The sequence below is a fragment of the Mustela erminea genome, chromosome 2 (genome assembly GCF_009829155.1).
Source record: "Mustela erminea isolate mMusErm1 chromosome 2, mMusErm1.Pri, whole genome shotgun sequence".
Lineage (NCBI taxonomy): Eukaryota > Metazoa > Chordata > Mammalia > Carnivora > Mustelidae > Mustela > Mustela erminea.
This window is the reverse complement of record NC_045615.1, coordinates 32,853,169-33,429,884: the sequence shown is the minus strand read 5'-3', so window position 1 is coordinate 33,429,884 and position 576,716 is coordinate 32,853,169. Positions and strand designations below refer to the sequence as shown.

General features: G+C 36.8%; 5 protein-coding genes, 1 long non-coding RNA gene and 1 pseudogene across 22 annotated transcripts; 4 read left to right on the top strand and 3 right to left on the bottom strand.

Moving 5' to 3' along the window:
- Positions 1-42,669: 42,669 nt before the first annotated feature.
- Positions 42,670-63,511, bottom strand: NPY1R (neuropeptide Y receptor Y1). 8 transcript variants are annotated; one of them, XM_032332628.1, is made up of 4 exons: positions 63,035-63,511; positions 51,296-51,403; positions 43,347-44,194; positions 42,670-43,238 (listed from the first exon to the last, which is right to left on the bottom strand). In XM_032332628.1, the coding sequence occupies exons 3-4, from the start codon at positions 44,061-44,063 to the stop codon at positions 42,786-42,788; spliced, it is 1,170 nt and encodes a 389-aa protein (XP_032188519.1). In that variant the 5' UTR covers positions 44,064-44,194; positions 51,296-51,403; positions 63,035-63,511; the 3' UTR covers positions 42,670-42,785. The 8 variants fall into 8 exon arrangements, with proteins under 8 accessions (XP_032188519.1, XP_032188517.1, XP_032188518.1 ...); XM_032332626.1 differs by lacking the exon at positions 63,035-63,511 and adding an exon at positions 51,583-51,922; XM_032332627.1 differs by lacking the exon at positions 63,035-63,511 and adding an exon at positions 51,593-51,922.
- On the top strand, positions 62,088-68,175 carry NPY5R (neuropeptide Y receptor Y5). Of its 3 annotated transcripts, none has more exons than XM_032332621.1 (2): positions 62,088-62,385; positions 66,499-68,175. In XM_032332621.1, exons 1-2 carry the CDS (start codon positions 62,089-62,091, stop codon positions 67,846-67,848), a joined length of 1,647 nt encoding a protein of 548 aa, XP_032188512.1. In that variant the 5' UTR covers position 62,088; the 3' UTR covers positions 67,849-68,175. The 3 variants fall into 3 exon arrangements, with proteins under 3 accessions (XP_032188512.1, XP_032188513.1, XP_032188514.1); XM_032332622.1 differs by having other exon boundaries at positions 62,198-62,293; XM_032332623.1 differs by lacking the exon at positions 62,088-62,385 and adding an exon at positions 62,395-62,748.
- A 101,935-nt stretch (positions 68,176-170,110) lies between these two features.
- Positions 170,111-171,803, top strand: LOC116582026 (annotated as a pseudogene).
- Positions 171,804-179,805: 8,002 nt separating this feature from the next.
- Positions 179,806-182,612, bottom strand: TKTL2 (transketolase like 2). 2 transcript variants are annotated; one of them, XM_032331027.1, is made up of 2 exons: positions 180,881-182,612; positions 179,806-180,119 (listed from the first exon to the last, which is right to left on the bottom strand). In XM_032331027.1, exons 1-2 carry the CDS (start codon positions 182,463-182,465, stop codon positions 179,971-179,973), a joined length of 1,734 nt encoding a protein of 577 aa, XP_032186918.1. In that variant the 5' UTR covers positions 182,466-182,612; the 3' UTR covers positions 179,806-179,970. The 2 variants fall into 2 exon arrangements, with proteins under 2 accessions (XP_032186918.1, XP_032186911.1); XM_032331020.1 differs by having other exon boundaries at positions 180,026-182,612.
- Positions 182,613-195,038: 12,426 nt separating this feature from the next.
- TMA16 (translation machinery associated 16 homolog) lies at positions 195,039-230,514 on the top strand. 3 transcript variants are annotated; one of them, XM_032332617.1, is made up of 7 exons: positions 195,040-195,188; positions 205,555-205,667; positions 220,640-220,677; positions 222,045-222,129; positions 223,276-223,424; positions 228,362-228,404; positions 229,328-230,514. In XM_032332617.1, the coding sequence occupies exons 1-7, from the start codon at positions 195,186-195,188 to the stop codon at positions 229,506-229,508; spliced, it is 612 nt and encodes a 203-aa protein (XP_032188508.1). In that variant the 5' UTR covers positions 195,040-195,185; the 3' UTR covers positions 229,509-230,514. The 3 variants fall into 3 exon arrangements, with proteins under 3 accessions (XP_032188509.1, XP_032188508.1, XP_032188510.1); XM_032332618.1 differs by lacking the exons at positions 228,362-228,404; positions 229,328-230,514 and adding an exon at positions 223,604-223,734 and having other exon boundaries at positions 195,039-195,188; XM_032332619.1 differs by lacking the exons at positions 195,040-195,188; positions 205,555-205,667 and adding an exon at positions 206,980-207,017.
- Positions 230,515-234,019: 3,505 nt separating this feature from the next.
- Positions 234,020-557,874, bottom strand: MARCHF1 (membrane associated ring-CH-type finger 1). Of its 4 annotated transcripts, XM_032332614.1 has the most exons (9): positions 557,690-557,874; positions 557,152-557,192; positions 555,881-556,029; positions 393,842-393,892; positions 324,497-324,576; positions 323,456-324,220; positions 293,862-294,042; positions 250,270-250,417; positions 234,020-238,327 (listed from the first exon to the last, which is right to left on the bottom strand). In XM_032332614.1, the coding sequence occupies exons 1-9, from the start codon at positions 557,695-557,697 to the stop codon at positions 238,029-238,031; spliced, it is 1,722 nt and encodes a 573-aa protein (XP_032188505.1). In that variant the 5' UTR covers positions 557,698-557,874; the 3' UTR covers positions 234,020-238,028. The 4 variants fall into 4 exon arrangements, with proteins under 4 accessions (XP_032188505.1, XP_032188504.1, XP_032188506.1 ...); XM_032332613.1 differs by lacking the exons at positions 557,152-557,192; positions 557,690-557,874 and adding an exon at positions 556,344-556,363; XM_032332615.1 differs by lacking the exons at positions 323,456-324,220; positions 557,152-557,192; positions 557,690-557,874 and adding an exon at positions 556,344-556,359.
- Positions 289,490-312,586, top strand: LOC116584376. Of its 2 annotated transcripts, none has more exons than XR_004283177.1 (3): positions 289,490-289,681; positions 298,665-298,821; positions 312,178-312,586. It is a non-coding gene; the product is annotated as an uncharacterized LOC116584376 (long non-coding RNA). The 2 variants fall into 2 exon arrangements; XR_004283176.1 differs by having other exon boundaries at positions 312,174-312,586.
- Positions 557,875-576,716: the final 18,842 nt, after the last annotated feature.

Below are 576,716 nucleotides of genomic sequence, written 5' to 3'. Positions count from 1 at the left end.
AGCATTATTCCTCTCCCCTCAGTGTTCCTATGACACTTAGTTTACATTCCTATTATGACATTTAATTCTGTCTTAACTCTATCATATTATAAAATATATCCTCTTACAAGAGTAACCATTGAGTTACCTGTGATAATTAATACCCAAGGCCATCTTCAAGCTTCTAACTCAAGGATATTTTCTCAGGACTTGACTGTATTTATCAATTTGCTTGATATTTTTATTGCAATTTTCTTCGCTCTCCATCTAATTTATCTGATTACAGTAACCGCCAAATGAGTATTTGTAATAAATGCTTCTGGGGACCATTACCTAGGCCTATATATCACATTCAACATTCAAAATTAGGACTCATGAGTTGTAAAATTGCCCCTGGCTAAAAGAGGAATATACAAAATAAAGCACCCAATGTCTACTGGAATTTCATAGACAGTCTTTTAAAAGTGCAGCAAGTATAAATCAACATCAGATTCCCCAGGAACTAAATTGTAAACAAATAATACTGATCAGCAAACTGTTATCTGGTCTGTAAGAGCAAAAGCAAGAAAGAAAAATAAAGGCTTTGAAGGAAGTCAGCACTTCCAAATATTTTCATCTGTGAATAATGTTAGTGAAACCATAGAAGCTGTTTTTGGTATTATAAACAACAGTCTCCAACCCTAAGGGACACTTGACCCAGAAAGATGAAAAAAAGAAAGAAAGAAGATCTAGAACATTATTCCAATTGGCATAAATATTGCCTAAAGGGAATTTTGAAATACGTTTTTGTTCTATCTAGCACCATGAATAGGATAGGTAACGGTTTATATTTGGATCCCAATGGTATCATCTGAAATGTTGGCACTTCATAGTTGAATAATCTGTATATGATTGATTACAACTCAAACAGTTTGCAGAAGAGTACGGTGACAGCTAAAATAACCCTGTGCACTTTGTTATTCTTTCATCAAACATTTATGGTTTTTATTGGGAGGAGTGGGGGATTTTCCTCTGTCCCTCAAAGGTTCTTCTGGCTGGTCTAATAATTAAATTGATATAAAACAGATCAATGGGAGAAAATCAAGTTTAATTTTGTACATTTAGAAACCCTACATATATGAGACTTCAAAGACAAAAAGGTCAAGTGAGATGTATGTGCCATCCTGAGCTAAGCAATGAGATAGGAGCGGGGGGCTTCGAAGAGTTGGAGGGCAATTCACAGGGCAGATGTTTAGAAAAAGAGCATATGTTTGGTCAGTCGATGTTTGCCCTGCCTTATAGATGGGTCATTCAGATAAAATTTATCTCTGATAATAGCTCAAATTCTGAGAAAGATTTTAGATTTAGATTCTTCTAGGTAGATAAGGAAGGAACAAAAGTTTCTCTTGAGCCTGCAGAATCTCAATTGTCTCCAGTCATCCACATGTCAAAATAGCACATTTTGGGGAGATTTGTTCTGAGCACTTTCATTTCCTTTATATCTAGGAACTAAGGGCACCACCAGTCTGCACAAGATGCAAACCAACAGGTAAATACTCATGCTCCTAGAAGGAGTAACAGAAGTGATTGATTTTGACTCTAGGTATAAAGGAAAGACTGAGAAAAAGAGCAGCCTGACCTAGTTTCAGGAGGGATTAGTTTGCTAATAGGTGGAGACGGGGCGGGGCGGGTAAAGGGAGGGTTTCCAGACAGGAAATAGGTACAAAGGCCCAGAGGTGTGAATGGATCGGTTTGGTCAGAGAGATGAAGTAGAAAGATTTTGCTGAATCACAAAGTTCAGAATTGCAATTAAAAGTTTGAAGATGTAGGCAGGAGGGCCTTGTTTTGAAACCGGACTTTATCCTAATGGCTAGTGGCTCTCTTTAGTGTGTATAAGAATCATCTTGGGAGCTTGTTAAACCGTCCCACTCCTGATTCAGCAAGTCTAGGGTCAAATCTTGAAAAATGTTTTTAGCAAAAATCCTCAGTGACATTTTTGAAGGTAGCTTTTGTTCATCCCTTGAGGAAAGAGCGGTAATAATTGGAAGAGGTTTAGGCATTCTAGTCAGGAGCACAGCATTCTTCAGAATAACTCAGGGTGGGAAAAAGAAGGAAATTGGATGTCATTGATTTGACCTGATCAGTAAAACCCTCAATCTGGGATTCAGGAGACTTGGAATCTGAGTTCAGCTCCCTTATTAACTAGCTGTGTTTCTTCAGAGTAGTTAATCTAATTTATCTGATTCTCATTTGCACTTTTTGTTAAAAAGTATTATGGTGAAACTTCCTTGTAAGTAGATAAAAAAATAATAAAAATAAAATGCTTTAAAAAGGTTTATGCTTTATGCAACTTTAATGGAAGTTTAATGGTTATGAACTACGCAAATGCCACATACTGATTAGATCAAAGATATGACCCAAATTAGTAGTATTAATGGATACCAGCTAACACTTAATTTTATGTTTTTGAAAACATTCTGTCTTTCCTTTTACTCTTAAATATAATGCACCTGGGTGGCTCAGAGGGCTAAGCCTCTGCCTTCGGCTCAGGTCATGATCTCAGGGTCTTGGGATCGAGCCCCGCATCGGGCTTTCTGCTCAGCGGGGAGCCTGCTTCCTCCTCTCTCTCTGCCTGCTTCTCTGCCTACTTGTGGTCTCTGTCTGTCAAATAAGTAAATAAAATCTTTAAAAAAAAAAAAAAAAAAAAAAGAAGTGCATAATTCCTTGTTCTAATTACAAATCAAGGCATGCTTTCTTCCTCATTAATTTTATTATCTGTGTTACATTTATAACTGTAAAAGATACTCATTTTAATTATATGTGATATTTTTAAAATAACTCCATAGTTCTAGTGCAGCAGCTTTTAATGATTTACCAATAATGTGTTGGTGTATCTCAACACTATTATTAATATTGCTTACCTTTTTTGAATTTTTGGTTCATCTTATAGATTGCCTAGTAGTTTGCAGAACAACTTTTGATTTCTAGCCTTGTGAATACATATGAAAATCTTAAGGGACTGCTTCTTTCATGACTAAATAAAAAGCTGAAATTCAGACTTTTCATTTAACATTCCTATTAATACACTAATATAGCAAGATTAACAACTGGGCTTGTTGATTTATTTGTTTGTTTGTTTAACTTAAAATAAGTGATTTAACTCCCAGGGCCTCAGTTTCTTTTTTCACTTATTTTCAATTAAGTAAATGCCTAGAATTTTTTAAAACCTGTCAACTTAGTTATTTGAACATCACATTCATGGGATTGAACACAGATTCTTAAATCATATGAAAGACATTTTTGTCTTTTGTCTTTCTCTTTGCTTCAAGGCCACAAACTACAACTGGCTAGCCATGTTGCAAATACATTTATTGTATATCAGAAGATAAAAACAAAACAAAAAAAATGAAACATGGGAAGATGAATGAAAACACTTTGCCAGTTATTTTGGAACAGTTACTGAGAGTATCCTTCATAATAAGGCTAATTGCTTAGGATTTAAATAGAGGTTCTCAGACCAAAAGAAGAAAGGCGTGGTCAGAACTTACCGTTGGTATCCTCCTAATAACTTCCCTACCACTACAAATTCAAATAGCTAAGAGATATTTATGTGCCGTTTGCTAGGAACTGTTATAAGCATTTTGAATAAATGACCTCATTTAAGTATCTCAAGGCCACAATATGAATATATCTTAATTTTTTAGTGGGGGCCACTGATGCACAGAGGTGTCAGCATCTTTCCTAAGGTAGCACTGGTAGTCAGAAAGTAGAGCTGGCATTCAGACTGAGGGAGTCCGACGCCAGAGCCAGCCCTCGTCACAACCTCTCCCTGAACTGGATGAGCCTCTCTTAATTTGGACACACTCAAATAGAGTTTGTCATCGATCACAGGCAATCACTTAGGTTTTTGCTGACATGGGATGTTCTCAGTTTCAGTGATCTCTGCCAAGGTAATAATAGTGGACTGTAAATTACATAAAATGAAAATATCATCTCTTTATTTTTTGCACAGAAAACAGAAGCTTCTTCAAGTCTATATTCCTACATGTTGGAACAGTTCATTCAGAAATTCATTTTAAAAGTGGGGGCGCCTGGGTGGCACAGTGGGTTAAGCCACTGCCTTCGGCTCAGGTCATGATCTCAGGGTCCTGAGATCGAGTCCCGCGTCAGGCTCTCTGCTCAGCGGGGAGCCTGCTTCCTCCTCTCTCTCTCTGCTTGCCTCTCTGCCTACTTGTGATCTCTCTCTGTCAAGTAAATAAATAAAATCTTAAAAAAAATTAAAAAAATAAATAAATAAATAAAAGTGGGCATTAGGGACGCCTGTGTGGCTCAGTGGGTTAAGCCACTGCCTTCCGCTCAGGTCATGATCCCAGAGTCCTGGAATCGAGTCCCGCATGGGCTCCTTCCTCGGCAGGGAGCCTGCTTCTCTCTCCGCCTCTGCCTGCCTCTCTGCCTGCTTGTGTGCTCTCTCTCTCTCTCTCTCCTTCTCTCTGACAAATAAATAAATAAAATATTTAAAAAAATAAATAAAAGTGGGCATTAACATGGATTCATGTGCAATAAAGGCAAGACCGCTGTTCTCACACAAGTGACTGGATTTACCACAGAAAAAGTCAGGAAACCTGATTTCTTGGCCCAGGGCTGCTAGTAAACACCTGTGTGCTCTGAGGAAAGTGAGTTACCTTTTTTTCCTTGTTTCTCCTCACCCCATCATCACATCGCAGGACTGAACTAGGAAGCCTCCAATATCTCTTTCAGCTCCAAAATTTTATGATTCTATAATTAGGAATAAAAAATATGACCCACCCCTTCAGTTAAACATGGAAAATAGATCATCCCAGATTTCTGAAAAATATACCTTTAATCTCATGTAACACCTCAGGTTCATGGTATCTCAGAAGAGCTATACCAATCACATTCAGCTGCTTCACTTATATAGTTTATGGCCAGAATTGGTTTGCTTTAGATAACACACTCTTGTGCTGTGTCAGTGTTGCTAAGATACGGTTTTGTAAATAAAAGTTATTTTAAATATACATCCTGGTGCATGGAGGGGGAAAAAAAAAACATGGAAAGCAGTTGGCTAAAAATCTAAACTATCTTATGAGAGGACTGAGACAGCACTTCCAATAAATATTTAATAAGTGCATCTTAAAATTATTTTTGTCTTCCAAAATGAAACGAGTGAAGAGAGGGTGAGGACCCAGAGAGAGAACGAGCAAGGCTAAGGTCAACAGAGGTGATGAGTTATTTTGCAACTCGGGGATTTGGCCAGTTTGAGAAGACACTGACACTGTTGCTATGTGGCTCTGTGAGGATATTTTGTTCTTGAGGTTTACTTCTCAGTCTCTTTAACCAAAAGAAGAAGAGAATTTGATTGCCATCCTTTTAAAAAGATCAAAAAGGGCCTTATCGTAGGAATTGCTGTTGAAGGCTGAAGAGATTCCAACTGAACAGCCTTGTCCCCATAAGCAGGCTACCTGATAGAGATGACAGAGTAAGTTGTTCCCTAAGTGCTGGGCAGTAACAGACCGAAGGTCCTGTGGTCTCCAAATAATGCCTCCACCACAAACTAAGTCCCACCGTTAGATACCCACGTCTTAAAGCCCCAGTGATTTCCACTCTTCAGGAGCCCTTTGGAAATGTGGAGTGAGGCATAATCACTTTTTGGCTCATGTGTTAGAAGTGGATTTCTGTGCAGTTTGCTGTCAACAGGATTAAAGGGCGGTGAGAGATGAGGAGTCTCGAGGATACCTTGGTTGCCAGGCCAGGAAAAGAAAGAGCTGGAAGCATACTATAGGGTTTCAAAGTCAGATTGTGCGGACTTCAACCATTTCAGCGAGGGCCGACCCAGCTGCTAGAGCTTATATTTGGCTTTGTGCATGAGGCCTGTCCCGTTAGCCTATTTCATTTACTTTTTATGATTCTTGGCAAAATTCGTATTTTTCACATTCAAATTATCAGGCTTCATTCCTGGGCTGAGCAGACTTGTCCTGTCTCCCAGCTTGGGTATATTCAAGAAGTGTACCTTGATGTTATGTTTGTCAGTCAAAAGTCCATTAGGATCTGATATGCATCTGATATGCATCTGAATGGATTTAAAGCCTCACCCCTGTATGAAGCCTCCTAGGTCTTCCTAACACTGACTGATTCGGGAAGGGCCACACTGAGAAAACACTCTCTCACCCACTCACACGGTGTCAGTCATCCACATCAGCCTACCCATCAGGAGCTGTTCTATAATCAGGTCAGCACAAACAGCTCTTTTCTTCCGCTCCTGGGATCACTGCCTTCTATTCCCATTATTGTTATTACCATTATTACATGTTCAGCACCTTCATCAGACTCCCCCAGACCAGGAGTCAGTCCTCAAAACCCAGACATTCTATGTCTTAGCACTCCCACAACCCTACCAGCAATGTCAGGCTGAGTACTCTGCACAGCATTAGCTATTAGTTGATATTTCTTAAATAAATGAAAACGAGGGGTGCCTGGGTGGCTCAGTGGGTTAAGTCTCTGCCTTCAGCTCAGGTTGTGATCTCAGGGTCCTGGGATCGAGCCCCGCATCAGGCTTTCTGCTCGGCAGGGAGCCTGCTTCCCTTCCTCTCTCTCTGCCTGCCTCTCTGCCTACTTGTGATCTCTGTCAAATAACTAAATTTTAAAATCTTAAAAAAAAAAAAAAAAAAAGAAAGAAAGAAAATGATACGAGCAGGGGACCATTTCACCGTTATTTGAAACACTATCTGAAGGCAATGAACATTCTTAATATTTCTCTCAGTTTCTTGGAGGGGAAAATAGGGCTGAAAATTTCAACAGTGATTTGGTTGTTTTTGTGTGTGCTGGTCTGAGTAATGAGGAGGAGCTCTCCTTATTACCTCAGAAGCTGGAGCTCGAAAATGGTAAGTGATGAGTATTATTTGAATCCATAGGATTTTACTTATTGTTGCCACCCTGGTTTTGCTTCAATCTGCTTTTTCTTTTTTCCCTTTTCATCTGACTCAGGATCACGTACCTTCTTGTCTTTCTGTGTCTCTCCCCTGTCCAGGTTATAAAAATAAACGAATAAAAGAGTAAATAAATCACCCTGCTAGTAAATAAAAGGTTAACTTGGAAATTGCTAATGTCTGATGCTAGGCTAATATAAGGACCCATATCATATATTTCTCCTGTATGTGTTCCTGGGAAAATCCTTGAAGAAAGTGTTGGATTATGAGATTCAGGCTGTTTCACAGAAATGGAACCAGAAACAATACAAGTGGTTTTCACTGCCAAAGAAAAATAAAAAATAGAAAGCTTGCCAGAAAGGGACACTAAAAAGGTAGACAGACATAATAATAACAAACACAGGAGTTCAAACTTATTGTCTTCAAATAATTCTATGATTCTAAAGATTTGGGCATGTTATAAAGAGCCATTTCCTAGAATTTTCAAGAAGCGACACATCCTGGGTATTTGTAGTCAACCCTAACTGTGGTTGAGATGATGCTCCACAATTAGTAGTCTCGTGGCCTTGGGTTTCTGAGCTCTCTAACACCTACTGAACCTGAAATAATGGATGGTTTTTTTATGCACAATAGAATTAAATGCTCATTGAGCCCTCTGTGTGTTGGGCACTATCTTATTCACTATACACATGTTGCCTCATTGAATCCTCACATAACCATATGAGGTAGGAATCATCATTTGCACATGTTTTAAATGAAATAGCTGAGATACATAGAAGTTAAGTCAGTTACTCAAGGTTACACAGATGGTAAGTGGGAGAACTGGGATTCAAGCCCAGGCTAAGGGCTTGAGAACCCACACTCTTAACTATTATTCTCTAAATCAATGTGTTTGCAAAATCTTAGAAATGGAAGACACTGTAGAAAGAGTTTAATACAAAACATCTTTTACATTTGAGGAAAACGCGGGCTTCCCAATCAGAGATTTGGTTGGGATCGCTAAGTGACAGATTTGGGAGAAGGAGCAAGGTCTTTGCATCCACACCTTGAAGTTCACTTTGACCTGGGCTATCTGAGTACATTCAAGAAAGAAAACACAAGAATATTTATTTTGGGAAAAGTCTTTTGTATGATTTAGATAGCTTACATAAACTCCTAAAATAAATTCAACCTGTCCTGCAGGAATTTCATTTCATCTGCAACTTCAGAAGGAAAGAGTTGAGGGGCACCTCGGTGGCTCAGTCATTAAGCATCTGCCTTCAGTTCAGGTCATGATCCCAGGGTTCTGGGATTGAGCCCTGCACTAGGCTCCCTGCTCACGAGGAAGTCTACTTCTCCCTCTCCCATGGCCCCTGCTTGTACTCCCTTTCTGTCTCTCTCTGTCAAATAAATAAATAAATAAAATGTTTCTTAAGATTTTTTTAAAAAAGAAGAAAAGAGTTAATAAAGCAGAAGGGAATAGAAAAAAAATGGAAATGAACAGAATTATAGCCGATTTTTGACTCACTGCTACATCTTCAAATATGAGAAGGGATGGCTGTTTGATGGCTCATCCTTGATCCATCACTTACTAGGATTTCAACTATGTAAGACAACAAAAGATTTTTGCTGCACATGGTCTCATGGGGGTTAGTTTCATCAACCAAAATCTTTTTCTTTCTCCCAAGTGTGGTGACCTGTGGCCCAAGAAAGTATTATAATTTACGTCTATATCTATCTCTGTCACTTTGTAGTGTAGGTTTTCATCCTACTAATGATAAAGGTAGAAAAATAATAGAGATGAGAGTCATGCCCTCTAAAATCAGACTACGGAGGCTATGGAGTTGGAACACATACATGTTGTGGACCTTGTTACAGCAAGGCCTCTCGGTGTGTGCGTGTGTATGTGTGTGCCCTGACTCAAAGGCAAATTCAGAGGCAAGTGGTTAATTATTTAAGGACTATAGAAATATGGGCCAGCCCAGACTTAAAGATTAACAGGAAATTTTCAATAAGAATTTTATGTTAGGAATACATCATAAACTAGACTTCACTCAAACCTACTCTACCCTCAGATCACTGAGAAGCAAGTTATAAGGAAAAGAAAAGAAGGTATAGGTAGGAATGACATCAATCCAGCAAATCAGACAAATGCCCAGCATATAATATGAGAGGGTCAAATTTCAGAGTGGTCTCCAATTTTCCTCCAAGGATCTGAACAGCTGTTGTCAGAATTGCCTTAATCTGTTGGTTACTTAAATATAGGTAAATGATTTTATCTATCTGATAGCTAATTGGCATTCAAGATTTTGTTGGGTGCTTAAAATAATCTTTTAAGGTTTGACACACTGTTTAAATAATTTCTAATCTGGCATTTATTATTTAGGGTATAGGCTAAGTGACTTTAATAAGGACAACCCAAAATACTTAGAGCTCTTTGACACTCAGAGATACTATGAGTTAGGGATTGGAATAGGACAGAGTAGAGGTGGCTTACTTTGTTCTAACATGTCTGGGGCTCCATCCAGGAGGATGGGAAGGTCTGGGGGTTATCCAAATGACCAGGGGCAAGAATTGTCTGCAGGGTTCTTAACTGACATTTCTGTACTGTAGCTGGAAGGACTTGAAGGCTGAACTTTGCTGTGCCCGTCAACCAGGCCCACATGTGTGACCTCTCCATGGGTCTTGGGCTTGACAGTGCAAGGCAGTTAGGTTCCACAGGTTTCTTGAGACTGAGAGTCTGAGAAAAGCTGAGTGGAAGTCACATGGCCTCTTTCAGCCAAGCCTTGGAAGTCACACAGTGTTACCTTTGGCAGAATTCAATGGGGGCAGATGTCACAAGTTCTTCAAAGGAAGGAGACATAGACTACACTTTTCTTTTTATTTCTGGTTTAAGAAACTGTCACAAGGTGCTTAAATAAATGAACACTCCAAAAGTGAGCATTCCAGGGCTGGGGATGGCTCTTGTCTTCGACCTGCTATTTCTAAGCTCTATCCGGCTGTCACCATTATCTAGGCAACAGAAAGGAAAGAGTGCAAAGCAAGCATCCATAAAGAGATGAGCAGAAAGTGGCAAATCTCAGATTCTTTCATACCTCATTGGCCTAATCTTAGTCAAATGTCCTGAGACTGGCAAGAGAGCCTGGGATAGTGTGTCACTATGTAAAAGAATGCATGTGGTCAAGACTGAGGAATTCTAGTGCTAATGTCACATGGAAAGAAAGAATACAGGGAGACAGAGGGCCTCCGTCTGCCCCTCTGTATTTCTCTCCTCCTCCAAATCCTACACACTCTCTTCTTTCTATTAATATCATTCTTCCTCTTCCCCAAAAAAGACAACTCAAAATCCCTTCTGCCTTTCCATACAGCATGAAGTTAGGATTACCGGGTGATATTCAGTCTTCTCCATCCGCTCTGGGTATGGCTTCTCTTTAGCCTGGCAGACATTAAACCAAGAACCCAACAAAATGTGTCCATACAGAGCCTCCCAGCTGGCTGTGGACAAATAACCTCTGGCTACTGTATGATCGAGAAATAAACTATCTTTTTTTTTTAATTCACTGTATTTTTGTTTGTTTCTGTCCAACTAATATAGCATATATCCCAAAATCACTTGAATTTCCTGTATTTATTTCAGTTTTATATTTAAAGATGACTCCAACAACAAAACTATGCGTTACAGCAATTTAGGATTGAGTGAAGTGGAGTCTATTTTGCTTATTTCCAGTTATTCGCTCAATGCTCTCAATAGACGCTACAATACAGAGCACAAAGAGAAGAGCAGATGGCCTGCAAAAAAGAATCAAAGCAAATTTGGCACTCATTGTTACCGTCATCGCCACTTCTTCTGCTTTTAAATCGGAAAAATCATTATAGCTCATTTTGCGAAATTTTCCTACAGATTCAGTGAAACCCAAGGATGTTCTGCAATCAAGTTAGGAGGAAACCCTCTCCCCGGTGCCCACCCCTTGTCCAGACAACTGATGTGAGGCCACCTGAATATTGCATGTGGAATGACTAGGTGAGGACTATGTGCTCCCCAATGGACTTCCTGAGCTCCTACTCAACCCTTAACTATTTAGGGATGATTCAGGAAGGGGTAACAAGTAGCAAGTGTTGAAGTAAGATTCTACGCCAAAGATGGAGCCACTCTTGCCCAGGATGTCATGAGAGCAAAATGGAAACTTAGATAACTTTCACATCCCTGTGAATGCTCTGCTCAACTGGAAAAGCAGTGTGCCAGGTCAGCCAGTCCCCAAACGCCAAGTCCCCAAACGCCAAACCAACCTTGGGGCTCTATGCTTATTTCCTTGTTCCTTATTCATTTTCTTTCCACTTTTCCCTGTTCCTTTTTCTTGATCCTATAAAATCTCCCTGCTTTCTGCCCCATTTCATAGTTCTTGAGACCCTTGGGAATGGAGGCTACCGGCTTCATGAAATTTTAATAGTTTGTTTGTATCACCTAAACTGTCTTCTTTAATCATTTTTAACACAAGTTATGTTTATTATTTTTTTGGGGAAGGGTCTGTGTTCCTTGATTCTGTCCTAAGTCCTCGGATGTTTAGTTTGCAATTCTGAGATCAAAATGACATAATTAATTAGATGGTGTGGATAAGGGATAGTCTTGTTAACTAGAGTTAGAGAAAATAAAACATATTATTTTCAATTGTGACTGAAAAATTATTTAAAAAATCTTAGTGAACCAGTCTTCCTCTACAGAACCTAGTTCCAGCGATCCTTGCTTTATATCTGCCTGGGGTGTTAGTAGTGGACAGGGGTAGGATTCTACCCAGAGTTTACTTATAGAAAGCACCAAGATTCTCCACCATAAGCAACTTATTCCAAGAGGAAAAGATCATTAAGAGCATAGTCCAAAGTCTGAAAAGAAGAGTGTTTCTGAATACAATTGTAAGAATGTTCTTTAGTTCAGTCTCCATGAACTCACCATTGAGTGCTAGAGCAAGAGAGTTGTAAAATAGGCCAAAAATGGAAAAAAAAAAAAATCTGGGAAATGTCAAGCACATGTTTGAGTTTCAAATATGAGATGGGGTTGGTGGCACAGACATAAGTATTCTTCACACTGGGTGTCTGCAGCTGCCACCTGGCCAGCAGTGGACATTCATGTCAGTGAAGTCTGCCATAAGATATCTAGAGCCTTTGAGAACGAAAAGATTGTGCTGCTTCTCCCACATAGACATTCAAAAATAATAATAATCCTAAGCTGTTAAATAAATATAAGATCATTTAAATAAGTTATGCTTTTGCTAGAAAACTAAATCAATGAATTTTTTCAAATAGCCAATAAATTTTTTGTTAAAGTTTTTCCAATGCCTATATTTTGTTAGTGCTCTAAGCCTGTAACTTAGCCTGTCTGCTGGGTAATCCAGGCTGGCTTTAAAAGCCGTCCCTTTCGAAAGGAGAGGACCTGCCATTATTTTACTTGGCACAGATATCATCTTACTTAACACAAAACACCTATCACAAAAAGTGTTAGCAGAGACAGAAGACACAGCCCAGGCAAGTGGGATTGGGAGAGGAGAAGCATGGCAGGTATCACACAGAGTCAATGGTACTCATTTACTTGGGCACCTGCCTAAGATCTCCAAATACCATTCAAGAGAAATTTGTAAGGAGTATAGAGTTTTTGCAGGGTAGTTTAGAGAATAGAGAAAAATGGTTTATAATAACTATGATTCTATTTTTTACTTCAAGGTTGATGTGACCTGGCTATTTTATTGTGGTAAAAGACAAAGTATATTACAAATAATTGAATCCTGATGATTCAAAGTCTTAAGGTACCATAATCAGAAATCTTTGAGCATTGCTTGTATTACAAAATGGCATAGATATTAAAAAAAAAAAATTAGATTACTCTGCAAGTGCCAAAATATGCCCTGAAAGTTATTTTCTCTTATATCCAATGTTCTGTCATTTCACTTTTGTTCAGGGCAGCCAACACTATTTCTGTTTTTTGTTAATCACCGTTTTAGGACATGTATCAGAATCTCAATTCAATTCAACCAGCACGTATTGAAGACTAACCATATATCAGGCACAATTCAAGGTGCTCAAATACAGAAGATGATGAGCGCATAGTCTCTGTCCTCAAAAGCTTCACATTGAAAAGATACACCAAAAAAAAAAAAATTAGAAACAAGTATGATTAAATTCCATCATTTATAAACCTAGTAAATAGAAATGCATCAGTAATGTAGCACCACATGGAAAGAATACCTAATTTAGTTGGTGGATGTGGGGTCTCAATGAGAAAACATTTCTAAAAGGAGATAGTGATCCCAGGACCCTGGATCATGACCTGAGCCAAAGGCAGTGGCTTTAACCCACGGTGCTTCAACCAGAGGCTTTAACCACCCAGGTGCCCCCAAATATGCAAAGTCTTGAGCATTGAACAAAGTCATAGAACATCTGGCCTAGTGAGAGACTGAGAATGCTTTGATGTAACTGAATTGAAAAGTGTGTGTGGATACTTGGGGAGGTGAGCCAGGAAGGATAGGAAAAACCCACTTAATCCTAAAAGTATGAGGAATTGCTAAGAAATGAAGCAAATAAGCAGCATGATAGGATTTGCATGTTAGGAAATTCATCTGCCAGCTGTTTGGAAAGTAGAATGGAAATGATATTTAAGGCACTACTTGAGAAGACTAATTAGGGAATGACAGGGTTTCAAGTAAGGCTTTCTTACCGAGGTAGAAAAAGAGAAAGTATTTCAGAAGTAATGTTGGGGAAAAGGAGCAAGAAAATTAAGGTAATTCTCACTTGTTCTTGTAAGTGGCTGTTTCACAAACTGAAACAAGGAAAACTAAAAGAAAAGTTGGGCTTGTAAGCAAGGTGGAGAGTGGTGGTAGCAGTTATAGAAAATAAGTTTGCAATTCTTATGAGAGATCCGTGTGGAGATATTAAAGAGGCATTTAGAAATGGAGATTTAAAGAAAAGGAGTCTAGGATGGATAAAGAGGTTCTCTGTCAATTCAATTGAACCTTGAACAACGTAGGGATTAGGGGTACTGACCATCCCCCCCCAACAAAGTTGCAAATCTGTGTATAACTTTTGATTTTCCAATAACTTAACTAGTAATAGACTTCTACGGGATACCATGTTGATAACATAAACAGTAGATTTACATGTATTCTATATATGTGTTATATACTGTATTCTTATAATAAAGTAAGCTAAGAAAAATATATTTTATTAAGAAAATCATAAAGAAGACAAAATACATTTATATTACTGTACTATAAAAAATCCATATAAATGAACCCACACAATTCAAACTTGTGTTGTTCAAGGATCAATCATAATTGATCTTGTTGCGTCTTACACAGATCATCTTGCACACTGTATTTAATCATCTGTTACCAAAATGTAACATTTCCCTACTCCGTGTTCCATTGAATAGGAAACACCTTACTATCATTTTATAATATGAGTAAGAACCAATTAAATTTGATCACAGTAAGAGTCAGTTTTAGAAGTCAAAAATGCAAAGATAGTGGCTGAGAATGAATTCTCTACTACCATGTTTAAACATAGCACTTCATTAGAAGAGACTCTTTCTTTCTTTCCTTTTTTAAAGATTATTTATTTATTTATTTGACAGACAGAGATCACAAGTAGACAGAGAGGCAGGCAGAGAGAGGAAGGGAAGCAGGCTCCTTGCTGAGCAGAGAGCCTGATGTGGGACTCAATCCCAGGACCCTGGGATCATAACATGGGCCAAAGGTAGAGGCTTTAACCCACTAAGCCACCCAGGTGCCCCTAGAAGAGATCCTTTCAATTATTGTATGCATTTCTTACATTGCCAAAAGGCAATGTGGGATAAAGTTTAAAGGCATATTTTCTGGATAGACCATTTTTTGCCCCAGTTCTGCCTCCCTTGAGCTGTGTAATCTTGAACAACTTACATAAGTTCTGTGTTTCAGTGATCTCATGGGAATTGAGGCTAATGAGGGGTAGCATACAGCACTGGATTCTTGTAAGAATTAAATGAAATGTTACAGGTTGAGCATTGAAAAGGGGCCCTGGAATATAGAAAGTGTTCAACACGCATTATGTGTCTTATCTGAAATGAACAGTAGTTTTTGTTATTCTTCGTACATAAGTCTACCCAGAATGGGGAAGAGTGGTCTCAAATTTCCTTTTATATCTTATTGGTACATGATGTACATAGAAATTGTGCTCATTTCAGAAGGGGTTTGATACAAGGTCGATACATACATTTTTTATTATTATTATTTTTTTTTATTAATTTTTTATTTTTTATAAACATATGTTTTTATCCCCAGGGGTACAGGTCTTTGAATCACCAGGTTTACACACTTCACAGCACTCACCAAAGCACATACCCTCCCCAGTGTCCATAATCCCACCCCCTTCTCCCAAACCCCCTCCCCCCAGCAACCCTCAGTTTGTTTTGTGAGATTAAGAGTGACTTATGGTTTGTCTCCCTCCCAATCCCATCTTGTTTCATTTATTCTTCTCCTACCCACTTAAGAACCCATGATACATACATTTTAATTCTAAGGAAATGGAGATCTTTTCCAGCACTAAGGAAAATAAAAGCATATTCAATATTTTAAAAATATATTTAGTTTGGGAGAAATTTAGCTGTTTGGCTTTGTTTCCAGTAACCAGCCAGCTCAAAGTTTCAGTTTTTCCTAATAATGAAGATGCAATCCAAGTCTTAGTAAACCAACTCTGTGAAGGACAAAAAGGAGAGCTTGTAAAAGCTGCAAATGGAAACAAATGCAATTAATAAGTCTCAACCGCAAAAAAACTGAGGGTAATATTTGTTCTTGGGCTTTCCTGTGATGCATTTGGAAGCAAAGCAAAATAGCTTGGAGAGTGAGTTGCCCATGTAGAGAAGAGGATGTGGGCAGGATCCGGCAGCATCAAAGAGGGAAGGACAATCTGAGGAAATGAGAAGTTTAAAAAATAAAGGATTCCAAGTCAAAAGTGCCAAATCAAAAACAAGAGAACCCCGGCCCCTTCTCTGAAAAAGAACCTCTATCCCTGTATCTTGTGTTCAATGGAAGAAGCAAGAGCTGTAAGGAAGGTAATTTAGGAGCAGTACCATTCCTTGCTACGTGATGCTCAATTCAGCTTCTGGGCTATAAAAATGACCTCATTCTTTCTCCCAACTTTCTAGATATTTATATGCTTTCCTCTGAATAGTCAACGGTTCTTTTTTAAAGCTTTGTTTATGTCTTACAGTTTTCTCAAAATAAGCACTGTGTTGAAAATTATGTATTTTCAAATGCACCAAAGCAGCCTCTCACACCAGTTTCTTTTCTGCATACATTTCTACTATGCATTTGATAGAGTCATTCCTGGATGAAGTTTTACTTAAAAAAAAAAAAAAATGAAAGGTAAGCATGGCAAGGTACAATGTGGAGGAAATGGAAGGGTAAGGACATGAGGACACTAAAGCATATTTCAATCTATCTAAAATAGCTTCCTATACAACGCACAACAATTAGATACATCTTTTGGAGAAAACAGCATAAAAACAAAGAAAAAAATGACCATGTAGTACATTTTGCTTCCAGGAAACCACCCACATTTATCAGTTTGGAAATAGATCCTTAGGGTATTTTTGGCAGAAATAGTTTATTCTTCTTCATGTTCACATGTTCAGATATCTTTTTCTTTTTTCCCTCTAATTTAGAGGCAAACTGCTACATACCCCTAGTATGTATAGTTTACCCCTAGGCAAACTAGAGACATACCCCTAGGTTCACCTATGTTCTGGTGTATTCTTCTTTTGGTAAAATACAAACTTAGTATTCATCTTTAGCCTCACAGAAAATTGGTCTAAATGGATTCCAGAAGTGTTGGCTAAGGATGACTTTCATACAGTGACAACATTGGCTGCCAGGTTGTTATGCCCTCAGGTTGACCAATATGCTCTGAATCAGATTCCAAACTTCTGAGGAAGAAATATTAGGAAGAGCTAAGGTCACGCATCCATCCGAGCCCATCCATCTATGGGTAGGCTTGAGAAGACTAGGGTCGCATTAAAAACATGGAAGCTTTCAGGACAGTGTGGCAATGGGCTGAGGGGAAACCATGAAAATTATCTACTATAGGTTCTAAGTAGGGTTTATTCACCAACAGGATTAAAAGCAATCAGGCAGGGGCACCTGGGTGGCTCAGTGGGTTGGGCCTCTGCCTTCAGCTCAGGTCATGGTCTCAGGGTTCTGGGATCAGGCCCCACATCGGGCTTTCTGCTCAGCGGGGAGCCTGCTTCCCCTTCTCTCTCTTCCTGCCTCTCTGCCTACTTGTGATCTCTGTCAAAATAAATAAATAAAATTTTAAAAAAAAAGCAATCAGGGAAAGAAATTGTTTGGAAGAGGTATACTTGTGATGTGGCTTTAAAAAAAAAAAAACAAAAAACAAAAAAACAGAGTTGTCAAGTTGTTCTCCAGGGTGGAGGACACAGCAGTATTGTGGCAATGACAAAACAGGAAACACAAAGGATCTCATCTCAGCTACAGACTGGAGAGCTTGTTCTTTATCCAAGGTCAAAAAAGGCAGGATAGTTCAGATGACACCATTCCTGTCAGAAGGCCACAGAAACAGAAAATGACAGTTGCAGATAACCATGTTCTTCTACCAAGTTTCTCTGTGCTTTTCTAAGAGTGATAAACAAATAAGATCTTTAAAAAAAAATTATTTTTTCATGAATGGGCCTGCTTCTCCATGTGCCTGGGTACTAACTGTATATAGTCTAGGTGGTTTGCAATTTTTCTTTGTTCTTCTAAATCCTGAAACATTTCACTATAAATCTAAGTTGGGGCATCTCTCAAAACTTCTTAATTATTAGAAAATTATATTATTTTAGACTGGCGGGGGAGAAATCTTGTCTTAAAATCTCCAGTTTCCTTAAGTGACTCTTAATCTTACAAAACAAACTGAGGGTTGCTGGGGGGAGGGGGGTTGGGAAAAGGGGGGGTGGGTTTATGGACATTGGGGAGGGTATGTTCTTTGGTGAGTGCTGTGAAGTGTGAAGTGTGTAAACCTGGCGATTCACAGACCTGTACCCCTGGGGATAAAAATACATGTTTATAAAAAAATAAAAAATTAAAAAAAAAAAATCTCCAGTTTCTTGGTTCAGAAGTGAATAAAGATAAAGAAATGGAAATTTCAAGTTTCAAGGTAGAGAGTCATTCATTTAATTAGTCTGCATTAGAAACTGAGAAAACCATGAGAATGAGCATCCAAGGTACTGTGTCTGCGAAATGGACGCAGAGGGCCAGTGATGGACTGAGGTATCAGAGGATGAAGTTCTGGAGAGCATGAATGACCCCAGAGCAGGGTCATTCTCCTGGAAGACTTTGGGTAGGGTTTTGACACTATTAGGTATGGGTTTTGAAGTGCCTGAAGTTTCAACAATGAATGACAAAAACCCAAGAGTACATGTAGAGGTTTTTGCAGTAGTCCTAAGATATGAGACAGGAATAATGGGAGCTGGGCTTCTGTTTTTAAGTTTTTAAGAATTTAGAGACATTTAAGAGGTAATGAAATCTCTATTTGCAAATCTAACTCTTTGTGGTTAAGACTCAAATAGAAACAAAGCCTTTCTTTCACTTCTTCCAAGATTTTTGTAGACTTAGTTTGTCCCTGCTTTTTATAAAGTTGTACTTATGTGGGACATTTGGCTTAATTTTAAGGACATTTAAAATAGGCAGTCCTTTAAAAGATCATTCCTAAAAGTAGTATTTGTGAAATATTCCTGAAGCATGTACATTTTATTTATTACTCGAGGTAATCTTTTTCCTTGCACCAGACTAATAAAGAGATGTACCTGCACCACAAGATTAAAAATATTTGGGAAACCACCCTTATTTACCTGTGCTTTTGCTTACAGCAATCTTCTACAGTGAAGAGTACTGTGAGAACCTGTCTTATGAAGCTCATTGCTAAACTTATTGTAAGGATGCTGTTGCAATTGTTGTTTCTTCTAATATGCAATATCCTTTTTAAGAGGACCTTAGAAGAAATTTCTCATGAGTTTCTCCTAAAAACTTACTGCTTTTATCTAATGAATACTTAATCACAATGCAAATACTTTTACTACTAGAGACTTTCATACCTCTTCTATCAAAAGTACAGAAACTGATGGAATAATTATGCAATTGTACTACTTTCTACTAAGGAAGCAAACTTGAATCTGTTTGGGCAGGATTTCCAGGATCCTTAGTACTCAGAGAGTGGGATAGAAAGAGGAACATGAACTCCATGTGGGCGTGTCCTTTGGCCCATGGACTCCTTGCACTAGGGGTGGGGCATGGCTGAAAGAATCCTCATTAGAGGGGGCAAAAACTGTCAACAACCAACCGCTAGCTGCTGAATGGAATGAGTGCTTGAGTCTTAAAGGATAAATCATCTGACCAGCATTCCAGAGCACTACTACAAGATCAGATCAATACCAAAGTTTCTGAAATATCTCTTCCTTAGTGGAAAATTAACAGTTTCTGAAAATCGATCATAGTTAAGTTTCAGCGGCACCGGGGTGGCTCAGTCAGTGAAGCATCTGCCTTAGGTTCAGGTCATGATTCTGGAGTCTTGGGATGGAGTCCTGTGTTGGGCTCCCCACTCAGTGCAGTCAGTGTCTGCTTCTCCCTCTCCCTATGCTCCCCACTCATACGCTCTCTCTCTCTCTCAATCTCTATCTCAAATAAATAAATACAATCTTTAAAAAAAGAATTAAGAATGTCAAGATAGACATTTATAGTGTTTCACTTCTTTATTTATAAGTCTATTTGGATTCATTGATCTTGTTATTAGAAAAATAACCTTGGTGTATTGCTAGAGTATTTGTATATGCTCCTTAAGAGGTAATTTCTGTTAGAGGTATGAAACAACATTTATAAATCTCAATAAAATCAGATAGATGTTAGTTAAAAGGATAAGCAGATATCTTTAATCCACTGAACATGAATGCTTAAGCTTAGATTGAAAAGCTAAGATCAGTGAGAGGAGAGAAATACTCTCTTCTGAATGCAAAATACTGAATATAATTGAGATACACTAGAAGAGTGTTCAATGAGTTTTTTTTTAACTCTAACAAATTTTAGTTGAGTGTTTCACTCTATCAAAGGCTTCAGACAAAACAGGAAAGACTAAAGCTATGGATAAACATTTCTGAGTAGCTCCAGGAAAGAAAACCAGTAGCCCCAGGAAAGAAAACTTACTTTCAAGTAAGTCAGCCTCCTTGAAATTTTGAGATTGGAGACTCCATTGAGATTTATCTATTTATTGTTAAGATTTTATTTATTTATTTGACAGAGAGAGACACAGTGAGAGAAGGTACACAAGCAGGGGGAGTGGGACAGGGCAGAGCAGGCTTCCTGCCGAGCAGAGAGCCCAATGCAGGGCTCAATTCCAGGACCCTGGGCTCATGACCTGAGCCAAAGGCAGACGCTTAATGATTGAACCACCCAAACACCCCTCCAGTTAGATTTCTGATAAAATTAAGGGCCTCTTTCTCTCCTTTTTAGTACTCTCTCTCTCTTGAAAAATATGCCTGCACTAAGATATTTACCCATAAAATACTGAGAGCTCTGAATCCCTAGAGATACTTCCATGGACTCTACCATTTCAAGAAGGCCAGAAGGGAACCTCTGCCTTCCAGTCCTTTTCATTCCCAGTATCACCAACCTCATCCAGACAATTTTATACCACTCTTTCTCTATGTTATCCTCTCCCAACCTCTCCTGCTGAGTTAAAATTTCCTGTTAAATGTCACTAACCAGTTTAAAATTTGAAATAATTTTCCCTCTACTACAGAACAAAGTACAAACCCTTCAACCCATTATTTAGATCTCTCTATGATTTGACCACAATTTGTCTTTTCTCCCCATAAATTCTACTGTCCTTCCTGCTGTATTTCTTGCATATACCTAATAGAACTTTCCCATCCCCCTCCAAGTTGTTTTGCTTTTAGTGCCTTCTTTCCTGTCCCTGCTTATCAAGCTTATGATTCAAATATCAAGTTCTCTTTAATGTGGCCCTTAGGTCTTTCCACACTCTCTATATCCCCATGACATTTAGATTGTCATTCATATGGTGTTTGGTATATATTTATTTATATATGTATTTATTTATACTGCAATCATTTATATACATAATTTATCTCCTTTTAAGACAGTCAATGCTTTGGGTTTGGGATATGTCCTGTATACATTTTAAACCCACATTTATTTATTTAATAAATTTTTATTGATATCAATCACATGCTTGGTACTCGGTATAAAATCATTAGTAAAGCATACATGGCCCTTGCTACGGAACATATAGATAAGCAGACAAACCACAGATAATAAATTGGCAATGAAATAAATAATTATAAAATGTGAAATTCTGTGAAATAAATAAATAGACCATTTAGTTTAAAAGGGACAGAAAGGAAACCCACTGACAATGATTAGGAAAGGCCTTCCCAAGTAGGAGACATTGAACTGAGAACTTCAGATTGAGAGGGAAGCTGCTATAGGAAGAGCTTAGGGAAGAACACTCCAGATGAAAGGAAAAGCATGAGCAAGAACCCTAAGATGAGAATAGGAAAGCCTTTAGAATGTTCTAGAAACTGAAGTAAGGTCTATGAGACTAAAGCATAGTAAGCGAGAGGAGGAGTTGCACCAGATGTGATTGTAGAGAAAAGCAGTGGCCAGATTATTTAGGGCTTTATAGTCCACGATAAGAATTTTAAATTTTATGCTACATGTGTGAAGGGAATTCAATTCAAGGAGGCATAATTCAATTTGCATGTAAAAGCCCTTGTAAGCTCTTGTGTGGAGAATGAAGTGAAGGTGCAGGAACAATAGAGAATCAGGAAAACTAGTTAGAAGTCCAGCTGTCTGATGAAGTCATAGAACGAGATGGTGGTGGCAGTGGAGAAAGTACATAGTGTTGAGATGATTTATGAAGGTAAAATTAATGACCCTTAGAAATGGATTTGAAGTGAAGATGAAATAAAGAGAAGAACTAAGGATAATTTCCAAGCAACTGTGTGATTAACAGTTAATGTCAGTCTTCTTGAGGAGAAAGGGATTTGAGCAATTAATAATTTAGTTTCTGACTTGATCAAAAATCACTAGAAGATTCTAGAAAGATGGCTTGAAGATGACTCTGCTGATCTCCTCCCAACACTGGTCTAGATACTAATAGGAAACCTGACGGGAGCATCTGGGGCCTGGCTGCAGGTCAGAGTGAGAGCCAAGTCCAGGTCATCACAGTGACTGCTGGTATTGCCTGTCCCTTCTGGGTTGGGCAAGAACCTTGATATTGGAAGTTTTTGGAGAAGATCAAAATGCTCAGGGAAAGCTTATATAAACTGTGTCCAAACAAGGGGAAGATTATTTGTAAGAAGACCTGTTGTTCTACCTGACCGCAACAGAGAGAAGCAGTGTTGGTCAGAGTCCTTGCCTTTGAGTCTGGATGGAGAGGATGGATATTAGATTACAGAATTGAATTCATAATGTGCCATATGATAAATAATGGTTTTCTAAATAGAAAAGACTATCTAGAATTACAAGTATAAAATCACCTCAACCAAGGTCTAGCATATCTAGAATTAAAAGTATTAGGCCACTTTAGGAAGACCTCAACATATCCTCAAGTTACATATGGAGAAACTAAGGCACACAGAGAGCAAACCACTCGCCCAAAGTCACATAATGGCCAAGTGGTAAAGGTGATTTTTAATTCAAGCAAACAAAATCTGGCTACAAATGGCTTATAGTAATAAAGATGCCCCAGGTTTGGTGGCCACAGAAAGCAAATCATTTTATCTTACTGTACCGTCAGTTTATCACCTATAAAATGTGGTGTGTGGGTCAGATGACTCTTATGGTCTTTTCTAACTCCCAACCTTCCAACTCCAACCACATATCGGTGTCCTTAAATAAATGAACATCATGGATTTGACATCAGAATCATGATCCATTTAGACTTAGATTTAATAATATTTAAAAAAAAAAGATTTTGCCCTCTCAATGGAAACAAAATAATATATGGCATTGAAAAGTATTATATCAGCACTGATAGTTTTTAAATAAACCAATACAGAGAATTTTCTTCTGTAATTTGTGGTTAAGGTAGTTTTTTCCAATAAATAATATCAGGCGAAGTAAAAGAAGAGCCAATGTGAAGGTTTATGTAGCTAAAATACATCACAAATAATGGCCTAAATTAATGGAAAAATAAATTTGGTATTTAGCAAATTGTTTGTAATGCTGATATTAGAAGTAAGACTATCTTGAATCTTCTATAGATGAATAAAAAATAAGCTTGTAACAGCAGAAGCAAAAGACAATGGATTATGATATTAATGAGTCATGCAATGATGAGCAATGAGTGCACTTTTTTATAGAAGTTAATACAGTTAACCTCCTCAAGAGTTAATGTTTTTAAAACACTTTATTTGGAAATAATTATAGATTCATTGGAAGTTGCCTTTCACCAAGTTTTCTCCAATGGTTACATCTTGTGTAATTATTATACTATATTAAAATTAGAAATTTGACATCGGTACAATGTGTATGTATTCCATGTCATAAGTTTGTTTCAAACCTTAGGAAAAAAATCCTTCATTTCTTCATAATTCATGTGCCTTTTCAACTATACTTGTGGCTGAAATTTTCACTTGGGTTTGACATTTTAACACGATAAAGCCTGTTCTTAAATAAGGGGATCGTTGTGTGATCTTGCCATATTTAATGCACTGCTTAAGATATTCTCAGCTTTAACGAAAGTATATCCCCATTTGTCCAAAAGCCAGATTTTATCTTATCTTTATAGGAAAGTTACTCCAAAGTAAAGACATAGTTGAAAAGTCTCTTAAAACATTTTTTTTTTTAATGGTAAAATTAATCCCGGTGAATGTTTCTGCCTGAAGACAGAGCTGGTGTTTCAAATTCTATGTACTCTCAATTTACAATTTTCTTTTCCTCTAGCTGCTCTGTGATCTTATCTGCTTTAGGATTGTTTTGGAGTAATTTTCTCTGTACACCCTGATCTTCTGACAAGTATATTATCAGCTCGATTTATCATTATTGTTGGTCTTTGAGTCTGGTGGAAAAGGCAGTGCCTGAGTTCCCTCCAACACACAGAGAAGGTTACTGACCCTCAGTTCCCTCCACTGTGTGATATGATGTGGAAGGACTATGTTGCAGGAAGGGCAGACTGGAGCTCTAAACCTGACAATAGCATCAGCTAGATTAGGCTTACTTAGATCTTGCTTAGGCTCCATTTCCCCCTTTCTATAAGTTATAAATTCAAGGACTTCTAAGATGCGTTGTTTTTCTTCTTTTTCAGATTTATTTATTTATTTTAGAGAGAGAATGGATAGGGGTAGGGACAGGGTGGTTGCAGAAAACACTCAAGGAGACTCTGAACTCTGCACAGAGCTGATCACTGGTGGAGAAACTGATTACTGAGCTTGATCCCACAACCCTGAGATCATGATCTGAATGGAAACCAAGAGTTGGAGGCTTAACTGAGTGTGCCATTCATGTGCCCCTAATAACCACTTTCTATGTTTAATTCAAGAGTTCTGTGATTTCTCCAATTACCTAGGGCATGCATATTCAATTTTGTAGCGAGCAATCCTTAGTGTAGAATGTGATCAGCAGGAACATAATTTTAATTCTTTGAAAAGATACAGTTAATATGCTTGAGACATCAGTGATAACTTGGATGACGGGTCAATGAATCTTTTCCACTGTGACATCTTGGCTTGACCACAATCTTGACCATTGCACACTCCAGACTAGGAAGCCTCTGCCAGGCTTTGAGCTGTGCCAGGACATGAGCAGCAACAAATTGAAATTCCCCTGCTCAGTTGCCAAAAGTCTAGGATAATGGATGTTGTGTAGTACAATAAGAACAAGAAATTGGGTGCCAGTCCTTGGTTTGAATCTCATCCCACCTCTTACTAGCTATATTTATAACTATATAGGTGGATCAGGACTGAAGGGTAGGTGAAAACTGGACAGAATTCTAAGAACAAGCACAGAGATAGTTATATTCCCTCCTTCATTTCAAACTGCCTTCTGGCAAAGAGATGCTCCTGGACCTAGAAGTGTGATTTCCAGCAAGCAGAAGTCAAGGCACTAAGTAAATCCTGCCCTTAAAATGTGCAGTCAAGAGAAAGTAGGATGACCTCACAACAGGTAAGTATGAGCCATGAGAACGAATGAAGATTAGGATTCTAGACCTTTGGATTTGGAAAAAGAGAACCAATGACTTAGCCCTCAATATCCTACTCTATCCTGACCAGTGGTTGTTGACTCTCTGCTTTGATAATCCCAACTGTGGGTAATTCACCACCTCCCTGAGTAAACAGTTTAATTTACTGCCTTCCTAATTGCCTTCTTAATTCAGTCCTTCCTAATTAAGTACTGTCCTTAATTTTCTTATATTTTTCTTATGCAATGTACTGAACAGGGGGTAAAAAGGAATATGGAAGAAAAAACAACAGCAGTTGTTGCTAAACCTTGTCCTAAATGTTTGACAGTAATTTCATTGTTTCCCCCCTCCACAGGAATGATTTAGCCTCAGAATCCATGAATTGTTATGCATAAGCAATTTTTGGTGAGCATTGCCTTTAGGCTTATTTTGAATTTTATCACTTTAGAGAGAACCAATTTATATTTCTCAAAATTTTACATTATTGTGACCAAGTTTTAAAAGAATTCCAGAATGCTTTCTTATTTTATATCTATTTCAAGTACATAGTTTGATGTTTTCCCCAAGCTCTTGCTTGAAGTGCAAAATTGTTCCCATAGCTTTGGTAATGCTCCTTAGATTTCTTATTAAAAACAAGTTACAAAAGCATATTGTATTAAGCAAAATTAACTTTAACAAAAATGGACAGTCTTCAGTGGAACCAGAGCTACAATGACTGTTTCATAGCTGTAGCCTCCCAAATGGTTAAAAAGAATCCTTTACTTCTTTTCTCAAAATGGAGGGTTCCTTTGTATCCTTCTATGTTTCCTTAAATAGATAGGGATTATATATGAGGACAACCAGAACCATTAAAAATGAAGGGACTTTGTTTCAGAAGAATAATTTGTGTTTTCTGCAACCGCACTGCCATTATATTTTAATATCTAATACATAATTAGCAGAAATTTGCTTCACTACTCAGCTCTTCAGATTTTGCACTCCAGAAAAAAAAAAAAAAACATTATTAATTCCTCCATATATGCAGATATAGGAAAGGTTTACAATGAATTTGAAAGGCCTAACTTTTTTTAAAGTTTTATTTATTTATTTGATAGCTATCACAAGTAGGCAGAGAGACAGGCAGAAAGAGAGGAGGAAGGAAGCTCCTTGCTGAGCAGAGAGCCCAATGCGGGGCTCCATCCCAGGATCCTGGGATCATGAGTTGAGCCAAAGGCAGAAGCTTTAACCCACTGAACCACCCAGGTACCCCTCAAAGGGTCTAACTCTTAAAGAATCCCCCATCTAGGAAATAAAGATATTTTAAGAGGAATATTTATACATACTAACTTAAACAGTGAAGATTACCATAAAGTGATTTTTTTTTTAAAGATTTTATTTATTTATTCGACAGAGAGAGATCACAAGCAGGCAGAGAGAGAGGAGGAAGCAGGCTCGCGGCTGAGCAGAGAGCCCGATGCGCGGCTGGATCCCAGGACCCTGGGATCATGACCTGAGCCGAAGGCAGCGGCTTAACCCACTGAGCCACCCAGGCGCCCCCATAAAGTGATTTTTAAGAAAAGACTTTCTACTCGTTAAATATGATTTTCCAATAAAGGTTACTAATTCTGGAGCTTGAGGACAGAGCAGTGTTGAAAGGGAAGGCTCCAGAATTTGGATTCTGAATTTGGATTCTAGCTTCACTGTTACTACCAATATGGTGCTGAGCAAGTTATAACCTATAATATATAACCTATAATTATATGCTTAAAGATAATACTAACACAAATATTTTATCTCATTAAATCTTTGTGATGAATAGTTATATAACCCACAAAAATCACCTCCTATAGCACCTAACCTATAGCATTGCTTAGTAAATATAAGCACTATTACATTATTGCTTAACCCTGGATTCTAGAAATATTTATTGCATTTGCCATATTCCAGATCCTGTGCAAAGTACTGAGGATATAAGAATGTGAAGTTCTTTCTTTTATTGGTTCTCAAAATCTAGTACAGAGGAGAGAAATAAAGAGATATGGCAGTATAATGTGAACAGTGCAGTGACATAGAAATGCGGGAACATAGTCTAGAAGGGTCAAGGCAGACATCACAGATGAGACATTGCACTTATGGATGGCTTTATCCCTGGAAGTCTTTTCATTGATACAGACTTCTAGAAATGGTTCTTGATCCTTTACCAGTTATGCCAGACTCTCCATGAATAAAGTTTCTAGGAATAAATTATATACTTCTAAAATCTGCCATAATTTCCTTCGGCTGTTAAGAATGTTGTCTGGGTACTCTTCCAGTGAGTATCATTAAACAAGAGCATTCAAGGCCTTTCCAGAAGTGTCAAGAAGTTCTATGGGGTCTCTTGGGATTCTTCACTGATGGGAGAGAATATGTAATCTTATATCACATAATGGTTTCAGTGTGGTCTCTGGGATCAGGCTCCTGGGATTGACTTCTTCCTCTTTTATGAGCCCTGGCTTGCTGTATGCAAAATACTCCATTTCCCTAAGCCTCAGTGTTTTCCCCTGTAGAATGGAGAGCATAATATTGCTTATTTTATGAGAATTAAAGGAGCTAATACATGTAACATACTTGACAGATGTTAAGTGATAAATGGAACACCTCTGTTTGTAATTTAGTTCTATTTCCCTGGATAGTGAAGGGTAAAGGATTTTGTGAGTGTCAAATTAGATAAGGACTGGTTTCCATTTACATTGTTGTGATAGCTCTATTTTCTCTGTGCTTGTTCATAATGTTCTCATTTAGTGTGTAAATACGTTTTAGTCCTGACATAGTGTGCTCCTGGTTTTATGACCAAATCTGTTGCTATGCTTACCCATGGTTTTATTTTTTATATTTTAATAAGAATCCATTGGTTTACGTTTTTATCAGATTCTTGTGAGAATCAGCCAGAGCTAAACAGCAATGCTTTGCTGAATACCCAAGACAATAAAGAAAGGAGCAGGGCCTTGGCAGGAAGATATGTCACCCATGGAAATATGAATAATAGACTCTGGACACAGGAAGTGGAGGGAGTGACATTCATACTAAAATAAACATGCTGATTAATTAAAGTTTTACTCACCATGCTTTGCTTGTAGGAACTTCATTGTTAGTTTCACCAGCAGCCAAGCTGTATTGTCGTTCTCTGATTTCTAGAGATTATTGTCTGAAATGTTTTATTGTAACTGAAAAAAAGCAGCTCCAGACTCACCAGCCATTCCCTACCACATGACAATTTCAAAAAAAAAAAAAAAAAACCTAAAACTCACATTTGGTGGGTTCCAACAATCAGACATGTTTATTCCATTTCATCAGTAAACCAAACTCTGATGATTTACCTGTTTCAATTTCTAACCCCATATCCTCATGCTGCTCAGATTTGATGGCATTTATACAAGGTTTTCTGCTTACACAAGCTTTTTAGAGCTTTTTCAAAATTGTGAAATATAGCACACATACAGAAAATTGCAAAAAGCTTACTTGGAGAACAAAATGAGTAATTATAAAGAAAATGTCCATTATGAAAACCTGCTGCTTTTTGGGTTCTCCACCTCACAGTGTCTCCTCCAGATGCCACTCCTTTCCTGTCTACTTGAGGTGACCATGGCCCTGATTTCACAGTAAAGCTTTATCTATTATTTCCCCAAATATTGTGCATCCCTAAAAGTGTAGTAGCTTATTTGGGGGTTTTTAGAACTTCATATGAATGGTATCATACAAATGTATTATTTTTGTCTAGTTTCATTTATTTAATATTGTCTGTGGAAAATTTGGAATTGAACCAGAGTTTATTTAATTTTGTTCCTATAAGATATTCCAGTATGTGAATATACCACAATTATCCATTCTACTCTTTTTGGACATTTGGCTTCTTTCTACTTCAGAATAAATAATTAAGAGCAATGATGCTATAGACATTCTTTTACAGATACAGTATTCTGGTCCACATGGGTAAGAGATTTGTTGAGTTCTTTCCTAGGGCTGAAATTGTAGAATGATAAAGTATGCTTTTTTTTTTCAACTTTACTAGATAATTCCAAATTGTTTTCCTAGGTTGTACCCATTTACACCCTACCAGCAGTGTATGCAACTCACAGTATTTGCATTTGGCCAATTTTATAGGTGTGTAATGATATTTTATTGTGGCTTTATTTCAACTTTTCTGATTACTAATGACATTGAACCCCTCTTATATGTTTAGCAACAAACAATATCCTTTTTTGTGAAGTTCAAATATTTTGCCCATTTTTTACTAAGTTTTTTTTTCTTTTTTCCAATAGTATTTTTTAATTAAGTCTGTATACCATTACTTTGGAGGTTCCCCCTCCAGTTCTATTGAGATATAATTGAGAAATAAACATATCTAATATTTAAATTGTACAATGTGATGATTTGATAGATGCATACATTACGAATAGACTCCCCCATTAAATTAACACATCCATCACACATATTTACCCTTTTTTTAAAAAAAGATTTTATTCATTCATTTGGGAGAGAGAGAAAGAGCATGAGCAGGGGGAAGGGCAGAGAGAAGGGGAGAGGCAGACTCCCTGCTGAATGTAGAGTCCAACTCAGGGCTTAATCCCAGCACCCTGAGATCATGACCAGATCTGAAGTCAGCCATTTTAACCTACTGAGCCAGGCACCCCTACCTTTTTTTTGGAGGGAAGGACAAAAAGTGTAAGTTCTACTTTCCTACCAAATTTTGATTATATGACAGTATTATCAATTATAGTCACCATGTTATACATTAGATTCTCAGAGTTAACTCATCTTATAACTGAAAGTATGTACCCTTTTACTAACCTCTTCCTGAATTTTTCCCACCTCCCACATCTCCTGGCAACCACTTTTCTACCATTTTTATGACTTTTTTCTTTTTTAGATTCCCCATGTGAGTGGTAACATGAAGAACTTGTCTTTCTCTGGCTTACTTCACTTAGCATATAATGCTCTATCCATGTAGTTGCAAATGACAGGATTTCCTTCTTTTTCAAGGCTGAACAATCTTCTTGTGTGTGTGTGTATGTGTGCCACATTTTAAAAATTCATTTATCTGGGTAGGGGGGAAGATGGCAGAGGAGTAGGGAACCCTATTTCAACTGGTCCCCTGAATTAAGCTAGATAGCTACCAGATGATTCTGAACACCCACGAAATCAGCCTGAAATATAAGAAGATATATCTGGATCTATACCAGTGAGAAAGATGTTGGAAATAGACTTCAGGGTAACAGTTATGCAGACAATACCTAGGTGGGAGAAAACCGTTAATGGCAACATAGAGTCTGCTTTTCTTTCTGCCTCTGCTTCTCCCCTGCTAATGCTCTGCCTCTCTCTCTCTCAAATGAATAAATAAAATATTTTTAAAAAAGAGTTGTTGAAAGTGTCTTAGAGAAGCAAATCATGTAGAAGTAATTTGTGATCTGCACGACATTGTTTAAATAGAAGCATTTTCAACTAAAGACATCAGGTTAGGGAAGGGCTAGTCAATAAGGGTAGTGAATTTACTTACTTCATACAAGGTATGAATGCAAAATTTTAAGAGATTTAGTGGCAGGCTTTAAGTGACACCAAAAATGGCCTTTTGTACTCCTTCTGGGATACCATCTTCTCATGTGTGTAGTCATTTGTCAGCTAACAGAGATAACAATGGGAAAAGAAGGCAATATATTTCTTTAGCCTTTGTATCAAGTCAGCCATACTACTGGGTTTCCCTAGTGTAACCCACTTGTAGTTATGCCCAACTGATCTTCACTTAGTTTACTTGGTTATTATTTAGTAGCCAAAATGACTTGAATAGCAAATTGCAATGAAATAACCTTGTCAAATAAAAGTTAGGAGGAAGTCAGTATAGTTAGAAATAATAACTAGCTGCATACCAAAAGAGGTCACCAAGAGAGCCTCTGCATTCCAACAAAATGGTTCTTCTTCCTAAGCTGATTTTTTGACTAACACAAATTTCTGCTTAAAGCAAATAGAAGTGCACTTGAGTGTCACATGTACCTATTGCTTTCAAATTTCTAACATATTCCATAGATGTCCACAATAAAACCACATTTTCCTAAGCAACCTAAATATGTTTAACTAACTTCTGAGTCTCCTGCACTATTCTAGGTGCTGCTCATATGACAACAGCTATATTCAAGGAAGAAATATCTTATAACAATTGGACTTGGAGACAACAGGTTAAGGGCACAATAGGGAAAGTGAGGAAAAACTGATTGGGAAGAAATCAGAGAGGGGGAAAAAAACCCTATGAGACTCTTGACTCCAGGAAACAGGGTTGCAAAAAGAAGATGGGTGGGAGGAATGGGATGACTGGGTGATGAACATTAAGGAGGGCATGTGATGTGATGAGCACTGGGTATTATATGTAACTAATGAATCCTTGAACATTATATAAAAAATTAATGACATAGGCAGGCTCCAAGATGGTGGAGGAGTAGGAGACCTAAATTTCATCTGGTCCCAGGGATTCAGCTAGTTATCAACCATTTTGAACACCTATGTACTCAACAAGAGATTGAAGAAAGAATAGCAGCAACTCTATGAACAGAAAAATGACCACTTTCTGATAGGTAGGACATATGGAGAAGTGATTCTGAGGCAATATATGGGAAGATAGACCATGGGAGGGTGGGGGGAGAAAGCCTCCATCAGCTGGCTACCAGCAAGTGATACAGCAATGGAGCACAATACCAGAACTTTCAGAAGGCTGCTCTGGTGAGGGATGTTGCCCCAATGGCTAAGAGGGGAGTGGAACCCTTGCTGTGACAGTGTGGTCTCAGGACCCTCAGGGTCACAGAAAGACTGGAGTTTCCTGAGTGCAGCAGAGCTCCCAGGTATCAGAGCAGAGAAGCTGGCTGCAAAGACAGCCCAACAGTGGGTTCTCAGCTCGAGGTTGCCATAAATGATGATCCCTGTCACAGTCAGACCACTGCTCTTCAACCAGAGACCCCACAATTTGCAGATCTAGGGATACCCTCCTTCCTCCACCAGGAGGAGTAGTGTGGGAGCGTGTTGCAGAAATCTGCTGGGTTTGGAGACTCCAAACCGGGTCATGTGCCAGAGATAGAAATGCTTGGTCACAGGCCAGGTAAACTTAAAGTGCAACTGGAGACCAGGGAGACAGTAGTGATTGACTGCTTTTCTCAGAATGCTCACTGAGGAGTGGGGTCCCGAGTTCTCAGCTTCTCTAGGGCCAGAAAGTGGGAGGCCACCAGTTTCATATTAGTCCTCCAAAGGTGTATGGAAAGCTTTTAGGGAACAAAAGCTATCAAGAGTAAATTCAGGCAGATTACTTAGCCTGGCCCCTGGTTAGGGCAGTGCAATTCCACCTAGAGGAAAGACATTTGAGAATCACTGCAATAAGCCCCTCCCCCAGAAGATCAGCAAGAACATCCAGCCAAGATCTAGTTTACCAATCAATGAGAATTTGTGTGTGTGTGCATGTGTGTGTGTGTGTGTGTGTGTGTGTGTGCATGTGTATTTTTTTCTTTCTTTCTTTAAAGTTTTGGGAAAGCAGTTTCTTCTAACAGACCACAATACACCCAAAATCCAGTGTGTGACTCTGTTCTATTCACCAGCCTGATCATATTCTTCTCCCTTCCCCCTCTGGTTTTAGGTCTCTTCTGATTTGTTTAGTGTATATTTTTCTCAGGTTGTTGTAACCATTGTAGCATTTTGTTATCTTTATCTATTCTTCTTTGGACAAAATGACAAAACAGAAAGACCTAAAACAAAACAAAACAGGAACAAAAACAAAAAACAAAACAAAAAACCAAAAGGCAATACCAACTACCAGGGAGCTAATCAACATGGACATTAGTAAAATATCAGAACTAGAGTTCAGAATGATGACTATAAAAAAAAACACAGAAGGTACTAGAGAATCCCTTTCTGGAGAAACAAAATCTAATAAAGTCAAAATAAAAAAGCCTATTTAGAGCAGTACAATAAAAAAATGGAGGCTCTAACTGCTAGGATAAATGAGGCAGAAGAGAAAGTTAGTGATATAGAAGACCAAATGATGGAGAGTAAAGAACCTGAGAAAAAGAGAGATAAAAAACTACTGAATCATGAGGGGAGAATTCAAGAGATAAGTTATACCATAAAGTGAAGCAACATTAGAATAACTGAGATCCCAGAAGAAGAAAGAGAGGTTCAAAAGGTATATTGAAGCAAATTATAGCAGAGAACTTCCCTAATTTGGGGCAGGGAAGAGGCATCAAAATCCAGGAGGCACAAAAAACCCATCAAAATCAATAAAAATAGGTCAACACCCTGACATCTAATAGTAAAGCTTACAAGTCTCAGTGACAAAGAGAAAATCCTGAAAGCAGCTTGAGACAAGAGGTCTATAACATACAACTTCAGAAACTTTAAACTGGCAACAGACCTATCAACAGACACCTGGCAGGCCAGAAAGTTCTGGCATGGTATATTCAGGGTACTAAATAAGAAAAATATACAACCAAGAATACTATATCCAGTTAGGCTGTCACTGTAAACAGGAGACATAAAAAGCTTCCAGGACAAACAGAAACTAAAAGAATTTGCAATCACCAAACCAGCCCTATAAGAAATATTGAAAGGGATCGGATCATCTAAGCAAAGAGAGAGCCTTAAAGTAACATAGACTAGAAAGGAACAGAGACAATATACAGTAACAATCATCTCACAGGCAATACAATGGCACTAAATTCATATGTTTCAATAGTTACCCTGAATGTAAATGGGCTAAATGCCCAAATCAAAAGACACAGCGTATCAGAATAGATTTAAAATAAAAAATAAATACCCGTCAATATGCTGTCTGCAAGAGACATATTTTAGACCCAAAGACACCTCCAAATTTAAAGTAAGGGAGTAGACATCATGCTAATGGACATCAAAAGAAAGCTGGGGTGTCAATCCTTATATCAGACAAATTAGACTTTTAGCCAAAGCCAAAATAATAGATGAGGAAGGACACTATATCATACTTAAAGGGTCTATCCAACAAGAAGATCTAACAATTGTAAATATTTATGTTCCTAACATGACAGCAGCCAATTATATAAACCAATTAATAACAAAATAAGAGAAACATAACCACAATAATACAATAATAGTAGGAGATTTTAATACCCCCCTCAATGAAATAGATCATCTAAGCAAAAGATCAACAAAGAAATAAGGACTTTAAATGACACACTGGACCAGATGGACTTCACAGATACATTCAGAACATTCCATCCCAAAGCAACGGAATACACATTATTCTCTAGTGCACATGGAACATTTTCCAGAATAGATCACACCCTTGTTCACAAATCAGGTCTCAATGGTACCAAAAGATCAGGATCATTTCCTGCGTATTTTTGGACCACAGTGTTTTGAAACTAGAACTCAATCACAAGAAGAAAGTTGGAAAGAACTCAAATACGTGAAGGCTAAAGAGCATCCTACTAACGAATGAATGGGTCAACCAGAAAATGAAAGAAGAATTGAAAAAATTCATGGAAACAAATGAAAATGAAAACATAACTGTTCAAAATCTTTGAGATACAGCAAAGGCTGTCCTAAGAAGAAAGTTTACAGCAATGCAAGCTTTTCTCAAGACCTAAAGGAGCTGGAGAAAGAAGAGCAAATAAAGCCTAAACCCAGCAGGAGAAGAGAAGTAATAAAGATTGGAGAGGAAATCAATGAAATAGAAGCCAAATGAACAGTAGAACAGATCAACAAAACCAGGAGCTGGTTCTTTGAAAGCATTAATGAGATTGATAAATCCCTAGCCAGACTTACCAAAAAGGAAAAAGAAAAGGGCCCAAATAAATAAAATCATGAATGAAAGAAGAGAGTTCACAACCAACACCAAAGAAATACAAACAACCATACGAAAATATTATGAGCAACTATATGCCAAGAAATTAGACAATCTGAAAGAAGTGGATGCATTCCTAGAGACATATAAACTATCAAAACTGAACCAGGAAAAAATAGAAAACCTGAACAAACCCAAAACCAGCAAGGAAATTGAAGCAGTAATCAAATATCTCCCAACAAACAAGAGCCCAGGTCCAGATGGCTTCCCAGGGGAATTCTACCAAACATTTAAAAAAGAATTAATACTTATTCTTCTGAAACTGTTCCAAAAAATAGAAATGGAAGGAAAACTTCCAAACTCATTTTATGAGGTCAGCAAAATCAGATAAAGACCCCATCAAAAAGGATAATTGCAGACCAATATCACTGATGAACGTGGATGCAAAAGTTCTCACCAAAATACTAGCTAATAGGATCCAGCAGTACATTAAAAAGATTGTTCACCACAACCCAGTGGAATTTATTCCTGAGCTATAAGTTTGGTTCAACATCCTTTACTCAATGTCATACACTACATTAATGAAAGGAAGGACAAGAACCATATGCTACTCTCAATAGATGCAGAAAAAGCATTTGACACAGTATAACATCCTTTGATTAAAACTCTTCAAAGTGTAGGGATAGAAGGTACATTCCTTAGTATCATAAAAACCATCTATGAAGAACCCAGTGAATATCATTCTCAATGGAGAAAAACTGAGAAAATTTTCCCTTAAGGTCAGGAACACAGCTGGGATGTCCACCATCACCACTTCTATTCAACATAATACTGGAAATCCTACCCTCAGCAATCAGACAACAAAAAGAAATGAAAGGCATCTGTATTGACAAAGAAGAAGTCAAAGTCTCATTCTTTGTAGGTGATATGATACTTCATGTGGAAAACCCAAAAGAATCTATCCCAAAACTTGTAGAACTCATACAGGAATTCAGTAAAGTATCAGGATATAAAATCAATGCACAGAAATCAGTTGCATTTCTATATACCAACAATAAGACAGAAGAATGAGAAATTAAGGAGTTGATCACATTTATAATTGCAAGCAAAACCTAGGAATAAACTAACCAAAGATGCAAAGAATCTGTACTCAGAAAACTATAGAATACTCATGAAAGATATTGAGGAAGACACAAAGAAATGGACAAACATTCCATGTTCATGCATTGGAAAAACAAATATTGTGAAAATGTCTATGGCACCTAGAACGATCTACACATTTAATGCAATCCCTATCAAAATACCATCAGCTATTTTCACAGAAATGGAAACAAACAATCCTAAAATTTGTATGGAATCAGAAAAGACCCCAAATAATCAGAGGAATGTTGAAAAAGAAAAGCAAAGCTGGTGGAATCACAGCTCTGGACTTCAAGCTCTATTCAAGCTGTAGTCATTAAGACAGTATGGTACTGGTACAAAAACCGATTCATAGACCAATGGAACAGGATAGAGAGCCCAGAAATGAACCCTCAACTCTATGGTCAACTAATCTTTGACAAAGCAGGAAAGAATGTCCAATGGAAAAAAGAGTCCCTTCAACAAACAGTTTGGGAAAATTGGACAACCACACTGCAAAGAATGAAACTGGACCATTTCTTTACACCACACCCAAAAATAAACCCCAAATGAATGAAACACCTCAATGTGAGACAGGGATCCCTCAAAATCCTAGAGAAGAACACAGGTAGCAACCTCTTCAACCTCAGCCACAGCAACTTCTTCCTAGATACATTGCCAAAGGCAAGGGAATCAAGGACAAAAATGAACTATTGGGACTTCATCAATGTAAAAAGCCTTTGCACAGCAAAGAAAACAGTCAACAAAACCAAAAGACAACCAACAAAATGAGAAAATATATTTGCATATGACATATCAGATAAAAAGCTAGTATCCAAAATCTATAAAGAACATATCAAACTCAACACCCAAAGAACAAATAATCCAATCAAGAAATGGGCAGAACATTTCTTCAAAGAACAGACAATTCTTCAAAGAAGACATCCAAATAGCCAACAGACATATAAAAAAGTGCTCAACATCACTCAGCATCAGGGAAATACAAATCAAAACCTCAATAAGATACCATCTCTCACCAGTCAGAATGGCAAAAATTAACAAGTAAGGAAATGGCAGAGGTTGGCAAGGATGCAGAGAAAGGAACCCTCTTACCCTGTTGGTGGGAATGAAAGCTGGTGCAGCCACTCTGGAAAACAGTATGGAGGTTCCTCAAAAAGTTAAAAATGGAGCTACCCTATGACCAAGCAATTGCAGTACTGGATATTTACTCCAAAGATACAAATGCAGTGATCCAAAGGGGCATGTGTACCCCAGTGTTTATAGCAACAATGTCCACAATAGCCAAACTATGGAAAGAGCCTAGATGCCATCAACAGATGAGTGGATAAAGAAGATGAATATTAATGCAATATTAATGAAATATTATGCAGCCATCAAAAATGAACTCTTGCCTTTTGCAATGATGTAAATGGAACTAGCAGGTATTATGCTAAGTGAAATAAGCCAATCAGAGAAAGACTATTATCCTATGATTTTGCTGATATGTGGAATTTGATAAACAAGACAGAGGATCAAAGGGGAAGGGAGAAAAAAATGAAACAAGATGAAACCAGAGAGGGAGATACACCACAGGAGACTCTTAATCCCAGGAAACAAACTAAGAGTTTCTGGAGGGGAGGTGGATGGGAAGAATGGGGTGGTGGGTGATGGACATTGGGGAGATTATGTGCTATGGTGAGAGCTGTGAATTGTGTAAGACTGATGAATCACAGACCTGTAGCCCTGAAACAAATAATACTTTACATGTTAATTTTTAAAAACCCTAATTGTATACTATACTTTGGATAACTGTATTTAAATTGAAAAAAGAATAATTCTTAAAGATGTTGATTATATTCCAGGCAATAAAAAAAGCAAAAAATTCTAAAATTTTTCTTGTGTGTTATATGACTTGGCCATATTAAGATTCTCTATAATTTTTCCTGTCATCAAGTAGTGGGCCTTAACACAGCTAAGGCTCTTGCTCACTTTCAAGGCTTGGTTTAGATGTCTTTCAGAAGGTTCCTTCAGTCTGACTGAGTTAAGTACCTTCCAGAAAATGTATATATACATTTAGGGTTACCTTCACCACCTGCTGTATGTTGCCTATGTTATACATAATTCATACATTCAAAACAAAAGTCATTTTTGAACATTTAGTAAGAACAAATATTTTTGCTGAGACAGGAGCTAACATTAACCAATGATAAATGTTAATAAAATCTCAGCTAATGTTTATGTTGCTCCATTCCAGGACCCTGGGATCATGACCTGAGCCGAAGGCAGCCGCTTAACCACTGATCCACCCAGGCACCCCCAAATATATTTCTAAATATCTTGTTCTGTTCCCAGTTTCAAAATATCTTTTATATGACCTTTAAAAATAGTGTCCATTTGGAAACTCAGGGGCTTTCACCTCATTGACTCCTCTGTACCCCTGACTCCTCCAGGCTCCCTCAGTCTTACCTTCTTTTCTAGCCCAACTTTTTTCCCTTGGTCACATGTTTTAAATGTTTTAGCATCACATGTTTTAGATGTTTTAGCGTCTGCATCTTTCCTCAATCTGTCCTTATGTATGACACAGGCTTCTCTCTTAACTTTCTCATACCATGACTCGTGATTTTTCAAGATACTTCCTCTGAGAAGATTTGTTACACGTAGAACATTTTGCCTGCAACAGTCCCTAACCAGGTATCCCCTTTCTATTAACTCATTCCTAGATTTACTTAAATGGAATCACATAATTTTGGAGCTTTTATCTATCTTAGATGTAAGATAGAGACTGTTTACTCTAGATATAGACATATCATATATATAAGGTGTAGATATATCTACATAAGATACAGATATTTAGCCTAATTTTCTTATCTTGCAAATAAGAGTGCTGAGGCCCAAGGAGATCATTACAAGCATTGTATTTAAGTCTATTAAGATTATCTAGAAGAAATAAATGAAAAGTCGTGTTTCAAAGGGAAATAAGCAATAAAACAAAACTAATGGAATGAGAGAAAATGCCTGATATGGATGTTTACTCATTTCACTAATTTTTTTAAAAGCCATAAAATACTAAGGTTCAAGATAGAAAAGAAAATTAAAAACTAGGGGCCAAAACTTCTAGCAAAATTTAATTAAAAAAAAAAAAAGAAAAATTAGCCATACTTTTTTTTTTTTTTTTTTTGGTCATTTGAGAAAATTACAATTTTTTGTTACTTTTCCTCACTTTTCAACTGGTAATATGAATTGCATGAAAAATAAAATAATTAAACATTATGGTTTCATTCCAATGCTTGCTGGTGTAGATGTATAAAAGAACAATCCATGGATTTTGCAATCAGATCTAGGTTTTGATTCCCATGGGCATCAGTTGACTCATTTGCAATATCATGAGTTAATGTAGAAATAAAAACATCTGGTAACAGACCTTGAGTCAGACGCATATTTTAATGCAACATTCCCAAGAGGCAATTAAGGCAACCTTTCTCTTCTATTTCCCATAGGAGTATAAGACGTAAATGCAAAGCCTGACATCAATACAGGTCTGTATTTCATTTACTTTGTCTCTGGGGGATATTTTGTGCATATCCAGTGAATTCATATGAGTATTAATACAGCAGCTTTCCCTGGAAGAAGTTGGAGCACTGCATAGATATAAAAAGAATGACACACTTAGAAGTATTGTTAAGAATTTCCAAAATGCAACAGACACATGAAGTGAGCAAATGCTGTTGGAAAATGGCACCAACAGACTTGCTCAACACAAGGTTGCCATAAAACTTTGATTTGTTAAAAAAAACAAAACAAAACATAGTGTCTGCGAAGCACAATAAAGTGTGATAAAACAAGGTATGCTTCTTTGTAACATTCTGGAAAAGGCAAAATTTGTGGAATAGAAAAGGGGTGAGAATATCCAGTAACAGTAAAGAAATAAAACTAATATGAATAATCAGATTCCATTTTCAAGTAGAATTCTCTAATTCAGAAGGTAATCAGAGATACACAGAATTCTAATGGCCATTTTCTCTCAACTTTTTTTTTTTTTTTTTCATTTCATTCCTTTCTACAGCCAAAATCAGAAAGAAGGTGAATGGTACTATCATGCCTTAACAATTCAACTTGGAAAGAGAGAAAAGTATTTCTAAAACTCTATCATAGGTCCAGCTCACTGCTTAGTTTAGTGTAGTTTAGTGGACAGATTGGCTTGATCCTTCCTCCCCCTGTTACTCAGTGTGGGGCTCAAATTTTATAACCTGAGTTTCGGTTTCCTCTTATGTGAAGTGATCGCATTAGTCACACACCCTCACAAGTACTTAAATATTTGACATAGTACTTGGTACATGCTAAGTGTTTAAAATTTCTAGCTATTAGCATTTTACTCTGAATTTATAGAAACTACATCGTCATTATATTCTTGTACCAAAACAGTTGATAGATTTTTGTTCTTGGGTTTCAGAAAACCCAGTGGTTCCATAGTTGGTATTTAGTGTGTACATTTATTTCTTCTTCAGTCACTCTAGATCCATTGGTGACTGTTGGCTTTACTGTTAGTTCATTGCCATATATTGATAAAAAAGAATTTTATATTCGGTTCATTAGTTATGTAAAGATAAGGAATCAGCAGCCTACATAGCTGAATGAGGATCTTAGAAATGGTCATTTCAGCAAATGTGCTGACAAAGAAGCCCCTACGTATTACAGCTGTTCTCAAACAGCAATTTATTTCCATAGCACCTAAGTGAAGAAAGAAAAAATTGCCCATTAGTCCCCTGAAGCAGAAAAATGTTTAAAATTCCAGGTTTGGGTAAGGAAAGGTGATGATATTTTCCAATGTATGTTCAAAGTTGGTTTTAGAATTTTTTTCTTTGTTAACAAAAAAGTCATACCTCATAAAGGTAGAATTTGAATCCATCTGCACATTCACCCTGTAAAAAGTTCAGTCTGTGTTTGAGTTACAGGACCAAACATGCAAGTTTCCGTAATCAAAAATGTCATTTTTGCTTATTTTAGAAGGGAAAATAACATAATGGAAAGGGCAAACATCTTCTTGGTAAATATGAACTTTGGAGGAGGAGGCCCTGAAAATTTTAAGATGCAAAGTCTTTATGATTATAAATGAGAAGGGAGGAAATTTAGTTATTATTGACTTATTTGTTTCAGAACTGCTTTTTGAAAAACTTGTAAGTACCTGGCACTGTGGTAAATGCACTGGGGACATGTTGTATAAAATAGCCCCTGCCTCCAGGAAGCTTCAAGAAGCTTCAAGAAGCAGAGGAGGAAGAACACAGGGTAGAAAATGTTTCATTAATAAGCAGAAATGGGATATTGTGGGAACATCATGGGTGGGAAACCACGAGTTCAAAAAAAAAAAAGAAACAAACAAACAAATAAACAAACTGAATAGAAACATAAGGAACTAGTCAGAAAAAGCAAAAACAATTTTAATAAAGAAAATGTCTGTCTTTCTAAAATCAAACACATTTAATACTTTTATAATACACTGAAGTTGTATCTTGTTCCTTAAAATATCTTTGCTCCAAATGATTCTGAGGCTCAATCATGATATACAATACATAAAATTAAATATATTAACATGACACAGCCACTTAGTAGTCTATAAAGTACATTATTTATGACTCCACAAGGCACACAGTTTATACAGGTTAATATGGGTTATATGAAGTGTTCTCAGTTTTCAGGTATTTAGCCCTGCTAGCCAGAGTGAACATTCTTTTAACAGCATACTTTGGTGTCCTTTTTTGAAGAATGGACATTGAAAAAGTTAAAAATGTGTTACTTTGTAGGCACTGATGTATGGAAAATACACTTTGTGTTTTTATGTATTGTAAGCTGGAAATGTCTTTTGAGTCACATATAGATTTATGCTTGACAAACACTGAACAGTCTGTGAAGAATGAAAACCTCATGATGAACAATTCTGATGAATACAATTCAAATATATGCTGCAATACTAATTTTCTTGTTAAATTAATTACTCTGAAATCCTTTGGTTGTCAGGTACCAAAATAGTTTTGAAGTTAGAGAATTGCTTTCCCACTTAATTCTTGTGGGTGGCCCAATTCCCCATGATATTCACAGCTGAGAAGTATTTTTTTAATGCATTTTTATCTCAAGTGATAATCAGGAGCAAATTAAATCCGGTCTTACAGCAAAAAAAAAAAAAAAAAAAAAAAAAAAAGCAAACAACTCAGTGACTTCAGACTGTAGGTCTGCAAGACGGGTAGGCTTAACTCCACATCTCAAATGCTGCTCTTGCATGCTATCACCTCTGTAACAGACTGAAATATGTCTATCATTACATCAAGATTGCCCAGTCCAATGACCATCTAATCTAATCAACACAGGATGGCCTGACCTAATGAGTTTCAGATGCAGTGCTTCTAAAGTCAGTCAATAGTAATAATTTAAAGAAACTTCATTCCAACAAATTGAATATAAAAGTCTTTGTATTATATGCAGAAGTTTACAAAAAGCACTTCAAGGATGTCTGGTCAAAACTATTGCCAGAAGATTCCAAAGCCCATACATTTTGTCCCAGTGTAATTATGACAGCTACAATAAAAGCATTAAAAAGCAAGACAAGCAAATCTTGGTCTTTCTTTTTTTTTTTTTTTTTTTTTTTTTTTTTTTTTTAAATCTTGGTCTTTCTTAAATGATTATAACCTCATTCCCTGGGGGAACAGGTAATGAAAAGATGTTACAGATTGTGCTTGTTTTTAGACAGATGTCATTTGGGACCATATTCTACAGGAGTTTCAGATTTTTTCATTATCATCAGTGTTGATTTTCTTAAATGCGACTGGGCTTGCTTGTTTCAAAGAAGTCTTAGAAACATCTGTGTGCATGGTAGACATGGCTATTGTCTCATAGTCATCATCCCGAGACCGGAAATCACAAAAGTTAAAGAAGAACTGCAAGTCTCTCTGGAAATTTTTGTTCAGAAATCCATAAAATATGGGGTTGACACAAGTGGAAATCATTGCTGTAAGGTGGCACAGCAGGAATAACAGATTGTGGTTGCAGGTAGCAATGATCTGATGATTCCAATCAAACACAGTGTTAAAGATGGTAAGGGGTAGCCAGCAGACTGCAAATGCTACTACGATGGACAACAGCATGATGTTGATTCTTTTGGTTTCACTGGACCTGTATTTATTGTCTCTCATCTTGTCCATCATGTTGTTTCTCCTTTTTAAGCGTATATATATCTACAGAGAGGGGGGAAAGAAAAAAGTTCAAATAGAACCACGAATTTAATGTGGAATTCTGTGGAAAGAAGGTTAAAATGGAAGTGGTAGGGGGAAACGTTTTCTTACCTTGAAGTAGCAAATAAATATAAAACAGAGTGGGCCAAAATACTGCAGCATCAAGAGGAGAGTTGTATAAGATAACCTATGGGAGTCCGATGGAAACTTATCAAAGCACACGTATTTGTCCTTGAATGCGTCAAGTGTTACATTCTGGAACGGCTCATCTGTCAATACTTGATAGATGAGGAAAGGTAGAGAAGAAACCACAGCAAGGACCCAAATGACAGCAATACCTACATAAGCATGTCTGTTACTGGGTCTCCACCCTCGCGGGTTGATTATCAGCTGATGGCGCTCCACAGCAATGAGAACCAGAGAGAAAATGGACACGGTGATTGAAACACATTGCACAAAAGGATTCAACTTGCACATTGCCTCACCAAAAACCCAGTGGTCCATTAAGGTGTAGACAAATGTGAAAGGGAGACACATGATGGCAACAAGCAAGTCTGAGAAGGAAAGGTTCACAATCAGGATATTGGTAACATTTCTCATCTCCTTTTGTTTCAAGATGATTATAATTAAGGCCAGATTTCCGGAGACCCCAAGAATAATTACAGCTCCATAAGCGAGAGCTAATGTAAATATCATGGCCAAGGGCAGATGACAATCATCGCCTTCAAAAGCCAAAAACTGGGAATTCTCTGAAAAATTACAGAAGATTGAATGATTTTCAACCTGGGAAAATACTGTTGAATTCATTTTGATTGGTTTGGTTGTCATAGATTACGCTAGACAAATGGAAAATATGTTTCTTCAAAGCAGATCAAATGTTCAGCTTTTTCTTAATTCTCCATATTGGAATCCATTTCTCAAAATAATTCTGAATTCTTCATTCCCTTGAACTGAATGATCTGTAAAGAGAAAATGACCAATGGCATTACTAATTTTATTCAGAGCAGTCAGTATAAATTCTGACTCATAGTACTGTTGTAAGTGAAGACATTGAAATAAATAAACAAATGTAATCTGTATAAACATCTTTTTAAAACAGCAGAGACCGTGCAAACATTTTTAGAAAAACAATTCTAATATTTTTAATTGGACTTGCAATTACTACATTTTGATTCAGCAAAATGTAGTAGTCTGTAAATTAGTAAGGTGTATGTAAACCTTGCCCCCAAAAGTTTTATAGAAACCAATGTTACAGATTCCTAAACATTATAAAAATATGATTATGGAAAAAAATAATGCACAGATTAACACATAAGCTATGAAATAAAGAAAAAACAACAATACAAATTTCCCTTATTCTTCCCCCTACTATAGAAATGAACTAATTCATTAAGTTGTACTAAAAACTCTACCATATAGTGACCTGCTCTTTAAGGCAGACATTATTTAGCACAAGTATATGCAAAAGGGGATCATCAATACAGTGAAATATCAGAAACCTTTGTCACTCCAAAGGGCTGATATCCAAGATCTATAAAGAACTCCTCAAACTCAACACACACAAAACAGATAATCATGTCAAAAAATGGGCAGAAGACATGAACAGACACTTCTCCAAAGAAGAAATACAAATGGCTAACAGACACATGAAAAAATGTTCATCATAATTAGCCAACAGGGAGATTCAAATCAAAACCACATTGAGATACCACCTTACACCAGTTAGAATGGCCAAAATTAACAAGACAATAAATAACATGTGTTGGAGAGGATGTGGAGAAAGGGGAACCCTCTTACACCACTGGTGGGAATACAAGTTTCCACCCTTTGGAAAACAGTGTGGAGATTCCTTAAGAAATTAAAAATAGAGCTTCCCTATGACCCTGCAATTGCACCACTGGGTATTTACCCCAAAGATACAGATGTAGTGAAAAGAAGGGCCATCTGTACCCCAATGTTCATAGTAGCAATGGCCACAGTCGCCGAACTGCAGAGAGAACCAAGATGCCCTTCAACGGATGAATGGATAAAGATTTGGTCCGGGGGCACCTGGGTGGCTCAGTGGGTTAAAGCCTCTGCCTTCGGCTCAGGTCATGATCCCAGGGTCCTGGGATCGAGCCCCGCATCAGGCTCTCTGCCTCACAGGAAGACAGCTTCCCTTCCTCTCTCTCTCTCTGCCTACGTGTGATCTCTGTCTATCAAATAAATAAATTTTAAAAAAATCTTTAAAAAAAAAAAAAAAGATATGGTCCATATATACAATGGAGTATTCCATCAGAAAGGATGAATACCCAACTTCTGTATCAACATGGACAGGACTGGAGGAGATTATGCTGAGTGAAATAAGTCAAGGAGAGAGAGTCCATTATCATATAATTTCACTTACTTGTGGAGCATAAGGAATAACACAGAAGACATTAGGAGATGGAGCAGAGACATGAGATGGGGGAAATTGGAGGGGGAGACAAACCATGAGAGACTGTGGATTCTGAGAAACAAACTTTGGGTTTTGGAGAGGAGGGGAGTGGGAGGTTGGGTGAGCCCGGTGGTGGGTATTAAGAAGGGCACGTATTGCATGGAGCACTGGGTGTGGTGCATAAACAATGAATGCTGGAACACTGAAAAGAAGTAAAATAAATTGGAAAACAAAACAAAAAAAACCCTTTGTCATATGAAGGACTGTGGAAGGGACAGAAGACGTTTAATCCAGAAAAGACCAGGAACGGTATAGACGTCTTCTCATATTTGAGTGGGTAGCATGTACCCTAGGGAACTGGGCTTAAAATATCATACCTAACTATACAAGTAAGAAATAGGACCAGGGAAAGTATAACACAGTGTGTATTAAAAATAAAACAAAACAAATTTCACAGCATTATGAGGAACAAAAGTTTAATGAAAGAAAATCAACTGCCTGCAAAACTCTGGGATGCTCCATACACAAGAGTTTGCAGCTACTGTATGAAAGACTTTTGGGGAGCTCTTACATTGTGTGGGAGATTTAAATGACTGTAACTGAAATTCCTTCTAACTTTAAGGTTCTAGGATTTTAATACATCAGCAGTTTTCAAAGGATTTCTAAGGTTTTATACATGTAAATATCCTCCCTCCCCACTAGACTGTATACTGATACAAGGCAGGGACCTACATGTTTGGGGTAATTTTGATCTTTCACAGCATTTTGTGACACAAAGACTCTTTTCTAACCAACAAGAGAAATTACAGACAGTGGTTTTTAGAGATGAAAAGCTCCTTTTAAAAAAATCTGATTTCCTCTAGTTTGCTAAATAAATATATGCGATTCAGGGTTTCTTATGTTAATTAACAGGCCATTGTGCCTGTGTTAAGAAAGGGAATTGCATTTATTTCTTTTTTTATGTGAGAATAAAGAAAATCATGCAGATTTACTTCCAGTTCAAAGGAGATAAGAAATTTAGTGAACATTTGCCTTTTAAGAGGCACACCTAATGAAATTTTCCTGGAGTGTTTTCGCTTTCTAGAATATGAGGTGTTTTTTATTATAAAATCACAACTTGACTTTAGAAAACTGAAGAATAAAAATAAAGTTTTCTGGGCACCTGGGTGGCTCAATGGGTTAAAGCTTCTGCCTTCGGCTCGGGTCATGATCCCAGCGTCCTGGGATGGAGCCCCCCATAGGGCTCTCTGCTCAGCAGGGAGCCTGCTTCCTCCTCTCTCTCTCTCTCTCTCTGCCTGCCTCTCTGCCTACTTGTGACCTCGGTCTGTCAAATAAATAAATAAAATCTTAAAAAAAATACATTTAAAAAAAATAAAGGTTTCTAACATTTAGTGATAATGGAAGAATTAAGACTAGGAATGATTTCAATTGTAAACTTTTTGTTTGTTTTTCCTTTCTTTTCTTTTCTTTCTTTCTTTTTTTTTTTTTTGTAATTATGTTATGTTAGTTACCATACAGTGTAAATGATTTTAGAAGTATGGCTCCCCCTTCCTCTGTGCAACAACCAATACATAATGGCTCCTGAACTCATGCAGCCATCACCCTTTATCTCTCAAGAATGCCAAAGGCATGGGGTACGTGGTTGGCTCAGTCGTTAAGCATTTGTCTCCAGCTCAGGTCATGACCCCAGGGTTCAGGGATTGAATCCCACATAGGCTCCCAGCTCGCAGAGAGTCTGCTTCTCCCTCTTCTACTCCCCCTGTTTGTGATCTCTCTTTCTGTGTCAAATAAATTCATAAAATCTTTAAAAAATGCTAAAGGCAGAGAGGATAATCTTCTTCTTAGTGTCTGAGAACGAACCCTGAAGAAGTAAGTAATAATCTAACATTTCTTTACAAATTCCTCACTGAAGAATTCAAGAAAATTTTCCCATCATACCTCATATTCGTGCTGCTGCCAAGTTATTCAACATGACTTATTAGTTAATTGTGAGTTTCTCTTCATTATTTAAAGTAAAACTAGCTTGATTGGAAAGTGCATCCTCTTTATCCCACAACTTCTCATGGCTCCCTGTCACTACACACCCCAGAGAAATAAGTATCCTGGAAAAAGACACTATGAGTACATTCCTCAGCCTAACACTTGAAGACCTCTACATTTTGCTTCCCTTTGCCTTTCACTTCCTGCCGCAAGAGCCCCATGGTGAGTCCTCTGTTCCAAGTGGGTCAGTGTCTTCACAGTACACCAAGTGCCCCCTAGCCTGTTTTAGCTTCTGCATTCATCTCTGTCTCTGCCATTGCTCTTGCTGGGTACTCTGTCTCATCACCAATTCAAATGCTACCCATCTTTCAAAGCACCATTTAGTGCCCCTGAATCCTTAACTGGCTCCTCCCAATTACGCTATAATCTTTTTAAGGCACGTAGTGTATATACCTCATAGCACCTTCTAATACTAGATTTAGAACAAAAATGTGTTGACTGACATTGTAGGCTCACGGCTGGAATAGTACGTTCTTGTGTGAATTAATCCTAACATCAATAACTGAATTCTGTCATAGTCCTTTTACATGGCTGATGGATACTAATTACAATACTCACTATATTAGGTCAGGTATATGAGGGGAAATGTTCCATTTCCATGTTTATAAAAAAGGAATTGTTTCTGAAAGAAAATTCATTCATCCAGTAAATATTTATTGAACACTTAGTTTGTGTCAGGCATGGTTTTAGTGGAGACAACAGTGACCGTCTCTTTGAGTTTCTAGTCTTGTGGGCAAAAGAAAGCCAAGAAAAAATAAATTGGTACAAGGGAAAGTATGGCAGATGGTAAGTATTACACAGAAAAGCAACGAAGGGGAACTGGGGTTGTTGGAAGTTACACTTTGTTACTGGGTGGTAAGGAAGGCCTCTGCTTGTCTGAAAAGATGGCATATGAACTAAGACCTGAAAGTGGTAAGTGAGGAAGCCATGTATGGGATATGTCAGGGACTGCATCCCATGTGAAAAGAACAAACATAAAATCCTTAAGGCTGGAGTGTTCCTGGTACGCTAAAGAGCAATGAGAAGTGCCATAAATAAGGGAGAGACTAGTAGAAAGTTAATTAGAAAGGGTAAACTGAAGAGGAACAGATTACATTAAGGACTTATTCCATGGGACAGTGTGACTTTTTCTTGGGAAAGATGAGGAATCCCTGGAGAGTCTTTGGTAAAGGCGTGAAGTTATATGGCTTGTTTTAAATGTTACTCTATTTGCTGTTTTCAACAGACTTAAGATAGGAAAGGGAAGAAGGAGAGAGATTCATTAAGAGGCCAATACAAAAATCCAGATTAGAGATAACGGAGGCATGGACTAAAGAGTTCACCGTGGAAAGAAAGAAAAGTAGAAATTTTAAACCCACTGACTTATTTTGGCAAAATCCAATACATAATACATTGTGTGGGCTACAAAGGCAGTTTCTTATGGTCTTAGGTGAATACTGAAATTCAACTCTGACACCTTTGAAATTATATATTTTTTAATGAAATTATATTTGATGGACATGCTCTGTTAAGGAACAGTAGTCTTTCTACTAAGTAGACGTTAAGTTAGCTATACAGAAAATGTAAACTAATTTTTTTTTAAGTATTTGCAAAGCTTCCTTTTCTAAGTGTATATATGATAGTCATTCTAGTTTGGTAAAACAATTCTGCATTGGATAAAATGTGTATTTTCAGCCTACCTTAGTATAACTTCAAGAAAGAATAGTTGTCAGAAAATAATACTGAAAGGAATTTATATACGTTATCTTTGAAAAGGAAAATAATTTGATAGTTACCATCCTGATATTTAAAACAAGATACACAACTACAGACACTGCAAAAATTAAAGCCTGTTAAATCTCAATATAGCTGTTATGAGCAATTAGAGACAATAGAGATACTACATGCATCAATAGTTGGGAACGTGGTCCCCTTTCAAAGGGAAATTTCCTTTTCTTTTCCAATGAGAATGTTGGCCTTTCACTGCTTGCCTTTCGTAGTGCTGTCACTACCTGAAAATACAAGTTGCTGGTCGTAGTCTGCAGCAGATACATTTTTTCATACCTCAGAACTGTCTGTTCACCTTACTTGTTTTGGAAAAGAAATGCCAGCCTTGTTACACACAGCCTCCCAAAGTTACTGCTAATTTATCTGTGTGATTACGTAATCCTGTTTCTTCCTCCCCTGGTTCAACGACAGCTGCCTTAAAATGATAAGGGAAGACTCAGAATGCGGTAGTCACCCCCCGAAAAGCACTCACGCTTTAGACATAGGTGGGCAGCTGGGCTGGATAGCTTTCTGCTCTCTTCTTCACCAGAGAAGCATTCTAGAGTCTTGGGACTGCCAGATACTGCTTCTACGTTTCTGTGCAGGTAGAGACAGGCAGGCTCTGCATGCCCCCCGCCTGCGTGTCACCTAGTGAGTTAGGCTTTTGCACAGGATCCAGGTGGGCATGACAAATCTGAGCACTCGGGGGGGGGGGGGAGAAAAAGTGAAAATAAATGTCAAAACACACTCCCTCTCTGCCTTCCCCTAGGTTTTTCTGTGCTCCAGCAGTTGGCAGAGAAAGAAATGGCATGGTTCAATCAAAATTCCATGCCCACCTTTATCATATTGTGTAACTAGGTGAATTGCCCCAAATTTTCCTCATCCTTAACCTTCCCGCCCTCCCCACCCCCCACGCCTTCACGAACACCCGTTTGCCACCCATGTATCAAGGAACATCTCTACCTATGATGATGAGACTGGCAAACAAAAGCATCCAAACCAATAAAAAATTTTTAAAAAGGGGTAGAGTCCAAATACAGTTCTCTGTGACTAACATCAGTTCTTAAAACATTCGCCGCTCCAGTCTACCTGGAGACCAGCGGAACACTCTTAAACCACCTGTACCTCCCCCGTCCATACCCGATCTCCTCATCTTGCCAGGTTCCGTCATCGCTGTTCTAAAAGCAGCTGAAGAGTTCAATGATTGAAAGAATACGGCTCAGGGTGTACTACCAGGGCGCACAGACTGGACGGGTCAGCACCGAGGGAGAGGGGCTCCTTTCCTGGCCAGATGCGCGGAACCCACAAGTGTCCGGGGGGGACCGTGCCTGCGCTCAGGTTCGCGGCCCCCCAGGCAAGCCCGCGCCTTCGCGGGCTCCCTGCGGAACACGTGCGGCGCGAGGGGGACCAAGGGGGACCGCCGGCCAACGCCCCCCCTCCCCATTCCCCAGACCATCTCAGCGACCCGATCCTCGACTGGGCAGCCGGCTCCAGAAAAACGCCAAAGATAAGCGAGGTCAGGGGAAGACGGTCTTAGGAGAACCCCAAGTGGGGAGAACTTGTACCCCGGTGCAGAAGCCTTGGGGGAGCAAGGTGTGCGGATACCGCCAACTCCCGGTTCCTAACGTCGGCCCGCATCCGCGGGCAGCAGTCCCGGCGCGGTCCGATCCTCTGCAACACCTTGCGACCTGCCTGCACCGAGAGCCCAAGGGAGAGGCCGGCCGCGCCTCAGTTTCCCAGTTTCCCAGAGTCAATTTCGGGCACTGGTACTTTTTTTTTTTCCCCCTCTCTCATCCTTCACGCCATCAATGAGAGATTTCTCCAAAAGTCCCTTAAAACGTGTAAACTTGAAACTTACCCTCCGTTGGATTCGTCTTTTCCGCCCGTTTATGAAAGCGGGAAGAACGGTAACGGAAGGGAGCAGAGAGGGGAGAAAAGATCCGCTGGTATTTCTCCAGCTCAAATCCTAAAGATTGATGAAGATAGGAAGAGACGCCCCCTTAAAGCCGAACTCCACCTCATCCCCGGATCACGTGACGGCGCCCCGCGAGTAGCGCCCGATGCTCCCCCCCGCAGCCACCCCGGCTTGGACGTCCACCTCTGGGGCGCGTTGCCTAGGAATTCTGGAAAGAAGAGCAATTAAACCTATCCGCACGTTGCTCGACACAGACGCACGGAGCAGAGCAAAGTAAGCCCTCGTCCGCGCACTCCTCGACTCCCGGGAAGGCGAGACGGCGTTCGGAGGCTCTTCCGAAGTCGGAGCCGCGGTGTGTCCCTTTGTTTGCGGGTCAGTGCCATCTTGTGGCCGAAGTTGTAACCGGCCGAAAAGCGGGAGCGGCCGCCGAACTCAAGAATGAAAGGCATTGGTATTTGGGAGAAAAGGAAGCGTGGAAGTCACCGCAACAATGCCACTAATAGGTTTCTCCCTTTCTTTTGTGACGTTTGTATATTTCGCACACCAGTGCCGAGAAGATTTTTCCCCGTTTTAAAAGCGAACAAAGAGACGACCTTTATTTTAAAATAATAATAATAAGGTAGCAAATCTCGGAGGAGACAGCCTGACCCTGCAGTCCTTTCTTTCCACTGAGAAAATGCCGTCAGGTTTGTTCCCAGTGCCTAGCTGCATTCTTTGGGGGAGCACGATGAACGGAACATTTCCCTACTGGTCAAAAAGAGTCAATGCCATTGCCTCGGAGCTGAGTCTACTGCTGTACTGAACGTTATGAAGGAAAGAATGGCATGTACACAAGAGGACCTTGACAGTGGCAAACCCATGGTGCCGGGGGATTCTGGATAATTACTGATACACTGATCTTAGATGTTTTGCATAGTTGTGTTCCACTTTGAAAAACCAAAGTTGTGTATTTCGCAAACACATGCACACAATAATTGTTTACTGGTGAGGATGAATACAACTTCTTCCAAATCAAGCTGCCAGAAAATAAAAAGTGTTCCTAATAAAGATAAACAACACTGCCTAGGATACGCACAGCATAACAACTATGATTGCATTCTGTCTTCAAACTAAGACAAAACAAAATTTCAAGAAAAATGGAATGACCTGAACTTTACACTGTTAAAAAATGTTTTCTTTCTCTGGCTATTAGGCAAAATAAACACTACTTAAAGTTCAGTATAAGTCATAGCTGGTTTATTTATATAGTGATGTAAACATTTCTGGGTTTTTTCCCCCAGGAAATCTTTCTAAATTATTTGTCATTAGAAATATTTTTATACACTTGAAAAGGGAAAGAATTAAAATATCATGCTCATGTAATAAACTACAATAATAGATGTGAGCATACATTTTACAAAATCCTACTACTGGTTAAACAGTAAAATGGCATATATATTTTCTTTTTAAGTTCTTTTCTTTCTTCTTTTTTTTTTTGACCAAGGACAAAAATATAAAGCCTAACTTAGGAACTTCAGATTTTTAAAGAGCAGTAACTCTTTAGATTTCTTGTTGCCTTCTGTCTACTCCATTCCCTCAAGTCACATTCTGAGAAGCAAGTTTGCCCCAAGGTTCTGATATCAAATTGACTGTTCTCAGTCTACTGCAAGAATTACAAATTAAGTTATCTAATCTTCTTTGAGGAATACATTTTTATGTAGCATTTTTACTATGTCAGCAAATATTTTGGAGTTGAATATGTAATCTGGACTCATTAGACACTTTCTTTTCTGTATTTTCCAAGAATGTTAATAAAGGCATGTCTATAATAATGTTTGAACTACTGTGGCTCATGTAGTTTGCCATTTTATTAACTGAATTGTTATAAATTGTCACCCATAAGGCAAATTTATAAAGCTGCATTCTTAAAATATTAAATATCAAATACCAATCTTTGAAAGATCATTGGTCTCAAAGACTTTTCTATGTCAAATTTTGTGGAACAAAAAGAAGTTTCAAAATGTTCAACAACAGCAACAAATTGTATAATTCTCAAGAAATATCATTTATTAAGAACTGTCCCATGGTGTAAAACATAAATAAAATTTTTTAAATTGTAAAATAAAAAAAAATTCAGCATATATAATAACCAAATACACCATAAGATCCACTTATAATGTAATCTTATGGAAGATTTGACATAAAGTAATCTGAGTTCCTCAGAAGACATGTGTTAAAAAGTAATCTGAATTCCTCAAAAGATATACTAAAGAGAATATATGTGTGAAATAAAGATAAGTTCTTTTTCTACTGTTTAATGAACAGCCAGTTGCATACTTTCTTATCTGGGATTCAAGCTAGATAAAACCTCATCTTTGTTAGGGAGAGAGAACTTTTTTCCATTTCATGTATTTCTTTCTGAAATTTCATTGCCATCTGGCCTATAAGCCATGACTAGGAGAATTAAACTAATGACCTGTTCTCATGTGCTCTTGGGCAAGTCTTTTTTTCTATCATTTAAACAGAAGGCTCTACTCATTAAATCTCTATAGACCTTAGTTTTATCATCTAAAACATGGTCTGGCCCTTTAAATAGAATGATTCAATGACTGCATAGATAAAAGTGTATCACTATATCTGCTGATGGAATTTATCCATTGTACCTTCTTTTTTGGTCTCCTGATAAATTTCTGCTGCAATGGTTAAAGATTCTAAAATGCTATTAGGCTCAATACAGGAAAGTTATCATAAATTATGACTCAGAAAAATCTTGATAGACATTTACACTACATATGAAAACTATAAAGTGGATGCCACTGAAGGAAAAAATTCCATTGGGGTAAAACTTAATATGAACCATGAATCAGTTCATATTCTATGCATTAATTAGATGCCAGTTTTTCCTTCTTTCTGTAACTTACCTACTGCATTTATTTGAATCAGTGATGTCACAGAATATAGATTGCAACATTATTTTATGGACCACTGAAGAAGAAAGAAAATGCTTCCAGTAAAGCAATGACACATAACCAATTGTAAATGAATCTCAAAGTTAGAGTACTAAAATATTTTTTAAATTCCTCATCTTAGAACCAATGAAATACAGTAGGTAAAGAGTTTTGACTAAATTGCTTAATATAATCAAATGGTCAATACAATCACTTAATTCAATTGTCTTTTAAGAATTAACTTGCAGAAAGAAGTAACAATTTAGTTAAAATGTTAGTATACACGTAGGTAGGCAAGCAATTCAATTACCTTCTTTGTGTAGAGAAACTAAGTAGTATTTATGGATTTGTTCTTGATTTGAAATGAGAATGCACTTCAAGAAAGTTCTCATTTCATTACATAGACTACAAATTCAGAGCATTTGTTTTAAAACTGTCAGAATAAGACTCTAGAGGACTAGGGTCTTCAAATTATTTAGTAAATATCCAAACATTCTTCTGCAGATCCCACCTTGTCTGACACCCTTTAGACAGTCAACAAAAGTGTAATGCTATTTTACAAAAGTGTCACATTGTGTATTTATTACATGGTATAATGAACAGAGCTTTGTGAATGTTACTACTATTGCTTTTGATGATAATTATTACTATTCCCTTCACATCTCCATACTCAAAGGTGTGGAGTGGAACAGCTGGTGAGAAGGGCAGGTGTGAATGCCCCCTCCAGACCTGCCATCATCTATGACAAATACCTCTGACAGCTCATCTGGCTCCACTTCCACCTCACACCACCCCCACCCCAAAATCTCATCCTTAGTATTAGACCCTTTCACAACACAACACAACACAACCATACAAGCAGCCAATATCATAAGACCAGACTTGGCTCTGTAATGTAAATCTATGTCACATCCTTGAGATAGTGCAATTTTTCCCAAAGGAAAAAATAAAAAAAGACTCCTATGTCCACATAAACATTACAAACTGGACAAAGGTGGTATGAAATGTTCCTAGGTGTCACTTTGCTTAGGTAAGTTTCCCTTCTTCATTCCTTTGTTTAAAGTCTAGACATTGCTTTCCTTTCCCCAGATAAACAGAAATCTAGAAAGAGGATAAATATCCAAAGATGGCTGGCGTATAATCGGACTCTTCAGCACCCAGGAAATTGCTTGACTACTACCCTCTAGTAGCATAGCATAAAGATAGAAATCACTGAACTGCACAGATTATTCAAAACTGTAGCTGAGAGACACCTGAGTGGTTCAACCCATTGTCTACCTTTGGCTCAGGCCAGGATCCCAGGGTCCTGGGAAGGACTTCTGCATCAGGTTCCCTGTTTGGTGGGGAGTCTGCTTCTCCCTCTCCTTCTTCCACTCCCCCTACTTGCGTTCTCTCCCTCTGACAAATAAATAAACAAAGTCTTAAAACAAAACAAAACAACCTTAGGGGAGCCTTAAATATTACCCAGAAATTCTTGGGCTTGAGTGACTTCCGATTTCTCTCCTTCTAGAAGATTCTTCGAATTGTCCCCCTTCTCTCCCAGTCTCCTATCTCATACCCTCAGTTTCAACAGACTCCTCCTTCCTTCTGAGTTAAGTAAAAACCATAGAGCACTTACTCCCTCACTTCTCCATCCCTCGTTTCAGCAGTGACTGCTCTGTCCCAGCTGTTTCAACCCCCAGGCTTTGAGTCAGCCTAGCCCAGAGTTTTCTCAGCTGACACCCCAAACACCATGTGACAGAGACAAGCCACCACCACTGTGCTCTCCCACTCAATCCATGAACATAAAATTCATGAGTGAGTTGTTGTTTTATTCCACTAAATTTGGGAGGTTTGTTACAAAATAATATAACTATAACACCAGTTTATTTAACAATTCAGTTTTCTTGGTGAAACACTAAAATGAAAATAAAAATAAAATTCCTCTTTCTTGCATTGTATCTTCCTCACCCATGTCATAGTTTCTGTAGCTGCCTTCTCTTTCCTGGTAACTTCTCCAAAAACAAACATTTACTATCCCCGTCTTTGCTCCTCAAATATGGCCCACCTGAAACCACCCCTGCTATGACACCAATGATCAAAGTCAGTGGAAACAATTCAGACATTATTATATTTATTCTTTATGTTGTGTTTGACTCTCTTAACCATCCTGTGCTCTTGGAATTTTCTTTTCCTTTGACTTCATAAACTCCACACTTCAGGCTTTCCTTGTTCCTTATTAGATGTTCCTTAGTTTTCTCTCCTAGGTTCTGCTGTCTCCCTCTATTTCTTAGGTGTTTCCCTCCTTAGGATCCTGCTATATAAACAGGCCTGAAATAGCACCGGTGTATTTGCCTAAAATGGCCCCCATATTGTTTTCTTCTTCGGATTAATAGCCTGGATTGGATTAATAGCCCAAAGCCAGACAGCACCAAACTCAAATTCCCACACATCTAATTGCTTTAAATGTAAGCTAAACAAATACGCTTTAACCAGTTAGAGCACATCTACTTTTCATACCCTGAGAAACTGCACCCATCATCTGTTAACCAGAGATAAGACAAATCCTGTTGCCATAGAAGACAGCAAATTGTTGCCGAGCTTTGGCGCTCTCTGAACCAAGTCTCCCCACTTTGCTACTGAGTGATATCACCTAGGCAAGTGAACTCACTCTCTATTTTCCCCTTCTCCCCCAGAACCCCCTGTCCTATCTCCCTTCTGGCTGGTAGCCCCAGGCTGTTTCTTTGGAAGATCTCTTGTCTGGAGAAACTTCCCCTGTCATGCAACCCTGTCCAACACCACCCCCAAAAAGCTTGTGTGTTACTGCCTATCTTTTCCCTGATTGACCTGAAATCCCCAAATTTATGACAGACCTCATTCTTAATCTTCTCTCTCTCTCTTTTTTTAACCTTAATGCATAATCATACCCTCTGTCACCAATTACCTGTCTGTAGGCTCACAATTCTACACATCTCCATCTAAAGGACAGATACCTTTCAGGTTTCCTTGGCAAATGTGCTTTCCAGTGGACAGGAATCTCAGTCTTGTCATCATCTCCATCCTTCAAACCAGAATCTAAGAACTGTGCCACGTTTCTCTCTCACACTCTCAAATTCAACTGCTCACACATTCCCATTGATTTTTCTCTTAAACATCTCTCCAATGTGTTCCTTCACACCATCAAGCTCTACTTATTTCTTTGCTAAAGGGTCTTTCTGCCTCAGTGGTTTTCACAATGGTCCAGTTACATCCCTCCTCAGTTTAAACAGTCTAATTGCTCTCCAGACCCTTCAAGTGCAATGTCCTTTTAACCAATATTTTCAGTATCACCCTCCACCACTTCCCACACACTCAGTCACATCACACTATTTGCACTTCTCTGACTGTTAACTTCCTCTCTCACCTTCATGCTATTTCTTCACCTCTTACTTGTCCATCCCTGCCATCTGGGGATTTAACTCTCACCAGTTCCTCAAACTTCAATTCAAAAGCTTCTCGACTACAAAGCCCTATTTTATTTCTCTCCATATCCCCAAATACCCCATAGGCTGAATGTGCCTTATTCATATGCCTGCAGTACTTTAAGTTTATTTCTAACATAGAATTTAGTACATCAGATGTAATGAATTGTTTATTTGCACAGACCCACGCTGTGATCTCTGGAAGGCAGTGACTACTCTTTTCACCTCTCTAAACTTACAGCCTAGAATTCTGTCTGGTAAATCACAAGATACTAAAAAAGTTCTGTTGAAGGATGGAAGAACAAAGAATAATGTAGGATAACGTAAATTATGAACATCACAAATCAAGCCCATTTGTTCATCTGAAACATTTAAAACTACCTTGGGCGTTTTATTTATGATGAATTACTACTCTTTTATACACACACATTATATATTATATAGTATATATATAATGTAAATGTAAATTCTACATATATTTTATACATATATATGCTTACTATATACTTCTCTTGACGATTCTTCTCATTTTAAAAATTTCCTTTATGTGTTAATTCTGCTTTTCTTATTAAGTATAAACTTGAAAAATGAATTCTACTGCCTTTAAAAATGCGGGAGTACCTGGGTGGCTCAGTGGGTTAAGCGACTGCCTTCACCTCAGGTCATGGGTTCTGGGATCAAGCCCTGCATCTGGCTCTCTGCTCAGGGAGAATCTGCTTCTCGTCACCCTCTCCCTCTGTGATCTCTCTCGCTTTCACTCTCTCTCAAATAAATAAATAAATAAAAATCTTTAAAAAATGCACATAATGTCCAGCAGAAAAGTGTCTTATGAGTTTTTCTACCTGCTGAATAATATACTTTTAAAAGCAGAATTACCCATTAACAGGATAAGAGTAAGAATATGGTAACAGATACCTTGTGGAAGAGCATATCATTTAACAACATCAACTTTTTATTCTGGCCTTATAATTTGAACTGTTCTCTAAACATTCTTTTTAAAGACTATTCAAAACAAACCAACATACCCAAAACAAATAAACTAGTTCTCTTTCATTTCCACTTAAATATAGTGAGGCTATATTTAGACTTATAAGTAGATTTAAAATACTAACCATGAAAACTTAGCTAAGAAATGAAAATTTATTTTTTAAAAAGCAATATTGGGGGATATTTTTCAACATCATCACTTTTTGTTTGGATTTACAACAGGGAAGAATAGTTGGTCTATATATGGATTTATATGAAAGAAATATTTGATAGAAATATTATGCCTCTGAAGGAATCTATGTTCTCTTCTGTTATATATTTTGTGCTGAATTTTTTAAATAATATAATTAGATAAAGAATCATTTGTTGATATGTAAGACATCCACAATTTTTAAAAAGAAGAGTCAAATATCATTATGTTGTTAATATAGCTGCAGGGAAGAGAATGTGCCAGTAATAATGGAAAGCTATCAACAGTATTCCTTTTTTTTTTTGAATATGGACAGAAACCATTTCTATGATCATCAAATTTTTCTAAAGATCCAAAAAGTTTCTCTTTCTACACATATATCTATAATGCATGCTTGTTAATGGCATAAAGTCATATGTAGTCAGAGCTTAAAGGACTTTATATATCTACTAGTTAGGACATTTTATTTTACAAAGGAAGTGAAAATTACGAAGGTCAAAGTGTTTTGTCTAAATTAATTTGTCCATTAAATTGGAGTAAAACCTGGATGAAATCCAGGTGTTCTGACAGGTGTCCATTACACAAATACATCTGTGGTATGTGATTGTGTGTATATACATACATATATACACACACACACACACACATATATATAAGTGTGTATGTATTTTTTAACATGGAAAATTTATTTTTAAAAAAAGAACTGTACATTCTGTCTGAAAATCAGTCACTGCTTTATATTTAATGATTTAATTGTTAGGGAATCAAAAGGAAAGATATAGTATTGCTTAAGTAGCAAAATGCTTATCAAAGTGCTTATCATTATGCTTATCCTGCCCTCTTAGGACCTCAAAATTATCATTGAATTTTCTGGGAAAATGTCTCTATGCACCCAAAACATTAGGTTGACTTTTTTTTTCAATTGCCTTTGTTCCTTAAAAAACTGCACGTATTTCACAATTATGTTAGTTCCTTGTTTTGAGTCCTAAATATTGATCATATGACAAACTGTTACAATTCCAAAGAAATCAAAGCAGTGATGCACATCATAAAAATATTTTCATAACATGTGGAAATGGCCCTTTGCATGTCTTTTAAGAATTAGGATTAAAGTTACCATGATAGAAACAGTGGATAAAGAAATGTTTACTCTTAATGAATAACTAAAGTTTTCACAGAAAAAAAATGCATCAAATAAAATAATACTATTTTTCAACTTTTTTTAACCACCACTATTCTGATAACTAATATACAAAGGTCACATGTTGTCTGAGATTATGTCAGTGCACTTTAGTAACTGTTTTTTTGCAAATGGTAGCTGTTATTAAAATGCAGCAATAATTTTGACAAAAACCATAGACAGGTTCCTCAGAGAAATGTTACCCCAGGCATCGTTTGGAGAGTGTTTTATTATTCAATAATTTGTTGTAAGAGCCCCAAGAGGTTTTAACTTTCACCTTTATAGAAATGCTTTCTTTCATAACTGATGAAGAGCAATGAAAACTGGAAAAGAGCCAGTTTAATTTTGTAGCACACATAAAATCCAGCTTAATTTCCCAAATGTGCATTTTATAAGTAGTGAGTAGGAAAAAATACATAGAGCAGAGGTGGACATTACTATTTGTGTTCCCAGAGGTAGTACTCTACCTGCTTGAATTTACTCCATAAAATAAGAAAATTACTTATTATCTTCTACAAAGAGTGATGATGATTAGTCTTGAATCCCTCCTGGGAAATTTGAAGATAAAAGCACACAGATCTTCATATCTTCTGATGTAGCATATTGTTGGAATTTTCAAGTTGACCAAATCTTCAAAAGAAGGATTTTTTAAAATGATTTGTTTACTCCACATATATTGAATGTGTATTTAAAGAAGGCTTTTTGAAGCTTGCATGCTTGTATGTGCAGTGGAAGAAAAAGGTGGGTTAATTGGAATCTTTATCTCAATGACATGTTGGCCTTTTATTTTTAATACTCATTAATAATAACAACAGCTACTTAAATTTAAGGGTTGAGATCATTAAAAGAAATAACAAATTTGTGGAAAAGAAAAAAAATCCATCTTGTATTTTTAACATACAAAAGCTTGTAGCATAGGTTAGTATTTTGGAAGATAGTCACAAAGGGATTTATTTGGAAGTTGTTTTTAACAACAAAGCATATTTGAAGTAAGTATGTATTATAACCATGCAAGGGATGGAAGAATAGAAATTTCTGTGACAATGTGTATTTGATTGACCGTATTGATTTTGGAGTTAAGAAAGTCTAAGAACCAAACTTTGTTTTCTTACCAGTCATCCCTTCTTCACATATAATCCCTTAGCTCACCAACTACAGGATCCAGTGGGCCTGCTCAGACTGCCTATTTTGTCCAGCTTTTGGGGGATAATGTACTAGTATTCCAGAAACAAGACAGAAAATAATGAAATAGGTACTGGATTTACTTGAGGTATTTAAGAGCTCTTGGATGACTCTCTTGCCAATACAATGACGTCTATGTAGATTCCTCGAGTACTGAATATTAAAATACAGGAGAGAAGAGGCACAAGAATTTTTGTCCACTTCTGGGGAAACAGGTAGGGTTTGCTGCCCCCAGAAACTAGATTTACAAGTTGCATTGCTACCAAGGGATACAGTCCTCCCCAGTTTAGTGTACCAGTCCCATGGGATTACACTCATCACCAAACCCTTGATCCTATGATTGTCACATGGTCATTTTTCAGTTTTGTTATATACAAGAAATGCAATCTTTCACCTGCAAGGCCATGTTCAAGAACATATGGACCTCTTTCCAATTTCACCAGTGTCTCTCCGCATTCCCTGCCTCCTACAAACACACACACACACACACAGAGATACACTGAGAATACAAAGAAGCCTAAAATACCTGCCAACGAATGACTAACAAAAATAAGGCAAACCTGCAATAAAGATTTGGAAACAATGGGGACGGAAATCACGTTGAGGAGAAACAGAGGACCAAATTTTGTAGTGTGTTTTGGTTGCTGTTTTAAAAACAACAACAACAACAAAAAACCTACAACAACTCTTTTTACCTCTCCCCCACCCCAATCCAGCTCTGTCCATCTTCTTTATGTTACCCAACAGTCCTGAGAAACGTGGATTCCGTTTCAACCTCACTCCCCAGTTCCACGCCGCTTGCCCACGCCCACAACTACCTCTCCTTAGGAATGGGAATAAACCCTTTTTCCTATTCTGACCCCGTTGTGTCTCCTGCCCCTTCAGATCAGCCTCCCTGCCTAGACTTCTCCCCTCTTCATTCCAAAAAGGTGCAAAAAGAGCAGCATTCTGTTTTGGTTTTGGTTTTTATTTTTTTCGAACAAAGAGAAAACCTGGGCCTTGAAGCTTTTTCTCATGGAGCCGAAGCTCTTAGAGGTACCCCAGCGCTCATTCCCACATCAGCTCAAGACTCCTCCGAGTTCACTTCACCAGGCTGGGGACAGAACCGGCAAAAATCTTCCTGCTCGGCAAGTTAACTTGGCCTCGGCCGAGAACCAGAGGCCAGAGTGACGGGGTGTCATCTCGAGGGCCTGCAGCTTCTCCCTGGGGCCCCAGACAGCAAGATAGGGGCTGGGATGCCCCGAACCTGGGCTTGGGGAGAGGCTGTCGCGGAGCAGGCGCCCTAGAGCAGGGTCTCCGGGGTCCCGGGAACAGTCACGTGTTCCCGAGGCGCCTCTAAAACCCCCGCTGCTCCCCGCTCCTTCCTCCCTACCCCCACGACATCCCCACCGCCACCTCCAGGTGCTCCCCCTGCAGTCGCCGCCGCCCGGGCGCAGAAGCGACCGCGTTCCCGGGAGCGGAGGCACCAGCACCGGCCCGGGCGCCCCGAGGTACCGGGTTCAGCCGCTCCCCACCGCTCCCTTCGGCGCGGGGGTGGGCCTGCAGGGAGGGGCCGAGGCCGTTCCTGGCTCGGGCAGGAGTCGGTGCGGGGCCGGGGAGTCGCACCCGTCCCGGGTCCCGGGTGTAGTCTGGGCTCCCGAGAGGGCTAGTGGGGAAGCCAAAGGCAAAGCGAATGGAAAAGTGGGGGTTTGGGGTGGAGGAACAGGCAATTGTTAGGCGTCAAGGGAAAGGGGGAAGGGACCAAGCGGAATTCTTTGGTTCGGGGCAACTACTCACCCGGGGTGGGGCAGGCGCTGGCCGAATCCAGGAGGAGTGTCCGGAATCCGCTCTGGGGCTGGATCCGGAGCTAGCGGGAGGGGGTTCTGCAGGGACCTAGCGCTTCCCTTGGGGGCGAGCCGCGAGTGCAGCCCGGCGGAATCCGAGGCAGGCGGACCGCAGCCCACAGGGTGTTCAGCTGGTGCACAGCCCTAGCCGAGCTCTGGCGCGGTCCTGGGGCGCAGTCCACCGGGCGCCCCTCGGTCAGTCCACCTGCCGCGCAGTCCCGCAGCTGGCCGCAGACCTGGAGGCAGCTGCGCGCCTGGATTTGCGTTCCTGTTTGCAAGGTGGCCTCATAGGACAAATGCGAGCAATACCATACATGCACACACCTTGAATTCCAGAAACAAGGAATTTTTTATCCCTAAGTTCACAAACCTTCAGTTTATCTTTTAAAGGAACTTAACCATCGTGTTGGATCAAAGTCGAAAGACTTTGCCAGAGACCATGGAATAGCCTGAGGCTCTCAGCAGAATTTTGAGCCGGAATGCAATTTTACATTTCAGATTTCTCAAGGGAAAAGAAACTCTGCTGTTAGAATTAGGAAAGCGTGGTGCGAGCCTGCGTGTTTGTCAGCTGAGCAAAGCTGTATTTATCTTTCCAACTCAAATTTTGCCAAATTCTAGCTTTAAAAATAAAATCATGGGAATATCTGAGAATATGGAATCTCGCCATTGTTCCAGGATCACAGCAAAATAGGCAATAGCTGATATTTTATCATTGCTAGAAGGGGGAAAAAAAAACATATATTTTATTCTTTTGTGTGTGACTGTCATCCTTTGTGAAAAGATGTGCCTTATCATAAGACAGGGAATTATCCTAACAAAGGAACCTTATTTAAATCTATTAGCTGTCTTTCAGTATCCTTTGAGTTCCCCGCAGTTCCTCCTATTCTCTTTAAGAACTATCTACTTAACATACCTAAAGTCTATTCGGAAGATTTCATTCATCTTGGTGTCAGCTATAGATCAATTTTTATATGAAAATTATGATATCAGAAAAGTGCACAAGTCTACAAAGACATTGCTTTCTAAAAGTCACCACATTTTGACAAAGAACTTTTCACTTTTTACTCTGAGAATTAAAGTTTGATGTTGCAGCCTGGGAATTTTGATGGTGGGAGCTAAAACTAGATACAAAAGAAAATGTCTAAGCAAACACAACAAAGGTTTCACACAGTCAATATTGAATTACTTCGAAAATAATATTTCATTTCTAAAACTTTCTGGTTACATTTCATAATTTTTCTAGCGCTTTGAGATTTAAAAAGCGCACATATTGCATTACTCTTATTATGTATAAAGTATCTATGTTTTTATAAAATTGTACAGTGTTCATTATAACACTTGCTGAAAAGTAGATAATTATTAAACAGATCTACATTTCCACTATAGGTTTGCTTATGGTTCTTTTCAGAGAAGTGAAGGAGTAAATTTAAGAAAAGAAATCCTTTGTGTGTGTGTGTGTGTGTGTGTGTGTGTTTTCTTTCATTTTCTCTACCATTGATTTTCAATTAAAAAAAAAAAGACAAATCTTATTAGACAAATAATTTCTACTGTTTGAATTATCCCCTGGCTATTGTCAGGGAGGAAGAAATTTTTCTTTGTCTAAAGTTCTTCTAGTTGGACTAAGAACTAAATTTCCATGAGACAGATTAACAGAAGAAAATCAAATTTAGTTTCCTGCCTACAGGGAATCTGCAAAGGCATGGAAATTCCAAAGACAGGCAAAATGAGGTATATATGTCATCCTGAACTAAGGAGAGGGGAAAGGGAGAAAAGCCATTGGCAGGAAGGTGAGAGGAGATGTTTGGAAAATGAAGGTTGCCCTGTTGTGCACATATGTTTCTTAGGCAAAAAGGAATCTCTATAAATAGCTCTTTTCCCGGTGCAGGTCCTCTATCTAAATTTTTTTAGGCAGTTGGTGGGGAGGTCAGAGTTTCTACCTGAGTCTTTTGGGTCTTGATTATTTTCAGCTCAGAATAATCTACCTGCCATTGTGTGGCCCATCTTGGGTATCCTGCCTTTGGCCTCCATACTACAAGATGGCAAGTTAAAGAAACAGCTTAGCATTCCCTTCCTTCCCCCTGGCCCCGTTTGCAGTATCTCCAGTTGTAAGAAGTCACTGGAGCAAAGATTCACAAAATGCTCATTTAGTGTAGAGCATGTTATTAGGTGTGTGTGTGTGGTTGTGTGGAGGTGGGATGGATTGGCCTGGGGCTACAGGGAAAGCAGCACAAGGTTGACTGCAATCACACCAAAATAAAATGAATAAAAGAATGCTAGATGAGTGAATGAGCATTAGGAGAGGGAAAAACATAAGAAAAAACTTATTATGGGGTATGATATTAGTATTACTTCTACATTTAACTTCAAGATCTAAGTTTTCCTTAGATGATAAGAATTTATTCAATCTTTCTAAAGCTGAAAGTTATTTTCAATTTTTAAGTTAAAAAATAAACAGGTAAATTTTGTTTTTAAAAACACTAGCTGGTCAGTGGCTATCCTAACTGTGATAATCTGGCACATCTCAAAGGACTAAGAATTGATCAGGGAATGACTTTGCCATTGAGTATTGTGCACACATAGTCAATAGTACAGCTTGATAAACACTTAGTAAGCGCCTGTACTATAGACTAACTCCTGGGATAGTGTTTCTACATTTGAGAAGCTACACTTGAGAAGCTTCATTGGAATACACATAAATTAGATAATATTTAGGGTACTAGACATTTGTTTGAATTTTTCATTTTTCCATAAATATTTATTTAGCACCTACAATGGTGGAGTTACTGGGTCATGTATTGTGGTAGATACCACAATGAGTAAAAGGCAGTTTTCTGCTTTTCCATTGCTTATTAATAGATAATGTAGGCTGCTATGTTTTTTAATTGCATTGCAAAGCAAATTGTCACATACAGCACCAGAGAGCTGTAAACAGGTCAATGTGGGCGTTCCAAAGAGGAGACCCACAGCCAACTGAGTAGATCAAGGAATACTTCAGGACAGGTGACTTTTAAGTTTGACCTTGCTTGAAGTTGGAAACAAATGAATGTTTAAGGTAAGAGTATACAACCACACCATAGTAATGAGCTATTGTAAATTAGATATCTTGAAGTTTTTATATACATTTGCCTTTTCCTTCCCTTTCATTATATCTACGTAAATCTAAAAATCATGATCTGCTATTTAAACACAAGGTAACACACCATAGAAATGACGATAGACTTAGATTTACTGTAATTGTTATTGGCTGATATTTTCCCTGCACTTGGAACCAATTAAAGACCTCAGGAAACTTTGTTTAGGAGATTAATAAAGTATGGGAACAGATTTTAAAATTTCATTTCCCTCTCAGTGGATTAATGTATAGTAGTCATGTAATTTTTTTAAAGTTGATAACTAATGTCTTTTTATTCCAAGCAGAGCTGTAATATGGATTTAGAACTCCAGGAGTTTTATAACAAGACCCCTGCTACCGAGAACAATACTGCTGCCACTCGGAATTCTGATTTCCCCGTCTGGGATGACTATAAAAGCAGTGTGGATGACTTGCAGTATTTTCTGATTGGACTTTATACGTTTGTAAGTCTTCTTGGTTTTATGGGCAATCTTCTTATTTTAATGGCTCTCATGAGAAAGCGTAATCAGAAGACGACGGTCAACTTCCTCATAGGAAACTTGGCCTTCTCTGATATTTTGGTTGTGCTGTTTTGTTCCCCTTTCACACTGACCTCTGTCCTGCTGGATCAGTGGATGTTTGGCAAAGTCATGTGTCATATTATGCCTTTTCTACAATGCGTGTCCGTTCTGGTCTCAACTTTAATTCTGATATCAATTGCCATTGTCAGGTATCACATGATAAAACACCCTATATCTAATAATTTAACAGCAAATCATGGCTACTTCCTGATTGCTACTGTCTGGACACTAGGTTTTGCAATTTGTTCTCCCCTTCCAGTGTTTCACAGTCTGGTGGAACTTCAGGAAACGTTTGGTTCAGCATTGCTGAGCAGCAGATATTTATGTGTTGAGTCGTGGCCATCTGATTCATACAGAATTGCTTTTACTATCTCTTTATTGCTAGTGCAGTATATTCTTCCCTTGGTATGTCTCACTGTAAGTCACACCAGTGTCTGCAGGAGTATAAGCTGTGGGTTGTCCAACAAAGAAAACAAACTAGAAGAAAATGAGATGATCAACCTAACTCTTCATCCATTCAAAAAGAGTGGGCCTCAGGTGAAAATTGCCAGCAGCCATAAATGGAGCTATTCATTCATCAGAAAACACAGAAGAAGATACAGCAAGAAGACAGCCTGTGTGTTACCCGCTCCAGCAAGACCTCCTCAAGAGAACCACTCAAGAATGCTTCCAGAAAACTTTGGTTCTGTAAAAAGTCAGCCCTCTTCATCCAGTAAGTTCATACCAAGGGTCCCCACCTGCTTTGAGATGAAACCTGAAGAAAACTCAGATGTTCATGAAATGAGAGTAAACCGTTCTATCATGAGAATCAAAAAGAGATCTCGAAGTGTTTTCTATAGACTGACCATACTGATACTAGTGTTTGCCGTTAGCTGGATGCCCCTACACCTTTTCCATGTGGTAACTGATTTTAATGACAACCTTATTTCAAACAGGCATTTCAAGTTGGTGTATTGCATTTGTCATTTGTTAGGCATGATGTCCTGTTGCCTTAATCCTATTCTGTATGGCTTTCTTAATAATGGGATCAAAGCTGATTTGATTTCCCTGATACAGTGTCTTCATTTGTCATAATTCTGAATGTTTACCAAGGAAAGAATAAATGTTGAGACCGTCTAAAACATATTCACAATAACTCTGTATGTAAATTAAATAAATTTTAGTAACATGAAGTTGAATTTATGTAACAGAGTTCTGGATTTGAATGTCAGTTCATAATATGTGGAAAATAACTTTAATGTGTTATATATAATATGATGAATTCATTTAGTTGTATAAAGTTGGTGTCAATGCAATCTATAATTTCACTGTAAGAAGTAATTGTATTAACGTTCATTTCATCTTGTCTTGTAAACAAATGAATTGTAACTTTTGTTTAAAATAAAAGTTGTATCTAACCAACTCTGTATTTTTGGTTCAAAATTATAATAAAAATATTTTTCCTGAGACTCATTTAATTTTAGATATGAGGAATATATATTATCTATTTGTCTTCATTTCTGCTTCATAGACTTCTTAATATTTAGTCTGTGAAAATACAGAAAACATTTCGTATGCTCAGCGAATCATAACAAATGATAGCTGTACACCCAAGTCATGATTATAACTAAGCAATGGGTACAAATTTGGCAGGAAAACACTGATTTCCTATTATTGCTAATTGGTCAGATTGTTCATTTGCCCCCACTCTCAAGTAACACACAATTAATTTAACAAATAAAAGTAGATTTTAAATCTTTTCTAGTCTTATACCACATTAATGCTATCAAAGAAAGATTGTTTTTATATACATCTTTTACAATCTAAAATGTGAAATATAAATAGTATCTGTATTTCCAAATAAATAATTTAAAAATACTTTGAGTATCCACAGCGGGGAGAAAAAGGTTAAATTTTTTGGTCAAGATACAGAATGATTGATAGACTCTGTGCTATTTCAGTACTGAGGTCTCATATACTATCTTAGTAAGCTTTACAATTAAAACTTTTTGTTAATTTCAGAAAGTTTTTTGAAAAACTGAGTCCCTGAAAATCATTGAATATTTTAACAAACAGCTCATATGTACAAAATAACATTGCTGTCTTCAGTTCCTATAACTGATTTAACCCTCCACTATATTGACTCCTGTCCACAAAAACAAAACAAAACAAAAACAAACAAACAAACAAACAAAAAGTAAAACAAAACAGGAAACATTTTAGGTTTGCAAATAGGTAAATCTGTTAGGTATCTAATCTATTGAAAATCCAGACTCCATGGAGTTTTTCTTTCACACACCCTCCTGCTCCTTCCCTAGATGTTGTCTACACATGGGGAAGTTGAAAATGGTGCTGGTCCACATGGTGCCTTACGCTGACTCTCACTGAACTCCAGCGGAGGAGTAGTTCTCCTGCCTGGTCTCCATGTCATGTCCACCTGTATAATGTATGGCCTGTTCTCAGCAAGGTGAGGAGCTGAGAGTCCAACCCCAGTCCACCCCTGCTGACATTTCACTGACTGTGTGGTCACATGGAGACTCAGCCATACTTTCGGTTTTGTTCTGAGCCTACACTCTCTGCTCTATTGTTCTTGTACCTGTTAAGTTTGGCAACTACTGGGAAAGTTTAAATTCATGACCATGGACTCTGCAGCAGCTTATGAAATTCTACTACTTCTATAGATCACTAAGAACTGAAGCAGGCAGCTTGGGTTACTGAGGCCTTCTCAGCCCAGACACTCTCAGCTGCCGTATCTGTGCTGTTGTGCTCACTCTACATTGCTATAAAAGCACTCCGCTTTTCTGTCTCTTTCTAGATTTTCTAATATGAAACTGCGTACATTTGCCTCTACTTTTAGCTTCTCTGATCTGTCGGTGCTATATGAGTGCCCACCCCAAGTTTTTATATGACAACGGGTAAAAAAAAAAGTGAAAGAACTTGGGTCCATTCTTGCTTTTCTCTTTCTTTTCTCTCCTTTTTATTCTAAGGGCCTGTACTTCTTTCTGCCTGTCAAGAATGTCCCCCAGATCTTCATTTTTCTTTTCACTGTGGCTTATAGTAAAACTGCTTAGAACATCAAGGTTTGCTTTTTTTTTTTTTTTTTTAAGATTTTATTTATTTATTTGACAGACAAAGATCACAAGTAGGAGGAGAGGCAGGCAGAGAGAGAGGGGGAAGCAGGCACCCCACTGAGCAGGGATTCCCGATGCGGGGCTCAATTCCAGGGTCCCGAGATCACAACCTGAGCTGAAGGCAGAGGCTTAACTCACTGAGCCACCCAGATGCCCCCAAGGGTTGCTTTTGGAAGAGAAAACTTTTGTGATTTAAAATCTTTGCCCCTCAGAGTGCTTAGCTTCAAGACTGTTGTCTTACACTAGACCAAAAACTAGGAAGTCGAACAATGACCTCTTGTTTTTTAAAGCAATAGGTATTTTCACTTTCACTGGGACAGTCAATTTCAAGGTTTAATTTTAGTGTGTGTGTGGGGGAATCTCCCTTTAAGTGCAAATATAAACAAAGACAGAGATATTTTATCCTGGTAGAGTACCTTACATTAGTAAATGTAGAATACCTGTAAAACTTCACAGATTTTATGCTTGTTGAGAGATGAGCTTAGTCAAACTCGATAAACTAATTTGGAACTTTTAGACTACTGAACTCAAAGGAGGAAATTTCTCTACCCTAACCAGAAGTTCTTAATTGAAAGTTGAGAAGTCTGAACAGGTCGGTGGCTGGAAGTCATTAAGGGGGGAAGGAGGGATAATAGTTTTGAAAATTTTTTATGAATGATCATTTTTTTCTATGGAGACTTGGTTAGGGAGTTAAACAATTTATGTTCAGTCAACTGTCCATTGCTCGAGAGCTGCTTATCTTAACTCTCCTATTCTCTTCTGGTATCTGACTTGATTACTTGTTCCATAGCATCTTCGCAAAGCAAGGCTAGGGGAAATAAATAGACATGAAATTCTAAGCGGTCAACCTCATTACTTTTAACAATTATTTAAAAATATTTATTTCAGAAGAGATGTTAAATCGAGTTTTGGTGCTTATTTAAATTATTCCTGCTGACTATGCTGTCAGTTACTATGGGTAATAAAACACTAAAACAACAGCAACAACAACAACAACAAAAACAGTGACTGGGAGATACACAAAGAGCAACTAAAATGATTAAATGATGAAATTTATACATGGATTACTTCATTCAGGTAGTGTTGAATACCTGCTGTGGGCCAGGAACTCTTGTAGGTGCTTTGGAAATAGCAATGAAAAACATCCCTCCTATTTTATGTTTGCCTTGTGGGAAAAGGGAGTCCATAGTAGAAGGTGGACAAACAATAAGCAGTAAGAACAATAAAAAGTGAATTAGATAGTAATCACATAGTATACAGATAGATGTGTTCATTTCCTAAGACTGCCTTAACAGAGTGCTAGAAGCTGGGTGGCTAAAAAAAAAAAAAAAAAAAAAAAAAATTGTCTGACAGTTCTGAAGTCTGCAAATCTAAAATCAATGTGTCCACAGGGCAACGCTCCAATGAAAACTCACAGAGGAATCCTTCCTCGCCTCTTCCTAACGTCAGGGTTAGTCAGTGATCTTTGGTGGGTTTTGCAGGTGCATAACTAATCTCTGCCTTCATCCTTGCATGGTGTCCTCCCTTTGTCTATGTTCAAATTTCCCTCTTCCTAGAAGGACACCAGTCATGTTGGTGGAGCCCCCACCCTTGCCACCATTCCAGTAAGACCTCATCTTAATTTAACTAATTACATTTGCAACGACCCTATTTCCAAATAAGGTCACATTCTGAGGGCCTGGGTTAAGATTTTAGCATGTGTTTTGTAGGAGATGGGAGGGGGTTGCAGTTCAACTCACAGCAATATAGTACTGAATATGAGTCATGATAAGAGCCTTAGAAAGATAAAGAGGAGAGTCAGAAACGGTGTGTATTTGGCAAGAGAAGTAGGAGAGTTGGAGGTAATTTCTAATGGGATGCATCCATAATTCTCATTGAAAAGAGAGCTTTTATGCAAAGGTTTGAAAAAGGCAAGAAGTTAGCTGGGTGGCAGTAAGGAAAAAGAGCACTCTAGACAGAAAATACAGCCAATGAAAAGGCCTTGAAGTTCGAGCACATTTCATGTGTTAAAGAACAGGAAGGAAATCACTGAAGCTGGAGTATAGTCAAGAGAGAGAGATGAGCTAAGGAGCTAATTCAAGGACAGCTCTTATAGGTTCTTAAAGACATTCAGAAGGACGTTGATTTTTATTCTCCAGAAAATTGAGAGCTATTGTGATTTTGACCACAGATAGGATAAAATATGACTTACATTTAAGAGAATCACTCTAACTATGAGAAGAGACTATGTTCCTCTGTCTTTTTTTATGATGTCAAGCAAACATGAGTGTTTGATATCTATCTATCTATCTATCTATCTATCATCTATCATCTATCTAGCTATCTAGATATATATATTAAGGCATTAAGCATACATGTATATGTGTGTGGCTGTAAAAAGAGAGAGACATTAAGCATTCCTTTTTCCTAAAATAATATATATGTATATGTATGTGTGTGTATGTCTTAATTCCATAATTTCTTTTACATTTTTTACATTAAATACATTAATGAAACGGTGTTCTCCTTTATCCATTATTTGGCTACCCAGTGGTATAGTTCTTTCAGGAAAGAGAAGATGCATGCTTAATACGATTTATCTATTTCCCAGGTGTTGGAAAGTGATCAGCACATGGATTTGAACACATTGATGGGTTTGGATCCATTGCCTTTATTTTCATCATTGAAGAAGTTCAAATAGTTTCATCTTTGGCCAGTGAAAGCTTCTGTAAGTTGGCTCTGGGTCATCTTTTTTTTTTTTTTTTTAGCCTAGTATTTATGACTGTTACCTTGGGAAGAACAGGCCCAATAAAGGCTACTCATCTACATCAGATGTGGAACTTCATTATGCACATTTTAAATCATAGAGGATTAAGAGAAAACTTGAAAGAATAAGAGTTTCTCAACTATGGGGTTTCAAATCTCTCTTCCTTTCTCTCAGAAGGTATACTAAGGCATTGAATTTCAAGAGCTAGACAGTATAATATAGAACCTAGATAATTTAAGAAGTAACCTTTTCACATAGTATAGTGGCCAGAGTCCTTCACTATTCTCAAATTTACTACAGAAACGTTTTTGAGGATAGTGATTCAAGGAAAACTGTTTCTCTACCCACAGAACATTTTGACACCAAATGTGTGGGGTTTTCTCTCACACCAACCACCATTTCTCCAACTCTTAGGATATTAGTTGGGTGTTCTACAGTTTAATTCAATTCTGACACTAACTACCTGGAATTAGCACAGATCTCACAGGCAAGGGCTCGATCCCACAGGCAAGGGCTCGATCCCACAAAACTGCTCCCATTTCACACACTAGTTGTAAATCTCATGTTGTCAACCAATTTACTATAAACCCTGGGTTCCTACAATCCTTCCTTAGGTTTGATAATTTGTTATAATGGCTCACAAAACTCAGAGAAATTATTTATTTATATTTATTGATTTATTATAGACGGTATTTACAGTATACAGATAAGTAGCCAAATGAAGATGTACATAAGAAAAGGACTGGAGGGGTCCCAAGCCCTAGAGTTTTGTCCCTGTGGAGTTGGGGTGTTCCACTCTCCCAGCATGTGGATACATTCACCAAAGGAGAAACCCCTCAAACCCATCATTTAGAGATTGTTGTGGAGGCTTCCTCATGTATGCATGACCAATTATTAACTAAATTCCCAGCCCCTCTTACCTCCCCAGAGGATGGGAAGGTGAGATTGAAAGTTCTAAGTGTCTTTTTTATTCCCTCCTCCTTTTTTTTTTTTTTTTTACAGACAGACAGACAGACAGAGGGAGTGCTTGAGAGAGGGTAGGGAGGAAGAGAGGGAGAGGGAGAGAAAGAATCTCAAGCTGGCTAAGTGCTGAGTGTAGAGCCTGTGGAGCCCAAAGATCTCACAACCAGGAGATCATGACCTGAGCTGAAATCAAGAGTCTGTTGCTTAACAAACTGAGTCATCCAGGGGCTCCTGAAAGTTCCAAGCTTCTAATAATCATGGCTTGTGGTTTCTGGTGACTAGCCCCCATCCCAAAGCTATCCAGAAGCCTACCAAGAGTTGCCTCACTAGAACATAATACATTTCTATCATCCAGGAAATTCCCAGGGATTTAGGGGGTCCATGTAAGAACCTCTTAACAACCCCATCACTCAGAAAACTACAAGGGTTTTAGTAGCTTTGTGTCAGGAACATGGGCAGAGATCAAATACAGATTTCATTTTATTTCACAGTGATAATGCCAACATACTATGACTCTATCTACTTATACATCATACATTAAGACTTCTTTTTCCTAGTATTCCATCCTAAATACATGTAAAAAAATCTTACCTACAATTGCTGACCTGATATAATCTAAACTTACATAAAGCTCTGTATAACCTTTATTTATAACACTTAGTAGATACATTCATGCATTTTGCTGCAGAAATATTAATATTTTTTTTAAAGATTTTATTTATTTATTTGACAGAGAGAAATCACAAGTAGATGGAGAGGCAGGCAGAGAGAGAGAGAGAGGGAAGCAGGCTCCCTGCTGAGCAGAGAGCCCGATGCGGGACTCGATCCCAGGACCCTGAGATCATGACCTGAGCCGAAGGCAGCAGCTTAACCCACTGAGCCACCCAGGCGCCCCAGAAATATTAATATTTTTGATTGTAGAATGCTACCCCAGACCATACTAAAGGTACTAAATAACAGAAGGTAGGATCTCCTGATATTAATATTTTTTAAACACACCTGACTTCAGAGTTATGAATGAAGTTTTGAGGTTATATAATGTATATACCTACCAATTACTTATTCCCTATCAAGCACATTTTATTTTATTTTATTTTTTTTATTTTTTTTTAAAAGATTTTTTATTTATTCATTAGACACAGAGAGATCCCAAGTAGGCAGAGAGGTAGGCAGAGAGAGAGAGAGAGGAGGAAGCAGGCTCCCCGCGGAGCAGAGAACCCGATGCGGGACTCGATTCCAGGACCCTGAGATCATGACCTGAGCCGAAGGCAGCAGCTTAACCCACTGAGCCACCCAGGCGCCCGTCAACCACATTTTAGTAAATTTCTTTGAATAATCTCTTTATCTCCTGTGTGTATGTGTGTGTGTGTATTATTATTATTATTGTTTTTAAATTCCTAAGTCTCTTCTACTTCTAAACTTCACATCCTTTTCTTGGATGCTACTTTGGGTGATCAACTGTCATTTAAACTCCTTAATCCTTGAGATAAGACCTCTAGAATGACAATCCCTTTTGTCGGGCAAAGTCCTTGAGATAAGACCTCTAGAATGACAATCCCTTTTGTCGGGCAAAGTAAAAATTAGTCTTGGATGCTTGGACACCACAGAGGAAGGTTGTAAAGGCTCCTCTGGTATCTGGAGGGAGGCGTGCAATGACTGGTGATCAGCACCTTCCCTGGAGGAAGAGAAGCCAGAACAGAGAGCAACATTATTGTTCATCATTCTCTAGTTGAATCTCTAAAACAGGCACAATTTCTAGTATGTCTTAAAACATATTGAATTGAAACAGCGCTTAATAGTATTATGCTAGTATTTAGCATGATTGAAAAATAGAATAGTCATTCATCATTACCTTCATCATCATCAACAACAACAACAATAGATGTTTACTAGCACTGAAGGTGCTTTACATGAATGGTCTCATTTACTACTTTGCCTACAAGGACAGTTCTATCTGGTACTGCTTTGACCCAGTATATCTTTGTTGTGGTCTACAGACCTTTATGGAACTCATGGAAGTGTTTGGGGCCATTGAAATCATTAAGGATACAAATAGGTGCTATTCAAGTGTCTATTAAAAATAATATTCATTATGTCATTAATCTCCTTTCTTTTAACAGAAGAGTTTTGAGAGATCCCACATGCATACTGAGTAGGTAGGTGGTGTAGGTAGGTGTAAGCCAAAGAGGTAGGTAGTGTAAGCCAAAAGAGCATGCTGGTAGCACAGTAAGTCAGTTGAAAAAGCACTCAGCTGAACACTCTAAACCACAGTGGTACTTTTCACCTTTACAAAGTTTGTAACTGTTTTTAGTCTGATACTCAAATTGATTCATATAGACTGTTGTTTCAGAGAAGCATAAGGAACACTGTGTCAGACTGCAAGTTATTGAGAGGGAGGAAAATGATAAGTGTTGCAAATTTGTCTCAAGATGCTATTCAACAGCTTTAAAAATTGCATTATCTAATTAAAAATTTTATATACCAAATTAAGATGTCTCTACAACTAATGAAAACATTGTAAAAATAGAAAATAATTGGGCCCATTTGGTGTTTGGTTTATTGGGAATAAAGATGATCTAAATCCATGGAGAAGTGTTGGAGTGAAGTGCTCTAAATAGAATCATCTAGAATCAAAATGCAAAAATATTTATTAAAAAGTTGAATTTATGAAGTGCAAATTGAAATAGTTTGAAATATCAGGTTATGAAAGCAGTGAGTTTTTTGTTTGTCTTTTTGTGTTGGTATACGATTGACTTCACAAACCTTTAGTTGCATCTAAATCTATAGGTTAATATTTACCTACCATTAAAAGTATAACTTTCATTTGTGAATTTGTAGTTATTCTGACTTATTTTAAACTAAGCTAGTTAGATGTAAAAAAAAAAATCTAAATCTCTCTAGATATATAGTGGATATTGTTAAAGTTCATTAAGAATAATGCTTCCCTTTCCCATAAAATAAAATAATAAAATAAAAGGTTATATCGAACAGTAGCTATGGCAGTATCTATAAGTATTCTTGTTGTGTATATGTACATAGTGCTGAGCGTACATAGTGCTGAGCTAGGAGTTTTGATGGCAGTTCAGGAGATAGGAAAAAAGGGGCAAAGCAACTCACTGTAACTTGTGCTTTTTGATTATTTTCATTTTTCTCCATTCAAGTCCACTGACTCAGGCTTTCCACACTCAATAATAACTGATTTGAAGTCCTCTTCCTCCAATTGATCTGTCTCACCTCTCTTTTCTCCTAGAGTTAACCGAGCATCTTTTGTTTCATTGTTTTCTGTTACACTTTTCCTACTTCTTTTCCTTGTATTCTATTGTGCACCCTGATTAAGGCTGTGACAGATTGCTCCCTGTCCTCATTTTGATGATTTTCCTTAAAGAATAGGATTCTTACCAGAAAGAGTTTTCTTTTTTGACTTATTAGAACATGGTAATGAAAAGATTTGATTTAAGTGGAATCTAACTCTTGTTTTCATAAGAGCTTTTGGTCAGAAACCATAACACATTTGGGATGACCATACTGACGTTCTCAGGGTTTAGACAGCTGATGCTTGAATTCAGACTCTCCTTTCTATTCTTAAATGCTTAAAGGAATATAAGTCAACTCTTTCTGTCTATACTTTACCAAAACCCAAGTGTCTTTGCTTCCTGTCCTCCATCAAGACAGGTCACGTCAGGCATGCATAAATAGCTAGACTTTTCTCATTCTATTTGCAAATATTTTAAGAGCTGCAGTAATTTCATGTGTAAGCAAAAGTAGTAGAGATGGGCGAAGGATGATATAGAGACACAGGTAATCCAAAGATAATGTCCACCTGACTTTGCTATGCCTTTTTCATTTTGGAAAACTTACTGTTTAAAAAAAAAAAAAACATACTCACTTAGACTCTTGATAAAATAGGTATGTTTATTAACTTGAGTATGCCAGGTAACAGTAAGGAGTGGTAGAGAGAAGCCCTCTTGCTACTTCAGTGGATGAGGAAGGGTTTGCAGTGGTGAATACCAGACACAGATACTCCCATCATGTCATTTTTAGGTAGCTACAGAAAATCTTAACTACCTGAGAAAAAAGTCAACTCATCTGCAGTATTCTCATTTTATTCCTATTTCAGCAACCATATTAAAAAATTTTTTATTAAAGACTTTATTCTGGGTGTTATATGCAAACAATGAATGTTAGAACACTACATCAAAAACTAATGATGTATTGTATGGTGACTAACATAACACGATAAAAAAAGAGTTGAGAGAGAGAGAGAACATAAGTGGGGGAAGGGCAGAAGGCGAAGCAGACTTACCACTGGGCAGGGAGCCAGACACAGGTCTCGATCCCAGAACCCTGGGATCGTGACCTGAGCCAAAGGCAGGTGCCTAACCAACTGTACCACCTAGGTACCCCTGGGAAATTTTTGTTATTTCATTTTATTATGAACCATATTATGAACCAAAGAGAAAACTCTTTCTGGTAATGCTTGTAATTATTGTTACTTTTTAAGCTCTTATGTGTATTTTCTTTGATTTATGCTTTAGATAAACGAGGTGTAACAAAAGCATATTGTTTTCTCTTTTCTGGTTATCACAAATAATTTTCACAATTATTTCCTGCTCAGGGTAAGCCCACCTTTCAGATGTGGTGACAAGGACAAGAAGAAGAGGCTAAAAAACAGATTCCCCACCCTAGATATCTGGCTAGAATAACACGAGAATAAGCCCTGCTTTTTTCCATACCACAGTTCTCGTCAAACATAAGTGTCAATTTCATCATGAACACTTATAGTTGCTAGACCTGCCTTGAACCAACAAAAAATCCCAAGAGGAGGAGGAATTCTCCAGGAACTGGAAAAACATGCTTGAATTTACTTCTGACAGTGCTATTTCAGTTGTTCATATTTAGACTTATAAAACCACAGCTTATAATCAATGTCATTAAATACAAGGAGTAGTAGAATGTCTAATGCCAGGTGATTTTCTTGTAAGCATGAGTAAACCATATATCCAAAGAACCAGATTTTTGTTTTCAATAATATATAGAAACCACTAGATTATTATGCTGCTCTGCCTAATTTTTTGCTGTCCTTGTAATTTTTTTGATGTGAACCTAGGACCAAATTTATATTTTAAAATGTTATTTGAGCTTATTTATATATCATAGTGTCAATTTTGATTCACATCATCTTATTTTTCAATGTTAGGAATATTCTTTCTTTTCATAATTACTTAATCTCAGATAATTTTGACTTTCTTTAAAGTATTTTGACTATTTAGCCAGAAGCACATAATTATATAGAAAATCAACTTTAATGTTAACAAAATTTGAAAAAGATAATTTATTCTTATAGTAGTCTTCAGATATAAAGAAAAATATGTTGTTTAACCACATGAAATTACCAGAAGTTATTTTGATCTATAAAAAAATGGTAAGCTTCAACCTATAAATAAAAATCCAGAAAACATCCAACATCAGCAAGGTATAGAGGTTTAAAACCAAATCTCAAAGGAAACTTATTTTCTTCAACATTTTCCTTTTTCTGATGTTTTAACTAGGTTAAACATTAACCTAGTTAAACCTAGTTTAACTAGGTTAAAACATTTTTCAGATATGAAAAAAATCTAAGTTATATTAAGCTATATTGAGTTGAGTGTAAAGAAGGGAGTTGGGGAAATTGGAAGGGGAGGTGAACCATGAGAGACTATGGACTCTGAAAAACAGTCTGAGGGTTTTGAAGTGGAGGGGGAGTGGGAGGTTGGGATACCAGGTGGTGGGTATTATAGAGGGCATGGATTGCATGGAGCACTGGGTGTGGTGAAAAAATAATGAGTACTGTTATGCTGAAAACAAAAAATAAAAAAAAAAAGATACATATGACAGGAGGGAGCCAGGGGAACTTTTTTTTTAAGATTTATTTATTTGAAAGAGAGTGTGTGTGAGCAGTGGCAGGGCAGAGGGAGAGAGAGAGAATCTGCAGTAAACTCCCCAGTGAACATGGAGCCCATCGTGAGGCTTGATCTAAAGACCTTGAGATCATGACCTGAGCTGAAATCAAGAGACCGGCAACTTAACCAACTGAGTGACCCAGGTGCCCCTGGAGCTAGGGAGTCTTGAGAATATTTCCTTAGAGTATAACCTCCATGATGGTAGAGATTCATATAATTATACCAATATAAATTATTCATCAGTATATGCTCAGAGTCTTTTACAGTGCCTGACATTGAACAGGTGATAATTAATTGTTGTAAGGCCAAATCTGTGAACAGACATATTGCAAGTTCTCACAAAGAATTAAATATATTTTGGGAGTTGAGAGGTTCCATGAAGCACTGGGTTGGGGGATGGGTATCTCATCACAAGACACCGTGCATCTTCAATCTATGGGTTTGCCACCGAGATGATTCAACTATTTTCCACGTGTCTGCTTCTGTCTGTACAACTATAAGCTCTTTATGCATTCAGTCTCCATATTTCATTCCCTCTGTTCGCTTCCTGCTTTCTCCAAACTTCAACTTGCTATGACTCTCCCCTCTTCTCAACCCCAATTTCCCCTGATCATCTCAAAGGTTATCACATCGCATAGCATCTCTCAATTGCACTCTGTTAACATTGCTTAGTAATGTTGCTAATTGTTTAATTTTTTTCATAATTGGGGCCAGGCTTCCTATCGGCCTACCTACATAGTTGTTTTTAGACACTGTGGGGACTGTGCGCCTGGGTGGCTTGGTGGGTTAAGCCACTGCCTTCGGCTCAGGTCATGATCTCAGGGTCCTGGGATCGAGTCCCCCATCAGGCTCTCTGCTCAGTAGGGAGCCTGCTTCCTCCCCTCTCTCTCTGCCTGCCTCTTTGCCTACTTGTGATCTCTCTCTGTCAAATGGATAAATAAAATCTTTTAAAAAAAATAGACACTTTGGGGGCTAAATCTACCCACAAAAAAAAAAAGAAAAGAAAGGAAAAAAACAAAACAGTGTTTGGGTTATCCTTTATTACCCTTAGACTAGAGATTGGAAGTCCAAAGTGGTCAATCGAGAGATGAGAGAAAAAATCAGCCAGTGTGAAAGTCCCTGTGGCAAGTGTAATGAGATACTCTAGGCTAATGAACACCATGTTCAGTCTTTTATTGCCAGCTGTGCTGCACTTCCTCATCATTACCTCCTCATTTCCTGAAGAAAATCTACAAAACACTAGTCTTGCTTAAGAGCTCACAGAGGGGATAAATGAAGGGCAATGATACTCTATGTCAGGGGAGTTCCAGCTATAGAAAGAAAATAGAAGCTACATGAGCAAACAACATTGGTGAGAAGACAAACAATAAGGGGAAGCAATCTTCAACATATATTAACTTGGGAGCAGATATGAGTGGGGGAAAGAAAACATTTTCTCCCCAAATGTTAGAAGAAGTTGGCTTTTAAAAAAGTTATGCATACCACCCGCATGCTTCTTGTCTTTCTCTGTGGTTGACACAATTTTACCCACTCTTTTGTCCTAGTTTGCTTCAGCTTTCTCCATTCTGCCTCAGTACTGATGTTGTTCTTATTGGACAAAAATAAAAATAAAATCTCCTGCCAACCCACTGTATACTTTCTACAAAGGCAGAAAAGAATTTAGCGGTTTTATTACCAAATAAGTATTAAGCTAGACTTGATGTGTATCACAGGCAATTTGCTACAAAGATGGTCAAGACAGAAGGAAATCTCAATCTTTTATAAAAACAGGCAGGCAGATGCAATCCATTACCTAAACAACTTCAAGATAAATGGTAACTTGGGGATCTCTGGATGGCTCAGTCATTGAACAGCAGCCTTCAGCTCAGGTCATGATCCCAGAGTCGAGGGATCGAACCCTGCATCCACCTCCCTGCTCAGAGGGAGGTCTGCTTCTCCTTCTCCCTCTACTGTTCCCCCTGCCTCCATGCGCTAAATATATATATATATGTGTGTATATATATATACACACATACATACATACATACATACATATATATATATATATATACATACATATATATAAATGATAATTTGCCCATAGGTGAGAGGACTCAACAGAATCCTTTAGCTCTGTGTAGTTCATCTTAAATTCACTCAGTATTGATGTGACATCAGGGTTGGCTAATTGTCTTTAACTAATAGAACATAAATGCAATGTAGCTCTACAACAAGAAGACCCTGATGACTTGGAGCCATGCACATAGGGTAAACTCGCATGGAGACAGAAGCTAGGGCGTTATCTTCCTTGATGGTTTCGATTCAAAGAGTGGGTTCTGATGTCTTTATGAAAAACTTTCTTGGCTTATAAAATTGACAAGAGGGTTTTCCCTCCTTAGTTTTTATTTATTTATTTATCTTTTTAATTTATTAACATATAATGTATTATTTGCAGGAGTACAAGTCTGTGGATCATCGGTCTTACACAATTCACAGCACTCACCATAGCACATACTCTACCCAACATCCATTACCCAGCTACCCTTCTCTTAGTTTTTCAAAAAAACATTGCAAATTAAAGCAACAGAGAATTTACAATGGCATTTTTAAAGGAAAAGCTCTAAGAGAAGGAGATCTCTTTCTTTTGATACTGAAAAAAAAATCCATTTTTTTTTTTTTTTAAGAATTGTTTTAACCCTTACAATGATGACAATGGTTCTCAGAAGGGGGCAATCTCCCTTTCCCCCTGGGTTATTTAAAAGTACTGGAGGCTTTTTTGGTTGTCATAACTAGGGTAGACCTCTAAAGCATAGAGGCCAGGGATGTTGCTTAACATCCTTTAGAACACAGGACAATCCTCACAACAAGGAATTATTCAGCCCAATATATCAGTAGTGCTGAAGCTGGGCAAGCCTGTTCTCCTACAAGGGGAGTAAGCACATAATTTATCCTCTACACTGCAACACTTTGCAGAATGAGAAGATGGCATCATTAATAATAAGGCTAGGACAGTGTTCATTGTGTATATATGTATATGATGTATATTTACTTTGTCCATAAACCAGTTGCCAATGATTTGACTGTCAAGAATGATGCTCAGAACACTTCTCTTATTGACAAAGTCCCTCAGGATATGCGTTGAGTATTTAACAATTGACTTCCTGCAGGGAGTGGGAGTGCCCTGATTAGTAGTGTCTGTGATTTGGGGAGTGTAAACACAGCCAACTTGGTCAATATCAGACTATCAACATGACCTCATTAAATGTGGACTTGGGAGGAGAGGCACAGTAGCACACCACTATCTGGTATTTTCACCATATAGATTCAAAAGACATATATAACCACAAGAACAAATAGCAAAATTGCTGGAAAGTGATAAATTTGGAATATCTAACACCTTTGTCTTTAATATTATTTATTTAATTATGTTTATGTATTTCTTAATAATGGCTGTTTTTTAAAATTCCCAGGTAATTTTGGCAATAAGATTTCATGAGATGGTGCAGGCTGACTCCAATCCACCTCTACAGCTTATTTTATGACATAACTGGAAATAAGAATTCACTTCTGAGCTCTTAGGATATGTAAAATAAATACACAGGGTGAGCTCTTGTTTTTGTTGCTTCTCACACCGGGCGCCCTGCAGCCCAAATCCTTCCCATTCTCCCTTATTCCCACTTGAAAGAGGAGAATTCACTTTTTTTTTTTTTTTCCAAAGATTTTATTTATTTATTTGAGAGAGAGAGAGAGAGAGCACGAGCCAGGACAAGGGGCAGAGGGAGAGGGAGAAGCAGGCTCCCCGCTCAGCATGTGGGATGCGGGACCGGATCCCAGGACCTTGAAATCATGACCTGAGCCAAAGGCAGACGCTTAACCTACTGAGCCATCCAGGCATCCCTGGAGAATTCACTAATTTAATTGTTCAAAGCTCAGGGCATCTGTTGAACTGTACTCTGTCAGTGAAAGGAAAAACTTCCTTAAAAGCAGGAATTTAGGCTCCACAGATCTCTGTTGTATCCTGCCTCAGGGTCCAAACTGGCAAGTTCAGAGATAAGAAGAGAAAAAGCTGGCATGTGAGAAAGTCCCAGTGTCAGAATCCAAATTTCACATTATATGGAAAAAGTCCTTACAGTCTGTATAAAGTTGTGGCCGCTTCTTAATTGCACCATAAGACAAGCCCAGCATTACCATAGTATATTAATATTGCCAAACTTGATTGCTAACATTTCATTAAACTTGTCACCTTTACATTAGTTCCATTTTAATTTTATTTCTGTTTCAATAAACATGATGTTTGGCAAAAAGAACTGTGAAAAATATTTAAAAGATTAAAATGATATTTGTATAGTAATAAAAGCTGTATTATTAATGTATTGATTTATTAGTTATAATACTTTCTATAATTTTCTATAACCTTTTTCTACAACCTTTTGGTTGTAGAAAACTATACATCCATCTAGAACAAGCATCCTTAAAGAGGTTGATTTTTTCATAAACTTTCAAAATTCTTTTCTGGTCTCATACCATTCAGATTTTGTCCCCAAAACTTTTTTTTTTTAAAGATTCTATTCATTTATTCAGGATATGGAGAGAGCACAAGAGAGAGAGAGAGTACCAGTGGGAGGAGGGGCAGAGGAAGAGGGAGAAACAGGCTCCCTGCTAAGCCAGGGATCATGGGATCATGACCTGAGCTGAAGGCAGATGCTTACCTGATTGAACCACCCCGGCACCATCTAAAAACATTCTTTAAAAAATGCCAAAAACATTTTTTTTAAAAAAATCTGGTTTTTAAATACAGATTCAAATGAGTTAAACACACTTCTCTTATAATAAAAATTTTTCTTCATTTGGTTATTACCGTCTCCTGACCTAATATTGCATATGTGTCTTACCTAGTTTATTCTATGTCAAACATTCCAGAGATTTTCCATCTTAAAGGACTAAACAATTCATTTTGTTTAATTAAAAAGACTTATTTGTTGCTGAAGTCTAACATCATACACAAATCATGGGTGTTCAGTTTCGCTAACTGTCACAAAAAGAGCACATCCAAATAATCATCACTCAGATCAAGCTAGGGTAACTCTCTGGTGTACAGAAGCTTACCTTGTTCTGGTCACCACACCTGTCTTTTCTTCTAAGGTCATTACTCCTCTGGTTCCTAATATTATAAATTAATTTTAGCTGTTTTTTATCTTTTTTTTTTTTCCATCTCAATATTTTTTTTTATTTTTATTTCCAGCATAACAGTATTCATTATTTTTGCACCACACCCCGTGCTCCATGCAATCCGTGCCCTCTATAATACCCACCACCTGGTACCCCAACCTCCCACCCCCCGTCCCTTCAAAACCCTCAGATTGTTTTTCAGAGTCCATAGTCTCTCATGGTTCACCTCCCCTTCCAATTTCCCCCAACTCCCTTCTCCACTCTAAGTCCCCTATCTTATATAAATAAATTCATATAAACTATTACTCTTTTGTGTCTATCTCCATCATCTCACATTATCTATGTGAGATTCTTTTACTTTGTTGGATATATTAGTTTATTTATTTTCATTGCTATTGTGTTCCATTGGGTGAATACAGAGCAATTTATTCATTTTAGAATTAATGGACATGTGGGTTGTTTCTGGTTTGAATTATTCCAAATAGTGCTGCTATGAACATTTTTGCACTTGTTTTTTGATGAACATATTGTACACATTTTGGCTGAGTATACACCTAGGAATAGAATTGCTGAGTTCTAGGCAGTACGCATGATCTGCTTTAGCTGATCTTGCTGAAGAGTTTTCCAAAGTGATTATACATGCGTTCATTCCTATCATACTAGAGGTATAGGAGTGTTCCATTTGCTCCAGATCCTTGTCTGCATGGGATATTGTCAAGATTTTCACTTTCATGTTTTTATTTATAAATTTTAGCTATTCCTGGGGTACCTGGGTGGCTCGGTCAGTTAAGTGCCCAGCTCTTGGTTTTGGTCCAGGTCATGATCTCAGGGTCCTGGGGCTGAGCCTGCATCAGGCTCTGCACTCAGTATGGATTCTGCTGGCAACTCTCCCTCTTTCTTTCCCTCTGCCCTTCCCACTCTTGCTCACTTTCTTGCTCTCAAAAAAACAAAATAAATCTTTAAGAAAGAAACCCATAGTTTTAAAAAAAAAGCAAAAAAATACATTTTAGTCCTTCCTAAGGGTATCTAATGATATCACAGAATGGTTTTAATTTGCCTTTTTCTGATGATTAATAAAGTGGCACATTTTAAAATGTACTTTTTAGTTATTTGAATATTCTTCTTTGTGAAAGCTTACCCAAGTTTTTTTTTTAATTCCCATTTTTATATTGGATGTCCTGTCTTTATTTATTGATTGGTCTTTATATATTCCTTATATTAATATAGACCTTTGTTCTCTCACTTTGGTTTATCTTTTCACTTTTTCATTTAATAGAGGTTCCTAACTTACTTAATTTGAATCAATTAATCTCCTTTATGTTAAGTTTTTTTTTATGAGAAAAATCTGAGAAATTTTTCCCTAAGGTCACAAAGATCTTATATTCTTTCCCCATAGCTCTGATAAGATTTGATGTTTAGAAGGTAAGTTCCCTTGAATTTTTAAAAAGATTTTATTTATTGATTTTTGAGTGAGAGAGAGAGTTTGGGGGGGAGGGGCAGAGGGAGAAGCAAGCTCCTCGCTGAGCAGGAAGCCCTATGCAGGACTTGATGCCAGGACCCTGGGATCCTGACCTGAGCTAAAGGCAGATGCTTAACTGACTGAGCCACCCGGGTGTCCCTCCCCTTTGCATTTTTATAATGAATTTTAGAATTTTCACAATAGAATTACAATAATAATGTATTTTGTTATGCCATTTTGAATAATGAATAGGATAATAATCAATCTATAAATCAGTTTTAGTTAGAATTGACATCATTACAGTATTAAATTTTCAGATTCATAAATATTTACTCGAGTAATCTTTGTATTTTCTCAGCTATGTGTTATAGTTTTCAGAATAGCAGTTTTGTACATCTTTTAGATTTATTTCTAAGTATTTGGTGCTTTTCAATGTGATTTTCAATGTTAATTTTAAAATTATAAACATTTTATTTTTGGTGTTCATTGCTAGAAATAAAGATTTTTTTTTATATTGACTTTCTTACCAGTAAACATTCAATTTTGTATATAAATTCCAGCGATTTATATGTGATTATTTTAGATTTCTTACGGATACCATTATGTGATCTGCAAATATTGATAGTTTTATTTCTTTCTTTCTCATCCTCATATATTTTGTTTATTGTCCTTTACTTATTACACTAAACCCTCCACTATAATATTAACAGATTTAGTGATTGCAAGTCCCCTCACCTTGCTGCCAATCCCAGGGGAAGAGAATTCATACCTAATTTCTATGCGCATGGCAAACTCTATGGTGGGTATGCAAAACCTAAAATTGGATGAAAAAATGAAAACTTGCCATGATACTTCCGTTGTTCCATCTCAGGTGTCTTTCTGATACAATACAACCTGTGTCCTATTCACTTCACCTGAATTATGAGATGAAATTTGAGGGGTATTTGAAATATACTCAGACTAGTGGCCAGATTAAAGTGTTTGTGCCAGTGTTTTGGTACTTTCTTTATGGTTGTAAGTCAGTGCAGGTTACTGATCTCAATCAGTTTTAGAGATTAATCTCATACTTATTTTAACTATGGTACTAGATATCTGTACCCCTAAAAATGATGCAGTCACTATTATTTTAGTTTGTTTGTTTTCCCCTGAGTCAATTTAGTAGCCAAGGTTAGTGGGAACTACAGACTGGACCATTGCAGGCCTATATCAATATCTCACCAGACTCATTCATGTGTAGCCTTAGCATGAGGGACCTCTTTCTCTGAACCTCAGTGTCTCAGTCTATTAAAGAAGGAGAAGAGTAAGCATATAGGTAAATGTGATTAGTAATCAAGATAAGTCAAGAAACCACCTAGCATAATGTTTGAGACAATGACTAGGTCCCAAATAAAAATTATTTATTATTAATGGTAAAGGCCATAATAAAATATGTCTGAATTAATACAATATAATATGATAAAAATCAGCCATACCTATTATAAACTATGTAAATACACAGAATACGTTCATAACTCTGGCAAGTTACTACTTCTGAAAATAAGTTCCCACATTTATAAAGTAAATAATAATACTAACTGTACAGAATTAAAATTGAAAATTAAAGGAGATTGTATATAAAAGAAACAGCACAGGGTCACCTGGGTGGCTCAGTCGGTCTTGTCCTGAGATTGAGCCCTGTTTTGGGTTAAGGTATGGGCTGGAGCCTGCTTGAAATTTCCTTTCTCTCTCCATCTGCCTGTCTCCCAACTTCCCTCCCTCTCTAACAATAACAAAGCTTCTGTATATGAGAAGCCTGCAATCAAAGATAGCTGTTGAAGTATCAGTGCTGTTAAACGTTGTGAAGATTAAGCGGGGGTATGGAAAGCCCCTAACAGGTGCCTGAACTAGGAAATGTTAAAATTGTTCCCTGTTGCAATACCACCATGTCTACCTTCACCACTACTACTGCTAAAGATTGAGGCTGCAATTCCAAACGTCTAAAGGTCAGAATCACACATTTGAGTGGAGGGTGTGAATGGGACAAAAGAACCCCTGAAATTTTCTGGAGTCTCTGCACACTCACCTGTAGATTGAGTTCTTATTGATACACTTATCTTTTCAAAATGCATTTCTTTTGTTTTTGTTTTTGTTTTTGTTTTTAAGTCCCTATATAGACATAAGATCTCATGTGTTTGTCATCTCAAAGATACTACTTGGGCTTTCCACAAAAAGCTGTTCAAAACTGATTACCCAGGTGTACTCACCAAAACTCTGCAAGACCACAACTGTTACTGGTTGGAAATTTGAAAGCTTGTGCATTTTCTTCTTTTGAGCATCTCTAACCTGCTGGTAATCGTATTGTCTGGACTCCAGTAAGCTTCCCTGCTTCTTACTTAATGAGCGAGGACCTTTATTTCCTGAACAAGAGTAGGCACACATGAATGAATTCTACCCATTAGGACACATTGAATTATTGTCCTAAGAAACAGTTAGATTCGGTACTGGAGAGAACCACGAAAGACTTCTTCCTTTTTCATGCTGTGAAACTAAATGTAGACTTTTTTTTTTTTTTATAACCAATAAATTCAAAGAGGGCTTACTCTTAGGAGTGACTAAATGAGAGTCGGTGGTCCTTAAAGGCTATGTGTGCCCAAGGACCCAGAAATGCGCCAGAAGGTAGGAGATACAGTTTAATTTTCTGGATCCTACCTGATCAACCTGGGTAATCGTATGAAGTTTCCCACTGGTGATATGTCATATTGTTTTTTTTTTTACTAGTATGATGGGATTAATTGGAAATCTGAAGGAAGGAACAGAGATTAAGAAATAGATTAAGATGAACTAGAAATTTTGATATATGTTTAACATTTATACAAACTTTAATAGTTGTTGCTCTTGTTAACTGTTACTATGACTTTATGTGGTGTTATCTTCATTTTAGAGATGAAGAAATGGAGGTTAAAACAATTATTTACACTGGTCAACAGCTGGCTAGTAGCAGAATCAGGATTTGAGACTTAGCTGTCTGAGTTCAAAGTCACTGTTATGTCTTGGTTCCATCCTATATTGCCTTTCTTTTTTAATTATTTTTTATTTTTTTAAGATTATTTATTTATTTATTTAACAAAGAGATGCACACCGAGAGAGGGGACACAAGCAGGGACAGAGGGAGAAACAGGCTTTCCACTGAGCAGGGAGCCTGATGCGGGGCTCGATCCCAGCCTGAGCCGAAGGCAGATGCTTAACTGACTGAGCCACCCAGGTGTCACTTGCCTTTTTTTTTTTTTTTTTAAAACCTGGTGTCTCCCTGTCTAAATAACTGACTTTATCCACCTCTGCCTCTACAGAGGATAATTAATTCTGTAAGGATTGTAGACAGGAGGTGAACAATCTATGAACACCTTAACCCACTCAACTCTACACCACATGCCAGGAAGAATATGCTGGAGCAAATGGAGAGAAAACCATACAGGTATGTTTAAATGGACATGTGGGGAGTTACCACCCAGGCCAAAGATGCTCAACTCAAGCTCTGCTTTGTAAGGACTGTAGTTTAGCTAATTTGCTGATTCCTGGGTTTGAGGCTCTTGATTGCTATTATTATCAATTGAGACCTGGTTAAAGTATAAATACTTTTGGAGCACCTGGGTGTCTCTCTCGGTTAAGCATCTGCCTTTGGCTTGGGTCCTGATCTCAGGGTCCTGGCATTGAGCACTACATCGTTGTTGGGCTCCCTGCTCAGGGGAGAGCCTGATTTTCCCTCTCCCCCTGTACACCCTCCCACCCACACCTCCATTCATGCCTGCACACACTCTCTCTCTTAAAGAAATAAATAAAATCTTTTTAAAAATAAGTGTAAGTACTTTTAAAAGAAGTACTCTTAAGGAGGCATTAAACCTGGAAGGGCTCTTTATTTGGCAGTTTTATACTAACAACATAAAAGATATCTTGAGCTAGGCAGCAGACAGTAAATGTAGATGTTATTGTTCTAGTTTTATAGGATGTTCACGCAGAAAAAATGGCCTTTCTTAGGATGATAGTCTGTGATGGAAGTTTATCAAGTTGTGGGCTAGGTAAGACTCACTAGGATGTCTACTTCAGATAACTCTTTTTTATATGTGAGAGTGTTCCTTAAGAAATCTTTTTATTATTTGAAATACAAAGCCATATGTATTTGATAGAAGTAAGGAATACTGTTCAATGTTCATACCAGTTGTAACTAGGTGATGAGATCTGGGTGAAGTTTTTATTCTCTCCTGTTGCCTTTCTGCACTACTTGAATTCTTTGTAATGAACATGTATTATTTACATAACCAATATAAAGGTAATGCTTGTGGGAATTATATAAAATGTTCCACAAAATTCAGTTTCTTAAAATGTGTGTCATGTTACTGAAATGGGATGTAAAACATTCTATTTTTCATGTAGACTATATTGTACAAATGTACAGAAGTAAAGATGGTAAAACATCTAGTGTACACAGATGACCTTACATTGAACTGAGAACGTCTCATCCCAAATGATCACAAGGTAGCCACTTCCCAACAACCCCCACACATTAGCCCATCTCCATCTGAGCATGATGCTGGGTAAACGATGTGAGCCAAGGCATAGTCACATAATACCCAAACTTGCATTAATGGCAAGTGTGCTACTGAGGTGTCTTACTGTATTTGATATGTGCAAATAAGAATTTTTACGTAACTAAGGTAAATGATTCATGTTAATTTAATTTAGAGACTCTCCACCCAAAAGAGGGTGTCTTTGGTAACTCACAATTTGTGCCCTGATCTCCACTCAAGTAATATTACATATTTGCCTGTTTCTTATGTGGTGTAGAACCCATAGAATAAATAGAGCTAAGAGATAGTGAGGATGCAGGTCAAATAGGCTAAATTAACCTACATAAGAAATAAGGAGAAGGAGAATGAGAGACAATACCATGCAGGTGGGGGGGTAAGGGGCTCCTGAGTGACTCAGTTAAACCTCCAACTTGGCTCAGATCATAATCTCAGGGTTGTGGGGTTGAGGCCCCACGTGGGGTTCTGCCCTAAGCACAGAGTGTGCTTGAGTTCTCTCTCTCTTTCCCTCAGCTTCTCACCCCAACTCTCTCTCAGTAAATAAATTAATTAATTAATTAATAAAATCTTTACTGAAAAATGTAGGTGTATTTAGACAAACATTTAGGTAGTTTAACACCTGAGAAGTTCCAACATACCATATATGTGTGTGTGTGTCTTTGTGTGTATATAATATATTATATATATAATTTATAAATACACAATTTATAGTAGATATAATATCCACTATATACACACATACACACAGACTAGAAACAAATGAAAGGTATTGTTGGTATTGATTAATTGCCTTTAGTGTCCCTTAAAGAACTTCAGCAAATGCTAGTATTTCCTTCTTAGTATCTCTGGGTTTCTGGACTGTGTATCCTTGAAGCCCATTCAGGGCTAAACCTGAGTCTTGTGGATTCCAACAGCATGTTCAATTTGAAATTCAGTAACAATAAAAGTACTTTGCTGGTATTAGCAATAACCCTTATTTAAAAGAGAACTAGTGACATGGTTAGGAGTGGATAACTAGGAAATATCTCTATACTGGTTTCCTTGAGATCCGCTTATTTATTTGTCTCTTATGCTAAAATGTGATGATGACAGTTCTTTATCAAAAGAGTCATTTCCTTTAAATTAGAATTTTTGGCCAATTCCAGAGGCTCTGAAATTTATCTGTTCATCTCATAGTTGAGAGTATTTATCAAATGTCTTTTCATCACTCTAATTATTGCTCACGTTTTGCTGCTACAGTGATGGATTCAAGACCAAGAAGTTCTTTCAGCTTTGAGGGGAAGGACAGCAACCTGGAGGTGATTAGGGATATTAGTGATTACCAACCAGGACTTTAAAAGCACTAGACTATCAAAACCTGCTGGCTAATCCCATATGAGCACAAAGATGTTAGAAAGGGCTTCCCCAATATTCATGGAAATGAAAATGGAAATAAATAAACAGATATAAATTATTTACTTCCTGGTCTTTCTTAATGCCATGTTTTTGTAGAGTCATGAACTTTTCTCTCCAAATGATTTATAAATACAGATGGTCATGTGGAAATTTTTGACTGAGAGTCAAATTTTCAAGTTCACTTGGATGGTGTCATGTTTGTTTGTTTATTTTCAATAGAATAAACATGTTCATCTTAAATGATGGTTCTCTCTGTAAGAAATACAGAAGATACAGATGTATTAAACTCTATTGTTTTTACAAAAGCTTGACTAGGAGAATGTGCACTTTTCATAAAAAAAAAAGCTTCTCAGTTTTTTTTACTATTGTTAACAGGTGAGTTTTCCAGAAATGAACTTTTAAACATTTTAATGTTTCATAAAATAAATATTTTATCACCCTTATTACATTACTTTCAATATTTTTCTTTTGAGGAAATTGGTGAGGGTTTGGAATGTGCATACCCACAAATGACTAATATGTCTAACATTTCAATTGAATATATGATGGCTGGAGATTAACTTTGTAGTTCAAAAGTTCTGGATGTAAATCAGTTGCTTGCCACAAGGCCTCTTGTTCAGTGTGGGTCTCTCTATGTGGAAAAAGGGAAGCACCGCCTATCACTCTATTAGGGTTTCCTGTTGTTCTCTCACCTTTCATTTCAAATTGTTTCAAATTGTTTCAAATTGTTGACTCTTCTACAAACAGTCCTGCTGGCTTTAGATCGCTTCTTCAGCTTTCCAGCTTCAGGGGAGGTTTTTTGTTGTTGTTGTTTTGTTTTTTTTTTTTTTTTCAGCATAACAGTATACATTATTTTTTCACCACACCCAGTGCTCCATGGAATCCGTGCCCTCTATAATTCCCACCACCTGGTACCCCAACCTCCCACCCCGCCGCCACTTCAAACCCCTCAGATTTAAGGGGAGTTTTTGAAGAAAGAGGTCACCTGTCCCCTAGCAACCTGGTTTGAAGGAATTGATATATCCTGCAATGTAATAAAGCAAAACCAACATCTGGAAGATTTATTATTCCTAGCCACTTCTGTCCTGGTCATGTTGTCTGGTGAAAAATAAACAACGCCTGGTCTTCGAGGTGCGAGAAGTACTTAAACTCACCATGTGCCATGACAAGAGCAGCTAATTATTCTCAGGAGAATAGATTGGCAAGAAACTACCACACTAGCATGAACTATCTTTTAATAAAAAAAAAAAAAAAGTTGTCAAAATATTTAAGCTGAACGTGATTAGACATAGCCTGAGGACTTCTCAAACTCTAGATGCTATCCAGTAAGAAGTTATAGGTTAAATGATGGTGTCGAAATCTCAGTATCCACATTGCTCTTTTTGTTGTTGTTGTTATTATTATTATTATTATTTTATTTTGTTATTATTATTAAAGAAAGCAGAAGCTCACATATGGTGGCTACACACAGGCACACTCACAAAGAAGACACAGACATTACACTCTCCTTGCTCCTACACTTCATTTGTGGTACTACGTCCCAGACATGTATGGGTTTTTCCATCGACAAAGGGTTTCCAATCACAGATTCATACTTTTTCTCCTTTAATTTGATGTTCTGCAATTTCCGGATTAAGGCTGGAGCCAAAAGTGTATACACACTTCTGCACCAAACATGTACCTAAAAATGAGAAAATTAGAAAAACCTAAAAAGGGCTACTAACGTAAAGGCAGAAACATTTCTCAATGTTATATATTATTGCTTATCAGTACTTTCTTTTTCTCTTTATCATAGGATTTCAGCTTTTCCAAGAGAAAGAAAAATATAAACAAACAAAGAAAATTCCAGCTAGATGAAAGAGACATTTTGGGCCTTGTGACAGCTGTTTTATTGCAAAGCTAGCAGGCACCAGATCTCTGGTAGCTTTCTCTATAAATCATCCCAAAGTGATAATTGTCCAATTTTCCCTGCACTGAGGAAAGAATTATGTTATAGCAAAATCTCCACCAAATTCCAGCAGCAAATTACTTTTGGCCAAAAGCTAAATGGACTGTTAACCACCGTCTTATCTAAATAGCTTCAGTACTGATGAAATAGATTAGAAAAAGAGGACTAAAAGAGATTCTGAGTTTGATTTATTAAGCATAAAAATTAAGAGTGAGTGCTCATGTCCTTGCTTCCAGGAAAATTACATTTTGATTATTATGAGGTTACAAGGTAGGAATGTTAAGAGAAAAGGATTTTCATAGGAATTTAAGAACACAATAAATTCATAGAGTATGCCTGACCTGTATTCTCTACAATGAAGACAATTACGTGTCTTATTAGTGGATGGCTTACTACTCACTGTCCACCTTCCTTTCAACTCAGTTTTTTTTTTCCACCCATATGTTAGTGTCTTTTCTGTGTCTAGCTCTACTAATCCCAAAAAGATAGTGATGGTTTAAACACTGAAAACTCTCATGAACTTCTCAAAGATCTCTAAATCTATGCATTCTCTCAGGAGTATAATTTAAAAATATGTTTCAAAAGTCTTAAAAATGTACTTTTTGATCCAGAAATTGTATTCAAGAAAAATTTTTTAGTAAGAAAATAATCAGGAATTTACACAAAATTAGTTATAGGATACTCATGAAAAGTTGTGTCGAATAAAAATATAACTAATCAAAATGTCCATTAAGAAAGGATTGTAAAAATTAATTTTGAGGAGAAGACATCAGCAAGATGGTAGGATAGAAAGCCCTAGACTTTCCTTCCTCTCCACAGACACACCAACTCAACAGTACTTGCACCATTTTGTGAGAAATCTAGAAACTAGTTCAGAGGCTCCTGAACCTCAGGTGAGGGTGAAACCAGCCACATCAAAACCAGTAAAAACAAACAAACAAACAAAACCCCGAGACACCGTCTCACCATCATTTCACCCTGGCATAGAACCATAAGATTTGAAGGAATCCCCCAGTTTTTAACTTCTCTGGGGAGAGAAGGAAAAGACTGCACATTACAACCAACATTTGGATTTTCAGGTGGCTTCCCAAGGAATTCATTTCTAACTTGCCTGATTCGAAGTCTTGGGAGCTTTAAGATTGGGAACCACAGAGAACAAAGATGGTGATCTGGGCTAGTGTGCAAGCACTCACCATAGATCCTTTCCACAGCTCAGCGTAGAATGAGCAGATGATAGGCTTCAAATCCCAGCCTCACCATAGAGAGAAAAATATTAGATGAGGCATTAAAACTTTATTTTCCAAGATCTGCTCAAAGGACTGGCTTCTGCCTTGCCTGTTTCAGATCATTGTCAGGGCCCAGTTCACTCTAGATACTGAAAGCCACTAAAAACTAACATGACAGTTTGGACCAGCAAGCAAGCATTCACCATCACCCCTCTCCCTCCTTGTTTTAGAACAAGTTTCTAAAAAAGTCCCACAAGCCAGCTTCTCCTTGGGAAAGAAGAGTTGGGCCATATGTTTAACATTCCATCTTTTCCACCGGCTACCCAAGGGACTGTCTTGTGTCTTGCGGGTCTCAGAGCACTGACGGAACAAGGCACACTCTAGATGCCAGGATGCCACTGAGAACAAAGGTGGGTTGGACTAGCATGCAGTCATCTATTAGAGCCCCTTCTCCAGCAAGATTCTAAGCCCCTGAATTATCTCTGGGGAAGAAAAGAGGAAGCTGAACCATATCCTCAATGTTCAAACTTTTCAGGTGAAAACGCAGGGCAATGGCTCGGCCTTTCCATTCTCTAACATACTCTATATATCTGGGGCACCTGAGAACATAAAAAGAACTTATAAACTGCTGTTGGTCTGGACAACCCAGAATATAGCAGATAGACACAAAAGGAAACAAGAGATTCCAAACACTCGGGAAGGAATGGGAAAAGAACCAGCAACTCCTTCTAATTGGGAATCTATAAGCACAAATCCAGAGAAGACATACACAGAGAAAAGATTTGAGAGACATCCTAAGTCTCTGCTAGCCTGCTCGGAGATGGCTTTATCCTGTATAAGACCAGTCTGTGAAGACTGGGGAGAGGTGTCTGCTTTTTTCTATGCACAGATACTAACGCAGAGCCAAAGAAAATGAAGAAAGAAACAGGGAAACATGGCCTGAACAAAGGAATAAAATAAAGCAGTAGTAGCTAACCCTAATGAAACAGTTATATATTAAGTGCTTGACAGAGAATTCAAAATAACTGCTATAAAGCTGCTCAACATTCCAGAGAAAAAAAAAGGTGAAGAATGTAAGAATTTCAACAGATAGAAAACATGCAAAGGATTAAATAGAAATATTAGAACTGAATATTAGAACTGAATATATTAGATATTAGATATTATTATATTAAATATTAGAACTGAATACAATAACTGACTGAAAATTTCTTGAAAAAAGAGAGAAGATTCAAATAAATATCAGAAATGAAAAAGGAGACATTATAACATGATAACAAAAATAGTAAGAATTATAAAAACTAAAATGACCAATTGTATGCCAACAAATTAGATAACTTAGAGGAAAGGGGGAAATTTCTATAAACATACAACTTACCAAGATTGAAACAAAAAGAAATAGAAAATCTGAACATTGATTCAGTAATTAAAAACATCCCAACAAAGGAAAGCCCAGAACCAGATGGTTTTACTGATGCATTCAGCCAAACATTTAAAGAATTAATACTAATTGTTCTCAAAGTCTTCAAAAAGCTGAAGAGGAAGGAATACTTTCAAACTCATTTTACAAGGCCAGATTTACTCTGATAGCAAAATCAGACAAGGACACTACCAGAAAAGAAAATTATAGGCCAGTATCCCTAATGAACATAGATGCAACAATTCTCAACAAAACACTAGCAAACTGAATTCACCAGCATAGTAAAAGGACCATCCACATGATCAAGTAGAATTTATCACCTGCAAAAATGGCTCATCATTTGCAAGTCAATAAATGTGATATGTGACAGTAACAAAATGATTTTTTTTTTTTTTTGCTTCAACCACTTTATTTGAAAATCCTTAGTGATTTAACATCATGATTCTTTTCTTGCGGAGGTAGCTAACAAGGCCTAGAGTTGCCACCAGGCCTGCTAAGGCAGCCACAAGCACCACAGTCTTAATCATCTTAATAGCTACTGGGCAAGCATTTGACAAAATTTTGATAAGTAGAGAATAGAAAAACAACTTTTAAAATCAAGAAAACAACATTGATTTCTTGAAAAGATTTAAAAAATTTAAAAACCTTTAGCTAGATTTAGAAAAAAAAGAGTAGACTCAAATAAATAAATCAGAAATGAAAGAAGAGACATTGCAACTGATGTCACATATATAAAAAGACAGTAAGAGACTATTATAAACAGTTACATATCAACAACTTGGAGTACTTTAGAAATGATGCATAAATTCCTAGAAACATATGGCCTAACTAGACAGAATCATCAGAAATAAAAAATTTGAATTAACTAGTAAGGAGATTGAAATTCTTCAAAAAATTCAGAATTTCTTCCAAATTCATTTTATAAGGCCAGCATTACTCTGGTACTGAAGCCAGATAAGGACATTACACAAAAAGAAAACTACAGGCTAGCATCCTTCATGTATAAACATGCAAAAATCCACAACAAAATACCAGAAAATTGAATTTAACAACACATTGAAAGGTTCGTACACCATGACCATGTGAGTTTTATCCCTGGGATACAAAGATGCTTTAATATATGAAAATCTATTAATAAGATAAATTTTAAGGGAATTTATTTAAAAGGGACTATCTATGCATATATAACATATATTATGTATATATAATGCCTGTGTAAATATAGTTTTTTAAAATGTTGAGAGTAAAATGTTAAGTCATCAAATTGAAAGAAAATAACATAATCAGAAAGAGGGAAAGGCTTCTGATACAGAGAGATGGGGAAGAAAGAAAGGAGCAGGAATTTTCCCCTAAAAGATAGATGTTTTCATAACTGATTGTTATCAAATACTTAGTTGCCCTCTGAGGTCATGTGCTTATTTGTCCTCAGTGGATTTTATGTTGCTGAATCACTTCTTGCTCATCTCCTCATCTTCTTTCATGTTCTCTTGTAGTTTTCCACATATTCATTTTGCTTTTGACTTGTCTGACTTCTTTGTACTTTTGTTGTCTCTATTCTCTAGTATAAAAGAAATGGTAAATACTAATTCTGAGACATGAAGATTTGGGGTCTGTGTCTTCTCCACAATAAATGCCTCCATGTAAAACCTTCAGTCTAAAATCAATTACAGCTTTAGGTCACCAAACACACAGAGGGGAAAAAAAAAAAAGAAAGAAAGAAAGAAAGAAAATTATCTTTATCTTTAGAGACAAAAGTGCAAATATTAGTTTTCTGGTGGGAGAATATTTCCTACTGCTCCCTGTATTTGCCTCAGTGGAAAGACAAATTCATTTAACGGGCTATTCTTTTTAGAAAGTGCCAAAATACCAGCTGTACTCTTCATTACAGTTATAGAAATAATACACTTACTTCTCCTTTGCCTTAGGAGATGAAGAAAATAAAGATAGGACATTCTAGACTACTTCAGAAAAGTGGCGAGATCCTCCTATAAGATATGGAGATAATATATGCTGCCGGTGTGGCTGCACATTTGTTACATCCCTGTCACTCTGTTCCCTATACAGTTGGTATTTATAGAAACAGTGTCATGGGATGCCCTCTGTTTTTACTTGCCGTCCCTGACTGCCTTGGGATAGCACATACAGAGTCAGAGGCAAGTTCAAGAGATTATAGCCTGCACTGGATGGAGTGAGAGTTGCTATAGGACCCTTCTAAGACTGTAGAGATCAGCAGAACAGTTAAATAAACCCTTGTGCCTAACAGTTAATTCTAGACTCAGAGGAGAACTGGAGACAGCCAATATAAACTATTGTATTGAGAAGATTTGATCTAAGGAACACTGGAGAAATCAGATGTAATTCTCTGTAGAAAAATGACTGGCTCTTTCTACAAGTACAAAAAGTTCATTTAAAGTAGAGAGCCATTACCTATTGTATTGTCTGTGAAGCTTTCATTTTCTCCGCTATGCTCTGTAGGACAGAGCTGCTGGCTGCTGCCAGTTTTGCCTGTGAGCACTCTGTTTGCCAGCCACTAGGACCCTATGTTTTTCTCTACTTACTTAATGCCTTCTGTTCTTTGGTCACATGCCCCTCTGTTCCATGTTCTTTCTTTTGGTTCTGCCATAAGAAGCCATTTTATTCTACCTTACATTATATCAAAGTTTGGCATAACAAATAATTTTCTTTTTTTTAAATATTTTATTTATTTGACAGAGAGAGTGAGTGAGAGAGAGACAGAGAACAAGCACAAGCAGGGGGAATGGCAGGCAGGAGAGAAGCAGGCTCCCCACTGAGCAAGAAGCCTGAAGTGGGGTTCGATCCCAGGACCCTGGGATCATGACCTGAGCTGAAGGCAGACAGTTAACCAACTGAACCACTCAGGTGCCCCAAGAATAATGTTCTGATTGGGCATGAATTGAAAAGGAATCCCCATTGGGTAAAAACATGAATGCTGTAATGGTTGCAATGTAATATAGTCTATATCCTAAATTATACCTTTTTGTGGATTTTTCTGGCTAACCATTTCATGGCCATTGTATCACAGAGTGTAAAGAATGAGAATCAGAATATCTGGACCCTGTTCTATTGCTGATACTTATTAGCAAGGTACGAAACATTGTTTATCTTTATTTCTTCTTTGTAAACAGGCAGTGGTGATCTGGGTATAGCTTATAGGGTCTTCTGAACTCCAAAGGGAGAATGTATGTAAAAAAGATTTGTACATCAGAAAAACACTTGATAGACTAAGGCATTATTATACAGATAGTTTTACTGGTTGGTTCTTCACAATACATTTAAGATTATAATACCATACGTCAGAAAAGGGTACAAGTAAAACAAAATCTCTGTGTGAAGATAGTAATACAGAATATTTAAATGTAACAGTGTCACACATTAGCAAAATGATTTTGCCCTGGAAAACTTACTATCTAGGGGATAGGGTTAAAGATATTGACAGGAATTGATCTTTTTGTGATTGTGAGTTACAAGTAATTGAACTGCCCAAATACACTAATGGCTTAAAAACTTATGGACTGACCAAAATACAGACTTGTACATTGGAAAGAACATTATTGCCTTGTAACCTCCGGAGGCCATAGCTGTCTTGAAAAAACCATCAAACTGGAAGAAAGTCCCACTGCTTTTTTCCCCATTTACTGGAGTTTTCTTTAACTTCTAAATGTCTAAAATTACTTGAATAATTTTAAAAAACTACAATGAAAAAGTGACAAGAAGAAAGAAATTTGAAGGTTGTGGATATGACAAGAGTTAAAATAAATAAAGAGTTGACCTTAGAAGGAAAATGACCCCTTGGAATAAAATGAAACAAGATGGGATTGGGAGGGAGACAAACCATAAGTGACTCTTAATCTCACAAAACAAACTGAGGGTTGCTGGGGGGAGGGGGGTTGGGAGAAGGAGGGTGGGGTTATGGACATTGGGGAGGGTATGTGCTTTGGTGAGTGCTGTGAAGTGTGTAAACCTGGCAATTCATAGACCTGTACCCCTGGGGATAAAAATATATGTTTATAAAAAATTAAAAATTTAAAAAAAAAAAAACAAACTTCAAAACTTACAGCCATTGGCTTCTACTGAAGAATCAGCAGATTGAAAATGGTGGTTGAACCAGTGGCACCAATTCTGTCCCCTTGGTTTTTGCCTTCTTTCTTGGGTTCTTTATGATTCTATTACCATGAATATGCTGTTCCCAAGACTTTCCTTTGACATGCAAACAGCCATGCCTTGATTCTTTCAGCCTAAATCTAAATCTGTGGGCCCTTGGTCTAAACTAACACTTGAGTTAAATATGGATTCTCTTAGTAGCTACTTCCATCATATGTCACATTCTGGACATCCTTAGTCCCAATCTAAGTACAAGCTCTCAGTGTCTTCCCTGACCTATCATTTCTACTCCACCTGACAGATTATTCATTTACATTCTAAACCTCTACACAGAATATTTCTTTTACTATCTAGAAAATGTCCCTCTCCAGGGTGCCTGGGTGGCTCAGTCAGTTAAGCATCTGCCTTCAGCTCAGGTCATGACCTCAGGGTCCTACGATCAAGTCCTGCAATGGGTTCCCTGCTCAGTAGAGAACAGAACCTGCTTTTACCTCTCCCCCTGAAGACCACTCCCAATTTGTGCTCTCTATCTCACTCTCTCTCTAAAATAAATAAAATCTTTAAAAAAAAAAAAAGAAAGAAAATGTCCCTCTCCAAGAAACCACTTTTTCTTTAACCATCTCAGGTGGAGGATGTCCATCCTTTTGGTGTTAATATGCCAAATATACTCCAATAGAATGAGTGAGAAATTTTTAGTCTGAGTATGATTGGAAGCCAGAGTTTTTGGACAGAGAAGTGATATGGTCTGTTAAATATTTGGGAGAGAACATGCTGGATATTGTAAGGAAGCATGAATACATTGCAATAATCCAATTGATTGACAACAGTGTCTTGGACTAGAATGTTAATGATAGAGGTGATGAAAGTGTCAAGACACTGAATATTTTTCAAAAGTGGAGCCATCAGTACAGATGTTGAATTGGTTGAGAATTTAAGAGGAATCAAATATTTCTCTGGGGGTGGGGTGTGTATGTGCGTGTGTGTGTATGTGTGCATATCCCCAGTTAGGTGGACAAAAGACAGTGTTATTTATTGAGAAGGGAAAGGCTAGAGAAGGAGGGGATTGTTTGGTAGGGGTGTTGTATAGAAATTCAGAAGTTTTAATTTGGACATTTAGGTTTGAAATGCCAATTAGACATTCATGTAGAGATCTTAAAAGGGCAGCTGAATTTTCAAATCTGAAATTAAAGATAGGGGTTAAAGTTGTAGATTTAGGATTTCTCTGGTCATCGGTGCAGAGAGGGAATAAATATATCTAGAGAAGATTAATAATGTAGGAACCATAGAATATGCATATAGAAGGGATGTGGTAAAATAATAGAAGAGACTGAGAAGAAGCAGCTAGTGAAATGGGAAAACCAGGAAAGAATAGGGTTTTTAGCAGGAAAAAAACCCCCAAAATATTTCAAGCAGGAGGAAATGATCAATTAATGCTGCTAAAGCAATATGAAGATGTAGTAATAGACATTTCCAGGAAATATGTCTTAGGATTTTTGGAGTTTTTAGTGGGGACAACTCATTTCCTTGCATTTAATTGAGGCTCTTCAGAGAGCTCTATTGTTGAAGAAAGTCATATTTTTCCAGTTACCAAAATGCCCATCTTAAATGAGAATCTAAATATAAACAACAGTGAACAACAAAAGATAACATAATTAGGAATAAACAAAACAAGAAAAAGACAGGACCTGAATGAAAATAGCTTAAAAACTTTCCTGAGAGATATTATAGTGGAATAAGGGTCCTCCAAAGATGTCTCTGTTCTATTCCAGGAGCCCGTGAACAAATTATTTTACATGCCAAATTATTCTACATTTTCTGACTTTGCAGAAATGATTATGATTATGTTAAAGATCTTGTGAGGGAGGAGATTAGCCTGGATTATCCAGGTGGCCCCAATGTAGTCATGGGATCCTCATGAGACAGAGGCAGAGGCTTCAGAGACAGAAGGAGATGTGCTGATGGAAGCAGAGATCAGAGTGATGTGGGACAACCTCTAGAAGCTAGAAAGGGCAAGAAAATGGTTTCTCTTCTAAACTTTCACAAGGAACACAGCCTTGCCAATCCATTTTGGGTTTCTGATCTCAAGAACTATAGGATAATAAAATTGTATTGGTTTAATCCCCTGTGTCTTTGGGAATAGAAAACCAATACAGATTTTACAAGACTTGAAAAATGGGGAAAAATCTCTTATCATATATACAGAGATAATTCTGTTTATGCCTGGAATCATTTATGGAAGGACTCCCAGTTTGTTGGTAAGACTTGGAAGAACCCTAAGACAGAACATTTTCCTTCATATTTTATCTTCGTGTTATTGAAATCATTTTTTTAAAAAAATCAACGATAAGCATGTATTAATTTTTATAATTTTTGCATGTACATTACTTTCTTTTTTTAATGCTACACATTAGATGAATTTGAACCAATTCATTTGCAGTCACTGCAGAAGGGCAGTTGTCTCACCATTAGTGCACCAGATTGTTTCTGCCACTGGGTTGGACAAGAAAGCTTGAGCAAGAAAGAGGTGGGCAGTTGGCTTGTACTGATGTGCTTAAAGATAAGCAGTCACACATTTCACCTTGGCATAGAAATATACAGAATGTAGAATCACAGAGAAAAAATATAGCTGAGGTTTCCAAGCTTTTGCCAGATACGCTGTAATCCAACTAATAAGGAATCAGAAAATAATAGTGTTCTCTTACACTTAGACATGATAATAGCTTTGAGGCAAATTTTGTATGTCTACCTGTTAGTATTCATCTTATCCTAGAAAAAAATTGAAATGATGGAGAAAAAAGGAATGATATAAAAGTTCCTGAATAATAGCTCAATAGCTTTGATAGAACTGGCATTTGGATAGAGACCTGCTGTTGTTCGGTGTACTGCATTTTGTCTGAATGATAAGTGGGTGATGTGTGAAAAAGCATAAATGTTGTTGGTTAGCAAGTGGCATGTTTTGCTTAATGCAAATCACTAAGACAGAAATCATTTTTGTAAACCTTCAGCATTTCCATTTTATTATAAAATGATGCTACTGTCAACAATCAAAGCAATAACTGCACAACTAAAAAGAATGAGGTACAATCAACCAGGCTTTTCTATTTGGGGACAATAAAATAATTTACAAAACTAAAATTTGTTTTTTTTTGATAAATATTTGTTTCTTGCTTTTCTCAACGATAAACTATTCTGATTGCGGCTCAATCACTAGTAGTCTAAGTAATTGCTGTCTTTTCCCAGAAGGCCACACATATTTTGACATACTTTGCTGTTGTCCTCATGCCTTCCTCTGGTTACCTTACTTTGGTTCAAAATAACACATTATATAAAATATTACAAGATTTAAGTTTTATTTGAGGCTATTAGAAATTTATAACAATCGGGGTGCCTGGATGTCTCAATTGGTAAAGCGGCCAACACTTGGTCTTAGCTCAGGTCATGATATCAGGGTTCCGGGATCAAGCTCCAATCAGGCTCTGCCCTCAGTGGGGAGTCTGCCTGAGGAGTCTCCCTCCCTCTTCCTCTGTCCTTGTCCCCACTTGCTCTCTCTCTCTCTAAAATAAATAGATTTTTAAAAATGTTCATAATAATTCATCGATTTGGATTCCCTAATCACTGTTTTTATGTGAACAAACATAATTCAACAGTTTACCCTTACACATTTTTTTCTCCACAAAGGAGTTTCATGATATTTTACAACAATGGCCTAAAAGACTAAACGTATTTATTTTTTAAATATGGAAAGTTCACTTGAATGAAAAATACTGTGTATTTCACTACTATTCCACCGAATTTAAATATGAAAAGTATGGGTGCCTGGGTAGCTCGGTCAGGTGGTCAGGTAAATGACTGCCTTCTGCTCAGGTCATGATCCCAGGTCCTGGGATCCAGACCAGCATCAGTCTCCCTGTTCAGTGAGGAGTCTGCTTCTCCCTCTCCCTCTGCCCCTTTCCCCATTCATGCACTCGCTCACTCTCTCTGTGGCTCTCTCTCTCAAATAAATAAATAAAATCTTAAAATAAATAAATAAATAAGAAAAGTATGTTTTTGGAAATGTACAATGTTTATCACCATCAAAGAATATCTCTGTGGTTTTTTTTCTATTTTTTTCCTTTTTCCAAAGTTTTCATTTAAGGCAAGGAATTTTAAAAGTGATGAAATAGCATTTAAGTGTTATTAAATATTAGGAGACCTGAAGAATACAAATTCAAAAGGTAAATATTGCATAAAGGTACTGTTTGAGTCCTCAAAAGAATATATATTTTTCCCTTCTACATCGCAATTCCAAAAGAAAATAAATAATGAAAATGCATAGTTTCCTTGGACAGGGCTTTTGGCACTATATTGATTTTACTTTATGAAATAGGATTTGCAAAAACAAGCACATAAAGCTTTGCCTGCAATGTAGATGCGCCCCCACCAGCAGGCTCAGGCAGTGACTGCACTGTAATCTGCAGACAGCACTTTCCCTAAAAATTTTACATGCTTCCCTCTCAACAATGCTGATAAACAAAACAATAGAACATTTTAAAATAGCCTCGTATATCAATTTTCATAAATTAACACTAAGATATGAAAGTTTATAAACAAAAATGATTTCAAATTTAATATTTTTCTCAATGTCACCAATCTTTACTAAGGTAATATTTCCTTTTTCCAGGCAGAAAAAGCTCGCTGATGCAGCACACTGCAAAGGGTGCTATTGCCTTGCTCGGCCCAGCTGACACAACACAATATTGACTACAATAGCCATTTGGACATCTTCCCCTCTCTGTACTTGGGAAATGAGAATCTATGCTACATATAATATAATTCACGAAGCACATTTGGAGATTGAAGGATACACAGTAGGGTGAACATTGGTTTGGCCCTCTCCACACTAAGGAGATGGTGACATTCTTAGGTAGATATAATGGCTTCCAGGCTGGTCTAGCTTCATCTTCCATGTATTGTTCTCAATTTTGCCTGCCTCCTACTTTCTGAGTATACTCTTTTAACTATTCTGGAAAGGGACTGGGAAACACCCAATTTAAAGATGGAGCAGATGTTACTGGGGCTAGTCACATGCAATCAGTTACTAGAGCTGAGCGTTCCTTTCTTCGATGAGAGAAAGAAAGAGGAACAAGTCTTCTGATAAACTCTAAACATGCAATATTGAAAGAAGTGTATCATTTCCTCTCTTCAATCAGTGGGGCACTTTGAAGCTACTTGACCATTTACTTTAACTTTAGATCTTTGTCTCAAAGCTTTCTAAAAATATTGTTTCCAATCTATGATGTATTATTTTGCAATCTATGACATATTGTTTTTGCAAAATCTTGAAATGCTTCAGGTTTTTATAAAAAATTTAGTCACGGGGCGCCTGGGTGGCTCAGGGGGTTAAGCCTCTGCCTTCGGCTCAGGTCATGATCTCAGGGTCCTGGGATCGAGCCCCACATGGGCTCTCTGCTCAGCAGGGAGCCTGCTTCCCCCTCTCTCTCTGCCTGCCTACTATCTCTCCCTCTCTCTCTGAAATAAATAAAATCTTAAAAAAAAAAAATTTAGTCACATTGATGTTTATTAATGAATTTATTCTTGCATCCTGTCATAAACATTTATTTAATGTCTACTACATAGAAAATACTGTGCTGGCACTAGGGATACAAAGTATAAGACTGACCTGATACCTGCTTTCCTGGGGCTTTTTTTCCCCAAATGAGTTATCGACATGAAACAGCTCTGCTTTTCAGCCATAGTGATTCCCTCCTATAGAAACTGCCCTGAGCACTTGAGATGCTAAATCTTAATTGCGAGGCCTAAAGAACAAATACCCTTCTGTTCTCTGCATTTTTCTTTATTACAAAGGTTCCCAGGTAGTGTCACTTGGGCCCCAAAGGATTATAGAAGTTAAGCACATATTTCAGTACAGAGAATCTTCTCTTGCAGTTATCATGGATTAGTTAAGTAATACTAATTCCTCAACAACACTGTTCAAATTTTAATTACCATGGTATATTAACTTTGGGTTATTGTATAAAATCCAAATGTCACTGCTATCTTTTCAGTCCTTAAATCACTATGCAAACGACTGAGGTTCCTCATGATCAGTGATCACATCACATCTTTTTTTTAAAATTTTTTATTTTTTAAATTACTTTTCAGTGTACTAGAATTCATTGTTTATGCACCACACCCAGTGCTCCATGCAAAATGTGCCTCCACAATACCCACCACTAGACTGGCCCAATTTCCCACCCCCGCCCCTTCAAAACCCTCAGGTTGTTTTTCAGAGTCCGTAGTCTCTCAGGGTTCATCTCCCCCTTCAATTTTCCTCAACTCCCTTCTTCTCTCCATCTCCACATGTCCTCCATATTATTTCTTATGCTCCACAGATAAGTGAAACCATATAATTGACTCTCTCTGCTTGACTTATTTCACTCAGCATAATCTCTTCAGGTCCTGTCCATGTTGCTACAAAAGTTGGGTATTCATCCTTTGTGATGGAGGCATAATACTCCATATTGTATATGGACCACATCTTCCTTATCCATTCGTCCACTGAAGGGCGTCTTGGTTCTTTCCACAGTTTGGCGACTGTGGCCATTGCTGCTATGAACATTGGGGTACAGATGACCCTTCTTTTCACTACATCTGTATCTTTGGGATAAATACCCAGTAGTGCAATTGCAGGGTCATAGGGAAGCTCTATTTTTAATCTTTTTTTTTTTTTTAAGATTTTATTTATTTATTTGTTAGAGTGTGAGAGAGAGCACAAGCAGGCAGAGTGGCAGGCAGAGGCAGAGGCAGAAGCAGGCTCCCCGTGGATTAAGGAGCCCGACGTGGGACTCGATCCCAAGACAGACACTGGGATCATGACCTGAGCTAAAGGCAGCCACTTAACGAACTGAGCCACCCAGGCATCCCTCTATTTTTAATTTCTTAAGGAATCTCCACACTGTTCTCCAAATTGGATGCACCAACATGCTTTCCCACCAACAGTGTAAGAGGGTTCCTCTTTCTCCACATCCTCTCCAACACACATTGTTCCCTGTCTTGTTAATTTTGGCCATTCTAACTGGTGTAAGGTGGTATCTCAATGTGGTTTTAATTTGAATCTCCCTGTACATCACATCTTTTAAAGTCCGTTGGTGATTGGTCACTGTATACCTGTTTTTCTCTTCATGCCCAGACATCAGACCATGTAGTTGCATTGCATTTCTGTCTCCCAGTGATAAACCCAGCTGACATTTTACAAAAATGAATAACTTTAAGAGGAAATTGGTCAATAAAATGCAAGTTCAGCAAAGAAATGAAAAATGATAATGCAGGAAATGGACTTAGAGAAGAGATAGCTAATTATGGGAATGTTAACACTCCTGCTGTTTGAGAGACTCTAGCTATGTAGCCAGCTGGACTTACTAAGGTGAACTCATCAACATAAATGAGGAAAGTGGTTGTGAGGAATATTCCCAGAAGAAGTGACACTAGTAATAAACTTCACATTAAAGAAACTCTCAGAGCTATTTCATGACGTCAGAAGCACTAAACATAAAATGTTGGGAGCTGATGCAAATTTGGAAGGAAGTATGAAGACTTACAAAGGCATAAAAAAGATGCACACTTTGTATCATTACACAGTAAGTTTTCCAATAAAACAACAAGCACTTCCCATACCATTATTTTTACAACTTTTTCTCATGTATTTAAAAAAAAATTCTTATTAAAGTATAATTAACATACAATGTTATATTAGTTTTAGGTGTACAATATATTGACATGACAATTTTATACATTACTCAGTACTCAACACAGTAAGTGTGGTCACCATCTTGTCACCGCACATTATTACAATATTATTGACTATGTTCCTTATGCAGTACTTTTCATATATCTAATTTAATTGATTTGATAACTGTAAGTTTGTACCTCTTAATCTTGTTTATGTTTCACTCATCCCCCTACCCACCTCTTTCTAGCAAACTACTCCTTGTAAGTTTTTTCCAAAGAAATAAAATACATTAATTCTCAATGTTTCTGATGTTTTACATTATGGTGCATTAAATAAATAGATAAATAAATACTAGTTTTATTATTTTTCATTTCCCAACACATTTAGGGCAAGTGATGAAAAAAATCTTATTAATGTTTTAACAAATATTTTTTGAAGATCACAGAACAATTGTAGTTTTTACTGTTAATTTTTAAGAATTCTTTGCATGGCTTCAGCTTAAAGCATTCGTTTATTTTATGGTCTGGCACTACTGTGCCAAGCAGAGACTGCTGGTATGGATTTTAGCTTACTCTCTTCATAGGATTCATCATGCATGGGAGGACGGTCCAAAAGTGGTTCAAATACTGGCCATCAAACTCAGAACTCACGTTCCTCTTTAGTGACTAAGCACCAGCAATGCTTCTCAGCCCTTCTGCAAAAAATAGTTTCATTGGGCAGTTCCACTATTTTGGTAGGCATAACGGAGTATGCCTGAAATGTGGAAGGACATATCGGTTAACCAGGCAACTCTTCAGCTCCTGTGTATGTAGAATCACTTCTGATAGGACTGATTTCAACAGCTCTCTAAACATTTAAAGTCATGACTACATTCACAGTGGTAGACACTGCCCCAGCTGAGATCCTTGCTCGATAAGAACTATAATCTAAAAGAAGAAAGTATTTATATAACATAAAAATGTGTTAGAATCCTAGGTATCAATGCACAAAAGTTCCAGTAATACTTCCTTTGAGATCAGTAGAAAAATATCTTTATTTTTATGACCTAGAGATAAACAATCTTGATTTTTTAATGTGGTATATATAATGTAGTATATATATATTTTTAATGTAGTATAATGTAGTATCTTGATTTTTTAACCTCGTATAATGTAGTATATTTTTAACGTACTATAGACAATATTATCTATTAGAAAAAAAAGAATAGTCTTCCTTTTTTCTTAGGAATCTCACACACATTTGTATCACACTTTGAATATTTTTCATCTTCATGGTCACCACTTAACTGCAGTTTATTTCTCACTTCCTGATGTCAAAGCACTAAAAATAAACTCAAAAGGGAGAGAGAAACTCAAATTCCTTTTTGCTTACTTTTTTTGTTTACCTTCCATAAAATGAAGCAAAAGCAATGTGTTTTTTTTTTCTCTAGCTAAAATATATTCACATGATTCAACTTCTGACATTTACAGAGATAGACCACTTGTCATGGTTTTACTGAAACAGTCACATCTATTTGCTTGATTTTGAATGTGTATCTGGATGTGCAGCCTTGGAAAAGATTACATACAAAACAATTTTCAATTGCGATTTGATGATGGAGGTCACATATTTCACCTAATGAGTTTTGTGGCTCAGTGCTGTAGTTTGAGAGGCCTGGAAATGAGTTGTGCCAGTTGGTGCTTGCATAAATGGATAAACAAGGCAGGATCAGTTCAGCAAAGCACCAAATCACCAGTGAAAGGATAATAAAAACAGCCTCAACCATACAGCTACTATTCAGCAGCTGCAAAAAGCACAAGACCTCAGGTTCACTCTCATTTAATATGGCTTAAAGTCCTTTTTTATGGTAAATATCCTTACCCTGCATCACAGGTAATAAAGCATGAACCCAAATAAGCGAGCTCTACTTAGATAATACTTTTAATGATTATACCTTCCCAGAATGGAAGAATAAAATGCGTCTTGGAATAAACTCTTAAATATCTGCTGAAGCACATACATATGTAGCAGCAACAACAACAACAACAAAAAATCTTAAATTTGGAGGCAATATTTATACTGAATAGTACACTAATTTTTGGAAATAAAAATTAGGTTAAACTAAAATATTGAAAGCCTTTGTTTAGCCAAATATGTTAAATTTTGGAACTCTCATGATTAATATCGACATCCAGAGGAAGGTACCTTAATTTATATTAGTACCTGTTTTTGTTTGTTTTTGAAGATTTTATTTATTTATATATTTGACAGAGAGAGAGAGAGAGAGAGCACAAGCAGAGGGAGCAGTAGTGGGAGAGGGAGAAGCTCCCTGCTTAGCTTGGGACTCGACTCCAGAACCCCAGGATCACAACTGAAACCGAAGTCAGACTCCCACCCGACTGAGCCACTCAGGTGCCCCAGGAAGGTACCTTTGGAACAACAGTGAGAAAGGAAGATCCAAAGTCTAGTTCCACCTCTGTCACAACTTTGCATTTGTGAAAAGAAAAAGAAAGGGAGAATGCTTGGATGAACCAGGAGATCAAAGAAGAACTTAAACAATTCATGGAAACCAATGAGAATGAAGACACTTCGGTCCAAAACCTATGGGATACAGCAAAGGTGGTCCTAAGGGGGAAATACATAGTCATCCAAGCCTCCCTCAAAAAAAATTAAAAAATTCAGAATACACCAGCTGTCTCTACACCTTAAAGAACTGGAGAATCAACAACAAATCAAACCAACTCCACACATAAGGAGGGAAATCATCAAGATTAGAGCAGAGATCAATGAGGTAGAAACCAGAGATACAGTAGAATGTATCAATGGTACTAGAAGCTGGTTTTTTGAAAGAATCAATAAGATCGATAAACCATTGGCCACACTAATCCCAAAGAAAAGAGAGAAAGCTCAAATTAATAAAATCATGAATGAAAAGGGAGAAATCACAGCTAATACCAAGGAAGTAGAAGCAATCATCAGAAGTTATTATCAGCAGTTAGATGCCAATAAGTTAAGCAACCTAGATGAAATGGATGCATTCCTGGAAAACTATAAGCTCCCAAAATTGAACCAGAAAGAAATTGACAACCTGAATAGACCGATATCTAGTAGCAAGATTGAAGCAGTGGTCAAAACCTCCCAGAAAACAAGAACCCAGGACCTGATGGATTCCTTGGGGAATTCTACCAAACTTTCAAAGAAGAAATAACACCTATTCTCTTGAAGCTGTTTCAAAAAATTGAAACAGAAGGAAAACTTCCAGACTTTTTATGAAACCAGCATCCTGATCCCCAAACCAGGCAAAGACCACACCAAAAAGGAGAATTTCAGACCAATACCACTGATGAATATGGATGCTAAGATTCTCAACCAGATCCTAGCAAACAGGATCCAATAGCACATTAAAAATATTATCCAACATGACCAGATGGGATTCATCCCTGGGTTACAAGGATGGTTCAACATTCGCAAATCAGTCAATGTGATAGACCACGTCAATAAGAGAAGAGAGAAGAACCACATGGTCCTCTCAATTGGTGCAGAAAAAGCATTTGACAAAATCCAGCATCTGTTCCTGATTAAAATGCTTCAAAGTATAGGGATAGAGGGAACATTCCTGAACATCATTAAATCTATCTATGAAAGACCCAGAGCAAATCTCATCCTCAATGGGAAAAGCTCACAGCCTTCCCGTTGAGATCAGGCATATGACAAGGATGCCCACTCTCACCACTCTTGTTCAACATAGTATTAGAAGTCCTAGCAACAGCAATTAGACAACGAAGAGAAATAAAAGGTATCCAAATTGGCAATGAAGAAGTCAAACTCACTCTCTTCGCAGATGACATAATTCTTTATATGGAAAACCCAAAAGACTCCACCCCCAAGCTACTAGAACTCATATAGCAATTCAGTAACGTGGCAGGATACAAAGTCAATGTACAGAAATCAGTGGCTTTTCTATACACTAACAATGAAAATACAGAAAGGGAAATTAGAGAATTGATTCCATTTACTATAGCACCAAGAACCATAAGATACCTGGGACTAAACCTAACCAAAGAGGTAAATGATCTGTATTCGAGAAACTACAAAACACTCATGAAAGAAATTGAAGAAGACGCAAAATGATGGAAGACCATTTCATGCTCTTGGATTGGAAGAATAAACATTGTTAAAATGTCTATACTGCCTAGAGCAATCTATACTTTTAATGCCATTCCAATCAAAATTCCACTGGTATTTTTCAAAGAGCTGGAACAAATAATCCTAAAATTTGTATGGAATCAGAAGAGACCCCAAATTGCTAAGGAAATGTTGAAAAACAAAAATACAACTGGCAGCATCACATTGCCTGATTTCAAGCTTTACAACAAAGCTGTGATCACCAAGACAACATGGTACTGGCATAAAAACAGACACATAGACCAGTGGAACAGAATAGAGAGCCCATATATGGACCCTCAACTCTATGGTCAAATAATCTTCGACAAAGCAGGAAAAAATATACAGTGGATAAAAGACAGTCTCTTCAATAAATAGTGCTGGGAAAATTGGACAGCTATATGTAGAAGACTGAAACTCAACCATTCCCTTACTCCATACACAAAGATAAACTCAAAATGGATAAAAGACCTCAACATGAGACAGGAATCCATCAGAATCCTAGAGGAGAACATAGGCAGTAACCTCTTTGATACCAGCCACAGCAACTTCTTTCAAGATATGTCTCCAAAGGCAAAGGAAACAAAAGTGAAAATGAACTTTTGGGACTTCATCAAGATCAAAAGCTTCTGCACAGCAAAGGAAACAGTCAACAAAACAAAGAGGCAACCCATGGAATGGGAGAAGATATTTGGAAATGACAATACAGACAAAAGGTTGATATCCAGGCTCTATAAAGAACTCCTCAAACTCAACACACACAAAACAGATAATCATATCAAAAAATGGGCAGAAGATATGAACAGACACTTCTCCAATGAAGACATACAGGTGGCTATCAGACACATGAAAAATGAAAAAATGTTCATCATCACTAGCCATCAGGGAGATTCAAATTAAAACCACATTGTACCGCTGGGGATAAAAATATATGTTTATAAAAAATAAAAAATTAAAAAAAAAAAACACATTGAGATACCAGCTTACACCAGTTAGAATGGCCAAGATTAGCAAGACAAGAAACAACGTGTGTTGGAGAGGATGTGGAGAAAGAAGAACCTCTTGCACTGTTGGTGGGTATGTAAGTTCGCATAGCCACTTTGGAAAACACTGTGGAGATTCCTCAAGAAATTAAAAATAGAGCTTCCCTATGACCCTGCAATGGCACTACTGGGTATTTACCTCAAAGATACAGATGTAGTGAAAAGAAGGACCATCTGTACCCCAGTGTGCATAGAAGCAATGGCCACGGTCGCCAAACTGTGGAAGGAGCCAAGATGCCCTTCAACGGACGAATGGATAAGGAAGATGTGGTCCATATACACTATGGAGTATTATGCTTCCATCAGAAAGGATGAATACCCAACTTTTGTAGCAACATGGACAGGACTGGAAGAGATTATGCTGAGTGAAATAAGTCAAACAGAGAGATTCAAGTATCATATGGTTTCACTTATTTGTGGAGCATAACAAATAACATGGAGGACATGTGGAGATGGAGAGGAGAAGGGAGTTGAGGGAAATTGGAAGGGGAGGTGAACCATGAGACACTATGGACTCTGAAAAACAACCTGAGGGTTTTGAAGGGACAGGGGGTGGGAGGTTGGGGGAGCCAGGTGGTGGGTATTGGGGAGGGCACGTATTGCATGGAGCACTGGGTGTGGTGCAAAAACAATGAATACTGTTATACTGAAAAGAAATTAAAAAAAAAAAAAGAAAGAAAGAAAGAAAGGGAATATCTTTCACTGAGGTCTTAAGCTGTGTCTGGTAGTCAGACCCTCTGTCCACACACTTCATTTGGTTCCCCCAATAATCCAGACATAGTATCTTGTCTTCATGTTAAGGCTATCAAGCAGGAACGCAGGGCTTCTCAATGCATGTACGCAGCTCCTAAGGGGCAAACACCAGAATTAACACTCAGATTCATTGCACGCTAAAATCTGCATGCTCTTCTCAATAGGTTGTCTCATTTCCTCTTTGAAGGATTCCTTTTTCCTATCATGTCAATTTCAAAGAGAAGTCCAGAGCTTCTCTTCAGGCCTTGAAGGTGCCCCCTAATTCCCCCTGGGGCTCTCTCTGTGCCATCAGGTTGCCACCAATATTTGATGACCTTAGTTATATTTAAATAATTGCTATTTGTAGTTTTCTTTTGACCCTAAATAAAAAAGCTTACCTCAACATCTGCCTCTGAGTAGTCAGGTCAGTTGAAATAATCAGTGTAAAAGTGTTTCACAATTTTAAAGGTAGTAGACAAAATAAGGTCATGATTGTTTCAATTACAGGGCAACAAAAAACTTGCTTTCCAAACTTAAAGATACTTCAGAAAGGCTTGTAGCGATATCCTCTATTCAATGCCAAGAAAAACTATTAAAAGACCATATTTATATGGTAAGAAACATGAGGTCATCTGCTGAATGTAAAGGTAAATACAAGTGAAAAATAAGAGGCTTAATGTTTCCAGCTGAAAATACAGAAAGAGATCTCCTTCCTCTTCAAGCATTTACTTTAGAAAATCTGTAACTGTGAGTTCTTTTCTCTGTAAAAAATGCAAATCTTTTAAAAGCTAAATAAGCCTTGGGATGACTGGAAGGCTGAGTCCTTTAAGCGTCTGCCTTCAGTTCAGGTTGTGATCCTGGGGTCCTGGAACTGAGTTCTGCCATCTGGCTCCTTGCTCAACAGGGTGTCTAATTCTCTCTCTGCCTGTGACTCCCCCTGTGCTCTCTCTATATATATCTGACAAATAAATAAATAAAATCTTAAAAAACAAACAAACAAAAAAGCTAAATAAGACTCTTCCAGCTTGATGACCCAGAAATATCTTTCTTAAGGACCAAGGAATCATCTTGAAATGTAATCATCAAGGAAGAGAGAGCTTCCTCCCCTCCTTTCTGTGGGAAGTAAGGCTGCTGAAGCTCAGCTCCTTTTTCTGAGTTCTAAAACTACCTCCCATCATAAAAGTAAGAGACTTTTTCTTTGGATAAAGCCAATTAGGTAACATAGAGGGTCACCCCACTTACACAGTGAATGTAGGATGAACTATGTATTTGACAAATGGTGCTGTCAAGTCCTCTTACTTGAAGACTAGTCATTGTTTATTTTGAGAATGCGGATATAACCTCTGGTATCTGCTCGGCTCTACAAAATGGCAGTGCTACTTTGCATCTTTGTAATCCCTTAGCTGATTGTCTACGATATGTGTCACATTTTTGTTTAATGTTTATCCAATAATAAAATTATTTTCTTTCTCTGCTACATTTATGGAGAGGTTTCCTAAATTGGGGAGGGGGGGGGAAGGAGATTTTTATTTTATTTTGTCTCTCCCAACAACAGAAAATTTGTCTTCAGAGAATCAGAAGTCCTTATAAACTTGAGTCTTGGGCGCAGTCAGAAATGAAACATACAAGGACAGTAAGCAATGAGCATTACATCAGTGGACATGTGAAGAAGGTATGTGGCTGACTGGTAAGAAAAAGCTATAATGAATTATTCTTTTTAGTATTGAATAGTTGTGTTTTGTGCCCATTCAGAACACCAGTTAGTCTAGTTTTTCTACAAAAGATTTGAATTGCATTAATGGATGTATTGGGTAGGAGAATACATAAGAGTTACATATTTAAGTGCAAAACAGAATAGAAAAGTGACAGTATTCACCAATATTCATTCTCTTGAATCCCAGCCCATAGGATGTTCTTTTTAAAAAATAGGGAGGAGGGAAGGTTTTAAAGACTGCATACAATATTCTGTTTTATAGGTGCACAACAGCCCATCAGCATACTAAAAGCCTGAGATAGCTTGTAGCCAAGAAATTTGTCTCATTTTCTTTGATCTAATTTTCTCTAAATTTATTTGACCTTTCAGAACACTTTATAAACTACTTGTTAATATCACCAATAATGCTACCATTCCACAGAACAAAGGTCAAGACTATGAGGAATCACTGAGGATTTTTTTTTTTAAATACTGAAACTGACTACATTAGTGGAACATATTTTGGGAAATGCTGATTTAAGGCCAGCACTGAAAATTCAGATTTCACATTCCCATTTAATTATTTGAGCAGAGAAAAAAGACACACATTTGATCAATCATGAAGTGATGCAATAAAGCAATTTGCTCCAGAGTTTAGAATATGGCAACAGCTGCAATTTAAGGTTTTCGGTTAATGAGGATTAACAAACACAGCTGGAAAACTCTATTAATCATTCAGAAAGAGTAATCTGTAGAAGTAGCTTTAAAAGGCCTTACTTGAGTTTTTGGATTGTGCCTACTCTAATGGATTTCATATTAATCCTTGTGGAATAAAATTGACATAATCCTCTTCTACAATTAAATGAATTATTTTTAATCAGATCTACTGTTGTCAAGCATTTTACCAAGCTAAGTAGTTGGGAAAAAAATCCCTTTGTGCTGAGGTAGTTGTTTCCCTAGAAGTTTAGTCTTCAGAATAAGAAATGAAACAATCTACCCCTATATGGAAACTGAGGACTCAAACTACTGATCCACAAGCCCCAACAATGACAAAACTTTGCTGCTTCACTGTCTTCATTAGCATTACTCTAGTTTTCCTGGAGTTTCTTGCACAACTAAAAGGTGGGATTGCTTACACAAGAACTTCCTGAAAGACTCATCCAGTCTTCAGTGGAGAACATCTTTGTTTTGATCTTTCTTAAAATCCTGGACTGATGTGTCATGATGTATCATTAGATCAATTTTAATCTAGCTCTCTGCTTTGAAATATTCAACTTAAGTAAAACCTCCAAATTCTAAATTAATTTTGACATTACTTTTTGTTGTGGGCTGAGATGTGGGTCCCCTAGCACCCTAAATTCATATGTTGAGGTTATAACCTCTTGAGTTAAAATGAGGTCATTATGGCAGGCTCTCCTCCAAGATGATGGGTACCCTTATTAAAGGAGGAAATTTAGAAACAGAAACACCCAAGGAGCATGCCATGTGAACAAGAAAACAGACATCAGGACCATATGTCTAAAACCAAGGAACTCCAAAGATCGCCAGCGAACCACCAGAAACTACTAGGGAGGAATGGAACAGATTCTTCTTCATAGCCCTCAGAAGGAACCAACCTTGAAAACCCCGCGATCTCGGACTTCTGACTTCTAGAACTGTGAGACAATACATTTCTGTTGTTTAAGCTTCCCAGTTTGTTGTACTTTGTTACCCTAGCAAACTAATATACTTTCGTTTCTTCAAGATACTTCCAGTGCTTGGTAGAGCCAGTGTTCTTTCTAGCAGCCAGCAATAAATTTAGTCTTTTCTTATCAACAGGTTGTATTAGTTATATTTGAGGTGCTAGCTTTCAGCAATAACCAGTCACAGTTGCCACTCCTGGTTCTCTTAGACTGAGGCTTCCCCAAATCCAAGAACTTTTGACTAGATGTTATGAATTTTATTATTATAATTTTTTTCTTCCACTTTATCCCTGGTCTTCCTGCAGCCCACACTCAACCCCAAACTCGAGTCTCCACTCTACCCACCCACTCTGGAATTCTTCCTGCCCATTTACACACAACCTTCTCCCTCACACACAGTGTCCAGTGCTGCCCTCTGCTCTTAGCCCCTGCAGCCTATTGACCACCATCCCTTCCAAGTTTGATAGCACTCTCCTACTACACACACCAAATGGTAACTATATAAGAGGATGGATGTGTTAACTAACCTTATCGTGGTGACTATTTCACAATATGTATATTTCATATTGTATGTATGTACAATAGGTATATATATCAAATCTTCATGTTGTACATCTTAAACTTACACAATGTTATGTTTTAATTAGACCTCAATAAAGATGGGTAAAGAACTGGCCCACCAGGGCCTCAACCTCTACAACTGAAGCCACCAGTCACAAAGCAGAACATGAGGGGGTGGGCCCGGCACAGAAATGCTGCTGAGGACTTTGGAGGGTACCGGGCATTGGTTTGGATAGGAGAGGTCCAGGCAAATGAGCCTGTTGAAAAGGGGCCACATTAGAAGAACAAGTGGGTAATACACGTGAACTGGGATGAACATATAGTCAATAAAATTAGTCTGCAAAATACTGCTGGTGCTCCTCTTCCCAGTCCCAGAAGACGGACTAACTCTAATAATAATTACTTAATACTCAGTTTAGTTTTGTTGCAGAGAGGCTTACCAGGAGTGCAACTTGAGCACTTATAATTTTACATCAGGAGAACCAAGGATGGTTCCTTGAGATTCTTTTATCCTTGAGCTACAGAGTTGTACATTTTAAAATGAAAGACTTGGTGATTTCATTTAAAAGACTAAAATTATATGCAAATAAAAAAGATTCTGAGAAAATATTATGTAAAACAGTGTCTTCACAAGCATACTTTAGAGGAACATGATGAAGGTCTACTTCGGGAGGTTTAAGAAAAATGTTTTCATATTCTATGACAAATTTTTCTGTAATTGGAGCCCACACAGTGTTAGTGTAAAATGGTATTTTTTAATAGATAATTTTCTTAGGTAATAAGTTTTGGTTTCTCCATTTTTCTCAGCATTTCAGCACACAGAATACTTTAGGTTTATATTATAGGGAGCTTTTAGGGTTATTTTAAAAACTTATCTAACAATTTTTAATGTGACTAAATAATATCTCCCGATGATACAAAATTCCCTGAAGATTTCATAATGTGAAAGCCCATAGTAGGTTTGAAATCAGAGTGACCCCTTTAAAATGGATTCTCTTACAGTAGATAGTAGTCTAGTTTTAGAAGGAGCCCAAGTCAAGGGATGAAGGGATGAAACTTTGCAGATGAGGTTCAACATTACTCTAACCTGGCCTGTATATCCAGTTTAAGCTTCTTCAAAATATGGCCTTATCATCTTTTCCCCAAATCCCTAGGATTATTTCTTGCTTTAAACAAGATTAAGAATAGAGTAAGGAGACTGAGATATTTTAGATTAATGTAATTAGAAAGGCGAAAAGTCTACTAGCAATGTAAAATGGAAATTACCTTTACCCGTTAAATTTTTCTCACATTTTGGTATTTTAGAACCTAAAATGCACAAGTGAATGCTTGTCAAGAAAAAAAGTGACAACATCTGCTTCACACCCAAACACTTGGATATATAATAAATATTTTGTGAAAAAGAATGCCAGGCATATAATAGAATCTTGATGAATGAAAACACTATGTATATTGGTTTATCCTAACATGTGAAAGCATATAAGAATGAATTCTACCCTTTCTTAGCATTTATATATATATCTGAATACAACCTTGGGAAAATTATAATGGAACCTACATTTCAATAAAATGATCAATTTTGGGTTGTTCTTCTAAACATGCTCTTCTAAATCCAGCAGTTACAACATCACATTATTAGCAATGAGATTTTTTCTTAATTTTTATTTGTTGACACTATAATAATCACCCAGTGAGGACAGAATTACTGATCCTTAATTAAAAAGAAAAGAAATCAGATTTGACAATTTTTAAATTCAGCCTATTAGAAACTTGAATGGAAACATGGGCTTGGTGAAATCTAGAAATTAAAATCCCTAGCCAATTTTCAAACAACTTATTCCATCTCTTCAATGAAGCTGGGAAAAACACTAAACTTTGTTATTGAATCTAAAGACTATTATACAGGGGCACCTGGGTGGCTCAGTGGGTTAAAGTCTCTGTGTTCATCTCAGGTCATGATCCCGGGGTCCTGGGATCGAGCCCCGCATCATGCTCTCTGCTCAGCAGAGAGTCTGCTTCCTCCTCTCTCTTTGCCAGCCTCTCTGCCTACTTGTGATCTCTGTCTGTCAAATAAATAAATAAAAACTTAAAAAAAAAGAAATAGGAGTTAATTTCACATTCAGAAAGGAAATTCCAAGGATTTTTTTTAAAATTGAAACTTAGAGCATAGGCTTTAGAATAAAATTGAAATAGATTTGCATCCTTTCCACTACTTAATCACTGAAAATTATGCAATTTATTTATTTTTAATGAATCTCATTTGTAAAATGAGATGCTGATAACTTATTTCATTGTTGCGTGGTTAATATGGAGAAATTATTTAACATCATCATTCTAAAGCTAGCCCATACCATATGCAGTAGCTATTATGTTTCTCTATTTAATAGAGGCAAAGCTTTAGGTATTTTTAAAACAACTAAACTCCAAAAAACTAAAAAAAAAAAAAAAAAAAAAAAAAAGCCAAAGGGGAGGAATATTGCATACCTTACATCAGAAAATTAATTACAGCCCTCTTAAGTAGGTTCTATGATTATATGTGCTAACAACATTTTATAAAACATTAATATGTATCTCCAAAAGAAGTTCCCCATGTTTAAAACAATATCTATTTATTTATTTAAGAGAAAGAGAGAAAGAGTCTCAAGGAGACTTCCTGTTGAGTGCAGAGTCCAGGTGCAGGGCTCAATCTTATGACCCTAAGATCATGATTCTGAGATCATATCCCGAGCTAAAACCAAGAGTCAGATGCTCAATTGACTGAGCCACCCAGGTGCCCCAGAAACTTCCCATTTTAAAAATAACACTTTATAGCAATGGACATGTTAGAATAACAAGAAAAACAGTCTAAGAAAACTTAATTTAGAATACTTGGAATTCTATTTGCCAAATATTACAAACATATTCAATCATTTTAATACATATTAATATATACATACATTAATACATAATACAACTACTTACATAACAATTATATTTATAACATAATTATATATTATGTAATTATATAACTACTAATTATATATTATATAATTATATAACTATAATAATTACATAATTATATAACTACTGTATCATTGTATCAGTCAGACTCTTGGAAGGAAAGGAATGGTGGATTAAAAAAAGGTACATGAAGATATTTTAATAAATAGAATTTTTACAAAGACATGAGGAATCAGTTCGGGATAATAGCATACCCCACAGTTAGCAATAGCAAAGAGCTGTTATCACATATAGGCTTAAAGATATAAGGAGAGGGAGTAGAAATGGGAGCATACCATCATGAAAAGAGCTCCCCAAAAGGAGCCCTCAGTGGAAGAACACTACCAACCTGCAGCAGCCCCACAGGTAAAGAGCCTCAAGGCTCTTTATTTTCAAATAAAAGACTTATTTTCAAATAAATAAATATTAATTAATAAATTAATATTTTCAAATAAAAGACTTTTATTTTCAAATCCAGTCTTTTGTGGTACGTGCCATTGGCTGAATTCAGCTAGAAGCCTGAAGGCAAGAGATTCCCTTAATGCTATCCATATTAGTCAGTGTTGTAGGTACTAGGCAAAGTGAACAAAGGTAAAAGGTGGATCTAGAAAGTCATGGACTATATTCACTGTAATTGTAATATTTCTGTTTTATAGATTTAAAGTTCCTTTTGATGGTGGGACATGACATAATGACACTTGGAGAGATAAAAGGCAGAATGTTTTGTTATACCTAGAAATGAAAAAAAGGTTACCAGGCAGGACCACACAGGGGGTTGTACTCTGGGACAGAGTAATAGAGAACTGGAGCTGCAGGGGGCACTGGATATATGACAAGAAGAATGGGGGTGGCTTGGCCAAGTGAGTAACTTCATGGGCTCCCAGGGATAGCAGGTATCGCTGATTGTCTGTTAACTTTAAAACAATATTTTTAAATGATTTAATTATTTAAATCCCAATTTATTATATAAAAATTGGTTGAGATAACTGAAATGTATTGAAACAGATTATGAATAAGAATTTTTTTCTGGGGGCACCCTGGAGGCTCAGTCAGTTAAGCGGCTGCCTTCAGCTCAGGTCATGATCCCAGGGTGCTGGAATCGAGCCCCACATTGGGCTCCCTGCTCAGCAGAGAGCTTGCTTCTCCCTCTCCCTTTTCCTTCTGGTCTGCCTACTTGTGCTCTCTCTCTGTCACTCTGTCAAATAAATAAATAAAATCTTTTAAAAAAAGGTTTGTATTTCCAAAAAAAATTACTAAAAAAAAGGAATTTTTCTGAGTGTATATAGATTTACATTCGTGTTTTAGAAGAACTTGAATCATACTACAGAATCACTTCATGAACTTTTTCATTTATAAATCTGAACATCTTTATGTAACATTAAGTATACTTCCCCAGAAATCTTTAATGGCCATGCACATTACTTTGTATGACTGTTCCTTAATTTATCTGGTTAACCAATTATTGGACATTTAGGTTATTTTATTTGTTTATTCCTTTTTTATTTTTAAAATATGATCCCATGGTGATGCTCTTTATATGTGAATATGTTTGAATATCTGAGATTGCTTTTTTAGGATAAATCTCTATAAGTTATCATTTTTATGTTCTTTATTCATTTTAGTAAAACCATATTTCCATCTACTATCATTTTCTTTCTGCCTAAAAGATTTTCCTTAACATTTCTTATAATGAAGATTTGTTAGTGATTGTTTTAATTTTTGTATGTCTGAAAAAATCTTTATTTTCATTTTTTGAAAGATATTTGAGTGTAGTATTCTAAATTGACAGGATTTTTTTCTTTAGTTCTTTAGAATGTTGCTCCACTGTCTTCTTGCTGGCATAATTTCTGATGAGAAATCTGCTTTCATCCTTATCTTGATTTCTCTGTAGGTAACGTGCTGTTTTTCTCTGGCTGCCTTTAATATTTTCTTTTACATTGTATTTGTGTAACTTACAGTGGATCCTGATGAAGTTTTCTTCATGTTTTGGCCTTGTTTTTATTATTGACTAGACAGAACAAGAGCAGTATTTAATCTAGGAATAATTATTCCCCCACTTTGGAGGCAAGACCTTCCTCAATGCTCCATGAGTTAGAAGGATTCCAAACTGACTGGTGACACCAGTTCCAGCTCTATGTGAGTGCTGAGAATTGAATATCCTCCCATCCTCTGATGTCCTTTTCCCCAGCCATGGCTGGTTTCGTCATGTACAGGCACTTATCAGTACTATGCTGATTACTCAAGGAGAGGAGAATCTGCACAGAGCTATACTTCATTCTCTGTGCAGTTCTCTCTTTTCCCATACTCTGTCCTGCAAATTCTAGCCTCCTTGATGTCCATGAATTCTCAACTCTGCCTTAACTCAGAGAGTCTTACATATTCCACCTGGCTTCATTCTCTCTGGGACTTAGCCCAGAGACTCTCTCAAGACAGCAAGCTGGCATGAGTACTAGACTCACCTTATTTGTTTCTGTCTCTCTGGGACACTATCCTCCTTTGACTGATGTCTCTGATCATGAGTATCATCATTTCATATAATTTGTATAATTTTTTAAGTAATTTCAGACGGAAGGATAAATCCAGTCACTGCTACTCCATATTTCAAGAGGCTAAATTCTCTGATAGATCTTTTTTTTTAAACTATGATTTTTGTCACTTGTCTAATGTCTTCCATTGTTACAGTGGGAGCCATTGTGTTTTATGCCATACTCATTCCAACTATCAAAGGAAGTAGGACATCTTTCTTGTTTCCTTATTTTTCCTGTCCTACTTTCCCATTAATTCTCAACTCTTTGTCCCCCTCTTTTTTTGCTCTTTCTAATTCACCTGGTGATAAGAAACAAAAGAAGCACAAAAATCACTATTTTAAAGTTGATAGCAGCTAACAACATTAAATGAGTAGTTAACCATTAGGGCTTAATTATGAAAATTAGACATAGATGGACACCTTAATATTTGCAGTCTAATTTTAAAAATTCATCTACAGAAATGAATATTTCACACACGCACACACACACACACCTGCATACATATATAATATTATTGTACTATATAGTAATAACCCTGAAATTGAAAGGCTTTTATTTGGTCAAACAGTTTTTTCATTTGCTATTCATATTTTTAAATATAGCTTAAGAGTGTTATTGTGGACAATTTCCAGTATTACTACCATGTATTTCTCATTATAGACATTATACATACATACTTGTCCTTGTCTAAACACCAGACTTTCCTGTAACTACTCTTTTGCAACTTGGCCTGAAGCGTTCCTTTTCCTATATGAGTCATCTCTGATTATCTTCAACTGTGCATGAAACAAATTAAATAAGGTAATCTATTTAACATCATGTACACCTTGGGAAAATTTTAAGTATTTTTTATTATATCCCTGATAAACACTTATGTTTTATATTTTTAAATAAACGGTTTTGATATTTGATATTTCTCTTTAAAAACTTAATCAAGGGGCACCTGGGTAGCTCAGTCAGTTAAGCGGCTGACTCTTGATTAAAGCTCAGGTCATGATTTAAGAGTCCTGGTATTGAACCCCATCGCTAGGCTCCCAACTCAGTGGGAAGTCTGCTTTTCTATCTCTCTTTCTTTCTCTCTCTCTCTCCCTCTCCCTTTGCCCTTCCTCCCACTCGCACACACACATACTTTCTCTCTAAAATAAGATAAATAATTCTTTTTTTAAAAAGAGAAAAAATTAAAAATTTAATCAATGTTAGCAACAATTTCTTTTATATGCATCTGGACCCTGGGTTAACTAATTTTATATGTTTTAGCCTTGAAAGGAAAAAAAATTTTTCTCATTCCATATAATGAAGTAATCCTCCTTTATCTCACATTATATAGAAAAAGAATGACTTATTTTGAACTTGACGCTGTCATATGGTATTATTCTACTTCAGTTATATATACTCCTCTGGAGTGTTCACATCTCGAGTACGCTCTCTGAAATTTCCTTTTACTAGAATGCCAACTGTATTTGCTCTCTCTGTATATTTGATCACTTGTATTATTTTCATCATTACATTATTTCATTGACAAGACTAATAAGGCCTTCTGTGCCACTTGCTAAATACTGAAGTATGCATACATCATTGTCTTCTAACAAAGTAAAGCAACAACCCCTCCCCACAAAAAAAAAAGAAAACAAAAAAAAACAAACAACAACAAAAAAAACTAAGTGAGCTTCAAACAAAGCTAATAAATTTTATCAAATGGTACGTATTCTTTTCAACACCCTCCCCCTTCCATTAAACTGGGATGGGGTATTATGAAAACAACTTTGATTTAAGTATGAAAAATGGCCTTGCTAGGGCTCAAGAGTGAGATTTTGTAGCACACTTGATTGCTCTCAACTTTACACAGTGAGTAGTAATGTTGCTAGATGGGAACAGGAGAGATTTATAGAATCAAAGCACATTTTCCATTCAAATTTGACTCTGCTGGTAAAAACCCTTCCTGTTAGTTTTCCAGTTTTCTTCTTACTAATCATTTCAGTAACCTGGGGTTTAGAAGATCTCAGTCTTGCCATCAGCAGGCAACTGAAGAATCAGTATTGAGGAGGGGAAAATAAGATCACTTTTAATGCTCTGAAAATAGGGTTCTCACTGTGAAGTTTCCTCCAACTACAGGCATGGTCTGGAATGAGGCTGAAGGAACAGCATACCTTGGTTAGGAGGGGGTGGTGATTTATATATATAGATATTATACACACACACACACTCACACACAATTATTTTTTCAAGGAAAGAATTTCTTTTTTAAAAAATGTTAATTTTATGTTGTCATAACCAAAACACTAGATTTAGTAATTACTGTGATTGACAGTTGAGGTAATTCTAAAGCACACTTTCAAGATTTAAGCTAAGTGTTTTACCTAAACTCTAAGATTTATTAATTTCAACTTCAAGCAGATGATGGTAATTTGTAGTTAATGATTAGTTTGTAATTCTGAGAACAATATTCTTTTGACAGTACTTCTTCACTTAAAATTGCCTTTCTCGGAAACATCAAAAAATAATTACTTTAAAAAGATATATTCCTGGGTCCCACTCCACAAGCTGGGGGATTGGTAATACAGGAAGACTAAAAAATACAAGCTTTTTAAAAGTACCACAAATTAATCCTACTTTAAATTTTGAGAATTAGTTGCTGAGATTTCAACACAAATAATAATTATGTAGGAGAAATTTAACTTTTACATCATTTTTAAAACCAGAAAATAAGGACTGTTTCATAAGAAATTAGTAACAGTCGATTCAACATTAACATTTGCTCAGCTTAGATAAAGACAAAATTATTATTTCCAGTTTTGAAAACTACTTTCAGAAAGTAGCTTATTGGTCTCTAAAGTTCAACCATCTGCATTGAATATATTCACCAACAGAGATTTGTTTCCCTAACCTATCCTTAATTAGCTGGACTAATTTAGCTGTTCTTCAGATTTGTCTATCTCACTGATTTCCTCCTCCTAGAAACCATCACTGTCAACCTGAGAGTCTCTCTGTAACCTTAATCAAACTCACACACTTTGGCTTGAATAAAGAGTCTCTTAAAAGACTATGAATACATATTTCCCACCAAGATAAACAGCTTAATAATTTTCAGTAGCACAGATTTTCACTTAAAAAAATTAAATAAAATAGTTCTATTAAGCATAAATCGCTGTCTTAGGAGTTTAGAGTAATTTTTAAAACTTACCTTGATGGATTTTCATTATATTAATGTGAAAGCCTCTCTCAATTTACAATAAGTTGCTTCTCAACAAACGTTTCAAAAATGGGCTCTGCCTGCATCTCTATCACAAGCAAGAGTAACTATAGGCAATCTGCTGAAGCTGGTTCACTTTGTGCACTGTCATATTCAGGACAAAAGAATTTGATGTTGTAGTAGACTTTCTGATATACCTTCTCCCTCGATATGACCTCCTCAGGTCCAAGGCATTCAGTCCCCAGCCTCTGAGGGTATTAACTTCTGAGAGCTCGGAGCTGAGTCCTTCCTCAGAAATTATTCTTGCCTTATCCAAGCTTATGCCCTTTCCCAAGGGTAGCTCCCATTCAATGTTGGGTAATGTAGTGTGCAAAATCTCTACCCCTTTTCCTCAACCAGAGACAAATCTAAAGGATCATTACTGCCTATGGTATTTATTAAGACCATATGGGCAGTGCATTCCAATTTAATTTCTTTGTTTTCGGTCCCACACTCTGTTGTCACTCACACACAGGTATTGTTTCTGAGAACACTTGCCAATAAACCTGCTACACATGAATCATCGTCTTTTTATTTTTGGACACCTGCCCTAAAACACATCTCATCATGTCTTTGAAATTTTCAAAAATATTTTGCCTTTGAATGATGGATAGTTTTATTTTTAAAAATTTATTTATTTATCTAATTTTTTAAAAAGACTTTATTTATTTATTTGACAGAGAAATCACAAGTAGCAGAGAGGCAGGCAGAGAGAGGGGGGGAAAGCAGGCTCCCTGCTGAGAAAGAGGGCCCTCCCCAGAAAGCCCAGTGCAGGACATGATCCCAGGACCCTGAGATCATGACCTGAGCTGAAGGCAGAGGCTTAACCCACTGAGGCACCTAGGTGCCCTGAATGGTGGATAATTTTAAACACCAAAATGTTATGTGTATATTTGAACATGGGTCATAGACTTAAATTTAAAATCTAAAGTTCTAAAATGTTTAGAAGGAAATCTCTGTGATCATGAGTTAGGTAAATACTTCTAGGTACAACACCACTGAAGTACAATCCCTAAAAGAATAAATTAATAAATAGGGCTTCATCAAATTTTAAGACTTCTTTTCTTCAAAAGACATTGTAGAAAATTAAACAAACATCAGACTGGAAGATAATTTTTTGCAAAACATCTATCTGAGTATACATATTTAGATTATACACAAAAACTCTGAAACTCAACAATAAGAAAACAAAGGACACAGTTTAAAAATGGGCAGAAGATTTGAACAGACATTTCATGGAAGATATTCAGAGGGCACATAGGCACATAAAAATGTTGAACTTCATTAGCACTGGGGAAATAAAACTCCCATGAGATGTATCGTTGCACATTTACTAAAATGGCTAAACTCGAGGAATGAGTGACCATACCAAGTATTGGTGAGAATTTGGAGGAACTAGAACTTGAATACCCTTCCAGATGGAAATATAAAAAACTATAAACACTTTGGAAAACAGTTTGGTAGCTTCTTAAAAAGTTAAACATATACCTACCATACAATCTAGCCATTTCACTCTATGTACCTGTGTAAGAAACAGGAAAAATGTTTGTATAAACACTTACATGGGTATTCATAGCATTTTTATTTCTTTTTTTTTTTTCCCTTTTTATTTATTTATTTATTTATTTATTTATTTATTTTTATTTCCAGCATTTTTATTTCTTATAGCCAAAAGCTGGAAATAACCCAAATATCAATAACCAGATAAAAGGTTAAACAAATTTTGGTATACCCATAAAATGTAATACTACTCAGTATTAAAAGAAATTAGTTATCGATATACATGACATGAGACAATATTAAATTTATATGTTAAATGAAAGAAGGAAGTCTATATACATATATATATACATATAGTATGATTCAGTTTACATAAAACCTTAGAAATGAAAACAAATTTATAGTGATAGAAAACAGATTTGGTTTTGGTTGACCGTTGGGAAGCAGCAAGGGTAGAAGGATTACAAAGGGACCCAGGAAATCTTTTTAGAGATTGTTTTTTTGGTGTTTTTGCTTGTTTGTTTTCCATCTTTATTAAGATATAATTGACAAACAAAAATCATATATATTTTTGGTGTACAGCTTGATGTTTTGATGTCCATGTGCATTGTGAAATAATCACCACAATCAAGATAACCAGTATATCCATCACTTCACATGGTTAACATTTTCTTTCAATCTGTGAGTGTGCAGTAAGAATACTTAAGATATACCCTCTTGGCAAATCTCAAGTACGTCGGTCTCAAATGTACTGCTAACTACAGTCACCTTCTTTATATTAGATCTCCAAAACTTACTCATCTTTCATAGCTAAAGCCTTGTACCCGTTACCCAACATTTCCCCATTTTCCTTTCCTGACACCACATATTGTTGGGGTTTTTGTTGTTGTTGTTGTTGTTGTTATGGTGATGGTTTCATGGTATAGAAGTATGTCAAAACCTATAAAATGATGCACTTCAATGTACAGCTTGTTGTATGCCAATTTCCCCTCATTGAAGACACTTTTCTTTTAAAGGCCATATTTAGCCCTACTGTCTGTTTCATGAGATGTATATAGCAAGAGCTGAAAAACCATGAAGGAAAACTCCTGCAGATTTATACTATGTACTATTATGCTGGAAGAAGCTGAATGTTGCAATTTAGGGAGATAGATGTCACAAAGTATTAGAAGACCGTAAAATGAACAGTAGGCAAAAAAAAAAAAAAAACCCAGCTTAATAACTGCTATATGAGAAATGATGAAAATTCTTAAGCCTGGAAAAATATTGGCAGATAAAATAAGCTATTAAATGAAAATACTCCTGCAAAAGGTGATTTGAATTCTTAGATAAAGGATTATCAAAACTAGCAACGCATGAATTCAGAGTCTCTCATGTGAAAGAAATTGGATGCCAGATTACCTGTCTGAAAAATCATAGAAGTAATAAAAGGTAGATAGAATCTTTAATTCCTTTTCTCAGAACAAGCTAAGTGGAGTAAGTGAAGATAGTGGACTTAGCTTGAAAGCTGGATTCTGGCTGCTGTGTAAACATAAGTCAGTTGGCATGTCTCTAAACCTCAGTTTTCCCATGTACTAAAAAAAAACCCTCAATGGCTTTTTGTGAGCATATGCCTTTATGTATATGAAGGTTCTATTTCACAGCAGGCACAAAACAAGTATGTTTGAAATTATTCTAGTGCACCGTTTTACCCTGGAAAGTCAATATGTGGTATTATTTTTATATTATGTTTATTTTTTTCTGACTATATGTATTAGTCAAGATAATTAATGCTGGGCTACACCACGGTAGCTTAAAATAATACTTTTTTATTTGTTTCAGTCATATGCAAAGACTTTGAGGGATCCAGGATCTTTCTATTTTGTGATAACTCTGACACATGCCATCCAGGGCTCTCCAGCAGGGGGAAAAAAGAAAAAAAAAAGAAGAAGAAGAAGAGAAGGTAAAGGTTGAGGACTACATTTGCATGCCCAGCTTGAAAGAAATTCACCTTAGTTTCTCTCAGATTTCACTGGCTAGATAGTCACGTGGTCTGAGTAACTGAATTGACTAGAAAATGGTTTTCTCTCTGTGTTCAAGGAGAGAACTAGATATAGCTGAGCACTAATAGCCTCTGTCACAGTATGCCATTGGGTTTATTTTTAGATGCCCAGAATGCACTTTAATTACTTAAGACCGTGCTTCTTGGCATGAATCAAAATGTACATGCTTTTATCCTCTAGCACTTGAGGGGTTTTTTTGATTAAAATATGAATTTAAAATAATCTATTTCTTGGCTATTATCAAAAAGGCATGAAATAACAAATGTTGGTGAGATGTAGAGAAAAGGGAATCCATATATTCTATTGGTGGGAATGTAAATTGGTGCAGCTTGTATGGAAACCAGTGTGGAGGGTCCTCAAAAAATTAAAAATAGCACTACCATATGATCCAGTAATTCCATTTCTGGGTATTTACCTGAAGAAAACAAAAACCTACTCAAAAAGATATATCATCCTGATGTTCATTTCAGCATTATCAATAGCTAAGATATGGAAATAATCTAAATGTCTGTCAATGGATAAATGGATTAAGAAAATATGCTGTATATATGTACAATAGAATACAACTAAGCCATAAAAAAGAATAAAATCTTGCCATATACAACCACATGGATGGACCTTAAGGGCATTATGCTAAGTGCAATAAGTCAGGTAGAGAAAGACAAACACTGTATGATCTCACTTATACATGGACTCTAAAAAAGAAAAAATAACCTCAGAGATATAGGTAACAGATTGGTGATTGCCAGCGGGGTCAAGTGTGTGTGTGTGTGTGTGTGTGTGTGTGTGTGTGAGAAATGGGTGAAGGGAGTCAAAAGATACAAACTTTCAGTTATAAAACAAATCTGGGAGATATGACATACAGCATCACAACAGTAATTAATACTATTTGCATATCTGAAATTTGCTAAGAGAGTAAATCTTAAAGTTTCTCTTCACAAGAAAAGTCTGTGTATTGTGATGTATGTTAACTAGAATTGTTTCAGGATCATTTCACAATATATACAAATATCAAATCGTTATGTTGTACACCCAAAACTAATATTATGTTGATGTCAACTATACCTCAAGTAAAAAAACAATAAAATAATCTATTCCTGAGGGAAAGAGATACTCCTTTATTTTACTACCATTTGCCTAAAGATCTCTGTCATCTTTCAGGAAACATATGTATCCATCAGCTTCATAGTGTCTCCACTGACAAGACCCAAGTCCTTGGCATCTCCATCAGGTCTCATTAAGAATTCTGGTGTAAACCTGGAGATTCACAGACCTGTACCCCTGGGGATAAAAATACATGTTTATAAAAAAAAAAAAAGAATAATGACAGTATCACCAACGTATTAATAATCTGATTATAACTCTTGATTAAAAAAAAAATCTGGACACTAAATATTACTTTGAGTTATCTACCAGAGGTATTAGTCAAGAAAAAGCATACACTGATTAAACTTTATTCTCTGAAATGTAACTTGGAAAAAATGAATAAATAGTTCAGGACATGACTAAAAAAAAAAAAAAAAGAATTCTGTAAGTGTATCCTAACTGATCATCCTGCTCCCATTTTGCCTTCTAAAGTACAATGTATACTGTAGCCATAGCAACTTTTAAAAATCTAAATCGGATCGTGTCACTCTTTGGGTTAAAACCCTCCGGTTCCATCCTACTCAGATTCAAATTCAAATTATAAGAATAGTTTATCTGAGATCTACGCTTTTAATGGATTTTTTAAGTGTACAATATAGTATCGTTAGCTATAAGTACAATGTTGTATATCAGATCTCTAGAATTAATTTTGCATTACTGCAATTTTATACATGTTTATTAGAAACTCCCGGGGCATGTGGGTGGCTCAGTTGTAAAGCCTCTGCCTTCAGGTCTGGCTGTGGTCCCCGGGTCCTGGGATTGAGCCCTGGGACAGGCTCCCTGCTCAGCGGAAAGCCTGCTTCTCCCTCTCCCTGCTTGTGTTCCCTCTCTTGCTGTGTCTCTCTCTGTGTTGAATAAATAAATAACATCTTAAAAAAAAAAAAAGAAGAAGAAGAAGAAAAGGAAACTCCCCATTTCTCCCTCTCCCCAGCTCTTGGCAACCACCACACTATTCTTTGTTTCTATGAGTTTGACACCTTATATAACATAGTATTTGTCCTTTTGTGCCTGGCTTCTTTCACTTGGTGTAATGTCCTCAGATTTTATTCATGTTTTACATATTGTAGAACTTCCTCCTTTTTAAAAGGTTAAATAACATTCCATTGTGTGTATATATCACCCTTCCTTTATCCATTCAATGGACATTTATGGTGGTTTCCATTTTGTCCATTTTGTCCATTACAGATAATGCTGCAATGATTCAAATTTTTACTTTGGCCTATAAAATCCTGCATATATTTCAACCATAAAACTTTGTGCTCCTGCCCAGTCTTCATTCAATTTCTTCATTCAACTCTAGACTTAATGTATGTGTGCACACTCACATGCACACATACACACACACACACCCCCTTCAAAATCAGCTCTTTATCCACAGTTCAAGGTTCAAAAGTTAGAAAATTAAATAAATTGATTACACATCTAAAATAGATAGTATTATAGTCTTGGTGTCTTTATTCTCACAGAAGTTTCAACTCAGAGAAAAGTATAAGAAATTAATTGTATAAAAGCATTTGCTTTCTGTCCAAAAGTAAATTGTATAAAAGTATAAGTAATTAATACATTAAGCCAAAATGCACTGATAAAGGACAGGCAATGTTTTTTGGAATCTTACTTTAAAGAAAGAAAGGATATGAAGTCATTGTAGAGTTATCTTGGGCCATTTATCACTATATGCTTCCCTTTATGCTCTATAGACATTTTATCCCTGAATGTCAATGATTTTGGTTGTGTCCCTTATCTTCTAAAGTAGGATATTATTTAATTGGTAAATTCTAAAGAGTTCATTAGTACCTGTCCCTCATGTAAGACTTCTGGTGAAAAGAGATCTGTTTTGTTTGGTTTCTGTTATATTTATTATAGTCTGAAGCATATTTCCTTGCTGGCAAGTTTAACACTCACAGTTAGAAGGAATTCTCAAAAGGGCTATTGGATACATTTGAAACTCTTTCCCAAAACATTACAAATGCTCCAAAAAAGTTTATTTTGGCATAATCGGACATCTTTTTATAAAATAGAACACAAAATGAAGTTTATCCAAATGAGATCTACTTCGGTAGTAACGGAACACGAATACATTTTATATCACAGTGAACCCATTTCTTCCATGAAAATTTACCTTACTTCCTCAAATCTATTAACCTCCTTATCATATGCTGCAATTTATGCAATTTCAAATTATAACACTTGTGACACTTTATTATAATGGCTTATTTACTGTTTGTCTCCTCACTAGATTATAAGCTTCCTGCGGTCAGGAACTATGTCTTGTTCACCAGTATATAGTGTTTAGCTAAATACGTATGATGGTGATCAAGTTAAATGATTTAATAAGTTAACAGGACATACATAACAAACTGCCTCTACTCATGACATTGGCAAGGATGACATCAACAATGTACGGTCTATGTCTTTTCCTTTTATCACATATCTCAGTGATCTTTCCCTTGAAAAACAATATCTGATGAGCAACTTCCATCTTTTTTACTTAATAACTTATTTTTAAATACATTATTTTTGTTTAGATTCCTCAATAGATTATAAGTTTATTCACAACAGAAATTTTGTTTAGTCTTTCTTATATTTGTTTATATCCATAAAATACCCACTTATATTTTATTTTTAAGATTTTATTTATTTATTTGACAGAGAGAGAGATCACAAGTAGGCAGAAGGGCAGGCAGAGAGAGAGGGGGAAGAAGGATCCCTGCTGAGCAGAGAGCCCGATGCAGGGCTCCATCCATGGACCCTGAGATCATGACCTGAGATAAAGGCAGAGGCTTTAACCCACTGAGCCACCCAGGTGTCCCAATTACCCACTTCTAATGAACACCATCCATTAGAGTTTCTCAGTAAATATCAGGTGAATACATACTAACCATGCAAAACTGATTCAGAACAAGGTATAGCCCCAGACGGAGTTTAGAGAGTACTAAGAAAGCAAATTGACAAACCGTCAGTGCTTTTTTCTGAAATTTTGCCTAAACATAGAGAAGTCAGGTTATTTTCTGTGATGTTCAAGGTCCAAATCCCATGGTCACTGAATTTGTTAGGAAATTTTGGTCTACATTAATTCAGGTTTTTCTCTCACGTATCAATTTACTTTGTTTCTACATCTGAATTTATCCAGTTTAAAAAGGGAGAGGAACTTTTGTATGGATTTTCAGCAAACACAAGTATAAACAGTGGAATGAGCTGATCCACTATCAATTATATATAATTGCAATAACATTTACTAAAAACACAGTACCAACACTGCAGAAAAGGGGTTAAAGTCAGGAGAGCATTCATTTTATAAAAATGAATATGAAAACTAAAGAAAATTATTCTTAATATGAATCACATTTTTGAAGTACATATTTTGTCCCATGAAAAGCTGATTCATTTCTATTACCATGGTGATCTAGGAGAACATGAAATTGCCATGGATTAATGGTTTCACTTAGGGGCCAATTTTCAAACTAATAGGTGTGTGTCCCTTTTTGTCCTTACTCTTGTTACCATTTACCAATGCTCTTTCATCAAGTTTTAAGATGGATACAGTCTCTCTTTTTTTTTTAACTGGGAGGTTACATGCCCAGGAAACTGAAGCAGAACAAATTGTATGCCTCTGACAAATCTCCAAAAAGTAACTAGTGAATACAGATGCCATTCAACTAAACACATTTGTCTTGACACTGAAAAATGTGGCAAAGGCTGCTAGTGGTTGAAATACATCATCCTTTCTCTTGGCCCAGAGCAAGACTCCATCTCCTTGTAGTCAGGTTTTGGTGTGTGAGTTGAGTTCTACCCAATGGAATATAACTGAAGATAACATGTGCCATATTCAGAGATGACTCATAATGTCTCCTACATATGCTCCTCCATGTTCCTTTCCCCATTTGACTGATTAGGATGGCAATGATCATGACCTTGGATGTAATATATCAAAGATGTCAGAGAAGTTGTCAGCCTGGTCAATGAATAATTGTATAAAGGAAAGCTACTCTGCTATTGTTTGATGCCTGCTTTGTACTATTATATAAGAAAAATTATCTTCTTGTTTTTTAAACCGATGAGTTCTAAGAGTCTGTTTGTTATTGCAATTTAGCCTGTCCTAACTAATTTTGACCTCAGATTTGGTGTGTGGCATATGTGTGTATGTGTGTCTCATCACAGTCATAATCATACATTGAGAAGAAATCTAAATATTAGGAGCTTAAGTTATAAAAGGAAATGCTACATCTTTACAAATTACTTAGCCTTGAATTAAATTAGGGGTAACAAAAAGTGTGTTTTATGCTTGTATTTCTTGTTTAGTATAAACTAACCTAACAAATTAAGAGCTTTAACTCTAAGTTCTCTAAACTGTATCCATATATTTTCCTGAAATTTGGGAGTTTTGTCATTACTTGGAGTTCTCTATTTTCTTATTAATGTGCACCCATCAAAATGTGACTACTGGCCAATATTTGATTGTCACCTTACAAGGCTCAAATAACACAATTTTGATAGTCTAACAATTCCAAATGAGCAAATTTGCATTAACTAATACTAACAGTAAGAGCGACTGTCATAGTACTGGTTACTATGTACATAGTACAACTTACTGCAATATCAATTTAATTTAATTTAATTAATTTAATCATCACACTAAATTTGAAGTTGATATTATTATCCACGTGTTACAGATAAGTTGAGGCTCAGAGAAAGTTAAATAATCTGTCTAAGGCTCTAAAAACACAACTTGCTGAAACCAGGATTTGGACTTGGCTTTGTCTCCAGTGTTTGTCCTGTAAAGTGTATGAATCAATGCCCAATGGGCAGGGAGTAGGTGAAATCCATCTCAGAATATGATATGGAGAAATTTTTACTTATAATATTAAGGTGATGAATAAGCATCCAACAAAAATATAACTAACATACAAAAAGTTGCAATTTTGGGAATTATAACATTATATTTTTACAAATACTTTTTTTTACAAATACATTTTTATAAATACATTTAAAAATATTTTGTAATGGCAAGAGTTTTTAGAGGTTAGTAAGGAATCTGGGGATTGAGAACAATGGAATAAGTATTTGCTAGTGTTTATCCAGAAGTATGCAGATGGAAGACATTCTTACTTATTTGACAGACATGAGTACTCAAGTCATTTTTAGAAAAATATTCTCTACACAGAAGCAAGAGCAATCTCCAGAGTTGAGCAAGTAAGATTACTCATATCCTTTTCTTCCATCTTCTCATATCTTTCATTTATTTGTCAGGTACAAATGCTGAAAATTAGGCTTTGTAGCTATTAGATTTGAGACTTAGGATCACCGAAAGCATTGCAGACATCAGTCTCCATTCTAATCAATTTATTAGTATGCAAAAAGGCAGCTTGTCGCAACAAGAAGAGTCAGAATTTCTGTGAAATCCTGATTTTATCATAAGAAATTTTGTCATCTTGGGCAAGTCACTTAATCTCTCTGGTTTCTTTCTTTCCCACCCACAAAATGAAGCAATAGGGTAGTGTCATTTATTGGTTTAAAAAAATGTGATTAGAAAAGATCTATTACTCCTACAGTCGAGATCTTTTCTGGCAGGCCATATCCTTATTGTGATAAGGACATTCCAAGGGAAAACTAAACAATTCCCAAGAAAAATATGTTCTTAAAAGATCTGATCTCATTTAGCTCTTGTTTACATGGATTTCTTTGATGCATATAGTCAGGAACATAGTTCTTCACATTAAGTGTTCATTCAAAATACTGGTATGTCCCATGGTTAGTAGACTGGTACTGCCTCTAATAAAACATACAAAGCCTATCTGATTTTAAACACAAATGGCACACTTATAAGGAGCTGTGACAGCTGCCAGAATTATGGTCTTGTCTTCTTCCCACATACTTTTGAAAAGAAATCAGGAAGATCCAGTTGATTTTGAATAGAGTCAAGGCATCTGCTTCTGGATTTGACTTAGTGTAAAACCAAGCTCTAGTGCAGTATTTTTCTTGAGGCTAGGTATATTCCAGAGTCCATTTTATAAGTTTTGAATCTATCATACTCTAGAATAAATCCAAATTTCTGGGGATTCCTAACCTAGAACGAGATGAAATTGAATTACTCTGTGTGGATTTCTCCTACTGTAGACCACTTCTCAATGAAGGTTGGTTGATCATATATCAAAGCTAGAAAGATCAATTATCAGAGTAAAATAAGTAACAATAAGAGGCAGAAAGCTTAAATATGAATAAAGGGAAGCCCAAGGCATTTACAATTTCCCAAAAATTCCCTTAAGGGAGAGACTCCCTAACAAAATGTTTTGGTTTGTGTTGCTTTGCTTTGTTTTGTTTTTGATGGGCAAAGGCTATGTTCATAAATATTACAACTAGCAAGAAAATCCTCCTACACTTTCATCTATTTTTGGCTGAGGTCAACATTATCTTTGATGTTAGTTTACCCCAAATATAATAACATCATCATTATGAAATCAGAAAGTCTTAGTCCCAATGTTGTAAATCAAGTATACCTCAAAACAATTAGAACTTGGGGAGCTTGGTGGTTCAGATGGTTAAGCACTTGCTTTCAGCTCAGGTCATAATCTCCAGGTCCTGGAATGGAGCCCCATTTTGGGCTCCCAGCTCAGCAGGGAGTCTGCTTCTCCTGCCTCTCCCCCTGCTTGTGCTTTCTCTGTCTCTTTCAAATGAATAAGTAAAATTTAAAAAAAAATAAGTAAACTAAAAAATCTGTTAGTTCTTGTAGTTGGGTTTCCATGAAGCTGTGTAGACAACATGACATATGTGAGTAACTTAAGAAATACACCCATCAAAGAAGATTAAGAGTATGCATCATTAAAATATTCCATTGTCAGTGAAGACTCTTTAAGGGGACATATGGTTTAGAATTTTCTGTAGTGAGTCATACGGGGGTCTGAACAAAAGGGTCTGTGCTTTAATATCCATTAATCAAAATTTAAATAATTGTGTGTGTGTGTGTGTGTGTGTGTGTGTGTGTGTGTATATATATTCATCCTGTATAATGATTTAAACTAATTATAACAAATGCTGTTAGACAACATTTAATCAAAATAAACATAGAATCATTGGTTCTCTTCCTTCAGCCATAAAATTATACAACTTTAAGACTCTGTTTTCCATTTTTCTCATAAAAGAAAGATATATAACAATACTATGATTATTTTCCTTTAGAGAGAGACCATTTTCCAGGTCCCAGACATAATAAACATAATCAAAACCCACTCCTCATTACTCAGTTCTTTAACTGGGGCCTAAGCTGTGATGTAAATGTGACAGTAGGGACTGCTTCAGGTAAGATCACCATGGATCAGGCTCTAGTCTCTATGCCTTCATTTTCCAAAAGTCAATTTTAAGTGCGCACTCCAAGATTCTGAATCACGTTACTATGATTTATAAACTGAACGTCAATTTATTGTGATAGGAGGAGATGCTGTATTATTTTGGCCTAATAATTGGAGTCAATTATCTTAACAGGCTAATCTTTCCTGATGATTCTGTAAGGTAAATTTTATACATAACTGTTGCTTATTGAGCTTATTATTATATCCTGCAAGGAGAAATATTCCTAAGGCACATCTGCCAAACTTAGTACTCTCATAAATTGATTTTCTGTATTTTAGAGATAGTTATATCTGGAAAACTTGGACCAGCTGTCTAGAATCATAGCATCTCTTCTTTGTCACACATCATTTTCCACTCCCACACTGCCTTTTTAATATTCTTTATCAGTTATTAACATTTCTGTTACTAAAACACTATCTTGCGAACAGTTTAGAGTTTCCAAGATCATATTTTATCTTCTTTAGTTTCCAGGATCTGTGGCTCTCTGGCTTGTTAATTTAATCAGTGAACTATCTCACAAGCATTGTCGAGGATGAGTTATTTCTGGGATGTTCTATAAAAATAATTAAATGTATCTGTATTTTGTTGGCTAAGGTTCCTTTCACTGAGATTAAAACATATTTTCACAACTTTTATCTATTTACTTCAGCATCTGTGTGTTTAACCAATACTTTGCATGAATGTGTGGTTTGAACTAACCATTCTATGCTCTGTATTTTAGGAATTTGGCATTAGGATCTAATATAAGAAAAAGGTCAAGATTTTTCTATTGTGTTACATGAAATAATTATACTTATTAATAAAATAATTTTGGCATGCCAGTATTATTTGAATGAAGGATGAACATGTGGGGAAAAAAAAACACTTTTTAAAAAATGTCTGTATTACATTCTTTTCTTTCTAGGTCACTTCCCCTAATTTAAAACATTTAAAAAGTTTTTAAAACAAAACTTTAATAGAAATATTACAGAAAGTAAGCAAAAGAAGCAAATTATTTGATCTCAACTACTGACTTCCTGTATGAGGAAAAAAGTAATTATTGACTGTGTTCCTTGTCTAATATAGTTTTAAAACTACATGGTAACAAGATGAAGGAAGTATGGCATCAGAGATTTTGAAATCAGACTGGTAATAGTTTGCAGTAATAACTTCTGTCTTTTTTGAAGTAGACTTAGACAAATCCTTCATATCCTTGGTATTTGGCTCTGTAACTATAGGTAGTGGCTATCTTAATAAATTGTTTGGGGATTGTAGATGATGTGTATCAAATGATGAAGTAATTTCCATTTCTTAGAGGTGTGATGAGATTACATTATTTATAATGTTTAGCACATTTTGGGCACCTAATGGGGAGTATTGGTCATTATTACTAAGAAGCTTACTCTCAATGGTCATAGACAGGTAGACTCTTATTGCTGGTCCACAGTCAACAATGAAGACCATGATTTTGGAAAGGTAAATGAAAGATGACAAATCATTGCATAAAATCTTATTGGATAAAAAGAAATGAAGACCAAAGTTTAGAAATAATATAAACATATGCTTGCATCATGTTTCCAACTTTTCCAATAATTTGCAGATCAAATTTCCAATAATTTGAAGATGCATTTTAGTCAGTAAGAATTAGGCTTTTATTTTATGCCCAACCTAAAAACAATGATGGAGTATGATAGAAAAATATATATGGTATAATTTGGGCCATTAAGTTACTCACAGATAGACTAAGAAATAATGGAGACTTATGTATGTATGTATTTAAGATTTATTTATTTATTTGAGAGAGAGAGAGCACACATCCAAATGAGAGCTGGGGGGAAGGGTGGAGGGAGAGAGAGAGAGAATTAAGAGTTGGCTGCTTAATCGACTGAGTCACCCACGCGTATCCTTCCCCAGTGGAGATGTTTAAAAAAAAAAAAAATGGAAACCTTTTCAACTCTAAGGGGAAAATATAATGAGGAGCCAAAATGATGATAAAGGTAGTAGATGTGCAAGGAATTCAGGAAAACACAAGACCACTGAACAGTCAGAGGAAGAGGTGGGAAGAGGTGGGCCATGAAGGTAGGTGAGATGTGGTGATGTGGATATGGATAAAGAGGGTAAGGAATAGAAAGTTGAAAGGAAAGTTGAAAGGAAAATCATGTGGCAGGAAGGAGCACTGTAGGTGTAGTTAAGGTGAGAAGACTGAAGATAGGAAGGAGAGGTGAGTGGAGTCAATCAAGGCCAGAATTGTTCTGACATCTCTTGGATTGTGACTTTTGGAATTCAGAAAGACCTCTCTGATCTTGTTTCTTCATTCTGTCATCTGTAGGAAAGAATTCTTAAGTCAGAGAATTATTGTACATACAGTGCTACTGTAGTTCCCAGAAGATTATGTTTCACAAAAAAAAGTTCTTAAAGGGAAGCCAAGGGGGAGCAACTGGTTGACTCACTCAGCTAAGGGACCGACTCTTGATTTCAGTTCAGGTCATGATCTGAGGGTTGTGAGATCAAGCCCTGTGTCTGGCATGGAGCCTGCTTCAGATTCTTTCTCTCTCTCTCCCTCTGCCTCTCCCCTACAACCCCCACTTCCCACCTAAAAAGAAAAAGAAAAAAAGGAATCCAACGAGCAAAAGTGGGGTATGTCTCATGCCACAAAACAAATTTGAAAATCAAGAGAGCAAATAACTTTGATGAAATTCTTAAAGCTGAGTGATTACGAGTAGCTCTCTTTACTCTCAGCCCTGTGTTCCTTCCATTAAATTACATTTACTTACTAATTGTACAAAATTGCAAGTACACATGGAAATCACTGAACTAGTAAGGAATTATGTAAAAATCATTAAATATTTGCATTATATATTATTTTCTACACTATAATTATAGCATATATTATTAATAACATATATAAAGAAATAAATCAAAATAATGACTTGAGCATATGGATGGTATCATCGTATTTATAGCATGAGCACAAGTTAGATAATGGTATTGTATCAATGTTAAACTACTGAAGTTTGAGATTGTCCCTCAGTTATGTAAGAAAAAAAAATCCTTCCTCTGAAGAAAACGTATTGAAGGGGCACTTGTATGGCTTGGTCGGTTAAGCGTCATGATCCCAGGGTCCTGGGATTGAGCCCTGCCATCTGGCTCCCTGCTTAGTGAGGAGTCAGCTTCTCTCTCTCTCTCTCTGCCCCTCACCCCCCACTAGTGTTCTTTATCTCACTCTCTCCTTCAATTAAGTTAAATCTTTAAAGAAAAGAGAAACCACACTAAAATATTTAAAGGTAAAGGAAAGAAATGATATGTGCAACTCACTCTCAAAAGATTCTGAGAAAACAATAGATATATATTAATTCTCTTTCACCCCCTCCCTCCTCTTTCCCCATATATATGGTCCCCTCTTATCCATGGGAGATATAGATACATACATATATACATGTATATGTATATAGTTCCCTCTTACACATGGGGATACATTCCAAGGCTCCTAGTGGATGCCTGAAGCCTTGTGTAGTACCAAACCTCATATATATTATGTTCTTTTCCAATGATACATAATGATAATAAAGTTTAATTTATGAATTAGGCACAGTAAGAGATTAACAAGTATAACTAATAATAAAATAGAACAATTAAACCAATGTACTGTAATGAAAGTTATGTGAATGTGGTCTCTTTCTCAAAATATCTTATTGTACTGCACTCTCCCTTCTTGTGATGATGTGTGGTGATAAAATGCCCGTATGATGAGATGAAATGAGGTGAATGACATAGGCACTTGTGACATAGTGGGGGACTGCTACTGCTCTTCTGACTGTACATTCAAAGGAGGGTCATCTGTTTCCAGGCTACTATTGAGCCAAGGTAACCGCAACTTCAAAAACCAATGCAGCAGATGAGTGGGACAGCTGTGCAGGTGTGCATGTGTGTGAGTACACACATAAGTGTAAGTATATATACATGTATAAGTATATATAAGTGTATGGGTACTCCTTGTACTATCCTTACAGCTTTTATGTAATTTTAAATTATTTCCAAAGAAAATGTTTAAAAGAAAAAAGCAGGGAAATGATAAAAACAATATCCAGCTCATGTGAGAGAGACAGAGGAATCATATAGAGGAAGAAGGAGGTATCGATGTTCTCAGTGACAGATTCATGTCTGGTGCCTCTAATTACGATGTTTTCAAATGACATATATGTTATAGATACTCTTGTATGTGTAAAAGAATATATTAAAGAAAATAATAAAGGAAAAAATAACACTGTAAATAAAAATTTCAACAATTATTGTGCCTACAATTTTGTCCAAATGATACATAATGGATAAGCAATTGACTTAGAAAAGGTAAACCAATTTATGCAAGATAATTGAATATTTGAGAGAGAATCTTCAAGCTTTTGAGCTGTAATAAGACTTTCAAGGTGAAGGATTGTATTTACCATATTAGAGGTCAGGCAAAGTCTAAGGGAACTGAGGAACTCATTTGCTTCACAATGATGAATTCCAGGACCTTGAACGGTAACTTGCACTGCCCAGAGAAAAATCTCTCTTAGCAGTTAAAAGCCTCTATTGTTCATGAGACTGTCAAATTTACAAAAATGAAAATATAGGTTTACCAGCAATCACAGAATGATTATTTTATGCAAAAAAAAACTGTGCTAGGAGAGATGAATAAATCAATGCAAAATATGATTTTCACTTTAAGAAATTTATATCATGAGCAGAAGTAACTGTGTTATGAGGAAGAACATGAGATACCATAAAAGAATAAAGCATGAAGCACTTAGGAGGAAAAGTATCTTGGGGTCCTAAAAATGTTAGTGGATCAAGAAAGGGAGTTGCTTATAAGTAGATTGTGAAGTTAGGGTAGGACTGCAATGGGGACATATTACTGGAAGAAATTCATACCAGCCCCAGAGTCAGCATAAGAAAGATGAAGCTACACAGATTGTGTACTGTTTATGCTGGTAATGAATGGTCCAGGCTGACAGGAGATGGAGAGAGCCATGAGCATCATGGAGACTAGGCTGGAAAGGGGAATTAGACTGGATTGGGGCAAGCATGGCTAGTTAGCTGAGAGAGGAGCATTTCCCAAACGCAGGCAACACCTACTCCAGCAGGATAGGCAAACATCTGCATGGTGTGGCGGTAAGTGCCCTTCTTCTGACGGTCCTGAATGGCACCTGTTCTTCAGTGAAGAAATAGATTCCAAGCAGAGTCTTCCTGTCTTGATCATGGCCAAGTCACACCCACAACCCTCCTGCCTTCAAAGCTGGCTTACCAGTCCTGTCTTTCTGAAATTCCTCACTCCTTTGCTCTGGACTCGGAATTAGGGATTTGTATATCTTGGTTGTTTTTTGATTTGGTCCTAAATGTTTTGTAGAAGACAGACATTATATAAGAGGTTTGTATGACATTGTGGTTGTTCCCTAATTTCAGAATAGAAACATTTTTTCTCCAGTTGTTTTGTTCTTTTTGTCTTTTACTTAAAGTTCAGGTTGGGGAGCTAAACAAACATACACTACTTTGCCATCCTACCTGGAAGTCACATATCTTTGATTAAACTCCATGGGAAGCTGAGAAACATTCCTGGTAAGACTGTGGTTAAGTTTAATTTTATCAGCTCCGGAACATAAAAGAGTATTTCCCTTTTGGTGTATTATTTGGTATGGAATGAACCATTGCCAACACTTCTAAATTAAATTAAACCAAACTTTCCTTTCTCCCTCTACATCGGGTTAAGGATTTTTAATACTTTGCCTGATTAGTACAGGGAAGAATTATTCCAACAGTTACCAGGATCAGTCCAATAGCCTGAAGTTGTCTAGTTCTTATACATATTGCAATGTAGAATACCCTAATGTCCATCAAAAGCATAGGTCTTAGCAGAACATCTCACTTTAGGATAACACTCCCCTCTAAAGTAAAAGAAGTGCTATTTCATCAGACCCTGTCATATTTTCCAAGATTTTCATGATTTTCCCAGTGTGAAAACCTCTTCATTGTAACCTGAGCAACTGGGTAAAGGGAAAATATGATGACTGATCTGAATTGCTTAGAGTAAATTTCTTGTCGGAGCAGACCCCAGGCGCTATTACTAAAATGTGTTGGGTTACATGAGGAATCATAAAATAGTACAGTTAAGAAGCACTGTACAGATGATCACTTAGTTAAACTTTTTGTTGTATGTTTTAAATCAAAAAATTTAGATAACCTGGCCAAAGCCAATCAGAACCAAATTAAATAGACAAGACTAGAACTCCGGCTTCCTGAGTGTCATCATTTTTCCTTTACTATTCACAACTCCTGAGAGGAAAGGAATACACCCTTTCTTTGAACCTCCTCTTCTCTGGTAAATTCTACCACCCTTCCCCCCAAAGAAGACTAAATGTCATTTAAAAAAAATATTTTTAAATGTTTGAGGTAGCCTCCAAAGCCATGTAAACAAATGAAACTCATTAATAGCAGTTGCCTCTAGAGGAGGGAATTAATTGGCTGGGGTAGGAAGGGATAAGAGAGAAATTTCTGTTTGCTGTATACTCACTTTATGTCTTTTAAATTTTGTAGTATGTGAGCAATCTTTTGTTGTTGTTGCTAAGTAGTTCTTCACTAAGATAGATACATTAAAATGGATAGAGAAAGAAAATGTACATACATGAACTAAGAAGATGCATGTGGGTGCCAAGTTGACAAGGGGTGGAGTTGTAGTAGTTAATTTTCTTTCTTTTCTTTTTTTTTTTTTAAGGTAGGCTTCCAGGTCAGGGCCCAATGCAGGGCTCAAATTCACCACCATGAGATCAAGACCTGAGTTGAGACCAAGAGTCAGACACCCAACTTCTTGAGCCACCCAGGCACCCTTGTAGTGGTAAATTTTATGTGTGTCAACTTCTCTGCACTAAGAGTGTCCAAATATTAGATTGAACATTATTTCTGAGTGTGTCTGTGAGGGTATTTCACGATGACAGCAGGATTTGAATCTGTGGACTCAGTAAAGCAGACTGCTGTCTCCAGGGTAGTTGCACATCAGCTAATCCAGGGAGGGCAGAACAGAACAAAAGATGGAAGAAAGGAGAACTCACCTACCTCTTCTGACTGCCTCCAGAGCTGGGACATAGGCTTTCTCCTGCCCTTGGACTGAGTTCTTAAACCACTGGTTCCCCTGGTCCTCAGGCCTTTCGGACTTGGCCTAAATTACACTGTAATCTTTCCTAGGTCTCCGGCTTACAGATAGCATAGTGTGGGATGTCTTCTACTCATAATTGTGTAGTTAGTTCTTCATAACCTTGCTTTCTCTTCCTCTCTCTCTCTGGAAAACCCTAATATACTGTGTTATTGTGTGTCAGCACATTATATGCATTATCTCATTCAGTCCTGATAGTAACACTGGAAGGTTTCTATGTGTTATGAGGTGCAAGAAGTTAAAGCCTTAGTCTGTGATCCTTTTTGCTTCTCCCCTAATTAATGGGGAACACCTCTGGGGAAATGTAAAAAGGTGAATGGCCCAGTGCAATCTCCTTGTCAAAAAGGCAGCTGAACCTCTGAGTAAATAGACTCATAATGAGGGAGATATTTATCTACTGAGTATTTTTAAGGGGATGTGCCTGGTTAAGTACAATGTGTAGTAAATCAGCCCCAAATCTAGGGTATTATAATCATGTTTGTGTAGAAAATGTCACATAAACTAGAATGTAAAAATGTGCTGTGTGCTGTAAATCCTCAAAAGCTTACTTTGAAAGCTCATATACCGTTAGGAGTCAGACAGTATGTGTCTGATGCAGAAAGCAAGTATGTAGGAAGTCAACTCAATGTTCCAGAGCTCACCCTTTATTAACATAAGCCTGTCTTCCCACAAGCCCCTTCTGCAGAATCTCTCAGGAGAAACTAATTCCTAAACAGCTCTTTTATGATGTTTTGCATTTAGAAATTTTGTAAGATATGTGATCTGCAAATGGGCCCTCCTCTAACTGTTTGTGAGAGAGAAAAAGGCACTAGAAAGAGGTGAGGAAAGATTGAAAGGAACTATATAAATAGGCACCCAGAATAATACCAATTTGCACATGGGTCTTGAAGTCCAAAGACTGAATTAAGGTAGATATATAATCATCTAGTCACTAGAGAAAATAGAGTATACAGCTATGAGCTTAGCCTTTGATGGACTAGATCTGCTACATATTGACTATGAACTTGGCCAGGCCACTGAACTTCTTTCTCATTTTCCTCATGTGTAAAGTGGAAACAATATTAATAGTACTTAGCTCATAGCATTGTTTTAAAAATTAAATAACATAACATGTAAGTAATATGTGATTAGTATCATAATATATATGACGTTATTATTACAATGTTAACATGCAAGCAAAAGTAAAAATGCTTCATGGGCATTAGCTATTACTATTCTCAGTGTTACAAATGAGGTTCAAAAAGACAAAAATCTTGCACAAGCTCATTCATTGAAAGAGTTCCAATCTTGCTTTTCCAAAACGATATGCTTAGATAAAATACAATTCTGTCTTGAAAAGTTTTGTAAATATTTTAAAATTAAAACTTGGCTTCACTTTTTGATTCCAGAGCATTTCATACACGTATCTGTTATGCCACTTCATGGAGAGGTATCATGGTTTTGTTTGGTTCTTTTGCAGACCTCTGAGCAATGTATGATTTCAGAGAAGTGTGGAGCATTTGTCTTTTTCTTACCTGTGTCTGACCCTGTGACTCTTCAGCAGAGGTTTTTTGGTAGGTTATTTGAAAAATGAATACCAAATGCAGCAAATAATAACAAATATATCATTAGATTTGTAATTTTCTAACTTTTTACATTACTCCCGTTTCATATTTATTATATGCAGTTACATTTGAGAATATCATTGGTGAATCACTGCCAAAAATTGTAATATTTAGTGGCAAATTAAACAAGACATTTCTCAAGTTCTACTTAACTTCCTCTAATCTAACCATAACATTCCACTTAGCAAATGTCACTTAACTCCCAGAGTAAACTGGGTTTTATCTCATTACTAGATCAAAAGAATGTATTATCTAGTGTCCAATTAGCTGATCTTCCCAGCTGTTGAGATCTTGACTTTCTCAGCTATGTTAAAATAATTTAAGGAAGGCTGTGAGTCTTCTCAATAAAGATAAAAATAAACATGTAGATCCCTTTCTCTATAAGAAATGTGTTCAGTTGAATAAGAATAAAGCACTCATACAGCAGGTCTGATTAGCAGTTTTCAAATATTCTCAAATTTGTTCCTATGGCAGCTTTCTTTTTTATGTAAATTGTACAGGCACACACACACACACACACACACACACACACACACACACCTCCCAAGCTATGGAATTTGGGACAACTAAGAGTGGGAGAGTGCATACTCCTTTATTCATACAGGAAAAGGCAGAAGTGAGATGATGACAATGTCAATAAGGACAAAAAATTTTTTTAAAGATTTATTGATTTATTTTATATTTGAGAGAGAGCATGAGAAAGAACACATGAGGTTGGGTTGGGGGAGGGTCAGAGGGAGAAGGAGAAGCAGGCTTCCTGCTGAGCAGGGAACCCTAAGTGGAACTCTATCCCAGGACCCTGACATCATGACCTGAGCCTGAGGCAGATGCTTAACTGATTGAGCCACCCAGGTGTCCCAATAATGACAAGTTAATATGAACCGTTTCTGGGCCGTATCTCAGAATTGCTGTCACTGTTACAGAACATTTCTTTTTTGCAAGTCTCTCACCATGTCCACAAGCGCAGTACAGCTCTAACAGTGTTGAAGGGCTTCGACATGCAAAATCCATTCCCATGTGACCCTTATGTCTGTGAATCTACTTCCTTGGTTGGACGGTTGCATTTAGCCTCCAATATGCTGATAATCAGAAAGAAAATCAAAATGTAAGCAGAACCAAAGATTAGAAAGCATATATATGAGTAAGCAAATATAAGAAAGTATAAATATAAGCAAAATAAAAGCAGGCTCCATGACTAAGTGGAACACAGATTAACACAAGGATTATTTTACAGTGTGGCTATGAGAAGTTTTTAGAAGCTCTACAAATCCAACCCTCCAGTGTCCCTATGTTAAGCCCTAACTTGAGTATCAAAGTAGCATATTTGGGCCTAAATATCTGAGTTTCCAGGTACTGGAAGCATTAAGACTTATTTCAGTTTTTTTTTTCTTAGATGTATATGTATAGTGCATGTATGTAACTGTATAATTAGTTACATTGTGCCTGCATACTAGGGCTTATTGAAGATCGACTATTAAGGAATAATAAAGTCAAGTGAAAAATGAGAAAGCTTCTACTGTATTGGGTCAGTCCTTCGGGGATAAAACATATGTTTTGGAAGGAAACTTTCAGCCTTCCGTAAGTCTTTACAGCATAAGACTCTAGTTTTGGACAGCAAAAACATAAGCTTACTTCTTATGTGGACATGTAAAGAAAAACTTAACTAAATTTAACTAAAATATCCACAAACAATGAAACCACAACATATTCAAACTGTTTTGTTTCCATGTTCTAGGATATGGGCAACTTATTGTGCTAAATTGAACATGAACTCTTGTAGAAGTTAATGGGCTATAGAAAACCCATTGCTTAATAAATATTAAAAGTAATCAGGATAATAAGTCAAAACTGAATACACAGAAGAATTTGTTATGAGTCTATAAATATCTTAGTGTCTGTTGTTGAGTGGAATGAGTCTCATAAAATAGATTTTTGCTAAAGAATATCTATAATGTAGTTTATTTGATTTTTCAGTTAGTAATCAAATGAGAGAGAAAAAAAATACAGTTGAAGAATCCTAGAATAGCAGCAAATTTTTGGCTCACACTGTCAATGGAAATCTCTCTTTCTCTCTCTCTCTCTCTCACACACACACACACACACTGACAAGTCATAAATCTTTTTCACTATGTGTGCACAGCAAAGATTCTTAGCCTATACTCCAAGATTATAGGTGGAAATAAAAATTATATTTTTTGCCTCAACTTCTTTTTTGTTTTAATTTCTTATTTCTTTTCAGTGTAACAGTATTCATTGTTTTTGCACCACACTCAAGTGCTCCATGCAATCCATGCCTTTTGCCTCAACTTCTAATCAAAGTTTCACATTTCCTTCAATTATTAATCGTAGGAAAACAAGACAAAATAAAAAAACACACTATTAGCAGTCCAGGAGAAATTATAGATATTTTTATATCACATAACAGCTGTTGCACTGAACAATTGTTAACTACTTTGAATTATTATGGTTATTATTAGCAATTGCAATTATGATTTAATGTCATAATTTTAAAAGTGCACATAATATTACAGCACACATTTATTTTTAAATATTTTGATAATTGTGTTTTAATATATTTTCCATTATAATCTTAGGTATTTTATTTTATACATTTAAAAACATTATTCTAGGGATGCCTGAGTGGCTCAGCTGGTTAAGCAATGGGTTTTCTATAGCCCATTAACTTTGGCTAAGGTCATGATCCCAGGGTCCTGGGATCGAGCCCCACTTTGGGCTCCTTCTTCTCCCTCTGTTTGCCGTTCCCCTTGCCTGTGCTCATGCGCGCGCTCTCTCTCTCTCTCTCTCTCTCTCTCTTTGATAAATAAATAAATAAATACATAAAATCTTTTAAAAATAATTTAAAAATTGTTCTAAGAAGGAAACAGACTTCACCAGGCTACAAAAGGGTCTACATATAGAAGGCAGAAAATGTAGCCCCCAAAGGTGTCCACATCCTAAAAGTCAGAACCTGTGAACATGTTACCTCAAATGACAAAAGGAACCTTGCAAATATGATTAAATTAAGGATTCCGAGATGGGGTGATTGTCCTGGATTAATTATCTAAGTGAGCCCTATGTAATCACTGGGTTCTTATAAAGTGACCCAAGAGCTTGGAAGTCAGGAAAAGGAGAAGTGGTCGTGGCAGCCAAGGCTGGAGCACTGTACTGTGCAGATGGGAGAAGGGACCATGAATCCAGGAATCCAGGCAGCCTCTAGGAGGAAACCAGTTCTCTGGAGCTTCAGAAGGAATGTAGCCTTTTGACACCTTGATTTTGGCTCAGTGAGATTCATTACAGACTTTTTTTTTTTTTTTAAGATTATTTGTTTGAGAGAGAAAGAGCATGGGAGCACGAGCAGCGGGGAGGGGACTTCGACGGGGGAGAGAGAGAGAGAGAGAGACTCCTCAAACAGCCTTCCCAGGTGCAGAGCCCGACCTGGGACTAGATTCCAGAACCCTGGGATCATGACCTGAGCCGAAGGCAGATGCCTAACCAACTGAGCCTCCAAGGTACCCCTTATTGTGGACTCCTGACCATAACTGTAAGATAATGAATATATTGTTTTAAGTCACTATGTTTATGGGAATTTGGTACAGCAGCAGTAGGAAACTAATACACCATGGCATCAAAAAGTCTTGAACACCTGAGGGTGGTGTTGGTCACTCATTCCACCAGTAATTCCAATTTTTCCTATAACTTAAAAGAAGAGATTTCAATGTTTTCAAACAGAAACATATTCTTTGCTAAATAGACTATTACTAAGAATAAGCACTTGGTTTTCCTGGAAATATTTTGGTACTATGTTTTTAAGGTTTCAGCACATCTGTAATGACCTCACACCAAAATATAAAACAGTAGACATATTTTCTGTTATTTGGGGAATAATAATCAGTTTTCAAATCTCAATCTGAATATATCTAAGACCTTATATTTACACAAATAACATTCTTTACTCAAAGGCAATTCATTTTTTTTATAAAAAGTAATTTTAAAGGCCTTGATAGTCATTTGAATATAATTACAGCAATTTTTTTTCAGCTGGGAAAATTCCACAATGTTTTGATGCTTTATTTGTGTTCACACAGAATTGCAATAATAACTTTTTAAAAGCAAAGTCCACGATGTGAACTGCCCTGATCACTCTTCAGAGTACATTGACCAATACATATAAGGTTATCTAATCAATATAAGCCTGTAGATGCCACCTTGAAATAACATATTCTGCCCTCATCACCACAATATACACATTACAGATCCATATTGGCTGATAAAATTGCATATTATTTGTATTTTTAGATTATTTTGCATAAAATATAGTGTTCTACTCATCTGCCAGTATTAAAAAAATCACTTGTCTTATAAAAGTAGCTAGAGAAAAATAGCATAATTTTGATAATGAGAAGGTCCTATTTTATGAGTTAGCATTGGTTGTTGTGGAAATAATTCAAACACAATTCAATCATTTATAAACATCATCCTCATAATGTTAAAGCTATTGTTGCTATTTAATTCAGTTGAAATCACACTGTTGTGATAACTAGTTCCTGACAAGTAAAGACTTCTTTAAATACAAAATACGGAAGGAGAATTACCCTTTAATGACACAGGTTAATTGTATCTTGCATATACTTGGAAATCATTTCAACAAATCATAGGTTTCAAATTGGCCTATCAGTATAAACCTTTTTGTTTCAAGGTAATTCTATTAATCCCAAGTTCATTGTATGAATTCTACTTAGATAAATAAGCTTAATGAGTTATACTTCTCTTTGTTCTTAAGTCAGTGTAAGAGATCTGATGCCTTGGGAAATGTTGGAGTGTTTACAGCCACATTTCCTGGTTAGCCCCTAGTGGTTGAGTAAAAGTTTTATTATCAATTATCACTTTGATCTTCTGTCCCTAGGAATGCATTACTGCCTTTTATACAAAGTACAAAAACTCTGCTAAAAGGGTTGAACATGAAGAACATCAGTCTGAATCATTGAGTATTGATGCGGAAAGTGATGTTAGAAACAAACTAACACCTTCATTTTTACACGTTATGAAACGAAAATGCACAAAGATTAAGAGACTGTACAAATGCCTGTAGTTAGCATAGATGAAACTAGAAAGCTGGGTTTTCTGCCTTTTGATCCCACGTGCCTTCCATCGGATCACTCCGCTTATCTTCAAATCAGTTCAGTTCAATGTTTTTGACTTGGCATAATCAAACATCACTATGTGTCAGGTATTAGGCTGAGTGATGGAAATGAAAGAATAGAAGATATTATGTACTCTTATGGAGGAAGAAATATGCGAACAAATATATGTATTAATCTGAGATCAATGGGTGCCTTAATAAAAACAGTGGGTGTTCTTAGAGGGAAAAAGTAAGGTCAATGTAGGAATCAGTGAAGACATCACTGAAGAGTTAATTCTGAACTGAGTTTGAGGGTAGTCAGTTATTTGTCAAACCAAATGGGAGAGTATTCTTATTAGAGAGAAAGAGAAAGAACATGGGTAAAGGGAAGAAAGAGCAAATCCTTTTCTGTGACCTTCCCTGGCCACCACACTTCCAAAAGGAGAAATTACAGAGGGAAACCAGGAACTTCTTGTACAACAAATAAGAGTGACCTTCCCCTGACCTCTGTGATTCAACTGGCAGGAATTAAGTGGGTGCTCTGGAGTTAGGAGGGAGAGCCACAGATATCGGCGTTCTGGAGAAGACAACAGCTCCCTTAAGGTCTGGATATTATGAGGGGATTGTTGTAAGATTTGAACTTGTGTTAGGTGATTTTGGAGAGAAATCCAAAGAATTGTATTTTGCTCTGGATTGGGTGTTGTCAGAAAGTGAGAACAACTCTATGATTGTTTCAGTTTTTATCCAGGAGGTAGGTGGAATGAAGTGGGACTAAAGATGTAATAAAAAACAAAACAAAACAAAAAAAAACACCACTTGCTCATGGAGAAGGCAGAGATTGATGCTTGGTATTTTTGTGATTTGCACAGTGTTCTTCCATTTTTCTGTTCTCAGAAATGATTAGGGGATAGTCTTGGTTTTGCTCACTCTACCACAGTCTTTCACAGAGACTTTGGCTGTGGTGGATGTTCTGTGAAATTGTTGACAGTAAGGAAGAAATAGCATAGCTCTGCCCTAAGTGCCAGGTCATCAACCAGCTGGCAGCTCTCAGGACTGGCTCTTTGCTTTCTCAGTAGGCATCTTCATTAATTTTTCTCTCCCTTAATGAAAATACTTTAATGTTTTATCACTAAGTATGATGTTTGCTCTAATTTTCATAGATGCTTTTAACAAAGTTAAGGAAATTGATTTCTATTCTTACTGAGAATTTGTCTCACAAAAGGATATTAAACTAACCTGTTTTGAAACAATGATTGAATGATGAATACAGACATGAGACTAGTATGAAGGCCTAGGCGACTATTTCTAATTTGTTCTATTTCCCAGGCCCCCCAATCTTCAGGCTCTTTGCCCTCTAAAGTATCCTCCACTTTGATATTTTTGTCATATTTCTACAATATAAAGCATCACATTATTTCAAAGCTTATTCAGTAAGCTCATCAGTAAATGATTCAGTAAATCATCACATTATTTCAAAGCTTATTCAGTAACTCCCCATTACTTACATAATAAACTCCAAAATCCTCTGCATAAGAATGTCTTCAAGGTATGATCCCCTATTTATATTGTTAACTGCATGTCTCATAATTCTTTCATACATCTTTCAAGTTATTTATATCAAAATATTCATTAATGAAACAAATACCTGATGGGCACTGATAAGCTCCAAGCAAGGTTCTAAGTATTATGAAGAGAGCAGTAAATAAATAAAATTAAATTACAAGCCTTCACAGACCCTACAACATCCAGAAAGGGGTAGATTAAAAAGTATCTTTATCATATCTTTATTGGTTTTCTAAAACCGAGATGTAAAAGTGATGAATATTGAAGAATGACAGTGGATTAGAATTAGCTCAATCAGAAAGTCACAGTCCAGGGCACCTGGGTGATTCAGTTGGTTAGGTGTCTGACTCTTGATTTTGGCTCAGGTTATGATCTCAGGGTCCTGGGATCAAGCCCCATGTCAGACTGGGTCCACTTGGGATTCTTTCTCCCTCCTTTGCCCCCCCACCCCACTCATGCTCTCTGTCTCTAAAAAAATAAATAAATAAAATCTTAAAAAAGGTCTTACTCCAATAGTTGTTGCTATCTTTACTGGGGCATAGCATCAGAGGCCATCTCACCTTCATAAATGATTTTTTTTTCGTAACTAAGAAAGAGAGAACTATAGAAGCAATTTGCTCCTACCTGGAAGGAACAGCAGGACCTTGTAGCATTTTACCTCAGAAATTTGTCAACTCTGAGTCATCAGGGTCATTTAATAAACAGGAACTTGGATTATCTCATCAGTCCACGGGACATCTTACTATATTCTGACATCATGCTAACTGAAAGGAGGAAATGTAAATATCCCAGATGCTTTGGTGAGATACAGAGGATGAAACATAAATCCTTAGAAAATCCAGGGTCTGTCACTTCATTGAAGTGTCTGGGGCAGAGGGTAATAAAATGGTCTTCCACGTGTCATGATTTCACTTCTTAGGTGAACTACATGTTTCTGCATCTTATATTCTGTCTGGAAAGACCACAGTATTTGGAAGCAATATTTATCACATTTCTGGATAAACTGAAGGTGTGTCAGTTTTTGGTGAAACCTGGAAGAGAAGAGCCTCTCCGGGAAATAGAGACTGAAGTTTAAGTAGCTTTTCCATTTTTGGCTCCAGGACCCAGCAGATCCAGTGATGTTTAAATGCTCTATGAAGACTGTGGCTTCTTTGATAGGAAAATCACCAGAAAATCTCAGAATTCTGGAGCAAATACAAGCCATATTTTGAAAAATCATCCTCCTGTTGAGACACAGTTCTTGCTTTGAACATCTGACCACTGGACATTGGAAGAAATTAGGAACTGAGAAATTATGAGATCAATTCAAAATGTAGATTATACATGATAGCATTTCATGTTCAGGTTGAATATACTTATTTGGAGTATCTCCTAAAAGCCCAAGGAAGTTACAATAACAAGATGTTCACACTTCTGTTGGTCCTGCTCTTTCCTCAGCCCACATCTGAGCCTTCATAGAGAAGTCTCTGAGACAAATTTTTACTGGAGAGGAAATAATTAGAGTATGGTTTACAAATGATTTTGTATGACACGTTGTCATTAACTGGAAGTGGACTACTGTGGCAATTAAGATTTTGATGATATGAGGGGCGCCTGGGTGGCTCAGTGGGTTAAGCCGCTGCCTTCGGCTCAGGTCATGATCTCAGGGTCCTGGGATCGAGTCCCACATCGGGCTCTCTGCTCAGCAGGGAGCCTGCTTCCCCCTCTCTCTCTGCCTGCCTCTCCATCTACTTGTGATTTCTCTCTGTCAAATATATAAAATATTAAAAAAAAAGATATTGATGATATGAATAAAACTATCAACAGATTTAATTAGTTGACATTTATAGAATGCTACACCCAATGATGACATTGGGTGCACATGCAACATTCATCTGGTTAGATCACATGGTAGGTTATTAAAAGTATCTCAATAAATATCATAAAAATAAAGAATTAAAATCAAACATATTGTTACTAATATGTAAAAGTTTAAATAAATAATAGGTCATATTTAAAAAATCAAAGTTTGGAAATTTAAAAATACAAGCTATCAAAATTTGTATGATGTAGTTTACTTTAAAAAGATTGTAAAACAGGGGTGCCTGGGTGGCTCAGTGGGTTAAAGCCTCTGCCTTCAGCTCAGGTCATGATCTCAGGGTCCTGGGATCAATCTCCGCAGCGGGCTCTCTGCTCCACAGGGAGCCTGCTTCTTTCTCTCTCTCTCTGCCTGCCTCTCTGCCTACTTGTAATCTCGGTCTGTCAAGTAAACAAATAAAATCTTTTAAAAAAAATGAATTTAAAATGCAAATAATCTTAAAAAAATCGATGATAACAAGAGAGCAATGGAAAATACAAAGAATAGGAAAATCAGGGGCACCTGGGTGGCTCAGTGGGTTAAAGCCTCTGCCTTTGGCTTGAGTCATGATCCCAGGCTGCTGAGATTGAGCCCCATATTGGACTCTCTATTTGGCGGGGAGCATGCTTCCCCCTCTCTCTCTGCCTGCCTCTTTGCCTACCTGTGATCTCTGTCTGCCAAGTAAATAAATACAATATTTTCAATATTTTAAAAATATATATATATATTAAAAAAGGAAAATCAAATTAAAAGTTGGTTCTTTGAAAATATTAAGAGAATTTATCATACTTGTATAAAAGTTTTATTATAAAATTTATAATACTTTTAGCAAGATTGATTAAGAAAAAGCAGATCATACAAATATAAAAAATGAAAAAGGAGATCTGATTATGGATCTTGAAGTCATTAAAAGAGTGATAAAGATATATTACAGAAGAGAACAATTTAATGTCAATAAATCTAAAAAGTCAGATGAAATGGAAAAATCCTTTGAAAAAATAACAGAATTGACACAATAAAAACTGGAAAACCTAGAAAATAGTCCTGTGTCAATTACAGTCCTATGCCAATTAAAGAAATTGAATTCATAATTAAAAACCTTCCTACAAAAAAAATTCAGGCCCAGAGAACCTTACCGATAACTATCAGACATTGAAAGAATAAATAATATCAGTCATATAAAAACCATTTCAGTGAACAGTGATTGAGAAAATATTTCTCCTCTTGTTTTGTAAGGCCAGTGTAACCATAATAATGAAAATCTGACAAATATATTATTTAAAAAATTAGAGTGTAATTTCCCTAGTGAAGATAGATGCCAAACTTTAAAAGTATTTGCATATTGGATCCAGCGATATGGAAAAAGTGTAACACATCATCACCAAGTTGGATTTGTTTCAAAAATACAAGGTTGGTTTAGCCTTAGAAAATCAGTCTGTATAATTATCCACATTAATGCAATGAAAGATTTTAAAATTATAATCTCTATAGAGTTGGGAAAAGAATTTTGATAACATTACACATCCATTCATAATAAAAGCTCTTATTGAGCTGAGAATTGAAAAGAATGTCTTTAGGGGCACGTGGCTGGCTCAGTTGGTAGAGCATGGAACTCTTGATCTTGGGGTTGTGAGTCTGAGCCCCATATTGGGTATAGATCTTACTAAAAAACAAAACACAAAGTCTTAGTATGTTGAGATGAAAAGAACATCTTTAATATGATAAAAGCCATCTACAAAAACCTGCTGCTCACATCATACATAACAGTAAAACATTAAATATCTCTTTGCTGGTAAAATTCAGAACAAATGCTTAGCTGCCTGTTCTCATCACTTTTATTCAAAATTATATTAGAGTTCACAGCCAGTACAATTAGGTTAGAAAAATAAATAAAATACATAAATGTTAGAAAAAGAAGGAAAAATCCATTTGTCCTAAAATAATATCATAGGGTACACAGAAAACCCTTGGTTTTCTACCAAAATAAAAATATTTTTTAAAAGATTTTACTTACTTGAGAGAGAAAAAACCAACGGAGGGAGAGGCAGAGGGAGAGGGAAAAGCAGACTCTCCATTGAGCGGGGGGCCCCGATGTGGGGCTCAATCCGAGGATCCTGAGATCATGACCTGAGCCAAAGGCAGATGCTTAACCAACGGGGTCACCCAGGTGCCCCTACCAAGAAAAAAATCTAATCGGAACTTGTTAGCAAATTTAACAAGGTAAACATAGTAACAATACATAATACAAAGTAAACATAGTAACAAGGTAAACGTAGTAATCGGAAATAAAAATTTTAAAAATCAATGTAATTTACCACAGCATCAAAAAATAATAATAATCAAATGCCTGAAACTAAATCTGGCATATAATTCTCAACTGGAAGCAGTCTTGTCCCTATGGGGACTTTTGGCAAATGTTTGGAAAATATTTTTGATTTTCACAGCTGAAAGTACTTCTGGCATCTAGTGGATAGATGCCGGGAAGCTGTTATAAACATTCTATAGTGCACGGTCAGCACCCACAACAAAGATTTCTCTGGTCTAAAATGTCAAAAATGCCAAGGTGGAGAACCCTGATCTCTACACAAAAATGCCATAAGACCCAACTGAGAGAAACTTAAAAAGACCTACATAAGTTGAAAGTTTTAATAGTTCATGGATTTAGTTATGTTAAGTATTCTCTCTGGGTTCATTTATAGATTCAATATAATTCTTATTAACACTTCATCAAATATTTTTGAACGAAACAGACATGTTCATTTTTAAAATGTTATAAAATCCTGAAGGATATAAAATGCTAAAACAATGTGGAAAAAAAGAGAAAAACACAGAGTCCTTACACTACCTGATTTCATAGTACAGGCATATGAATAGACACCAATCACCTGAACAGAACAGTCTAGAACTAGACCCATACACACAGCCAACTGATTAGCAACTAAAGTGCCAAGTTCATTCAGTGAACAAAGGAGAGTCTTTTTGACAAAATGCTGAATTTCAGTTAAATCTGCACAGAGAAAACAAAATAAAGCAGAAAAAAAATTCTCCTATCTCACACCAAACACAAAAATATTTTGATATGGATCATATATCTAAGCATTTAAACCAGAAGCATAAATCTAGAAGCAAACAGCTTAACTCTAAGAACTTGAAATCAGGAAAATCTCTTGGATAGGACACTAACAGCACTAACCCAAAACTTGGAAAATTAATTAATTAAATTCCATAAAAATTTAAAATATATGCTTCTCAAAAGAGACCATTAATAAAATGAATAAACTAACCACAGGCTGGGAGAAATATTTATAACACATGTAACAAGGGATTTGTACCTGTAATATGTAAAGAAGCCTACAGGTCAATAGTAAAATGATGAACATTCCAATTTTCTAAATGAGCCAAAAATTTGGACACTGCAGCGCAAGAGATGTACTAATGCTTGACAAACACACACAAAAGGATGCAATTTAAAACCACGAATGAGATACCATTTCACACCCAGGAGAATGGCTAAAATGAAAAGGACTAACCCCAGTGCCTATTGGTAAAGATATGGAGCAAATGGTAATGGCACCTTGGACTTCCTTATAAAGCTCTTCCCCTGCACTCTCAGGCCACGTATTTGAGGTGGAGTGGAATCTATCTATAGACTTCACAGACTGGTTGAGGACTACATCGTGGCCATGTAGAACCACAGAGATAATTAAACATAATTTTAAAAAGGAAAGAAAGAAAGAGAGAGAGAGAGAGAGAAAGAAAGAAAGAAAGAAAGAAAGAAAGAAAGAAAGAAAGAGATGTTACCTGATCCAAGCTGACCAATTAAAGTCAGGAAGTCAGCCCTAGATCTTTTAATTATTGAGAAAGAAATATTTCTTATATTGGCACTTAAACTGGTAGATTATAGATGTGGTACAACTGGTGGTCTTTGTGATCATCATCCTAGCAGAACTTTCATGAAAAGAAAGCTATCCCAGATTTACATGGAGCCGAAAGAGGGAAAGAAAGATCATTTGGTGTTGAATCCCACAATCCATGAGTTTGCTGTAATCCTTAATTTGTCAGTTAGGAGAAGCAATAAATTACCCCTTACCTCAAGCTGGTTTGAATTCTATTTTTTTTTATTTGCACCTAAAAAAGTCTTGATTAAAACAGAAATGAACCACATTCAGTATTTTCTTTACCAGTAAACAAAATCAATCTAGAATACAAGTGAGATTCCATCTGTGTAGAATATTCTTTTTATGCAAGACTTGGGGGACATATATTTTTTCCTGCTTTATAAGTAAAATATTTCAAAAAAATCTTCTTCTAAAAAGATATATACTATAATCTGCTATACCAATTTTAAGGTTCACTTCTGGGAAAGAAAAATCAGTAGTTAAAGTGAATGTGACCATTTGATCAAACAACAAAGTAAAAGCAGTGCCACAAGAAATAAAAATCCATTAGCCAAAGTGGCTGGGATGAAGAATAAACAGGAATATGATGGTATGTATTACTTTGACACGCAGAAAAATCAAAGTATAACCAGGTTCTTCTTGCCACTAGTTGAATGAAATTGCAGGATTTAGAAAAATCTAATTCTATAAAAGTTTGAGTATATCTGCAGATGGCTGATATAAAGACTACTCAGAAATTGAAGAGGAACAATCATTAAAAGAAAATATTTTTTTCAAGATTTTTATTTATTTCTTTGACAGAGAGAGACACAGTGAGAGAAGGAACACAGGAGAGAGAGAAGCAGTCTTCCTGCAGAGCAGGGAGCCTAATTCAGAGCTCAATCCCAGGATCCTGGGATCATGACCTAAGCCGAAGGCAGCTGCTTAACTGACTGAGCCACCCAGGCACCCCAAGAAAACATTTTTTAAAAGGGTGTAATGGTTGTTTCTCCCATGTCTCATAAAGACATGTTCAAAATAAGCATTAGGTATGATGTTCTGTAGTACAAAATCCACAATTTTCAGAACTAAAATAAAGTGAATAAATATAGCCAATGGTGTTATTTTTGAAATAAATTTTCAAATACAAAAAACAAGTTAGGCTGACACTTTAATATTAAAGCACAATAATAGTCTTCAGTTCATTATATGTCATCCTTGTAATAATGTCTTTTGTTTGGTTCTAAATCAAGTATACAGGTCTAGCTCAGATGATAAAAACATCTTATAATAGATTTTAATAATAGCAACACTTGTTAAAAGTTTATTATTTTCTCTTTAAATGCATTATTCTATTTAATTCTTATAATAACTATGTGTTATATATTTCATTAAGGTAATTATAAAAATGAGGAAATTGAGAATTACTAAAGTCAAATAAATACCTGTCACAAGTGAGATTAGGTTTGTCTCACTTCAGATTCAATATACAAGTCAAAATAACAGAAAAAATTTTTTTAAATAAAGTTAAACACAAAAGTGAAATAAAAGATCCCCAAATTTAGGAACTACAGAAATAGAAATATACTGAATTAAAGTAAACTCATTTCTCAAATTTCTGTTACTGGCTTCAACTCAGTTTTAACAGATCTCTCTCTTTGGGAGTGTAATCTGCGTACATGGAATCTTTAAAAAATCAAGTGCTGATAATTTCTTTAACTCGTTGACGGAAGGAACAAAGCTCAACCTCCACATTATACATTTCTAAAAATCTCTGATATGAAAATGAAACCATCAAATTAGTGGAGATAATCTTGGAGAGTATTTGTACAATCCTAGGTTTGGCAATAGATATGGAGAAAGGTAGACCTTCTTGAGTAAGACAGCACATTCAGAAGCCATAGAAGAAACAAATAGACTTATTTTATTGCATTGTTATATTCAACGGTAGTTATTGCCCAGTGCTGCTGAAGCTTTTACTATCATATTCATTGTGTATTTTTTTACTCTGTTGTCTTTTTAAATTATTTAAATGTTTACTATTTCCAATATACAAAGAACTCTCAATTAATAAAACAAATAGTTGAAGGAAGTGAGAAACAAAAAATAAAAATTCACAGATGATGAAATTCAAATATTAACAAGCATATGAAATGAACTTCAATGTCTCTAGTAGTAAGGAAAGCACAAAATAAAACCATTAGCAAGATGCTATTTTTAACTCCTCAGATTGGCAAAAATTAAGAGTGAAAACATTCCCTGCAGACAATGTTTCAGAAAAACAAGAGAGCAACTTGCTAAAATTGTTTTGGAGAGTAATCTGTCTATAACTCTCGCTGTAAAAAGACACAGTGTTTGACTCAAAAGCCCCATTTTTTTTTTTTAATCTCATCTCCGGAAATAAATAAAACAATACCTTTGTTTTATACACACACACACACACACACACACACACACACACACACACACACAGCCCTGAGTTTTTTGTTTTGTTTTTGTTTTTAGTATGGTAGTCCCAGAATGTCTACCAACTGGGAAAGGCTGAATAAATTATGTTATACCCATGCCTTGAAGCTATAAAAAGTGTATCTGTATCCACTGACCTGAAGAGATTTTAAAGTATACTCTAAGTAAAACAAAACAAAACTTGGGTGTAATAGGTAAAAAATTGTTCCATTTAAAATAAAACAAAATTTAAAAATTTACATGTGCTATATATATCCAAATGAGAAAATTCTGGGGTTTGGGGCACTGGGTGGCTCAGTCGACTGAGAGTCAGACTTTGATTTTGGCTCAGGTCATGACCTCAGAGTCATGAATTAGAGCCCTATGACAGGTTCCAAGCTGAGTTCAGAACCTGCTTAGGATTCTCTCTCCCTCTGCCCCTCCCCGCCATGCATGCACACATGCACACGCACGCTCTCTCTCTCTCCCTTTCTCTTAAAAAAAGGAAAAAAAAAAAAAAAAAAGAATATCCTGGGAAAGGCCATTGGCTTGGGCAAGGAGAAGAGTCGGAAAGCAATAGAAGGATATACATATATAAATCTGCACAGGTGGAGCTGTTAACATTCCTTAACATAGGGGATAAGATCGGCAATGGGTTGGGAAGTATGAGAGCATTCATTTTTTACTGATAAAACTCTGTATCATTTATCTCATTAAAATAAGTTTGCACTCTCTTTTGTAATTTTAAAATCTAAAATAGAAAGACTTTAAAAAACTGAAGCTGTCGTGATGATATAAGACCATTTTCAATATTGAAAAATTCCCAACATGATCTGAAGCCACTGTGGTGAATAAAATGTTGTGGCTACAGAGTGAGTCACACATATGGCTCCAGGGGGTTTGCAATTCTGCGCTGTGGGTGGGCCTGTGGCCGCTGAAAAGCACTCAGATTTGAAAATTGTGGAACACTGTGTCAGCTCACCTCCAGCTGAATTCAGTATGAAGTCTCCACCGTGAAGAAGAGAGTTTTGATACACTTAGGGAAGGACGTAAGGCACTGGAAAGAGAGAAAATTGATGGAGCGAAGTTGTGGAGGGTTGAGTCAGGAGATGATGCTATCAGACCCTTCCTGAGAGCAGAGGCTAGATCTTATTCAGAAATGCAAGTCAAGAAGTTCAACCCAGGGGCACCAGGGTGGTCCAGCATCTGCCTTTAGATCATGTCATAATCTCAGGGTCTAGGATCGGGCTCCACATCAGTCTCTCTGGCTCAGTGAGGAGTCTGCTTCTCTCTCTGCCTGCCACTCCCCATGCTTGTGCTCTCTGTCAAATAAATAAATAAAATCTTAAAAAAAAAAAAAAAAAGAAGAAGAAGAAGCGGTCCAGGCAGAATCTTTCAATCTTTATCCTTCCCCAGCAACAGCTGGCACTGACATAAAACTTACCATTTGGTAGACACTGTTATGAGAGCCTTATCCATTCAACTCATTTAATTCTCCAACAAGCATAAGAAGGTGGTCCTATTGTTACCTTCACTTTACAGGTGAAATAACCAAGACATAGAGGAGCTGATAGCTATGGTCTCATAGCAAGTCAGTGATGGAGTGGAATTTGAACCCAGATAGTCTGGCTACTTAAGATCTCTCCACAGGTTTCTTAAACTTCCTAAAATATGTCATGTTACTTGATACATTTCAAGTCTAAAAAGTTTTCCTTTTGTATGGAATATTCTTTTCTCCTCATCCAATATTAGCATTTCCTTTCCCAGTCCCTTCACTGTTGAATAACCAATACAACTACTGCCATTTTTCATAATACTTACAACAATGCTATAAGAACTTGTTATAGTATTAGATTAAAGCACATGAAGGGCATGAGAATTGAGGGTGCAGAAATCAGTGTGTAATTTAGCCAAATTCTTAAGAATAGGTATTAAAAATGTTCATAAAATATATCTTTCTATTGTACTCTTAGAGTTAAAGTCACTCCCAAGTCTATTGATTTATTGATGTATTTCATATTTCCATTTCACAATATATAGCCAGGTTGAAGGACACAAATCCAGAAGAAGCAGAAATTCTAAATGATTGGGAAATATACTATAAAATCTAAGGCAAGTAATTCTTTAAAAATGGAAAATGACGAGAGGCAGTGTTATGAATGCTTGGAAAGTGCACTTAAGATCAAAAACATGATAGCGAAAGGAAAGCTTTCAGTGGAAGGTTTTCAGGATGAAGACAGTACTTAGTGTTCCCTCTTCCACTGAATACATGGATGGTTGCAAAATAGTCTTTCCAAATATTGGATGTGGCTAAACTAAATAGAAGTTTTAAAAAGAAAGGTGAATATAAGCCAACACCAGTAACTATAATCCATTTGTTTCATGAGGAAATAAATTAATTTTTCAAGATATACTAATAGGGGCAAAGCTAGAAAATGTTAGAATGAAGATGACTGGTATTATGGAAATAGGTGACTTTTTTAGTTCTTAGAACTGTGATTTATAAATTGTATAGTTAATGAACAAATCTATATCGTATGTCACAGACTTTGAATGGATAACTTGGCCTCCTAAATGCCTGAGATGAATACTACCTCCTATCTTCTGCTTTCTTCTTTAAATTCAAATGTCATCATCACTTCTGTCCTCACTACCCCAAAGCTTCTATGAAGTTCATCCTTTCTTTCCTCTTAATTCAAAGCCACTCTTTCCCTCAGTGCTCTGGGCTTACTATATTTCTGCCTTAATCTTTAAAAACTCAGTATTCTTTTTCCATTGATTTCTAAACCTGACCTATACCTCTGCTTCCACTAATCTTAAAAATTCGTAAACCTGGGAGCGCCTGGGTGGCTCAGTCAGTTGAATGTCTGCCTTTGGCTTAGGTCATGATCTCCGGGTCCTCAGATAAAGCTACTAGTTGAACTCCCTGCTCAGGAGGGAGTCTGCTTCTCACTCTACCCCTCCCCCAATTCTCCCTAGCTCTCTCTTTTTCAAATAAATAAATAAAATCTTAAAATAAAAAACCTCATAAACCTGTTATTATTTATTCATTTATTTATTTATTTTAAGTTCTACACCCAGTGTGGAACCCAACGTGGGGCTTCCACTTACCACTCTGAGATCAAGACCTGAGCTGAGATCAAGAGTTGGATGCTGAACTGACGGAGCCATCCAGACACTCCATAAACCTACCGTCTTTTAAAGCACTGTACTATCAGTGGTAAAAATTCTCAACAAAAGTCTTCTAACACTGTCTTAATTTTCTCACCAGTAATTCCTTCCTTACCTGCTACGTTTTAGCCTTCACGTTCCTCTCATTACTTGTCCCTCAGCTCTCTTAAATTTCAGAAAAAAAAAGGATGGGTAATGGAGTAGAGTCCCCAAGATCATGAGAAATGATGGAAGCAAAGAAACAAGGTTACAAGAAAGTCTTGACAAGGGGAAACAATGTCAAAATTAGGGGGAAATGCCTGGAGAGCAGAAAGGAGAGAAAGGCTTGGGCAAGAGTATTGCTCATGAACCTGTAACGACACTGTATTGGGAAACATTGCTGTGGAAGGATCTGATCTCTGTGAGACCAGCAAAAGAAAAACTGAAGAGTCAGTCTTGACTGGAAACTTATGAACTATTTTTACAAACAACAAAGAGAAGCCATTATCACAGGAACTAAGAGTGTGATGCCTGCATAATGAAGCATGCGTAATGTAGAGACCATGCCTTTACTGTATAATTTCAGGTATTTTGGTAGCAGTGAGTATAAAGGAAAGTAGGAAAAAAAGAGAGCAGGATAAGAGCTACATGCAAACTGGATGAGAGACAACAGTCTGAAGGTCCCATGTCTTTAAAAGACCTCTGATATTTGTTATCCTGAGGCTGGGAATCCAAGTCCAAAAATCTCTCTTTGATAGTTTTTACCATGGTTTCTAAAAACTGGGATGAGTTCTTCTTTTCTTAAGGACTCTGAATTTATTGTTTTCTTAATTTCCTTACCACCTACACCAGGCCAGTTATCCTGGGAGGACTTTGTAGGCATGAAACCTCCAAGTGCCTCAGTATTTGTTCGTTGGAATGGCTTGTCACAACTGATTTGATGACTATCGTTCTCTAATAAGACACCTCAGTGCAAAGCTCTGGTTGCACAATATTACCAATTATAACTTGGTAGGAAGGACAGTTTCTTAATGAAATAATTACCACAAAATAACTTACCATGAACAATACAGAGAGTTCAATTCTGGGAAAAAGTGACCACAAGAATCAGATATTGTTTTTAAATGTTTCATTTGTGAAAGTAGAATATATAAAACTGTTGTTTAGATAACCTAAAAGATAGCTTTCTTATATATCCAGAAAAATAGAATGTAAAAACAAAATTAAAAATATTCCAAACAGATAACCACAATAAATTTTCCTTCATCAGTTCATTCGGTTATTAATTGTTTCCTGGTGGATCCTGGGTTAGTAGTCACATTGAGCCACCTACTTGTCAATTAAAACTGACTTCTAGGTATCCTGATGCTGTCCACTGATACAGTTTGAAAGTTGTCTGAATGATGTCTGCTCAGAAGCCTATCCAGAGAGTCTACTCTCCAAATTGTCAATATTCATCCAAGGTTTTAAGTTTCCTAAAGATCTTGGAAATTATTTTCAAGCTGACATATCACAAAACATGATTAGTCTTGAAACCAAGCTTATCCCAATAATGATTCAATTAAGATAAATAAAATTTAGTTTTTGGTAATGGTAAACATTATTCAGGGTTAAGTTAGCCTCTTTGATCAGTAACCTATTTAAAATTAAAATTTAAAAATTTAAATTTAAATTAAAAATGTAAAATAGTAAACCTATTTAAGCTTAGAAAAAACAAACTCAAGTAGAGCAAAATATATAAATAAGATGTATTTAACATTGATGAATCAGAAGATACAGGGCTTTTTTCATTACTAAACTAAGATTATTGAACTGGTCCTCTTTGCTATAGAGTTAACCTGGAATCTTTTTTAAAAAAAACCATTTTATTTATTTATTTGACAGAGAAAGAGATCACAAATAGAGAGGCAGGCAGAGATAGAGGGGGAAGCAGGCTTCCTGCTGAGCAGAGAACCCAATTCAAGGCTTGATCCCAGGACCCTGAGATCATGACATGAGTGGAAGGCAGAGACTTAATCCACTGAGCCACCCAGGTGCTTCTTAACCTGGAATCTTAAAGCATTTTTGAGGTAGTATCTTTTTTTTTACTTATTTTAATTTAATTTTATTTTATTTTATTTTTTACTTATTTATTTGACAGAGAGAGACACAGAGAGAGACAGAGACAGCAAGCACAAGCAGGGGGAGTGGGAGAAGGAGAAGCAGGCCTCCTGCTGAGCACAGAACCCAACCGGGAACTAGACCCCAGGACTCGGGGATCATGACCTAAGCTGAAGGCAGACGCTTAACACCCAGGCGCCTTTGAGTTAGTATTTTTAAGAAAATAAATTTTAGATTTATACTTTGGGATAGAAAAGGATGACCTTTGTGGGCTGCATTTATACCTCAGGTAAACAGTTTGCTATGTCCAACTGGTACAAATGGGCCCCCATTAACTAAACCAGTAGTCTTGAAATTTTTTCCATACATATTCTCAGAAAATTAAAGGTTACTTCAAAAAATTTTCTTATTATTTTAAAAATGTAGTGTGTCATATTACTAATATCAACTTTTAAAATGAAATTTTTATATCACATTTTTAATATATCCAGTGAAATTAGAAGTGGCATATGAAATCTGAAAAGAGTAAGTGAATTCTGACTAATGAAGCGAGTTCTCTAAAGTTCAGGTCACCATGCCCTTGACTGTCCTAAATGACAATAGGGGGGTATTTTGCCCTGGACCCGCATTTCATATGCTCTGCTATTAAGAGAGCAGTTTTTATGTAATTTGTGGAAATTAGCATCAAAAATAAAAGAAGGTATTGGACCAAAAGTAAATGGAAGTTACAAAGGCATATTAATGATTGTCTTTTAAATGTACCATTTATATAGTAAACTCCACGTTATATGCAAGGTAGGTTAACCTAAATCGAGTAAGTTAAAGGTAGCAACACACACCAACAGAGATAACCAGGAACATCAAAGATAAAAAAGCAGAGAAACAGTCTATCGGTGACAATACCACTCAAATGAAATCATGCATATGGCTGTGCCTCACCCAGGAATCTGATCACCTGTAAAGGAAAACACGTTTCTTATGAATAAGCAAATAGCACAAAAATTAAATGATCTATCAGTCCATCAGAAATAAAATGGAACTTTTAAGTTCCTTTGCCTTGAAATCAGGCAAAGTGAAATTTCACGCTACAGACACAAATAACTGAGTCTTTACTTTCTTTTTAGTGAGGGTACTGAAAATGCTTTTCATAAATATTAAATATTCCATTTCTAAAATTCATAGATTGATAAAGCATAGAGACTCATCAGGACTTGTAAACTGGATGAAATAAAGTGCTACCATTTTCAGTATTTCTTACTGTTTTTCATTACCTTGTTCTCCTGAAACTCTGCTTTGACAATCGTTGAGGTATAGGAGGGAAGAACTGGCTCAACAAGTGTCATCATTGCCACCACTCTGATTCACAATGTATCTTGAATTCAAAACATATTTACATGGGTTAAAGTACTTTCTAATTCCAGGCTTTACCCTTATGAAAATTAACACTAAGGTAAAGAAAGTTGTAATGGTCTACTGCTGGCTCATGGTGACTGCATTAAAGTAGTCTGTGCCAGAATCAATATTTTGAAATGTTCCTTTGTTTGGCACGCTGAAGATTTCACAACCAGCAATAGATGATAACAGTAAGATAGGGGAAAGTATGGCTTTCTTTTGAAAAATGGGAAGGGGGCAATTATGAATGAAGACAGTGGAAAAAAAATCACAGGAGTATTCTCAAGCAGATCAATGTTAGGAACAAAAGCATGGATTTAAGAATTTGCAAATAGATTCATTTAAAATCTTCCTGTGCTTACTTTCCACTTGGAAAGTCTTCAAGACCCACTCCTGCAAGTCCATCTATCACAGTTTGAAGAATATGAACTTAACTTTCTAAAATTATTGAGATCTCTTTAGTTTATCTTCCTAAAGGACTTTTAATAATGTAATAGTTTTAAGTGAAATATTAAAAGCAAATATAATCCAGATATAAATGCGTCAACATGCAATTGAATTTTTGTGGAAATTGATGATCTAGTTTTAAAATTTATGCAGAAATCCAAAAGATCAACAATAGCCAAGGCAATCTTGAAAATAAAAAGTGAAGGAAATGGAAGATACAAATTACTAAATATTAGAACTTATGAAAAAGCAATGATAATTAAGACAATGTAGCATGGCCACAAGAAGAGACAAACAGACCACTGGGACAGACACAAACCTGTCCAGGAATAGTCACCTGATATATGAGAAAGGTAATACTCCAATGTAGCAAAGAAAGGATGTTTTAGGGTTTTGTCTTTTTTTTTTCATGATGCTGTGCAGTTGTGTCAAAAATTGTATTTAGGGCTGCCTGGGTGGTTCAGTGGGTTTAGCCTCTGCCTTCAGCTCAGGTCATGATCTCAAGGTCCTGGGATCAAGTCCCGCATCGGGCTCTCTGCTGGGTGGGGAGCCTGCTTCTTCCTCCCTCTCTCTCTCTCTCTCTTTCTCTCTTTCTCTCTGCTTGCCTCTCTGCCTACTTGTGATCTCTCTGTGTCACATAAATAAAATCTAAAAAAAAGAAAAAAATTGTATCTTGACCCCTAACCTCACACCACACAGTAATAATCTCTAGAGGAGTTGTGGATCTGTATGTGGAAGATAAAAATACAAAGTTTGCAAAAAGAAACACAAAGAATATCTTCAGTAGTTTTGAGGAGGTCAAAGATTTTTAAAACATAACACAAAAAGTACTGACTAGAAAGGGAAAATAATGATAAATAGGACTACATTAAAATGAACCTTTTGTTCATCCAAAGAAACTCTTGATGGAATGAAATTATAGTTCAAAAAGTGAGAGAAGATATTTGAAATACATATACCCAATAAATGTACAAAGTGTCCATTAAAGTCAACAATATAAAGGCAAAGAACTTGAACAAGTACTTTCACACGACCAATAGACATATGGAGACACTCAACTTCATTCCTCATTCAGAAGATGCAAATTAAAACCATCGTGCAATACCGCTTAAATGACAATTCCAAGAGGACTAAAATAAAGATTATAGACAAAACCAAATGTTGATGACAACAGGGTGCAACCTGAACTTTCATATTCTGAAATGAGAGTTTAAGTTAGTATAATCACTGCAAAAAGGGTTGCAAGATTGAGTAAACAAAAATATAGAACACTGTTTATGGAAAAATATTTGTCAGTATATGATAAAGAAGAACATGTATGTACAGCCAAATGACAAAGCAGCTACCCCTGATTTATATAACCAATAAAAATAAATTCATGTAGGTCCTTTTCTAGGACCCTCTCAAGATGAATGGAGTCACAGTACTGGCATGATGCCAAGCTTCGGTTTAGCTTTTATTACAATACATCTGAACAAAACATGAGACCACCGCAGAGCAGAAGTTATGAGCTTTCATCGGCTGCTACTAGTGAGAGGATATTTCTTCTCAGTCCCCATCTGGATTCTGGTGGACTGCAGCATTCTTCTTTTCCCCATGGTCTAGTTATGGTTGGAGTTGCTGGAATTGCCCATTGAGGGAACACATGGTTGGGTATTTTTGAACAAATTTTTTGACTCATCTGCTGCCCTTTTGTGGAGAATAGTTAGAAAATTAAATTTTTCAACCTGAGAATTATTGGAAAGGAGTCCCCCGTTCCTGGAAAACTAATGACAGCAGCTATTACATGGGAACCTAGAGATCTAGAGGTTTTTTGTAATGTAATGGCTTGATGTGGTACCAACAAAGTAAGACTTAATGGAATCCTGGCATTGGGTAGGGGAGCTGGAGAGTAAGCTTTAAGTAGTGTAAAGGACGCATTGCTGAACAAAAGAGAACTGAGTTTACCCAACCTTCTAAAGAATTAAGCACTGTATGTTTGTCTAAAAAACCTTCTATACAGAAATTCTTTCAAAAATCACATGACTAATGTCTAAGTGATTTCAGGAGCAAGGATTGACATATTTCAGTTGAAATACGTTTCTTGACTCTAGGCTAACATATTATGTGAATATTTGCCTCTTTCTGAGTTACAGCAAATATTCTGAGAGCTGAATGCAGTTCATCAAATAGATCCCACTTTAGATGGTAAACTAATGGTGTGCCTTGGAAATCAGGTGATGTTTTCATTGTACTTCAAGAATATTCTCCTAATATCTGTACTTTTCAGGAAAGGGTTAATAATGTTAGGGCCTTTTCAAGTTTCTCGTTAATCTGAATCTGGATAACATCACAAATGCATCTCATGACGGTACTGCTAAAAAAAAGCACATACTTTAGAAATGTTTAATGTGAACCCGAAGTTCTCCTTGTAAAAAACTTGAATAATGTTCTTATGCAATAAGTCCAATAATTTAGCCAGTAGACAAACTCTTACTTTGCTTTTTTAAAATTAGAGAAACATATTTTAAAGTTATTCACTATAGTCCAAGCTAAATATCTTATCATCTACATTTTCTGAACTATTTGGGCAATGATAAATGCTGTTTTCAAAACAGACTTATTCTTACCTAAGCTAACAGTTTTATAGAGCATTTATTATAATACCATAAAAAGGAAACATACTGTTGAAATTTTCAAAAAGGTTTGCTCATTTCCTAATTTTTAAGATTTTATTTACTTATTTGACAGACAGAGATCACAAGTAAGCAGAGAAGCAGGCAGAGAGAGAGGGAGAAACAGGCTACCCGCTGAGCAGAGAGCCTGACGTGCAGGCTCTATCCCAGGACCCTGAGATCATGACCCAACCAAAGGCAGAGGCTTTAACCCACTGAGCCACCCAGGTGCCCCTTCCTAATTTTTAAATGAATATCTGTTTTTCTTGTGATTGCTTTTAGAAAAGAAGGAGGAAAAAAAAAACCACAAATGTATAATGTGAATATATATATATATCTATATATATATAGATAAAGTGTTAAAATGAATATATATATATATATATATATATCCACATCACATCATAAATTTAAATTATTAGGATTTTTCACCTCAAAGCTATTTTACCAGGTTTGAATTACAAAGTTAAGTTGCCAGATTGATTATATGATTACTTCAAAATTTAAATTCCTCATCATCTGGCAGTAATTTTCACTTGCCATTTAGAAAACATTCAACTGGGATTTGTGATGATGTGCTGTACACCTTAATTTTTTACTTTTAACCCTGCTTATGATCATCTATGGTGACTGATAAGAATTTTGGAAGCAGAAGGAAAAAACTCATCTTTTTTGTTTTTTCAATGTCATGCCTTTTATGAGGAGTACAAATTGATATGTCCTAAAATAAGAATTTAATAAGGAGGAAAATCCACTTGTCTGTTGTAAGAATAGTGTATTCATTAAAGTCAGGTTATCTTTTATTTCTTTAAGTATGAGGTATCATTATACCATGCAATTGATAAACATCCTGAGGTAGAAATTAAAAACTAAAATAAATGAATAGATAAATGCATGTGTTTCCAAAATACTATATAACTTTCATAGCAGCATTGTTTGTAATAGCTCCAAACTAAAAGCAAACCCAATGTTCATCAGTAATTTAAATAGATAAATATACTGTGGTATATTCATGGTTTGGAATACCATCCAGCAGAGAAATTTAATGAACACCAAGCATAAGTAACAATATGGAAAATTCTGTAAGCACAAGGTTCATGAAACCAGATATAAAATAATGCACGCTATACTATTCCATTTAAGTAAAGTCCAAAAGAACTAGAGGTAATCTATGGAGTAAGAAGTTAAAATAGTGGTTACTTTGAGGAGGAAGGTGGAAACCATGCATGGGAGTGGACAAGAAAGTGGCTTGGGTATTGCTGCAATAATTTTTCATTCAAGTATGAGTTAGAGGAGTGTTTTCACTTTGTGAAAATTTACTGAGCTGTGCAACTAGGAATTGTGCACTTTTTTATTAGATAATATACATCAAAAAGTTTATTAGTTTTTTAAAGAAAAATGTATATGGAAGAATTTAAAGTGCATGAAAACAATACCATTTATGTGAGAGTCAGTGTAAACAAGAGTTAAAATATTCTAACATCCTGCATTGTCCAGAAAGAGAGTAAAGCTACCAATTAATCAAACCCCTCTATTTCCATTCACTTGTATAGCTGGTCGAGCTAATGTAATTAATCTCTATTATATATTTGGCTTCAATCTCTTACCTAAAGAGTAGACACTATCAGAATAGTTCGGGGAGTAGTATTTAGTGCAGGTAAAAATTTGACATAAAAGTATACTTTTTAGGGTTTTAAGAATAGATTAATACATATCTCAGTACTTTCCAAAGGATACCTGACTTGGGCCAAGGGGAATTTTTCTCTTCTGCTGTCAGACCTTTTGTATAGAAATGGATATTTTAAGTACAATGAGTCAAGCAGAGAAAAGTAATTATCATGTAGTCTCACTCATATGTGGAACATAAGGAATAACGCTGAGGACCACAGGGGAAGGGAGGGAAAACTGATTGGGAAGAAACCAGAGGGGGAGACTAACCATGAAAGACTGGACTTGGAGAAACAAACTGAGGGTTACAGAAGGGAGGGGGTTGGGGGGATGGAGTAACTGAGGGATGGGTATTAAAGGGGGCCCCTGTTGGGATGTGCACTGGATATTATATATAACCAATGAATCACTGAACACTACACAAAAACTAATGATGTACTATATCTGGCTAACTGAACATAATAACAAAAAAAATTAAAAACATAAGGGGAGATTTAACACTTCACTGGTGCCATAGGAGAGAGCAGCAGACCCAATTCTAAAGAGTCAGATATCTATAAGGCCAAGAGACAAAAAAAGATCAGTTTAGCAACATCTGGGTACTGAGGGAAGAGTACATGAGTGTTTCTTAGGTGGTCCAGTCTCCTGGACCAATGACAAAACGCGGGTGTTCATGCATGGGTTTGACCCAGGCCCTGCAGGCAGAATAAACTTGTGCTTGCTTCCATCTGTTTCTTATTTTCCCAGGAATTGGTCATACTGGTAAAGATGGGAACACACTGTTGCTATTTGTTATATTTTGTTTTTTATAAAATTATTTAAATTGAGTAAAAAATCTACTTCAATCAGAAACATAATTCAGGGAGGAAAATCAAACATAAATGAGACAAAGAAGTATAATGAAATTTAGAAACAAAAAGACTGACATTCTCTTTCTGGAGAGTAAATTTCCTCATTGGAGAAAATGGGGACAATAATAAAATGCATATTTCAAGATTTTCATGAGAATTATATGAAATATGTAAATTTAAAAATCAGACATCACAACATACTAACTCTGTGACCTTGAGCAATTTATGAACACATACTCTCTCTGCACTTTAGCTTTCTCATCAGTGAAATAAGGATATAGTAGTATTTATCCTTCCTGTGGTAATTTTCTTTTAAACATGTTAGTATAAATAGTGTATGATGTACACACATGTGAATGTTTATGTCTGCATATGTGTATGTCCATTTATTTTCACCTACATGCGTGGGATGCTTAGTTTCCTTTTGAAGCACCCTAATCCATGATCTATGCCACATTGTGCTTGTTAATAACATATGGTTGTTAAAATAACTTTTCACTGGTGAAATACATTGTTTTTAAGACAATGGGTTGGGCTAGATAATTTAGGCATATTGCTCTCCCTTTGACAGTATGAGATATAAGAATCTGGAAAATTTAGCAGTCTTATCTTTTGGAGGAGTAACATTCCAGGTCTAGAGCTCTACGTAGTCCTGTGTCTTCCATTTCTCAGAGTATTCCTGACCCAACTAAATGACTGGCTATTTCTCCCTATTTCTGATAGGTTCTAGAGCTGATCATCAGTATACTTTACAGTATGGTTCTTCTGGCAGGGTATCTTAAGATTAGATCAGCATTCATTCTTAGCAGTGGGTACCCAGGCCATGCTGTCTGTCAAATATTTAGAACTTCACTCTCACTCATACCCAACTTGGAGCAAACATTTATTCCCAGGGCTTCTAAAAGCACCTAACAACAGAGAGGGGGACTGCATTAAGCTTTACAACAACACATTGCATGACTGCTTTCTTGCCTCCTTACGAATAAATGTGTATTTGTTAGATTTTGGTTTAACAGCTTGCATTTATCTCAATTTATGACCTAGTGATATAGTTGTCTAAATTTCAAAATAGTTGCACATGTGAGATAAAGATACATGAACAAAACTGCATCAGCTTTAACCACTTTTCAAACTCTGGAAACACAGCCTTCCAGCCAAATAAGAGCCACTTCCCCTCTCTTCTCTTTTCTTGACTAAAACACTAATTAGTAAGTTGAAGAGGCAGGGAGAGGGAAAGGGGGATAAGAAACCAACCAAAGACAACACACCATTCCCTGAAGGTAGCCAGCTACTAACTACAGCTCTTTACTTATGAAGTAAAGCAAAAGAGAACTGAATTAAACTGAATATATTTTAATCCACTGACTCTGGATTGGATTTTGATGACTTAAAGTAACTATAGGAAAGGAAAGAAAAATAAAATCTGATGAAAACAGGGAGACAAAATGTAAGAGACTTTTAAGTATAGGAGACAAACTGAGGGTTGCTGGAGAGGTGGGTGGGTAGGGGGGAGGGATAACTTGGTGATGGGCAATAAGGAGGGCATGTGATGTAGAGAGTCCTGGGTATTGTATGCAACTGATGAATCACTAAATTCTACTCCTGAAACTAACAATTTACTATATGTTAAACTGAATTTAAATTTTAAAAAGAAAAGAAAATAATTATAAGATTATTACCTAAGTGTAAACAGGGATGTCATGGGATCTGCCCAATTTCCACTCAGAGCCACAGTAAATTTACCTACATTCAATACTTTTTAAAGGGATAGAAGAAAACAAAAACAAATTTTGTTTTAATTTCCTCATAAATTCTTTTTATTTAATGTGCTTGATACGGAAAGTATTTCAATATTAAATTTATATAAAAATATTAAGAATTATGTTTCTTCTCATAACTGGTTTGATTAAGGTGACTCAACTCTTGTGTATGGAATCATAAAATGATTTTTTTCATTAACTATCAATTGTATTCTTTTGAAACTCCCTTTATCTCTTTCCACTATATGTAAGCACCTTTAATGTTGTCTCTAATTTTGTAACACTTTCAGTCATTTTCAGTTATTTTTTAAAAATTTATTTATTTATCTGAGAGAGAGAGGGAGAGAGAGAGAGAGAGCACATGAGCCAGGGGAGGGGTAGAGGGACAGAGAGAGGGGAAGTAGACTTCCTGCTGAGTGCAGAGCTCAACATGGGGCTCCATCTCATGACTCCTGAGATCATAACCTGAGCCAAAATCAAGAGTCGGATGCTTGACTGACTGAGTCACCTAGGCACCTCTCATTTTCAGTTATTAAAACAGCTTTCTTCCCATCACAGTAACGTTCTAGGGCCTCCCTTATATATCATGATAGTAATGGCCACCAACACTTCTCAACCCCCCCAAACCAGTCCCTCCCTGATTGGGCCCTGGAAAATAGAGTAATTCCTATACAGTTCGGTAAACTTGGTGGTAAGTATCAGTCAGTACGTCTTATTACTGTATTATAACTTAAAAATCAGAGCTATTGAGCCCTTCCCTTTTTCTTTAAAAAACAAAATTTTTTCCCAAACAGGATCCTCAGTTGAACTCCCAGATGCTTAAGAGCCTTTGATGTATTTAAATAAAGTAAAATAAAAATTTAACCTCCTGATTTCTTCTTTTACTGTCTCTGAAGGTCATGGAAATCAGAGAATGACCTGAAAGCCATCTGAATGGACAGTGTCACTCTCAGGTAACTGCCTGACTGCCGGCCTTTGCGAGCACAACCATAAGCAAGGCAGCTGCTGGCAGTCCCGGCTGTCCCTGAAACATTATAGGGCTCTCTTGATAAAAGGCCTTTTTCTAAGCAAATGAAGCAACAGAAGACCAGAGTGAAAGGAATGATCACGGTGTTTGTCAAAATTAAAACTGCCATCTTCGGGTCCCTGGGTGGCTCAGTGGGTTAAGCCTCTGCCTTCACTCGGGTCATGATCTCAGAGTCCTGGGATCAAGCCCCACGTCAGGCTCTCTGCTCAGCAGGGAGCCTGCTTCCCCCTTCTCTCTATGCCTGTCTCTCTGCCTATCTATGATCTCTGTCTGTCAAATAAATAAATAAAATATTAAAAAAAAAAAAACTGCCATCTTCACAAGCTTCAGCAGTTCAGGGTTAGCATCATGCAGGATGATTGTCTATTAAGATTTCCATGGAGACTTACAAGATCTCAGGACAGATTCAAGGCTAGAAAACATTCATTATAATAAAACTGGATTTGATTCCATCTTATCTGAAAAACTGTAGACATGAGATAAGGAATTTTCCTCTCCTATGTCTTTTCTCTAGAGCTGATAGCCACTGATGGGTGCCTGGTAAGACAGAACTCTTTTTTTTTATTTATTTATTTGAGAGAAGACAGTGAGAGAGAGCGTGAGAGGCCAGAAGGTCAGAGGGAGAAGCAGACTCCCCATGGAGCTGGGAGCCCGAGCGGGACTCGATCCTGGGACTCCAGGACCGTGACCTGAGCCAAAGGCAGTTGCTTAACCAACTGAGCCACCCAGGCGCCCGAGACAGAACTCTTATAGGAAAGATTCATAAAGGCTTCCCTGCCTTCCTACAAAACACATTTCTGGCGGTCTTTGAGATACCATTAGTCATTATAAAATAACAACAACAACAACAGTCTAGTGTCATTACTAAAGGTGTGTTTATGCCAGTATGGTTGGAAATAGATAACTGTGCATCCCATAGCCATGTTTAAGCCATAAGCTGAAGCTCTTTTCCTGTATGTGCGAATTATGACAATAGTATTGCATTGGTAATTTCTTTGTTTTGCTGTGTGTCTGGATCGGTATTAACTCTAAGGTTTGAAAAAGTTTAAGGATGGAGCCTACTATTCAGTACCACCCCACTCATAGACATATGTAATATTTGATTGATGTTACTAGATGGGAATGACGATACAGAAGATCTTTAGTGATAGTGTGCTAGAAGTACAATTAAATGGATTTTTTTGGTGAGATAAGTGAGGTACTTTTTTTCTTACTTATAGTTTCTTAAATGTCTACAGTGATCTTGTAGCAACTGTTTTTATTTTTATAAAATAATTTATATATCTTATGAAATAGAGCAATTACCATGATCAGTTTTGAAAAGAAGAAACCAGAACCAGCACAAAGAAAAAAAGCACTAGTAGAATGAGCAGGCCCTGATTTCTCTGATCCCCAGGTTAGTGTTTTTTGGTCTCTACCATACTTCTAGAACAATTCCTGAGACAAATTGGTTATACCTCCAAAGAACTTAATGAGGGCATTTAATGAAAGCAATAAAAATACAGAAATAACTACCTGATATACCAGACTAATTTTAAAGATTTACTTACTTATTTTAGAGAGAGAGAAAGTGTGTGTGTGGCGGGGGAGGAGGGCGGAGAGGGAGACCCAGAGAATCTCAACAGACTTCCTGCTGAGTGCAGAGCCCTGAGGCCGGGCTGGATCTCACACTGAGATCTTAACTCATCCAAAATCAAGAGTAGGATGCTTAACTGACGGAGCCACCCAGGTGCCCCTGATATACCAGAGTAATTTTAAATTTAGTTTTGGACCTCAGGTCTATCTTTATTTACCTGTTACTTTTTTTCTTGTATTATAGCCAGATAATTTTTGCTTTCACAATTAAAAGTAAGGAGTCTATTTAAGATATGACTTTTCAGCCCATACATTTTTCTCTAATAATTTACCTCCAGCCTCAAACTTTTTCCAGGATTTCTGTTAGGGGACAGACCTCTTTCTGCTTGTGGTCTAGAGAGACTATCAAGGAGAAATGAAATCGCATGTCCATGGAGCAAACTAAATAAAGCTGTTTGTTTTTAAACGCTTTATTGCATCAATGCTAGTCTCCTTAGAGGAATACAATCAGATTAGCCATGTTTTGGTCACTGAGAAGATAATACATTTCTGAAAACTCACAAAACAGTGAAGCATGCAGATTAGGACTAGTGATGCTTTCATCTCTTTATGGAACAGTCATGGCAAGCAGTACAGTACATCATAAGAGCCTTTACTGCAGCTGTACAGCTTCTAAACTGCAGAGGAGAGATGAGGCAGACATCAGAGGAAATCTCCAGGCAACTGCAGTCAAACATTACCCAGGAAGCTGCAGGTAGGACAGCATTACATAAAAGCTCAAAATTGCTTCAAAACCTGGCCTATTGAAGTATACCATTCAATTCACATTTTTTTTTCATTTACAAGGAACTTACACACATTTAAGAAACTTATTTCTATGTTGATTCCCAATCCAGTTATTTGTGCTCTTACAGAAAACTCTGTATTAGGTGGTTGTTGGTTGTTTTGTTATTTTGTTACTTAAAATGTTAAAACCTACTTTCATTAAAAAAATGAGAATGACATCTGTATATAGGATGACAGTTTAACAGAAAGGTAGTTGACTTGAAGTGTTGAATTAGGAATGAAAAAATTGTTCAATGTCTCCTTTAAAAAAAAGCATAATGATATAGATATAAGTGATGGTTTAGTAACAACCATGAATGTAATAATATAAAGATGCCAGTGTTTTGGGATCAAAGACTGACAACAAACTAACTCTAAGAAATCAGCTATTTTAGTTCATTAAAGTATTTTTCACAGCTGCTATGATGTGTCTAGCACTGATTCCAAATTTATCCAGTAATTCACTAGGTTTCCCAGATTGAGGCACTTCTGACACTGCCAGCTGATGAACCAGGATGTCAGGCTCTCTAGAGACAGCTGCACATACAGCTTCTCCAATGCCACCTTCCCGGTAGTGATCCTCCACTGTGATAACCTGGCCACCTGTAGCTTTTGCATTGGAGATGATGTTGGCAGCATCCAGGGGTTTAATGGTAAATGGGTCAATGACACGGATAGAGATACCTTGTTGAGAAAGACTGTCAGCAGCTGCTAAGGCTTCGTGCAGAGTGACTCCAGCTCCAATAACTGTGACTTTGTCATTAACGCTCTGGCGGATGACCTTGGCCTGTCCAATCTCAAAATTTTCTTGTGGGGTGTAAATAACTGCGGTTTCTGGTTGGCTGGTCCGAATGAAGCACATCCCTTTGGTATTGGCAGCCAGATAAACAGCATACTCTGTCGAGATAGCATCACTTGGATAGAAAACAGTACAATTGGGAATGCTTCGGAACATGGCTAGATCTTCCAGGGCCATCTGGGAGGGCCCATCTTCACCAGTGGATACCCCACAGTGGGAACCAATAAAATTGATATTGGTTTGAGATATGGCTCCCATTCGTATCTGATCAAATGCTCGGGTCAAAAAGGCAGCAAAGGTACTGACAAAAGCAATGGTTCGACCACGGGTGGCACAGCCTAGTGCCACACTCACCATGTTTTGTTCAGCGATAAAACACTCAATAAAACGTTCAGGGTGTTCTTCACTGAATATCTCGGAAAAGGTGGAGTTTTTTGTGTCACCAGCCAAGACAATAACTCTTTCGTTTGCATGGCCCAGTTTCGCCAATGCCAAACCGTATGCTTTCCTAGTAGCTACCCTGTCTCCAGCCACATAATCAGGCAGACAGGTCATTTTCACATTCCTGACGTTGACTGGAGGTGAGTCTTCCACGGGAGGTTTCGGCGTGAGATTCCTGTTGGTCTGTATCTGACTCTCAATTAGTTTGATGATCGCATCTACTCTCTCTTTTGGCACGGGCTTTCCATGCCAATCTTCCGCATTCTCGATATTCGGAATACCTCGGCCCTTGAAGGTCCTCGCCACTATGGCCGTGGGCTTGCTCTTCACCTGAGCTGCTCGCCAGAACGCTTGGCATAACGCCCCCACATCATGCCCGTCCACTAAGTACGTATTCCACCCAAAGGCTTCACAGCGATTCTGATAGATGTCTGTGCAGTGCTCAAGGGGCGTGACTCCACTTTGTCCCAAGCGGTTCACGTCGAAGACTGCCACCAGATTGTCCAAACTGTAGTGAGAAGCGAAGGCCAGAGCCTCCCAGACGGAGCCTTCTGAGGACTCGCCATCCCCCAGGAGGCAGAACACCCGGTAGCTGGCCTTGTCGAAGTACTTGCCAGTGTACGCCATGCCGCACGCGGCACCTAATCCTTGTCCCAGGGATCCCGTCGCCACATCCACAAACGACAGCCTGGGGGTGGGATGTCCCTCCAAGTCACAGTAGATTTTCCTCAAGCTCAGCAAGTCCGATTCGCCGATGGTGCCCAACTCCGCCCAAGCCGCGTAGAGGATTGGGGCCGCATGGCCCTTGGAGAGGATGAATCGGTCGTTGTCGGGGTGCTCCGGGTCTGTGCGTTTATACCTCATGGTGTGGAAGAAGAGCACCGCCATGATCTCCGCGGCGCTGCAGCACGAAGTGGGGTGGCCGGAGCTGGACGCACACGTGGCCCTGATGGAGTGGATCCGCAGGCGGTTGGCCACGTCCCGCAGCACCTGCACGGTGCTCCCGTCGGGCTTGGAGTCGTCTGCCATGACTGCGCTCCCCTGCTTTCCTCAGAGCAAAAGCTGCTGCTGCACCCTTCACCGTTCTGTCGTGCGACCACTGCGCCCTGGTCCCGCCGCCTTCAGGAAACGAGCTCTGCCAACGGCCACTGCGCCTCGAGAGGCTTCGTTGTGTCCCTCGGGACCCAGCGTGACACCGGGGGGGGGGGGGGTGTCACCGTACGCCTCCGCTCCTTCACGCACTGCCGTGTCCTTCCACACCCAATAGAATGGACTTTTTTTTTTTTTTTGGATTAATTTTGTCACTTGCCTATTTAACATTATTAAAAATAATTAAATTTCTTTACACCTTTCCTCATGTTGTAAGTTCAAAAGCGGTCTTTCTTACTTCCATGTGCTAGAGGAGGCTATTTGTGAGGTTGTGCTTTTCTTTTAAAGCATTCAGCATATATCCAAGAGTACAAAGAAAGTCTTTGCTGAGCATTAGTAGAAATGATCCAAAGTCGCTTTCAATCTAACCAATATGGCAACACTAACGTTAACAAAGACTTTCTCGCTAACAAAGAGCGACTGAGAATTCTAGCTCTGGCTCACAGGTGGAAGCACAATGCCTTATTTGACCAAAACTTGCAGGAAGGACAAATGTAAAACTATTCAATGTTAGAATATCTACTACTGCAATTTTCGCAGTAGACCCTAAAATACTCTAACTCACTATGAGTAATTTTTAATACAAAGCTAATTTAACTACACTCGTTATGAAACTTAATTTGTGACATTGAACTCTCCTAGCAGGTAAGGGTCATTGCATGACATCGGAAAAATAAAAAATCAACAGTATATTCCTTTTCATGTTGCGAAGGTCAACATCTTGATTCTTGAGCAATGGTACTTAATATTGACTTGACATCAAAATCACGACATAGAGAACCACAATGAAAGCAAAATTATGCTTGGGCTCCACCCTAAAATGAGTAGTTTGAATTTATGGGAGTAGAGTCTGGGAAGCTGTATATTTCCAATGTGCCTGTTGAGTCTAATATTTAGTTGAAGTTAAGAATAGATAAATTGCAGATAGACTTAAGACTGGTGGTTTATTTTATTTTATTTTATTTAAGATTTTATTTATTTATTTGACAGAGAGACAGCAAGAGGGAATACAAGTAGGAGGAGTAGGAGAGGAAGAAGCAGGCCTCCAGCTGAGCAAGGAGTCCCATGCGGGGCTGGATCCCATGACCCTGGGACCATAACGGAGCTGAAGGCAGATGCCACTCAGGTGCCCCAAGATTGGTGGTTCTTAATATTGGCTGTAGTTTAGAATCATCGGGGGATTTTAAAAATCCCATGTCCAGGCTGCATTTCAAACAAATTAAATTAGAATTTCTTGGTGATGGGTACAGGTATCACTAATTTTAAAAGCTTCCTAAACCATTTCGATGTTCAGTCAGGCTATACACAACTAACTCAGTGTGGTCTTGCTACTTTTCATATTCTCTTACATTCTATCTCAGAAAAACATTCTAAATATTATTTGTTACTTGAACTAATTCTACCATTCTAATTTTTAAGGATACATAGTAGAGTAAACTGTCATGGTATGATAGGGTCATCTTGGATTCATTGCTCCTCATGCTTGTTGCAAATTAATGTTTGTTTATCTTTTTAGACAAATAAAGGAAGAGAAAATAAAAACATTTGATTAGGGCTGAGAGTAAATATGGGAAGTATTCACAGCATCATGATAGCATGCTGCTAGGGCCTGACAGGAAAACAGTTATAACAAAAACAAAGGTAGCTCACCATTATTTTGCCTGAGGAGAGCTCTAATAAATCCAAATAATTGGTAAATAACATAGCATAAAAATGATCTATGAAGCAGGGTTCACACGAAAAAAGCATGGGAAATTTAGGAACTTCTTAACATTTCAAGTTACCCAGTTTTTCCATTCATTTAAAGTATTGCACAACTATTTCCCAAAGTATTAAATAGAAAGTTATTAACACAAGTATAGGTCAATTTTGTTAAGAAAAGAATGTCATCTTGGAGATTTAATACCCTAAATAGGGAATTTCCTTTTGTCATTCAATGAGATTGTGTGGGTTTTTTATACTACAAAGAAAATAATATTTTATAAATTACTTGTAAAACATTTAAAAATGTTCTGTGACTTTTAAAGGGAAGTTTAGACAGTTATATATAAATTATTAATACTTTCTTTAAGCATGTAATCCTTTAAAATATATTTTAAAATATACAATTGAAAATAACCATGTAAACAGGAAGTATACAAAATTTGGTTATGCAAAATCACCCAATGTGGCTATGAATACAATTTAGTCAAATAAATCAAAGAAATGATACCATGTTCTATTTTCTCCATTTAGAAGAGGCTATTACTGACAAAAGTCCTGCCAAAAAATTTTAAACCAACATGTTAAAAATTTAGTTGTCTTGGAAAAAGTTCATCGCTCATTTTAGAGGTCATTTTGGAAGTTTTCTGCAAAATAGGAAGAAACTATGTGTTTATTTTGGCTTATTCATGTGAAGTAGGGATTGGCAAACTCAAGTGCCTAATGTGCTAGGAGGTACCATAAATAGGAGATGAATGTCGGATATAAAATAAGAGGATTAGAGTGGTTTATGACAAACTGGAGAATACAAGTCCACTTAAAGACACTGAAAATTGAAAAAAATTGTGAACCCTTTTTGGACAAAAAAACCTATCTTGAGTCTGCTGGGTTTGACCCCTGATTTAAAGTCTGTTAAAAATAAATTAAATGTATTGTTTTGTCTTTGTTTAAATTTTCCACTATAACCTTTTTTTATGGTATTTGTTTAATAGTGTGTATTCATAAACGTTTTTTTTCAAGTATTTGTAGTAGTGTGTATTTCAAATGAAAATAAAACCTAGCAGGATCACTTGTACAAAGAGCTGTGGAGGGAAAATGTAAATAGCAGGAACTGCTATTCTAGTATGATTTCTACTGGGCTGCAGTAGAGAAAATGAAACATACATACAGATTACTGATTACTTAGGAGGTCTACACTGATTTGTGAAAATATATATTTTTGCTATGTGAGAGTGAGTTATTATTTAGAGGTTAGAAACATTGAAGTTTCACTTATATCCTACCTGTACTGTTAAATTTTGTTAAAATGGAATTACATGAAGACACACTTGCTGACTTCATCTTTTTTTCTTTCATTGTTTGAATTTGGTTAATTTAGTAGGTTGACTATGGAGCAAGTGAGGGTAAGATTCTTATGTTAAGAAGATTCTTGGTGCTCTACTTACTTGAATTATTGCTTTGAAAATTATGACAGATACTATTATTGTCTGTGATACTTTTTGCATAATTTCCCATAGTTTAAAGAGTTCTTTTATTTTGGGGAGAAAGGAGGCAGGCAGTAACATATTTAGGAAAGTAAATACGAAGTACTTCTTAGATGAATAAATTCTGGGACTGTATCAACTGTGTTTTGGGACAGTTAGCTTAGTTAGTTAAGCGTCTGCCTTTGGCTCAATTTATGATCCCAGGGTCCTGGGATCAAGTCCTGCATTGGACTCCTTTCTCAGCCTGGAGCTTGCTTCTCCCTCTGCCTGCTCTCCCTGCTTGTACTCTTGCTCTCTTTCTGGCAAATAAATAAATAAAATCTTAAAAACAAAACAAAACAAAAACACTGTGTTTTATATTGAAAGTTGCTAAGAAAGTATATTTTAAAAGCTTTCACCACACAGAGAAATATAACTAGGTGCAGTGAAAGATGTGTTAATTAATCTTACTGTGCTAATCATTTCACATTATATACAGTGTATTAAATTATTACATTGTATACCTTAAATTTACACAGTTTTGTCAATTATATCTCAGTAAAGCTGGGGGGAAAATAATGTGCTTCTCTGCTAAGCCTATTATCTCTTAATCTGGTTTCACTGATTTTTTTTTTCTGTTCTGCTTTTTGAAATAGCTATTAATTTAATAGTAGTAGTAAATGGTGGACATTATTTTGCAGTGCTAGATTTTACTTTGCTAAAGTCTTTTAAAGAGTGTTGGATTTTGTTCTATCAGGTAGCTTGGTGATCTTAAGAATTTTAAGTTTATTAAGGCAGACAGACATAAAGTAGGCTTCACTCTGATGTTAGTTTAGCTAACACAAAAGCATAGCTTCTCTGAGGTTTCTCCACTGAAGGCCCTGAGTGTTAACATGGATTCTCCACTCTCGCTGGTCAAGACTCAGATGTGTCGCAGCCCTATGTGAGCTTGGGAAATGTTTTTATTACTCCCAATTTTCACTTGTCTGGCCTTGTAGAAGTCCACCTTATACAAGGACACCCCTTTGAAGATGTCTGGAGGATGCTTGCTTTGGCAGCAAATATACTGAATTTGAAGATTTCTGGAGGTCTTTCTCCAGGCAGTTTCCATATTGTAAGCATTTTCCCTCCAAAATTCTAGACAATTCAGCACTCTGGAGCTCCAGCCTCTCTTCCCTTACCTCACAAGTCTGTCTTACCCTGCATAAGATAGTCTTCCCTGTAACGCTGTCTGGAAAGTGCCTCTCGGAAGATGATATGGCTCTCCTCATTTGTGTTTCTTCTTCAGGATTAAAAGTCTTGTACTGTCTGTTTTCGAATGTGTGAAGACTTATATAGTTTGCTGTGTATAATTTGTCTAGTTTTCTAGTTGTTTATAGCTAGAGGGTCTCATTCCAGTTACTCTGTCATCACTTCAAATGGTATTTGAAAGTGTTTTGAATGTTAATTGCTTGTATGGGGCAGATACTCTCCATTCTCTATTGTCTTTCACATAGTGACATTACCACTCTGACCCCAAAGACTTTGGAGTTTGGGATTCCTATCTGTACCAGTTATTAAACCACTTTGGTGTCATTTAAAAAATATGTCCCCCAAAGCTCAGTCTCATAAAATCTCCTTTGTTAAGATCTGTTAAAAAAAATCATTTTGTTACAGTCACTTGAATTTTCCAGAGAAACTTAGAACTGCTGTTAGACACACAAAACAGTTTCCATTTGAATGGTTTTAAATTAAACTCTCTAGAACACATCAACTATATCTACCTTTCTTCTTATAAAGGGTACATGACGCATTAACCTTTTCTTTGATGACTAATGGTCATCATTATAAACACTGGCTATTATACTTTATTGAAATTCAGTCAAATAAATCAAAATAACTATTGAGAATGATGTCTGAGGAAGGTTATTTCAGTGTCTTTGTTTAGAATAAATGTTCAATTTTTATTACTGTATTGTAGTATATTTTTCAAGTTATATGGCTATGGTAACAAAATAACCATACAAAAAAGGAAGTAGCTCCAGGAAGATTTAAGTTCATTTCTCCTACGTATAAATGTTCAGAAGATGGTGGAAGGTCAGCCTTGTCAGGCAGCTCTGTGCAATGGGCCTTACAGAGCCCCATGTTCTTTCTTTCTCTCTAACCAATCATTCCTTCACATATTGCCTCATCTGCAAAGTGGAAGGTAGAGATTGTCCTGTCCACTTCCTCTCTCCATAGAAAAGAACAAACAAGCAAACAAAGAGAGAAGAAAGGTAATCAATTTCTTTTACAGGTAGTGATCAGAAATTATAAATTTCACTTCTCATATTCCGTTGGTGCAAACTTACTTGCTAGATACACCCAACATTAAGGGATATTGGGAAAAGTAGCTTTATAGCCATTGCTCTGTCAAAACTTAGGGTAGGGGTTTATAATACTAAGACAAAAAGGAAGAACCGATATTGGTAGATAATTCAAAATGTCCGCCGTATATTAATATTTAACTTCGGCTATACTATGTACACAATCTTGTAATAATGTTTATTTACATTGTTTTCAAGTTCAAAACAGTTCATCTTCAAAATAGTGCTTTCTATGCTTAAGAACCAAAACAGATTTTGTTCACTAAAAAGTAACAATTTATTCATTTCTTTATTGCATACCTGATAGATAATAGGCTTATGTAATGCTCCATAGGTGAATCAAAGATGGTTCTTGTCCTCCAGATACTGGACTTAAGCCTAATAGAAGAGAGGGAGGCACACACATACTTACAGTAGATGCTTATGGGTGCCAAGTGTAAAACCAGGCCAAAGGAATTCTCTCAGCTAGTAACCAGGGAAGGTGTCACCAGAGAAGTAGTCCTTGGCCTATACTTTGTAGAATGAGTAGAATTTTGGTTAGCGTAAAGAAGAGAGGAAGTGAACAAAGTTATGAAAGCAGAAAAGAGAATTTCTAATCAGACAGGAAAAAAAATTCATGCTGAGAAACAGTGAGGGGGAAAGCAAGAAGCCTGTTTTTGAAAATACCCTGAAGCAGATCCCAGTGGACTGTTTCTCAGTCTTCTTTTGTTCTCTTGCTTTTGGGTCAAGGCTGGTACAATAGAAAGATTTTCATCATCTGGATGTCTTGGTCATTGCAGTACTTTAGAAAATTGCTTTGATAGGGTTAGGAAAGATAGACTTGTAGAAAAAAATAAATGTAAGGAAGATGCAGCTATCGCAACACTACACAAGTCAGTTGATAAAGGACTTAAGTAAGGAGTTCTTTGTATTGTTAGTGCCATAATATATACATATGGTCCTGAACATTACATCTAATGCAAGCAAATGGAATTATTTGACAAGACTGAGAACAAGAAGTGGAGAAAGCAGTGGATCTGCTTTGGCAAGTGTTTGATGGGTCTACTGAAGCAGAACAACTTAAACAAAAAATTTACAGTCTTACAGTTCTGGAGGCTAGAAGTCCAAAATCAATGTGTGAGTAGGGTTGATTCCCCTGAGGTCAGTGAGGAAAGGATCTACTCCAGGCTTCTCTCCTTTGCTTGTAGATAAATGGTTGTCTCCTCTCTCTGGCTCTTCATATCCTGTTCCTTCTATACATTTCTGTGTCCAAATTTCTCCTTTTTATAAAGACACTTATTATATTGGACTAGGGTCCACCTTAATGATCTTATTTTGACATGATTATTTCTGAAAAGACTATCTACAAATAAGATCACACTGTGAGGTAGGAGTTAGCACTCCAACATATCTTTTGGTGGGGGCACAATTCAACCCATACTGCTTTGTAACAGCATAATTCCCATATTCTCACGGCATCCTCCCTGTGTCATAATTTGCATGTCATATGCAAATTAATCTTTTTGTCAGGGATGAGTCATATTGAATTAGGGGCCCACGCTTCTCTGGTAGTGACCTCATCTTATCTAATTACATCTGCAATGGCTCTATTTCCCAATGCGGTCATATTCTGAGGTACCAGGGGTTAGGACTCTCACACTTGCAGCCTAGACTTAATGACTAGCCCTTTTATTTCATTTGCATTAACACATAACTAATGACACCACAATCTTTGATCACTTTAAGCATGAAATTCAGCTGTTTTCAATCATCAAAATTTATAAAATACACTGTTTTCAAAATTCAAATACTGTAGAATGGAGTAAAATTTTATTTTCTGAGCCACTCCAAACTCAATCTTTGTTTTTAAAGATTTTATTTATTTATTTGAGAGAGAATGAGAGAGAGAGAGAGAACACAAAAAGGGAAGGGTCAGAGGGAGAAACAGACTCCCTGCTGAGCAGAGAGCCTGATGCTGGACTTGATCCCAGGACTCCAGGATCATGACCTGAGCTGAAGGCAGTCCCTTAACCAACTGAGCCACCCAGGCACCCCTCCAACCTTAATCTTAATCTCATTAACTACCAACAATTTATTGTGTATCCTTCTGGATATTTTCTATGCATGAATAACAATATATACAACATTTTTCCACATAGGTTACACATAGACTGAAATCATTCTTTAAAACAGCAGCAAATAATTGTTCAATGATATGACCAGGAGATGATAATAGCACACAGAGAGCTTTATTTGGCAGCAGCTTTGACAGATTTGCATTGGGAGAGGAGTCCTTCAGTTCATGACATCTTCTAAGGCAATGGCGAAGGTCACCACTCAGAGTAAGAAGAGGGGAATTAAAGAGAGGTTTTGGAGAGGGAGCTGTGTGTCTAGAAGATGTCAATCACCAGCTTGTGGGGAGATTCTAAGAACTCTGAAAGGCAAAAGTAGCTTGGGGTCTTTATAGCCCCAGAGTTCATCTTACTTATAGTCAACTGATATCCGGTGATGTTTGGATATGCCAAGCAAGGGGGCTCTAAATGGTTAAAAAAAAAAAAATCTCCTTTTCTGAACTGTGTTTCAAAGAATCGGATGCATAAAAATTTGAGTTTGGCCCCACCTGGTTTTGTGTTACCAGATCCCAGCCTGCTATGAAGGTGAACAAAAAGGCCCATATACAGGGGCCATCCTTAAACCATTTACATAACAACTCCCTATTGAAAGACATTTTGTAATCTCTCCCCAGAAAACATTGTTACAAACAGGTCAAGAGAAAAATTATATCATGTATCTAACAAAAGGCTAATTTTACTAATATAATCAGTATTTCCAAATATAAGGAGGCTAAAATGATCAAGTAGCGCAGGCTACTCCAAAACCAACCCCCCGAAACGATAGAAACAGGAAGGGATTGGTGGCTGGAAGTAGAATCACAACTGTGAGAATCCCGAGGAGGATGGGAACTAGCAAATGATGGGGTGGGAGGCAGGCAGAGAACACAACAGTCGCCTGGGAGGAGGACATCTGTGGCAGCTGGGGGAGGATCTGGAGAGGGTGTAATTTTAGCTCCTGTCTCTCTTACTTCACCTTAGTAACGTGGAACATCAGTGGCCTCCCAGTATCGTGAGGCACTAGCAGAGAAGATAGAGCCCAGCTAAAGTAAGGTGCTGATGAGAACAGGTACAGGAATGTTGGTTAATGCCCTTGGACCTTTGTGCTTCTTGGCCACAAAGGTTCTGCTGTCCCTGGAGCTCTCTCCTCTGAGACTTGAGCCTCTTGTCTTCAAATTTTCCAAAGAAGACACAAGTTGAGAGTATTACTTTCAACACTTCTTCAATACACATTCTGGGACAGGAGAGTTGATTCCATCAGCGAAATGTGATGTCACAGGTTCAAGAAAAAGACACACCGAAGGAGTACAACTGCTTGAAAAGAATGTTAAAAAAAATAATAATAATAATTAAATTGAACAACACATGCCACATAAAGTGCACTTATTGGAATGGATGAACTAATTTTTTTAAAAAGATTATTTATTTATTTGACAGAGAGAAGGAGTACAAGCAGGAAGAGCAAGCAGGCAGAGGGAGAGGGAGAAGCGGACTCCTCGCTGAGCAGGGAGCCTGAGGCAAGGCTCCATCTCAGGCCCCTGTGATCAAGACCTGAGCCAAAGGCAGAGGCTTAATGACTGAGCCACCTAGGCACCTGAAACCAATAATTTTAAATGAGCAAATTTCCTCATGGGTTGAGAAAGAATATGGTAACAAAGCAAAAGGGTAAGAAATTACTTTAAAAACAAAATAGATATGTGTGTGTGTGTATATGATAAATATATAAGACATATGTTAAAAAATAAAAGTTGAAATGAAAAGGACAACAGATGGAGCATATAGCACGATGATTATATTAAAGGATAAAGTAGTAAGTTGGAAGGTCAAAATAGGAACTCACCCAGGGAAAGCAGAAATTAATAAAGAGATAGAAAATATAAAAGAAGGGCTAAACGGTCTGGAGAATAAAATGATCAATCCAGATAATACAAATTCCAAAAGGAAATTGAAAGAAACATGGAGTACCAATATATATAAGGAAATACCAATACCTTGAGACACTATAGTGAAACTGAAGAACAAAGGCAATAGAAATCATTAGAAGATTCCATAAAGTAATCCACTCACAAAGGAACAAAAATTATACCAACATGAGACTTCCTATTAGTAATACTGGATTCAAAAGACAATGCAATAATTTATTTGCACTTAAAAAAGTTTTAATACCTTTTGCAGTGAAAGTATAGCTTATGGACAAAAGTATACATAAAATATAATAGAGTACATAAAGAAAAATTATAATGCAAACACTAAGATATCCACCACTGAGGTTATGAAACATCACTAGCCACTTATGAAAGTATCCATGAAAAATGTAGTGCAGCTCATTTGAACTTTTTATAAATGGAATTTTACTGTAGCCAACATTCTGTCTACATTTTTTACACCATGATTAGAAATTTATCCGTGTTTAACCATAGCTATAGTTTGCTCGTTTCACTGCTCTATGGAATTTACCACAGATTATTTTCCTAACCTTTTGTTAAGGGACAACCAGATTTTTTCCTAATTTGGACTATTATGAGAAATACTACTATAAATACTTTGTTTATAAATCCTGAGATGCATGTGCCAGAGTTCCTAAAGTATATGTTTGGGAATGACAATACTGGGTTAGAGCATTTCAATGTTTTAGAGATTGTCAAAGTGGTTTTCCAAAATCCAAACAAAAGCTTTCTCTTGAGGTCAGGAATACGACAATCATGCCCACTATCACCACTAATAAATGCACATTTTTATCATATTAAGGAAATGTTTGTTCTATCCCTGTTTGTATGTATTTATAAAATCTATAAAAACTGAGCCTATAATTTTAATGTGGGAAGATATTTGAGTATCGTTTTTAAAAATCATGATGGGACTATGAAAAGTTTTCTATTCCTCTGCATCCATTTTGATAGGTTATATTTTATTCTAAGATTTTGCCCATCTTTATTTAAGTTTATTTGGTCATAATTCCCTTTATGTGTACATAATATGAAGTAATGTCAGCATGCTTTAATTATGATATTGGTTAATTGTATCTGTTCTAATTTTTTAAGTGATCCTGTAGGAATGTATCAACTTTACTGTTCTTTAAAAGGAAACAAATTTTGAACTTCTTGGTCTCAATGTGTATATATATATATATATATATATACACATATATCTGTATATATATACTACTTCAATAATTTCTGCTCATTATTTTATTTTAATTTCTTCTTTGAATTTCTTTTGTTGTTGTTGTTTTTTTTTTGCCTCTTGATATGGATTAGTTCAGTAATTTTCAGCCTTCCTTCTTCTCTCATATTTCCATTAAATCTCCAGTAGTTACACTAAAAAGGGTAATTACAGGGATGCCTGGGTGGCTCAGTGGGTTAAGCCTCTGCCTTCAGCTCAGGTCATGATCCCAGGGTCCTGGGATTGAGTCCCTCTTTGGGCTCTCTGCTCAGTGGGGAGCCTGCTTTCCCCTCTCTCTTTGCCTGACTCTCTGCCCACTTGTAATCGCTCTGTGTCAAATGAATAAATAAATAAATAAAGAGCTAATTACTGCTTCAGGTGTATCCCACAAACTCGGATATGCAGTATTTTGTTATTTTTTTCAGCCCCAAGCATTTTCTAATATCCATTATGATCTCTTTTTTAACATATGATTTATTTAGAAGTATAATCCTTAATTTCTAAGTATACAGAAATTGTCTAGGAAATTGTCTAGCTACCGTCAGTCAAGCTAGAGTCCCCAATCCTCCACATCTGGTTGACCTCGATCTCTTTATCTAATCAGGTTCCTGATCCTCCACCATCTTCCTGGTGATATTTGATCACTGTGGACTGTATCCCAAAAATCTTGCTAGGTTGGTTTAGCCAGAATGCCCCCTTACTCCTGATGTCTCCTCTTAGCAATTTTCCATCCACCACCCCTCATCCTGCTCCTTGGCTATAAATTCCCACCTGCCCAAGCTGTATCCCCCATTGCAAGTCCCCTTAGCAGTGATCCTTACTGCTATATAAGCAACCCCCCCCCCCAAAGTCTGCCTCACCATCCTATAACAAGCCTCTTGAATAATTCTTTTATTACCAGTCTCTGCTCCACTCTCATTTTCAAGAGGATCTCAGAGACAACCACGTGTAAAACAACTTTTCTGCCTCTCCTCCCTCTTTATTTTCTTCAGAGTAATGTTAGACTATTTGAAATAATAATACTAGTTTTATTTATTTACTTACTTATTTCCTAACCCTCGGAGTATCCCCAAAGTCTGGCACACAGTAAACAATCAAATATTTGTTTAATGCATATAGGGTCGGTGGAATCCTAACAAGCACAGGTAAAACGCAGACTCTTACACTGTGAGAAGAAAACAAACAAACAAACAAACAAAAACCTAGGTTGGAAGGGGCCTTGGGTATGTAGAAGGGCCCTTAACAGGTGAGGCAACTGAGACCCAGTGGGGGAAGAGCCCTGCTCAGGGTAACGGAGGTGAGCAGAGGGTCTTTTGCCACCCTAGGACGTGGGCCGTCTTCTAACAGTCTAATGGCGAGGGGGCCAGCGTCTGCGACGCAGGAACCTCCCAAAGGAGAGCCTCGTGGAAAGATGCTGTTCAGCTGGAGGCTGTGGGTCAGGGTAGATGATGCGGGAGATCCTCGCCCGGGCCGGGGACTCCACTAGCCAAGAGCGTCTAGCGTCGGTAAGCCCGGCTCAAATGCCAGGCCTCACTGTGGACACTGGGCCAGTTTCACCCTCACGTCCCAGGCCCCCTCCCATCGTGTTTGGCAAACCCGCCCAGGAGGCCACGGGTTGGCCCCGGGCTGAAAAGTTCACTACGGGATAAAAAGACTCGGTGTCGCTTCCCGGGGACGTTTTAGAGAGACGTACTTCCCCCGCCCCTTCCGGCTCGGTCCGCCCGGTCTTCTCCCGCAGCCACGTGTGTTTAGGCTGCGCGCGTTTTATGAGTTGCGGCGGTTGTTGGTGGTTCCGTGGTCTAGGCTGCCGGGGTCCTGCAGGGCCGTGAGGACGTCACCATGGTGGGCACCCCCTCCCCCCCGCCCCGCTTCCCTGAACCCGCTTGGCGCTCTGGAGGGAAGGGGGGTTCTTGGGATGCTGGAAGAGGGGACCGGGCTAAGTGATTCTACCGGTTCGTACCCCGGGGTGAGGGATGCAGGGTAGGCCAGCCCCGAGGTGGCTGCCTGGCCCAGCGTCTGGATCTTGAATAAAGTTGGACTTCCGGGTTCGGAAGCGTTCCCAGAGCGCCCTGCCCCTCGGGAAGAAGCCCTCCCCGTTTCCATTTTCTTGCCCCTCATCAGTGTGAGGGCTGCGGGAGGAGTGGGGCGGGGCGGGGGGAAGGTCGGCAAAACTTGGGAAAGTGTCACCTCTGTATTGGTGTGCCACCTCTTGCCCGTCTAGACCGCTTGGGCTCTTTCTTGGTGGCTTATCGCCGACGTCCGCGGACGCGCTCGCTCCCCACAGCCTGCCTCCGCACCCCCGCCCCACTCCTTTCAGGGCGCTCAAACTATTCTGTTGTTTTTATTAAAAATTGACTAGATGCAAAAGAGTGGTTACTCGTACTGAACGAAGTGAAGTATAAAGATTAGTAGTGTAAGGAACTCTCGTTTATCCATTACCCCGTTTAGGAAGCAAAACGTTTCAAAGATGGTTTGTTTCCTTCCTTGGATCTGTAACGTTCGGGAGCCCGCAGGTAAACACAATCGAAATTTTGTATTTATAGTTGCCTAGTTTTTCTTTATAGCTGCCGCTTAACATTGTATTTCAAAAACGGATGTTTTCTCTTGCATTTTAAAAAATTGATTAAAATTCATTATAATGATTCTTGACTAGGAAAATGTTTTATATTCATTTTCAACCAATTTTTAATAAAAACAACAATGTAAAAAAGTTTATAATTTGGTAAAAAGTTATGATACTCTGGCCACAAGATCTTTTGTCCTCTTTGTTCTTTTTTCTCTTTCTTCTTTTTGTGTGCCTGACATTTTTGCCTTTCACATCCGTACAGGCCTTTTTTTTTTTTTTTTGCTTTGGATCATACGTGTTTGTATATGTATAAATTTAGTCTTTTTCACTTATCATTGCACTTGTGCTCTTTCCAGCCCTTTATAATTCTTTTATAGCTTTTCCATTTCAGAGTGGAACATTGACATATTAGATAAGATTGGGGATTGGTTGGCATTTGAATGGAGTTGTCCTTGACTATAAGAATTTCAATTTATCAGGCTGTATGGTAGGGGATTGCCTTGCCATAAGAATTAAAGGAGTAGCATAAAAATTTGTTTTAACTAGCACATTTGCCAAAAAGGCTAAAAAGGCAGCAAATGTGTTTTCAGTTTTGTGGTACATCGCTAGTGGCTCTGCTGTGCCCTTTCTTGAATTTAAGCTCAGCTTCATACTGGAGGTTTTCCAGTTTTTTCTATCAGTTACTCTAAACTACTTTCAGTACAGTTTAGAATGTGGGTTATGGAGTTCCAGAGAACTAAGTTTGACAACCGTCTTTGCTAAATTTTGATCTTGGTGAAATTACTTAACCCCTCTAAGTCTCAGTTGTCCACCCATTAAAGTGGGATAATCATAGAACTGCCTCATAGAATTGTTGTGAAAATTAAATGTAAGCCATTCAGCCTAATGTCTGGCACCTGGTAAATGTAATTTAATTGTTGAAATTAACTTTAGTAATAGTTGTAAATTTAGAGTAGAGCTTGTAGTTGTCTACTTTTGTTACTTTGCTCATTTATTTTTTTCTTATTTTGAACATTTCCTGGAGCTCTACAAATTCATACCTTTTTCTTTGATCAGAAGTTAATTCAACCAACATGAACAGTCTTTTCATACTAATTCATCCCACCCAACACTTCTTTATTCTGAAATGTGAAGTTTTTAGGGTACTAAAAATTATTAATTTGGTATGTACTATACCACAGACACTCTGCTATATTCCTTTTTGTAGAAGCCTATTATAAAGTTTAAGCATGCTTATTTTTCTCCAAAGTTAGATTATAAGACATTTAAAAGACATTTATAAGACATAAAAATGCCATCATCCTCCCTCGATTTATCTTTGCATATTACTGTGGGCATTAACTATTACCGACTACCTACATATTCTTTAATGACAAGATTTTTGTGCTCTTGGACTCACCTATAAATGTAAGCTGAAACAACAAATCAACTTACTAAATTTTGGTGGTGTTTTTTTTCCCCAGCTGCATTGAGATATAATTGACTTAGAACACAGTATAAGTTTAAGATGTACAGTGTTATGATTTGATATACATACATATTTTAAAATAACTACCACAATAAGCTTAGTTAATAGATCACATCACATAGATACCAGTTTTAAGATTTACTCTTAGCACCTTTCAAGTATACAATACAGTATGGTTAGATCTCAAGAACTTTACTCATCTTATAACTGGAAGTTTGTACCCACTGACCAACTTGAAACATTTCTCAACCCCATCCCCTGGCAACCACCAGTCTGCTTCCTGTTTCTATAAGGTTTTTTCCTATAATTTTTTTAAAAATAGATTCCACATATATGTAAGATCATGCCATATTTGTCTTTTTCTGTGTGACTTACCTCTCAGCGTAATGCTTTTGGGTTTCATCCATATTATTGCAAATAGTGGGATTTCCTTTTTTATGACTGGTTGATAATCTACTGTGTATATATAACACGTTTTCTTCATTTGTCAAAAGACACTTTAGGTTGTTCCCATGTCTTGGCTATGATAAAAAAGGCTTCAGTGAAGAGAGGTGCAGTTACAACTTCAAAATAGTGATTTTGTTTCCTTGGATATATACTCAGAAGTAGGATTGCTGGATCATATGGTAGTTCTATTTTTAATTTTTTGAGGAACCTCTCTGTTTTTTTCCATAGTGGCTCTATCAGTTTTTATTCCCATCCGCAGTGCACAAGTGTTCCCTTTTCTCCATATCCTCTTCACCGCTTACTATCTGTCTTTTTGATAACAACCAAGAGCTTGTTAGATTTTTGAAGGGAAGATAAAATTGAAGTCTGCATTAGAAAATTAATTAAGGTATTCTTAAGGAGAGCATTGTTTATGAATGATTAAAATTATATGAGATAATTCACACTTTTAAAGACCATTTTTAATATTTTTAATTCACAGTGGACACTCAGCAAATGTTGACTTGGGGCATCATCCTACTTCTTTTTTACTTCTTTCAGAGTATTATTTTCGATCTAATAAGACATGTTTTAACAATATTTAAGGAGCCACTGTTGAGAATATAAAACACAAGTAAAAATGACTTGTAAATATTAGAAGGCTCATCAGTGCAGTTTAATATTAGGTACTACGTGGCAAATGCTACCAAAAGAGAAAGGTTCTAAGGTCCAGAAATGTTCTTGGCTATCTTCAAGGAGGAGGTAAACTTGAATTTGAAATGGTTCTTGAGAATTGGGTGTGGTTTAGAAAGAAGTATGTGTTGAACCATTAAGTTCCTACTGGAAACTCTAGCTAATGATTGTCACTGGTGTCATATTTATCTGTAAAGCAGGGAAAATTCACTGGATTTCTTCGTGGTAGACTCACTGCCCCCAAAAAAAGAAAACCGCAGCTTCTCTTAAATAATCCATCTCATTTTTGTCTTGTCATTAGTGACTTAGTATATCATACTTTGATATTTATTTTGGCATTTAAAATATTACCCTATAGTTTTCTCAGTTCCAGGGATGATTAGTTTTATACTTTTTTTTTTTTTAAAGTATTTGTGTACCTATATGTACCCTAAGTGCCTTTGATGGAATGATTATTTTTCTAGGTTTCTAGTTGCAGTGGGTAGTCTAAATGGCATTTTTGTCTATAGTTGACCCTGGATTCTATATTGACCTTGATGGTCTTTTAGGAAAAGTTCCTTTTTATTATTTATGATTTTAGCAGGAATATTTGAACTATATTGCCCCTGAAATACCTCTTTCTGTTTCTGTGTTTGAATAAACTACTTATGTGTTTTCTTCTGTTACTCTCAATTATGAATCCAAAGAAGTTTAGAATGAATTTTCTGAAGTGATTGCTAAAGGTTGTAGGTTACTAATACTAATACTAATTTCTGACTGGAATATTTTTGTGGTACCAGAAACTTTTCAAAGTAAGCATAGTTACTTAAAATAATACCTTACTTATTACTTATGCTTATGGAAAGAAATCCTTAGTTACACTTATGAAAAGAAATGCTGTTTTTGCTTTCTTTCAAAGTTAAAATATAACTATTATTCTTCTGTAGCAAATGCACCTTTTTTCCTCCGTGCCCAGTTTTGTTTTATGTTTACATTCTATACTATTCTATGAGTCATCAAATGCTCTGCAAGTAAATTTGGAGAATCCCTGACTGACAGAGATTAATTGCTTTTCAGTTAAGAGATACTTAGCTTGATTAGACTGTTTAATACATTAACATTTTATTGATAGGATTTTACTTTAATTTTCTTTGTTGAAGCGTTTCTTTTTTATTTTAATATATTGAAAAAATATGAACATGTTTTAAAACTTAACAGGTTATATTGTACATATTTCTGTTCCTTATATATATTCATATCCTGCCTTGAGGCAACCTTTTCATGAATAATACAAGGAATTACAAACTACAGCTGAGTCAGAATATAAATTCAATTTCTTTGTTTCTTCTTTTACTAAGTCTTGGAGGTTCTTTCCTGAGACTTCTTAAGCTATGAGGACATTTTCATACTCCAATGTTATCAAAATTTTTCTTGTTCTGAAGAAAATTCTTTTTAAATCTTTAAAGGAAATATTTTTATAGACTTGGATATATTGCTGAAACAGTGTTACACCTCTATAACTTTAGCTGTTTTTTAGCAGCCTCAGAGAGCATCTCTTTTTCTTGGGGTTCTATGACCTTTACTTGGTTTTCTTTTTCTTCTTCTTTTTTTTAAGTTTTATTTGTTAGGATATATGGAATAAAGATATCTTTACAAAGGGTACACTTTGCTTTATTATTTTCTTCGTTTTTGTCTTCGTCAGTTCTCTCTTTCTGTGTAACAAGTTGTCCCAAAGTTTAGTGGCTTAAAACAACAGCATTAATTACCTCACAGTTGCTGTGAATCAAGAATGAGGCATATGGCTTACCTGGATCCTGTGCTCCAAGATCTCTCACAAAGCTACAGTTAAGGTATAATCTGAGGCTGTGGTTTCATCCCAAGGCATAACTGGGAAACATGCACTTCCCAGCTCACTCATATGGTTCTTTGTAGGGTTTATCTCCTAGTAGACAACTGGACTCAGGACCTCAGTTCTTCACTGCCGCAGACTAGAGGCCTGTCACATTTCTTTGTTAGATAGGCCTCTTCATGGGACAGCTTACTGCATGGCAGTTGTGTTCTATCAGAGTGAGCCTAGTGAAAGAGCAAAAGAGAATAGGCAAGGTGGGAAGCCAGAGTCCTTACAAAACCTAATCACAGGATTGGAGTTCCTTCATTTGCCATATGTTATTCATTAAAAATAAATCACCAGGTCCACACTCTAGGGGAGATTTACTTAAGACATGAATATCCAGAGATGGAATTCATTCTTAGACATCTTAGAGGCAACCTGCTGTGGGTTCAGAAACATTTTTATTGATTCATGTTTGCTAGGTAAACTTCATGTACAAAATATCCTTATCATACCTTTTTTCCTGCACCCCCCACCCCACATGTGCAGAGAATAATACAAAAGAATGCATATACAGACATATCTTAGAGATATTGTGGGTATAGTTCCAGACTTCCCCAATAAAACAAGTATCACAGTAAAGCAAGTCGATGACTTTTTTGGTTTGCCAATGCCTTGAAAAGTTATATTTATACTATATTGTGGACTGTTAAGTGTGCAGTAGCATCTGTCTAAAAAACAGTATAAATACTTTAATCAAAAAATAGTTTATTGCTAGGGCACCTGGGTGGCTCAATGTGCTAAGCCTCTGCCTTCGGCTCAGGTCACGATCTCCGGTCCTGGGATCGAGTCCCTCAATGGGCTCTCTGCTCAGCAGGGAGCCTGCTTCCTCCTCTCTCCCTGCCTGCGTCTCTGCCTACTTGTGATCTCTCTCTGTGTCAAATAAATAAAATCTTTAAAAAAAAAAATCTTTAAAAAAATAGTTTATTTCTGAAAAATGCTAACCATCATCTGAGTTTACAGCAAGTTGTACTCTTCTTGCAGGTAGGGGCTTTTGCCTCAATCAGGCTGCTGACTAATGAGGGTAGAAGTTGCTGAAGATTGGGGTGGCTGTGATAATTTCTTAAAATGAGACAGTAATGAGGTTTGCCACATCAATTGACTATTCCTTTCACAAACGATTTCTTTGTAGAATGCATTGCTGTTTGGTAGCATTTTATCCATGGTAGAACTTCTTTCAGAATTGGAATCCGTCATCCCAAACCCTGCCACTGCTTTATCAACTATGCTGATTTAATATTCTGAATCCTGTGGTATCATTTTTAACATTCTTCACAGCATCTTCATCAAAAGTAGATTCCATCTCAAGAAACCACTTTTTTTGTTCATCTATAAGAAGCAGCTCCTTACCCATTCAAGTTTCATCATGAGATTGCAGCAAAATCAGTCATATCTTGAGGTTCTTCCAGTTCTATTCTCTTGCTCTGTCTACCACATCTGCAGTCCCTTCCTCCTTCCTAGGAGTCTTGAAACCCTTGAAGTCATTTATGAAGGTTGGAATCAACTTCTAAACTCCTGTTCTTACTGTATTTTGGCCTCTTCCCATGAATTGTGAATGTTCTTCATGGCATCTAGAATGGTAGATCCTATTCTGAAGGTTTTCAAGAATTTATTTTGCCCAGATTCGTTTGAGGAATCACTGTATATGGCAGCTATAGCCTTATCAAATTTTTTTTTAATAAGACTTGAATGTCATAATCTCCTTGATCCATGAGCTACAAAATGGATATTGTGTTAGCCGGCCTGAAAACAACATTAATCTCATTATGTCCATTGGAGCTCTTGGGTGACCAGGTGCATTGTTAAGGAGCAGTCATATTTTAAAGTGAGTCTTTTTTTCTTAGCAATAGGTCTCAACCTTGAGCTTCAGATATTCAGAAAACTGTGTTATAAACAGATGTGCTATCAACCAGACTTTGTGGTTCCATTTATAGAGCACAGGCTAGGTAGGTCTCCCATAATTCTTAAGGGCCTTAGGATTTGAGGGATGGTAATTGAACACTGGTTTCAGCTTAAATTTACCAGCTGCATTAGCGCCTAACAAGAGAATCAGTGTATTTTTTGAAGTTTTGAAGCCAGGCATTGACTTCATTTCTAGGTGTGAAAGTCCTAGATGGCATCTTCCAGTAGGAGGGTATATTGTGTACATTGAAAATCTTGTTTAGTGTAGTCACCTTCATTAATTATCTTAGCTAGATTTTTCTGGATAACTTCTGTATCAGCTTCTGTATCAGCACTTGCTGCTTTACTTTGCACTTTTATGTTATGGAGACTGCCTCTTTCCTTAAACTGCATGAACCAACCTCTGTTAGCTTCAGATTTTTTTCTCTAGCTTCCTCATCTCTCTTGTCCTTCATAGAATTGAAGAGAGGTGGGCCTTGTTCTAGCTTTGGCTCAAGGGAATGTTGTGGCTGATGTGATCTACCCAGACCGCTCAAAACTATGAGCAGTAAGGATATTTTCCTTTCTTATCATTCCTGTGTTCACTGGAATAGCACTTTAAGTTTCCTTCAAGAACTTTTCCTTTGCCTTCACAACTTGGCTAACTGGCACAAGAGAAAGGCCTAACTTTTTGGCCTATCTCAGCTTTGTACTTATCATCCTTATCAAGCTTAATCTCTAGGTTTTTATTTAAAGTGGGTGATGCATGACTCTCCCTTTCACTTGGACACATAGAAGCCATTGTAGGGTTATTAATTGGTGTAAGTTATATACTGTTTTGTTTCAGGGGATAGATCTGAGGAGAGGGAGATAGATGGGAGAATGGCTGGCTGGTCAGTGAGAGTAGTAGGGATACACAAAGCATTTATTGATGAAGTTTGCTTATATGGATACAGTTCATGGCGACCCCAAACAATTACAAGGATAACATTAAAGATCACTTAGCACAGACCTCCATAACAAATACAGTGATAATAATGAAGTTTGAAATATTGCAAGATTACTAAAATGTGACATAGGGACATTAAGTAAGCAAATGCTAATGGAAAAGTGGCATTGATAGACTGCGTTAATGCAGGGTTGCCACAAACCTTGTTTGTAAACAAAACAAGACCTTCCCCCTCCCTCCCCCACAATATCTGCAATGCACAGTAAAACAAAGCATGCCTATACTGTTGTATGATGGTTTCACATTATTTTTCTGTCCCTATAACCACCTTCCAGTGCCTTTCTGGGGTTCAGAGTGGCAGTTACCTTGCCTAGGTGTATCAAGAAGAAAGCAATAAGTATTTATTGGCATATTTCAGTAAATATTTGTTGAAGGAATGAATACATATGTGAATGAGGAATTGGTGGTCATTTTAATTAATTCTGCCAGAAGTTTTACAGAGGAAGTGACTTTGAGTTGTATTTTATGAAAAGACAAGGAAGGAAAGGATTTTTCAGATAGAGGTAACAACCTCAGTGTTCAGAAGTTATGAAACAGCATGGTGTATTCTGGAAATGGGGAGAACTTCAGTAAGAATGGGATGAAGGATGTTTTGAAGAATGAGTTATGCTGGAGAAGTACGTTGGGGGTAGATTGTTTTCTGCCTTAAGGACTTGGGACCTCACTGTGAGCTCGTTAGCAAGGGAGAAGGACTTCACTAAATAAATGTTGTAGGAAAATAGGCTCTGCAACTTCCATGAATGTGAGTGAGAATCTGAAGGCCATTCTAATCATGAAAAATCATGAGGCTGAATTAAGGCAATAACAGTAGTTTTGAAGAGAAGATTCTAGAAGCCTTTTTGAGGATTAGGTATGTAAAAGACCACCAGGTGTCCCCATAGAACCTTTTTTTTCTGTAATAATGTATTTGTTTTTCTGTGAATAACAATTATATTTACTACTCTCCCTTACGTAACCCAGTGATTAAATTTTGACGAATGGTATGTAAACGGAAGACTCCAGCTTCTGAAATTTTGCTCTTAAAGGAAAGGGGTATGCCTTTTGATTTTCTTTTCTACTTCTCAGTGGTTAGAGTTTAGACTTGGATTAAGTCATCTTGAACTATATAGATATATAGGAGGTTATACCCTTAGGATAGTAGGTGGAAGGAGTCTGGATCTCAGGACTTTGTGAAGCAGAGCCTCCAGCTCCTGTGTTTTACATCAGAGAACTAAACTTTATCAGATTACGCCATTATTATTCTGGGCTTCTCTTATAGGAAGCCAGATTAATTCTAAAATAAAAACAGGTCTGATAAAATACAGAATTATGTAGGAATAAAGAGTTAACTGAAATGTCGAATTCAGTGGACTAAATGAATTGTGACCTTGTTAACTGGCATAAGGTTTGAAGGGGAAAATAATTTGTTCTTTTTGGGGTGTGCTAATTTGGAGATGGCTTGTATTCTTTCTTCTATTCCTGTTTTTCTGTGAACCCAACTTTGACTTTGTTTGATTCAGTGCTCACTCTGTTCCGTGTCCAACTTCTACAGTGTCAAGCTCCCATGAACATCCTATGTTCCTTCTACCTCCCCACCTTTTTAAACTATAACACAATTTTAAAAATTAACATATAATGTATTACTTGTTTCAGGGTTACAAGTCTGTGAGTCATCAGTCTTACACAATTCACAGCACTAACCATAGCACATACCCTCCCCAATGTCCATCACCTAGCCACCCCATCCCTCTCACCTGCCTCCATTCCAGCAACCCTCAGTTTGTTTCCTGAGATTAAAAGTCTTATGGTTTGTCTCCCTCTCTGGTTTCGTCTTGTTTCATTTTGTCTTCTCTTTCCCTATGATCCTCTGTCTTGTTTCTCAAATTCCTCATATCAGTGAGATCATATGATAATTCTCTTTGACTGATTAACTTATTTCTCCTAGCATAATAGCCTCCAGTTCCATCCATGTAGAACTGTAACACACTTTTAACTCTTGTCTTCTCACTAGAAGCATTCTTTTACCTACTTTGAAGATAGAAAAGTTAAAGAGCTGGGTTTATTGACCCATTCTGTGCCTTTCTTTATTATATCACTGAAGAGTAGTTTCGAATATATCATTTCTGTTACGACAATGGAAACAAATGCCATTCTAATCATTTAACAGGTCTGCGTTCTCTCCTAATTCCTAGAGTAGTGTTTCTGGCTTTTGGTATTTCTTATACTACTGTTTTTTAAATTTATTTCTAAAGAAATTTTTTAACAGAAATCACTTATATATCTGACTGTGTATGTCATGTGTCTTCCTAATTTTAGCCTAAAGCCCTAAAGGGAAAAATTGTAGGACGGGAAAAAAAAGTCATCCATCCATATAGTAGAAGAGCAGCTCAAATTACAAGAGAGGCCCACAAACAAGAAAAAAAGGAAAAGTAAGTATCTTTTTATCATTTGTATTGCATTGGTGTAAAGCCCGTTAACACATTTATTTTTCATCAGTATTCCCTTCTCCCCTTAAGGAATATTAAGTATGTTCGGTGCGCTGAAGATAAAACAGTGAACAAGGATTCAGCTCTTCTAGCGCTTACCTAAAGCAGAAACATACACTTCAGTAGGTTGTGATGAACATAATGAAGAAAAAGGAAAAAGAATTATGGGTTCTATTCTATACAGAATAATCATGTGTAGCTTATATGGAGAAGTTCATATTGGAGCAGAGAGCTAAAAGATGTGAAGGCAGGACCTATGTAGATAAATGTTGGACATATAGGTTAAAGTACTTAGTTGTCTATTAGATATATAGAAGGAGATACAAAATGGGAAGTTGGATATGTTGGGTCTGGTGTTCAGAGGATTGATTAGGGATGCAGCCCAGATTTGGGAGTCACCAGTTTCTAGATGGGACGGTAAGTGTGAGATTAGAGAAGATCATCTAATGAGTAAATGTAGCTAGAAAAGAGAAAGGAGCCAAGGATTGATCCCAGAGGCCTCCATCATTTAGAGGCTGGAAAAAGGATCTAACAAGTGAGACTGAGGAAGAGGAGAAAGAAGATTGTGTTTCAAAGAGAAGGTGGTGATCAAGCTATGTCATTAGCTCTTGATTAACATGAGAGCTGAGAATTGATCTAGTAATTTGATTTAGTAATTTGCAAATAATTTAGTAAAGTAGAGATCACTATATTTTTTTGTTATATTCTTAGTTGTTGCTCTGAAAATTACAACTAAATCTTAAAACAGTCTTATTTCAGATTAATTTCAAGTAAATTTCAATAGTATAGCAAAGATTTTCTTCCTTGTGGCTCCCTTCTCCCTCCTTTGTACTATTATTGTTAAGAAATTACATCTTTATACGTTACAATCCCACAAACACAATTTTACAGTGATTGTTTTTATACAGTTGTCTTATGAGAATATACACAAAAATACATTTATACTGTCTTTTATGTTTACCTGTACCCTTTTTTTTTTTTTTTTTTTTTAACTGGTGCCCCTTATTTCTTCATGTGGGTTCAAATTGCTATTCACTGTACTTCCATTTTAGCCTGTAGGACTCCCTTTATTATTTCTTATAAGGTAGGTTTGAAAGTCAGAGATTTGCTAAGTTTTATCTGAGAATGCCTTCATTTTGCCTTTAGTTTTGAAGGAAACTTTAGAATATAGAATTCTTGCATATAGAATTCTTTTTTCAGTCTTTCTGTTCAGCACTTTAAATATGTCATCCCTCAGCCTTCTGGCCTGTGTGGTTTCTAAGGAGAATTCAGCTGTTTATCTTACTGAATGCAGTGAGTCACTTCTGACTCTGTAAAGTTGTTCTTTGTCTTTGAATAGTTTGACAGGTATGTCTAGTAGGTGTGGATCTCTTGAGTTTATCCTACATGGATTTCATCCTACATGGATTTCATCCTACATGGAGTTTGTTAAGCTGCTTGTGTGTGTAGCTCAATGTTTCTTTTAAAATTGGGAAGTTTTTAGCCATTATTTTTCCAAATACCTATCTTTTCTGTCCTTTCCTTTCCTTCTGTGACTCCCATTATAGTGTTCTTAGTAGTGTCCCATGGGTCTCTGAGACTCTTCATTTATCTTTCTTTCCTTTCCACTTTTTGTTGCTCAGATTGGATAATTTCAGCTAACTTGCTGTTACGTTTATGGGTTCTTTTTTCTGCCAGCAAAAAACTGCTGTTGAATCTTTCTAGTAAATTTTTCATTCTTGTTGTTACATCTTTCAACTCCAGAATTTCTACTTGACTCATCATTGTAATTTCTTTCTCTTTATTGATACTCTCTGTTTGGTGTAACATTGGTCTCATAATTTCTTTGAAATTTTTAGATACAGTTTTCTTTAATTCTTTGTATATGTTTATTATAGCTGAATTCAAGTCCTTGTCAAATAGGTCCAACTGTCTGGGCTTCCTTAGGAGGTTTTTGTTGACTGCTATTTTTAATCCCCGAATATGGACCACACCTTTCCTTTCTTGTTGTATGTCTCATAATTTTTGGTTGAAAACTGTACATTTTCAATATTACAGTGTGACAACTCTGTTAAATAGACATCTCCAGCCCCTAGACCCGATTAGGTTTGCTCTTGAGTTGTTTGCTTCATGACTTTCCTAGACTGATTTTGTAAAGTCTGTTTGTTGTGTGTGGCCATTGATGTTTTTGCTCAGTTGGTGGTCAGCTAATGTTGGAACAGAGAGTTCTTTAAATGCCTCTAGCTAATAAGTCTCTTGGCCTTTGCTGAGGGGCTCTTTGAATCTGTTGAGCATGACTTTGACACACCAGGATGCAGTTTACTTAGACTTCATTTCTTGTTTGCATAGAGCCTCAAGGTTAGCCAGAGGTGAGAGAATAGGGCCTGTTCAGGTCTCTCCTTAGCATGAACATAGTCATTAATGTATAAACGGCATTCTAGATTCCCAGGAGTATGTTGGGGCTTGCTTTCAAGTCCACTGTGCACATTCCATTTCCCAGTTTTCCTTTAATTTTTTTTAGTCCACCTTTTGTTAGCCCCCAGCTGGTAATATCACTGAGGCAGCTGCTATGTTAGTTAATTGCTGCTGATTATTTTCCAGAAAAAACTTGGGGATAGAGCTCTTCCTACAGAGAGCTCTGTCTGAGTCAGATTATCTAAGGACAAAGTAACTTCAAGCTTCTCAGCATGCTGCCTGTCAGGTCAAATGGTAGCAATTTTCTGGGTGTGAAGGTTTTGGGGAACTCCAAATCTGATGTCTCTAGTTGCCGTTAGGAAGATGGCTTTTACAACTGCCGAGATTTGCTAGTCCATTGGTTTTCAGCACTGTTGTGGAGTTGATAAAGGGGTGATGGATTAGGCACATTCACAGGTTTGTTGTGCTTATGGAGATTGGGCTGTTTTTCTTGAGAATGCTCCACAGATTCTTGCAAGGCTTTGTTTAATTTTCATACTTCTGGAAAAGTTGATTTTGACAAATTTTGTTAGTATTCTCTGTTTTTGTGGAAAAGTGGATTTTCATAGGTCCTTACGCCATTGTGGAAGTTGGTTTTTGTTCTTGATGTGAAGAATTCGTAGCAAAATTTTCTTCTTAGGAATACAAAATGTGTATATAATGCCCTTTCTTGTCTTCTTCCTGTCCCTTAGTGTCCCCTTTCTGGTCAGCAGCCCGCACTATAATTTGCCTATACTCCCCTCAATCTTTGGCCTGTGAGAGTTCCCAGTAGCTGCTGGAGTGACAAATAAGGAATTACTTAAAATGAAGTTACAAAGGCAAAAATCATCATGTTAGCTATTTTAAAATAGACTTCCATTTTAATAAATAAATGGTAGATATATTTCTCTACTAACTGATTGAAACCAGCACGTTCATTGTTATATATTAATTATATAATATATAATAATAATTATATATAATATAATATATAATATATATAAAATATATAATGTTATATATATAATATAATATATATATAATAATATAAAGGCATATTTAGTAAAGATTAGCTGTTCCACAATGATTTGGCTAGAAGTTTTCTGGAAGAAAATAGACAAGTTCTATGATAGTATAATCAAACTTTCTTTTTTTTTTTCCCGTAAAGGTTAATTAGGATGATAGCATCACTTTAAAACAGTAATTTTCAAACTTCAAGTAATTTATGTATAATTTTCATGAATTTTGCTTTGTCTATTGACAAGGTTACTACTTCCCTGCTTTTGCAGTTTTTGATTACTGTCTTTACTAGTATTTCACAAACTAGTATTTCACAAAAGTATTAGGTGTACACGAGATATACCTGTAGGGCATCTTAAAACAGGTTGTTCTTTCCCCTAAAATTTTCCATCAGAACATCTGGGACAGTGTCAAAATTTTGCTTTCTAATGAGTTTCAGATAATGTTAATGGTATTGGCTGTTGGTTCAGCGACCACACTATGAGAACCACTGACTGTGGTATTATTTACTTAATATTCTTCTAGAATCTATTTCCCTTATGTATTTTTTTTTTTTAAAGGAGACATTTGATCTGTATTAAAAACAAACAAATACTGTTTCCTTACCTGTATGGTCTGAGCCTGAGGCATGCTTGCTTTATCCTTGCTGAAAAGATTTGGCAAAGGTTGGAAGACTTATTAAGTAAACATTAAACTAAGTATTCTTCTTAATGTAATTAGAGATGATCAAAAGAAAATGGGGGGAAAGTAGCTTGTTTAAAGATGATTTAATTCTGTGTCTGTGAGATCTAAAAACTCAGCTTATATATAGTGCTAGTGTTACTCATGGCAATACTTTAGGAAATACTGCTTTAGAATTTGACTAAATTCTTGGTTCACTCTTAAGTGCTTGTGTCAGTGAGCCTACAGTCTTTGTATGTTTTCAGGATTTTATGCACTGATTTACAGAATCAACATTGTGAAAGAATTATGGAAGGATAAAACTGAACAACATGGTAATTCCTGTATAACTTATTCTCAGGAGGTCCCATTTTTGGCCAAGCCTCCATTTTTATCATACAGAGTTGAAAGGTATTACTTAATTTTTTTCTACTTGAGCGATGTTCTAAACAAAATTTTCTCATTTATTTTAAAGGAGTCATCACTGTAACCGTTATGCTCCAGAAGCAAACACAGTTTTAGTATGTCTAGTGTATTTTATGAACAGGCTTAGATGGCTGTCATAGATGTCAGTTGTTTGAGTAGCTGCATCATTGACCATGAGTCATATTTCATTTAAATGGCATAAACACAAACAGCATCTTAAAATACTGCTGATCTTTCTGCACTAGAATAGTACTTCCATCAAGACAGAAATGCTGAGTTGCATATTTTGGAGAGATGGTTGGTGACAAGATACTGAGACTCTTGGGACAGCGATGAGCAAGATGATAGAGAAGATAACCAGCAGTATTTAACTTGAACTTGAATTTAACTTGCTTTATTTACCTACTGCTGCATAAGAAATTCTATGGCATCAGAGCAGTTTGAAAGTTCTTTGGTAAGAATTCCAGTGCCACTTAACTGCTTCTGACTCAAAGTCTCTCACAAATCTGTGTTAAAATGATGACTGGGCGTGCATTCATCTCAGAGCTTAATAGGGAGAGGTGCTTCCTAGCTTACTTATGTGGCTATTGACAGACCTCAGGTCATGGCTGCCTGGTGGCTGGAGCATCAGTTCCTTGCTATATGAGCCTCTCCATAGGCTACTCACAATATGGTGAGCAGAGGCTCTGAGATAGAACAAGAGAGGATGGCCAGGACAGAAGAAGTCTTTGAAACTTAATTGCAGAATGATATTTATCACTGTTGTGCTGTTTTATTTGTTATAAGTCTCTAGGTCTAGCCAGCCACACTCAAGGATCACCAGGCCATGACTATTAAGACATAAGAATCAGTGAGGGAACCATTTTAGACACTGTCACCTTTTGTGAACTATCTGCCTACCAAAAATATGTGGTTTTCTAAGGAACAAAGGTAGCCAGGTAGCTTAGAGTACCCAGTTTCTATACTTTTATATAGAACTGAGGACTCTGCCACTTCCTAAGTTTCCTTTTTAGGGAGAAACACAGGTAGGTGGGGAGATCAGGGAGGATATTTATATTGTAGTGCCTTTGACTAGTGGTTGGGGATACAAAAGCAGACCCGGTAGGTTAATCAAATTGCCTCTTATTGTTAGGTTCTGATTACTTAAAGATACTGCAGGAGTGAATAGCAACATAATGAGAGCACAAACGTGTTTTTCTTCAGTATTTGAATGCTCTGACTGAGGACTATATGGAATATTGCTTTTATTCATATTAAAAGAAACTAGTATGTTTTGGAGACTAGTGCATTTCAAGGGATGTGCAATTTACAGAGAGCACATGGCTTTTTTTTTTTTTTTTTAAGTTTATTTATTTGAGAGAGAGTGCATGTGCGCATGAGCAGGAGGAGGAGCAGGAGGAGGAACAGGAGGAGGACAGGAGAAGCAGACTCCCTGCTAAGCAGGAAGCCTGTTGAGGGGCTCTGTCCCATGACCCTGATATCATGACCTGAGCCAAAAATCAAGAGTCAGATGCTCAACCATCTGAGCCACCGGGTGCCCCAACAAATGGCAGTTGTGTGTTATTTTTGCTTTATTTTATGATTTCTCAGCATAGCAATATTTTGTTGGTATGTACTATCACACATACAGTATGTCCTACACGGTATACTACAAAGAACTCTGGATACCAAAAGAAAATGTCTTAATATGGAAAATTGACAGAGAGAAACTAAGCATAATGGGTAAAAATCTAAGAAACTACTTTACAGAATTAATCTCAAATCGCTTTGCTTTTCTGATCCCAACTGATAACCATTCTAGTTCAGGCCCCATTGAGTTCATTCAGGATTATTGCAACCTGACTTCTAACTAGATTCTTTTATCTAGGCTTAATTGAAAGGAATGGATTTTTTCTCCCTTATTATGAGCATTTTCTGTTTTTTGAAGTCAGCTTTGAGGTATAAATAACATTCAGTAAAATGGTCATATTTTCAGTGTACAGATTGGACTTTTCACAATACATTAGTCTAACCAACCATGATTAGCGTATAGTGCCATTTTCATCCTTCCAAAGGATTTCCTTGTGCATCTTTTCAGTCATTGCTCACCCTTTACTCTTAGCCTCAGGCAACCCCTGATTTTCTTTTTATTTTGATAGATGAGATTTGTCTTTTCTGATTTATAAAAAAATTTTTAATTAAACGTAATGTATTATTAGCCTCAGGGGTACAGGTCTGTGAATCGTCAGGCTTACACACTTCACAGCACTTACCATCGCACATACCCTCCCCAATGTCCATAACCCAACAACCCTCTCCCTACCCGCCTCCCCCAGAAACCCTCAGTTTGTTTTGTGAGATTAAGGGTCTCTTATAGTTTGTCTCCCTCCTGATCCCCTCTTGTTTCATTTTTTTCTTTCCCTGCCCCCCAAACCCCCCACTTTGCCTCTCAAATACCTCATATCAAGGAGATCATATGTAATTTTCTTTCTCTGATTGACTTATTTAGCTCAGCATAATAACCCTCTAGTTCCATCCATGTCGTTGCAAATGGCAAGATTTCATTTCTTGTGATGGCTGCATAGTATTCCTTTGTGTGTGTGTGTGTGTGTGTGTGAGAGTGTGAATACACCACATCTTCTTTATCCATTCATCTTTTGATGGACATCTAGGTTCTTTTCATAGTTAGGCTACTGTGGACATTGCTGCTGTAAACATTTGGGTGCACGAGCCCCTTGGGATCACTACATTTGTATCTTTAGGGTAAATACCCAGTAGTGCGATTGCTGGATCATAAGGTAGCTCTATTTTCAACTTTTTGAGGACCCTCCATGCTGTTTTCCAGAGTGGCTACACCAGCTTGCATTCCCACCAGTCAGTGCAAGAGGGTTCCCCTTTCTCCACATCCTCGCCAGCACCTGTCATTTCCTGACTTGTTGATTTGTTAATTTTAGCCATTCTGACTGGTGCGAGGTGGTATCTCATTGTGGTTTTGATTTGCATTTTCCTGATGATGAGTGATGTGGAGCACTTTTTCATGTGTCTTTTGACCATCTGGATGTCTTCTTTGCAGAAATATCTGTTCATGTCCTCTGCCCATTTCCTGATTGGATTAATTTGTTCTTTGGGTGTTGGGTTTGGTAAGTTCATTATAAATTTTCAAGACTAGCCCTTTATCTGATATTTCATTTCCGAATCTCTTTTCCCATTCTGTCAATTGTCATTTGGTTTTATTGACTGTTTCCTTCGCTGTGCAAAAGCTTTTGATCTTGATGAAGTCCCAGTAGTTCATTTTTACCCTTTCTTCCCTTGCCTTTGGTGATGTTTCTAGGAAGAAGTTGCTACAGCTGAAGTTCAAGAGGTTGCTGCCTGAGTTCTCCTCAAGGATTTTGATGGATTCCTTTCTCACATTGAGGTCTTTCATCCATTTTGAATCTATTTTTGTGTATGGTGTAAGGAAATGGTCCAGTTTCATTTTTCTGCATGTGGCTGTCCAATTTTCCCAACACCATTTGTTGAAGAGACTGTCTTTTTCCATTGGACATTCTTTCCTGCTTTGTCTAAGATTGTTGACCATAGAGGTGAGGGTCTATTTCTGGGCTCTCTATTCTGTTCCATTGATCTATGTGTCTGTTTTTGTGCCAGTACCATGCTGTCTTGATGATGACAGCTTTGTAATAGAGCTCAAAGTCTGGAATTGTGATGCCACCAACTTTGGCTTTCTTTTTTAACATCACTCTGGCTATGTAAGGTCTTTTCTGGTTCCGTATAAATTTTAGGATTATTTGTTCCATTTCTTTGAAAAAAATTGATGGCATTTTGATAGGGATTACATTAAACGTGTAGATTGCTTTAGGTAGCATAGACATTTTCACAATATTTGTTCTTCTGATCCGTGAGCATGGAACATTGTTCCATTTCTTTTTGTCTTCCTCAATTTCTTTCATGAGTACTTTATAGTTTTCTGAGTACAGATACTTTGCCTCTTTGATTAGGTTTATTCCTAAGTATCTTATGGTTTTGGGTGCAATTGTAAGTGGGACTGATTCCTTAATTTCTCTTTCTTCTGTCTTGTTAATGGTGTATAGAAATGCAACTTATTTCTGTGCATTGATTTTATACCGACACTTTACTGAATTCCTATACAAGTTCTGGCAGATTTGGAGTAGTCTTTGGGTTTTCCATGTAAAGTATCATATCATCTGCAAAGAGTGAGAGTTTGACTTCTTCTTGTCCAATTTGGATGCCTTTAGTTTCTTTTTGTTGTCTGATTGCTGAGGCTAGGACTTCCACTATTATGTTGAAAAGCAGTGGTGATAATGGACATCCCTGCTGTGTTCCTGACCTTAGTGGAAAAGCTCTTAGTTTTTCTCCATTGAGAATGATATTCGCTGTGGGTTTTTTTCATAGATGGCTTTGATGTTATTGATGTATGTACCCTCTATCGCTACACATTGAAGAGTTTTGATCAAAAAAGGATGCTGTACTTTGTCAAATGCTTTTTCAGCATCTACAGAGAGTATCATATGGTTCTTGTTCTTTCTTTTATTAATATATTGTATCACATTGATTTGAGGATGTTGAACCAACCTTGCAACCCTGGAATAAATCCCACTTGGTCGTGGTGAATAATCCTTTTAATGTACTGTTGAATTGGCTAGTATTTTGGTGAGAATTTTCACATCTTGTGTTCATCAAGAATATTGGTCTGTAATTCTCTTTTGATGGGGTCTTTGTCTGGTTTTGGGATCAAGGTCATGGGGGCCTCATAAAATGAGTTTGGAAGTTTTCCTGCCATTTCTGTTTTTTGGAAAAGTTTCAGGAGACTAGGTATTAATTCTTCTTTAAATGTTTGGTAGAACTCCCCTAGGAAGCCATCTGTCCCTGGGCTCTTGTTTATTGGGAGATTTTTGATGACTGTTTCAATCTCCTTACTGGTTATGAGTCTGTTCAGGTTTTCTATTTCTTCCTGGTTCAGTTTTGGTAGTTTATAGATCTCTAGGAATGCATCCATTTCTTCCAGATTGTCAAATTTGCTAGCATATTGTTGCTCATAATATGGTCTATAATTGTTTGTATTTTTTTCGTGTTGGTTGTGATCTCCCCTCTTTCATTCATGATTTTATTTATTTGGGTCCTTTCTCTTTTCTTTTTGGTAAGTGTGGCCAGGGGTTTATCAGTCTTATTAATTCTTTCAAAGAATCAGCTCCTTGTTTCATTGATTTGTTCTACTGTTTGTTTGGTATTTTTTGGTTTCTATTTCATTGATTTCTGCTCTGATCTTTATTATTTCTCTTCTTCTACTGGGTTTAGGCTTTCTTTGCTGTTCTTCAGCTCCTTTAGATGTAGGGTTAGGTTGTGTATTTGAGACCGTTCTTGTTTCTTGAGAAAGGCTTGTATCGCTCTATATTTTCCTCTCAGGACTGCCTTTGCTGTGTCCCACAGATTTTGAACAGTTGTGTTTTCATTATTGTTTCCGTGAATTCTTTTCAACTCTTCTTTAATTTCCTGGTTGATCCATTCATTCTTTAGTAGGATGCTCTTTAGCCTCCATCTGTTTGAGTTCTTTCCAACTTTCCTCTTGTGATTGAGTTCAAGCTTCAGAGCATTGTGGTCTGAAAATATGCAGGAAATGATCCCAATCTTTTGGTACTGGTTGAGACCTGATTTGTGACCCAGGATGTGATCTGTTCTGGAGAATGTTCCATGTGCACTAGAGAATAATATGTATTCTGTTGCTTTGGGATGGAATGCTTTGAATATATCTGTGATGTCCATCGGTTCAGTGTGTCATATAAAGCCTTTATTTCCTTGTTGATCTTTTGCTTGGATGATCTATTTCAGTGAGGGAGGTGTTAAAGTCCCTTACCATTATTTTATAATTGTTGATGTGTTTCTTTGATTTTGTTATTAATTCATTTATATGGTAGGCTGCTCCCATGTTAGGGGCATAGATATTTAAAATTGTTCGATCTTCTTGTTGGACAGACCCTTTGAGTATGATATAGTGTCCTTCCTCATCACTTATTATAGTCTTTGGCTTAAAATCGAATTGATCTGATATAAAGATTGCCACCCCAGCTTTCTTTTGATGTCCATTAGCATAGTAAATTGTTTTCCACCATCTTACTTTAAATCTGGAGTTGTCTTTGGGTCTAAAATGTGTTTCTTATGGACAGCATATTGATGGGTTTTGTTTCTTTATCCATTCTGATACCCTGTGTCTTTTGATTGGGGCATTTAACCCATTTACATTCAGGGTAATTATTGAAAGATATGAATTTAGTGCCATTGTATTGCCTGTAAGGTGACTGTTTCTGTATATTGTCTCTGTTCCTTTCGGGTCTACTACTTTAAGGCTCTCTCTTTGCTTAGAAGAGATATTCCTGTAGGCTGGTTTGGTGTGTACAAATTCTTTTACTTTTTGTTTGTCCTGTAAGCTTTTTATCTCTCCTTCTATTTTCAATGATAGCTTAGCTGGATATAGTATTCTTGGCTGCATGTTTTTCTCATCTCGTGTTCTGAATATATCATGCCAGTTCTTTCTGGCCTGCTAGGTCTCTGTGGAATAGTATGCTGCCAATAATATTTTTACCATTGTATGTTACAGACTTCTTGTCCCAGGCTGCCTTCAGGATTTTCTCTTTGTCACTAAGACTTGTAAGTTTTACTCTTAGATGATGGGGTGTGGACCTATTTTTGTTGATTTTGAGGCGGGTTCTCTGTGCCTCCTGGATGTTGATGCTTGTTCCCTTTGCCATACTGGGGAAATTCTCTACAGTAATTTGCTCCAATATACCTTCTGCCCCGCTCTCTCTTTCTTTTTCTTCTGGAATCCCAATTATTCTAATATTTTTTCATCTTATGGTATCATTTACCTCTCGAATTCTCCCCTTGTGGTCCAGTAGTTGTTTGTCTCTCTTTTGCTCAGCTTCTTTATTCTCCATTATTTGGTCTTTTATATCACCAATTCTCTCTTCTGCCCTCATTTATCCTAGCAGTAAGAGCCTCCATTTTTTATTGCACTTTATTAACAGCTTTTTTTATTTCAACTTGGTTAGATTTTATTTCTTTTATTTCTCCAGAAAGAGCTTTTGTTTCTTCAGACAGGGTTCCCTAGTATCTTCCATGCCTTTTTCGAGCCCAGCTAGCACCTTGAGAATCGTCATTCTGAACTGTAGATCTGACATTTTACCAATGTCCATATTGATGAGGTCCCTAGCCTTTGATACTGCTTCTTGTTCTTTTTTTTGTGGTGAGTTTTTCCGCCTTGTTATTTTATCCAGATTAAGAATATATGAACGAGAGAATAAAACACTAAAAGAGTGACAAAGACCCCAGAAAAATGTACATTAAGCAAATCAGAAGAGACCCTAAATTGGGGGGAGAAAAAAGGAGGTAAATAGAAGTTTAAGAAATAATACATGTTTTAGACTGGTGAATAGAACAGAGTTACCCATTTGATTTGGGGTATATTTTGGTCTCCTGGAAGAAACTACCTTCCAAAATTTTAAAGAAAGAAAAACTTATATATATACTAAAATAAGGGTAAACACGATGAAGGGATGAAATATGACTGTAAGGATGAAAATTTTAGAAAAATTCTAAAAAAAGAATTGATAAGATAAGTTGGTTGGAAAAATAAAGTGGAGGGAATTTGCTCAGGCTGGAGACTAGAACAAAGCCCTGTGCTAGATTTAGGGTATATTTTGATCTATTAGAAGAATTGTATCCCAAACATTTTTTAGAAGAAAACAGCCTATATGTATTCAAAAAATAAAGTTAGATACAATGAAGGATAAAATATGACTATAATAATGAAGATTTAAAAAGTTGTTTTTTTTTAAGGAAGGTAGTGTTCAACTAGTTAATAAAACATGGAAAGAGGAAAAGTAAAAATAATAAAAATAAGAAAAAAAATTTAAAAATTATCTAACTTTGCAAGACTAAAGAATCATGGGGAGAAAGCCATGAACTCCATGCTTTGCTTTCCCCTCTGGAATTCTGCTGTTCTCCTTGATCAGTAAGCTTGGTCTTGGCTGGATGTTCTTGCTGATCTTCTGGGGGAGGGGCCTGTTATAGTGATTCTCAAATATCTTTGCCCAAGGCCGAAATCTCTGGCCCGGAAGAGTGGAGAGGTGGGGCCCCCTACTCAGTGCATCCTTGGAGAAAAGCACTCAATCACTCCTGTCTTCCTTGCTTCCAGCCCCGCTCCAAGCTCACCCAGCCTGTGACCGAGCTTCTTTCTGACACATAGCCCCATTTGGAATCTCCAAACCTAGCAGATTCCTGCCTCCAGAGAAGGAAGGTGGGTTTTTCCAGATCTGCCAATTGTGGGGTCCCTACTCAAAGAGTAGTGGCCTGATTATGCCAGGGATCACAGTTTAAGGTAACCCAAGCTGATAGCTCACTCCTTGGCTCTGACTCTGTAGCCAGCTTTCCTGCTCTGATACCTGCGAACTCTGCTACACTCAGCCCTCATCTTCTGTGACCCTGTGGTACCTGAGACTGTATTGTCTCCCAAAGGGCTTCATCCCCGCTTTGCCTCTGGAGTGATGTCCCTCAGCGGAGCATACTTTTAAATGTTCAAATTTTGTGCTCCACCGCTTGCCCGGGAGCTGGCCCCTCCTCCACAGTCTTTCTTCCCTTTGCTTCGGATTGACTTCTCCACATGTTCTGCCTTTTAGAAAGTGGTCAATTTTCTGTTTCTAGAATTGCTGCTCTTCTCTTTGATCTCCTGTTGGGTTTGTAGGTGTTATGAATCGTTTTTCCTAATGTTTTATATAAATGAAGTGATTATATGTAATTTTTTGTGCCAACTTCTTAGCATAATGTTTATGAAATTTACCCATATTCATATATTTCACGTATTAGTTGTCTTTCTTATTACTGAGTAGTATTCAATTGTATGGATCTGCACTTTGTTTATTCATTTACCTATGATGTTCATTTGGATTATTTACAGTACTGGGCTGTTATTGGGGTCTGCAAACTAAGAGTCCAGCCCCAGTTTTTATTAGAAAGTTTTAGTGGAAAGCAGCTAGCTGTGCCCATTCCTTTTGTATTGTGTGTTGGTGCTTTTAGGCTACGATGACAGAAATCAGTAGTTGTGATAGAGACTGACCACATTTCTCTGGCCATTTAAGAAGAAATTTATCAGCCTCTGCTATTACGAATAAAGCTGCCATGAATGTTCACGTACAGTATTTGGACACTTGTTTTCATTTTTCAGTTCCTAGAACTGGAATTGCTGGGTCATATGGTGATTGTGTGTTAAAACACATAAGAAAATTACGTTTATATGAAATTAAGTTTATAAGAATTGCTGGTCATATGATAGGTTCATGTTTAAGTATGTAAAAAATCGCTTTATCCAAAGCGATAGTATCATTTAATATTTTCACCACCAGTGTGAGAGTTATTTTCTCTCCATATCGTCTCAAACTTGCTGTATTATCAGTTTTTAAATTCTAGTGGTTGTATGATAGTGTCTTAGTTCGATTTAATCTTTACATTTTGATAACTAATGATATTCAGGTATCTTTATATGCACTTACTAATTATTTCTATGTTTTTGATATGGTGAAAAATCTGTTAAAATCTTTTGCCCATTTTGGTATTAGGTAGTCTTTTTAAATTGTAAGAAGTGTTTGTATAATCTGAATGCAAGTCTTCTGTTAGTTATTTGTATTGTGAATATCTCCCCATTCTGTACCTGAAAATTTTTATTAAAAAGGGCTTCATTTTATTTCTCCAGTTTTCTAGTTGGTTAGAGTGGGAGGGTAAATCTTGTCTGCTTTGTTAGTCAGGGACAGTAGATTTTCTTGTTCATTGCTGTATCTAGTGAGTAGCCTAAAGTGCAGCAAAAACTAGCTGTCCAGAGTTGTCTTCTGAATTATTATTTAGAATGCCAATAATGGGAATCATGTATTACCTAGACTGTTTTCTGAGAATAAATGAGTTCTTTTTCCTTATTATCATTTTTTCAATTATGAAAAGTAAACATGCTGTTTTGTTCCTGTTGAAGTTTAAAAGGTGATACTAGGTATTTTGGTCTTGGTAGTTGCCCTCCATCTTCTAGAAGGTATTCATTATTCTTTTGTGTACAACTATTACCCACCTGAACATTCATAATCCAATCAAACTTTTTTGTGTTTTCAAAACTGATTTGTTCTATAGGTGTCTTTTAGTCATTAGTCACTGAAAACCCAAAGAAAAGTTTATAGTAACATTTTGTTCCAGTTACTTAGAAGAAAAGCATGGTGTTCAGTGTTTCTGCACTAACAAAATTAATTTCATATGTAGAAAAGAGTGATCCTTGAATTAAAGTTTTGTGGGCAGTTTTTGTTTTGTTTTGTTTTTGATAGATTTAAAAATTTTTTTGGAAATTTTCTAACACATGCACCTTTTCTTTTAAGATTGAAGAATGAAAAGGCGTTGCGTCTCAATCTTATTGGTAAGCAGATTTACTCATTTGACACTGACTAAATTATAGTGAAGTTATGTTCTGTGCCTATTTTTCTTTTGATTCTTTTAGGGAATTTTCTTTACTAAACTTAATTAAAACAAAGTAAAATCAATCATTAACTCTTAGAATCAATCATTAACTCTTAAAGTCAATCATTAACTCTTAATTAAAACAAAAATCAATCATTAACTCTTGTTAATAATATCTAGCTGTTTTTCAGAAACTAGTTTATATTTACCTACTTACATCTATCTGTCTTTCTATCTATTTATCTATCTCTGAAGTTTAATTCTAGCTCCCTAACCATTAGAATTAGGAAGGATTATGGCCTAAGTATTTTGGAAACAGAAATTTAGTGATGTGGATACATGCATCCTCAGTCTGTATCTCAGTGTCACAATTATTTCTGGGGGGTGAGAGGAGCAGGATTGTTAGTAAATTTTTACTTACAAGCCTGATTTCAAAATAGGGACTCATAGGGGGTGCCTGGGTGGCTCAGTCCATTAAGCATCCACCTTCAGCTCAGGTCCTGATCTCAGGGTACTGGGATCAAGCTCCATGTCAGGCTTTCTGCTCAGCAGGAAGGGGGAGTCTGCTTCTCCCTCTCCCTGCGTGCATTCTCTCTTGCTCACTCGCTCTCAAATAAATAAATAAAATCTCTTTTAAAAAAAAAAAGTGACTCTTAGGCTTTGTTTGTTTGTTTGTTTTGTTTAGTCTTCGGCTTTTCTTGGGCACTGATCTCTTATGCTTTCACAGATAATAGAATAGTATTTCTAAGTAGGTCATCCATATCTAAGGTAGGGCCATTTCTTGATCTGTAATATTTGAGAAATCTAACTGAAAGTGACCCTGATGGTCAGATTTACTCTTTGCACAGTATCTGACAGATCTTGCATCATTAACATATTTACTAATTTGAAGCCCTGGACAGGCCACTTAACCTTTCTTATGTGTGACTAGGAATAATAATGTTATAATCCTTGTAGGATTATAAAGCTCTTAATATATAGCCTGCTTTTTAAATACTTAGAACTTCATGTTCTGTTAAGTTTTCTCTCTTTCTTTCTTTCTTTCTTTCTTTCTTTCTTTCTTTCTTTCTTTCTACACATCCTTATTGGATAACAAATATATACTAAAAGGCATCTCTCCCACCCCTGTCTCCCAAATTAAAATGTGACACTTTGCTTTCTGACAGACTGGTTTAATTAGCTTTGAACCCACATAAGCCTTTATATTTAACATTGACATAAATTTTGATGCTATTTTAAACACATTGATGTTGGAAAGTACAATGAATACTCATTGCTTAAGTGACGATTTATGGTGTTAACCTATCTTTGTACTTGGTATTATAGGTGAAAAACTGCAGTGGTTTCAAAGTCATCTTGATCCCCAAAAAGTAGGATATTCAAAGAAAGATGCTTGTGAATTAATCGAAAGGTAAACACTGGGCTCTTTATGAGCAAAGGGTCAGAAAGGGGAATTCTCCACCCTGGTTCTTCAAGCAACAGATTGTTTTTCTGGATTTATAGAGGAGTAAATGGGCTTTATTATCAAAAAGGTTTTAGAGTCACATCCTGGTTTAGCCACTCTAGTAGGTTTATAACATTTCTGAGCCTCAGAGTGTTACTTAACCCAGTTTCTTAGGATCAGGAAAGGCTTCTTATGGAAATATTATCAAAATGACTTCTGAAAAGTAAAGGTTAGCAGATTGAGGTAAGTTAGTTCTTGAAGAGCCTTTAGGCAGAGAGAACAGCTTCAGAGTTAAGAGTGACATATTTAGTGATCTGCCAGACATTAAATATCATCAAAATAATAGGTTCAAGGAGGGCATTGTGACAAGTGTAGTTCACCAAGGACCTCAAGTATCACTGTAAGAGTTTGGACCTTTTCAAAGGACATTGGGAGCCATAGGCTTTTTATAGTAGGTACCTGAGATGATCATATTTAAACCTTAGAAATGTCACCGTAGTGAGAATGGTGATGGCCTGAGGACATGGCTTTGACCAGGACACATTTGGAAGGCTGATGGAGCAATCTGGGCAAGAGATGATGCTGGCATATGCATGTTTTTTAGCAGTATGGTGAAAAGAAATGAAGATTCCAGAAATATTAAGAAGATAGAAAGTCTAAATCATTAGTGAAAACTTATGTATGGCATAAAAGGGAGAAAGTGGAATCAAGGAGGACATGAATGTTGTTCACTTGGGCGGATGGGGAGATGGTTGTACTATTTCCTGACGTAGAGAGCCAAAGAGATGGAACAGGTTTGGTGTGGGGGTGGGGCAGTGGTGGGCACAAGCACTTTTGAGGGGTTAAGCTTCCATGGGACATCCAAATGGAGAGTTCCAGGAGGTGGTTGAATATGAGGATCTGGAATTCAGGAGATATTGAATAGCAGACAGTGATCTGGTTGCTGAAATTTTGGACACAGGTTATCCAGGGACAGTCTGAAGTCTGAGGACATGAAGAACTTAGAAGTATACAAAAATTTCAAGGATAGGTGAAGGCTGGGGTTTGTTTTAAATGAAGTAATATAAGCCAAATGTATAGATCTGTAACTCAAATTGCATTCTTATTTCTCAGGTATTTAAATCGATTCAGCAGTGAACTAGAACAGATTGAATTACATAACAGCATCAAAGACAGGCAGGGAAGGCGGCACTATTCCCGGGAGACAGTCATCAAGCAAACAATGGAGCGTGAGCGACAACAGTATGAAGGATATGGCCTTGGTGTGTTCTCTGTGATTTTCTTTTATTCTTTCTAAATTCATAGCCATATCAGATTTGTAATTCTTTTCAAAGGTTTAATTTTATTTATTCTATTTATTTAGTTTAGATTGAATTTCTTTTTGATTTCCTTTCTTTTGTATGTCAAATTTATTAATTTCTTTTTTTTCTTATATTCTCAGAACTGTCACTTGTGAAAATGATGTCATATCTTTCTACCTTGACAATAAAATTTTCATCTCCCTCTGGCACATTCCTGATTTGCTTTATTGTGGAGTTACCACTTGCCCATCTCTAACTACAGCTATGTTTCTTTAGAGTAGGTGCTGTGCCCTTCTTATCTTTCTAACTTTTTTTTTAAAGATTTTATTTATTTATTTGACAGACATCACAAGTAGGCAGAGAGGCAGGCAGAGAGAGAGGGAAGCAGGCTTCCTGCTGAGCAGAGAGCCCAATGTGGGGCTCAATCCCAGGACCCTGGGATCATGACCTGAACTGAAGGCAGAGGCTTTAATCCACTGAGCCACCCAGGTGCCCCTCTTTCTGATTTTTGAAGGACCAAGGTATCCTTCTTGTAGTCATTCTTGAAGAACTAGAAATCGAACATTGATTCTTAGCACTGAAGCATTTCTTACCATTCTTAAAGACAAGTAGGTTGTTAGTTTACCAACACTATCTTAAGAAAAAGCACTTAGGGTAGTTAAGTCTTGCAAAACCCACGAACAGGTGAGGACCCAGAGGCAACATGGCCTGCAAATGGTATTTGATTGGCTTGTTAATTGTCAGTCTAGGAAAATCTAGCAATTTCACACGAAACATGTAGATTTCTGGCTTTTTAAAAAAAAATCAAATGGTCTGGTAACATAATCTGCTTCAGTGGAGTAACAGCTTTCCCTTTTAGACTTCGTCATATATTCTCAAGTTTGCCATGACCCTGAACATTACTTCATTCACATTCCGCTTCAGGTCCATGTTACAGCATTTGTAGTATGTGGATTTGCTTGATAAGTACAGTACAAATGAAATATTTAGTAGCAAATTTTTAAATTCTGATGTTAACAACACTGAAGTATAGGACCGTAAAGGAAATATCCTGTAAGTAACTATTGTGTTGGTCCCAGCCTGTTGATAGTGATTCTGTCAGCTAGAAATGCCTGAGGCATTCACCTGGTCCATTAATATATGTGTTGAGCCCCCGTAGGTATTCCCCAACCAGAGCCACTTTTCTCGCTAGCGCAGCCCTTCTGGTGGTTATGATTGCAGGATGTGCCCAATAACAACCATCAGGGGAATTTGAAGAAAACAAAAACAAAATAAAACCCAAGCTTCTTTACTCAAAAGGCCTGGAGGGTCCATAGCATGCCTGGGGCCACACAGGGAAGTTGAGGGTGGAGAGGAAGAGTGTGTGTGGACCTGGGGCTCTACCTTTATCAGAGTGTGAAGGTAAAGTGCCTAGGGTTTCACAGGTTCATTCTTTATTGGTGAATTAAAAACAACTGGGAGTTAGAGCATGAGAAGGGAAAAGTGGGGTCACTTGAGTGGCGATTTACTAGGTTACTAAGACTTTCTAAAAGGGGACTTTAATGGGTCAGGGTGGCCTGGTTTCTTATCTAGTTTTGCTGGTAGTGTGTTATATAGCTGGCAATATTTTTATTTGAGAAGGGTGTCTTTGATACGGATGTCTAGACCATCAGAAGCTTGGTGTCAGCCACTTACACTATAGTAGTAACACTAGAAACTCTGAAGTAGTTGGCAGTTTCTCTTCATCATTTCTAAGAAGTGAACTTCTTCACTGAAAAAAAATAACGGAAAAGAGCTGTAGTATTAGGTAGCTGTGATTTAAACCCTTAGAGCTTACTGTATAACAGGATAAGTTATTTAACCCTCCCCACTCCACCAGGTTTTGTTTTCTTCAATTTAAAAATTGAAATAAATAAATAAATAGTATGCCTACATCCCCAGTTGTTTAAAAGTTACATGAGGTTTCATTTATCAAAGTGCCTGACACAACCTAATATAGGAAGTTTGGGGAGAGCTTCAAGCACTACTGTCTGTGTCCCTTTCACTGGGTAGTTACCTTGTAAGAACGTAAAATTTGTTTATGTTCATAGCTCTCCCATCTCCTCCTGTTGTGTTTTCTCTGGAACATCGCCCAACAAGTAGTGGTCACTGATGACCTCTACGTTGCTAAGGCGAACAGTTGCTATACTGGGCATTGATTCTCGGTCAGCTTTTCTATGGCATTTGATACAGATGATGACTTCATTTTCTTTTCTTTTTTTTTTTTTTTTTTTTAAGATTTTATTTATTTATTTGACAGATCACAAGTAGGCAGAGAGTCAGGCGGGGGGGGGGGGGGAAGCAGGCTCCCTGCTGAGCAGAGAATCCGATATGGGGCTTGATCCCAGGACCCTGGGATCATGACCTGAGCCAAAGGTAGAGGCTTTAACCCACCGAGCCACCCAGGCACACTGATGACTTTATTTTCTTATCATACTTTTCATTTGGTAAAGAATACCCAGCCCTTCCCTAGTTTTCTTTCTAGTTCATTTTCTTTAGTTGACTCCTCATCTTCACAAACTAAGTATTGGCCAAGGTCCCCATCCTTGGACTACTTCTTATTTTCTAGGTGTACCAATTCCTAGTTCATTTCACTCAGTCTGTGGTTTTAAATGCCACTTAAATGGTGAGAACTTTGAAATCTGTATCTGTCAACCCTAACGTGTCTCTAGAAATCCAGACTTACATTATCAAACTGGGGTTTATCAAAATCTCTACTTGAATGTCTTCTAGGCATCTCAGACCTGACATTTCCCAAAGCAAAGTCCAGCTTTTCTCCTAAAACTTGCTCCCACACGATCTGTATGTCATACAGCAGCGTCACCATCTGCCCCGTTTCTTAGGCTAGAAACTTGTAGACTTTCACACTCCATCCAGCTCATCGGTAAAATGTATTTTGCATCTGATAACTTAAACTGCTACCACTACCACCTCCCTAATCCAGGCCACCATTGTTTGATCTGTACATTGTAACAGCCTCCCAGTTGGTCTCTGTGCTACTGCTCTTTCCTCCTAGAGTCTGTTCACTACGTGGCAGGCAGATGAATTAACAGAACATGGTGAAGGTCGAGCAGGTACTTAGCTAGCCAGCACAGAAACCGATCCAGCATTCTTCAGCTGTGTCACAGTGTTTCTTTCAGAGTCAGGGAGTGTGTCTGGTGAAAGGAAGCGTGATCTCTGACAATTAACATAGGCCAATTGTTACTGAATTCTGCAGGTTTAGAGAAAACTAGATTCTGACACCTCCCCTTCCTCACCCCATTGTGGTATAACTACTTCTGACTCATTTTATTAGGATTTTTTTTTTAATGGTGTTTAATTTACACCTTTTAAACACTGGACCCCCTCATACTCATATTTTCTGAAACCGTAGGCTTAATCAGCATATAGCTATGTTAAGCCTTTTTATTTTATCTTTTTCATTCGTTGATTTTGTGCCGCCTCCTGACGGCACATGGGAGAAGAATGAGGCACAAACAAGTCAGCTGCAAGAGAATGGGAGCAGGGGGTGACAGTAGAAAAGACTGTCACCCTGAACAACTCCTCAGTCTCATATTTATTAGAAAGTCGGTAACAACCAACAAAGAAGGCAGAGTAGATTACACATAGTAGTTTTTATGAGTCTTGCAGATACGTAAGAAGAAAGGCAAAATATGTCTGGTCACGTAGTACATGACCTATAGTGAGCAAGCCCAAACTAAAGGATTATCTGACTGACTGCTGATGCTTTCTAGGCAAGGGGAAATAACGGAAAAATGAAGCAGGCAGCATTGCACCCCGAGCGAGCTGGGCATCCCCAGCTGCTCGGCCTCAAGGACGTCTCTCGTCCTCTCCCCCAGAGGCCTGTTGCCAGTACATGTTTTTCTTAAGGTTAGATCTAAGCATGCTTGGTAACTAGTATAATTTCTCATAGGTTATATTTTAAGCAAGTTGTTCTGAGGGACAGTTAAAATTCTGGATTTTAATTACTATTTTACTGCATTGGCCATATTCTTTGCAGCAATGTTCCAGTTCTTTATACATGCCTTTTGTGTTTTACTGATAACTATGATCATGCATGTTGTTTTATGGTAAACTTCATAATCATGGTGAGGAACTGTTAAATGCCCTTTTTTTTTTTTTAATTAAAGATGGTTTAAGATTTATTGAGTTGCTTTGAGCATCTGCTGATTATAGTTTGTTAAAAATTTTTTTTCACATTTTGAAAAATGTGATTTTTAAAAATAGTAAAGAATACTTCTCAGATAAACTCTGCCTTGCCAAAGTGAAGTATATGCTTGAAAAAAAATTGTACTTTTCAGATGCCTGGGTGGCTCAGTTAATTAAGCGTCTGCCTTCGGCTCGGGTCATGATCCTGGAGTCCTGGGATCTAGTCCCACATCGGGCTCCCAGCTCCATGGGGAGTCTGCCTCTCCCTCTGACCTTCTCCCCTCTCATGTTCTCTCTCACACACTTACTCTCTCTCTCTCAAATAAATAAAATCTTTTTTAAAAGAAAATGTACTTTTCACCAAGAAAATATATTTAAAAATCTAGCATATTATTTCATGGGATTGATATTAGAAATTGCCAGGTGCCTTTCATAGATTAAAAGGACAGGGTTTATCTCAGTAATAGGTTTATTTTATTTTACCAATTCTGTGCTAGAATTTATTATTTAATAGCATTTCTCTTAAATCACCTCTTAAACTAAGCCCTTTATACTTGTAAAACTTACTTTTCATATAGTATTATAGCAGTGCTTTGAGATTTTGTTTTGGCTTTGGATTTTCTTGCTCTCTGTCACTTATTCATTGTATCTGAGATAATAAATAAGGAAACTATAAAATGTTATGATTTAAAGAACACTGCTTAATGGATATGAATTATTTTCTTCCCCAGAGATTCCAGACATTATAAATGCTGGTAATCTGAGAACTTTTAGGTAAGTCTGTTTCTCTCTATAATTCCTTGTGGCTGCATGTGAAATACATGAGACATAAGTTTTCTAACCTTTTGAACTTAGACATTAGAGCTAAAAAAAAAAATCAGTGGTTTATTTTAACCTGAACTTCTCTTTTATTAAATAATAATTTTCCTAATTTGTGTTTATTTGAAACACCTGATGTACACTAAAATGATAGTGACATGGTGCTTTTAAATACCTTAATATAATACTTATAAGAACTTGGTCACACTCTTCCTCCCCAGTTTGTATTTTTTAAAAAGATAAACTAACAGTAACAGGCGCAGTGGCTCAGAGTTCTATCCCTAGACTGTTCATAGCGCCCTCTTTTAGAAAAGATGGTTCCTGGGAATTGATACCAGAGAAAAGCTTAAGCTGTCAAGAACTAGTTAATTCAGAGGTGGAAAGATGATTTCTTTTGTAACAATAACATGTTTTTGGTTACTGAAACTTTGACTTCCTGCCAATTGTGAGAAGAAAAATAATTTCCGACTGCGCTTTGGAGATTTGCGGGTATGATATAGTTACTGCTTTTGAGGTTCTTGATACTGTATGGCCCGCTGGAGTGTTCAGGTTGGGGAGAATAAATAATGGCATAGAGCCTCCTTGTCAATTCTGCCTAATACTCTTATATTAAATTGGAAGTTTGGGATATGTAGGAATCTCTGTGCAGTTATTGCTATTGTAGGTTAATGAGAAGATGCAATATGTGTGAACAAAGCAAGCCTTACTTCTTGGGACATTTTTTTTCCTAAAGCATATATTGTTTGTTTGTAGGGCATTTGAATCTATAATGAATTTATAAGCTTTGTTCTGCTGCTTTCAGAGTTTTAAATATTGACTGCTTCACCATCTTGCATCCCAGTCACCCTCTCTAAATACTGTCTCTTTTATTTATTTAGGGAATGGGATTTCGATCTGAAGAAATTGCCAAACATTAAAATGAGAAAAATTTGTGCTAATGATGCGGTCCCCAAGAAGTGCAAGAAGAAAACTGTTACAGCTGTAGATACAGATTTAGGGGAACTGGAACTAAAAGATGAATCAAGTGATTCAGATGAGGAGATGACAGCAGTGGCCTAATTGTCCTTTGTTTGAAGTAAAAGTAAATAATATGAGAGCCTCAAGTTATATTTGACCTGATTATGTTAAGTAACTATAGACACAAGAATTCACTATGTAGCTTCTTTGATCATGAGAATCCCATTTGCAGTTTCAAAAACACTGTTATGATTATCAGTTAGAAATGAATGTTGCTTTTCATTTACATTAAGTTGCTTAAATAGATATAGTGAGATAAAAGCACAATCTTAGATCCATTTAATCAACTTTCATGGGCCGGGGGAGTGATATGAATAATGACAAAAATGTTTTCATCTTTTCCCTCATGTTTACCTTGGATCCCCTGATCTCACATTCTGGGGCTTCTACAGCAGCATGTTTGCTGAAAGGGTCCTATGGATACTTCTTGAGCAATGACGGTAGCAAAATTGACTTTCAGTAATAGTGTTTCACTAATCTTCCTCTTGAACATCACACCAATTTTATTTCCTAGTAAAATAAGGAAAATGATAGATTGTATTTTTGGGAAATAGACAAGGAAATGTGATACATATTTCCTTGTATACAATATACATATTGTATATTTAGGAAATATACAAGGAAAAAGATAGATTATTTTTATTATCTTTAAGCCAGTGTTAAACAATAAAGTAAAAAAATGGTGACTATTTTCATGATGTTGGCCTCCCACACTTATTCTGTTATCTTTTGACAAAGGGGATAAATAATTTCAGGTTAACTGGATTACTTTCTGTTTTCTCATGAAAGATGATGGATTTTAATTGTGGAAACAACTAATGATTACAGAATCAATTATTGCAATTGTGTTATTTATTTGTGTTACTTAGTCTTCTAAGAGGCTAAATGACATAATTTGGTATTTAAAGTATCATGAAAGACATGGATGTGTTAGAGTGTTCTTCATAGAACTTGTTAAATGCAGTTATCTTTTAGGCTGTTTTCTAAAGGATACAATGTAAATGTATTTGCATATTTTCAAGAAAATAAATATACATTAATGCTGAAAGAAGTTAACTAGATATCAATTAAGACTTAATAATTTATTTATAATGTTAATAGTTTTTTATTGTTGAAAATTAAAGATAAAATTTATTTTCATAATTTTACTTCTTAAAGTTCTGATTATTTCATTTTCAGTGTTTTAACTGATGCTGATTTGCTTTTCTTTAGTACTCAATAGAATTATTTTTTTATGGTTATAGAAGTTTCTGTCTCTTTAGTCAGTGGAATGTGTCCTTTTTTTGTTTCAAAATGGCTATAAAAACTGAATTTTAAATTACAGTAAGGAACTGTAGAATAGGAGAATAGGAACTGTTTTATCCTGTCTGATATTTAAAAAGGCACACTGTTAGAAAACTAACTTCTGAATATGGCAGATCATCCTCCCCCTCAGACATTTGTCCCTGGTTTTCCCTATGCCGTAAAGCAAACGAGACAACAAAACACACTGTTTGGAACCAGAATAGGTAGATACTTGTTGAATGAATGACTTGACTTTACCATTTAGGATAATGTAGTTCATAATCATATTTTATTATATATCATTGTATATAATAATAATGTGGCAGTAACAGCCATATTACTCCTGGCTGGACCAGAGTAGCCTAAGAGAATAATGTTTTTAAGTGGTATCCTTAATCATTTTCTGTAGAACATGTTTTTTCTGTAGTGATGGCTTTTGCTGCCTTATATAGATTGTTTTCCAGTCAGTAGTATGTTTTTGTAAGATAGCTTCTATAGGCCATGGCCATGGAACAGAGTAAAAGCAGCTCACTTTCTTGGCAGTTCTGTGCAAATTGGAGGCTGGTAAAGTTTTTTTGTGAAGAGCCAAGATAGTAAATATTCTAGTCACCGCAGCCCAGATGAAATTTCTGTTGCGTATTTGTGTGTGTTTTACCACCCATTACAGATGTAAAGGTCGTTCTTGGTTCATGGCCATACACAGAGTGGGCCGCAGGCTGGATGTGGCCTGCTTGCCATAGTTTGCTGACCAGCCGAACTCCATGTGTGTGGGCTAAGCTCAGAGCAGGTAACTCTGGGGTTGATGGTCTCTTTCCTAATATCTTAGTCACTTCTTTGCCTCACCGCCATAGGCATCTCTTTAGGACTCTGTTCACTTTAAAAAAAAGCTTTTTCTACTCCTGTATCCCTTGCGCCACCTACCAGAACGGGAGATAGAAAGGTATCCTCTTTGACTACCCTTTCTCAGTTCTTTTAAGTTCTATCATTGTTTCCCTTTCCTTATTACCTTACCTCCCAGAGGAACCTTCTGCCCATTCCTCGACTTTAGCTCTTGGCTTAGTTTTCTTCTCTTCTATTTCAATCCTGTCACTGATTCCAGAAGCCTTGTGGGTAACAAATCTAACACTGTGAGCTTTACCTTTCCGGGTTTTTTTCTCTGTCACATCAGAGGCCTCTCTGTGGTCACATCCAGATCCTTATCAGCTCCTGAAACTCATAAACTTGATGGGCCCTTCTGTTCTGGGTTTACTAGCTCCCATCACCCTCCATTGCTGAAGTTCCACACTTTGACCTCATTCTTTCATTGTGCACCACCGATCTCCTGTGTTCAGCTTGTTTTGTTGAGGTTCCGATATAATAGTTGCCTCCCTGCATCCTGCCCCGGGCTACGTAGTATTCCTCTTTCAAAACTCCAACTGAATAGTGCTCAGTTATCTGTCTTCTTCATACCTGTTGTTCCCAAGCAGCTCAGTTTGGCTGAGAACATCAGACAGGTTTTTCTGTTCCTGTTTGCACATCGCAAGTGGATTCTAAGTACCGATGAGAAAATTTTACTGTTTCTGTAATAAGTTCCCTTTACAACTTTAAGATAATTCTTTCACTACCTTTTTCCATATGTTGTAGCTCAACTTTTAATATTTACCTCTTCAATATTCAGCTCTTTATATACATCATTGAGAAAATACAAACTCTCATTTTCTTTTCTTTCGATTTCATGGGTGTAGCAACTTTTCTCCTTTTAAAGGCAAATACTCCTACTTGGTTTTGGATCTTACTCCCTATGTCTCCTCAGGAACATTGAATCTCTCCCAAGTTCTTCACCTAATTTCTCAAACCAGAAAACTGCCTGTAAGTCATCCTTGATTCTTCTCTTTCTTTTTTACAAACCCTCCTCAATCTAATTTAGTTAATATTTCTGGTTCTGTTTCCAAAAAGAGAATCACATCAGCCCATGTCTGGCCACCTCCCTGTCTTGGCCTGTGCTGTGTGCATTTGCTTCCTCACTGGCCCTCATGCCACCATCCTTGCACCTTTTAATCCATTCTCCAGAGCTGCTTGTGAATTTCTGGAAATGTAACACTAAAGTATGCTGCTCCTTTGTTCATACTGTTACAGTATCATTCTGTCACTTTCTTCATGGTTTGTTTATTTGATGGGTATAACTGTTTCTAACCACCCTTTTTGTGAGGTTTTAATTAGTGCAGGTTTAAGTTCGCTTCAAAATTGAGAAGGTAAAGAGATTCCACGCCCTGCTCCTACAAGCATACAGCTTCACATATCATTGACATTTCCCCATGCAGAAGGGCAGATTTGTTAAAATTGCTGAACTTACCTTGATATCTGTCACACTTCAAATAAAATTCACGTTCCCTACTGTGGCAAAGAAACCTGAAATGATTTGATTCCTGACTGCTTCTCCAACCTCAGCTGGTTTCCACTTGCCCGTGTACTGCACTTGAGATCACAGACCTTTGTCCATTCCTAGAATTGCCAAGCTGGTTTCTACGGTGGAACAGCTCTGCTGACACCTAATGACCTTGTTTTTTATCTCCTTTGGCCAAGTGTGATTCAGGCCAACCTGAGCTTTAGAATGAGTGCCCTGTGATCTCTCTGGAACTCAAGGGTATGGGGCATGCAGGAGCTTCCATGGGCCACTTCATGTTTGTCTCCCTATCTTTCAAGGAGGATGTGAGACAGTTTGTCATTGCCTCTGGATTTTGATGAATTATGAGACTTTCCACTGTGAGTCCCTTTAGGGAGTGGCTGCAGGCCACAGAGTTGCTTAGCTGCAATAGAGAATCAGCAGCTCAGCACCAGGGTGCCCCACTCCTTATGTCACATTATTGTATCTTTTATCTATCCTGCCTTCTTTTTGTGTCTTCCCTTGGGACAAGACTTATGGCAATTTGCCTTTCCTTTGCTCTCTCTGTAAGTAATAAACTGTCAGACTCTAGCAAGGGCTTGCTGTTTCTTCAGTAGCTGAACCTTGCCACTTGCCATTAAAGACTTTGGTGGTTACTGTTGACTCTGCCTGCCTTGTCCTTTCCCTGAGTTAAAGTATTCCCTTCTTAATGCATCTCTTTATTCCTTTCTATATCAGGGTTGGTCAGCCTATGTTGGCTTTAATGTAATAGTAATATGTTCACACCCTGCTTAAAAACACAGACTATTATAAAATCTTAAGAACCCAAGTTTTTTTGAATGTTGCACATACATATCTGCAGAAATGCTGGTAAATTAGGCAAAGAGTATAGAAACCACAACAAAAGTTTAGGTCACTTGTTTAATATACAAAGTCTTTCACAGATAATTATTTTCCTTAATTTGTCTTAGTACACATTATTCACAAAACAGTAAATTGTTAATGCAAGAGAATTAGGTAAAACCAAAAAAGTACAAATGCTCAATCTCAAAAATTGCACACAGTTAAAATAATTTTTCCTTGTTTGTTTTAATGCAATTTCCAATTTCAAAATGGGCTTTCTTCAGATTTGGAGGAAACACTGCAGCCCAAAATAACAGTACTTCCTTTGAGCTGTATTGATATGTAAAATAGCACCTTTGGGCTGACTTAAGGAAAGAAAAAAGGTTTTTCATCTTTCTTAATTAAAGTCCTATACAATTATTACATAACAACTACAATAATGATAATAAGTGTAAAGAGCTCTACTTTGTTCCAAAATATTGATTGCCAAGGTAGGGAAAGGTAAACTGTCAGGAATCTTTCCCACCACACCCCCTTGACAATGAGAGTATCTTAATGATGTCATTGCTCTAATGAGCTAATTTTCCAGCCAAACCGATGTTTTAGGGGTACCTAAGGACTTTTTGCAAAACAAGATAAATGCAGCTGTCTGGGACAGTAATCACGTAATAGCAGTTCAGAGTGAGATTTAATCCTGGGGCATTTTGAGAGACTCCTTCAGTATATACCTATCTTCAGTTTCTCCATTGCTGTATCCCATGTAGATTGGATCATTTTTGCTTTGATTTTTTTTTTAATTTTTCATTTTTGTTTTGCTTGTATTAAGCTTAATTGCCTTTTGGACTTTATTAAAAAAATACTGGGATTTCACTTCTTTTCAATTCGATCTTTGATACAATGAAAGTGAGAGTTCTTTTAAAAATTAACAGCATAAATGTCTGTGGTTTATGGTATTGATATTATCAGATGCATGACTATAAAAAGCCAGGGTTTTTAACAGAATTGCGTTGTTCATTCTTTGATTTCAGTCCTTTGATTCACTTCCATTTTACTTCTTACGTGAGCAGGTAAACATGCTTCAAAAAAAAATTGTCCTTCTAGAGTGTAGTTTTTGAAGGGTATGTCCAGTCCACAAAGTATTGTCACAAAGCCAAATCCTTTCATTGAAAGGGCAGTTGCCACACAGAATAGAAAAGGAAATGAATATTGAGTTTTAAATGCACATCGTTATTCCCGATCGTTTGAACCATAAACAACTATTGCAGGAAAACTTGTTAAAAGATTTAAATTCAGGAGTTCAGGGTTTATAAAGTTCAGAAGAATAGCAGAATAAAAAGCTAACTTAACCTCTTAGAGAGCTATGTTATTTTCTCATTACAAGAAGGTCAAAGCCTGTACATGTTAATATTGAGAATTTAGGTATGGTATTAAAATACCATATCATATTTTAGGGTTAAGACAGTAATGCTTATCTTTACTTTTCATTCTAGAAATGTTTTCTTAATGTTACTAGCCGTTAATAAACAAGCCTTCTTTAGCCAATCATCTTCCACTGAGAAATGAGCTATGCACTTACCTATCTTGCTTATTTAGGTCTTAGAATTTACACAGCATTTTTGGTGGTAATTAAGGTCAATAATCCTTTTCCTTCCAGAGCAAACAAAAGAGAAATCAAGATTTCATTGCTTGCTGGTGACAGATTACCCCTCCTTCCCTCTCCCCACCAGAATATTGTAAACAACACACTTCTGTTGTTAAGCTCTGGGAAACATGGATTAGTAAAAAAAAAGCTTAGGAAAATAAACAAAAATCCTATCAAGGTTAATCTATTGGGTAAGGTGCCATGGTTAAATCACTCAAAGTTTAGTTATTCATGAGTATTTATCTTAAACTTTTGAAATGGAAATTTAAGAAGTTAATACAAAGTTTAGTTTGTTTAAGGTTCAAAGATATTTTATTATTACAAGAGGTCCTTATTTGTGCAGAAATTATTATGGTTCTCCTTAGTTACTTCAGCTTTGTTTTCCATGTGCGTTTAGTCCATACCCTCCACAACAAGTTTTAAGAAAGATGAGTTTTAAACCTTTTGTTTCCTGACTGGCCAAAACCCTTAATGTTTTTCTCATGTACACACGTAAAATCACACACACACACACACACACACACACACACACACACACACACACAAAGTTGACATTGTTTACCTTTTCTTTATTTCTAGGAATTGGGACTATTTGGACTCAGTGTCAGCCACTACTAATATTCATATCTTTCTCCTCATTAAAAGGTTATTTTCTTCTCCTTTTTTCTATGATAATCCGTGAGGAACAAGCACACTGATAATTACAAAGTGCATCAATGTGATACCCGGGTTTGTGCAATGCGATACCCATGCTTTGGTTCTTATGGCCATCGTGACTGCCTTTTCACAATAATAAATACAACAGCTAACAAAAATAAGTCACCTTTTTAAATGTGAGACATCTTTCTTTGACGGGTCACAAACTCTATAATCATTAATCTAGCTCACTACAATATCATTCACGCTTCAGTTTTACATGAATATGCAAAGAACACAATAATCAACTGAACTGCCAAACCTAAACAACTCAGTTTATTACTTACCACAGAATCTGTTGAATATCTTTACTTCCCAGCTGAGCAAGGGAAATACTGTCAGCTTTTTAAAATAGTCCAAATGCTTAGTCAAAACTACTCATCTATCAAATTGATACCACATGTGGATTTAAAAAAAAAACCCTCCACATTCGACTTAACAAAAATATTTTTTGCTTCCTTATCTTATGTGCTTCATAGTAGCAAACAAGTTAATTTCAGAACTTTGCCACAGGTAGATCATTATATCTTTCTATACTTTCATTTTTTCACCCTCTAGAGAAATGGTAAGTTCAGCTCTCTAACCAACCAGGTTATTTCATTTGATACATTTAGTGCTTTTAATTAATTTAGTGCTTTTAAAACTATAACATTTGTGAGCCTTTGAATAAAAGAATGAATTGAGCTGCTGTTTTGAAATATGCAACTGTTTAATGAAGCAGAGGCTGTGCTTCTAATTTTAGGGCTGTGCTAAACAATATGATTAATTCAAATTAAGATATACCATAAAGATAAAATTCATACTGGATTTTGAATTGTGGTTTATGAAAAAGGATGTGAAATATCTTAATTTTTAATATTCATGACATTGAAATAATTTGATATAAAGTGTTAAGTGAAATATAAAAATTAATTTCACTTACTTATTTTTACTTTTTCTAATGGTGCTACTGGATCATTTTAAATGTATGCATGTGGCCTGCATTTGTGGGCTCACATTTCATTTCTGTTGGACAACACTGTTTTATGGGGACCAGATAAAATGCAGGACCTGATAGTTGATTTCAGCTTCTGTGGGTATTTAACAGCACTAATTACACCCCAAAACTGCAAATCTTCTGTTCATGATTTGAACGTAATTCTAAGTATTAATACCTTCAAATGTGTATTGCATCTATTTTAAAAACATGCATCTGTTAAAACAACTGGACTCCACTATAGCCATAAAAATCTGTTAGCTGTCAAAGTATGAATATCAAAATATGCATCCTCCAAGTTTGCTTCAGATATGACTTAAGGACAATGCAGACAAATTCAAGCTTAAAACCAAGTATGTTTCTTATTTCCAGATGAGATAGTTAACATTACGAGGCCTTAGAAGAAATACACATTGCAATTCAAGTCTGTATTCTTAAACTTGATCCTGCTCCTATGAAGATGTGGGTCCATTTAGGCTTTCGTCACTGCCTAAGAGCATTCCTTGCTCCATTGGTTCTTAATTGTCTTAGAAATCACTCTCTAACAAACTTCACATTTCCGTATCACACTTTGGACTGCTTCATGGGATCCTGGTCATTTGGTGGTCTTTTGGTCCCCTTTTTGAGCCAAGTAAGGAAAAATGAGTCAGTTGGAGAAAGAAGATAAAGAGAGTGAATACTTCAGGATCACTTCTGTCATGTGTAGTGGCTAAGGGCTAGAAAGATATTCTTCAGTGAAGAAACTCCCCACTGGTCCTGTCACACTGGTATAACCTCCGGGGGGCTGCCCTCTGCAGATGGCAGTGAATTGGTACCTGTTTGTGATACAGGCACTACCACGGCATCCTTGATGTCCGTGTTTACGTTACATGAGAAGTTCTTCTCCTGCTTTTTGGCAGTGTCTGGGCAATTTTGCACAAAGATCACTCGGTTGTAAGCCTTCAGCCTGCGCCATAACTGAACGTAGACTTTACACTGTACATACATGAAGACAAGACCTCCCGTGAAGCCGATAGCCACCACAACGAGTTTTGTCCAAAATGGCCATTCAAGGACACCTTTGAAGTAAAAAAGAGAGAATGTTATCACCAAGTCATTATCAATGAGTTTGGTAATTTTTTTCTATGACTCCTTCAAAAGACCATGCCTGCCTGCTAACTTTTGTGGATAAGGGATGTATTGTTAACAGGCAGTAAAAATTATAACCCAACTTGCTTAATTGCTTTAAACTCTTAAACATACTCTTAAAATTGTACATGAAAAAAGAAAGGGAAAAATTCTACATGAAGAAACTCTGTACCTATTACTATAATGAACTTTTTTTTTTTTTTTTTTGGTAGCATCAAGTACCTACCATGGTTATCAGATGATATTGGACTGTTGATACTTATTTTGACATTTATTCCTTAGAGCTAAATCTTTAAGGAAAGAGAGTGAACATACTAAGTGAAAGAATGAGTTTAAAATCTTTTTAAGAAGGTAAAGTAATAGGCACTTCTGTAGGATTGTACATACAGATGCCCCTCCCCACCCTCATTCCCTTTAAAATTAAAAGGAAAAAAAAAAAATGAAAGAAAGAAGCTGCCACATCTCGCCAGAGAGAGAAGGAATTAATAAAGACAAGCATAAAATGTAGTACTTTAGTCATTTTTGTTTCATAAGTCTTTTTGTCACTAAGAACCACCACTTTTTCAGATATCAATTTTTTTTTTTAATTTGTACCATCATAACTAGAAATTGGCTCTCACAATTTTTAAAACTTGCACAGGAGTTTCTTAACTCTAACAATATTTAGGCCACACATGCTAGGAATGTTAAATACACGATTGTCAAGAGTCCATCTCTTGCCAACACCAAGATGGTGTGGAGGATGGCTGTCTCCATTCCTGTGAAAGGCTCGGTTCAGTATGTTGGAACGGGAAGTGTTGGTTAGAAATCCCAATTTTTCAAAGTCTTATGATTCTACTTTGGGTTTTATTTACTTTTCCTTACAACAATGAATAGAGTTCTAGGAAATGTCCCACCTATATTTTTTAACAGCTGTATTTGCTTTAAGCTTCTGTAAGAAAAGAGATACTAGGGCTTGTTTAGCTCCTTCGTCAGCTCCACTTATGCAAGAACAATCATCTGACATACAGATTCAGGGTAGACTCGCAATTCCCAAGGGTCGTGGTTGTCAGATCACTGGTTTTTCCTCAGGGGACATGTGGTAATGTCTGGAGATATTGGTTATTGTTACACCTTGTGTTGGGCTAGGGTGTTACCGACTTCTAGTAAATAGATGCCAGAGATGCTATGTAAACATCCTGCGGTGTGTAGGACAGCACTCCCCAACAAAGAATTACCCAGTCCAAAATGTCAATAGTGCTGAGGTTGAGAATTCTTGGGGAAGATAATCACTTAAGCTTCTTTATTAGGAAATTTTCAGGGAGGATTCAATATGCAAATTAGTTATCTTAGAGTTCTCCAAATTTAGAAGGATTTTTGTTCTTGGCTACTCTCTTGATCAGTAGTTTCTATGTATTTGGAATTTATTAACCACAGGCAAGCTGGAGGAAACATGTACTTTATCTCCCATTTGGGGGGGAGATGTATCCATGCATTACGTCTAACTTTCCCCTCTGTCTGCTAAATCACACTACTGGCTGTTCTCAGTAAGTGCCTGGAGGTTTTCCATTTCTGTGGCTTTGTCCATGATATTTCTTCCCTGTGGTTTTGCTTCCTTGTTTCTGCAGGTCTACAAAACCCAGCTCAGCAACATTTTCCAGCTGGAAATAAATTTTAGCACTTTTCCAGTTTCAAGTTATTTCTTCTACCTATGGCATGAGTTAACTTTCTAATCAGTTATTTTTGCTTTGCTACCCCATAATCTTGAGAAGCACAGAATTTATGTCCAGTTGGTCTTTGTTTTCCACAGTGCCTTGCTCAGTAGCTATTTCAAGGCTGAAAGAAAGCTTTTGAAGTTCCAAGTTGGATTGCTTTGCCTCAGTCTTTTCAATATAACTGGAGGTGCCAGCCTTTCTTCACTTGTCCACAAAGCTATGTTTCATGGGTGTTATGATCTGAAGACTCGGCTCTTGCCTTACCCTCTCCTTCCTGAAATCATGACGAGAATCCAGAATATAACTGAGAATCTGGGCCAGGAGTAACTAGCCATTTTCTCTGTCATTTCTGGAAGACAGTCTGGTTCTTCAGTCTGATCCTTCCACTTTCTTTCACAACGTTCTCTGAGTCAATTTCTTCTCCCCTAGTCATTCTTCCTTCATATGTTTGGGAAGTCAAAGCCCTCCATATATTCCCATATATATATTCTAAACAAAATTTAGAGTATGGAGTATCTCCCCACCCCACATCCAGAAGCTATTTGGGTGCAAACCCATTTTTCACATGACCATCTTCTCTCAGAGACAGTCTGATCTTTCTCTTTGCCTCTAAGTGGGCAAGATTTTTGTTCTCTATAAAGATATTATTGAGCAGGTATAAGATTTTATCTTGAAAAACTCACTATAAGGATGCCATGAGAATAGATGCTAACACATGGGGCTAAGTGGATTTCTGAGAATTTTTCCATTGGTAAGGAATGTTTACTTCCTTATTATTGAGAATCAGCAAATTGTCTTCATACTCAACCTTGTTGGACTAGTTCTATGCTGTCTTCTGTACAGAAGAAGGAATGTACACAATAAGGAAGGGTGGTAGGAAAGAGAAGGCACAAAATCTTGTTCCTTGTGGATCCTTTGTGTAAAGAAGGAGTTCTTTGTCCTCACTGATACATATTTGAAGTTGGAACCTGACCTTGGAAATGCCAAGAGCACAGAGGTGTTTATACTGGCCCAGGTTGGAAGAGGAATTTGGAAAATCCAACTTGAAGCCATTCTCGCATCTGTTCATTTCTCTGAAACCCAAGGACTGTATGTACTTCTTTCTTTGTGCTTGGGATCTTTCTTCAGGAGTTTCTGTAAGTTTAGGAATTAACTATCTACATCGCTTCCTCCTAAACGTTAATGGGAAACACTGCTTAGAAATTCTTGGGCGGGAATTGAAGGAGCTTAGAGGAGTAGGTTTTCTGCCCACAACCACTTTTCTTCCTTCCTTCTTTCCTTCCAGATTTTATTTATTTGTCGGAGAGAGAGAGAGAGAGAAAGCAGGGGGAGTGGCAGGCAGAGGAAGAGAGAGAAACAGACTCCCCACTGAGCAGGAAGCCCAACACAGGGCTCGATCCCAGGACTCCCAGGACGCTGAGCTGAAGGCAGGCGTTTAACCAACTGAACCACCCAGGCATCCTTGTCCACAACCATTTTCTAAGGAAATGGAAGTCTTCTCTCATCCCTCATAATAGATAAATAGATAAATTTGACTCTATTAAATAGAGTCAAATCTATTTGACTAATAGATCTAATAGATCTATTAGTCAAATAAATAATAGATAAATTCTTTAAATAGAAAGATAGATAGAAATTCTTTAAATAGAAATATATTCTTTAAATAGAAAGATAAATTCTTTAAATAAATTCTTTAAATTCTTTAAATAGAAATTCTACCAGGCCTCCTTTCTCTAATTGGGTGTTATGTGATGCGGTCCTGGAGGGCTGCACTATCTTCCCCAGACAATCAGCATGCTAATAGGTTTTCTGTGAAAGGCTTAAGATGGGTCTGTAGATTTGACCTGTAATATGATAATGAAGACTTCATAAAGTAGAGTTAGATGAATCAAAATGCCACATTATATCTGCCTGAATGTGCACTGCTACCAAAGCCCCCAGAAACCAGCCCTCAGTTGTAGGGAAGTTTATTTAAAGAGCAAGTAAAACTCTGTCAGGCATAAAAAAGCAAATGCAGCTTTCAGCTCATCATAGGCTCTTGGGATTCTGAGTCTGTGCAAGATTCTTCTAGGAAGCCGGAGAGGAAAACTTGGGGATGCCAGATAAAGTAATTATTTCTAGAATTTGAATAAAAAATAAAAATGAATGAAAGAGTGCAATTTGTAAATTGTTTTTTCACATAAAAAAATTCTTTCAGATATTCCTCATTGCATTTTCCATTGGGTGAGGAGACATGGATTGGGACTATTTAAGGGCACTTCCCCCTCAGGAACCTGAGACTATAGCTTATTGATAAACTGTCTTTTATCTCATTTACAATCACTATTACTTCATCTTCATTCCCAGAAGCCCCCTCCTTCCTGACTAAGAAATACCTATATCCCAAATAATTGAAACTTTTACTTAATTGCTTTGCAGACCAAACCCCAACAGGGTATCCCTTATTACAGTTAATGGCTTTTCAAAGACTTTTCCTATGTAAAATCGCCACTCATTCCTGAGGATTATGGTCTTTGTTTGTTTGTTTTAGATAGCCCAACATGGGAGTCAAACTTAACCACAATTCTGAGAGCAAGACCTGAGAGGAGTTCAAGAGTCAGATGCTCAACAGACTGAGCCACCCCAGGGGCCCCAAGGATTATGGGTTTAATGCCTAACAATCAGCCACGTCAGTCTTTACATCTTCATCCTAATTCAGATCATTGTTTTATTTCCTTGAGGTATGGAGAGCCTGTTATCTGGTATTCTCTTTGGTCTCAGTTTGCTCATCGTTGGTAGCTTGTTCAGAAATACTCCCATTTGGCTCTTGCCTCCCTGTAACTGGGTCCTTTGGTTCCCATCCCCCGCTCTCCTTGACTCTGGCTGTGGCCGCACGTGACTTGTTTGGGCCAGTAGGACAATAGCAAATACAACACATCAGACACTTCCCAGTTGTTCCCCTTGTGTGTGTGGTTTCCTCTCTTGCTCCTCTTTTAAACACGAAGAGCCCTGTGAAGAAGGCAGGACCATCAAGTCTTATGTGATGAAAAACACAGCTCAGTTATTTGTATCATCTGGCCAACAGCGTGCCCACTGCGAGACAGGTAGAGGTGGCCCTGCTGATGATACAGCAGCCAGCCCACGTGCCAGCTCTTGGCAGGCACAGAGGTGAACCCTCGGAGAGCAGCCAGGCAGGCCCTGGCCAGGAGAAACATTCAGCCAGTCTGCAGAATTTGGACTGCAATACATGCGTGTGGTTTGAAGTCAGTAAGTTTGGGGATAGTTTGTGATACGGCAGAAGATAACTGATGAGTTAAAAATGAAGGTAGTGGTAGTATTTACCTCAGCAGGCTGTTAGTGTGGATTAAATGAATAGTTCTTGACGTAGACGGTGCTGTGTAAATGCAGGTTATTGTTGCTGAGTGATTTAAATGCTACGTATCTTTGGCTGCTCTGAGTTGTGGATCAAGAGCAAAGCTTTCCCTGGTGCCTACAACTAAGACCTTTCTGACTTGGATGGGCTTCAACCTTTGGATGTCCCCTCTGGACTCCAGGCAATGAAAATCTCCAGAACGAGGGGAGAAGAAAGTCCAGTCAGCTGCCAGACAGGCCGCGGTATTTAGTCTGCACTCCAGTTCCTCACCCTGTGGCGCTGGGCATCCTTCCCAGCTGGTAATTCCCTTCACAGAGAAAAGCTCGGAAATCTCACTGAAAATCAACGAAAAGGTCCTGAAATGTTGAAGTGGAACTGTGTGTATTATTTGTTAGGGAATATTGATGCCACACTTTCAGAGTACAAGAGCAATGGTTTGTAAACTGGGATGGATCTACTTTTGACTCAAACTCATTTCTTGTCTAGCTATATTGTTTCTCATAAAATATATTTCCCAGCTCTCTCCACTGGAGGAACACATGCAGGGTCACCTGTAACATCTTCTTTCTTTCTTTTCTCTTTAAGTCAAATTGGGTAAACCATAAGCTCCCAGGTGGGTGTTTATAGTAAAGCCGCAGATGAGGCAAATTTCTTCCTCATCTTTAAAACAGTGATATCTACTCTCTCCTCCATCTTTTAAATTGAGACTCTCGAGTATTCTGCCTACCTTACGTATAGCACATCATGTAACTGGAGACACCGGGAGTGTGCTGTGTCTAAAAAGACTTAAGCAGCAGAAGAGAACGTGTCTCATTTATCAGCTGCAGGGACAATATATATTTAGAAAATGCATCTCATCGGTAAGTTGGGATATTTTTGGCTGGGTGTTTAGGTTATGCAGAGTTATAAAATGTGTTTGTGTAAGGGTGTGTATGAGTGGTAGGGCTGGATGGGGGGTGGTTTTCTCCTTTTGTCCTGGTTGCTTCTCTTTGGTTGCATAAATTATTTAAAAAAAAAAACTGTTTCACATATTTGTAACATGTTTCTTAGCTTGTTTTAATGGTAATATTCACCATGAGTAAAGATACGAATACACAAATATATACAAATATGAATATATATAACAAAAATAAATATATTTAAATTATGCAAATATATATGTGCAGTGTTTGTATAAACACAGTGTTTCAGTTTATTTGATGCAAGGTCAAGTTCTTGGTGTCTTTGAAAAATGGCTCAGAAAGAACCTTTGAAGGGTATTCAGTCCAACTTAGGTTTACAAATGAGAAATTTGAGTGTCAGATTGGTTATTTCATTCAAGGTAAGTGGTCCGTGACCAAGGAAGAACTAGACCCTGGCCTTCTAACAAGGAGCTCAAGTCAGTGTTTATCATATTTGGCTTAACAGTAACAGCACATATAATTACATATAAAAAGGAATGCTTAACCAGCAGGGCTCGAAGGAACACATTGTATGAATTGCTGGGAAGTGATTTTGAAGACCTCCTCGAAGCAGATGTTAACAGTCAAAGAATATAGCACCAGCCATAGTTGTCATCTGCTGGGGTCAGCCAGAGCTGGCAGCAGTTCTCTGAACCTCTAGCAATACTAAATGCTCCCTGAATAACGAAGCAAGACCCTTGCCCTGGAGATACGCAGAGGCTCACAAGTGAGTCAGTGATATGAAAAAAAAAAAAAAATTGTTATGTCAGTCCCTTGCGTTGTATGCATTTAAATAGTTCTGGGGCAAGGCTAAAATCTGCACCTGCCATAGGATTTCAATTATATGTGGAATCTGAAAAGCAAAACTAAACAAACAAAAGCCAGAAATAGACTGATGAATACAGAGAACAAACGGTGGTTGCCAGAGGGGAGGGGTGGGAGGAAAAAGCAGGAGCAGGTGAGGGGAGGCATCGAGTCCCCCTTACAAGAAGTCACGGGGATGACAAGTGCAGCATGGGGATTACTACAGGCCAGTAATAGCTTTGTGTGGTGACAGAGGGGAACTGCCCTTAACTGTGCGAGCATTTTGAAATCACAGAATTGTCTAATCTCGCTGCTGTACATGCTAAACATATTCTGTCAGCTGTACTGCCATTAAAAACTGATCTGCACCTACAGTCTCTCTACCAGTATAAACGGTTGTGTTTTCCTGGTCTGTGTTTCTGTGCCCCCCCCCCCTAACGCACAAATATTATACTGGAGCATTTTTAGTATGTAAAGATAAGGCAGGGGGAGGATTGCTTTCCCAAATTAGAGCTGGCGATGGGTAATCCAGGGTGTTAAAGTTTTAAATACCGAGACTCTGATTTTTTTCTTTTAAATTTCTTTGTCATTACAGGTGATAGAAAAGTAAAAGAACAGGGTGGTACCTGAGTGGCTCAGTGGGTTAAGCCTCTGCTTTTGGCTCAGTTCATGATCTCAGGGTCCTGGGATCGAGCCCTGCATGGGGCTCTCTGCTCAGCAGGGAGCCTGCTTCCTCCTCTCTCTCTGCCTGCCTCTCTGCCTACTTGTGATCTCTGTCTGTCAAATAAATAAATAAATTCTTTAAAAAAAATTTTTTTAAAAAGTGAAAGAGCTGTCGGGCAGCAGACTTATTTAGTTTAAAAGAACAACCATTTAAAACGCATGAATTTTTTTTCTCTCCACTATTGTTATTACAATACAAAAAATTTTGCTGTTTTATATTCAACCTCAATTTGGGTTAAGGGAGGACAATTTGTTCCTCGTCAAGTGTTTTTGAAGGTTTTCAAGGCAGATTTAAAATATTTTGGCTTTTAAATTAAGCAGTTTTTTCAAATTTTAAAAGTAAATCCAGGCTTAGCCCACACGGTCCCAAAGTGCCAAAGGGAGTTGAACATAATCCCAACTGACAGAGATGCCCACACGACCCATGAAATGTAAGCTTTGGGAAGTCACGTTTTAAATACAACTTGGACATAAGGACAGATGATTCCCTTTGCAGAAGTCACTATAGTTTCCACCGGAAATTACCCGAGTTAGGTGCTGTCCTCCTGACCAGTAGCTCTGGAGGGATAGTCATGGACACTGCTTCCTGATAAATACCTTCCTTCTTAATTCAAAAGCCCTGAAGAGCTTTTGAAGACAAAAGTTATCTCATTTTCACTTGCTGTTAAGAAACTGAAAATAACTTTGAAAAGTATACAGCAGAAAGCAGACCCTTGACTATATATAAAGCCAGCCTTTGCTTATCATTCAACCTCTTCTTTTGGGAAATCTGACTGAGGGCCCTGAGTGACAATTCATTGGGAGACTCTGGTCTGAGATCCTGTATCCTCCCAGGACTGAGAAAGGAAAAAGCCAAAACATTTTGAAGAAAAATCCTAAAAGAAAGATAAAAGGTAGGAAAGTGTGGGTCTGAGGCATTCACACTTCATCATTCCTTCTACAAAGTTGACTAGTACCCTCGGTGCAGTGTTCACCCGATGTGCTGGTGATGAGCAAGACAGACACTGTGGGGCCTGCTCTGAGCTCATTCTATTGGTGTCAGGAGAATTACAATTAAATGAGCAACTACAATGGTGTGTGGTAAGTTCCCTGGTAGGGCAGAGCTTCGTAACATGTCTGAAAAAGAATGACATAAGGGATAATTAAAGCTAAATCTCTGGGGATGAGACTTGACTTTGTAGGGTCTAGAAACTCCCAGTAATTCAAATATGCAGTCAAAAATGGAGTGATTGAGGGTGGGACAGGGTAAGTGTAGGATGCTAGGTGAGCACATGATTCTCAACACTTAGAGGACATCAGAATCACCTCTTCGCTTCTTTTTTTTTTTTTTTTTTTAAAGATTTTATTTATTTGACAGAGAGAGATCACAAGTAGAGAGAGAGAGAAGGAGCAAGCTCCCTGCCCAGCAGAGAGCCTGATGCAGGACTTGATCCCAGGACCCTGAGATCATGACCTGAGCTGAGGGCAGAGGCTTAACCTACTGAGCCACCCAGGCAGCCCACCTCTTCGCTTCTTAAGCACTAATTGCTGGGCTCCATCCTCAGAATTTCTGATCCGTAAGTCTGGGGTGTGGAGAGGCCAAGAATTTCCATTTCTAACAAGTGCCCAGTGATGTGGATGCCGTGGGTCCCAGGGACCACATTTTGAGAACCACTGTGGTAGTACCAATTATTCAGCTAAGAGAGCTGAACCAGGTGTCCCAGAAGGGTGATATTTGAAGTAAACTGCAAATGCTGATGGGGGTTAGGGAGGTGTGTGAGAACACAGAAACACTGTCTGAGTGTGTGGTGGACAGAAGATGGAGGAAAGGTTTCATTCCGAGGGGAATACTGAGCAAGGGTCCAGACATAAATCTGCAGAGCTGATGGAATGTTCACAATAAATGGCTACAACCAGGTCATGGCGGGGTGGGGGTGGGGACAGTACAGTCCCACTGAAGAATTTGGGATGTGTTTTAAGAGTAATGACTAGGTATAGGGTGTAATGAGATGCGTAAATTTTTGTAAATTTGCAGTGAGTACATTAATGAGCTTGGGTTAAAGGTGGACAGAAATGGAGAAAGTCCAGTAAAGAAGCTGTTGCAGTTTTCAAGTAAAAGATAGGAGAGTTTGCAAAAGGATGAGAGCAGTGGGAAAGGAGAGACAGGACAGATTCCAGAGGCCTACGAGGTAGAGTAATAAGATCTGGTGACTGAATGAGGGTGGAAGCAGGGGAGAGGGAGATGAGGAATGAAAACCTGACGGGATTTGGTAACAGGTGTTAGTAATGTCTCCTCACAGGTGTTAGGGTGGTCAGTGGCAGTAGATAATGAGCTTGGACCCACTAAGTTTGGGGTGCTTGGAAAACCCTTATTTATTTAAAAAAAACCAAGATTTTATTTATTTTTTTTGACAGAGAGAGACAGCAAGAGAGGGAACACAAGCAGGGGAAGTGGGAGAGGTAGAACAGGCTTCCCAAAGAGCAGGGAGCCCGATCCCAGAACCCTGGGATCAGGACCTGAGTCAAAGACAGATGCTTAACGACTGAGCCACTGTGTATCGCTTGGAATACCTTTAAATGGAGAGGTTCAGGAGGTAGATGCATGATCTGGATGGAGTGCAGTATGAGCTGGAGATAAATGTGTGGCTTGGTTACCAACATGGAAATGACAACGGAAGGCGTGGGTATCCAAGGGAACTAGAGAATGAGCAGGTAGAATGAGATAAATGGAAGGAAGCTTGGGTTCATGGGTTTCTTGGGTTCTGGAGACTCTGATGGCTGAAGCTGAGATAGTCCTGTTCACTGCAGGATGAATGATCCTACTCTGTCTCAGAGGTAGGATTGAGTAATGTGGGAGAGAGAGGTTCAGAACTGTCTACATATGAAGCATTCATGATTGCTTCTTGTTATGTCTAGGACAGGTGCCTAGGACAGGACACACTGCTGTGTGTATGGCACACTTTCTGTTACTTAGTTTGGGGCTGTACCTGTAACTATAGGGACTTGGGTTAAATAAAAAGGAGAAGGGGGTCCTATCCTCAGGAAACATTAATAGGGATGTAACAGACATTTTTTAATCCAATATCTCAGGAATAATGTAGAATGTAGTTGTAAACGCTCAAGAATTGTAGATGTCAATGTAATATTGAACTGAAAAACAACAAAACCTCCCGCACCTGTTTTTCTAGCTTTTATTCTCATTCAGGAGAGCGAGAACTGCAGGTCCGTCACCCACCTGCCCCCCCTCCCCGCCCACACACACAGTTAAACTACGTAAACCACGTCCCCGCGCATCCGCATCCGACCAGACAGGTCCTCACAGTCCCTTCATCCCACGGGGCTTCTGCAGCGCCCCGGAGAGCGCTTGCCGCTGCTCACTGCTGCCACCATGCGGGCAAGCGTAAGCATGGAACATCCGTCCCTTCCGTTACTGAATCCAGACAAAGAAATGCAGAATAACAACTTTCCCTATTGATATTCTTTTCCCTCTTTCATTCCCTCACTTCCTCTCCCCTTTTTCTTTTCTTTTTTCTTTTTTTTTTTTTTAGGGAGGCACACTTTAGAACACTATAAACTTACAGTATTAGCATCTGAACAATTTCTCTTTTTAAATTCACCAGTGGCCTAATATTGTGGGATTTTTTTTTTTTTCAGGGTGAACGGTGGGGGTGGTTCAGGTAATTTTTCTCACTTTTTTACCAGCTTTGATTTAGGCCACACACAGAAGCGGATAGAGCCTGATGAGAAATGAGCTGAGTACCAAAAGTAAAGATAGACCACCTCTTTTCCCCTCTATTTCAAAGAACCTATCCATTTCAGATGTTGGAATCTGTCTTAACGATTTTTAAATGTCTTTCTTTGCAGATTTGACATCATCCTTCACAATTTAACTCAGCATGGCTTAAATTTCAAACAATAGTGTTAATCTACTCAATCAAATTATATGGTACTAATTGATAAACTACAACATATTCTCTACCAAAGTATCATCTTACTCATGTTTTAAAAGAAGCAACAACTATGGTGAACTAAATAAAATGAAAAAAAAAAAAAAAAAACCCTTCCACTTTCACAACTGTTTGTCTTTTCACATCAGGCAGAACAGGATCCTTAGCTCCTGAAAAGCCTGAAGTGATGGATGGCTTCTCTATATTTGTCCCTACTGAGGTTTACTGGACTTGATGAATCTTGTATCTCAGCTGGGGAACCCTGGATATCTGATCCAAGTATTTATAACATAACTGGAGAAGACAATTGCTGGTACTGTCTTTTGCTGGTGTATCACACTTGAAGATCTAACAGGGAAGTAGGATCCCCGCCCACCTCTGGTGTCACCAGAGAATCCAAGAGGAGAAAAAGGAAATAAGACGTGCTCTTACCATTATCGTTGCCTTGCTTGATTTCCTCTGCCGTCCGATCTATTAACACATACAAAGACCAAACCACACAGGTGATCGCAATTACGTGGAATGTGACAGAGCAGAATATTTTCCTCCTTTCGCTCGTGGTCATCTGTAGTTTCTCCCACTGCAATCATAAATGAATCACACAACACTGAGTTTCTTTTTTCTTTCTTTCTTTTTTTTTTTTTAAAGATTTTATTTATTTGACAGATCACAAGTAGGCAGAGAGACAGGCAGAGAGAGAGGGGGAAGCAGGCTCCCTGCTGAGCAGAGACACCTCCCCCCACCATGTGGGGCTCGATCCCAGGACCCTGGGATCATGACCAGAGCTGAAAGCAGAGGCTTTAACCCACTGAGCCACCCAGGAGCCCCAATACTGAGTTTCTAGCTAGGGAATTTTGCTCCCCTTTTATATCCCAGACATACACCACAAATGGAGGAAAAACATAAAATATCCACAATTTCACACAACATGACAACATTCAAATAAGTCTTATGTGGCAAAGATATGGAATCATAACCCCTGGAGTTATATATAACTTAAATATATATTAAAATGAAAACAAATATCTTCCTGTTCTCCAAACAAATTAATCAAGTAATTTCTGTTTCACTAGCCTGTAGTCTCCTTATTTGTGACACAGATGAGATAGTTTTACAGTTGGACAATTTTTAGAAAACATTTCCTTTCAGGTTTCTGCATATCACCTCCTTGTGGTACTAGATTATAAGTAGTAATAAATAGACTCTTTTTGGATGAATACTTAACTGAATACAGTGTTACATTCTTGAACATATACATTAACAAGTGTTTGAATGGCTGAATAATATCTGTGAGAGAAAGTTACCATCTGCTAACAGCCCTTGTTCTAGAGAACACATTTTATCATCTAGGTAATGGGAGAAAAATCATCCTTTGAAGCATAGTCTTGATTTGTTGCTACTATTACTCTCAAAATCACTGTCCCTTAGTCAAACACTCCTCAGAAAGTAGAGGGCTGCTCCCTCCAGGGACAGAAGAGGGCCACAATTTTTTTTTTTAAGATTTTATTTATTTGACAGAGAGAGAGATCACAAGTAGGCAGAGAGGTAGGCAGAGAGGCAGGCAGAGAGAGAGAAGGGGAAGCAGGCTCCCTGCCCAACAGAGAGCCCGAAGTGGGACTCGATTTCAGGACCCTGAGATCATGACCTGAGCTGAAGGCAGAGGCTTTAACCCACTGAGCCACACAGGTGCCCTGAGGGCCACAATTTTTACATTGTCAAGTTCAGGTTTATGAAGGAATGTGTCCATTATTTACTTTGGAGAAACACACTCTCAAAATCTGAATGCCTTGACACCTACTGTATCATTTCATTTCTGTGTTAGGAATTGTGTCTTTAGTTTACTTTGCACTATTTCTTTTTTTTTTTTTTATTACCGTATAATGTATTATTTGTTTCAGGGGTACAGGTCTGTGATTCATCAGGCTTACAAAATTCACAGCACTCACCATATAGCACATACCCTCCCTGATGTCGATAACCCAGCCACCCCATCCCTCCCCTACAACCCCCCAACAACCCTCAGTTTGTTTCCTGAGATTATGAGTCTCTTATGGTTTGTCTCGGTCTCTGGTTTCATCTTGATTCATTTTTCCCTCCCTTCCCCTATGATCCTTTGTCTTGTTTCTCAAATTCTGAGACCATATGATAATTGCCTTTTTCTGATTAACTTATTTCACTTAGCATAATACCCTCTAGTTCCAACCATGCTGTTGCAAATGGCAAGATTTCAGTTTTTTTTTAATGGCTTTTTGTACTATTTCTAAAGAAAAATCAAATCCCTGTGATCTTATTGGAGGTGAACTGATGTGCCAAACTTTTAAGAAATCATCATATTTTCCATTCTTATTATGCTCTCACTAAAGCAAAAGCTTTAGAACTTCAGAGGACCCTATTCCTTTACCAGGGCTCCCACATATAATTCCATGCCCAACTCAGCCAAAAGCAAGAGGGCATATGTTACTACTCCGTAAGTCCTGGCCGTGTCACCCACTTGGAGACATGAGTGAAATTGCTTAACTTCTCTGGGCCAGTTTCCTCATCTCCACAAGTGGCAGATTGTGGCCTAGGTTGTGATGGAGAGGTTTGGGAGGAGGATACATTCTTCCCTTTTTCCTTTCCCAACAGACTCATTCTGTGAGGATTGGCATCTTGCCCAGCTAGAAGCTGCTTTCCAACCTTCCCCAGCAGAAGTGGGCAATGACTGGTTTCCACCAATGAGATGAGATGGCTCTCTACTGGGGTATCGAGTTTTTGTCTTCCAGACACAGGAGCTGCCCCTTCTTCCTACTTTGTTACCTGGAATTCATAATTAATGGTGGGAGTCCCAATAGCCACCTTGCAACCTCAAGGAAAAGTCTTGAAAACTGGGGAGACGTCAGTCCAACAAGCCATGTTTCATTTCTAGATGCCCACTTATATGGGAGGAAAATAAAGCTCTGCCTGATTGAGCTCTTGCTTTTCAGGACTCAGCTACTTGCTGTCAAATGCAATTCCTGATAAAAGAATTAAAGAATTAAATGAATACTTCCTAACTTCCCTTCCAGTCTGACAATTAAGATCCTATAATTTCATTAGTAAGAAAAGTACAGGACTCAGTGCCTGATCATCACGCTCCAGAAAGCTTGGGAAACACTTTAGAGAAATAAATGTTTCATTTCCAAACACCATCCATTCCCCTCCTACTGGCTCGTCATCAACACCGTTTTCCTTGTAAGGGGCTCTTAGAGCGAAATAAAAATTTTACACTTCACCTTGTACTCTTTTTCCCTTAGACTATATTTTGTATATTATTCCAAATAAATAATGGAGAAATCTTGGTAATGCAGCTCTGGGAAAACCAGGTGCTTCAATCTAGGATCTGTTTTTAATTAATCAGCATTGAACTGAGAAGATTTTAGTACGTGTATTTTAGCTTTTATCCTAAGTTCGCTCCAATTTTGTAAAAGATTGATTTTTGAAATTCTTTTTTGTCACCCATCCGTTGTCACGTTCGTCTGAATAGCCTATCTAATTATAAAATAGCATATTATCATTTGGCAATAGCATTTTGTGATTTAATAACTTTTGTGAATTACCTTATAGTCAATAAAAAATGCAGGATGGTGCAGAAAATTGGCTTTACATATTCAAATTTCCCAAATGTTCCAAGGGGATGAAAATACTTTCAGTAAACAGAATATCCAGACCAAATCAACCCTCATTTGCAAAACTGGCTTGAAAAAGAGCCTTAAGAATTGTGTCTTCTTTGATCTAAGGAGCATTTTGACGGAGTGGCTGAAACACATTCTTCAAATGTAATGAGCCTCGGAGAAAGAAATACCCATGGGGCTGACAGGGCTGGACCAAGCCATTTGTAAAGACTCCTTCTGCTTCCAGACACTAGACTCTCCTAAGCTGTCACTTCCTGAGCTCCCCAGCCTTTTAAGGGGAAGTGAAGTGTAAAGGGACCATCAGACTCTCCTGCTTTCCCTTACAAATTCTTACAGGACTGCTCAGGAATTGGAGGCAGCACACAGGTAAGTGCAATGCCACAGCGCCCTCTCCCTAAAGACGCCATCACTGCACCCAGTACTCAGCACAGAGCGCCAACAGTAATCCCTGTGTTTTGTAAAATGTTCAGCCATCTCCTCGTGTTTTTACGTTTGTAGCTGAAGTGTGAATGCATTTTTCAAGGCTCCGCACTGAGGAATCGAGAGGGCAAGGATAGAAATCTTACTTTAACAAAGCTGCCGTGAAGGGGCTCTGATTTAATATTTGGGATGCTGAAATTTAAATACCACTTCACCCAAGGTTTTGTGACAGGACAGTGATAATCTGTCCAGATGCACACAGCTTTTGTGCCCCGTGTCCATTTTTATGAAGCAGTGTGTGCCGAGGTCCACATGAGCCCAGGTATGATGTTGACCTTTGGAATCTCTCTGAAGGGACGGACTAGAGCTTTCCCCGTGTCTGGTGACCGGGTGGGTTACCTGCCACTTGGCAGCAGTGTCAGCCTGGCCTGGGCACTTGTTCCGGGTGCAAATTCTCATTTGGAGAGTTCTCTAAGTCCACTTAGGAGAGGACTCTGTGTTGGCCTGGCCCATGGGCACACAGAAAATGTTAGCACTTGTTCTGTCACAGATGACACACAGCTCTCTGTGCCTCATTTTTGCCTCCTGGCTGCAGGGCAGTGGGCCATTGCCTTTCTTCCTCAGGTTACTCAGGCTCCTGTCAAATATCCATCCCCAAGTCCCTCAGTTTTAAGAGGACACATGTGTCTCCAGGCGTACTCAAGGAAGCTGGTGTAGCTGAGAAGCCAGCAGACCCCTTTCCTGCCCGAGGGGCAAGGGACAGCCATGCACCACAACACACCACTCTGATTTCTTCAGCTCTTTATGCTGGCAACGCTCCTGCCTGGCTCCCATCTGTCGGCAGGTCCTCTTTAACTCGTTCAAAAGGGGGGATAAGCTAAAGTGGGCCAAGCCAGTTTCACAAAATCTTAGCACCTCTGACACAGGTGATCTTGCACCTTGCTGTAGGCTTTACAATCTCTAGGTCTTTGGTACCTATGTTATTGTTCTTGCCCTTTGGTTCCTTACTGAAACCCTTCAAAAATAGAAAAAATTGAGCAGAGCTCTGTTATTCACTCAGAAATATATAACTAGATTTGTTCTGAGGACTTCCAAATTGGAGTACAAATTGATGCAAACATTGTTTCTGTGCAATTTTCCATTCGTGCTCACTAAATCAAACTGTGCAGGTTTTCTGGTTATAATTACTTGTATTTGCATTCTGTCCTAAAATATAAAATAAAAAACTCCATCCAATAAGAATGCTGTCAGTCTTCGTATCAGTGGAGAATAAATGCAGTTCACTTGCACAATAGAAAGGTACAAGGGCTGGGGACTGCTTTACTCCTCCATTTCCTCTTCTTCCTTGAAGTAGTTCCAACTACATTTTCTAACTTTTTAAAAAAATTTATTTTATTTTATTTTCAGTGTTCCCAAATTCATTGTTTATGCACTACACTCAGTGCTCCATGCAATACGTGCCCTCCATAATACCCACCACACGGCTCACCCAACCCCCACCCTTCTCTCCTCCAAAACCCTCAGTTTGTTTCTTAACAGCCTTAGCAACCAGAATTATCAGCAAGTCAATTGAATGATGGAGCAAATAACAACCACTAGGTGGCGCCAGGTCCACACCATAAGAGTAACCAAGCCTTCTCCCTGCGGAGACTCAGGAGCTCCCAGCTCTTTCTGGTCATTTCAGTAACCCAGCATAAATGCAAAACCACACCTAACTGTCCCTCCGGGTCATAACACTTTAAAAATTCTGAACCTACTGATCATATGGTAGAGTTTTACTGTATGTGCGTGAAAATAATACCCGGGACAGCACATCTAAAGGTGATTACATTATCTGCAAGCTTTAGTAAGGTATACTCTACCCAAGGATAGCAAGGAAACCCTGCCAAAGTTCTGAAGCTTCCTTTACTGGTTTCTAGAGGGCCCACTGGTGTGGGGCAGTAGTTCTTTTTTTTTTTTTTTTTTCCCCAAGATTTTATTTATTTGACAGAGCAAGAGAGCACAAGCAGGGGAAGTGAGAGAGGGAGAAGCAGGTTCCCTAGTTCAGCAGGGAGCCAGATGTGGAGCTCCATCCCTGGACTCTGAGATCCTGACCTGAGCTGAAGGCACAGGCTTAACTGACTGAGCCACCCAGGCACCCCTCCTTTTTTTTTTTTTTTTGTTTGTTTGAAGAATAATTGACACATTACATTAGTTCGAGGTGTACAGTATAGTGAGTGATTCACAAGTCTATACATACCCTCTGCTCACCACAAGTGTAGCTACCATCTGTCACCATACACCATTATTAGGCCATTGACTATATTGTGTCCTTATGCTGTACCTTTGATGCCGGTGACTTAGTCATTCCATAACTGAAAGCCCGTACATCCCACACTCCTGATCCGCCTGCTCTCCTTTCCGCAACCATCCGTCTGTTCTCGGTAAGTAAGGTCTGTGTCCCAAGGCAGGGGTTCTTAAAAAGTGTTCACCGGAAGCATCAGCTTGGGTCTTGTTAGTGTTATTGAAGAAGGAGGCCACCGGGCTGAGGTGGCTCTAATGGCACGGCAACCTGCCGAAGCCAACCCAAATCTAACCCTATACATGACGGAAGGCTCCGAAATGGAAACCTAAGGACAACCAGTCACCAGCAGCCAACTAGACTATGAGCTACCGCCAATCAGACGACTCCCTCTCTGGGCTCCTGCACCTTCTCTGCACGTCTCTCCCCTGGATCCCTTGGATAAAGCACTCCCAACACTTTCTGGTTCTGGACTGCCTGACTCAAACTAGTTTTGTTCAGATAAACTCTCAAATATTTTAATATGCCTGAGTTGAGATTTTTAACATTGGAAATGCAATGTTTTGGGCCCGCACGGGACTTACTGAGTCAGAAACTCTGAAGGCGGGGCCCTACAACCAACGCTCACGTGATTCCGATGCAAGGTGGACCTTGAGAAGCACCTGTCTCCTGACACTTGGCAGAGTTGAATGGCATCTAGACTAGAAAGAGCACTTGCCACTCCCTGTCATAAACTAATTAGTAGCCCAGGAAAGGGAGATCAGCAGACCAGTTTGGTTACCTGGCTGTGATACAAATATTTCAGGTTGAATAAACAATCTCAAAATCAGTGAATTTTTTGGAATAAAATAATTCGATGTTAGCTCATTAATCACTAAATTCTTTCATATTTTATTTATTTATTTAAAACTATTTTATTTTTAATTTTAATTTCCAAATTAGTGTTACGGCACATGAGAACATATTAAAATCTGATTTTCTTAGTTATAATTCAAATACCGTGGGAGAGAACCAAACAACAGACTCTTTACATTTATGAGGCATAACTCTTGAGACCTTAATGAATCCTCAAGTTCACAGATATTCCTTGGTAAATCCATTTCTCTCTTAAAAATGGATTGAAAAACCCTGAAAGAAAATTGTGACCTCTTCAGGCTTTAGGTCATGTATCTTTTTAAGCACTTTATTTATTTATTTGTCAGAGAGAGAGAGAGCATGAGCGCACAAGCAGTGGGAGTGGCAGGGGCAGAGGGAGAAGCAGGCTCCCTGATGAGCAAGGATCCTGATATGAGACTCAATCCCAAGACCCTGGGATCATGACCGAGCCAGAGGCAGATGCCGAATCGACTGAGCCACCCAGGCGTCCCTCTTTTCGTGATATTTCTACAGACTATAAATGGGAAATGAGACAACCAGACTGAGATGTGGAGGGTGGATAGTTGGCTCAGCTCACTGATTAGTTAGGGTGCTCATTATCTGATACAAGTCAGAAAGCATCCATGATTCAAACTTGTCCCTCAAGAGAATTACAAATAACCGTGCCCATGGATCTTCTGGTTTTCCTACCAAGATCCCAAACCTCAAGTGCTATATCCGTAAACGTCCTGTGTGACTACTCTAATCTCTTGAAATCATCCTCCCCTCCCCCACAGTTCCCTCTTCCACTTTGGGTCCACCTCCGATACAGCTGATTTAACATCTTTCATGCATGGTTCCATGTGAAGGGGAATTCTCTATTTTTGGTTGAATGTAGCTCCTCTGTTTCTCCTGACAACAGGACAGGAGGAATGGTCTTGTACTGCAAGAGGGTTTAGGACCTATATCCCAAAAAATATGCAAGCGCAATGAGTGAGGAGTGGGTCATGTGTCCAGATGAACCTTCCAAACCTCCAGTGAAATGCAAGTATAGGATTAACAGCTGCCATCTTGGGATCATGTGAGCACATGCTGATTTAGAGTTGGGGGAAACAATCATGGATACCCAGGTTGGGTAAAGATAATACTAAGTAACTGGCAGTCTCTGTGAGAAATGGTTTATACATTTTTTCCACAAAGAGGAGGAACACCTGGGAATCTGAATCAATGGCTACATTTTACTACCACTCAGTTTGTCTCCTTTGGGATTTAGAGTTGCTGAATAATGGACATTACCTGAACATGGAGGGCAATAAAAATTATTCAGTTTAATAAAAAATGTTCAGTTCTAGGAATCTTGTATAAGTAGAAGTAGTTGTCAGACTTGGCTGTCTAACAGAAACCTCTGGGGAGCTAATTCCCAATCTCTACACCCAGGCCTGGCTGAATCCAGCACTGAGGAATGAGCTATGCAGTTTCAAAGTTTACTATGTCTGAGATTCGAGGGGCACTTGTTTAAAAAAAATGAGGGCTCTGTGTTCAAATTCTGACTCTACCGCTAAATGCTGTATGATCTTGGGTGAGTTATTTTAATTCTGTCCTTCTATTTCCTTTCCTGTAAATCATGATAAGAATAATACCTACCTTACAGGGTCAAGTTAAAGTGAATTAAGTACATGTAAGTGCAGATCAGTATCATGTACTTAACAAGAATTCAATAAATGTTAGTGACTATCATAACTTGGAACTTGCAGTGTCATATTCAATTAAATCTCAATTGTCTTTACCTTCTAGATTAATGCATCATGTTGATAACATAACCAAAGGACGAAGAATGGGTGAGCTGGGATTTGTTCACACAAAATTAAGGCAGTCAAAACCACCCATCCCCATCTATTTTCCAAGTACAAATAGATTTGTTTGTATTTCTGAATGATGAATCTCATAGCAGGGAAACGCAGTCTGTTTTTGTTAACTATTTGTACAAAGAAGGGTAAGTGGATAATTTACTCTTCATAAACTAAGTAGAATCATTCAAAAGGCTGCACAATGATAGCTTCTTTTCTGTTAGGATTGAAAAAAAATACATCACACGTTGCGATATATGCCTGTTTAGTTTTCATTCTTTTTGTTTGAAAATTCAATTCAAAATGTTATGTTAAGACTTCTCAAAAAAATACTGTTCTGGAAGACGGTTTTTATAAAAGGCTGAAGAGACTCAAACATTCCAGATAAATGGAAAGCATTAATGTGGGTATGTGGATTATAATTATGTCTTTCCTGAGTAAAGGAGAACACGAGAGCCAGCCTGATAGGAAACATCCAGAAACATGACCCTGGGCTGCTATTCTAGCTTCATGATTGCACAACCCAGGAAATTACCTTCTTGGTAACATGAGAATTGATAAGTGAAAGAAATAGCTTATTCTCCTCAAAAGGTGATTAACTTGGGTTTCTACACACGATGGCTCTTAACATTTGCTTTTCAAAAACAAACATTTTTTTTTTTTTGAGGCTGACTGATACAATAGTACTTTACTGAGAAGAGTTGGTATGACTTTACAGCATTTACAATAGTACTTGGAAACAGCCTGGTTAAGTAGAAAAGTAGAGGTGTTCTATTGGGGCAAATCCAAGTTATCACAAAAAAAAAAAATCTAAGCATCATTGAAATACCTTTGTAAAGCTCTAGAAGGTGCACTTATTTAAAGCAATAATAGTAAAAATAAACTGTATCAATATGACTGTCACATTAGTTTACAATGTGAGTAATAAATTAATAAGAATCATGCTGATGCAGACAGAAGTGTAAATTACCAGATGGGAAACTATCCAAATGCAAAGACACTAGTAGCATCAGAGGCCAGGCGGACACAGATGTTGTAAAGAAGCAGGGGGAACAGAGAGAGTTGGGGTAGGAGCAGGGGGATCCGAGTGGGAGGTGAGGAGCACGACATGCCAGTCAGGTCAACCAGGCAAGAAGCCACGTGCCCAGAAAGGCTCTGGAATGAAGTTTCCGAGTCTGTTCTGAGACAGACTCTGGGGTCAGGTCCACCTGGATCAGAGCCATGGGCAGGAAGTCTCCACTGTCTGATGTAGGACAAGTGACCTATCTCCTTAAGCTCCAGTTTTCTCATGGGTAGAATTGGGATGATGATATCATCTCTTATATAGGGTATTTGTTAGAATCATAGGAAAAAACATCCATACATAGTTAGCATTAGTAAACCCTCGAGTAAGCCAGGGGTCCCTAACTGGTTTATGAAACAAAGCTCCATATGGCTCTTAAGCTCATCGTAGTCTCAAAAATATTACTAGTTTTTGAATTCCTTGAAACGTAACAAACTCAGTTTGCCTTCGTCCCCACCACTCTGTTTGGTTTGCAGCCCTCTTACTTGACTCATTTATATTACGGGCTTGCTGCCTGTGGGCAACTGAATTTGTGACCCTTGAAGTATTAGCATCAGTAACCAAAGTTTTTTAGAGACAGAAGCCATAAGGTAAAAAACAGACATCCTGTGTTTTCTGAATCTTCAAGAGCTGTGGCTCTTAGGGGTGACTCAAGGAGTCTCAAGGGCCACTGAGTACTAAAAGATGCTCAGAGGGAACAATCTAGAAGACCCAAGTTACTGTACTGATGTGTTGGTATGAAAACTGGTATGTGGGAATATCAATATTACAGGTATAAGTAGACTAAAAAATGTGGCCAGTAAATCCAAAGTCATTTAAATATTTGTATAAAGGATATTAGCTGTATTACATTCAAACTTATCAGGATTACAATGTTCTCTTTTCATAGAATGTATATTATATATTAAATGTATATCTACATATACAGGAATTTGATTTTATATGAAACTTTTTTTTCTTATAAACCTTTTCCTGATCTCTCATTGTTTCCTCTCAAGGAGTTCACGAGAGATGAGGTTTCCTTTAAGTTTCGAGCAAGGTATTTGTAGTTTCAGGGGAAAAAAAATAATTGCTGCTGAGTAAAATCGTCCACTAGAGGGTGCAATGATATCACATATGAAGATGACTTGGGCAGGACCAAAAAAAAGAAAGAAAGAAAAAGAAACGGACAAATTAAGTCTGTCTAGAGGGGAGAGGTGGTACTTCTCTCACACATGGGCATTGGAGTTGATATGGTAACAGTTAAAATGGCAAATTCTGAGGCTCTGTCCCAGATCCATATGGGCGGGGAGGGGGGGAGACTTAGGAATCTGTATTCTTTAATAATCACTCCAACTGATTTTTCTGTATGCAGAAGTTTGAGGATTACTTCTCTGAGGAAAAAAAATTTAGGAAAACACTTTAGAGAGAAACTGTAGTTCCTAGTATCCTTTCACAAGAGTGAAAATATTTCCACCTCCCTATTACCTCCCCTCCCCCCACCCCCAAATAACTCACCTAAATCTGGGTTGATTATTATGGTCACATAAGAAGACAAATTCCTTACAGACTTAATAGATGCACTTAAAATTTATTTAAAGTTATTCCACCAATACTCAGTTGTCTGTTTCCTCTTGAAGTTCATGGTGAAAAATATCCTATCATACCCCGTGGAAGAGATACCAGTATATTACCGCTCCCAAGCACGCTGAGCTGACAGAAGATCTATGGTGCTGGGTCAGTGGGGAGTGTTCATTATGGGCTGTGACTTCATGCAGAAAACAAAGGGAATAACTGGAACACATTCCCTAAAAAAGCCTAGTTCTTTTCTACACTTTTAAGACCTAGCCTAGGACTCATTGAATTGCCACTGCCATCTATGAGGTTCTTCCTCAGAAGAAATAAACACTCCCCCAAAATATGCATTTCTCATGTTTATTTCTTTTGTGTCTCCCTTCTTTCCTCCTCAGTGACTATCCATAGCTCACATGGGTCTACATAGGCCACTGCTCACTTTTTGTAGCTAGGATTATCATAGCCTTGCAGTTTAGGAGAATGTACCTGTGCACGAAGCAGAACCATAGGGATAGGGAATGTTAGAAGACTTTTAAGAAGACTCAGCTTTAACCCCTCATTTTCTACATGGAGACACTGAGGCCCAGAGAACTGAGTTGATTTGCCCAGAGTAATACAGTAAGTTATATGTAGTTTATTTGTTTTCCAAGCTCTACTGAGTAGTGAATCTTTTCAATCAGGAACATCATAATGTATCAGATATTTTCTAGGTGTGAACAAGATAACCCAAATCCCTGCTTTTGCGAAGTTTACATTAGTGTCATAATTGTGGAGTTTATGTATTAGAATGGGCACTGTATGATTGTGATTTCATGAATGCTTCTTTCTCCCAACTGTCTTCGTGTGTGTGTGTGTGTGTGTGAGAGAGAGAGAGAGAGAGAGAATGAGAGAGAGGGAGAGAGAGTGTATGTAGTTATCTCTCTAAAATAGTCCTTAGGGTAGCAGTAAAGAAAAAGAGTTTTTTCCACAGAGTCTCTATGTACAATGTCAATTCTACTGACAGATCCTTGTCAATACTTATTCTTAGGACCCTACTTCTATGCTGCTTTAACAGTAGGGTCACATCTGAACACTGTATATAATGTGATTGGGTTGAGTTTTTCTTGGTCATGGTGGTGTTTTACTCTCACATAAACTTTTGAAATAAATCTGATAAATAAATATATATTCTACTCCAGTTTAAATGGCAGACAATGAAGCTTTAATCTCTAACTACTGATTCCTATTTTAGATATAATAACACAAGGATAATACAAATAAAATCAGTTTTACCAGTACTTTGAAATCAAGCACAGTTCGTTTTTCCATACATTACCTTTAAACTTGTTTTGGCATTTTAGAGACGGAGCTTTTGCTGAGAGTTTCGTCCTAAAACTGAAGCCTTTTTATTAAATATTGGAGTTCTTTGGGGTTTATAGGGGTATATAAATTTTCTTAAATTGATGTAAAATGTTGTATTTACTTTTTCTGGTGAGAGGTTCATACTTTTCATTGAATTCTCAGAGAGGTCTGAGACACCTTCCAGATTAAGAGCTCTTGCTTTAAACTGCTCTCTCTTTAACTGATTTAATAGTAACATATACAGTTCTTACAAAATAAGGAAGCACAGTACCAGGGAAGGGCGGGAAGTGCATATAATTAATCTCCACAGGCTAGAAATGAAACTTAGGGTTAGAGGATGTGACATGTTTGGAAAACCGCAACTGGCCAGTTTCCTCATTTGCAGCACTTAGAAGGGATTCCAACTCTCAAATGCTGATTCTCAGCCTACTGGGGGTGGGAGACAATGTGTAAAGCTCATTACTGTTTACATGGGAATGTTCAACTGTGTTCCCATATTTTGTCATATAGGAAGGCAACTGTGTCCCACCCTGCCATCCCTAAATCTCGTGTTCTTCTGTTTTTGCTTTCAATCAAGGAAAGCTTTTGGGTAGCCAAGCATTTTATTTCAGTTTAGAGGACACCAAAAACAAATTGTTAAGGGCCTCTGGGACCCCTTGCCAAGAAATCTATTTTGAATAAGGATCCCTTATGTCTGGTTGCTCTCTGTGTGGAAGTTCTTGAGACACAAGTGATACTTGTTCACATTCTAGAACAGATTCCATTTTTCTTCCCAGAATTTTAGAGTGAAAAGTGAATACGAGAGGAATTCTTATTCAAAAGTTCTTATTTAATAACCTCTCATTCCCCGCCTCCCTACCCCCAGCTATCTCTTTAGAAGTCTAATAAAAATGGGTTGGCCTTGTTTCTTTCTCCATGTCCTTCATTCCCAGTCATTAAAATTCTGATAACACACCTTTTTCCACAGCAGATTCAGTTGTCAATTTCAATAATGGCACTGAATCCCTGCAAAGGGATAGAAATCAAATAGTAAGCCAATCTAATAGTATTCTACTAATTTGTTCTCATAAAAAGCAAGAGGCGAAGGTCAGTTATCCTACATTGAAAATGGAGCAGATATGTTGAATAATTCCTCCTTAAACATTCTCTCCCCCTTATTAAACATCCCCTTTCTATTAAAGATCATAAAATGCTTCCGACACTTGAGCTGAGCATGACAAACGGGAAAGAGGGGAAGGTGAACTTCGTGTTATATGAAAATTTACAGGGTTCTGTGGGATAAAGATTCATCTGAGGAAACTGCAAAGAGTCAGAGCAGGAACAAGAGGTGAAAGGGCGAGAGGCAGGACTGGGGATGAAGAGCCTTGGGTATCGACGCAAAGCAGGGAGTTTGGAGCCCAAGATCGACACGGATTAATGTATGGGAACAAGTAGAACATGTTCTTCCCAGATGTCTTCCATGGAATTTGTTCAAAAGAAATTATGCCTGGTTGGAGTGAAAACCAAGACCACGGGGATGCAAGTGTGGGCTGATATCTTTGAGTGAGACGGCAGAGAGCTTGTCTGTCCTTCTGAGGAAATGGGGGGAAGGAGGGCTTGAGTGTGTTGGGGGGTAGCTGAGAGGAAGTGGATGCCTCCGACTCCATGATGGGATTGCTGTCCTGCTGCTGGACTCCCCAGATGGTGAACTAAGTGAATCAGGGACAAAATCCACTAAGTGACTGATCTTTGATTCACACAAACAGAGGTGGGACAGCCTGGACAGACAGAGCGTGTAGAAACAGAAAAGATGTTACAGGTGTTTGCAGAAAGCAGGTTCAAGATGTGGATGGGCATTAAGGAGGGCACGTGACGTGATGAGCACTGGGTGCTATAGGTAATTAATCAATCACTGAACACTACATCAAAAACTAATGATGTACTGTATATTGGCTAATTGAACCTAATAAAAAGATAAATAAATAAATTAAAAAGAAAAGATTGGATTGTCCCAGGCCATAGATTTGAGGTATGGTCCAAGATTAAGCAATCTCCAAGGAGAAAGAAAGGAGTTTAGGGTTTAAGGCTAACGGCTTACCAGGGTTTTTAAAGGCTGTTCTCATAGCTGCATGGAGGATAAACTGGAGAGAGGGTGACTGACTAGTAGTTTCTGCTACTAGTTTTTCCCTCCAAGAGAGGGAAAGAACTGATGTCTTAACAATGGGTCTTCTTCTTATTATTTTTTAAAGATTTTATTCATTTGACAGAGAGAGACAAAGCAAGAGAGGGAACACAAGCAGAGGGAATGGGAGAAGGAGAAGCAGGCTTCCCATGGTGCAGGGAGCCCGACACGGGGCTCAATCCGAGGACCCTGGGATCGTGACCTGACTGAGCTGAAAGCAGACGCTTAACGACTAAGCCACCCAGGCACCCCAACAGTAGGTCTTCTTAAATATAGCTTCTACTTTGTAGAACATTGATACTCTCAAGTGTAAACTCCCTTAACTTCCTGTATTTAGACCAAAACCGTATTTATAACTGCATCACACCCTTTTTACTTCCTTCCCTCTTATTGAAGAGGACAAAATGTCCCTCTGCTGTCCAAATTAGTCATTCCCCAGGACTCCGGACCCTTCAATTGTATCTTTTCATTTATTTTTAATTTCTCTGTCTATAAATATGTAGCCACCTTCGCTTCCACATGAGCACTTGCTTGCATGTTTCTCCCAGTTCTTTCTTTACAGTAGCTCATTGCTTTTATTAATTGCATGTTCATATAGAAAATAGGTAAAACCCAGAAAAGTAAATCAAAATCACTGGTAATCTCATCTTCAATATGTCTCTATAATCTTTTCTTCTTTATGTGCACGTGAAATATAGGAGTATGTAAACATTCAGGCCATTTTAAAATGGAAATTTAATTAATATATATCTTTATTTCTTGGAAACCCCAGCAGAATGGAGGTGGATTGATAGTCAGGAAAGTATGAAGGCAGGTTTCCTCTGTGCTAAGAAGAGGTCAAAGGATCAAGGGAGGAGGAAAAACATACCCAGGCTGGGAGCCTGATGACAACAGGTATCATGTACACGCTGTTCTAGTGGGCAGAGAGGTCTCACTCTCCGGGGGAACTTAGAGAATATGTCTAACAGAGGACAACTCTGGGAGACATTGCTGAGATGGAATCCATGCAGGGTCTGAGTCACCTCTCTAAGACCATCCATCTTTAACTTAAAAACCTCTGACTGTCTGCACTTGTGCTCTAGCCTATTATCTGTCCCATCGGTGGATCCCAGGAGGACAGGATTTTACCGCCATCCGTTGCTTCACACACTGGCTACCAAAAAGGAGTGTCCCCTCCTGTGCCACAGCATTTCTCTGCATTTTCTCCCATCTACAAAGCAGATGCAGACATTCCCTTTGACAGTGTTCCAGAATATATGCACATAGAGGAAGGGCGGTGGTCAGCCTTGGACATCTAGTGGAGTGGTAATGGGAAGGCTTCTACCCTATAATTAGTTGGGAGAAGCAAGAATTAAACGACTGTGAGCCACCAAACCCCAACACTGCTTTGTTTACACGATTTTAAAAAGAGACTTCGAGATATAATGGACATGTATACTGCACATATTTAAAGTGTAAAATCTGGTAATTTTTGACATATATTACACATGTGTGGGACTATCACCACAGGTGATGTGAATATATGGGGATTATGAACATAAACAAAAATATGACTATAGTTGTCATTCCTCAAAGTTTCCTCTTATCCTTTTGTAATTTCTACCACCCAACTCTTCTGCACCTTCTCCAGGCAACTAGTGATAGGCATTTTTGTCATTTTGTCATAGATTATATGCATTTTCTAGAGTTTTATATAAATGTAATTATAATAATATGTGATCTATTTTGTCTGGCCTTTTTCATTCAGCTTATTATTTTTTTTAGATTATTTATTTATTTATTTGACACAGAGAGAGAGAGACATCGAGAGAGGGTACACAAGCAGGGGTAGTGGGAAAGGGAAATGCAGGATTCCCCGCCAAGCAGGGAGCCTGATGTGGGGCTCGACCCCAGGACCCTGGGATCATGAACTGAGCTGAAGGCAGAGGCTTAGTGACTGAGCCACCAGGTGCCCCGGCATAACTATTTTGAGATTCACACCTATTGTATCATGTATCAATAGTCATTCCTTTTATTGCCGATAGTGTTCTATTGTATGCTATACTACAATTCGTTTATTTGTTCACTTGATGAACATCTGTGCTGTATCCAGTTTTGGGACTACTGAATGTTCAAGTCTTTGTAAAAACATACATTTTTATTTCTACCAGATAAATACCTGGGGGTGAAATTGCTAGATTATATTGTAGGTATATGTTTAATTATTTAAAATGCTGCCAGACTTCTATCCAAAGTGGTTATATCATTTTATACTTCCGCCAGCAGTGAGTGAGGGTTCAAGTTCCTTCACAGCCTTCCCAACTTTTGGTATGACCAGTCTGTTTAACTTCAACCATTCTAAGAGGTGTATGGTGATATCACTGGGGGTTTTAATTTGCATTCCTCTAATGACTAATGATGTTGAACATCTTTTATGTTTTCATTTGCCATCTGTGTAACTTTTTTGATGAAGTGTTTATTGAAATGTCCTGTCCATTTTAATTTGTTGGGTTGTTTGATTTTTTTACTGTTGAGATTTCAGAGTTCTTTATGTAAGTGAAACACAAGTCCCTTATCAGCTAAATTATCTGGAAATATTTTTTCCCAAAATATGGCTTGACATTTTATTGTCTTAACAATGACTTTGAATAATAGTTGTTTTTAATTTTGACAAAGTCCATGATAGCAATTTGTTCATTTATGAATTTTTTTGTGTCATATCTAAATATCTTTGCCTAATCCAAAGGTTTGCTCTGTGTCTTCTTCTAGAAGTGTTACTGTTTTAGGTTTCACATTTATAGGTTAAAGTTTAGTTATTTTTAAATATAGATAGAGTTGTAGACCAGAATTTTTTTTTACATTTATTAAATAGGTCATCCTTTTCTTATTGAATTGCTTTTGCATCTTTTTTAAAACAATTATTTGAATATATATGTGTGGGTCTGTTTCTGGACTCTATTCTAGTCCATTGATTTATTTGTCAGTCTTGATGAATATGACTACATATTTCTGCTGTTTTATAATATGTCTTTAAATAAGGCAGTGTTAATCCTTCAAATATGTCCTTTTAAAATTTTTTTCTTTTAATTTTTAGAAAGAGAGAGAGGCACATGCAGGGGAATGGCAGAAGGAGCAGGCTTCCTGCTGAATAGGGAGCCCGATGTGTGGTTAGATCCCAAGACCCTGGAATCATGACCTGAGCCAAAGGCAGATGCTCAACCGACTGAGCCACCCAGGCCCCTAATTTTGTCCTTTAAAAAAATTGATTTGGCTATCCTATTTTCTTTGCATTTCAATGTGAATTTTATATTTAGTTTGACAGCTTATTTTTTAAAAGCCTGCTGGGATTATTTTTAAATTGGGATTGTGTTAAATCTATAAATCAATTTGGGGTGAGGGAGAATTGACCACAATACTGAGCCTCCCAATCCATGAGTAAACTAGATCTCTCCATTTATGTTGGTCTTTAATTTCTCTCAGTAGTGTTTTGTTGGTTTCATTGTATGGTATTGTGTTTCTTTTATCAGATCTATCCCTAAGTATTTAACAACTTTAGTGCTATTGTAAATGATGTTTTTAACAATCTAATTTATTCTTTTTTATTTTAAAAAAATATTTTATTTATTTATTTGACAGAGAGAGAGATCACAAGTAGGCAGAGAGGCAGGCAGAGAGAGAGGGGGGAAGCAGGCTCCCTGATGAGCAGAGAGCCCGATGCAAGGCTTGATCCCAGGACCCTGGGATCATAACCTGAGCCGAAGGCAGAGGCTTAACCCACTGAGCCACCCAGGCGCCCCTTAACAATCTAATTTAAAAGTTTGTTATTACTATATGGAAATAGAATTGATTTTTTTTTTAAAGATTTTTTTTTTAATTTATTTATTGAGAGAGAGGTAGTGAGAGAGAGCATGAGCGAGGAGAAATCAAAGGGAGAAGCAGACTCCCCATGGAGCTGGGAGCCCGATGCGGGACTCAATCCCAGGACTCCGGGATCTGACCTGAGCCGAAGGCAGTCGTCCAACCAACTGAGCCACCCAGGCGTCCCAGAATTGATTTTTATATATTGATATTGTGCCCTGTAATCTTGCTAAATTCAGTTAGTAGTCTAAAAGGTTTTTGGAGATTTCATTTGATTTTCTACATAGATAAATAAAAATGTCACCTGTGGACAAATACAGTTTCCAATTTGAATTTTTTTCCCTTGTTTTATTACCCTCGTTAGAGCCTTCAATACACTGTTGAATAAATTTTACTTTTCTTTTTCTGACTTATTTCACTTAGCTTGATACACTCTAGCTCCATACACATCATTGCAAATGGCAAGATTTCATTCTTTTTTATGGCTCAGTAATATTATATATATATATATATATATATACATATATATGTATATATATATATACATATATATGTATATATATATATATATATATATATAACGGAATATTACTCTCAGGAAAAAGAAAAATGCCATATGATTTCATTCATATGTGAAATTTAAGAAACAAAACAAATGGGCAGTGGTGGGGGGGTAGCCAGAGAGAGACAAACCAAGAAATAGACTCAACTATGGAGAACAAACTGATGGTTACCAGAGGTTAGGTGGGTGGGGAGATAGTAAATGGATGATGGGGATTGAGGAGGGCATTTGCTGTGATGAGCACCAGGTATTTTATGGAAGTGTCGGATCACTAGATTGTACACTTGAAACTGATATTACACTGCATGAAACTAACTGGAATTTAAGTTAAAGAATTTTAAAAAGTTTTCTTTTAAATTAAAAAGAGACACTACACTATTATACTTCGATGAAAAGTTTTTAAAATGAAACAATATACCACGAATGTCCCTGCATTTCATTTTTAATGGCTGCATATATGCTATCACATAGCTCAACTGAAGTCTCTGGAACCAGCTCACTGTTAGAAATTTTGATTGTTTTGGGTGGAGTATCTAAATATTTCTACCTATCCCAAAGTCCTGCAGATTTTTTTCTTATGGTTTCTTCTGGAAGTATTATTGTTTTAGGTTTTACATTTGTTTGTTCACTGTTATAGCTAATACTGTGCCAAGAATTCATGTAACAAAATGTTGTGCATATCCATGATTACTTTGTGAAGGCCAATTTTTAGAAATAACGTTTGATGGAGACATTGTATGACATATTTAAGACTTCCGGTATGTGTCAAATTTGCCCTCTGGGGAAATTATCTCACTATGAGCATGTTTTAAATGCCAATTTAAGAGGATAAAATTAATATTAGATTGTTCAAGTGTTCATATTTTGAATTGCATATAAGATGGAATAGTGTGTGTGTGTGTGTGTGTGCGTGTGTGTGTGTGTGTGTACGTGTGTGTGTTTATGGACAATTTGTATTTCTTTTTGTACTGCTTTTTCCCATATTTTTTTTTCTATTGGCTGCTTATATTTTTGATTTTATATGTTTATTTCCAGTGGAAAAACAACTTGTTCTTTGCTTCTCTGCTCCACCAAAGCTGGTGGCTTGCTTACTGCTTCATGGGCAACATTTTAGAAAGCATATTCTACCTTTCTCTGAATGTCAACTCTTTTTCATCTTCTGTAAATTCTTCAACCCTCTGAAATACAGCTTTTGAAAATGTTACTCAGGCTGAAATTTTTGGATTTGCCCAAATGAATGACCACCTCCTAACTGTAGGTTGACTCTGAGTGTTGTCGGCAGCATCTGACACTGTCTGATTCTTCTGTGAAGCCCTTGGTCTCAAGAGTGTCATCCTTAACTGGTCTTTTGGCCCTTTCTGGCAGCTGCTGTTCAGCATTCTCTGCCGGCTCCTCTTGACCACCTGCCCTACATCTCGGTCCCCGGGGCTCCGTCATCATCCATGTTCTCATCACACCTTCTCACTCTTCACTGACTCATCTGAGTCTGAGGCTTCCACTAGCAGAGACATCCCGATGACATCCACCCACACTTCTTCCCAGATTCAGCCTCTCTCAGACTCATTCTTTTACTTGTGGCTGGTTCACAGGCATCTCAAGTTCATGTGTCCTGACTGGATTTCTTATGTTATTTCTCCAGATTTGTGCATCCACATGTATACTCTTCCCTGGTTAATCATGAAGCCCTTCACCCAATCACTCAAGGCAGAAAGCTTCAGAGACATCACAGACTGTTTCCTACACCTTATCTCATAGCGTCAGCTCCAGTAGCTCCATAACCAAACCCTATCAAGTTCCTCCCTCTCCATCCCCTCAGTACTGCTTTCCTTGAATCCATATTGTCTTCTAGCTTGCCTCTTGTGCCTGGCTCACCCACATGGGCAATTCATTCTTCACACATCGCTGCAGAGAGATCTTTCAAAAGTACACAGATGTTAATTCATTATATAATACCCTTACATGGGAAATGCCCTTCTGGATAAAGTTGAAATTCTTTATCAAAGCATCTGATATAATCTAGCACTTGCTTTCTAAAGATTTTTTTTTTTTCATGTATTTGAGAGAGAGAGAGAGAGAGAAAGAGTGTGTGTGTGTGTGTGTGTGTGTGTGTGTGTGTGTGTGTGTGCAGGGGGAGAGGCAGAGGGAGAAAAAGAAACCTGCTGAGTCAGGAGCCCTACAGGACAGGGGCCTGGATCCCACAACCCCAAGATCACAACCCTGAGCTGAAACTAAGAGGCAGAGATTCAGCCGACTGAACCTCCCAGGCCTCCCAACCTGGCACTTACTTTCTGTTTAACTTCATTTAATATCGTCTTAACAATAATATTAATACCTTTACATTGTTAATTTAATTCTCAAAACCTCTCTATGATGGACATTCAGTTATTATTTCCACTGTAGATGAGTATGAGAGGTTGAGAAATTTACCAATGGTTATCCTTTCTGGCAAAGCCAGCTATTTTCAATTTGTGTGAATTATTCATCTTGTGTGCATTTAACTGTACTGTTTTCTTGCATAGAATGTCCTCAACTATTAGTATCTCACAGTGAGATCTAGTCACCACTCATTACCAATTTCAGCTCCCTCCATACCTGGGAAACATTTCCTAACAATCCAGGCAGACGTGATCACTCCCTATTCCAAACCACAGAGGTACTCTAGGATAATGCTTAAAACCCCTGACTTGGGCATAACATTGATTTAAAACTGAATCCCAGCTCTACTGGGTAAAATGGAAACTTTAGTTGATTTATCCTCTCAAAGCCCCAGTTTTCTCACCTGTGACATTATGATAAGAACACCTATTTCGAGTGCCTTGATAGCTCAGTCAGTTAAGTTTCTGCCTTAGGCTTGGATCATGATCCCAGGGTCCCGGGATCAAGCCACATGCCGGACTCCCCACTCAGTGGGAAGCCTGCTTCTTCCTCTCCCTCTGCCTGCCGCTCCCTCTGCTTGTGTGCTCTCTCTCTCTCTCTCTGTGTGTGTGTCAAATAAACAAACAAAATCTTAAAGAAAAAAAAAAGAACCCCTATTTCATGTTTCTTGGGAGGGTTAAATGAGGTTGGGTACAGCAAAGCACGTAGCACAGTTCCTGGTACCAGTAAGCAACCAGGAAATCCTGGCTGATTATTGTGGTCATTAATGTAATGCATCTTAGGGTATAATTACTGTAAATGATGTGCACCTTTATCAAATTTACTTAATGGCAACCCAGGAGGAAAAATGTCCCTAGGGCCTCAGTAATCTGATAGTCTATGTATTTGTTAAAATATTTATATTTATATACTATAAATTATTTAATTTACCACATTTCTCTCTCTGTTTTGGCTGCTAATCCTTTTGGAAACAAATGACTCTTCCCATCTAATTAGCATACAGGACCTATGGTTTGCATCTTCTTTATGTTTGCCTTCTGATTTTACTTCACTCACTTCTTTTTTCTACAACCTCCTTAACCGTTGGCTTTCTTTTTTGGCACATATTTCTATAAGCAGGCTCAAATCCTTTGTGCATTGTGACGGAGTGCTAATAATTTCTGAGGGGTAGAACAGAAGAGGGCTGAGCTAAGTAACCTAAAAGGCTTTGTAGATTGACGTTTGAATGCCTCATCTGTCAAATCACAATAATGGAAAGAAAATAAAGTCAATTCTTCAACAGTGGCTATGATAATTTGTACTATTTTATACGAATAAAATTCTTCAGTTTATTGAAATAAGAATGGCAGCTGAAAGGAGCGGAGGTATGTTTTATCTTTTAAACGTGCAACATGAAAATGCTCTGAGCCATTAAAGCCCATAAAGAAACTTCATTTAAAGCCATATATTTGTGTTCTGAAACCTTTGGGAATCATGAAATGAAACACGGCTACCTTTTATGCAATAGACTTTTGAACAAAAATGTAAGGAGCAGGAAGTCTTATAAATGTTTGAAAAACTAACTAGAAACCCAGACCAACAAGTACTGAGTGTTTAAGAATTACTTCCAATCACTGTGTAAGTTAAACGTAGCCTGTGAGTTGTATTGCCAAGATTGGGTTAAAAATGAAGTATTTAAATTTTAAACCTCATAAAGAATCCAATTTTCTTGTTAATAGTGAACTAGTAAAGGGAGTAAAATGATCCTTACTGTCCTTTCATTGGGATTTTCTTTTAAACCAACCAAACAGCTCAGATCTCTGGGGAGACACTTTCCCTCATGAGGTCAGTTTCTGAGTTCCTGTGTGATGCTGGCTTAGCTTCTCAGAGTGTTGTGGAGTTATCCCAATCACGTGGAAGAACTTTCAAAACTGGGCCTTGACTCAACAAGGGAGAAAATACACAACAGGTGGGTGATACTAACATCAGAAAATACTTTGTCTTTTAAGTGATTTAATTTCACAAACCATGAAAAAGCTGTTGATTGCAACCAATTTACATAGAAATTAGTCAAAATATGTCAACATTGTTAGTAGAGCTTCAAAAATCTAACTGCTTGTAGCAAAAAACCTCACATGTCCTGGAAATGCAGAGAGAGGACACAAATGCTATGAGATTATTTTAACTTTAATGCTTTAATACACACATTATCCCTCAAGTCAAATTCTTTGACTGTAATGATGTGATATCTTCTAAAAAGTAATAGCTTTGTGCATACAGGGGATGTGTTTGACCCTGTGTATTATAAAAGATGATTATGATTTAAGGTTTGCAACACTGGAAATGGTTTTCTAGAGGAGAGAAAACATGCAGTGGGTTGCCTTGACAACATGGGCTGGTTGCATCAAGAAATCCATGGCAATTCAGGACCTGGCATTTCAGGATTGCAAACCATCTACCAAATTATGTTAAAAGAAAACTAATCTACTACCTAAGGCAGTGTTACCTGACCTATGAAATACTCGTTCTCACTTTTATCATGAACCTTGTTAAAAAGCAGATGAAAAATCTAGGTGGGCAAGACATTCAGTCAGAAAAGCAGGAAAAAAAGCAGCACGTGCAAGGGTTCTTTCTATTCAAGAGTCTGCCCTGTCTCCTCTAGACCACCCTGCCCCCAACAGAAGTCCAGGAGTTCCTGAATGTTCTCTGAAAGTCTATTCTGCTAAGGAAAAAAAAAAAAATGTCTCTTGTCCTGTTTCTTTTGATTTCCGCAGCAGTCTCCCACAGAGATCCTCCAGAAGGGGGGATATCACCTGCCATATTGCATAGTCTTAAATAAAGAGCAAAATACAGATAACTGCAACAAAGTTAGTTATTAGCTAATAGAAAACAAAACCTGTTAACATACTTGCCCTTTAGTCCAATTATCTTGGCAGACTGAGGAGAGATTTATCTGTAAATCATCAAGCCTCTAACACAAAGCCTCTTTTAAAAACCTACACTATTGAACAAGCTTGTTTCCTTCCCCCCCAGCAAGCACCAGTTTGTGGCACTGTTCTAATGACACAATTTGGATACTCTGCTTCTAAAAAATCAGCATAAGGTGATTTTGAAGGAGGAGTTTGGATTTTCCTTTCATAAATGAGTTTTTGTCTAGAGGTAAGCAGAGCTATGCTTTTCTTTGACTTCAACTGCAGTTTGGATTTCATGTTCAGTAGAGTCTCATTCATCTGATACTAGAGATGGGCCATGAGTGAAGAAGACAGGCTGTGTGGCTGGGCTGCTCTTTCCTTTTGTGTGTTCTGCCTCTAAGATCATGGAAGGGATTTGGGACCCAAGAGACATGTATTAGGAGCAGAGGAGCTGCCTCTGTAATAATTAAGCTGAGAAACACTAGCCCCAGCTCCCATGAGCTTGGATAATATGAATGGGTAGACAGGGACAGCCCAAACATATGCAAGGCCAAGCACAGTGTGCCACTGAGCATGAAGGCTAAGAACAAACAAAGGTCTTGTCCAAATGGCATGTATTTTCTTTCTCCAGGGTAATAGACAGGAAACTTAACAGATAAGCCATCAGCTACATTAAAGTCCAAGGTTACTCGTGAGGCTCTGTGTCCCTGGGAGGCAAAATTCAACATTCCATACTAATGAATAAGGATGCCAAAAGGTGCACAAACACATTGCTTTTTGCGCAAATCTCTAGAAGTGACAAATGTATAAGAATAGCATCAGCCATGGCTCACTGACTAGATTCCAGGTAGCAAGTTGAACATATTATTTGGGCAGTGTGCCAAAGACACAGTCATGGACAGCTTCTGATTCAACTGTAAACATTAGACTTTCTCAGTCAAGATAAGAATATCAACAGATGGATAAAGAAGATGTGGTCCCTACATACAATAGAATATTACTCAGCCATCAGAAAGGATGAACCCTCCATTTGCATCAACATGGATGGAGCTGGAGGGGATTATGCTAAGTGAAATAAGTCAAGTAAAGAAAGACAATTATCATACGATCTCAGTCGGATGGGGAACAGAAGGAATAGTGCAGAGGATCACATGGGAAGTGAGGGAAAACTGAATGGAAAGAAATCAGAGAGGGAGACAAACCACGAGAGACTCTGGACTCCGGGAAACAAACTGAGGGTTGTGGAAGGGATGGCAGTGCGGGGACGGGCTAACTGGGTAATGGGTATTAAGGAGGGCACGTGTGGTGATGAGCACTGGATGTTATAGGCAACTAGTGAATCACTGAACACTACATCAAAAACTAATGCTGTACCATATGTTGGCTAACTGAACAACATCATCATCATCATCACCATCATCATGAGAAAGAGATAAGAATATCAAAATCCAAGCAGTATGAAGCCATAACTTGCCTTCTTAAGCCAAGTCCTTTAACCTTTTAACCAGCTGACACGGTAATCTGCACACCTTCCATGCAAACACTTACGAGATCACAGGACAGCAGGAATTTTGTCCAAGAAGACAGAACTCATCTTTCTCCAATGACTTCAGTTCTCATAACAAGTGGGCCATCTGGCCTTTGATTTACTTGTGTGATCACACATAGGTCAGTCTTACATGGAGGCTATTTGACTGACAGATGTGAGTCTATCTTGTGATCACATTGAAGAAAACCTCTCTTTTAGAGAAGACAGTAGACACATAAATAAAACCTACATTTGGTGAAAAGCAACAAATATGACACAGAAGGAAATCTTCCATTCTGGTCCCTATTTTACACAGATGTGTATTTTTGAATAAGATGCCTAATAATCTTTGGGTTTTGTGTTTTTTTCCTTGTAAAACAAAATGTTAGATTTTTTTTAAAAGATTTTATTTATTTGACAGACAGAGATCACAAGTAGGCAGAGAGGCAGGCAGATAGAGAGTGAGAGAAGGAAGCAGGCTCCCTGCTGAGCAGAGAGCCCGATGCGGGACTTGATCCCAGGACCCTGAGATCATGACCCCAGCCGAAGGCAGCGGCTCAACCCACTGAACCACTCAGGCGCCCCACAAAATGTTAGATTTGGTGGTTTCCAATCTTTCTTCTGGAGAGGCCAAAGATTTATTAGAGTTTCAGGAACTATCAGAGGTTAAAGGGGAATGAAGTACAGGAAGGATTCTGGGTCCTCCTTTTATTCCTTTTCTCAGTGGTCTAATCAGAGTATTTTGGCTTTTACCTCTTTGTTATTTAGTCTTTATTTAACATTTTAAAACAAACTTTTAATTTTGGAATAATTACAGATTTATAGTTTCCCCTAATGTTCACATCTTATATTACCATGATATGTTTGTCAAACAAAGAAACCAACATTAGGTACATTAATTTTAACTCAGCTTCAGACTTTGTTAGGATTTTACCAGTTTGCCCACAATTTCCTTTTAAATGTTAGTTAGATACTGTTCCCTGATTAAAGTTCCAAGACTATATTTCACAGAGTTTGGAAAATATGGAAGAGATGTAAAAGACAATCTAGTACCTACTGGAGGCTTTCTTTCTGATACCGTCAGAATGATTTAAAGTTCTGAGCTGGGAACAATTTTCTCCTTATGTGAGTAAATGCTGCAGGAGGCGTGGTTCTAACTGGCATCACCTGGGAGTTTGTGAAGAAAAAAAATCTCATGCCTCACCGGAGGCCTAGTGAATCATCAAAACTTGATTCATATTTTCAGATTTATTTAAATAAATCTACAGGAAATATTCATTTTAAAGAATACGTAGAATTTCATTTTATGACAGCCTCCTGGTCTCCCCTGCTGCACCCTTCTATACCATCATCTATAGACAGTCATTTAAAATACACTGGGTGATGCTTCTGATGTTTACCTCTAACATTTTATGTGATATGCTTCTATTATGTAATCTATTTTATGTAATGTGCTGCTATTGACAACTCATTGATATTTGTTAATATCATTGTTGATTTAATGCTGGCCAGGGAACTCCTCCCTCACATTCATACTCCCAGGGTAACTGTATGGCTATTTTGGTTATATCACATAAGAAATTATAGTATATCTATGTAAAATGGTATTCATTAAGAAGTCAAGTATGACAAATCAAAACCACAATGAGATATCACCTCACACCAGTCAGAATGGTTAAAATCAACAAGTCAGGAAATGACAGATGCTGGCGAGGATGTGGAGAAAGGGGAACCCCCCTACACTGTTGGTGGGAATGCAAGCTGGTGCAGCCACTCTGGAAAACAGCATGGAGGTTCCTCAAAATGTTGAAAATAGAACTTCCCTATGACCCAGCAATTGCACTACTGGGTATTTACTCTAAAGATACAAACGTAGTGATCTGAAGGGGCACGTGCACCCAAATGTTTATAGCAGCAATGTCCACAATAGCCAAACTATGGAAAGAACCTAGATGTCCATCAACAGATGAATGGATCAAGAAGATGTGGTATATATACACAATGGAATACTATGCAGCCATCAAAAGAAGTGAAATCTTGCCATTTGCAACAACGTGGATGGAACTAGAGCGTATCATGCTTAGCGAAATAAGTCAAGCGGAGAAAGACAACTATCATATGATCTCCCTGATATGAGGAAGTGGTGATGCAACATGGGGGCTTAAGTGGGTAGGAGAAGAATCAATGAAACAAGATGGGACTGGGAGGGAGACAAACCATAAGTGACTCTTAATCTCACAAAACAAACTGAGGGTTGCTGCGGGGGAGGGGGGTTGGAAGAAGGGAGTGGGGTTATGGACATTGGGGAGGGTATGTGCTTTGGTGAGTGCTGTGAAGTGTGTAAACCTGGCGATTCACAGACCTGTACCCCTGGGGATAAAAATATATGTTTATAAAAAATAAAAATTATAACAACAACAACAACAACAACAAAAAACAAAAAAAGAAGTCAAGTAGGAGTCTAGAGGAGTGTTTTTCAAAGTGTCATCTGGGGACCCTTTTGAGGGACCCTTTCAGGTGTCAAAGTTATTTAATAATAATTCTTAAAGATTTGTGAATGGTGAGATATTCCAGAGGGTGTGTCATGTACGATCAACAGACAGAAGGCACAAGCAGATATGGGATTTCAGTTGTCTTCTATTAGGCCAGGCATGTAAGAGATCTGTGAAATGTAAACCAATGTAACTCTTCTCATTAAATATTTTTGTGCTTTGGAAAAATATAATTTTTCATAAAAATAGATTTACCTTAACATGCAAATGTTTCTTGTTACTTTTAAATGATTTCATAAGTACATATGTGAATATTTCTAAGTTTCAGTTTCTAATATGGTAGATATTGATAGATATAACCCACATAAACTAAAGCTATTTGGTGTCTTCAATAATTAGTAAGAGTGTAAGAGAAGGCCACAAAGCTTGAGTAATCAATACATTTCTGTTGCATTTTGAAGATAATGTCCTTTCATCTCTTTGCTTAAGATGTACCTACCTTATTTTTTTATATCTTTCACTGTATCTATGCAAAGCCTTTTAATTTTATTTCTCAAGCAAATCGGATATCCTATCAAGCTGATTTTTTTTTTTCCCCAGGGACCTCTAACCCTGAGACTTCTACTTTATTGTCCATTCTGAGCTGGTCACTGTCTTGGTCTCTCTCTCTCTCTTTTTCTTTCTTTTTTCGCTTCTGCTCTCCCCTTCTTCACCCTTCCCAGGGGTGATTGTTTCCAAATAGTTTAGAAATGTTTAGTGCACAGCCTTTGCCCTGGAGGCTCCTCTGCTCCCGACCCCCGCTATGTTGCTTTCTTGTACTTCTCCAATCCTCCAGTTTTTCCTGTATCAAGCCCCTTATTTTGCTGAAACCCTCCCTTGAAAAGTTTCCTAAGAGGGCATGGGAAGTAAACTTTTAGAGTGTTTGCATTGCCTGAAAACCTTTATTCTATTCTTATGTTTTATAGGTATACCTGTTTAGTACTCAGGTTGTGGTTGAATATTTCTTTAGAATATTCAAATTCTTACTGCGTAGTCTCCTAAGCATGTGTGGTTGAGCAGACCGCCATAACTCTGATTACAATGGAATTCATCAGAAGCCCTTTGAAAGCTTCCAGAATTTACCATTATTTATTCTTTGTATTCTGAATTCTTACAATTTTTACCTTTAGCTAAGTCTTTATTCATATGTGCCAGATAATCATGCCCTTCATTTTTCAGAAGCCTCCTATATTACTTCTTTGATAATTTTCTCTGCTTTGTTCTTTACTCTAAATATCTGGGAATTCTCTTTTTCTTTTCTTTCCTTTTCTTTTTATAAAATTTTATTTGACAGACAGAGATCACAAGCAGGCAGAGAGAGAGGGGGAAGCAGGCTCCCTGCCAAGCAGAGAGCCTGATGCGGGGCTCGATCCCAGGACCCTGGGATCATGACCCGAGCCAAAGGCAGAGGCTTTAACCCAGTGAGCCACCCACGTGCCCCATTTTTTTTTTAATCTGAGAATTTTCTTAACTGAATTCTAGACTACTTTTATTAAGACCTTTAAAAAATTTCTTTACTCATTTTTTGCCCTTTTATTTTAGTTTCTGAAATATTTGCTCAACTTGCTTTTCCAAGTAGATCACTAAATGCTTTTTATTAGGTAATTCTAAGGGATTTCTTAAAATCTATGCTTTCTTGGCTTCTAAATTGATGGGAACTTGAAATATAAATATGCAATTTAACCAATTAAACTTTCTTTGTCAAGTTCTGATACGAATCCTATGGCAGTTTCCTGAAGAATCCTTAAGACACGCACTTTCTCTCCCAATGGAAGTCTTTAGGTATCACTTGGGTTGTATGTTACAAGTTTTAAGCCTGACATCCTCTAATTTTCCCCAAAATCTAAATGTTTTATGAAGGAGATAAATGTTGGCCCATAAAGAGCAAGACTTGTTAATTTGTCATGACTTTGTTTGGGGTGTCTCGTTGTATGTACATATGTATGTACGTATGTATGTATGTACATATGTATGTATGTATAGCATGAGTTGGGGAAGGGGCAGAGGGAGAGAAAGAGAGAGGGATGATCCCACAGCCTAGATCATTATCTCTTCTGTGTGGTGGTCTGGCTAAGAAGGGCTGGCTGACATGATCCTCGGTCTTTCTGACTCAGCCACACAACTCCTGAGGAAGGTCCGTGATCCAAGTCCTGATCATCAGGAAGATATTTCCAAACACCCGTAATGGGTAGACTCAGGTTAAAAGAGACCAAGCTTAGGGATTAATCTGCACACAAAATAATCATGGCCCGCATCTTCTGTCTCCCCGGGTGAGGCATACAGTTGCACAAATTGGTCTAGGGATGTCCCAAGGAAGAGTGGTCTAAGGGAGACAGGGGCACTAAGTATCCTTTTACCTCTTTTATATTTTTGAATTCCAAATAAAATCGCATTAAAAAAAGAGGAGAGGTCTATCACTTTATCCAACTTCAGAGACCAGTTGTCATCTCAAAAGATACTTTTAACTTGAAAATTCTGGGACCATTAAAAAATACTGAGAAGTTGAAATTAAAGTCATTTAAAATTTACATATAGAGGTAGTTAACCTGTCTTCTCATCATGTTCCAGAGACACTGCTAAATGCTTTACATGTACTATTTCATCAGGTCTCTGAACAGCCTTACAAGGGGGTACATGCATTTGTTATCTCCACTTAGCACAGGAGGAGACACGGGTATGCAGAAATTTAGTCACTTGCTACAATGACCACGATCAAGGTCACATACCCTGGCAGACTGACTCCAGAGCTCAAGTTCTAGATCATCACACTAGTCAGAGGAGGTAAATGAAAATAACTGGACTATTGGATAAGTCTTCAAAAAAAATATTTCAATGAATCTATTAAAAAGATTAATTACTCTATCAGGTGTTCATAGGCAAACAGCTGCCTGGTACACTGAACACAGCCCTTTAGAAGGTAAGCATAAAATAAATTTTGTTCAACTATGCCAGGCAAGGCTAATTGTATTAACATGTTTTATGAACTCCTGAAAAGGTTTCAGGATGTTGATGTGTTTCTTATCTTAATTCTGCTTATTTTATTAATTTGCTCAGCACATTCCCTATAAACTGGCAAACTTTTTTTTGTTTGTTTTTGTTTTTTTAGATTTATTTATTCATTTGAGAGACAGTGAGAGAGAGAGAGAGAGCACAAGCCGGGTGAAGGGCAGAGGAGAAGCAGACTCTGCTGAGCAGGGAGCATGATGCAGGAGTGTATCTCGGGACTCCTGGATCATGACCTAAACCAAAGGCAGACGGCCAACCAACTGAGCCACTCAGATGCCCCTAAACTTGCAAACTTAAACCAGCATAACTCTTATCTGGATGACTATACATTAGAAATTACTGGACTACAAATTAATCAATGCATGTACCCCTGAACTAATTCAGCGCAGGATAAATAGTTCATTGAAAATGTGCTTGTTACTCTCTTATTGGCCTTAAAGTAAATTCAATCCTAAATACTGATTGAGGAAGACTGGAAAAGTGAACTTGCTAATAACAGAGAGCTGCCAAAGAAAAAAAACACTTTGTAGGAATTCACTGCTTACAAAGTACTTTCACGTACATGATTTTATTCCCCTGTAGAATCCTGAAAACTTGGCAAAGAGGGTGTTATTGCCATCCTCTACCTTCCATTTTTCCAATAGATCCCATTTCAGGACACAAGACTCACCGAAAGCCACAGAGAAACTTCACTGTGGGTGTGACTCCAGCTTTCCAGACCCTCACTTCTATCCGACAGAGATCATGAACTCTTGGTTTGTGGGCTGATTCTAGCCTTCAGATCTGTTTTGCTTTGCCTGGATGGTTTTCAAGTTTGAAGTAGTTACTGTTATTTTTAAAAATCAGAAGAGATACATTAAATCTAGAATTTGGGCTTCATCTGACAAAGCAGTTGATTTGGCAACAGGCCAAGAGAGATGAGTGGTTATGACTCTGTTTAGAAAAGGCACATCTATTCAAAAATGCCATAGTTTTCACGACACCTCATCATATCTCCAGGACTGAAGTATTTGTCATTTATCATCATAAAATCAGACTGCTTCATTCATTTATATAAACTGTTTCCTGATACAAAGTAAATTATCTGTGGGAATGAGCAGCTTTCCACAGACACTTGGTAATTTTTCTCAGCCAATGTGGACGGGGTTATCTGTGTGTGCCTTCCTAACTCTGGTTCCTGGCATTCGTGTGGCAACTTTTTCATCTTAATTTCTTTTTTGAATTGTTTCCCTGATGGAACAATGAGGTAGTTGAGAAATGCAGACTTTTTTCCACCTAGAAATAATTATCTCCTGTACTATTTTTAAGTCTCTTTCAAAATATTACAACTACCTTGTTTTCAAACTTCCTGCCTTCATCTCTACCCCACAAGATTATAGCTTCCCTAAGACCCCAAAATTTCCCTTGTTCATCACTGTAATCTCAGCACCAGGGACAGTGACTGGCACTCAGGAAACACCTGGTAACTGACTGAATGAAGTTAGGAGTAGTGAATCCTAACTGAGCATTGCTGGAACCTCTCCGTGTGGTCCCTCAGACACAGCTGGCTGTTGGGATGGTCTTATATAAAAAGAGCCCAGTAGGAGATTATCAGTGTCTTAAGAGATAAGTCACTACCCAGATGCTGAAAAGCTCTGGCTCAAAAATTCGTTAGTGTCTTTTATTGATAAAAATACTCCGTTCAAATTTCAACTTCTGTATTAAACTAGCTTTGCATTTACAGAAACACTAGCTTTCAAGAAAATATAATTATCTTTCTTAGACTCAACTATGCTAATTTGCTTGGGCCTTCAATCAACCTGTTTTGTTTTTTTTTTTACTGTGCCAAGGAGAAAATGGCTTACAGCCCAGCCCGCCTGCCTCTTTTCTTAGGGTCAGAAATCTTCCAAGTGTGTCTTGGGGCTGCAGAACAGCTTTGTTGTCAAGAACTGCTCGAATCTAATTTACTTTAGCCTTTAACCACCTGCTTGCAACTCGTAAGAAAAAAATGAAGCGTGATCTGGCCCTGACATCTAGCTTCTACTCACTTTTTGGCACCCTCCTCCTCCTCAGCCCTCCTCAAACTCTCCTCTCCTCTCTCTGCTTCTTTCCTCCTCTTTCTCTTCCTTCTCCCTCTCTTCGCTCCACGTCTTCCTTTAGTCATGCTTTTTAATGGTTTTCTTTTTAAAATATATAGTATATCTTGTTTTTCTCACCATGATCTGCTTTAAAGGGTAGCAGGCAAGATGAAGAAAGCACATATGTTCCTTATTTTAGGACTCGGACCTTGGACTTCTGTTTACTGAGCATCCTGAGCTGGGAAACTGTTTGAGTAGGCAGTTGGCCTGGAGGCTGGCCAAAGGGGAACCATGGTCTTCTGTGGGGAAAGTTAAAGAACTGTCCTGGGAGCATTCCAAAAAACGAAGCCAGCAGGAAGCTGGATCAAATGGGAGAGGCTCAAGACAAAGCAGGAGGCTCAGCAAGTAAGGGAGAAAAGGCATGAAACCCTGCTCCCCAAAGATCTCCTCCCAGGTTTATAAATATTCCACTCCCTCCTTAAACATGTCAATAAAAGACAGAGACCCAAACCCGAGTGTAGCTCTCCCTTGAGCTCACTCACCCTCATATCTCCAAAGAATACTCTCATTTGAGTAAACTTTCCTACCTGCACCACTCAACTGTTGTGTGTCTGGTCTCCTCGGGAATTCTTTCTTTCTTTCTTTCTTTCTTTTTTTTTTTTTTTTTTAAGATTTTATTTATTTATTTGAGAGAGAGAGACAGCGAGAGAGAGTGGCTTAGTGGGTAAATTTTCCTAATTCAGGGTGAAACATTCCTATGCAAGATAATAAAGAGCACAGTATGCTGAGGCAGTGGGTAGCATAACAATGTGGGAAACAAAAGAAGAGGAGCTATTGGATGGTAGAGAAAGATAGAAAATTGGAAGGGAGCTGGCTCCTGAGAGAATAGGTCTCTATGGAGTGAAATCTTTCAGACACCTATCTTATTAAAATATGGATAATATCACCCAAGCATGTTGAGGCTTGGACAACAGGGCCAGACACCATCATTCCAGACAGATGTCAATCAAGGTCTTCCTCATTTTCCTCCTCCTTGTCAGTGAGAAAGAAGGCAACTTGATTTGGATTAAAATATTTGCTTTGGAAAAACCCTGTTGATTTCTTTGTTCCTTATTGTCAGTGAGAAAGAAGGCAACTTGATTTGGATTAAAATATTTGCTTTGGAAAAACCCTGTTGATTTCTTTGTTCCTTATTGTCAGTGAGAAAGAAGGCAACTTGATTTGGATTAAAATATTTGCTTTGGAAAAACCATGTTGATTTCTTTGTTCCTTAATTCAAAAAATTAAACCAAAAGTTTAGGAGAAAATTTTTCTTAGATTTTATGCCAAGAGTTGAGGAACTGGATAAATGAATTAAGAAATAATCCCAGCTGAGAGAGAACAATCTTAAGTTGGAGGAAAATTTAAATATGGCAGTAATTTAAAACTCAATTGTTATGCCATATTAAGAAAACCTAAAATGAAACACAAATATAACTTCTTTCTCATTAAAAAACACTCAGTCATAAGATGATGCTTTGGGGAAATCTTTATTTGTAATTCTGTGTGTGTGTGTGTGTATGTGTGTGTGCATATGCTTCTGCACGGTTTAACTGGATGCTTTTATGCTTTCCATATGGATCATTGTAATACTGATTCCCTCCTCTTTTTTTTTTTTTTTTTTGGTTGAGCTTTTGGAAATATCTTTTTTTTATTTATATAAATTATTTTTATTAACATATAATGTATTATTTGCCTCAGGGGTACAGGACTGTGTGATACGCTCCTTTCAACCATAGTTATGTTTCATATATCAAAATACAAAGTATATAAAAGAAGTTCCATCTCCTATGTCCCTGTCCTTGTCAAAATAAAAATGTATTTTTGCAAGGATGGAATTGTATCCTGTTAAAGACTTCAATAGCAAATCTAATGAAAATTAAGTGTTTCTTTTCATACCTAGAATAGTAACACAAGGTGACATTCTTACCAAGCAAAGTGAAGTTATATTCTTTAAGCAATAATTTTCAAAGAGAGAAACAGAACTGAAGTACTATATAATTGGATCTACTAATAAGGAAGTGCTGAAGAGAAATGCTCCAGCCAACAATGATTAATCAGGAATTGGTAAAATCTCTTCTGTGATGCCCTCTGACAAATCCTGTTCTTTTTTTTTTTTTTTTTTTTTTTTGACAAATCCTGTTCTATATTCCCAGTTCTCTTTACCTGATGTGCTGGATATCCAGTTGCTAAGTAATATCTTCTTGATTTGCCTAGGTTATGCGAATCATGGATAACAAGAGGAAAGTCATTTTGCTATGTACTTGTAGTTACTGTACAAAAAGAAATCCTTTTATATGGACAGTCTCACAAGTAAAGACCAAACATAGGATGGCATGCTCTCTTTGAATTACCTTTACCATTCCCTCTGGAGTTACAGAAAATTCTCGATCCCCACACAGCCATCCACTGATTACCATGCCTTTCAAATTTATGACAAACTATGGTAAGTAATTCAACTTTCCCCATCCCTCCTGCAGTGGATGCTGTCTGGGAGCTGGGTTTTTTCTATCTGGCTCACTACTGAACACAACTGGCCCATAGCAGATAGTACAGTGAGTACAGTGAATGAGTGACCTGGACATGACTGGAACTTCCTCAGAACAATCACTCAGAACACAGTTTGCCACTGGTTGGAGTTCACCTCTGCCTTGAGGGAGGACTGTGTTCATGGATGGAAACTTCACAAAGAAAGAAGCTCTTCTGCTGCCTAGAGAAGAGTATTTCCATTTTGAACAGACTATTCTACAGTATGGATCCCAGCTGGCTAAAGTCTTCTTGTTTTTGAAATTTTAAAGACTAATCAACTCCTAGTATTCTCTCAAAAGATAAAAGGATGAGGCCATATGATAAATCCTAAGTATTTATTAGAAAAAGCCCGAGACACTTGTATTTTTCATCTCATAATCATTTCATGTTAGACATACTGGCATTACTCTCTACTCACATTTAATACTAATTTTAATTAAAATATCAATTGCCATTCTGAGGACATGGTAGATACTGTTTTTAGGCAACAGACTTGAGCAATAGAAACTTGAGCAAGGCAGAAGGGCCCACAGTGATGACTGAGCTGACGCAAACAGGCTCATGAAGCAACCCACCGTGAAACAGCCAGAGACCCTAACTGACCAGTGACAACCAGACGCAGCTCCTGAGATGACGAAAAGAGAAAATGTCCTGCGTCCCCACACTCCCTCACTTGGCCCTGTAACTGTGGCCCTCACCCCCACCCCCAGGCGGACAGTCTCTCCTCTGCTGTCCCGCCCTCAGCTCCCCTGTGGTGGATTCCGTCTGCTTTTATCTCCTCTGTTCTGCCTATAATGGATTCTCCCACCACGTGCGCCACAGCGTCCACCGGGCCGGATGTCCCACAGGCACGAGTGTGTTACCCCAAGAAAACAAATATAAACAAAACAACCCAAAACAAAATAAAAACATTTTAGTAGAAAAGATAATGCTCCAGTTGAATTGAAATGCTTCTGTTTTAATGATCTCTTTGTTGTTTTGTGGTGTACTTATCTTTTCCCTTCCCGCAGCTATCTGTGGAGGAGCCCTTCGCACTCCGCCTTCTCCCTGAAAGAAGCCCTGAGAAGTCAGGGAAGTGTTGGCTGCAGACTGCGCCACCCCGGGATAGAGAAATTTGTTGTGAAAAGCTTACCTGGTTCATTAGGACAGTGTGATTTTGAAAACAAAACAATTTTCTCAGAGTGTTCTTAATCACTTCAACTGCACTTGGGGCTCATGTTATCATGAAGGAGAAGATGACAGAGCCAACAGGATGAGCCAAATGACGAGTGCGGATATTTTTGTGCAAGTATAAAGGAAACGTTATCAAGACTCATACTAGGGCAGAGATTTCCATTGCCTCCAAGCATATGTATTTCTGAAGAAATGAAACAGCAAATCTGCACCCACCCAGAACTGGGCTCTGATTTGAGTAAAACATCCTGGAGACATCTAAACCATATTTGCTGAGGGCCTTTTTTTTTTTTTTTTTTTTTTTTTTTTAATCGTGTTATTCCAAGTAAAACTGAGAATTAAAAAGGATGCCAAAGAGAGGCCCAGGAATTCTGGAACGATGCCAAAATATTCGTACTCACTAAAACTCTTGTCAATGATCAAAAGAGAACTTTGCAGAACTTCATCTAGACCTGGGCCTTTTATAAACCCAATTTTGTAACTCTTGATTTTTGCCCTTCTTGTTTAAAGCAGAAAAGCAATAGCTATGTGAAATGTTGAATAAGGGCTCCTGCAGGAACAGAGACCTGGCAGCAGATTGTGAGAGCAGGGAGAATAAAGACAACAAAAACAGATTAAGGGTACAAGAAAGTGGACTCTGACTTCTCAAAATATGCCTCTTTGGCACATTGATTATTTTAACCTGGTTATTTTAAAAACAGCAGACATGGAAAAGCTTTAAAAGTCCAATGAAAGTTACTGTTTTGTAAGAGACATTTATGCTTATAAGGAAATCTCCATTTTTAAGGGTGTCTCCCTTGCTGTACCTGGAAGAGGTGATTCTAGAACTCTTATCAGTTCAGATGACAACAACTTCAATCTACTTAAACTTACTCTTGCATATTGGTTTTCCTGGTAACCTCCCAGAGCTGGTCTCCTTTCCCTAAGGTCTTCTTTTGTCTTCAGCTGAAGATGGTATCTAGGGTGATGGCTTTGGCCGTTTCAGTGAGTTAGTTGGTTTTCCTGGTCTCTCCCACCTATAGATGTCATCAAAGTTTTGTTTGTTTTTCTACTGTTAATCTATCTTATACTGATTTAATTATCAGACCAGCTGAAGGACCTAAAACGGAAGAAAGGAAAACTTTTCTGCCCCTATAAAGGGCTTTCCAAACATGCCAGGTTGGGTGCAGATGCAGAATCAAGATGTGAAAAGTAATAAAAGAAAATCTTGTTTGAAATGAAGTCAGGAGATCAGAAGAGGGTAGCTCTCACACGCTGTACTATAGTCATCAACTACAGATCCCAACAGAAATAAAGAACCTTGCAAGTGATGCTACTGTAGCTCTTTATATTTCAGCAGGACCAAGAAAAGGTTTTTCTTCTTTCTCTCCCCTCCCCCACCTACCCGCAGGAGCTCAGCCAATGAGACAGTCACAAGTCCACCAAAGAAAAGCCACTATACTTTGAACTCTAAGTTTACTCCAGTGGACTCTTTTCTTTATTATAACCTTCTGGACTTCCCCTTTTCATCTATAAAAGAGAATCCCTCCCTCTCCTTTGTTCTCTGGACTTCTATGATTTTACTGTAGATTGCTTGACCCAAACTGCAATTATCTGCTATTCCTGATTAAACCCATTTTTGCTGGTAAAATAACTGACAGTTTATTTTTAAAGTTAAAGATAAACAGCTTTCAATGCTATGGAGCCAGTTAAGGTTTTTCAACGTATAAAATAAGTGATGTATCCATAGTGGTATAACTAAGTACTAAGAAAATACATTGGGTAAAATATCCATGTTTAAAAACAAAGATTTTAGAAAAAAAAAATTTATTTCAGAAAGATTTCTTTTGGAAGATTTCCATTGGAAATGGTCTGGATAAAAACTGAGGTTTTGGTGCTTAAAGAGAGAGACTGTCAGCCACTTAAGGCAGCACGACACCATACATGGGCACAAGCTTTAGAATCAGGGAGTTCCGGGGTGTGTGATAGTAAGTAAGGTTGATCCTGTGTCTCCTTTTTCTCATGTAAAATAGGTTCCACGTGCCTACATGAAATGGGGTTGTAATGAAGATAAAAGTTAACTGATATATTCTAAATATCTGGCACAGAGTTGAAATTCAGTATGGAGCAGTTGTATTAGTAAAATTGCAAATTCTCCAGAATGGTAAGTAAATGCAGCATTTTTAATTTTCTTACATATGATGAGGTAGCATTATTCAGATGGCGTACTCAGAAGATCCTAGCTAGGAGTCTGACCTCATTCTCCATCCTATCTAATTTTAAGACTACGACCTGCAAGACCTCCAGGTTAGTGCAGAATCAATAATAACCTATGGGCTATTGGTCTGCTATGGTAACTTGCACTGGCTCTTTTGAAAGACAAATGTTATGTCAAATTAAGGGGAAAGGAAGGAATTAACATAGCATTTGTCAATTATAGTTCTTCATTTTTTAAAAAGTAGATATTTCAACTGAAACTTTGCAATTCATTATGGTGGAAGTGTAGAAATACCAAAAATGATTACTCCTTTTTACTTGGCATAATAAATTCACCCAGAACTTAAATGTTATGAAGTTTCCAATATTCAACTGTTTTGATCTACAAAAATGACAAGTGCTTGTGGTTTGATCTAATCATTACTAAAGCCAAGGTAATTGATTCACTGTCTCATTTAAAAATGAGACAAGGAGCAAAAGGATGCATAGAGGTGAATATTTTGTATTATGTATTTGTCAAATGGTTTGCATATGAGAAACTGTATAAAGAAATAATTTAGGGGGAACATAAAGTTGTCGGTACCATTTGCTGACCTCACAAGCTTAGCTTCATATCCAGTCACTGATCTCTCCTATTCAGACTCAAATTTGATGCAATCAAATGCAATTCTTCAGCTTTGGAACAGGGGAAGATTTTATGCTTCCTAACTGATATTGCATGCATTTCCGAACTGTACTGTTTTGTGTATTTTTATCTTTTTGTCTTTCCTGGGCCCTTGGAATTATTTCTGATCCTGGGTTATTCATGGGGCTTTTACTGAGTGTTATAAAAGTAGGTGAGCTGCTAACTTTAAGATGATGAAAACTGCTTTTTTTTCAAAGAAGTCCTTTGTTTCATTTAGATTTTAAAGATTTTTCTTCTGGAGACATTAGGATACCTTGATGAATTTACTAACTAAAGATTTTGGTGTAATAATAGTGGCAATTAGTGAAGTAAGGTTTTACTGATCTCTTTAGAGATTATTAAGCCCCAAGATTCGTCAGACTACGATTTGCACCTTTCCACCTTAAGAAGCTATTTCATCTAAACAGAATCTCCTGCCTGTATTGGAGAAGGGTAGACATTCAGAATCATTAGCTAAATTAACTGTTTCATGTAGTTGGTCTTTAGAATGTTATAAACTGTAATGGAATTACTGAGTTGAGAGCAAATTAATGGGATATACTTTGTGTATATTCTAAACAATGCTATACCTGTCATTTGTAATTAAAATCTATCAAAAGAAAACTTTTGATGAATCTTAGTGCCATCAAAATAAACCATCTAGAACGGTTTACAACTGCCTCATATCTATAGAGTTTATGTCATCTCAGAATCTGAAGTCATTTTAATTACTGCCATTTACATAGTATTATGCCAATGCCTCACCATTTTCAAGGAGAAAGTAAAAGTTTGGAACACTTTTTTTAGGTTTTTAAAATCCATAGATCATAAAGGCAGGGACAGAATGCATGTTTCTCACGTGCAGGACTCACATGTTAGACCAGGAGCTGAAAATTCAGAGTCTTGGTCTAGAGCGACAGATGAGTGGGAATGGCACAAGGTCTTGGGATCAGACAAGGAGGGAGGGCTAGGAAATGTGGAGCCCTTGAAAGCAAACAGCCTTTTAAAGGCACTAGTCTCACTCATCTCCACTTCGCTACCCCATAGATGTTGTCCTACGGGGATGTGGTTCCAGGAGAGCCAGGTTCTATGATTTTTTAAGCACACAAATATGTGGAATTTTACATGAAATACCCACACATCTAGATGTTGGTATCTGTTTCAAATGTTAAGCCCCGTGGGTCAAATGAAACACATCTGTGGGCTATCAAGAAGCAACCTCTGGATTAGATTCCAACATCCTCTGTAGATATAAAAATGCTGTTAAAAATGATGGATGTTGAGATGCTGTCCTTCATCAATGCTTATGACAAAGGACATGTTTTTTAAAAAGAAAAGGTATATCATTAATTGATAGCCAGTAAGTGCCCACTAGATTGCCACACATATTCATTATTAAGAATATTAAAAAAGATGGATGTATTCACTGCCTTTCTCTGGTTCTCAACTAACCTATTTGAGAAAAAATGGATTTTGTGGTAGGGTTGTAAATGATTGGGAATGGAATACCAAGAAAGGATCAAAGTTGTACGTAAAGGATGACTCCACAAAATCTGAAGGTAGAATACGAATTTTCAAGTTCCACACAGCATCATGTATTGTTTATTATACAAAAATGGGGGAGGGATAGATAGTATAAAAAAGAGAAAAATCTGAATATTTTATTATCCTAAATTGTTGCTTTCGAATTGAAATATTACATTTGACAAAGTTGAAATGAACATTTTATATAGATAGAAGTTGGAAAAAAAAATGGTGAAATATACAGATACTCTGAAATGATTTGCAGGTCCCTGAGGGCCACGAAGAGAAATTTACAGAATCACAGAGCACAATGTATTATTTAGCTACTCCAGACATCACACAGTATCTGTTCAATGGATGAAGCAAAGGGCAGAGAGTAAGGGTCCATTCTATTTCTGGCATTGATTGCTCTGGGACCCGGAGGAACAGAGCGTCACCTTTTGTCACTCAAGTTACCCCATATATTAAGAAAAGACAGTGCATAGCCAGCCAAAGGCATTCTGTACATCAGTTCTGACATCTATAAATCATTTGCAGACTTTTAAAATCAAGGCTGTGCAAAAGCGAGGAATGCTTCTCTCCCTCCCCATGATTTTCAGAATTAATGAAGAATTGCAATGGCAACAACCCATCGCATTCCTATTGGAATATTCTTGTTTGCTTTACATCTCTCCTCATTCTGGAGCTCATTGTGTTTATTTCTTTTCTTTCTTTCTTTTTTCTTTTTTTTAAAGATTTTATTTATTCATTTGACAGAGAGATAGAGAGAGCACAGTAAGCAGAGCGGCAGGCAGAGGGAGAGAGAGAAACAGCTCTCTGCTGAGCAGGGGCCCGACGCGGGGCTCGATCCTAGGGCCCTGGAATTGTGACCTGAGCTGAAGGCAGCCACTTAACTAACTGAGCCACCCAGACACCCCTCATTGTGTTTATTTCAAAGCAATGTTCTTTCCATCCACTTTTGCTTTGCATTTAATTTAAATGAAAAAGCAGCTCTAGGTAGAATCATTATTTAAATTGCAGTATCCATACTCTCCTTTAGAAATTGAGGCATCCATATATGTGAGGATGTAACTTATCTTTTTACCTAAAAAGATAAAGTTAAAAAGGTAAAAAGATAAGTTACATCCTAAAATCCAGGGCCCCCGCTATAGAGCATGAACTACATAAAGTTCATTGTCTTCATTTGTATCCTTCACAAATTATCCTTTGCTCGCTTTGAGTGTGATGCTACCTATATTAGACCCATATTCTAACCTTCATTCTTTAGCAAAACAAAAGTGAGGAATTTGAAGATCAAGTTTGTAGATAAAAAAAAACTTACCTTTCTCTTCCAGCTTGATGCACAATATGGAAAATAATACTTTTTCTATCTACTCTAATTATACATGAACTATCACACCAAATTCCCAAATAAAGGCAAATGCAAAAAAGAGTTCACACCTTTTGGAAGAAAACATTCTTTTCTATTACCTAAAGCTTGATTTTCAGGAAATTAGATCAGTTGATATTATTTACCGTAATCTATTATCCTAACCTTCCAGGGAATCGACCGCAGTAAATACAATGTTCTCACAGTTCCATCAATTCAATTACATCAAAGTACAAGTATATTTATTTCATATGTGTGCATATATATATATATATATATATATGTAAAATGATGCAAACACAAACAACATACACATACACTCACACACACGTGTATTCTTTTTTTGATTTTGAAGAATGACCTAAAAATCAGAGGCCCTAGAACATAAAACAGAGACAAAGGATTATTTGCAAACATTTGGCTGTTTCACATATTGAGGCCAGCACAAGGCACGTACTCTTCATGGATATTAGCATGTTACCCAATTCTACTGGGGAAAGAAATGGATTTTTAAAACATGCCTGCAGTTGCCAGTGCTCCCTTTCAAACCATTTCCTGCACATACCATACCTTCCGGAGGGGTTTGAGCTTAGTCTCCATTATGAAGTCATACTTGCAGAGCTCACAGCAGCGCGTGTCTGAGCTCTTGATCCACTGGTGGAGGCAGGACTGGTGGACAAAGCGTAGGGTGCCCGTGCAGCGGCAGGGTGTGATGAGGGGGCTCTCTTCATCCCCTTCGCAGTGACAGATCCTGGGGAAGGACACAGCAGTCAGGATGAGATCTCCCAGAGGACGTTTCTCACCTGTGGATTTCCTCCCTGGCTCATACCAGAGGGCATTAGAAATTGCAACCTAAGAATTAGAAAGCATGTGCATTTCACTCCAGCAGGATCCAGAACCCAATGGAGGCTCAATCACTTGCTACTTACATTCATGTGATTAGCCATTGGATACTTAGTATCTCAAAAATGTTTTATCATTTTGTTTCTATACTAATGTGATTTTAATAGCACAACTATTGATCCATCTCCCAAGCTTAATCTGTTTCCTAGGTCAGTGTCTCTAAGCATAAGCTTGATTTCATATATAAAAGTTGTGATTTATAGGCATTGTAAGGAATGTTTGAATCTGATAACTTTATTGTTTTAGTGTGATGACAGTTTTATAGAAGCATGGTATATAATTTAGCACCTATGGTATCCTACCAATGTGGAAGAATTATGAAAAATTTTAACATGTTACCAAAGAATAAAGTAAATATTGAAAATTTCAGGTTGAAAATACTGTATTTTCCTAGGAAGACACACACATACTTGGTCAAAATGAATTGCCTAAATTGTCAATAATCATCATTGTTTAAAGTTACAGAAAAAAAACTACATAAAATTGTTTCAGTATAGTAAATTCTATTGTTTTAAAATTTTAATTGTTACATCTTCCAAGGAATTCAGAGTTCAACTACTTTACTGAATTACTATGAATTAAGATGTCATAGATTCACAGTCTGTGAAATCTTCATTATTCTGATCTACAAATTTTAAGAATTTGCTTTCCTCGTTAGAGGAGATAAGCTTTTCATGTCTCAAGATCATGAATTCAAATCTTAGCACTTCAAAAATTCTTGTGATTTGCCCAGATGTTAGAAGTTGTTAATAAATTTGATTGGAAATATTTTTTGAATATCTTTAGAAAATATGAATGGCATATTTCAAAAAAAATCTATAAAAATTACTTTTTTGAGTTGAGTTGTAGCAGCAGTCTTAAAGAATGCTTGAATTGCTGCTCTTTCCTTTTAGGTCTATATGCCCTATTCTCTAGAAGCTTGAGTTTTAATGAGTGGGTTTTTAAAGCATATTTATCTATCTTAGCTGTCTCCTCAGGGGAAATGAAATGCTCTAATTGTTACTGAAGTAAGACACAGGAATTGAAACCAACCTTTAGCTCTTCCCTAACCTCAAAATAAAGAAGTATGACACAGTACGTCAGTATTTTGAATCTCTTTTTCTTAAGTAAAAATAAAAAAAATCAAAAAGGAGCACTGACTTCTAAAGTCCTTAGGGTGGGTGTGAGGAGATGAAGTTCAAAATCAGAGTCCTCCTCCTCCCCTTCCCCCCACTCCCACTGATATAGGAAGTAGTAGTGTTACATTAGCACCACATATAAAAGGCGTGGGGGGGAAACACTAAAAACTTTCTGAATTCTATTTTTCATATTCTACTCTATTTGAATTCTAGTATGAAAGTCTGGAATATCTCCTCTTGCCACAGGTATAGGTCCTAGGAATCCGGGCTTAGTGAACTTTTAATCACAATTGTTGCCAATAGAGTACTGGTCTCATGATGGATAGGTGTTCAGTAGATGTTTGTTGAGTAAAAGAACCATTTCATGAACAAACTACAGCTTTCTATAAAAGCAACCAGTGAAAACAAATCTGGGTTTCTATAGCACTTCATTTGGTAGCAATATTTATTTTTGGAGCCATTGAAACCTAATGAATTACACAGCGTAAGAGGTTGATATTTCTTATGTCTTTGAATCTCTTAAGTCTCTGCCTCTACACAAAGATACTCCTTCAGATCAGGAGTCAGCAAACTGTGGCCTAATTCTTACTGTGGCATGTGTTCATAATTAACATTTTGTTGAAACACACCCACGCAGATTTGTTTATGTATTGTTTAGAACTGTGTTTGCACTGTAACTGCAGAATTAAGAGTTGCTGCAAAGACCAGATGGCCACAGGGACTAACATATTTACTACCTGCTTCTTTATAGGAAACATTTGCTTGCTGTTGCCTTAAATATGGTGATTCTGGGGCGCCTGGGTGGCTGAGTTAGTTAAGTGTCTGACTCTTGTTTCAGGGTCATGATCTCAGGGTCATGAGGTCGGCCCTGCCTCTGGCTCCGCCCATAGAGGGGAGTCTCTTTGTGATTCTTCCTCTTCCTCTGTCCCTTTTTCCCTGCCACTCCCCTAGAGTATGAGTACACCCTCTCTCTTCTTTCAAATAAATAAAATTCTTTTTAAAAAACAGCAATTCTGAATTAAAGACAATATATGACTATTACCAATGATAATAAAACAAGGTTTATAAAATTCAACTTTGGCAAGTAACAAAAGTTGAAGTAAAGCTTACATAGAGAAGTGCACAATAAAAACAAAAGTCCTTCCCCGCCTGGCATTGAAACCTGCTGATCCATGAAGACTCTGCAGGGAGAGTGGCGACATTTCTCATTTGAAAAAGAAAAAGTTGCAATTAATGCCATCTGATAATTTATTACTAAAAAAAGATCACATCAAATGCTGCACAGCTGCCAAGATGATTCCGAGGCTCTGATTTTTTTTTTTAACTGACATGAATAAAGTAATTTATTCATAAGCAGATTTAAACAAAGACCTTGCTGATTACTGGGTTCAACCTGACCTGAGCAGTTTACTGATTGTAGTCCAACTTCCTATGTCTCACAGATTCATTTTAAAAAAATTTCTGCTGAAACGTTACCTGAAGCACCACCAGCAATTTCATTTCTTCATAAAATTAAGGTTATTTCCCACAGGGAAAATCAAAAGCTTGATTCGTTTTCATTCCCATTTCACAAGATTTATTTTTACATGATTTTAGCATTTTTTATTTTTTCTAAATTATCCAACTCGAGTTGGACCCCAAGAGTCTTTTTCAAATCATGCTGAGATTGTTCTAAATGAGCTTAAGAGCTAAATATCAACTTGAAATTTCTACCGGAAATAAAAAATAATGTGATGGTGCCATTATGAGAAGAATTAAAGAATTCTTAAGCTGATATATTTCACACTAACCAAAATTGCCAAATTATAAATGAAAACACAGTAATAAAAGCATACACTTGTTTTCTCCAACAGAATAATTGTGTAGAGAAAATTATTTTAATAATAAAGTTGCATTGTAAAATATTTGTAATTTTAATGCATTTTTACATTATGGGAAATTGAGGCTTGGGAACTGAGTGATTCTATAAAATTATTGGTGATTGACTTCAGTGTCTATCGTCTACTGACAAGAAAAAGCTGAAATCACAAACTTTATTAGCATTTTGCTCTTTTAACTGGCTGCTTATAGTCTAATCAGTGTATTAGTGGTGAAAGAGACTTTCACCACTTATGACTTGAATAAACTTCTACTTCCATATACCTTCTAGCTTTCTGTGAAAAGCAGACTGCAAAATAGTGTTAGGCAAATTAAATTCTGGAAATTGTGTGTGTGTGTGTGTGTGTACCTAAAGTCCCTCCCTTAATGTTTGAGTTTTAAGAGAAATAGATTTTTGTTTGGTTTTGTTTGGTCTAATGTATCATAACATGATCTGCACTGCTCCCCATCCCCTCCATTGTCAAGGCTTCTTGGTTCTGGTAGAATTTTTTTTTTTATATAAGTTTTCTTTTTTTAATAATTTGTCATTAAAAAGGAATCCTTGTGAGGGTCATAGTGATTATGTACTTTTGGGATTTTTTTCATTCATTTATTCATTCATTCACATTTTCTTCATCTTTGCTACATGCAAAGAAAATCAGATAATAGTATCAGAGTGTAAGGTGAATCTAGAAGGAGACAACAGAATCTGGAGGCAGATATCCCATTTGGACAACTATTACAATCATCCAGATATGAATCTGAAACAATATTGTAACACTGTGTAGAGTGGCAACAAAGCCCATTTACGGTATGTAACACCCAAAGGCAGTCGTCCCTATAATTTCAGAGAGGCTCTTAACTCTTCCCATAGTCCATGCCATTTTCCCCCTGCTTTGCTTTGCCTTGCCTGCCTGCCTGCCTTCCGTCCTTCCTTCCTCTCTCTTTCTCTCTCTCTTTCTAATTTTTTGTTTTGTTTTGTTTTGTCTTAAGTAGACTCCATGCCCAGTGTGGGGTTTGAACTCACAATCCTGAGATTAACCATTACACGCTCTACTGACTGAGCCAGTCAGGCTCCCCATTTTTCCGCTTTTTCTTTTGGCAAACCTTTCTGATCTATTTCCTTCTTTTTGTATCTGCATTTTTCTCCATACCCCTCTCCAACTAAATAATTTTAAAGCACAATAATTATGGATACATCTATGTTTGTAATGGCTTAATCTGGAAATTAATCTTACCTCCAAACTAATTCTCATGCTGCAGAGTTTGGCATTCATTGTTAGAATTCACTTTCTTGAGCTAAAAATGATTAGAATCCATGTGGGCGGAAACCATATTGAAAGGTGTTAAACATTGGATGAGAAGTTAATGCTCAAGTAAATGAATGAACAGATGTAATTTCTCTTTCTTTTTGAGAAATAATAACATAGCAGTGAAAGAATAGTAGATTAGAGGCACTTTTATTTTTAATTTTCATTTCATTTATTTTAAACAGGGAAAAGGGGGACTTTTTCATACGCAGAACTGAAGATGCCACAGAGAGAGAGAAAATGCTTCATGTTTGAATGAAGATTCTTGAGAAATCAAGAAAGTATGGGGAAAGGAGCTATAGCAGAAAAGTGTCTTTGGACAGGTGGAAAAATACATGGGAGGTAAACAGACACTTTTTTTCCTGTGAGCAAGATGTAGAGGGAAAAGTGTAAGAGAAGGAGATAGAAGAATTGCAGTTGTTGGATCTGGGGAGGGGCTTCCTGTCTCATGGGATACAGGAGACCATGTGTCTGCTCCACAGAAGGCAGGAAGGCATGGGGTTAAAGTATTAGAGAGGCTGTCAGTAATTAGCAAAAGGCACTTTGAGAATGTGATGGGAAATTATCCAAGCATGAATATTAGAACCATGGAGAGGCAGTGAGGTCCCTGGTGAGATTAGACAGCACAAATTTACAGTGGACACTGTTAATACTGCCTGGAGTCAGCGGCTTTTAGCGCTCAGAGAGCAAGTCTACAGCTGGTAGCACAATCCAAGGCGTCTTGAGATCACTAAGTCAGAAATGGGAAGGACAAAGGCTCGAAGGATTTTGATGCATCAGCGAACACAGTGTGAAAATACTTGGTCATAAGGTCTAGACTCTGAGCCGGGAGGCGAGTGAAGCCATCTTGTGGTTAATGTATCATGGGGAGAGGATGGGTTTGAGAGATGGGAAATCTCAACAATGGTGAAGAGTTGATGTTGAAAGTGGGATGAAATGGGACAAATGTTGTCTATGTGTAGTGTAGTCATATCCCTCATGGATGAATTCATATCCTTTTTGTGGTCCTTTTTCCCCCACTGTCACAGGAAGAAATTTTAAAAATATGAAATTATTTGGTGTTTGAGACCCACGAAGAAACCAAATCCTGACTCACATGCTTGCTTTTGGCTCCAGTAAACAGGAGAGGTTCTCAGTTTACTCATGTGTGAAAGAGGTTAAAAATAACCTCTTAGGGTGTCATGCAGATTAAAGGTGATGAAAGAGTGCAGTACCTGGCACATTATAGGCAAATATTTGTTAATTTTGTCATAGAATGATGGGTCACTACTGCTAGTACTACTACTAATTTTGTTCACCTATGCCACTGCTTTTGCTGTATTGGGACTAATTGTTTTTAATGACTACTTTGGTAGTTGGTTAGAACCAATGCTTGTAAGGCCAAGGTCATGAATTCTGACTCCATAAAGGGCAGTTAGCTACTGACACATTTGAATCCCTACATCGGTCAAGTCACAGACATGTCTCAAGGAAACCTAGGTACAGGAGTACATTTAGATCTGTATATTGGGTGGCCTCAGATAAGTTTTCGGATAGTTGGTTTTCTGATCTTTGAAATGTTACATGGCTATTGTAAGTCTCAAATAGGATCAAATAGGATATATGAGAAAATATTACACAATGCAAGTACTATCCCAGAGGTATTATTACCAGTATATATGTGATCAATAAAATCAACAAAAATTGCTGCTAGTTAATAAATGCAATGTATTGCATGTTTTTATAAAAGCAACTCAATTTTTCGTGTCTGCACTTCAGTTTGTAGGACTCTCATTTTTCACCTCAGAGAACAGTGATGTAAGAAAGGGAGATCTACCTCACTAATGAGATTAGTTTTTTCCTAAGCTACAAAACCCTTCTAAGATTCAGGTCTGAAAACCTTTTATTTTTCCTGATTTTTTTTTTTTTTTTTTTTTATTGTTGGCTAACCCCTCCTTCTTGAAACTTTTCCCTTTTGGCTTCTGTGACCACTAGCCCTAAAGTTGAGAAAAGTGTTATTAAAAGAGTATATAAGAAGATTGTAGGGATAAAACAGTGATTAGTTATGGTGAACAGACCAAAGATGTTAGGATTCTGGAGCCTGGGAAGGTAATAAATGATAGGTAAGATGAGAATATAACATGATTTGGTAGGTGAGATATCATGGTGAGAGATGACAAGGAAATAATATAGAATTCAACAGATCTAAATTCATGGCTCTTCCATGAATTCAGAATTGTAAGTCAAAGGGATACCTTTTAAAGTATGAGTTTAGGATGTTAGCTAGACTTATTGTGATCATTTCACAATATATACAGATATCAAATCACTGTTGTACACTTGAAGTAATATAGTTAATATGTCAATTATAAAAGTAAAAAATAAAACATGAGTGCAGTACTTTTGAGACAAATACAGAGAACTAGTGACTATTATATTTCACATTTTGGAGGGGGAAAAAAAAGCAAGAAAGGGGAAATTACATGATACCTGTCTTTAGATATATGAAAAACTATTGTGTGAAATGGTAGCTGGAATTTTCTGTCCCACAACTGGATCCAATGAGTAGAAGTTAAAGGAAACAAATTTCCCTAAAACACACACACACACACACACACACACACACCCTCAGAGCTTTCAGAAGATGGAATGAGTTACCCCAAGACAGTGCAAACTTCCCACCATTGAAAGTACTCAGATATAAGTGGGGTATTTATATGACAGACATAGTGTAAAAGGAGCTCATGCAACAGTAATTAAATAACATGACCTCAAATTTCTTTTTTAATGTTGTAATTCTGTTTTTTTTTTTTTTCTTTCCCTCAGACTGATTTCTACTGGATCCTTCCTGCTACTGTTTCTTTGTCAGCATTTCCTCTCTGCTTGTCTTGGGAGTTTTGTACTTCAACTTCCAGCATCCCTCCTAGACTTGTGGTTTCAAAACACTTCTTATCTTCAAAACCAACCCCTGCCTTTCTGATAGCAAGAAACTTCAGCTAGTTTTCTAACTCCATTATGGGGGTATCCCACTGAATGCTTCCTACATCTCACCATCTATTAAACTAGCTTTTCTTCCCAAAAATGTCAGATAATAAGTATCCCATTCTAAGCCTGCCTTTATCGTGGAGCCTTCCATATACTTCAGACTCAGTTTTCCATATCTTCTTTCTTTTCTTCCTTACTACCATCTCCTAGTAGTTTTGGATGTCCAATAGGTACATCAGCTGTCTTTAAGACTTTGCTCTTCTCAAATCATTCTCAAAACATAGTTATTCAGATCTTTTTCTAAAATACTGTCACTCTTCAAGAACTCTATCATCAATCAAATAGAACCCAAATGACCTTGTCTGCTTTTCGTATGGTCTTCCATAATTTGTATTTACCTTACCTCTCCTGCTATATTTCCTACTAATTCCTAACATAGAGGCATAGTAGTATGATTAGCTACATGTACATGCAGTACATGGTTAGCATAATTAGTACCCTGATTAGCTGTGGGTTTTGCCATAGATCGGTTCCCTCCATGCCAAGATCTTGATTTTTATAGGCCTAGTGGCTATATAAAGAGTCCTGGATGTACTGTCCATTAAGCCTCATTGATTCAGAAATGTCATCATGTGCTATACATGTCATGATGTGAAGAATGTTGGGGAACACTGGTGTGGTTGTTAAAAGTACTATCAGCATTAGAATCATGGTTCTGCCTATCTATGTCTGTCAAATTACTTAATCTCTTGTGTTTTCAAGTTCTTAATCAATAAAGTAGGAAAATAGCAGTGTCTACAGTTCATAGGATTATTTGTTAAGATTAAATTAAGTGATCAATAAAGGTTAAATGGTACTTTTTCAATCAATGTTGACATGGTTGTTTCCTTAGTCCATTGCACTCTGGGAATTTACTCAAATATGATCTTGTACCTGTGATTTCCTTCCTCTCTTGATAATACCTCATTTAAATTTAAGCTATTCTAAGACTCATACCCTTACAGGAACAGCCTCTAGATCTTCTTTCCCTCTAATGTTCCCTCCATTTCTTGAGGTTTCATTGCTCTTAAATCCTATACTACACAGATCTGGTCTTTGTTTTTTAATTATTTCATCTATGCAAGTTCTGGTATTATGACCTAGCTAAATTCTTGTTTATTAATTTTGGAGGGCAAAATTTTCTTTGTATAGCACAATGCTAAGAGTAATTTAAATGAGAATACTGTTAAAAAAGGTCAGGGTAAAGATCATTAATTACTGGACCAGAAATGGACTGGGAATGCTATTTAAACATGTTTGAAGAAGAGATCAAAAGAGAGAGCTTGGTGAGATGATTTGGCAATTCTCAGAACTTGTTACTCAGTACCAGTGTTTTGTTTATGTTTCGGGAAAATTCACTTATAATGAAAATGAGAAGTGTATGATCCTTACATATACTATGCGCTCTTAAATTTGCATTTGAGGAACTAAACTGAGGGGAACCAATTTTATATCCCATCTGAACATGACAGGAAGTCAAGCAAGTAGAAAGGAGAAGTAACTCTTAATATGCAGAGAAGATGGACAGTATTTAATATTATTCTTACTAACAAATGTTTCAACCAACTCTTACTGATATGGAATCAGCATACATTTTTGGAATTTAAAAAAAACCTTATAAGTCATATTTCTAAAATTCTCTTTACACAGATGAAGCAATAAGCTACCTACCATTCAGCTTGAGTTCAAGACTATCTTGAAAACTCTAATTAAAAATACAGTTATAACATAAGAATAAAAATAGTCTATGGATGGCTAATACAATTTTTATAATCACAAGATTGGTCATTCTGAATCTGCCAGACAATTTTCTTGACATCTACAGATGAGTGACAGTTCTTCACACACAAGTGATTTTTAAAAGTGTTTTGTTTTCTGAAAGGAATATTTTCAACTCAGAAAAACTTGGTACATAGCATTGACTTCCCTGAGTTCAATTTCACACCCTAATTTGTCATCACTGACTTGTTCAAAACCTCAGACCATCTGCACAGAGCTGTAGGGAATGATCAACAACAAAGACAGTGACATAGCAATGTCCCCAGCTCCTGACTTGATCCTGGAGCTGATACAAAGTTGTGGCTAATCAGCCACATCTTCTTCCAACCAGATATCACACTGATGGAAAAGAGTGGAGAAAGATAATGGTCACCTTGCTGCACCTATAATGGAAACAGGGAGGCCAGTTCTTATTTGAGTTTATAGGTATTTTAATTGTGTGAACTGCAATGGATTGGGAAGTTTCCACCTGAATTTCTTTTCCTATGGCTGTCATCACCGCTGGTAATTGTTCGATTCTCTTGATAACAGGAGTTTAAACCCTGATTGGATTTAAGGATTCTCAACAGGGACTCATAGCCTAGGGATTTAGTCTCATAGTAGGGTAGATCCTCTTAGAAGACTTTCTGCAAAGTTTCCATGGGTTCTTGGAGTACATCACATTTCTTCCCCATGTGCTAGCAAGTATAGTCCCAAGAGTCCCAGCCCCAAGTGTATCCAACAACAGCAGATTTTTGTCAGTAGTCTTAGAATCACCTCAAACCGTACAAATCCTCTAAGTGAGGAGAGACCTAAAGATGTATTCTGACATTTGGAAAAATTCTTCCCCTGTTAACCACCCTTTGCTGCCCTGTCCTTACTCTGTTGGTGAGCTCAGAGTACAATTTACTTCTGGGTAAAGGAACTGATTTCCCCCAGTAGTATTTATCTTTCCAGATCCTATCTTATAATTTTGGTGACAAACAGATGAATAAATAGATAATAAATGTTGAATGAAGATAACTATGTAACAATTTTCTCTAAATTCTCACGCATGTCACAGTCATTTTATTTCAGCTTTGCAGTCTTTTTGGGTTGTTTGTAAAATTGATAAAATTAAACTAAAGATACTTCTATACAGGTATTCTTAAAGTTATCAGCTTCATGCATTGACCAGTGGGACAGGGAAAACAAAAGGGCAGACAATATTATTTGCTTTCTGTGTAGGTATAACCAAAGAAATCTATTTGGTCACAGACAGAGTAGGGCTTTTGTACATACATCATAACAGAACTACCAGAAAAATCATCATTACTTTTTTAGTCTTTTTACTTTCTGCATGTGGCGGAGATTCTTAATTCACATTGATTTTGGGATAGGATAGCACTCTCTTGTGATTGCTAAGTCTCTGAACCTTCATAACCTCTCTTTCAACCATGACTTCCTTCCATTTGTTGTCCACTCATTAATCTTATCTGGCTGAGTCTTACATAAAGGAATTCTCAAGCTGCCATGGATAATTGACAGAGCAGATAATTTATTTACAGATAACCGAGAATGCATTGAATGAATTAGAAATATGCTTCTGCTTATGAATTTTTATAAACAGGCAAGGAAGTGTGCTGGCACAATACTGTTGTTGCTTTTTAGCAGCTCCACTTTGAATGAAGAATGAATCAGGCTTTATTCATTTATTCACTTATTCATTCATGTCTTCATTTATTAATTATCTCAACAAATAGTTCCTTGTGTATGCACTATGTGTGAGGTTATTCAAGGTGCTGTGACAAAGATGAATGTCTCAGTCTTTACGGACTCTATTCTTTGACAGGTTACACATTGGATAATGGCACAAATAGCTAGAATACAAGTTAAAATGTGAGGTGTGGCATGTCAAGTGCTGTTGTATGTGAGAGAGGGAAAAATCATGTACAGATTAGGGGAGGGGGATGTGGTCAGAGTCTAATGGAAGATGGAGCATATGAGCTAGAATTGCAGTTTGGGTAGAATTTTGGCAGATGAAGATGGTAGTTGTTAGGCGACTCCAGACCCAGGAGATATTTCCAGTGAAAGCTTAGAAGTAGAATTGAACAGGTAATGGAGTGAAAGATGTGACCAAGTTTGAAAGGAACATGAGAAGGTTGGATAGGATTGTAGTGAGATGTCATGCTGAAAAATAAAGTAAGATTATGGAGAGCCTAATGTACATTTCCTTCATCCGGTGCCAACATCAACACCTACATATACATGTGCGCACACACATGCACATACACACACATAAGCACACACATAAAAAGCTTTAAGTGTATTCAGTTGGAGTGGGAAACCACTGCAAAAGTTGAGTAAGAAAATAAGATTATTAGTAAGGTTAATCTGGCTGTGTTACCTCGGAGATCTGAGAGAAAAAGAAGGGACTATTATAATAGTCAAAATCAATAGTAGTAAGAACAAGAACCAGAGAAATAGTTGGGAGAATGGAGAAAGAGAACAAGAGATATTATACAAGTAAAGCTGGTGAAACTTCATCAGTTTGGGTAAAGGAGGCGGGGATGACCTGTGGAACAATGGGAGGAAAAGACAGACTTACTGGCTTTAGAGTTTTAATTAAATCTTCTCGGGACAGACACTTAAGATTTATCGATCTAAAAGTCCTCTGAGCATTTGTTTGTCATTGTGGGTACTGTTTAGAAACCATCATGTTTGTGATTTAATTTTTAATGTAGTTACATTGTGTGGGACAGTCATTTTGAAAAACAGAAAGAAGTAGTTTCACACTTTCTCATACATACTACTCTCTTGCATGTGAGATATGTCAATACATAATCGTATTTGAAGGCTATCTTTCCAAATAGCACTAGAATTACTAACAACACATAATCATTTCAAATAGCAATTATATTTGCAATACAGTTTTCTACCTAGTAGTAGAATGGCAAATATATCACTAATGATGTGGTTTATTACATCCTCTTTCTAATTCATATTTTCCTGGTGTGTAGTATGTCCAGAATGATTCTCCTACCACTTCATTGTTCCAACCATCTGTTTTTCGATCATAGAACAGAAAGCATGATTTTGTGGACCCAAATTAAATTGCCTTATAAAAATAAAGTCATAACAACTTTTATTCATTCAGAATCTTGACAGAATTTCCACTTAGAGAAAAACAATTTTTTTTTTGCCAAAAGTTATGTGTATGAACTTTATACCTTGTCATGAACAGAAATAACTGAAAACATATCCTATTAAAAATTATATGCATAAAAAGATTAAAAGGAAATGTATCAAAATCTAAATAATGATTATCTAGCCAGGTAATTAAGTTTAAATTAGAATAGTTTTCTCTATTTTCAATTTTCTTTACAATAGTCACAACTACTGTAATAGCACTGAAAGAAATATTAAAATAAACCAAAATATAAAGATCTAAGAATCATTTTCCAATTCTACTTTACTTGCTTTTTCTCATTCTCTAGTAAGTTAACAAATTCATTAATACTTGATAGACTTATATATTTGAACAATTTGAAAAGTGTTTTATCTTGCCAGTAATGTCAATTGCTTTCTTGTTTCTTTCCTGTCCAGCTTCAGGAGCAGCACTCTCCCCCATTTTGTCTTATAAAAAGCTTAAAAATCTCATTATTTTTATTTTTTTCATTTTTTAAGTTTTTAAATTTTAATGCTAGTGTAGCTAACATACACTGTTATATTAGTCTCAGTTGTATAATATAGCGATTCAACAATTCTATACATTACTCAGTGCTCATCACAGTAAGTCTGCTCTTAATCCCCTTTACCTATTTTACCCATTCCCACACCCAACCTACCCTCTGGTAACCATCAGTTACTTCTCTATAGTTAAGAATCTGGTTCTTGCTTTGTCTCTTTCTAGGAGCAGCCCTTATAATATTTTGGTTATGTAGTAACCAAAGGATTCTCCTTACTGTCATTTATTTTTTAACAGAAATACAAACTTGTGGGTGTTAACCCTGTCAGTGAACATTTGCAGTCTGTACCCAATATACTTATTTATTGGAAGGACAGAAGGTATTAAGAATTGTCTGTCTCCCACCTCTGCCCCGTATGTCTATACCAACACTGCAGATAACTGGTATTATTTAAATTCTAAGTGTACAAAACTTGATACTTCATACAACTACAGGATAGATCTATGATCTATGCAAGGATGTGTATTCACACATTCTATTTTGGTGTGTGATAATTCTGCTTCAGTTCCTTAGAACTGAAAGAAGTTTCTCCTACTGCATCATCAGCATTTTCACCTGCCTGGATGTGGCTGTGTTCACCTGTGGATGTGTTTCAACTTTCTCAGTGTTCATCACTGTCCATTGGGTCTTTCTCAGTGCCTGGCCTTCATTTTGTATTCCTGAAATTTCATCACCTTTTGATCTCTCTCTCTTTTTTTTTTTTTTGAGCAGAGTTTTTCACTATGAAATATTCTAACTGATAAATTGGTATCATTTTCCTCCACACTCAATACAAATGAATTTCATTAATTATGTACACCAGATGCAGTACTTTTGCATCTCCCTTCCCTCTTTGCCTTTTCAAAGATTTATTTATTTGAAAGTGAGAGGGAGCAAGCAAGAGCCCATGCAAGAGGGAAAAGCAGGCCCCCCCCGAACTGGTAGCCTGACATGGTGCTCAATTCCAGGACCCCGGGATCATGACCTGAGTGGAAGGCAGGTGCTTAAGTGACTGAGCCACCCAGGCTCCTTCCCCTCTTTGCCTTTTCAAATGTCTCTGAAGCTGCTGTCATTTGAAGACAAAAACAATTTAAAAAAAAGTGGTGAATGTATACCTTCAACATGGAGTTTGATGAAAGGTAAAGTAGAACTTTTCTCATGCACAAAATACAAAAGTGAAAAATGCAAATGCGAAAAAGCAAGTGCAAAAGTAAAACCTCAAGTATGGTGTTGCACTAAACATGATGTGAGAGAAATAAAAGAGAGTAGATCGCTCTACTAACTCCCAGTTTTTTAGTGTTTGATGATTTATAGCTGATACATAACATAAAACAACAGTAATATTATTCTGCTTTCTTGATATTGGTGGAAATTGGATCTTTTTGGATGCATGCTGCATGAAAAAAGATAAAATTCTGGGCTTAATATTTAAAAACCTCTTGATTGTTACTGCAAGGAAGGTTGCTTTTTATTTTCAAATTATATTTGAATTTCCAAATAGCATCTTAATGTGGTGCTTCTCTAAAGAAGTACATAGTGAAGGGGATGCCTGTGTGGCTCACTCAGTTACGTGTCTGACTCTTGGTTTCAGCTCAGGTCATGATCTCAGGGTTTTGATATCAAGCCCCAGGTGGGGCTCCATGCTGGGTGTGGAGCCTGCTTAAGATTCTCTTTCTTCCTCTCCCACCGCACCTCCCCCACCTCTAAAAAAAGTACATGGTGAATACAATTTGATAATATCTTCAGTGTCATTTCATAAAAATAGCATTTTACTTGAGTGTAATCACAACAGCTTTGACAGTCATAGGAGACTACGTATCTGCTACTTATAGTCACAAATATACATATACGTTATAAACGTAAGTGTAGCTATTTCATATCATAATGAACATTTACATTATATTAGTGAGCCACAGAATTTGCTGATTTCTGTACTTGATTCCTGAATGACATTGACAAAAAAGTAAAGAAATGAAATAGTTCCAAATGGAGCCAAAGAAGTCCATCTCCATTACTCAGCATATCATTACGATAAATATATTCAAAGTTAATCTGCATGCAAACTCATCAATGGCAAAGGTGTGAAGAGGCCTCAAAACCTAAACACATTTGTGAGCCTTATTTTTTCACAGAGTGGAATTTGGGCGGAGATGACTTCCCACAGGATGCTAAAGGATGCGGCTGTGAGATCAAGTGAGGAATTGACACAAATGCTCTTTTAACTGGGTAGCATCAACCTATGGTTATACTTGGCCACATTAGTTCAGTGTTTCATATGTTCAGTGCAACACCATACTTGAGGTTTTACTTTTGCACTTGCTTTTTCGCATTTGCATTTTTCACTTTTGTATTTTGTGCATGAGAAAAGTTCTACTTTACCTTTCATCAAACTCCATGTTGAAGGTGGTGAGAAAGAAGAAACATGTGCTTTTTAATTTCTTCTTTCTATCCTTCTTGAGGCTCTTAAGAAAATTCCAGATCATTTTACCCCAAACTTTTATCTTCTGCATACATACCTTGTATGTAGGTCATGCAAAATGATAAAAAATATGAAGTCATGACTTTGATGATACATCTTTGTATTTCTTAGTTAATAGGCTCTTGTAAAGGCACATTTTATTTAAGACAAAAATGAAAATGTAACAGAACAAAATAAAACCAAGCATGATATAAATTTAAAAATCATCCTTGCAAGAATGTTCAAGTTATTGTATGTCATGGGAAATTAGGCAGTTACACAAGAATGAATTGATCTTGAGCTATTTATCAAGAAGAAGTGCAGGCTGCCAGTGGATACGGATAATTTGCTTCTGTGACATTTCTTTTCCCACAAATACTGAGTGTCTTAGAGTTTTGGAGTTGGAGAAGCCATCTTTTTAAGCACTTAACATAGCTCTCTAGTTTTATAATTGGGACATTGACCTTGTCCTCTGCCAACCCTCAGTTGTTAAAGGAAGGGGACCTCTGTGAAGCATACTCATAACATGCTGGGACCCAGGGACATCATCTGCTATACTGAAATGTTCTCATTACAATGACTCATGAAAGAAATTTTGCTTAGTCATGCCTCATTACTAACAGAAGTTGTGTCTCATCTGAAACCCGTTTCAGGTTTCATGTGAAACTTGTTCCTGGTTTCACATGAAACGCGTTCCTTTGCTTTGGCCACTGTGCCTATGACAAGTTTGTAGGAATTCTCTACATAATCATTTCTGCAGATTTAGTATTTTTCTACCCTTATTTTCATGTGTCTTAATTTTTCTCAATTTCCTAATTTATCCTTTTGGAGTGTGTGTGTGTATGCATACATGTGTGTAAATATGTATACACACATATATGTTTACATACATGTATACACACCTGTATCAATATATATTCAGTATGTCAGTCATTGAAGACAAGAAATAGAAAATTATCAAACACAAACATATATCATCTCCTCTATTTGCTTTGTGTTTTGCTGTCCCTGATGTACCTACTTGCATCAGGCTCTGTTTTCTTATACTCCCAGACTCCCTATACTTATTCATTGCAGCATGAACACCCTGCCCTGTTTTCTCATCTGATGCTTCCACGTCAGTAGTTCTCAGACTTCAGTATGCATCAGATTCTCACAGAGGTCCAGTTAAACTAGATAGCTGGGACTTACTCCCAGATTTTTTGATTCAACAGGTCTGGGTTGGGGGTCCAATAATTTGCATTTTAGCAAGTTCCCATGTGATTCTGATGCTCTTGGTACAGGGATGATACTTTGAGAACCATGGATTTCATGGTTTGTTTGTTTGCTTCTTCTATAGTGTCATTTGAAAGTGAATTGCAGCTAGATGAGACATTTGAGGGTTGATCAAAATGAAAGTTATAAAAAGCATCTCACCTTCTATTTCCACCAATAAACATCAACTTTGAGAACCATTTTCCCTTATGGTTTTAAGAGCTGAAAGGAAAGAATCTGTACTAGCTGTTTACCCCCAGGCTCCATTCTAGTGTTTCCAGGTTGTAGAAGTACTGCCAAGTGGACCTCCTGCCCAGAGTGTGGTTATTGCGATATATGTATCTTCTGAGCATCTATTTGTTCATCTGAGGTTGGACTAAACAATCAGTGATTCTCAGCCCTGGATGCTCATGAAAATAACCTGAGAGGCTTTTAAAAATGTACTATGTTGAGTCATCCTTTCCAGGGGGATCTGGATGGGGTCCTGGTGGGAATATCTTTTTTTTTTTTCTTTTTAAATTTACAAGGTGAGTCTAATATGCAGCCCAGATTGAGAATCACTGGGTGAAGTGATCTCTCTGGTCTTTCCTAGTTTGAGCTGGTAAATTTTGAGGCTTTCAAATGCTGATTGGAATCAAGACTCCTCTAATGCATGGGGCATTCTTTGTCTACAATTTCTATTTCATTCTAGTTATTTATTTTTCTTCTTTCATTCCACCTTTCTTTTTTCTAGTGCTACTATCATAGAGTGTGGCAAAAACATTTTAATTTGATTATGCCCTCTGAGAGTTCTGAGCGAGCTCAGATAAAAATACTTTTAAAATAAAGACATCAGAATTTATTAAGGTGAGGCTCTCAGGGGCCAGATAAGAACAACGGGGTACACGTTAAGCAGGAAATAGCAAGGTTTCATGATCACCTGTTAGATAACCATGAAGTAAAGAAGAAGGTTTGCAGTATAATGTCTAAAGTAAAAGCCATCTACAAGAAGCTTTCCAAACACAGGCACTCCTGTGTTATGGCATCTTCAGTTCTGCATAAACCTGGGAGTGAGTGAAGGGGAGCTAATAGACTCTCCAGTCCTCCTTGTATCTGACAGAGGAAACAAGTAGAATATCAGGCTGAGTTTAAGGCTGTCAGAGCCCTAAGAACAAAAGAGAACTCAGCCAGGCTGTTCCAGTGGCATTTTAATTTCTGAACCCAGTTAGACACTGTTGTTTAAATTTGCTTATGTCTGAGGACACCTGCAGAAGATTTGAAATGAATGTGTAACCATGCTGTACTGGTTATAACGAAGATGAGAACCTAAACATGGTAATTAGAAAAGGAGGCAATGTTCATGCTATAAATAAATTCTCATATATAAATCATGATTTGGTAGCAACAAGCACTGTACCCAGTATTCATCAGTTTATATACAGTGTTCATTTTCTGTTTGCATATATATGTTTAAAAACGAATTTGTGTGAGAGAAGACACTGAGTGTTCTTTCTTTCTTTTCTTTTCTTTTGGAGGCAGAGAGAAGAAATTGCCCAGTGCCAAACAGATACAAGTTCATGAAAGAAAGCAAACAGTTCAAAGTCACTATAATCCTGAATGCGTATTGTTCTTAAATTAAGAAATAGATGAATCCTACCTAATTGGTATTTTTTTCTTATTCAGTATTTTGCACTTTGGTATAATTGGTATTTGACAAATTAGAAATTAGCAAACAAAGGATAAATGTAGTACAATTTAACCAACTTTTAATATGTGAATAGTGACTTATCTGTCTGAAGGAGCGCCATATTTCTATTTTTGCCTGAAGTTTCCTGAGGTTGGAAAATGCCTTCTTAATCTTCAAATTTACTTGAAGATGGTTTTATAGGTAGAGAAATGTCCATTTTTTCTTTTTTCTTCTCTAAAAGCACAACTTTTTAAAATAATTAGCCTAGGTGCCTCATTAGCGCAGTAGGTAGCGCGTCAGTCTCATAAAATAATTAGCTTACAGAATATATGCTATTTCCAAAAATCAAAGTCACCTATTTAACCAAATTAGAATAGTATTAATCAACTATTTGATATAGCATTATATATATATTATATATCTATATATAATTTATATAATTATATAATAATTATCATATAATTATTATATATTTAATATAAGATATATTATTATGCATAATATAATAATATATATAATATATATAGTAACACTGGAGGATATAGTATATAATATTATATAATAGTATTAATCAACTACTTATAATTTACCAGTCAAGGCTATTAGTATTATTGATGACATTGTCATTCCACTCCCAGACAGATGTACTCCCAAATTGAGAACAATCAGGACAAAAAACCTTGCTAAGAACAAGGCATGTCTTTGAAGGATATATTTTTAAGAAAAGATATAAAATGCCATTTCTGTAAGCCTTTCAAGTTATTTTTCTCTTAAATTTCATGTGCATGTATAAATATCAGCACCTTAATTCATCGATTTTCTTCATTCAAACTATTAACTACTTGGATAAATGCTGAAAGACTACGTGAAATCACACGGTGCACTCATAGCATTAGAATGTGGTGCTAATTAAGTTTTTCTTTGTTGGAAAGCCCTTTGCTCCTTAGAATAAAGTAGCATAGTGTATATCTGAATTTTTGCTGAGGATTGCAATAAACATAATTATTCATTCAAAGAAAGAAATTAGTTTTACAATGTTATCTTACTAGTAATGCATACATTTGCAATACACAGTCATTTTTCTCAGTTTTGATCACATATATAAGGAGAGAGCCATTTTACCTTTCCCAAGTTGGACCCCTCCCAGTAGAGAGAAATCAAGAGTTGAAAGTGAGACCTTGAGACTCTATGTTGAGTAATTCCAATGAACTGACCCGTGATAGGTTAGTAATGGTGTTCACATCTGCATTTCCTACCAACTCAGCTGTTATTAAAATGAACAGGAGGAAGATTATTATTAACTCCTATAAGACTCAGAAAAATATAAGACAAAGCCTATGAAAAGTAATAAATTTATGAACTTTCTTAAGAGTCTGTTACCTCTTGGAAATAAATGATTCTCATTAGTCACTTAGGAGACCTTTCTCACCTAAATACTGAAAACTGTCAACAGCTGACCTTTTACTCATAGAATGGACTTTGACAATAGAATGCCAGTCTCATCTTTGTACAGAAAAAGTAACAGAAAGAATAGGATACATTTACAAAGTTTAAAAAGTCTGTTATTGAGTGAATATAAATCTAGGACTAAGAAGGAGAAAATACAAGGACTCAGGCTGATTCAATATTAGAAAGAATGTTTTCACAATTAAGAGATTCTAAAAGGAAAGGGGTTGTCCCAAGAAATAGTATGTTCAAGGAAGAGAGAGATGATAATGTGTGCTGATATTCCAAGGGTCTTCAAAGATCAGACTGGAGAGCGACCTAGATGATCCATGAATCTATGAACCCACTTATCCCAATGCTATAACAATTATCTGAAAAGTTAAGATAAAAAAGTAGGTTTTTTCTTTGAATAAATAGGGAGAGCACAACTAGTAATTGAAATGTTATTTTACTTAAAAAATCGTATTTGTAAAGCATATTTATCTCAATTTTTAAATTTCAAATTTACCTGGAGATACATGGGGAAACATAGATCAAGTTGTGCTAAATGTGAAATCTAGATGTTTCATGACATCACTCCCGTAGGTCCAAGTGCAATTGTCTTCTTTGGTTGCATCTGAATGATGTACTGTAGAGGAAAGGTAGATTTCCTGCCATCTGTGGCCATATGAACTCATAGTTTTGGGCCTCAACAGGACTTCCAACAATGCTTTTCTATCTTGCTATGCTTAGCACTGCCACACTAAGCAAAAATATACGGGAAACCCAGTTAAATTTGAATTTCAGATAAATAATGAGTACTTTTTTAGTATGTGTATGTCCCATTAGAAAATTATTTGCTGTTATCTGAAATTCAGATTGCACTGTTGTATGACCCTGCAACCAACCCCCTTGCTCTATAAGGTCATCAAAAAGAAATAGTAGCTGTATCTGTACATAAAATATCTATATCTGTATATATCATATCTGCTTATATAATCTGTAGATCTACATTTGTCCCTGCATCTGTGATTTCCTCTTTTACTTCTATTGCAAAGAAAATCATACTTATTTTTCTTGCCACGGCAATCCTTTTACTTTGGTCTTTGGGTCCCATCCTTTCCTATTCCCTGTGAGATCTTAAGAAACAAACATTCTGACCAGTTTTCTTCATCGTCAACTTCTCTCTCTCTCTCTTTCTCTCTGAGCTCAAAGATTCTCCAAATTAAAAACATGAATTCATCTAGATGAATTCATCTGAATTCATCTCTTCCTCTATTTGTGACATTCTCTTTCACCTTTATATAGTCCTGGGTTTTCATTAGTCTCTTTGGGCATTGTCTTCCTTCTCTCTGCTGGCTTTTTTTCTTCTTTCAGGACCATTAAATATTGCTATTTCCCAGGGTTCTTCATACCCTCATCTGCTCAGTTCATAGATTTTCCATTGGAGATTTTGACACTCACCACCTATATGCTCAAGACTTCCTAATCTTCATGTAAACTTGCAAAAGCCTCTTCTGAACTCTTCTGGATGTCTCTCTGTGGATAATTGTCTTGTGCCTCAAACTGTTTATTTATAAAACTGAACTCATCTCCTCCTTTTAAATCTGTCTCTCAAGCAGTGTGTTCTCTCAATAGTAAAGGATCCTATAATCTACTATTTTCTAAATCGGAAACTTGAGATCGGATATCTATGTAAGTTATCATTGAATCCTGTTTGATTTGTTTGATTTACTTTCATAATACTTTAAAAATACATCTACTTTTTTAAAACTATTTTTTTTAAAGATTTATGTATTTATTTGAGAAAGCAAGAGAGTTTGAGCATGTCCACAAGCCAGGGGAGGGGCAGTGGGAGGGAATCTTCAAGCAGACTCCGCGCTGTTGGGGGGCCGGTGCTCAGGACTTGATCCCATGACTCATGAAATCATGACCAAAGCTGAAACCAAGAGTCAGAAGCTTAATAGAGTAAGCTTCCCAGGTGTCCCTCCATCGGCTTCTTTTTACTCTACAGCCACCATCAGCTCTTTGCTGGGACACAACTGTCTCTCTCTCTCTCTCTTTTTTTTTTTTTTCTTTTAAGATTTTATTTATTTGAGAGACAGAGAACACGAGAGAGTGGGGTGAGGGACAAAAGTAGAAGCAGACTCCCCAGTGAGCAGGGAGCCTGATATGGGGCTCGATGTGGGGACTCCAGCATCATGATCGCAGGCAGATGCCTGACCGTCTGAGCCACTCAGGTGCCCCACAGCAGTGTCTCTCTAACTGGTTTCCTTTCCCTTCAGTCTTTCCCTCTCCAGTCTGTTTTCCAACAGCAGCTTGAGTGGTCTTCCAGAACACTAAGCTAACGGCGTCATTCTTTTTACTTAAAAGTCTATAAAATTTACCCTTGTCATTAAAATACTGTCTAAACTCCTACCTATTGTTGATAAAGAATTCCATGGTTAACTACCATTCTTCTCCTCCTACTTGATACAAGGCCAGAGTGACATCATTTTATGCCTGATCTCACTCATCTCTGTGGTTTAATATATGCCGTATCTTTTTCCTAGAACAGATTACCCCTTCTCTCTGCTTAACTTATTCTCCTTTGGATTTCTTCCTGATTATTAGTTTCCCAGGGAAACTTGTTTTGTTCTATTAGATGCAATATGTTCCTTTAGCTTCATTCATGGTTTTTTTTTTTTTATTTGTTTGGTGTTTACATTTGCCTCTTTAATTATTTGTTTTACCAAATATATATACCATTATATACAATTATAAATTAATGAGGGATGGGACCATTACCATATTTTCCACGTATTTCCAACCTCCAGAACACTTGATACAGATTAAAATTCCCCCAAAATAGTTGTTCACTGTGATCTAAATCAATCTTACAATTGCACCATTTGTCAAAAACATCAAAACTACTCAGAAAATAGTTTTCTATTAGGAAAATTTTAAGTTTTAGAAATATTCTCTTTCCATTTTCCCACACCTGGTATAAAGTTATTGCAACTTGTAAGAATTAAACAAATAAAAAAATAGATGATTTTTACCATTTTCTCATTTTCCTCAAAAAACTTAAAATGAGAATATGCATAATGAAGGCTTTAGCAAAGCAATATAAAGTGTAACTTCAAACTCACCATCCAACCCAAGCTAGACTAGATCATTATCAGGAATTATTTTGGGGGTCTTCCTCTTTTAAATAAGCCATTGATGGAATTAAATATACTTTATTTGTTTTGCCCTGTACTACTCAGTTTACATTGTTCCCATAGCTTTTGTATCTCCTCTTTTGGCATCCTCTAATTTTGAAGCCATTTCAAGAATTCTTTTTGGGCAATTGCTACATGCTAGAATTATTCCGAGTACTGTAGAGAGCCCAAAAAAGGAAAAGACACAATTCCTACTTCAAGGAGCTTAGTCTATAGGAAACAGAACTAACACACATGAAGACGTTAGAAAATAGGTGAATTCTAAGTAAATCAACTACAAGAGGTTATGGGAATCTGAAGAAAGGAAAGATCACTTTGGACCACAATAATTTGGGCAAGCTGTACGGAAAGGATAAAAATGAGATGAGTGTTTAATTCTATCTAAATGTGGGCATTTGGAGAGGAAGAGAAAGACCCTGGGAAGGGGGAGAGCCACCTGGATGGTAGTTCAGTGCTACTCTTTTGTTTGTTTTTTCCTGCTTAGAATTCTTGTCCCACCTTTTCTGGTACTGATGCTATTATTTTTGTTACTGAAATGTCTTTTCCCCAATTCAAAAGGTCCTGGAGGGGTTGCCAATAGTCACATTTTAAATCCAACCTTTCTATCTAAGGGCATGGTCTGGGCATAATGCCCAAGGCCCCTGGTGACCATGATCAGCCCAAGAATGTGACCTAGGGCAGGCTAATTCTATTCCATCCCTGGGAGTGAATGTGTAACTGCTTGAAGAGAACATTTCTCTTTTCTGTTAAGTCATGTCTGGTAAAATGTAAACCTGAAGCTATTTCTGCCCACACTGTCTCTTCCCTCTGCTGTACAGAGGAAGTTTGCCTGCAGTTGAAGAAAATGAGAACACACAGAGAAAGAGAACCACATTGTTTGAATCTCTGCAGCCTCTGAAGCCATCTGTATACCTGGATTTCCTATGTCTGTGGCTAATACATCCCTTTCTTGTTTAAGCTCATTTGAATTGGTTTCAGTCAATTTTAACCTGGTAGAAGAGTCCTGACCAAAAGAGGTAGTAGGCTGATGGGTGGATGTGGAGAAAGAACAGAAGTGTAAATAAAGAAGAATCAAACTGGGACATTAGCAATGAGGAAGAGGGCACAAACCAAAAGCAATATCTGGAGGGAAAAATGACGGGGTTTGGTTAGAGACTGGGTATAACCAATGCAGGAGGAAAATAGTCAAAAACTAGAAATTCCGGGTATTTGTGAACTCACTGATAAAAATGGGGGTAGTTGCAATGAGGAAGTGGGTTTGAAGAGACACAATAGGCAAACCATGACATCTGAGTTCCTGCTAAAGTTGGGGCTTTGTCAGTCTATGGTTTTAGTAAGATGACCAGCACTTACTGGTACAACAGCGTAAACTACAAGAAGGTAACCTAACTTTGCTTTGTGTCAGCCTTCAATAGAATATGACAAAGAACTATAATTATACTTCCCAAATTCATCTTTTCTTATTTATTTATTTACTCATTTGTTTATTTTAGAGAGGGGAGGGGGCAGTAGGAGAGGGGGAGGGGGTCTTAAACAGACTTCACATAGCGTGCAGAGCCCAACGTGGGGCACCATCTCACTACTCTGAGATCATGACCTGAGCCGAAATCAAGAATTGATGCTCAACTGACTGCACCACTGAGGCGCCCCCAAACTCATCCTTGCAATTACTTGTTCTCTCTTCCCACCTAAGGCCCAGGAGAAATGTAGCATAGAGCAATGATTCTAAAAATGTGGACCCTTAGATCAGCAACACCTGTATCATTTGGGAACATTTTAGAAATGCAAATTCATGGACTCAACCCCAGAGAAGGAATCAGAAACTCTGGGGTGGGTCTAACAATCTGTATTTTTTAAAAAGAGATTTTATTTATTTACTTATTTATTTATTTATTTATTTGAGAGTGAGAGAGAGAGAGTGAGCACACAAGCTGGGGGAACAGCAGAGGTAGAGGGACAAGCAGACTCCCTGCTGAGCAGGGAGCCCAATGTGGGGCTTGATCCCAGAACCCTGGGATCATGACCTGAGCTGAAAGCAGATGCCCAACTGACTGAGCCACCCAGGCACCGCCAAAAATCTACATTTTAACAAGTCTTGTGGTCTCTGCTAATGTCCACTAAAGTCTGGGCATGGCTGGTGTACAGTGTGCTTTGTATGCTGGTTCCATACCAGATGAAGTAATCTACTTCTTAGTGCTATCATTTTACATTGTAAGAATAATTCCCTTGGAAAAACTCATTTTCCCTAATCTACTCATTCAAAAAGTGTATGTTGAATATATTCTAACTGTCAGGCACTGGTCCAGGCACGGTGGACACTGGAATAAATCTGAAACAGTTCATCACAAAAATACCCACATATTAGCTTAAAATTAATTAATTAAAATTATGCTATGGAAGTGATTCCCAGGAGACTTGAGTGTTGAGCGTCATGAAGGTATCCCTAAAGAAATTACATTTCAAGCAAAAAAGCATGACTAGGAGTTATTCTGGTGAAGGGCAGAGAGAGTAATGTGAAGGCATTCTAGGCCCTGAAAGGGATAGGCTCAGGCACTTTCAGGGAACTGAAGACAGACCAGTATGAACAGGTCTTCATTAATGATGGGTGTTGAAGCTGGAGAGGTAGATCTGATAGACGGATCATGCATGGATTTGTAAATCATATAAAAGATTTTGAAGTTACCACTGAGGGCTATTAAGAAGCCACTGAAAAGCCTCACACATGGGCTAACATGATCTAATTCATATTTTAAACCCCTTTTTTTTCAAATGAAAAAGGCAAAGCCTTTCCCACCACACGCTATAGGTGTTAACAGCATGACTTAAATTCCCTGTAAGCTCTAATTGGCTAATAGAGAAACTTTCTCTGAATAAGGCTTTGATGAGGGTGGGAAAGAGCATAGCGTGCCCTTGCAGGGACCGAATGCCAGGAACAGAAAAGGAGGAAGGGTCTGGGAGCTTCTTCTGCTTTGTGGTTCTGGCCGAGGCTGGTTCTGCCCGTGCATGTCTGAAGCAGCCGGAGTGCAAGTTCTTAGGCAATTGCCGCTTCTCTCCCTTGCACAGGGGACACTGGTGCTCAGACTGTGTCCATCTGGAGGCCTTTTTCCTATAAATGATTTCATTCAGAGATTTCACTCACTTCCCAGGCATCACAATCACCTGACTGAGAATGATACCCCGTTTATATGTGCTCCCCGGCCTTCAGGAGATTTTCGTTATTAGCATCTTCATGCTATTGCCCTGTGCTAATATGTCATGTTAATAACAACTGCAAATATGCAGTTGTTTCGTGGCAAACTGTGTATAGTTCGCAATGTCACTGTAACCACAAACAGCCTGCCTATAATGGAACTCATCATGTCTTTCCCAAATCATCTCCCTCTGGCCTCTTCTGCCTTTGTCAGTAGCAGCAGCATTTCCTGTCTCCCAAGTTTCAAGGTTTGGAGTCACCCTGACTCCTTTGTCTTATTCTCTCACCAATTCCAAGCACCAGGATTGTTTCCCATCCCTGGGTGGAATGACCGCATGCCATGTGTTCCTCCCTTTCATTACCCTTTATCATCCTAATCCTACATATCACAAAGCAGGATACATTCTCCCTTGTTGCAACTTTTTCTCCTAAATCTAGATCTCTTTCCCAATACACCCCCAGAGACACTGTGACTGTGACTGTATATGTTATTCTTCATTAGGCCTGTTTTATTGCACAAAGGCTGGTCTGTATTATTTTTTGCAGTGAAATAATTTTTTTTTAAAGGAATATTATGTAGAACCTCATTATATACAGAGATAATCATGCAACTTTTCTGGCTGAAGGTGGGTGAAGAAGAACACAATCCCCTTGATCTGTTCTCAGTTTCTGAGGTGGCCTCTTTGGTACCCAAAGGCCCACTGAGGCAGCAGGAAAATAAACATGTATAGAACACAGTCAAACTCTTTGGAAAGATATGCATGTTTTCTTTACAAGGTCTTTAATCTTTTTTTTTTTTTTTTTTTTAGTTGATATCTATGTAAACTCTCCAACCGAGTCATATAAGGTCACACAAAATTCTTCAGTGCAGAGTGTCACTCCCTCATCTCTGTCTGGGCTCATGGTGTTTGACCTGCTCTGGGTGCCTGCAATGTCCGGCGTGCAGCTCTGCCAATCTAATTCTAATTTTCTTTGTTTCAATCCCACCTCTTAACAGGGTTTCCAGATTGTTCCAGCTCTCAGAAGTTTTTCTGTCTTCAAATTTCTGCAGTGTTCCTTTTTTTTTTTTTTTTTTAATTCACTCTCTACTATCTTGAATTTGTATCTTTTCAGGTATGTGTTCAATTTCTCCCACTAGATAACAGGCCACTTAAGGGAATAATCACCTCTTTTGTTGCTTTTTGCTCTCAGCGTCCAGTATAATACACAGTCCCTGTATTTGCTTAGTGGGTATATTTTGATGATAACCTGCAGCAAGAAATAATAAGTATGGGCCCATCGATCACACTTCCATTAATAGAAGTCTAAGTTAAATATCCTGTCTTTGAAAATGTTCCTCCAGAGCAGTGCTTTTAAGTTAGGAGGATCAGCCACTATGACTTTAATTGCAAGCATTACTTTTTTCTCCAATTACCATTAAGCCCACAACTAGCTTCTTTCATTAAATTATGCTGGAAATAGATTCGGGGAATGACAACAGATGGCTGTATGTGGGGAGTTCTTGGTTTAGACTGGAAATACTGTTTTATCCTATACCCCAATATTTTAGACAAGTCATACTTAAATCATATTCCAAAGATTACAAGAAACTTACATTAATATATAAATCAAATGGTGTCAGTTCTTTGTGATGTCTGAGCATGTTGGACATGGCTCTCTTCTCTTCTCCCCTCTCAAACCACCACCCACTCCCCGCAACCATCACACCCAGGCCACAGTGGCTCACTTTCAGTTCCCTGGATTGCTAAACTCCTTCCCTCCTCCTGGTTTGGTGTAGTAGCCCCTTCTGCCTCAATGGTTCTCCCGTTTCTTTCCTTGATCAATTCTTGTCATTCTTTGAGCCTCAGTCAGCTTGTCACCTCGTTAAGAGAGTTCTCTGATCTCTCAGATTAGGTGAGGCTTCCTTTTTATGTGCTTTCATATTCTCATCACGACCTTAATTATGTATCAACTGTGAAATAGTTTCTTTTGTTTCTCTGTTCCCCCTTAGACTGTAAACTCTAATCTCAGGCACTATATTATTTCCAATGCCAAGAATTGATGCATAACAGGTGCTTGAATGTACAAATCAATGAGCATTTTAAGAAAATCTTATAAAACTTTCCGAGAAACAAACTATTATTATTTGCATCCAGACCTCAAATTTCCTTGTCCAGTCTTAAATAGACATGGGCAACATTCTTGGGGTCACGTTATTGGCAGGAGACACACATACATGTGTTATAAAGTAACTTTAACTGTCATAAAACAAGCCCAAACAACCAAGCATGATGTAACAAAACTTCACTTAACCAACTTAAATGACTAGGGGATAACATGAACGTGTAAAACTAGCTGTTTTGTTTAAAACCATCTGACTTATGCACACTAGCATGGGTATTCCTATAGTTCTTATTCACTTTAAGTTATTTTGAATATGTATATGGTTAAAAGAGCAAGAAAGGAGTCTCAGAGCTATGAAATTTCTACATGTTGAAACATTTTAGTACATGATTATCACTAAAGTTAATGTGTTCTCCTTCCCTGAAGGCTCTGGCCACCCCACTAATACGTCCATGACCTGTTTCTGTGGACTTTCAGTCTTGAATTACCCCGCTGAGTCAGACAATTGGAGAACAAATTAGTACCAACTGTAGAGATTTTTCTGATTAAAAAAAATCTGACCTTAAAAAACCCAACCGTTAAATATCTTTCTGTCAGGATGCTAACAGTTCACTGAATTTGCATTAAAGGATCTAAGGTTTCATACACTCTCACTCATATTTCTTCCACTGGTCTTATCTTTTTTTTTTAAGATTTTATTTATTTATTTTTTCGACAGAGAGAGATCACAAGTAGGCAGAGAGGCAGGCAGAGAGAGAGAGAGAGAGAAAAGCAGGCTCCCCGCCGAGCAAAGAGCCCAGTGCAGGGCTCTATCCCAAGACCCTGAGATCATGACCCGAGCGGAAGGCAGCAGCTTAACCCACTGAGCCACCCAGGTGCCCCCCACTGGTCTTATCTTAACTAGAATGGGTATCAGATCCAACTGGTTTGTCAGTCCATTTACCAAGATAAATCACTGTCCTATTAAGGGAAGGGTAAAGGGGAAATCTAATTCTATTCTGGAACAGCTTCCAAACCCATGGATGCTTCCCTATTATTTCTTCTCATTCCCACACACGCCTTTTCTTGTTTTATCACCTTAGATCCAACCAGACAAATAACAGCATTAATACATGTTAGGTTGTGTGGGGCGAGGTCAAACACACCCCTAACTCACAGCGGGAAGAAATGCATGTGGATGGCATCACGTCTTTCTCTATAGTGACTGACCTGCATATTTTTAAATTATCAGACTGGTCATGGTAGGTGGCAGAAGGCTTCTGCTTAGAGTTATTCACCAGGAATCCGGCAGGGTTCACATACTTGCCGTCTTCTGCTACTGCCAATATATCAGTGCTGGAATCTGCTTCTGAAGATCTTTTCTGGATTGTTTCATGTTGCCCAAGACGGGGCAAGAGCCACAGATCCCGGTGGTGGTATCTTCCTTTGCTCTCCTTGTGCTCTCTTGAGGACCTCTTAATCTCAAAGGATCCCCGTGGGTGAGAAAGACTGCATTCTTGGTACCTTGTGCCTTTTCCTCTGCAGAGATTTAAAGAGCAACCCTCACAGTCATTCAGCTCTTTTTGCTTTTTACCTGTGGTTTCCACATCTACCCGATCCATTCCATGAGGAGTAGAAGGCCCAGCTGCGTTTCCACATAGCTTATTGCCATTTCTCCTTCTTCTTTGTGAGAGTCGGAATTTAACTTGGGCTCTTCTTTTCGCCTGAATCCAGTGAGTCTCATCTGTGGAAGATGAATCTGAAGAAGTAGCGTAAAGCTCGCTCCATCTGGCACTTGTGATTTGGAGGGGAAAATCATTTCTTCTCCCTTTTGTTTGTTCTTCTGCAGCCTCGTATCTCTCAGAGGCCCTCCTCCTCCTCCTGGGCCTCTGTTTTACTGATTTCTTACCAGACTCCTTCCTAGCAGGGCTCAGCACCACGACAGGGGTGCATTGCTCAAACGCATCTTCTGACATGTCATGCAAGATGGCAGATCTAGACAAAGCAGCAGGCAAAGGATGGGAGATGGGAATGGAGAGGAAAGCCACAGGAAAACAGAGAGAGAGAATGATGAAAATGACAGCATGACCAGACGTTGGTGAATAAAGATCAAATGAAGAAAAGGTACTAAAGGGGAAAAATTAAGCCAGTATAAATTGTCCATGGACAATGTAAGGCAGAAGCAAGAGCCACACAGTTTTGGAACATAAAAGAAGACTACAGAACATTGGTTTAAACGAGATTAAATAGGATCATTTGCTGAGCACTTACCTGCAGATGTCCTGAGTGGATGGACAGACAGACAATCTTGACTGGCTCCTGGGAGCTGTCCCTGTTGTTGGGCTGCTTGCCTGGAGAAACAAGTTAGATAATTTGGCATCTTGGTTAAGGTAATACATGGTCGAGATCTTGCTTTTTTTCCACATATTTAAAAAATTACAACAAACGTGGCTGCCGGTCATGTTGCTCATAACGCAGCTCACAACGTATAGGAAGTCAGAGGGTTCGTTTTGCAAAAGTAAAACTTATTTGAGGAACTTGGAACAGCTGAGATGCTCTGCCACTTTGCTGTTGCTTCATTTATGAGAGAGGAAGATGATTCCACAAGTTTCTGTTCTATTTACTGTAAACATTTGAGTGGAATGCTTCCATTTGCCTTGGAAACAGGGGGTAACATCTGAATATTCTATAATAAAAAGGACATAAAGGCTATTATGGGATAAGGATGATAAAAATCTGGGAAGTCTAAATAATCAAATAGCCATTAGATTGCTAGATACTGCCTGGGAATAAAGTGAAGTCACATCAAGGACCTATGAGATAATACATGTGAAAAAATTTTGTAATATAAATATATATATTATATATATATATTTTAAAGATTTTATTTATTTGACAGACAGAGATCACAAGTAAGCAGAGAGGCAGGCAGGGGTGGGGGGAAGCAGGCTACCTACTGAGCAAAGAGCCCGATGTAGGGCTTGATCCCAGAACCCTGGGATCATGACCCGAGCTAAAGGCAGAGGCTTTAACCCACTGAGCCACCCAGGCCCCCCACATTTTGTAATATTTAGAAGCCTATAGTTATTACTATTATTATTTCATCACAGAAACGAATAAAATCCATCCATCACAACATTATTGACCTATCATATCTTTTAACCCTGTGACTGTATGGAGGCTGAGAAAAACAGAGCTTGAAATAATTCAGATTGTTAGCACAAAGCTGAGCACATTTCACCAAACTCCTGCCTTTGAAATGCATCTTCTTCACTGCATTTGACTTCTTTAACCTGTTATATTTAATACACATGATACTGATAAATCAAAGGCTAGAATGTGCGGAGAATTGGCTACTTGCCAGGCATCTTGCTGTGGCTTTGTCAACTATCTCCTAAATCCTTACAATAATCTCACCAGGAGGAAACTAACAACTAACAGTTTTGAATGAATAGGATGTGCCAATCACTGTCGGTGAATTTTCATTTGTCCATTCATTAATACACATGAGAAGCGAGTGTGTTGATTGCTGTGATTATTTCCATGTCAGCGATAGGGAAGCTGAGAAGTCAGTGCTGCTTCTCATGAGTAGGTGCTGGAACAGAGGTTTGGGATGAGGAATCTCGTCCTTTCATTTGTTCTCTTACCCACCTGGGAATATACTTCTGCTTTACACAGGAGGAAACTAAGGTGGTCCCTCACCAAGGACCAAGGCTTCTAGAAGATGGAAAAGGCTAGAAAATGGGATCCCCTCTAGACCCTTCAGAAGGAATGCAGCCCGGCTGACACCTCGATTTTGGTTCAGTGAGACCCATGTTTGACTTTGACCTCCAAAGCCATAAGATAATAAAGTGCTGTTTTAATTCAACAAGTTTGTGGCAATTTGTCAAAGAGTAATAGGAAACTCTTATAGGAGATGAGACTTGAGCCAATCTAAAAGGCAAGTAGGAGTTATTATAGAAGGATTAAAAAATATTCTAGGCAGAGGACACGGGGCCAAGGGGGAAGTATGGTGTTCTCAGCGTTTTCCCACAGATTGATTTACATCTGCACATTTCTGACTTCTGATTTTCAGAGGCTTCCCTATCAATCCATGAAGACTGCATTTTTAATATTTGTATGTCATCTTTGAACACCAGTCCATGTTTGATTATATCCTTCAATATTTCTATCAAAACTCATTTTTTCAATTTTTTAAATCCAGATTAACTTCATTTCTGCATCCACTGAACAGGTATATAGTGAATTTTTGTAAAAAACAAGCATTTATGTACTCTATGCAGTAAACAGTAAGTTTTATTAGATTGCACACCACTTATTCCACACACAACCATTGATGTTAGTAGTGAGTTCTGCACGCAGCAGTCGCTGAATAAAGTGAAATTTACTACACGTTCTCTTTAGGAAAAAAAAAAAAGTAGTGAAGCCCAAAAGTGACCTCAGATCACTGATGATATAAAAGTGAACCAAAATACGTTGAGCATCATAATGGCTATCTAAGGCTAGTTAATGACATGTTGAAGACCATTCTATGAAGGTGTACAAGGAAAGGAAGATGAAACAGACATAATCATAATAAAATCTTTCATCATCTCACAGGTCTGAGCAAATGTATGTTCCACAACTAGAAAGTAATTAGTCAATGAATAATAACACAGAATGTTAAAAAAACATGCAGCTTCCCTTTGGAGGGTTTTTTGGTCCACCATGAGAAGGAATCAAATAGCATTTATGTCTATAAACCTTACGTATTTTGAAGGAAATAGAACTCATCCTTATGATGATTTCTTTAAGAATCATCAAGAATCTTCAAACCACTCATAGCCAATATTAGTTGATATGTATTCAGTTTGGTGGTAGGGCAGATGCTGTAGTCTTGGCTATTGTGGCAGATGCTGTTAATGTCCACGCCATCCCCCGGGCTTTCTCTGAGTTCACCTGGGCACTGACTGATTCCCACCTGAGTGCTTGCACCTCTTGGGTTCAATGCCCTGGGTCTTTGGTACCATGTGTTCTCACTTGGCTACACACAGACACAACCTTAAAGTGTGGCATAAACTAAAACCTCTGGGGACAATTCTTGGACTGAAGTCAGTGGCTATAGTCCATGTCTAGATTTTCCATTCTCTCAAAGGATGGTTCAAAGTGACTTATAGTTTCTCAGAAGGTCCCAAGCTGGATTATGGCTCCACCCCTTTATAAACATTTCCCCCTTTCTCTCTGTCTTACTTTAGCCAAGTCTGTGGTGCTTCCTGGGATCATTTCCTAGAAAAACTACCTGCACCCTAGTAAGACAGTGGGATCTATTTAACCACCTGATTGATGCAAAATTAACCCTAGCTTATGTCACTTTAGATATATTTGTTTAGCAACATGAATTAAAGGTCCATTATGTAATAGATATTATGGTGATTTCTGGGAATAAAGAAAAGATAGCATCCTGAAGGAGCTTCTTGGTTAGTGGAAAAGAGATTCAAATGAACAGGCAATTTTAATACAGTCTCATCTGTCCTGGTAATCTGGCAATGGGAGTTCTGATGAAGGAAGGGCACCTCAGATGGCATGGAGCAGAGATTTAAAGTGTCCTACAGGAGATGATGCCGGAGCAAGAAAGAGTGAATGTGAACACAGTTTTATAATGACTGGGGGGAGGGTGTTGAGATAAGAAGTGATATAAAGTCAGTATGAAGGAGTAGACAGAGATCCTATATGTCACATTGAAATTTTTGGATTGTATTCACAAATGAATAGAAAGTCATTGATAGATATTCAGTAGTAAATGGAAATGACTAAATTTGGGCACTAGAAAACTCACATTGACAGCTGAGAACTGGAAAGTCCAAGAGTGGGACTTGGAAAGAATTAGAGGAAGGAATTAGGATTCAATATATCCAGGATGCAGCTCAGATTGGGAAAAGGTATAGTTTAAACAATATAATCCCAGGGGCACCTGGGTGACTCAGTAGGTTAAGTGACTGCTTTTGGCTCAGGTAATGATCCCAGGGTCCTGGGACTGAGCCCCAAATCAGGATCCCTGCTCTGTGGGGAGCCTGCTTCTTCCTCTCTGTCTGCTTAATGCTCCCCCTGCTTGCGTGCTCTCTCTTTGTCAAATAAATAACATCTTAAAAAAAAGGATAAAGAATCCCTACTGGTTGTTTTATTACAAGTATTATAAAAATTATTTCAAAAATCAGTTGAAAAAAGTAACATGGGGAAATGTTTTTAATGTTCAATGAGAAAATTTTAATAAAGTAAAGTGGGATGAGGGGTTAGAGTACTTTCACCAAATATCAAAACATGGTATGGATCATCAGAAATTAGGAGAGTATGTGTGTTGAAAACTATCTGTCTGTCAATCTATCTATCTATCTATCTATTAGCTTTCTATTCCTTATTTAACAAAGTTACATTTCAAATTAGTGAAAAAGTCCAGGTTATTAAATAAATAGCATGGGCAGAAATGACTAGTCATTCAGAAAAATGTAAAGACTTAAATGTAGTAAAATAAAAATAAAAATAAGAGAAGGAAACACAACTGAGTATGTTTATAATATCATGGAAGGGAATCCCTTTCTTAAGATGCCATGAAATAAAAAAATTAACAGAGGAAAAGACAGTTAAGCATGGTAATTAAAAAAATAAAAACTTCCAATTTATCACACACCAACATTATCCCAGACGAAACACAAAGCCATAAATTGTTGGGGCCAATTCCACGTTAAAACCTGTTAAACCCCTAGGGCCTGCCTGGGCCTGGTTAGCCATAGTGACTCCATGTTGCCTAGGTAGACATTTTGTCATTTAATAAATGCCTCAGCAGTTACTGATGTCAGTTCCAGGTAACTGTTGCTAAAACACACCTGAAACAAGGCCATTTTGTTTAATAAACGCCTCAATGGTTGCTATTGGTTCCAGGTAACTATTACTAAAACACAACACCTAAAACAAGACCAGACAGGTGGAAACATCCAATCAGCCAAAGCCACATACGTAGAGGTCTGAGGTTGTGCCCTATAAAACTAGCCTGTAAGACCAAGGGGTCGTCGCCCTCTTCGGAGGTGTCCCTGAACAGTCAGTCTGGTTCCTGATGCTTGGCATAAGAATAAAATTTTTGTTAAACCTTTATTCCATGTCCGTCTCGCTCCTTTGATAATGGACCCAACATAAATAATGCCATATTTCACAATATATATGATAACCAAATAGCTATTTTCTATAGGACTCATAGATTTTTTACAAATTAAAAAAAATTGGTTCATCTTAGAAAAAAACGAGCAAGACACACAGATAGTTCACAGGGAGGAACTGCACATGGCTTTTGGCCATGTATAAAAAATGCTCAATCTCAATAAACAAACAAATGCAAATTTAGTTAACAATGGTTTACTTTCACTTAGCGGATAAGCACATGAAAAAGATTGATCAATACCTAGTGTAGCCAAGACCGGGGACACCAATAATTGCCATATATTGTTGAAATAATTGTAAATTGGCAGAACTTATTTGGAGGGCAATTTGATAAACTTTATTAACATATAAAACGTTTATGGTCTTCAAGTCAGAAATTCTCACAGGAATCATTTTCTTGAAATATTTATTGAAACACTTTTATTGAAACTGCCCGAAGATATGTTCATAACAAGAGTGTTCACTATGGTTTTGTTTGTCATAACAGTAAATTAGAAATGATCTAAATGTCTAGTTCTTAATATTGAAATACATAAGCCATTTTAAAAAATGAGATACATCACATATATGCACACACAAGCTTACACACACACATGTGTAGGATATATTTTTATGTGAGAAGTTAAGCTTCAAAACTATATACAGTATGATCTCATTTGGGTGAATAATGCTTTCACAATGAATTCTATCTTGTGAATAGGACACATTTGCAGGAGTGTACCTCCAACCATTAGCAGTGATTATTTTTGTGAGGTTGGATTATGAGAACCTTTATTTTTTAGGTTATATATTTTTATAATACTTTAAATTTTAATTTTAATAAAAGGGAAAGTAATTTTTAAAATATTTATTTATTTAAGAGACAGAGAAAGAGAGTAGCAGGGAAGGGTAGAGGAAGAGGCAGAGAGAATCTCAAGCAGATTTTGTGCTGAGCGTGGAGCCCAATGTAGGGTTTGATCTCATGAATCCAGGATCATGACCTGAGCTGAAACCAAGAGTCAGACACTCAACTGACTGAGCCACTCAGGTGTCCCAACTTTTTAATCATGTTAATGATGATGTAATAGATGATAACTATTAATATTAAAAAAACAAGATTGGTATTTTTTCCCCTACTATTTAAGTGATAAAATCTTTGCTTATTTAGTCTCTTTGAATTCCACTTTCATTCTTCAGTTACATGTACTCAACATGGTATGTACATAAAAGAATTATGATGATAACATGAAATCACTGATCAGATAGTTGCTTTGTGGAATGTACAAGAGTCCAATGACTCTTGTCATTGGACAAGAGTCCGAATGTACAAGAGTCCGGTGCTCTTCTTTTTATTCATTCCCAGAAAATCAAGTTTTCTCCCCACGGTGGACTTAATGGTATCCTCTCATTCAGAGAAGACACATAACAGTCTAAGTTCAGTGATTCTCAATCCTGGCTAAAAATCCTCCAATCATTGGAGAAGTTTTAACATAAATACCTCTAATTGGGCCTGATTCCAGAAGCTTTTGAAGAATGGGCCCCAAAGTACAAGACCTGACCATCAGTATTTTTTAAAGCTGTGACTCAATGTGACTTAATGTGCAGCCAAAGTTAAGAACCGCTGGCTTAGGTCAAAGAGGATACAATTCTAATTTTGTATTAGATATTTTTGTTCCCGAAACTCCAGGGATAATATTCTTGAAAGCTTGATTTTTCTTGAGAGAGAAAAGTGTTTTCTAAATGCTCAAATCTCCTATTTATCCATCTAGAAGAGATCTTGGACTTCTGAGCACAGTTTTACTACAACCTATCGTGTAGGGAGATAAAAGGTATGACTTTCAGTCTATAGTTTACAGGAAGAATAACTACTCTCTCTTCACTACTACCTGCTGCTGAAGAACAGGAGAGGGAGAGAAGAACAAAGGATGAAATTCCAGTATCTTCCCTCCTCATTTATCCACCCTGGGTTGAACATGGTTTGGGGAGAGAGGGTGGGGAAAGGCAGTGTTTACAAGATTCACCAGGAGGTGGTTGTGGGAAAACCAAGAGAATGATGTTTGTTCTTCATTTCCCTGGAAAGACTGCAATGTCTTTCAGATTAGCTTTTCAGTGGACAAGGGACGTACTGTGGCTGGGTAGAAGTGACAGAGCCACCTGTGCTAGCTTTCTATTCTTCCATACTGGGGTAGAGTGAAGAAATCCAGATGTCTTCTTGTGCTTTGGGAAGTGTGTAAAAGATAACTACGATTACTAGCCTGTGGAAGTAAGCGAGGGGTCAACAAGAGTACAAGTCAATGTGACTTTGTAACAGAAGGCCGCAGAAAAGACTACCAGGCAAAAGGCCTGGAAATGACAATGAAAACTCAAATGGGTTGAAAGGTTGGAGCCCTTCTTGACTGCAACAAAGATCCAGTCACCAAGTCTTGGTGCCTTAGCAATAAGTTTGGTAAAAACCTGCAGTATAGAACCCTAAAGAGAGGTCCATGCCCTAGTGCATTCTGAAAATTGAAGGAATAATGGTAAGAAACTATGAAAGACTGGATGTGATGCAGTTTTAACCAGGAGAAACAGATCTTTTTGGAAAAAAAATCAAACATTTTCCATATCGGCCATCAAGATAACTCAAGAGGAAGATACAGGGAATGAGATTACTTTTAGAAAGTCGTATGTTTTTCCCCTTTATTGTGCAAAATTTACCACACTTCATCCTGGGGGCCATGTGGGATCCCTAAGAAACTGTGTAGCAAATATCTGTAGCATTGGCTGATTATAAAATCTAGATGGAGAAGAAAGCAATCTTGAGGTTGAATCTATAATCTTGTGGATTAGAAATGGTGCACTAAGAAAGATGCAGGCCAGACAAAAAGAAAAGTGTCATGACAAGTTGTCTTAAAGCTCCTTTTGGTACACCAGATTTTGGGAGAAACTGAAAATCTTTTCAAAAGAGGAGAGTCAAATCTACCTTTGGCAATTCACACTGTTCGGGATGAGGCTTCAGGAAAGGCAAGATGGAGATAGAGCTAGAGAGGTCTAAAGGAGAAGCTAATGGTGCAGAATCTAGCTTGCCTGAAAGGCCCTATTAGGCCAGCAAGTAGAGCCCAAGCTATGGCCTCTTCAGAGGCCAAGCTTTGCAAGCCTACATGTCCTGTTGGAATAGACAGATAAAAACAGAGATGGAACACTGATTGTCAGCAAAGAGGGCATAGGAGGGGATTTGTTCTGAACTATCAGCTCAAGTCACTTCCTCCTTTTTAAAAGCCACCCATTCCTATTGCTATAGATCAGCTCCAAGATAAGCTTGGCAGCAGTCAGGACTGAACCACTGGGAGCAGGAGACAATAAGGTTGATTCTGAGAAGAAGGAACATCTCTTGGGGGAGTAAACAGACACTATTCTATGAAGGAGTTGAGAACTCGTCATGGTACTCACTCTATCTCATAAAAGGTATACATCCTGGGAGATGGATAGAGAAGCAGATTCAGGCAGTTGCCTTTGGTACCTCATGTCACATCTCAGTCCACTTCTGAAAACTGCAGCCCTAGTGAACAATTCCTTTGTGAGTGCCAACTGACCTCCTGGTGAGAATGTCCCATCTCAATTGAATGCAACCTTGTTTCTACCATCAACTCCTAAAACCATGGAAGCCAACTTGGCTCTGCATAAATCAGAATGCAAGGGAAATAATACCTCTAGAGACAAACTTAAAAAAAAAAATGGGGTCAGAAGTTTCTGGAAAAATGATTCATACTCTCTGTCAGATACAAAATTCTGAAAGACACTTCGGATATCTCTCAGGAACCCCATTAGAATCAGAACTGACTTCAAAATGCACCCTTAAATCGACTTTTTACTCACTCTTGTCTCTTGTTTCCTCATTCCTCATTTATGATTCCTGGGATGAGTTCTGAAATACACCACCTGCACTATAAGTCTTGTCAGCAGTACTGCTTGGAGGGGAACCCAGACTGAGATACAGCAGGTTGCAGAAATAGTACCATAATGCAGACACAGAAGATAGAAGTTAGGAGCTGGGTCACTCATGGTCAAACATCATAGGAGACCCTTTTCTGGTACTAAGTGGGTAGTGACAATGCCTAGTGAGCTGTAGCATCACAGTTAGTGGGTTAGCTGAGGTATAGGTGACAGGGAAGCAAGCAGGAGCTCTGGAATTTGGATAGTAAGGGCCACTGGTAATTATGAGGCTATGCAGTTACCTAGCTTTGTTAACTTCTGGAAACTTCCAGGAAAGAGAAAGGCAGGTTCAGTTTGGCCAAGTACCAATGACCGTACTTTGTGAAGGCATGTGTCCAAGGACAGCCCAAAGGATAGAGTTGTTACCCCTAGGTAGCTCTCTGCCAAAAGGTAGCAGAAGCTGGATAGAACACCATACTGACTGGTGTTCCATCCTTGGACACATTCTTTACATTTCTCAAGGAGGTCCTGATGGAATAAAGTCCTGTTGCCACTTCAGTGACCTCTTTACTATACCCTTCAATTGGCTTTCCCTTTTTTCCCTGTCACTTTCCTTCTGCCTCACTCCTGTTGCCTAGTGGACACTTCCCAAACAAGCTACTGGTACAAGTCCTTGTGCAAGGCCCTGCACCCATGGGAACTTAAACTCAGACATTGGAGGTTTAGGGTTGGCTCTATCAGCAAAAAACTGGTTGACGGCTGTCCTTCATGTGCTGGGCTAGACTGTCTCCTATGCTCCTGAGCTGTCTCATGCTCAATCTGCAGGAAGATCAAGTTTCAATGCTGGCCCTTCCCTCACCCTGTTGTAGTTAATTGTCTAGATAGAGGAAGAGATTCTCACAGCTTTTGCTGCCTCTTATTTTTCTATGTTTTTATCTGTATATCTACAGGGCTTCCTGCGGTGTAATTCCAGGCAAGGCTTCAACGGTTCCTGACTACCTAAATACAGAGAGGCCAGTTTGTGATTTGGGAGCCTTTGTGTTTTGACTCCCATTTACTTTTCTGGTATTTACCTTAGGCTTAACTCCTCGTAATTCCTGGATTCCACCAAACCTTGCTTATGTGTTTTTCAACATTATCATATCCATACTTATCATATTACCAAATATGTCCCATACTTTGCAAGAGAGAGCACAAGTAGGGGGAGCAGCAGACAGGCTCTGTGCAGCAGGGAGCCTGATGCGGGACTCATTCGGTCCCAGGACCCTGGGATCATGACCTGAGCTGAAGGCAGATGCTTAACTAACTGAGCCACCCAGGGTCCCTGTCCCCTACTTTTTTTTTTAATGTTAAGTTAGCCATCATACAGTATATCATTAGTTACGTGTTCTGACAGTATATCCTTAGTCCTCTATTTTTAGTCCTATATTTTTATTTCTATGCAATTCTCTATAGAGAAAATAGCAAAAGCAAAGTCATGGAGTTTTCTGCTAGGACTACCTCATTTTCTCAGCTTTATGAATAGCCACTCTCCTTTGAACTCCAACAGCCCTTTTAACTTCTCTTATGGTTTCATCCATGCTCTAAGTATTTATCATCTGTGTTCCCATCTAACCATTTCCAAACTGCCACAGTGTTCTACAGGTAATCTTTTTTGCTTCTTTTCCAGATTGAGAAAAGAGGACACGTCTTACTCATTTTGGAAATCTTCATAGTGCCTTGTACATAGCAGGTAGCTAATAAAGAGTTGTGGGGTTGAATTGAGCTTGGCAACAATTGAATTGAGCTGAACTGAGCTTGGTAATAGTAGGACCAAGTTGAATTGACCTTGGTAAATCCTGTCCTGATTGCAGTAGAGATAGAGATGACAATCCTATCACGGTCAACCAGGAAGAAAGGACTCCATTCTCCTCTGTAAAAGAGGCAATTCTGCTCTCCTACAAAATAAATGAACTGAGGCCAATGTTTGACATAATTTTTGAGGCCCTTTCCTTGGACTTTGGAATTAAAAAGCATTATCAAATAGGAGATGTGTCTTCTGTTTTCTTTCAAAGATAGGGATTTCTACTTAGGAAGTGACATAACTATATTGCTCAGAGAAGAGCATGGCTTTCAACAATTTTTAAGCTGGCAGGGTCTGCTCAAAAAGAAAACATGGTAATTGAGGATACATATGAATTAAAATCTTTTAAATGCATGGTCCTATTCAGCAGCAATGAATTGTTTTAATTCAGTAGTTGGTACATTATGAGAGCTTGGTAATTTGTTCATCCCTTTAATAGGTGCAAGATTGAAATGTGGCTGGGGAGGAAAAAATAACAATTGGTGGGATGAGCAGAATAATATGTTCTTTGAAATGAAGCATTCTTTGTAATGGATGTTTATTTCAGATGATTACATTGTACAGTGCATTTAAGTGGGAAAAACAAACAAGAGGCCAGCTGCACTAATTTTATCAAAGTTATTTATATCAGCAGTATAATTAAAGGCAGTAATTTCAAATTAGGTTTTCTGAGAATCCATTCATAGGCAACATAAGACAACTTGCCTCTGTGGCATCCAGGCCACGATTATGCTCTGGGGGCAATGTTAACTACTGCCAATTGGCCTTGGCATTTCAAAAATTAATTATTGTTTTGAAAGATGCCAAAGCTGTTGCCTCCTGCTGCTCTGCCCAGTTTAGATCCACTCCACTAGGAGATCCCAGTATATAATTTGTGGAAGTGACAAAGAATAATCAAGCATAATCATTTACAAATAACTTCTCTTATTTAGTAATACATTAATAATACCTTATGAGGAATGATTCTAGAACTTCAGAAATGCTACTGCAGAAGCTTCTTTTCTTAAAAAAAAAAAAAGCCTCACTCATTTCAGCAGTAGTTGGTGAGTAACACTGTAAAGAATTAAGAATAAAATGAAATTTTAAACTGGACCTAGGGAACATAAAGGGGCCAAAAGCTCAAAGATGCATCTAGATTGTGAAAATAATAGTTAATGACTAAAAACGTAATAAATGTAGAGAACGTATTTATGTCATCACAAGGATGGGGGAGATTTATGAAGGAAACCTGGTCTAACCCCCATCTGACACCACTTTTTCCATTTATAACTTTCTCAGTGGGTGATCATCCAGCCTGTGTTTGGCCAGTAACAGAATTCCCCATCTCCTGAGAACACCCCTTGTGTTTCTCTAACCATATCATCTAACCGTGTCATCATAGTATCACACTGAAGTAACTTTCTCTGCAGCTTCCAGCACGAATTCTAGTTTTACACTCCAAACCCACACAGAATTTGCTTAATCTCTGAGTCTTTCTTCTACATCAGGTTCCCTTGCCACTTACCAATCCACAGATAGACTGCATGCTTGCACATTATCCTTGATCTTTTTCTGTAAGCATACTTTTGGAGAAGTGAGTTATTAATTTTATTTGAAACCCAGGATGCCAATGATAAATCTGTAAAGGAAGATTTTAGACATGGATGGGACTTCAGTGTTAGGTTGAGTAGTGTTCTACATTATTTGATATGTAATCAGTGAAGGTTCTGATTAGGATGGGGACAAGGGTCCTTAAAAAAGATTAGTCCATTTTAAATTGAAATAAAAAAAATCCATTTATAATAGCACCCAAACTATAAAATACATTCAAATTCATCAATGGGACAGAATAGAGAGTCTAGAAATAGACTCATAAATATGATCAATTGATTTATGACAGTGGTGCCAAGGTAATTCAATGAGGAAAGGAACACCTTTCAAAGAAATGGTGCTGGAACAAATGAATATCTGCAGGAAAAAAGTTAATCTCAATCCTTGCTCTACAAGATAATAAAAATCACTTAAAATGATTCATTCAAAACAAAAAGCTAAAACTGTATAACCACAAGAATAGAATACAGGAGAAATACTTTGTGACCTCAAACTAAGACAAGATTTTCTACACGAGACACAAAAGGCACAGATCATAAAATAAGTTTTTGGTAATTAGACTTGATATAAAGTTTTTAAAAATATTTTTATTCATTCATTTGACACAGAGAGAGAGAGAGACAGCAAGAGAGGGAACACAAGCAGGGGGAGTGGAAGAGGGAGAAGCAGGCTTCCCACTGAGCAGGGAGCCTGATGCCGGGCTCAGTCTCAAGACCCTGGGATCATGACCTCGGCCAAACGCAGACACTTAATGACTAAGACACCCAAGCACCTCTATACTTGATATAAATTCAAAACTTTGTTTTTAGAAAGGAAGAGAAAATGGAAGGTACATATTGGGTAAAATAGTTGTACATATAAAGAATTCTTAAACTTTTGTAATAATAATCACCCAACAAAAATAAGCTAATGACTCGAGCAGCCACTTTAAAAAGGATATTAACTTCAAACATATTTTTGAAAAGATATTCCAAATCATTAATCATCCATGAAATGCAAAATTAAGTCATATCACCACATACCCATTGGAATGGTTACAATTAAAAATACTGACAATCCTAAGAACTGGCAAAGATTGCAAAACAACTGGAAGTTTTGTACATTTCTGGAGGAAATGTAAAAAGGAAAATCACTCAGCAATTTCACATAAAGCTAAATACACCTACCATATGACCTAGCCATTTTATGTATTTACTCAAGAGAAATGAAATCATATGTTCCACCACACCAACACTTGCATACAAATGTTTATCACAGCTTTATCAACAATAGGCCTAGACTGTAAACAGTCCAAATTTTCATCAACAGGGGAATGGATAAACAAAATGTGGTATATACCTTAGGATACTACTTGGCTTTAAAAAGGAACAAACTACTAATATATGCAACATCAGTGAATCTCAAAATAATTAGGATAAGTGAAACAATCCAGGTACATTATATAGTGCAATGTCACTTATAAAAATGCAGACTGATCTATAGGGACATAAAGCAGATTAGCCGCTGCTGAGGGTATTGATGGAAGAATTACATAGGAAGAAACCTAAAGAATCTTTGGGGGACTGGTAGCACTATTCTGTATTTTGGCAGAGTTTTATGTCAAAACTCAGTGAACTGAATGATTTAAGGGGGATATAGTCTATTGTTCTACATGTTTGAGTTAAAATAATCTAAATTTGGTTTAATTTGACAATATTGTGGAAAAAAAATGTGGTGGGAAAAAATTACAGACTGGAAACCACAGAAACAAAGAGTATTTCTATGTTCAAGGTATGGGGTTATTAATGCCTTTTATAAAATATGAAAAAAGGGAATGCAGTTAAAGGCAGGGAAGGCCAATAGAGGGAAAGAAAAAAGGAATGGAAAGAAAGTTAAAGATAAAGAAGGAGAACAAAGTTGGGAATGGAGAAATAACTGGAAAGAAAAAAGCCAAGAGAAGGTCAGAAAAGGAGCTAAGAAAAAGGAAAAAAAAAGAAATAAAATAGTAGAAAAGAGAGAAGGAAGAAATAAAAGCAAAGAGATATTTATATTCATATATTCCGTATGTTGTGGAGAGACGTCTGGGTGTCTTTAGTGTCTAAAACTTTATGACCTCTAGCTATGATTTTACAGTTTTTTTAGAAAATCAAATTTGTTAACTTAGCTACTTTGTTTAGTTACTGTCCTAATCTGGAACTTCTAAAATATGAAGCAGTTTAGGGACGCCTGGGTGGCTCAGTGGGTTAAAGCCTCTGCCTTCGGCTCAGGTCATGATCCTAGGGTCCTGGGATGGAGCCCCGCATCAAGCTCTCTGCTCAGCAGGGAGCCTGCTTCCCTTCCTCTCTCTCTGCCTGCCTCTCTGCCTACTTGTGATCTCTGTCTGTCAAATAAGTAAATAAAATCTTTGAAATATGAAGCAGTTTAGGCATATGGTAAATAGAATAAATAGATACACTTCAAGATTCAAGTACATAATGTGAAATCAGTTGCAGGACTTAAATATGCAACAAGGCTGATTATTGGTTTGGAGAGGGTTTAAGGAACTGTGACAAAAAAGTGTTGGTTAATAAAAACAAACCAACAAACGAATAAACCAACAAACAAACCTGTCTATATATCTCCTGATCTTGCTTTAGAATGAATTTAAGGTAACTTATACAATACATATAAATACTAACAGTATGCAGATATACACAGTACAGGATATGTACAGGATATGATTGAAGTAAATGTGAGAAACTTTTAGAAAAAAAGGCAGAGGGAAAGGTTCATGACATTGGTTTTGATAATGACTTCTTGGATATGATATGAAAAATACAGAAAAGAAAAACAAAAATAAACAGATATATCAGACTACATCAAAATTTAAAATTTTTGGGCATCCAAGCATACAATCAACAGGGTGAAAAGGCCAACTCCAGAATGGGACACAATATTTGCAAACCATATTTCATTAAGAGATTAATATCTAGAATATATAAAGAACTCCTGCAACTTAACAACATCAAAAGAACAAACAACCCATTTAAAAAATGGGAAAAAAACTTGTGTAGACATTTCTCCAAAGAAGATACAAAATGATTAATAAGCCCACAAGTTCAACAACACCAATCACTGGGGAAATGTAAATCAAAATCACATTGAGATAATCATACCCACTAGGTTGACTACCATAAAAAACCCCAGAAAATAACAAGCATTAGCAAGGAATTGAAGTAGTCAGAACCTTTGGCACTGTTGGTGGTGAGAATGTAAAATAGTATAGTCATTACGGAAAATAGTATGGCAGTTCTTCAATAAGTTAAAAATAGAATTATCATATGATCCAGCAATTCTACTTCTAGGTATATACACAAAATAACTGAAATCAGTTATATATTTGAGACCTATGTTCATAGCTTCATTGTCACAATAGCCAAAAGGTAGGACCAACACCTGTATCCATTGATGGATGAATAGATAAACAAAATTCAGTATTTATAGGCAATGAGTAATTATTCAGCTTTAAAAAGGAAAGAAATTTTGACACACTCTACAACATGAATGAACCCAGAGGACATTTTGGGTTCTAGTGAAATAAGCCAGTCACAAAAAGACAAATACTGTATGATCCCAGTAGTCAAATTCATACAGATAAAAAGTAGAAAAGTGATTTTCAGGGCCTGTGGGGCAGGGGTAATGGGGAGTTGTTTAATGGGTATGGAGATTCAGTTTTACAAGATGAAAAGAGTTCTGGAGGTTGACTGTAGAATGATGAAAATATACTTTATGCTACTGAACTTATACACTTAAAATTGGTTAAGATAGCACATTTTATGTTATGTGTATTTTAACTACAACTTGAAAATTTCAAAAATGTAAGACAATGGGATAAGAAAGAAGAGATCAAGTAAGATGAGATACATACCTTTCCACACACTGGCTAGAGCAATACCTCAAATGTGGTTCTAAAGTGTTTAGTTCTTGATATGAAGAATCATATGATTTCACTCTTTGTAAGATAGAAACAAACGGAATCATTATAAGCACAATGTCTGGTGCTGAGATCAAAATGAAATTTCATCTCTGGATGATCATTTAAGGGAAATAGTGTTGAATATTTATGGTCAACACAATTTTTAGAATGAATATAGTCATGAGTCAAACACACGCCCATGATTATTTCCAATGGCACAATGTCAAAGTATGATTCTGTGTGACAGGAAAATTTTTACTTTGACATTATGCCATCAGAAAATAATAATGAACATGTCTTTGAAATTTGTTGCTGTGTTCATTATGATCCTTCCTTTACCCCTTCTTTATTAGATCCTTCCTTTACCCCACCCTTTTAAAATCTTCACTGCTTGTCTGCCGTGTCTTTACCATGCCATTGGGATTAACAGTGATACTTAAAGCAGAAAGTGAGGTGGGATAGATTTCTCTACAAAAGAAAAGTTTTAAAAAGGAAATTAAAAAGATCTATGAAGAAGATGGAGTAAAAGCAGACTGATAAGGAGCAGACTTTAAGAATTTTGTGGATGTGACAAAGATGAACGGGTGTTTTAATGAATGAGCACTTAGGGGATGGAGATAGGGAAAGGATCTTTGGGAGTTCTTACCGTGTATTTTTTGCCCTGATTCCAACATTCATCTCCACTTCTACCTCCAATCCATAGACCACTCCAAGAAAACTTGTATGAAAGATTTCAGAATCTAGTGATTTCAGAATTAGGATATCATTTTTTTAAATAACATTTTGTGTTGACAAAGGACTTAAATTGGGAGCAAGAAGGCCTGGATTTATGTAGTTTGTGTCAATGAAAAGCAACCCCACAGAAGCATAAAATTAGGAGACCTAAAATACTCTTTGCTGTCTGGCTAAATTCAAGAACTAACTTGGGATGCCTGAGTGGCTCAGTCAGTTAAGCATCTGCTTTTGGCTGAGGTCATGATCCCAGGGTCCTGGAATTGAGTCCTGCATCAGGCTATTCTTTCTCTCTTAGTTTCTGTTTATTTTCTTCTTTTTTCTTATTTTTTAGTTCTTCCCATCCAGACTGGTGCAAGTGATTACTAGGATTAGGAAAAAAGTGGTTTGTCTATGTTGGAATTAAATATCATCCAAATTTTCCTAATTTCTTTAGCTTGATTGTCCTTGTGTACAACTGTTCAGAAGCTGCTGAACTGAAAGTCAACATCAAACACATCTTGGAGCTACCAATGGAGACATTGTGTTCCTCTTATTATTTTTTTTATATTAGTTTCAGAGGTAGAATTTAGTGATTCATCAGTTGCATACAACGTGTGTTTTTCTTCTTATGGAAGTCTCCTACCACCTGTCCCACAATGCTACCATGACCTCTTTTTCCACCACTCATATTGTCCAGGCAAAATTCCTGTTAGGTCATCATGAAGAGTTAGTAATTTGACTTTATATTGGATCAATTACTCAAAAATTCAACTGAACTTAGGTTTACTAAGCTGTTAGTCTGTTAGGTCATCATGAAGATTTAGTAATTTGACTTTATATTGGATCCATTACTCAAAAATTCAACTGAACTTAGGTTTACTAAGCTGTTAGTCTGTTAGGTCATCATGAAGTGTTAGTAATTTACTTTATATTGGATCCATTACTCAAAAATTCAACTGAACTTAGGTTTACTAAGCTGTTAGTCTGTTAGGTCATCATGAAGAGTTAGTAATTTGACTTTATATTGGATCAATTACTCAAAAATTCAACTGAGCTTAGGTTTACAGATTCTCATAGTTGAGTATGTGGCAGTGCTAGTGATTCCATTCATGTTTGCCTTTCTCTGGATGGTAGTTTTGAGAGTTGGCTTTAGGGAAGAAGAACTTTAGGGAAAAGGGCTTTAGGGCTTTAGGGAAAAAGAACAGATGGATTCATTGTTCCTTTTTTACAATAAACAAAATAAAAAGTTGGTTATTTTTAATTAACATTTAATTGCAGGAATTCTCTCTCACCTTTTAATAAGGGGTGTTGAAATTTCCTATACTGTACTGAATTACCTGGATTTATTTTCCCACTGAAATGCACAGTTGTTTCCATTTCCTTAAATGTCACTTCAATTCTGGATGAACTATTCTCACTGGATTTATAAATTGTTGCCTTGCATTTTGTTGCTTTCATTGTGTATTTATCTTTTGGCTCAGGAGACAAGTTTGCTAGATCTCTTTGTAGAGTTCTTTCCATAGCTAGTGTTACTAGAAAATTTTTTCATATGCTCTAACACAAAGGGATAGGGGTAATTAATGGAAACTTACTGAATGTATTATTTATCTCTCTGGTTTGCTCCTCCAGAATTCCAGATTTACTAAATATTATTCTAGAGAGCTAACGTATTGTGTACTGTGGGTCTTTCAAAAACACCTAAATCTATAGAAAACACCTCAATCTATAGAAAGCTACAATAAGTATTATTTGACTATAATGAATTGAATTATTTGATATCATTATTAAGCAATGAACTGAAAGATTGTAGATTAAGAATAAGAAAAAGAAATCCCTGCAATGTAGGCTAAGCACTAATTGAAATACCACATTTCTATATTTTGTTTTTTGTATTTTTTTAAAAATACAGTTTACTGCTAACAATAGGGGTTTAACAGGTAAGGAAGAGGAACTACATTTATATAAATAAAGGATTCCCAAATGTTGATTTTGAAATGGTCAATTAAAGGGGAGGAGTACTACCATTTGTCTTCTAGTAATTCCCAAGGTGTGAAGGTTATTTTATGTGTTAACTTGATTGGGTGAAGAGGTGCCCAGATTGAACATTAGTTCTGGGTGTATTTGTGAGATTTTTTTCTTGACAAGATTAGTATCTAAAACAGTAGATTGTTTCCCTCAATTTAGGTGGGCATCATCCAATCTGCTGAGAGTCAGAGCAGAACAAAAAAGTGGAGGAAGGAGAAATTCACCTGATTTTGCTTTCTTCTTGCCTGCTGGACTTGGGACATTGTTCTTTTCCTGTGCTTGGACTGGATTTTTTACCATTATCTTCCCTGGTTCTCAGAAAGCTGGACTGGAATTAGATCACTGGCTTTCCTGGATCTCTAGCTCGCAGACGGCAGATGATTGGACTTTTCAGCCTCTCTAATCTCATGAGTCAATTTCTCATATAAATCTCTTTCTATTGGTTCTGTTTTTCGGGAGAACCAAGATTAATATACTAAGATTGGTCCTGAATAATTTGCAATGATTTCAATGATTTACATTTCTTTAGACATTCCTTTTTCTTGGGGGTGGGGGCTAGAAGGGGTAAGAAATTTTTTTTTTAATTAGCTTTTGGTTTTTGTTACTGTTTTGTTATAATGGAAAAAAAATGCCTGGAGGGAAATAATGTGGAAGAAAATTATATATATTTTTAATAAGGATGGGATGGAGACGGTACTAAAGAAGAGAAGAATGTAAGACTAAAAATGACGATGTTATTGTACAGTGTTCCTCCTGTGATCTCAAAATTAAAAGAAGTCTTTCTTACAATATATATTTAATAGTGCTTTCATATGTGACACTACCCATGTTTCTTTAAAATGTTTTTCATTACCAAATCCCTAACATTTAGGTAAAGGCAGTATTTCCATATGCTCTTGCAGACCATGTTTTTTAAAACATGTTTTAAACATTTCAAGTAAAATATTTTTTCTAGAAATATCCTTCAAATTTAGGTTCTCCACAAAAACTGAAGCACATTCCAAAGCTTGTTTGATAAGTTTTGATCTATAAGAAAAGAATATTATCTAGTAAAATTTTTCTATTAACATAAACTAAAACATAGGATTTTCTTTTTTTCTTTTCTTTTTTCCTTTTTCTTTTTTTTTTTCCTTTTCCTTTCTTCCTTCCTTCCTACCCTCCTTCCCTCCTTGGTCATTTGGTGAATAAAAATGTTTCCAAAGTGTATTTGAAGAAAAACTATTTTTCTGAGTCAAAACACAGAAAATTGAGGCTAAGTAAATATTTACCTTGATATAAATCTTAGTTTATAGATATGGTGCTTGATTGTTAGGCAATTAGTGAACCACATTTCAGATACTGAATGTATTAACTCCCGTGCAGAATACTGCCCCAGAATTGGGAGTACTGTGTTCAGCTTATTTATATTATGAACTTTGGTAAGTCAGCAGCATTAAGGCATATCTCCTATGTTCAAACATTTGGTGCATGAAACTAGACAGGTTTTTGCCTCTTTTCTAGTCATTTGTAAAGATTTCACTTATTTTGTAGCCCTTCATCTATTTCAGGGGTCATCAAATCATGGCCTATGAGGTAAATCTATCCTGTTGCCTGTTTTTGTGAATAACATTTTATTAAAATATGCCCATGTTCATTCATATACATATTGTTTATAGCTGCTTCCACATTACACGGCAGAGTTAAGTACTTGTGATATATTAAGGGGCCCACAAAGTTGAAAATACTCATTATTTAGTCCTTTATAGAAAAAGTTTCCTGAACTTTATTCTATGGGAAAGGTAAAAATTCATGGGGAAAAGCCCAGATGACCACCTTCAATACCAGGTACTTAAAAAAAAAAAAAAAAAAAGTGGAGAGAAAAGAAAATATGCAATCTTGTAGGGAAAATGAAAATAATAAAAGCTGAAAATTGTTATGGAGAAGAAAGGAAGGAGGCATGTAAAATGAATGTATATTAAAGCTGCAACCTTGTTTTTAAATAGCAACTCAAAGAAGAATGCATGTGAGAAGAAAAAAAATAAAGGGGTTCAGGTGACTGGACAAAATAAACATGCAAACACAATTCCAACAGCTTAAGAAAATTATCTCTGTCCTTTCCTGTTATTCTCTGTAGTACCGTTACAGATAACATCTTTGGGGAAAATACATGTAAAAATCACAGGGAGTTGGTGGCAGCCTATTTTCCCAATGTGACTATATTTTCGCTTTCTCTCAAATCATCATGGTTGTAGAAGGCAAACAGTGCTATTTAAGTTGAATGCACAGCACAAGATCCAAGCCTCATGTGATTCATTTTTCTAGAATATGCTGAACTTAACTTCAATTCTGGTAAATTATGTACCTGGTTCAGCACATTCCTGAGAATGAGTTTTTCTTTGAGCACAATATGCTCCATTAGATTGGATATTCCATTAAAATGAATGGATTCTCTGCGCTGAAATGGGCTACTAGAGCCCTCATACGGACTTATATCATACAAGAAGATCATTTTCCTGGAGTATTTTTGGAATTTAACTACTCTAAGCTTAATTTCCTTTAAACCCACAGGGATACCTAATTCTACAATGGAAAAGAAATTTATAGGCAGAGAGTTATAAATCAAGACATATTGCACAAAAGAAAAGACATTGGGGAAAATAATTGGTGATAATCCTTGTTTTTTGTTTCCAAGTCTTTCAGAGAGAAAGATCTGCTGAAATTTTAAAGAGATTTTTTTAGGACATAAATAGCATCTGTACATCGGGGGCTAAGCTTTGCTGGTCCCCACTAGCTTGGACTGCAGAGTTCATCCACAGAAGAGCCTCAGAAGTAACTTATCACCTCTTAGCCTGATGTCAGTGTTAAAATGCATAATGATAAAACAACAGAAAAACAACAACAAAAAAAACTAACCCCAGCATCTTCCCTCAAACGTGGGTGACTGAAAGTCTTCCTATGACACACTGTGGAATCTTCCTTGTTTATGCCCGGTTCTGTCATTGTGTCCTTGATACAACTGCTTCATGACTATACTCATTTCCACCTCCAGAAAACAAAGAGAGGATATCTCTCTGAAGGTAAAGGCAAAACTAAGAGCTGAAAAAGTACAAGCTTCTTGCTGATTATTAGAGACAAACGATGCATGCCTATTCACCTGCATAAGAAGGTTGGGACAAGAACTCAGCAACCCAGGAGGCTATCTTAATGAAGAGAAATAAATAGTTCTTGGTAGATCTCTATGTGGAAGGTTTGATTAGTGGCAGATAGAGCTTAAAGTTAGCACATAGAGTAAAAAGAATGAGTAAGCGTAGGAGATATTATAAAAGGCCATGGTGTATGATTTTTACAAAAACATTGGTTATCATTCCCTGATATGAGGAAGTGGTGATGCAACATGGGGGCTTAAGTGGGTAGGAGAAGAATAAATGAAACAAGATGGGATTGGGAGGGAGACAAACCATAAGTGACTCTTAATCTCATAAAACAAACTGAGGGTTGCTGGGGGGAGGGGGTTTGGGAGAAGGGGGTGGGATTATGGACATTGGGGAGGGTATGTGCTTTGGTGAGTGCTGTGAAGTGTGTAAACCTGGTGATTCACAGACCTGTACCCCTGGGGATAAAAATATATGTTTATAAAAAATAAAAAATTAATTAAAAAAAAATAAAAATAAAAATAAAAATAAAAAAAGATTCAGATGCTTAACCGACTGAGACACTCAGGCATCCCATGCTCCCTTCTTTTTTAAAGAAGGTTATGGAAGTTAAATTCCAATGCAGCGTCAATTAAAATCTTTTAATTTACTTACTTACTTATTTAATCTGGAAAACATAATTCTGCTGTGGACAATCCATCTTCTTCACCACATTTCCCAACCTCTTGAGATTACTTTGTGCATTTATTGGTTCTGAGGTAACCTGCTTACGTCTCACCCTAGAATGTCATGAGACTTTCTTTTGTCTTTTTCTTGACTCTAATCCTAAAGTCTGGAATAGTTTGGACATGATGTAGTAACAGAAGAAGCAGCAAATACATTAGACTTATATGCCATGAATTTAAAAAAAAATTGATCTTTATATCAAACACATGAAATGGATACTTCTTTGGCCCTGTTTTACACGAGAGAAACTGAAGCAAAGATAAGAGATACATCCTAGTTAAAGTCACATAGGTAACAAGTGTTAGAGGTGGGCTTTGAATCCAGGAAGTCTAGTTCCAGAATGAAGGATCTAATCATGTTATATTCCCTCGATATGTATTTCTTGAATAAATGGATAAATGAACAAATGGTTTGTTTTGGGTGCCACTTAGAACCAGCCAGGTGTGGCATTTTGTAGTTAATTGTTATATATTATGTTTTTGGATTTTTGTTTGCTAGGATGTGTGTTTAAGAAACCTCCTCTTGGGGCGCCTGGATGGCTCAGTGGGTTAAGCCGCTGCCTTCGGCTCAGGTCATGATCTCGGGGTCCTGGTCGAGTCCCGCATCGGGCTCTCTGCTCAGCAGGGAGCCTGCTTCACTCTCTCTCTCTCTCTCTGCCTGCCTCTCCATCTACTTGTGATTTCTCTCTGTCAATAAATAAATAAAATCTTAAAAAAAAAAAAAAGAAACCTCCTCTTGGTACATTTTCCATATTTGTTGAATTTTCTCCCAGTACATTAAAATACAATATAATCTGAAAGTTTAATTGCTTCTAAAACAGATTTTCAAACAGTACTAGTGCTTTCACCTCCACCTTTGTCCTCACTCCCAAAGGTTATCAGTTGACCTTTTGCAAATTCCTTGTTGTGACCTAAGTGCTTTCTTCATTTTTCCTATTGCAACCTTAGATCTTTGCTTTCTTGATTCTGCTTCTTCAGTTCCTACAGATCCATCAGTTTTCCAAATACTATAAGTTTTTTAAAAATGTAATATTTATTCCTATTTTTAATAGATTTATTCTTTTTAAAAAATATTTTATTTGGGAGGTTTTTGATCACCGCTTCAATCTCGTTACTAGATATTGGTCTATTCAGGTTGTCAATTTCTTCCTGGTTCAATTTTGGGAGTTTATAGTTTTCCAGGAATGCATCCATTTCATCTAGGTTGCTTAGCTTATTGGCATATAACTGTTGATAATAACTTCTGATGATTGTTTCTACTTCCTTGGTGTTCGTTGTGATCTCTCCCTTTTCATTCATAATTTTATGTATTTGAGCTTTCTCTCTTTTCTTTTGGATTAGTGTGGCCAATGGTTTATCGATCTTATTGATTCTTTCAAAAAACCAGCTTCTAGTTTCATTGATACGTTCTACTGTATCTCTGGTTTCTACCTTATTGAACTCAGCTCTAATCTTAATTATTTCCCTTCTTATGTGTGGAGTTGGTTTGATTTGTTGTTGATTCTCCAGTTCTTTAAGGTGTAGAGACCACTGCTGTGTTCTGGATTTCTCAATTTTTTTGAGGGAGGCTTGGATGGCTATGTATTTCCCCCTTAGGACCACCTTTGCTGTATCCAGTGTCTTCATTCTCATTGGTTTCCATGAATTGTTTCAGTTCTTCTTTGATCTCCTGGTTGATCCAAGTATTCTTAAGCAAGGTGGTCTTTAGCTTCCAGGTGTTTGAGTTCCTTCTGAACTTTTCCTTGTGATTGAGCTCCAGTTTCAAAGCATTGTGATCTGATTATGTGCAGGGAATAATCTCAGTCTTTTGGTATCAGTTGAGTCCTGATTTGTGACCCAGTTTGTGGTCTATTCTGGAGAAAGGTCCATGTGCACTTGAGAAGAATGAGTATTCTGGCAGAAGATATGGACAGACACTTCTCCAATGAAGACATACAAATGGCTATCAGACACATGAAAAAATGTTCATCACCACTAGCCCTCAGGGAGATTCAAATTAAAACTACATTGAGATATCACCTTACACCAGTTAGAATGGCAAAAATTAGCAAGACAGGAAACAACATGTTTTGGAGGGGATGTGGAGAAAGGGGAACCCTCTTACACTGTTGGTGAGAATGCAAGTTGGTGCACCCTCTTTGGAGAATAGTGTGGAGATTCCTCAAGAAATTAAAACTAGAACTTCCCTATGACCCTGCCATTGCACTACTGGGTATTTACCCCAAAGATACAGATGTAGTGAAAGGAAGGGCCATCTGTACCCCCATGTTTATAGTAGCAATGGCCACGGTCGCCAAACTGTGGAAAGAACCAAGATTCCCTTCAACGGACGAATGGATAAGGAAGATGTGGTCCATATACACTATGGAGTATTATGTCTCCATCAGAAAGGATGAATACCCAACTTTTGTAGCAACATGGACAGGACTGGAAGAGATGATGCTGAGTGAAATAAGTCAAGCAGAGAGAGTCAATTATCATATGGTTTCACTTATTTGTGGAGCATAACAAATAGCATGGAGGACATGGGGAGAAAAAGAGGAGAAGGGAGTTGGGAGAAATTGGAAGGGGAGGTGAACCATGAGAGACTATGGACTCTGAAAAACAATCTGAGGGTTTTGAAGGGGCGGGGGGTGGGAGGTCGGGATACCAGGTGGTGGGTATTATAGAGGGCACGGATTGCATGGAGCACTGGGTGTGGAGCAAAAATAATGAATACTGTTATGCTGAAAATAAAAAAAATAATTAATTAATTTAAAAAGTATATATATATTTTATTTATTTATTTGATAGAGAGAGATCACAAACAGGCAGAAAGGCAGGCAGAGGCAGAGGGGAAAGCAGGCTCGTGCCTAGCAGAGAGCCCAACGCTGGGCTCAATCCCAGGACCCTGAGACCATGACCTGAGCGGAAGGCAGAGGCTTAAACTACTGAGGCACTCAGGCGCCCCTAGATTTATTCTTCTAAAAAATTCCTTTAGATTTATTTTAGTAACATTCTAAAGAAAAGCAGAGGTAAGTAGATGGGGTCTGCCTTACCATCTTTAATAGAAAATCTAGGTTTCATCTTTAGTTCCTTTCTTTTTACACTATCCTCTACTTCTAAGCTATCACCGAGTTCTAGTTTTTCTTACTTAATATTTCTAATTTATCCACATTTTTCCACTAACACTTTAAAAAAAATGAGTTCATTTAATTAATGAATTAATTTAATTTAATTAATTTAATTCATTAATTCACTAATTCTTAACTAAATGACATCAGCAGCCTCCTAATTGGATTTTCTTTGAATGATACTCCATTTTCCTGAAAACAAAGCCATAGCTTTTGTTTGTAGCTAATGAGGCTTTATGATCTGGTCCCTGGTTATCTTTACGGCCTCTTCCTTCCTTCCCTTACAACCTATGCCTCACTTTTCTGAATGACTTCTAAACTCGTGATTAATACCTTGGAAGCTTTCTCTTCCATTGGACTTTTCAGGATGCCTCTCAAGGAGTTCCCATAAGAGTCTGCACTTACTCCTAACAGTAGTTTTCATGCCAAACTGACATGGCCTTTCCTAATTAAAGTGTCTCTGTGGCTTCCTAGTATACTTAGAATAATAGTCAAACTCCTTACCTCATCCCACATGAGGTTAAGTCTTTGACATCATCTCTTACAACATTCCCATTATGTCCACATGCCAGCCACACACTCTTCCCTTCTGTTCCTTCAACACACTGATTTTTTTTTTTTTTTTTTTTTTTTTTTTTGAAGAGGGACTTTGTATTTTCTCATCCTTCCTACTGTGATGTCTTTCTTCCAACTTTTGGTGGAGTGGATTCCTCCTCCTAGTTACTCAGTTTCACTCAAGTCCCTCCTTAATGGCTGTATCTAAAACATTCCTCTTCTCCAGCTACTCTCTGACATGTAATTTTGCTTATTTGCTCTATAGAACTTACCACAAATTTCATCTATGAGGGCAGTAACCTTGCCTATATCACTCAACATATATTTTATTTCTTCTAAATATTCCAAAAGTGTCTAGAAATGTTTTACTCTCCAATTAAGGTAAAGGAATTAGGTAATGCCACATCTATATATGTACTTAAAACTATCGTTTCCTTATTCTACTTTTAATATGTGCCAGTAGCTAATCTGAATTCCAAATATGTTAATTCAGTTAACATTAAGCAAATACTTATTGAGCCCCAGTTATGCTTCTGGTACTGCTCTAGGTGTTAGGGATAAAAAAGTAAGTAAAACAAGCCCTTTCACTTATGGAGTTCATGTATTTTGGGGAGAAGGGAAGTTGGAGAAAGAACATTAAAGTAATGAAAACAAGAAATTATATGATCTTCAGGTAAGGATAAATACTCTTAAGGTAAGTTATTTAGGTCAATGGGATGGAGGGTTGTTGGTAAGGGGGTTGCAATTAAATAGCATAGTTAGGGAAGGCCTGATTTAAGACTGACTGAAGTAAAAAGTATATCATAGATGGAGAAGAACAGTCTAGACAGAGGGAACAGCAAACACTGTTACAAATGGGCATGAACCAGCTAGGTGGGCACCATGACTGGAGAAGAGCAAGTAAGAAGTAAGTGACAAGAAAATTGGTGAGAGAACTAGCTAGGGACTAGATTATATGTATCTGGTATGCTGTAGTAAAAAGTGTTTTTTTTTTTTTTTTCTTTTCTGAGTTTGGCAGGAACTCATCGGAGCATTCTGAGTATGGTACTGATACAATCAGATTTATATTTGGAAGTTGAACACTGTGTTTGGAGAAGATGGCTTAGAAAGGTGGAAGGGGAAGTAAAGAGATTAGTTATGAGATTATTGCAGTAGTTGCTAGAGATCCAGAAGCAGCACCTAACATGGTAATGCAGTGATAGAGGAAGCAAAAAGAGGATGAATTTAGGGTATATGTTAAAAGTGAAGCCTAGTCACATAATCTAGTGACAGATTGATGATGGGGTAGTTTGTTGTGTAGGAGAAAAAGGAAAGAAGTTAGACATCAGGATTTTGGTCCCGAGGATTAGATGAATGAAATGAATTTATTTTTTGTGTGTGGTTTTTTTGTTTGTTTGTTTTTTGTTTTGTTTTGTTTTGTTTTTGTTTTTAAGATAAGAAGCACTCTAAGAGAGACATTAAGACTACAAAAGATGCTTCAAGTGCAACATCTAGAAATCTTTTTGACAGGCTTCCCTGTAGGTTTAGAACCCAGTTTAGGGTCTGCTAATCATCAACTTATTTTTCTTTTGACTCCATAAAAAAGTTTCTTATTGAATACTTGATTTCTTCTTTTTTATTAGATTTTTAAAAAATTTATTTGAAAGAGAGAAAGAGAGAAAGATCACAAGAAGGCAGAGAGACAGATGGGGGGTGGGGGAGGAGAAGGCTTCTTGCTGAGCAGAGAGCCCGATGTGGGACTCGATCCCAGGACCCTAGGATCATGACCTGAACTGAAGGCAGAGGCTTAATCCACTGAGACACCCAGGTGCCCTGAATACCTGATTTCTAACATCATATAGGCCTAACCATGATGGAAGCCCACCTGCCACCCACCTCCTGAAATGAGACAGAATTGTTAAACTGAACTGACCTATTCTCATGATAAAGACACTGGTACAGTGGGATACAGAAAAATCTACCAATTTAGCTTCTGGATCATGAAACTTCTTGGAAAATTTCAAAGGTAGAGAAGGAAATGTAGCAGAATATGCCTTCCCAAAAGATGCCACTTTGGCATAAAGTTAATTTTGAACTGAAGACAATTGAGTAGAAGATACAATAAAAATGCTTCCCCTGATTTCCCTTAAATCCCAGGACATAAATTTACAAAAGTATCCCTCTTTCTTCCTCTTCCACTTCCCTGCAAAGGTTAATCTCCAGAGACAACTTTGTACCCTTACCAGTGGAGAAGTCAGCCATTTAAATCTGCATAACAAATCTTATTCTTGCTTACTGTGCTGTATCTGGTAACCTCTTTTTTTTTTTTAAGATTTTATTTATTTATTTGACAGACAGAGATCACAAGTAGGCAGAGAGGCAGGCAGAGAGAGAGGAAAGGAAGCAGGCTCCCTGCTGGGCAGAGAGCCTGATGTGAGGCTCGATCCCAGGACCCTGGGATCATGACCTGAGCCAAAGGCAGAGGCTTCAACCCACTGAGCCACCTAGGTGCCCCTGGTAACCTCTTTATAACAACCCTTCTTCACAGGCTTTTTTTTTTCCTTTTGTCTTTAGCTAAAGATGGTATTTGAGCTGAAGTTCTAAGATACTGCTTTGAGTTACTCATTTTCCCTGAGTATCTCCCATGTATATGTGAGGTATACATATTAATAAACTTCTGTTTGCTTTTCTCTAAAAATAAATAAGTTGAGTATAGATAAAGATGAGAGGGTAAGCATACAACTCTGGAGCACTTTGATCTTTGATCTCAGAAAGATGAAGATGAACCACTAAAAGAGATTTTGATAAAGTAACCAGCAGGGTGGAAGGAAAGCCAGCAGAGAAGGGGCCTCGTAAATCAAATGAAAAAGAGAAAGCACTTTGAGAAGGAGAGACATGCAACTGCCAAGCTATGGTAAGGGCCTGACTAGAATATGTTCAAGAAAGAGTTGTAAATGTAAATCATGAAATCAGTAGCTATAGGGAATAATATCAAACAAACACAAACAAAAAATGGGATGGAAAAATGCCAGAGAAAGGAAAAATTTGAGGCAGATGAAATTTGTGTGAGATGTTATTCCTGCCTTTTAAGGTAGATCAGTGATATAGTCCCTCCAATTGTATAATAATTTTGGCTATGTAAATGTTGAATGATATATTACATTAACTTTTTGCTACTAGTATGCATGATTCCTTTCATGTATCTCCCATTTTGGAGATCCATTTTCCTGGATCCAATGTCTTCATTTTTCTAGTTGCATTTCTTTATTTGTAAAGAATAGAGTTCAGTAGGAACTAAAGAATGGGCTATAACTTTTTGAGACTTCTATTTTGGAAAATATTTTTATTCTACTTTGCTATTTAATTGATTGCTTAGCTAAATACAGAATTCTAGATTAGAAATATTTTATTTCAAAAAATTGAAGTAATTGCTCTCCCCTTTCCCTTAATCCCAGTGTTATAATGGAGGGGTTAGAAGCCATTCTGGTTCTTGATTCTTTGAAAAAAATAATTTATTTTTCTTTTTGGAATGTGTTGGATATTGTCTTTTTCTCTAGTGTTGTAAATTTTTAAAAATCTAATTTGCTGGGCACTCAGTTGGACCATTCAATCTGGAAGTCTGTCTTTCAGTTTGAGGATGTTTTCTCGAATTATTTCCTTGACAATTTCAACTCATTTGTTTTCTTTATACTCTCACACTAGAATTATTAGTACCTGGATATTGAAGTTCCTGAAATAATTCTCAAGTTTTTCATTTTCTTTGTCTTTTTGTGATACTTTCTGGAAATTTTCCTCAACATTTTCTTCCAGACTTAAATTGCTTTTTATTTCTCCCTCATTTTTTAATATCCAATCACTCTTTCTTATTCATGGAATCTTCCTTTTTTTTTTAATTAATTTTTTATTTTTTATAAACATATATTTTTATCCCCAGGGGTACAGGTCTGTGAATCACCAGGTTTACACACTTCACAGCACTCACCAAAGCACATACCCTCCCCACGGCAGGGATGTCCATTATCACCACTGCTATTCAACATAGTACTAGAGGTCCTAGCCTCAGCAATCAGACAACAAAAGGAAATTAAAGGAATCTTCCTTTTTTAAAGTTACTTTTCTTGTTTTAAAAACTCAGTATCTTGTCTCTCCATGAAGTACAATATTTAAAAAAAATTCTTCTCCTTCTTTCATTGTCTTTGTTTCTTAGATCTTTGGATATTTGTTCATATTTAAGTCACTAAAAAAGCTGATTAGAAATTCTATGCATGTGTTTCAGGCAGGTTAACAGATGACCTTCACTCTAGGGTGCCCAAGTTAGACTCTTTTTGGGGGAAATTTTCTCAAATTAGTATCTTCAGCTATTTTTTCCCCTCCCTCAGTTTCTTAAAAAATAAATCCTGCCAACTCTTGCCTTGGAGCATATAGCTGATGCCAGCATATTGGGACCAAGAGAGGAGAGAAGAGTCATCACCGTTCATGATTCAGACTCTCACATAAATCATTTTTATACCCGTAACCCCATCCTTAGCTGAGTCTGATAATCCTAAAACCAGAATGTGTGTGAATCATTTTGCATTCTGCCACACTTGGGAAGGTACAGTCATCCAGAAACTTGGGGGCCAGAGAAGATCTGCAGGACATTCTGTCTTCACATGCACTTTTAATCTATTTTTTTTTTTTATTCAGCTTAAACTGAATCCCATTTTTGTAGAACAATTGCCTTTGATTTCTGGAATTCTGTAGCATGAAACAGCTGTCTTCTCGCTTCTTAGCACCTTTTTTTTTTTTTTGCCTCTTTGTATTTAAGCTTAAACAATTTTTTGACTATAATTTTAGTGAAATTTCAAAAGAAAACGTGTAAATGTGTGTAATCCATCTTCCTGGTTTAATCAGAATTCTAGTTCTCTTTTCAGCCATGTCAGGTCTTTTGTTTAATTGCTTATGGAGTTTGTTTTTTTTAATTTTTTATTTTTTATAAACATATATTTTTCCCCCAGGGGTACAGGTCTGTGAATCGCCAGGTTTACACACTTCACAGCACTCACCAAAGCACATACCCTCCCCAATGTCCATAACTCCACCCCCCTCCCCCAAACCCCCTCCTCCCAGCAACCCTCAGTTTTTTTTGTGAGATTAAGAGTCAGTTATGGTTTGTCTCCCTCCCAATCCCATCTTGTTTCATTGATTCTTCTCCTACTCATGAAAGAAATTGAGGAAGACACAAAGAAATGGAAAAATGTTCCATGCTCCTGGATTGGAAGAATAAATATTGTGAAAATGTCTATGCTACCTAAAGCAATCTACACATTTAATGCAATCCCTATCAAAGTACCATCCATCTTTTTCAAAGAAATGGAACAAATAATTCTAAAATTTATATGGAACCATAAAAGACCTTGAACAGCCAAAGGGATATTGAAAAAGAAAGCCAAAGTTGGTGACATCACAATTCCGGACTTCAAGCTCTATTACTAAAGCTGTCATCATCAAGACAGCATGGTACTGGCACAAAAACAGACACATAGATCAATGGAACAGAATAGAGAGCCCAGAAATAGACCCTCAACTCTATGGTCAACGAATCTTCGACAAAGCAGGAAAGAATGTCCAATGGAAAAAAGACAGTCTCTTCAATAAATGGTGTTGGGAAAATTGGACAGCCACATGCAAAAAAATGAAATTGGACCATTTCCTTCCCCATACACGAAAATAGGCTTATGGAGTTTTTAAAAATACATTTGCTATATCCTTCATGTCTAGCATTTCTAATATTTTTTCTAAATTCTCTGTATTTTTTTCATGGTGTCCTGATATCTTCTTATCTTTGGATCCTTCTTTTATGCCTTTAATCATTTTAAACATACTATTTAAAAAAATCTCTGATTTGTTTAATTACTTCAAGTTCTTGGGGATTTAATTCTCCTATTTGTTGGTGCTTCCTTATTCTTCCTCATGTAGATTTTTCCTTGTGTCTTTTAAAAGTCTGAGCTGGAATCTCACCTTCACCAGGCTATAGTGTGTGAAAAATCTTTTCATCCTTCAGTGGGGGAATATTCCTTTAGAGGTGATAATATTTATTTGCTAGGTGTTATCATTAGCTTGGAAAAAAGTATTTCTTTTTTTTTTTTAAAGATTTTATTTATTTATTTGACAGAGAGAAATCACAAGTAGGCAGAGAGGCAGGCAGAGAGAGAGGAAGGGAAGCAGGCCCCCTGCTGAGCAGAGAGCCCGATGTGGGACTCGATCCCAGGACCCTGGAATCATGACCTGAGCCGAAGGCAGTGGCTTAACCCACTGAGCCACCCAGGCGTCCCGGAAAAAAGTATTTCTTAACTTGGAGGCTCTTAGATCATGAAGATAATACAAATTAAAACCCCTGACTGGAGTGTATTACAAATCTGTGATTAAATTTCTCAGAGGAAGTTTTTTTTTTTTTCTTTTCTTTTTTTTTTTTATCTTGTACACAAAAATTCAGGCCAAAAAAAGAACAAGCGCATTCCTTTTTATCTCTCTATGTGGGTGGTTGGATTTCTTTTTTTTCCCCCATGTAGATATTTTTGCTGAAACAGTAGCATTTAAAGAGGTTTCTCTTTTTTTCTTTTTTTTAAGGTAGGAGGTGGGTAATGTTTAATTCTACATCCCATGCAGGCCCATTGCCTTGTCTTCTGCTCTGCGTGGGCATTGACATCAACCAAATGATCACAAGCCACCCGCCGTCAACTCAGGCCAGTTTCTCTGGTTTATAGTTTCCTCTTCCTTTCTGATTCCTGGGGACTTCTCTGCCCTTAGCCACTCACACAGCTAAGTAATGGTCAGGATATTTGTAATATTTTAATCCAGTATTTCTAAGTTTTACTATTTGGAGTTATTTCAGACCATCTTGTCTGTGACATTACTAGTCTCTAACCACCTTATTTTCATCTTTGAAAGTACCGGATTTTGTAGGCGAGAAAGTAGAGGTTTGTGAAGCTAAATGACTAATTCAAAAGCAGATAGTAAGTGGCAGAGCCAGGGTCACCTCTTTCCTCATCCAGTGTTCTCTCCAGCATGCTGTGTCCTCAGAATTCTTCTATTTCTAGAACCTTCTGATTTTAATGTACACCAATATATTCAAACTAAGGATTCTGGACGCAATTCCAGGGCATGCACGGATGTGTATTTGTGTTGAGGGAAAGGGGTTTCCTCACACCAAGAAGCAATTCTTCAACAGCAGCTGTGTATCCCATAATTCTATTCAGTTTTGATATTATCAGATTTCAGAGGCCAAGGGCTCAGTCCTGCATGACTGCCCCGGCTTCAGATGCCAGTCACAAGGCCAGCTTCTCAACTGTGTTTCTGATCAGAGGTTCCCACAACCTCCTCTTTGGGTTTGATTAATTTGCTACAGTGATTCGTCAGGAAACCCACTTACTCACTAGATTTCTGGTTTATTACAAAGGATAAAAATAAACAGCATGATGAAGAGAGACATGGGATGGGGTCCTGAACAAAAGCGCTTCTGTCCTCGTGGCATCTAGGGGCCCAGCATGGTACAGTTTTCTGGTTCACCAGCCTGGAAGCTCTCTGAACCCCCTCCCATCCTTTTGGTTTTTTAATGGAGCCTTCATTACATGGGCAAGAATGATTCAATCGCTAGGCATTGGTGGTTATTCAACCTAGAGGCCCTCTCCCCTCTGTGGAAATCAGGGGGTGAGACTGAAAGTTCTAATCCTCTATTCATTGCACCTGGCACCCAGCCCCATTCTTAGGTGTCTCGAAAATCACCTCACTAATATACACTCAGATGTGGTTGAGGTTTGTTAAGACTATCAAGACACTTTGGAAATTTTAAGGGTTTTAGGAGCTCTGTGACAGACCTGGGGCTAAAGACCAAATATATACTTATTATAAATCACAGCGTAATAGAAGCTCATGCTGACACCTCTTATCTATGTTCAGAAATAAGTATCAAGTACATAAAAATTAACAGAAGCTAAAATCCCTTAAGCTTCATATTTATCAGCCTATCTTCCACTCTGCATCTTGCATCTCCTTTAACAATCTCTCATACTGTTCCAAACTTTGAGCCAGCCATACAGCTAAGTCAAGGCCTCAACACACTTGCTAAAATAGGGTAATGAAAAAAAAAAAAAAAAAAAACCTCACAAAAACACCAAACAGCTGACAAATGCAATCAGCTGTGATATACGAATTTGCATTGTTTAACTGGGGATTGGACACTGAAAAATAAGTCAACAGAGTATTCTCACTACCTTATTTTTCATAGACAATGAAATTCAAAGTTATTTACAAGCTGAAGAAGTCTGACTAAAATGGTTTGTTTTATAAACCAAAAATAAGGAGTTTAAGGAGTTTAAAGCAAGGAACTTGTGTCATGCCATCTCCGTTTGTCTCTTCCTGGACAGAGATCAATATACTCCTGTGCTGAATAGTTACAGCACATACAGAGATATTACTAGGCACATATTGCTCAGTAAATTTCAAGATATATATACAAAAGATCAAGTTAATTAACAGATTATGTTAAGATAGAGTAATTGACCTATATTTGTTAATGCATAGATTCTATATCGATGATTTCCAAATCTTTTCTTTAAAAAGGCAGTAAGGTTCCTTTCCCCCAATTAGTTACAAAGGACCCCTATTTATAAAGCAGATTAAGATAAAAGTACTCTTTTCAAGGAAGGGGAGAAGACCTTTTCACCAGCCTGCCTTGTCTGTGGAGGACCCCCAGAGAACTCAAGAGTCCTCAGAAATAGTTACAAAACAGACAAGATTCTATATGGAGTTGATTTCCAAGTTTGAAATCATGTTTGAAATTTATAACATGATGGAATAAAGATGTATTCTGTTTGTGAGACCAATTTATCTAGCAGGCACAGAAAGAAGAGAAATTCTAGGGACTGCAGTATTTTTAAGGACCCATGAAAATATTTTGACTTTAATTTCTTTTCAAATTAGAGAAAAATGTTATGATAAAAATGAATGTATAATAAGTCCAGACTAGATTATATCTGTCCTTATACTAATATAGTCATGAAATATTATTTTATTTTATTTTTTCAAGGAGGGGTCCCATCAAGATAAAAGTGGTCTGGGCCCAGACTTCATAATCCTATGACCCTGATCCTAGCACCTTCTGCAGAATTAGAGAGAATTGATTCCACTGTAAGTCTTAGTGTACAGGAAAATTCCCATGTCACTCTCAATGTCATAATATTTAGCAATACAGAGTAAAGTAACGGTACAGATACAAATTACAATGTGTTTAAATTGCTTAAAAGGTTCTGTCAAGGATATAACTGAAGGGAGATGCTGAAAATGCTGCCAAAAATAGAATAGTGGGTGAGAACTCTTAGCTGCAGCCTCTTCCTAAGAGGTTCAGATGTTCATGTGACAGAGTGACTTAAGGAACTGTACCCCTGCCTGAAATAGAATATATCTGTTACAGTATAAACTTGCAAAGATATTTAGTATTTTATTATAAATTGGCCCACAAACATATTAAACTGCTTTTTCATAACTGAAAGTTACCAGTTTTACTACTCCACTGGGCAAACTGAGACATTCTCTCTGAGGTGAGCACTTCTGATGAATGCTGAGGGGGTCCTGTGCCCAATGGGCTTGACGTGGGCAAAACCCCCAGGCCCCCCAGGCAAACACTCATGTTTGTGCTGCATGCAAACCTGCTCACTAAAAGTTCACATAGTAAGTTAAAATGTCCTATTTTACTTAATTTACTGTGCAGTACTGTATACACATCATCATTACAAATATTGGGAGCAAATATCAGTATATCAACAAAGGACCGCATCAGCCTCTGCATCCATCTAGTTGTACAGTAAAGAATGGAATGAAGCAGAACACCTGCTCTGCCATAAAATAAGTCACTTGATGGTGTCATTTTCTTTGATAAAGCTTTGGCCATTGTAACACACAGCTTTATTATATTTTGTCTATAGCATGAGCTTCATCTTGTAGTTGATTTTGAAGAAATATTTGAGCATTAAAACAAGTGTTTTCCATTTTATTGCTCCTAATCAATTCTTCCTCTTTTTAGTTGCAACACACACACACACACACACACACACACACAATAAAACACTCTCACAATTTGTGTCAGTGCTGTGTAAAGGTTGAAGCAAGAGAGATTATTTTATGAATTTATTATCAGAAATTTGCCAAACAAGTACACATTTAGATTCAGTCCATTTGCATCGCCATAAATATAAAGCACTCATATTAAAAGTGAGAGTCTGTTCTTCCTGAGCTGACTGCTGTGCTTACTCTCAATAAATGGATTGAGCACTTGTAGTGGTCTTCGTTGTCAACTTACGTGTTTTTAGGGAGCGGTAGAATCAGATGAGAAATGTTGTGTCACAAGATAAAATTTTTCTTTTTTTGCTTGTTTTCATAGACTTAAAGGTTCTGCTTTATACTTCCTGTTTCTAACCACCGTTATTTGTTCCCATTTTAAGATATAATTTAAAAACAGCTTAATGTTCTACTTTTAAAATCACTAAACAGAAATAACACAAATGCCACAAAATCCTGAATTTTTGACATTCTTGTGTTATATACCCAGACTCCATGGACTCTAAGCTTCCTGAGAGAAGGGACCACTTTTACTTTGTATCCATACACTGCCTTGTTTAATTAATTTTTGGTGATTCAAATGGGAGAAGATTCATAAACAAAAAAATTGTTCAACACCTCTTTTTTAAAACCAGTGGTTTGTTAGGTGCAAAAGACTAAAAAACAAAACAAAATAAAAAAACAAAACCCCAAAACCAAACCAAACAAAAACCCAAAACAGCCCAGCAGTATGAATACCTAACAGACATTCTGACAAAACAGAGTAAGGTTCCTGAACTCAGGGGGTGGGCGGGGCGGGGGGTGGCAGGCAAGTTGAAGCTCTGCCGTGGAGTCACATGATCATAAACTACTCACACATTCTTGGCAGGAGCTGCAGGGGCTGCTATCACTGGATTCACCAATAAGAGAGTATTACACTTTTCAGTCATTAACTACATATGACTCTCCTCCTAACACTGCAGGCTTGAACAAAAAACAAAAAACAAAAAACAAACAAACAAAAAAATACTTTATAAACTAGAAGGTGTTGAAAATAGTGTTCTACTGATTGGGTTATAAAATATTTTATTGACAACAAAATGTATGTATTTATTTTCATTAATCTTCAAGTAAGATTGGAAATATGTGAGAAGCCCCTTAAATAATAGAGAATTCCTGAGAATATCAGCTACATGATGTCCATTATTTTAAAGCTTTAAAAGTTGTTGGAAAAGCCATTTTTTACAGCCCTGCCTTTTTAAAAGCTTATTTTGGAAAGGCTTATGTTAGAGTGAATGTATACACAATTCTTATCACAACCTGTCCAATATTTTTTGTTAAAAATAATGGTGGCACTTCAGTGATTAAGCTATACTATTTATTTGACATACTGTATGACCAACTGATAATATAGTCATATCACTCAGTGTGGTTAAACAATTATAATTTGAAGAAGGTTTACTATTGTGTTTAGGGTACATTTCAAACAGATCCAGATTTCACAACTTCACCACCAAGATGGCAATGAATTAGTGAATTACATTCAGTAGAAGTGTTGATGTCCTAATCTCAATGAGATTGGCCAGGGAGCTATGTGCTGGTAATAAACAGAATAAGTACCCACCCTCAGGAATGGCCAGGGTCTCACAAGTGAAGCAGATAGGCAAACAATTAATGTATATGTTGGGTGGCTTTTGTTTTTGTTTTTGTTCTTGAGAAGGGGAGTGCAGGGGAGAGGGAGAGAGACAATCTTAAGCAGGCTCCATGCTCAATATGGATCCCAAGGCAGGGCTTGATCTCATAACCCTGAGGTCATGACCTAAGCTGAAGTCATGAGTACCACACTTAGTGGACTGAGCCACCCAGGGTGCCCCCATGTTGTTTGGTATCGGTAGGATCATGTGTATTATGTAGAATAGCACAGAGGAATGATTAATTCCAAGAAGGAAGAGAAAGAGACAGAAGTAGAATGGACAAGGAGAAGTTAGAGCATATAACAAGTGAGGTGGTCTTTAGGGAGACAAAGACCTTACCAGATACCTATGGAAGGAAGCCACATTGGATGAGGGTAACCCAGAAATTCTTTCAGGTTTCTATATATCTTAGAGAAACCAAGAATATAAGCCAATGGACACAGTTCTCAAAATCTCCTTCTTCACTTACTCCAAGGTGTGAGACTTTTGGAGGTATTTTGGAAGGCAGAGGAGGAAAAGAAGTCATTATTCTTTAGAGGCTTTTGCAGCTAACTGTGTGGGCAGACCTGAGATTTACAGTGGCTTTCTGATGAGCTCTTGAGATCCACCCATTTCACTTCTGCAGACCCTGGTAGTTCGTGGAAGCTTCTGAGAACTTCCTGAGAATTGCAGCATCTTATAGAAAACTTTTGAGAAGTCCTTCTTTAGTGTGTTCAGCTGAGTGCAATAATTTTCAGTGGTAGTATCTCAGTTCTTCAGACCCTCAGATCCTCTAGGGGTGGTATAAGCCTCCAGTGCTCATATGAAAAGCTCTATATTTGGAACAATTACAATAACTGCTCTTTTCTTGACTGAACCCTAACTTGGCTCTCATTCTATTGTCTTGTTTCTTTGTATGCCTAGTTATCTTTCATTGGACACTGTATTCACAAGAGTACTTAGATATAATTTAAGGAAAAGTGAGAATTTTCATCCCGGAAACCTAGTATCACTAGTTATCCAGAATTTCACTTATTTTGTTCCAGGCATTAAAATGATTTTAAATGAGCTGCAGGTCCTGTGAGGCACATCTATTTGCTGCTTACACTTAATCCTTGGGTTTAGTCTTGAAGGTCCACCAAGGCAGGGTATGTTTACCAGGTCCCTGATTGTGACAGTTCCTATTTTGGCTTCTCACATTCTGAGCTGCTTGGTCACTCCTGAAATTGGTAAATACCTATCGGGAAAGGTAGCTCCAAATGATAAGCTCCCTTTCTCATGATTTTTATCTTCTGTGGGTCTTTGCTATTTTGTCCTTATCACATTAATTCTCCAACATCTTCAAGAAGAATTTGTATAATTTTTCAGCTTTTCTAATTGTCTTTGGTGGCAGCAATTACCCAAATTAACTTGTTAATGTGAGATTTAAAGTATATTTCTGCAAATATCATTCATTAAACACAAATCTTTTGTAATGCATAATAATAAATTTCAGTGGAATTAAGGATATTCACATAAACAATTATAAAAGAAATGGGAAAAATTATAATCTTCATATAAGGACTTTTCTAAGTCAGACATAAAAACCAGAAGCCAGAAAGAACAGAGAGAGATCCTACTATATACAATTTAATATTTCTGTATGTTAAAAAATAAAAGAGAAGTCATAGACTAACTGTTTGATACACAAAAGAGAAAATTATTTATATTTATCACCTTTTACTCTCTCCATTGCACTTGTATTTTAAATTTCTTACTTTGTATATTTCCCTTATATTTTCTTTTGGTTCAGTTTATTTTCTCTATTGCTTCACTTTCATGCTTTATGGCTTTTAAGACTCTTGTTACTTATTGAAGATGTAGAATGCTTTCCTAAAAGAATCATTTACTAAGTCAGCAAACATTTATTGAATACCCACTATCAGTTACACAAATGTCTTAGGAGCTGGGGAGACAATGGTTAACAGGAAAGATAAATGTTCTTATTCTATTAGTCAATCACTGTAAGGGTTTTCTTTTACTTCTGAATCTTCAGGTGTTTCTGTTCTGTTGTCCTGTGGTACCTGGGTAATTATAACTTTCATTTCTGTTTATTAAGAGGAGAACTAAGCAGACCTACCTAGTGTATGCCAATAGGAAGACCATGAGATTATCTTTGACTTCATCCCTACTGGTTCACTTGCTTGCTGTTAAATCTTCGCCTCCCATTTAACTGGATAGATTATGGAGGATGCAACTCCTTGTCCAGTTTCCTGATTTAGCAGTTGAATGCATACGGGAACATTCCTAAAGCTACTACCTGGTCTCATAAATGGATGAGATAGGTGAAAAAACAAAACTGCTACTTACTGTTGCAAAGACTCCTGTGTCTAATGTCTTCCTATGGCTATGGCCACATTTTTGTAAATCTCTCTTTCTGTTTCCTGGGGAATGCAATAACCAACAAGATATACAAAAGCTGATGGGTCCCTGGGTGGCCCAATTGGTTAAGGATCCAAATCTTGGTTTTGGCTCTCTCCCTAAAATAAATAAGTATGTTAAAAAAAAAAAAGATTTAATTGAGTATTCAGGCTCCTTCAAAAAGTATAGCATTCATGGTAGAAGGATAGTTGTCAAGATTTTGCTTTAGTAGAAACCATATTTTGAATTAGGGCTCCGGTGAGACTGAGTCTGAGATTTATCTTACTTTCAGACTCTATTCTGGTAGTTTTTTTGTATGTCTTTTACTTCACTGGCAAGTGGTGTTGTGGTGAGCCCCATTAGAGGCTAAGTAGATGCCATTTCCCCCTTAGGGCTAATTTTTTAGTCCAGTTTCCAATGCTACATTTTCTCAAATGTATTTTACTGGTATTTATAAGCAGAAGCATTGGTATTTAAATATACACATATTAGATTTACTAAACTCTGAATAGTATATAATCAAGTAGGTCATGACATAATTTTATTCTTTAGACAATTACGTATTTATGCAGTATCCTTGTGGCAATTTAACTTGAAATAAGAAAGGTGTGAATTTTTCTAAAAATAAAAATGAGAAAACAAGTATTTTTTAAGGATCATCAACATGTTTTTTATGTTTTTTTTTTATTACTTTCTATCTTTTTAAAACATTTCCTTTCTGTATTTCAAAAGTAATTAAAGTTTATTGTTCAAAGAAAAGAAGAAAATAAAACTTGCTTCTTTTTTTTTTACCACATAGCATTATCAGGGTTGTATATACATTTGCTTTGTTTCCTGTCCATTGTTATTCATACAAAGAGGACTAAGTGCAGGTTCAGGGGTCTCCTCTTCTTTCAGATCTGTCACTCACTAATGTATGACCTTGAGCGAGTATCTTAACCTCTCAATGCCTTAATTGCTTCATCTGTAAAAATGGGGATAATAATATCCACCTTATAGGAGCAGGAATTGAGATAAAACATGGAAAGCTCTTTAAAGTTTCCTGCAACACAAAAAAGGCTTTAAAAATGAAGCTGTTGTTATTTGCAATTTCCTTGTTAAAAACGAGTTAAATATTATGTTTGTAAGACTTTTTATTTTACTTGATAACATCAAATAAGTATATAAAATGCTGTCCTATAATATAATTTCAATGGCTGCATAATACATAGTTTTTTTTGATGGGTTTTAAACTTTTTGTTATTATATACTTCATTAGTTTCCTATGGCTGCTTTAACACATCACCACCAATTTAGTGACTGAAAATAACTAAATTTATTATCTTACATGTCTGGAGGTCAGAGTCTAAAATCAAGATGTTGGTAAGGTTTTTTGTCTTCTGAAGGTTCCAGGGCAGAATATCATCTTATTTAAATGTAAGCAAAAGCCTAATTGAATGATTGTTACTTAATCAAAGGTATTGTATTAATTTACATTCTAAGGTTTTTATGACAGTTAGATTTTATTTTAATGCTAAGTATTGGAATTTCTAAACTTCTTTATTATCTTCACACTTGGATTTGATTGTTCTTTTTCTTATTTGTTTAGTCAGTGTTCAGTAACAAAAATAGGAATTTCCTAAGTTTTTTATATTAAAGTAAAATTCTAACAGAATAAAAACATCTTAGTAAATAAGACTTCCTCTCTTAGAAATTATAAAATAGCTATTCCATGAAATGTAGGTGGCAAAAATAAGTGGCTGCAACATCTAAGAAAAGGAAATAAAGCTATGATTTCCTAGAGAGATCTATAAGCAACATATAAAAGGCACAAGTGTTTCATTTTTTTTAAAGTGTTTGCCATATGCCACAGACTTTGATATACTATATATTACTTTTGTAATCTGTCATGAGTATAGTTTATGAATTTGAATGGGAAAATGAATATTGACCATATCAAAGCAATAGGAGGGGGAAAAATCATACACACACACATACACACAAACCAAAAAAAATCTACTTCCGTCATGATGGTAAGCTAGCCTGGGTTCCTAGCCACTTCTTCAAAATCAAACTTAGAAAAACCAAAGAGGAGAGAAGGAAACATGAATTACAGGAGTTACCTAAATAACAGAGTCTGACTTGATCCACTGCTAGGAGGCTGCCCAAGGTCTTGAACTGCAAGTATGAGAAGTGGTGAGAGGAAGATCTAGGGGCTCTTCCAAGTTTTTAAATTTTTTTTCCCACTTCTCCCCTCATTGTCATCAGATGACTACTGTTTTCTTCATTATCCAACTCATTATCAATACCCAGAGAACAATGATTTAAGGTACCATCAGGGCCCTAACCAGAGAGTAACACAAACAAACAAATTAAAAAAATGAGAGTAACGAGTTGAAGAGCTGATGAAACAAGGGGAGCTGGACAAGTGCCCTCACACCTTGGAGCTCCTCTAATCTTTTCTTTTCTAAATCTCTGGGGCAGTTAGATTACAGATCTTCCTCAATTTATGAGGGATTATATCTAATAAAATAAAATGTAAGGGGCAAAAATATCATATTAGCATACAAGGATGTTATAAACTAGAAAAGAAAAAATAGAAAAAGAGGGTATGACATTCTAAACATATGTGCACCTGTAATATAGATTCAGAACACATAAATCAAAACTTTTCATGAATAAGCAGATAAATTAACAATTATCATTTGAACTAAAAAAAATAGAATAGATCAACGAGACTTTGAACTGGTTCTTAGAAAAGATCAACAGAATTGGTAAACCTTTAGCATGACTCACCAAAGGAGAGAGAGAGAGAGGACTCAAACAAAATCAGAAATGAAAGAGGAAAAGAAGAAAAACTGACACTACAGAAATACGAAGGAATATATGAGAATATCATGAAAAATTTTATGTCTAAGTGGACTACCTAGAAGAAATGGATGAATTCTTAGAAATGCATAATCTCCCAAAGCTGAGTCACTATATTGTATACCTGAAATGAATATAACACTGTATGTTAACTACAGTAGATTTAAAACCAAATAAATACATAAATAATAAATAAAATTTTAAAAATGCTGAGGAGAGTCAAGAAGGTGGAGAAGTAGCAGGCTGAGACTACTTCAGGTAGTAGGAGATCAGCTAGATAGCTTATCTAAAGATTGCAAACACCTACAAATCCAATGGGAGATCAAAGAGAAGAAGAACAGCAATTCTAGAAACAGAAAATCAACCACTTTCTGAGGACTGGCGGAGAAGTGAATCCAAAGCCACGGGAAAATAGACCCTGGGGGGAGGGGCCGGCTCCTGGCTAGCAGCGGAGCAATGAAGCACAAAATCAGGATTTTTAAAAGTCTGTTCTGCTGAGGGACATCGCTCCAGAGGCTAAACCAGAGTGAAGCCCACACAGGGTCAGCATGGCCTCAGGTCCCACAGGGTCACAGAAGGATGGGGGGTGTCTGAGTGTCGCAGAGCTTACAGGTATTAGAACGGGGAAGCCGGCTACAGAGAGCAAAGGAGTGAGCTCTCAGCTCAGGGTTACCTTGAACCACTCGCAGGCTCGGTGAGCTCAGAGCACAACCAGAGGCCAGGGAGACAGGAGTAATTGGGCACTGTTCTCTGAGGGCACACTGAAGAGTGGGGCCCTGGGCTCTCCGCTCCTCCGGGCCAGAGAGCAGAAAGCCGCCATTTTCATTCCCATCCTCTGGAACTCTAAGGAAAGGGCTCAGGGAACAAAACCTCCCTAACGCAAACCTGAGTGGATTACTCAGCCCGGCCCCTGGTAAGGGCGGTGCAATTCCGCCTGGGGCAAAGACACTTGAGAATTCCTAACACAGGCCCCTCCCCCAGAAGATCAACAAGAAGTCCAGCCAGGACCAAGTTCACCTACCAAGGAGTGCAGTTTCAATACCACGGAGGGCAGCGGAATTCCAGAGGAGGAGAAAGCAAAGCACGGAACTCATGGCTTTCTCCCCATGATTCTTTAGTCTTGCAGTTGATTTAATTTTTTTATTTTTCAATTTTTTTCTCTTCTTCTGCTAAATTTTTTTTTAACTTTTACCCTTTTCTTTTTTAACGTTTTTTAACTAGTTTATCTAATATATACATTTTTTTATACTTCTTTTTTATTCGTTTTCTTTTTTAAATTGTTTCTTTTCTTTCTTTCTTTATTTTATTTCTTTATGAACCTCTTTTTATCCCCTTTCTTGCCCCTCAAATTTTGGGAACTCTTCTTATTTGGTTAAAGCATATTTTCTTGGGGTTGTTGCCACCCTTTTAGTATTTTACTTGTTCCTTCATATACTCTTATCTGGACAAAATGACAAGGCAGACAAATTCACACACAAAAAAAAAAAAGAACAAGAGGCAGTATCGAAGACTAGGGACCTAATTAATACAGATATTGGTAATATGACAGATCTAGATTTCAGAATGATGATTCTCAAGGTTCTAGCCAGGCTCGAAAAAGGCATGGAAGATATTAGAGAAACCCTCTCGGGAGATATAAAAGCCCTTTCTGGAGAAATAAAAGAACTAAAATCTAACCAAGTTGAAATCAAAAAAGATATTAATGAGGTGCAATCAAATATGAAAGTCTCCCACTGCTAGGATAAATGAGGCAGAAGAAAGAATTAGCGATATAGAAGACCAAATGACAGAGAAGCTGAGCAAAAGAGGGACAAACAGCTACTGTACCACGAGGGGAGAATTCGAGAGATAAGTGACACCATAAGATGAAACAACATTAGAAAAATTGGGATTCCAGAAGAAGAAGAAAGAGAAAGGGGGAGCAGAAGACAGGCTGGAGAGAATTACTGGGGAGAATTTACCCAAAATGGCAAAGGGAACAAGCATCAAAATTCAGGAGGTGTAGAGAACACGCCTCAAAATCAATAAGAATAGGTCCACACCCCATCAACTAATAGTAAAATTTACAAGTCTTAGTGACAAAGAGAAAATCCTGAAAGCAGCCCGGGAAAAGAAGTCTGTAACATACAATGGTAAAAATATTAGATTGGCAGCAGACTTATCCACAGAGACCTGGCAGGCCAGAAAGAGCTGGCATGATATATTCAGAGCACTAACAAGAAAAACATGCAGCCAAGAATACTATATCCAGCTAGGCTATCATTGAAAATAGAAGGAGAGATTAAAAGCTTCCAGGACAAACAAAAACTGAAAGAATTTGCAAACACCAAACCAGCTCTACAGGAAATATTGAAAGGGGTCCTCTAAGCAAAGAGAGAACCTAAAAGTAGTAGATCAGAAAGCAACAGAGACAATATACAGTAACAGTCACCTGACAGGCAATACAATGGCACTAAATTCATATCTCTCAATAGTTACCCTGAATGTTAATGGGCTAAATGCCCCAATCAAAAGACACAGGGTATCAGAATGGATAAAAAAAACAAAACCAATCTATATGTTGCCTACAAGAAACTCATTTTAAACCCTAAGACACCTCCAGATTTAAAGTGAGGGGGTGGAAAAGAAGTTACCATGCTAATGGACATCAGAAGAAAGCAGGAGTGGCAATCCTTATATCAGATCAATTAGATTTTAAGCCAAAGGCTATAATAAGAGATGAGGAAGAACACTATATCATACTCAAAGGATCTGTCCAACAAGAAGATCTAACAATTTTAAATATCTATGCCCCTAATGTGGGAACAGTCAACTATATAAACCAATTAATAACAAAATCAAAGAAACATATCAACAATAATACAATAATAGTAGGGGACTTTAACACTCCCCTCACTGAAATGATCTTGGAAATATCATCCAAGCAAAATATCAACAAGGACATAAAGGCCTTAAATGACACACCGGACTAGATGGACATCACAGATATATTCAGCACATTTCATCCCAAAGCAACAGAATGCACATTCTTCTCTAGTGCACATGGAACATTCTCCAGAATAGATCACATCCTCGGTCCTAAATCAGGTCTCAACCGGTATCAAAAGATTGGGATCATTCCCTGCATATTTTCAGACCACAATGCTTTGAAGCTAGAACTCAATCACAAGAGGAAATTTGGAAAGAAACCAAATACATGGAGACTAAAGAGCATCCTTGTAAAGAATGAACGGGTCAACCAGGAAATTAAAGAAGAATTGAAAAAAATCATGAAAACAAATGATAATGAACACAATGGTTCAAAATCAGTGGGACACAACAAAGGCAGTCCTGAAAAGAAAATATATAGTGGTACAAGCCTTTTTCAAGAAACAAGAAAGGTCTCAGGTACACAACCTAACCTTACACCTAAAGGAGCTGGAGAAAGAACAAGAAAAAACCCTAAACCCAGCAGGAGAAGAGAAATCATAAAGATCAGAGCAGAAATCAATGAAATAGAAACAAAAAAAAATTAATAATAGTAATAGAACAAATCAATGAAACCAAGAGCTGGTTCTTTGAAAGAATTAATAAGATTGATAAACCCATGGCCAGACTTATCAAAAAGAAAAGAGAAAGGGCCCAAATAAATAAAATCATGAATGAAAGAGGAGAGATCACAACTAACACCAAAGAAATACAGACAATTATAAGAACATACTATGCGCAACTCTATGCAAACAAATTTGACAATCTGGAAGAAATGGATGCATTCCTACAGACATATAAACTACCTCAACTGAACCAGGAGGAAATAGAAACCCTGAACAGACCCATAACCAGTAAGGAGATTGAAACAGTCATCAAAAATCTCCAAACAAACAAAAGCCCAGGGCTAAGACGGCTTCTTGGGGGAATTCTACCAAACATTTAAAGAAGAACTAATTCCTATTCTCCTGAAACTGTTCCAAAAAATAGAAATGGAAGGAAAACTTCCAAAATCATTTTATGAGGCCAGCATCACCTTGAGTCCAAAACCAGACAAGGATCCCATCAAAAAAGAGAACTACAGACCAATATCCTTGATGAACACAGATGGGAAAATTCTCACCAAAATACTAGCCAATAGGATTCGACAGTACATTAAAAGGATTATTCACCACGATGAAGTGGGATTTATTTTAGGGCTGCAAGGTTGGTTCAACATCCACAAATCAATCAACGTGATACAACACATTAATAAAAGAAAGAACAAGAACCATATGATACTCTCAATAAATGCTTAAAAAGCATTTGACAAAGTACAGCATCCCTTCCTGATCAAAACTCTTCAAAGTGTAGTGATAGAGAGCACATTCTTCAATATTATCAAAGCCATCTATGAAAAACCCACCGCAAATATCATTCTCAATGGAGAAAAACTGAAAGCTTTTCCGCTAAGGTCAGGAACACGGCAGGGATGTCCATTATCACCACTGCTATTCAACATAGTACTAGAGGTCCTAGCCTCAGCAATCAGACAACAAAAGGAAATTAAAGGCATCCAAATCGGCAAAGAAGAAGTCAAATTATCACTCTTCGCAGATGATATGATACTATATGTGGAAAACCCAAAAGACTCCACTCCAAAACTGCTAGAACTTATACAGGAATTCAGTAAAGTGTCAGGATATAAAATCAATGCACAGAAATCAGTTGCATTTCTCTACACCAACAGCAAGACAGAAGAAAGAGAAATTAAGGAGTCAATCCCATTTACAATTGCACCCAAAACCATAAGATACCTAGGAATAAACCTAACCAAAGAGACACAGAATCTATACTCAGAAAACTATAAAGTACTCATGAAAGAAATTGAGGAAGACACAAAGAAATGGAAAAATGTTCCATGCTCCTGGATTGGAAGAATAAATATTGTGAAAATGTCTATGCTACCTAAAGCAATCTACACATTTAATGCAATTCCTATCAAAGTACCATCCATCTTTTTCAAAGAAATGGAACAAATAATGCTAAAATTTATATGGAACCAGAAAAGACCTCGAATAGCCAAAGGGATATTGAAAAAGAAAGCCAACGTTGGTGGCATCACAATTCCGGATTTCAAGCTCTATTACAAAGCTGTCGTCATCAAGACAGCATGGTACTGGCACAAAAACAGACACATAGATCAATGGAACAGAATAGAGAGCCCAGAAATATACGCAGAAAACTATAAAGTACTCATGAAAGAAATTGAGGAAGACACAAAGAAATGGAAAAATGTTCTATGCTCCTGGATTGGAAGAATAAATATTGTGAAAATGTCTATGCTACCTAAAGCAATCTACATATTTAATGCAATTCCTATCAGAGTACCATTCATCTTTTTCAAGGAAATGGAACAAACAATCTTAAAATTTATATGGAACCAGAAAAGACCTCGAATAGCCAAAGAAATATTGAAAAAGAAAGCCAAAGTTTGTGGCATCGCAATTCTGGACTTCAAGCTCTATTACAAAGCTGTCATCATCAAGACAGCATGGTACTGACACAAAAACAGACACATAGATCAATGGAACAGAATAGAGAGCCCAGAAATAGACCCTCAACTCTATGGTCAACTGATCTTCGACAAAGCAGGAAGGAATGTCCAGTGGAAAAAAGACAGCCTCTTCAATAAATGGTGTTGGGAAAATTGGACAGCCACATGCAGAAAAATGAAATTGGACCATTTCCTTACACCACACACGAAAATAGACTCAAAATGGATGAAGGACCTCAATGTGAGAAAGGAATCCATCAAAATCCTTGAGGAGAACACAGGCAGCAACCTCTTCAACCTCAGCCATAGCAACATCTTCCTAGGAACATCGCCAAAAGCAAGGGAAGAAAGGCCAAAAATGAACTATTGGGATTTCATCAAGATCAAAAGCTTTGCACAGCAAAGGAAATAGTTAACAAAACCAGAAGACAACTGACAGAATGGGAAAAGATATTTGCAAACGACATATCAGATAAAGGACTAGTGTCCAAAATCTATAACGAACTTAGCAAACTCAACACCCAAAGAACAAATAATCCAATCAAGAAATGGGAAGAAGACATGAACAGACATTTCTGCAAAGAAGACATCCAGATGGCCAACAGACACACGAAAAGGTGCTCCATATCACTCGGCATCAGGGAAATACAAATCAAAAGCACAATGAGATATCACCTCACACCAGTCAGAATGGTTAAAATTAACAAGTCAGGATATGACAGATGCTGGCGAGGATGTGGAGAAAGGGGAACCCTCCTACACTGTTGGTGGGAATGCAAGCTGGTGCAACCAATCTGGAAAACAGCATGGAGGTTCCTCAAAATGTTGAAAATAGAACTACCCTATGACCTAGCAATAGCACTACTGGGTATTTACCCTAAAAATACAAATGTAGTGATCTGAAGGGGCACATGCACCCGAATGTTTATAGCAGCAATATCTACAATAGACAAACTATGGAAAGAACCTAGATGTCCATCAAGAGATGAATGAATAAAGAAGATGTGCTTTATATACACAATGGAATACTATGCAGCCATCAAAAGAAATGAAATCTTGCCATTTGTGATGACGTGGATGGAATAGAGGGTATCATGCTTAGTGAAATAAGTCAGTCAGAGAAAGACAACTATCATATGATCTCCCTGATATGAGGAAGTGGAGATGCAACATGGGGGGTTAAGGGGGTAGGAGAGAAATGAATGAAACAAGATGAGATTGGGAGGGAGACAAACCATAAGAGACTCTTAATGTCACCAAACAAACTGAGGGTTGTGGGGGTAGTGGGGGAGGGAGAGGGTGGTGGGGTTATAGACATTGGGGAGGATGAGTGCTGTGAAGTGTGTTTGTCTGGTGATTCGCAGACCTGTACCCCTGGGGTTAATAATGCATTATATGTTAAAAAAATATGTTAATTTGGTTATATAATTTTCTTACCATAATCCTTCTGCAGCTTCCCATTATTCTTAGAAAAAAAAATCCAGAAGTTTCTACAGGTCTCTAGATAACTTGGTTCATGATTTTTCCCCATCTTATTTCATTCTTTTCTCCATATTATTTAATACATTTTTGCCAAACTAGCCTTCTACTGGTACTCAGAAAATGCCACTCTCCATCTTGCTTCAGATTTTGGAGTTTAACATTTGTTCCCTGCTACAGTAATTTTCATTTATGGTAGTGCCTTTGTATCATTCAGATCTCTTCTTACAGTAGCTGTTTCTTAAAAAGGTCTTGTCTATTCATGTTACATTGAAAACAAATAACTAAACAAACAAAAAATAGTCCCCACCCCCAGTTTTCTATGCCAACTCTATTTCTTAAGCCCCTGCCACCACAGCATAACACCATCTTGTTTACTTCTTTGTCTACTGTTGATCCCTCCCTTTAGTGTAACAACTCTATCAAGACTATGACTTTTTATTCACTGCATATTCCCACCCAGCAAGTTGCCTGCCACACACTGTGCGCTGCTATGTTACTGAATAAGGAAGCAAGTGGAGAGGAAAAAACATGGCCTTTGGAATCCCAGATTTCTACCTTGCCTAGTTGTATAACTTTGAAACTCTTTTGGCTTCAGTTTTCTCATCTGCAGAAAGTGTGGTTTTTAACAAGCAGGCTAGGTTGTGGGTATGAACTCATTTCTGAGTTAATTCATGTGAAAAGCGCCTAGAATGGTGCCTACTATTTAACAGGTAAACTGGTGATGGTAATGAAGAAGACTGGGTTTTTGAACCCTTTTTGCTTAGCTCAACTGCCCTTGATGCAGAATTATTAGTACAATTACAAGCTAAAACTGCCACGGTAGAATTTCTTGGTTCTCTGCCCTTCCTTATTTCTTATAGTAAAACATGAGTGTTACATTCAGGTCAGAAAACCGCTTGAACTTCGTTTTGATTATTATGACAATGTTATCAGGCCTGCCAGATTAAAGCAATCACCATCTCTGTATTGTTTCTACACTCGGGCAAAGTGGATGGTATGCATTATGATTAAATAACGCAGAACCTGCTCTGCCACTTGCATAGAATTAATTTTGGTATAGCTTCCATTTCATTAAGGAAACACTTTAAAACAGGTCAAGTATAACCAAGACTAAATTGAAAATGCATTATTCTATTTTGGTAGGCCCTCCAAGCTGATACATATTTAATGCAATTTTATAAGGAAGTTCAAATGTCAGGCAGACTCCTTTAAGGAAACAAATGTCTTAAGTCTCACACTAGGTAATTTTAGAATAAACACTCAGTATATCTCTTCCACTATCCTGGAACATTTCCTGCACAGAGAATAAGCTGTTTGTGTGAGTTATGTGGAACACAGCTGACAGCAGTACATTGAATACTGTTCTCTTTATTGTCTGTCTCTTTGGGGCTTACTTTATGCTTTTAGGACTACCTTAGATTTTTCTACATCTTCTTTCATGGTATTGGATTTTTGGAATTATGGAAATCTAATGAAATTTGGTCCATGCCTTGTTTATCCACATATTAGTAGTCTTATTTATCAGCTTGTTCAGTCAGCGAGATAACCACAGTGACTTTTAACTTTTCCCTAGGCATGAAAGCAGCTCCTTTTAGATAAAACCACTTTTTGCAGTAAATACCACTTAAGAAATGAACATTTTATATCTACAGCTCTGCTGATTTCTCAAAACCTATCACATGGACTAAAGAGTCATGTACACAGGGCATTAGCATTTTGCAGTGTGGTGTGGCATCTGGGCAGAGGAATTCAGTCGTACGGTAGACTCTTGAGTGAGGCCATAGATCATTAAGTGTGGTTGTCTGGCTCTCACAATACTCAAATCAATTGAAAAAAGAGAGAGTTGAAATTCTTTTCCTTTCTGCCAGAGTGTTTTGGAGAATGTGAAATGAAAATTTCTGTGCTTTATGTTTCAACTTGTGTCATGCGTTGCAAAAGATCACTGGATTTTCTAGGAATACTTTCCCAGATTTAAAGACACCCTAAATTGATCATTTTCCAGGAAAAAAAATCTCTGAGTATATACTGATATGTCTATTTTTTTTTCTTATAGCCAGATCGTTTTGCCTAGAGTCTACTGCCATTGAGAAAACCCCAGACTACCACAACCCCATATTCTCCCATACCTGTGTCCTATTTAGCAGTGAACGGCAGTACATGTCCCACACATTCATCTTTGCGATGAAGATGGAAACCTAGGCTCCCTCTTCATCTAGTCCCCAAACTCCAGAGTCTTCAAGTCTTATATATTTGGCCTTTTAAGGGATAGCTCAGTGTGATGCATAAACAATGAATCTTTGAACACTGCGAGGGGGTGGGGAGAGTAGCTCAAATTTTTCTCCACTTCTTTCTCTCTCTCTCTCTCTTTAAAGATTTACTTATTTATTTATTTGTGAGAGCTAAGAGAGAAAGAACAATCAGGGGAGCAGCAGTGGGAGAGGGAGAAGCAGACTCCCCGCTCAGCAGGGAGCCTGATGTAGAGCTCAATCCTAGGACCCCAGGATCATGACATGAGCTGAGGGCAGATGCATAACCAACTCAGCCACCCAGGTGCTTCATCACCACTTCTTAAACTCCCATGTTTCACTTGGCCATTCCCCCCCCCACTTTTTTTTTTAAGGTTTTATTCATTTTAAGATATTATTTATTTGATAGAGAAATCACAAGTAGGGAGAGAGGCAGGCAGAGGGCGGGGGAAGCAGGCTCCCTGCTGAGCAGAGAGCCTGATGCAGGGCTTAATCCTAGAACCCTGAGATCTTGATCTGAGCTGAAGGCAATGGCTTAACCCACTAAGTCCACCCAGGTACCCCCTGCCATTCCCTTTTTCCCTTTTTAATTGATCTTTTGCTCTTATCTTTTTATAAATTGATCAGTTTATCAACCTTATTTCTATTTCCTTTTTAATATGTTATTTTATCTAGATTCAATTAATTAATATACAGAGTATCATTAGTTTCAGATGCTTTTTTTTTTTTTTTTTTTTTTTTTTTTGGTAGAGTTCTATTTCTTAAGTTAATCCAAAGCTCTGACATGGTCTTATTTCACCAGTTCCATGCTTGTCATTCTTTCAAGGGTAACCATTGGCTTCAATCTACTAGCAACTCCTAAACATGTCTTGCATGCTCTTTTGCTTCCCTATAGCTTTGCACTCAATATTCCTACCTTCCTTTTTAATTTAACTCTTACGTTACCTTTTAAAACTCAGCTTGGGCTCAAACTACCCAGAAAGGCTTTTGAGATCCATATCCTCATTTGAGTTCCTCTTCCTTGTGAAGCTATAAAATCCTTCTGGTATCTTTATCGTAAAACTCAGGATCCTTTTTCTGTAGTTGAAGATAAGCAGTGCTGGCATGTTTGTCAGACTTAATGATCTTTTCTTGGTATTAACTGTCCCTAAACTCTCTGAGGAACAGTGCTCTCTAGAACACCACCCCTTCTGTAAACATTCTCCTTTTTGGTGTCTCCCCCCCACCCTCCCGCTCACTCAGCATTCACGGTTGCTCCTACCTCTTCTGCCACTTCTTGTGTTCTTCCAGGGCTCCTTGCCATCCTTTCTCTGTGTAACTAGGAGTGTTTCTTGCACCTCTATCTTTAGACTTCTGATCTTTTTTTTCATACATTTACTCCTCATGAATATGGTTTCTTACATTTAGAAACAACACCTCTGCATGATAAATCCTGAATCTCTATTCTCAATCCAGACCATACTCCAAGATGCTCCATTATCACTTAAAATTCCTTCTTAATATTGATCAAAGTTGCCATTATGTAATTGCATGATTTTATGATTGCCCAAATAACTTACTACACTGTAAATTTTGTGGTTCTCCATTATTTTGCTGGGGCCTGGCACTATGTCTTTTATATAGATACACACACATATACATATATATATATATATATATTCCTTAGCAGTGAAAATACACCTTATTCCAAACTCTATATGTATGTATGTACATATATATATATATATAATTGTATATGTATTTCATATACACATATATATGAAATAAATAATTACTGATGAATAGATGAATAATAACCAGATATTATTGGGACCATGTTAAATGGGACTATTTTTGTTTCTGAACTACACTTTAGAAATGTAAAGAGTATTCCCATATCTGTATTTTATTTTTAAAATTTAATTCCAGTATAGTTAACATAGTTTTTTTTTTAATTTCTTATTTTATTTCAGCAGACTCCCCATATTTTAAAGGGCTGCGTGTCTGTGTAGGGTTTGGTAAGAGATGGTTCCCGGAAACCAGTTTTGTGACACTTCTAGACCACCAAGCATCTTCAGGTTATGTAAAGAAGGAAAGACTGAGAGGAAAGAAGTGCTATATAGTGTGGTTGGAAGAATGCTTCCATTGATCTCAAGCTGAATGAAAAGAGAATTAGGAAAACCGGAGAAGAATTCTCAGACTGGCAGGTGCAGTGGTGTGCAGATTGTACACTGCCCTCTAGCGGTGTCATTCTTATTACAGACGTCATAGTTCCATATAGTAAAATGATTCTTAATCAAGTGGCAGTAATATTTTGTTCTAAGAAAATCAGTATATATTATGATACTTTTATGATAGACGGAAATATAATATCGTGGGTAAGTAGTGCCTTTTTCTACTTTGCACAAAGGTGACATAGGGATTGGTGGTCGGCCTGAGTTTGATATTTATTGTCCAGATTTTGGAAGCTCTAAAGATTATGGTCTGTTTCACCGACAAAAATTTAAAGAGATTAACTGAATCTGGGCACTACTGCAGAGTGGGGAGAGAAAACTAGTTGAAATAAGAGGTATTTTCATGGCTAAGGAGCAAGAATTCACGTTTCTTTTGGGCCGTAAATATCTTAAAAGGTCTTCCAGCTAGGACAAAGTCAACTTAATGGAGTCTGTGTGTACAGCTTATGACGGCCTAGTAACAAATCATCCCTAAATGTAGTAGTTTAAAATTTAGTTTAAAAATGTAGTTGAAATTTGTTTAGCTCACAAATCTGCAATCTTGACAGTGATCAACAAGAAAACTCTCTCTGTTTCACTTGGTGAAAACTGGGGAGGCTTAAAGCCTGGGGGCAGAATCACATGGAGGCTCATTCACTCACTCCTCTGCCACCAGCATTGGGAAGACTCCAACCACTGGAAGCCAGAACAGCTGAGGTTCCTTAGGCTTCTCTATCGCTGTGTGAACCCTCTATATGCACTTTCTAGCGTGGTAGCTTCAGGACAGCCAGTATTCTTATATCATCATGTCAGAGCTCTTAATAAGTGTGTCATGAGAGAAAAATGACTAAGCAGACGCTTATGACCTAGCCTTAAAAGACACATAGTATCACTTCCACCATGTTTAACAGGGTGAAGGAATGATGAAGGTACACCTAATTTTAAGAGGAGGGAACATAGATCCTTCTTCTTCAGAGGAATGTGAATGTCACATTGTAGAAAGAGCATGTGGCATGGGATATTTATCAGTGTATTCAGTAAAATGAGCTTTAGCCAATGTCGGGGAGAATTCGAGTTTGGGAAGTCTCCCAAAAAAACCTGCTACAGAAGTGCCTCAAAGGAAAGGCAGCATTTGGGTACATATCACATCAAGGACTTTAATGTCAGATTATGAAAACACCCCCATTTGTTCTTTTAACAGCCTGGAATTTCTCAATAAGATTCATCTGTTTTTTTTTTTAATCCCTTATTTCCAGTTTTGCTAAATGTAACTCATTTCTTTACGTTAAATATTAATCATGATCAATACTACTTTGCCATTTTCACTAACTTCTCCAGGTACTCAACAGTGCATATCCAGTTTACTATAATATCTCTGAACGTTACTCTAGGCTCCTCCAATCTACCCCACATATTGATATGACTATTTCAGTTTTTCCTAGCATCTTATGAAAATTTTCAAATATACATCAAAGCAAAGGATTATGCAGTAACACAAGTATATCAATACCCAGATTTCTAACATATTGCTAATTCTATGTTTTCATATATCATCCATGCACAAATCTTATTTTTGTGATTCATATCAAAGTAAGTTGCATACAGAAGTACACTTCATTCCTAAATAATTCAGAATGCATATCATTAACCAGCATTCAGTATTTGTGTTCAAAACTTTTCTAAGGTTAGATTATGCATACGTTTTAAATACAACATGTGACAGGCTTACAATTCATTTTTTTAAATGCCATTTTTAGTATGTCTTTCCCCTTCCCAAGAAACCTCAATGGCTTTTTACTGTCTACCAAAAGAAGGCACCTCAAATCTTTTCCTAATATGACCAAATCAATTATCCAATTATTTTTTAAATCATTTCCCTTTCTTCCATAGGGTGAGTTTTACATAGTCTGTGATGGCCATTCACACTTCTGTGTGTGTCACACTGAAGACAATTTGGAGATGACAGTGGGGGTAGTCTGGCACATTAGATTTTGGATAAGTAACTTTTTGAGTATAACACCTAGGTTAAAAATCCAGGTGCTGCCCCTAACTTGTTTTGAGAGTTAGGGTAAATTGCTTAATCTAAGACTTAAGATTAGAAAATCTTTAAATCGTAAACCTATCTAAAAAGGTTCCCCTCTGGGTTAGTGATAATAGACGTATAGGACCAATTAGGACTCTTGACACATAGTAGGTCCTTAAAAAATGACACCTAGCAAATGCTCACTAATCCTGATTAATATTAATAAGACATACTAAAGGTTCACCTCAGGAAGCTTAAAGTCCAATCTTGCATCATACTAATAAAAAATAATTTTCAATATAAAATAATTTTCTACCTCAGATATTATTTATTTATTTAATTAATTCAATTAGCCAACATGTAGTATATCATTAGTTTCAGATGTAATGTTCAATAATTCATCATTATGTTAAAAAACATAATTTTACTATGTATTAAGTAGTAAGCAAATCTTCTCTTCATACTTGGACAGAAAGACTTGTGTATAGAGTACATGTTGTTCTTTTCCTCATTTGGATTCACATATGGGTGAATGAACATGTAGGGAATAAAGCAGGTGGAGAGATGGATGGATGGGCCACATATCTGTTAATATTTTTCTTAAAATTTCCTTCAAGTACCCTGAATATATATACTCACTAAACTATTTCTGTCATAAGGTCTGACTTTCTAAATACTACATCTCCTGGGTTAAATGTTGACCTCAGTGCTTAACACACAGATTTTCAATAAATTTGAGCTGTATTGTCATTGTATTTGTCTATTTAGGAGACAAAAGCAAGTCAAAGACTCAGGTGACATAATAAAAATGTTCTTTTATATAGTGTATGGTCATGTACAGAATAAATCTGTCATTAAAATTCACTGTAAAAAAACTGAGTATTTTTTCTTCAAATGAATTATTTGCAGAACCATTCAATAATTACTATTTTTACTACTTTCAGCCATCTACTTTTCTTCTCAGAACAGATGTTTTCACAAAACCAAATTCTTCCATTAGAAGTCTTTCCCAACCATGTAAAATTTATTCTGCAGCACACGGACTAGAGACCTGCAAATTTGTTAGCTTTCTGGTGTATATGTTTTGTCTAGTTTTTAGGATGGTTAGGCACAAAAAGTAATCTTAGTATTCTGTTTTTCTTACTTCAAACAAAATCATCTTGACATAGAAATGCCAAGCTGAGGAATCAAATAGCACTTTACATGGGACAGTAATCATTGGGTTACCTAATAGCTTCTCAGGTTCAGTGTATGTTATAAGAGGTAAGAACCCATGCTTTTTTCACCTATCACAAAAAAAGAACAAAAGATACGTTTGCTGTGTACATAAATAAAATACTAGTTTATTGTAGTTTTCCTTCTGGCGGACTGAAGGCCTATGGTGAGCCAAAGAGTAATTAATTGTTTGCTTTCATTATTTATTTATTTATTTATTTAAAAGATTTTATTTATTTATTTGACAGAGAGAGATCACAAGGAGGCAGAGAAGCAGGCAGAGAGAGAAGAAGGGAAGCAGGCTCCCCGCTGAGCAGAGAGTCGGATGCAGGGCTCGATCCCAGGACCCTGGGATCATGGCCTGAGCCGAAGGCAGAGGCTTTAACCCACTGAGCTACCCAGGTGCCCCTCTACTTTCATTTTTAAAGGTAAAAATAAAAAAGTTACTATGTCTGAGAGTGTCCGTCTGTTGTGAGGGGAAGTATGATGTTTATGAGTTTATGGATATAAAGCTCCTGTCATTCATCTTTTCTTTAGTGGCAGCGAGAAAAATGTTTTCTTATAACTTTTCCCTTTCCTTACTTCAATACAAAGATGAGATAAAATGATGCAAGTGGTTATTGAATTTCATCTTAAACTGGTGCTATTTATATGTCACTATTCCTTCATAAAATTTTGATTGTAAATTTCAATGAAATGTGAATCAAATGAGGGAAAACATTACGTATCTCTGCAGTAATTAGTGGGATAGAGGTTTGACAATTACCCAGCTAATCTGATCAACAAAGACAGCCAAATTGGATAGTTTAAGTCTCAAAGTAGATTTATTTGGCCTAGTCAATCCAAATTGACTATGCACATTAATTACATTAACAGCACAGCTGCCAACATTCAATTCACTGTCGGATACATGGAAAGAGCTCAAAAATAGGGGATGATGAAGGACACTGAGAGGAAACAAATGGTAGCAAGTAACCAAGTAAAATGGTGCTGGGAGAAGCCAAAAGAAACCCTAGGATTTAACTGTAACCGAACAAAAGAGAAAAAGAGCCAAGGCCATTAAAAAAAATTAAAAAGACAACTACTATCTAATAATACAAGAGATAATAGAAAAGGAGAGAAGCAGTGAGAGATGTTGGTGTAATCCTATGGAAAACACACCACCTTTTGTGTAAATAGGTTAAAGATCATCAAAAACTCTTGACTTCTTTGGTTTTCAATGATTTAAACAATTTTCTCTTATTTACTTATAGTATTTGAACTATAATATCTCCAATTTATTCACTGATCAAACTTTAGAGTTGCTGGCACTAAATGTAGCTTTTGTTAGGAATGGGGAAACCTATACAGTTAAATTATTTCCTAAAATAAAATCACAGGTGAAAAATTCAAGGGTGCAACCATCAAACTACCATGTTAGATAATGTAAATTTAAAGAAATTTTGTATAGTTTATTGACGTTAAAGATACTCAAAGAAACACCAATTTGGCTTCAGATAAATTTTTCTTGTATTAAATATTTAGTTGAGGAAATCCAGAGGGAAGAAGTTATGACTGCTTAGAGTATCAATAGACAGCATTCATTTCTCTTACTTATACCATCTTCTATCTCCAGCCCCCAACATTCCACATTTCATGCTTAGTTAGACTTTAAATGTATGCTTTTATTTCTAATCTCTAATATATCTCTAATCATCAGAGATTCATTACACCGAAATATATGAGTATCTGTAAAAATTAGAATTAAATTAAATGCAATCATCTTCATTTAAGACAAAAGTTTTTCATTGGAAAAGAAACTACCACTGCAAGGTTGCTTTTTGTTCTGCTCACAGTTGATCAGTGGTGGGAGATGATTCTCACCCCGGCACCACAAAAACCACACTTTATTCATTTCCATTCAGAATTATTATGGGAACCAAATACTGGCACACCTTTGTTTTATGATATGGTCTGGAAAAACAAGTTCCCACATTACTACAGTATCACAGTCACAACAATTAAAGCTGTATCATTAATTCCTGGGGCTCATTCATGATCAACGGTTCCTAATCTTCAATATTTCTTGTTATGAAAATATTTCCTTAAGTCAAGCAAAGCTGACTTGCCAGGAATCTGGATTTAAGAACTTGCAAATTGACATTTTAGGTAGTATTGCATCTGGTCCAGACCGGGATTACTTTTCTAGGTGTTTTGAAAACATCCAAGTAACATTCACTTATTTCTTTTCAGAGAGGACTTTAGCAACTTTTCTACAGCAGCAGTGTCTGATCAAATGCTCTGTGAGGATGGGAACATTCTATGTTGTACAATATGGCAAGCACTAACAATTTGTAACTATTGATCACTTGAATGTGGCCAGTGCAACTCTAGAAATTATTTTTAAATTTTATATAATTGCAAATAAGTTCAGTGTAGATAGGTAGAGAGCAGAGAAGAGAGTGAAGGAGTGAGGCACTTGCCTTGGGCTTATAAAGTAAGAGAGCACCAAGAAATTCAGTAAGCAAGAGAAAAAACATTGAAAGCAAACTTAAAAAAAAATTAGTGCAAAAGACCTATGATGAACAAATATGAAAAGTTTCAATAAATGCAAAACCAGTATTGTGGATTATTTCTTTTGCCTCTGGCTGCACATGGCCTAACATAGCACTGATCCTGTTTTTATTTAAAGTGTTGTTATTTTATTTATCATGGAGTTTTTGTAGGATATTTGATTCCTACAGTATTGCATTCAAGTTTATCTTGATTGCAGAGTTTTTTGGTACTCCTTTAAATTTTGTGTCTGTGCCTCATGCTTCACTTACTTCACCCTCATTCCAGTCCTACATGTGAGACAAGCCCAAACTGGAAGGCAACTGATGCAATCGAGCTGCTATCAAGTGGCTGAATGGTCTTCTCCATAAATGCTACTAATTCGGGGGACTGTACATCAGTCTCTGCTTCTGACAAGTTAAGTATTCATTCAGTGGTAGAGTGCTTATTCACCCTGGGTAAAGAAGAGACCATGGTATAGTTGTTCACGCACAGCCTCCTTCTCTGACAACATGGCTCCTCTATTAGTGGGTCTTGGCTCAGGAATGGGAGAGGGCAGGTCGGGGGCGTGGTGGCGGAGAGACTCAGGACACAGACTGGCTGAAATCCACTTGGAAGAGATCCTTTCTACATGATTATTCAGTGCCTCTTCTGCAATAGATGCACCTTATTAAAGTGTGGTTTTAAACAATGCTCATGTGAGGAGGACACATGACATGATGAGCACAGGGTGTTAAACACAACTAAGGAATCATCAAAACGACACCGAAAACAGATGGTGTACCATATGTTGGCTACGTGAATTTAAATTTAAAAAAAAAATAGGAAAAATTTCTCATGTGTTATATATATAGGGTCAAAGGCCACCACTTGACTTAGAAAAAAATCTCTGAAGAGCAAGACAGCTGGTGAATGCTATGAAAACATTCAAGAAGCTGGGGGAGGGTGGCTAGTATTGAGCATTTGCATGGGCTCCATTGTATCTACCATAAACACTCAGATGTTCTATCTATTTTGTGTGTACTGGTAGCATGTTTACGCACTAGCCTGTCCAAGGATCTCTGCTATAAATCCATCCACACATTCCATAAGCATACGTTCTAAAGCTAACAACAACAACAACAACAACAACAACAAACAGTCTCTATTCATTCATTTGACATGTATTTACTGAGTGTATTTTACTTACTAGTCACTTTTCTAGGTGCTGAGGAAGAAGCATTGAATAAAGAAACAAAGTTCTTATTCTCTTTGGGCTTAAATTAGACAAATAGGAAAATATAAAAATTAAAGATTACAATAAAATCCTTAAAAATACAGCAGGAAAGGAGATATGTCCTCACTGACAAGATGGCGTCTAAGTAGATATATAAAACAATGCAGGCAGCTGATCATGCAGCTCTCCAAGGAATGAGCACTTTGAGCAGTAGGAGCGTGGAGGGTGAATGCCCCACAGCAAAACCTTGTGTTTGAGGAACAGCATCAGGTCAGTGTGTCTGGAGCTCAGTGACTCCGGTGGGAGAGCGATAAGAAATACAATTAGAGAGATAGTCAGGGCTCCGTTAGGGCTCCTTGGCCAATGTAAGGATTTATGTTTTTGCTCTGAGTGATACAGGAAACCACTGGAGGGTTTAAACAGGAGCAAGACACTATCTGATTTATAATCGCAAAGAATCATTTTGGTTGTTGTGGGAAAAATAGGCTTGAAAGGATATACGGGTGATTGTTTCTATCATGTTACCCTTTAATTTCTCAGGCTGTTCCCTGAAATAGAAACCTGTAGGTCAGGCAAATGACAGTAGACAATGGCAAATGCAACCAGGCAGGAGCTCTAATTGCAGCTACCGTGCCTTGCGTACTGTCATTATTAGAGCGGATCAGCACAGTGTGGTGTGGAGGTCTGTCATGTAGTATGAAGCTCCTGGTCTAATGATGTGTTCTTTTTAATATTCATCACAAAAGAATCAAGGCTGGATCAAAGGCAGCTTGTGTTCACCTGATAGGGACATCAGTATACATTCCTGGCCCTACCCCAGGGCTTTGTCACAAGATCAACTGACAGTGGTCAAACATCAGATTAGTTTACTGTATACTGGTATCATGTTAATCAGCTCTAATGAGCAGTTAAGGCCAATAATCTGAATGCCTTATTTGGACATGTGTGTTCTAGAGCACAGGAGAAAAATCCTACGAGCATACAGGAGAAGGCTTATCCTACAAGCATACAGGAGAAGGCTTAATCAGTGAAAATTGTAGGGTTTCCGCTGTGTTGTGCATGTCAATACATTCCCTTCAGAGTGAAGGACAAATTTTGCAAGAAAGATCCAGTGTGCTTGGTAGGAGTGCTTGGGTTTTAGAGATGGCAAAGACCGCACTTTGCAATAATGCTTAAATCCTTTATCAGATGACTCAGAAGGCTACCAACGTTGAGATGGGTCAAGAAGGAGAGAAGTTTCTGCAACAGTTTTGTCTTTAGTGTAAGTAACCTCGAAGCCAGAGTCATAATAAGTAGTAAATCCTATAATATTAGAGGTACCATGGTAAATAAGAATATAGTGCGGGTTCTCCATCAAGCCCTGAATGGAAAATTGCCGTGAAAACCTTAGTGTTCTAGATCAAGGCCATCTCATTGCAGCAGAGTTCTCTTCATGGAAAGTAGCTCCTGGAATTTTACTTGGCTCTAGAAAGACCAAAGGCCTGACCTCCATGGCCATCAGCTGACCATGTGACTGGAGCTCTCCCTCATGAACTTGATAACACAAGTTATACTTTCTGGTAAGCAGAGCAACCACTCACTGAACAATTGGCCCTTGTTCGATATGAGGAGGGAGGGTTGCTGCTACATGATGAAGAAGCAAGACATATTTTATTATTATTTTTTAAATTTTTTAATTTTTTATTAACATATAATGTATTATTAGCTCCAGGGGTACAGGTCTGTGAATCACCAGGTTTACACATTTTGCAGCACTCACCACAGCACATACCTTCCCCAATGTCCATAACCGAACCACCCTCTCCCTCCCACCCCCGCCCCCGCTCTGCAACCCTCAGTTGCTTTTGTGAGATTAAGTCTCTTATGGTTTCTCTCCCTCCCAATCCTATCTTGTTTCATTTTTAACTTCCCTACCCCCCAAACTCCCCACTTTGCCTCTCAACTTCCTCATATCAGGGAGATCATATGTTAATTGTCATTCTCTGATTGACTTATTTTGCAAAGCATAATACCCTCTAGTTCTATCCACGTTGTCGCAAATGGAAAGATTTCATTTCTTTTGATGGCTGCATAATATTGCATTGTGTATATATACCACATCTTCTTTATCCATTCATCTATTGATGGACATCTAGGTTCTTTCCATAGTTTGGCTATTGTAGAGATTGTTGCTATAAACATTTGGGTACACGTGCCCCTTCAGGTCACTCCATTTGTATCTTTAGGGTAAATACCCAGTAGTGTGATGAAGCAAAGCATATTTTAAAACTTGGGGGATCCACTGCAGCATTTTTTTACTCATCCATGCCCTGGATTAACTTCAAATGGTTGATTACAGCAACCACATCCCATTAAAAACACAGCAATCAAGACTGGAGGTCAGAGACACTTCCCCAGCAAGCCACCTGGCCTGAGAGAACAGATCATTAAGAAGGAGGGATATTTGGAATGAGTGGTAGGAGAAGATGATGGATTAGCTATGACTTTGGCAACTCCAAAGCAAGAGCCTGTTCTACTAATCCATGCTTTCCATTTTTTCCCTCAGAAATTATGACCAATCATGATCTGTAAGTATCCGTGACAGGATGGAATGAGTTTATATGGATCTGAGCAGTGCAGCTGATGGGTCACAGCAGATGCTCTCAGTATTCCACCAGAACCCAGCCTGGTCTCTTTCAGCTTCTGGGCAGTTTTGTGCTTGAAGTCTCTCTTTGGAGAAATGCCCTCGGCTTCTTAGACAGTTATACCTGCATGTGATGGAGTCAAAATGCCTGGAAGGTACCCTCTCTCAAGGAGCCCTTGAGCTAGTGAATGGTTGGTATGGGAAGATGAAAGTCCTGTTTTCTTGCCTCAGGTGGGAACAGCTTTCAGTTCATTTTATACTGCAAGGTCTCCTTGCAGGATCAGGGGAACTTTTCTTGACTTCCTCTTCTTCCCTGTCCTGCTTCTCCCACTCCTCGGATAGCTGCTCCTAAGTTTCTAGGGTTTCTCCATAGTAAAATATTGCAAAAATAAAATTTCATTTTAGAATCTATTTCTTGGCAATCTGACCTAAGACAGATTCCTATTACACACTGACATGAAAGTTTAAGTAGGATATTTGGGTCTGGAATTCACAGCAGACATCTGGGCAAGAAATACCTATTTGAGAGTTGTTGGCATATTGATTCTATATAGTCACGAGATTAGATGAGATGACCTAAGGAGTCAATGTATATAAAGGAAAAGCTTCAGGATATAAGGTTTCAGGTTTTCTTAATCTTCCACCATTCTTTTTACCAATTCAACTAAATTTATACTCATTTACTTAGGTTTGGTCTCAGGACAGACCTTGACTCAGGCTCTATGACAGTTCTCAAATTAGTTTACCTCATTTCCAGTTGTTTCCCAAGTATACATCCCATTTTATCTATCAAACTTACCCACCAAAGGTATGTAGTCTGAGGGCATGACTGATTTACAGGCCCCCTGTATAAACAAACCAAAATGGATATCTAAATAAGTCAGAACATTACACACCTGTTCAGAGAGGCAAATGTGTGGCTCAGGTTCAGCTGAAAGAATTCCCAATACATTTTCCATTTAGGGAACACTTTCACCTTAACCTTGGTGGAAAACACATTGAAATTTTAGAAAGGCAAATCTGGCAAAATATGGAGAGATAAAGATTTACAAAAGCAAAATCAAAGCATGTATTTGATGAACAGAAAAGATCTATTTAAGATGCCATGACTTATATAATGACTTGTACACAATATATCCATAAAAAAATATTTGTTGAATAAATTGAATTGACCCTGCCATGGATCTTCATTTACTGTAGAATAAACTAGGGTCCATGAACAAGAGAGGAGGAAGCCTTAGAGATATTATTTTATATACTACATAACCATCTTTACCTAACATTCTCTATGATATTTCTAGGAAAAGACCAACAGAACAATTTCAATGAACCTTTCTCAAGTAAATGAAGTCTAGAGGATATAACAGGAAGTGATAGAAACTAACTGAAATATTTTGTTAATGTGGTGGCATTTGAGTTTCTCTTCATAAGTAGATTAGATTTTGTGAGCTGCTTCCCACATAGACCAAAAAGCCTCAAAGTGTTTTATTTAAAAGAAAATTCTAGATGTTGATTTGAATTGAAAGTACAAGGCTTTCTTTCCTTTTGACAGTTTGCTTTTGAATGATTTTTCTTGTGAAATATGTAATATGCTGTTGCTAGTTGAATATAATGATTCCTCGCCCTAGAAGAAATAAAAGAAAGGCCAAATTTGGCTAATTTTACATCTTGAGGAACCTATTTGGGCGCCGTGGGTGTGTTAAAAAGCAGCAACCAGCATTAATATCAAAAGCAGCTTTTCAAAAAAACAAACCAAAAAAGTAAGTGTGGATAAATGAATGCTGCTTTGTTCACACTGGAGATATTTTGATAATCTCACATACATTGTTTTAAACCTATACAGCTTCTCTGTAGCTTTTGACTCAACTTTAACATATCTAATGCACACAAATCCTATTAGAATAAGAAAAAAAGTCACAGGTCTGTCTTATATGTCCTAAAACAAACTAGAAAGATAAACTAAGAAAAAATTCTGGAATGGCCAGAAAACTGGAAATATAACATGCAAGGTATAATTACAATTAAATAACACAGGATAAAAAGATTCAGAGATGAAGACCACGAGAACATTTTTAATGTTCATTAACAATTCAATATTTGTTATTTATCACATCCTTGGATATTTCATATTCACAACTGCGGGATCATGTTTATACAATCTGGAAGAGCAAAAATCATGATGTTCAGTTTCATACATATTTACTAAAGCCTTGAGGATCTTGATGAGTTCTAAATCCACCCGTGTGTTATCAAGACAGCTGACACTTGCATGTTGTGACTAGAGTATATCCTATTATTCAAAGTTCCATCTCAAAGGCCCCTAAAATGAGTTATGTATCTTTCTCTTCATAATCCATGTTTTCCAGCTTCCACTTTTTGTGCTTTATATCCTTTTAAACAAATCAAGTCACACCCATTCTTCGAGGCCCTGTTTATATAACATGCTTCTAAGAAACCATCTCTGGATGTATCCTGTCTTCACCAAAGGGAAGTGATCATTCTCTCAACTCCCATAGCCTTCTGTCTGCACTAATGTGGAAGGGAATGGTTCCCATGGCCACACCCAGTTTCAGTGATTTTTCTAGGAAGTTCATAGGACTAAGTTTATGGTCATAATCACGGCTACGATTTATTACAGTGAAAGGTTACAAAGCAAAATCAGGAAAAGGAAAAGCCACATGGGATGAAGTCCAGAGGACTTAAAGAGACAAAGCATCCTGGTTCTGCTTTGATTTTTTTTTTTTCCTCCACCATTTTAAAAGTTAAGGATTTAAATATTGCTAGATTTTACCATTTCACACTCGGTAGGTTACATGGTCCTAATGAAAATTTTGTCACTTAATAATTCATGAAAAAGTAGTGAGGACTCAACATGTTTAGCATTTGTGACTGTCATTCTGAGAATGAATAAAAGGAAAATCATATTGGCTTAAAAAATAAGCATGCACACAGCAATCTTTTTATCTCCATGGGTGTCTGATAGTTGACTTTTTTGCTATTGTGCAACTAGATCATTTAAAAAGAGAGCTTTTCATTTCCCTCTGAATATAATGCATTTTTGTCATTAATTGTCTCCCACACAGGGATGCAATTAATACATATCAGAGCCTGGAAGAACTCACAGAATGGAAACTAAACTCTTGACTTCTTTATTTCTCAAAGAAGTTAAAAGGCTAAAATTTATTAACAATCTGTCTTGTGCCAAACTCAAACATCAGCTTGGAAATGCAATATCACTGTACCTCTGGATCATGAGACAGTATCTGGCATGACAAAGGAATTGTGGGTATGTTTACAAGTGTCCAGGTCAGCATTAACATTCAAGTCTAGAAAGACAACAATGTTCTTCAGTTGCAGGCAAGGTTCTCCATGTCACGACTAGGATGACAGACATTTTCAAGGAATTGTTTTAATTTACACCTACTTATGGAAGCTTCCAAGGGACTGATACCATCACCCTCGTGTCACAGCGGAGGCAACTCTATCTCCGGGAGGTTAAGTGATGGTCTCATGGTCACATAAGTAGTGACAGCACAGCAACAGACACTCAGATCCTCCTTCTCTAGAATTAATCCTAGACCACATTGGCTCTCGAATATCCACAAAAGCACTTGGATTTGAATGTAATTATAAATGTTCAGTCCCATGTGCTGAGATGTGATTCTCTGTGGGTTTCTTGTATCTCTCTTCTGCACGTCTTGTCAGCAGATTTGTTGCCTGCTTTAGTTCTGGACTGTCTTTTTAAGGATGCTTTTATAAGGCATTTTGCATTGTAACACAGAAATGTTGTCTCACAGAACAACGGACAGGCATACTTCCTATCTGCTGAAAATAGAAGAGTTTCCTAAGTGTAGGGTTGCACTCCTATAACCAATCCCCTGTGTTTGGAGGAGTCACCCGGCCATCTTGGCATCATCTCCCAAGAACCAGCCTCAGGAAACCAGCTAAAGAAGATGCTGATGCTCTGGCTATTTCTATTTATCCATAAATAATGAAGTTCTTTGTTTTTTGAAAACAAAACAAAACAAAACACTTCCCTAACCTTGAAGTGGGTCTGTGTTCTACAGTGTCTGTAGTTGCCAACTATTTGGGGGGTTCTCTTGAAAGAAAATAATATAAAGTTACAAAATATATAAAATTAAGCTCAGGGCTGTGGAGGGTGCTGGCAAGTGAGTGGTCCCACAGAACAAGTTCTAGTCATGGGAAATCCATCTTTGTCTGAATTACATTTTTGGAAGTCCATAGTTTTCTGATTTGACAAATGGCTCTAAGTGATTTCTCATTTCCTGAACACAGTCTGTACATTGCATTGTGTCTCATTTTAGAGAATAGCTTTTGATTTTTGATTTCCAGGCACTATAAAAATCTAGAGTTATCTCTGCCATGCCATAATGTCTGGTGTTTTGCTTAAATTTATAGATGGTCTAGGGAGTAGTTTGTTTTCTTCATCCATTGACTCTATAAAACAAATATGACTAAACTAATGTCTTAAGTTATTTCTAAAACTGGTCCTGGTTAATATGAGCATAGAGGAGTCCAAACTTGTAGAAAAACTGAATTTATGGAAATTGTACCATGAGTGTTGATACAGTATCAAGTTGGGAATGTGACAGCTCCATGATGTTTGAAGTAAGAGAAAAAAAAAACATACTTTTCATGACATTCTAAAAGTAACAAATTATCTTTTGCATATATCACTGAAAAGGAAAAATGATGACTTATTTTGTTGTGTGAAATCGTGTCCTCGTATCACAGCAAAAGCTCAAAATAGTTAAAACTATTAACAAGTCATATTTGTGTACTGCTCACAGATAACAATTATAGGTTAAACATTGTAAAATATTTACTTGAACTCATAAGATACGGAAATCAATAAACAATTAAGTAATATAGTTTACCTACTTTTGAAATATTACTTGATCGACTTGCCGATCGCCCCGGGGATTTGTCATTCTGAAAAATGAAATTAGAGACACTGATTCAGAATATAAGAACAGTCTTTACTGTAGAGAAAAGAAAGCACAGCACAGGTCAACATCTAAATGCTAGCGTATTGTTCTGATTGATAGAAATACAAACTGCTTACACAGAATGACATTTGTCTTACCAAATTTTATTTCTCTAGTACATATCATTGTCCTTGTGAAAATGTTTCAATTAGCATCAGTGTATATATATCAGTGTAGGAGTATTTATTACCAGGAAATGCTTATTTCTCTAGAAAAATACATGTGTGTTTTTTTTTAAATAAATTAACAAATGAATATATAGTCCATTATTTCCTCTATCATTTTTGCTACCAGGAAATTCTAAGTAAATTCTGTTTCTAGTGTCAGTAACTATTGCACACCAGGTACATGGCGCATACGTCTAGCTCCTGCTCCTTTAAAATATATATTGTATTTTCTGTTAATTTGCTTTTAAAATATAAACATTCAGAAGACACTTTTAAATTTTAAACATTCAACTGTTTAAATTAAAGATATTCAAAAATTATTTTAGAATTTAAAACTTCAAAATAAATTTAAAAAATGTATTGCCTTAGTTCTTGACTCTTAAAGGATTTCCAGCGTAGTAGAAAAGAAGCATGAGAAAACTTTTGAATAGATAAATTTTTTAAAAAGCCTTATAATTTTAAGATAGAGAGAGACCTCAAAGAGTAGAACCCCCTCTTTTGAAGCTGAAGGGTCTTCTTTTCCCAGCAATGGCAGCCTCATGCCCAAGCCAGGGCCAGCCTGAGGCTTTCTGTCTCATCCCTTCTGGCTGTTCTTTCTACTCCACCAGTTATCTGTTAGTGGATAACTGACCGACACATCAAAATGTATGTGTATCATACACTTTACATGTACCAAGAGATCACAGTACACCTTTCTTCTGTAGAGAAAATGTTGGAAAAACTGTTCCAGAAACCAAAAGTTTGTGAAGACTCTGAATTAATACTTTAGGATTCCTTTTTTTTGCAAGCTGATAGTTCATTTATTCTTACTGATAAATAATATTTCTTTTTTTAAATTAACATATAATGTATTATTTGTTTCAGGGGTACCCTAAAGATACAAACATAGTGATCTGAAGGGGCACGTGCAGCTGAATATTTATAGCAGCAATGTCCACAATAGCCAAACTACAGAAAGAGCCCAGATGTCCCTCAACAGATGAATGGATAAAGAAGATGTGGTGTATAAACGCTTTAGGATTCTTTTTAAAAACTTTCTGTACTAGAGCATCTGGACTCAGCGCCAAAGTGGACCTGTGGAGACAATCACGGAGCATCTTGACATAGGTCATTTTTTTTTAATTAATTTATTTTTTTTAATTTTTTTTATAAACATGTATTTTTATCCCCAGGGGTACAGGTCTGTGAATCGCCAGGTTTACACACTTCACAGCACTCACCAAAGCATATACCCTCCCCAATGTCCATAACCCCACCCCCCCTTCTCCCAACCCCCCTCCCCCCAGCAACCCTCAGTTTGTTTTGTAAGATTAAGAGTCACTTATGGTTTGTCTCCCTCCCAATCCCATCTTGTTTCATTTATTCTTCTCCTACCCACTTAAGCCCCCATGTTGCATCACCACTTCCTCAAATCAGGGAGATCATATGAGGAGACATAGGTCATTTTTGAGAGCTAAGCCGTTCTAACAACCTGCGGGTCTGAAACTGCCCCGTGATGACTGCTCCAGACTGTGCCAGAAACACAGTGATGACAGGAGGTGGCAAACGTTATTGTGGAGAAACAGGAGATGCATTTACTGCAGGCTGTCACCGTGTCATGCACAGGCTTGCAGATATTCCAGCTGTAGAGTATTTTTTCCTTTACATGCAACATCCATCTCACACAACCACTGACGTCACTGTGCAGCGTGGTATTACAGACCAAGATGAGTCACAACGATGCGATTAGTTACACCTCATAACAGGCCCATGATCCCACTGGAGATTAATGTCTATGCTGCCAGCAGACATTTTTCCTTGATTAGCTTCCTCTGGTGATGGAGAGAGGTACTTTTTTCCTGACATCTCAACTCCTCTTCTAGAGACTAGAAAACAAAACCAATCCATCTTCCCTTCTGAGTGGAATTTGGGATTTTGACACACTATTGTGTGAACAGAGGTAAATAAGTCACATAATATAATAGACTGGGGGGGAATTTTGTTATAGTGGTTGTTTTGTTATGTCTTCTGTATTTCCAAGGTATTCGAAAACACAGTTAAGGTATAGAACTGAAAGGTGTTTCAGCAAGGACCCAGGAGCACTACAGAAATTTAATATGGCATCGGATTACTTAATTTTTCAAACCAAATAGCACTTTGTTTTGAGATAAAAACAAGGAGGATCAGGTTCCCTTCACAGTTGTGAATGAGTTCGACATGAAGTTATAGTAAGCAGCTATTTCCGATGCTCTTCACCAGCAACACCCACGCTAAGGGGGAGGAAGCATTTTCTTGACTATGTAGTACTTCAAGATATCTTTTAACCTGAAATCCACTGGTTCTATTTTCTCCTACTAAAAGACTAGGCACTGCAAGAAAGAAAGGAGCTTAGGTGAAGGTTCCTTTTTTTTTTTTTTTTTTTTTTGCCCTGGCTAAGTTCACTTTTGTTTCTATTCCAGTTACCGTATGGGACAGAGGGTGCACCCCACTGCTGTGTTGGCAGCATTGGAGAGGGAAAGCCTAACTCACAGCTTGCCCCATGGTAATGCACTGGCTCTGGCAAGAGTGTACTGTTTGAGAACCCAGAAGATTCCTCACAGTTTCCTCACCATAACATGGAGGAGAAAATATCTTTGAGACTGTTGTTAGACTCAAATGAGCTGTGCATGAACACATTTTATAGCTTACAAGGTTATAATATTTCCATTACCATTCACAGATAGACGAAACACCCAAAAATCTCCCTCAAAAATCACAATAATTGTCACAGGTTACGAGACTCATAATTTAAGCATAAAAAGTCCAATTTCTCTGTCCCGCAATTCTGCTTCAATTGTGGATTAGATTATGACATAAAATTTAAGAATGAAAAACCAAACTTTTCTCTACCCAAGGGGATTAAGGAAGTTTGTCTGCCCTGCTTTTGAAGCAAAGCATCAGAAACACTTCTACTCTTGGAAAACTTCCAAGGCAATCTGTCTAATTTGCTGCTAATTAATCGGGTGGCTTGCCCCATTACTATTGCAATGACATATTCTTCTTTGTAGATTAGTCAAATATGGTTGTCATACCTCGTTATGATCAGCTTAAATTCTCTACCTTACATTGAATAGAATTTGTCTTAGAATCTAACATAAGTTAGTGATACCCAAGCTGTAGTGTCCTTTTAGGTCACTGAGAGTTGGAACCCGCAAAAGTTTCAGACAGGTCTGCATGAAAAGCATGGGATCATCAAGCAGATTGATTGATGCAGACTGATCTTAGCAGATTCATTTTAGCAGATCATTCACAGTATGCAGAAGGACAGACTTCTAATTTTATAAGTGCTTTATAGAATTTTTAAGAGATTTCTGATTTTTGTTTGATAGAAATATATCTGATACTGTTAGCTTTGTTTTGACATTATTATTCATATAATAACAATTCTTTTTAGAATTTGATCTTAGAAAACATGGTTGGATTTTTATTACCAGAAAGGAAAAATGATGATGGAATGAGAACATCATTACTAAATTGGTTTAAGATATTTTTTAATGTTATAATCCCAGGAAAATAACATAGCTCCTTTAAAAGACAATACTCTGTGTTAAAGAATAAGCAATATGGCTGGTCATGTATGTATCTATACATGACCACTCTGTATATTAGATCATTGATCAGAAAAGGGCAGTAAGGAAAACTGAAAGAGGTTTTTTATAGACCTGAAGGAAAATAACTAAATATTCCCGAGTGAAGAAACCAGAGTAAGATCCACACATTTCACTGATACAATGCTATTCTCTATTTATTTCCCTTGGTCCCCCTCACCTCCACCCCTTCCTCCTGTCCAGGCTAGAAGTCAAGAATATTTGAAAGAAGAAAAAGAAATGAGGCAGTCTTGAAGGTCGTCTGAAGAAATTCTATGTAGAAAATGGGACTATTTTTGCTCAGGTAATTAAATGTGTAAAAGAAGAAAAGCCTTTGAAAACAATGGGGCTTATAAACAAACAAAATGCAGAGAAGTTAAATACTGCAATAAAAACTTGATTAATAGATACATATAAAAAACTCATGTCCACTAAATGAAAAATGTTGTTTATAATGTCTATGAAACATTTAAAATTGATTTACCCTCAAATAATACCTTAACAAAAAACTTCAATAGGGATTTAATAGGGCACTTCTTTTGATATTGAGACAATAAAATTAGAAATAAAAACTTGAAATGTGACTAATAAATCTTAATCACTACTAATTAACATACTTTTAGATAATGCTTGGTTCAATAAAATGAAAACTCTCTGAAAAATTATAACCAGAAAGTCTTGAAAATGTTATAGTAAGACCTATAAGGAACACAGCAAAAGCTATATCCAGAAAAAAATTTATAACCATAAATGCTTTAATTATTAAAGAAAACAGTAATGAAACCCAATAAAAGAATGTAGTAAAAAATAATAAATTATAAAAACTAAAACTCATTAAAGAGATATAAATAAGAAGAATAAAGAAATATTTTCTTATAACAGGTCCTTGAAGATAATTGCAAAATAGATGAATTTCTAGTAAGACTTTTTAAGGAAAAGAAAAAACAGGAATAAATGAGAAAGGATAAATAACCAAAGAGACAGAAAAAATTAGAAAAATCATAAAAGTGTGACATATAATACTGTTGCAACAAATCTGAAAACCTAGAAAAAATGAATCATATTCTAGCAATTTATTCAAGCAGAATAAATTTAAGCAGAATTTATTCAAGAAGAGGAAAACTTGAATAGATACGATAATTAACAAAGAGATTAGATAGATAGATAAATAGAAGTCTATATGCCCTCGAAAGGATAAGGGCATGATGATTTCAAAAGTGAGTTTTACCTTACTTTTAAAGAACACATAATTCAATATTCTTTACATTATTCTTGACTATAGAAACAAAGTTCACTAATTCACATTATTAATCTTGCAGAAAGGAAATTTTGTATGTGTTAAGACAGTACCTAAAAAGAAAGAAAGAGGGAAAAGAAAATTGTGCTTTAATCTTATTTGGGACCACAGATGCAAAATTCCTTTAAACATATTAGCATATATCTAAATAGTAGCATGTAACTTTGACACACTAGCAGTGTATCTAAAAAATGCACAAGGAATAGAATAAATAGGATTTATTCGAGACATTTTCTGACCAGAAAATCTGGCAGCATTTAATTAGGTTAACACATTGAAAGAGACAAACATTGTGATTGTATATGCTGAAAAGATATTTGACAAACTTCTGTAGTATTACTACTATGTAAGCTCTAAGTAAAATAAGAATTGGAGGAGATCCCTTAAAGTAATAAAGACAATATTTTAAAATCAATGTCCCATTTTTTTCTAGATGGTAAAATATATGAACTAAGTTAAAGAAGTTCTGCTACGGATAAGCTACTATTATTCAAGCATCTTAGAATTTCTAACAAATATAAGAACAGTAAAAAAAAAAAATTGGTAGGAGAATATATTGAAAAGAAAGAACAAAACAATCTTCCCTTACTGATATTGTAGAAATTCCAAGTGTACCTGGTTAAACATGAAAACTACTATGATTAATGAGACTTAAAAAAAATTAGTTAACATACAGTGCACTATTGGCTTCTGGAGTAGAAATCAGTGATTTATCACTTACATGGTGCTCATCACAACGAATGTCCTCTTTAGTACAATGGCTAGATACAGGGTAATTATACCATGACAGTCAACTAAATTTCCTAGAACTCATCATCCCTTCTTCTGTATGAACAGAATGGTAACTGGGTATATGCCTTCCAGTCACACTGTATCTCCCACGGTTCCTTTCAGTTAAGGGTTGCCTATAACTAAATACCCTCCAGTGAGATGTGAACAGAGCTCACAATTTTAGTTTCCTATCTGTTCCATAAATATAAAATTTCCTTCATGCTCTTTTTCTATTCCTCAGTGCAGAGACAGTGACTATCAGAGCAAGTCAGGAAACCACATATTAAAGATAGAAGAGCTGAATTCTCCTGAGTCCTTGAATGGCTATATGGTGAAGACCCCTCTTCCAATTTGGAACATACACTCTAAACTCTCATGAAAGCGAAATAAACTTGTATTTCTTTGGAGCCATCATGTTTTTTGGATTTTTTTTTACTGTGACAGTTTAGTCTATTCCTCATGGAAATACTGTAAGATCAATAGCTTTTTCCCTTCTAGCAATAAATATCCAGAAGAAGTAAGTTGGGGGAGATCAGAGGGGGAGACAAACCATGAAAGACTGTGGACTCTGAGAAACAAACTGAGGGTTTTGGGGGTGGGGGGTTGAGCCTGGTGGTGGGTATTATGGAGGTCACAGATTGCATGGAGCACTGAGTGTGCTGCATAAACAATGAATTTTGGAACACTGAAAAAAATAAATTTTTAAAAACATCCCGAAATGTGATAATAAAAAGAAAAACCATAAAATAGTTAAGAATAAATTTAACAGAGAAGTCATAAAATCTTACTAAAAATATAAATTATAGAATCTTATTGAGGAAATCATGATCTGAGCAAATGAAAGCACCACTTTTTGATGGGGGGGATAATTAATTTCTTCCTTTGTGAAGCAGAAAGGAGATAGATAAAATTATCTTAAGGAACATATATAGGAAAAGAAATGGCTGAGAATAACCAAGAAAATAATGAAAAAAGGAGATCTCCTTATGTTAGGCATTCCCCATATTAAAAGTCACTGTGATTAAATCAATAGGGCATTGGCATAAGAATTAACCAAAAGGTCAGTAAAATCCAGAATAGAATATCCAGAAAAAGATAAAATAATTTCACATATAATAAAATTGGCATTTCAAGTCATATTGAAAGGAAAGTTGACAAAATAAATGCTTCAGACAACTGACTGTCTATATGAAAGAAAAGAAATCAAACCCATTACTAAATGGAATATACAGTCATAGACTCCAGATGGAAAACAGTCTTAAATATAAAAAAAATTTTAAAAATTTGAAATAAGTCTAAATTGTAAATTCAATGTTGGGGGGGGAGAAGTCTACAAAACTAATATGAGAACCAGAAGCTGTAAGTGATATTTGATTATATTTAGTTATCTCTGGAAAATATATAAAAATTAAAGTGAATAAACAAACAATGAAATTATAAAAAAGCACAACACAGAAGACTGAGTTCAATCTCTGTAATGTGCAAAGAGGGTTTTTGTCTAGTCACAAAAAAGACAACAGAAGAAATCCAATAGAAAAATATCGAGTGAAAAGTAAGGATAGGAATTCACAAAAAAAGGATTACAGATGGTTAATACACATATGATAAGATGCTTAAAATCACAAACTTCAGAAAAATGCTAATTAAAGTAAAAACAAGGCATTGCTTTACACCCACAATGTTGGAAAGGTTGAAAAGGGTGATCGCCCTCTGTTGCTGGTGGGGATAAGAAGAACAAGGACTCTCAAAAATTGCCGGTAGAAGTGTGAATTTTTGCAGTACCATCAAAACATCTGGCAACATCTGTTAAAAAATTAAAAATATCACTTTGTGCAATGATCTCCCTCCTTGGAATCTATCCCAGAGAAATAAAAGCACTGGTTCAAAAGAAAATGTGAATAAGGACACTTAATACAACTCTGTTCTTAACCAAAAAAAAAAAAAAAAAAAAAATATTGTCAGTAAAGTTGTGCCAGTTGTGAAGTTGGTGTTCTCAAAACTGTAAGCCCATTGCCTGAAAATGTACTCTGGTGATGGGGCTCTGCAACCCACATTTGTGTTTCATCACTGAACTTCCCCTGAAGCTCTGCTAGCAGGGGGCCCACAAGGCTGGGAAAGGAAAATGGGATTTGCTCCATCTCACTCGCTTTTTGTTGGCTGCTTCTCTGCTCCTTGAGTGAATCATCCTAGAAATGCTTCTTCCCTTGGTACCTGTAGGTTCCTCCCATAGCAGTAGCTGAGTACAGTGGGCAGTTTTTCTGCCTCAGAAACAAGACTCGAAAATTCGTAGGCACTAGCACCAGCCAACTGGCTTCTTCCTCAGAAGTATGAGTTTCTATACCATGGGTCCCTTTTTTCAAGCTTGAAAAAATTCCCATTTCTTTTCTTTGTTCACCCAGACAAGGCCACAAATCTTTACAGAAGTCTGATTTCTCTATGTTAAAACAAAAGTTTGATTTCTCTCTCCTGACTAGATCCTCATTAATGGAGTAAACAATGCTCACCAAGAGAGAAATGATGACATGAATTATCATAAAGCCCCACTTTGGAACATTATGCAATTATGAAATAAAATGAATCCGTTCTTTGCCATTTGACCAAAGGGGCTTCCAAAAGATAAGATTGAATGCTAAAAGTAAAACGAGAAGTGGTATGATTATTTGAAAACACAGAAGGACAGAGCTTCTCTAAGTGTCAATGTGTGCACATAATCGTGTAGAAATGTATTTGCGTTGTGAGTATATGAGTATAAAAAAAGTCGTGGAAGGATACTCATGAATGTGTTAACATGAGTTTCTTGAGGGGAGAGTGGAGGGCAGAAGAAGAGTCCAGTGAAAGAGGAGCAAGGAAATGAGAAAAAAGAGTCCTTATTGAAAAAAGAGAAAAAGAGCATATTGGATACCTGTTTATGTAAAATTATAGATGGATGGGATGTGCACACAGAAATTATAACGCAAATGTGGAGTTAGAGCTTTATGTATCGGTAGGTGATACTATCCATGATATATTATTAAGGTGAAAAGAAAAGTTGAAGAAGAATATGTAGAGGGCAATTTCATTTCTTTAATATCAAGTATACAGAACCTCTAGATATATTTATGGATATATTTATGTACTTACATATGTATTTTTGACTGAGCAAAAATATGCTCATCCAATATTGGCTCTTACCACACCATCTATTCACAGCGCTTACCTTCAGTCTCTCAGCGTGGTAGACGGGCAGGGAGCAGAGGGGCCTATGGGGATATTCTGGCTTTTTCTATTAACATCTTTGGATGGTATAGTTTTACTTGTTTTTCATCTTTTTAAACTAAAACATCAAATTAAGAAAATCAAATAAATAAAAATGGCAAAGTTAGTCTTACTCATCAAAGATTATATATCATAAAGGGATAAAGGTGTGTGTGTGATCAAAAGAGCTGCAAGGAACATGGGGTTTATCTCCCCAAAGGCAGTACGTATATGGAACATAAAGGCACCAAATTCATTATTGAGTCAAGCAGGGCTGGTGGAAAGAAAAAAAAAAAAAAAAAGAATTTGTGGTTGTGACATTTGGATTAGAGCTTCATTTCTAACCATGTAACCATAAAGAAATCATCCACTTTCTCTGGCCTTGGCTTGCCTGAATTTGCAAAATGGACACAAGAATACATGAACGGTTACTTTTTCAAAATAGTAGTAGAAGCAAATACAATACACTTTGAAAAAGCATGTTCGAAATATAATGTAAGTTACTTTGTAAGTATAATAGTACTAGTAAGATTATGAAGCTTGGGTTGCTGGAGTTAAAGGAAGACTATGAAAAGGACATTTATTTGTCAGCAGTCACATTTATTATTAAATTTTGCTCTATATAGAATTTACTGAAAAACAAACGTATTTTCTTATGTTTGTTAAAAACAAACATATTCCAAAATACCTTAATTTTCTTCAAAACAAACATAGTCCCAAATACCAAATTTAATGGAAAAACTAATCTTGCTAATAATTATGTTATTATGCCTTAATCTATTCAGATAGCCCAAATAATTGTATTGGCTAGTAAATAAAGAATATAAAAATGAGGTGATGAAAATCTCCCTTCCCGGGCGCCTGGGTGGCTCAGTGGGTTAGGCCGCTGCCTTCGGCTCAGGTCATGATCTCAGGGTCCTGGAATCGAGTCCCGCATCAGGTTCTCTGCTCCGCGGGGAGCCTGCTTCCTCCTCTCTCTCTCTCTGCCTGCCTCTCTGCCTACTTGTGATCTCTCTGTGTCAAATGAATAAATAAAATCTTTAAAAAAAAAAAAAACAAAATCTCCCTTCCCTCTCTAAAAAAGTTGAGCAAAAATACCCTCTTAATGTGCACACTTCTAAAAGAAAGACCCTCTACTGATGACTGACATGCCATTCTGCGCAGGTCAGCAATTGTAATTCCTAGCACGAGAACAAAAGGACACATGTTTTTAAAAAAGTTTGTACACTCCAGGACTGAAAATGTTTCAAACAGAGTCTTATTTGGATGGGCAGAAAAATTATATAGTAAAATATATATATATAGTAAAGTAATCATTAGCTAAATTGCCAGAGTACCAGAGAAAAGTCCCTGAGGATTTAATATACACAACTTTAAGGTTATAAAGAGATAGGAGGGGCCCTAGATGGCTGCTAAGATGTAGAAGGTGATGTGCTCAGTTCAGTGGCTCCTTTGGAAAAGGTGATTACGGCTGTTTGATTGTTTGTTTGTTTGTTTTTACAGTATATAGAGTAAGGTCAGTATAAACGTTTAGTGTACAACATTTGAACCCTTCTAAGAGTGAAATATAAGCAGTTTTATTTGTTCCCACAATTCTTTTCTGTATGACTATGTTCACATTAAAAACAGGAAGCTCACCACAATTCTAGCATTCTAAGAATGTATGCCTAACTTACAAAACTTCTTGTATTTTTTATTGATGCATATATAAAATTCCTTTTATATGCTTTCCTTTCACATAATTTCGATCACAATACTCAATATTGTTAAAAAAATCTACCATCAGTTTCATTTTATTTCATATATATATATATGATATATGGGATATATGGGATATATATATATATATATATATATATATATATAAATATCCCATTCCTTATTAATTAACTGGTTGTTTTTCTTATAAATGCTAAATGTTGAAAATAGAACTGCCCTATGACCCAGCAATTGCACTATTGGGTATTTACCCTAAAGATACAAACGTAGTGATCCAAAGGGGCACATGCACCCGAATGTTTATAGCAGCAATGTCCACAATAGCCAAACTATGGAAAGAACCTAGATGTCCATCAACAGATGAATGGATCAAGAAGATGTGGTATATATACACAATGGAATACTATGCAGCCATCAAAAGAAATGAAATCTTGCCATTTGCAACAACATGGATGGAACTAGAGCGTATCATGCTTAGTGAAATAAGTCAAGCAGAGAAAGACAACTATCATATGATCTCCCTGATATGAGGAAGTGGTGATGCAACATGGGGGCTTAAGTGGGTAGGAGAAGAATCAATGAAACAAGATGGGATTGGGAGGGAGACAAACCATAAGTGACTCTTAATCTCACAAAACAAACTGAGGGTTGCTGGGGGGAGGGGGTTTGGGAGAAGGGGGTGGGATTATGGACATTGGGGAGGGTATGTGCTTTGGTGAGTGCTGTGAAGTGTGTAAACCTGGTGATTCACAGACCTGTACCCCTGGGGATAAAAATATATGTTTATAAAAAATAAAAAATTAAAAAAAATGCTAAATATTTCCCCCAATTTTTGGCCATTTTCTGGCTTGGAATCTCAATGTTTAAGTAATAAAGACTTTGTATGTTCATTTCAGTTCCAAATGTTCTATTTGTAGGTGTGCTAGACATCTATTTGTCCCTTGAGATCCATGTCCCAGGTCTTGCTCAGGAGGCATACCTGGAAGGATCTCATCATGGACCCTTTGCTCTCTGACTTCTGATTTCATTCCACCATTAAGGACCCCCAGTAGGAGATTATAGAAATGGAAGACAATGGGACAGAGTAACTACCCCTTCTTTGAAACATCACCAGGGGCGGGCTCTGTCCCTTAGCTGGAGCTCTCTGCAGTTGTCAGGTAGCCCTCTCCACAAGACCCACTGTGTCTCTGCATTCTGAACAATGTTCCTTCTCTCTGCCTTTTCAAGCCCTGGATGGTTAATAATCCCTACTGTCTCTAGCCAGGTCGTTGAACTATCCCTTCTGTCTTCTACATGATCTACTCACACTCATTGCAAATAGCCTACTAATTCCCCCAAAATCATCCAATTCAGAAGTGATATCTGTTTCTTTCCGTACTTTGATGGATATAGGTCATTTTTAGTATTCTTTGTATGGCCATACATTATTAATTTTTATCAAATTAAGATCTAAGAAGGTTGCTCGAGAGGTATGGTCATCATATTTTATCCACCACAGTCTGCAGTTACTAGAAAATCTATCAAGAGATTTTCAAACTATTTTTTGTGTTAGAGTTATATTATTTCCTCCCAAGGGTTTAATTTAAGATTGGAGGCATGTTTGTAAGACAGTCCACATACAAAAGACCAATCATTTAAAATCTGCTGCATGGTGGGATGTTTTCATTAGTATTTTTCATCTTCCATTCTGTTAAAGGCACTTTAACAACCATGTATTTCTTAAGACACCATCAGAGAAAATTCAGGCTAGGTTCCTTTTTTTTTTTTCCTGAATTTTGGAAAAGGATTTAAAAATTCTAAAATCTTCATGGCACACACACAAACACACACATACACATTTACGCAAATGTCTGTTTAGTCAAGTTTCTGATCCATGTAAAGACTGGTAATTCTTCCTTCTGTACTTGTGGGAGAACCTCCCATGTGATGTGCTACTTCCAGTCTGTTCCATTCCTGTGCCAGACTTCTATTCTTGTCCCTACTCTATTATTCAATTTTTTCTCCCTCCTTCCTTCTGTCAGTAATATATAAAGAAGTGTGATGAAACTTTATCCTTGGGTATGTAAATTTTTGTTCTATAAAATAACAGAAGACACATGAGATTTTCCTAGTTGGATTAATAGGTACAATGTGTTAGATATGGATCAGAATATAGTACAGGAAAGGTGATATTGTCCAAGTTTCAGGCCTTTCCCTCACTGTCATTTATTTCTGGCCCACTTTTGACAATTTCTCATCGTATGATAAATTGGCCAAGCAGGGAATCTGGAGTTACAAATTTTTTTTTTTTTAAGATTTTAGTTATTTGACAGAGAGAGAAAGAAAGAGAAAGAGAAAGAGAGAGAGAGAAAGAAAGAGCATGTGACTGCACATAGGAGCAGGGTGGGAGGAGGCAGGGCAGAGGGAGAAGCTGACTCCGCATTGAACAGGGAGCCTGATGCCCTGCTCAATGCCAGGACCCTGAGACTATGACCTGAGCAATGGTAGCCACTTAACTGACCAAGACACCCAAGTACCCCTGGAATTACAAATTCTTAAGGCAATATTTCATGGAACTCTTTTCAGAACAAAGCCTATAAGTCAATCTTAGTTAGCATAAATGCAAATCTCATGGATGCTGGAAAACAGCAGGGTTGGATTGTTTCTAGATTATTACAATAGCTTTAACATAACTTTTCCCCCTTTATCTTTCTTTGTCTCTCTCCATTGCTATAGAGTAATCCTCCTTAAGCTATTTTTTAAAACAAACAAACAAAAATAACTGAACTCACGCTTAAGACAATTATTTCAGGATTCTTGTCTATTATTATCAGGGCAATTATTAGACAAATGATAGAGGGTAGGAAAACAGGTGACCTCGCAAAAGGCCATAGTAAAGTCAAATTAATTTTTCCACATCTGCACACTCTTGGATCCAGGGGTAAATGATTAATAATGGCACTGGAGAGTTATTATTTAATATGATATTATAGCTAATAAATGGTAAATTTGTGAGAATGATCGAGCACAAATCCCAACTACACCATTTAAGGTACATCTTGGGCAAGACACTTATCTGCTTGCAATTTCTATTGATGTACCTGTAGAATGTTGATAATATGATAGTCCTCTAAAGGTTGTTGTGAGAATTAAATTAGAAAGTGGGGATGAGGGACGCCTGGGTGGCTCAGTTGGTTAAGCAGCTGCCTTCGGCTCAGGTCATGATCCCGGCGTCCTGGGATCGAGTCCCACATCGGGCTCCTTGCTTGGCCGGGAGCCTGCTTCTCCCTCTGCCTCTGCTGCCACTCTGTCTGCCTGTGCTCGCTTGCACGCTCTCTCTCTCTCTCTCTCTGGCAAATAAATAAATAAAATCTTTAAAAAAAAATTTAAAAAAAAAGAAAGTGGGGATGAACTGTTAGCATGGAATATAATGGGCTAACCAAATTGTATCATAGTTACACATTTTATATAAGATTTTAATCTTATTTATATATAGCCTGTATTGCATTACCTGAGAGGCATAATCTGCTACAAATGAAAGTCCTGAATTCATTTCTGGAAACATTAGAAAATTAAGTTTCAGAAATATGTTATGAAACATCTTTTCAAAAACTCACCTACATCAAAACTCACCTACGAATAGTGATAAAAGTATGAGACTGTCTCACCCAAAAGGGTAAGGCCAGTGTAGAACAGGAGCTCTGCTTCTGGCTCTCATCTGCATGACACTCAAAACTAAGTCTCAGTGGGCTTTGGCCACTTCTAGAAAAGTCTGAATAAGTTGGCCATTTTGTAAAGGACAATTATAAAGGAAATGTGTATACCATAAAGAGATGGGAAGAAATTATTTCTGACTACCAAAAAACATCACATAGTAAATACATCAACATCATCATCATCATCATCTTCATCAATAAGCATAAGAATGAACTTGCAGGGCACCTGGGTAGCTCAGTGGATTAAGCCGTAGCCTTCGGCTCAGGTCATGATCTCAGAGTTCTGGGATCGAACTGCTCAGCAGGGAGCCTGCTTCCCCCTCTGTCTCTGTCTGCCTCTCTGCCTACTTGTGATCTCTCTCTCTGTCAAATAAAATAAATAAAATCTTAAAAAAAAAAAGAATGAACTTGCAGTCAGATGTACTTGGTTTAAATTCTACATCACTTCACACTCACTAGCTATGTGACTTTGGGCCACTTCTCAGTGTCTCATGCTATTCTTTCATAGGGTTTAATGATTAGCAATATTATAAGTAGCAGACTGAGTAAGATTTTTGGCATGTGTTTCAATAAAGGATGTTAAAAATGGCTCTGTAATAAAAGGTTTTAACCACTGGATTTCCATGAACTCCCTGATTCTCTACCACACACACAGAAGTCATCCCAAATAAACATACAGTATAAGTAAAGACTGGCTTGCTATACAAACTTGACTTTTATAAAGCTCCCCTAGCCCCCAGTTCTAACTATGTTACTGTCTTCAAACTTTAGTCACATAATAATTCTGGAGACTCACTGTATATAAATAGCAATTACTAATGAAATTGATCTGGGAATTTATGTATATTATGTATGTTATGTATACATAATATTATATATATATTATGTATAATATATAATATACAATATACATATACAATATATATGCATAATATACTATGTATATTATGTATTTATGTATATTATTCTACTATCATTACTTGATGAAGTGTTTCTCAAAGGAAGGACTATATTTCAGTTGCATTTTTATTCTTTTTAAAATCTTTTTAAATCAAATCTAATACCTGCCTGGAACATCATAGATGTTTAATAAATTAATAAAAACTTTAACAATTCTGTTTGTTTTAGAGAGATAAGAGCATGAGTATTCTTGAGAATAACAGACAATAAGTATGTGATGGTAATTTATATGATAGTTCATTGATGAATATTAAAACATACCTTTATTTTAAAAACTAAAAAAATTAAAATCCATACCTGTTTTTAAAATGTAGCTGAATTATAAAGACACAAATGGAAAGCAACACTGTACTAATTTTGGTCATAGTATATTATGTTTTGAGTTTCATGTACTATATTATCAGCTCCATGTGATAATGCTGTTTGTGAATATTTAGTAGCACAACTGGATTAATCAGAAGCAATTGCACTTTGACCTAAAATGATGTGCTGAAATTTTTAGAAGAGATAGAAAGAACAGTGGTTTGATAGCCACGAAAAGTGCCACCTGGAACTCTAATATTGTAAACTAATACTGCCCCAACCTTAGCTTACTCTACTCCAGCAAAGTTATTAGCTTTCATATATTTAAGCTTCTTTAGGTTTATTAAGTGTTTACATAATTTCAACCACCCAGATGCAAAAATCTGAAGGGGCTAAACGTTAATTTCTGGTAGAAATCACTGAAATCCAAGACATGTAAAAATGTGTATGGAATGAACACAAATTAATGATTACTTAATAAAGACATTTGAATTTCTCATAATAGAAATGATCTCTAGGGATAAAATATAATAAAATAAGGGCTGGCATATCTGCTGAAAATTCTCTACTTCAATATCAGAAGTTCAAAGAGCATTAAGACCTTTGACCACAAGCAGCTTCAAAACAATTAATGAATTTTCAAGCACGCTGTATAGGATGAATACAAATCAACACTTCCTAGATCTTCATGTACTTTAAGATACTCCAGGGAACAATTTAGTTTATAAAATGTTTGGAAAATAGAAATACATAAATTTTAAAAAGAGCACAAGAAGATAGATAGGGGCTATCATCAAAATATTGGTGGTTCAAAATAAAACAACGCTAGTAAATTATTATTTATCACCAGAAAGATTCATGTGCTTATGTAATCAATTTTCTTAAAAGAACAAAACTGGAATTTTATGATGGTCCTTTACTTGGTGGCAGGTTCTAGGAGGCCTATAAATCTGGTAGATGTGATTCAGCTTATGTAAAAAAACAAAAACAAGCATTAAATGAATATAATTATTTGGCTTTATTCCTATTTTTTAAACTTGTTTCAGAGTACAAGATGTACAATTTATTTTTACAGAGTAACTTGTAAATTGCCTTTGTGGTAATAGGAAAGAGTGATTTCACAGCCTTCTAGATGATAATATTGATTGTTCTAAGATGTTAGAATTAAATTAAAGTCAACTTAAATATCAGACAACCTGTAAAACCATAAAAATCCATTATTTCTATATAAATGCAAGCAGAATCTTAATTTATAAAAACACATTTAGAATCTGTCATGTTCAGGGATTATGAATATGCTCCCTTTGTCTATGGACCCAAAGGACATACTGTTCTCTTTTTTGTGCAGTGGTGTTGACTTGCTTGCCCTAAGTCAGTTCCATGTCCAACACTGGTTTCTTGGGGACCAGTGGGTAAATCATCTGCAACAGCTGGCAGGGTTAGAGGGCAGCTATGTGCAAGAGAGCATCACCTAAAAACCAAAAAGTGACTGGAACTGCTAAAGTTTGAGTTGGTTGCCAAGTAGCAACCCTGGATCTAGAAACTATTAGAAATGTAGAAGGGTTCTCCCCATGGCTATTCTAAATATGTGAATTAGCAAATCTTCTCTTAGAAGTAAATCGCCACATAAGAATAAATGTTTTAAGTTAATAAGACATGTTACTATATAATATCTCGGGGAAAAGTTGGTCCTAAGTGGCATAACATTATTATTACTGACTTAGTTGTTTTAGTGAGAAGTTTATATTTCAAGTATGTAAAAAAGTGTGATAAAAATAGAGGCAGCAAGGGCTCCTAGGTGGCTCTGCCTTCAGCTCAGGTCATGATCCCAGGGTGCTGGCATCCAGTCCTGTATTGGGCTCCCTGCTCAGCAGGAAGCCTGCTTCTCCCTCTGCCCCTCACCCCACTCATGCTCTCTCTCTCAACGAAATAAATAAAATCTTTAAAAAAATACATAGTGGCACCAAAGAAGAAAACATAAAGTTGGTAAGATAAACAGTGAGAATTTAAGTGATAGCAGATAATGCATTTTCCATTCAATAAGTGCTTTAGAAAATTAATTTAAAAATAAATTCTCCATGTTTTCACAGTCTGTGATTGTGAGGCAGTATAGAACAACATGTAAGGGCACAGAATCTCAATCAGAAATCCCAAATCTGGAGTCCTGGTTCCATCACTTGCTGTCCAGCTGTGCAATCTTTGAAACTTATTTTCCTTCTCTGTGCCTGTTTCTGAAATTGTAAAATAAAAATAATATTGATACTTATCATTAAGTACCTTTATTATAAGAATTAGATGAGATAATTTATATAAATATCCTAGCCTATATCCAGTTAATACCATTTTTATTTTTATTTAATTATCATGATTAGAGTGACATCATTTTACTTTTTATGGCTTTCAATGATCTCTAATGTGAAATTAAAACAAAAGATAAGAAATATGAGCAATCATGTGTCTTTAGATTTTAAGATATCACTGCATTTTATTCCATAAAATTATATACTTTATCAATTCAGTATTTTAAAAGTAATGCTATATGGAGAAATATATTAGCATAAGCAATCAGAGTATTATTAAAAACCAGATCTAAGAGGTACCTTTTGAGCTTTCTATTTTTACAGATGAATGAATGAAGTGATTCACTCAGGGCTCTCATTAACTTGTGACAATGCAGTTTCTGCCATAAATTCAACATTTATTCAACTGAATGTATTCAATATTCATTATTTCATTCAGTTATTCATTTGATCAGCAGATCCTTATTGACATTAATAATATTGATGACACCCGGCTCTATCTCTCTGCTGTTTGTTGACAATGTAGGGAATAAAATGCAAACTTAAAGGACATAAAAATAATTGAAATTTGTAATACATATAAATTTCATTAATGTTAAAGAATGTTTAATTAGTGATCAGGGGGGTTATCAACCTAAACTTCATAGAGGTAGCAGATAATGGTAAGAGTTTAAAGCCAAGAAGGACTGTATATCATATAAACTTCATATAGAAAATAGAGTGTACCAAGTAAAATAATATCTATGTTTCAACTAGTTATAACCATCTTGCTACTTTGCAACAGTAAAGGCTCTATTTTTGAACCTTGGCACCCGACTTCCCTTTACATGAAACTCCACTGGGTGAGCCATGGGGAACACAATATGGTCATTACCCCTGTCATGTAGGCTGTCCACGTGCATAAAGCTGTATAGCAGAACCCATATATGTACATGAACTTAGTTCACAAGCATTTGTCACAACCCCATCTTACCCCAAATTAGTACACTGGTTTTTATTTCAGGTACAGACAATTAAAAAACTGATTGTTACAAAGTATTTGCCCCCACATCAGCCCAAGGAAGCTGAGTATCAACACAATGAAAAGCCAGCCTCCTTACACCTGTCATTAGAAACAGTGTGCCCTTTTAGTAATCTCAATACTGTTGTAACTGCTCTGTTTACTTTCTTCCACATCCAAAGAGTACAACCTGTGCCTGCCAATTGTGGTTCAATGAGTTCTTGCATCACACGTCAATAAAAGTAAGTATATATATATATTTTTTATTGCATCTCCCTGTCTGAATGTTATCCCCATCTCCATTAATCATTTTAAGTCTTTGTCGTTAATTCTTTTTTTTCAGACTTCTTTGGGGGTCCCAGGAATTACCTGGGAAAAAATTAAAAAATTAACTTTTTTTCTTTTCTCTATCTATACTTCCTTATTGGATGAGTTCTTCTAGTTCTGTGGGTTTAAGGATAACCAATATGATGAAGGTTTCTGAATTCATGACTCCTTGTCTGATCTTTCTTCTGAATCTCAGAAGATTCACCTGTCCAACTTCCCTCTCGCCATATCCAACTGTCTACTTAGTATCTCTACATAGATATATAATAGACAACTAAATTTTACTTTTCTAAAGGTGAGTCATCCCTGGAATAGTGAGGGATAAGAGCAACTCAGCCTGGGGCCTGCCCTAGCTAACTGCATTGGAAAGAAGATATTCCTATCCCAATATTTCATAAAGCCCTGGGCATTTGAGTAAAAGAATGCATTTTAAAACAGAGTTTTAATTATGTTTAGAAAAAGAGTAAGGTAAATGTCTCTGTGGCCCAGCACGCCATTCCATATACACCATCCATCTTCCTCACTGCAACTAGAATTAGTCATTAAAAAGGACACCAGACCCAGCATAATCTCTTCCAGTTGGAGGACATGGGGACTTAGAGTGGAGAAGGGAGTTGGGGGAAATTGGAAGGGGAGGTGAACCATGAGAGACTATGGACTCTGAAAAACAATCTGAGGGTTTTGAAGGGACGGGGGGTGGGAGGTTGGGGTACCAGGTGGTGGGTATTATAGAGGGCACGGATTGCATGGAGCACAGGGTGTGGTGCAAAAATAATGAATACTGTTATGCTGGAAATAAAAAAAAATAAAAAAAAATACAGAGTACAAAAATAAATACATGTATAATCATAATAGTGCAAAAAATAAATTTTATTTAAAAATATTGGAAGAAAATGCATCAAAAAAAAAAAAAAGGACACCAGACCACTCAGCAATAAGAATCCTGTGAGCATTCCTCTCTGCAAGTCTTTGATTCAATATTGATAATAAAAAAATAACCAACTCAAAAAATGTGTGAGGATTTGAATACTCTTCACCAAAGAAGCACACAGATGATAAAGAAGCAGACAAAAGATGTTCAACATTTCTAGCCCATTACTAGGAAAATGAAAATTAAAATAACAGTGATATACCACTACACACTAAGTAGAGTGGCTAAAATTTAATAACAAAACACAAAATAATGGACTGTTACAAGTGTTAGCAGAATATGGACAGTTGGAAGCCCTCATCAACTGTTGTGGGGAATGTATAAAGGTTCAAATACTTTGGAAAATGACGTTGCGGTTTCTTGAAAAGTTTGATGTACATCTAATATATGTCTCAGTCATTCTGCTCTTAGATATTTTATCTAAGAGAAACGAAAGCATATAAATACTTGTACACAAATTTCCAAAGGAGCTTTATTTATAATAGCAAAAACCCTAGAGATAATCTAAATGTTTATTAACAGGTGAAGAAATAAGCAAGTGAAGAAGTAAACTAATAGCTATGGAATTTTTATGCAATAGAATATACTCAGCAATACAAAGTATTGTACTACTGATGCATAAAACAATGGGGATGACCTTTAAAATAATCAAGCTTAGTAAAGAAGCTGAACCAGAAAAGAGTATACACATTTTATATTATTCCAATTCTAGGATGGAATGTCCAAATCTAGAACAGTCAGACCAATCTAGAGTGATAGAAAGCAGATCAGTACTTGGCTGGACCTGAGGGTGGTGGGCAGAGGCCAGATGGAGGAATTACATAGGGATACAAGGAAATCTTTTAGGGAAAGGTTATGTTCATTATATTAATTGCAGTAATAGTTTTAATATGTTTATACATATATCAGAATTTACCAAATTGTATATTTTAAACATTTGTAATTTAGTTTGTCAATTATGCCTCAATACTTTTGTAAAATTATATTAAATCAGATGCTATCACTCTTCTACTCAAAGACTTCTATTGCCTTCCTAGAATTTTTAGAATAAAATTTAAATTACCTGAAATGAGATAAAAATTTCTACATAATCTGGCCCCTGGCGAGGGTTTCACCTGCTTTTTACAGTCATTCTTTCCACTGTTAAGTCTATCTTGCCCTCATAATGGTCCTGAATATGGAAAATATGATTCCCATCTGGACCATCTGCTATTTCCAACTGCACACATCTTCCTTATTCACAGGAATACTCAAAAATTTTGCTTCCTTGCTTTTTAAAATTCTCTAATCAAAGGCCACCTCCTCAGAGAAGCCTTCCCTGACCACACTATTTATAGCAGCCCCCACACACTCATCATGTTTCATTCTTGATCCCATTACCCCAACCCATTTATCTCCCTGGATACTATAACTACCTGGTATTATATGAATTTGCTTATTTATTTATTGTCCATTTTCCCCATTAGAATGTGACAGCTATGGCAAAGGAGAACCCAATGTTTTGCTCAGTATTATAGCTCCATCACCTGCAATAGGGTCTAACATATTCTGCACCCAATAAAGAAACACTGACACAATGAAAGAGGGAATGTTAAACCCTTCTCTGTACACTATTGCACTGGAATAGCCTTCCTGCCTTATTTAAAAAATTTCCTTCATTTTTAAAAATTCTTGTGATATGCTGCAGTTGTATAAGTACTAAGACTGGAGTCTTAGAAAAACTGTAGATACTGCTCCCCACCTAGCTTTCCCCAGAGTGCAAAGGATCATGCTGAAATGAGTAGTGCAGCCTAAAATACATAGGATGTTATGGTCCCTAAAGGATATATAGTAAAAAAAAAAAAAAAAAAAAAAAAAAAAAAAAAAAAAAAAGGATATTTTATTATTATTATTTTTAAAAAAAATTATCTATTTATTTGACAGACAGAGACCACAAGTAGGCAGAGAGGAAGAGAGAGGGGGGGAAGCAGGCTCCCTGCTGAGCAAAGAGCCCGATGCAGGGCTTGTTCCCAGGACCCTGAGATCATGACCTGATCCAAAGGCAGAGGCTTAACCCACTGAGCCACCCAGGTGCCCCCAAACATAGGATATTTTAAAGAACCTAAGAGTTAGAAAAAAACAATAGTAAATGACACTGAATTATATTATATACATATATGTATATACATAATACAAAATGCCAAAGTACTCAACTAGAAGGATTTTATTCTACTATAGTCAACAAATAGTTTTTGTACATGTAGGAACAAGAAATTGTTTTCCATTACAAATAAAGCCTTACATAAAATATCATTTACTTTGTTCATACCTTTTTTTTTTAAAGATTTTATTTATTTGACAGACAGAGATTACAAGTAGACAGAGAGGCAGAGAGAGAGAGGAAGAGAAGCAGGCTCCCCGCTGAGCAGAGAGCCCAACGTGGGGCTCAATCCCAGGACCCTGGGATCACCACCCGAGCCGAAGGCAGAGGCTTTAACCCACTGAGCCACCCAGGCGCCCCTGTTCATACCTTTTTAATCCCCCCCTTTTTTTAAGTTTTCCCTCTTAGTACACAAAAGTAAAAGGCCTGATAAATTTAAGACATACCTAACAGACTTAGTTGCATAGGACATATTAAAAAAAAATACACACACACACACACACACACACACACACACACATATATAAAATGGATGTGAAAGTAGAGAAACGAGTCTAGGTCTGTCTAAACTGTTTTAAACCATATCCCTGTAGCTCAGGCACAAAGGCAGAGCCATTTGTGTGCATGGAGAAGAGAGCATTCATTTGTTAGGCTCCAAAAGTAGAGTCCTGGCGTCTAAGTGTCCTTTAACTAGATGACTCCTGTGGTTATGCCCATTCTTTTGAGTCCTTTCCCAGCACTCTCAGCTTTCAATTGCCACTGGAAGCAGTTTAGGCTTCTTGGTGTGTTGGGTGTGCACATGTTGAAGAAGACATAGTAGGGTTGTATGCTTATCCGAACTCAGCAAGCTGCCCTGTAGAACTGGTGTTAACAAAGTGGTTCAGTTCTGACTTGTGTTGCTTCAGAAAAGGCTGGAGGAGATCTACGTCGGCTTCCATATTGCCTTTAATTGGTAGACCCGATAGAAAAATGCCAAAGATGTATGTTAATCCTATTGCAGACCCCTGAGGCAAATGTGAGTCTTCCTCAGTTTCTCGGGTAGAAGTTTCCACCAGAGAACCAAAGCCTTCTTTGGGGCCAGTTAAAGTACTTGACAGAATAAAGCTTGGTTCTGTTTCACTCGTGCCTTGGTTAGATCCCAAAATATATTTAGCATCAGAGAGCTTTTGCATATTTTTGTAAGGATATTTTCATCATCTGTTATTGCCTCTTAGATAATATGACACATGAGAGTTTTTTTGTAACAAAATTTTTATGTAACAAAAACTGCTTCAAATTGAGAAGTAATGTATTATCAGACACCTGGTACTTTCATATTAGATACCAAAACATGCCCCAAATGTCTTTATGTACCTAATAAGGGGCTATTTTTCTTATTGAAAATGGTGTTTAAAGAGTGCTTTATGTCAGGTGATTAACACTCTCCCAAACTGCGGTTCTCACAAATGCAAAGCAGAACAGAATTTCATTCTTTTGTTTGGGATTTAGCCTGAGAAAAATATTTCCCTGCCATAAAGACAAAAACCACAGCTGGATGGATGGAAAAAAAAAAAAAAAACAAACTCATGAAATTTTAAAACCTGAAATGTATTTTAAATTACAAATTACTTCAGACATCATAAATATTCTTAATTCTCAGACCCATTAACTAATCTCTACCTCCTTTCCTAGCCCCTTTCTAATGGGAAGTGTCAGTTTATAAATGTGGAGGAAAAAAGAAAAAGAATTCTTTAAGTCTATGGCTGAAATTTCAGAAAACTTGTTCCTTTTTCTTAAACTTGTTTCAGGTTTTTAATATTTGCTTTATGGAAGAAAATATCATTCTGTTATATAAATCCAACACTTGATACTCTATTCTACATAGAATTTAATAGCATTTTTATTTTTTCATTTCTTTCCTCTTGAAATGTTTACATGTTAAATATTTGTTCATATCTCAACTACCTTAAACCCCTTACAGCACACTGAATGATAAACAGAGTTCATCCACTTGTAGAGTGTTGTAGCCACTCTGCAACATCACAGAGACGCCTTGTTGAGTCACCACTGCTGAATATGAGAACTACTAGAGAAATGGACACTACTGACCAGTTCACTGCACAAGCAATTATTCACACATTATGGTGGCTGATGACTATATATAAAAGATTCAGTATGATGAAAAGGACATCATCCCTACTCCTGACATTTCCGCCAGGCAGAATGGCAATACTGTATGTGTGATACGAGTGATAGAATGGTCAGTTCAAAAAGCACCATATGCTTAATCAAAACATTAAACTAAAAATCCATGAACTCAAAAATCTGCCCTTCCTTTTAAAAGCCTTGAACAACACTATTCAGTACTTAACAACTAAAATAGTGTAAGAGATAATCATATACAATTTCCTACGATGGCATTCAGAATAAATTCTGAGGAGGAAATAGTTTTCTCTTAGAACAAGTATTGTGTTATACATAATCATTTAAACTTCTTTTATATGCTAATTTTCAGAGATAATTTTTACTTCACACTTTCATATTAAGATTAAAGTACATTTTCTTTAAAATATGGCAATAATCATTATTTCAGGACTTCACAAAGTCTTGTGTAAAAAGCCTATTGTTCTCTCAAATAATGCTAAAATTTATATGGAACCAGAAAAGACCTCGAATAGCCAAAGGGATATTGAAAAAGAAAGCCAACGTTGGTGGCATCACAATTCCGGACTTCAAGCTCTATTACAAAGCTGTCGTCATCAAGACAGCATGGTACTGGCACAAAAACAGACACATAGATCAATGGAACAGAATAGAGAGCCCAGAAATAGACCCTCAACACTATGGTCAACTAATCTTCGACAAAGCAGGAAAGAATGTCCAATGGCAAAAAGACAGCCTCTTCAATAAATGGTGCTGGGAAAATTGGACAGCCACATGCAGAAAAATGAAATTGGACCATTTCCTTACACCACACACAAAAATAGACTCAAAATGGATGAAGGACCTCAATGTGCGAAAGGAATCCATCAAAATCCTTGAGGAGAACACGGGCAGCAACCTCTTTGACCTCAACCGCAGCAACATCTTCCTAGGAACAACACAAAAGGCAAGGGAAGCAAGGGCAAAAATGAACTATTGGGATTTCATCAAGATCAAAAGCTTTTGCACAGCAAAGGAAACAGTTAACAAAATCAAAAGACAACTGACAGAATGGGAGAAGATATTTGCAAACGACATATCAGATAAAGGACTAGTGTCCAGAATCTATAAAGAACTTAGCAAACTCAACACCCAAAGAACAAATAATCCAATCAAGAAATGGGCAGAGGACATGAACAGACATTTCTGCAAAGAAGACATCCAGATGGCCAACAGACACATGAAAAAGTGCTCCATATCACTCGGCATCAGGGAAATACAAATCAAAACCACAATGAGATATCACCTCACACCAGTCAGAATGGCTAAAATAAACAAGTCAGGAAATGACAGATGCTGGCGAGGATGCGGAGAAAGGGGAACCCTCCTACACTGTTGGTGGGAATGCAAGCTGGTGCAGCCACTCTGGAAAACAGCATGGAGGTTCCTCAAAATGTTGAAAATAGAACTGCCCTATGACCCAGCAATTGCACTATTGGGTATTTACCCTAAAGATACAAACGTAGTGATCCAAAGGGGCACATGCACCCGAATGTTTATAGCAGCAATGTCCACAATAGCCAAACTATGGAAAGAACCTAGATGTCCATCAACAGATGAATGGATCAAGAAGATGTGGGATATATACACAATGGAATACTATGCAGCCATCAAAAGAAATGAAATCTTGCCATTTGCGACAACATGGATGGAACTAGAGCATATCATGCTTAGCGAAATAAGTCAAGCAGAGAAAGACAACTATCATATGATCTCCCTGATATGAGGAAGTGGTGATGCAACATGGGGGCTTAAGTGGGTAGGAGAAGAATCAATGAAACAAGATGGGATTGGGAGGGAGACAAACCATAAGTGACTTTTAATCTCACAAAACAAACTGAGGGTTGCTGGGGGGAGGGGGTTTGGGAGAAGGGGGTGGGATTATGGACATTGGGGAGGGTATGTGCTTTGGTGAGTGCTGTGAAGTGTGTAAACCTGGTGATTCACAGACCTGTACCCCTGGGGATAGAGTATTATGCCTCCATCAGAAAGGATGAATACCCAACTTTTGTAGCAACATGGACGGGACTGGAAGAGATTATGCTGAGTGAAATAAGTCAAGCAGAGAGAGTCAACTATCATATGGTTTCACTTATTTGTGGAGCATAACAAATAGCATGGAGGACATGGGGACTTAGAGTGGAGAAGGGAGTTGGGGGAAATTGGAAGGGGAGGTGAACCATGAGAGACTATGGACTCTGAAAAACAATCTGAGGGTTTTGAAGGGACGGGGGGTGGGAGGTTGGGGTACCAGGTGGTGGGTATTATAGAGGGCACGGATTGCATGGAGCACGGGGTGTGGTGCAAAAATAATGAATACTGTTATGCTGGAAATAAAAATAAATTAAAAAATAAAAAAAAAAAAAAAAAAAAAAAAGCCTATTGTTCTCATTATGCATCTTAGGGTGGAATCTAATTCCCTTTGATGTGCCATTCTGCACATAGGTCAGTCACAATATCTGAATGATGGCAAAAGATACAATAAATTGTGATTCTTCTTCTCCTTCTTCTTCTTCTTCTGGTTGCAATTACATTTTGCCATTTACTTACCGTTATGTAAATTAACTTATCATTACAGGCATGCTTCATGATTGAACTAGCCTTGATTCACAAGCAGTTAAAATGAGAGACTTGTTGCTCATTATATACCAGCTGAGTAAGCTTAACCACTGTAGCCTTTGATCAAGACAGATGGCATTGTAGAAACTAACCACCTGTGTCCACCCCTGCCTGCTGCCGCCAGCTTACTATGCTCTCACTCTACTTCCTTCAGTGCAGAGTGCATTATATGGTTTGGTTCCAGTACAGGTCCTGTTTCACTGATTGTGGATCAGAGACAAGGATGGTTTATTACTCAGAGCACCTGCAGTAGTCAGAGTATGGGTATCTGTGCTTGTTCTCCATGGCCCAGTTCACACGGGGTAATAGCGTGGGAGCCAGCTGATGTACTTATACTGAGTGGACTGGTCCACTGGAGAGAAATCCTGAGCTATGGGAACCCAAATCAATTGTAATGCACACCTGCTTTATGCTGTAGAGGGAGACACTACCTTTCTCTTCCAAAGCTCTTCATTATATAAACCTCTACGGAAGATGTTAAAGAGCACAGTGCCTCTGCAAGCAAGATAGGCAGAAATGCAAGAGATTCATACAGAATTGTATTCCAACATTAATTCCACTTGATGTAATGCATGCAGTTGTCCTCCCTGAGCATGTAAATAGTGGAAGGAAGAAACTCTAAAGCAGGTGGTTCATAAAGAGCTATGCATCTTGCTACACAAGAGCTACCAAAGGACACGTAGCGGCAATCAGAGAAAAAGATTTCCATGTCACCTACTGTAGAGATAAGCCTTCTAACAAATAACATTTGTCAGTGTAGACAGTTCCTGTCTTCCTAGTAGACCCTTCAGATTGTCCTTTTGTGAACTATCTTCTCTTTGGTTCTTTCTGTCCATGGTGTTCTTTTATCAACTACTCTACATAATGGAGGGTATGGTGTAGAACACACTGCCCAGGACTCAGAACACTGGATTCTAAACTCAATTTTTCAATATACTAGTTATGTGATCTTGAGTAAGTCATCCAAAATCACTCAGTCATCATTTTCTTCTCTGTGAAATGAGAAAGTCAAATTTCTAACACTGTTCTGTTCCCCAATTACTTTTTACTTGTGGTTCCATGGTTTAATTCCTCAGGTTTGTTATTGATGTGTGTCTGCATGTATGCATGAGGGAGTAGAGAATGAAAAAGAAGGAGAGGGGAGACTGGCAGGTTAATTTGCCTTTAATGTTGTCCTTAATTTGACCCCTAAGGAAAACCCAAATCCCCATCTATTTATTGAGTACTCATTACGCAATACATTGTAAAAAATTGTCAAGTAGAAAATTTCCAAGAAAAGGTCTATTCTGGCCAGTCATGGCCATACTACATATATTAGCTTGATCATGCTATTTAGTCTTCAAAATAACCCTGGCAGATTGGTGTACTTCCTGTCATCTCTATGGTACAGAGAGGATTTGTACTGAAGGCAGACATGGGTTCAGATCTTGATTCTTCTGCTTGGTAACACAATGATCTTAGATAAGTTCCTTTTTTTAAAATGTTTGCTTTCTCATTTAAAGAAGCTGAATAATAATCTGTATTATAAAGCTATTCTGAGAATTACAGAAGGTTTAATGGAAACTAGTACATACTTGATATAAATAAAATGTAAACATTTTTTACCTCTCTTTAAAAAAATTAGGAAACTTAATATCAGAGTGTTTAAGTGACTTGCCCACGATCACACAGCTGACAATTTGTGTCAGTTTCCCTCCAAAGTCACAGATGTTTCCTGATAGACATGTGTCTCACAGGAAGGCTGGGATGAAGAGTGTGGTAAATTCATGCTTTCTTTAAGCATCCCTCATCTCTCAAGCCAAGCACCTCAGGGAACACAAGGCAATGTGGGCTGTGTTAGAATATTATTTCTACTTATATTAAATTTTTTAAATGTTTTCTTATGGTAAATTTATATTACATAAAATTTATCATTCTAACAATTTATAAGAGTACAATTCAGTGGCACTTTCATAATGTTGTATATTTATTTTCTATTTCATCCTTTCAATTTTCTATTTTTGTATATACTTATAATCTACATAATAAGTTAATATAGCAGTATAAGCATTTTAAATTATTTGTCAAAATATAGGCACACTGAGGATGTGCTTACAAATCTTTTATGATGGGTGCATGACTGAAAATCGTGATCCTCTACCAAGTCCACCAACTGAGCTGAGTTCTGCGACTACACTCTTACCTCTTCCTTAGGCTTGCCATGAGTACTGTGAGTTAAACAAACATGACAGTCAATTAACAGTCCTAAGAGGGATTAACCTTCTGTAGCTGAAGGATTAGGAGTTGTCACATTACAAGGGAAGGGCTGAGACAAAGAAAATAAGTGCTGCAATTTCAAGTACAGGTTAGCTGCCCAAATCCTTACCTTCCATGGAAACTATTCTAGTTCTTTCCAATGGGGAAAGAAGGGAAATCATTGAGCTCTAGAAAGGAGAATCTGTGCACTAATTACAGATCCTTCTGCTTGTAGGAGTTGTATGGTTTAGTAAACAGTTCACTTACACATTATCCCATTCCATCTTAAAAAAAATTATTTCTTTATTTATTTTTTAAGGATTTATTTTAGGGAGAGAGAGAGAAAGTCCATGAGCAAGCGTAGCGGCAGAGGGAGAGAGAGAAGGAAAGGGGACTCCCTTTTGAGCAGGGAGCCTGACCCAGGGCTGGATCTCATGTCCCTGAGGCCATGACCTGAGCTGAAGCTAAGATTCAGATGCTTAACCAACTGAGCCACCCAGATGCCCCTCAAAAATTTCTATTTTAAAAATGAGTTCATTGAAGCCAAGAAGGATAAATAATTTGCTAATCTCTATACAGTAAATGAGGACTAGAGGAAGGACTGAAATTGCAGTGTTACACTGTTTTTCTGCCTGCAAGCTAGTTATCTACCCTCTACACAACAGCTACATCTACATAAGATGCTTGACAGACTCATGGGGGACAAGGTGGTCAGAGCCTGATCTTCCCTGTGGCAAGAAGGCAAGTATTGTAGTGACTCTTAAACTTCATTCAGAATCAGAATCAATTGGAGATTTTCATGAAAAATACAAATTTCCAGGACTGTAATGCTAAAGATTTTGAATCCATAGATCTAAGGTTGTAGCTAGAAAATCTGTATTTCAAAACATGCCCCAAGTGATTTTGTTAGGAGGCAGCTGTGGGCTGGCTTTTAGATAAAGAGTACATGGATGGGACAAAGTGCTATTTTAAAGCTGATAATAGTTTTTATTACATATTGGGTGGAATTAGACCCTTCAAATGATTGAAACTAGAAATTTGGCCTTTGAAGAATCAAAATATTTTCTGAATTTTAACGTGGAAATTGATGAGCTTTTTATATAAAGCTAAGACAAAAAACGTATATACTCATTGTAAATGAATAATCTTTGGATTAATAGAAATTTGCATCTTTTATATTTTTTGTTATTCTATTAAATCATATAAATTAAATATGTCTCTAGTTCAGAATGAGTCCTCAAATAGTATTATGTTTTGTCTAAATATATTTCCTTACCTGGACTCCAATGACCCAATTTTTTAGGTTCAAAACTTTAGACTTTAAGGCATGTGTTGTTTTTTCTAATGACTAATGACTATCTTTTGACCTGTAGAGAAAATCAGACCACTCCATAGATCTAGGAATGAGGTCTGGACTGGGAGCGAGGTTTCCTCTGATGGAAAGAGATGCCATTTCCAACCACTGGGCTGGAGCAGGAAGGGCTGGGCCTTGTTCTGGGGTTGAGAAGAAGCCTCTTCACAGATAGTGTTAAAGAGAGAGTTGCATTTTGGATCCTGAGAATAGAGAACAGTGTCAAAGACAATTCTAATTAATGGGACAGAAATTGCCCTTAAAACATGGGAGTAGGCTAGGAGCAATGGAGAGAGATGGCCTCACCTCTGGGAACATTTTTGGCTAATGGGCTCTAGGAAAAATAGATAATCTTCAGTTTAAAGTTATGTATTTTTTTTTCTTCCTTGATAACATCAACTGCCAAGCTCTGAGTAAAAAATATGATAGCCTTCCATTTTCTTTGCTTTGCAGAAATAGTAGAAGGATACATTTCTTCCTTTGTGTGGAAGCAGACTGATGAGAACTTCAGTCTGATCCTGAGCCAGCAAGTAATCTTCACTCTAATGTCTTTCTAGTCACCATGCTCCACTACCTCATTCATTACCCTACTGACATTTCCAATAACATCTTTGGGACTGTTAATGTAGGCATTAGCTCCATGGGGATCCCTTATGAGAAATTCTCATTTACTCCATTATCCCGGAGAGCAATTGCACTGTACTGAGAGAAACAGATGGGAATAGTTTGGATTGGATAGCTCAGCTAGTAAAAATTCAGGACTAATAAAGTCAAGGTCAGAAGATTGTTCTCTATGTTAATCAGGGAGCAATTAACTTAGAAAGAGAAATAATTTTCCAAAAGCAGTGATTAAAGCTACATCCTAGCCAATGACCGCTGTCATGGTGAAGCCCAGGTGAGAGAATAAGGATGCTTAATCTGTCCATCAACGGACTCATTAGTCCAAAATGACATACTAATGCCTGTGGGTGCCTCTGACAAGTCTAGACAGGAAAGAACAATTAAAGGCAAGAAAAGGAAAAGGAGAAATAATAGAAGAGCATTCAAGGATTACGTGTGTTTCTGAGAGTGCAAAACTATAATTTACAAGACGAGTAGGATGGTGACCAACTGCACACATTTCATACCTGCAGGGAGAATACTTTAGGAATTCTGCAGTGCTAATATTTTATTATGATGACCTGCTTTTACTCAAAATGGAGCAGAGAAACCACTCAAAAATTATATCCAGGTGATGGTTTGTTGGTAGTGACACCTTCACGTATAGGCCAGCTGGCATGGTTATAGGTTCAGCTCCAGTAAAAAGGAATTTCTGAAGGACATGGATTCTGGAGCAGTATTCAGAAGAGATAATTTAAATATATGAACTAAAAATAAAATTCTCTCTGCGTGCATGTGAATAATTATTACAGGTTTTGAATGAAGAACTAAAGGGAAAGAAAATTATTTGAACCAATGTTTAGATTATTAGTGTAGAGCCAGAGGGACTGAATCAACCACTTGACCTGTACGGGAAAATGTGAGCTATTTCTGGAAGATAAATCAGAAGGGTAAGACCCTTTTTGTACTTAAAAATGGCTTATTTACATATCTCTAGTTCATCTATTTTTAGTAGTACTTCCTTTGAGAAGATTTCAGTGGGAAGATCAGGGTACTATGGGTGATAAATACTATTTTCATTTAGTTTTGTCCCGTTGATCTTTTTCTTTTACAAAACCATTTGCACTCATGACACACACATACTTGGGCGGTTAAACATATATGACTTAAGCACACATTACATCAAAATTATTCTGGTGCTTTAACCCAAAGAGGAAAGGTATACTGTAGGAAATAAACATCCTGTTATGTTTACCTATTGCTATTTTAAGTGTAGTTTTAAAGCATGTTCATGCAGAGCTTATTTTCTCTTAACTGCAGAAAAATAAAGCAATAGCTTTTAAACAGTAATTTGACTCATTCTAGAAGGACTATTGAGCAGAGAGAACAGAGGCGGAGGACAATCTTGAATCCAGAAGGAAACAAATGGACTCTGGAATGCTGTCTAATGCTGTGAATTCAGCAGAGATTCAAAACAAAGATTATGAAATTATCTGATGTGGCTTCAAAGTAACCAGAACTATTTCAGTGCTTTTACTTATTTCCCTGGCTCTCACATGCTAGCCACAGAGAACAGATGAGAAGACACTTGTTGATCAAAATTTCCAACAATCTACAGACTCTTTTAAGACTAAGCCAAATGAACAGGGCCAGGCAAATAAAATGGGGTTTAAGAGAAATGTGATACTGAGGCTCTTATCACTGTGGTTGATTATGGTAATGTTAATGTATAAAGAAAGTGGATACAGATTATCACACCTAATTTGCTTCTCTGTTTAAATAGATTTCATAACAATAACAACAGAAAGATGACACACCATCTTTCATAAAGTAATGCTAAATAATTTGCTGAAACTGGTAATCTCTCTTAGACTTTGAAAAAGTATAGCAAAGTAAGTACCCAGAAGCTAGTGCTGAAATACACAGTTTGTATCACAACTAAACTCTCAATTGTGTAAGAACACAATTGAGCTTTGGTGGAATCTGTGCAATAGGTCACCTTAGTTGTAGTGACAAGTACATCAAATAGAAATGTTCCATAAAGTATCAATTTAGCTTTATAAACTGACTCCTATTTTCAAATAAAATTCTATTCTATGAGCAGGTGTTGGAGCTGTTTTCAAAGTGACTGTACTTTACTCATTCTCAAGAAGAACTGACTGACTCATTATTATGGCATTTTTGTTTTGGTGGTTGTTAGGAAAAGAAGATGCCAAAAATCCATTGGGTAAACTTTTCATGGCATCTTCTTTGTATTATCATAACAAAGTCTTTTTTTTTTCCCTAGAGAACAATAGGAAATAGACTGCATCTTACTTTGTTCAGGGTGATGTTTCTCATATTTCAGGTGCAGTTATCATGACACTTCATATACCCTATGAATGACATGGAAAGAAACATATCTCTTTGTTGGCAAATGTGTGAGAGGCCAAATGAGTAATATATAAAAGTACCTAGAAAATACCTGACAAATGAGAAAGTAATATTTATAGAACATTTTATCCCTTGACTGTTCATTGCTTATATTACAATTGAAAGCCAAGTAACAAATTGGTCAATTATACTTTTTTGCTCTAAAGTAAGAAATAATTATCCTTTTATGTTTGTGCATATATACTGCCACATTTCACTAAGGATTATGACAACTTATCAAAATATACAAAAGACAATAAAATTGAACCAGAAAATATGTTTATAGACTGAGTAAAACTAGAGACAAAGAGAACATAATAAATTATGAAAAACAGAATTATGTTCTTATACTTTTTTCCCTCACTAATTAGTGTATAGCAGAAAATTAGGTTCTGACCTTCCAAGTGACCAAAGCAAATAAATAAATAAATAAATAAATAAAAAATAAATAAATAAAACCAGTTCCAAATTTTGAATACCAATTAAAAAATATATAGCAATTTTAGAATCTCAGATATGACACTATTTTTTGGTAATACTGAGGTTCAAAAAATTTTGCATGGCTTATTTTTCAAGGGACATAGTAATGTAGTGGGTAATGTGCTCATTCACATGCAAAAACACAGTAGGGAATGGGATTCTGGGAAGATGCCAAGAATCTGTCTTCCACCTACACAACAATTACACTGGCAGAATCTGTCTGACAACTAGTTTGGAATTCTAGAGTCTATTGAAGGCTTACAATTTCCAGGGAAAGGCTTGAAAGGTAAATTTTGGTCAATTTCAACTCTTATTGCAGTAGCAGCAAAGCAGCCCCCATATCCAGCTATGTGGCAGTTGATTATGGATGTATTCTGGGAACTGTCTGTAGGAGCCAGGATAAGCAAAAAGAACCCTATCCTCCTAATACTATCAACACAGTAAAAAGGCAACTCAGAACGGGAGGAAATATTTGTAAATCACAAATCTGACAAAGGATTTATACCTGGAATATGTAGAGAAGTCCTAAACTCAACAACAAAAAATATGATTCAAAAATGGGCTGAATGCAAGCTGGTGCAACCACTCTGGAAAACAGTGTGGAGGTTCCTCAAAAAACTGAAAATAGAGCTACCCTATCACCCAGCGATTGCACTACTGTGTATATATCCTAAAGATACAAACGTGGTGCTCTGAAGGGGCACATGCACCCGAATATTTATAGCAGCAATGTCCACAATAGCCAAACTATGGAAAGAACCTAGATGTCCATCAGCAGATGAGTGGATAAAGAAGGTATGGTATATATACACAATGGAATACTATGCAGCCATCAAAAGAAATGAAATCTTGCCATTTGCGACGACGTGGATGGAACTAGAGGCACAAAACAAACTGAGGGTTGCTGGGGAGAGGGGGGTTTGGAGAAGGGGGGTGGGGTTATGGACATTGGGGAGGGTATGTGCTATGGTGAGTGCTGTGAAGTGTGTAAACCTGGTGATTCACAGACCGTACCCCTGGGGATAAAAATATATTATGTATTTATAAAAAATAAAAAAAAATTCAAAAAAAAAATGGGCCAAGGACTTGAACAAACATTTCTCCAAAGAAGCTATACAAATGGCCAAAAAGCACATGAAAGGATGTTTAAAATTACTAACCAATAGGTAAATGAAAACCAAAACTACCATGAGATATCAATTCAACCATGAGATAGCCACCAGTGAGGATGGTTACTATCAAAACACCAGAAAAATTAGTGTTGACAAGGATGTGGAGAAATAGGAACCCTGTGCAATATTGGTGAGAATGAAAAATTGTACAGCATCTGTGTAAAACAGTATGGCAATTCCTCAAAAAAATTAAAAGTAGAATTATTGTAAGATCCACTAATTTCACTTCTGGGTATACACTAATAATAGGAAGTAGGGTCTTGAACATATATTTGTATACCCATGTTCATAACAGCATTATTCATAATAGCTAAAATGTAAAAGCAATCTGAACATCCACTGGTCGATTAATGGATAACAAAAATGGTATGTACCACGACAGAATACTATTGAGCCTTAAAAAGGAAGGAAATTCTGTCATATGCTACAACATGGATGAACCCTAAAGACAGTATGATACGTGAAATAAGCCAGACACAAAAAGACAAATGCTGTGTGATTCTACCTCAGAGTATTTAAAATCACAGAGACAGAAAGTAGAAGGTGGGCTTAAGGGATGGGCTGTTATTGTTTAATGGGAATAACAGAGTTTTAGTTTTACAAGATGAAAAATGTTCTGTAGATGGATGGTAGTAGTGGTAGCATAACACCTCAAGTCTAATACTATTGAACTGTATACTTAAAAATGGTTAAGATGGTAAATTTTGTGTTATATAAATTTTCCCAATATAAAAAATATTGAAAAAAAAAAAGGTCACAAATACAATATCTAAATGAGGCCATGATACCAGGACAGACATTGTGAACGCACTCTGTTGGTAAGTGGACATGCTGACTCCTGACATGTGGCTCTTAAAAAACTTGGTACTGACCCTTCTCATCCCCTAACCCTTTCTGCTCAAACACTAAGAGTGTCTAATCAAAACTGACATTCTCCAGTTGCTCCTCCCAGCAACATATCATGAGAAAACACCCAGGAGCTAGTCATGTGAAAGCAAGTTAGCATCCTGCATGGATGACATTGCCTCTTCTCCTCTAAGGAGTGGAAGAATTTCTTCTCATCCTAGAGAAGCTGAGTTGATAGGAAGCTGGAAAGGTTGAGCCATGCACTCTCTAATTCCTGTAAATTAACCTTATTTATTTTTTTTAAAGATTTTTATTTATTTGACAGACAGATCACAAGTAGGCAGAGAGGCAGGCAGAGAGAGAGAGAAGGAGGAGGCGGGCTCCCTGCTGAGCAGAGAGCCCGATGTGAGGCTTGATCCCAGGACCCTGGGATCATGACCTGAGCCGAAGACAGAGGCTTCAACCACCTCTGAGCCACCCCGGTGCCCCAATCAACTTTATTTTTTATAGCAATTGGAGATTCACAGAAAAATTTAGCAGAATTTATATATACTATTTATACATACAGAATATATAATTTTAATATTATTTTATATAATTTATAATTTTATTGTAATATTATATAAATATAATTTACATTTACATATACTTCTTGATTCCACACATGCACAGCTCCTTTACCATCAACATCCCACACCAGAGTGGTACCTTTCCTAAAATGGATGAACCTTCATTGACACAGCATAATTACTCAAAGCCCATAGTTTACCTATGGGTTCAATCTTGGTGTTGCACACTGTATAGCTTTCAACAAATTCTCAGTGCCATATACCCATTGTTATAGATTCATACAGAATGTTTTCACTGCAGTAAAAATTCACCGTCCTTTGCCTATTCACCACCTCCTCAACCCTGGCAATCACTAATCTTTTAACTGGCTCCACAGTTTTCCCTTTCCAGAATGTCATACAGTCAGAATCTTATAGTAAGTAGCCTTTTCAGATTGGCTTCTTTCGTTTAGTAATATGCAATTAAGTTTCCTCCTTGTCTTTTCATGACATGTTAGTTTATTTCTTTTTTTTAAGATTTTATTTATTTATTTGACAGAGATCACAAGTAGGCAGAGAGGCAGGCAGAGAGGGAGGAAGGGAAGCAGGCTCCCTGCTGAGAGGAGAGCCTTGTGCAGGGCTTGATCCCCAGGACCCTGGCATCATGACCTGAGCCAAAGGCAGAGGCTTTAACCCACTGAGCCACCCAGGTGCCCCAGCTTATTTCTTTTTAGCACTGAATAATATCTCATTGTCTGGATATGCCACAGTTTATTTACGTAGTTGCTTACTGAAGGACTTTTTAGCTGCTTTAACATTTTGGCAATCATAAATAAAGCAGGCATAACCATCTTTGTGCAGGATTTTGTGTGGACATAAGCTTTTAACTCATTTGTGTAAATACCAAGGAGTGTGATTGTGGGATAGTACCATAAGAGTATGCTTACTTTTGTAAAAAAAAAAAAAAAAAAAAATGCCAACTGTCTTCCAAAATAGCCATACTATTTTGTACCCCCACCAGCAATGAAGAGAATCCCTGTTGCTCACACTCACTTTCTGCTCTCCCTTTTTTGCTATCTCCAATTCCTCTATTTTTTTTTTTTGACTCCGGCTTTGTTTCATCAGAAACATGGCTCAGGCAACTGTCACCAATATCCCATTATTCATAAGCCAGCAAAGTCCCTTCACCTCATGCGCCTTCGTCCTCATCTTTGTACATCAGCAGTAGGAGAGTTTGGTAGACTGAGGCTTTTTACTCAGAGACCGAAAACTAAATAAGGGCACAGATCGAGAGAGATTAAGGATACCATTAAAAATGGTTTTGGACTATGAGCATATTTTAAAAGCTGGGTGAACTTGATTAACACTTTCCAGTATCACCCCTTGCTAAAGTAAAGGAAACAAAATTCAGAGTCTGTCAATAATGCAGTCTAATAGGAGAGACTCATATAATCTGCAACATTAAAGGATTAAACTGTTGGTATCATGAGGAAATGGGAAAATTTCATCTCCTTTCAGGAGACTATAAAGAAAATTGTCTTTCATGAAGCATAGCACTTAGAAGAGAGGAAAAATACTTTCCCCAGAGAATTTGTAACCATAGGTAGCCTGAATTCACATTACATGGCTGGACCAAAATACCTCAAGCTGAGAATTTATTTTAAAGTGATCTCAAGCTGGTAGTGCCCTGAGGTACTGGCAGAAGCAAATATAAATTTTCTCTGATGGAACCTACTTTTAAAACAATTCCCACAGGTAAAGTTCCGGGATATATGAGCTCACAGTCAAAACTCAAAATGCACAAGAAAACAAGGTATCACATATGAAAGCCAACAAATTAACTGAAAGTGAATTTGACATACAAAGGCTTCAAACTGTGAAAGTGTGGGACAAGCAATATGTTCAAAATGTTTAATAAAATAAATTACATAATTCAATAAGAGCCAATAAGATAATTCTATTAAAATTATTAATCAAAATCTAAGATGAACCAAATTAAACTGCTAAAACAAAAATGCTTTAATAATCACTTTTTATTCTGCTAAATTTATTCCTGAGTACTTTATATTTTTATGTCATCATAAATATTGATTTTTTATTTTATTTTAAAATTATTTTTGTGAATAAATAGTTTGGTTTTTTGTTTTTTGTTTGTTTTTGTTTTGGGTTTTTTTTTTTTGGTAATTTGACCTTGTAATTGACTTTTCTAGCTGTACTTACTCATTCCCCTATTCTGTTTTAGGATTCCTTTGGATTTCCTATGCAAACAACCAGGTCATCTGCAAATAAAATCAGTTTTGCATCCTGCTTTCTGATTTTTATAACGTTTATATTTCTTTTGCTTGCCTTCTTGCTCTGGCAAGGACCTCTAGTAAAATGTTGAGTAGAAGTGATGAGGACATTCATCCTTGACTTTTTCACATCTTAGGGAGTTCTGCCTTCTCGATTATGTATAATGTTAGTTGTAAGTATTTGTAGATGGTTTTAATTATTGAGGGAAATCTCTTCTCTATTCCTAGTTTGCTGAGAGTCTTTATCATGAATAGTTATTAAATTCTGTCAACTGTGCCTTTCTGAGCCTACTGAGTTGGGATATGATGTGGTTATACAGCTTCTTGGGGACTGTTTTGTGAAACCAGTCAAGCTGGAGCACTTAACAATGACTAACTCAATATTACATCCAAATATTAGTTTTCCATCCCTCTCTATCTCATGCATTTTCCCCCTCACCCTTGTTTCTTGTGAATGAATTGTCTTAGATTATTCTGTTGCCTAGAGATGCCAGGCTAAAGCACTTTGTAAGTACTAAAGACACTGAATCAATAGCTAAAAATATTTTACGAAGAGATTACAAGACCCAGGTGACTTCACCATTGAGTTCTCCCAAATTTTAGGGAATAAGTAATTTCGAGCATGCGCAAAGTCCTCCAAAGAATAACAAAAGATGATTCAGTCTCATTTTATGAAATTAGCATAACTCTGATACCCAAACTAAAATATTTAAGATAAATAAGTTAAATGACAGTCCACTTCATGAACATAGATGCAAAATTCTAAACAAATACTAAAAATACATAAACATAGATGCAAAATTCTAAAATACTAGAAATCCATAGATAAGGAATACTAGAAATCCATAGATATGGAAATCCAAATCCAAGATATGGAAAAATATGAATAAAAAACCTGACACATCTGTAGTTTTTTTGGTATGTTAGAGTACATTAAATTTAGAAAAATAATTTATATATTTCAAGACCTTAATAAAAATTTAAGGATAAAAGTAACATATTTATCCTAAAAGATGTAGAAAACATTGATAAACCTCAGCATCAATTCAACATAAAAATTCTTTGAAAAGTAGGAATTAATGGAACTTCCTCTAATATAAAAATAGTCACAAAAAAACCTAGAACATATTTCTATTATACTAAATGCATAATGCTAAAAGTATTTTTTTCAAGATTAAAAACAAAGCATGGATGTCAGCTGCCACCACTTGTATATGATACTGTTGGTGTCTAAGCCATGCAATAGGCATAACAAAAGAAATAAAAAGCACAACAGAGGAGAGGAAGAAAATTAAGCAGACATTTCTTTTTAGAGAATGTAAACTTATACAGAAAAATTCAAAATTATTTACAAAGGATTATTAGAATTAACTAAGAAAGATTTAGAAAAATATTTCTAGATACAAAATCAACATACAGTAATAAAATGTAAATTTAATATGTACTACCAAAAAATCATAGTCCATGATGTAAGAGTGGATTTCATATCAGGTGAGCAAGTGCTTTATGAGAAAATTATAAAATTTTATTAAAAGATAATAAAATACTTAAAAGAGTAGAGAAATACACTTGATCTTAATGACTGAAAGATCCAGTATTTAGGGATATTATCTCTCAAGTCTATATATAGATTTAATGTAACTTTGTCCTCAGTTACTTCATCTTCAAATATTTTGGAGAGCATCATAAATGCTATGTAGGTCTTAAGCATTATTATTATAAGAGGGAGCAAAGACAAATCACAAATGGGGATCCAATGTTTACAGAACATATACACAATATTAATATACAGAACACCTAAAATTTTTCTTTCCATGTATTCTTTAAGTATCACGCACATACACAAATATATATACATATACATATATATGAATGTATATGTATGTATATGCTTATATACATGCATTCATGTATGTATATATGTGAATATACATATATGTATACATATACACATGCATACACATATGTCTATATGTATGTGTATACATACACATATGTATGCATACACATATATGTATCCATACATGTATGCATGCCTATACACGCATGTGTATGTGTATATGCACATGCATATGTATACATGCACATGTATCTATGTGTATATGTACATGTATATGTATATATGTGTATATATATACATATATTTCATGAACATTCTTTTGCAGCTACTGATTTAATAAACAACAAAATAAGATAGAATGACTCCTTTAAACTAAAACAGTCTCTCAGATTTCTTCTTATGTAAGGATGTTATGTTTTCAAATTTTTTTAATTCAACATTTTAATTATTTAATGTTCAGGGAAGTGCATTTTCACTGAGCTTACTAATTACTATTTTCTTTTCCGGTTTGAATCACCATGGTTCCATTTTCATGAAGGATCATAGGCTACAGAAGAAGAAAGGATGTTGTTACAAATACACTCCACAGACCTGAGGATGGAGGATGGGGAAGCCCTAGTAGGTTCTAACCCTTGAACTTGAGACTTACTAGTTCATATCTACAATCCATGGCTGGGAGACACACAAAGAGGAGCTGCAAAAGTACTTCCATTAAGAAGGTCTCTGAGATCTTTGAATCACCAGGTTTACACACTTCACAGCACTCACCAGAGCACATACCTTGAAGTAACCCTGTTTCCCTACTGAAAAGACAGAGTGTAACAAAGACAATTAATAAGTGAGAAGGTCTCTCTTCCCTCCATTATAGTTATGATGCAACCAGACAAGGCAATGTTGTTATGACTGATATTTGCTGGTTTGGGAATATGAGCAATATTACTCTTTGCATGGATATCTGTGTTATTGTGGTAATGCCAGCACTAACAGCAATGGCAGTAGAATGGCAGGTATTGCTTAAGGGACACGGAGTAGAGGGTTATTTGCAAGCAAGTGAACAAAAATTCCAAGGACTATCAGAAATAACTGGATGTTTTGGTTAAGACCATTTTGGTTATGAGGGACAGAAAGCCCAGTCTGATTTTCCTGACTCATAACTGTATGGTCCAGATGTTGAACTGCTTTCAAAGTTCAGAGTTGTCATTAGGAGCAGGTTGCTCATCCTTTTATTGAGCTTTGTTCTCCTCCATGCCTGGTTTCATTCTTAGACTCCAAAGAGCTATAACAGTTCTAGATAGCCCCGGCCTTGCATTCTTCTTGGCTCAAGTCCAACAGAAGAAAAGCTTTCCTCTATCTCTATATACTCAACTAAATCTCCACCCAACTGTTTAGGTCTGTGTTGTGGGCACCACTCCTACAGCCAGGGCTGGAGCCTCTTTCAGATGACATGAACCATGGGTGAAATCCAAGTTTATCTAGCAGTAAACTCTGTGGCTACACTAAAAGAAAACAGAAGAAAAAGTTGGGAGGGAAGCCAACAAATATTTACCCTATAGGATGAAATCTGTACATCTAGACAAACTGGATTTTTAAGATGAGATAATATACCAGTGAACAAACCGATCATTACTGATAATATGACTCTATTGATAGTGAAAGGCTGACAATGTCTGGATTCCTCAGATTACTGGCTGCAATCTGGAAATGATCTTTTGGTAAAATTAGGTCAATTCTTTTTATGCCATCCACTTCTAACACCATGAACTCACAAGGGCCCAACTCTGAAACTTCACATTTAGAATTGTATTTCTTTGGTTAAAACCTATTGAAGACTTTCTGCCTACATAAAATGTAAAATGTCATATCCCACTTATACAGAAAAAAGAACATGTTTTTCAGTAGCATTGATATTAGAAGGAAAATAAAAGTGGGTAAAGAAGCAGAAAGGGAAAGCAAGATCTCAAGGATAAACTCTGCAATTTTGCCTCCATTCTCATGATCCCCTTTATTTTTACACCAGGGGTTTTCAAGCAGGGTGATTTCTCTCTCTTGGGGTGGAGATTAGGAGGATTTGGCCATTTTTGGAGAAATTTTTGTTTTTTCTGAGTAGGGGTGTGGTGGTAGGGTTATTGGCATCTAGCAGGTGGAAGCCAGGGATGTAAAATATCCTACAATGCAAAGGAAAGCTCCTCAGGACAAAGAGTTATTCTGCCCAATATGTCAATAGTATTGCTGTTGAGGAACCCTAATTTACACTTACAACCAACTTTCCAGATCAATAAATGACACTGAGATTGCTATTCTCCACTGGCTAGTTGATAGCAGTTAGGAAGTTATCTATTACAGTTAATGAGGTTTTTGTCCTTCTTTCAAATATGCTGCATGATAGGCTAGTGCCCTGTGTGACTTATATTTCTAACAGCAGGTACAGCTTGCTGCATTAGCCTACCTGAGAAGTTAGGCTTGGCAGACACAAGACAATACTGGGCCTCTTGTTTTTCTCTGTCAGTTTAATTTTCAGACTTAACACCAGCAGTGAACACAACTGTCTTGCTGTGTCTGACACTATCATTTTGGGTAGATCACGTAGAAAGAAATAAAAATTGAAGCACAGAGCAAAGATCCAATTTTCTTCCTAAAAGAAAGACTCAAGGTAAAATAATTTGTTTGGCTGATTCATGCACCTTGGACTATTGGTCATCTGAAAAGGAAATAAAATCCCCAAAATAAGCAAGGAAGCAATACTGTATTTCTAGTATAATGAGGGAGCTAGTAAAGAATCTAAACCACTGAGGGGGAATTAGATTGAGTAAGAAAGCTCAGTAATGTCACTGAGTGAGATATTTTCTGGAAGTTAGAAAACTATTTTAAGGTGTACACAGCCTTTGTCTTCCCAGGGGTGTTGGAATGCACCAACTTGCATTCCCACCAACAATGTATATTTTTTCAGTGTTCCAAAATCACTGTTTATGCATCACACCCAGTGCTCCATGCAATACATGCCCTCCTTAATACCCACCACCAGCCTCACACAACCCCCCACCCACTTCTCTTCAAAACTTTCAGTTTGTTTCTCAAAGTCCACTGTCTCTCATGGTTTGTCTACCCTTCCAATTTCCCCCAACTCACTTCTCCTGTCCATCTCCCAATGTCTTCAGTGTTATTCCTTATGCTTCACAAGTAAGTGAACCCATATGATAATTAATTCTCTCTGCTTGACTTATTTCACTCAGCATAATCCCCTCCACTCCTGTCCACGTTGATACAAAAGTTGGGTATTCATCCTTTCTGATGCAGGCATAATACTCCATTGTATATATATATGGACCATATCTTCTTTATCCATTTGTCTGTTGAAGGGCATCTTGGCTGTTTCCACAGTTTGGCGACTGTGGCCATTGCTGCTATAAACATTGTGGTACAGATGACCCTTCTTTTCACAACATCTGTATCTTTGGGGTACACACCCCAATTGCAGGGTCATAGGGTAGCTCCATTTTTAATTTCTTAAGGAATTTCCATACTGTTTTCCAAAGTGGCTGCACCAACTTGCATTCCTACCAACAATGTAAGAGGATTCCCTTTTCTCCACATCCTCTCCAACACTTGTTTTTTACTGTCTTGTTGATTTTGACCATTCTCAATGTGGTATCTCAATGTGATTGTGATTTGAATCTCCCTGATAGCTAATGATGATGAACATTTCTTCATGTGTCTGTTAGCCATTTGTATGTCTTCTTTGGAGAAGTGTCTGTTCATGTCTTCTGCCCATTTTTTGACATGATTTTTTTTTTTTTGAGTGTTGAGTTTAAGGAGTTCTTTATAGATCTTGAATATCAGCCCTTTGTACTGTCATTTGCGAAAATCTTCTCCCATTCTGTGGGTTGCCTTTTTGGTTTGTTGACTGTTTCCTTTGCTATGCAGAAACTTATTCTTGATGAAGTCCCAAAAGTTCATTTTTGCTTTTGTTTCCTTTGTCTTTGGGAACATGTCTTGAAAGAAGTTGCTGCCGCCAATGTCGAAGAGGTTACTGCCTATGCTCTCCACTAAGATTTTGATAGATTCCTGCCTCACGTTGAGGTCTTTTATCCATTTTGAGTTTATCTTTGTGTATGGTGTAAGAGAATGGTTGAGTTTCATTCTTCTATACATGGTGTCCAGTTTTCCCAGCACCACTTATTGAAGAGACTGTCTTTTTTCCACTTTATTTTTTTCCTGCCTTGTTGAAGATTATTTGACCATGTTTGGGCTCTCTACCCTGCTCCACTGGTCCATATGTCTGTTTTAGTGCCAGTACCATGCTGTCTTGGTGATCACAGCTTTGTAGTAAAGCTTGAAATCAGGCAATGTGATGGCCCTAGTTTTATTTTTCTTTTTCAATACTCCCTTAGCCCTTCAGGGTCTCTTCTGATTCCACACAAATTTTAAGATTGTTTGTTCCAGCTCTTTGAAAAATGCCGGTGGAATTTTGATCGGGATGGCATTGAAAGTATTGATTGCTCTAGGCAGTATAGACATTTTAACAATGTTTATTCCTCTGATCCATTGAACATGGAATGCTTTTTCATCTTTTTGTGTCTTCTTCAATTTCTTTCATGAGTGTTCTGTAGTTACTCAACTACAGGTCCTTTACCTCTTTGGTTAGATTTATTCCCAGGTATCTTATAGTTCTTGGTACTATAGTAAATGAAATCAATTCTCTAATTTTCTTTTCCATATTTTTCAATGCTAGTGTATTAGAAAGCAACTGACTTCTGTACATTGATTTTGTATCCTGCCACATTCCTGAATTGCTGTATGAGTTCTAGTAGTTTGGGGATGGAGTCTTTTGGATTTTCCATATAAAGTATCATGTCATCTGTGAAGAGAGAAAATTTGACTTCTTCTTTGCCAATTTGAATACCTTTTATTTCTTTTTATTGTCTGATTGTTGTTTCTAGGACTTCGAGTACTATGTTGAACAACAGTGCTGAGAGTGAACATCCTTGTGTTCCTGGTATCAAAGGGAAGGCTGTCAGCTTTTCCCCATTGAGAATGATATTAGCTGTGGGTTTTTCATAGATAGATCTTGGCTATGTATGTAGCAATTGCCTTAGTGACCCAGAAGCTTTTTAATTTAAGTCTACTTGTGACTCCTTCAAAGCAACTCAAATACTACTTAACAGATGAAATAAAACTGAGATTACAAATACACTGGCATATAATTAATATTTAGACCATCACAATAACCCATAAAAAAGATTGAACACTGACACACAGAGCAGAGAAATGCTTTGTCCAAAAGCCATTAAAGTCATAGAGCTAGTAAAGCTAAAGCCAGAATCTAACCCAATTGTCAAATTGCTATTCCCAGGCTTTTTCTACACCAATGCAGTCTTCTTCACATAGAGAGAGAAACAGCACAAAGGTATGTCAATTTAAAAAAAAAATGAAAAAGAAAAAAATGTAATTTGGAACTGAACTTTCATCTTTTCAGAATGACTATGTGAAATTTGAATAAAATGCTTACATTCAAGTATCTAATATAAGCTTACAGCTTACATTCAAATTCCTAAGGTAAATTTATTTAGGATTCTGGTATTCTATGTCTGAAGAAAAAGTTAGCAGAAATATATTAAATGAAAGAAAACCAGTGTGCAGAAAGAAAAAAAAAGGAAATAATTTTCTAATAGCTTTTAAATTCCTTTAATCAGAGACTTGCAGATCAGTGGCCATAAGGGATGAAGAGGAAATGTGATGCCATCTTTGTTATGTTGGAGCCTTATATGGATTTAAGAATCATAGTTATGCTGAAAATAGAACTCAATGGTTACTGTAATATTTTTTCCATAAACTCAACTCTTCCTGCAATCTAAATCTTTGTTGAATCAGTAATGTTTGCAAACTTAAGTCTTGGGAGAAAAGTCATTGCATAAACTGGCAAACTTGCAAACACATTATCAATATACTTTCTGAACTATAGAGATCACATGTGTATAAATCTCAGTCCCCACAGATGCTTCTCCCAGTTATAGATATTTATTTCTTTGGTGTCTCTCCTATATAATAGTCACTGGGTCTACATGTGAAGAGACTTGAATCAACATGAAGCTATGGGTAGAACCAGGGACTTCACACATATCTTAAACTATGTTAGTATACAGTTACTGCCAAAGAATTTCTGAATAAACTGGAGAGTAATGTAGACATAATAAGGAATAGCAATGTTGACCAGGCTAAATTCAGCTTGTCATTTGGATCTTTTGCCCATTTCTATCTTGAGTCCCTAAAAATGATGTCACGTTTTACATCCTAGGAATGCCAGTTTAGAGCATGCTGAGGAAGGTATTATCTAAGGAGGCAAGTGCTATTTTGTCTATTGTTAAGCTCAGGAGCAGCAAAACATTAAAAGGAGAAAGTGGGAGTTCTTTGAAAAGATAGAAGTCGTTTATTCACAGTAGATGACTTTCAGTCCAGCCTGTTAAAAAGGTTAAAACAATATTTCAGAGCACTCACTCCTGCCTTGAGATTTATTTATTTTGCTCATGACTTAATTTTTTTTCCACTCAGTTACAGCAAAAGAGGTAGGATGAGATTCTAGAGAAAGAGATGGTAAAATACAAATTATTAAGACTAAAAAAGTTTTACTCATTTTTCTTATGGAAATTTTTTTCTCCTCTGATTTTCTTTTCTTTTCCCATTGGTTTTCTCTTCTATATCATTTTTATCCAAGGAAAAATAATTTCAGGGCCATATTTCCTGGACCAACCACCTGAATGGGAGATGGGAAGTCCTGGAAGGATGGGACCTATCATTGCTGATGTCTTGATGATGCCAAAAAGTTACACTTAGACAGGATAGGCTGGACTGGGCCAGCGTGTGGAGATAGCAGTGTTAGTTTTCAGTCTGGGCTCTGAGGGCCTCAGGGAGCTGCACATAGGAGAAGGGGACAATGTGTGTGGGCTCCAGGCTTCCCCTTCAAGTTCAAGTTTAACTAAAGGTATTCTACCATCATCTTTAAGTACTTGGCTTCCACGTGAGATATTTTTAATTGAAAAAGGAACTTAAGCACTAATTACAATTGGAAATTAGTCATTTCTATGATGAATAAACTGAGGTTCAGAAAGTTTATGTGGTCATCTAGGGAGGTGGAATAAATCCCAATTTCCTATAATAGATAAATTTTTACACTTGAAGGACAGAGGCCTAAGTTGTAATTTCAATTCACTCAGAGAACAGTTTATACCTAGGTTAATGACATCCTAAGACTTCTATGGGTTAGGACAGAATGAATGCTTTCCACCTTGGTATCTTAAAAGTTACACCAAATAATCTGAGCTTGCTTCTGACCTGCTAAAATGCTTGCCCTATGGTCTTTCACAACCTGAAACTTTTCAAAAAGAGATACCTCTTGTTTTTCCTTTGATACTGGACATATCACAGTAACTTAATAACTGCTAACAATAGAAATTATATTTTACACATTTTCACTTATAAATTTTGGAATAAGCAAAAAAGTGGTTTTTAACTATTAGGAAAGGTTTCTTATTACTAGTGTTTATAATTACTAGAGTCCTAATTTACTAGATTACTAGTTAGTTGTAGCTTGAAAGGTATGGAAGCAAGCATTAAATCAAACAAGTTGTATAAATGAAAGTTTTTTCATCCTTTCCATATAATTTTAAACTATCTTTTATGTTTCATTTTTATTCATTTAATTTGTTTCTACTTAAGCACAAATTATTCATGACTGATCTTTTTCAAAGTGTAAATGTTTTGAAGATAGAAGGCTTATCTATTTTTCTTAAAGCATCAAATATTACTTGTAATTATTTGATGGTAATGAGAATAAAAAAGCAGTTTTAGGGTAAACTCTTTTTTCCCTTTAATGTATGGAAGCCTAATGTCAGAAGACATGACTTTTTGGAAGTTAATTTTATATATATATACACACATATATAAATGTATACATATATATATATATAATTATTTTATTATGCAAATATTTCCTTTAAGTTAATCTCTTAAAAAGTACATGATAATATGTCTTAGCAATATTCAATACTGGTTTATAAAATTTTTCTTCATTTGGTCAATAAATGATTAAAAGCATTTTAAGGTTAATGATCTCATGATGTGATCAATCATTCCAAGCTACAATCTGCCACCAGGGCTTCTCATTCTGCTGAAAGCAAATGATTTCTTGATAATGATCAGAAGGAGCACATCTGTATGCTGGTTGAAAAGTTAATTAAAATGTGATTCCATCTGGTAGTCCAGTTGGGAATGTCACTATTCGATTTAATCTACAATGAGCTGAAATGAACTCTGCATAATCAAAAGATATAATGCAGAGGGGGCCATGGAGATGCAAGTTAGGCAGTGTTGCACATGTTAATTTAAATCTTTTTCTTCTCTTTAGTTTTTTTTTCTTTTATAAAAGTTAGAAACCTGGGAAAACAAAATTTCCTTATGATTTTCTCAATATGGGTACATTTCCCTTTATATGAATTTTGTCTAAAAGCACATTAAGTCCCATTTTAATTTTTAGCAGAACTGAGATAGCTGATATGAGTACAGATATTCTCTTAAAGCTGCTGACTTCAACTGCTTGTTTTCTCCTGATACATGTATTAGGTTCTTATTGCTGTTGTAAAAACTATCACTAACTTGGTGTTCTAACACAAATTTAATGTCTTATAGTTCTGGAGGTCAGAATGTCCAGAATGGGTCTCAGTGGTTAAAATCCAGCTATAATTAAGACTGTCTTCTTTCTGGAGGCTCTAGAACAGAATTTTTCCTTGCCTACTCAAGTTTCTAGAGGCTGCCCACATCCCTTGACCCCTAGTCCCCTTCCCTCTCTCAAGGCAGCAATGGGTGATCAGCTCTTTCTCAAGATGCTATCTCTGGTTCTGGTTCTTCTATTTCTCTCCTTCAATTAGAGGATTTTTTTGGTTACCTTGAGCTCATCCAGATTATACAGGATAATCTCTTTGTCTTAAAATCAGCTGATAAGCAACCTCAATTTCATCTGTGCCTTTAATTACTTCTTGCTATTGTAATGCCATATATTCAACAACTTCAACATATTCAACAATCCCACAACAAGTTCTGTGGATTAGGATGTGAACATCTTTGGGAGGCCATTATTCTATCTTCCACATATCATAACTAATTTATTCTAATCCTTATTCTTGAGCAGAGAATGATGCCTATATCTTCTTTTGGAGTAACCAGAAATTGTTTTTCCTTTGGGTTTGGCTGATGTTTATCAGATTGAATGTATGCTGACAAGCTGACGAGTGTTTCTACTTACAGGTTTATCCAAGGGATGAAGAACTGGAAACAAACAAACAAACAAACAAAAAACCCTTACATTAAAAGATTGTTCCCTTTGGGTGTTATTGCATTGTAGAATTGAGCACATATAAAATTCTATTCCCTTGCATGGGATACCAGAAATCTTTTTTAAAATTAATTCAGAAATTTAGTGTGGGTTTTATTTCTATGGCATAGCCAATTTTTAAGCTACTAATTCAATTATTGTGGGTTGGTTAATATTCCATCTTATACATTTACTTTATTTTAGAAAGTAGAAGTGATTTATCTTTCATCAGTTAAACACAGTTCAGCTAAACTTAAATAGGTAGGAAGTTGGAACTTCCTTGTCGAGGTTGCAGTTTCACAATTATTAACTCAACCCTAAATTTCAGATTCCACAGAAAATATCTAAGGAAGTGTGCATATTTCTGCAAATAAAAATACACTCAATGAGATAACCATGAAGAATTACTATTAGGGTAGTGGCAATGCAAGTGTGAAATCATTTACATTTAGGAGACATTCATTTTAAAACTAGAAAACTATAAGAAGATCTAATGCTAATAAGAAGTTTAGTTTCTCAGTCATATTTTAACTATATATGAACATAACCACTAGGATATATATTGATACATGAAATGGTTTGTTATATGGATTTGACATTGCACAATTGTGGAAACTGGATAGGCACTTTCTGCTGTCTTTGTATCTGATGCTAAAGCTTAAAGCTACTGGGCAGGAAGTGGAGAAGAGAAGGTAGGTGTGAAGTAGGAGAGACCAAGGATAAGCCACAAGCATGATTTAGAGCCCATGAACACAGATCAGAACCCATGTGCCTCTGACCTTGAAGATACTAGTGTCTGGTGGAAGCAGAGGCCCTTTGTCATCAAGCCCAGGAGTTAGAGAAGTTAAAGGAGGATCCAGGGGAAGAAGAATAATTTATAGGTCCAGGTGTGGCCTTACTCCAATGAGATAAGCCAGAAGACATGCATGTCTGAATGATGGAATGACTGATGCTTCCCTCTGTCCTCCATGAGCTCCACAGTCTCCCTTGTTGCCTGTCTTAATTGATCATGCCCAAGAAGAAAATTTTGGGAAATATTATTCAGCTTAGCCAAACTGGCACATCACAAAGCCACCATACACCTGGGAAAATTTATGATCTAATAAAATATTTAGCTCTAGCAATTCTTCAACCATCAAGGATAACACATAAATTTTCTCTTCCCCTTTTCCTTCTCTACACTCAGTTTGGGGACTGAATTTGTTTGTTTACTGAAATACTTTTTCTTTGGGATAAAAAACACTAACTGATATCACAAGCCTTTAGATCTTTCACTTTCTTTTCTCAGTATACTGTCATGTCATTGGTCTTTTCAAGCCAAGTAATAATTTGCTTTGTTTCCGCAATGAGAAATGAGGGAATAGGACAGGAATTAAAACACCTCTTTTCAGATAATGCAGTACTTTTAAACAGCTAAATGAAATAGAAATTTGAGGTTATGATCAGTATTTTTCCAGGTTTTCTTTAAAATTCTCTTTTCACTTGAATTTTTTCTTCCACAAAAGGCTTTTTTTTACTTTGTATTATTCAGATATTTTCATTTATTATTTTATCTCGCACATGTGTTTGCCCTGGACAATTAATACACAGGTATTTCATGAAGCTAGTTTTCATAAAATTGTGTTCTAACAATTGACAAAGTATTAAGTGCAGCATGGTTTGAAGAAATTAGCAAAAGCAACTATGAATGTGTTATATATAATCAAGAGAAGAATTTCAACAGTTACTTTGGTCATGTATAGAGAAATAATTACTTTTTAAAAAATTGGGTATTTAAGGCAAAATTGTATTATTTGGGCTATTTTATCTTCAAAATTGTTTTTATTCTCCAAATACCCTTCAGTGCTTAGAAAATTGAAATGAAATATATATATTTGAAAGTCAATCTGAATGTTAGAATGAAGATTTTTATATTCCAGAAATTTTTTGAAATAATTGTGCCCTTCCATTATCACTTTTTTTTATTATGTTATGTTAGTCTACTTCTTTGACCACTGTAAACATATATTATAATGACTTTAAATTTTCCTAGTGACACACTTACTTTAATTAATAACCTAAAATCTAAATAATGTTTCCAATACATATTTATTGTACATATGAAATTTTGGTGTATCTTCTATATATATTTTATCTAGAGGGTTAATATGTGATTGTGTATCTTATTTTGACATTATGTATTGACTGCTTTGGAGTTAAGTTTCTTAGTATATATTTTCCTGATGTTCATTATGAATATGATAATAAGAGTAGGGCCATAATGAAAACATAAATGGCCATTCGATAAGCTTATTCTAGTCTTCTTCATTATAAAGCAATCATGTGTCTTCCTACTGCACATAACAAGGCTCTAATTATATCGAAATATTCAGGGAACAACATAAACCACAGAGGCAAAATGCAAATGGTATGCTCTTGGTATTGGGATCATAAAATGTGCTCATAGCATTCTGAGCACAATTTTAACATTTATTGTTTATACGTGTAGTAAAAGAGAAAGCTTAGATGAAAAGACTTTATGGTTCCTATTTCTCTCTAAATCAATCAGAATGCAGTTCTTTTCTGCACTGTAGATCTTTAGAGTTCATTCTACACTTAATGAAGTCTGAGGACAGAGATCAAGGGAGGCCCTAGGAATGCCTCTGGTGAGATAAATGAGTTCATGACCTGTAGTCTGTTCTTACTTCCCTACTTTGTTCTGATATTGTTTTTGCTAATTGAGCAGGAGTACTTTTATTTTCAAAGCTGGGCATTGTTTTCTTGTCCAGGGATGAATTAACCCTTCCCTGACTTAATGCTAATTAATTTTATTTGCTAAGGCTTGCCCAAACTGAGTTTCTCTAGAGCAATAATTTTTTTTTTAAGATTTTATTTGTTTATTTGACAGACAGAGATTACAAGTAGACAGAGAGGCAGGCAGAGAGAGAGAGGGAAGCAGGCTCCCTGCTGAGCAGAGAGCCTGATGCGGGACTTGATCCCAGGACCCTGGGATCACGACCTGAGCCGAAGGCAGCGGCTTAACCCACTGAGCCACCCAGGCGCCCCTAGAGCAATAATTTTTAATCTCTAGACTGTAAAAGTTCCTGGAATTCCATGAGAAATGATTTGTCATATGTACATACTCAGTTTTCTGGGGAGAAGAATCTAGACCTTTATGATTGTCACTGAGGACTGTCACCAACAGAATTTTAAAAATGACTGCTTCAGAGGTTTTCTGAATGACTTCCCCCATAGCCATCTATTGTATGCTTAAAATTTTTCAGTAAAGAAGAGGAATATTTCAGAACACTCTGTCATTTATGTCATTTAACTGTCATACCTTGTTTGGGGACATTTTGTATTAGATAGTAAGGAAGCTTTCCATATTAAGAACTCTGAGAGTTCTCCTTTTTAATTAGAATCATACTGTCATGCTGGCAGTGAATTACTTAGTCCCAAACATCATTCACTCTTTCTAATATGTATTAAGTAAGCAAATAAATTAGATTGACAAGAACAACACATTAAGATCTATTTGTAAAAGTTTTCTGATGATATAGCCAGACTTTTCTGAAATTTCTCATTTTAAATTTTTTGTTAAGAATTAAACACCATCCCAAAACTATGCCAATATAGTATATTAAAATTAAAAAAAAAAAAAAGTAAGTCCTACTCCTCCACCCCAAGGTCTAGACCCATTCATTTCCTCTGTGTGTGTGTGTGTGTGTGTGTGTGTGATGTGTGCACTGTGCCTGAGTCGGCTCACTGAGCCATACATTCATTGAGACAGTTACTGGTTGCTTCTGAAGTCTAGGTATTGTTCCATCACTTTAGACAGAATTTTGTACTTTGGTAATTTTTGAGTTGTAAGAATGATGGAAAAAGAAGAACCTAGTACAACATCTAGACTTCCTGCTTTGATAACTGGAAGACAGAAGTGCAACTTAGTAAGATGAATAATATAGGAGGAAGAATACATTAAGGGATAGAAAGCACATGCAGAAACACTTAAAATATTTTTAGTGGCTAAAATGCTTATTTTATTGTGTTAAAAGTTGAGGCAATCTATCATAGATGAAAAATCTCTGATGTTGCTGTACTTGCTACTTCTTTGAAGGAAGAGTGTGTACATGTCCATAGCAGGACATAATAGAACTTCATAGCTGGCCATATTTTTTTAATTTGAGAAAATATTCCTTGTAACAAAAATTATTCATCCACTGGGATTAGAGAAATTCCTAAGAGATGCCCTTCTTTGAATATTATATGCCCTCAAGGTCTCAAGATCCCTTGTGACATCTATAGTGACCATACATATGTATCAACAGTAAACCCAAGAGGGATTATAAGGTTATGTAATTTCTAGTGATTAAACATAGAGGTGGGTGAACCAGTGAATATTATTAGTTTCAACCATTTCCCACTTTGTCTGTTGTAGGTTGTCACCACAATACCATAACCTGGGACCAACAGTATCCTAGAGTTGCCTTGTACTGGAGTTCCTGAGAGCAAATTGTTAAATCTTCACTAATATTGTGACTAGTTGTTAATCCCAGACATTATGACAAAGTTAAATTCTATAAAGTCACAATTAGATTATATTAAAACAAAATTTAAAAAACACTCAAACTTGTCACTTCTAAATTATTTTACTATATTTTACTCTTTCCTAGTTTCTTGAGGATATTTACAACTCTTGTGTCTGTATGTGGAAATACTACATAATAGTGTGTTACTGCATCTTTTCCTGACTCTGCATTTAACGGGGTCACAGTGATAGCTAAGTATGAGTCATGGTGAGAGTATATCACTGAAATTGGCAAATGTTACAAGTCAAGTTTTATTTTTCAGTGGACTGTAAAATTTAAGGTTGCAAAGAAAAATGTTAATAATGAGGAATTAAATTTAAAAGTGTATTTTTCTATAGCCATTATAGTATAAGTAACATAAAAATTTGAGGATATATTCTTCTAGTATTTTAAGACTATTATCTAATTTACCAAAGAAAGTATTAATCACTGACCACTGGTGAACCAGTGATGTTTCAACATCCACTTTTGATGTTTCACTCTCATTTTACTGTAAAATAAAACAAAAACATCAACCAACATTCTTGTCAGAGCAACTCTCATCTGTCAATTGCAGCCATATGTTGGCTACAGATACAACATAACACAAAAAGTAAGTAAAGCAGTCTTGAAAACGAATGTACTGTATAAAATCTACAATAGATTCTTACAGTATATATTATTTACATTGTATATTTTATTATTTGTAAATTGTGTGCTACAGATCCTAGAATCAGTGAAGTTTATAATGAATGTGTATATGAATATGTTTGTAACTTTTTTCAGTGAGTACCTGTTAAGCACCACTATCTCAGACATGGAACCAATGGCTTTCCCACTTTCAAGGTATCCAAGTAGTAATGTGTTGGCACTACCTGGCTACATCCTGAATTCATAAGTATTTGTGGAATCTTCCCTAATTCTGTAATCATAATCTTAAACTGATGTATTGGAAGAAAATAAGATGGGCAATTAACATTAAGAAAATGAGTGGAGGAAGCAGGATGGCAGAGGAATAAGAAACTGAAATATCATTAGGTCCCTGGAGTTCAGCTAGATAGTTACCAAATAATTATGAACACCTACAAACTCAACAGGAGGTAGGAGAGAAGAGGAGCAGCAATTCTAGAAACAGAAAATTGACTATTTTCTGGAAGGTAGGATGTGCAGAGAAGTGAATCCGAAGTGACAGGAAGATAGACTGCAGGGGAGGGCCAGCTCCAGGCAAGTGGTAGAGCAGCAAAGCACAAACTCTGAACTTTTAGAAGTCTACTTCACTGAAAAATGTCGTTCCAGAGGCTAAGCAAGGGAGAAGCCCTCACAGGGGCAGTGTGGTCTTAGGACCCACGGGGTCGCAGAAACACTGGGGGTGTTTCAGTGTGGCAGAGATGCCAGGTATCAGAGCAGGGAAGTCAGCTACAGAGATGGAGCTGAGAAGTGAGCTCTCAGCTTGGGGTTACCTTAAAGCATGAACCAAGGCACATTCAGGTCACTGCTCTTCCAGCAGGGACTCCACAAGTAGCAGATCCAAAGAGATCCCCTCCTTCTTCCTCAGGGAAGAGTGATGAAGGAGTACACTACAGGAATCTGCTGGGTTTGGAGACACCAAATGGGGCCATTTACCAGACACAGAAATGCTCGGTCACTGGCTGGGTGACCTCCGAATGCTGCCAGAGACCAGGGAGACAGGAGGGATTGACAGCTTTTCTCTCAGAGTGCACTGAGTTCTCAGCTCCTCTGGACCAGAGATTGGGAGGCTGCCATTCTCATTCCCATCCTCCAAAGCTATATGGAAAGTGTTCAGGGAACAAAAGCTACCGAGAGTGAACCCAAGTAGGTTACTTAGCTGGTCTCCTGACATGGGTGGTGCAATTCTGTCTTGGGCAAAGACATTTGAGAATCACTGCAACAAGCCACTTCCCAGAAGATCAGCAAGAATACCCAGCCAAGACCAAGTTCACCAATCAATGAGAACTGTGGAACTCCAGAGCTAGGGAAATGAAGCATATAGAATTCATGGATTTTCCCCTATGATCTTTAATCTTGCAAAGTTAATTTTTTTTTCTTATTTTTAAGAAATTTTCCTCTTTCCTCTTTTAACATTTTTAACTATTTTATCTTAACAATATCTTTAAATTTTTAAAAATTTCATTGTTATAATCATATTTTATCCCTTCATTGTATTTAACCTTATTTTTTGTATACATATAGTTTTTTTTTTCCTTTAAAATTTTGGGATACAATTTCTTCCAATAGATCAAAATATACTCTAAATCTGGAACATGGCTTTGTTCTAGTCTCCAGCCTGATCACATTCTCTCTTCTATTTTTTTCTTACTTTTTTTTCCAACCAATGTATCTTATCAATCCCTTTTTTAGAATCTTAGTTAATGTTCATCTTTACAGTCATATTCCATCCCTTCATCATGTTTACCCTTATTTTTATATAAAATTTTCTTTATTTAATATATTGGGAGGTAGTTTCTTTAAGAGACCAGAATACACCTAAAATCAAGAGGGTGGCTCTGATCTATTCTTCAGTCCCATTCATATATATATATATTTCTACCCTTTCTTCTCCCCCCTGGTTTCAGGTCTCTTCTGATTTCATCAGCGTATATTTTTCTGGGGTCTTTGCCACATTTTAGTATTTTACTCTCTCATTCATATATTCTTATCTGGATAAAAGATAAGACAGAAAAACTCACCACAAAATAAAAAACAAAAAACAAAAAACAAGAGGCAGTACCAATGGCTAGGTACCTAATCAGTATGGATATTGATAATATGTCAGAACTAGAGTTCAGAATGACAATTATCAAGGTGCCAGCTGGGCTTGAAAAAGGCGTGGAAGATACTAGAGAATCCCTTTCTGGAGAAATAATATCCCTTTCTGGAGAAATAAAAGAACTAAAATCCAACCAAGTTGAAATTTTAAAAAAAGTTATTAATGAGATGCAATAAAAAATGGAGGCTCTTACTGCTAGGATAAATGAGGAAGAGAGAAAATTAGTGATATAGAAGACCAAATGATGGAGAATAAAGAAGCTGAGAAAAAGAGAGACACAACTACTGGACCACAAGAAGGAGAATTCAAGATATAAGTGGTATCATAAGATGAAACAATATTAGAATAATTAGGATCCTAGAAGAAGAAGAAAAGAAGAAGAAAGGAGCAGAAGGTCTATTGGAGTGAATTATTTTTTTTTAAAGATTTTATTTATTTATTGACAGAGAGAGATCACAGGTAGGTAGAGAGGCTGGCAGAGAGAGAGAGAGAGAGGGAAGCAGGCTCCCTCCTGAGCAGAGAGCCCGATGTGGGACTCAATCCCAGGACCCTGAGATCATGACCTGAGCCGAAGGCAGTGGCTTAACCCACTGAGCCACCGAGGCGCCCCTATTGGAGTGAATTATAATAGCAAATTTCCCTAACATGGCAAAGGGAACAAGCATCAAAATCCAGGAGACAAAAAGAACCCTTCTCAAAAAATAAATATAGGTCCACATTATCTTTAGTAAACTAATAGTAAAACTTATGAGTCTCAGTGACAAAGAGAAAAATCCTGAAAGCAGCTCAGGACAATAAGTCTGTAACATACAATGGTAGAAATATTAGGTTGGCAGCAGACCTATCGAAGAGACCTGGCAGGCCAGAAAGAACTGGCATGATATATTCAGAGCACTAAATGAGAAAAATATGCAGCCAAGAATACTATATCTAGCTAGGCTGTCACTGAAAATAGAAGCAGTGATAAAAAGCTTCCAGGACAAACAAAATTAAAAGAATTTGCAAACACCAAACCAGCCCTACAGGAAATATTGAAAGGGGTCCTCGACGTGAAGAGAGAGCCTAAAAGTGATGTAGACAAAAAAGGAACAGAGACAATATACAGTAACAGTACCTTACAGGCAACACAGTGCACTAAATTCATATCTTTCAATACTTACCCTCAAAGTAAATGAGCTAAATGCCCCAATCAAAAGACACAGTGTACCAGAACAGATTAAAAAAAAAAAAAAAAGACCCATAGATATACTCTCTACAAGAAACTCATTTCAGACTCACAGATACCTCCAAATTTAAAGTGAGGGGGTGGAAAACAAATTACCATGCTAAGGTACATCAAAACAAACAAACTAACACCTGGGGTGGCAATCCTTATATCAGATAAATTAGATTTTAAGCCAAAGACTGTAATAAGAAATGAGGAAGGACACTGTATCATACTCAAAGTGTCTGTCCAACAAGAATATTTAACAATTTTAGATATCTATGCCCCAACATGGGAGCAGCCAATTACATAAACCAATTAATAACAAAATCAAAGAAGCACATTGGCAATAATACAATAATAGTAGGGGACTTTAACACACCCCTCACTGAAATAGATCATCCAAGCAAAAGATCAACAAGGAAATAAAGGCTTTAAATGACACATTGGACCAGATGGACATCACAGATATATTCAGAACATTCCATCCCAAGGTAACGGAATACACATTCTTCTCTAGTGAACATGGGATATTCTCCAGAATAGATCACATTCTGGGTCACCAATTAGGTCTCACCTGGTACATAAAGACTGGGATCATTCCCCGCATATTTTCAGAATACAATGCTCTGAATTTAGAGTTCAATCACAAGAGGAAAGTTGAAAAGAACTCAAATACATGGAGACTAAAGAGCATCCTGCTAAAGAATGAATGGGTCAATAGGAAATTAAAGAAGAATTCAAAAAATTCATGGAAGCAAGTGTAATTGAAAACACAGCTGTTCAAAATCATTGATTCCTATAAAATTTGCAAAAAATAGGAAAGTATTTCTTCTTATGAGATGTAGCTGAGGACAGTGAGGTGTGCAGGGATAATTTTCATTCACTGTTGCACACCTATTCTTTACCAAACTGAGAATAGAACTAGACTTCCAGTGGACCTACCATTAAAGACAGACACTACATCTTGAAATATACTTTTCTTTTCAATATAATTGCTGAGTGTGTTTTGAAGCATTATTTCACTGTCCTAGGTAAGAAAAAAAATAATGGACTAAAGTGGTAATAGCACATGGCATTGGAGAAGGGAGGTCCAAACTGTATTTCAGGAAAGGATTTTTTTTTTCTCTGTGTGTTCAGAATCCTGAATGCCAGTTTTAATATAGCTTTTTCCCTCAATTTATGTTGTGAGTTTCTTTTTATGATTATCAATGAGTTCTCAGAGGAGGATGCAATCATAATAAGAGTCAAACTCCAGCAATTTCCTGAGAAGTTATAAAACAATAAAATACTCTTAAATGGTATCTCACAGAAGATGAAGTCTTTTATACCGGAGATGAGGAGACTCCTATATTCATCTAAGCATTCCTCCTGATAGTTCTATTCTCACTAGGAGAAACGAAAGGAAAAATGCGTAAAGAAAATGTTATCCAGAGAAAACAAATGCAACTTTGGAGAAAATTGAAGATCCAGAAGTCTTGTAATGTTTATGTAAACCAGAGAAGAGAATGCTTATCTGTCCCAATTCTTTTCCTATATTTATGCCTTACCTATATATTTTTAAAGGTCAGAGACCTTAACATATAATATTAAAAAATAAAATAAAAATGTCTGATTATGCTTTTGTAAGAAATATTTTTATTCAGATACACAATCTAAGGGCAGGTCCAATATATTTACTTTCATATTCTAAAATGAACCTCCAAGGGAAGGGACTGGGTCTAAAGTTAAACAACTCAAGGGAGGAGTCAAGATGGTGAAGTTGCAGGCTGAGGCTACATCAGGTAGCAGGAGATCAGCTAGATAGCTTATTAAAGCATTGCAAACACCTACAAATCCAACAGGAGATTGAAGACAAGAAGAACAGCAATTCTAGAAACAGAAAATCGACCACTTTCTGAAAGGTGGGACTGGCAGAGAAATGAATCCAAAGCGACGGGAAGATAGACCGTGGCAGGAGGGGCCAGATCCCGACAAGCAGCGGAACAACGGAGCACAAAATCAGGACTTTTAAAAGTCTTCTTTTAAGAGGCTAAGACAGGGTGAAGCACACGTGGGGTCAGCATGGCCTGAGGTCCCGTGGGGGTCAGGGAAGGATCAGGGGTGTCTGAGTGTTGCAGAGCTTGCAGGTATTAGAGCAAGCAAGCCAGCTGCAGAGACAGAGCCAAGGAGGGAGCTCTCAGCTCAGGGTGACCTTGAACTGGTCACAGGTTGGGTGAGCTCAGAGCACGGCCAGAGGCCAGGAAGACGGGAGTGATTGGGCTCTTCTCTCTGAGGGTGCACTGAGGAGTGGGGCCGCAAGCTCTTGGCTCCTCTGGGCTGGAGACTGGGAGGCTGCCATTTTCATTCCCATCCTCCAGAACTCTACGGAAAGCGTTCAGGGGACAAAAGCTCCCGAAAGCGAACCCAAGCAGATTACTTAGCCCTGCACCTGGTAAGTGCAGTGCAATTCCACCTCCATCAAAGACACATGAGAATCACTCCAACAGGCCCCTCCCCCAGAAGATCAACAAGAAATCCAGCCAAGACCAAGTTCACCTACCAAGGAGAGCAGCAGAATTCCAGAGGAGGGGAAAGCAAAGCACGGAACTCATGGCTTTCTCCCCATGATTCTTTAGTCTTGTGGTTAATTTAATTATTTTTTAATATTATTTATTTTTTTCTTCTGCTAATTTTTAAAAACTTTTACCCTTTTCTTTTTTAACGTTTTTAAATTAGTTTATCTAATATATATATATATATATTTTTTTTCTTTATTTGTTTACTTTTTTAATTTTTTTTTTCTGAACTTCTTTTTATCCCCTTTCTCTCTCACATGATTTGGGGTCTCTTCTGATTTGGTTAAAGCACATTTTCCTGGGGTCTTTACCACCCTTTTAGTATTTTATTTGCTCCTTCATATACTGTTATTTGAACAAAATGACAAGGTAGAAAAACTGACCACAAAAAAAAGGACAAGAGGCAGTACGAACACTAGGGACCTAATCAATACAGACATTGGTAATAGGTCAGAATTAGAGTTCAGAATGACGATTCTCAAGGTTCTAGCTGGGCTCGAAAAAGGCATGGAAGATATTAGAGAAACCGTCTCTGGAGAGATAAAAGCCCTTTCTGGAGAAATAAAAGAACTAAAATCTAACCAAGTTGAAATTTTAAAAAAGCTATTAATGAGGTGCAATAAAAAATGGAGGCTCTTACTGCTAGGATAAATGAGGCAGAAGAAAGAATTAGTGATATAGAAGACCAAATGACAGAGAATAAAGAAACTGAGCAAAAGAGGGACAAATAGCTACTGGACCAAGAGGGGAGAATTCGAGAGATAAGTGACACTATAAGACGAAACAACATTAGAATAATTGGGATTCCAGAAGAAGAAGAAAGAGAGAGGGGAGCAGAAGGTATATTGGAGATAATTATTGGAAAGAATTTCCCTAATATGGCAAAGGGAACAAGCATCAAAATCCAGGAAGTGCAGAGAACACCCCTCAAAATCAACAAAAATAGGTCCACACCCCATCACCTAATAGTAAAATTTACAAGTCTTAGTGACAAAGAGAAAATCCTGAAAACAGCCTGGGAAAAGAAGTCTGTAATATACAATGGTAAAAATATTAGATTGGCAGCAGACTTATCCACAGAGACCTGGCAGGCCAGAAAGGACTGGCATGATATATTCACAACACTAACCAAGAAAAACATGCAGCCAATAATGCTATATCCAGCTAGGCTATCATTAAAAATAGAAGGAGAGATTAAAAGCTTCCAGGACAAACAAAAACTGAAAGAATTTGCAAACACCAAACCAGCTCTACAGGAAATATGGAAAGGGGTCCTCTAAGCAAAGAGAGAGCCTAAAAGTAGTAGATCAGAAAGGAACAGAGACAATATACAGTAACAGCCACCTGACAGGCAATACAATGGCACTAAATTCATATCTCTCAATAGTTACCCTGAATGTTAATGGGCTAAATGCCCCAATCAAAAGACACAGGTTATCAAAACGGATAAAGAAACAAAACCCATCTATATGTTGCCTACAAGAAACTCATTTTAAGCCTGAAGACACCTCCAGATTTAAAGTGAGGGGGTGGAAAAGAAGTTACCATGCTAACGGACATCAGAAGAAAGCAGGAGTGGCAATCCTTATATCAGATCAATTAGATTTTAAGCCAAAGACTATAATAAGAGATCAGGAAGGACACTATATCATACTCACAGGGTCTGTCCAACAAGAAGATCTAATAATTTTAAATATCTATGCCCCTAACATGGGAGCAGCCAACTATATAAATCAATTAATAACAAAATCAAAGAAACACATCAACAATAATACAATAATAGTAGGGGACTTTAACACTCCCCTCACAGAAATGATCTTGGACATATCATCCAAGCAAAAGATCACCAAGGAAATAAAGGCCTTAAATGACACACTGGTCCAGTTGTACAGCACAGATATATTCAGAACATTTCATCTCCAAACAACAGAATACACATTCTTCTCTAGTTCACATGGAACATTCTCCAGAATAGATCACATTCTAGGTCCTAAATCAGGTCTCAACTGGTATCAAAAGATTGGGATCATTCCCTGCATTTCAGACCACAATGCTCTGAAGCTAGAACTCAATCACAAGAGGAAATTTGGAAAGAACACAAATATATGGAGCCTAAAGAGGATCCTTCTAAAGAATGAATGGGTCAACCAGGAAATTAAAAAAGAATTGAAAAAATTCATGGAAACAAATGATAATGAAAACACAACAATTCAAAATCTGTAAGACACATCAAAGGCAGTCCTGAGAGGAAAATATATAGCGGTACAAGCCTTTCTCAAGAAACAAGAAAGGTCTCAATTACACAACCTAATCCTACACCTAAAGGAGCTGGAGAAAGAACAGTGAGGAAAGCCTAAACCCAGCAGGAGAAGAGAAATAATAAAGACCAGAGCATAAATCAATGAAATAGTAACCAAAAAAACAACAGAATAAATCAACGAAACTAGGAGATGGTTCTTTGAAAGAATTAATAAGATTGATAAACCCATGGCCAGACTTATCAAAAAGAAAAGAGAAAGGACCCAAATAAATAAAATCATGAATGAAAGAGGAGAGAGCACAACTAACACCAAGGAAATACAGAAAATTGTAAGAACATACTATGAGCACTCTACGCCAACAAATTTTACAATCTGGAAGAAATGGATGCATTCTTAGAGACATATAAACTTCCACAGCTGAACCAGGAAGAAATAGAAACCCTGAACAGACCCATAACCAGTAAGGAGATTGAAAAGGTCATCAAAAATCTGCAAACAAACAAAAGCCCAGGGCAAGATGGCTTCCCAGGGGAATTCTACCAAACGTTTAAAGAAGAATTAATTCCTATTCTCCTGAAACTGTTCCAAAAAATAGAAATGGAAGGAAAAGTTACAAACTCATTTTATGAGGCAAGCACCACCTTGATCCCAAAACCAGACAAGGATCCCATCAAAAAAGAGAACTACAGACCAATATCCTTGATGAACACATACACAAAAATTCTCACCAAAATACTAGCCAATAGGATTCAACAGTACATGGAAGGATTAAAAGGATTATTAAAAGGATTATTCACCACGGCCAAGTGGGATTTATTCCAGGGCTGCAAGGTTGGTTCAACATCTGCAAATCAATCAATGTGATATAACACATTAATAAAAGAAAGAATAAGAACCATATGATACTCTCAATAGATGCTTTAAAAGCATTTGAGAAAGTACAGCCTCCCTTCCTGATCAAAACTCTTCAAAGTGTAGGGATAGAGGGCACATACTTCAATATTATCAAAGCCACCACAAATATCATTCTCAATGCAGAAAAACTGAAAGCTTTCCCACTAAGGTCAGGAACACGGCAGGGATGTCCAATATCACCACTGCTATTCAACATAGTACTAGAAGTCCTAGCCTCAGCAATCAGACAACAAAAAGAAATTAAAGGCATCCAAATCAGCAAAGAAGAAGTCAAACTATCACTCTTCGCAGAAGATATGATACTATATGTGCAAAACCCAAAATACTCCACTCCAAAACTTCTAGAACTTGTACAGGAATTCAGTAAAGTGTCAGGATATAAAATCAATGCACAGAAATCAGTTGCATTTCTCTACACCAACAACAAGACAGAAGAAAGAGAAATTAAGGAGTCAATCCCATTTACAATTGCACCCCAAACTATAAGATACCTAGGAATAAACCTAACCAAAGGGGCTAAGAATCTATACTCAGAAAACTATAAAGTACTCATGAAAGAAACTGAGGAAGACACAAAGAAATGGAAAAATGTTCCATGCTCCTGGATTGGAAGAACAAATATTCTGAAAATGTCTATGCTACCTAAAGCAATCTACATATTTAATGCAATTCCTATCAAAATCCCACCCATTTCTTTCAAAGAAAGGGAACAATAATCCTAAAATTTATATGGAACCAGAAAAGACCTTGAATAGCCAAAGGAATATTGAAAAAGAAAGCCAAAATTGGTGGCATCACAATTCCAGACTTCAAGCTCTATTACAAAGCTGTCATCATCAAGACAGCATGGTACTGGCACAAAAACAGACACATAGATCAATGGAACAGAATAGAGAGCCCAGAAATAGACCCTCAACTCTATGGTCAACTGATCTTCGACAAAGCAGGAAGGAATGTCCAGTGGAAAAAAGACAGTCTCTTCAACAAATGGTGCTGGGAAAATTGGACGGCCACATGCAGAAAAATGTTGACTATTTCCTTATACCACACACGAAAATAGACTCAAAATGGATGAAGGACCTCAATGTGAGAAATGGATCCATCAAAATCCTTGAGGAGAACACAGGCAACAACCTCTTCGACCTCAGCCACAGCAACTTCTTCCTAGGAACATTGCCAAAGGTAAGGGAAGCAAGGGAAAAATGAACTATTGGGATTTTATCAAGATCAAAAGCTTTTGCACAGCAAAGGAAACAGTTAACAAAACCAAAAGACAACTGACAGAATGGGAGAAGATATTTGCAAACAACATATCAGATAAAGGGCTAGTGTCCAAAATCTATAACGAACTTAGGAAACTCAACACCCAAAGAACAAATAATCCAATCAAGTAATGGGCAGAGGACATGAACAGACATTTCTGCAAAGAAGACATCCAGATGGCCAACAGACACATGAAAAAGTGCTCCATATCACTCGGCATCCGGGAAATACAAATCAAAAGCACAATGAGATATCACCTCACACCAGTCAGAATGGCTAAAATTATCAAGTCAGGAAATGACAGATCTGGCGAGGATGTGGACAAAGGGGAACCCTCCTACACTGTTGGTGGGAATGCAAGCTGGTACGCCACTCTGGAAAACAGCATGGAGGTTCCTCAAAAAGTTGAAAATAGAACTACCCTATGACCCAGCAATCACACTACTGGGTATTTACCCTAAAGATACAAATGTAGTGATCCGAAAGGGCACGTGCACCAGATGTTTATAGCAGTAATGTCTACAATAGTCAAACTATGGAGAGAACCTAGGTGTCCATCAACAGATGAGTGGATAAAGAAGAAGTGGTATATATACACAATGGAATACTATGTAGCCATCAAAAGAAATGAAATCTTGCCATTTGCGAAGATGTGGATGGACCTAGAAGGTATCACATTTAGTGAAATAAGTCAATCAGATAAAGAGAACTATCACATGATCTCCCTGATATGATAAAGTGGAGATGCAACATTGGGGTTTGAGGGGTAGGAGAAGAATAAATGAAACAAGATGGGATTGGGAGGGAGACAAACCATAAGGGAGTCTTAATCTCACAAAATAAACTGAGGGTTGCTGGGGAGAGGGGGGTCAGGAGAAGGGGGTGGGGTTATGGACTTTGGGGAGGGTATGTACTATGGTGAGTGCTGTGAAGTGTGTAAACCTGACGATTCACAGACCTTTACCCCTGGGGATAAAAATACATTGTATGTTTATATTAAAGAATAATAAGTTAAAAAATTAAAAAATCCCAACAACCTCAATCTGACCAGGTGAGACATAATTAAAGAGAAAATGGTGTAAGATTGAAACCTGTACTCTTTTAAAATAGTTCTTACATACTACAATGTTGCTGTGCTTCTTAGAAGCTGGGCATTGCTTTCAGGTCCATTACCAATGTACAGGTGTCAGAATAGTTTCTCTATGGATACTGTTCCATCAAGAACCCTCCTGGAGAAGGAGTGGAGGGGATTGTTCTTCTCTGTGAATGGCAACAACAACGTACTCAAACAAGGCTAGAAAAAGAAACAAAACAAAAGAGTGCCCCCAAATTTTTTGCTTGGCTCATTGTAGTGAAGATGAGACAAATGATGGTTTTCCAAACCCCTTTTCTTGACGTCAGGAGATTAAGAAGAAATAAACTGTCAATGTATTGATTTCTAAGCACATATTTTTGCCCACCAATCACTGACCTTAATTTTAAGAGACTAGATTCATATTCACTAGACTCTGATGTCACTTCTGACTTTTCTACATCCCTATATGCCAACACTTAAGAAGGAACTAGTTTATCTGTGCCCATATCATATGTCCTTGAAGAAGCTGTCTTCTTAGGTCAGTTTATTTCTACCCTGTAGCTATCCATCACATTCCACTGTCGGTCAACTTACCACACTGTTGCCTGGGCTACAGATGAAAATGCCTCTCCCACAAATAAGAGAGGAAACAGTTTCCTTACAGGTTAATGTGGTACAATCCTCAATCACAAAAACCACTACGTGAAACAAATTACATATATAATAACAGAAAATTTCATTAAAGAGGCAGTTAAACATTTGCTTCATTTTTCAGAGCTAGTGGATTATCTTTTGATAATAAAAAGAAATCCTTTGGTATTACAGAATCTATTGCCAAGCCATAATTTTATGAAACATTAGAATTTTATTTGGGGGGATCTGCAATAAAACTGTTGCAACTTTTACTTATATCTAAAAAACAGAACAAAACACAAAAACAAGCAGTTTCCCTCTGTGATTTTCCTAATATTATGTAACTTAAGTCAAGAGGCATATTTTTATTATTTATAGTAAAAATAATAATCCCTATATGCCAGGGCATTACAACACATATTTTTTTCATTATCTTATTTAATCTTTATGAAAATCTTCAAAATATATGCTGTTGTGTTTTTTGGGGATAGGGAGGCAGAGATGTGGGAAAGTTAAATATCTTGCCCATGGGTGCACAGCCTGTCACTGTTGGAAATCTGCCTAAGTCTATAGTTTCTTTCTTAGAAATTCTACTCATTCCCATTAGGGTAAAAAAAGCAATCTGGAGAAGAGGAAAGTTCTTTTTGTATAACCTGTGAATATCTGATTCATTACAGTCTGCCTACTTTTCAACTGAGAGTACACACTGTACTGTTTTCAGCTCCGAGAATGTGATTTTTGACCCAGCAGTGACACCAAATGTTATGCTGGTCTTATTTCTGCTCTTTATGCTCTGATCTATGCTTATCTGAATGAATGATTCACCTGTTCCCTCAGTTGACATAAAATCTGCTTTTATTTATTTTATTTCATTTTGTCCTACTGTAGCTTGAAAACCTTTTTTAAAAGAAACACAAATAATTATTTATTTATTTATTTATTTATTTATTTGACAGAGAGAAATCACAAGTAGATGGAGAGGCAGGCAGAGAGAGAGAGGAGGAAGCAGGCTCCCTGCCAAGCAGAGAGCCCGATGCGGGACTTGATCCCAGGACCCTGAGATCATGACCTGAGCCGAAGGCAGCGGCTTAACCCACTGAGCCACCCAGGCGCCCCAAAACACAAATAATTTTAAGCAACTTATAAATTCCACTACCTATGACTGTAGCTGTACTTTTCCATCATTCCCACTTACCAAGTAGGAAATGCAATTTTTTTTTTTCCCTGTGGTTTAAATACTTTGCTTGAGGCTCTCTGTAGAAGAATAGCCAGATTTACCCAGAAAGAGTGCATCTCTTAAAAAAGCGAAAAACCTCTCAGACTTCTTTATCAATAAAAACTTAAAAAAAACGAGCTATCCTATTTATTTAAAGTCATAAGGGGAAAAATTAAAAATGTAATTTTAAGACTCAATTTTCGTGGAAGATTCTCTAAAGCGTCTAAGAGTTTATGCAATCTCTGACGATACTGACATGAAGCACTCGGGATTACAATTTTTCTTAATTTCACTATTTAAAAATTTACATCTTTTGCTTTCAATTTAAGATCTTGGTTGGAAATTTTCACTGACTCTTAAATCACAACAAGCCTTCAGTCTCTCAAACCTGCCTCTCTGCAAACAGAACAGGATAGATTTTTAAAAAATATCATTTTTTATCATTTTAAAGTTATAGAACATTTTTTTCTCTTTATAATACTCTAAATCTTACCAATAAGTATGATATAAGTATCTGAGTTTCAATAACTGATTTCTAGAAGCCCTAATCTTTTCTTCACACAAGAAAAAAGAAAAGAAATCTCACATGGGTTCCTCACTGCTGAAACATGGAAGCCCCTGACTTATCTAATTTTCTTCTATTACTAGATTATAAGACAGTAAATCCTTAGAGAAATGACAGGTAATATATGGAACAAAACTTAATTTGGTTATGTTAGAAAATATCTTAAAACTGTTTCAGCTACCTCATATTCTCAGACTAAAAAGAAAATCATACAGGTGGGTAAAAAGGCATAAACCTTAAGCCATAAGACATAAAAGCCCTAATGATCTAATGTAAAACATGGTGACCCCAGTTAATAATACTATACTGCATTACTGAAATTTGCTAAGAGAGTAGAACTTAAATGTTCTCTATCTCTCAAACACACACATACACACAAACACACATATAAAAAATAAATAAGTGAGGTGATAAATGTGTTAATTAACTGGATTGGGTGAACAATGCTTATGTATACCAAATCAAAACAATGTTATAAATCAATTATACTTCAATAAAGTTGAAATAAAAAGTAGAAGAACTAGGAAGAAAATCAGAATTGTTATTAAAGAGTGCTGATCTCCCCTTCTACTGAAAAGTTTGTACTTTTGTTACTTTTTTCTGAAAAACAGTATAGAGTTTCCTCAAAAGGTAAAAACAGAACGACCCTACAACCAAGCAATTGCACTCTAAGGTATTTATCCAAAGGATACAAACATAGGATTCAAAGGGCACATGCCTCCCTCCACCATGTTTATAGCAGCAATGTCCACAATAGCCAAATTATGTAAAGAGCCCAAATGTCCATCAATAGATGAATGGATAAAGAAGTTGTGGCACACACACACACACACACACACACACAGGAATATTACTCAGCATTCAAAAAGAATGAAATTTTGCCATTTGCAACTTTGTGGATGGAACTAGAGGGGATTATGCTAAGCTAAATAAATCGAAAGAGAAAGACAAATATCATATGATTTCATTCATATATGTAATTTAAGAAACAAGACAGATGAATATACAGGAGGGAAGGGGAAAACAAAATAAGAGGAAAATTGAGAGGGAAGGCAAACTATAAGAGATTCTAAACTCTAGGAAATGAACCAAGGGTTGCTTGAGGGGAGATAGGTGAGGAGATGGGCAAACTGGATGATACGCATTAAGGAGGGCACTTGATGTAATGATCCCTGGGAATTATGATGAATCACTAAATTCTACCCCTGAAACTAATAATACAGTATATGTTAACTAAATTGAATTTAAATAAAAAATTAAAATTGAAATTGAAATTAAAAAAAGAACACTATGAACCCAGCTTCAATGAGTTATGCACAGAGATACTTCGAAATGGCTTAAGTACATGTTATGAATAAATAATAATTAAAATTACTTAGAAATATGGATAGTTTTATTCCAGTTTGGGGGGGGGGAAACAAAACAAGAAACGTGCTATCCACCAATAATTCAGTTGCCCTAAATCCAAAAAGTCAGAAAAAAGCAGCTTGAAATATTTTATTAACATAATGCTTCAGAAATCTGCCCCTTTTTTTGGGAAATACATAGGTAATTATGTTTTGCAAGAGCCTGAATAAATTTCAAAGACTGAATGAGTCATGCACAATACAGTGTTTACTGGAACTCTATTGACTGTACCTTTGCACTTTGTAGTGAGTTTCTGAAAATTCATCTCTTTATAAAATCAAATTAAGCCTCATTTCTTTGGTTTGAGACTGACAGATACATAGCAAAGTACATAGTAAAGTAAAAACTTCAAGTAAATAACCATTCTGCCTACAGAAATAGGATTAAATTTCCCAAGCTTTCTCTTTCTTTAAGCAATTAACTCTTCAGCTGATATTTATTAAATCATTATATCCTAAATATCTGGATACCTTGGTGGCTATAATAATGTTGAAAATATTTAGTGCTAATGTGTATCTGAAATTGCATATCATTTGAATAATGATAATGCAGATAATGATATCCAGATAATAATAAAGCTTGTTTTTACTCAGCATAGACCATTGCAAAGATAGTTCTTCTGTTGTGCTTTTTAAAAAGCAGACAAAAAATATTTTAACAAGTGACTTCTAGCTATGATACAAATTTACAAGTTAAATATATATATATATATTTAAGAATTAATTTGAATGAACAAATAAACTTCTAAGCTAACCATGCCTGTAATTTCTACTCTTAATATTAAGGAAGACAAATAGGCAACAGACTAGGATAAATAAAATAATAATGTAATAGATATTATAAACTGAATGCTTTTCTCGGGCTTGTCTTTGTGTTAAGCATTTTACATGATTGATTGTACTCAATCTTCACAAGAAATCTGAGAGTTGCTTCATCCCCTCTTACAAATGAGGAAACAAGGGGCGCCTGGGTGGCTCAGTAGGTTAAAGCCTTTGCCTTTGGCTCAGGTCATGATCTCAGGGTCCTGGGATCGAGCCCCACATCAGGCTCTCTGCTTGGCAGGGAGCCTGCTTCTCCTCTCTCTCTGTCTGCCTCTCTGCCTACTTGTGGATCTCTGACAAATAAATAAATAAAATCTTTTAAAAAACAAAAACAAAAGTATATGAAGGGGCAAGTAAAATACTAAAAGGGATGGGATTGGGAGGGAGACAAACCATAAGTGACTTTTAATCTCACAAAACAAACTGAGGGCTGCTGGGGGGAGGGGGTTTGGGAGAAGGGGGTGGGATTATGGACATTGGGGAGGGTATGTGCTTTGGTGAGTGCTGTGAAGTGTGTAAACCTGGTGATTCACAGACCTGTACCCCTGGGGATAGAGTATTATGCCTCCATCAGAAAGGATGAATACCCAACTTTTGTAGCAACATGGACGGGACTGGAAGAGATTATGCTGAGTGAAATAAGTCAAGCAGAGAGAGTCAATTATCATATGGTTTCACTTATTTGTGGAGCATAACAAATAGCATGGAGGACATGGGGACTTAGAGTGGAGAAGGGAGTTGGGGAAAATTGGAAGGGGAGGTGAACCATGAGAGACTATGGACTCTGAAAAACAATCTGAGGGTTTTGAAGGGACGGGGGGTGGGAGGTTGGGGTACCAGGTGGTGGGTATTATAGAGGGCACGGATTGCATGGAGCACGGGGTGTGGTGCAAAAATAATGAATACTGTTATGCTGGAAATAAAAATAAATAAATAAATAAATTAATTAAAAAAAAAAAAACAAAAAACAAAAAAATGAGGAAATGAAATTTAGAGAATTTAAGTTATTTGCCAAAGTGGTGCCACATAGTTAGAGTGAAACCTATGTCTGTCTTGTTCTAAAGACCATGTTCTTACACCACTCTTTGTTTTCCCAAATAAAAGCAAAGTGGCAGACAGGAGAATGAATGAGCAGTGTTCAGATCAACTTTAACAGAACTACCACGTCATTGTTCAGTAAATAATTTCGTCTAGAATGGCCTCTGGATTTGAGATATTATCAGAGGCTTGGATATACTTGATTTTTAAATGAATAACTGCACCATAACTGCCTAGAATGGCTCATACCACACAAACTAGATTACCAACTACTAACAATGAGTGGCCAAGGAATCAACGTGTACATATTTAAAATCCTGCTTTAAGAGATTTTTAAACTTACATCAAGGCTTAAAATACTCAGATGGAAAATGAAGTATTATGTCTATTAAGAACGGCAAAATGGCTAGTAGAAGTTATACACAGACACACAGGCATACACTGGCTTAGTTGTAAGACTTCCTTAAGAATAAACTTCAGCATAAGATTGATGCCTCAAAAAAGGCAGTTTTATTGGTAGGTAATGTAGAAGCTCGGTTGTCAGAGTAAATTTTCCCTCACTGAAAATACATACACACACTCACATAATAGTTATGGGCATTTACACAGACCCTGGCTAAATTTCAAAAATCAGATTTTTATTTATCAGTCTTATTTGTGTAGAGAAAAGGGTGATGTGCTATTCAGCAGAGATAATTGCCAGAAGCAAAGAACCAATAAACTTGATGGGGGGAAAAAATGGAGAGGGGTTGGAAAGAAAGGGTACCTCATTGTTCATGACAAATTTAGAGGATAAAAAAGTTAAATCCTTTTTTCAATAGCTTTTATCAGACAGTTATAGTCTCTTTGAAAAGTAGAACTACTCATTTTTATAAAGGTTTGAGTAATAACCACAATATCACAAATTGAATAGCAAATTACTGTGACGTTTAAAACTGAATTAAGAAGTGAAGTTTGAAAAAAAAGTTGAACTTGGAAATAAAACAGTGTTTACCTAGATATTTTTAGTTAAGCAAGTTAAATTATGTTATAATTTTCATATCATATTTGCATGGATATACATTTACTATATTTTTTATATAGAAAAAAGGTGACAGAGTCCTGTACTAATCTATGCATTTTCAGGTATCTGTTTCCTAGCTAAAGTCCAATTATCCATCTTTGAACTTTAGAGCAGATGTTCCCATCCAAGGGAGATTTTGGTTGCCCAAGTGGTCTTCGGTAATACCTGAAGACATTTTTTGTTGTTACAACTCTGCAGGGAGGTGCTACTGGCATCTAGGAAGTAGAGACCATGGATATTATTAAACAGTCTACAATCCACAATACACCCTCCCACAAAAAAGAATTTTCTGGTCCCAAAGGTCAATAGTGTTGAGGTTGCAAAACCCTACTTTTGAGTAACATAAGATTCATCCGAGAAAGCTTATTAAAAATACATTTTCTTGGGCACTATTTCCAGCAGTTCTGGTCTCAAGGGTAGAGACAGAATTCAGGAATCATGTTATTTTCTTCAGATTACATTCCCACCCTCCACCTCAGTTTCTGTTTTGAGACACACCAAACTGAGTACTCTGCTACTTCTATCAAGTAAAGTCAGTACCATTATCCAACTTTTAAAAATGGTACCATTTCACTAGGACTAGTCATGCAACTACAAATTCTAGCTGAAGTTCTTGAGTTGTATTTATAAACAGAGCTTTAGATCAGGAGCAGAGGCATCACCTGGCAATTTGTTAGAATCTCAAGCCCTAGCCCAGAGCTACAGACTCACAATCTGCATTTTCATAATAACGTTGGCTTTTATGAAGCTTTAAATGAAACAATTAATCTAAAGTATTTAAATATAGTGTCTAGCATATTCAATCACATTATAAGTGGCGGTAGTGATGTTGGCGATAATGATGACAGGACGAAAGCTACAACAAGGAGAGGCTGAAAACTGGAAAAAAAAAATTACTGAAAAAAGATTCCTAAAAAGAGATAAGAATAGATCTAGAGTGTATTAGTTTTCTATTTCTGTGTAACAAATTGTTACAAGCCTAGTAGCTTGAAATACCCATTATTATCCCAGTCCTATAAGAACGACGGGGTTTGGTCCTCAGGCTGTATCACAAGGCCGAAACCAAGGTGTCAGCCTGGTTTGCCTGGAAGCTCAGGAAAAGTACATTCCCAAGCTCTTTCTTTTTGTCAGAGTTCAGTTACTCATGGTTCTAGGACAGAGGTCCCTGCTACTTGAAGGCTGTCAGCAAGGGGTCATTCTCAAGCTTCCAGATGCCGCTCACTTTCCTTGCCACGTGACCCGCTCTATCTTCAAGTCAGCCATAGTTCACCGAACACTTCTCATGCTTTAAATCTGACTTCTGCCAGGGGCCAGAGAAAAGACTGCTTTAAAGGACTCATGTGATCAGACTGGGCCACCCAGGTAACTCTCCTTTCGTAAAGTCAACTGGCTCATAAAATAACTTCATCGTGCAAGTAAAACCCATATATTTACATTCCCGGGAATGACGCGGGAGGCAGGGACTTTTGGGGGACATCTTCGAATTCTGTCTGCCACACAGAGCCACTGACGTGACGAGCCTCAAGGGGAAGGGCAATTCCTGTGGTTTCAGAAACGGCAAGGAGGGAGGGTGGTGTGATGGGAAATATTTAAATTGTCTGTAGAGGAGGTCTGAAGACCTGAATTTTATTTGTCAAGGGAGTGTTTAATTTGCTAAAAGTGAACGGGAAGGTTCCGGTTTCAAAACTCGAAGGCAAGTGAAACAGTTTTAAAATGGCGGCCGCAGGCCCTGGCGGAGAGGTTGAAGAGAAAGAAATGAGCCCTGTTGCCGGGCGGCGCGGAGTCCAGCAGGGGATGGGGTAAGCCTCAGAACAGCAGAGATGCTCTCTACAAGCCTGGAGCAGTCCCAGACTGGAAATTTCCTGATATCCACAGGGAGACGGCGAAAGAGCCGCCCCCGCCACAGAGGACCTCCCGGAACTAAGCTTCTCAAAAAGGGAGCCGGGTCATGTCCAGCTCAGGCAAATGCGTGGAGGGGAAATTCTCTAACTTACTGTTTCCTTTTCACACTAAAACGAATACCAAGTACAGAGAATGGCTTATACATTAAGTTGTAAGATTTAAGTAAGGGAACGATTAATTAATGAATTGTTTCAGAGATTTTTATAAGCCACAGGATGACACACCGTCGTGTTCCATGGGGGCTATGAGGGAAGTGCTGCAGCCGCCTGGCTCCTAGTGCAGGCTCTCTTGAGAGATTCATGATAATGACGTTCAAACACTACAGAGAGGGGAAATGATTTTATCTTCCTTTACACTTTATTAGAGGTAAGAGATTGTGAAGTATGAGACTGACAAAATCAATGAGTGACACCTCATCTGTCATACGTTTCACAGGTTCACCAGCCTTGGGAGGTCGCTCGTCGTCGTCCTTCACACTTCTCACCCTGGTGCGCGTGGCTTCACAGCCAAGTTAGAGGGAGCTTTATGTCTTGCCTTTGTCACCCTCCTTAATATCAGGGACTCTACATGAATGGCGTGCTTTTTCACGTTGATTTTAGGTTAATATTTGGCTTTTGTTTACTGCATAATAATTTTATAAAATGTTAAGCAGTTTACATTATATTAATGTATTCTTTTGGTGTAATTAAAAAAAACTCTATGCTTGAGTTCTATTAAAAAAATCTAGGTGGATTTAAAGAATGCAAGCTAATTATGATTTCATACACAGTAATCCCTTTTATCCCCTGTGTTTAAATCTCTGCCATGATACTCGTAAAAGTGGTTTTAAGACATTTTATGTAACATCTTGAAGAAAAGACTATCGATTGAGAATTAATCAGTGAGGAAAAAATAGCAAGACAAAGATTCTACATGTCTGTTTCTCTTAGGATATGTTCATGAAGGTATTTACAAAAAAAAAAAAATACATGAAGCTGTAAATGGTGTCGGGATCCCAAGTCATATAAAATGGGTCAAGTCACTACTTATAAGAAGTGAGATTCATACCTGATTTTTTTGCTGCTTTGACTTAAATCCAATTTTTTTTTTTTTTGGATTTTGCTTATGTTGGCTCAAGATAATGTATTTAAAGTACAAGGAAATGAATGATTTGGCATCTATTCAGATTCCACAGTTACTTAGATGTGATCCTAAGAAAAACATTATATTGGAGAAAAATAAAGCTGATTATTGACAAATGTAAATGAGATAATGTTTAGTACTTTCAATAAAGTGTTCACCATATGTTAGGCATTCTGTTAAGTCCTCATTTAATTTTCTCAATTTAAAAAGATAGTTATTATTATCATCCCCATTTTCTTTTTTTTTTTTAAAGATTTTATTTATTTATTTGACAGAGAGAAATCACAAGTACACTGAGAGGCAGGCAGAGAGAGAGAGAAGGAAGCAGGCTCCCTGCTGAGCAGAGAGCCGGATGCGGGACTCGATCCCAGGACCCTGAGATCATGACCTGAGCCGAAGGCAGCGGCTTAACCCACTGAGCCACCCAGATGCCCCATATCATCCCCATTTTCTAAAGGAGGAAACTGAGCCTCAAAAATGTTGGACTACCTTAGCATAGTCTAGCTGAAGATTTGGAATTTGTATCTAATGCCTGTTTCAAGCTTTTCCCCCCTGAAGAAAACTCGTGTCATGTCACTTCTCCATTCAAAAACCTCAATGAATTTCTCTCTTTTTCAACAGCATCATTATTTCTTCCTACAAGGTGGGTGGAGGTAGCTTTTGCTCTATCTCTACCACTTATTTCCCAGACTCACTCAGTTCCAGTCACTCTCAAACTCCGGCTTTTCTGCTTTCGTGTTGCTCTCTTTTCCAGAGTTCTCTTCCACAGATATCAGTGTGGCTTATTTCCTTGTTTCTTTCAGATTTTTCCTCAAGTGTCAGCTTCAACAGGCCTTTAATCATTCTTCCCTTACCTTGCTTTGTATTTTCCCATCATACTTATTTATGCATTTACTTACTTGTTTGTTCACTGTGTGTCTCTCCTTCCTCTCTGCGCAAGATCAGGACTTTGTTTTGTTCGGTGTGATGTCCCTTATGCTTGGAACAGAACCTGTCATGTAGTAGTCATTCCAATATTGTTGAATGACTATATGAATTATTAACATTTTATGCCTCAAAAGAGAAATGTGCATTATGTGACTAGGTCCTGATCATCTCAAATTCAGTTCAGGGAGACTTAAGAGGGAGTTGCCAACTTGTAGTTTTGGGAGGGCTTTATAGAGCATATAAGCTTTTCAGTGACAGATTAAAGGGCTTGATTCCCTCGTTTTTTTAAACTTATTTTTAAATTTTTTTATTTTTGTTTTGCTTTGTTTTTATTATGTTCAATTAGCCAACATATAGTACATCATTAGTTTATGATGTAGTGTTCAACGATTCATTAGTTGTGTCTAGCACCCAGTGCTCATCACAACATGTGCCCTCCTTCGCTCATTGTAATATAATATTAAGGGCAGAAGTAAGATTGATATTAGGAAAATCATTCAGGTTTGGAAGAAGTGGAATGAAGAAGATGGTGAACAAATCTTTCTGAGTTGACTAGAGAGGAAAAGAGGGAAAGAAGGAGGAAATGAGGAATGTAGGGTCACTTAGAGCAGCTTGCGATGGATGACCAAGAAGAGAAAGGGAGAAGAGTCAGCCTATGATTTGAAATGCTATCAGCACCTACAGGTGGTCTAAGTAGAAAATGCTGTGATGCCGTGGGAGGCAGATGAGAAAGTGCCCTGGCAATGTGGCTAACAATTTCCTGGAAGGAGTGAAGCTTTAGGCTACATTTCTGGCAAGAAGAGTCTGCTAGATAGACCATGGACCTGAAATGGCATGGGAGGAAGAGGAGAAAAAAAGCAAACTAGCCATTTGTTTAGACCCTACTACAAGTCAGACATTTTTCTCAACCCTTGCATACATTGTCTTTGAATTACTACAAACACCTGTAAGATGATATAATTACATAATTTCTGTAAATAAGGAAAGTATGGTTCAAAGAACAATAAATAACTTGCACAAAGTTGCTAAGTTAGTAAGTTTAGAACCTGTGTTCAAATCCAGATCTGCCACCTTCTGGCATCCATTCCTTCTTATTTCCCCTCATTCAGTATTTTGTTATTACTTAGGTAATTGGGACTTACCAATGTAACCTATGGTAAAAGAAGAAAATGCTAAAAATGTGCATCCAAAAAAAGCTCAAATATTCCAATAGTGTTTAGTTTTTATTCAAGTGTTTAATGCACTTTGCTTTGTGTAATACTTGATTATTTTCATATCTTCTTCCTTACTAGACTATCCATTCATAGGAGGATTTTGTCATGTATTTCCATATCTCCAAAACTTATTTGCAGAAGATACTCAGATTATTTTCTGTTAAAATTATATAAGTCAGACAATATATGGAAATATGGACAAATCTTGCCAAAGTCATCACCACTGTAGAGGGATTAGTCTTGGTCGTATGATTGAGAATATCTAAAAAAACCTGAATTTAAGGTGAATATCTTCTATTAACATGTAGCTAAATAACTAGTCCTGAGAGTATAGAACAATCTGTGGCAATGTCTCTGCCCTAAAGATCCATTGCTGTTGTGTTTTCTTCACCAACTCTTTCACTCTAATCTCTTTTGCTTGTTAATTCAAACTCTTTGTTAAGGAAGTCATTTGTAATTCATATTTAAAGAGAAAATACACAGACTTTCAATCTCTGCGATTCAAGTCAGAGGGTTTTATGATTATCTGCATCTGGGTCAAGACACTGCCTTCTCAGAAGCTTTGGTCAATGAATCATGTCTAAGTTGTATGCTAATCTCCATGACGATAAGGTTGTGCCTTCTCTGAAGATGAATGGGTATTTCAAAAGGTAGCTCTGAGTTGGAATTTACTGAGAATATAAACTCCACAAAAAGTGATTTTCTTTTGATATTGATAGACCATTTCACTCATTCTTTTTTTATGAGGAATAGATGTATCCATAAATTAAAAACATAGCATGAAGTTATATATCTATTTTCTCTCTGATGTCTGCATTACATTATTTTAAAGTCTTTTATGGCTTTTGTGAATGTTTCGGGTTATGCTTCATACTTCTATTGTAACATATTAAATATTCATCCGGGAAAAATGATATGGGTTATTTACAATTGATTCTTATAAAAATTATTTTCTTAATACCATAGTAATAAATACAGAAAAACCAAGAACTTGGAATCAGCAGAGACCATCAATTTTATTTGGAAATTATCTGTTTGTTTTATTTGGCAGATTTGTATTTTCATTTTCTGAAAAATGTTCAGGAGTACCTCTTGGTTACAAGAGGTAATATTATTCAAGCAAGTGATGTTACTTTTACTTACTGCTTTCCTCCTTCATATTTTATATTGTTTTTCTGTCATTTTTACTGAGGCATAATTTATATACAATAAAATTAACCAACTTAAAATGTTCAGTGTGATCAGTTTTGACAAACGTACATGGTTGAGCTACTGACTATCACAGTAATAATTCAGAAAATTTACATCAGCTCAAAAAGTTTCCTACTATCTGTTTGCAGTCACCCAATTTAGTGGGTATTGACAACCACTGAGCTGCTTTTTATCACCATAGTTTTGCCTTTTCGAGAATGTATTATCGAGAATGTACTATCAGTAGAATTATAAAGTGTGTACTCTTGTGTGTCTGGCTTCTTTCACTTAGCATAGTGTTTGTGAGGCTCATCTGTGTTGCTGCATACTTCAGTTCATACCTTTTTATTTTGGTAATCAGGATTCCCCATGACTATACCATAATTTGCTTATCTGCTTACAAGTTGATGAACATTTACATTGTTTCAGAATTTGGATGTTGTAAATAAAGCTGTCACAAATATTTCAATATGTGTTTTATGGGCACATATTTTTTAAATTAACATATAATGTGTTATTTGCCCCAGGGGTACAGGTCTGTGAATCGTCAGGCTTACACACTTCACAACACTCACCATAGCACATACCCTCCCCAATGTCCATAACTCAACCACCCTCTCCTTACCCCTCTCCCCATGGCAACCCTCAGTTTGTTTTGTGAGATTAAGACTCTCTTATGGTTTGTCTCCCTACCAATTCCATCTTGTTTCATTTTTTCCTTCCCTACCCCCCAAATCCCCCATGTTGCCTCTCAAATTCCTCACATCACAGAGATCATATGATAATTGTCTTTTTCTGATTAACTGATTTCGCTCAACATAATACCCTCTAGTTGCATCCACATCATTGCAAATGGCAAGATTTCATTTCTTTTTATGGCTTCATAGTATTCTATTGTATATATATACCACGTCTTCTTTATCACTCATCTGTTGATGGACATCTAGGTTCTTTCCATAGTTTGGCTATTGTGGACATTGCTGCTATACACATTCAGGTGCACATGCCCCTTCGGATCAGTACATTTGTATATTTTGGGTAAATAACCAATAGTGCGACTGCTGGGTCATAGGGGAGCTCCATTTTCAACTTTTTGAGGAACCTCCATGTTGTTTTCCAGAGTGGCTGTACCAGCTTGCATTCCCACCAACAGTGTAGGAGGGTTACCCTTTCTCTGCATCCTTCCCAGAATCTGTCATTTCCTGACTTGTTAATTTTAGCCATTCTGGCTGATGTGAGGTGGTATCTCACTGTGGTTTTGATTTGTATTTCCCTGATGCTGAATGATGTGGAGCATTTTTTCATGTGTCTGCTGGCCATCTGGTTGTCTTCTTTGTAGAAATGTCTTTTCATGTCCTCTGCCCATTTCTTGATAGGATTATTTGCTCTTTGGGTGTTGAGTTTGATAAGTTCTTTATAGATTTTGGATACTAGCCCTTTATCTGATATATCATTTGTGAATATCTTCTCCCATTCTCTCAGTTGTCTTTTGGTTTTGTTGACTGTTTCCTTTGCTGTGCAAAAGCTTTGGAACTTGATGAAGTCCCAATAGTAAATTTTTATGGGCACACATTTTTAATTCACTTGAGTAACTACCTAAGTCTAGAGTCGCTGGGTTGGAAGGTAAATACATGTTTAACTGTATAAGAAACTACCAAACTATAGCGTCACATGTTCACTAACCCTTGGCATTCTTGGTCTTTTAAATATTAGCCATTCTAGTGGGTATGCAACGTATCTATTTCAGTTTAAATTTGTATTGCTCTAATGAATAATGATGCTGAGTGTCTTCTCATATACATATTTACCATTTTAATATTTTCGTGGGTGAAGTGATGCTCAAATCTTTTGTCTATGTGTGGAGACTATTCATCCTCATACACCATTTATTTTGAATGTATGCAGTAATTAAAAAAAAAAAAGCAGTATGAATTTGGTTTCCAAAAAGTGGCTTTTACTTGCCAGCTGCCCCTTCATATCTTTGACCCAAGCAACAAGATCTGGTGGCTGAATTCCCAAGGCCTAGGGATTCACTCTTGAGTACAACTTTGAGAATTATAGTCTTGAATAGATAAAATATTGGACTTTTCCACAGAGCTCTTGAACTGCACATCTTACTCTCTCCTTAAACCTAAAGTATTTGTACAAAACACCAGAGAGATCATTTTCTTCTCTTTTTTTTTTTTCTTTTTTGTGCCATGTCACACCTGGGACTGAGGAGTGCTTTCCATCCAAAATTCTGTTTATTAATTTACTGAGAATACTTCAGTGGCTCATTAGTCTATCCCTAATAGTTTTGTATACTTGATATGGGCACAGTTCTGGATACAGTATGTTGATACTTTCTTATAAATTAAGTTGGAAAATAAATACTGTCCAGAAGTAAGAATAGGACAATCAAATCAACAACCAAAAGTCATTTTTTTGAAAATCTAACTCAGTGAGAAGTCTAAAAAGCCAGGCTGCCAAAAAACTGATAATTTCTTTTCAACAGTTGATCTCAGAAACCTGACTTCTTGTTACAATGAAACATTGCTAATTCTGTTAATTCAATACCTCAAACCAAAGATTATAAACGTAGGAATATTCTTAATAGTATGTATATGTAAGAACGAAGCATGGTTTAAAAAAAAATAGGAATATTCTTAATAGTATGTATATGTAAGAACGAAGCATGGTTTAAAAAAAACAAAACAAAACATTTTTAGTGTAATTAAGCTACAAACCCAGCATTTACTTCATAACATTTAAACAACACTGGATCCACTCTACCAATGACAATCTTTTCAAAGGTATTATTTTTCTGAAATGTTCTGTTGGCTTCCTAAAAAGAACTGGAAAGTTGCTTTCTTTCTCTGCACCCTGAAACAATGGTTTCCCCACTTTACCAATCAGCTTTGTGGCCATTTTGCTCTGAATGGGAAAAGGTCAGACTAGAGAAAAGGTCAGACTAGAGAAAATGCCAAATTTTCTGGACATTACAGCATGCAAGTAGATCAGTCTGCTTTTCCCTCTCTGATTCCCTTTGCCAGCAGTATTTCACTCTTATTCACAAATAAGGAGACACATTATTAGATTCTAAGTACCAGTTTGCAAACAAACTTCTCTACATTTCAAATATTTAGATGTACTTACAACCAAAATTTACTCCTAATAATGGGTCCTGAAGGAATTATTGAATTATGAGCCCTGAAGGAATTATTTCAGAATCTGTCTTATGCTCATAATCTTTGTTCATACATACAGAATATAGGAGGAGTGCTCTACAATGTTTGCTTTTGCCTTCTTAGGATGCAGAAGGAAAAATAGCTACAATAGAAGATACACGAGTCATGAATTTTGTCTAGGCATCTAGAATCTGATTAGCACATATTAGACACTCAAAAAGTGTCTACTTTTTTGCTGAACAGTGTCTTAGTGTCTTGATCTTGCCTCTCCCAGGACTTACAAGTTTTCAGTGCTTAGTCTGAAAGAGGAAGAGATATTATAGAGGTTCTGAAAATTTTCCTCTACTGAAATATGACTCTCTGAAAGTTGAACTGACTACAAGCTGCTAGTGTGAGCAGAATAGTGAAAAAGTTAGCTGGTCAGATTATGGAGTCAGAGGTACTGCATTGATAAAGTTTGAAATCTGCCATTGATTCCCTGGGAAAACTATTTATCCTTTTTTAGACTTCATTTCTCATCATAAAAGAAAGATTTTAACATACTTAGCTTTAAATAACTGGCAAAGTATCAGAATGGACTAATGGATGCCTATATAATTCACCTACTAGGAGGCACTCACTTCACTCTCTAAAAGATTCTTTCTGTAACAAGATCCAGTCATTGAAGAGTTGACTTGGGTATTTGGCCGTAATCTTTCTCACACAGTGAAGAGAGTGAGTGTTCTACAGAATTTTTTTTTTTTTTGTTCTTAAGATGTGTTTCATTATTGAAAAATTTTATCAGTGAGTTTAGGCAAAAATGGTATTTTCAATTTTGTTCAGTCAATGGGGTTGTAATCAAATCTCCATGATACAAGCATGGTCTTAATGATACTGTTTTGTGCCTAAAACTTACTGACATTATTTTTGGCAAGGAGGAACCTATGGTTTTGTAAAATTTAAGGAAGGGGTGTCTGGGGGCTCAGTCAGTTAAGCATCTGCCTTCAGCTTAGGTAATGATCTTGGGATCCTGATATGAAGCCCTGTATCAGTAGGGGTCTTCTTCTACTTGCTCTCTGCCTCTCTCCCTACTTGTTTTTTTTCCCTTCTCAAATGAATAAATAAAATCTGTAAAAAATAAATAAAACTGAAGGCAAGCCCCCAGAATTCCAAACCCACATCTTTAGAAAGTGAATTGCACAGCCCCAAGAAAGGGAAACTTCTCTAATGTGATCATGACATTAAACAAGGAAGACATTCTTAGAGTCCAGCAGGGAAGGCTGTCAAACTAACTCACCAATGAAATCATTCTTTGCCAGGGCAGGAATCCTTATTATGTCGCCCACTGGGACATATTATATTTCATTTCCCCCTTTTCTTTTTTTTCTAAAGTGGAAGTTAAAAATTTATGTTATTCCTTTTAAAACTTCCATCATTAGGGACACCGGGGTGGCTCAGTGGGTTAAAGCCTCTGCCTTCGGCTCAGGTCGTGATCCCAGGGTCCTGGGATGGAGCCCCGCATTGGGTTCTCTGCTCAGCAGGGAGCCTGCTTCCTCCTCTCTCTCTGCGTGCCTCTCTTTCTACTTGTGATCTCTGTCAAATAAATAAATAAAATCTTAAAAAAAATAAAACTTCCATCATTATAATCTGGATGTCGTTACCCATATTTTCAATATTAGACACAGATTCTCTGCTCATGAGAAGACACTCTGGAGCTATATCATTTAGGAAGGCTCACGATCTAGCAGTCCTGAACTTGAAGGTGAAGGCAGTAAGAGAAAAGAATTTCCATTAGAAGGGAGTTGGGGTAAATTGGAAGGGGAGGTGAATCATGAGAGACTATGGACTCTGAAAAACAATCTGAGGGGATTGAAGTGGCGGGGGTGTGGGAGGTTGGGGTACCAGGCGGTGGGTATTATAGAGGGCACGGATTGCATGGAGCACTGGGTGTGGTGAAAAAATAATGCATATTGTTTTTCTGAAAATAAATAAATTGAAAAAATTAAAAAAAAAAAAAAAGAAAGAAAGTGAGATATTGAGGCGCCCAGATGGCTCAGTGGGTTAAGCCTCTGCCTTCAGCTCAGGTCATGATCTCAGGGTCCTGGAACTGAGTCTTGAGTTGGGCTTCCTGCTCCGTGGGGAGCCTGCTTCTCTGTCTCTCTGACTGCCTCTCTGCCTACTTGTGATCTCTGTCTGTCAAATAAATAAATAAAATCTTCTTTTAAAAAGTGAGATATTATGGTTTTGATTTTATAAGAATACTTATGTGAACGGAACATTTAAGAATACCATGTTTGGAAAGTGTGCATGGATATGGGGCAGTCAATGAGTGGATCATTATTTCTGATTTCTAAGCACACCTCCTTTCCTCTGATAACAGAAGTATTCCTTCTGTGAGAAAATCATTGTATGTCATTTTGGAAGGGCTCTCTGCATATTCCTACAGCAGTGTCCATGGGACCCAGGGCTGGCCAGTACAAATGCCGCCCCTCACGCTTCCCTGGCCACAGTGCTTGCTTAAGAAGATGGATGTGATTGAAGCAAGATACATCAGGCTCCTCCTTGGTAATTTTCTGCCAGAACCCTAGGAGAACATACCCTTTTACTGCTGGGATCCATATGGTGATAGGATATGAATTTTGACTGGTATGGTATTTTGACATAAGGAAAAGTTAACTTCAAAGAAGTGAAGAGTCTTGACCTAGATTCTGTCAGGCTGGGAGCCAGATATAGCTTTGGACTTTTCTGCATGTGAGAACTACTTAAGGGGTGAGAGAGGGAGCTTTTAGCATGATTCATCTTGAATCACTTGGAGTTCTGTCAGTTGGAACCAAAGGCATTATGACTAATATGATGGGGAGGGCAGGTGAGATAAGAAAACCAGTGACCAAGGAGTTCAGGTGAAAAGTGGGATTGAAGTTGGCAAGTGATCCATGTCTGCTAAATCATTAGGGAAGGGAAATACTAAGTAGGAGTTGTGTTGAGTGTAATTAATTATCACAGGTCCTCTTACAAAGGTTCAAGTTTTTCTTCAGTGGGAGTAAATGAGAAAAAAATACAAAGAAGAAGAGATAATAGAAAAAAGAAAACATTTCCTGTAACAGGGCCAAAGACAAAATTACTCCAAATTTGGAGTAGTTTTATATGATTCATACCTACTTATGGTGGAACCAAGCCAAAGACTGCCTTTACAGAGGCAAGATATTCATATTATCATTAATCTGAGGAAACTCTGTGGCATTTCAGAATGTTTTCTTCAGTTCTTACACAGGCAAAATGAGATAAAGTCAGTTCTTTGTTCCGACTAACATCTGATACGTCTTTTCCTCTGAACTCATTATATGATGTTCACCTTAATATTAAACCACAAAATGCAATAGGTACCCTCATATCATACTATGATTTCTTGGTGTGTGTGTGTTCAAATTATCTAGAAATATTTATTAAACATTTAGGTAAAGCACCCTTCCATTGTTTCCAGAAGAATACTACTAATTTTGACCCAGTTAAGGGAGAAAAAAAATTTTTTTTCTTCTAAATTAGGACAGAATAGCATATTATGACAATCCTTGAAAAAAAAAAAAGGAAATTGGGTAGGGAAAAACACACACACACACACAAGCACGCTGATTCAAAGCTTGGATAAACCCACTGGGATGAGGTAGGTGTGGAGGGTATACTGACCAATAAGCAATGGAAAAAGTCCTAAGGCATGATGATGATGTCCAGCAACATAACAATAGGAAGCATATAGCGACCAAGAGAGAGTCAGTATTGGGAAGGTCCTCCAAGCAGTCATGGGCAAACAGGTGTGTATTCACAGGGATGAAGAGTATGAATGCAATGTTGTGAAGGCAGGAAAGCACTTAATGGCCTCAGGGAGCAATAGCAGAAATATGAGGACCAAGATTTAGGATTCCAGTCTCCAACACGCCTGCAAGGGATGTGCAGCATTTGAGTTAGATTGGAACTGAGCTGCCAGTTAACTATCAATATAAGAAACTTGGATGAGGAGGAAAATGATAGAATAGAGATCTGGATTATTAAAATAATAGCATAAGTCAAAACCAGGGACAAAAGACAAGAGAAATTACAGTGGTCATTCCAATTTAGAGATAAAGAAAGATCAGAAGCATGATGACTTAAATTCCCAAAGCAATAAGTGATGTTAACAAAACACAACTAATGTCTATCAATTATCTGCTAGGTGCCTTGTGCCGTATTGTTATATAGTTAATATTTCATTTTCAAAATTAGCCTAGGATGGAATTTAGGACACGCTACTCCCAAACAAAACACTTTGGCATATTAAATACTTTAAGCTGAAGGAATTTAAGAATCAGCATGTGCAGGAAGGACACTCTAATTTTTTTTTTTTCATGAGGATTATAAAACCCCTATGGGGAGAGGTGCCTTCCCTATACCTGGGGGGAAATAAGAAACTTCTTTATCTCCAAGCCACCTATAAGAATCTGAACAAATTGTTGTTGCCCCAGCTACTACACTTAGCTCATACCCTCTTTTTCATCCTATCACATTTCTCACAACTTTCCACTCTTCATCAGACCTCACATAAAATTCAGTTTAACCACTTCCTTCAAGTCTGCATTTCCTCTCATGCCACATAAAACTTGTATTAAATAACTGTGGAGAGCCATGCAGCAGGAGCAAGGAGTCACGTACTAAGCAAGGCATGAGAGGCCAAGGCTGTAGATAGTTTGCCTAAGGAATGCGAGCAGATGCAGGGAGTCACGTACTAAGCGAGGCCTGAAGAGTGGGAGGAGTGAGAGATTAACCCAAGGACTGTGAGTGCATTCGCGGGTGACGTTTGATAGATACCAGGAGTCAAGGGAAAAGCGCATGATCTGTAGAACAAAGAAAACCTATGGAGTCACATACGTGCTCACGAGCACGATGCGTGCACATAGATAGTCCTTCTGATTGGTAGTTTTGTTAGTCGTGGTATACTCTGATTGGATATAGTTCGCACTTGGTGGATATATACTTGGGGGTCTTAGACTGGATGAGGGGTCCCCGGCTGAAGATTGTGAATAAAGAAGTTTGCCACTCACCTCGCCTACGGGTCGTTCTTGCGGGTCGAGAGCGACAAATAACTTTTAATGTTTTTTTCTTTCTTTCCTTTTTTAAAAGGTTTTATTTATTTATTTGACAGAGAGGGACAGCAAGAGAGGGAACACAAGCAGGGGGAATGGGAGAGGGAGAAACAGGCTCCCGACTGGGCAAGGAGCCCGATGCAGGACTTAATCCCAGGACCCTAAGATCATACCTGAGCTGAAGGCAGACGCTTAATGACTGAGCCACCCAAGCACTCATTGTGATTTTTCTTGTTGACTTGTCAATTGTTATGGGGGGCCCAGCTGACAACTTAAAAGGGTAAAGGAAAATTATTATTACCCCATCACAGGTAATAAAATTAAAGCTTAGAGTAAAGAAACCGTCAAGATCACAAAACTAGGCAATGGCAAACTTTCTGACCACCAGAATTCTAAATTTTAGACAGCAGAACCAATTACATCTAGCTTAAACAGGGAGAGATTTAACATAAGATACTGTGTAGGTCACAGGATTCTTGGGACAGAAAAAAATCATAGCTTTAGGCAACATTTATAAGATAGCTTCTAGAACCACAAGATAATTTCAGGAAAAGTGAAGTGCAGACTTGCCTGAACCAAGACCATATTACTTAGGCTGAGATGAGAACCACGTCCCCCTGCTGTACCCAGAAAACACATTGTCTCTACTACCACCTCCATCTGCTATATCTCCCAGTTAGCTCACAGTCACTTCTGAAGCAAAAGTCTCATGGGACACATCTAAGGGATACAATCAAGGGTGGACCAAGGATGAGACAAGGGAGGCAGCTAAGGTGTAAAACTGAAAGGGGCAAGGCAAGATGGCAGAGGAAAAGGAGACCTAAGTTTTGTTGGGTTCCAGGAATTCAGCTAGATAGTTATCAAACCATTCTGAACACCTACAAACTAAACAGAAGATCAAAGAGAAGAAGAGCAGCTATTTCATGAACAAAAAATTGACCACTTTATGGAAGGTAGGACATATGGAGAAGTGAATCCGAGGTGACATATGGGAACATAGGCCATAGGAGGAGGGGCAAACCCCAGCAAGTAAGAGAGCAGCAGAGCACAAACTTAGAACTTTTAGAAGTCTGCTCCACTGAGGAACATTACTCCAGAGGCTAAGCAGCAGGGGGGCTGGGGGGGAGCACTGTGCGTGTGGAACACTTGCAGGAACAATTTGGTCTCAGAACCCACAGGGTAACAAAAAGACCATGGTGCCTGAGTGTGGCAGAGCTCCCCAGTATTGGAGGGGGAACCTGGCTGCAGAGACAGAGGTGAGGAGTGGACTCTCAGCCTGGGGTTACCTTAAACCATGAGACCTGGCACAGCTGGGTCACCACTTTTCAAGCAGGGATCCCATAAGCGGAAGATTCAGGGAGACTCACCTTCCTCCCCTGGCAGGAAGGGTGCAAGAACATGCTGCAGGAATTAGCTGGGTTTGGAGACTCCAAATGGTGCCATTCACCAGGTATAGAAATGCTCAGACACAGACCAGGTGAACTTGGAGTGCGGCCAGAGAACAGGGAGATGGAAGGGATTGACTGCTTTTATCTGAGGTGCACTGAGGAGTGGGGCCCTGAGCTCTTGGCTCCTCCAGACAGAATATTGGGAGGCCACCATTTTCCTTCCCGTCCTCCAGAGCTCTACAGAAAGCATTCAGGGAACAAAAGCTACTGAGAGCTAACCTGAGCAGACTACTTAGAATGGCCCCTGGAACGGGCAGTGCAATTGCACCTCAGGCAAAGACATTTGAGACTCACTACAACAGGGCCCTCCCCTAGAAGATCAGCAAGAACATGAAGCCAAGACCAAGTTCACTGATCATGAGAACTGCAGAACTCCAGAGCTAGGGGAATGCAGCATGTAAAATTCATGGCTTTTTTCCCCATGATTCTTTAGTCTTTCAAAATTAAAATTTTAAATTTTATTTTTTTCTTATTCAATTTTTAAAATTTTTTCCTCTTTCCTACTTTTAACCTTTCTTAGTTATTTTATCTTATTAATACCTTTTTAAAAATCTTTTAAAAATTTTCATTGTTACAGTCATATTCTATCTCTTCATTGTATTTATTAAACCTTATTTTTTGTGTGCATATAGGTTTTTCTTTCTTTACAATTTTGGGATACAGTTTTTTCTAACAGATCAAAATATACCCTAAATCTAGCATATAGCTTTGTTCTAGTCTCCAGCCCAATCATATTCTCTTTTTTTTTTTCCAACCAACTTCTTATCAATTCCTTTTTAAAAATCTTTTTAAATTTTCATCTTTATAGTCATATTCCATCCCTCCATTGTATTTACCCTTATTTTTGTATATAGATATGTTTTTTTTTCTTTAAAATTTTGGGAGGCAGTTACTTCTAACAGACCAAAATACAACCAAAATCAAGAGTGTGTCTCTGTTCTATTTACCAGTTTAATATATACATATCTCTATGTATTTTATATATATATATATATATATATATATATAGAGAGAGAGAGAGAGAGAGAGAGAGAGAGATCTCTATATGCATATATATATTTTTCCCCCTTTTTTCACTCCCCAGTTTCAGGTCTCTTTTGGTTTGTTTAGTGTATATTTTTCTGGGGTCATTGTTACCCTTTTGCTATTTTGTTATCTTCTTCATCTATTCTTCTCTCGATAAAAGACAAGGTGGAGAAACTTACCACAAAAAAAAAAAAAAAAAAAAAGAACAAGATGCAGTATCAATGGCTAGGGACCTAGCCAATATGGACATTAGTAAGATGTCAGAAATACAGTTCATAATGATGATTATAAAGATGCTATCTGGGCTTAAAAAAATAGAAGATAACTAGAGAATCCCTTTCTGGAGAAATAAAAGAACTAAACTCTAACCAAGTTAAAATCAAAAAAGTTATTAATGAGGTGCAATAAAAATGGAGGCTCTTACTGCTAGGATAATGAGGCAAAAGAGAGAATTAGTGATATAGAAGACCAAATGATGTTGAATAAAGAAGCTGAGCAAAAGAGAGACACTGGGACTATGAGGGGAGAATTCAAGAGATAAATGATATAATAAGACAAAACAATATTAGAATAATTGGGATCCCAGAGGAAAAAGAAAGAGAGAAAGGAGCAGAAGATATATTGGAGTGAATTATAATAGAGAATTTCCCTAATATGGCAAAGGGAACAAGCATCAAAATCCAGGAGGCACAGAGAACCCCCCACAAAATCAATAAAAATAGGTCCACACCCCGTCATCTAATAGTAAAACTCACAAGTCTCAGTGACAAAGAGAAAATCCTGAAAGTGCCTTGGGACAAGAAGTCCATAAAATACAATGGTAGAAATATTAGATTGGCATTGCACTTATCCACAGAGACCTGGCAGGCCAGAAAAGACTGGCATGATATACTGAGGGCACTAAATGAGAAAAATTTGCAGCCAAGAATATTACATCCAGCTAGGCTGTCATTGGAAATAGAAGCAGAGATAAAAAGCTTCCAGGACAAAAAAAAATTAAAAGAATTTGCAAACACCAAACCAGCCCTACAAGAAATATTGAAAGGGTCCTCTAAGCGAAGAGAGAGCCTAAAAGTGATATAGACCAAAAAGGAACAGAGACAATATATAGTAACAGTAACCTTACAGGCAATACAAAGGTACTAAATTCATATCTTTCAATAGTTACCCTGAATGTCAATGGGTTAAATGCTCGAATCAAAAGACACATGTAATCACAATGGATAAAAAAAAAACAAGATCCATTGATATGCTGTCTACAAGAAATGCATTTTAGACCAAAAAACACCTCCAGATTTGAAGTGAGGGGGTGGAAAACAATTTGCCATACTAATAGACATCAAAAGAAAGCTGGAGTGGAAATCCTTATATCAGATCAATTAGATTGTAAGCCAGAGACTATAATAAGAAATGAGGATGGACACTATATCAGACTTAGAGAGTCTGTCCAACAAGAAGACCTAATAATTTGAAATATCTATGTCCATAATATGGGAGCAGCCAACTATATAAGCCAATTAATAACAAAATCAAAGAACATATCAACAACAGTACAATAATAGTAGGGGACACTAACACCCACCTCAATGAAATGCAAAGATCATCTAAGGAAAAGATAATAACAAGGAAGTAAAGGCTTTAAATGACACAGTGGACCAGATGGACATCACAGATATATTCAGAACATTCCATCCCAAGGCAACAGAATGCATTCTTCTCTAGCGCACATGGAGCATTCTCCAAAATAGATCACATTCTGGGTCACCAATCAGGTCTCACCTCGTACCAAAAGACTGGGATTATTCCCTGCATATTTTCAGACCATAATGTTTTGAAACTAGAACTCAACCACAAGAGGAAAGATGGAAAGATCTCAAATACATGAAGACTGAAGAGCATCTTAGTAAAGAATGAAAGGGTCAATAGGAAATTAAAAAAGAGTTAAAAAAATTCATGGAAGCAAATGAAAATGAAAACACAACTGTTCAAAATCTTTGGGACATAGTGAAAGTTGTTCTGAGCGGAAAGTATGTAGCAAAACAACTCTTTCTCAAGAAACAAGAAAGGTCTCAAATACACAATCTAACCCTACACCTAAAGGAGCTGGAGAAAGAACAGCAAGGAAAACCTAAACCCAGCAGGAGAAGAAAAATCATAAAGATTAGAGCAGAAATCAATGAAACAGAAGCCAAAAAAAGTAGAAAAAAATCAACGAAAATAGGAGCTGGTTCTTTGAAAGAATTAATATGACTGATAAACCCCTGGCCAGACTTATCAAAAAGAGAAAGGTCCTAAATTAATAAAATCATGAGTGAAAGAGGAGAGATCACAAACAACACCAAAAAAAAAAAAAATACAAACAACCATAAGAACATATAATGAGCAACTATACACCAGTAAATTTGACAATCTGGAAGAAATGGATGGATTCCTAGAGAAGTATAAACTACCAAAACTGAATTAGGAAGGAATAGAAAACCTGAACAGAACCATCACCAGTAAGGAGATTGAAACAGTCATCAAAAATCTCCAAACAAATAAAAGCCCAGGGCCAGATGGCTTCCCAGGGGAATTCTACCAAATATTTAAAGAAGAACTAATTCCTATTCTCCTGAAACTGTTCCAAAATTAGAAGTGGAAGGAAAACTCCCAAACTCATCTTATGAGGCCATCATTACCTTGATCCCAACACTAGACAAAGACCCCATCAAAAAGGAGAATTACAGACCAATATCCTTGATGAACATGGATGCAAAAATTCTCACCAAAATACTAGCCAGTAAGATCCAGCAGTACATTGAGAGGATTATTCACCAAGACCTTGTGTGATTTATCCCCAGCATGCAAGGTTGGTTCAACAACTGCAAATCAATCAATGTGATACAATACATTAATAAAAGAAAGAACAGGAACCATATGATACTCTCAATAGATGCTAAAAAAGCATTTGACAATGTATAGCATCCTTTCTTGATCAAAACTCTTCAAAGTGTAGGGATAGAGAGTACATACCTCAATATCATCAAAGCTGTCTATGAAAAACTCACAGAGAATATCACTCTCAATGGGCAAAAACTGAGAGCTTTTCCCCTCAGGTCAGGAATACAGCAGGACTATCCATTATCACCACTGCTATTCAACATAGTATTAGAAGTCCTAGCCTCAGCAATCAGACAACAAAAACAAATAAAAGGCATCCAAATTGCAAAGAAGAAGTCAAACTCTCACTCTTTGCAGATGATATGATACTTTATGTGGATAACCCTTTGCAGATGATATGATACTTTATGTGGATAACCCAAAAGACTCCACTCCAAACTGCTAGAACTCATACAGGAATTCATCAAATCAATGCACAGAAATCAGTTGCATGTCTATACACCAACAAGACAAAAAAAAAAGAGCAGTTAAGGAGTCAAACCCTCTTATGATTGTACCCCAAATCATAAGATACCTAGGAATAAACTTAATCAAAGAGGCAAAGAATCTGTACTCAGAAAACTATAGAGTACTTATGAAAGCAATTGAGGAAGACACAAAGAAATGGAAAAACGTTCTATGCTCATGGATAGGAAGGAAACTATTGTGAAAATGTCTACGCTACCTAGAGCAATCTACACATTTGATGCAATTCCTATCAAAATACCATCAACTTTTTTCAAAGAAATGGAACAAATAACCCTAAAATTTACATAGAACCAGAAAAGACCCCAATAACCAGAGGAATGTTGAAAAAGAAAGCCAAAGTTGGTGACATCACAGTTCCAGACTTCAAGCTCTATTGCAAAGCTGTAATCATCAAGACAGGATGGTATTGTCTCAAAAACAGACACATAGATCAATGGAACAGAATAGAGAGTCCAGAAATAGGCCCTCAACTCCATGATAAACTAATCTTCAATAAAGCAGGAAAGAATGTCCAAACGGAATAAAGACAGTCTCTTCAAGAAATGGTGTAGGGAAAATTGGACAGCCACAAGTAGAAGAATGAAATTGGACCATTTCTGCACACCACACACAACAATAGACTCAAAATGGATGAAAGACACAATGTGAGACAGAAATCCATCAAAATCCTTGAGGAGCACATAGGCAGTAACCTCTTTCACCTCAGCTTCAGCAAATTCTTCCTAGAAACATCAACAAAGGTAAGGGAAGCAATGGAAAAAATGAACTATTGGGACTTCAAGACCAAAAGCTTTTGTGCAGGAAAGGAAACAATCAACAAAACCAAAAGACAACCAACAGAATGGGGGAAGATATATTTGGAAGTGGCATATCAGATAAAGTGCTAATATCCAAAATCTATAAAGAACTTATTAAATTCAACACCCAAAGAACAAATAATCTAATCAAGAAATGGGCAGAAGACATGAACAGACATTTCTGCAAAGAAGACATCCAGATGGCCAATAGACACATGAAAAAGTGCTCCACATCACTCGACATCACTCGACATCAGGGCAGTACAATCAAAAACCATAATGAGATACCACCTCACACCAGTCAGAATGACAAAAATTTACCAGTCAGGAAGTGACAGGTGTTGGTGAGTATGTGGAGAATGGGGAACCCTCCTACACTGTTGGTGGGAATGCCAGCTGGTATGCCACTCTGGAATACAGCATGGAGGTTCCTCAAAAAGTTGAAAATAGAGCTACCCTATGACTCAGCAATTGCACTACTGGGTATTTACCCAAAGATACAAATTTAGTAGTCCGAAGGGGCACGTGTACCTCAATGTTTATAGCAACAATGTCCACAATAGCCAAACTACGGAAAGAGCCTAGATGTCCATCAACAGATGAATGAATAAAGAATACCATTTAGCCATTAAAAAAACAACAAAACAAAACAAAAGAAAACAAACCCACAAAAGCTTGCCATTTGCAATGATGTGGATGGAACTAGATAGTGTTATGCTAAGTGAAATAAGTCAATCAGAGAAAGAGGATTATCAGATGATCTCTCTGATATGAGGAACTTAAGAGGCAGGGCAGGAGGGTTCTGGTGGGAAGGAAGGGATAAATGTAACAAGATGGGAAAGGGAAAGGAGACAAACCATAACAAACTCTTAATCTCAGGAATCAAAATGAGGGTTGCTGGATAGGAGGAAGGTGGGAGGGAAGGGGAACCTTGGTGATGGGACATTGGGGAGGGTATGTGCTATGGTAAGTGCTGTGAATTGTTTAAGACTGATGATTCACAGACATGTACCCCTGAAACAAATAATAAATTATGTTAATTTTTTTAAAAAATTATAAAAATAATAATAAAATAATAAATTAAAAAAAATCTGAAGGGGGCATTTGCTCTCAGAGTCATGCATAGGTAGGGCAACCACCTGAGAGTGAGTGTGTCCTTAAATTTTGTCTCTTGGGGGCTTTCCTTTATTTACTGCAAGCTCTGACCCTGAATCATTAGTCTTCACCCCAGTTACAAAAGAGGTGGGGAATATAGACTTTTTAAAATTTTTGTTTTCTGTTTTGAAAGGTTGGGACCCTTCCTTGTAGGAAAATGGTAGGAAAATATCACTTTGTGAAGAGGGCACTTAAAAGAGTTTTGTACAACAACTTCCTTTATTTGAGATACAGGAGCTATTGGCTTTTCTGAAACTTATTGGCTCTGTATTTATGAATTTTCTCTAATCTTTTTGTTTGCCTGCAAACTGGGCAAAGCTGGTCTGTTTCTTGTAATAGTTTGTTCACAGCATGGAGCAACAGTCAACACACATTAATATTCTACCTCTTTTTCCAACTATTTCTCCTGGAACACTAGACTTGGTTGGCATTTGGTATATCTTTCTAGATAGTATATATTGTAGTTTTGCCAAATCCTTTGCTCTAATAAAACACAGCTTAGAGCTTTCTGGTTTGTAGTGTCTGTTTGCTTACAGCTTTCAGTGTACTGCATGACCACCACCTTAATGATGCCTGTTTCAAATGGGTGTGATTGAAGCACCTCAATTCAAGACACTAATTTCTATATTATGATTGATAAAAATAAAGCAGTTCAAACTGGCAGAAGTTTGTTCCTCACTTTCTAGGGAAGACAGTCCCAATTGATACTAATAGTACTTCAATAGTACTTAGCCATTAGGTCTTGAGGACCCAAGAGGGCAAAGAGAGAAGATACTCTGTTTTCAGTATAAGGCTTTGAAAATTGCTCTAGTAATTATCGTAGAGTCTGCAAGAAGTGAAATAGGATATGGAGCCAGTTTCCTGGGAGGATTAATGGGCCAGAGCACACTTTTTCTCACATTCCTGTTTACATGACTATCTTTACCTAGAAGGGAAATTTGAAAATATAGCCTTGCATATACAGAAGAAAAGTGATTTTGCAGAAAGGTAGTTATTTTAAGGTAGCATCAATCACATCATTTAATTAAATGTTACACAAATGAATTTACTGTTATTACAAAAAGAGTTGCTTACGTGAAAACTATGCTGTAATTTTGGAACTATAGAAAAAGATTAGTCAATAGATATAAAAATACTGTTGAGGGGCACCTGGGTGGCTCAGTGGGTTAAAGCCTCTGCCTTCAGCTCGGGTTGTGATCCCAGAGTCCTGGGATCGAGACCCTGCAGCGGGCTCTCTTGGCCGCAGCGAGCCTGCTTCCCTTCCTCTCTCTCTGCCTGCCTCTCTGCCTGCTTGTGATTGCTGCCTGTCCAATGCATAATTAAAATCTAAAAAAAAATTGTTGAATAAGGTGCACATAAAGAAAATATAAAGAATGTATTAAATAATGTTAATATATAGAAGAACTTGGATTTCAGGGTTTTATTTTTAAAATCAGTCTTTTAACTCTTAATTCAATTTAAATAAACTAGAATTACAAATTGTAAGTGATCTCAGCAAGATAGCAAATAAGTTCAATTACTGGTTCCTTATTCAAAGGAAATGTGGCATCTAAAACTTAGTAAATAAACATGTATTTATAAAATTTTGGGTTTTTAATTAACTTTTTCAATGACCAATGGCTGGCTTGTGCTGATAAAGAGGATATCTAATCTATTTCTTATTCACTAATGTTTTTCTTCATTTTTGTAAAATGAATGCTTATGGCCAAAATTTCAGATATCCTAAATGCTCTGTCCTTTTTTTTTTTTTTAATTTTTTAAAAATATATTTGACAGAGAGGGAGAGCAAAGCAGGCAGAATGGCAGGAAGAGGTAGGGGGACAAACAGGCTCCCCACTGAGAAGAGAGCCTGATTTGGGGCTCAATCCCAGGACCCGAGATCATGAGCTGAGCAGAAGGCAGATACTTAACTGACTGAACCACCCAGGCAGCCCTGCTCTGTTCTATCTTAAGTGACAAAGGAGCATAGTAAAAATTTCATTTTGGTAAAAAGGGTAATTGAGGTAATCTATATCCATAAGAAGACTAAACTGCTGTGACTCTTTCATTTAGAGTACTGTTTGAGACTTTTAGGTGGCAGCTGAAATGATCTGATGGATGGATGAATATTATGCCTGGAGGAATCTGAAATTCATTGAATGTTTTTGGAGGCCTGGGAGGAAATTTTCATTGACCACCAGAACAACTCTGCCAGGTCATATATTGAAAACTCAGCTGGCAGGCCAGTTCCTACTGTGCCATTGACATGTGATCTTCAATAATTTGCTTACTATGCCTTTCCATTCCTGGAAAAATAACTAGGAGGCATGCTGTTTCACAGGGACTGCTGAAGTCAATAATTATGAAATAGTTGCATATGCTTAGCAAATAAAAATATAATATGTAATTAATAAATATATTTCCTTAATGGTTAAGTTTTAAGTTGGGTTTTTCTTTCCTAAATAGCAACTTTGATGGAAACCCTGTGATTCCCACAAGTATATATTCTACTTGAGATATTCTTGATTCATAGTTCTAACAAGTACTAGCTGTGAAATTCAATCCCACACGCAAAGAAAGGTTTCTGTCTGATTTGTAGGCCTCTGAACCTCACTCTTGTAAAACACTGCCTGGGCTCTCAATCAACATCCTTTTGCACTAGACAAGATAGTGACTGAAGAATGAAAAAATGTGTTCACAGCCACATTATGACAAGAGAATTCCTAGAGAAATAATCAGTCCAAAGAAACTCTAAAATAGTTCCATTTGAATTGCACTGAGTTTGTAGGTCTAGTGTTGCTAGGAATCAGAATCACTGATTTCAGAACTTAATGTGATTACAAATTAAGTATTCTAACTTGTGGCTTTCCATTATCACATAGAAAAAAATGACATAAAATGTATGTGTTTCCTCGACTAATTTAATTTACACCATGAAATTTTTTCCTACAATTTCTCATACAGATGTCTACAATTTACTCGTCCATTTCTCTAGCTTGTTCTGATTTAAATGTTGCAGACATTTTATCTAAAGGAGCTGGTATTTCACACTCTGATCCTCAAACATAGTTAAGGTGCCTCTCTGAATAAAGGTATTGTCAAATTACTCTAAAATTTTGCTCCTAGGGGTGCCTGGGTGGCTCAGTCAATTAAGTGTCTGACTCTTGATTTCAGCTCAGATCATGACCTTAAACTCATGAGATGGAGGCCTCTGTTTGTCTCTGACCTGAGTGTGGAGCCTTCTTAAAATTCTCTCTCTCCCTCTGCTCCTCTCCCCTTATGTGCTCTCTCTCTCGCTCTCAAAAAAAAAAAAAAAAAAAAAAAAGTGTGCTCCTATTATTCTCATTTAGTCACAACCAAAATAAAATTAAGGCAATGGCTTTCTTTTCTCATTCTCAAAAAAAAAAAAAAAAATTACTCATTTCCCATTCTCAAAAATAAAATGAAACACAATGTGAGAATACATGAAAGAAGAATAGTCCAGGGACGCCTGGGTGGCTCAGTTGGTTAAGCAGCTGCCTTCGGCTCAGGTCATGATCCCAGCATCCTGGGATCGAGTCCCACATCGGGCTCCTTGCTCGGAGGGGAGCCTGCTTCTCCCTCTGCCTCTGCCTGCCATTCTGTCTGCCTGTGCTCGCTCTCTCTCCCTCTCTCTCTCTGACAAATAAATAAAATCTTTAAAAAAAATAAAAAGAAGAAGAAGAATAGTCCATTGTTGTTAGTGGCTGTTAAAGAATAAAAGTGAGATTCTGCTTTTTTTACACTGGGTTGTATAGAGGCAAATAATAGTTAATATATTCCCACAATATCTTTCAAATGATTACAATGTTACAATGTTACTAAAAGTAACAGTAAAAGTAATAGGTTTACCTCCAATTTAATTACTATGAGAGAAAGGAAAGCCACCATGGTAGAATAGTGGTCCCCTAAAGATGTCCGTACCCAAATCTTGTACCCAAATACCCAAATTGGGGGATTGGGTACATACAAGCCAAAAAGAACTTTGCATATGTGATTCATTCAAGGATTCTGTGGTGGTGAGATTATTCAGGATTATTTTGATGGGCCAATATAATCAAAAGAGTCCTCATAGGAGAGAGAAAGGAGGGTCAGTGAAGGAGATGTGATTATGGAAGCAAGGTGAAAGAGAGAGAGGGAAAGAGAGAGGCTGAGGGAAGAGACTGATTTGCAAATGCTATGCTGTTGGCTTTGAAGATGGAGGAAGGTGCTGAGAGCCAAGGAATGGAGACAATGCTCAGGAGCTGGAAAACACACACAAAAATGGGGGTGTTTTGCAAGGGATGGCTGCAAGGGGCAGTTATTCACTCACAATAAACTTAACTGAAGATTATAAACGGGTTTTGAGTTCAAGCTCTGCATTTTGCTAGCTCTATAACAAGAGAAAAATTATTTTATCCCTGTAAATCTCACAGAACAAAATGAGATAATGCATTTAAATCTCCCACCAAAAACAAAACAAAACAAAACAAAAAACTGCTATAAAATAAGTATTTGGCAAATCATTAACACTATTACTACTATTATTTATTTTTCCGATGAGCCATATAAATAACTCAATGTCTCAGATATCCATTTCACTTTTTTAGGGTATATCTAAGCAAAGACCAACTTATTAACACATATTAGAAACATTATAGACATATTTTTTAGCATTTACGTTCATAAGGCACCTCCCTCAAATTTCAGATAATGATAAAAATTCTATGTAGTTTCTTAAGGTTTATCATTAGCTGATGTTGAAGTTTAATTCTTGTTAAAATTGTAGATTAAATCCACACCTTAGTTAATTTAAAAGATTTATTAATACAATGTGAGAATGTATTTCTTATAGTTGATACTGAAACTACAGAAACATAATAATGGCTTCTGAAATGCATTTTGGCATATGTGTGTTCATGCATACAAAACAGAATAAAAACCTTTATGTTAATTATGAGTATTAATAATTTTTCCTCTTGGCCCAATTTAAAAGGAACAAAGATATTTCCTTTCTGAGTCAATTTCTGGGCCCGACTTTTTTTGAGAATTTTGATTAGTGGATAAATATCAGAGAAATAGTGGGGGGGTGGGAAGCAACCAGATATCTTAATTTGATCTACCTAATAAATATAACAACAACAACAAAAAGAATACAGGTGGTGAGGGCTGGCAAAAAGAGAAAAAAATTCAGGAGGGCTTGCATGTGGAAGATCATTTTGCCATGGAAGTGAATTATGAAGAGTGGCTCTGGGCTATTTGAGATCAGGAGGAATGGGAAAAGGAAGATCTTGAGAAATGGTGATAGAGTTTTATATTAAATCTCCATCCCTCTGCCTTGAGATAGTCAAATAAAATTTATTATTTTTATATCTGGTTGTTATTCTTCGAATGAGACATGGGTGAAGACTGAACCAGGTGGAGCCTGGAGATTCAGGTCACAAAATGCGTATTTCACCCTTAATGTACATCCATTCAGAAACCTTCTCATTTTAGCCTATCATAAACTGAGATTACAGTAGCTTCTTGTGGTCTGGACATTCATGGACCCTGGTAATATTAAAAAATATGAGAAAGACATATATAGTAATTAATTGTTCACTGTATTTAATAAGGAAATTAAAAAAAAGAAGCATGCAGTTTAATAGTGCTGTGTTTTCCTATGGTCTTAATCTTTTCAGAAAAGTGAGGTAATCCCTTATTGTTGTTCATGAAATCACATGCCCTTAGTCCTGAAAAGACAGATGGTAATGACTTTTTAAAATTACTCACTGACGTGGACAGAAACTAACCACTTGATAGAATAAAGATGCTTAAATGATAAAAAAACAAAAACAAAACAAAAAAAACACATGTCTTCCATCTAATGTGGATATTTTAATAGGGAATATTTCCATCAGGTCTCAGAAGGCAGAATATTTCATATGTCTATGCAAATTTCACTTAAACACTAATTATGTTTCTTCAGGTATACAAAGATCTGAAATATAATTCACCTGCACTTCAGAGTAAAATTAGACTCAGTTTATCTAGAAACTAACAGATTGAAAGAAGAGTTCTTAGAAAATGGACCCAGGGAAAGGAAGAGACTGAACCTTGCAAGGGCAGTGTGGAGCATAAATTGTTAATCCAGGGGTCTAGTGGGTAGTATTGTCTCAGACAGCAGCGGAATGAGAAGTAAGGGAAGAAGAGTGGTGTTACTTTCAGCAATGGCGTTAAGTGTTGGAACAATTTCTAGAGCTTCTGGATGACCTGGCTGAAGGGGCTGTCAGAGAGCAAGGAATGTGATCAAAGGGCCAGTATTTCTGTCAGGAAGAGTCTCTCATTAACACTTCTTACATTAACAATAAATGTACTTACATTGTTTTCAGTTTCCTTTAATATGCTTTTGTAAAAGGGGTTGAGAAAATTAATCATGTATTGACTTTTGGTTTAGCACGGGAGGCCACTGAAATAAGGAGTTCTGACTAAGAGTGTAAAAACCACAGCCCTTAAGAGTTCCAAAGGCATAATACAGAAAATAATATAGTAGGAACACATTTACTCCCTACCCGAAAAGGCATATCTGAATGTATTTTCTTCTTCCAGTTGAAAATAAACTATCTCTGATTTAGGGACTTATGACAGGCATTTGGAAATATAGCCATTGACATACATTTTATATGCTACTATTATATTTATTCCATTGCAGATAGGTTTCTATTATAATATGTCTCATATAAAAACCAAATCCACATGCAGCATTATTGAAATCCAAAAGAACAGCACAGTGAAATTATTTTGAGTGCTACAGTTTCATTTAAAGGTAATTATGTGCAAGACTCATAATATCTTAGTGTTTTTTGTGCTCTGAAAATTATACATATTCATATGAACTTTTCAGAATAACCTGCCAATCAAAATGTTTTTATGCTCAAATATGACATCATACCAGTTCAAAACACCACCTCTGATTGACAAGGGTGGGTATTACAGGACTGCAGTGTGAGAGCTAAGGCTCTGGCTCCAGGAGGGTGTTCCCCTCCTCATTACCCCACAGATCTATTCAACTAATCAGCTCACCCTGGCTCCTGGGAACCAATGTAATTTTTCCAATTTAATCTAGCATCTTCAATTTGTTTTTTTCCTTTGATTTCTTTCTGATTCCCTATAAGCAAATCAGGTTTCCAATGTCTTCACAATTACTCTTCACTCCCCCCTGCTGCACTTCTCCGTGTCAGCCCTCCCACACTTCTGGTGTGCATTTGGCTTTAAGAGTCCATGAGTGCATCAGAGCTTCCTCTCTGCCTTTATGTCCCCATCACTTAAGTAGAAATTTTCCTGCTTCCAAATATCAATGTCCCTCAACTGTCCAGACAGTAACAGTTTCTGATATTTTTTTGTTATTTGGAGAGAAAAAGAAATAGTGTGGTGCTTAAATTGTGATGTCACCTTTTTCTTGATACACAAATACTTCTTTTCACTTGCTGCTTCATAAAGACAGGATTAGTGAAAAGAATTTTCGGTTTCATTCCTGCTTTTACCAACGCTTTGCAGTTAACAATGTATCATCTCAACAAAGAACATTTAAACATCTCCTAAAGTCTATTAAGAAGGAATCTTCTCTTTGCATTTGTCTTTATAGTCCTTATTTGAAGAAAGAAAAATGTTCTACAGTGAAATGGGTAGAAATGATCCTCAATTTTTAAGAAACAGAATATTTAGATTCTGTTACTAAGAATTGAATCATTAGCTTAATTTTAATTCAGTGACTTAAAAATACAATTCATTTTTGTTACTTTGCTCTTCTCATCAACATATTCAAAATATAATTCAACACAGATATCTTCTAATGTTAACAAATCATAATCTAATATTTCCAATGCATATTTCACATTCTATATCTGTAAAATTATATTAAAATATAGATACACATTTTTTCATAGTGCATAGCTAAATCCCCATCATATGTATAACTAAATCCTAACTACTTAATTGGTATCATCTTCTAATGCACACGGCATGCAATTAAAGCATTTGAAAAAACATTTTAACTGAGGAGTAGAACATAATCAGTCAATCCTGATTTAGGTGCAATTTTCTATATGTGGAATTTAGAATTAACCACTAAGAACCACAACACTTAAAAAATGTATATTGCAAGGTGCTTACTGGTATTTCACAAGGTGGTTGTTATCAGTAATAGGGGACAAATAGACAAGGAACCCAGCCAGAAAGCATGGAGGAAGTGTAGGGTCCTGAAGAAAGCACAGGCCCAGGAATGAGAGAACTGAGCTCTGATAGTCCCTGATTGTACTGCTTCGTAACTTCTGACCTTAAGCAAAGCAAGGTACTGACATTTCTCTATGTCTCCTCCTCTCCTTCCCAGAGTTCTTGGAGGACAAAAGCAGTGATGTACATAAACAATTCAATGCAATGTCTGACATATAGCAGATGTTAAGTAAATTGCATACACCTTTTGTATGCACACCTACTTGCTTTTTTTTTTTTCAATTAAAAGGAAGTAAAAAAAAAAAATGTTATCCCTAAATGAAAAGTAGAACTAAACAGGCAAAAATGTCATCTCAATCTAGAGATGTAAGTTGCCATGGCAATGCAAATATCATGCTACTATTCTCTCTTGTTAGATAGCAAAAGGAATATATTCCACAGACTGAAAACAGCATTTAGAAAAGTCTCAAGTGTTACTAGCATTTCTGAGTTTATAAAATCACTTGATGGAGACCAGATCAGCACAAGGCCTGTAATTCTCCCTAACCAGCTGGAGGAAAAGATGTCAATACAAGGGAGGAATTTCTCAACCTCTACGAAATTTTTCTTGCTTCTTTCTTGAAACACTACTCAAGATATTTCCTGGCTTTGGAGATAAATTTGATTTTAGCCATAGAGTGAAGGGACAGTGGTCATACTACTGAGTTCAACATTATATCTTCTCTCTCAGTAATTGCTGACATAAATGTGTCAATTATTGCAGACTAGTGGAGATTTCTTGTGTGAGGGAGTTGCTGAAGGAATACCCTTTGTACTTCACTTTAAGAACTACCAGAGGAACAGCTGTCGTGCAGAGTACTGGTGATTCAAAGTGACATCAGTGGATGAGATGTGTATTTCCTCTCTCTTCCCCCCACTTTTTTTTTAGATTACTGAAAATACATATTCCCTACACATTATACGTATTTTCAGCTTTATAATCATAATTACTCTCTGCCTCACTGTCAGGTTTGAGCTTCTAAAACACTGCTATTTCTGCAAAGAATTCCTGGACCAAGTCGATCAGTTTCAACTATACTCTCACAACAAAAGGTGGAGTTTACAAATTCCTAAACATCAAATGGTAAATTTGCAATGGTAAATTTAAAAAGGATAACCTAAATAGAGATATAATAGGATGGTAATTCTACAAAAATTCACAAACATTCACAAACATGCACACATAAACTGGAAGCATAATGACATTTGCAGTGCTTAAACTGGATAGTAAAATTCATGGTGATCTTTATTGGTTTCTGTGTATTTTCTGTATTTTCCAAATTTTCTAAATTACACCAGGATTGCATTTAAAATATATTTTATTTTTAAAAGTGAATAATAATTAGTAAGCATACCATATATATAATAGTAAAATATTTTAGTTTTTAGTTATTAGCCCTGCAGAGTCATAAGCTTCTAAATTTATACTGTTTTAGTTTTAAAAGAAAACAACTGTGAAATAGAGCACATGACATGAAATGTCTATAAACTAATTTGGGGGTTGAAAAAATAACAGAACAGTTTTAAGTCTATCACCAAAATTAAGCAATAGAACATTCTTTCAAGCTGTAAATTCTGCCCTTCATCTTGCTCTTTTTCCAAACTGTCTTGACTATTCTTCATCTATTTTCTTTCCACATATATTTGGGGCTCATTTTACCAATCTCTGTTGGAATTGAATTATATCTGCCAACCAAATTAGTAAAAATCTCAGCTTGTGAAATTGATTTTTTTTCTATCCAATCACATTGACTTACATCTTTTTTCAGTGTTTTTCAATAAAAGTTTGCTGCATAGATGCTGCACACTTTGGTTGGATTAATTTCCACATATGTTCATAACATTTTCTAACTAATTTTTACCAGTATAAAGATGCAATCTGTTAAAATGATCAGATTATGTTGTTTACATCTTTTGTAACTTTATTAGTTTTTTTCCTTGATCTATCATTTACTGACAGAAATATGTTACAATTTTTTTTCCATTATGATGGGGCTTTATCAATTATTCCATGTAATTCTGTCAAGTTTTGAAGGATATCAATGTATATAAATTTGTAATTATCATATTTTCCTAAGAAATTGAAACTTTTATTAGTATGTAGTTGGGGTTTATCTCAAGCTATAAATTTGATTTAAAGTTCAATTTTTCTAATATTACTATTGCCACATCAGCTCTTTTTGTTTGTTTGTTTTGGGATTTTTTTTTGGCCAGGAGCAGGGGAACAGTAAAGGGATAATATTAGCTTTACAAACCTCTTTCCATTGTTTGTTTTTTGACTACTCTGTGTCTTTAAGTTATAGGTGTAGCTCTTAAAATAACACATTACTATATTTATTTTTTCTTTTTTTATTATTAATTTATTTATTAGAGAGCAAGAGAAAGTGCCATGGGAGGGACAAAGGGAGAGGGAAAAAGAGACTCTCAGACAGACTCCATGCTGAGCAAGCAAGTCTCCATGCTGACTCCATGCTTGAAGCCCAACATGGGTTCAATCTCAGGGTCCTGAGATCATTACCTGAGTTGAAATCCAAGTCAAACACTTTATCAACTGAGGCACCCAAGTATATACTTTATTTATTTATTTATTTAACTTAATTTAATTTTTAAAATTTTATTATGTTAGTCACTATACAGTAAAGCATTAGTTTTTAATGTAGTGTCCTATGATTCATTGTGTGCATATAGTACCCAGTGCTCCATGTAATATGTACCCTCCTTAATACCCATCACCAGGCTCACCCATCTCCCCACCCTCATTCCCTCTGAAACCTTCAGTTTGTTTCCCTTAGTCCATAGTCTCTCATGGTTCATCTCCCCCTCTGATTCCCCCCACCTTCATTTTTCCCTTCATAGTCCGACAATCTTTTCCTTTAACTGGTGAGAATATTTAATTTATATCTATTATGATTTTTTATATTTATTCCCATCATTTTTCTAGGTGTGTTTTGGATTACACCTCTTGTTCTATTATTTTTCCCTCATTAGTTTGGTAGTTGTAGACTTTACTCTTACCTTTTTAGTAGTTTTATAGCTTTATAAGTTCCTACTTAATAAAACATAAAGTATAACAATTTATTTATTTTCCTCCTGAATAACAAATGGCCTGAGACTGCATTAAGTCTGATCACATCTCATAGCTTTTATACTAGGTTTGTCTAATATGTTGGGTTTCTCTCTTCTTAACATCATAAATTAGAAATTGATATTATTATTTTAATATTTACCTTTCTTATATCTCAGACCTATTTACTATTATTTTTCAATTGTCGGAGGCATATATTAGAATTTCTTTTCATAATGGTCTGTTGATAATAAACTCTTTCTTTCTCTTTTTTTTTCTTTATTTAACCCTTATTCTCAAAATGTATTTCATATTTGCTGAATTGTAGATATATATTTTTCCTGATATATCAAGTATATTTTTCTACTGCTCAAAGGTTTCCATTCTTGCTATCAAGAAGTCTGCAGTCTTTTATAAGAAATTTATCTCTTTTCTGTGGATGCTCTTTTAAGGTCTTTGGTATTACTCTGCCTCACTATGATATAGAGTGTGTGTGTGTGTGTGTGTGTGTGTGTGTGTGTGTGTGTTTATTCTATTTGAGATTATTTGATCTGGCTTCCTGACCTTGGATTAGCAATAAAAAGTCTCAAAAAATGGGGTTAGAGGAAACATAACTTGACATAATAAACCATATATGAAAAGCCCATAGGTAACACCATCCTGAATGGTGAAAAGACAAGAATGTTTACTCTCATCACTTTTATTCAACATAGTACTAGAAACCCAAGCCACAACAATCAGACAAGAAAAAGAAATAAGGAGCATCCATAATGATAAGGAAGAAGTAAATTTTTTTCTATTTACAGACAACATGATACTATTGTACATAGAAAATTCTATAGATTCCACCAAAAACTACTAGAAGTATAAATGAATTCAGTAAAGTGGCAGGCTATAAAATCAATACCCAGAAATTAATAGTATTTCTATACATTAACCATGAAGACACATAAACAGAAAATTAAAAAAAAAAAACTATTTACAATTTCACCAAAATCAATAAAATGCCTAAGAATAAACTTGACCAAAGAGGTGAAAGAGCTATACTCTAAAAACTATAAAACATGGATGAAAGAAATTGAAAATGATACAATGGAAAGATATTCCATGTAACCATCCCTCAGAACAATGTACTGCTCAAAATATAACCTATGAGAAATTATACTAGTTACCGAGCATGTTTAGATGTAGCCTTAAGGAAAGCAACAGGCCTCTGGGGGAAAGGACAATAGACGTCCTTTAAGCCGAGGAGCTGGGGATGCCCAGCTCACTCAGGGTGCAACGTGGTCTGCTTCATTTTTCCGTTATCTCCCCTTGCCCAGAGAGCATCAGCAGTCAGTCAGACAATCCTTTAGTTTGGGCTTGCTCACTATGGGTCATGTACTACATGACCAGACATATTTTGCCTTTCTTCTTACGTATTTATAAGACTCATGGTCAATGTGTAATCTACTCTGGCTTCTTTTTAAATTTTTACTCACTTTCTAATTAATATGAGACCGAGGAGTTGTTTGGGGCGACAGTCTTTTCTACTGCTGCCCCCCCCATTCTCTTGCAGCTGACTTGTTTGTGCCTCATTCTTCTCTTGAGCACTGTCAGGAGGTAGCATTTCCATGCTCATAGATTGAAAGAATTAATATTGTCAAAATGTCCCAAATATTACTGAAAGCAATATACAGATTCAAGGCAATCCTGATCAACATACCAATGGCATTTTTCACAAAAGTAGAACAAATAATACTAACATTTGTATGGAACCATGGAAGACTTTAAATAGCCAAATCCATTTTGTGAAAATAAATAAATAAATAAATAAATAAATAAATAAAGCTGGAGGTATCGCAGTCCCAAATTTTAAGATATGCTACAAAGTTGTAGTAATCAAAACAGTACGGTAGTGGCACAAAAGCAAGTATGTACACCAACTGAACAGGATGGAAATCCCAGAAATGAACCCACATATTTATGGTCAATTAATCTATCACAAAGAAGTCAGAAATCTACAGTGGAGAAAAGACAGTCTTTTCAATAGACGGTGCTGGAAAAGCTGGTCAGCTACATGTAAAAGAATGAAACAAGACCATTTTCTAACATCATTTACAAAAATAAATTCAAAATGGATTGAGGACGACCTAAATGTGAGACACAACCATACAAATCTTAGAAGAGAACACAGGCAGTAATTTTTATGACATCAGCCATAGCAGCATTTTTCTAAATATGTCTCCTAAGGCAAAAGAAAGAATTACTGAACTATAGTATTAAGCCAAGGACCCAAAATGAAATGCAAAGAAAAATTAATGTAAATTATAAAAGAGCTATTCAAAACTGGGAATAATGTAACAATATCTAAGATATATATCTGTCTTCAGATATAATAAACTACTGAGATTACATCAAAATAAAAACCTTTTGCACAGCAAAGGAAACAAAACAAAAAGGCAATCTACTAAATGGGAGAAGATACTTGTGAATGAGCCAATAACATATTAATGTCCAAAATAAAGAACTCATACAGCTCCACACTAAAAAAATAAACATTCTGATTAAAAAGTTGGGCAGAGGACCTGAATAGGCATTTCTCAAAAGAAGATATACAGATGGTCAACAGACAACATGAAAGGATGCTTTCATCATCAGGGTAGTGCAAATCAAAACTATGATGAGATATCAACTTACACCTATTAGAATAGCTAAAATCGAGAAGATAGAAACAAGTATTGGAAAGGATGTAGAGAAATAGAGAAAAAGAAACACTCATGCATTGTTGGTGGGTATGTAAATTGATACAGTCACTGTGGAAAACAGTATGGAAGTTTGTAAAAAAAAAATTAAAAATAGAAATACCATATGTTCAATAATTGCCCTATTGGGCATAACTGATGGTTACCAGAGTGGGGATAAGTAGGAGGGATTGGGAAAAGTAAGTGATGGGGAGTGAGAGATACAGGCCTCCAAATATGGAATGAGTTAAGTTGCAGGAATAAAAAGCAGAGCATAAGGAATACAGTCAATGATATTGTAATAGCTATGCAAAGGGACAGATGACAGCTAAACTTGTGGGGAACATAGCATAACATATCAACTTGTCGAATCATTAAGTCATACATCTGGCACTAATGTAACATTGTGTGTTAACTATACTCAAACAAAAAATTCTTAAAGTTGCCAAATTTATTTCTTCAAATATTGCCACATCCCCTTTATCTCTAACCCCTTATCTCCTTCCAGAACTCACAATACATATATATGTTAGATATTGTTACATTATTCCCAGTTTTGATTAGCTCTTTTATAATTTACATTCATTTTTCTTTGTGTTTTATTTTGAGTCCTTGGCTTAATAATCCAGTTCAGTAAATTCTTGAACTATGCTTAATCTGTTTCTTAACTTGTCTACTTAGTTTTTAACTTAAGTTATACAATTCTTTTATTTCTAGAATTTTATTTGATTTCTAAGTCTTGTGATCTTTTTTAAAAAATTCCTCCTTATCCATAATTCGTTTCTTTTTACTTTTTTTAGCATAACAAATAGTTATTTAATATTCTGTGCCTGATAATTCCAACATCTTAATTTTATGGGTCTCATTTTGCTGTCTCCTGTCATTTCTTGCTTCATTCATACAAGAGCTGTTTGTTTGTATTTGTACATAATTTCAAATTCTAAGCTCACGTTTCTTGGAACATTAAGTTAGAAGTTCTAAGAGGCCTCAGTTGAAGGTGTATTCTTCAAAAGTAGCTAATGTACTTGTACTTAAGAAGCACTATCAACATGATACCACATTAAATTTGATTCTCAGTTTGAAGAGTTTTTTGGACTACTAAACTAACTGAGATGTGGGTTAAAGTTGTTATAGCTACCAGTTCTCAGGTCAGACTTACTCTCCTTGGACTCAGTGCCAGATTGTAATAAAGCAAGATCATTCTCAGGTCATACTTAGACCGAGTACTTTGGGAAGGAGAAGTAATTGCTGAGTGGCATTTTCCAGCATGAAGGGAAGGAGAAAACAAGAATGGGTAAGTAGAGGTAAAAGGAAGAGAAATAACATAACTCCGTGAAGTGGATGACTGTTTATTTTAAATGAGGAGAGAGACAGATGCCCACAGAGAGAGAGAAAGAGAGAGAATTTTAGAAGAATATGAAGAGAGAACAGGAAACAATAAAAAGTTCTGAAAGGTCAGAAAATCTCTAGGAGCAGCAGTAATGGTTAGGTATTGAACAGCATGGGGAAAATGAAGGAAAATTATTTATATACAACATCTAGTATGTATTAGGCATTATCTACATACCAAATCAACTTTAGGTTACTTAATCTTCTCAGTGATATTTGTAATGGCCAAGTAGGTATTATTGTCTTTACCAAAGACTTCTATATGATTTTTATACATCTAAAGCTGCACTGCCTAATACAATAACAACTAACCACATGACATTTAAATGTATTAAAAAAATTAAATAGTTTCCTGTTTGTACTACCCATACTGCACACGATCCAAAGCTACATGTGGCCAGTGGCTACTTTTTTGGTAGTACAGACAGAACCTTTCCATCATTACAGAAGTTCTGTGGGATTGCACTCATTTAGGTGTTCCTTCAAACAGATTCTTGATAATTTCTGGAGTGTCATCAAGCAGTTTCACTGGATATTCCTCAATTTCTAAGTTTTATTGGTGGAAAGAATCCACACTTTCTAGCATGCTTACAAAAATGTGTACTCTTCTAAAAGTGAATATAATGTCTAAGAATATTTGAAAAGACACAAATAAGTTAAATAAATTCAATTTTTTTTCTAAATCAGGCAAGTAAGAACTAGCACAAGAAAAGGTGATTAACCTTAACTGAAACCTAGTAATAAAAAACAAATGAATCACACCTACAAATAAATATTTGATGCTGCTTAACATAATTATAGGAAAAGAAATTTCTTTAAAACATGTAATGTCTTTACAGAGCTTAAAAATAAGGCATTAACCATTATTTAATTCTTCAATGATGAAGAATTCAACTATAAAGTATATAATCTTAATTTAAATTTGCATTATTTTAGTACTGTATTTTAAATTGTTATTGATAATTGTAAACCAGTATGCCCTCTTGTTTTATTGGCACATATAATGTCTTTTCCTGTTGCTCTATTTTATTAAAACAGCAAATATATAATTCCCAAGGATCTTTTCTTTTTGTATTATATCTTAAATATAAATTAATAAGCATTAAGAGTCACTTCTTTCCCACCTCCTCTCAACAGTCTTATACATAGAGATTCTAGTGACAATAAAAAGATAGATAAATCTAATTCTAGGCTTTATTTTATGGTAAATGATTTTTGGCTTCCTTTTCATGCATTTAAGTAAGAGACAACAAAGTATCATCAGGTATTGAGAATTTAAATAATTTTTATGACATTATTTTATTTTTAAACTGATTTTTCAAAACCAAAGTCTTCAGATTTTACATAACATCAAAAACCTTTGTACAAGGAAATTGCAAACCTTTTTGTAGATGTTCTATCATCTATCATCTATCTTTTCCCTGATATCCTATCAGGGGAAAGACACTGGATGGGATGTTGCCAACCTCTCTAAACTCCAGGGAACAAGGCCAGCTTTCACATCAGTGAATAAACAGGTAATATCTGAGAAGTTCAAAGTGTCTCTGAAATCAATTATTTCCCTCTTGCATCCTGTAGACTATCTCTGGACTGGAGCTGGAATTATCCTAGGAAAGGACACCAGGTGCTAAAATGGCTCCTGTCTCTAACTGGAACTCACAGAAGACTTACAGAAGACAGTTTTTCCCACATGCAATTCTTAAAGATTTTATAATATCATCACTACATCATTGTGAATTAGAGAGCAAACAAAGACTGTGTTCTGTTTTTAAAGAAAGCCAAACAAACAAAAATTCTGTACATTTTAGCTAATCTTTTACACAGAATTTACAATGGAGAAGTCCTAAATTTTCTGTTTTTAGTCACAGACATCCATGAATTTTTGATCTTGGAAGGATTTCAAATGGACTCTTAAGAATCATCCAAAAGCTAGTATAAGGACAGACTATAATATTCCATGGACCTAGCTCCTGAACAAAATGTCCTCGAACATCTACATACAAGTTTCCTGAAATTCTGTGAGTAAACTCTGATTTTTGTTCTATTTACAAGATGTTATATTTAAATATCTTGAATTGTGCCACTGAAATAACTTGACTAACTTAAAAGTAATTTGTTTTTACTTTATCTTTTACTAAGGTATAACAAACTTGATGACATGTACTAATCTTAAGTATAAAGCACAATTAAATTTTACATGTGTATATACCCATGCCTGTACCCAGATCAAAATACACAACATTATCAACACCCTGTGTTCACTCTGCTCTTCCCAGTCAATTCTTCTTTGCAAAACGTAACTACTGGTTAGACTTCTATTACATTCCATTAATTTTGTTTGTTCTTTAACTTCATGCAAATAGAATAATAAAGAATATACTTTTTGTGCCTGGCTTCTTTTACTCAACATTATATTTTAATATTCATCCATGTTGTTGCATGTATATGTTCTTTATTTTTTCTTTTAATTGCTATGGAAGTATTCAGCATATGGTTTATAAGTTGCACTATTTTTATGGGAGTATTTCTTTTTTATTTTATTTTCTTTATTATTATTTTTTATTTATTTTATTTTTTTATTTTTTATTTTTAAAGATTTTATTTATTTACTTGACAAACAGAGATCAAGTAGGCAGAGAGGCAGGTTGAGAGAGGGTGGAGGATGTAGGCTCCCTGCTGAGGAGAGAGCCCAATGGGGGGCTCGATCCCAGAACCCTGGGATTGTGACCTGAGCCGAAGGCAGAGGCTTTAACCTACTGAGCCATCCAGGTGCCCCTATTATTATTATTTTTAAAGATCTTATTTATTCATTTGAGAGAGAGAGAAATCACAAATTGTGGGGAGGCACAGGGGAAGAAGGATAAGCAGACTCTCCACTGAGCAGGGAGCCCAACACAGGTCTCCATCTCAGGACGCTAAGATCATGACTTGAGTGGAGGGCAGATGCTTAACCCACTGAGCCACCCAGAGTCCCCAAGAGTATTTCCTTTTATTTGAAAATGGAAAGCAAAAATAATTTTGAACGTACATTAGTTATTTCAATTCTTGAGAGGAAACCACTGACCACAATTGCACTTGATTTTCCTGGAGCCTATACTCTAACTTTGTACATATTACTATCAGGATTTTATTTTATTTGTAAAAAGCAAGATACATTTTAAAAAAGATCTAGTTCTTGAAACCGCACTCCTTGGTAGGTGCTTTGGTGAGTGCTGTGAAGTGTGTAAACCTGGTGATTCACAGACCTGTACCCCTGGGGATAGAGTATTATGCCTCCATCAGAAAGGATGAATACCCAACTTTTGTAGCAACATGGACGGGACTGGAAGAGATTATGCTGAGTGAAATAAGTCAAGCAGAGAGAGTCAATTATCATATGGTTTCACTTATTTGTGGAGCATAACAAATAGCATGGAGGACATGGGGACTTAGAGTGGAGAAGGGAGTTGGGGGAAATTGGAAGGGGAGGTGAACCAGGAGAGACTATGGACTCTGAAAAACAATCTGAGGGTTTTGAAGGGACGGGGGGTGGGAGGTTGGGGTGCCAGGTGGTGGGTATTATAGATGGCACGGATTGCATGGAGCACGGGGTGTGGTGCAAAAATAATGAATACTGTTATGCTGGAAAAAAAAAAAAAAGATCTAGTTCTTTTCTCTGATGGGAATGATACACTGAATCAGTTAAGGCTATCTAGGTGCTTTGTTCCAATCATAGCAAATGCAATGTTACAGAATGTCATTATCTTGACTATCATTATCTTGACTATCCTAACACTGATTTAGAACTTCTCTTTCACATAGCAAAAATGGCTTCTTGTGTTACATTCAAGTAATAAAAGAAGCACTCAATTTACTACCTGGTCACCCCATTAAGCTTCATTTTATTTATTGTGTTTCCTGTAACTCACTAGACACTTAAGTGTGTTGAATTCTTGCTAAAATACCCCCATTGGAATTTCTGGAAGGAGTGGTCTTCATACTTCACTGAGATGTTAAGTTATTTTTGAATATTAAAAAATATATATTTTCTTAATGTAAAACATGTGCTTGAAAAGGATACTCATTCCCTCTACTGAATTTATAGATGTCTCTAAACTTTGCATTTTAATTAGATCCAGTGAGTAATAAATATCTTAGCCTTTGAAATCACCAATCTCCTTCATGTGGTACATTGTATACAGCTCAAGCACGGTGTCCACTTGAAACTGTTACATTTTTAGTAAAGGGTGGTAGGTATTTTTACATGAAGCTTAAGTCACTTATTGTTCTCCCTACTGTAAATGTTTTATTGCTGTTGTGGTTTGTATCTTTCCATTTCAATTAGTTGTGAGTTAGAGGGGGCTTAAAAGTAATTTCAGTCTTTAATCCTAATTACAAAGTCAAGAATATATTTTAGCACAATATTTCTATGTAGGTACATTCTTCCATAAATATAAGAGAGCAATTGTCTTGGAAGAATTGTTTGAAATCACTTTTAGACCAAGGGTTGAATTTCTGAGTTTTGTAGCTGGGACAACAGCTGATTCATAAAGCATGCTTCTGAAAACATGCACCATGGCAGGTATGCTTTTATTCATTTCCAATATGTCCTTCCTCTTCTAGCCATGTTAGTGCTTAAAGTGCACCCCTGATTGAGAAAAAATAATCGTTTAGAAGCAGCTCTTGAGTCAAACTGAGATCATTGTGAAATGATACGTTTAAAGAACTGTCATTACAGCACTACATGACACTACTCATAGACACCTTGACTCGCTAATAAAACTGTATTCCCACGGGTCCTGCAAATTTCCAACTTCAAGCAGCCAACATCCAGAGTCATGGTTCACTTAAAAATAAGAATGGAAATATCTGAAAAGTAAGTACATCAAAAATACATCTGTTTTTGAGTGCAGTCAATTCTTTACAACACTGGCTAAGTGTCAGGCTCAGACCAGTGCATCAGCATTACCTTGGGAAATTGACAGGAATGCAGATTCTCAGGTTCCACCCCAGACCTACTCAGTTAGACTGAAGGGTCAGGGAACAAGCAGTCTGTTTTAACAAGCTCTCTGGGGGGTTCTGGTACAAACTTAAGTTTGGAAACCACAGTCCAACAGAAGTATTGAACAAAAAGAACACAAAAATATCTAGAAGAAAAATCAGTGTCAACAATTAAACTTTTAAGTAAATTAACAAGAAACACCAGACTAAATCACATAATTAAAACTTTACTGTTTTGCATTCTCTTGTGAGAAAATAAGAGGTTTTATCTCCCAGAGGTCTACAACTATAAGGAAATAACATTCCATGCAAAGTTGAATGAGTCTTTCAGAGTAGAAATTCAAAGTTTGTATTAATGTCTATTAGCTGGTGCATTAAAACAATAAAAGTAGGGAGTCAAGATGGCGGAGAATTAGCAGGCTGAGACTACTTCAGCTAGCAGGAGATCAGCTAGATAGCTTATCTAAAGATTGCAAACACCTACAAATCCAATGACAGATTGAAGAGAAGAAAAAGAGCAATTCTACAAACAGAAATTCAACCACTTTCTGAAAGTTTATCTAATATACATTTTTTCTTTTTTATAATTTCTTTATTCATTTTCATTTTTTTTTAATTGCTTCTTTTTTTTTTTCTTTTTTTTCTGAACCTTTTTTTATCCCCTTTCTCCACCCCCCACGATTTAGGGTCTCTTCTGATTTGGTTAAAGGATAATTTCCTGGGGTTGTTGCCACCCTTTTGGTATTTTACTTGCTCCTTCATATACTCTTATCTGGACAAAATGACAAGGCGGAAAAATTCACCACAAAAAAAAAAAAAAAACAAACAAACAAAAACAAAAAAACCCAAGAGGCAGTACCAAATGCTAGGGACATAATCAATACAGACAATGGTAATATGTCAGATCTATAGTTCAGAATGACGATTCTCAAGGTAAAAGCCGGGTTCGAAAAAAGCATGGAAGATATTAGAGAAACCCTCTCAGGAGATATAAAAGCCTTTCTGGAGAAATAAAAGAACTGAAATCTAACCAAGTTGAAACCAAAAAAGCTATTAATGGGTGCAATAAAAAATGGAGGCTCTCACGGCTAGGATAAATGAGGCAGAAGAAAGAATTAGCAATATAGAAGACCAAATGATAGAGAATAAAGAAGCTGAGCAAAAGAGGGACAAACAGCTACTGGACCACGAGGGGAGAATTTGAGAGATAAGTGACACCATAAGACGAAACAACATTAGAATAAGTGGGATTCCAGAAGAAGAAGAAAGAGAGGGGAGCAGAAGGTATACTGGAGAGAAATATTGGAGAGAATTTACCCAATATGGCAAAGGGAACAAGCATCAAAATCCAAGAGGTGCAGAGAATCCCCCTCAAAATCAATAAGAATAGATCCACACCCTGTCACCTAATAGTAAAATTTACAAGTCTTAGTGACAAAGAGAAAATCCTGAAAGCAGCCCGGGAAAAGAAGTCTGTAACATACAATGGTAAAAAGATTAGATTGGCAGCAGACTTATCCACAGAGACCTGGCAGGCCAGAAAGAGCTGGCATGATATATTCAGAGCACTAAACGAGAAAAACATGCAGCCAAGAATACTATATCCAGCTAGGCTATCATTGAAAATAGAAGGAGAGATTAAAAGCTTCCAGGACAAACAAAAACTGAAAGAATTTGCAAACATCAAACCAGCTCTACAGGAAATATTGAAAGGGGTCCTCTAAGCAAAGAGAGAGCCTAAAAGTAGTAGATCAGAAAGGAACAGGACAATATACAGTAACAGTCACCTTACAGGCAATACAATGGCACTAAATTCATATCTCTCAATACTTACCCTGAATGTTAATGGGCTAAATGCCCCAATCAAAAGACACAGGGTTTCAAAATGGATAAAAAAACAAATCCCATCTATATGTTGCCTACAAGAAACTCATTTTAAACCCAAAGACACCTCCAGATTTAAAGTGAGGGGGTGGAAAAGAATTTACCATGCTAATGGACATCAGAAGAAAGCAGGAGTGGCAATCCTTATATCAAATCAATTAGATTTTAAGCCAAAGAATATAATAAGAGATGAGGAAGGACACTATATCATACTCAAAGCGTCTGTCCAACAAGAAGATCTAACAATTTTAAATATCTATGCCCCCAATGTGGGAGCAGCCAACTATATAAATCAATTAATAACAAAATCAAAGAAACACATCAACAATAATACAATAATAGTAGGGAACGTTAACACCCCCCTCACTGAAATGGACAGATCATGCAAGCAAAAATCAACAAGGAAATAAAGGCCTTAAACGACATACTGGACCAGATGGACACCACAGATATATTCAGAACATTTCATCCCAAAGCAACAGAATACACATTCTTCTCTAGTGCACATGGAACATTCTCTAGAATAGATCACATCCTCGGTCCTAAATCAGGTCTCAGCCAGTATCAAAAGATTGGGATCATTACCTGCATATTTTCAGATCACAATGCTCTGAAGCTGGAACTCAATCACAAGAGGAAATTTGGAAAGAACCCAAATACATGGAGACTAAACAGCATCCTTCTAAAGAATGAATGGGTCAACCAGGAAATTAAAGAAGAATTGAAAAAAATCATGATAACAAATGATAATGAAAACACATGGCTCAAAATCTGTGGGACACAGCAAAGGCAGTCCTGAGAGGAAAATATATAGCGGTAAAAGCCTTTCTCAAGAAACAAGAAAAGTCTCAGGTACACAACCTAACCCTACACCTGAAGGAGCTGGAGAAAGAACAAGAAAGAAACCCTAAACCCAGCAGGAGAAGAGAAATCATAGATCAGAGCAGAAATCAATGAAATAGAAACAAACAAACAAAAAACAATAGAACAAATCAACGAAACTAGGAGCTGGTTCTTTGAACGAATTAATAACATTCATAACCCCCTGGCCAGACTTATCAAAAAGAAAAGAGAAAGGACCCAAATAAATAAAATCATGAATGAAAGAGGAGAGATCACAACTAACACCAAAGAAATACAAACAATTATAGGAACATACTATGAGCAACTCTACACCAACAAATTTGACAATCTGGAAGAAATGGATGCATCCCTAGAGACATATAAACTACCACAACTGAACCAGGAAGAAATAGAAAGCCTGAACAGACCCATAACCAGTAAGGAGATTAAAACAGTCATCAAAAATCTCCAAACAAACAAACGCCCAGGACCAGTTGGCTTCTCTGGAGAATTCTACCAATCATTTAAGAAGAACTAATTCCTATTCTCCTGAATCTGTTCCAAAAAATAGAAATGGAAGGAAAACTACCAAACTCATTTTATGAGGCCAGCATCACCTTGAGCCCAAAACCAGACAAGGATCCCATCAAAAAAGAGAACTATAGACCAATATCCTTGATGAACACATATGCGAAAATTCTTACCAAAATACTAGCCAATAGGATTCAACAGTACATTAAAAGGATCATTCACCACGACCAAATGGGATTTATTCCAGGGATGCAAGGTCGGTTCAACATGTGCAAATCAATCAGTGTGATACAACACATCAATAAATAAAGAACAAGAACCATATGATACTCTCAATCGATGCTGAAAAAGCATTTGACAAAGTAAAGCATCCCTTCCTGATAAAAACTCTTCAAACTGTAGGGATAGAGGGCACATACGTCAATATTACCAAAGCCATCTATGAAAAACACAACGCAAATATCATTCACAATGGAGAAAAACTGAAAGCTTTTCCGCTAAGGTCAGGAACGCGGCAGGAATGTCCATTATCACCACTGCTATTCAACATAGTACTAGAAGTCCTAGCCTCAGCAATCAGACAACAAAAGGAAATTAAAGGCATCCAAATTGGCAAAGAAGAAGTCAAACTATCACTCTTCACAGATGATATGATACTATATGTGGAAAACCCAGAATACGCCACTGCAAAACTGCTAAAATTTGTACAGGAATTCAGTAAAGTGTCAGTATATAAAATCAATGCAAGGAAATCAGTTGCATTTCTCTACACCAACAATAAGACAGAAGAAAGAGAAATTAAGGAGTCAATCCCATTTTCAATTGCACCCAAAACCATAAGATACCTAGGAATAAACCTAGCCAAAGAGGCAAAGAATCTATATGCAGAAAACTATAAAGTACTCATGAAAGAAATTGAGGAAGACACAAAGAAATGGAAAAATGTTCCATGCTCCTGGATTGGAAGAATAAATATTGTGAAAATGTCTATGCTACCTAAAGCTATCTACACATTTAATGCAATTCCTATCAAAGTACCATCCATCTTTTTCAAAGAAATGGAACAAATAATCCTAAAATTTATATGGAACCAGAAAAGACCTTGAATAGCCAAAGGAATATTGAAAAAGAAAGCCAAAGTTGGTAGCATTGCAATTCCGGACTTCAAGCTCTATTACAAAGCCGTCATCATCAAGACAGCATGGTACTGGCACAAAAACAGACACGTAGATCAATGGAACAGAATAAGGAGCCCAGAAATAGACCCTCAACTCTATGGTCAACTAATCTTCGACAAAGTAGGAAAGAATATCCAATGGAGAAAAGACAGCCTCTTCAATAAATGGTGTTGGGAAAATTGAACAGACACATGCAGAAAAATGAAATTGGACCATATCCTTACACCACACACGAAAATAGACTCAAAATGGATGAAGGACCTCAATGTGAGAAAGGAATCCATCAAAATCCTCAGGAGAACACAGGCAGCAACCTCTTCGACCTCAGCCGCAGCAACATCTTCCTAGGAACATCGCCAACGGCAAGGGAAGCAAGGGCAAAAATGAACTATTGGGATTTTATCAAGATCAGAACTTTTGCACAGCAAAGGAAACAGTTAAAAAAACCAAAAGACAACTGACAGAATGGGAGAAGATATTTGCAAATGACATAACAGATAAAGGGCTAGTGTCCAAAATCTATAAAGAACTTATCAAACTCAACATCCAAAGAATCAATAATCCAATCAAGAAATGGGCAGAAGACATGAACAGACATTTCTGCAAAGAAGACATCCAGATGGCCAATAGACACATGAAAAAGTGCTCCATATCACTCAGCTTCAGGGAAATACAAATCAAAACCACAATGAGATACCACCTCACACCAATCAGAATGGCTAAAATTAACAAGTCAGGAAATAACAGATGCTGGGGAGGATGCAGAGAAAGGGGAACCCTCCTACACTGTTGGTGGGAATGCAAGCTGGTGCAACCAATCTGGAAAACAGCATGGAGGTTCCTCAAAATGTTGAAAATAGAACTACCCTATGACCCAGCAATAGCACTACTGGGTATTTACCCTAAAGATACAAACGTAGTGATCCGAAGGGGCCTGTGCACCCCGAATGTTTATAGCAGCAATGTCCACAATAGCCAAACTATGGAAAGAACCTAGATGTCCATCAACAGATGAATGGATCAAGAAGATGTGGTATATATACACAATGGAATACTATGCAGCCATCAAAGGAAATGAAATCTTGCCATTTGCGATGACGTGGATGGAATTAGAAGGTATCATGCTTAGCAAAATAAGTCAATCGGAGAAAGACAACTATCATATGATCTCCCTGATATGAGGAAGTGGAGATGCAACATGGGGAGTTAAGGGGGTAGGAGAAGAATAAATGAAACAAGATGGGGTTGGGAGGGAGACAAACCATAAGTGACTCTTAATCTCACAAAACAAACTGAGGGTTGCTGGGGGGAGGGGGGTGGGGAGAAGGGAGGTGGGGTTATGGACATTGGGGAGGGTATGTGTTATGGTGAGTGCTGTGAAGTGTGTAAACCTGGCTATTCACAGACCTGTACCCCTGGGGATAAAAAATATATGTTTTTAAAAAAAAAAAAAAACAATAAAAGTAACATTGCGCCTCACCATTTGTCTTCAAGTTTTTCCTTTTAGTCTGCTTCCTGTACTGTCTTCACTGTCAGCTGTACACCCAATTCTCACTGCCTCTTAGTCGCTTGAGTTTCAAATTTCTTATTTTAAAAGCACAATACTTTCTTGGGCACCTGAGTGGCTCAGTTGGTTAAGCAGCTGACTTTGGATTTCGGCTCAGGTCATTATCTCAGGGTCACCTTTGGATTATGCTTAGACACACTGGCTACTGGCTACCTACATTATCCATTAAGGCAAGATGGGATTCTGTAAACATCATACAGTATATGCATAGACATATACATTTCCTTAAGATTCAGCCAATTGTCACAAATAAAAACTAAAAATACAGTTTCTAAAAGATACAAATTCAGTCATTCTTAAACTCAAAAGCAGAGCCATTGCAAGATGTACTATGGCACTTTTGAGCCCCAATTAAATTTAGCTTTTCTTACTGCACAACAGTGGCAGCATGAAAAAAAAAAATCAAGTGTTCAGTATAAAATCTCAGTTAGATTTTCCTAAATGAATAGTCAACCCATGATGACATTAAATTCTAGAGTTAAGTCTTTAGACCCCAAATTTTCTTTATGTTGATGAGGACGCAGGTTTGAAATCATGGGAGCACCATGCTCCATTAAGAAGTCAAGCATGACTAAATTCTATGCCGCCACATTGGTTGCTGTATAGTCATGGAGTAATGGTGATCAGGGGGTGGGTTTAATGGTCACGGTACTAACACAAGCCAGGCACACCTGCAGCAGCTTCTCCGTCTTTATCTTCCTCTTACCTGGAGTCAAAATTCCTAACCCCACTTTTTTGGAGGACTCACTGAGGATTCTTTGTCTACCAACCTCTTAAATATTGTGTTCTCCAGGGATCCTCCTAGTTCTAGTTTCATTTTATACACTTTCTCAAGAAAAATCCCTTCCTTCCAAACTGAGAAACACATGTCTTTGGGGGAGATGCCTGGATTTTCTGTTTAACCCTGTACTGGGTTTATCAGGGGGCTTTGCCCTTATTAAGCGCAAACCTGTAGCAAGAGAGGACAGGTTTAATTCAGTAGTCACATACTAAAACCCCAATTGTTGGGCAATAAGAATGTTATTTTCTCCAATCAACTTTACAAGCAAAATACTAATGTGTTAATAGCCATCTGTCTGGTGTCCTTTTTTTCCCACTCAGTTGGTGCCACATTCTGTATGAGTGAGAAGAGTGGGAAGGATAAGAGCATATTTTGCAAACTCCGCAAACTTCAAATAGGGACACAAATTCCAACAGAACACTGAAAGGAAGTCTCATTTCCACCTGAGAGTCCCACCCTCTTCCTGTCCATCCAACACCTTCCTCCTTCTTGTTAGCTGCAGCACTCTCCTTTTTGGATAACTACTCCCTTCCTTGTCCAGCTATGTGGCTCAAGTGGGGATGGCTAATCTTAGAACTTTGACCTAGGGAAAACATGTGACCCATTATGTGACAACTTTCTTAAGTAAATCTTAGCAGGGAGGGACTTACTCTCTGGTGGCAAAGCTGTGAGGCTATACAGAAATGGTCACCATATCTCCACTGCAAAAAGAAAGTGAAACTAATGTGCAAAGAAGAGAGATGGTAGAAGTATCCTGGCGTCTGGTCCCACCTACTCTTCTCCTTAGGTACTATGTTTCCTTCCCAATTTTATAGACCAATAAACATGCCCATATTGGTCCAAAACAGAATAACCACTCAAAATAAAATTTAAAAAATCCTGCTAATAAAACAGTCTTCAACCAACTAAATTTCAGGTGAATTAAGGAGATAAATGTAAAAAAGATACCATAATACTTCTTTTCCAGAAGAAAGCAAAAAGGTTGATATCTAACAAATAACAAGGTAAAAATATTTTCTAAGCTTAAAAATGGAAGGTATATAAAAATGTTAGATAAAATAGAAAAACACAAACAATAAGAACTTCAGTTTGTCAAAAACCCTTGAAAATGTAATTGAATGAGAGAAACATAGCACAATATATGTTACCATTTTCACAAATTGCAATGTCAAATGCTTATGTAAATTGATAATGGATAGTAATAATGTTCTCAGGAGTAAAATGGGTCAAATACATAAATAGAAAATTCACAGAGAAAACATAAATGGCTAATAAACATTTTAAAGATGTATCACTAATAAAAAGAAATGCAAGATAAATTGTAGCTTTGGGCCAAATGTTATATGCTGTGTGTGTGTGTATATATGATAATGTATATATTTACACATACTTACACATGAAATAGGTATTTGTAAACATTTTATGAATATGTAAACTGATATTCTGGAATCAATTTAATACTTTTTCCAAGCAACTTTTATAATTTTCATTTCATTTTTATCTTATAAATATTGTTTAATAAATACATATTATTTAGCTATTGAAATTATTTTTTAAAGACTTATTTATTTGTTTATTTATTTATTTAGGGTAAGGGAAGGGGCAGAGGGAGAGAAAATCCCACGCAGATTGCATGCTGAGCTCAGAGCTCTGAGATGGGGCTCGATATCACGAACCTGAGATCAGACCTGAGCTGAAATCAAGAGCTGGACACTTAACTGACTGTGTCACCAAATCACCCTGCTACTGAAATAATTTTAATGAAGAATTTATAGAAAAGCTATGAAAATTGTTCTGTTTAAATGTAAAGAATAAAATTACGGTATTTCATATACAGAATTATTTCAACTATGTTAAAAATAGATGCAGAACAGGGGTGCCTGGGTGGCACAGTCAGTTAAGCATCGAGATCTTGGTTTCTGCTCAGGTCATGATATCAGGCTTGTGAGACAGCCCTGAGTGGGGCTCTGTGCTGAGCTGAGAGTCTGCGTGAGACTCTCCCTCTCCCTCTACCCAACCCCTATGTTCTCTCTCTTAAATAAATAAATAAATCTTTAAAAAAAATAGATATAGAACAAATAGTGGAAATAAATATATCCAAAATTTAATGGCATTTGACTCTGGATAATGAAATCATAGATAATCTTTATTTGCTTCTTTATGCTTTCCTGTATTTTCACCAAGAATTTATTCTTATTATAAATTGTTACATGCATAGTTTTACCACTTTTCTAAAAATATTTTTAAAACTTTTGCTTATGAATTACAGAATTGACCCTGAAGTGATTAGTCACAGACTCTATGGGTAATCATAGAAAAAATCAGGCTTTTCCCTGGATTGTCTCCCCTCAGTCCTACACATATTTCCTGCACTGCAAACTTCCTGTTGTGCTATTCTGTGACACAGTATTTCGGGAGAGAGAAAAAATTACTTATATGCACATACTGAGGGACATTAGTTTATTTAAAACTAGGCAATGTAATTGTAACAAAAACCACAGCTAACCAAAGCCCAATAATAACTCCTGGTCACATACAATAAAATGTCCATTTCACTAATCATGTGCTGCCTGAACACCCCTTCTCCATGGTAACTACCTGGCTCTTCTAGATAAGCTTTTCTGATTCAAGTACACAATTGGCAGTCCCGGCCCTGCTTGATTGACCTACTTTAGCGGAAGTCCTGCAGACCGAATTGGAAACGCTACAGCTGACAGGAAATTTCAATCTGAAGTATCAATTAAAATATATTTAATGTATGTTTTGGAAATTTAATATTGGTCAACAAAAATGTTTTTCAGAGTCAGCAATAGCACGGGCAAAATAAGTATAAGCAAGTCACAGGATCTCGCAATGGGAGTGTGAGAGGAAGGGCACGTGGAAATACTTTTAAAACTACTTTTGTGTTTAAAGAAGTCAATGAGATATATTGCTTGGGCAGAGGTTAGATTAGACTGTCTCATCCATTTCACAGAGGTGGGACTTCAAACCCAGCACCATCTCTGTCACCTCATCCCTGGCACACCACGCCCTCTGTCTCCTCTTTCCCTACTTGTATCTCTGATTCCCACCTTCACTCCACCTTCTGCCTCTTAACTCTATCTAATCTCAGCCTATAAATAATAATGAACACATGATTTTGAATTTAAATTTTTAAAATACTTTGTTGTTGTTAGGCCATTCATAAATATTCTCTGGCAAACTTACAAAAAAGTCATGATTTGTGTAAGATGAGCATAGCTATGGATTATACAAAGAGGCTTACTACTAACAAGAAAATATATATTTTTTAAATTTTAGTCATTTATTTATTTTAGAGAGAGAAAGCGTGTGCTAGCAAGGGAGTGGGGGAAGAGGCAGAGGGAGAGGGAGAGAATCTCAATCTGACTTCCCACTGAGTGTGAAGGCTGACATGGGGTTTGACCTCATGACCCTGAGATCATGACCTATGCTGAAACCAAGAGTTGGATGCTTAACCAGCAGAGCCATCCAGATATATATATTTATTTATGTATTTATTTATTTATTTATGAGAAAGAGGGAACAAGAAAAACTTTACCAGTGTTCATCTTTATACAGTAATAGGTTCAAGTAAAACCCAGCTGGGACCTCAATGTCTAATCTACTCTGCTGTGATATTTGCATTTTATAATGACATCTGTAATATTTCACTCTTCTATTTATTTCAAAATAGCACTTTAGTCATAAATACCATTTCTGCCTATCTCATTGTAAGAGAAAATTTCCACAAGAACTGAAAATGTTAAATTGCTATTGGTTCACTCTTCTTATTATGAAGTTCTCCATGATTTCAGAGTAAGACAGAAGAAAAGGTCACATTTTTTATTGAAAGCCAAAGCTCCATGAAGTGAATAGAATCTGCTGAGGATATTAATGTGAGCAGAAGATACCATTTATTTTTCTTATGTTTACTTTTATATAACATATATATGTGCATGTATACATGTTATATAAAAACTGGATACATACACATATATGATATACACGTGATCTGCATTCGATCAAAATGAAAAACATTTTTGAACAAAAATATAACTGTAAAATGTTAAGGATCTATTTTTATTATATAAATAATAAAGTTATAAAAAGAAGTAACACTGTAGATTTTCATCAAGTTCAGTAACTTCTACAAAACCTCACTTTTTTTCTTTCATTGGATTTTCTCTGTAAGGTTTTTTGTAAATGGAACCAATGAAAACTCTAAGCAAAAACCATCAGATTGATAGTCACCTCCAGTTTGAATGCCTGACCACCAAGATATAACAGGGAAAGACTGGTATAAGGGACCTGGCAATCAAAAACTAACCCTTTTAGAGTTAACCTTTAGAACTGCCCTCCCAAAGAGACTGTTAATATCACAAAACAAACTGAGGGTTGCTGGGGGGAGGGGGGTCAGGAAAGGGTGGTGGGGTTATGGACATTGGGGAGGGTATGTGCTACGGTGAGTGCTGTGAAGTGTGTAGACCTGGCGATTCACAGACCTGTACCCCTGGGGCTAATAATACATTATATGTTTATAAAAAAATAAAAATTTAAGATAATAAAAAAAAGAGAGAGAAAAAAAAAAGAACTGCCCTCCCAAGCCTGTACTCCATACTTTAAGTAGACAAATCAGGCTGCTGAGGTTATAAAAAATAGAGGAAAATAGGAGGTTAATAGGAGGGAAAGTTCAGTGTGTGGGTCTGAGGATGCCTCTCCTCTGGGATGATTGAAGATTTTTAGCAATGTTAATCTCTGAAGGAGAATGGTGCTTTCCATAGTCTGTAATTCAACAGTATTTTTACCTATTTTTATTTTCTTAAAGATTTTATTTACATATTTGTCAGAGAAATAGAGAGAGGGTTGGGGGGAGCACCAGCAGGGGGAGCAGCAGGCAGAGTGAGAAGCAGGCTCTCTGCTGAGCAAGGAGACTGATAGAGGATCCTGGCACCCTGGGATCATGACTTGAGCTGAAGGTAGATGCTTAACCAACCAAGTCATCCAGGTGTCCCTTCAACAGTTTTTTTTTTTTTTTTTTAATTTTTATTTATTTTTAAATTTCTTTTCAGTGTTCCAGAATTCATTGTTTATGCACAACGCCCAGTGCTCCATGCAATACATGCCCTCCATGATACCCACCACCAGGCGCAGCCAACCTCCCACTCCCCTTCCCTCCAAAACCCTCAGTTTATTTCTCAGAGTCCGCAGTCTCTCATGGTTCATCTCCCCCTTCAACAGTATTTTTAAAAAGTATTATTCATAAATAAATTGAAAGTGCCTAACAATATTTTGAAATTTTCCATGATGCTTTTTTTTTTTTGCCTTCAATGTTCTTTTACAAAATAGCAATTTCAAATTTATATGCAAAAATAATCAGTTTCTGTGTATAAATTTACAGATATATGGGTGCCTGGGTAACTCAGTTGGTTAAGCTTAGGCACCTAAATCTTGATTTTGACTCAGGTTATGATTTCAGGGTCGTGAGATGGAGTGCCACATCAAGTTCCATGCTGGGCGTGGATCCTGCTTTAGATTCTGCCTCCTTTTCCTCTGCCCCTCTCCCCACGCTATCTTTCCCAAATAAATAAATAAATAAATAAATAAATAAAGTTGCAGTTATACAAGATGAGTGTTAGATCCACTGCAAAACATGTGATTTATAGATAATAAGATAGAGTGCACTTACAGATTTTTTAAGAGGATAGAGTTCATATTAATTGTTTTTGCCAAAAAACAAAAAGAAAACCAAAAATGGAATGAAAAGACAGGGGAAACTTTTGCAGTTTCCTTATCTCATTTAGTCTCTTTTGCAGTTTCCTTATGTCATGGTCTCTACAATCCAGTGATTTGAGATATTTCATGCCCATTTCATAGATGAGGAAGCTGTGAGGCATAGGTTCCCAGTAACTCCTTAAACGCTTTTGGAACTAAGTGAGCTTTGGAACTCAAGAGTTTCACTATTTATTTTATTGTAGAAATTAACATGATATACAAATTCTAAATTTTATAACATCACAAATAGGGTATCAGATGGTATCAGATGATACATAACATAGACTCTTCACACTAAGTGGGAGAAGTAAAGATGATAAGTAGTTCAGGTCAGCGCAGAATGGGTATTCTAGGCAAATGAACTCCTAAAACACTGGGATTGCAGAGGTTTATGGATTTGGAATTGTGGACTCAGTGCATGCTGGAAGCTACATGACTAGTTATCCATGGATTTGAATCTTGAACACTGGCAAGCGGATTTCTAAGCTTAGGCAGCTGCCACTGCACCCTTTTCAGTGATTTCAAAGAAGAGGAATCCATGGACAGGAGAGCTTTTGTGGCCCTCGCCGCACCTGTCACAGAGTTAACTGGGGGAGGACCCGGGATTCCAACGCATATTTGTCTGACCCCCTAAATACTGACTCTACTCTCAGATTCTTATGTCAGTTTCTTTGAATGTTGCCTCAATTCTGTTAAACTACTATATTATCCTGGTTGGTCATCTATAAATAAGCATCATTATTCAAAAGATGATTCTGCCCTCACATTTCCTTAGGACAATGCATAGTGCGCATTACTGCTAACCCAACCAGAATGCTAGACTAGAATATTATTTAGACAGGATTTCTAGAAAGCTTCTTGTAGTCAATTATATTTTGAAAAAAGAGATTGAAGAATGTAACACTTATGTTAACTATACTGGCGTTAACATTAAAAAAAACTTAATTAAAAAGAGATTGCAAAAACTGAAATTGCATTACATCCACTCATATTTTAATATACAGATTAGTTTCATTCACTTAATTTTGTTATATACAAGATTTGGATTACCTCATTAAGCAGTTTCAGACAAAATAAACCTATAAAATGACTAAATTAATTGCAATCACCACACATCTCAGAAGCCAGTCAGTAACATAATTGAAAAAAATTATTCCAATAGGACTATAAAGCTATTTGCCATGACTACTTGTTATTTAGGGGAAAGAAATTTTGCAGCATGATATAATAGACATTGAGATGAACTAAAAGTCAGAAAATTTAGGATCCATCTGGGTCAAACACTTATATATTGTGTGACTTTGGGCAAATCATTTATTTTCTATTTTTAGTTCTCTTTTCTGTAACAAACAAACAAACAAAACAAAAAAAAACAACCACTAAACGATTTTGAGATGTTGACATTATGTAAACAAACTAAAATAATTTTAAAATTCTACAACGGCATAAAATGTCAGTATCTCTTCTTAGAATTTCATTATCCTAAGGAATATAATGTTTGTCTAAGTTTGAAAATTTGAAGTTTTTTTCTACCAGTTTTTAAAATTAGAATAAGTGTATCCATGTGAAAAAAAAAAAACAGTCCACATCATTTTTTAAAAGTTAAGATAGAGGGGCGTCTGGGTGGCTCGGTGGGTTAAAGCCTCTGCCTTTGGCTCAGGTCATGATCCCAGGGTCCTGGGATGGAGCCCTACATCGGGCTCTCTGCTCAGCAGGGAGCCTGCTCCCCCCCACCCCACCCTGCTGCCTGCCTCTCTGCCTACTTGTGATCTCTGTTTGTCAAATAAATAAATAAAATCTTAAAAAAAAACAAGTTAAGATAGAATGAAAAGGCCACAGTTGCTAACCAGATATACTCTTGAATAAAGAAAATGTATTTGGCTTTGTCCAGAAAACATAGTAGTAATGACAACAATATTACGATAAAATTTAAATTGACATCCTACTTTAAATCTGACATGAATACATTTTAATACTTTTGCTTCAAAACAATAAGAAAATCTTTGTATATTTTACTTTTATCATTACATGTTCTCATGAGTTTTCCATTTAAATCAAGACTTTAAGAACAATCAGTGATCCTACTGATAATGAATGTACATACATGTTTACAAATAAAGTGGTCTCAGTCTTTATTTCTTTAACACCTATGCAATCATATTACAATTTTTTAAAAATTTTATTTTTTCAGTGTTCCAGGATTCATAGTTTATGCACCACACCCAGCACTCCATGCAATATGTGCCCTCCATAATACCCACCACCAGGCTCACCCAAGCCCCACCCTTCTCCCCTCCAAAACCCTCAGTTTGTTTCTCAGAGTCCACAGTCTCTTATGGTTTGTATTACAATTTTGAAGAAATTTCTTCTGTGATACATCTAGAAGACTGTTGAGTAAAACTATGTGCAGCATGTACTTACTGATGGGAACGGAAGAAATTTAACAGAGCATTTATTATGGGTAATACATAGTACTGGTGGAACAATCCATATGATTGCATTAAATCTTCACAACACTCTTTATGGCTATTATTAGCCCTACTATATAGAGAAGCAGAGAAAGGAAATACCTTAGTAATGATTACATAGCTGTCTAATGGGAGGGCTGAGATTCCAACCATTGGATTCCAGCCCCCATGACCCAGTTTCTTTGCATCATGCCCATAGTTGATCTTTTTGCGCTTTTATCATTCCATTCAGTAAGACCTTTTTCTTCAAAGATCTCAAAATACTTAGGGCTACCAAAATCTTCCAAGAATTTTAATTATTTTTTATGCCTGGTCTATGTAAATTATATAAGATACCAGAAGATTGCAAGAGACTTTCTAGAAAAGTACCCAGTCATTTCCTTCTTGAAAAATTGTGAGAACTATCTGCTTAATAATTAATGCAAAAATGTGAGGAAATGAGCCAACCAAATGACAATAAACATAGCATACATATTTTTCAAGCATCTTAACTCCCTCCATTTCCCCTTTTTGTGGCTGAAAAAAGTAAATACTATCCGCAAGTAATATGTTCAAGGGAAATGCACATGTATTTACCAAGAACAAAGTAGTAAACATTGTCTCTATGGGTTCCCAGAAATTACTTATTTCACTGCAACCATATTGCACTCAGAGTTGCTTCATTTCTACTAAATGAACAATAAAATGGTGCTTCTAAAAAGAGTGTCTGGAGCTTAAGCAATAACCCTGTAAAACTAAAGGGATGTCAGTGGGACCAGATGTTTGTAATTACATCTAAACTGCTGCAAAGGCATTGAAAAATTGGCTGAGAAAAGGGAGTAGAACCTGAGGCTGATCAATGAGCAGGAGATTACTTTTTATAGAGTCCTGTATGCTTTTTGGCACACTATTACCATGAATTATACTGATTTTCAAAAAGCATAGAGACCACATCAGATGAATGAAACACCTTAGTGAGATTTTTAAAAATATTGTAAGGTTCAACTAAAACTCTTTATTTTCATACATTTCCCCTTCTTGATTGTATACCTTAACAAAAGGTCCTTAATGAGTCTATAAATAAAAGCTTCTAATTAGTTAGTACTACTTTATAATTAAGGAATTTTAATACAATCTTTACAAAAAATATTTATTGGATACTTACGATGCATCAGGCTGTGTTTAAAAAGACATAAATATGTTTAATTCTGACAATAGCCCTATTGAGATGAGTGGTGTTATTATCTCTGTTTGCAGATGAGAAAACCGAATCACAGGAAGGATAAGTGACTTGGCCCAAGTCAAATAGCTAGTAAGTAGCAGGGCTGGGATTTTGTGTCTGGTTTGCAAGCCCATGGTCAATGACTATACTGCAAAACCTCAAGGAGAGGATGCCAAGCAGCTCCCATGTGTCAGGTACTTTCTCACACTAGCTACAGAATTTCATATAAGCCTCCCAGGCACCCTCCCAGCAGCCATGACGATCTCTACTTCACAAAGAAGAAACTGAGGGTCAGAGGGTCAGGGGAACAAAGGAACTTGGTGAAAGCCCACAGCTACTAAGTAGCAGAGTGGGACTCAGGTCTTTCTGACCTCAAATCTACTCACTGGTCACTGTACTGTGCTTTGCTTTCATCCATTACTTTCTCAGCAGTTTTGGTTAACTAATAGTGCTGGACTATTTTGGAATGTATTAGAAATAGTCATAAGAAGAAAACCAATGCTAGACATGTCTTCAACAATCACAACTCACTCAAAATTATCACAAAACCATGTCTCTCTGTTCATACCACTGTTACTTTGTGACCTTTCAATTCTGGTTACTCTCCTAACCATAGTGTTTTTCATTTTTATATACATAGATACATATGCTTATATATCTTATCAAGTATACTTATCTTATATACTTATATATCTCTATCTAAGTATGTATCTCTATCTATCTATCTCACATATTTCAGAGAGCACATTATCTTTCCTTGGTGTCAAATAGTTCCTACCTTGTATCTCGTTACTCATTAGTAGGAGCTACTTTCAAATAATTATAGAACACACTTCATCATCTGTTGCACTCAAAAACATGTTTACTGGACAGCGCCCACATAATATGGACCTTCACTTGAATTAAAAATAAAACATACCCATCAATCAGGTCTTGGTGACATTTCTGTCAAGTGTTCATGTACTTTTTGGAAACAACTGGGAAAAGTACCTATAATAAAACTATTGCTTAGCTCTCTTAGTTTGTTTTAGGTTGTTTCATTTACTAATATTTCACTTGTTTCTTATTCCATTGTTTTGTTTTAACCTGCTTCCTCCTGGGGAAAGATAATAAAATTCTCTACTTGTTAATCCTGTGGGATTTTGCACAATATCCCTTTGTGCATGAATCCTAACAGATACAAGGGATGCATGTCACAATATTTGTTTTTCTAATCAAAGTGAATTAATATCTCTTTTTGGTTAGAAAACCATTTTCTGACACCTCTTGATAAGAAGGGAACATTTTAAATCAAGTATATTTTTTTCCAGATTTCTCTGGCCTTCTTTGTCCCTAACCCAGTCATCAGTCCCCTCCTCTCTTCCCAAATCCTTCCATGTTACCCTCTGGAGCTATCAGTGCAAGACCTGCAAAGCCCCCATGTCTTCTCCATTAACTGAATTCTGGTTTGCCTCTGAAGATACCAGTTTTGCAGCTTTGGCTATTTTCTCACCATCTCATGAACCTTATGGTCAAGAACAGAAATTGGCATTCTTCTTGTTCCCACTAGAGCTCCCTTACACCTAAATTCTCTTTTTAAAGCATAAACTGTATGTTGGCTGACCGAACATAATAATTAAAACACAATAAAAAAAACCCACAAAGCATAAACTATCACACTGACCAACTTCTCACTGTTAACATCTACAGACATCCTGTTCACTTCTCCCCTTGAGGACTCTGGGACTCAAGGGACTTCTCCCCTTGAGGACTCTGGCACCGACTCATAGTCTTTTTTTGGTCCAGAGGCTGATATTTATGTCTATGACAGTATTCATCTTAATGATCCATCATCACCATGGCCTCCTCTGTCTAATGCTCTTCTCTTTCTCTCCAAAGCTCTTCTCTCCTTTTCCACTTCAGCCATCCACCCCAGAGTCACAGCGTGGACTTGCTATCATCTCTCATGAATGCGTTTCCACATCCAGCCTTCTCATTCAACCCTGCCCAAGACAACCATCTTTAAATCACTCTTGGACAGGCCATTCCTTTGCTTCTCTACGTTCTTCACTTTCCCACTTATCACGCTGATAATACATAGTGGTGGTTTTTTTTGAATTTTAATAACATACGTTCTGGTGTCCCTGCCTCACTGTTTTTTTGTTTGTTTTCATTGCACTTGGATGGTAGAACTACAGGTCTGAATGAAACAATGCACATCTGAGTTCTCTATGGCTTCTCCAGAGCAGCAGAAGTGCTGCTTAAGAATTCACAGTAGGTCAAACTCATTCCATCATAAATTAATGATTACCAAACTCAAAAATGCCCTGAAATACCTTCTATGAACCCTACTGTGTCTCTCTGAAAACTGTCTTTCCAGTCTGCTACAACCATTTCAAAACTTTTTGAATCTCATCAAGAACCTCTGATAACCTCCTACCTCTTCAAATTCCTCATATTCAGAAATGATCTCACCTCCTACTTTACAAAGAAACAACAACTCAGAAGTTTCTTTTTCCTTTTTTTTTTTTTTTTAACATAGAACTGGCCCTTTGTTCTCCTCCAGCTAAGGCTCTCTCTCCTTCACAAACTTCCCAAAGGACTATCTGTACCCACTGTCTCCACTTTCTTACCTCTCAGTCTCCAGGTCAGGCTAATCTGGCTTCATTCCTAACATCCACTGAAATAGCTCTCGGGAAGGTCTTGTTGATATTTGCATCATCAAAGACAACAAGTACTTTTCATTCTTCCCTCTTACCAGCATTCTATAATGCCAATCTCAGCTGTCTTTTTTAAATTATTATTTAATTTAATTTTTTTTTTTTCAGTGTTCCAAGATTCATTGTTTATGCACCATACCCAGTGCTCCATGCAATACTTGCCCTCCTTAGTACCCACCACCAGGCTCACCCAGTCCCCCAATCCTCTTCCTTCCAAAAACCTCAGTTTGTTTTGGCTGTCTTTTTGAAGCACTCTCATTTAAAAATTCCACGTCACAACCCTCACCAATTGTTATAACCAGCTGCTCCTTCTCTGCCTCCCTTTACATGACCACCCTTTGCTACCCAGCAATTAAAATTTAAAATTTCCCAGACTCTACTCTAGGCCATCCATTTTTCTCATTTTATCCCTTCTCACTGGGAAAATCATTCATGCTCACAGATTCAATGACATACCAATATATATCTCTAACTCAAACCACTCTTTGGCGACAAATCTTTTATTCAAAGTCTACTGACATCTTATTTTAGATATTCAAAAGGCTCTCAAATTCATAATAACTAACAGAATTTTACTATCTTCCCTGCAGTCTACCCGAACCCACTCCATTCTGGTGTTTTCTAATAATAGGAGCACATTCATCAAATTCTGCTGGCTGGAAGGCTTGGGTGGTGCTGCGTCTTTCTCAATCTCTCATTCCACATTTAACCCATTACTGAATCCTGTAAAGCTGACTGTAGAGATTTCATACACATCCACCTCCTTCTACCCCCAAATACTACCTCCCATGAATTCCAGTGTGCTTTCATCATCTCTTTCCTGGGACACCAAAATAGCCTCCCAGGTGGTCTATCCACATCTATTCTTGTCCCACAGCATTTTCTCCGTGCAGGCAGCACTTTCTAAAATGTAAGTATAATGTAATCATGGCACCTAAGTGCTTTAAATGTTTCAGGCTCTTAGGATAAAAGAAAGCTCATCAACCTAGCCTATGCTGTCCAATATGGTCCTGCCCCATCTCTCCAGCATCATCTTGTAAGGCCCTTGCCCAGCTCTTTCTGCTCTAATCTCACTAGCCATCTAGGTCTTTACATACACCATAACCTTTGTTATCATAGGTGATTGCAGGTGGTTTCCTCAGCCTGGGGCATGCTTCCCACCCTTCTTGATTCAGTTAACTCTTAACCTTCAGGTACCACACAAGTATTTTTATTTCCAGAGTGTCCTCCTTTCTAATTGTATGCACTTTTACACAATTACCAGTTCTCTCCAGCATCCATCACAATTTCACTTTCATATTTTGTATATATTTGGTTATTTAATTAATGGCTATTCCTCCATCTGAACCATGATGTCAAGAATCATGTATGGGCAATGTCTAGTATAGGGTTGACAATAGTAGGTATTCAATACATATTTGTAGAATAATATTAAATATAAATATAAATAATATCAATCATCCAGACTGGTAAATTAAATCCCTGGCACTATGATGCAAATCAAACAGTAGTACTATGGGACACAAATCCAAAAGTTCAAGAAGATAAACTAAAAATTCATCATGAAAACTTTTTTTAGCAGAATTAGAAAATGACTCCTTGATTAGTTTTTAGGTTCTCTCTATTTTTTATTTCTCTTCCAATTTAATTGAGAAATGACTAACAAATAAAGAAAAAGCTGTCTTTTGTCTACAAAAGACATTGGATCACATGATTTTTCTTTTATAACAAAGAAGGTTTATTCTTTTTCTGTTGAGTTTCCATTCTAAAAGTCACCTGCCTTGTCATTATTTCTACTCTCTGCAACATGCATACACAAGTGGGAAAATGCAAAAGTAATGATTAAAAACAGAACTCCCATCTATTTATTTGCCAATTATTCAAACAGTAAGGCAAATAAAGAAGAGTGCTAGCTTTTAAGTCAGTTGTTTGAGGTGCAGAGGTCATAGACTGAATTGAGACTATGATAAAACTTGTGACTCCTTCCTCCAGAAAGTACACTTCACGTAGAATTTTAAACATAAGATGATTTGTAGTGTGCTGAATTCCATTCATGAATCTGGGTGGGGAAAACCTGGTATAAACTGTGACTGTAACCATTCATAGTCCTTTCCTCCCCTTCATCTGCTGTTAAATCCATTGTGTTGTGAACACATACGGTCTCACTTTATTTTCTTTAGTCTTATGCCACCCTGCTTATAAAATAAGACTTTTAGGCCAGCAAGGAGTAGGAGAAGGGATGAAGAATTTCCTTCACATTTCTGTATTAACTTAGCCCCCAGAAGTATTCTGCTGTCTGAAGTTTGTGCCATAAAAAAATTACAATGCTAATTGCTTTACCACCTGTATTGTATAGAAGATCTCACAGCTACCCAGCAAGGGAGGTATTATTGCTGTCATGTTACAGATGAAGAAACTGAGTATCAGAAACTTTAAAATAAGTTGGCCTGGATCAGGTATTGATAAATGGTATAACCAGAATCTACACTTGAGTCTAATGGATTCTAAATCAGATTCTGATCTGATTACTGTTTGAATTTTATCAAATAAAAGACAAAAGGAATGCATTCGGGTAGTAGAAATTTAAGAGAGCTATTAATTTTTGAATTTACAGCAAAACAATTTCCTAACCAAATGCAGGTTATCATCAAATATAAACCGTAATTGTTGTTTTGAAAACCATATCATTGGTCATTAGTCTTAGATGATTAACTAAGTCAATAATTTTCCATTATGATTTGACTATTTTATCATTATCACTGCAAGAGCATAAACATTTACAAAGTAGAATGATCAGAAGAGATAATTAAAGTATGTTGAAATAGTATAACTGAGAGAAAACTAATGATAAGGATGATTTTAAAAAATGATTAAGTAATGTCAAGCCTCCACGAAAGTTATATTTCAATTTTCTAAATTTAAATGAAATATAATCAATGTACTTTGAACTAAAAATACATTTGGAATTGAGTGATTTTAAAAATTTAGAAATAGAGGGATGCCTGGGTGGCTCAGTTGGTTAAGCAGCTGCCTTCGGCTCAGGTCATGATCCCAGCGTGCTGGGATCCAGTCCCACATCAGGCTCCTTGCTCGGCGGGGAGCCTGCTTCTCCCTCTGCCTCTGCCTGTCATTCTGTCTGCCTGTGCTCGCTCTCTCCCTCTCTCTCTCTCTGATAAATAAATAAAAATCTTTAAAAAAATTAAAAAAAAATTTAGAAATAGAAATTGAGAAAACATTAATATAGTCCTTTTTTAATAAAAATTTAAAGTTAATAAAATCCTTTTTATTCATACATGTTTTAGTTGAATTATAATTGACACACATTGTATTAGCTTCAGGTGTATAATGTAGGGATTCACTATTTTTATATATTACAAAATGATCACCTTGATATTCTAGTTACCCTCTGCCATTATACCAGGTTATTACAATACTAATGATTATATTCTCTATACTGTACATTACATTCCCATGACTTATTTATTTTATAACTGGAAATTCATACCTCTCAATCCCCTTCATCAAGTTCACCAATTCTCCCCGCTGCCATTTCCTCTGGCAATCACTAGTTTGTTTTCTGTATCCATGTCTGTTTGTTTGTTTTGTTTCTTAGATTTCACATATAAATATTAAGTAGTATGATATCTGTCTTTCTCTGCTTTTCCCTTGTGGTTTTATATTGATAATGTATTTCTTTAACATATATATATGACTATATATATACTCATATATATATATGAATTCACACATATATAAAAATATGTAAATAAAAGTATAAATATATAATAAATGTGTGTATATAATTAAGGTTCTATGCCTATTTTTTTTTTAATTTTAAATTTTTTATTTTTATTATTTATTTATTTATTTATTTATTTTTTATAAACATATATTTTTATCCCCAGGGGTACAGATCTGTGAATCACCAGGTTTACACACTTCACAGCACTCACCAAAGCACATACCCTCCCCAATGTCCATAATCCCCCCCTCTTCTCCCAAACCCCCTCCCCCCAGCAACCCTCAGTTTGTTTTGTGAGATTAAGAGTCACTTATGGTTTGTCTCCCTCCCATTCCCATCTTGTTTCATTTATTCTTCTCCTACCCACTTAAGCCCGCATGTTGCATCACCACTTCCTCATATCCTCTATGTCTAATTTTTAAATTTATTTTATTTATTATTTTATTTTGGGAGATGGAGAGAGAATGAGAGAGAGCGAGAGACAGAGAGAGAGAGAGAATCCTAAGCAAGCTTCATGCCCAGCATGAAGCCCCATGCGGGGTTCGATCTCACAACCCTAAGAACATGACTTGCTTAGGCTGAAGTCAAAAGTCAGATGCTTAACCTATGAGCCACCAAGGCACCCCCTATGCCTAATTTTTTAAAATTAAGTCTCCACATAGGTCTTTCTTAGAGAAAATAATTATTTTTTCTATTCAGGACAGTCTTCCCTGTGAGCTATGAGATGTTGTATTCTCTTTTTATGTTTCTTTGCTCTTCTTTGCTCAGGAACTCCCACTGACAACTTCTCTGCTATATTGATCTAGCACTTTCTCTTTTCCAGTCATCCCATCAGATCATTATGTGGAGTTGGTATTGAATTATAAATATGTTCATAGTAGGAACGAAAGGTTGCGTGATTCGTACAATGAACACTTGTCCTAAATTAGGTGTCAAGAGGCTGAAGCTTGTTGTATGAGAAAAAGTAACATTTGACCCCATATATTTTTAGTACCATATGCTCTCATCACCTATATATTTGGACTTACATTTCTTTCCCTACTTTTTAGCAACACTGAGCATTATTTTGCTGACTCTCACTTGTTGGGGGTGGGAAGGGTAGCTGTTAATCTAACCTAGAGGTTTTACCTCTCAAAGAGGTCCTGTGATATTTATTTGTATAACACCATCTTATATAGGATTTTACCATTAATGAATTATCTTTGAACACAATCCATCCTTTCTCAGCTTATAAACTATTCAGTTCTAAAATCTGGAATGAAAATGAATGTTTACATAGAACTTAATATTTACACTGTAATTGATCATTCAAATTAATTATTCCTCACCAAAATACTTTTCCTTTAAGGTTTGGTCACTGATTTTGGAATTTCAGTGAAGGGGTAATATAGATCAGCTCCTGGTGATCCATCTTTCACGTCTTATTGTATGAATGGAGGCTAATTATACATGGCTATCCAAATACTGAATGTACTTCCTTATATCCCTCCAGTGGAGATCACGGGGGTCCACTGGCTGTCATATAACATATGAGTGAAGACTTTTGTAAAACTATCCTCAGTGAGCGAGGATAGGAGGTAATTTGTTTTGGTCGTTGGTCTTGGGTTTGTCATGAAAGTTCTACAGACATCAAATACTGATAAATAGCAATAAGGCTTTATGAGATATTAAAAATAACTGATGAATTATTTTATTATCTAGTTAATTTATTTATTATTGTACCTTGTTTAATTTCTCTAGCTTCTTGTCTAGTAATGTAACAAAGTTGTAGTGCACTTTGTAATTTTTAGTGCAATCTGGCAGTGGCAATTTACTTGCACATTATGAATCCAACAGTTACAAACATATCTTTGAAGGGTAATAGCGTCTAAGAAACATCACTGAAGACATTTTTTCTTTCTTAGGTTTAGGAAAGAGGCAACATAAGAAAAATAATCACAACTAATCATATAAAAATTTCACTTTTGAAATTTTACTTTTTGATTGCCCTTCTTGATGGAAAATTTAAAAATATTTTATAAAGTGACTCCTCAGATTTATAGTAAAAACAAGCACCCTGAACTTGTACATAAACATATATTTAATTGTACTACAGATTATTCAAGTGGTATTTAGGGATTTAAAAGTATTTATTGAGATACTAAAAATGTTGTGTTGTATTAGGCACTAGGGTACAATATTTAGCAAAACCAACATACACCATGTTTCATAGAGTTCATAGAGGAAACAGACAAATATAAACAAAAAAGTGTGTTGATTAAATAATTAGAAAACAAAATAAGTGCTATGAGGAAGGAACAGGTATTGGACAGAATAACAAAGGACTTACCTTCAAAGGCTAGAAGGCTGCTATGAGGATATAATATTTATACTTAGCTCCATACATCGATGAATAATTCAGTAAGCAGCCAGGAATTGTATGGAATTGTTCCAAACAGAGATAACAACACAATCAAAGGAGTAACAACAGGTAAACAATTTAAAAAACTGGGTAAAATTTATGAGCTCCTTACAGTTATCTCTGCAGGATTAATGACTACAAAATAATGTTTTCCAGTCTAAGATTCCATAAACGTGTTTCTTGTGCATATAGAAAATATGAACATTTTCATTTTCAGAATCCAAAAGGGAATCAGTAATAAAAACATCTTTTTTTTTTTTTTCTGCCCTTCCCAGTGGAAACTGAAAGTGTTGATACTATTCATTCTTATACCAGCTCTGAGAGGCAGATAGTAATGAATGTCTCCTTACATTCACTCCGCTTAGTCTGAGTATAAGATATGTACTCATATAGAGCTATTTGCCTAGGAACCTCTTCTGGGAGTATTGATGCTTTGTGGAGCTTCAATTGTCTGGCAATAACCAGAGTTTTGAGCAATATATTGACTTTTTCTCCATGGGATTAGTAAAGTCTTGGGAGAGAGAAGCAGCCATTTTGGAGATCAAAAACTAGCTGAAGATTACAACACATGACATTTTTGTAGGGGATTATTCTAATCAGTTACATTACAAAATATATGAAGCAAGGTCAAATAATGTCTTTATAATAGCTGCATTGAATTTGTACTCTAAATGAAATGATTTATAAATCTACTGAATAAATAAGTTGGTTAAAATACTGATTAGTGAATTATTTCTGACATTGAATTCAATGTTTCCTTTAAGACTGTAAATTCCTTTAAGGCATGAGTCTACACAAAATCAGCATGCCTCTCAGCTTAGTCCAATGCTTGTCATATGGTTAGCATTCAGTAAGACCTGGCTAAACAGAGAACTCCTTTCTATTGTTATAGTCAATGAAGTTAATCATGGATATTCTTCAGGGATGCTTTGTAAGTTACAGGTAATATTGTTAATTCTATGTTTCTATACATAAATTGAACCCATTTTGCAATGTTACAAAATTGAAACTGAATGGACCATACAATTAGACATGTTGCCAATGAAAATAAGACCTTTCTCTGCTTCTTTATTATGTTATAATAAAATACATGTACCATACAGTAAGTACATCATTAGTTTTTGGTGTAATGCTCCATGATTCATTATTTGTGTATTAACACTGAGTGCTCCATGCAATCCATGCCCTCCTTAATACCCACCACCAGGCTTACCCATGCCCCCACTCTCCTCCACTCTAAAACCCTCAGTTTGTTTCTTTGAGTCCACAGTCTCTCATCATTCATCTCCCTCTCCAATTTCCCCCCTTCGTTTTTTCCTTCCTTCTTCTAATGTCCTCCATGCTCCTCTTTATGTTCCCCAAATAAGTGAAACCATATGATAATTGACTTTCTCTGCTTGACTTGTTTCACTGAGCATAATCTCCTCCAGTCCATCCATGTTGATGCAAAAGTTGGGTATTCATCCTTTCTGATGGCTGAGTGATAACCCATTGTATATATGAACCACATCTTCTTTATCCATTCATCTGTTGAAGGGCATCTAGGCTCTCTCCATAGTTTAGCTATGGAATGAGACATTGCTGCTATGAACATTGGGGTGCATATGGCCCTTCTTTTCACTCCATCTGTATCTTTGGGGTAAATACCCAGTAGTGCAAAGAACTTTCTCTTGATTGGAGGCTTATATCAATACAAATCAAAGCACAACTCTAAACGAAAATCAGGCTGTGGTGTAAATGTGCTTATCGGAATGCATGCCACGGGTGCTGAGTCAGAGGATCACAGATGAGACACAGCTATGTGTGCTCTACCCCCAGCAAACAGCCACACCCACACACATGCACACCCACACAGGCTCCTCTGGTGATCCTGATATCCATAATTGACAACTTTTGCTTTTGGTTTACTTTTTAAGTGCTCCTGTTTCTTTAATACTTGCTCTTAACTTTATAGAAGCATCTTGAATGATATTAGGAGAGTGAAATGAAGCATGAGAAATAATTGAGTCTTATATTCATCTGTTTTTTCTACTTCCTTTTACTTTTATAGCATTCTTATTTTTCTCATTTTTCAATAAAATCTAATGCTTCAGCCATTACAGAATTTTGTTCTGTGATTATTTTTCTTACATAAACATGATTTTTAAGTAATGCAGCTGAATGGAGGCACATTTCAAGGGATTAAAATGAGTATTTTTAAGCAACTAAAGTAAAAACATTTTTATTGATGTGCAAGTAAAACTGATGTCAAGAAAGAGAGATAAGGGGGTATTTACATTAAAATGAGGAACAGTAAGTATTCAGTTTTATACACACAAGTAAAAGACAACACCCAAGGAAAAAATTGGTTAGTAAAATAATTTGCTGTGAATAACAAAATTCCATTTTAATTTCTCCCTTAGCCCTGAACAGTGGATATTCTGGTTATGTGAATCTGTGTTATATATTAGGGAAAAAAAAAGTAAAAAAAAAAAAAAAAAAAAACGTGCTCTGGGTTCTAGATTTTATTTAAAGACAAATTCATCACAGACATTTATAATTTCTACATCTTGAATTTTTGTTAAATGAAAGCAGGAAACAGTCTTTATAGGTTCTAGACAGGGAGCACACACCTACTTGAGTGTCTGATTGAAGAACAAAAGCATGGGCTTCTCATGCTTAGGTCATTCCCTTCAAATGAACTGCTAAGGTCATTCTCTTCAAATGAACACACAGGTTCAGGAAGGATGCACAAGGAACAGAATGGGGGAAGGGAAATCTAGCCAGCCAGGCTGAGCAGCTAAATCCATTCTGAGTGTGGGGTGCTGGAAAGCACAGCCAGAACCCTTTCATACCCCAAATAAAGGAAGAATAAAGAGCATGCAAAAAGGAAGATACATTTTTTATCTGCATTTCTTATCATTCGATGCATTTTTCCCTCACTCAGTGCCTATCTGTGGTGGATTTTCAAAGAAATTATTTTACTCAGAGATGCTCAAAACAGTTTGTAAAACACCATCATATTTTGAAAATAAATGATACGAATTTTTTCATCTTACTCTGCAATATAGGGTCAGAGAAGACCAAAGGACCTGTTTTAGCTAATATAAAAACCCAAATTCAAGGTGTTTGAATATCATCTCATAAAACCTACCATAGACAATTTGTGTCACTAGCATATTTGTAACTTTCCTTTTTGACTTACATATTTCCATACTAACAAATTTAAATCACCCACAGGGCAAGAAACTTCAATATTAAGAAACTGCAAATCTCCTTACTGCTCTTTCTGGAACACATGGTGGCCCTACCCTGGATGTTTAGGGAGTGCATACAGACCCAGAATAAGAGTAAAGAAAAATGGTGATTGTTCTTCTCCCTGGACTGTATGATGATCACACACACACACACCAACATCAAAAGCCCAAACTTCCATCTTTGGCAAACACTCTTCCTGCCAGCATTACTTTTGGAAATGCAAACTTATATTATGAATTTAAAATTCTCCTTACAAGTTTGTACTGAAGTGAATGTGAACAGCTATGTTTGTGTATAAATTAATTAGATAAACAATTGGACCACAGGCCCCAGTACACACAGAAGATAACCTACTCACCTTTTCCAGCAAACAGGTTAATAACTTGGCTTTGCATGACTTCCTAATTTTCTGAAACTAAAATTTCAAACAGCAGATAGATTGTATCTGGTCAATCCAGTTTCTGGTTTAGTTTCTAAAATACAGTGAGTATAGCCTGGATCAATGGCAAAATGTCAGGATTTTGTGGGTAAATTCATATTGTAAACATTTTAATTAGAGCCTCCAAAACTTTAATTTAAAATATTTGAGAATTCCAGGAATGGGGTTCATTTTATAGTTGGTTCCAGTTTCTTACCAGTTTTACTGTTTGGAAGATAACTGCAGAGTAGATCTAACAAAGCCTGATAAACCCAAAAGTTTTCATAGATTATCTAAGAATATATCTTCTTTTTTTTCTGCTTATCATTAATAGATATATTTTTATCACTGAAATCAGCAAATTGATGTGTCAGATTGGCCTAAAGATGTTGAACTATACCTGAAACAAAAAAAGTCCAGAAGAGAGAGGAAGGGAATAGAGGAGCAGCACAGAAGCCAGAGCAAGTAGGATACTGAAGACCCTGGACTGCTCACCCAACCTCCACCCCTCCATCCTTCTAGATTTATAAAGCTAAACTGCTCTTTCCAGATTCCCTTGCAGCTAGGGTTCTCATGCAAATTAGGTCCATTGATTACATACTGTCTTGAGATATAAGAAAGTTCAAATGTGGTTTTTTTTCTGGTGGTTGTGTGCCACTTGTTGCCGTCTTTCAGTCAAGGTTGTAAAAATGTTAAGGTTCCCCAGCAGCAGTAAAGCATCTGCTATTCATTTTGTAGATGCAGAGAGACAGTTGTGATAGTGGGTGGGGGTTCCTGCTCCAGCATGGTCTAGGACAAATGGTGATCTCAGACTTAGCAGTCTCCTTGGTAAGCCAAGAGTATAGTTCTAGAAGTATTTCCAAGAAGTTCAGCTGAAAAATTCTTCGGTCTTCCAACCACTTAATTCCCATCTTAGCTGACCGCCCAGAGTAGTTCTGTTTCCTGTACTGAACCCTGACTGATAAATGGAATGAAAGCCAGATACTTCTCAACAGAATTTTCTTGTCTTAGAACTTAGGGATTTTTCTAGACACAACACTGAAAAGAGCTGCTAGATTAGAGCCAAGTCTCAAGTCCAAAGTCAAGTATTTACTAAATCTAAATCCAAACAGAAGTAAAGGAAAATAAAATGCTAAATGGATTGCTCAAAGGTTTCAGGGGAAAAGGAAGCATAAAAGCTCATCCATGAAGACAGTGGAAGATAATAGGAAATAAGCTGGGGGAGAAGAATCTGGGAACTGGCATTTAGCAGTTCTGCGGTCTTTACTTTTATTATATTATATTATATTATATTATATTATATTATATTATATTAATACATTTTTTGAAGTTTATGTGGCAATTATTTGGTGTGGCAGAGTTTGAACCATCTAAGGATTTTATGTTAGTAAATACAGAGGCTAAGCATGAGGGTCCTCATTCACACATCATACTAATAAGCTTGGAGTGTGTTATAGACAATACTGAGCCATTGATGGTTTTAGAACACTGGGTTCCTTTTATGCTTTGGAAAGACAACTTTCAAGCAAAGTTCAAAACAGATTAGAAACAGTATGACCTGGGAGCAGAAAGACAAATGACAAGACCAACGAAATATTACAGGGCATACATGAAAGCACAAACTGAGGAAAGGACAAATTCAAAAGGTGTATGTGAGGTAGATTTATCAAGACAGTGACTAAGGGTACATGACAGGAAAAAATGTACTTTCTAATTTGGGCAAATGGTTAAATGTAATACCCTTCATAAAGATATAGAATGGTACAGGGGTGCCTGGATGGCAGTGGGTTAAAGCCTCTGCATTTGGCTCAGGTCATGATCCTGGTGTCCTGGGATCGAGTCCCACATTGGGCCCTCTGCTCAACAGGGAGCCTGCTTCCCTCTCTCTCTCTGCCTGCCTCTCTGCCTACTTGTGATCTCTGTCTATCAAATAAATGAATGAAAATCTTAAAAAAAAAAAGATTTAGAATGGTACAGAATTCATTGAAATAAAGAACAATTTAGGAGTCAGCCGGGTAAATAGTCAGGATTATATGACTTCAGCGCTACTTTTGTCCTTGATGAGCTGGGTGACTTTGAATCAATCCCTTAATCTTCAAGCTCTCTTGTGTGTATAATGGAGGTAATAATATCTGTCCTACACAATATATGTAGCTTATTTGAGAATAAAATGAGCTGATGTGACCGTGACATAAAAAATGAAGTTGTTTTCTGATTGTTACTATAACTTATTTGGCAAAATTAGAAAGGTCTGGTAAAAACTCCCCAAACTTGAAAAATTTAATTTAATTTGCTTCATCTATTTTGGCTAAAAGTTTGTTCCAAAATCTTACGTATTATTTTTACCTCAGACCGGCGGTGATCTGGGCTACTTTTATATTAGAAAAGAATAACGTGCTGTGGAACGTGTTATTTTATTAAAAAAAAAAACTGAATAAAGTGTATATAATTCAAAGATTTCTATGGAAATGGAGACAATTACTGTGGAAAATTGTGTTTCAGTTTATTGTGCACACACCTTTGTATAACATTAGTCAAAACTTCCCTGAACCAATTAGAAGGAAAACACAGTGAACTGTAATTTCATCATCAGGTCCATGTCCTCAGTGAGCAATGGGAACCACCAGGAGACCTGTCTTCATTTTTCAACCATTCTGACAAGCAAAAGGCAATGAACATAAGCCATTTTATGTATTGTCTTGTTACAGTAAAAAAAGAAGTTGCAACATGTTTTTGTACTTCACATATGTTCTTCACTAAGAACACAACAAAAGAATTGTACTCGTAAATCAGTACCTGAGTTAATTTCATGTTTGACACAGAAATAAGAGCATGTGAAAGGCAATCTTGTTTTATGCACATAAAAGTTGTAATTTCAAGAGAATAGAAATAGGAATTAGACAAAAACCTGTCAAATTAACTACTAACTAAGCAATTATACGGAATGTTCTTTGTTCTTCAAGTTAAGCATCTGAGATACTCTTGATTTTGGCTCAGGTCATGATCTTAGAGAGAATGAGCCTTCATATGGCGGCACCATGCTGGGCATGGAGCCTGCTTAAGGTTCTCTCTCTCCCTGTCCTTCTGTCCCTTCCAACCATGAAAGCGTCCTCTCTCTTTCAAAAAAAAAAAAAAAGAAAGAAAAGCAAGAAAAACAAAACAAAAATAAAACATCATGTTAAGTAAAAGAAATGAGTCATAAAAGGCCATATAGTATATAATTTCATTTGTACAAGATATCCAGAATAGACAAATCTATAGAGACAAAAGTAGATTAGTAGCTGCCCAAGCCTGGGAGGTGAGAGGGAGGGCTGGTGAGTAACTACTGATGGATAAAAATTTCTTTGGGGATGCTGAAAGTGTTCTAAAGTTAGATTACACTGATGGTTGCACAACTCTGTATATATATTTAAAAATATAATAGTAATTGATTGATTATCTTCTTGGATATTAATAATTATCAACTACATTTCTTGGGAAAGGGGTAAGGTCATTTAATACATTCTCTTGTGTTGGGTTAATTTGTTTTAACTATTTAGCACAATATTATCCAGGAAAATGTCTGTTCAACATATGTGGCAAATCCCTTAGGTTAAAAGAAACCTTTCAGTTGATGGATTGTTAAATTATTTCTATATCACCTTAGTAATTGTCAACTGTAATTATTAAGTAGAATAATTCATAAGTACAGCTTTGTGACTCCACATTTGGAAACCAGCAACTCAAATGCAGATATGGGAACTAAGACACCTGGTTTCTATGTGTTCAATGCAGCCTACAGGAATGAAATTTAATTTAACGATCCAGTAATTCTTTAAAGATAAAAAATGAAATGGCTTTTGGGTGCCTGGGTGGCTCAGTGGGTTAAGCCGCTGCCTTCGGCTCAGGTCATGATCTCAGGGTCCTGGGATCGAGTCCCGCATCGGGCTCTCTGCTCAGCAGGGAGCCTGCTTCCTCCTCTCTCTCTCTGCCTGCCTCTCTGCCTACTTGTGATCTCTCTCTGTCAAATAAATAAATAAAATCTTTTAAAAAAAATGAAATGGCTTTCACACTGCAGTTACCAACTTGTCAACTTTCACAGATACATCATCACACCAACCAAATTTTATTGCACATACAGTGATGAGAATGCAAACAAAAATTAGTTGTCCTGTTTTCATGGGTTGAGTAATTTCACCTATGGAAATGAGACAAACCATCACTATTCAGTGTGCATAACATTGCTGATGTTGTTATTACCTCTTCAATGTAGAATAAACTTAAAAATTAGTGCAGTTATGTGCACTTTGTATTATTAGAGCCCAGAATAGAACCACATTATTCATTGTATTTTCTGAAATGTTTAGGATTAGGTCCATCATCACTGGCTTGATTAATACTTTGTATTACAGAGAAATGCTTAATAGTTAAAAATGTTTAAGAAAACATATTTTTTAAAAAATATAACGTTTTATAATTTATTTGTCAATACTACAGCTTAGATTTATTAACTTTAAATTAAAATGTATTTTATTCCCTGGGGCTAAAAATACATTATATGTTAGTAAAAATTTAAAAAATATATATAGAAAACATATTCTTTTACCTAGCCTTTATGCAATGTGTTTGCTAATCTTTATATTACTATAATACATTGATTTTGTTACACACAAGGAAATGAAGGGCAAAGATTAAAAATAAGTCTGCTTCTCTATAAAAACATTTTAATTATATTCTACCTTCTAATTTAAAAGAGAGAAAATGATGTTTTCTTATTAGATTAAAATTTTCTCTCTCAAATCATCTACTTTTCTTTATAATATATAGTATATAATATATTCAATGAAATGTGCAACAAATTCATATTTAAATGTAAATCTCAATTAAACTTATTTCTAATAAAGTAAGAGTTTTTATCTTTCCCTGGGCATATTCTTTGCAGCATAGAAAAGTATATTAGAGGGGCACCTGGGTGGCTTAGTCGATTAAGTGTTTGAGTTTGGCTCAAGTCATGATCTCAGGGTCCTGGGATAAAGCCCTGCTTCAGGCTCCTGGGTCAGGGTGGAGTCTGCTTATCCCCCTCCCATGCCCTCTGCCTCTCCCCTCACTTGTGTTCTTCTTGTTTCTTTCTCAAATAAATAAATGAAACCTTAGAAAGAAAAGAAAAGTGTATTTGAGCATGGGTGCTCAAATAAGACTTAGTAGCAGGGTAAGCTTGGTAAATTATCTCTGTCCTCTGCAAAATGGGGATTTCGTTCCTTTCATGCAGTCCTACAGTGAGGATTAAATGAGTTGTTAACATGTCAGGGGCTCAGAACAGTGCCTGGTACATACCATGTGTCCAACAAACATTAACTGTTACAGTCTTATTTTTCCACTCTTTGTTTTTCCAAGTGAGCAAATCCATATACATTTACATGTACATGTTTCCTCCCCAAAAGAATATGTTTTGACACACAGCTCCTCTGCACTGTTCACTGGGAAGGCTCATTGGAACCTACCTTCAAATGGCCACTAAATTACTAGAAGTGCTCCCACAGCCTACGATATAAGACTACTGTTGCATATTAAGGTTGAATAAATTATACAAAAATATGTAGTTTAATTCCACAACCTATGGAAAGTACAATCTTTAGTATTAGTTAAAGTGGATATCTCTCAGTTCCTGAAGATGATTTTACTTACTTATTACACCAAATAGATGATATGTCTTTAAAAGTAAACAGAACACAGAAGTTTAATTTTTCCACGATAAATGTTTACATAGAGTCCTAGAATGCCCCTTTCTCCTCTCTCCTTCCCATAATCCCCTTTATATCACTGACTCTTAGGGGTTTTTTTGGGGAACACTCTAACCTCCACAGATGGGTTAGGTACCCATCTAAGGGCTCCTCTAATACCTGTTGTGTATGTCCTATTCTACTCTTGACCTATTCATTTAATTGTTTTCTTCTATAGGTTCTTGAGGTTAAGCACCCTGTCTTTTTTCCCTCCAGTAATATTTATTGCATAGTATACTGCTTGGTACATAGCTGACTCTCAATAGAGACTAGTTAAATGAATAATTGAAGAGAACTTCTAAACCAAGTGAACAGTTCTGAACCACTAATTTCCTCTGTGAATCATTTACCTTTGTTTTGTTCCACAATAACAGACAGCTTTGGAGCCCCAAACTATAGCTCAACAATCCACAACCTTGATACCAATGAATTCATTCATTAGGTAGTGCAGTGGATTAATGGTGGATTAGAGGAGAAATTACTTGGGGCGCTGGGTAGCTCAGGCAGTTGAGCACCCAACTCTTGATTTCATCTCAGGTCATGATCTCAGGTCATGATCTCAGGGTCCTGAGATCAAACCCTGTGTCCTTGGGCGCAACATTCAGCATGGAGTCTGCTTGGAATTCTCTCCATCTCCCTCTGTCCCTCCCCCAGCTTACACACACTCTCTCTCTCCTAACAAATAAATAAATCTTCCTAAAAAAGAGAGAAGTTGTTCTAGGATAAGAATTGTCATGTTATGTCAGGTAACTTCCTGCCAAATATTTATATGAATAAAATATTCTCTACAAAGTAGCACAAAAGACTGGAAACATGTAGAACCTCAGAATCCTGCTCTGTCACTCTTCCTATCTTTCTCAACCTTAATTTCTCTGTGTAATAAGAACAGCAAAACCTACCTTCAGAGTTACCATGAAGTTTTAGATACATCTAAACTCTTGAGCATAGAAAAGGCATTAAAAACTACTATATTATTAATTATTGTGTTTTGAGATAAAAATTTACCTAAGACCTCTACCTTACTTGTCTTTTGAATAGGACTGCATAAGACTGCTTCACAGAAATAGTCTGGATTCCTCAGTCCTACTCTGACTTGTTCCATTTATTTCCAGGTGTAATTTTTATTCTGAGGCAAAAACCAGCTGACTTGACAAATATAAAGTCAATTTATCCTCCCTACCCCTGTCTAGAAAGCACAACACTCCCACAAGAGCAAGGTCAGAGAAGAAATCTTTTCCATCTGCGTCATTTGTGAGTGGAGAAAAGCAGTTTGCCGCAATTCCACATATACACAAGAGGCCTTTCCTATTTGGGTATACACAACTCTACTCACTAGTCATCAAAATGAAATAAAATATTTGAAAATCAATGTGTTCTAAATACTATACTGATCAAAGAATTCAATGACTATTGAAGATTCAACTTCTTTCTGAGGAGCTCACAATTTAATTTATATCTAAATTAAACAGACAGACGTGACAGATTTTGATAACAAGCAGCTGTGAACATGATCGCATGATTTACTCCTTAGAGGAAAAGATCTCTTCATATAAGGAGCATTTTTAGATCAATTATTACTATTGTGAATAATCATGTTTTGACACTGTTCAGTAACTATACAATTAAAGTTAATACATCACTTTAAGCTGCACAGTGAATGTAATTTTTCTTCCTAGTGTGATGTTTGAAGCACCAATCTCCCCCTTTGCATTCTTCAATACAATCTGTTTCCATAACAACCACTGGGATATATTTTTAATGATTTTACTTTCTTACAAAAATCAAAGCTCTTGAAAGGCATAATGTCTTTCATTTAATTTCCCTCATTTGCATTTTATAGTTATTCTAATAAAATTTTAGATTTCATTCACTATTGCCTTTGGCAGTATTTTAGTAAAGGCTTTGTAATAGCAATTAAAAACAATAACTGATAAATGATCAAATAAGAAAGAATTAAAAGGGAAATGAAAATGAGGTTAAAAAAACTTTACAAATTCTATCTTCCCTGACATAATCTATTTTCAGAATGCATAAAGACCACTGCACAATGAACAACTGTCCCATTTGCTCAGAGAAGTAAGGTGAGCCTGTTGAAAATAAGTCTGTGGGTTTAATGGGAAATTTAATATAATCAAGCTCCTCTTTCTATTTCCCTTTTATTTGGTTTCTAAGAGAGGTAATGTTTGTGGGACAATACCAGTCCATTTTCCATAGGCAGATGCATGATTTCCTTCTATCTGATAAAATTAAAAGTGAATGATGGGCACAGTTGGGAAGAAACTGAGAACAATGATTCTGGCAAATATTAATTGTAAGTGTGATATTTTAATTAAGGACAAATTTACATTTTACTGCCTATTGCGTTGAACAAAATACCTCCAATACCAAAATTCTTACTGAAGGCAGAATCTTATTTCAGTAGAATGTACTTTTTACAATCATGATTTTAGTTTCCAAAGCTTGAACTTATGTATTTTGGTCATAGAAACTATCTCAGAATTGTTTGATCTTTAAGATGGGTTCTTCCATATCTCTAGGAATATGGCATTCCTAATAAAAAGAAGGGATTTAATATATGAGATTTTACACTTAATAGAGCTTTATAAACAAACAAAACTCACTTTCATTTAGTTCATGCTCTGTGCTCAAGCTGTTTATCCATTCCACAAATTTAATTAAGTTCCTGTTATGTTTCAAACACCTGGGATATAGAGTTAAATAAGACAGATCTTCCCTTTTTCATCTTACATGCAGGTGAAGAGAAACAGAAAATAAACCAACACACATTCATATTTATATAAATATTTTCAGATAAAGATGAGTCTGAGAAAAAAAGCAACACAGAATTGGCAGAGTGAATGTGTGTGGCATAACTGGGTGTAATATCAGCAGCAATGCTAATCAGCGTTGTTAGGATAGACACACCAAGTCCTGAATGAAGAAACTATCCTTGGAGATATCTAGAAAAAAAAAATTGGGGGTATATAATCTAGATCACATATACGGCCCTCATATGCATTTCCATAACATAATAAACATCACCACCATAATTACTAATTTATGAAGCAGATTACCTTCCTCCTCAGTTTGATATGCTAGTATCTGTGCTGACATCAATGGTTAACTTGAATCAGGTTTTATAGTCAATAATCAAAAGGATATAATTCTTCACTCCAATTTGGTGATTAAATATTGTATATTAGATTCAGTACAATATACTCTAATCACTTTAACCAACTCCACCGCTGAATGTTATGAATAGAAGGCATTTTGTTGATTTTAACACAAAGGACTTCAACCTACTAGACTTGGATGTGGGGGTTAGGCATAGCAAATAATATCCACTCCACCTCATTTTTATGTTTTGGCTTAGAATAAGGAAAAAAATGTTATATTCATCTCTCTATAGCAAAAGCTCTACCTGACTTATTACCTTTATTTTCATCAAATTTTGCTCTTTTGTGATATTATTGCTTATTTAAATTGTGAGATCATTGTAATTAATTATCACCAATTATTATTATCAACAATTAATTATTATTAACAAATCATAATTAATATTATTATCATTAATTATTATTATCAATAATTAATTATTATGAATCATACAAATTATATGCATTTATTTATTTTCTATTTGATATCCAGGGGATGTCAGTATTCACCAAATGATAAAGAATGGAATTCTAAATGAAAAAGTCTTCACCACTTCCTCATATCAGGGAGATCATATGATAGTTGTCTTTCTCTGCTTGACTTATTTCGCTAAGCATGATACGCTCTAGTTCCATCCAGCCTCTGAGCAATAAGAATAACAAAAAATGTGATAATGATATGATTCTTCAATTAAAACATACATTTTATTTACATGTTTTTTTTTTTTTTAAAGACTCTATTTATTTTATTTGACAGAGAGAGAGATCACAAGTAGGCAGAGAGGCAGGCAGAGACAGAGGGGGAATCAGGCTCCCTGCTGAGCAGAGAGCCCAATGCGGGGCTCGATCCCAGGACACGGAGACGGTGACCCGAGCTGAAGGCAGCGGCCTAATCCACTGAGCCACCCAGGCGCCCCTCTATTTACATGTTTTTAAAAGTAAAAATAAAAGTGCTTCATTTTCATTTCTGATTTTTCATAAACTTAATAAGTATGGAAATTTAACCTTCAACAAAACTGTCCTATTTTGGAAATAAAAGATTATGACACAATGAAACATGAATCTTTTTAACTGCATGTTTTATTAATAAATACTTACTGAAATTGTGCAAGGATTTACTTTGTCCAGGAGCTGCAAATTTTCTTCTTTAAATGGGTATTTTTAATTAATTAATTATACTTATTTTTAAAATTTAAATTCAATTAGCCAAAATATAGTACTCATTAGTTTTTGATATAGTGTTCAAAAATTCATTAGTTGCATAGGTCTTATTTTTAGAGAGCTTTATAGCAAACTGGAAAAATCTTAAGATTTAAAATCAGACTTACTATTTCTGAGACAAATTATTTAACCTTTCTGAGTTAGGATATTTTCTCTTGAATAATGTATACAATAGTATCAATTTCTCATAATGGGTGTAGTATATAAATAACCGAGAAATTAGAAGATCTGTGGCCTTATGATTTGAAGTGAATTACCCAAAACTCTTAAGAACATCTCCATATCATTACATATTTGAATAATTAAATTTGTATTGTGTTCATCTCAGTATGGTTGTAAGCTATAATGAAACAATGGACATAAAGACTGCTTTGAAAATTACACAGCTTTATAAATATATCACACACAGATGTATAAATCCTTGAAAGCTTTCTTATCTAGTCTTCCCTCTTCAGTCTATTCTAGAGTTGCAAGTACCTCATCCTGGAAAATGTACATACAAGGTTGAAAAATGTGCCATGAGTTGACAAATACATGGTTGGAAGTGGCAAATCACCTTATCAAATACATCAAGTGACACTTTGTTCTTTTTCTCTACTTAATGATAATCTACTTACAGCCTCAAAGACTCATCACTGATTACAGAAAAGTAATTTTCTCTGGAGTCATTGCTGACTACCTAAAAAATGACACTTTTAATCTCCTTATTTTGTCTTCCATTGATATTTTCAACTCATAAAATTCTTCCCCTTTTTATTTCTGATTATTATGATCTCCATTACTCTCATTTTAAATTTAATATTGAAACTCTGATTTGATTCAGGATATTGCTTAAGGGTACAGTCAGTATAGGGCACTTTGCTTTTATTTTTAACATGTAAACTGTGTTACATTAAATTTAAAAGAGAAATTTCTTCCCTAACTGTCATAGAAGAGCTCTCCCACCCCTATGGTGCAGCTGTGAATGTAGTTTCTTAATAAGCATAATCTCTCAAACCTCAAGTTCAGTTTAAAACATTTACACTAAATTAATATTTTCTGAATTTAAAAAGCAGGTAATCTCAACTGCTTTATAGATTTAAAAACAAAACAACATAACAACAACAAAAAACCTATTCTGGGGCAACTGGGTGGCAAAGTTGGTTAAGCATCTGCCTTCAGTTCAGGTCATGATCTCTGGATCTTGGGATGGAGTCCCTTGTAGGTTTCCTGCCCTGCAGGAAGTGTGCTTCTCCCTCTTCTTCTCCCTTTGTCCCTCCTCCTAGCTCCTGCACTTTCTCTCTCTCATAAATAAATAAAATCTAAAAAAACACAGTTCTTTTCAATTATGTCAGTTATTGATGGCATAGTGGTGAAAATGGTTGTAAAAATGGCCGTACTTATAGGTCACTAAGTGCAGAGCAGAGAATAATCTAACAGTCACATATAACCATAAGATTATAAAGAGAAGGCCCTATTTGTCTTTATGCCACACTCTCCTGTATTATTCTCTCATTCACAATCTTTGTGTTTAGCTAAATGCATACAATTCAAATAGTGACTATTCTCCCCCAACTTGAGGAGACATGACAGAGTGGCCCTCCAGATTTAGACTGTTTGGATTGCTGGAATCCCAGCCTCATCAACATTACCTGGGTCACTTTGGGCAGGTTTTTAAATTTCTCTATGCCTCAGTTTCTGTATCTAACTTATCCAGTTTCCTTTCCAAAATAGGGATAATGGTTATACCTACTTCACTGGACTCTTGTGGGTATTAAAAATGAGAATATGTGTTAAATATTTAGAAAACTCCCAGCACTTTCTAATCAGCCATCTCCCTTCTCCTCCTCCTCCTCATCACCACCATCATCTTTAGATGGGATATGATCTGTACCAGAAAGCCTCAAATGCTCAGGATGACAGCAGAGGAGTAATAATAAAATATGTGCATACAAAATGGAAATATAGGACAAAACTGCTACCTCTCAAAGGAATGCATTTGTGGTGGAAGCTTGTTGAGTGCTCTCAATTTCCTTATTTCAGTCATACAAGACCATATTTCCCATCCTTTTGACAGATACACTGGAATATGTCATTGATTTCCAGCCAAGGGCATCAAGTGATATGCATCACTTCCAGGCTTAACCAGATATCTCCATGGTCACCACTCATTCTTTTCCATATGTTATCTGATACACTCAGATGTCCTTTGTTTAAGACAGTAGTCCCAAGAGACGGAAGGAGTAGGGATCCTGCCATTCATTGTTGGAGAGTCAAATGACCTTTATCAGAGTGAGTCATGAGCAAAAGCAAAGCTCAATTATGCTAAGCCATTGAAATTTCTGATTTGTTAAATTTCATTGATTTGTTAAAGCTTCTCTTCTTAATTTTTTATACTGATTACTAATTACTAAGATAATAGAACTCAACTCTAAATCAGGTCTTGCATAATCTACTTCAAGACGCTGGAGATAGGGACCTTCAAATCAGATTACTCCTTTGACATTTACCTCTTGGCCAGCTTCTGCCAATACTAGTGCTAATGGAGACTAGACGACAGGGAGAGAGAAAGGATTTGTTTCTTCTTACTTATCCTGTTTCTACTAGTGTCATCCCAGCAATGATTTTGTAAGTAAGTAGTGGAAAGTGGATCCAAGTTTCTTATTGCACCATTTTATTGCACCATCTAACTACTCTTGCTTTTTTGTTAGATTTTTATTTATTATTTATTTGACAGACAGAGATCACAAGTGGGCAGAGAGGCAGGTAGAGAGAGAGGAAGGGAAGCTGAGTGGAGAGCATGACGCGGGTCTTGATCTCAGGACCCTGGGATCATAACGTAAGCCGAAGGCAGAGGTTTAACCCAGTGAGCCACCCAGGTGCCCCCATCTAACTATTCTTATTGCACCGTCTTCTTTTCCTTCCACTTGAATATTTAAGGATTGAGAAGAGCCTCTCCTTTAGATTCCAGGTCCAAGATCCTCAGTGTCCCTTCCCTGAAATCAAGTCTCCTACATCAGCTGAGAAGCCTCCTTTCTCAAAGTCTAAGGTGCAACCTGAGGGGCTCCTCTTTCAGCCTTTTAGGTTCAAATAACTCCTTCCTCCTCCCAGTGTTCTGTCTCTGGATGATTGTTACTTCTTGCAGTTACTAAGCACATACACTTTTTCAGTCCTTCAAGAGCTGATTAAATAAATATTCATATTACATTCTGTGCTAGAATTACTATTTCCTGTTTACCTTCTTGTACCCCAACTTTTTTAACAACCTAAATATAGAAAATGGTAGCCAAAGCCTGTGCTACCATCACAAAAATCTAAAGTATATGGTGTTTGCTGAGTGGTTGGGCAGTGGGTGGCAAAGAAACCAATTTCAAAAGTAGAAAGCCATCTATTTGATGTCCTGGCAAAACTCTTGGCAAAACTACAGTTTGAATTAACTTGAGAGGCAGGCAGTAGGCCTGCTGGGCTGGAAACACTCAAAATAGATGGGAAAACAAAACTTAGTAATGTATATTATCAATTATTGGCCACATTCAGCAAAGTGTTAAAAGAAGCTCAGGAACTAGAATAAAAGCAGATCTGAGTGGGAACAGAAAGACTATAGAAGTTTAAGGGTTTATTGGACAAAATGTCTGGCTTCTTCTCAAACCCAAATGATGGGATATGACTTTAACACCAAGTGTTGAGTAACAAAGATACAGTAAAAATGTACATTTGTATAAAGTGACTCAAGGCATTTATGAGATTTAGAGCTGACACTGAGCAAAACTTTTCAGTTAAACAAAATATCTCTTTACAAAGATTGGGTTAAGGCTGTGGTCCTCCAGAGTAATTTTCAAGATAATATCATCTTAAGAAAGAGGCATGAGAGAAGAGAAAGTCAAGGGCTTCCCAAAAAGAACTTTCTTAAGCACATGGACTATGAGGAAGCAAATCAATCAGAATCCTATGAAGATATCTGAAAATTGTGTATTCAAAGACCATGATCCTAAAAATACAAACCTTGAAATATTTAAGACTTAAAACAACTCTTGATCCCACAATTTTTGCAAAATAGGAAAAAAATATTTTAAGGGTATACAACCCTCATTAGGCACTTTAAATATTGACAAGGAGAATAAAAGAAAATGAACTTTCCAGAGAGATATTGAGAGGCCAGAGAGAACCACTAACAAAGATCTCTCCAGGGAGCAGGGACAGAGCCTATTCAAAGATCCTTCCTGTTTAGTAGGATTTCACCTCTGATTTCCATGTGTATCTGATTCTTTTTCCAAGCATGAATATTATTGTGGTTTCCCTTGTCCTACTCCTCTCCTATATATTGGGTATATACGGATGTTGAGAGCTGGTTGCAAAATGCAGATAATCTATTCATAGGTGATTTGCTATCACCATCATTTGATGAGGACCATAAATAACCAGTGCTCATGGACTTGAACTGAATCCAGTGATGGAAATGCTTTTGTTATTTCTCTTGTAATAATCCTTTTTCATGAGGGAGTGGAAACATTACCTAAATATTTGGCAACCAGAAGGGAGGTCTACAGCAGAGAGGGACTGGGTGCTCTCTAATTCTATATGCTCTTCTTGGTTATATGGCTTACTAACAATTACCAGCCTCCCTTGCAGTTCAGATGGGGCCATGCAACTAAGTTTTGTCAACAGAAGGATATGCACACATTCAAGGCCGCTTCAATATGTACAATGGCTCCCACAGTCTTTTCCTTTCCCTCAGGGACCTAAGAAGCCATGTCCTTAAGAAGGCAGCATTAAAATATGAAAAGAGTATGTATCTTTGAGTCATCATTTGACAGTGAAGGAGAACTGATTAAGACACTAGGCTATGATATAAGAAAGACATATTTCATTTTTCCTATTTTGAGAAAGAGATGTTGAAATTATGTTTCAATGACTAGAGGCTATCCACATAGTATGGCATTGGATTTTAAAATATCAATTACTGGATTTATTAGATTGGTAACTTGATGAGTTTTCCTTAACCTAAAAGTATCTGATGAGAAGAAAATGTCATCAAGAAAGTGAGGCAACATGTTGTAGTAAAATAAAACTTTACCTTGAGAAACCTGGCTTCTAGCAATCTTTTTATCCTTTACTAGTTAAGTGACATGGGGAAAGTCAATTAATTTCTCTGGGCCATAGTTCACATCTGGAAAATTAAGCTAATATTAGGTTACCCAATTATAGGAGAAAGCTAGGCCAAATGTTTACTCAAGAATTTTTATGGTTTTGATCTAGTTCTATGAAATAGAAATTAAGCACTAAAGTCATCCTAATAAAAGCACGGAAGTAATCCTTTTTATCTTAAAATTTTTACCCTTTGTATGATACCTGACAAAGTCCAGCTTTAAGTATAAACATTGTGTAACATATTTTTTAAATGGTGTCAACTCATGTCATGCAATTTTATTGAAAATAATAATTTACAAAAGATCATGTTAGAGTGAGATAAAGCAATGCATATGATAATTCCAAAAAATTTATTCATCAGAACTTTGACTATTTCATGACATTACACACATTTCTACATACTATCAGCCCTCTCTTCACAATCTAAGATGATAGAATTTAAGGAAGATCTCACTTCTATCTTGTCAACTGAATGCCCACTCCTTCAGGTGGTTTCTCTTGATATTCACTCAATACTGTTTACTTGAGATCATTATTTCTATTTAAAATAGTGGAACTTAGCAAATAATTCTACAGTAAAAATTAAACCTAAAGTCATTGCTTATATCTAATTATATGTTCATCAACTAATAAATCAGGCTAATGAAAACACTCGTGTTCATATAAAATGACAAAACAATAATTAAAATATATCTAACATGTCAATTTAAAACTTACAGACTGAATGGAATTTTTCTTCTTTAAATCAAAATGAAGAATGTTGTAGCCAAATCTAAACAAAATGCATAAAACCCCTTTTGCTAATGAGTTCTCTCTTCCTAATCACTGGGAAACAATGGCTAGCTGCAGCTGGCTATTTAAGTTAAGCAGAAAACAAAATATGGAAGAGTGTATTATTGATTCGGTCTTCAAATTATTTTTGTCATTACTTAATTCACAAAGTTGTATAAAATTATAATTTTGATACTCTTTTCAGAGATTTTTAGAATATATATATAGGAAAACACAGAAGGCTTGATTCTGATTTTTCATTAATTCTGGATAACTCTACTCATTTTTCTCCACTGATTTCATTACACAAATGTAGATTATAAGATATGAACTTTAAGTAACTCTTTAAGGTTACTAATATAATGGAGGGGCAAGACTCAAAGAAATACAAAGAAAAAGAAACTGTTGTTTTAGCTGAATTAAGCTCTAATAGTATATGACATTAGACATTTTTATTAATATAAATTATCTATATGAACAATATAATGCAAATGTAAATATTACTGTAAAAAAGAATAATGTTTACATAAAAGTTATCCCTTTCCACATTTCTTAGCATTCCATTTACATACAAGCCATTTTGAAGAAAAATAACTTTTCACTCACCAATGTGGAGGTTTGTGAGGCATCAGCCAAATCCCCTGAGATCTCAGGCGTTCGCGTGTTGTTTGGAATTCTGTGAGGGTTACGGGCTATCGCTTCACACCAGCCCAGCATTTTCTCCTTCCTCTTATCCCTTTTCAATTTCTGAAATTCTGAAAATAATTTACATTCCCTGAAACAGGTCACTTATTTTGGTTGTCTGTTTTTGGAAAATGTACATAATTGAAATTAAATAAGCAATTTAATGACATACCAATGGAGACATTTTAATATAGTCAGAAGTTATGGGGAAGAAAAGAATATGCTGATTTTTAATACCATAGTAGGAAATGAAAACAGTACATATCTATTCAAAGAGCCTAACATCTTTTATACATCAATCTGTGACACTTCTAGACTGTTGGAATTCCTTGAATCAGGTTCTAAGTGTTATTTTCAAGAATCACGTTATAACATGAATTCTTACCTTGGGAGCTAAAAACAATTCCATTTTCTGATATATCTACATATTCCAATGACATATAAAATTAAGCAGAGCTTTTCAGATGAAAGCTCTACAGATGCAAAATAAGTTGAACACCAGTCAGTGATAAAGATTATTCATTCTGGCAGTGGCATGATTATCTCCCTCATAAAGTTCTGCCAACTGAAGAAGGAGAAATTTTAGTGCAAGCATGGTAAGGGTAATATATGACGTACATCACCCCATCACCAGTACATTTTATTCATTTAAAAAATTTCCCTACTATATCCTGAGTAAAAGTATTCTACAACTCTTCCTAGCTTTCCAGAATTTTCCATTGGGGAAGTTTTTGTTTTTGTTTTTCATCTCTGAAAAAGTATTATCAACAATGACTTTTTAGTGTAATGGAGAAAACATTGTTTCCCTTGTAAACTTTTACAGCCTACTTTTCCACTCCACCACCCTCAGTAATTAGAAATAGTTTATTGCAGGTCTTTAGTTAAATGCATTACACTGTCAATTAAATATCAAAAATAATGTGGAGTAATTATTTTTCACAGCATCCAAAGCAATTAGCAATCTGGTGGTTTATAACATTTCAGTGATTCAAAATAGCACATTTCATAGCACTAAGAAAAGTAACATAAAGAAAGGTTGCACTAACAGATTGATGAGTTATTACTCTAAATGACAAAATACTCAAGTTAAATGGATCTGAATAATGTAAATAGGGAAATTATAAAAAAACACACACACACAAAACTTAGGGTGGGCAGTTCAAGATGGCAGCATAGGAAGACTCTAAACTTACCTCCTCCCACCAAATCTACAGTTACATATAGAAAATTCTCTCTGAAAAAACAAATGTGAAGACGAGCTGAAACAGCTCCTCCACAACAGGGATAAAAGGGATACACTGAGATGGGTAGGAGATGCAGAGACATGGTCTTGCCAAAAACCCTGCCCCCAATGTGGACACCCACAAGTGGAAGGGATCTCACAAATAAAAAGCATATTCCTGAGAAGCAAAGAGCACAAGCCCCGTATCAGGGACTCCAACCCTTAGGACTTGCACCAGAGATACAAACCCCAAAGTCTGGTTTGAAAACCAAAGTCTTATATCCAGGAGACCCAAAGGGCCATAGGAAACTGAGATTTCTAACTTAAAGTGTTTGCACAGTTTCATTTGCCCTGGGACCCAACACGAAAGCAATAGTTTGAAAAATGGTTAACAATATATGAAGATTTACTGCCTATTCTTAAAGCATCTCTGGAGAGTCAGAGGCCTATTGGAACGCTCTCCAGAAACAAAGGTGTTGGTGGGTGTAATTTTTGCGCTCTCCCTCTACCTTGTCATCACTGACTGCACTGACCCTCAACACTGACTTGCTAAAACCAGCAGGTGGGCATGCCCCAGCCTGGTGCTTCCTCATAGCCCTGCCCTGCTAAAACCCAAAGGGCAGACTCCCTTATTCTCCATTAAAGGCAACAGGTGCAGGTAGTCCTTTCAGAGCCTGTCACTTGAACACCTGGTTCTGGTGGCCATGGAAGCTTACATTTCTGGTCTCCATGGAACTGAAACAATCAAAGACAGTTCCATGAGGGCTCTAACCCCAAGGCACTGAAATACCTGCCATCTTTCTGTGACCACTTCTTTAAGACAGGGAGAGATAGCCATTTTGTCTAATACACAGAAATAGAGAGAGCCAAGCAAAGTGAGGAAACAGAAGAATATGTTCCAAATGAAAGAAGAAAATAAAACCACAGAAAAAAAAAAGTTAATGAAATGGAGATAAGTAATTTCCTTAAAAAAACTTCAAAGTAATGGTCATAAACATACTTACCAATCTCAGAAGAAGAATGATGAAAGGAACAAGAAATCCAACAAAGAAAGATATATATATATATATCTATATAGATATATATATATATCAAGCAGAAGATACAGATCTGAAGAATAAAATAACTGAACTGAAAAATACACGAGAGTGGTTCAACAGCAGACCACCTGATGCAGAAGAAAAGATCAGTGGCCTGGAAGACAAAGGCAATAGAACTCACCCAAACACAGCACATAAAGAACAAAAAAGTTCAAAAAGTGAAAACAGCTTAAAGGGTCTATACCAAGTGTCTTAAAAATGTTAAGAAGAACGAGATCTGCATTATGGGGCTTATAGAAAAATTAAAAAATACTTTGAGATGAATGAAAATAAAAACTCAACATACCAAAATCTGTGTTGTAGCACAAGTAGTTCTAAGAGGGAAGTTTAGATCTACCTCAAGAAACAAGAAAATTCTCAAATAAACCATCTAACTTTACACCTAAATGAGTAATAAAAAGAGGAACAAATGATGCCCAAAGTTAGTAGAATTAAGGAAATAAAGACTAGAGCAGAAATAAATGAAATAAAGACTAAAAGGACAAAAGAAAAGATCAAAGAAACCAAGAGCTGGTTATCAACAAAACTTATAAATTTCAGCTAGATTAACTAAGAAAAAAAGAGGGGGGTCATATAAATAAAATCAGAAATGAAAGAGAAGTTACAACTGATCCTGAAGAAATACAAAGGATCATGAGACTACTATGAAAAATTATATGCCAACAAATTGGATAACATAGAAGACAGACATAGTCCCAGAAACATAGAATCTTCTAAGGCAAAATCATAAAGAAATAGAAAATCTGAATAGAATAATCACCAGCAAGGAGATTAAATCAAAAACTTCTCCTCAAACAAAAGTCCAGGACCAGACGGCCTCTCTGGTGAATTCTACCAAACATTCAAAGATTTAGTACCTATCCTTCTCAAACTCTCAAAAAAGTCAGGGAGGAGGGAATCCTTCTAAACTCATTTCACAAGGCCAGAATTACCATGCTACCAAAATTAGAGAAAGACACCACACACACACACACACACACACACACACAGAGAGAGAGAGAGAGAGAGTAAACCGATATCCCTGATGAACACAGATGTAAAATTTCTTAACACAATATTAACAAATCAAATTCAACAATATATCAATAAGATCATACACCAAGATCAAGTGAGATTTATCCAGGGATGCAAGGATGGTTCAACATCTACAAATCAATCAATATACTACACCACATTAACAAAACGAAGGATGAAAGTCACATATGATCATCTCAATAGATGCAGAAACAACATTTGAGAAAAATTCCATATTCATGTCTGATAAAAACTCAACAAAACATGTATAGAGAAAATATACAACAACATTATAAAGGCTATATATAACAAGCCAAAACTAACATCATACTCAGAAGTGAAAAGATTTTAGCTTTTCTTCTATGATCAGGAACATCACAAGGACACCCACTCCTACCACTTTTATTCAACATAGTATTAAAAATCCTAATCAGAGCAATTAGGCAAGACAAATAAAATACATACAAATTAGAAATAAAGAAGTAAAATTGTCACTATTTGTAGGTGGGATGATTTTATACAGAAAACCCTTAAGACTGAAACAAAAGTCTTAGAACTAATAACAAAATTTGGCAAAGTTGCAACATATAAAATCAATATACAAAAATCTGTGGTTTTATCCTCTTACAACAAACTAGCAAAAAAGAAAAATTAAGGTAACTATCCCATTTACAACTGCATCAAAAAGAATGCAATATGATCTAGGAATATTTAACCAAGGAGGTAAAAGACCTGTACACTGAAAATGTGAGACACTGATGAAAGAAACTGAAGAAAACATAAATAAATGGAAAGATATTCAATGCTCATGATTTGGAAGAATTAAGACTGTTAAAAATGTCTGTGTTACCCAAAGAAACCTATAGATTCAATGCAGCCTCTATCAAAATTTCCATGGCATTTTTAATAGAAATTGAACAAACAATAATAAAATGTGTATGGAACAACAAAATATTCCAAATAGCCAAAACAATCTTGAGAAAGAAGAACAAAGCTAGAGGCAACATGTTCTTTGCTTTCAAAATTTATTACAAAGCTACAGTAATTGAACAGCCTGGTATGGCATAAAAACAGATACAGAAATCAATGGAACAGAATATAGAGCCCAGAAATAATCCAATGCATATATGCTCAATTAACTTATGACAAATGGGACAAGAATTACAATGGAGAAAGAATAATTTGTACAATAAATGGTGATGGGAAAACTGATAGCCACACATAAAGAATGAAATGAGACCAATATCTTATACCATACACAAAAATTAACTCAAAATAGATTAAAGGATTGAATGTAAGATCTGAAACCATAGAACTCTTAGAAGAAAACATGGGCAGTAAGCTCAAGACATCACTTTTGGTGATATGTTTTTGAATCTGACTTCAAAGGTAATGGTAACAAAAGCAAAAATAAACAATCGGGCCCACATCAAAATGAAAAGCTGCACCATGAAGGAAATCATCACCAAAATAAATAAAAAGGCACCCCACTGAATGGAAGAAGATATTTGCAAATCATATACATAATCAGGGGTTGATATCCAAAATACGTAAAGAATTCATATAACACAACAACAGCAGCAACAACATTATTAAAACATACGCCAAGGATCTGAGTAGACCCTTCTCCCAAGAAGACATACAAGTAGCCAAAAGCTACATGAAAACATGTTCAACATCATTAATCATCAGGGAAAATTAAATCAAAACTACAATGAGATAGCACCTCCCACCTGTCAGAATGGCTATTAGTAAAAAGACAAGAAATAACAAGTGTTGGTAAGGATGTGGAGAAATGGGAACCCTTGGGCACTGCTGGTAGGAATGTAAACTGGTGCAGCCACCATGAAAACAGAACGGCAGCTCTTCAAAAAGTTAAAAGAGAACAACAACCTGATCTAACAATTTTACTTCTAAGTATTTATCTTAAGAAAATGAAAACACTAATTTAAGATATATGCATCTCTGTGTTCACTGAAGCATTATTCACATTAGTTAAGATATGGAAACAACCAAAGTGTCCATCAGTGGGTGAATAGATAAAGAAGACTATATATATATATATATATATGTTTATAGATATATATATACGTATGTACACACAGAATACTACTCAGACAAAAAAAAGTGAAAGTTTGCCATTTGTGTCAACATCAATGGACCGTGAAGCTATTACTCTAAATGAAATAAGTCAAAGACAAATACCATGTGAATTCACTTATATATGAACCCAAAAAACAAACAAATTTTCAAAACAAAACTCATAAATGCAGAGAAAAGACTGGTGGATGCTGGAGGGAGGTGAGTTGAGGGGTGTATAAAAAGAAGTCAGGAGGTACAAGTTTCCAGTCATAAAATATATAAGTCATGGAAATGTAATGTATAGTGTGGTAAATGTAATTAATAATATTATTTGCATACTATGTAACTTTATATGGTGACGGGGAAAGCAAACATGATCATTTCACATTATTATTATTTTTATTTTTTTCAGCATAACAGTATTCATTATTTTTGCACCACACCCAGGGCTCCATGCAATCCGTGCCCTCTATAATACCCACCACCTGGTATCCCGACCTCCCACCCCCTGCCCCTTCAAAACCCTCAGGTTGTTTTTCAGAGTCCATAGTCTCTCATGGTTCACCTCCCCTTCCAATTTCCCTCATCTCCCTTCTCCTCTCCCTCTCCCCTTGTCATTTCACATTATATGCAAATAACAAGTCATTCTGTTATATACCTGAAACAAATATAATATGGTATGTCAATTATACCTCAATTAAAAAAGCCTTTCATATAAATCAAGCTTAAGATATTCAGTGGAATGGCTTTCTTAATAAGACTATCAATCTGAGTGAATCACTCATTTGAGGTACAGGGAAATGGTGAATGGAGCTTGAAAACAGTTACTTGAATGAGCAACAAATTATTAATGTTCAACCATTCAACTGCTTGAGATTTTATTGAAAATTCTTATCTGTGTTACACAAAATCTGCATATCTGACTAATTCACACTCCACAGAAAGTAAATATTTCCACATTCCCAGTACACAGTATCTTGGTTACTCATCAGCTTTTAATTACATTTCTTGAAGTGTGCTAAGAGTAAATGAAAATGAGTATCTTTATTCAAAGGCAAGGAGTGAAATGATACATAATGACCAAAACAGTTTAATCAAGTATAAACAAATGTTCTACTTGTAAGTCATTTGCCATTTAAAAAAAAAATTAACCCTATAATTAAATATCACTTCAGTACTTATAATAAAATGCTGAATTCATGCATGAATAAAAAGTATAACAAAGTGCCCCCAAAATTATGATTATCATCAGTACCCATACTGGGTACATTTTTAAAGGCAACCAACTTCTTACTTCCCGTTCAGTTTTTGAAATTAAATAAAACAGTTTAATCTAATTTGCAGCTCGCTTTTGTGGTGGCAGTGGTGTTCGTAGCTATGTTCCTCCTTATTCAGCCAACATAAACCCTTAAGTATTTATTGAACTCCTGCTCTATTGTAGGTGCTGAAGTAGGCATGGAAGATCTACACTTTCATTTTTTGTTGGAGTTGCATTCAGTACAACTTTCCAGAGAATTTTAATTTCTAAAGTAACTAGGATCTGACTCACATTTTTTAGATTTTGAACTTATTTGCTTGATTCCAAAATGACAGCCTATTCTTCTTTGTCTTTCATTGTCCTCTGTGAGGTTGGCCTGTGCAAATTATCTTCTTGAACTGTTTTGCTGAACCTGTTATCAACAAATCATCATGCCAAGAACTATTAAATTTTGGCTCTACTTACTGAAGTATTCTAATAAAATGTCAACTGTATTCTAGTTTTCTTTTGCATACAACAATTATCTTAATTCTAGAATGACCAGGTAGGCTAAATAATTCAACAAATTAAAACACATATTGTTTTGACCTAAATAATATGTTGATAATCATCATAAAATATTCATCATAGACACTGTACTTTCTGTTGTGAGAAAAAAAGAAAAAAAAGCTGATACATGGTTAGGACCCAGAAGATGACAAAGGTTACAATTAAATTTGAACATACTCATAAAAATATTTACAAAGAAAGCTTTACAATCTAAGAGTCTCGTGCTCTACCGACTGAGCTAGCCGGGTGCCCTAAAAGCTTTACAATCTATACAATACAACTCTATACAATGATAAGAGCAATCCAACTCCAGAGCTTCACTTTAGCTTTTCATTACATGAATTAAGAATATATGAAAATATAAAAAAGGCCCCTGATGGCTCTATTACTATGTCTGAACACTCACATAATATTGTAAGAGAGAAATTTTGCCCAGTGACTCACTTTATATAATAAACATCTACTGACTTTACCAGCTACTTTAGAATCAAAGAATTGTATCTGGAAGAAAACATAGTTTAATGGCCTCAAAAAAAGCAGCATGGCTACAGGCAAGCTGAATGGGAGAGAGATAGGGAAGCAGCGGAGAGATCTGTTGCCTCATCTCATAAATTCCCATGAGTAAGAGACGGTGATAGTTTCTCAAAACTGTATCTCCTTTTCTGTTTTTACAAAAACCTCAGACTTTAGGTCTCATTTTAAAGACATCTTTATTTGCATCATTGATGATGATGTAGAAATTTCAGAAATAGGTTAGGTGATTTGAGATAACTGAAGGATTAATATTGGGGACTCCTGAGCTTCTGTAGGCCAACATTCTTCTTACACAGGTCTGGCGTACGTATCATATTCTTAGGTGTAAGAATGTACTATCATTCAGAAGGATAGGCAAATTATGAACATTTATAATTAACCCTAAAGCACTTTAAACTGTAAATATCATTAGTAATATATCAGAATAGGAAAGTGGTCATTAAGCATTCATGTTAATTGCTACCTAACCATTAAACCAAGCTAATGTGAGGCACAGCAATGAGCAACTTATATAATGATCACAGGAAATTGAGATTTAACTAAGCTTAATTTTAATATGCTACTTCAAGCAGATATTTAATTTAATAAATAGGAGCACAGTCCATTCTCTGTGAACTAAATTGACACAAATTAAAATTAGGAAGAAAAAAATGCAAGGCAATTGGGTATATCTCATGGAGAATAATTTACTTTTAACTCAGGAGACATTTACTGAATACTTCCTTGTGCCAGACACTGTATTCAGAACTATCGGTACAGGGATGAAAGAGATCCATAGCATAGGTCTGGTAGGGGAAAATAACTAATAAATGAACTTTTGATAACAGTGCCATGAGTACTACGAAAACTTTGAGAAAAGACACGTGCTGTAGCATCAACTGAACGAAAAGGTTAATTTTAGATGAATTTCTAAGGAAAAGAAAATTCTGAGTAATTTACATGAAAATTAAAGCTATTACTATTCCAAAGGTTTCTGCACTACTAGCTGTGCTGTGGACTCTAGGAGGCTCATTCATGTCATAATCCCTATAAATGGTGCTGTGCTTCGAGGGATGCTTTTCTCATAAAACACCATGTGAGGAGTGCTCCTGGAGTTGTGCAGTCTGGCAGAGAGAAAGCCTTGCTTATTTCTCCCAGTGAAACTTACTACACAAATCTTATTGTACCCTAAACCTAATGTAATTTAATCTTCCCAGCACAAAAATGCAGCCACCTGCCTTTACCTTGCTTCTCTACCTTCTCAACTATTTCCTTTCTAAAATTTGCCAGACATATCATACCCAGCATAGTTAAGGGCTTAGCCAAATGCTCCCTCCCTTCACCGTGCACATATAACTGAAACAGTTGGCCCCATCTCATACACACAATCACCTTCAATCTTGACTTAAGAATAGTCCTTATCTGAGTATTTGAAAGGATTTCTCAATAGAAAATTTTAGAGATTTTTCTGTATATTTCTTTAGCTAAGTGTTATTAAGAAATATAAATCTTGGGGCCCCTAGGTGGCTCAGTCAGCTAAACATCCAACTCTTGACTCAGGTCATGATCTCAGGGTCATAAGATCAAGCCCCGTGTTGGGTCCATGCTCAGTGTGGAGTCTATTTGAGATTCTCTCTCTCTCTCTGCTCTTCTTCCTGCTTGTGCTCTCTCTTTCTAAAATATATATATAAAATCTTTTACACTCGATCTTAGCCAAAAGGCCGAGAAGCGATTATATATAAAATCTTTTAAAAAAATATAAATCTCAACTTTTGAACCCCCCAGAATAATAAAGTCAATCCTCATTATGAAAGCAATAACTCACAAATAAGGGAAAGAAGGGACAGTTGGGAATATGCTTCCCTTCCTCATTGAACTGCAATATCTCTGACAATATTTCTTAGAGGGTGTGTGTGTGTGTGTGTGTGTGTGTGTGTGTGTGTGTGTGTGTTTCAAGAATACTTCTTAGATACTCAGAAAACTATACCATGCATGTCTAAGACCACACAAACTGAAACCCTGGATCCTTGTATGGATGTTCTGAAGTGTCCATATACAGCTATGGTTGTTTTTGAAGGCTTGGAGTGCTAAAGACTACCATAGACTATCTACTGAGGATGAGTTTGGTAAGTATTTAGGCCAGATAGTTTTTAGACAAGATAACTCTATTTGTTAAGCTTACTGCTATGAAAGTGTTAGAGTAGGCAGCTAATTAGGTTCTAACAGAATAACAAGGCCAGCAATGAGGAAGTCATGGCCAGATATCAGGAAAGTCACAGGTTTGTCCTGGCAGCACTCCACAAGTAGCTGGATCAAACTGGACAGGACCAAGCTGACGGCTGGTATGGCAAGAATCCCCTCACTGAATTAGGAAGAAGAAGCACGAGATCCTGATTCCCTGCCCCAAGTAATGAATATTTCACTCCCTTGTCAACAACTTCCCACAAAAAATGGAAACTGGGCTTCCTGGGTGGCTCAGTTGGTTAAGCATCTGCCTTTAGCTCAGGTCATGATCCCAGGGTCCTGGGATAGAGTCCTGCATCGAGTTCCCTGCTCAGTGGGGAATCTGTTTCTCCCTCTCCCTCTGACTGCTGCTCCCCCTGCTTGTGTTCTCTCTCTCTCTCTCTCTGTCTGTCAAAGAAATAAATAAAATCTCTTAAAAAAAACCCAAAATATAAAAACCCAAACCCCAAGAGTGCAGCTCTCTCTCGATCTTCCCTGCTGTTACATCTAGAGAGTGTACTTTTATTTTAATAAACTTTCCCACTCATGTCACTCATCCACTGTATCACATGTCTGTCCTTGAGTTCTTTTTTGTGACAAGACCAAGAACCTTCAGCAGCACTTTTGGGATGGGCTGGGTCAAGGCCCCAGGGCCTGGGAGTCTCTTCAGTTCATTCAGGAACAAAATGAAGATGTATCCTGAGGACATTCTGTTTTCTATGAGTTGGATCTGAAGTTCCGCAAATGGAGAGAAGTTGTAGGGTGTGTAACTCTAAGAGAGAGCATGAACAGGGGTAGGGCCAGAGAAAGAGAGAGAAGCAGACTCCCTGCAGAGCAGGGGATCCAAATGGGACTTGATCCCTGGACTCTGGGATTATGACTTGAGCCAAAGTCAGATTCTTAACTTACTGAGGCCACCCAGGTGTCCTATTCTTTTTTCTTGAACTATAGGAAATACATTTAGCATATAATTTTCTTTTTAACAATTCCCCCCTCTATCTTATAACTTACTTTTAGAGGCATCAACCTTTCTAGGAAGTCTTTAACTTACTCTAACCTTGTGAGGAGGCCTGGTGGTGAGTAAATAAATGGCACAATAAAAGGAAGTAGGGTTTTCATTGCCTCCTCTGGTAAGGCAGTGCAAAGAGAAGTTTTCTAGTCTAGATTCTGACCTAGAGTTTAAAATCATCACTCCCATCCTTATGAAAAGATAAAACTGAACAAACTGAAAATCAATTAGTTTTCTTGGAACTCAGAGAATGAGATCGTAGAACAAACGTCTCTCCATATTTTGGGTAGAGAGAGAATCATGGCCAGTTTCAGAATATATGAAGAGAAGCTTCTGAAACCATAAACTGGTGGTGCTATACAGGAGTTCTAACGTATTATTGGAGGCACAATGTGGACTCTCTTGAGAATAAGAACTTCCTAAAGGCTGCCTGCTTAATGAAGACCCCCACATTTTGTTGAGTTTTACTACCAGGAAACTTCCCTAGATTTCATGATAAATAGCTAAAATAGATCCATTGTGGCAGTGGCAGGGAAAAGGGAAGAGAAGCCATCCTTAAATACCCTAGAGGATTCCTATATTGAAGACCTGCTCAGGGAACATACCTTAGCGGAGTCATATTAACCTACCTGAAGGAAGGGCATGTCCCCCACTCCAAGCCTTTATAACCTTTCTGCTTTACCTAAGGTGAGGAGCAAAGCTAAGAAACACATGTGAAGGCCACAACCCAGGAATATAGGCCATTAAAATATTTAGATTTAATTATAAAATTATAGCACACTTCTCACCTACTATGCCTTACCATCATACCAACTGAGCTTCAGGATAATAACAACAAATTACAGATGAAAAAACTGGATGCAAGCTCTCTTTCAGGAAGAGTAGTTAGGGTGGCTCAAAGTCAACAGGACAAACACATAGATTCTAGAAGAATCTGTAGCATCTGATGGCGATAGCTATAACAAATGTTAAATACAGCTTAATTTCTAGCCAGGATAATATAAATTCACATTAAAGATGCATTTACTTTGGTTTCCATTGCCTGATACACCATATGTGGCTTTAAACAAACAAACGAACAAAAAAATTTGAAAGCATATTCAAAGCAAGAAAGAAACAGTCTGAAGACACATAAAAAGCATCAGAAGCAGAGTCAGATGAGACACAGATATTGGAATTATCAGATAGGCAATTTACAATACCTATAATTAATATATTAAGGGTTGTAATTGAAAAAAGTAGACAACCTGTAAGAACAGATGGATAGCATAGACAGAGAGATGAGAACTCTAAGAAAGAACCAAATGGAAATGCTAGAAATCAAAACACTGCAACAGAGATGAAGAACACTTTGATGGGTTTATTAGTAGACTGAACATGTCTAAGGAAAGTACCATTAAACTTTCAGATAGAACAATAGAAACTTCTAACGAAAAAATGAAAAAAAAAAAGAAGGAATAAAAAAGCAGAATATCCAAGAACTATGAGACTACTTCAAAATACGGAACATGTGCATAATTGGAATACCAGAAAGGAAAAAAAAAAGAGATAATAAAGTGGAAAGAATATTTACAAGATACAAGGTTAATATACAAAAATCAATCACTTTCCTATATACCTGTATGCCTATATATCATCAACGAACAATTGAAATTTTAAATTAAGAAAGAAATACCATTTACAATAGCACCAAAAAATAAATATTTAGGTATAAATCTAACAAAATAGCTATAGGACCTATATGGAAAACTACAATATTTGATTTTAAAAATCAGAGAAAATCTAAATTAATACAGACATATTCTGGAAGACTCAATATTGTTAAGACCTGAGCATGATTCCATCAAAATCCCAGCAAACTATTTTGTAGATATTGACAAACTACTCTGAAGTCTGTATAGAAAGGCAAAGTACATAAAACAGCCAACACAATAGTGAAGAACAAAGCTGAAAGACTCGGCTACCAGTTTCAAAATTTACCAACAACTTACACTAATCAAGTCAGTGTGATATTGGCAAAAGCAAAAAGCAGATAAAACATGAAACATAATAGAGAATCCAAAACCAGACTCACAATTATAGACAACTCATCTTTGAAAAAGAGAAAAGGTGGCAGCAACCTCTTTGACCTCTGCCGCAGCAACATCTTCCTAGGAACAACGCAAAAGGCAAGGGAAGCAAGGGCAAAAATGAACTATTGGGATTTCATCAAAATCAAAAGCTTTTGCACAGCAAAGGAAACAGTTAACAAAATCAAAAGACAACTGACAGAATGGGAGAAGATATTTGCAAACGACATATCAGATAAAGGACTAGTGTCCAGAATCTATAAAGAACTTAGCAAACTCAACACCCAAAGAACAAATAATCCAATCAAGAAATGGGCAGAGGACATGAACAGACATTTCTGCAAAGAAGACATCCAGATGGCCAACAGACACATGAAAAAGTGCTCCATATCACTCGGCATCAGGGAAATACAAATCAAAACCACAATGAGATATCACCTCACACCAGTCAGAATGGCTAAAATCATCAAGTCAGGAAATGACAGATGCTGGCGAGGATGCGGAGAAAGGGGAACCCTCCTACACTGTTGGTGGGAATGCAAGCTGGTGCAGCCGCTCTGGAAAACAGCATGGAGGTTCCTCAAAATGTTGAAAATAGAACTGCCCTATGACCCAGCAATTGCACTATTGGGTATTTACCCTAAGGATACAAACATAGTGATCCAAAGGGGCACATGCACCCGAATGTTTATAGCAGCAATGTTCACAATAGCCAAACTATGGAAAGAACCTAGATGTCCATCAACAGATGAATGGATCAAGAAGATGTGGTATATATACACAATGGAATACTATGTAGCCATCAAAAGAAATGAAATCTTGCCATTTGCGACAACATGGATGGAACTAGAGCGTATCATGCTTAGCGAAATAAGTCAAGCAGAGAAAGACAACTATCATATGATCTCCCTGATATGAGGAAGTGGTGATGCAACATGGGGGCTTAAGTGGGTAGGAGAAGAATAAATGAAACAAGATGGGATTGGGAGGGAGACAAACCATAAATGACTCTTGATCTCACAAAACAAACTGAGGGTTGCTGAGGGGAGGGGGTTTGGGAGAAGGGGGTGGGATTATGGACATTGGGGAGGGTATGTGCTTTGGTGAGTGCTGTGAAGTGTGTAAACCTGGTGATTCACAGACCTGTACCCCTGGGGATAAAAATATATGTTTATAAAAAATAAAAAATTAATTTATAAAAAATAAAATAAAATAAAGAGTCATCCAAAAAAAAAAAAAAAAAAAGAAGCTGGGAGTGGAGCATAAGAGAGCTCTCTGAAGTACCCTCACAACTTTAAGGAAAACCTAAAACTGTTTTAAAATAAAACTTGATTCAAAAATTAAAAAAAATAAAAAAATAAAAAACAAATAAAAAGAGAAAAGCTAATTCAATGAGGAAAAGAGAAATCTTTTTAATTAATGATTCTGGGAAATTGAACATCCACATGTAAAAAGCAAAATCTAGACACAAAACCTTTTGTCTTTCACAAAAACTAACTCAAAATCACAGACCAAATTTAAATGCAAAACTAGAAAACTTCTGGAAGAAAACAAAGGAGAAAATGTGGGTAACTTTGGGTTCACTGATAAAGTCTCAGATACAACACTAAAATCATGATCTGTGAAAGAAAAAGTGATGTTAGAATTTGTTAAAATTATAAATTTCTATCTATGAGAGACTCTTAAGAAACGTCAGGCCATAGACTGGGAGAAAATATTTTAAAACTGCATATCAGATAAAGAACTTTTATCCAAAATATACAAAGAGCTCTTAAAACTCAACAATAAGAAAACAACCAAGTTAAAAAAAAAAATGACAATCTGAACAGACACCTCTCCAAGAGGATACACAGATGGCAAATAAGCATATGAAAGATTCTCACCATCATATGTCATTAGGGAATTGCAATGAGATACCACTATACATCTGTTAGAATGGCTCAAACCCAACAAACTGAAAACACCAAATGCTAGCAAAATACAAAGCAACAAGAACTCTTGTACATTGCTAGTGGGAATGGAAAACACAATAGCCAATTAGAAGACAATTTGGTAGTTTCTTACCAAGGTAAAACATAGTCTACCATATACCCCAGGAATTGCCCCTGTAGTCATTTACTCAAGTGATTTAAGAACTTATGTTTCCACTAAAACCTGTACATAAATGTTTATAGTAGCTTTAGTCATAATTGCCAAAATCTGAGAGCAGCCAATATATATTGGCTCAATATATATTGTTCACCTCAGTAGGTGAACAAATTGTGATACAACCTTAAAATGGTATTTTATTCAGAAATAAAAGGAATGAGCTATTAAGTGATTTTAAAAAGACATGGGTATAATGCTGTATTAAAGAAACATTCTGGAAAGAGCAATACCATATCAATAGTAAAATGACCCACGGTAGGGCAGTGAAACTATTCTGTATGATACTATAATGGTGGATACATTAGACTAGACATTGTGAACATCTCCAAAACTTCATAGCACAAAGCATCAAACTTGAAATGTATGCAAATTAGGCTACATCATTTAAGAGGTTCAGGGATTCCAAGACAGAAGTGAAAAATACAATCTAAGTATATTACAAATGAAGGAAACTATCACCCTGAAGAGTGTGACAGAAAACGTGCTGCCCTAAGGAACTTCAGAAATAAGTAAAGTCTGTAAGATTGAACTAAAAAATATTATACATAGGCACTGTGCTCTAGTTCATAAAACTGGTACCCATGGAGGTACAGATTCTCAAATATGATACAGACATATACATATACTGGAGTTGTACAACTAAATAAGTGGTTGGCATATAATAAGGGCCAGGTTTCTCAGTATTGGAGTAGAAGGTTACAGATAAGCAAGGGAAGAAGACACAAGCCCTGTGGCATTAGAGATGAAGATATCAGTATGACTCGGGTTGGACACATCATTATGAACTCATGTTTAGAATATATACATATGGCTACATGTAGAAATATTTATAAGTATGTGTATATATATGTGTTAGTATATATACAGACATCTCCTTGCTCTGTCAGTTGAGAAGTCCTAGAAGCAATGACAATCCAGTAGCACTGAATTAGTGCCCAGATTTTTGTTTCTAATGCTATCTTTCAATAAAAGGAACCAGGACTACTTGGATAAATGGTTGATTCCAGGGTTGGGACAGGAAATACACAAGATGAGCCTAGAGCAACTTGTAGGATCAGAAAGTAAGGAAATGTTGAGAAACAAAACAAAAACAAACAAACCAAACACAGTTACAAGTGTATGCCAAAGAAACACAGGAATCAAAGCCGGAACTATTTGAAAGAAAAATGAAGTGGTATAAGATTGTAACCTAAAGCATAAGATAAATATCCATGAGTTCATGCTCATATCAACAAATGATCAAATAAAGAAATAAATGGAAAAAATTAGACAAATCTCTCAGGCAGAATTCCAAATAATTTATACAGACAGACTACCCTCACAGGCTAAGGAAGAACATTAACTCCCACACTTTATTACAGACTGTACATAATAACTTCTTTTCAAAGAACCCAATATGGGAAGATGGAAAATAAGAGTAACTTTGTAGTGGATAAACCTGAAAAACCACCTCAACTGAAGGTCTTAGGAAGGCCAGTATCAACAGTGAGAAGTCATGCTGATAGTGCATGCCCTTTTAAGGTATAATGAAAATGGTACTTTACCTCTAGGGTCTTCTTCAAAACCCATAACCCCAGTTCAACAATGAGAAAAATTATCAGAGAAATCTCATTTGAGAAACAGTCTACATAAAACCCTGTCAATAATCCTCAAAGCTGTCAAGATGCTCAAACAAGGCAAGTCTGAGAAGCTGTCATGGCCAAGAGGAACCTCAGGAGGCGTGAAGATTAAATGTAATGTATCCTGAATGTGATGCTGAAAGAATGGCATTTAGTAAAAATGAAGAAAGTCTTAAAAGAGTACAGACTTTAGTTAATTTTAATGTATTAGTATTGGTTCATTAATTGTAACAAATGTACCATACTAATGCAAGATAATAATGGGGGAAACTGGGTAAAAAGTATATGGAAAGTTTGTATTATGTTCATAATTTTTCTGTAAACCTAAAACTATTATAAAACTTTTTTAAAAAGCCCTTATTTTAAAACATGAAATGTGTATTCTACTTTTAAGTTCTGTGAAAACTTTTGTACTTTATTTCAATATGTAGTTCTAATCAATAGCCAGTAGAAAAGTGCACAAACCCAAAGACTAATGATTTAATTACTCCCAAAAAATTGTTCTAAATTACATGGTTCAGGCACTTACTACAGAAAAAAGGTTATAGATGAAGTTGGAAATTTTGACTGGAGTTATTTTTACCTTTGTAGGAAAAATAAATAAATAACTACAGGATACTGGCAGAAGAATGTGCATCACTTGTTTAGGATTAAAAGGTGACTAGATTTCAAAACTAAAAGGAGACGTCAGCTCACCCCAGTTAGAATGGCTAAAATTAATGACACAGGAAACAACAGGTGTTGGCAAGGATGTAGAGAAAAGAGAGCCTTTTATGCTGTTGGTGAGAATGCAAACTGGTGCGGCCACTCTGGAAACAGTATGAAGTTTCCTCAAAAAGTTAAAAGTAGAACTACCCTACAATCCACTAACCATACTAGTAGATATTTAACCAAAGATTACAAAAATACTGATTTGAAGGGATATATGTACCCTGATGTTTATAGCAACATTACCAACAGTAGCCAAATGGAAGAGCCCAAGTTTCCATCAACTGATGAATGGATAAAGAAGTGATGTGTCTATATACAACAGAATATTACTCAGCCATAATAAGAATGAAGTCCTGGCATTTGCAATGACATGGATATAGCTAGAGTGTATTATTCTAAGTGAAATAAGTCAGTCAGAGAAAGGTAAATGCTATATGATTTCACACATATGTGGAATCTAGAAAAACAAAACAGATGAATATAGGGGAATAAAAAAAAAAAGAGAGAGAGGCAAACCAGAAAATAGACCCTTAACAATAATTAACAAACTGAGGGTTACTGGGTAGGAAGATGAGCTAAATGGGTAATGGGTATTAAGAAGGGTACTTGTTGGGGTGAGCACTGGGTGTTGTATGGAAGTGATCACTAAATTTTACACCAGGAACTAACATTACACTATATGTTAACTAACTAAAATTTAAATAAAAACTTGAAAAAGGAAAAAAGTTACCAAAGAGATTTTACTAAAAGTTCCAAACAAAATAATCACCACTGGGCTGAATATAGGCTAATTTCTACCCCCATTTCTTTAAGAATGAGAGAATTTAGTGAGAGAGTGCAATTCACAGGATTTTATGCAATGCTGTCGAAGAATACATTTTGCTCTGTGCACCAGACATGTCCATTTCCTTAAGAATTCTGTTTACCAAGAACATGGAAGTGTGAGTGTGAATGTGTAAAAAAAAAAAAAAAATCAGGAAACATGATTTCTTGAGTAGCTTTAAAAACGTACTTAAAGATGTTTGAATAAAATACAGATTTTCAACTTCTTCCAGTGTGAAACATCTTTTTCTTATAAAATTTTAGTAAGCCATTGACTTAAGAGCAAGTATATTTTGAATATCGATTTATTGAGAAAATGCATCATCATCTGGATTTAAGTTCTGTTTGTAATAACTTTGTAATCCAGTCTTGTATCTTGAAAGTCATTGAAATGCCTGGTAGTTTTGCTTAAAAATTTTTAAAAGATTTTGTTTATTTGGGGTGCCTGGGTAGCTCAGTGGGTTAAAGCCTCTGCCTTCAGCTCAGGTCATGGTCCTGGGGTCCTGGGATCGAGCCCCACATTGGGCTCTCTGCTTGGCGGGGAGCCTGCTTCCTTCTCTCTCTCTGCCTGCCTCTCTACCTACTTGTGATTTCTGTCTGTCAAATAAATAAATAAAATCTTAAAAAAAAAGATTTTGTTTATTTATTTGAGAGAGAGAGAGAGAGAGAAGAACAAGAGAGAGAGAAAGCATGAGTAGGGAAGAGGGAGGGGAAACAGGCTCCCCACTGAGCAGGTAGCCCAGTGTGGGGCTGGATCCCAGGACCTTGAGGTCATGACCTGAGCTAAAGGCAGATGCTTAACCAACTGAATTACCCAGGAAACCTTTAAAATTTTCAAATAAATAGTTTTACTATTGACAGGGACACTGAAAATATGGCCTTGAGGAAGGTTCCTTTCTAACTATTGTTCTTTTTTTTTTCATTTATTTATTTTCAGCATAACAGTATCATTATTTTTTCACCACACCCAGTGCTCCATGCAATCCGTGCCCTCTATAATACCCACCACCTGGTACCCCAATCTCCCACCCCCCCGCCACTTCAAACCCCTCAGATTGTTTTTCAGAGTCCATAGTCTCTCATGATTCACCTCCCCTTCCAATTTACCCCAACCCCCTTCTTTCTAACTCCCCATGTCCTCCATGCTTTTTGTTATGCTCCACAAATAAGTGAAACCATATGCTAATTGACTCTCTTTGCTTGACTGATTTCACTCAGCATAATCTCTTCCAGTCCCGTCCATGTTGCTACAAAAGTTGGGTATCATCCTTTCTGATGGAGGCATAATACTCCATAGTGTATATGGACCACATCTTCCTTATCCATTCATCCGTTGAAGGGCATCTTGGTTCTTTCCACAGTTTGGCGACCGTGGCCATTGCTGCTGTAAACATTGGGGTACAGATGGCCCTTCTTTTCACTACATCTGTATCTTTGGGGTAAATACCCAGGAATGCAATGGCAGGGTCATAGGGAAGTTCTATTTTTAATTTCTTGAGGAATCTCCACACTGTTCTCCAAAGAGGCTGCACCAACCTGCATTCCCACCAACAGTGTAAGAGGGTTCCCCTTTCTCCACATCCTCTCCAACACATGTTGTTTCCTGTCTTGCTAATTTTGGCCATTCTAACTGGTGTAAGGTGATATCTCAATGTAGTTTTAATTTTATTCTCCCTGATGGCTAGTGATGATGAACATTTTTTCATGTGTCTGATAGCCATTTGTATGTCTTTATTGGAGAAGTGTCTGTCCATGTCTTCTGTCCATTTTTTGATATGATGGTCTGTTTTGTGTGTGTTGCGTTTGAGGAGTTCATTATAGATCCTGGATATCAACCTTTTGTCTGTACTGTCATTTGCAAATATCTTCTCCCATTCTATGGGTTGCCTCTTTGATTTCTTGACTGTTTCCTTTGCTGTGCAGAAACTTTTGATTTTGATGAAGTCCCAAAAGTTCATTCTCGCTTTTGTTTCCTTTGCCTTTGGAGACATATCTTGAAATAAGCTGTTGTGGCTGATATTGAAGAGATTACTGCCTATGTTCTCCTCTAGGATTCTGATGGATTCCTATCTCCTAACTATTGTTCTTTGAGCTGATTTCAAGATGATATGTCACTGTTTACTCAGGAAAATCTTCCGAAAGATGCCTTTATAACAGACAAATGTGACAAAACATTTCATATCTAATATTTTAAAAACATTTTATTGCCCCATTTAAAAGCAAAACAGCTGGGTTATTTTATTATTTAATAATTTAATTATTTAATATAAATGTAAAATTCTTCATAGTTAGCATATAAAAATATATACGAACGTAAATATAGGCTTGCCTATATTTCTAGGCTTATTTTGGGGACTTTCATCATTTATATGAATGTGGGTTTTTTCCTGTGAGATAAATGATTTTATATATAACTTTC

Coding starts and splice junctions, on each gene's coding strand:
- NPY1R (XM_032332628.1), bottom strand. CDS start 44,063: ATGACAACCAAACCAATCAAAATGAATTCAACAGTATTTTCCCAGGTT. Junction 43,239..43,346: donor TATTTATTTGCTACTTCAAG/GTAAGAAAACGT, acceptor CCCTCTCTGTAG/ATATATATACGCTTAAAAAG.
- NPY5R (XM_032332621.1), top strand. CDS start 62,089: ATGGGAATAAACCCTTTTTCCTATTCTGACCCCGTTGTGTCTCCTGCC. Junction 62,386..66,498: donor GGCAAAAATCTTCCTGCTCG/GCAAGTTAACTT, acceptor TATTCCAAGCAG/AGCTGTAATATGGATTTAGA.
- TKTL2 (XM_032331020.1), bottom strand. CDS start 182,465: ATGGCAGACGACTCCAAGCCCGACGGGAGCACCGTGCAGGTGCTGCGG.
- TMA16 (XM_032332617.1), top strand. Junction 205,668..220,639: donor AAACAAGAAAAAAAGGAAAA/GTAAGTATCTTT, acceptor TTTTCTTTTAAG/ATTGAAGAATGAAAAGGCGT. Junction 223,425..228,361: donor GTATGAAGGATATGGCCTTG/GTGTGTTCTCTG, acceptor TTTCTTCCCCAG/AGATTCCAGACATTATAAAT.
- MARCHF1 (XM_032332614.1), bottom strand. Junction 393,893..555,880: donor CCTCACAAACCTCCACATTG/GTGAGTGAAAAG, acceptor TTCATTTTTCAG/AATGACAAATCCCCGGGGCG. Junction 250,418..293,861: donor AGCTCAAACCCCTCCGGAAG/GTATGGTATGTG, acceptor TTATGATTGCAG/TGGGAGAAACTACAGATGAC.